A 491,319-nucleotide genomic window follows, 5' to 3' on the forward strand; every position below is an offset into this window, starting at 1 on the left:
ACTGTAAGGCCTACTCTCTTTCAATCTATCTAAAAATCCTATTCTTTTCCTTCCCCTCCCTCGTTTCCCCAACATTCTACCCTCCAACACCAATTTCAACATCCCCTCACCGCTAAGCACTAACTCCATCCAAACCTTCTGTCTTCTGCGTATCTCATCTAAAAGCTTTCTCTCCTCGCCAACCATATCCAGCACTTCGTCGTTCCTTTTCCTCTCCGTCCATTTCACCCTCTCCATTCTTCTCCATACCCACATCTCGAACGCCTCCAATCTTCTCTCGTCTTCTTTCCTCAGAGTCCACGTTTCCGCACCGTAGAGAGCTACACTCCAAACCAAACTCTTCACTAACCTTTTCTTTAAACTCTTACACAACGATCCTCTCAGAAGCTCCTTCCTGCTCATGAACGCCTCCTTCGCTAATGCTATTCTCTTCCTGATGTCCTTACTACTGTATCCGTTTTCCTCTAACGTATTGCCTAAATAGTTGAATTGCTCAACCTGCTCAAGTTTTTCACCACCCACCTTTATCTTGAGTCTCACATTCCTCGCTCGTGATGCTTTACAAAACCGCATTACCTTAGTTTTCTTGTGATTAATCCTCATCCCAAACTCCTCGCAACGTTCGTATAACGCATCCACTAGGGCCTGAAGCCCCCTTGCTGACTGACTGATCAACGCCTGGTCATCCGCGAATCTCACTGATTTGAACATCATTCCTCCCACTTTTATCCCAGCTTTTAACTCATCCCACGTTTCCCTTACCATCTCTTCAGCATACACGTTAAAGAGCAGTGGCGATAGAGGACAGCCTTGCCTCACACCTCGGCCAATGCTTGCCCACCCAGATTCTCCGTCCGCTATCCTCACTTGCGCAGTCTGGGCCATATACAGATTACAAATCAGTCGTCTATCCCTCCAGTCTACACCTATTCTCTTGAGAATATCCATTAACTTTACCCAGTTCACCCTATCAAACGCTTTTTCAAAATCCACGAAACACACATATACGTCCTGCTCATATTCTAGGTTCCTCTCCACGAGGGCCCTCATTATTGCTATTGCATCACGAGTTGACTTCCCTTTTCTGAAACCAAACTGATCTTCGCCCAAATACTCGTATGCCCTCGCCTCCATTCGTCTGTTCAATATCCTCAGCACTACTTTAGCCGCATGGGATATTAGGCTGATAGTCCTATAATCTCCGCATTCCACAGCTTTCTTCTTTTTCGGAAGCGGAATTAAAACCGTCTTCACGAAATCCTTCGGCCAACATCCCTCCTCATAGATCTTGCGCACTAGTTCGAAAGCTAACCTACTAGCTAACCACTACCCCACCTGACCCTCCCAGGACAAATATATATTAGCAAATAAAAGTTTCTAAAAAAAAAATAATTCAGATTTGAGTTTGTTGTCATACAGATTGCAATTAAAGCTATATCAACAGTTTTCCCAAGCATTTCATCAGGTTTACATGTTCATTTCATGAAAAGAGTTCGGCAGGTAGAAAGGGAAGATAAAGTACGGCGAAAATAATCTTCCCCGTTCAGCAAATTATCTAAAAAGAGTTTAATTAAAAACCGTGGAAGTTCGGCGCCGCCCACCAATCATAAGTTGGTGGCGTCATCAATTTTCCGATAAGTAGATTCGTTCAGTGTGAACCTATCGTCGAGGGAAGGATTCTTACGCAAGAGTGAGAGCGACGACGAACCACGAGAGACCGAGGAGTGGAATAGAAGGGGATGACCCGCACGATAGGAGTTTGTGACGTAATCAACGTGTCTGCGAAAGGGTAAAGGTCAGGTCGAAAAATTGGAAAATGATCTCTTTATTTCTCAAACTATATCGCAGTCGATAATAAGTAAACGATCGTGCTGCGCCCGCTCCCAGCGGGCTTCCTCCGCTCTTTTCAATGCAGGTCCACAGAGGGATAGGCGCGTTTCTAGTTTTAAAATGTAGAAAAAAAGGCAGGGTCTTATGTAGAAATTTAATTGGAATGTTCATGTACAAATTGAGGTCAGAGGACCTCTTTAAACACAACATTGGAAGTAATTACACTATCCTCTGTTAAACGCACATGAAGACTCATACTTACGTATCAACAGGAGACTTGAATGTGGAATCAGCCGCATTTTGATAAAAGTTATTTAAAGATTGCGAGATAATGTTGCAAATGAAAAAATGTATCAGTTTGTGCGCCGTTAACGTCAGGAATATTTACCGTTTTTTTTAGTTTTTTTTAATTATTTAAAAACCACTTTTAGGAAACAATAGCAATATTTAGGAAGTAAGATATGCCGTCGCATGTTCTCTGATAAATTCTGTGCATTTTGGTTCCTCATTTGTAGAGTTTGGTAGCGTATAAGTTGAGAAAAAAGTATCTATACAGTAGAAATAATATAGAAGATTGGCGGAGACTATTTAATGAAGATATTTGTGATATGTTCGTAAGTTGCACGGGTAATGTAACACATGCACAAACATCGCCATTGTAGATACGCGATAAGATCACAAGATTTCATCTGACAGCATCGCTTTCTTCACGTTTTCTGTTTCGAGCGACCCAACCTAGCTGTCGCGTCCATCGCCATGACAGCCACGGAGGAAAAAAAAGCACGTCCCGTGGCCATCAACGGCCTTTTGATTATATTTTTTCATTCCCGTGGGACAGTGGAAATATGAGTCCAAACGTCTGTGGGAGGAATTCAGGACGGAGATTAGAGGAGATAATGGGTCCGTCGCCTCGACCAATGAGTGGTCCCGTCTCTAATGTCATTCGCCGAGATGAATTGTCGCATCGGCGTCCAATTTGAGCAAGCGACGCAATGCGTTCCGAAATTCCGTCACCACAGTTTGAAGACCAATAATAATAATAAGACCATCAAATTAAAGCGCACAAATTGTTAATTTTACGGATGGCATGCAAAAAATTGAATGTGAATGTTCATTTCGTTCTGGCGTAAATAATATAATTTCGACGTATTTTCTAAGATATCTCGTATTTTAAGCATTGGCGCAACGTAACTGATTGGAATATCAAAATTTTCTTTTCCTATTCTAGACCTAAAGGCTTTATAAGCGTTGAGACTAAGTTTAATCATATTGCGAACAAAATAATTACAGTAATTGATGAAAATGTTAAACTGTCAAATTTTCCCATTCGTGCAACAAATAAAATCGCCGCTTGCCCTTCTTTTGTCAGCGTGTTGACTTGTCGCCACACATTTTCCTCAGATCGCAATTGGATACGCTTCAAAAATTTGCAATCGATTTTATCGAGGTGGTGTTTCCTAAATTTATTATTATCTTAAGCCATATATTTTCCCTCGTTATTTTCAAAAATTTGAAACTAATAACAGTGAATATCTTATCCGGAGTGAGTTTATATTCTAGGAGAAGATGGATCAAGCATTGCTATGGAGATACTATTACCAATAACTCAATTTTCTACTGTATAGGTTTGTTGACTTATTTTGAAGCGTAATAATTAATGTTTCTGAATTTTCTTGGAATTTCTATCAATAAGTTTCTAGCTAGCTTCATAGGTAGTTGACAAGTTTTGCTTTTGCATGAATGTGGAAGCATAAGTTGTTAATGTGAGTAATATTATTATGACCGAGTGGTGTGCATGTGGGAATTCTGTTCCATGCTGCATGCTGGTGATTTACTACCCCCTGCCAAACACCCCAGCGGTGGATCTCAGGGTATTATGCAGATGTATACATGTTTTAAAAGTGCTGGGCATGGTGGGTGAGGAGAGGCAGCTTTTAGATGAGATACGGAGGAGACAGAAGGTATGGATGGGAGGAGTACTTAGCGGGGAGGGGATGATGAAAATGGTGTCAGATGGTAGAATTTTAGGTAAACAAGGGAGAGGTATAGATTTTTAGAATATTTATTTAAGTACAATTATAATCAAAATTAATTATACATAAAAATTAATTATAATCAATAATTTTTAGAGGAATAGGATTTTTATATAGATTGAAAGGGAGTAGGCCTTATTGCGAATTGAAGAAGGCAGCGCTGAAAGGAAGGGGAGGCCCCCAGATTACCTCTTTGGTACTCCATTGAAACCTACCTTAATTGGTAAAATACTATAATAATAAATATACGAGCGTGATGCGCCCGCTCCCAGCGGGCTTCCCCCGCTCTTTTCAATGCAGGTCCACAGAGGGATAGGCGCGTTTCTAATTTTATAATGTGGAAAAAAAAAGGCCGGGTTTCATGTACAAATTTAATTGGAATGTTCATGTACAAATTGAGATCAAAGGACCTCTTTAAACACAACATTGGAAGTAATTACACTATCCCCTGTTAAACGCACATGTTGACTCATACTTACGTATCAACAGGAGACTTGAATGTGGAATCAGCCGCATTTTGATAAAAGTTATTTAAAGAATGCGAGATATTGTTGCAAATGGACAAATGTATCAGTTTGTGCGCCGTTAACGTCAGAAATATTTAAGGTTTTTTTTTGTTTTTTTTTATTATTTAAAAACCAATTTTAGGAAACGATAGCAATATTTAGGAAGTAAGATATGCCGTCGCATGTTCTCTGATAAATTCTGTGCGTTTTGGTACCTCATTTTTAGAGTTTGGTTGCGTATAAGTTGAGAAAAGGTATCCATACAGTATAAATAATGTAGAAGATATTAAAAAGTGTATTCTTTCGCAATTTGTAAGTTTTGATCGATATGTTCAACAAATTCGTTTATTTTCGCAACAACGGAAACGAAGGATCCAATTTTCCAGTGTATCGTCGTGGATTGGCCACAATAGACGGATGGCGGTGAGGAGAGTGTGACCGTGGCCCTCGGATGCTCTCGCTCAGTCGGTGTTGCGTCTCCGCGCAGACACGCACGAACTCAGAGGGGTGTGCTGCCAGGCGATGGTGGTCGCGATAAAAAGATTGGCTGAGGGACCCCCCAAACCCCCCCCCCCCCTCCTTTTCATCCAGTGGGAGAGAGAAGGCGAAAGGCGAGAAAGGAAGTGACAGAGGAGACAGACAGAGAGAGAGAGTCGCTCCTCTTCCTCACCCTTCAGTTAGTTGTCAGACGACTCGTTTCTCAGAAAGGGAGATGGGGGAGGTTATGGGACAGACGGAAGGCATGGAGTAGATGGGACCACAGAGCCAGGATGGGAGGGAGGGTTTTTTTTCATCTTTAACGCTTTTAAGCATCACGATGAAATATGTAATAGGGTTGTTTCCTTCATAGGGTTTTCCTTCAAAGAAAACGAAAGGCATTGATTGCGATTCGTTACCCACCATTAGTGTATTCATAATGTACAAATTATTTGGTTTTAGAAATCCCAGTTTAGACCAATGGCAATGGTCAATTTTATCCTCATTTGAAAAAGGCCAGATAGGCACCCATGCGATGCCACTCCACGTGACGTCACAGGGACCTAGTTTGTATACGAGTAGATAGGAGTTTTACATCGTCTGAGATTACCAATACATGCATGAGGCACAGACTTCAGGGATCTCTTAATAATCACCTATTAAAACTGGCCATGGTCGGAAAGTTTCCTTCGTTTGATAGGGTATTAATAATCCTTATTTAAGCCAAGCGCTATCTGCTAGCAGGGTACTCTGCTACCTGTTAGCAGCCTGCGTCCTATCAGCCCTCAAGCCTCGCCCCAAGGTCACCTCACAAGGCCGGAGGGGGAACCAGAAATGCGTTTCACGGACTTTTTCCCATCATTCCTACTTAGCTGTCCTGTTTTCGCGCGCTTGGAAATTTTCACTTTTCATTTAATCGCGAAAAATAGATATCGTCATATAAAAATCTAAAAGCGTGAAATACATACTCCAGGAGTAATAATCTTTCCATTAAGGCAATAGAAAAATAACAGGAAACCACCCCATTCCCACATGTACCAAAATGAAAAAAAATCAAGTAATTTTTGTATAAAAGTGCGTCTTATTATTCCGCCTTATTATTATTTCACGTTTTTCTCGCCACTTTTACTTCCGGAGCCGCAGCGCCATATTATCGTAGAGTGGCAACGTTCTGAACTAGCGTAAGATGGGGTCTTCTTCCTTCGGCCCATCAAAATAACTTCGGTCCACAATCTAAAGAAAGAATTGAGATTTTCAAACAGTATTTTTCAGTCAACATATTGTCAAATTCAGTGCTTTTACGATTAGGTGTCAGAACTAACTAAAGATTACCACAGTTTTCATGGCTGCAAAACATGGAAAGAGTGTGGAAGTGTAATGTGATGGGAAACCTACCATCTTGTAGTAACATTGACCCATCAGTAAAACCGAGCATCATAACCATGAAATGTCATACGTGGGACAAAGCAACTCCAGATTGGGGCATCACTGGCCCAACTTAAAAAAAAAACAATCGCAAGGGAAATTGCTGCATCTGAAATTCATGCAACACATATTCAGAACCCCAAAAAATAATTTGGAAAATATTCAACATCTCACAGCTTCAAATTTGCTGATTTGTACATGATTTTTGTACGTAAACGTGGGTCAAAGTAACCCCTATTCTCAAAGTAACTAGAGATGGGCGAAATTCCGCCGTAATCGATTAATAGTATCAAATGATCATCGGTTCCCATGCATCGATTCAGTGTAAAAATCGGGATGGCGTAATCGATTATTTTGAAAATCGGTAGAATCATACGATTTTTTAGTGAGCCTCGAATCATATGATTCTACCGATTATGTGCAGGCAACAAATCGTACGATTATACCGATTCTATGTTTGATAATCGCGAGGGTATCATGCGATTTTTCGATACGAATTTTCCCTATCACTAGCAATTCAAATATACTGCGATATAATTGCTACATGAAAATATAGCCACCGGTATTTGATTATCACGCGATTATAGATATATTAAAACAACAACTAGAGCCGCCGAGTTTTTCAAGTGAAGATCGAGCTTAAATAATCGATTCAACGATTAAATCGACACCTCATAAATGATTACATCGTCGAAACAATCGGAACACAATAATCGATTATTTTCACCCATTACTAAAAGTAACTCATTCTCACGGTACTTCATATAGACATAATGCCCACTGCAATGTGCGCCTACGATCGTGCGGATGCCGGTGATCGTCCCTTGGAGACACGTGGTCCCGTGGCGTTGTCTTGACAGAGACAGTGTCTCTTTTTCTCTCGGGTGAGAGGTGTCAGCCCGAGGTGGGAGAGGCGAGGGGAGGAATTTATTTCTCCCACCGCCAGTTGGCGCGCGAGTCGACGACCCTCGGGGTGGAAGGAATGGCGGTCGTTATTCGCCTCATTGTGCGCTGAAATTGAGATCCCTTTCATGCACTCCTTCCGTCACTGTCACTCGGGCGCACAATTATAAGCGTGCATTTCACGCCCTCCGCAGAATGAAAGGAAGGCAACCTGTCTCCACGCTTCGTTCGCCGCACTCTTGACACGCCAACCGTTGAGCGCACGCGGACACGGGATCTGAAGACGCTCTGTCCTCATACTTCTAGTAGGTGGTTGTTATGAGATTCTGGAGAAGGAATTCCTCCGCATTCCCCCGACGAATTTCCAAACATCTTCCTGAAGCAGCATTACCAACCTTTTTTCGACGCCGAGGAAAGAATTCTCCTACATTTTCCTGACAAAGATTATAATTTTTCCGAAGCAGTGAATATTTTTCTAAACGTTTGTTAACAAAATGTGGATTAGAACCCCAGGAAATTTCCTATTATTTTTTTATGACAATACCAGGAAGTAGTATATACTTTCCTACAGGGGCGCAGCTAGATATAAAGGCTTAGTGGGGTTTCAGGCGCAACTAGTACTGGAGGGCCTGTGGCATACCTTCCAGGGTAATCGGGAGGTGCGGAGGCCCTCCACCATAAAAAATAAAGATAATGGTCCAAAATGGTGAGTTTTACGGCATCCTGAGAGATTTTACTTGCACTATTCTATAAGAAGTATTAATCCAATTAAGTATAATACATTAAACTTAGAAATTTCTCTGAGCTCTGGGGGGGAGGGGGGCTATCCCTCAAACCCCTCCCCCTCGCTGCACCACTGCTTTGCTATGCTTTTGTTGTTTCTGGAAAAATTGTAATTCCCTCACATTTTCAATACGAAAATGTTTTTCTTTTTACTCTTACTCGGCAATTTTTGACAACAAAGATAGTAATATCCTCTTCTTCAGTCAGCAGCGATGCAGCTTTTTTGTAGCAACTCACCATTCTTCCGTGTTCTCCACCATCCTCTTTAGCTGATAATATGATGCTGTGATCATATCTCCCACGATCTCATTGACGATGCGATGTAAGCTGTGGTCTTCCTCTTGTGTTCCTTCGTTTTATAATCCCTCCAATGGCTCATGCTAAAAGACTATTATGCACGAAAGTATGCCCAATCGTATTTGCTTCTCTTTTTCTCTTGCTCTTCATAAAACATCTACTTCCTCCACCTCTTCTGAACACTTCCACATTTATTACATGGTCTACCCAACTGATCTTAAATATTCTCCTCCAGCACCAAGCTTCAAAAGTCATCAGATTTTCCAGTGGAGTAACTAGGAACATGCTTTGGGGGGGATGGGAGGGTCTGGGGGTGAGGCCCCGAGCAATACGGGGTCCGGGAAAAGTTTTGAAAAATTACATGCTTGGAAATACATTTTACATCATTTTGGCACTTAAAATTACACTTTCAGTAAATGCAGTTATTACATGTCAAAACTAGACAATAGTTCAAAATATTTTTTTATTTCTCTGAGGCTTTGGGGGGGATCTATCCTCCCTTTAGTTACGCTCCAAGCATGGGTCTTCTATAGTATTTACCTTACGTTGAAGTCCATATTTCCAACAAGATAATTATGGTGAAATTCGCTCTCAAGCAATTCGAAAGAAAACTTTATCATCCCTCCGACCCCTACAAAGAGAATTTCAAAGTCTTCTCTTTGCAGGGATCGAAATATTTTGCTTTACCACCAATCCTCTAAGCGATTACTTCACTCACCACGTGACAAATGTGGGCGATGAGGTTCTTTGTACGCACCATATCAAAGTAACAAATGAATATTCTAAAGTATTTTAAACACATAAATTTAGAATCCATACAGTCCATTGTATTTATTAATTTCAATCAAAATTTGGAAATCCTTTAATAATACCTAAATATCGCGGTTCCTTCAATTCCAGAAGCGAAAATCTCAAATAAATCATTAGAAAAGCACCAATATATCGTTAATCACACCAAATATTCTAATAATTTTTCAAGGTGGTATTATATGGGAATAAAAATTTTAAAAACATTATTAAAGGTACCTAAATAATCCTTGCAGTATGAGTGTCGAAAATTCCGATTGCCAGGCATCGCAACTCACCCATATTGAAACTAAAAAAAATAAACAGATATTTTCGCATGATTATTGGAAAAGTAAGGCAAGGAAGGGAGGAAAATATTTTTTTCGTGGTTAGATGAATATCATATCATTGACTGTGTGATTCTTTTATTGATTGTGATAGTACGGAAAATTTTATCCGCCAACATTTTTTTTATTGTTAACACAAACACCTCTGGACGTTCTAGTGGCTCAGGAGGACTTAACTTGTATTTTTTTGTAGATTTCATTTAATCAATTTATGTAATCATTGGATGAATAGACTTTCATATCGCGTAACTCATTTATTTGTATTACTCTGTGTAATTTTTGAGTAAAAACAATTAGTATTCTGAACTTCTCCTCTCAAGTAAGTAGGTACAGAATGTATTTTGACATAGATAAGAGTATGCTATCGTGAGTTAAATCAGAGACATAAAAATAGAGCAAGACACGGACATTGATGCAAACGCCAGAAAAGCAATATTCTGTTAAATGTTCTCTATTCACTAGTAAATGCACCATAACACTAATGACGTCAGTAGCTCATGAAAAATGGGTGGCAACTTCCGTGTTTTCGTATTTGAAATTTACGCGAGAATGTAGGTTTTATTGGAGAAAGTCTCTTCAATCCATCGGATTCTTTTAATGAATTGCTACTTCGATTCGGAGTGAGCGACGCCGTTCGGAAAGGCACTCTCTAGAGAGACGGGACACCACAAAGTCGAGTATATTTATCCACTTCCGACACTGGTTGCTATGGACGCTATCAACAGACGGACGTGCGATTCCGCGACGGGTGAGCCAATGCCATAATCCGTCCGATCGCCATGATGGAGACAAACAACTGAAAGAGAGTAAGCGTGCGGTTATCCCGCAATGATCCGCCCGACCTCCTGTTTGCTCTCATCCAAGGAATGATTTCTGGGCGTTTGAAATTTGTCCAGAGGGCGGAGAAGCCTTGTTAAGTACCTCTCAATGATACTTATCTCACCAGCGATCAGTTTTGATCGAGGAAAGGAATTATGTAACCTTCAAAGTGTGAATAAATCCCCGTTCACAGCAACTTAACACAGCGTAAAGCCTGGATCACACGATCTTTCCCTCACAGTGATAGTATCAGCGATAGGTTTTAAGGGACAAAATAGAGTGATCACTAGACTTTCTGAATCACGCGATCATTCCCACCGTCCTTTTATTCCATCAATTCCCGTATTTACTTTAACTATCTTCCTTGCTTCTGGTATGTTTTGAGAAAGATATGGGCTTTCCTTAACCAATGGCTACCCTAAGGCAGCTTTCGCCACTTTAATTTTTTATGATATGAAATACGCTCTTTTTGAGATTTCCACTCCATTGTTGCGCCAACTGAATTTGTTGAAAAAAGGTTTCAATTAATGATGAAGAAAAAAACGACATACGGATCGACCTAAGAATTTCAATCACTAGTTATTTATGATTATTTTTTGCTTACTTGTTGATAAACGATTGGTTACCTCACATAATTTCTTCCTTGCGCTGGCATATGGAACCACGCATTTCATTTTGGCTTTCCACGCTATCCGCATTCCTAGATTCCCGTGGAATTGGTAAATTCTTCCACGGTAATCAATGTGAATTTCAAAATATAGTCCTTTTATCTTATAATTTCCATTATGAAAAGTTAGGATTTCCAAGCAATATTTTACAAAAAAAAAGCTCAAAATATATATACTTTGAGTTCTGCTACCCTTTCAAGAGAGTACATGAAGCAAGTAGCAGATCCATCGATTCCTCATAATGTACGCCCATAATTCATATTCATTGCCATCAGAAAAAACACTATACCGGGAATCGAACCACGGATCTTCGGCTGTCCGGGCCACTGCAACCACAAAACGCCATCCAGGTTCAACAATTTTTGTGGTAATTTTACGGAGACACAGCGGCACTAGGTATTTGGCACTTGCGGTCCAACAATGCCAGGGAATGAGGGTTTCGAAGGAGCCACTATCCAAGGGTGGACCACCGCTTAGGCGGTGAATGTAATTTATTACAAACCTGAAACTTGAACGGGGGACAATTACCCTGAGAAAACCCTGTTTTAAAATGAGAAATGTGCATTTCACGGGCGTTCAAGCAGCAGGCTTGAAATCTCAACCTGAAGTCCGAATTTCGCCGGGGTAAGTTCGGGGGTTGTTTTAAAGAAATTGTGAGCGTTCAGCCAAATACTCTCCGTAAAGTCTTTTCGTCCGGATTTCAACCTTTCAAAACCATTAAATACCTATCTTATGGTAAATTACACCCCATTAGATAATATGCAAGGCTAGCGGTGTTATTTAATATCCGTCTTTTCATGAAAAAGATGGACCTAATAAAATAGTTTGTAGAAAAGGAGTTCACAACAGGATCATTTACATCTGATTAATTTCCGCGTCTTGCCCGAGTTAAATCTCTTTTAACTCCACGATCACGCACTTAATCGTTGTGCTCAAAATTGTGAATAAAGACTAGATTAAATTCATCTGCAACCTCAGTAGCTAATTCTCCTTTTTTCCTACCAAAAGAATAACTCACTACTAGAGTGAGATTTTATTTTGGTAGAAATATGAATGATTGAGGAATCGTAATGATAGAATATAGAGAAAACATTAAGTTTTATACCGCTTTCTCATGAGCCCGTATCATACAAGAAACTTCGTACGCAGTCACGCAATAGGGGTGAAATAATATTTATACCACGGGTGAAAATCGCGGTGAAAAAAATCATTTGGCCCAGCCGGGATTCGAGACCGGATTTCTCCAAATGCAAATGATCGTTTCATAGCGAATTCCAAATTTAATTTAAATAAGTGTTTTTTCGTGATTTAACTTCGCAATAATGCAAGAGATATTGAAAATAATCGGGCATTTTATATTTCAAAGTGACCGGCTTTTTTTTTCCTTCGAATGACCTGCTCGAGAACATTTACATCCGGTTACCCCAATTTTTTCAGAGGTATTTTTTTGTACTTTTTTTTAACAGGTATTTTTTTTAGATTTTCTCCGAGAGGAGGCGGGGAGATACGTTGCCTGTTTCCAGAGAAACCGTAGAGTAGTTGGGTATGCGGTACAAAGAGATGACATTCCACACACTCATTTAGTAGTGGTATTGATCGTTCGGGTGCGTCGACGGCTAGGTCATTCTGCACCACTACACATTCATTAGATTTAAGTCGTAAATTCGAAGGATTGTCACTGCATAATTTATTTATATAGGTTAGAAACAATCAGACATTATTTATAAAATTTTAAATTTGATTAAACAGACCTGTTTCCCTGAGAAACAAAATTATATCATTCAGATTTGTCGGGTTGTCTCCGAGGAGGGATTTAAGGTCCCCCCCCCCCTATATTGAGCCGAATCCGCGCGTCACGGTATTGGTCGCACTCTGTCAGGGTATGACGGATACTTAAGTAGTAGTAGAGATGCGTTTTTAGGGGTGCGTCGACAGCAGGGTCATTGCATTCCACACAGATAGGTGTGAAGGGAAGATCTTGTGCACACACGAGAGACGGCTCGTCTCTCTCGGGCCTAAATTCAATGCTAAAAAGGCCCCGATCTCGGGTTACTCCGAGACGGGCCCTGAAAAGGACACGAAGAGGACCCTGGCATCTGCCAACTTGCAACACCGCGCGCCCAGGGTCGCCAAGGGGGGCGTCGCCGACTCGAACCCTGGAATGAACTCCCCTTCTCAGTGACTGGATATTCTCTCTCTTCTTTCTTTGAATATATCGGTTACACCTTCCCCCCCCCGGTTGGGTGCAATATTACGTGCCAAGGAACGATACCATTTCCAGCCCTATCAGCCGACATGTATGAATATAGTATACAGTCATACCATTCCTTCCAGGCAGCCCCTGCTCTTTTCAGACGTCACTCATAGAGGCTGCTCTAAAAACGACAGTCCCCCCCCCCCTTAGAAATAGGGGTAGGACACCGCGGCAGGGGTAGTTGGGAAGTCCCCCGGACGAGGGGTGGGTGTGTGTGTGTTGAATTGGACCGTGTTGAATGGGGCGTGTGAATGACCCGCGGCGTGACTGACGCACTCATTTTCCGCCAAACCGATCGAGAGGAGAGAGAGAGAAAAAAAAGAAGGCTGAAAGAGCGCAAGATTGAAGGGAAAGGTGGGATGCGTGTATGCGACCTTGGGGGAGGGAGGTTGGTTGGTTGGAGTGATTTGCATAATGTTTCCGGGGCTGAAAGGGGTTAGGGGATGTTCGGGGGTGGTTTGTGTTTTGACGGATCGTCGGGGCCATCTGCAATGCGAGTGGAGACAATACAAACAAGACGACGTAGGATATTCTGTGTGCGGGCGAGATGTTTACCGAAAAACGCTCGCCATGGTTACCACTAGCAACCGCAAAGTAAATACAAACAAGAGCGCTAGAGGTGGCTGCGCAGAATACTGGCGCGGAAATATTTAATCCGTGAACTAAATAAAATGCAAAGTTAAGCTTGTCGGTTCGTCAAAAACTGTTTCGGGCGTAAAGAAAGCGCTCAAACACAGATTTAAAACGAATTAGGCTGGGAGCCGCCAGAGGCTCGGAAGCTAAGAACTAGGATTGGATTGCTTGAGCAATTAGAAAAGGTTCCTTTCGGAGTGACTCGGCGAACATCATCTTGAAGCATCTTCTTAAATTCTTAAAAAAGAAGTGTTTCTAAAATATTTTTTTCATTTTCGTTTATCGTTTCTGTTGGGCCTATAACTAAAGTTGAGTCTCGAAAACAGTAAAAAAAGTAAACTTTTCATCATTCAATGTCAGAGAATAAGGCGTGGGTGGTGATTAGATTTTATTAAAAATGGGCGTGGAAAATCTCGAGATGTGCGTTAGGATTAGAACGAAATGTTAATATCAAAATCTGCTGCGAATGGTGAAAATCAAAGCGCATGATCTTAATCCGAAAATATAGTATAATGTGTGGCACGATGTGATGGAAATTGTTGATATTATAGTTAAACAAGACATTTAAACAAGACATAAACAAGACAACAATATTTCTTCTGAATATATTTTCGAATCTCGCGTTTCGTTGTTCAAACAACATTTTCCAGTGCCTTGAAAAATTCACTTGAAAATTGCACTTACCCGCACTTAATAAATTCAATTGGAATATTTAAATTTCTTTTTTAACTGATAACCAAACACGAAACAAGCTATGAAGCAATGTCTAAAGGAAAATAAAATATTTTCAACAAATTAGAAGTCACATATTTCTTGGATTGTTTATATTTGTAAGTCTTCATCTTATGCTAGATCATTTGCGGGTTGTCATGGCTAATTTAGCGGCCTTTGGAGTTCGCGCGTAGGTTACCACGACAACCACAATTTAGATACGCCTATTGTCGCCTTACGGCCGTCGATTGAGCGGTAGTGGTCCTTAGGCACCACTACCGCTCAGTCAGTCGACTTACTCTTTCTTCGGGATGTAGTATTCACAAGTTAACACTATAATCTGAACTTTTCATATTATACTGTAACTGTCAAACTGTATTTTTGAGATAGTGGAATTTTTAAATTGAATTCATCTGAATTCAATAATTTTTCAACTGATCCAGGCGTGATGTAGTGAAGGGTTGGAGCGGAGGCTTTCTCAGCGAGATTCATTGACGTCGACGGCTTTCGGGTGCAGCTGCGTATTGCGCGTCCTCATGCAAGCTTCTGGTGCCATTGCAGGTCGCATCATCGGGATCATCACTTCGTGCTTCGCCTGATGATGCCACCTGCAATGGACGCGAAAGCTTGCATGAGAACGTGCAATACGCAGTTGCACCCGAATGTCGTCGACGTGATGCGATGGAAGTACGTCATATAGAAATGTAAGGTAGGTGCTCTTTTCCAGAGTAATTTAATTCGCGTTTAAGACGCGTTTCGTCTTACTGAGTCTTACTCACTTAGTCTTACTCACCATCTCGCACAAGACACAGCAGTGCATAAGGACATCACATTTATAGCTCTCAGTGAGGGATGGGGGAGGATTTGACAAGATCGAGGAAGGTATGGAAAACAGGCGCACGGTAGGGACACAGGTAGATAACACATGGGCGTACCCAGCGAGGGGAGGGAGAGGGCAGCTGCCCCCCTTAGAAGCAAAAATCGAAAAAGTCTTTAAGCAAAATCAGTTGAAACGAAAACTAAATTGAAACGAAATTATTCAACAAATTTTCTTTAAACCCACGAAAAACTATATATACTTATATTAGTATAAGATATGTAACTGAAATAAAACTATTTTTTCAAGGAAATAATCTCATAAATACCATAGGTTGCCCCCCCCCCCTAGTTATGATCGTGGGATACGCCGAGATAACATACAACAAAGGGAAAACCCGAGGATACTCATAAGGCGTCACTCGCTAAGATGACTCATTTCATGTCTAATTCCATAGTTCTTAGGTACCTTGCATGTATTTGCTCTGGGAATTACTAATCATTAGCAATATTTTTTAATGAATAAGCATGTATATTTTGCTAGTGTGCGTAATACTTCTATGACCGAGTGGTGTCCATGTGGTGGTCTTCTTGCATGCTGCATGTTGGTGATTGGTCACCCCCTGCCAAACACCCTAGAGGTGGCTCGCAGGGTATCATGTAGATGTATTCATGGGTGTAGAAGAAGCTGCCTGTGAGCTTGGCCTATGTCCGTCAAGCGAGCGTGCGTCTGATGAAGGATAGGATTAGAGTTGGCGTGGAATCACCCCATGCCACACATCCTGGTGGTGTCTTGCACGCTACATCGTGGATGCTGATACATATCTCGATACTCTTAAGACTGGAGCGTCTTCTGTAAACAATAAATACTTCATGAGGGAGAAGATGTGGCGAGATGCGTCTTCTTAATAAGGGAATAAGAGACTCCTCCATGGGGAAGAGGGCGCCCGCGGTGGCTTCTGGGAACGTGGACTCGAAATGGAGGGAGGATGATTGGAGGGGGATGAAGAGCACCCCCCGCCACTGCTCCTCTCTGGGGAAATCTTCGCCGCAGGAAGAAGACAATACCCCAATGGATGCCACGGGACGAGCAGAATGAGAAAAGTTTTCCAAGGAGGGGAGACGTAGTGTATAAAAAAAAAGAAAAGGCCCCTAAAAGGGTGGAACATGAGATACGAAAAGGCTTAACTCCTCCCTCGTCATTATTGTCTTCCGTTCGGTGGCGACGCGTAGCGGTGGACAGAGGAAAGCTTCTTCATTCCGCGAGGTCACGAGTGGAAGAAGGATAGTTATGGGTGGAGGGGTGGGGGGAAATCTGTGTCTCCAGCACCGATCGGTAGAGGGTGCAAGAGTTGCCAGGACGCCATACATAGCTACATGCTACCCCGCAAGCTGCCTAATTAGGTGTGTGGTTTGCGGTTTATGAAGCAGCCGATGAAGGATGTAAAATAGAAGAATTAAACGCAGCAGTTAAAAATATAGCTAACAAAAGAATTGAATGGATAACTGCATATTACCAACCTTTGTCTTTTCGACTGTTGATGATGACGCATCCCACAATAATACTGTAGCGGAGGAATCATCCTTGACAACGCGGTTTATTTATTTTAACGACGGCGAGATCAACATACGGAAGAGGATTGAAGATATTGTGTTTGGGAACGAAATAAGAGTTACTGTATACCACTTTTTACGGAAATAAATGTGTTTTAAGTGTTCCGGAAATAGGAATAGTTATTTTTGAACCCTCGCACGTGACAATACTATCGATTGAGTGCTAAACTCACCTATCTGTCAAAAATGGAGATTGCCCACCCCAAGTGAAGCCAAGAAATTTCGCGTCTGTCCAACTTGAGGAGGACCTGCAGAGTTGCGCTGCTTTTATACTTATAATTACTATATAGTAAATCGCACAACTTTGAATTTTTGTTTCTCAGCTCATACGTTTTGTATGAAATTGCGACTTGGATGATTGGACTCGCATCCCATACAATATTTTTTCACCTCAATAGCACCACTATTTTAACCATTTTTTTCATCATCCCATCCTGTAAAATGTACGTGGGAGTCAGCAATTATTGTAGGACTCGGACGGGTTCAGCCTGGGTTCAACTGCTCCCATAGTGCATGACGACCACCATTCCATTGTTTAAATTCATTGATTGAACTGGTGACTCGTTGCCAGGCGACCGTTATTTCAACAAGCAGTCGCGTAGCCGTTGAAGTTTTTGAATGTGCAGTGACACTTGCAAACGACATTATTCGTCGTCTATCTTTGGCGTATGTATACGTACATGCGTTCACCCTCCCCCCACGCATACATACATCCCCCCGTAATTCCTTCTCCCCTCTTCTACAAGGCCTCTTAATCCTCCCTTTCAATCGCCTCCCCATCGCGAACAAAAGACAGACGACATCAGAGGCACGAACACGAGGCCACGCAGGGCGCGTGGCACTCTTTCCCACAATGCACCACGACGATAGGCATTCGCCAGACAGGCCACAGCCGGCGCGCGCGAACACTAACCAATATGCTGCTGTCCAAGTCCCAATAACGTAGGTACACACGTAGTACGGACTGTCTGACATCCGAAAGTAAAAGATGCTCTCGTGTTTCCAGTGGCGAAGCAAAACGAATCTATGGTTATGTCACATGACGTATTCATCACTCAATGCATTGACGGAAGCATCGTAAAGCCGCTATCTATCTATTGTCTATCAGGGCCACAACAGATTTGACCATCACCATTGAAAATACCGAAAAATTTATTTTAAATTATACTGGAGAGTCTTTTTCAGAAAAAGGTTTTTAGTTCATAAAAAATACTCCATGACAGTGACAGTGCATTAGTATTGAAAACATTATTGCTACGGAAACACTCCACTGAATTTTTAGTATTGGGATAATGGACTAGAACTTCCCTAAATCCTGCATAATTGTTGAAGGCGTATAGGTTAGCGTCATGGCAGTCTGTGAGGAAGGTCACGTTACGGAACATTTTTTCTATTCCAGCCAGGTTTTGTTTTATTTTCAATCAAAAATATTATAAATGCGCGAAGACAATAGCGTGAGATTAGCGCGTGATAAAAGTTATAAAGAATAGAGAGATTTTCCATTGCCCGTGCGTCATTGGCCGAGTTCATAGGAAACATTAGTGCGGAATCTATTAGAATTGGTATCGGAGGGGATTGGTCGATTTTGAATTTAGAACGCACAGATTTATTCATTTTGAGATCCACTCTGCAGCCGTGTTTTGTCAGTTTAAACCGTGAATCGAGGAAGAAGACAGTTTGGAATGAAAAATAAGGTGAATATATCGTGGAATTCAGAAGTAACATTGGAAAAGATATCGATGTTGCTTAGAAACAGCTCAAATCAATATCAAAACTTTTGATGTTATAGTTCTGCTGAAGAGCTACAGATGGCTTCCAGTCCACGCTATTTTTTTCTATTAACAAAATTAGAATCCTTTGTCAGAGAATCTGTTATTTCTTTTGAGGTATTTGGATCAAAACTTCATCGCTGGCTTGTTTGTTATTATCAGATTCTTTTGCAACCTGTTCTGGTTTTGGTGTATAAAATTCACTATCAAGAATGGAATACCTTACAAATTGAAGGATTCTAATACTTATTAGCTTATAGATTCACAGATTCTTGCTATTGTAGCTGTCAAGCTCATTTCTCCGTTAATCAAAAATTATATTTATAGCTATTTTTCGGCATGCTGGCGTTTACACTCACTGAAATCCTCTGGCTTTGAGCGCTGATACGACGCAGGATGCTAGCAGGTAGCAGAGTACCCTACTAGCTGGTAGCGTTTGGCTTAAATAAGGATTATTAATACCTTATCAAACGAAGAAAACTTTCCGACCTTAGCCAGTTTTAATAGGTGTTTTAATAGGTGTTTTAAGGTGTAATTAAGAGATGTTTCCCTGAGCTCTGTGCCTCATGCATGCATTGCTAATATCAGACAGGGACGCCGACTTACAAAAAATATTGGGGGGACCCAAAACGGGGATCTTTCCCCGGGAAATTTTATAAGCAGTGAGTTTTAAGTTTTTTAAGCATTTTAGAAGAGTTATATGATCAACATTAGAACACTGAGAACTCTAATCTCGATATCTGGACACTCCGGGGAAAATTGACAAGCCTCATACTTTTTTCCTCACACCCATAACGAATTTTTGAGGGGGCTCGGGCCCCCTCAAGCCCCATGGAGTCGGCGCCACTGATATCAGACGATGTAAAACTCCTATCTACTCGTATAGAAACTAGGTCCCTGTGACGTCACGTGGAGTGGCATCACATGGACGCCAATCTGGCCTCTTTCAAATGAGGTTAAAATTGACCATTAAGAGTCGTCTAAACTGGAATTTCTAAAACTAAATAATTAGTATACAAGTTATGAATACACTAATGGTGGGTAACGAATCGCAATCAATGCCTTTCGTTTTCTTTGATGAAGGAAACTACCCTATTGCTTCCTGACTTCCACGCTAATATTATTAGCTGTAAGAAAACCCTTATTTTTGAGGAATTGCCTCTTCTCTTGGGCTATTTTACTCACTAGTCCCTTCTTGCTTCGTGCACAGTTGGTCCCTCAGTTACCCAACGAGCAAATCTCCTTCATCTCCTCAAATTTGTGGTTTCCTAATACATATCAGGTTTGTTTTCGCCTCATCTCTTCTACTGCAGACCAATGATTTTGTCTTCTTCTAATTTATTTCTTTATTTCTATTGCCCCATAAACAGCACATTTACGGCCTTTACAATGGGGATTTAACATAACAATGAAGGACATTCACACACGCCCATGCCCTGGATAAGGGTAACTTACCCAGGCGGGACTCGAACCCACGACCTTCGGTTTGGCAGGTGAGGACTTTACCCCGCCGCCACCGAGGCCGGCAATTCATTAACAAACTATATCCAGTGATTAAGTTTTCCTTAGTATTAGATTATCCATATCTCTCCGTCTCTGTTATACCCACTAGTTCATCGGCAAATCGCAGCATTCTATGTTTTTTCACCGTAAATTTTCACAACTGCCACTTTCTCTTTTATTCCATTGATACCTTCCTCAACGAACAGGTTGAAAATTACTGAGGAATGAGCAACACCCTTGTCGCTCTTTTTCTTTATTCTTGCGTCTTTGCAACTGGATTCAGATTTAATGACAGCTATTTGGTTTGTATATAAATTTTGCCTCTGGTCGTTTTAAACCTTTCTAACCCACAGTTGCTTCTACGAGAAATCAAATTTCAAGATTTTTGATTTTAAAAACTAGAAAATTTTACACTCAACGATGATTATCCTGGCAATTAAATATATCCTCATTAAAATGCACACTAAAAAATAATAGGTAGTCTAGATATCTCCTAATTAGAGCTGAAAGTTTAAGCATTTTTTGTGTTGCTTAGAAGCACATTGGGTTACGAATGAAGAAATACTGGATAGACTGGGAGTCAAAGCAGACCTGTGGAATATTTTAACTGCAAGGAGAAATAAATGGGTTGGTCATTTACTGAGACATGCTGGATTGGTGGAGACAGTTTTAGAGGGCACCGTGGAGGGGAAGAGCGGCAGAGGAAGGCCGAGGTTGAGTTACATTACCCAAGTAATGAAGGACAAAGGCTGCAATAACTACCTGGAGCTGAAGAGGCTGGCGGAAGACAGACGGAGATGGAATGACTACTGCAAACCAACCCAAGGGTTGACTACTTAGAAGAAGAAGTTCATTGGGTTATAAAGGGGTAAACACTCCTATTTATTTCCGAATTTCGAGCATTGAATTTTCAATCTATGTTATCAAAAGCCTTTTCTAAATTCACAAGTGCGATGAATTAAGGGTAGTTCTTCTCCATTCTCTCCTCTACGAGCAGCCGAATGGCCAATGTGACTTCCCTTGTACCCCTGTTTTTCCTTAATCCGAGTTCATCAACATCCAGGAACCCCTCTGATTTCCCTTCTATTCTCCCGCAGAGGATTATTGTTAATATCTTCGACGCATGAGTCGTTAGGATAATGGTCCTAGAAGCTTCACATTTCTCCCCGCCCTCCTTTTTGGGAATCGGAACGATTACGTTCATTTTGAATGCCCCAGAGATATATCCTGTTGTGTACATTTGAAAGGCTGAATTATGGTCTTTTTTCCCAGCATTGTAATAAATGGAATTTCGTCGATTCCAGATACTTTATTTATCCGTATGTCCCTCATTGCGGCGTCAAAGTTAGATCTTAAAATTGAAGCTCCCATATCATTCTTTCCGACTTCACTATCCTCTTCATTTATTTGCCGTGCATGCATGGTTATTTCCGTTGTACGACCCTTTCATGTATTTCTTCCATTTGTCTTAATTTTCAATCTGATGATCTCCGTTCTTGATGACACTGCATCGGGCGCTCTGTTTCTTTAAGTGGTCCACTCGCTCTCCTAGATTCAGCTTCCACTTTTTCCATGTGAGAGGTTGCTTAGCAAATATTCTGCATTCGCATTTCTCTATCTTACCTCACTCTACGACTTTCGTTCTTTATTTTCTAATATTTAAGCTGCCTTTCTTGCATCCTTCTTCGGTTATAGCACCCTTGTACTTTCGTCTATGAGTTCTAAGACTTCATCCGTGTATTTTTCTTGGCAGCTTCTCTTCTCCAAATAACTTCTTTTCTTGGCTCATATTGTCCATTTTTAACATTATTCCAGCGTGACTTTGACTTGAAACTATGAACTTTCATTTTACTCTATTCTGCTCGGGTTCAAATCCCGGCGGTGGCAGAGAATTTTCAGAGACTGCCCGATCCCTGCTTGAATTAAGTGTGGAAAACATTTCAAGCGCAACACTCCGTCCGTCGGATGGGACGTTAAGCCGTGGTCCCCTTGGCGCCTTTCGTTAAGAGCAGGCTAATGCCGACGCCGGGTTTCTCTCCACCCTTCCTTCCGTACCCTTCCCTCATGGCGCAAATGACCTCAGCTATCGGTCGCCTACTCCAAATACGATCTATTCTGCTTCTTGAAATGCTAGCTGATGTTGAGCATCCTTCACTACTTCTACTTCCAATATGTTCTAGACAGTTCTTTTCAGTTTTATGAATTTTTGATTGGAATTTAATCGGCACTAAATTATTGCCGTTGTCGAAAACTGCCCTAGGGTATCCATAGTACTCGTTCACGTGGTTTCTAAATCTCTGCTTCACCAAGATGTAGTCTATCTGAGATATTCTCACGTCTCCTAGCTTCTCTGAAGTATTTTCACATTTGCCCCATTCGCAACGCTAGGATTCCCATTATTATCATTTCGGACGAAGCTACGGGAGGGGGAAGGAGAGGAGGACGGAGTCAACATCCCAGAATCATGGACGCTTTCATACAGAGGACATCGTTGGCGCCATACGAGCCATCTACATGCAGCCTCGACAACTATCGTTCTGAGCAAGGCACAGCGATTCAGGTACCCGCAAAGCTATGAGAGACATCTAACGGTGACTATGAGAAACAATACGTAGAAATCCTTTCGAGCGGGAAGTGCGTAGCTTACTCAAACTAAAGGAACACCGTAATTGTTATCTGTTGCATCATCTACGCGGAAACTTACAAATATAACGAATTGAAATGCCTTCATCACTGGCGGCACGGTAAATTCTTCGCCAACTTATTAAGTGTTCGCACCTTCGAACCCTAATGAGGTTTTCACCATCCACAGCAAAAGCGATATAAAAAAGAGCACTCGTAACACTTAATTCGCTTGAATTTTGGGTGGCGTTAATGGTTTTCCTCAGAAATAGCAATAAGAGTTATATATAAGAGTCTAGTCACAATAAAAATACCATTTCCACAAACAGGCAGATTTAAAAAATACATTTTAGTCCATTATAATATATGAAGCACCATTACTTCTCTCTGAAATCATGGAAGACAATCTAAGAGAGTTATGTATATAATTACGTGGGTCTAATCGTATTAAATTACTGCTCATTTCCATTATCCCAGCAGGCACAGCCCACACCGTCTCCATAAGTAAAGTAGGTGCCAAGTGGAGGCAATGTAGTACAAATTGTGCTAAGGCAAAATATCCTTTCGCCACTGCTACCAGGCACATGCTTATGCCAATTTAAAATATCGCTCTCCTCTTTGCAGTTTATTTTCTTTTCCCAGCCTGCGCACTTATCACATGTTCACATACTTTGTATACAACAAAATTTCAGGTGTGCATACACAGGTGACATCTCACGACTCAAAAATGAACTGAAGTTGTAGTTACGAGCATAGCCTGAAGTTCTAATGACTTATTTCATTACATCTGAAGGAAATTTTGATGTGAATCACCGATGGGCGAGAATAGCAAGTAATAAATTCCATTATCCACCCACTGCCTCATAATCATTGAATATTGTCACACACAAGAAGTACACAAATACACACAAGAAGTGAATTGGGTCTTGCCCGAAGTGAACATGGCGTAGGCGAACAAAACTGATCAATAACACTGTTCTGCAAATAAAAAGTTCAAAAAACGCCCGGCTACAATTCAGGGTGTTTCTGGCTAATTTTGGGGTCACTGAATCCGAAAATGACCTCCGCCCTTTTCTATAACCCTCCCTCCATTTTTATGAGCAACCCCTAAATTAGGGAAAACAGCCCCGTATCTAAACTTGTCCCTTTTCAAGGGACTTTTACTAATGTTATATGCTTCTGATGGAAAAAAACTGACGTTTTAAGGCTATCAGGGTCATGAGAGAGACCAACTTGACTGGGGTTGAAAAGATGACTCTGAGGGGGTGAAAATAGAAAAAAAAAACTTTAAAAAACATTGAAATAACAATTTCTCCTCACTTTTTATTGCATATGATACGGTAACTAATGAAAAAAATTTTAAGGGATGAATACACTGTTTACCCCCATTTTGTAAAGGATTAATATAACATAAAATATAAGAGGGGAAGGGGGGTATAGTCCTCAACATCTTTTGATAATGCAAACACACTTCTTGTATCTTGTGTACCATCAGTCCAGAGCTTTTATTTTTCAGGAGAGAAGTATATTTACCACTCCATTAGAATGAAAACCTCAATAAGTTAGCATTCCAAATAAATTTCATCGCACTTCAACATAAATTTAATGATTAGCATCATCATGGGACCATTTTGCAAATCATCCCAACCTCCCATCCCCAAATCTCCCTTCATTTCACAATGAGACCTATTCCCTATCTATCAATCTATCTGTGAGGCCAATTCATTCCCTTCCTCCCCCTTCTCAAACCTTCCGAACCCCTAGCCCTGTTTTCAACATCCTCTCCCCGGTCAATACTTGCTCCTTCCGAACCTCCCCCGCATCTCATCCGTAAAGTTTCCTATTCTTGCCCAACACTTCCCCTCCCTCTCCATCCATTTCACTTTCTTCTCTTCATCTTGCATATACACACTTTGGCTGTCATGATGGCCCTACGTTTAACTCTATGACCTTTGACCCCCATTGTGACCCTCGGAGGTCAATAAACCAACAATACGGATCTATGAACTGCCTAACCGACTTTGGCACCCTTCAAAACCTATGGTTTGACACTTTGGTTGTCATGATGGCCCCACGTTTAACTCTATGATCTTTGACCCCCATTGTGACCCTCGGAGGTCAATTAGTGAATAATACGGGTATTTGGACAATACCAATGACTTGGGCACCCTATAAAACCCATGGATCGACACCTCTGTTGGTATGCCATTCTTTTTGTAACCCTTATGACCTTGACGGTGACCTTACTGGGTCAATGGTTGAATTTTCGTAAATAAAAGTGTTATTTTCGGGTTTCTCGTGTCCAAAACCCTAAGAATTGACATCTTGGTCAATGAAATTCAGACATTTTTCTATCTCGATTTTTTTAACATTGAAACCCCATAAGGCAAATTCCAATTTTTTGTTTGGACCCAAATTGTGAGGTCAAAAGGTCAAAATTGTGAAATTTTGCTTGCTCTCAACAAAACCTAGGACCTTTCCCCATAAGTATACCAATTTTCATGAATATTGCTCAATGCAAAGTTACTAAAATTATGTGTCAAAAATGACACACGACCCTTGGGACAGTCTGTACAGTTGAGGACCTCAAGTCTGAAATCCAGAAACCCGGAATACCAGAAATCAGAAACGTTTGAAAATTCGTCTGCGTAGTGTATCAACTTGCCACCTCGTGGCACCACTCTACGAGCCTTGTTCTGGGACGAGTAGGAAGGTAGCACACGCTATTAACACATGCTAAAAACATAGGCAGGGACACGTAGGGATCTCAAATATTGAGCACAAGAGTCTGAATGCTTTTATAAATCAATTAATTAACACACCATGAAGACCAGAAATGCAGAAACTCTTTGGTCCCAAGCTTTCCGGATTTGAGGTTCTCAACTGTATTTATCAGGAATCATACCTTCATACATATATTCTCCAACTCCATTCAATTTTGTCCGATGACCTAAGATGTATAAAATCTGGTCCTGTATTTTGTAAATGATGACAGAAAAACGTTTTTATGGTCCACAGATTTTAAGATACTGACCCAAGTTTTCATAAACAGTCATTTTCATGCTACCATAGCAACTACTGACAAAAAACTTGGGTCGGTAAATATAAGTCTGCAGACGGTAGTAACGTTTTCCTGTCATTATCTCACCTATTACAAGGTTCCAAAAGTTATTGCCATCTACTCTTTAAGTTGCCTACATTTTGTGAGGAGCAGCTGTTAAAGAACGAAAATGAAAAGGAGACTTTGTTGACTTCCACTGATTTATTTCGTCGGTACGACATGCTCCTATGGTACAAGGTACTTGATAATGACCTCTATGGTTTGAAACATGTCGTGCGGACGAAATAAATCTGTGGAGGTCAACGAAGTTTCCTTTTCATTTTCGAATATTAACTTCCACACAGCTGAGACTAATGCCATTGAACGAAGGAAGCATCTGTCAACTCTGATAAAACACGATATAGAAGGTTGCCTACACACTTGCCAGAATAACAACAAGAAATTTTTCCATCATGGGGAAGAGATAAGAGAAAATTGGACTTCCACATTAAACTTACATTATCACAAAACCATAGTTCCATTCCAAAACACCCGAAGATACTGGGTCATAGGGAAACCATCATCCAGTGTAATGAAAACATTTATGTGCAGTTGCAGAGTTCTCTTCCCTTCATCATTGAAAACAGCCAACCAGCGAGAGAGTCCCATGAGTGACCCTTTCCAAATTGCCTCTTCACTTTTCCCTCCACCGTAATTTCCATTCAAGATCAATACTTAAGAGTTTCTATAGTAATAAAGTACCACTAGGAATACATCCTGGAACGCAGACACATTGTACCATTCGTCTAAAATCCCAGCTTTTTCAAGGAGCACACATTAATATCATCTTCCCCCTTCACTTCATTGTCAAATTCAGAAGGACATCCAAGGTTAATGGAAATTATAAGGTGAGCCTTCCTAATTGATCCATTAATAATATTCATTATGGTAATCAAAAGCAGAGGCTTAATAATAGAAACATTAAGGTCAAGAGTGATTCAAACAAATTCTAAATGCTTCCCACCTTTACAGAGGAAAAATGCAAAACGTGTTTGCCCCGAAAAGCTGCATCTTCATACAATGACCATCAATTACTCATGAGGCAAAGCTCTCTTCACCCAAACTGGTAAATATCTTTAGACTACATCTGAATAGGGAAAATTCTATAATGACAATCCTATCACTTCCCAGGAAAGTTATAAACAAAAAACTTCTATTGCAGGGGAATCACACAATAAGCGATTGTAAGCAAAATTACACCTCCGGATAATTAGTAAATTCTTTATATGAAGTCTTGAAACAAAAACAAATGTAAGAATTAACAAATTATTTAATAAACATTATTCAACAACATTAGATTCATATAATATATGATCAATAAAAATATAAAAAATGCACCATAACTGAGAATGGTATAAAATGTCTCTCCATTTGGTAAAACTTGTTGGAATGAGAGTCAACGGCCTCCTTTAGTGTCGAGTCAACACAATTGGAAAATTTTCAGTCACAAGATGGTCATCTTGAAAGAGGATGACAACATTTACCTCAAATTCTGAAAAGGAAGCAGCAACTAATTATTTAGTCCAGAATTCATAATTTCCAACCAATTAATGATGGATTTTGGCACATATTATATTTTTTTAAATTTTTGGGATCAAAATTAAATGAATTCATGCAGGAAAAAATGGGAAGAAACATTAGTTCAGTCAGCCTATTTTTACTCAATGTCGACACTAAAAGGAACATTGTCACCTAATTAATGCATTAACCCATTATTTTGCTAGAATGTATTGAAAATTTTAAGAGCATTATGGTTAAGGTTAAGTAATGAAATGGAAAATTGGGATAGTCTACAACAACACTATTCACTAAGGTAGTGAACCCCCAAGATAATATTTCTAATTCAAATCATATCATGTGCAAACATTTTGAAATTTTGGAAGTATAAACATTCAACACCTACAGTAGATTAAATAACTACCAAAACCATTACTCACCAACTTTAAAATTACTGGTTGTTAATGTTGGGCAGGTAAAAAGACGAGGAAATACCATGTATATTGGAATGGCTACTCCACAAGCTACATCACCTTCCCCTATTTGAATATTCTGGATCTCAGTGGCTGGAAATAAAGGAGTCATGTGAATGTCATACAAACACAGTCATTGAGGCAATAATTATTGCAATGAGTGCATTAAATACCAGAGAAAATGCTTAAGAGGAATTAAAGCTGGCAGAAGAGATAATAAGCACAGTTATTTTAAGAAATTCTGAGTAGGTCTGGTCTACAACGAGACATCTATTATCGCCGCTAAAAAGATCGCGGACTGGCGAAGAAAGCTGTCAATGAGTCTGGGAATTACTCTAAAATAACAGAATAAAGCTTAAATAAAAATATATTATAAAATATATTGGCACCCTGTCATGTTCTTCTCCTGTGGATTTATATGCTCTTTAGAGGACATGGTGGCTTATGCTGCCCAACATACGACGCTACACAACACCATAGTCTGGAGATTAACGCAAAAATTTGGAATGCTAGGGTGTTCCCTACAGGCCTTTTTCAAGGATAAGTTCCACCGATTCAGGCATGATGTAGGATGACATATTGAAATGAAAGGTAAATATACTTTTCCACAATTATTTAAAGCGTACAACACGTTTCGGCTCACAGAGCCATCATTTAGTACAAGACATTGTAGTACATGAGAATATCAAATTTATACCTTTTAGGAAAGGATTATTCAAGGTAATAATCACAGAGTACCCCGTACATACTTCTACCTGCAAGGGCACATTACGTGGGACTGTGGTACTATGCGCATAAACATGCTGCCTAGTGACAATGCATGCCTTGCAGCATAAGCCATCACGTCCTCTAAAGCCAACAAAACTCCAAGATTATGCCGTGCTAGAACTTGGCGCTGATTCAGGGAAACTTGCTTCAACACTCACAAGGAGACATCGCCAAAGTGATGTTCAGGATCTGGATGCGGATGTTATTTTCTAAAACTATATAGGTAAGATAGAAAAAGTCTCTCGGCTTTCTTCCACATAGGCCCAGGTTCAAGAGATATTCGCATGTAAAGATTTCGCGCAGCATGACGTCCCTTGAGTAAGCGCTCCCTCTCAACTACGGCCGTGGCGGTGCTGTATAAGGCATTAGTCCCCTAAACTGTAGTTGGTATCCCGGGTTTGAGTCCCAGTGTCGGCAATATTTTTTCTCTCTTCTAATATTTGAAATCACTGTTACATTTTATCCCCATTCGTTTTATTTAGTTACTTCGCGATTTTTTAAATTTAACATCAATTTATGGATTTTAAACAAAACTCCGAATTGTACCTTACCACGCAAATTGGGTCTCAAACCCTGGATCCCAACAACAAGTTAGGGGACTACTCCCTCTCAACACGGCCGTAGTTGGGAGCGAGCGCTTACTCAAGGGATGTCATGCTGCGTGAAATCTTTACATGCGAATATCTCTCAAACCCAGGCCTATGTGGAAGAAAGCCGTGACACTTTTTCTACCTTACCTATATAGTTTTAGAAAATAACATCCGAATCAAGATACCGAACATCACTTTGGTGATGTCTCCCTGTCAGTCAAGGCAAATGATTTTTCCTCCATGAAATGTTTGCAGTCATGGGATATGAAATGATCAGTCCAGGGATACTTCCTCGAAATGAGGAATAAAAAGAGAGCCTTACCATCCCTCGCATATCCTTCAGCACACCCACACGTCTCCACTCGAACCAGCTGCAGCTCCACTGACTTTATGGGCACTTCACATTGCTCAACCACAAGCTGAAACAAGAAAGTCAACACATTCAGGCCACTGGCCAATGAAAATAGAATCATAGGATTGAAGCTAAAATCATCTTCTTATAGTAATCCGGAAATCAGTTGAAAGAATTCAATTCCCATACGCAGTACTCTACCTGGGCAAAAAAGGGGTGTTTGGAAAGTTAGACAAGATGTCTGTGGGAATAAATACAACAACTTAAACTAAAATAACAATAAATCAAACTCTCATGCAAGCCCAGTCACTCATCTAGCAGATTTGCCAAGGGAACTGAATTCCACATAGGTATCAACCACGCCAACAGGAAAAAAATACAACTAATACGCACACTCACTCTCACGCTCCTCGCAAATTTGCTCTGAAGAAAAAAAAATTCCGCATGACACTCATGCACTCGCACACACACACACACAGTGAGTGAGCTTGCATGGTATTTTGTTGTATAGATCTTTTAGTTTTACAGATTTAATATCAGTTTTAATTGTTGTATTTAATTCAACTGGCATCTTGTCTACCTTCCCAAACCCCCTGTTTTTCCCAGCAAGAGTACAGCTTCGGGGAACTTACCTGTTTCAACTGTTTTACCGTCGTAGAGCATTTATTTTTTTGCATCCAAAAATCAGATAAGATTTTTCCTCCACCTTGAAATGTGAGGCTCACCAGCATTTGGAAAATGTGTTAACTCTGGCAAGATCAGTATTTTTCACCAGTCTGACAGTCCACATGTTTCTACATACCTCAACACATTTACTGAAATATTAGGATATGCAAACAACACTCCACAAAAAAAACATTTTTTTCAAAATTTTGTAGACTTTTTTTTTTCAAATTCTCAAAAATCTCTCTTTCCCAATCTGAAGAATTTATACTTCAGACTAAGTTAATATTCAATTTAAAATTATTACGAGTTAAATTCATTTAGTCAGTGAGTAAGCATCACGCAAAGTCAAGCGGTCAATGAATTATTTACAAGCAATCATTTTCAACTTTCATAGATAATGTTTCAGGAAGTGACAGCCAATAAAAAGATTCAAAAATGCCCACTGCAATGAGCTCAGAGAAAATAGTCAAATTATAAAATGTGTACAAATCTATAATTAGGACAATAAGAAAGCTACAAAGAATTTCTTTCTTTTGAAATGCATCTCCACCATGCCATTATAAAGGGAAGTGGAACCAGGATGTTTTCGTCCAAGAAGAAGGGGAAAGGAAGGGGAAGAGGAAGGTTAGGAGTTCTTGAAAGTGAAAAGGTGCAAATCCCGAGGCATAGTTTGTCACAGCTGGCTATTCTGAGACGTCACACAACAACATATTTATGCATATTTTGGAAATGGAAATCTTCCATTTCTGGATCACTACAATACCGAATTCGGTCACGGAAGTATTTACACCCACTCTTAACGCGTGAGGGAGGTGGAGGGGGAGGATGACTTGAGGCAAGGAAAGCGAAAGCGGAATACGGCAACAGAGATACACTTAGAGAATGCGGGAGAAGAGACAACTCAACAACATGGAGTTATTGTAACAAACACTCTACTTCCTTGGTTACTCCTATAGGTCAACTTGGGGGGGGGGGGGGGTAGGACCCAGGAGGCCAAGATTTTGGGTATAAAAACTCTCAAAATCTGAAGGAAGTCAGTTGGTGTTTGGGGAGTGACAACCGGGGCGTGTACCGCGAACGGTGGACAAACAGTAATCTCCCGTATTCTCCGATCTGTATTCCGAGACTCTGTCGGCCGAGGTATCTATTGCCTAGGGCGCAACCAGAATAGGAGAAGGCAAAAGAATTTACTACTCAGTCTGAGAGTTGCTGCCCTGCCGAAAATTCAGCCGTCACTCCGCCTAATCGAGCATCGCACGAGCTTCTCGAGGAGACCCGAAGGTAAAGTGTCTTTTCACTTTATTCACAAAGTGGAGTTTGAACCAATTCATTGCTTCCTGCACCCAAAGGCAAGAACCCACATGGCAAAGTCGGGTTCGACCCTCGCCTCTCACGAGAGAGGCCGGGGCGGACGCTACACAACTGTGATGTCATATTTTTATTTATTTAAAAACCAAAAATGGCACACAGGCTTTTAAATTGTTTGTTTTCATAAATAAATAATACCTAAAAGATAGCACAACAAACAAAAAAAAGAAAACAAAATTTTTTAACAGAAGGAGCATCATAGATTAGACAGTGGTGAATTGCTCAGGTGGCATTTTAAGGAGGATTTGTGAATAATGGCAGAGGAAAAGACGTCCGAGGAAGGGATTTTTGAAGCCATGGAGGTAAACAAGGAAGGTATTCAGTAGAAATGAGTGTGTTGAGAGATGGAAAGATGGAATTGCGGAATGTGAAGCAAAGAGTTATTACGTAAGGGGCATGGAGGAACATGAAAATGGAAAAGAGGGAGAATTTCATTAGTCTGGAGAGAACCGCTAAAGATTCTATGCAGAAATGTGAGATCAGATAAGGCACGGCAGCTAGTTATGTTATAAATGCTGAGGGAGGAAATGATAGAGTCTCGGTCATAATATCTGACTGTTGGGATTCGATGGTGGGCTACAGCAAGAAAGAAGTTGACAGGACGGTTGAGCAAGTTTAGAGTAGTGGGGCAGGCGGTAGACCAAGCTGGTGAGCAGTATTCCAGTATGGGGAGAAAACATACAAAAAATACTGTTCTTAAAGCGGTAGGGATGTGAAGGTCAGTTAGTCGATAGGGTATACCAGCAATGGCCATTTCTCTGCTCAGAATCATCGAAATGTTATCCTGAAATTTTAATTTATTATCAAAGATCACTCCTAGGTCACATTAGGAGGTTACAGGAGGGATAGGCTTGTTTACCAGGTTGTATGAATGCTTCAGGGGATTGTTTTTTTTATGTAAATGTCATCATCACCGATTTTGAGGGGTTGACTCGCAGCAGCCAAGTAGAGCATCACTCAGAGATAAAATTTAGAGCAGATTGAAGGGAATGTGAGTCCGAGGGGAAATCCACCTTTCTGAAAATTTTTCAATCATCCACATGCAGCAGAACAGAGCCAAGAGGGCTAATGCCATCAATGATGCCATCAATGAAGAGTACAAAGAGGAGGGGCCCAAGGACGCTTCCTAGCGGTACACCAGATTTAACTGGTAAGAGGATGAGATGCCATCAATCAATACGCATTGGTATGATGAACTGAGGAAGCTGTGGATCAAAGATAGAAACTTCGAATGTATATTGTAACAGTGTTTAAGTTCATGCATGAGTAATGTGTGGTGAAAACTGTCAAAGGCTTTCGAGAAGTCTACATAGTAAACATCGAGCTGTGAGCTAGACTTGAAAGAATTGGTAATATGGTGGTGCAGTACTGCAAGGTTAGAGACACACAACCCACCAGGAAGGAAACCATGCTGATGGGGGAATATGTAGGGGAGGGAGAAGTGAAGAAGACAACTATGCATGATTCCCCCAAAAATAATGGACAGTACAGGTAGAATGAAAAATGGGCGATGATTTTCAACGATTCCTTTGGGACCAGATTTTAAAATTCGTGTGATATTTGCACTCTTCCAGTGTGCAGGGAATGCTCGAATGGAGAAGAACCTATTGAAGAGGATGTAGATGGGGACGCAAAGGGTGTTGGTGGTGCGAGAGAGAAAGAGGGAGCCGATATTGTCTGATCCTGTGGCCTTCGAGAAGGGCAGTGCCATTAAAAAGGACAGAACTTCTTTAGGATCGGTGGAGATGGATGAAAGGGACTGGTGGCATGTGGGTTGAAGCTTATGGAGTGGGAGTGTTGGAGTGGCAGTGTTGAAGTTGGCACAAAAATACTCAATGAATGCACCCCCGGACGCTCATCACCATGAGAACTCAGTCAATAGCAGGAAACAGAAGTAGGGATTCTGTGTAACTTTCTTCTAGTATTAATAAGGGTCCAGAATCGTTTCGGATTGTCATAAATTCCATCCAAAATTTCTCGGGTATGGTTCTTGCAGTCCCAGCAGATGAGGAAGCACAAATGGCAACGTAGTGTAACGAACAAGGCACAGGACAGGGGGCTAGGATGTTGTTTCCAATGCTTCAAGGCCTTGAGTTTATTTCTCAGAGCAAGTGTTGTCTCTGTGGAATGCCAGATGGGTCTTTTTTTAAACAGATGGAAAACTGGGATGAAATCATCAATGGCAGCATGGAGAAGGTCATAAAAGACTTCCTTAAAAATCTTCTGGAGATCCTTCCTCCAGCAGAGCCCAGGGAGGAAGTGAAAGTGCATGGTTAAGCTCGGGCCAAGCAGCTTTGTTCAGTGCTTTGAGGACCTTGGGGGGATGGGGAGAACAAGGGAGCACTCAAGCGACTCGTGGTCAGATGTGAAAATGTTTCTCCCACCAGTAATTGAGGGAAGTTGGACGGACGATAGCACTAAATCCAGAGTTGCCAGATTTCTGGTGGGAGAGGAGTTGCACTGCTCAAGCCGTAGCCCATGGATAAAATGATGGATGAAATAATCATTAGGGGGGGTGGTGGTGCAGCCATCGGTACGGGATGTCCAGTGAATAGATAGATTGAAGTCCCCAAATAACAGAACATCACCAAGAGAGTGGACACAGAGAACCAAGGCAAAACACTCTTTGAGGACGGATAGGGCACTATTGGGTGGGCAATAAAAGCAACCAATGAATAATTTCCGACCGCAGTTTCTGCCATGATTAACTTGAATTTCTGTCCATACTATTTCACAGTTCAGTTCCAGAAGCATCACCCAAATTACAGGAAAATTTGCATCAATACCCAAAAGTACACCCCCAACACGAGAGGGTCGATCCCGTCGAAAAATTTTGTGGGAGGAAGCAAAATTCAACTCATAGTCAAAAACTTTTTCACTAAGCCATGTTTCAATAAGCGCAATCACTTGGAAAGAGGAGAGTTCACTGATGTGGGCGGCAAGGTCCGAGAATTTGTTCAGAATGCTCCTCGTGTTCTTGTAGTACATATTGCACATTGGACCTGGATTAACCCTTTGAGTACCACCAATTTTTTGAATCCCACTCCCAGACGCGCCATGGGTATTTTGCTAATTTTGTTGGCCTTCATTCAAAACTTAATAATTTGCTTATTTATGGCTGTTTTTGCGTAATTCTTTTTGCACTAGGTAGTGAATTCTTTCTGATGAATCGACATTAAAAAATAATGGCCATTTTTTTCGTAAAATGCAATTGTTCTAGTTTATTTTTAATTTTACGAGATTGAATAATTTAATATTTCACTTTTGACCCAAAAATTGAGAAATTAAATCCTCTTTACATGAACAAAACAATAATAAATATGAAATACAATTTTTTTACAGAGAAGTGCATAGTAAAGGAAACTTAATTCCTTTGAGGTCATGTATGGACTCATTCTTTTTTATACTTGGTGCACATTACTAATCTTCAAATCTTGCAGAGGTATACACTGACTGTGGAATATTATAAAACATGTCACCGAAGAACACAGCAGGAAGGTAGATCGCGTGAAAAGAGTTCTACTGGCGAGAATAGGAGGGGCGAGAGACTTTGAAAGAAACCACTTTCCATTGTTCTCAGGTAACTTGAAACTTTTGCTCGATGACAATCAACCTTTCTCAGGATAAAGAGCTATGAGCTCTTCTAGCTCCCCATTCCTCTTCCATTACTAATTTTTCACAAGGAAATTACTTCCATGATAAACATGCTTAAATTATGTCCGAAATACATCGTGTTTGGTTTAAATGCATTTTACGAATATTCCAATCCAATTAACACGTTCAACGCTGACTGACGACGATCGTCGTCCGCCGGGTGCTATCCAGTGACGCCGGACGACGATCGTCGTCCAAGTCCGCTCTCCCTTTCCAAGGCCATATACGAGAGACGCCGACCCATAGCGCTTCCATTTCGCTTGTCAGTCGTTCATTAGCCCTCAGAGCGAGTGCATCGCCAGTAGCCGGAGCGACTCATCTCCAGGAAGGTTCCTACAGCTGTTTCTTTTCGATGGTAAGTTACACTTTTTTTTTTGTTAATTATCACTCTCCTTTTGTGGTTTTAATGTGTACCGACCCCTTTTTAACGTAAAACAACTTTCGTATGTGGTAAAAATCATTAGTTGAAAGTTTTGCATTTTTTTATTTGAGATTTCCTCCCCCCCCCTTTCACCCCCGCATTCTCCTCGTACCCATATTACGATTTCATCGGTGTTTTTTTATTTTTTTATAATTTTTTTTGTAGATATATCGCTTGTGATAAAATTTTGAAATTGCGTTTACAAAATAACTTCGTGAATGTAAAGTTGTTTTTTAATTGTATTTTAAAGCAGAGAAGTAAAGTCGTTGTTCAGTGAAATTGTTACATTATGTGAAAATAATTTTCGTTTTGGACAGATACTCATTATTCTAGTTTAGATTGAGGCTAAGCATTACAATGCATTCCGGACCATGTGATTACATTGCTGCATTTAATTTTACCAGGAATATGCTATTAGCAAATATTTTACGTTTTTTTACTAGTTTGTCTTCAATAGGTGATAATTTGCAGTATTTTACTCCAGTCACTTGTAACTTGAATATTTGCTTTATGACATTCGATAAATATTTATCATCATTTGCGCTTGTTGTTATTGTAATTTTAATAAAAGTACTATTATTGATTTGCTTCAATTTTGTCTGCTGATATTGTTTCTTTTTCTCCTGTATATAGCAAACAAGTGGAAGCGAAATTTTACAAATATTTCCTGATAACTTCCGATCCAAGTTCTTTGGCAGTAAGGTACGTGATATCATAAACATTACTCAATTATTTCATTGCTATGCGATGTTTTTTCTTGTTATACATTCATATAAACACGTACTTGTAAACATTCTTGTTTTCAGAAAGGAAACGCGGAGGTAACACGGAGGAATGGACCGCAAAGGGACTACCGGGGAAAGGGGTCCCGAAGAAAGGGAAGCGGGGTGTCAAAAGCCAGTCTATTGAGAAAACCACCCAACTCCCCTCAAAACCTCCCCTTCCAACCTCCAGCAGTAACCCCAGCCCTTCGAGTTCTGGTGAAAGCCGCCAGCCCCCTGACACCCCTTCTCGTCCCCCAAGTCCGCAGCCATCGGCCTCGCGGTCATTTCCACCCCCAAAAAGGAAGAGGAGGGAGGAAGAAAGAAGATTCGGGAGGGTGCTTTCTGCAGAGGAGATGGCGGAACTTCTTTCTATGGACGAAGAAAGCGACGATTCCTCCTTCGGGGAAACAGAGTGGGGATCCTCGGAGGATGAAGAAGAAGGTAGGGTGGGTGATCCCTCAAGATATGCTTCTCCTTCCTCTCCTGGCCCTCTAGGCTCTCAGTCCCCTCCCCTTACGACGAGAACTGCGACAAAGACTTACACTTGGACGGACAAAAGACCAACCCACCCACAATTCCCCTTCACTGACACCCCTGGCCTCAATATGCAAGACTCAGGAGACGATCCCCGTAAGTATTTTGACCTCCTCATGACAGATGACATGGTGGACTTGATAGTGACGGAGACAAATAGACAAGCAGACGTTTTAATTTCTGCTAATGTATTTCCCAGAGCAAGAATAACGAAGTGGAAGCCGCTCACATCGGTGGAATTTTTAACGTTTTTGGGGGTTCTCTACCACATGGGCACATGCCCATTGAGTATAATATCCGACTATTGGAGTGTAGACCCCCTTTTCAATTATCCTTGCTTTAGGAAATGCATTAGCAGGGACAGGTTCACCACGATCATGCAAGCTCTGCATTTTGCGAGTAATCCTGGTCGTGATGAGCCGCAACCGTCTGATCGACTCTACAAAATCAGTCCGTCATACTCCGAACCTATTCCTCGTTCCTCTCCCAGCCTAACCTCCAGGGTCCTTGGATTGTCTAAGCACTTTCCGGAAACACATGACATCGACCAAAAACGAAAACGTGTCCCTCAACGACGCTGCACGTTCTGTAAGTCTAGAGGGTTCAGGAAGGAGACGGCATATTTTTGCCCCGCCTGTGAGGGATGCCCACCCCTGTTATTGAAGCCATGCTTTGAAGCATTTCATAGAAATGTTCAATGTTAGCCCTCTCCATGATTGAATGTATTAAATATTATGTATTCCATTATTAAATGTTATGTAAAATTTAAGTATTAAATGATAATAATTTCAAAATATTTTTTATTTTGCCTGGTTTTCGGTCCCCCCACCATGTACCTGGTGAAAACCGTTGTTTCCTTTAGGGAGTGCAGAGGAAGAGCGAAAGATGTAAAATTCTATTGTTTCCTAACTTTGGTATTCCCTCCTGGAACGGGTAAGAAGCATTAGCGCAAGTTCCTGGAAGATAGGGATCAGCACCCGGGTCGGGTTCGGGTGATTAGCACTTCGGAAGTTGTCGTCTAAACCCAATTTTTGTATCCACTTGGAATGTCATCTCCTTCTCTGTATTATTCCTCCTTTGTTTGTTTCAACGCAAAAATATATTTCCCGGAAATTGCGCCGAAAAAATAAAAACGAGTCTGAAAAATTATGCTTCGAAATATTTTATACATTTTAGTTTCAATGAATGAAAAATCATTTTTTATATATAGATAAATGGTTAGAGCAGGTCCTTTTTTTCATTTAAAACAATGTAATTTTGAAATTTGAGCGAATTTACTTTGAGACTCATGAAAACTGAACATAATATAACTCATTATTTTCAGAAATAATAATAACGTATTGTTTTCAACAGTAATACTATTGTTAATGCTAAGATAAGTTTTTAAAGAATGGATTTGAACAATATTACAATAACACCGTCAATGGGTAGAAAAACGGCATTGAATTCGATAAAAGGAATTTGTGATCAAATGAACACTAGCCGTCCTTATAGGTTGGGCGAAACTCCCGTCCTCTTAGTGTTAATTTAAATATATAAAATTTACATCTTTATTTGTTTTAAATTCCCACCTCGTCTTTGATTTGAAAGATATATTCCTCGTCGGATCCTTCAAATAGAAATTCAAAAAGTTGAAATAGAAAAGGTTATGCCACATAATTCTCTATCAACGACTAAGAAATTCGAATATTACACAGCCATCAAAGTTCTTGCTAATTAATATTTACGGCACGGATCAATTTATATTCAATTGACATGTCAGATTAGAGACAGAACATGGCATACGGTAAAAAGAAAAAGTCATCGGAAAAATGGGCTCAATTATGCAACCACGCATTACACGACTGCTATGCTATCCGGTGACGTCGGACGACGATCGTCGTCAAATTTGAAATTGCGATTTTTCATAAAAAAAAATTTTTTTCGTAACTTCCAATGAACAATCTATTCAAAATGAGACCAAAACCATCTAAAACCAAAGAATTAAAATTCAGTCACCGGCAAAACTTAAAAAAATTACCGCCGCGTTGAAAGTGTTAAGATACCGCACCATTTGCCAAAAGCCATTGTAAAGGCCTGGTTACATGGTGCATTAAACCATACGGGTTAATTTTTAGTTTTTTAGTTTTAGTTTTTAGTTATTTTTAGTTTTTGTTGCCACCAGGTGGCTCTGTTATGAGTTCAACTTGTGCGAATGCATGAACGAAATTAGAACAGATTCTATTTTCCGTTCATGCATTTGTACATTTTGGGGTGGTTACACGGTGAATTTTTCCGTTCATTTCTCGCATTTTCTCGCACTCATACATTTAGACATTAACCCGTACGGGTTAATGCACCGTGTAACCAGGCCTTAAAACATAATTGGGCCCAATAGGTGACTCATACCGCAATTACCCTCCAGAAACGGGGAGCATTGAAGCAGTTTAGCTGCTAAAGGTCAGTTGGTGAGAAAGGGGGAGGGGTGAAACTAGTTTCTTTTGTTCTCATGTGACTTGATATTATATTTCAAAGCATACGATATATAACCTTCAAAATGCGAACCTTATTGGAGCCATGACCTGGGGTGTCTGGGGCCTGTTGGGTGGTCATGCAAAAGAGGGAAACGTTAGAGGGGTGGACTAAGTCTTGAGTAGATGGATGGGATAGTGGATTTTGAGAAATGTGCGACGTAGTTACATTCCTACAGCAGTGAGCTTCTCCCAATTGTAATTTCATCTCTTGAGAAATATTTACAATAAGTGTCTTTCGCATTTAGCCTTGATTAGCTGATTGGAGAGACTATTGGGGAGCTGCGTATCGAACCAATCTAAGGAGTGATGACTGTTGGAGTTGATGATGACAATAAACAACATCAAAATTCACTTAACATAAATCTTTAAATAATTTACCCACCATTCCTGTGAATGGCTTGGTCACACAGCAGACAGTCGAATCCACTTTCCCAGTGATGCAAAATCTAGGAACACGTGCCTTCTCCCGATCACGAACATTTTGCAAAGATTCTGGACTCATGGTGAAGGACACTGGGTGTGGGATTGCCTTTTCCCCAGAGTTCTCCTGAAAGCAAAATATAATACTGAAAACAAACCATTTTCATCATTCTACCTATCACAGAAATGAGTTACTACTCTTAATTTTCTGAGGTCTTTGGTATGAAAACTAATTGTGTAAACCTATATTAGCAACTTGTATGCATATTATACATATTATAGAAATGGACTCAATGGTACAGCCTTATTTTCATCATGCTAAACTGATACCATCAGTATGGCAATCAACATGGTAACAGACCATGGTATGGCAAAGCAGTTTTTCCATTCACGGTTGATGAGTAAACATGGCAGCAGGTTATCAGAAAAATCAAACAGGACAATTTGAAATGAATTCTACCCGAGAATTTGTATATTTTAGATGCTAATAATGCTTTTAGGCCACTAAAAATGTATTTGAACATCGGCAATGAGCAATGCCGAAAATTTTCAAGATGTTTCATGGAGACACTCACTAACAATTTACTCACCTTATACTCGACAATAAACTCAGCAACTTTACACAGATCTTTAGCAAGGAAACTTCTTTTCATCTCACACCTCAAAAGGTACTGGATATTGACGAACACGCCGTGGTAAGTCTCATAAAGCGTTCTTTGACCTCTCGGTTTCAGGGGAAACTCAAATGGTATTTCTGTTTTACCAGATGGAATTTTTCCTGGGGCTGCAACTTCAATGGAGCAATGGACGAGCTGAATGGGCTGGAACAAAAATTGACGTCATAGTACCAGAATCCGCCTGAGTTTATAACGCCGTAGCGAAGGCATTATTGATATATAATCATGCATTACTATTTATCCCCACGAACCATCAGGTTTTTCAAATTTTAACTCATTATCTTACTCAGAAAATACGAGCATATATATTCCATAAAACAACAACATGAAATAAAAAGGTTTTGCAAAGATCTTACTTTGGCCGAGTTGTAAAAAGCATCGAATATTCCGACATTTTTCCCACTTAGTTGCAAGTTTACGGTTCCTTCCATCGTCAAAGAGATTCCATCATGTTTAATATCACTTGGAGAGCTAATTACGACGACACCACCGATATTCTCCTATAAATTGAGACATTATCAATACCGCGGCACATAGCATTACATTCAAAGCTCCTCATGAAATATGGTTAACAGAAAAATAACATATCACTCTTACCCCTTCATGATACACTTTGTTCGCTTTTTTCAATTTTATATCAAGATTAATCGACATCTCAGTGATGTAATGTTATATAACTAATAAATTTGACACAAAAACAAAATTTCTCCCATTCGTACTTTGTATTTCGGGCTTGCGATTTCAAATGTTTAAAAAAAATAGGCGAGACAGGCGCATTTAGCGCCAATTCGACCGAACTTTGATTGACGGTCGTTGACTTCGGTTCCTACAAAATAGCAAAGGCCAGGTAAATTAAACCATTTCAATTTGGTCAATTCTTCCTTTTATTTTAAATTATAAATTCTCAAAGGAATTTCATATGATAAATGAAGAGTGATCTATTTATTCAAGTTCATTACCCCTTATTACTATCTTTTTTAGCCCACTTCCTTACCTCTGTAGAACTACATAATCCAGGTCTCTTGCAATGATTCGCAACCTTCAGACGCGTATTCAATTTTTTCCGGTAATACTATAACTGCGATAAGCAATATAAACTTTCTACTAAAGATCACCATATTTTACTATTTTTCGCTTGCATTTACTGTCTATAGCTCTTCACCCTCCTCTCATTAAATCTTTATAACCATTGTAAATAAAAAAGGCTAAAATTAAGGTTCATCTTCGCTGACTCCCTGGAATTTTTTTACTAGATACAAATCAAAGAATTGACTCAGAGTGTCTTAGGGTGCTCATTCCTCCAAAATCCCTGGACCACTCTTTTTTAATTATCTGAATATTTTGATCGCCGAGGTTCATATTTTATATATCTATTTTATATTGGTACAGATATATATTTAAAGGTACAGATTGTTTTTTTCCTGGAGTGGGGCTATGCATTCAATATACTTATTGACCTCAGTGACTTGCGCTGGTGAGATGCACCCCCTGCAATATCTGACATCTGGATCTACCCCTGGCTCTGAAGAAATTATAAGCTATACATGAGAGTTTCTTTCTGCTCAGCTTTCATCTTTTTATTAATATCGATTGGAACTATTTTCACGAAAACCTTCAACCTAAAGTTAAATCTTTTTACTTGTAAATGCTTTTCTTTACTTATTTATACTATAAATACTTTACTTCTTTTCATCACAACCCACACAGCAGAAATACGTCTCGGATACGTCTCTGAGACGTCTCGAATATCGCATGTTACGTCTCAGAGACATTCTGAGAGCTTCAGAGACATCTATGAGACTTCTCTGAGATGTCACTATGTCCAAAAAAATGGTCTATGAGATGTCTCATGAGACGTCTCAGATAAGTCTCTGAGATGTCTCATAAGAGTTTGTACTCTGGTATGCTTAAAAATGTAGGCAAAAAATAATCAAATGCAAATTATACAGTTATGACCTACTTATCTCGATCATTTTTAGCGACGAATTTTGTGATGGATGACCTTTTGAAAATAAGAAACCCATATTAAATGTCGTGATTTTTATAATCAAAACTGCGCAATTACACCGAAAAATAATATGGAAGGCATTGATGGCGTTTAAATAAGTTTTTTTTTTTAATTTCCTGAACGGCTCACGATTACATCTCTGAGACATCTCTGAGACATTTGCGATATTCGAGACATTCGAGATCATAGTGAGACGTCTCTGAGAGGTTCGTTGCTATGTGGGAAAAGACAAGTTAGAATTTAAAATAATGATAAGATTGCTGCAGTATTGGTCAAATGCTCTCTGCATTTTTGAGAGCTATGTCTTCATATTACTTGAGCCTGGTCAAGCCGTATTATATAATTTTCTGGATAACACAGTCAATCCGTCATCCCTTTTACAATCGCTTTCCAAATTTACAACTTTCAGTCTGCGAAAAGCCAAGCATGGTGTTTCAATTTCTCTTACAATTACTGCCCGTGCTATCTGATTAGCTGTAGGGGATGAAAAATGGATGCGCTGAGTAACAGCGAAAGGGAAGGGACTTTTCCATTCCAGGAGGAAAATTGATCTTGTGAAATGATCATTTGGCTATCATCATTGGAGCGATCGAAGGAACAAAAAAATGATCATGTGATACAGACTTAACCGAACCACACCATCATGCAATTTTTCCATGTTTTTTTCTCATTCACTCTTTTCCCATTTTACATTTCCATATTTTCTTTATTTCACATGGAGTGGATTGCAGGCTCTGGGAGCTGTTAGTTTCCAAGATGGGCTGGAGAATGTGAGAATCAGGAGTGCCCAATAGTGTGGGTGAAAGAAGAGCGGAGGGGGAGGGTGACGATGCTTCTCCATGGAGCACCTCTCATATTATCACTCTGTCCCCTTTGAATAGCATTTGTAGTCATTGCAACCTGCACACCCACTTCTTATCTTTCTTATCTACTCCTACTACCTATCATGCCATTTTGTTGAAACACCCATGCCATCACGGCAGTATCAAAGCATGAAGGTAATCTCAGGGATTGAGAATAACCATTTCAGTGAAGCAATTATAATTTATGTTAGCTTGATTACCAACTTCGTGCTCCTAAGAAAATAGAACAAAAAAAATTTTCCTGAGTTTCCAGATGCATGGTATGGACACGTACCATGCATTTGGAAACTCAGGAATCTTTAAAGTGTTTAGAGGCTTAGAAGTCTGTTTGTGGACAGACTCCCAAATGACTGGAATTTCTGGAAAAACTGAAAATATGGCAATCTTTAAGGTGGCTCTCTGATGAAAGTTATTATATTCCTAGCTTTTCAACGTTTTAAAATACTTGATGAATATCTAGAAGCAAGGGTGGATCCAGGATTTTTTTCTGGGGGGACACTAGGGTCTGACAGGCAGACGTTCTTCTTATATTTATTTGGGATTAAAAACTACATGCAACTATTACTCTACAAAAAATACTCTTAATTTTAATATAAAAGTAATTAATATGTAAATAAAGATTTAGTGCTTTCCTGGCAAATGGACTTAGTGAAGATTTCTCGGGATCGCCACCGGGTCAGGAGCTCCATATCTGCTGACATTTCGATGTCCGACTCGGTCATCGTCCTCAGGGCTGTGAATGATATCCATTCTTTCACAGCCCTGAGGACGATGACCGAGTCGGACATCGAAACGTCGGCAGATATGGAAGAATGGATATCATTCACAGCCCTGAGGACGATGACCAAGTCGGACATCGAAACGTCGGCAGATATGGAATTCCTGACCCAGTGGTGATCCCGATAAATCTTCACTAAATATGTAAATATTTATAACTTTTATATTAAAATACAAAATTTATTAATACATATATGTATTAAAATTATTGCCTATTTTTTTAATGTCATGCCCCCGTCCCCCCCTAAATCCGCCTATGTCTACAAGTCACTTGTCTTTGTATATTCAGACCTTGGTTCATAGCTGAAATGTATTGCATATCACCAAGGTGCAACAGAGATTAATAAACCGACCCCCATCCCTCAAGACAACGACCTTAATCCACCCCTACTTCATGCACACAACACAAATGCCTCCATCGCATCCTTATTCTTCATTCAGCATCCATGCTTTGATCATACAAAGAACTGTGCTGCAGATCAGCTTGTGCATTCTCTCTACTCTCCTCCTCTGCCTCCCTAATGTTCATCTTCTCAGTCTCTGAAATAAGGACAGCTGTGTGCCATAGGGGGAGCAACGAGGACCACTGATTTGAGGGCACTGGGCTCAAATCTTCATCTACATCTACATACAATCCCGCAAGCCACCTAAAAGGCATGTGGCAGGGGGTGTTAGGACACCAGCCGTCTACGGATAAAAAATGAAGTGCTCTACGAAGTTGGGACTAGCATTTGTTAAAGTCCTTTATAGTTCGGGGGAAAAACGAATTCCCATATATGTCCGTTCGGCAAAACATCTCTCTTAATTTATTGCTTCCATCGGACCTAGAAATATAGAGTGGCTCTAATATTATGTTCTCTGTGTCACTCTTAAAGATATCCATTCTCAATTGTTCAAGCAATCAAAGCCTAGCGCGCAGCCTCCGAGTCTCAAGCGGCTCCCAGCCCAATTCGCTTAACATCTGCGTAACGCTGTCTGTATGCCCGTAGCAGTTTTTGATGAAATGCACAACCGCACCTTTCTTTTACTTTCTCATCCGAAAATCTTCCCACAATACACTTGACGAATCCTAATTTCATCAGGGCCATGCCACAGATATTCCTTATGCGAAGTGTTCCCCACAAGAGGTTCGATGTTATCGTAACCCCCAGGTACTTCATCTCCCAGGTCCGCATCTTGGGTGAAGCTTTAAGGAAATCTGTGAATGAAACTCTCAAAGTATGAGTTGGCTCAGAAAAAAGTTCCAGCACCCATACTGTGAGTGTGTGAATTTCTTGCACCTCTAGACTCATCTACAGTTAGCTCTCTGTTCACCAGAGCATCCAAAGCAACCTAACAGTTGAATCACTGAGTGAGAGAATCACTTAGAATGTGGGAGCCTCTGGGATAGATTGTGTACTCTGGCAGAAACTTTAGTCAAAATCATTACATTAATAACCAATTAATTAGCTGTGGGAGAATTAATATTCAACAAAATATTCAAATCTTGTAAATTATGGCTGAAAAGGTAAAATCTATAGCTGGCATGATAAAAATTCTGTATTTACAAATTTAATCAATTCTAGCACAGGTGGCAAATAATTCATTATGTAATGAAAAATTTTGATGCAGAGATGTGTGCCGTCTTCTCCTGGGAAGAATGCAACTACGATCCTCAAGCGAGTATACATCCATACAGTTATGATAGGATGATAACCCTGGCAAGAGTATTCTTTTGCCGAATAAAACAAGAATTCTCACAAATTCAACTGGAATTTTTGCAAACTGAAATACATAATGAGGTGTATTTTTCCATAAAATATTATTTACTTTGACCTGGGTTTATATAGCTGGTGAGTGATTTACAAATAAGCCAAAAAAACCTTCAGCAGGCAAGTGGTTCTCAAGAGTAGCGGATCCAGAATAGGGACAAAGGGGGGGGGGGGGGGGGGGCTAAGTATGGGGTAAACTCCCAGAAGTATTGAGGGTCCGAACAAAAATTGACATTCTATCTAGTCCAAGGGGGAGGTGGATCTAAGGGGGCAATAGCCCCCTTAGATCCGCCACTGGTTCTCAATACATTCAATATCTAATTGCATCGTTCTTAGGGAGTCCTGTTAGAATTCTCATTTGTCTTTGTCTCTTTATCTTTTGCAATGGCTCTATGGCAATTAATTATTTTATAAACATATGTTTTACATTTGAAAGAATGAAAAATTTCATTGGAGAACCACCTAAAATGTTGTTTTTTTTCCTCAAGTCCTGTTAGAATTACTTAAGTAATGGGGAAAGAGAGGTGATAGGGAAGGGTTGGAAAGCAAAGAAATAATCCAGGTTTTTACCAGGGTTAAACTCTCAGCTGAGGCAGCAAGATCACAAGTTGTCAACCATGCGTGGAAATCACTTAAAGGAGGGCAGACCAACATCAAGAGGCAAAGTAGGGAGAAGACCCCTGTTATACCCTCTCAACCTCTTGTTCAAAATTGAGGGCCTGGCCATTATGTGGTGAATTAGTGAGACTTTTAATCACCAAGTAAACTGTTCTAGCTGGAAAAAAATTATGAAGCAACTATTAAATGAAGCTCATAAATATTTCCTGTTTCATTCATAACCAAGCACCGAGAAAATATGTAAATACATATTTCCCCACTTGAAGTTATACACATGTCACTCTCAAGAGCTGATCTGAGTGCCAAGCAGCAAGCCTGAAGGAAGGGAAGGCAGATTAACCTTTTCCCTACTACACATGTACATATACGTGTGGATGTTTCCTGACCCGGGAGATGATGGCCGTATATTTACGTGTGAGATTTTCCTGGCCAGGAGAACGAAAGCCGTATATAGGTATATATACGTTTTCTAGCTCTCCCCCTTTTAGGACGGTCACGGACTTACGTCGTCTTTGTATCGGGACCCAACGCTGCTGGGTTTAGAATTTACCCTCGGAATCCGGGAGCAGGTACCCGGACTCCTCGTCTTTTATAATCCCTCTTAGCGGTAAGGGACAGCGGATATACAATTGTTTATCCAGTCAGTTTTCCTAATAAATATTTGTTCATTTCTCAAGAAAAATAAACTAAGAATTGAATTCTTTGTCTTTTGAACAGCATTTACAATTTTTAAACGAAATTCTATGATAAATATTAACTTTGATCTCAAGTTATGTATAAACATCAACATGGAAATTGTTGCTGCAATAAATGCAAAAATATTGACCTTAGAACTTCGCTTAAAATTTGACAATGCTTAGAAAAAAATGAGGAATTCAATTCAAAGTTTGCAATTTACGTGCAAGCAACAATTATCCATATGCTAAATACATATAGGCAATACATAAGTTGACCGCGAACCAATGCCGCAGGTATAGTCATAAACTCGGAAAGGAGGGAGCACAACTACTCTCAGAGTCAGATATAATGCGGAGTCCCAGCGGGGAGGGGTCGAAAAAGGTTCCAGTAGACCTTTCTTAACGAATGTCCTCCAAAAATGCTCCGTACCACGAGAAAGAAGAGTCTCTTGGGGCTCAGTACAGCAGTCATGCTAAGACGAAAACTCCGCCGTCTCAAAAGGGTTAACATGCGAATAAAAGGGGTTGGGGTAGTTATTTCAGAGGAAGAAGCCTTAACTAGCCAAGCCATTTTATTCACCTATGTTAGCCCACCTTCCAACCCCAGCAACATAGATATGTATACGTGCATATCAGTATATGTATATGTGAGGCTTGCTCCTCATCATTCAAGATAGCTTTTGAAGATGATGTGTGAAGTACATTGAAACCAGTCCAAGAAAACAGTAAAATATGCAGAAAATGACTACCTTTGTCTCTTTATCTTTTGCATTGGCTCTATGGTAATTAAATACATATTCATCTATTATTTGTTAACATTTGTTTTATAAGTGACAGAAGTGACAGAAAAATTTCATTGGAGAACCAGCTTAAATATTGCCTTTTTTCAATTTTATCAGGAATTACGGGAGGCTGCTGCCTTTATCTTGTGTTAACCCTTCTCTTAATCCAACACTGATGAGAATGCATTTTACAAACTCCTACAAAAAATTCATTTAAGAGATAAAAGAAAATGTGTACGGTATAACTGTGGTGACCTTTCTCTTCCTTCCTCTTAAGAGGAAAAGCAAATTTGCTCACGATACTCAAGGGCCAGAATAAGTGGAGACACAGATAGAGAAATTTCATTATTTCAAGTTGATTACGTGAGTTAATACTTTTACAACACAGTTAAATAATATGCAAATGTGTGATATATGTACATGCATTTAAAATGTCTCTGATGAACAATTATTTTAACAGGAAATTTCTATTTCTTTCTCAGGAAGATTTCTCAGATTTTCCTCTTGAGTACAGAACATGATTCATACTGAAGAGAATGGCAGACTACACCTTTGAAATTTCATTACCAATTTACCCCTGAACCTGGTAGGAAACCCAATTGGCTTCTTGCAAGAACTTCCTTTCAGTCTATTTGCCGAGAAAACGTGTATGTAGTTCACTTCATCTGTATATTCATTGGAGAGGAGGCTATAAAGTGGGCGAAAATAGGTGCCAAACCTCAGCCCTGGGTTCTACTTTCCTGGGTGGCTAGAGGCCTGCTAAACACCTCCAAAACTCGCCACCTTTCTCTTGGCTCATGGTGGAATCAAATCTATACACTCAAGCCCGGAGTTAACCAAGTGTGGCTGTGCTCAATCAATCACTCATCTCGAGTCACAATCAATTGCTGCGCATGAATGGATTCGGGCAACGTGGCAGCTGCAAGGGCATTCCCTTACCAATTATCTTTGCTCAAATCTGTTACAAGTATGGGAATTCTGAGGAGCTGCTAAAAGTGAGGTGCTCGTTTTTGGGTGGCCAGGTGAGTATGACTGTACTTGATGATTTGTCGTCCAATGTGGCTATACTCAGATGCTTGTTTCAGAATACTACACTGTAGTTTGGGCTCTTCACCCATTTCTCCATCAAAAATGTGGATTGGGAAATGACTCACAAGTAGCCAACCAATTATAGCTACGTATTGAAGTCGTTTTGCAAGGCCCTATGAGTGGCCATCATAGATTTGTAAGTTTGGGAATTTAAACTATGGGAAGTGATTCCAGTTGGCCACATTCACATGTATGTATTCAGGCAAGATCTCCACCTAACTTCAAGTTATTATACATGTGGTCAATATACGTGATCTACCAATTTATTCTAGAAAATTCATGCTGCCCAATCTCCCTCAACAACTTCCTTACCTCACTCTCAGGGTTGGTCTGGCCAGGTCGGCAATTGCCAAGCTTACGGGTCCCCCAAAATGCTCGCATATATTAAACATGTAATAAAATAAGATATTACTCGAACCAAAGTTTTTTTTACAATTATAAAATTCCACGTTTTCATCAGTTGCTTTACACAGTATGCATACTCTGTGTAAAAAGATTACATATATGTACAAATAATTAAAAGAAATGTGTCAGGAGATAAAAGAGAACCAAACGCTTTTTTGAAAAGGTTATTTCAGAGGTTATTTCTGGGGAAGGACCCCCGAATCTTCCGGTAAGGGGTGCCCCATAATGAGTCCGAGGGCAAGGGCCACCAATCAACCCAGACCACCCCTGTCCACTGCAATCACATTTGCTTATACTATTTTTTTACTAAATAGGAGCTGCTAATCAGGTCAATATAATTCCAAAATTAGTTTAGTCAACCTTATTATATCATGATATTCTTTAACCCTTTCCACTCGGGTGTTGAGCAATAATCGGCACTGAATATCTCACCACCAACTTGTGTGTTTAGTGTCACTTGGCACTAAATTAATTTATTGCCACCTTACTTGGATGAAATAATTGTTTCATCCAAGGGTATTTTAAAAATAAATACTGAGTGAGCTAGAGGTACAGATGGTGAAAAAAATCTTAGAGTTATGGGTTAACTTTCGAGGGTCAAAGCAGGGAAATTTCGCAATTTTTTTGAGAAAGTATTGCAAAAAATGTTAATAGCGAAACAAGAAAATAAACACCAAGATATTTCTGGTCCACTACACAGTCTCTCACAAAATGGTAGCCATTGATGGTTTCAGGCCAGAATGTTGATGGTTTAGAGTTGAAAGGAAGATATCATAAACCCTAGAAGACTTGGTAACAAGTAATTCAACAAGAAAATTAAAACATTTTCTATTGAAAGAACACCCAGGCACCTCAAATTCCACTCCACATGAAGTTCCAATAAGGTGTTCCCATAGTCCATGATCTTCTTCTTGACTGATTTAGATGTCTCTCCAGGTGCCTCCCATGGAACCAACCAGTGGCCTCCCCCTTGGGTATCCAATTTACACTAGATACATTGGTAATTTTGTTTGGACCCCCACAACTAATGTGAGGTTAGCCCCCCCTTGTCCCTATCCTGGATCCGCCACTGAAATTAAAGGATTTAGTACTCCTGGGTATGGAAAACCAGAAACCTAAGTTTCATAAAAAAAATTACCTGTTGACTACTACCAATATTTTACAAAGAATTCCCACATTTCTCTGTTGTGTTGTTAATCACTGCGTACTTAAATGTGTTTACAAAGCCGCCACTCATATCCCTGACGGGGGGAGCGATTCCAATTTTACTGAGAAATATGCTATAGTTAGGGCTATTTACCTAAATCTATACTCGTGAAGGTGTAATCCGCCAAATTCATTACTTTTCAATGTTGTCCTTTGAGACTTTCAATACGACACTGAAAATGTTGGGAATAAATTGAACGCTTTGTACTCATCTCCGCGCTATGGAGAGTTTTGGAAAATGATAAAAATGCGCCCAAATCCAAACAAAAATCAAGCTCTAACTGGAGCCCTTATGTGTAGTCTCTTTGAAATATGGTTTCAAAATAAATCCAGTCGCATTGCCACATTCATTTGTTTACTTCGGCCGGCAACACTGGCAACCGTGTTTTCGATTTGGCAGCAGTGGAAAGCGCACTGAGCGCACTGTCGTAATCATTTCGGCAAAACAGGATGCGGTGAGTTGATGGGAAGTAATTTAGTGTTGTTTTCGGTGTGGCTGCTGGCATTCAAGGTGTGGATGGTGCTGAAGTTTTCTTTCATTAGTTCTTGTTTGACTGTGATGCCAATTAAGTGGATCAGTTAAATGTTGCGGCTCGGTTTTTTAAAGTTAGGCCCTAAATCACTCGTGTAGGAAGGAGAATCCATCATGGCGGCGAACAACAGGAGTAGAACTGCTCAACATAAGAACATTACATCAATATTTTCGAAACTGCATGGCGCATTTGCGGAAGCTATAGCTCCACCAAAGCTAGCAACAGATAAGAGGACACTTGAGAAAACATGGAAGTTAATGGACAAAGTGGTGAAGCTGTGTCAACACCAGAAAATGAACTTGAAGAACTCGCCCCCATTTATCCTGGATATTCTTCCCGATACATACCAACGTTTAAAGCTAATTTATTCCAAGTATGAAGACAAAATGCATGTTTTACATAGTAATGAACATTTCAATATATTCATAGTGAACCTGATGAGAAAGTGCAAACAAGCAATCAAACTGTTTAAAGAAGGGAAGGACAAGATGTTCGATGAAAATTCACACTATCGTCGGAATCTGACTAAACTGAGTTTAGTTTTCAGTCACATGCTTAGCGAATTAAAGGCCATATTTCCAGTGGGAACCTTCGCCGGGGATCAATTCAGAATCACCAAAAGTGACGCTGCGGATTTTTGGAAAAACAACTTCGGAAACAGGTAAGCAGTGTTATAAACCTTTATGACTGCACCTGTTTTTTTCGCGTAGCATTTGCTACGTTTCTCTTGAGTTGGTTCAACAAATATGCCTGTTATGCTCTTTACTCCATGTGTATTTTTGTCAGGAGTTATACATTTACCGTATTTTTCAAGCATAGTCATTCATTTGTGTCTCAACTCAAAGGGAAAGTGTTATGCTGACAGGGTTAATGTAAACATATTACTTTAACATCATTCCATGCACAGCGATTGCGTAGGGTGGACCGTGAAGTATTCCGAATATGGCTGTATAGTGAACCAATGACTATATAATTTTTTTAAATACCCTTGGCTTTTTAAGGACTACCTTTGAATATTTTCGCTACTCTTTAGTCGAGGAAACATTCGGGTTAATATATCGTGTTGCATGCAAGTTTGGACGTGGTTGCTGGTAGATTTAACATGTCGGAATCATGTGGATGTTGTTGAGGTAAAAACTTATTTACAGTAAATTAAACGAAATCCCCCGCCACTTGCATTTTCTACCAGCACAACCATATCGAAATCATTATTCATCATATTCTGATATTTGTAATTACACTCTCTTTAGATACCTATGGGTATTAGGATTTATTGTGTCATTGACGCTGGATTCTACCATCAAAACATTTCTCAACCATAGTATTATGCCATATTTATCTATACCATAACCATTTAACCATAGTATCATTATTTCCGTTCTCGGTTTCCTATAAATTGTGGTGGACGTGATGAAATTGAGTGCGGTTTCCCGAAACTTATGTAGTTGTAATGAATGACTTCTGAATGAATGAAGTGCTTCGTCTACTCAATAACGATTCCATTTTAAATCATGGCGCTCATTATATCTCTGACTGATAATACTTTATTATGTGACGTGATGAATGAATAATGAATTTGAAATGTTAATAATTTAGCTTTTTTCGCTCTTGTCCTTATTTTCTGTTAGAAATGATATGAATGTTAGAAGGCGCCAAATTAGTGAATCTGGCGCTCTGATAAATTGTGACAATTATAACTTTTGAAGCGTAGGGTGTCGTTGTTCTGAATTGAAGTTAATGTACTCTTTGTTTACTTGCATGTGCGATTCTTTGCATTTATTAGTATCTCGTGAGAGTATATTATCTTTAATTCTCCAAAATGATACCTAGTAGTATCCTCCAAAATATATTAGCTTCCTAGTAGAGGCGTGCAAATTGGCAAAAATTATGTGGTTGACCCTGCCAGTGATTGGTGGTTGGTTTAGATTCAAGATGCTCTACTCCATCCGTGATGTGTTTTATCTGTTTTTCTCATCATTGATAAGTAGGATGCATTCATATTATTGAGATTCCTTGAAAAGTCCCTGGTCAGGAAGAAGGTGGGTAGATGATACAGTATGGCATTATAAAGTATAGGAGGTAGTTGTATGGACAGTGAAAAGTAGAATGTTAAGAGATATTATTTTTATCAATTTGCTTTTCTTAATTAGTGATAGTATTTGTTAAATTAGGTGAGGTAGAATTTTGACAGTTGTCATATCCCAACCTATCTATTATGAATGCCATTCATCATCACACGCATGTATAACTCTGCGATCAAGTGTATAACTTGTAAAATGAAGAAAGGTCTACGAAAGTTAAAGCTGTTAAGTAAAGCTATCTGAGAAAAAGGTACAAATATATCACTGTTCAGCCCATGTGATGGGCTAGTCAATTTAGGAGAGGAGGATAATGGGAGCATCATTGCCAGTAAAACCATATGCTTTTTCACACATGAAATTGTAAGGTGAGGATGAGAGCTGTATCAAATATGTTGGTTTGCTTATGTCGCATTGCTGTGGTTAGCAAGAGTGAGGGTACCAGTGTTTATGTTCAATTAGTTTTGCGCGGGCCAAATAGATTGTTGTTGATCAAATGACACCCTTTGTAATGAATTTTTCATTCAATGACATTTTATAACTATCATGTGTTTAAAATTTTATTTTAGAGGAGCGAGAGACTCAATTGGTCTAATTTCTAGGTTTATTCAAGTTTTCATAGGTCTGATTTTTAAAGCTGTGCTCCATAATTCACAAAATTTTCTTCCAGCAAATGTACGGCTATCCATGCTGAATTAATGTTATTTTTGATAAGCATATTTTATTACTAATCTTTATAAAATGTGTGCGTATTATGGAATTTTTCCTTTGCTATGGAGAATATTGTTTCAAAGTATTGATAATGTCATTTAAATGATATGACTGACTTTATTGCTCCTTACGAAAAACATAATTGAAACAATTTATAGAGTAAGACTATGATGAATCAGTTCCTTGAAGTCACGACAGGGCTTATGGTTACTACCCAGAATACCGTTAAGGCTATGAAGGTGTTAAATTTTGTACCTAATTTCACCAATCTGGGATTCCAGTAATCCTTATTTTTATTCTGAGGTTGTTACTTGAGATCGGACACTAGCTAAAGAACTAGCTGGAAAACGCACCTTGTTTTTATGTTTACCTTGCCAAGTATACCGTTCCGTATGTGGACTGTACCAAGTAACCTGATATCGAATATACCTACTGTATTCCTGAGATAAAAATAATGCGTTGCAATCATACCTTTCAGGCTGAGTTAAACTTCCTATATTTTTAAAGTCTTTCAAATAAACAGAGTTTCAGGAAGATATAACACTGTTAAAGTCCAATGATATGAATTTCTAATGAATACTTGAGACAGTGTGTGCTTCAACCCTCAAAATTGTTTTTGCAGAGTAACATTCCATTTTCAGGGTTAAAGTATTCTATTATCTTTCAACTAAAGTTTACCTTACAACCATTGGTGGCAGCTTGTGAATCACAGAAACAAATAGTTTTTGGGCAACCAATTCACTGCGAAGAAAACTTGAAAAATGCTCGTTTAAGTCTTTTATGGGCTTTGAATGCCCATTGATGTAAGCTGAAAAAATATCGTTTCATAATACACATGGTGTCCTCACTATTTTTTATTTTTAATTGCATTACTTAGGTGAATTATAGTTTTTACTATAGTCGAGAGAAGATAAGTAGATAGATAGAAGATAGAAAGAAGATACATAGTAAAGTTCCCATTCAGACAGCATTCAGCATTTTCAAAGTCCACAATTTCCTCATCTGTTAAATTTGTAAATGGTCATTCAAAATATAAGTACCTTTCACATTTTTTGTCGAGTCAGTTGTTCCAGATGTGCCCATCTTGGGTTTGGAAACTTGGGATTTTTCCCACTTTTCTTAACAAGTAGCTTGCATAGTGTTGTGACTGGTGTCGACGCTGACTGGTGGTGATCCATTGTGGTGTCTTCCTTCAAAATCCCTAACGTCTCCATATGCTTTCTGTCATGAAGTTCTTCCATAAGATCAACTTTTTGTACTCTCTATCCCTATGTTTTTTCCTCCCTTCATTTTCCTCCTTGTACCACAGGCACTAGTTTTCTTCCCCACTTCACAAAATGTTTGCTTTCTATTTCCCAGCATTCACTACTCTTCTGTCTCCATAAAATCTTCAACTCCCTGGCCTCGCAACCACCCCACCTTGACCTTCTCTCTTTACGCTGTTTTTTTTATTCTCTCTCTCTTAAATTTCGGGAGCTTGGTAGACAGGTGGGTAAAGCACTTGTCTGATGATCAAGGGGCACCGGTTTCAAATCTTGGGTGAATCCGTTGGATACCCCAAACAAAATCCTCAAAGTGTGAGGTGGCCTAGGGAAAGCAACTTGCCCCCACTACTCTGAATGTGTTACATTCATATGCCTGTGGCTTATGTTAAGTTGAGCTCTACTCTCACCTATCCAAGCCAACTTGCGGGTTGTATCACTGAGTGATTGAATGACCTAGGATTCTCACCAATCGAGTGCACTGATATACCTCTTGCAGGGCCCTTAGATTTGAGTCCCGAATCTCGCCCCCCCTCTCATCGGAATCATACAGAAGGCCACAGCATCAATTTGTTCTCTATGATGAATGAGAGATATTCATCGTCGTAAGTCAACAATCCTAAGATTGGTTTGGCGCAGCTCTCCATTTCTCTCTCCTATCCGCTAGCCTTTTCATAGCTACATATTTATTCTCTTTTACATCCTTTATAACCTTTCCTTTGTAACTCATTTCGGGACACCCCTTGCCCTTCTTCTCTTCCGCCTGTCCATGTATGACTTTTTATAGTTATGTTATAAGTTTTTAAATATTAAACTTATTTTCTTATTTCAATTCCTTATTTCAATCAGTTAACATTGTCATGTATTATGTAAGGAAAGGGTCCTGGTAACCTCCTTATAAATGAGGATCTATATATGGCTATGATTAAAGTTGTTGGTATGGTCAAGGGTAACTCCACAGCAGTGATGTGCCCTGACTGGCTATTATGCTTGGGATGTCATTGCTGTAGCATTGCTGGGTAGGACAGTAAATCTAGAGTCAGTGTTGTAGTGAGGTATAAAATAAAAATCAATAATGGCATATTTTGGATGCAAGTGAATTTATGTTTCATAGAGTAATTAAGTAGCTATAGTTCTGGAAATATATTGGCCATAAGTGGTCTTCTCTTGGCTGTAAATCTGAAAAATAACTCTGTGCCATCAATCGTGAATACTTACCTATTCTCGTTTACAAATTTTTTCTATGCTAGACCATATCTAACTTTCGAATGCTACGATCCATGTGAGAAGATAGGTCCCAAAGGGGAAATTAAAGCATTAGTTCATAGTGGTTTTTCATTCATAGTTTCATTTTATGGCTTGAAGAGTGTTTAATTTTAAAATTCTTCATCAAGTATTCCAATTTACAAAATACATAGAGGTTGATTTTTAGAGAGCCAGAAATAAAGCTAAATTCCTATAAAATGTCCCGTTCATAAAATTAACAAGCACCAGCATTATAGTGAATGAAATACATGGGTGCTAGTGTGATTCACAAGAATGACAGTTGAAGGCATGCACAACGCTCACCTGTAAATCCTATAATTGACTTTGGTATAATCTTGATAATAATATTTGCAGAATGAGAGTTATTGGCCATTATTTAAAGCTGGTTCCAAACTATCAGGAAGCATTATATGGTGTCCCCTGAACCTGAATAAATTTGAAATCTTTTAATTTTTGCTTGAATTATAGAATTATGAAATTTCTATAAATTATACTTTTGGACCATTTTTTTACTGTGGATTGTCATAGCATTTTAATAAGAGGCCTGTATTTTACTCTTTTCGATACGTCACCTATTTTTAATGAAAAACTAATGTCCTTATCGTTACCTAGATAGGCTGTTGACATAACAAGTTAATGCCTTAATCTCTTCATAGGCCGTTTTCATGGACCTCGTATATCATTTGCACTAATATCCCTCTAGCAGGGTCTTGTAGATGGGGTCCTGAATATCATCAGAATCATGCAGAAAGCCATGGCCACAGCCTCTATTGATACTCTATGATGCATAAGTAATGTTCATCATCATTAGTCAACAACCATAAGATTGGTTTGATTCAGCTCTCCATTCCTCTCTCCTATCGGCTAGCATTTTCACAGCAACATATTTTCCATGGTTCATTGTTGTTTACGCTCATGTGAATGATTCCTTCCCTATAGGAAATATTCTTCCTGAGCAAGTAAATCTACTAGAAAGTAATGATGTCATCAACTCATGAAAATATGTGGCTACTATTGTGTATTTTCGTTTTCAACATACATACAAGGGAATTTCTGAATGAGGAAGATTTTTTTCATTGGTATAACTCTTTCCCTTCCATCCATTGTGATTTTTTTGTTTGAGTGAACAACCCCATTTCTAGATGAAGTTGGGAATTTTTAAAATTGGTTATCTGAGGCCGGATTGTGGTTGTATCATTGGGCAAAGCATTGGGCTGTAGAGCAAACGGTCATAGGTACAGATTTTGTACAAAGACCTTTTGGGCCTCCAACTTATATTTTTGGCTACTAGTGGTTTTGTCTACATGATAAGACTACCGCACTGGATGTTAGATATTTTATTCCTTTTTTTGATTACTTAATTCCTTTCTAAGTTGTATATAATTATTGATGTACATATTTATTTTTTTAATAATATTTTTGCATCATATAAGAAAAATCACTACCTTTGTAAAACACAACATTTATCCATATTAATACCGCCACAATTTCATTTGATTTTTTAAGGATAACCTTGGAAATTTGGAATTTGCTTCAATATAATACATTTTTAATATTCAGGGTGCCCTATATGTATTTGTCTTTGTGCAGAATTCATGAGAAATTATGCTTATGGCCCAATTATTCTTTCATTTTTACCAAGCTCGATTTATACTCTTCAATGAGACATTGTTTAGCACATACCTGTATGTTATTCTTTCATTCAGAAACTTTCAGCAATCTGAAGATTGGTTCCATAACACTCTCTACTCCATTCTCTCATTATTTGTTCTTAGACACTTACATATAATTAATATTTTTTACATCTGTCATCTCGTGTTCCATATATTCTATGTGAGGCCTTCCTCTGCTCTTCTTCCCTTTGTCTATTTGTACTTCAGATATTGTTATCATCACACTGCATTGTCTGAAATGTGGCTGGTCAAGTTATTTTGTCTTCAAGAAAGGTGAAGTGTTTAAGGCCCAAAGTCAGGGTGAGGTCGGAATTGTTGACCAACTTTTCTCATTAGGGCATTCTTGAACTATAGTGGCTGTGTAGTGCTTGTATTTTCATGGGTATAACCTATGTTCAGATACTTATTTTTTGTTTGATCAGCTTGATGATATCTTAATCTCCCACTGGAATTCATCATGTGTTCACTCAGTAATTTGTATTGTAATCTTAATTTTGAGTTCCTGATTGCAGTTCACTATGTCGTAAAACTTGAAATTGAAATGCTTGCTAGTAGTGGCCCCCAAGCAAGTAATTCATGCGTAATCTGGGTTTCTGCTTCATGCGACATATTCCACTGAAAATATTGACGAATTTTAGGTTGTCCAAGTTAGTAAAATCTATTCTGGCTACTTATTCTGGCCAGTTTTTAATTTTATGTAGGAACAATTCTTTGATTTAATTTGATTAACAATAAATAATTGTTGCCTTGATTGTTGAATTGATTTTGTTGCCTTATGATGCTTTCGAAACATTTCCCTAGACATTTCGCTGGCATTATTCAACATGATCTTCAAGGAATAGTTATAATAATTATTAGTCATTAATCACATTCATGTTTTAAGTGTCTTCTTGTAAAGGGCATTGTTAATTTTTGCTCTATATTTTAACTGTGGCGTGAGGATATCATATCCTTATTACCTCTCTGTCATATAAAATCAACGTCTTGAACAAGATCAACCCATGAGTAAAAGAAACATATCCATGTGCTCTCTCGAGGTATTGCTAATAATGCAATGCATTTGACACTTTTTCTACCTGTAAAGTATTTTGATCTTGAAAAAGGAAAGTGATACTTTTTTCTTTATGCCTTGGTGGGAGATCTTACAATTAGATGGTGTTCATGATAAATCAATGTTCGCATAGACTGTGCACCAATATTTTTTCCACCTCCATTCTAATTTAATTGCTTTTTTGTCCATTTTACCTGGCAAATAATGGGAATAGATGTGCTGACTAGGCACCCATTTTATCCTTATCCGCAATTAATTGTCTTCATTCATCAACAATAATAAGATTGATTTGACGCTATTCTCCTCTAGGTTGTCTTGTGAGGTGGTGTTTTGAAACATTTATTTTTTCTTTCACATCCTTCATTAGCCATTTCACTCATATTTTATGTGCGGACTTCATTGCCATTATTTCCATCTGGGTGTCTCTTGACGATTATCTTAATCAGGTCATTCTGAGCGGTATGACCGATCTAGTTGTCACGTCTTATTCTTAAAGTTTTCATTAGGTTTTATTCACTTATTCTCTGCTTTGATCACCGTCACAGCTCACACAATTGGTCCATTCGATCTTCATAGTTCATCTGTAGCGCCAAATTTCTAATGGCTCCATCCTGGACATGTCTGCTGCTGTCATCGTTCATGACACACTGACATAGAGAAGCATTATCCAGTTATAAATTCCGATTAATTGTTACCTTTCATCTATGCTTACATAACCTTCTCCATTATGTCTATACTCCAATTAGGTTCTACGATCGACTTTTTCTTTTTTGGCAGTGTTCTGTCACATCTTCAAGTGTTTTTTTTTCGCGTTTCACGTCAGTATTGACCTCTTCCATTGATAGCTATTTCCTTTAATTAGGCTCCCTTAAACTTGGACCGTTTTGAAATTTTACTTGGAAAATTTTACTATGCAAATATTTAAAAAAATTAAGACAGCTACGAAGCTTTATTTGGCATGTGCCCATCAATTCATCGTCACAATTTTTGACGTCCTCCTAAACTCGTTTTCCTGTCCTGTTGCCCTAATGTTTATTGCACAGCCTCTTAAGTGCATCTCCCATCATTTTCGACTCAGTTTTCCTTTACTTCTTGTCAAACCGTTTTCAAATCATCCTAGTGTGTCGGCTCCCCGTTGTAATTGTTTTTCATTCTTCCAGCTGCCCCCTAACCTGGAACAGTCCGTGAATGTTTTCACCGCCTGAAACCGGTGAATTTCTTCTTTAAAAAATGTGGGAATTTGGCTGCAGTCCTCGAAAAATCGACTTTCGTTGCGTGTAGCGTCTGGCGAAAGTTAGACCAATGGGTTGCATCATCTCGACGCAAATAAAATATGATAACGCCACCAAATAAAATATATACCCTTTTAGTGAAATAAGTCTTTTAATTGGAGTTTTAAGAGATTGGGAATTGGTCGTCCGATAGAAAACCATGCTCTATTTTCTCCCTTCTCCACCATCTGCAGCACTTCGTCGTTCCTCCTCTCCGTCCACTTCACATCCTCCATTCTCCTCTGCACCCGCATCTCAAAGACCTTCTTCTCTCGCTGTCCTTCCTGTGCTTCCACGGCTCCAAATTGTCATGCGATCAGATCAGTCTCTCTCTCCACTGTCCATTTCTTTATGCTCTCTGTCCTCTCTTTGTTTTTTAGTGAGGGGGGGGGGGAGGGAAATGGATATTGAGCAGAACTATCTTCTGATATCGGTAATGAATGATGTAACTGATGATGTTATATCAATAGAAGGACCTTCGATGGAATTATAGGTAAGAGGTAGCCGGTAGGTAAGGGATCTCTGGGTCACAGATAAACTATGTTGAGGTAGATGGAAAGGAGACGAGTTCCGTGTTTTACGATAAGCACATTTGGGGGGGGGAGAAACATCGGGAGAATGCCGTCTGATCTGAAGTGGCCATTCATGATTCGGTGGAAGGTCACTGTACGCCCTCGATGTAAAGGAACAACCTCTAGTTGGGAGAGGTTGAGAGGGAGTATTAGCTGAAAACAAATATGAGCTGCCATGGAACTTCCCGAATCACTCCTAAGCAGTTTTTGCTGCGTGAAAGTATATTTCTAAGGCATTTTCAAGTGGAAGTTCGTAGATAGATATCAACCACCATTCTGTTGGAATTTAAGGGATCATTTTTTTTACCCTCATACCGCCAGCTGTTTTGCAGCTTTGTTGGCTGGGAACACGTTGCGTGGTATTACCCCTTGGTCACCCCTATTTGGCATATTTATCTTGGGAAATAATAGAACACAATTCGTCGACTCATTTAAATGTTTCTGAGAGCTATAGAATGGAACGGACTTTAATTTTTTAGAGTCGATGTTGCGATAATACTCATCACATCAAAATTTTACTCGTCGCACATCAATGTTTCCGGAGGCGATTTTTCTATATGCATCCACCACAAACTGTAATTTTTTGTTAACGTTTTAACCACGAATATTACAGTAGAGAGGAGTTGCATAATTAGAAATACACTTTGGAGAGGGATGGGGGACCCCCCCCCCCCAGGCAACGGGGGGCCCGGAAAACTTTTGAAAAATGACATGCGTGGTAATACATTTTACATCAATTTGATAAAAATAATTGATCTTTCACTTAAAGCAGATCTAGTTTTAAATGTCAAAAATACACAATAGTTTAAATATATTTTTTCTCTCTCAAAGTCTTTGGGGGGGATCTATCTCCCTTACCCCCCGCCCCCCCATAGTTACGCCACTGGTGTAGAGGATTCTCCAAGTTGTCTCTAGAATTGCTCTCTCCGCTATCGTGCATTTAAATATGTTTACAGTAGTCGTCGGTTGTGCTGCTCACGGAAGAGCCTCCAAATATTACGGGGAAATAAGCTATCATTACGGCTGTCAATCGAAATTTATATTCGGGTTGATAACACGTAAAAATTTAATAACTTTTAAATGCTATGTTCATCGCGAGTAAAAATACTTCATTGTAATTATTGAGAATTGATTATTAATGGCACTGCACACGTATCGCCGTCGATTCTGCGGACAGCTTTGAAAAGCGATTAAACTGGAGTCAACTTTTCCCGTAGATGATGGATGCAAGCCAATCGAAGTAGAGTTTGTGAAATTAAATGGAAAGTACGATACCTTTGTGTATCATTGCGATTCAAAGGTAGCGACAAGTCAATGGTAACAAATAAAGCTCTCACTCAGCGGACTGAGGCCCCTCCTGTAGGTATGTAATCCTTTTGGATTTAAGGAGGCGTTTTTAACATTTTTTTTGTCGTGAAGTAATGTTATCCGAGTTCCTTTATGCATTTAATTTTTTTGACGATGCCTAGCGTGCTATGATTGACTCGAGTGGAGGTAGTTGCTGCACTCTTGAGGCGTTAGTAGAGCACGTGCGTGTGTTTCTCCCGTGTGTCTATGTGCGAGGGGGTGGGGTGGGCGGAGTATTTACAAGTGACTTCAGCGTGCGACGTCATCCCTTTGGCGGACGCTCCCTTCGCGTGACCCAATTTTTCCGAGCGCTGACCTTGGGTGCGCGGTCCCTTTTGAGTTTTAATCACTCACTCGAGCCGCTGCTGCTGCTGCTCGGACGGAGGAGGACGGAGGAGAAAAAAAAACAACATCGCTCGCGCGAAACAAACATTTCGTCGGCGCATGTGGGCAGGTGATATTCGTTGCGGCGTCTCTCACTGTTCCTTTCCGCAGGGCGAGTGATGATTCGCCCACGTCTTGGGTTCAAAGGGATTACGCCAGGGTGCATACCAGCCAGAAAAACGTCAGGGCATTAAATATCGGGACTGGAAGTAATGGAAATGTAAGGAAAATAGATTAATCTGTGGGGAAGACTCCAAAGGCGTCATGTCGAAAATATTAGTTGGAAATTGCTGCGATTATTGCGTTCGACGGCGACTTTGATGTTTCTTTTTTCGTAATCGATATCAGATAGAGCTAGAGAAAAATGCTTAGAACTTTAGCAGACCTAAAGGCCTAAGGGGATGTGTGCATTCCTTCAGGCTCATTGTACTTGCTTATAACTTAAGCTATCATATTGAATATGCATAGCAGAACTTATTAAACATTTCTCTGTATCTCTAATACTAACCGCAGCCTTCGCAAATCGTATTTGCGAAGGCTACGGTTATAAGTGAACGACATATAGACGTATTGCTGCAATAAAATCAAGCTTCGGTAAGAAAAGTGTAGTTTTTGTGATGATTATTGTTATTTTTAATAATCTCAGATTTTGACTTCTTCATTTTGTTAATAATAGTAATGATTTGCTTTTACCGGCTGAAAATTCACGTTTAAATACTCGGATATACAACGACACAAAATCAAACAGATGTTGTGGTAAATATTTGTTAAGTTCTAAGTAACTTTTAGGTTAGGCTTTTCACCTGAAACACAACTGCAAGCATTAATAATTTTTTTAATGTAAAATAATTTTTTTGGAGATATGTTTACGCCTGGTTGGCATGGTTAATTTCTGTTGTTGAAAAAGAAGAAAAATAAATAGTTATTTATCCTAAAATGCAACGCAATCTGAAGGAAACATATTGTATGAGAAAATTTAGTAAAAGAAAATAAATACTGCCGTTGCTTTTCCGTGTAATGATATAAATTTCCAGCGGCATCTTAAGTGGAAGTAATTTCAATGAGCTAAAGAACAAAGTCTTCGTCTATCTCACTGCTTTTCTTCTTGTCCAACTGGTGTCAAAACTACCCAAAAAATTATTTTTGGCCCCAAAGATTTTCTCCGACCGGTTTAAGGGGAGTGATGGGTCCACTCGAAGAGTTTATTGGCCGCTCTCTGCGATTTTTGTGAAATTGAGATTTTTTCATGCGCCCGTGATGAGTTTCGGCGCGGCGAAGCGACCGGAAGCGCGTTTTTTGCTCGAAATATCTTTCTGGACGACGGTGAAGGGAGGAAATGTGGCTTCTCGGAAGGCTATTTCTTCGTTACTGGCGCCGTACGTGGATCCACCTCTTTAGGGCAGGCGCGCACTGGCGCGACCACGATAGATCTCCGTCGCACACCTTCCGACCGGAGCACGACCACACCCACGATAGCAAAACACATTCACCGTCCACTTGCTCAGTTCGTATGGTCGGGTCGGAGTGAGGTCGGAGTCAGTGCCCGGCGGGCCGTAAGAATGTGTGTAATTTCTGGCCGCAACGACCGCAGAGTCGGGGACGATCAAATTCAAAAATTTTGGTCGGACGACTCGGGTCCAACGAGTCGCACCTGGCCTAGTGCGCGTCGCTCTATTAGTTGCAATGCTAAAACTGGTCGTGGTCGCGCTAGTGCGCGCCTGCCCTTACACGCGGGCCACCGTTTTGCGCCTGACATTGTGTAGGTGCCTAGAATCAAGTGCACTTCTTGCTCATTGTGAAATTTTCGCGCATTTTTGCGTTTCTTTTTTAATTGTGGGACGATTTGAAAATCGCTGTTTTTATGTAAGTGAAAAACATTTACATTTACGCATTGCTCAAGCTTTTAGTAGTGTGCTTCACCCTCGCTCAACCGGCCGTTTTTTTGTCTTTTTTCACGACTTCTTTTTTTTTTAAACCTTAACCTACCATCAATAAATTTTCAGAGTAAATGGTGGTTAGATCCTTGCCAAAAATTTGGCTTCATCTCATATCTGAAGAATTTCCTCAGCTTGCCTTCATATTTGTCTTGAATTTGGATAGATTTTTATATTAAATTCAAGATTAGATGAGCGTGATGCGCCCGCTCCCAGCGGGCTTCCCCCGCTCTTTTCAATGCAGGTCCACAGAGGGGTAGGCACGTTTCTAATTTTAAAATGTAGAAAAAAAGGCAGGGTCTTATGTACAAATTTAATAGGAATGTTCACTTACAAATTGAGGTCAGAGGACCTCTTTAAACAACATTGGAAGTAATTACACTATCCTCTGTTAAACGCACATGATGACTCATACTTACGTATCAACAGGAGACTATGTGGAATCAGCCGCATTTTGATAAAAGTTGTTTTAAAGAATGCGAGATATTGTTGCAAACGAACAAATGTATCAGTTTGTGCGCCGTTAACGTCAGGAATATTTACCGGTTTTTGTTTTGTTTTTTTCGTTTTTGTTTTTTGTTTTGTTTTTTTTTCGTTTTTGTTTTTTGTTTTTCTTTAATAATTTAAAAACCAATTTTAGGAAACAATAGCAATATTTAGGAAGTAAGATATGCCGTCGCATGTTCTCTGATAAATTCTGTGCATTTTGGTACCTCATTTGTAGAGTTTGGTTGCGTATAAGTTGAGAAAAAGGTATCTATACTGTAGAAATAATATATAAGATATGCGTAGAGATGCTTGTAACATGTCGCGAGTATTTCTGACCATCACGGAAAGTTCTCTGTCCGTGTCAACGGACGAATTAAGGTTGTGAATGCTGTCACCCCTCCCTCTGTTTCCCCTCCGTCCGCCTGGAACATCTTGCTCTCTTGTCTGGCCATCGATTTTTCAAAGGCCAAAGTTGGTCTCTCCAATATTTGCACGTGCTCCTAGTTGGCACACTTCTCGGATAACTGGTGATTCTGGGTGAATCGGAGTGGTTTGCATCCTGATCCTGTGATTCTAAGTCCTCTACATGAGCACCACCATTACTTACGAAACGGACTTATCTACTTCAGATAGCACGAACCTCATGCTTGAATTTTGGTTTTTGACATTACAAAGTGGTAATTAATTGGCCATGTGGTGTTTGTGGCGTGAACACCTCCCCCTCCACCCTTCTCTCACGGTCACCTTTTACTCGCTTATAACTTCTAACTATAAGCTATCGTATTGAATATGCATTGTAGAACCTATTAAAGATTTTCCTGTGTATGTAATACAAACAAATTAAATCTGAGAAAATAATTAAGTGGTGAAAATTTCAAATTTTAGGTACAGGAATGTGTTGCCAACGGTCTGTTTTATTTGACCTGAAAATTTGGAGATGTTGGCTTAAGTTTAAAGCGCGTACTCCATCGTTATATAAGACAAGTCGACATGACCGCATGCGTAGCCCCTTTGGTTTAATGATAGTGAAGGGTTCTTACCGGTGATGGAATTAAAAAATCTCAGGGCTGAAATTCATGAAAACGTCTGGGAAATTACATTTAGGTCTGGGAAAAACTCAAGAGGCGTAGCAAAAGTATGATAATGGTGTTCTAACCTGCGAAGCGTTTGTGCGGCGACGTGAGAGTTTTGTTGTGGCAATAGGGTGGTTTCATATTATTTTTTTATTGCATAAATCGAAAGATTATTACTCCTGGAGTACGAATTTCATACTTTAAGATTTTTAAATGACGATATCTATTTTTCGCGATTAAACGAAAAGTGAAAAATTTCAAGCGGGCGAAAACGCGACGGGTAAGTAGGAATGATGGGAAAAAGTCCGTGTGACGTATTTCTGGTTCCCCCTGCCGCCTTGTGAGGTGACCTGGGGCGAGGCTTGAGCGCCGCTACAATGCTGGCTGCTATCAGGTAGCAGAGTACCCAGCTAGCAGGTAGCGCTTGGCTTATATAAGGATTATTAATACCCAATCAAACGAAGGAAACCTTTCCGACCTTAGGCATTTTAATAGGTGATTATTAAGAGACGTTTCCCTGAGCTCTGTGCCTCATGCATGCATTGGTAATCTCAGACGACGTAAAAATCCTATCTACTCGTGTAGAAACTAGGTCCCTGTGACGTCAAGTGGAGCGGAATCGCATTGGCGCCAATCTGGCCTTTTTCAAATGAGGTTAAAATTGACAGTTGCCATTCGTCTAAACCGGTATTTCTAAAACCAAATAATATGTATATTATGAATACACTAATGGTGGGCAAGGAATCGCAATCATTTCATTTCGTTTTCTTTGATGAAGGAAACTACCCTATTAGTGGCGCCGATTCAGCATTAGTTAACTTTAGTTGTGCAGCTACTTCTTGACTTTACGTCACAATATCTCTTGCTCCCCTTTTCCATAAGATCTTAGTTGCGTGACTGCTTTGTCTTCGATATAAAGTTAAGGACTTTTAAAACTAATTCGGACTGCAAATCTGGGAAGAATGAGGTAGATTGAAGATGCAAAGTTGGTCTCCACCCTACATGAGTAGATCATAAAAGAAACATTCCGATCAATGTGAACTCAACAGTGCCCTAAAAAACTTACGTGTCCCTTTTGGCACGAATGACCTTGAAGGTCCCGGGAATTTCTTTCAAACGTCAATGCTGCAATCAATACCCTTTGTGTGAATTAGTCCATTCCCTCGTTTTCGGTTTGATTAAACATCTTCATCATAACTGGTCAACAATCCCAGGCGATTTTAACACAGCTCTCCTCTCAATTGTCCTCTCTGCCTATATTTTCTAGGCTGCATATTTTTTCTATTTCGCATTCCTCTTAACCTGTTTCAAACGTTTTAGCGAGATCTTTCTTTTTCGTTCTTGCCATCCTCTTGCCCATCGACTGTTCACTTGTATTCACTTGGCCATCGTGCCTCAATATATGGCTGGTAAGGCTGTTCCGACTTCATATTAAGCTTTTCGTGATGTTCGTCGTATCTCCTGCTCTTCTAAGGACTTCCAGATTTGTTAAAGCGGTCGAACCATTTTACTTTCGTAGTTCTTCTCCATGCAAAAAAGATCGCTTAAATTTTTGTCATTTCTTGAGCTTCAAAGAAAAACCTCGATTAAATATTAATTTTCAGAGTGAATGAGTTGCCAACACTTGGCTATGTCTCGTATCTGAAAATTTCCTCAGTGTGTCTTCAGATTTTTCTGGGATTTGTATAGATTTTTAGACCTTAGGATACTGGCTAATGTTGACATAAGTGTAATACTCAAAATTCCCTGAAAGTTCCAAGTTGATGGATCGTGGTTTAAACGAGTTATGCATCTCGAAGACAAACAATGTAAAACTCGTTTGTATTTGAGTTGCTTGCCGTAAGTGAAACCTTCCGTTATACATTAGCCGGCATTTAGCTGTTTCTTAAATGTTACAATTGATTAATTATCGAGGTTGGATATAATTACGAGATATTGGAAAGTTTTGAAAGTTCTCTAATTTAAGGGCGTATCACATTGGCTGACATTTGAGTTATAGTGCTTACTGTAGGCTCCTCGCACGAACGCTGTTTAGGCCCGATAAACTGATTTCAAGGTGTTCTCTACTTTGTCTGAATCAAAAGAAAAAGATATTCCGCTCAACATTTCCTTAAGGTTTCAAGTTGACTGTCCATGTTTTAATGCAGTGATGGATCTCGAAGGAAGGCATATAACATCACGTTTCGAGCTCCTCCATCCTTGATTTATCTGCGGCTGCTGTTGTCATCCCCGTGGTGGTTATTCGAGCCTCGCGCTCTCTCAGGTTGCCGTCTGTCTCTTCTGACCCGCTCTCACAGCACCTGAGATCATTCCTCCCGGAAGAGGGGCGTAATTATGCCATTCTCCCTGCGCGCCCTGTCCCACGGTCCATTGTGTCGGGGAAATGGCCCTCACAATTATGCCTCGCGTCCTGAGATAAGTCTCCGAAAGAAAGGCACCCCAACAGAGACGTCAGATCCTTAGTTTAACGGTTTTCTGCTCAATTAATGAACTGCGACTCCCGAACGAGCTTCCGGAAGGAATTGTTCTGGCTGGACGGTAGCACCCATGCCTCATCTCATTATATAATCTCATGTGTACTCCCACCAATGTTTCTCGATGTCGTGATTTTCTGTTCTCGTTATTTGCACCCAGTGCATCTGTGTGGTATATTGCTGGCCACCTCTAGGGTGCGTGGCACAAAATAGGTACAGTAAATTCCGTTTAATGGGTCCACCGGTTACTTGGGGCTGCCGCTTAATTTGGGCAGATCTTGAAGAACAGAACCCAATAGAGGAATATCCCAGAGTATTCTCCGCTTATTTGGTACAGCATGCCGCTTTATTGGGCCATGAGTCGGCAAGAGCGTTTTCAGAATACTATTTTTTTATTTTCGTCCTTTGATTTACTTTTGTTTTTCCCAAATGTTCCGATTCTTGCCCTATTTTGAAAGCTCTTGTTGTTATAATATCCGCAAGAGGATAGGACTTTTCTTTAATAGGACTTACTTAGTAACAGACATTCATTCAGCGTCGCCCGAGGCTATGAAAAATATTTTTAACTGAATTGTCATAATTCTTAAAAATCATAATAAATTAACTAAACTCGCTGATAATGCAACATGAGTTCATTAAACTATTAATCAAATTAATAGTTTAATGAACTTATGTTGCATTTTAAACATTCTTTAGTCTTCTTTCTATCATTTTAACACTTGTTTATGCCCATATAAGGATAGTTCGCCTAATTGGGGCTGCCGCTTAATTGGGGCAAAGTACACAAGTCCCGATATGTCCCAATTAACCGGAATCTACTGTATTACTCCCAAACTTGCACTCGGCCACTATTCACAATAAAGGCGTCGGTGATACCACAACGGGTTGGTCCTTCCAGACCCGAAATAACTATTTAATATTCGGTAGATGGATGGGAGAGATAAGTTATGACTGAGCAAAGCCTTCGTCATCCAGCCATTTTTTCATTAATTTAAAATGAAAATAATGCAAAAGCTGCTGCCCATTTTTGACGAGTTGGTGACGTCATTAAATGATCGGTTCATTTAGTTGTTTAAAGATACCCGATTTCTGGACGGGACGGATGCGATGTATCCCGAGGTCGATAAGTAGCGGAATGCGGTAAGCCGCTGGCCAAGAGTCAGTGACGTTACAAACTTTCAAGCGAAAGGGTGAGCCCGTTGATATACATGCGTCGGATCGAGAATCCAAAAGGGTGGAATGAAGAAAAACAAAACGATTCAACTTGCGTTCAAGTGAAAGTGAATCTGCCATTATTGCCTCCACATGCTCGCCGCGTCGTCGTATTCCCCGCCACCGGCCAAAACCGGAGTCGACCGCTAGTGTGATAAAGATGTTACATTCGAGGTTGCAATTATGAGCAGGAACTCGGCGGCGTAAAGTTAGGAGCATAGAAAGGCTTGGTATGAGTCACATGGCGGAACTCGGCGGAAGTATCTACTTTTTCTCTACTTTTATGTAAAAAAAACACTGAGTGATAACAGGCTCCGCCATTTTTTAAAGATATCTATGGTTAATAATAAAATTAAATCTTTGAAAACCCTCCAATTGGAAGACAAATGATTGTTCATTAATATGGTATTACAGTTTTGTCAATAAAACAATTCATGAAACCACTGCAAGAGGATTAAGTTGGACATTTTCCGGAAGCATCGAGGGTGGTCGTTTTTTTGCTTTATTTGTTCAACTTTGACCTCAAATATATTGTTCATTGAAGGAAAGAAATCGGACTAATTAGAAAATGTATGCGATGTTTCAACTTCCTAACTCGACAAAATCGTTTTTGAGGTTTGAACAGTTTTTTTTTTTTTTTCGATTTCAGCTCATGGTGCGATGCTGGCACCAATCCACCTTTTTCTGACGGGGGACAATGAGCTACAGTTTTCCGACTTTTTAAACCAATCAGTAAACCTGACGATAATCAATAATAGCTTTTGGTACTTAAGAAAAGCTCAAATAACAGTTGATGAATTATCAGAATCGTTTGTATGGACCGAACCGAAATCGGAATCTGCTCATTTTTCGGTTTTCGTTATCTTTAGTCTATATTCCTAAGATTGGTTTCATTTGATTCTTCTATGTCGCTTTTCTATCAGCTAACCATTTCATAATTTCATTGATTATTTACAATTGTATTCTACCGAGTAAGGTAGGTTTCCATGGAGTGTTATGTAGTATTAGAAATAAAGGAATAAAACTTTGTAAGGGTCACTATCATATTAATATGGGCACGACCCGGGTTTCGTAACGTAGTTGCATCTTCAGGTGTAACCTTAAGATGTAATTATTTTCACGAGAATAGTTTTTTTTGTAGATTTTTGGTATCTTAAGTGGACAATGCTTTCAAATGTATCAACTCAATTCGCTTTCATATGTACAAATGCATATTGTGCCTAATTTTCTCCCCCTCTCCATGAAACTGCAGCCTTTTATGCAAGTAATTACTCGGTGGAGCCTTTTCACCGCATATTAGTTTTGTTTGTTATAAGTTTTACTCCTTTATTTTCAATATGGAGAGGTGTCACAAAGTAAAGCCTGAAGTTATCAGTTATATTATGTAGTATTATGGAAGTCTTTCATCATTCGTGGACTTCTCTGTTCAATTCACAACGATGACTAATCCTTTTCATTCTACCTGAAAATCCTATTCTTTTCCCTCCTCTCCCACGTTTACCCTACATTCTACCCTCTAACACATTTTACAACATCCCCTCCCCGTTCAGTACTCGCTCTATCCATACCTTCTGTCTCCTCCGTATCTCATCTAGAAGTTGCCTCTCTGCTGTTCCTGCTGAAGTTGACTATCCTATTTTAATTACTGGAAGTACAACAGTCAAATTGTTATGCAATAAAGTACCAATGAGAGCTTTCAATGTTCACAATAAAAATTTATGGTAATTTTTCTCACAATTTATTTAAGACGACCGGTTTCGTCGCAGAGGCGACATCTTCAGGTACAGAAATCGATATTTTTATAGTTATTTTTTCAAAAAAATCGTTAATCGTAAAATCGTTAATCGTAATTTTTTTTAAATAACGATTTCTGTACCTGAAGATGTCGCCTCTGCGACGAAACCGGTCGTCTTAAATAAATTGTGAGAAAAATTACCATAAATTTTTATTGTTTACAATGGATTTTCAAAAAGTTAAGCCTGAAACAATCGAGTTTGCCCTCAATGTTAATGATGAGAGATGATAGTTGTGGTGAATACGGTCATTAGTGCGAATGAAATGATTCTGGAGGTGCAAATAGTTCTATAGGACCAAACATCAAGGATGTGTAAGAGGAGAATTGTGTCTCTAGGAAAAGTTTACCTGGTAGCAATGCTGATTCAACCCAGTCTATCTCTAGTTGACTTATAAATATGAATTCAATGTCATTTCTACCGTTTCACTTTCCACGGTGTGGTTTATTTTGGTCATGGGACCAAGTGTGTTCACTCGAAATAAGTAGGATCGCCTCATTAATTCTGATATTTATCTTTACCAGGTCATGTTATCATTTCGGAACGGAAGTTTTCAGCATTTTTCCGTTTTTGGTGAGGTAATGGGGAAAACCTCCTTTAAATGGCTTATCTATCGTTTAAATTCCAGGAAATGTGTATATCTGACGTCGGTCACGTATCTCTCATCAAGTTTCCTTTGTTTATTTTCACGAGAATAGATTTTTTGTAGATTTTTGGAATCTTAAGTGGATAATGCTTTCAAATGTATCAACTCAATTCGCTTCCATATGTACGATCGCTTCTTGTGCCTATATTTCACCTCCTCTCCATGAAATCGCAGCCTTTTATGCAAGTAATTACTCGGTGAAGCCTTTTCACCGCATATTAGTGAGTTTTCCGAAAAATGCACTTGTTCGTTGGATGATTGTGTGGTCATCTTTCATTTTTGTGTATTTTTACGGGTCCTCTGCTTGAATCATTGAAACTCTCCGATCCGGTTTGTCTTCTCTGGAGTTTTTTTTCTGTTTTCCTGAATAGTGATGGCCACATTGGGGGAGCTGTTGGACCTTCAAATGAATCGTTCAATGAGTTATTCATTGCTCGAGACATCATCAACAGTGACACATTGGAAATGATCCCCACCCCGCGGAAGTGACCCGTTTTGTTATTGGGCGTGTTCAACTTCAAGACTATCCCCGCGTTCGGGTGTTTATGAAGTTATCTGAATTAGTGCCAGAATTCGGTAATGAAGTATGTGCCCCCTAATATCGTAATTTTTTTTCCAATCATTTTGTTGAAACGGGGAATCCAACTCTGTTGAATTGACCTTTGCGATGTAGTAACCGCATGGAGCGTCTCTTCATATACTTAACGGGCTAATAATTCAGCGAAAATAGAGTGGTACACCTCTAGAATTGCTTTAATATTTTATTTTGAATGCATGCTGTCAAAGTTAGGAAATTCTCTGAGTCAACATTGAAATTCTTGTTCACTTACCCAATGCTCATCTCTATACTATCCGACAAGCCACCTCAATAGGTGTTTGGCGGAGGATGTTAGAACACAAGCCGTTTACGTATAAATAGGAAAATGCTGTAACGAAGTTCCGCCAAGCATTTATTGTAAAGCCCTTAATTGTTCGGAGGGAAAAAGATTTCCTATTCATATCCGTTCGACAAAATATCTCCCTTAATTTATAGTTTCTGTCGGACCTAGAAATGTAGTGGAGTGTAATATGATATTCTCCGTGTCGCTCTGAAAGATATCTATTCTGAATTGTTCAAGCTATCTAAGCCTACCACGCAGACGTCCGAGTCTCTAGCGGCTTCCAGCCTAATTTTTTTAAAATCTGTGTATCGCTTTCTGAATCCCCGTGGGAGTTTTTAACGAATCGCGCGGCTTTCATATGTATTTTATTCCGTTCGCGGATTAAGTCTTTCTGTACCGGATCCCATATGGTCGTTGCATGTTCAAGGTGCGGTCGGACGAGTGCGGAGTAACGCTTCATTTTCACTTCCGAGTATCGTTCACTCCCTTTCCTAATGTGTTTATATAGTTGACCTCTAAGCAGCCGGTGATGGAAGGTCAACTCCCTGTGCGAATCGAGTCCGAGAGCGTATGCCGATGTGAAAATGTCGGGAGGTAGTTGTCGAAAAAAGTTACCAGCACCCGATCCGAATATCGACTCGAAAATGTTACGCGGGAACCTCGCTCAAGGATAGTATGATTTATGCACGTAATCAGTGGCGTAACTATGGGGGGGGGGTGAGGGGATAGATCCCCCCCAAAGCCTCAGAGAAATAAAAAAAATATTTTAAACCATTGTCTAGTTTTGACACATACCAACTGCATCTGATTAAAGTTAAATTTTAAGTACCAAAATTATGTTAAATGTATTTCCAGGCATGTCATTTTTAAAAAATTACCCGAACCCGCCCCCGTTGCCAGGGTGGGGGGTCACCACCTCAGGCCATCTCATCCCCCCCCCCCAAAGCATATTCCTAGTTACGCCACTGCACGTAATGAATTTACCCCTCCACTCTGGGTAGTTAGTACATCGCTAAAGCCTGAATCACACGGTCATTGTTTCCATCCCTTATAGTGATCCATCTCCAGCGATAGTTTTTCAGGGATCAAAAGAGTCATCGCTCATTGACCCATCATTTATTTTATGAATCACACGGTCATTCCCACTTTTTCCAACGCATGTTCCGTTTCTGCTTTTCAATTAAAAGCCAAGCGTGGCGTCACAATTACTGTTAGCGGCCATGCGTTCGGATTGGCTGAGGGACAGTGCCAGCGATGGTTTCAGGGACGGAAAAAGGGACGTGGCGAATGATAGGAAAAAGGGATAGGAATACCATCCCTGAAGGCCATCGCGGAAAATGATTGCGTGAAGTGGTCATTTTTCGTAATCATTGGAGCGATTCGTCCTTAATTATTAGATAAGCATGATGCAGTTCCTTAGCCTGTTTTCTTGTGAGGATATAATTTTACTGCACTGACGTAATTCTCTTTCACCTCTTCTTCACGTATTCTGTGTACATGTCTTTCGATACCTTTCTTTATCGTTCTTCCTTCCACTTGTCTCCTCGTAAGTTCGAGAGAGATTTACGGCTTTTTCTCATGAATTCCAGATTGAAATAGATAAAACGCTGATTACGCGATGTATGTGATGGGTCTGATCAACTGACGGCGATGGTTGAACATGTTTATTTTCCGGATTAAACATTTTATTTCTGTTATGTTAACTCTTAAAAAGAAGTAAAAGTGTCAGGGTTACGAAATTACTTTATCGCTTGGATACTTTTAAGATAAACATGTATGGCGTAGGCCCTTTTCACATCCAAGCTCAAGGTGCAAGCGAAAAGCGAAAAATTTAAGCTTATAAAGAGTCAAAAAGAAAGACCCGTGAGTGGGGATTGATGTGCAGTTTATTGTAAAATCATCATCATCATCAGTCAACAATCCTAAGATTGGTTTGACGCAGCTTTTCTTTTTTTTTAATCGTTCAATGAGTTATTATCTCTACTATTGTAAAATATTTTCTTTAATTCCAATAATAGCTTACTCCCTTTTATAACCAATATGTAGGCTTCGTGAATGGGTGCCGAAAATATTAATATTATTTAGAAAGTAATTGGAATTGTATGAATATTTATGTACGTTTTTAACTTGAAACGAACAACTCGTAGGCCCATTAAATATGACCAAAGAAACCAATCTCTGAATTACTGACTGATGGTATTGATAGCATGGGCCAAGGGCGGATCCAGGATTTTTTTCTGGGTGGTGGGGGGCACTAGGATCTGTCAGGCTAACTCATCTACTCATATTTGACATTAAAAACAAGATACAACGATTACCGTACTAAATAATGTTTTATTTTGATATGAAATTTATTATTATGAAATTTAATGATTGAGGCTCCGTAACAACAAAATAAAACGAGCGTAGTGATAACCGTACTTTAAAAAATTATTAAGAAAAATTCTCTAATACCCTTTTATTTCAGTACGTTTTTGCCACAGCTACGCTGATTTTTCACGGTTTACCTTTTGTCTCCAGTTTCCAGCTGTTTTAGCTGTCTAATGAGTTTCATGGCATTCAATGGTTTCAGGCGATCAATTCTCTTTTAGGTCATGGCGTATCTGCGGCTTGCTTAAGTTGGGGAGGGGATAAGGGCAGTTTTGGGGACTTTGTACTTTTCATTTCCAGAAGGGGTATAGTCCCAGAGCAAGGGCGTAGCCAGGGGGGGATCAAGGGGGATTCATTCCCCCCCCCTCCCCCCCCGAAATGAAAAAAATTAAATGGATACTTTATGCTCGCTTGGTGCTCACACGACGACACTATATAGCGGTGCAGGGACATCTAGTAGTCCAATGCGACTCAAGTCAATAATTATCTCAGCGAATTTGTAGGTGCAGTGTGCGTAGTTGTAGTGCAGTGTGTGAAATAATAGTGCTGTGAATTAGTAGATAGGTGAGTGACTTGTGAGCCTCCTGAGGGACCGCACAATTGACATCGACACAGAGGAGTTAATTCATGTGGTCGCTGCAACAAAAAAGCTAGAAGGCTAAATTCATTTTTATAATAATATTTTTATACTTTCCTTTAAGGGTTTATAATAAATATGCATATTTAACCGTATAAGCTATTTTATTTATCATATAAAAATAATTTTATGTTTGTCTACTATTCCATAAACCCCCTCCGAAAATATTTTCTGGCTACGGCCTTATCCCAGCGGGTTTGCAAAAGTTCATTTTGTGTTTCTGCGAATGATTTTTCGAATCGGGGAAGGTATGATTTGAGGATGGTAAGAAGAGGAGTTATCTTCAGGTCTTCTCTGATGTTTTTGTTGGAAACAAACTAGGGTGCTCCAACAATTCTTCTTATGATGACATTTTCAGTAGATTGGATTCGTTTGATTTTGCCACAGCACCGCGGTTCCCTTCGTCCCTGACTAGAATCTTCCTTTGAGCGTTGAGCTTCTAAGGCGAGATGTGGGGAACTAGTTGGTCTCTTGGTGTGGACCCGTAGAGGATGCTGGGATACACACAGACGGAGTGTGCGTGCTGCATTAACTCTCGCTTCCTGCCCCTCACATAATAAGAGTGGGCGTCTTCCCCCTCCCCTCCCTCCCTCAGGGCTAGCTGGGGAGTGGGTGGGGGAGGAAGCATCCCCTCCCCTACTTCCCCCTCCTCCTCCTCCCATTCATCCTGTGCTCGCGCGCGACCCTGGCGGACTCTGAGAGAGGTGTTCTCGGTCCACTCGGAGTCTATATTCGTGCACTCCTTTTAGTTTTTACCGACGAGTCAATTTCAGCGGCCTCATATTTTATCTAATTTCGAAGATGCGGTAAATTTGCCTTTCGGAAATAAATGAACCCCTTTTTAAAGCCATTTTAACTTAATTAATAATAGCGGGCGTAACTTGGTGGAAATCCATAATCGTAGGATTAGAAGAAATAATAACTTTGCTATTTCCACATGGTAATTTATTGAGACCGACCATGGTTTCGTCACTGCGTATCATTGTCAAGGTGATAATGTTACGCTGTGATGTAATCCAACTAATCTAATTCAACATTTTAATTTATTTTGCTTTAGAAAATGTAGATTCTGGCATCATCGCTTTCCGTAACATTGTTTCTACTTATTATTCTATTAACAGTGTTTAATGTTTATGTCGCCATCTTACATCTAGAAATTCTAGGGGAAAATCCTCTCCTCCTTGATCAGGGGCCGTATTCTGTATTTCGTCGGTACCGCACCGGTCGGTTTCCCTTCCCAGCCCACCGACAGCACATCATTACGTACCGACAACGGTTTCCGTACCGACGACGGCACTTTCAGCGATTCTGTAAGGTCGTCGGTTTCAATCCAGTCGGTACGGTTCCCTCTCCTGCCCAAACGGGGAAAATCCGAATATATCCGAAGTTAAACGTGTCTCCACCAATGAAAGAAGGGTAAAAACAAGTGAAGACTCATTGGCACAGTTTGTTGTCGTCATTCTCAATCTTTTTATTTGCGGAAATTACGACTTATTGCTAGATTAAGATAATCGATATTGGATAAGTTGTTAACAATGCTTATTTAATGTGTGGTAGTAATGCTGTACCTACAGAATCGAAGGAAACAATATTACAACATCACAATATACCTAGTTTGTATGTGATGGAGATTGTTGTTGCTGGAATGAATTATTGAAACTATCCTTGAGATCGTAGTTTCTTTTTTAAGATATTGGTTCCGTATATTGCTATTTATTCATGATTTGGTAATATAGTTGTCATTAAGTAAGTTCCGTCTAAATGTTATCAACGGAAGGTTATGCCATTGGCACCGTAGCAGACGAAAATAACATACCATGGAACGTGAACGTAGGATTCAAAAGCAAATGTAAATGTCATATTAGAGGAACAAGTTAGGAAATTGTTATAAAAATATGGAACTGGGTGTAATTAAAAGAAGTGTAATGACGAGGAAGTAAAGAAATTGTGATTGGGTGAAATACATATGTTTAAGTTGCGCATTCCAAGTGAGAGAAAATGATAATATTGCGGTAAACCTCATACTTATTAACAAATATCTTCTTTCATCGTCAAGGGAATCAATGGCTGACGATAAAATGAAATATAGTTGCCTGTTACAGATGAAAGAAACTGATACCGTTGTGGCAAACTTCATACTTAAATAAAAAGATCTTATTTCTATGCCGAGAGAAACGCCAAATGATGATTGAGTGAAATAATAGTTGCCTATTCAGAGTGAGATAAAGTGATAACATTGCGGCAAAACTCATATTTAATCAAAAATATCTTTTTTATGTCAAAGGAGCAAATAAATGATGATAGAGTGAAAGAAATCCTATTACAAGCGAGTGAAAGTGGTAACATAAATGAGAGAAAGTCATTATATAGTGGCAAACCTAATGTTTATTAACCAATATCTTATATTTATGTCAAGGTAATCAATATAGATGTTGACACAGTGAATTATAGAGGCCTTTCGAAGGGGCAGAAAAAGATAACATTGCAGCAAACCTCATTATTTACTCGGTGATGAGATAAAAACAAAATAAAACGTACAATGCGCACCGGGGAGTTGATGAAACCCACTAGTCGGTGGCCGTACCGACACCTTTTTGCTGTCGGTACGGCTACCGACGATCTCTCGCCCTCACGTCGCACAGTGGTCCCAAATCGAAAAAAGCTGGCCAAAAGTCGTTTTTTCGAAAATTTTCAAGGAATTTTTGAACCTTATTTTCGGATTCTACAGCATATGGTCTACAAAATACACTACTAAGTTAGTATTTTTGTTCATCAGAGCGGCTGCAGTGATCCGTCAAACATGGAGCATTCACCGTAAAAATCACAGTTGCGTGAAATCGGTCGATTTTGAGGAAGTTCAGCGTCATGCAGGACAACCTTTACGCGATATATTTGGCCAAAAACATTTTAAACCACAAATATAAACATTATTACATAGTGAGACATAAATTTTATTCGGATTTTACTATGTTTACTATTTTATATATATTTTGTAACTTTTAGTGTTTTTTACCCGAATTTTCAAATAAAATGTACAATATCGTTTAGAGAGGCACGTGAATGCACGGTGTCTTTTGCACCAATACAAAGGGAAAAGTATATGCAACGCAGTAGTGAAGAACATTTTTGCTACTAGTTGCTACTCCGACCTCAGCATTGATTTAACTATAATGATGCAATGCGCTGACGCGGGCGGCGGCCTGGCTGGCGCGTGGTAGGGCTCGAGGAAATCCAGTATTTATGGGCGTTATTCAACAATGTTGGATATTTTATTTCTACAAAAAATATTTACCCTATGAATAAACATCTCTTGTCATACGTAGAACGTTTTATCATTAATAGTTTCTACTTGACCTTACCTTTTATTTACGCGTGCCCATGCTCTCATAAAAATAGCTTAAGGACTCGAGCGGAAGGATGTATTTATGGAACGAAAGTTCGCAGCTGTGCTTATAGTAATCCTCAAAAACATGAATGCATTCAAAACAAAAAAGAATCCCTCAAATGCTACTCCACCCTTTCCTTTCGTTTGACGGGTTAGTTTTCGCCCTCACGCGGCACATTGTCCCTCTGTCGCCTCCTTAGCGGCCTCCTCAACCACATGCAGGGCAAACGACGGCCGAAAAGGCCTAGGCTATTGATTGCGCCCATCGGGAAAACACAACCACCGCTCTCTATACACTTGTTATGAATTGCACTTTGGCCACCGGGGATGAACGGAGTAAGCCTTTTCACCTTTCAAATGTGATATTTCCTAGAAAATGGAGATAATAGCATCGCGAACCTCACACTGTGGAACCCCCAAATTACTTCTAGACATCGCTTGCCCGAAATTTTCTCGCCAAAACTCAGTTTTACTCAGATTTTGCCAAACGAAAGACGTGAAAGTTAGTTTCCTCAAGCGTGAAGATCGAGTCTTGAAAAAGTCGAGTATCCTCGAACTTTTTAAAGAAGACTTGTGGGGTTGAAGAAGAGTGCCCATAGTGTTTTAGTTCGATAACTCTGAAAATTTTCACGCGTCTTGAGATGCATGAAAAATTTCTTGAAAGTGGAAAAGGGTCTGTATCGTTTAAAAACCAATACTTATTGGATTGCTGGAGCAACAAGTTAGAGTTAGATGAGGACGTTAATTCAAAAGTTATCCTAAAAAAATTGCGGAGAAGTGTTTTTTCTCTCAAATTATCTTCGCCGGTGGAAGGAAAGAAAAAGAAATGACAGGTTTTTTAGAAGAAAGTTCGCTGACTGCCTAAATGAGAAGTTGAAATTTCCTCCGCCTTTATTTAAACAATTTGAGAAGTCCAGTGAAAGGGCCTAGAGATGGAAAACGGAGGATCTTAGAGCTAGCACATCGACAGTAGAGCATCCATGAGTTATCGAAGCAAAGGTGATGAGTTCGTGGCGAAAATAATAAATGAGGTGACAACAACCACTCTCTCAAGAGCGCGGCGAGTGTTATCAAAATGGAGAGCCAAGGATGTGAGGCAAAGTAAAATCTCCCACGAAGAAGCCCTTTCCATGATCGTTTCTGGTAATTTCACGAAACATCAGTACTTGCTCCTCCGACGGACATCTAAAGAAGCTGCCCTTCCTATTGTCCACTTGTCCGAGGAGGCAATGGAGGCGAGGAATAAGGACATAAGAAGATTCAGGGAGCACCATGCAAGGAAATTTTCCTGGATAGCAACGAATGAAGACCTGTTTAAAAGATTACTCCTAACTTCAGATGCAATGATATCAAGTATTTCTAAGGCTCAAAGAAGGAAATTACTTAAATTACCAGTCGAGGTAAAGAGTTTATTAATCCTGGAAGAATTGAGTGGATGACGACTGTGATGAGGATTTGTCGGATAGTGATCATGAATGTATTTAATTTTTTTTCGTAACAATGACTGAGAAAGATAAGGAGAAATGTTAACTTATTTTTTGATAATTAAAAAAGCCCAAATTAATGGAAAATCTCATTTAATTTTTCGTACCAAATCATGTGCTCGTTAAATTGATGCCTCACTTCGTAAAGAGCTTATTGCGAGCGTATCAATAAATTTGGCGTTTAACTTGAGTTATAGGAGTTATGAAATATTGTTTATAACATTTCAATGATTGTAATAATTTGAAATTTGTGAAATACGGAACCCCGTTTAAAATTGCTTCCAAATCCATTGGCACGTTACAAGGAACTATAAAATTGTCTACTTAATTAGAATTAGATATTATAATTTTTAAACAATTAATGCAGTACAATAATATTAATAATATACTTATAATATAAATTTCCAATTAATATTAACTTATTTTTCGTATCAAATACGATCAAACATATGAGAAAGTAGAAAATGTTCTCTTGGTTCATTCAAACTAAGTTGTTCAAAATTTGTCCAAAAATAAACAATGCAGTCATTTTATATGCATTTATGTATGTTTTAAATAACTAATTCAGTTTTATGATATGCATAATTTTAATTTACTATCACCAGTATAATCTCAAATTCCAATGTTAAAAAAATTAATTGTTTAAACAAAATGTGAAATAGCAATAAAATTATTGCAAATACATAAAAAATAGTTATAAATTCAGAATAAGCGGGTCAAAAACAATAAGAATAGACCTTTAGGTCAAATATATACACAATAACAACGGCGTAATTAATTTTGGCCAGCTTTTTTCGATTTGGGACCACTGTGCGTCGGTGCCGCACCGATCGGGTTCGTACAGAATCGCACGACTTCTTACCGGGAGTCGGTGTGACGTCGCACCCGACGAATCGGTGCCGCACCGATCGGTTTGGAGTTACAGAATACGGCCCCAGATTCGACATGTTTTTCTCATAGAATATTAGGTGCATTGCGAATCATTCTGAATAAATCATTAGTGATACGACTTGTATTTCTCGGGCATACTTAAATTACAGATGAAATTGCCTTGATTAACCGTGCGAATATGTTGTGGTGTGAATGTAAGTAAAATGCGATATAGTCAGTGAAAGTTTCGATTTGTGCCAGAGAATAGTCAGAGAATTTCAGTTTGGTAGTCATGTCACAAACCCAAAGAGGATCTTTTGGTTATCCCACTCAATCCTACGAGTGAATGTACCTACGAGTCAGTTTCAGCGGCGTGATATTTTATCGCATTTTGAAGCTATCGTGAAGATAACTTGAGTTTTAAATGTTCCTAAATTTTGAAATGAGACTTTTTTGTCGCGTTATCGTGCATACATCGCAATATGTTCAGCGGAAGGCTTTCCGTAAATAACATTCGTGCGCATTTCTTACGTCAATCTGTCGCTTATAAGGAATCGTATCAGAAGATACTTTATCGCATTTCGAAACCGTATGAAGATAACGTGGCTAATTAAAGATTATAAATTTGGCAATTTGGGGCAACTTTGTTTTAGTCACACGCAAACGTCTGCGATGAGCATCGCAATTATTTCAACGGAAACATTTCCGTAAATAATTTACGTGCGTATTTCTCTCGTCTATCTGCCATTTCCTCATGTAGGCAGGTGGTTGTTTGTGAAGGTGCGATATTTCGGGCCTTACTTTGCCTAAGAGCATAGATATTTTCCACTAGTAATAGGTTCGTGAGGCCATATAGATAGCCGGGACTGACGACAATAGGGTGGTTTCCGATTATTCTTTTATTGCCTAAATCGAAAGGTTATTACTCATGGAGTACGTAATTTACGCTTTTAGATTTTTATATGACGATATCTATTTTTCGCGATTAAATGAAAAGTGAAAAATTTCATGCGCGCGAAAACGCGACGGGTAAGTTTGAATGCCGGGAAAAACTCCGCGTGACGTCGTTCTGCTTCCCGCTGCCGCAAGTGAGGTGACCTTGGGACGAGGCTAGCGCTGATACGACGCAGGATGCTAGCAGGTAGCTGAGTACCATGCTAGCTTGTAGCGTTTGGCTTAATTAAGGATTAGTAATACCTTATCAAACGAAGAAAACTTTCCGACCTTAGCCAGTTTTAATAGGTGATTATTAAGACATGTTTCCCTGAGCTCTGTGCCACATGCATGCATTGGTAACCTCAAACGATGTAAAACTCATATCTACTTGTATAGAAACTAGGTCCCTGTGATGTCACGTGGAGTGGCATCGCATGGGCACCAATCTGTCCTTTTTCAAAACGAGGATAAAATTGACCATTGCCATTCGTCTAAACCGGTATTTCTAAAACCAAAGAATTTGTATATTATGAATACACTAATGGTGGGTAACTAATCGCAATCAATGCCTTTCGTTTTCTTTGATGAAGGAAACTACCCTATTTCAGTACACTGAAAGAGTGCTGTAGTAGTAAAGAGTAATGTAGGTCCATCAGTCTGCATTTTTGTTGCATATTCTCATCAACGTTTAAGTTTCTGCGGATTCATGAATTGTCGCATTTTGAAGTTAACGTGATGTTAACCTGGGCGAAAAAGTGCTTGAAAGAAACAGTGAGCAAGGTAATTACGGGCGAGTTAATAGAAGTTGATATGGGCAAAGTAAGGAGATATGATACAAATATAGGAAAGGTCAGGGGATCTCTTCCGCGGCATCCAGGAAGATTTGTATAGTAATCAGCGATTGAAAACGACCGCTGCTCTGCGACACGTAAGGGCGCATGTGATGATTTCCTATGAACGCCAAATTGGTGAAATAAATGCGCATGTGAATTCTTTATGGAACGCCATGCGCAGAAATAATTGCGATGTATGGTTGACGATTGCGGGGAACAAAAAAGTCATTTCAAAATTAGAAAAACTCATCGTGTTACTAACAAGTTATTTATTGTAGTTTCGCATCGCATCCTATTTTATTCAAGAAAAAACAAATCGAGTCTTCGGTCGGACCATCGGATTATTCCTCTAGAAAGTGAAATAGATATTGGGCTTCGTTTAGGCGCTGTACCGGTAAACCAATGTTCACCACGACCAGCCAGTTTGTATTACAATGATAAGTATGGGCATTTTCCTGTGTTGTGTGTTAAGTGCGTAGTTTGCCTTTGTGGAAGTTGTTGATCTTCATATTAAAACACTGCTGTAAACTCAACACGTATTTTAATTTTAACCGGTCTATGTTTCGGTTACTCGGCGCCCTTTCCACACAATGCCGAATGTTTGTTATGCCTACGTGTGTGAAAGAATATTTTGTCGAACGAATTCGGGTATTACGGTAGAGTTAGTGTCATACGTTTTAAGTTTCTCATGTTCATTTTTTCGCCTCAATTTCTTCATTAGAACAGTCAAGCTACTCCCCCATCACTTTTAAATAGCCTCAACAGTTTTGTGTGACTTTTTTTTTTACATGGATTAGTATTTATTTCGAAGAATGTGATGGATTTAGTAAATTTTAATTTTTCTATCTATCACTAAGGTCGCTAACAGCCGCTCGCGTCGCTAACGGATAGAGCGATCCGAATTTCGAGGAGGTATATGTTATGGCCAGTGCTACCAACATATTCTAATGACGTAATGTATGTAATTCAGTACTTTTCAATGGTAATCCTCACGATTTTAAACATTCTATATAGTTATTATTGGAAAGAAATGAATCGCTCTAATTTCATCGCCGCGCTTTATCGGACATTCCTGAAAACAGATTGAAATGTGATTGAAAAGTGGCGACGAAAATGGAGCTTCAACGGAACGGACTGGTGCCCTCTTTGTGATCACCACGATTACTACAAAAGAGGATCCTCAAAAGAAGTGTTCTCACCCAGCCCGCATTTTAATGCGTTCACTAAAGCCTGAATCACTTGAGCATTTGTTTCATCCCTCTTAGCTCACTGGAGCGATCGCTTTTCGTGACCGGAAAATTGACCGCTCCACTGATCATTTTTCTGAGTCACACTGTCCCTCCCGCCGTCGCCTTTCGCATCATTTCCAGTATCACAACTCGTTGTCATGGGACCCGCATAAAGAAAATATATATCGTGTTTATGTTTACCTATGTCGTTCCCACGATTGTTAAACGTTGCGCTGCAATCGCTCCGTACGGGCATGCGTTCTTATTGGTTGATATGGAGTTTTAGTGACGGTTACAGCGACGGAAAAAGCGACCGGACGAGTGATGAATAATAGCGATGGGAATCCTCATCGCGATCGTGATCGCGAAAAACAATTTCCGGCGACGATCATTTGCGAGTGATCACTCTAGTGATTGCGATAGTGATCACTAGGAAATGACCATCGCGTGATTCAGGCTTAAGTCGTTACCCTCGTCGCTGACGGACAAATTGATCCAAGTTTCACGGTAGAATATGGTACAATGAAGAGTGTTAATCACAATTTATGTACACGATAATGTGATCTATCAAATTCAAAACTATTAAATGATATTCTTTACAATTACAAACATTATGCTTCAAAATTTTGGGGAAGAATGGATCGCATTGCACCACGCCGTGAAGATTTTTGAAAACCGATTAAAATACGACCGAAGCGGTTGCAGAAATCGGCCATCAATGGGATGGAATTATGCAGTCCGCTTGGTGATTCCCTTGCTTCCGGAAGTGACGAGACTGCGTCCTGGAAAACCTTTCAGCTGCAATTTTTTATCGTCCAGTCGTTTGGAATTCCTTCGTTGGGGAGGGGGGGGGGGGGACGCGCGCCCGCCGGCTGCATCCCTGGCGCCATCGGTGAGAATTCGGGTGTTTCAGGCGATGTGACTTCGTCTCCAATTGCTCCCACTCCCGTTAGATGGCGCAACAGACACACGCTCTTTCAACTAATTGTTGCGTATCGATGGCTAAGTTCTAACCACACGTATCTCAAATTCGGCCGGTTTGAGACAGATATCTATAACAAAGTATAATAACATTTTAAAAAATGAAATACAAGCAAAAAAACAACTCTAAGTTTGCACAAAGGTTAAGAAAAAGACTTCGCTGTTTCACAAAATAAAATATATTTGCCAGATGATGATACGCTGTATCGAAACCAGTCGCAAATATATTTTATTTTGTGAAACAGCGAAGTCTTTTTCTTAACCTTTGTGCATCATGAAGGAGTTTCACCATGTTACGCCAACCACCATCGCATTTAACTCTTTGTTTGTGAATGAATACTTCTTTATCAGCTTTATGCACCTTCGGCTCTTAATTTCAGTGTACAATCAAAAATATTAATCGTTTTTTTTTGCTCAACCAAACACTTTTTTTTTTTTTTGAGATACGTGTTGTTAGAACTTAGCCATCGATATTCACTTTCAACTTTAAAATGATGTGTCGCTGTATTCAAAACATTATATATCTTGATCTGTTAGCAATATACCATCATTAATGAGTACATCGCTTTAAGCGAAACTTTGTTTTCGTTTCTAATGTATTTTTATAAGAATGAATTGATTGGTGGATTTCATTTAACCTAGTCTACAAGTATCGAAGTTAACGTAATGCGGTCTCGGAGGCGACAGGGTTAAGTCATCGGGCTTTTGTGAGTACGTCCTCTTTCGTGGATTGTTGATTCCCCGTTGTTAAGGGCCGTAATTGGGGAGATGAAGAATAAATAAACGACCCAATGATGAGTCAACTTTCGCATAATTTACATCAGCGGCATGGAATCCACCAATAATACTCCCTTTTGGTTCTAAAACACCGTTTCCTTGACATTCTTGTCTGACAGAGTTTATTTGACCTTTTCCGATTTTGACGGTGACGTCGAGTGGCACAATTGTTTAGACTGTTGCATTGTCTCGGGGGTGTAGAGGTACACCCAAGTTTCATCACCCGTTACCATAGAGTCTGAAAAATCATCTCCTCCCTCTTTTTTGAACGGCGCACAACTTCTTCCACGCGCTGCCTCTCGTGGTCTATCGGTGAGCTGTTTGGGCGCACACACCTGGAAGTGAAGTGACGTTCGCGCGGCTGGAAAGGAACTCGTGGCATCACTCACGAGCGTTTTTAACATCTATACTATTTTCGCCTTAACCTTAAACCAATTGGCGATGCATGTCGATAGGTGCCGCCTTTTTCGTGGTCAAAATTCGTATAAAAGACTTAATTTCATAGCTGAACGGAAACTTGAGGGGAAGCTCCAAGGAGACGGCTGCTATGCCAACAATGAGCGGTCGACAATGCGTCGCGGCGGTCGAGAATAATAGGGTGGTTTCCTATTATTTTTTTATTGCCTAAATCGAAAGATTATTACTCCTTGAGTACGCATTTACCGCTCTTAGATTTTCGAATGACGATATCTATTTTTCGCGATAAAACGAAAAGTGAAAATTTTCAAGCGCGCGAAAACGCGACGGCTAAGTGGGAATGATGGGAAAAAGTCCGTGTGACGTATTTCTGGTTCCCGCTGCCGCCCTGTGAGGTGACCTTGAGGCGAGGCTTGAACGCTGATACGACGCAGGCTGCTAGCAGGTAGCAGAGTACCCTGCTAGCAGGTAGCGCTTTGCTTAAATAAGGATTATTATTCCCCTATCAAACAAAATTTTAATAAGTGATTATTAAGACATGTTTCCCTGAGCCTTGTGCCTCATGCATGCATTAGTAATCTCAGACAATGTAAAACACCAATCTACTCGTATAGAAACTAGGTCCCTGTGACGTCATGTGGAGTGGAATCGCATGGGCGCCAATCTGGCCTTTTTCAAATGAGGTTAAAATTGATCATTGCCATTCGTTTAAACTGGGATCACAAAAACCAAATAATTAGTATATTATGAAAACCCTAATGGTGGGTAACGAATAGCAATCAATGCATTTCGTTTTCTTTGATGAAGGAAACTACCCTATAGTGGAGGAACTAAGGAGGTTAGAAGGAAGTGGAGGAGTCATACCCATAAGGTCTCAGGGGAAAAGTTGAAGCTGGAATGGGGGTGCATGGGAAGTTTTAGGCCACGCCCACTCGACGCAAAACATTGGCTGTGCTCATAAGTTTATGCATAGATTTTGTTGAAAGTATAGCATTTATTGACCGGTATTTATGATGTAAAGCCATCGCAGAAACTCCGAGAATACTAATTATACCTATTACTCTTACAGTTACCAGTTTTTATAACTTTCTTGTAGTCATAATGAGTGTCTTGTGAATTAATCTAGCTTTAAAAAGTCGACTTCAATGCTAAACTTGCCCAGAAGATAAATAAGCGGCAGTGTCTAAATCGGAAACTATTGAGTCTTTAGGAGGTAAAAATATTAAATTGTTGATGAGGACATAATTTTTTTGTTTTCATCATCATTTGTGCAGTCACCAGCGCAGTGTAAGCCAGATAACAACCAAAACAACGCCCCGACCAAGATGGCGGATTTTGCTTCAAAAATCATGGTATGTGTCGACCACAACTTTTCTTTTAACCTCCTTGGGAGGAACCAAGGAATACGGTGGTGTTGGTGGATCGCGCCTAGCGCTTCTTGTGGCGATGAAAAGGCTTTCTTTAACCTCTACTCTCTTTAGAGACCTTACTTTTAAGTCCACCCTCGTATTTGGTACTCAGGAAGTTTAGCGACCGTCAGCATTATGTGGAATTCTATTGATAAAGCCTGAATCACACGATCATTTTTTTTCGTCGCGAAAGTGATCACTATCGCGATCACTAGAGTGATCACTCGCAAAATGATCGTCGCCGGCAATTTTTTTCGCGATGAGGATTCCCATCGCTATTTTTCATCACTCGTCCGGTCGCTTTTTCCGTCGCTAAAACCGTCCCTAAAACCCCATATCAGCCAATCGGAACGCATGACCGTATGGTGTGATTGCAGCGCAGCGTTTGGCAATTGTGAGAACGACATAGATAAACAAACACGCTGTATATTTTCGTGATGCGGGTCCTATGACAGCGAGCTGTGATATTGGAAATGATGCGAAAAGCGACGGCGGGAGTGACCGTGTGATTCAGAAAAATGATCACTAGAGCGATCGCTTTTCGCGACGGGAAAAGTGATCACGATAGTGATCACTTTCGTGACGAAAAAAAATGATCGTGTGATTCAGGCTTAAGTGTTTGGTACGTTTAATGTTTTCGTTTCCCACAGTGACGCGGAAGTTGGAATTCAATTGTTCGCCTCGTTTCACTGTGGTTTACTGCGCAGCCACCGCGCGCTCGCGCCCTTGTTTACATTTCCTCTCCCTCCGCTTGGGACGCCCATTGTTCGAATGTGCTCGCGTGTCGCGCTCCCCATGAATGGGCTACTCCTCTCTTCGCTCCGACTGCTTTCTCTATCTCTCTTTCTTTCACACTAGCCGTTGGCGGAGGGGGGGGGAAGTGGGGGCTTTGCTCATTCGCACCCTTTCCCCCACATCCGCCCACCCCCCCTCTGATATTTCGATCTCGTTCTATAATAGCGTAGCGCGCGCCCTCTCCCGTCTGGCACCTCGCCACCGCTCTGGCGAGGAGCGGGCTGCTATCGCTCTAGGGGTCAAGTTTAGGCCTTCCACTCAACTCCCATCCCAGATATGCACCAGCATGACCATGAACTGGAATCCGTCCACTGGAATCTTGATTTAACTTGCCTCTTCACTTGCTTTTAAATCAGTTCTTAAATAAGTTAATGATTCTGAGGTGAAGGACATTGAAATGAAGAAGGCGTAATTGTTAACTTCCTCTGAAGGTTAAGGATTCGTTATCTACAGCATGTTGAGGAAACCCGCCACAGTTCATCCCTCAGAACCTTGATGTATGCTGCCTCTTCACTCGTGTTTTAATCAGTTTTCAAAAATGTCCGTTTGACGGCGATGTGCTCGGAGGGATCCATTTATTTAGATCCAAGAGTGGGGAATGGGTGCCATTCTGAGAAAATGCACGGCGGTACATTTTTTTCGTTGCTGCTCCAGCAATCTGCAAATGGTGTCAGCACAAAGGCTTCAGGTGAAGTGAAGTATCTGGTTATTAAGAACCTAATTCGGGGAATCCCAAGTTATAATTATTTTTCAGAATACCGATAAATGCGACAAGCGTGTTATGAAAAGATGTTCGGATGAAAAAGGCAGAAGATAGGTGCTATTTCACACTCGTCCAGCCACACCTTGAATATGCAGAGAGCACATGGTATCCGGCGCCTGAAGACTTAATCTGCGAACTCAATCAAATTCAAAGATTAGCTGAGCGATTTGGCGGAAACTGCTTTGGGGGTACTGAAGGAGTTATATAGATGTCAAATGAATTAGGCTGGGAGCCGCTAGAGACGTGGAGGTTATGCGCTAGGCTTAGATTGCTAGAGCAATTAGAATAGATATATTTCTAAGCGACACGGCGAACATCATCTTAGAACCCCGCAGTATTTCCAGATCCGACAGATGCGATAAAATAAAGAGAGATATTTGCCGAACGGATAGGTATAGGAATTCGTTTTTCCCTCGAGCAGAAATGGATTTTAATAAATGCTTGGCTTAACTTCGTTGGAATGTTTACCTTATTTTGTTTACGGCTGGTATCCCAACACCCCCTGCCGCCCGCCTTTTGAGGCCATTTAACAAAATTAAAATTGTAAATTTAACTTCAACCGTTGACGTAATGCCATCGAAATAAGATTTTTCAAAAATTTCTAATTTTACATCCTTGCTAACTCGTGAACTATAACTCCTACTGAAAAAATGGTGGGCACTTTTTTGTAGAAAATTTTGTTGAGTGTAGTGCCGTATTCTTTTATTATGTTACTTGAGGTCACGGTTTGCTACTTATTCCCGAAATAGGAAACGAGACAAATTTTGGACTTGCATTGAAGCTTTTTACCTCGACGACCTTTAAAACCTTTTACCTCTTAGTTCTTGTACCTATATGTTTTTATACAAATAATTTTATTTTTAAATATTTTTTCTTCGTTTTATTGATCTGATTTTTTTTACAGTGAAAGCGGATATTAACGTTTTGAGGTTTGTTTCGTGCTTTTTTGTTAACTTTTTTAAATTTTAAGGGAGCGTAGTTCGTTTTTCCCCAATGTATCCTGTGCCAATTGAAATCTCGGAAATTGGAATGTCGAGCCCAACGAAGTGGCAAACCCAATCTTGCTTTTTACTTGGGACGATGGTTTTCCTATTTGAATTATCCATGACCGATGTATGATGGTGGGATTTGTTCATACTTCGCACCGGGCGAAAATGTCCTGATTTTAATGCCTGTGTTGATTTATTACTCATCAGTTTTTTTGCTGGAGGTTGATTAAATCATCACTTGTGGTTTCAATCAGCTTGTGATTATTTTGGGACACTGATCATCAATTTCTCCTTGTCATTCTTACGCAAAATCTCTTCTCAGGAAGTGGTGTCGGGCTATCGATGTTGAATATAATGTGGGCATTGATCGACAGTAGCAAAGGCTGCGGTTTTAGCGTGAGATATCTTAAGTTTCATATCTCTTGTACGTTGCTATGACGCGGTTCATGGTTGGCACTTACGTCGTTTTCCGGTATTTTATCATTGTTTTTTTATGACTTATCTCTAGTTTTTCATATGGAACTAATTTACTCTTATCACGCCTTCTCAGCATTTTCCTTGATGATAATGAGTGGTATCATTGACTTATTTAAAGTTTTCCCTGATGTTAATACGTTAAGTTGTAAGCTAACGGTGGATTAATTTTACCTCCTCACGAACGGCTGCTGTCGTATATTTTTTTCCATATAAGTTACATGTATTAGGTCACACGCTTAAATGGTGTCTTTTGTGCCTATCCAAACCACTCCTTGATCTCTAATTCACGTGTAAATGGCTAAATATGGTTGACATTTTCGTCTTAAATTATCTTTCCCTTCTACAGTCCGGCCGCCGAGAGTTGTCCGTTGACAGCTAGAAAGGGTAGGGGGCAAGGTTGCCAGGTAAGAAAGGGAAACGCCCTCCTCACATGTAAAGAAAAGGGTTCCATGAAGAAAGGAGCCAGAAGGGACGAAGAATGCTAAGGATACGTAGGAAGAATCCTTTGTTTTTGCGATTCGAAGAAAGGGCTTGTTTTGGTGATTCAGGCTTGTTTCGGTGCTCCATATGCACGTGACAACGTTGTATGACTAGGCGAGGGTGTGGGGTGATGTTTAGTGCTTTTCCGGGTATTCTTCCGCGTTTATCCATTTTGTAGGACAATATTTCGCCAACGTTCCAGTTGGCTTCCTCAGGTCCACTTCAGTGGACCTAGTTCCACTTCAGTTTTTAGGACAATATTTCGCCAAATGGAACGTTGGCGAAATATAGTCCTACAAAATGGATAAACGCGGAAGAAAACCCGGAAAAATCACTAAACATCATCATAATCTCCGCGGAAGCGTACTAGGAAATTTTAGGGTGTGGGGTGAATTTGGGGGACAGCGATAGGCTGCCAACCGTGCAGGCGCAGGGTTCTCCGCCCCTCCTTTTAAAGTGCCTTCGGACAACTCTCGCCGGATGGACTGTATCTATCGAATTCTTTCAATAAATTGAAACTTCGGATGAGTCTGAGGTGAGCTCTACCCGCAGATATCCAAACCAGCCTTTGACTTGAATCACTGACACATGATTGACCTACTGAATGAGGCTTTTGTGATCGGAGAGTGGATTGCGGACACTTCCGAAATCGTCCGGTCCTATTGATTGCTGTCGCACGTGCGTGGAGAACTCCTTGGCGACTCCTATTAGCGATGATTGCAGGGCGGACGTAAGCGAGCGATAATGAAGTAACCCCTGTGAAAACATGCGATAATTTTTTTAATTATACCCCATGAATAGAGATGCGTGGAAATCGCATATGCGATATAGATGCGATGTGGGCAAATAAATGCGACATAGATGCGATGACTGGAATTTTATGGTATATTTACGCAAATTTGCCTCTTCGATGGCAAAATTCGTACATTTTGTGCCGAGCGCAGTTTAAATGCTCCGCCGACACTCACCGCTTAAAGCATGTGAGCGACTATGAATGTACTTTTTCGAATAAGTAGTGCTTTAATCGTTAATAAACACGGCACTTCTGTTCTGTGACAAAAGTTTGCGATGCACGTGGTAGCTCGTCCCTGCCCTGAATGCGTGGTATTATCCGCACGCGGCTTAATGTGGGGTGACCTCTACCCTCACCCATTCGAACCAGCCTTTGCGTTGAATCGCTGAGGGTTTATTGATGTGTTTTGAGGGGCGACCTTCCCGTCCGTGTGCTCACGTGTCTGACTTTCCCCCGGTGAGTCCTCGTCCGCCATTGGCCGCCGATGAAAACAACGGGTCGGGGTGTGACTCTTGTATATGTCAAGTCGTGACATTTGCATCCCTCTCTCTCTATCTCTCTCGGACCGCATCCTGAGAATGGGCTGTCAAAGGTCTTTCCCACAGCATCCGAGAGCCCATCCATCCTTTCCCTCGGGCGCGCAACTCTCTCCGTGTTGCGGTAGGACTTCTTGCGAGATTGCCGAAGCCGATCACCGTGTGGTCTTCGTTTTAACGGATACTGAAGTCTTCTGACTTCTTTTCGTCCCTGTCTTATTTGTTTAACGCCCTTGCGTTCGTCATTTGTTTTTACTTGTTGTTAAATGTTTAAGATTTGATCTGGTCTTCGATATTTATCCCGCAAGGTGTCTCTGTATGATAATATTTCTTGTATAGCTTCGTTGTCTTTTTCTTCCAGTTCGTCAAAATACTTTTTAGCTGTTTTTCGCACCACCTCTTTGGCTGCAGTTACTTGAATAATCGTGTACACTGCTCCATTACCCAAACATTGTCTAATCTTAAAAATAGAGCACAGGTGTCGTCTCTCCATCCTATCGATTTTATCGATTTTTTCTTCGGTTAGTAAACCCCACCACGCCGGTGCTGCGTATAGTAATGTTGATTGTACGAATGACTTGCATAGTATTGTTTTTGTAGCTACCGGCGTGGCGTTGCTTTTTAAAATGGGGTTGAGAGACACACCCGAAGCCAATCGCCGCTTTGCTATTCAATGAATCTTTCACTCGCTGTGACATATTTACTCGCAATAAACCAATCCGTTGAAAGCTACAACTATTCCAAAACAAATCTCTCCCTATGCCACTGAACCTCTCAACGTTAACCCTAATTTTTCACACGTCATTTCCATGAACCCCCCCTCAGTTCATTATGCCTCATTCACATTACGATAGTTCCAGCCATTGCCGGAACTATCGTGCATTCACACATGCCGGGTCTACACTAGTAACTTAAGTGACTACTTAAGTTGGCTCTGTATTTAAGTTGGTAGTGTAGGTGTCACCAGCTTCATTTAAGTACACCTCCACTTAAGTCATCTTAGAACCCAACTTAAATTGCGTAGGCAACTGTTTCCGCACGGTTGAAGCTCTTCATGTGTTGTAAATGGCACATAATACCCATCTCATGCCCCGTTTACACCACGATCGTACCGACGTTGATCGCGACTACTGCACGTTTACACGTCTAAAAGTTACCATCGTAACTCAGTGCTGCCCTCGTTGCGGAATTGTGTCAGATAACAACTGACAACGACACTGCGTGAGAAAATTGAAATCCTGGAAATTAAGAAGCAAAAGAATATTAATGTTTTCATGTGCTAAAACTGAAGCTAGACCGAACTGTCGGTAAAACGTTAAAGAATGTAGGTTTCTTTATGGGAATCTGTCCAAAGTTTAGCAATATTCATGCGGTAAAGACAGTAGATATGTCTCCTTGCTACGTTCCAAATTGGAATATTTTGCTAACTGGTCACTTTATTATAATATCGACTCAATCCGGATTGAACGTGTCCAAAATAAGTTTTTCAAATTAAATAATTACGATTTATTAATCTCTTTGTCTGATTACAACACTTCATATATTCTTTCCCTAGTTAATTTGAAAACTCTTGCACGACCAAGGATCCTCCAACAAAGGCATATTCCTCTACAAAATTATCAATTAATATTTAGATTGTTCCTATCTCCTTTATTAGTAACTTTTAATGGATCCCGTCATAGCTATATAAATCCTCACCTGCTTGTTTTTAATTACCATAGAGCAAATTACGTCTTCAACTCCCAGCTTTGATGAGATAAAACTAAAACTAGTCACAACAGTCCGTGAAGTCTTTAAGAAACTAGATTCTTCGAGAGAATATGTCAAAACATTCAAGAATATTCACGCATTAAAGACAGTACATATTGCTGTTATAATTTAACTAGAAAAGGCTTAGATTTCGGCTTGATTCGGCACAAGTATTGATATCTCCATGTCCTCATCTAAATGTTATGGTTATTTCTGGCGAATTTTATTGTTAAATCCTGAATACTATGATTTAATTGGTTAACATTTTGTGCATGTTTGTTATTTTCCATCATCTGTGAAGTATAATGTAAGGATACATGGGTATGGGTTAACCAGTAAATAAAGAAATGCATAAAACTGGTATAGTACAGAATATCCGATATCATTTGGTAAATAGAACATCAGAAAAAACTTTCCCCTAACGTCCTTCCATTACCTGCTGAATAATGTCTTCAATCGTTGCCATTTATCTTTGTTATATTAGAGTTATTTATGAAATATCAGTATCAGTATCAAGATTGCAACGGCGCGAAAGAATCGTATATGCATCGATCTTCATTTCCTAACTCTTTATTCTTGGCACACTAGCGCTAACCATCGTAAGTTCGGCAGTGTTAGGTACTAAGGCCTACGATGGTAACTCTGCGCGTTTACACGACGTTTTGAGGTTACGATCGTAAGGATCAACGTCGCGACGATCGTTGTGTAAACGGGGCATCACATCATCCCGTTGATTATGTTCTAAGTTGTGCTGTATTGTCTGATGTGGTTATTGAGCGTTCTATTTCGTTAGTTATTTTCTAGTGTTGGGGATATTAATTCGACGAATTTATTTTGTAGTGTTTCTCATCTTATTGTTGGTTTTATTTCCGGGAAAACTAATTGCTATGCCTGTTGCTCACGGTGAAACTCGATTTATAAAACTTAGAAACGTTTTAAGGAATTTTAAGACTGACAATGAGACGACGGCAGAGGATCCGGTAAAACAGTTTATTTTCCATGGTGTCATAATCGAAAATAACGTAAACGAATGCACTCAGTAACTTCCCACACACTGTTATTGAAACTATTGCATAGGGCTTTAATGTTAGTCCTAGGGATGCCGAGGGAGATAAGATGTGGCGATTTCATTGGACGTGGGAGGAATTAATGGTTGAATTGAACATCAATGGTTTTAATAAAGCAGTGGAATTTGACTAGCAATAAGTGTTTTTGTTTACGTTATGAATATGTCATTCCACGAAGTCACGCTTAGTAATTCTAAATTCCTCTGGCTCCATCACCTCTCGCCATATAGCGTTCCCTCAGGAACTGAAATCGGTCTTTCTTTTTAACCTTCTGAATCCAAAATGGTTAATTCACGGAGTTTGGAAGTTTATTTCAAATAACAGTCGCTTTGGATCAAAGAATCACTAATTGCTCTCCTAGACCTTCATCTGTCAACATAACTGTTTCCCGATATAGACAATCACGGTGCTGAAGTCGACTTAAAGCTCAAGTGTAGCTACAGCACCACATTTAAGATTATATTTAAGTGAAGTCACTTAAGTTAAGTGTGTAGTGTAGACAAGGCAACAACGATGGTTAAAACCTGTGCTGCCCTCTAGCGCTGACATCTAAAGTGAACGGGAAATTGACGGTTACCAAAGCTGTTGAGGTATGCATGGACAAGATATTACTGTGTTCAACGTGTATTTATCGAATAACATTTCTTCCGCCCATATTCTTTCTTCCTGGGACAAATCCATGAAAAAAATACAGCTTCACGAGCTTTTCCTCTTTCTCTTGTCGCTTCCTTTTCCGGTCTCCCAGCGCCTAACCATCGTGAAGTGGCAACTTTCGGAACTACGTCAACTATTGTCAGGACATGCATTCACATGGATAGTTCGGCCAACTATCGTTGGAACGATCGCTCGGACAATCGTAATGTGAACGAGGCATTACTATCGGTTCGGAAAAGGCAGAACGCTGCACTTAAAGCATTTGTTTGAAATTCTGCGGAAGCCCAATTGGTTCGTGTAATTTATATTTTTACTCATTGCTTATTCGACTACAACAATGAATCATTAAACATTGTTTAAAGGTAAACGTTTAACTTCTACGGTCGAAGGAGTGAGGAAGATCACGCGAAAAACTGTGAAAACGGCGAAACGATCGCTTTTTCATCTTGTCACGGGCAAAATATTTGATTGGTGTACTTCATCGTTTTTTAAAAAGAGAGCGACATCTTTGCATTACAAATAACCCTATGGCATATAATTTTAGCCATTCTTTGATTTTTTAAATGGTCGAGAGGTAGATTACAATTTTTGAATAGTAGAAGAGTACATGAAAGTTGAAGTTACGTATGCTGTATGGAAATGATATTGAAGAACTTTTCATCTTAGGGAATGCTGCTATTTTTAATCTTACTTAAAATAAACCACAAATATAAAAATCGCCCCGCGGCATTGCATTCCACCGAAATGGCGATTTTCGTCTTTGCTTTTTTTTGTCTTTTAACCCCTTCCGCTGTAATGAAGAGTTTAGCTCGTCATGAACTTTCGACGCCAAACCGCGCAATGACGAGTGTATCTCGTCATCGGATTTTCATAATTTTAGCATTATTTTGAGGAGCAATATAATTATTTTGAAAGCTTAAAAATGTTAAAACATATATATTATACATAATTAATTCATATTTCATGAAACATTATGCATTGGAAGGATTAAAATGATTTTATTCGAGTAGCGGTGGCTGAATTCTCCATTTTAAATAATCACATTTTATTTCACCGTTCAACGTTGATTACAAATTACAAAATATCGTTTCATTACATACCATTTAAAAGAGAACCACAGAAAAAATAAATAGAGGAGAGAAGCACGATATTCGGAAAACTAATCAGGAAGGGGTTAAGTAAGAGGAACAATAGCAACATTTCGTAACATGAAAAGTTAAGAATAGGGTGGTTTCCTATTATTTTTTTATTGCCTAAATCGAAAGATTATTACTCCTGGAGTACGTATTTAATGCTTTTAGATTTTTATATGACGATATCTATTTTTCGCTATTAAATGAAAAGTGAAAATTTTCAAGCGCGCGAAAACGCGACGGCTAAGTATGAATGCCGGGAAAAACTCCGCGTGACGTCGTTCTGCTTCCCGCTGCCGCAAGTGAGGTGACCTTGGGGCGAGGCTCTGAGCGCTGATACGAGGCAGGATGCTAGAAGGTAGCTGAGTACCATGCTAGCTGGTAGCGCTTGGCTTAAATAAGGATTATTAATACCTTACCAAACGAAGGAAACTTTCCGACCTTAGGCAGTTTTAATAGGTGATTATTAAGGCATGTTTCCCTGAGCTCTGTGCCTCATGCATGCATTGGTAATCTCAGACGATGTAAAACTCCTATCTACTCGTATAGAAACAAGGTCCCTGTGACGTCACGTGGAGTGGCATCGCATGGGCGCCAATCTGGCCTTTTACAAATGAGGATAAAATTGACCCTTGCCATTCGTCTAAACCGGTATTTCTAAAACCAAATAATCCTATCTATATACAGCCCTTGAGGTAACTGACTCACTGATGGATACAAATTCCCGACCACTTCCAGATGTGCTGGAGAGCTGTAATTTGGCACGCGTGCGGGGAACCCGAAATGATCCGGAGGAAAAATCCGAAAACCGGAAGTTTCCCCCACGTGTCGTCGCTAGGACGACAAAATGGCCGAAATCGGGCTTTTTCCGGGTACCGTCTTTTGGTTTTTATTTTACTGCGCGCTAATTATGCGTGACACACGGGTCGTTAATGCTTTTTCTGAAAGCTGATGAACGTATGCACGTAATAAAGTAAATTAATTAGTTTCCGTTTGCGAAAATTGCAGCCAAAATGGCGTCCAAAAATTGATTTTTCGAATAAAATTTCATAACTTCCGCTCCATTCGAGTTAATTTAAGGTGTAGGGTAACGAAAATGATTATTATATATTCTTATAACATTGTCTACGAAATATAGGCAACAATTTTCTTTCGTCGTCCTTGGTTACTCAGAAAAAAAATAAAATATTTCGAAAATCACCGAAAATTACGATTTCCAAAAGATTAACACAAGATTTTGTCAACTTTAACCTTACCGATTTCTTTCAAACTTTGTAGTTACATACAACTTTGCATTGTCTTTCAGAAAACATGAATTTTTAATAAATGATTCAACGCATTTAACCGCGAAAAAATAAAAATGGCGGGCGCTACTCACTTTTTTCGGGGACTGGTTTGCTTTTTATTGTATTACTCTCGAAATATGGATGTCATAGGGCTCACTTCTGTTAGATATGAAAGTAAATGAATGTGACCATATAGTATCGTCATCTTTAAACCCCCCGAAACCGCCTAAAAAATTAAAATTTGCACATAAGTAGCCTTTTCGGGTACTTTACGTCACGATTCCGCCGCTTTCCCAAGAATTACCACTCATCGCTACGGAATTAATGTCGACGATTGATGACCCCTGGCAGTACAAAGCTATAACTCCCCGGTAAACCCACATACACCCCCGAAAAATAAAAAATTTCATAAAAGTCTCCTATTTGGGAACTTCTAGTAAACAATACGCCGCACTACCCGTACACTCTGAGCTCTAGATCCGGAATATCTGATGAGGGCGGGCCACCGCAAACCATACGGGAAAATATACCAGAAACTTCCGGAGGAAAAATCCGAAAACTAGAAGTTTCCGCCACGTGTCGTGGCTAGGACGACAAAATGGCCGAAATCGCGCCTTTTCCGGGGACGGTATTTCCGTTTTTATTTTACTGCGCGTGAACGGTGTGTGCCACGCGGATAGTTTATGTACGTTTTGAAAGCTGATGAATGTAGTCACGTAATTATGCAATGGATTTAGATAATTTTAAAGTAAATTGCTGCACAAATGGCGTCCGAAAATGCTTTTTCGAAACAAATTTCATAACTCCCTCTCCCATCGTCGTAATTGCAGGTGTAGGATACTGAAAATGATTATTATATATGCTCATAAAATCGTTTACGATATATAGGTAAGAATTTTCTTTCGGCGTCCATGGTTTTCCAGAAAAAATAAAAACGTTCCCAAAATCACCGAAAATTACGATTTTCAAAAGATTGACACAAGATTTCTTCAATGTTTTCCCGACCGATGTCTTTCAAACTCCACAATTACATACATCTATGCATATGGTTTCCGAAAATATAAGAACTTAATATGTGTTGCAGTCGATATAACTGCGGAAAAATAAAAATGGCGGACAATACTAATTTTTTCCGGGAAGAGGTTTACTTTTTATTGTACTACTATCGAAATATGGATGTCATACGGGCAACTTCTCTTATACATGATAGTAAATGCATGTGACCATATGATAAGGCCATATTTAAGCCCCCTGAAAACCCTAAAAAATTAAAATTTGAATGTAAGTAGCCTTTTTGGGTACTTTTCATCACAATTCCACCGCTTTTCTAGCCTTACCACTCATCGCTACGGAATTGATGTGGACAATAAATGACCCCTGGTAGTAAAAACCTATAAACCCCCGGTAAACCCACCTACAACCCCCAAAAAATAAAATTTTGTATATAAGTCTACTTTTTCGGTATTTTTCGTGACTTTACACCGCTGGTTCTTACCCCAGCGACTCATCCCTACGGAATTCAAGTGAACGGATGGTGACCGCCAGGAGTACACACATATAAACCCCCGGTATCCCCCTGAAATCCCCCCAAATGTAAAATGTGCCATTAAGTCTCCTATTTGGGAACTTCTCGCAAACATTACGCCGCACTACCCGTCCCCTCTGAGCTTTAGATCCGGAATATTTGATGAGGGCGGGCCACCGTAAATAAAACGGGAAAATATATCAGAAAACCACCGATCACCTCCTAGGAAGCTCGCCGAAAAAAAATTAAAAAAATGTTAAATGCGCTTTTCCGAGTAGTTTTCGTCACAATTTACTCTACTACTGTCTGGTGCCTCTACTGCTTATTAAAACCCCCGATAACCCCGTGAAACCTCCCAGAAAATTTTTCTAATAAATCGCCTATCCGGGTAAAACAATCGTCAGAATACTGCCACTGTTCCAGACCCCTAGGACTTATCCGCACGGAATTTATGAGAACGATTTGTGACCACTGGTTTTCACACGTATAAAACCCCCGGTATTCCGTTGGAACCCCCGCAAAAAAATGAAAACTTGCCATTAAGTCTTCTTTTATGGGTACTTGTCGCCACTATTACGCCGCATTGCACTACCCTTTAAAATCATCGCCACATGATCACTGTGGACGATTGATGACCGCATGTATAACACATGAAAACCCCCGAATCCCCCTGGGCATCCTCTCGGTGGAGAGGACCATTTATGAGGACTACGTGCAGCAGCCGCGGGGGGTTCTTCATCCGCAAGGCGGCGAAGCCGCCCCACAACGAGGAACGGTGAAGTCGTTCCGAGGAGTAACTGGCGTAGGCGAGGGGGAGCTTCAGTAACCCTTGGGCGGCGAAGCCGCCCTGACGTTAAAGCGGCGCAGCCGCTGTGGGCTCCCTCCGCCTCTGGGCGGCGAAGCCGCCCCTTAAACGAATGACGGTGAAACAGTTCCAAAATGCCCTTGCCCTCTGGGCGGCTTTGCCGACCCCTGACAAGGAACGGCGAAGCCGTTCCGAGTATAAAGCGGGGTAGCCCCGGGGGGGCACACTCAACCCCTGGGCAGCGAAGCCGCCTCTCAACGAGGAACGGCGTAGCCGTTCCGAGGCATGAGTGGAGCGCTTCCCTACCCCCTGGCCGGCGAAGCCGGCCACTAGCTGAGGTGAGATTATGCGAACTAAAATTCTTCGAAGAATCACAAATCTAGACGGCGAAGCCGGACCCGGGGTTTTTAAGGGGCGGAGCCCCTTAACGAGCGCGCGCAGCGCAGCGAGTTTGTATATTATGAATACACTGATGGTGGGTAACGAATCGCAATCAATGCCTTTCGTTTTCTTTTATGAAAGAAACTACCCTATTAATAAAATTCGCTCCGGGAATCAGGGAAGTAGAAAATCGAAGTTGTTATAAATTCTGTTTTGGCCGTTGTTTTGCTAGCATAAGCGCTGTTCTGTTCAAATTCAACTCTGATTATTCTAAGTCCATGGTTCAAATGCACTTAGTTGACCGCTCAGTTCTAAACTTTTTCGTGTCTTTCCTCGGATGACATGCACTCTCTGCCCCAGTTCGCTTCTCGCAGTCACCTTTGCCGGCTGAGAGAGTACGCACGCTGTGACCTTTGACGTTGAAGACGCGTGCTCCAGTGATTCCTTCCGCCTCGACCTTTGACCTCACCGCGCACACCCGCTTTGTGGACCCTCTCGCCTCAGTGCTGTCTTTTTCCGCTCCACCAATTTTTGATGCTTCCGCTCGGTTGATGTCATTATATATGGCGGTGGGAGCAGCTGTCGCGTGAACCGAATTGAGTGTCTATCTTATATATTATTTCTTCTGTATAGATACCTTTTCCTCAACTTATACGCAACGAAACTCTACAAATGAGGTACCAAGATGCACAGAATTTATCAGAGAACATGCGACGGCATATCTTGCTTCCTAAATATTGCTATTGTTTCCTAAAATTGGTATTGGTAAATAAAATAAAAACAAAAAAAAACAAAAACCGGTAAATATTCCTGACGTTAACGGCGCACAAACTGATACATTTGTTCATTTGCAACAATATCTCGCATTATTTAAATAACATTTATCAAAATGCGGCTGATTCCACATTCACGTCTCCTGTTCATACGTAAGTATGAGTCATCGTGTGCGTTTAACAAAGGATAGTGTAATTACTTCCAATATTGTGTTTAAAAGAGGTCCTCTGACCTCAATATGTATATGAACATTCCAATTAAATTTGTACATAAGACCCTGCCTTTTTTTCTACATTTTAAAATTAGAAACGCGCCTATCCCTCTGTGGACGTGCATTGAAAAGAGCGGGGGAAGGCCGGTGGGAGCGGGCGCAGCACGCTCGTTTTAATATTTATTCATATAGCCTTTGGATAATAATGGATTTAATTTGTGATGGTGGTCGCATTTATTTTTAACGATATCGTTGAAATAGGTTTTGCGCTGATATGTGTGATTTATTTGTGAAAAGAGTCATCTTCATTTCGTGACCTTTCAGTGTATTTGTTGTGAGTATACTATTTCTTAGAATATGTCTCTTATTCAATTTAATTTTATGTTAAAAAATGTTGCGAGGCCAAAGTTTCGAAACTTGACTGTTGCATTAACATGGTTCTCATGAAAAGAGTTGTTTATGGATGCGAATCATAACTGTTATCATGAAGGCCTTAAGTCTAGAATATCCGAACTTGGTCTACCTCCTTCAACGGCCGAAGGGATCAATGCAATCCCCTTCAAGTTAGCTGCATGTATCTAAAACCTTCTCTATTCTGCCGTTCTCTCGTAAGTTGAAATTAACAAAACACGATAGAAGCTGTCGCCCTTTTTTCTAGACTTGGTGACGCCATTATGGTTCTGGCTCCCGTAATCTTTTAGGCAGAACCTGTGGTTGAGGGAAGCAAACACTCACAGGAGTGCAAACAGCAACAATTAAGCACGCGAGGCGCATGTATTAAACTGCGGAGAAGCGGTGACTCGCTAGGCATGATCTTGTGAAGTCACCAAATTATCTGCGAAAGGGTGTAGCTTGTCGCTTTTTAGCCTCGGATTGCTCGCGCCGTTGGAATTTCGACAACTTTGAGAATTTTTATCTCGGGAACGTCTGGTTTTTTGCGTTGTGCATCGTCCTCCATCTCCTCTATTTTTTCCAAAAAAATGTGCAAGATCTCCATTCACAACTTTCGATATTTTGTTATCTTTCATGAAGCAAAATAATGGTGTTTTTATATTTCGGGGGAATCTGGACCTCCCCCCTCGCTGCGCCATTGATGTAGGCATTTAGAGTTCATAATCATTCATTTCAAAATGAGCAGGCCCCCGTTAAATAGGTAACGGCAGATTCTAATTTTGGTGTAACACTTTTGTTGGCATTTTCCGCGGTTGAATTATGTAAAGTTACATTTTGATACTTTCAACTATATTTTTAGCGATATTGTTCATTATGACTTAGAGTAGATCGTGAATAGATTCCATTGGGAAATGGTCGAATCCCAAGGGAAGTTCCTTTGATAAACCGTTCACATCCCAATTGGTCGGCCCCTTATGACTTGAAATCCGAAGTGCTCTGCTAGGCGATGAGTCAGGTAGGTTCAGAGACGGTTTCTAGGCGATTTTGATTCAGGAGTCGGAACTACTTATACAATTTTGGGACTTAGTTTCCATGAATTAGCTAGCATAATGTGTACCTTGAAAATTATATAATTTTTCGAAACCTGGCTCATCTAATAATGAAATCTGTGGGAAATAAAAACGTTTTCCTGTCATTTTATTACCTGTTCATCGGTGTTCCCGTCTGATCTTACAAACCCTGTCTACGGTTTTTTTCCTCTCGATATCCATGGAAATCGTTTACAATTTAGGCTCGATGTAAGAAAGGATTACATGTATTTCATGGTGTCCATCATAGCGTAGGGGTGACTGGTTGAAATCAATCCTTTAGCTATCCACCCCGTCTGCTTCCACTATCTCACAGCGTGTGTTGACCCCGATGGACTTACCAAAAGGCGCCGAACTTCGGCGTAGCGATGTTATTTTTAGGGAATTCCCCCCCCCCCCCCCGCCCACTTCCGTCGTCTCCAGATCTTCTTCTCTCTCTCTCTCCTTTTCCGTCTCCTCATACAACCCCTCACCCTCTTCTCCCTATCTCAGGCTATTCCGCACATTTTTTCCGGTGGGCACAATCAAGGCGCCGTGGAAAAAAATGGTACCTACCTATTAAAAATAGCAGGGTTACCACTCAGCTGTGAAAACTTAAAAACCGTAAATGAGCCGTGAATTTTGTCTACCGTGAAAAAAAAACCTGGAAAAGCCGCGAATTTCGTCATAACACCTTTTTAAAAAACCTCTCAAAATTGATTGTAAAACTACGATTGACCGATCAAAAGAAAAATCGATATATATCGATTATGTTTCAAGATCAATCACTCGCAGACACTGTCTACGTATTTATCTGCACTCGTATATTCGAAGCGCATTCATTGGTCCGTGTGCCGTGACGAAACATTGATCTTGAACCTGTGATTGGAAAAACGGCAACCAAAGTGCTCATTAACTCTGGCGAAAAATCAGACACTATTTCTTCACTTCGGTGCCACCCTGCTCCCTCCATTTTCTCACTCACAATCCTCAGCTGGTCCTGAATTTTGCGAACGATATGTGACGTCATGAGAGAGAGCACTTTCATTGCTGCGTTTGCATTCACGTCTGTCGCGGTTGGTAAATTTTTAGTTGACGTGGGGCCGGTGATTGTTCCGTGATCAATATTTCTGACTAATGTGGATCATCAACGTACCGTGAATTTGACGCCATTAATACCGTGAAAACCTGGAAAAAACAGTGAATTTTATAATTTAGTGAGAGTGGGAACCCCTTATTGTTAACTACAACCTAAATTTGCTGATAAGCTCTGATCCTTTGTGGATACTTATGCCTGCCAATCTGGTGGCTGGGCAGTGGCAAACCCATGGAGGTGGTGAGGCAAATACTCCCAATATCAATTAATAACTGTTTTCTGTTGAGGAGTTTAATGTAACCTTTAGAAACCATTTGCGGCAAGCCTGACGTATTTTAAGCAAATGGCCTTAAACGCATAAATAATTGAAATTATTGAAATGCGCAAACTATTGGCCCTTGGGCTGCCTCCTGAGAAGAGAATGGAGAAGAAAGACCTACATGTATGGCATTTGTGGACTTAGAAAAGGTTTTTTATAACAAGGGGCAATGCAATGTTCGCAACCCTGTGAGGAATTGTATTGTTTTTTAACTAACGGATAATTATTCACAATTTATATAAAAACCAAGTAGTTTATATTGAATCTGGATCTAGATGCGAAGAAGCAAGGACTAAGGAAGAATTAAGATAAGGGTGTCCCAAGTAATTTTCAATGGTGACATTGGGAAAGCCATCAACGAAGTAGAAGAGTTGATAGCTGAGAAAGGCCAGTAGCTAAACTCCACGGTGTTATAATTAGCATGCTGCGATTTGCCGATGATATAGCAGTCATAGCAGAGACAGACACAAACATACGACATTACATGTATGACTCTTCATTAGCTTTTCCTGAGACTCATACGAAACGAACCTCTCTCATCTATGTAATAATATTAAACGCAGAAGTCTTAGGTATACTTCGAATCCCTTATCACCGGAAAACCATACTGCCCAACTCGTCCTAAGTTAAAGTAAACAAATTTTGGAGCTCTCTCCCACAATGTTATCGTGAAGCAACTAATCTATTAGTTAATTTAAATCGCTTCATTATATAGTTGGCTCAAGATGCTAAAATAGGTAATATTGATAAGGGTAATATCTAATCTTATAAGCGCGCTAATTTTTCTGAGCTGCTTTGCTGCAAAAGTTGAAATCCTTGTTATTCATTAGAATTAGTAATTATTATTATTAGAAGCGCAAGCTTTACGCCGTAAACGATGCAATTCAGCGCAGTATCCACTTTAATTGTTTAGTGTTCTTCTTTAGCCCAAAATTCAATCTGTTGTAATTGTGACATTGATTTAATGTTTTCTTTTATTTACTGCCATTTCAACCAAGGGGATACAAGATCCAAATTTCTTATTATTATTGATGTCCTAAGGTCTGCGAAACGTTTTCAAAAGATAACTTAAATAAAGATAAAAGAGGTAATTGCGTTCCTAAACGTCTAAAAGGATTTAATATTTACGAATGGTTAGGCGTATTTATTTGTTTTGACTGGCGTATTCACTGTAGCCGGAAGCCCATTATTCGGCGCGTGTAGCAGCGCTGGCAACAGGAAATACCTTCAAGGGAGTTCAGGGTGGGAATTATTATTCAATCGACACTTCTCAGTCCAGCGTTTCTTGTCGTCATGCTGACTCCTTCGTTCCTTCGGAAACCAAGTTTCAGTTATATGCGGTCCTTTTTCATCTACCTTTTAAAATTCCTTTGCGAGGTATATTTTATTGAATGTAATTACGGCGAGGAATTTAGCCTCTGAATTCAAATGCCATTATAATATTCTGAATGTGCAATATTGAGTATGATGTGGACATGCTAGAGAAATCGTTGAATGGAACATGTTCTAATATGTTATAAATGGGTTGAATAAATATCCAATGTATCCAATCCGATGATTAAAAAATCCTTTACTGGTGGATGCCGTGGGGATATCTTGTTTTTTTTTAATTTCGGGAATGCTGCGATGAAAAGATCAGCAATGATTGGCCAAGACACGGACAGTAAGAGACCACGGAAATGTAGGAGAACGGTAAAAACATCCACCGCTGACCGAACACGGCATCTAACCTCACCCCTGAGGATGTTGAACTATATTCCAGGGAAATATCTCTTCCTCTACCACTCCGCTCTCCCGCAATTCAACGATTCCTTTCATACAAGCGCATAATTCTCCCGGTGGTGCCGTATCGTGCGAAATCTACGCCATCAATGGAACTGTAAGCAAAAAGTTTAAATAATTCCATTATGAATCCGTCCGTTTCCTCTTCAGTCTCGAAAAGTTAATAGTAATAAATGTTGAACAAAGGCTTGCAAACTACGAAACATAAATTATTTCATATACCATTTGGTTGCTAATTTCAATGCCAGGCTGAAATACCCCAATAGCACACTTATTACAGACATTTGGGATTACGATCCATGTTTCATATGCATCTGATCTCAACTGCATGTACACTGACTCAACAAATTACTCTTCTATGAGTCTAATTTTAATCTAATTCTAAATAATTAATCGTTGAAAAACGAGGAAAATAAACTTTTTAAATATCTAGAATTTCGCTTCATTGAGTTCAATCAAAAACGAAAGTAGAAAAATTGAGAGAATTTATCACTAGGCAAAATTAGCATAATGGTTCTCAAGGGTGCCTATCGAAAAATGAACGTAAACTGAACCATTTTTATCATTCTTCTGCAGAACTAAAACAGTAAGAGCGTGATGCGCCCGCTCCCAGCGGGCTTCCCCCGCTCTTTTCAATGCAGGTCCACAGAGAGATAGGCACGTTTCTAATTTTAAAATGTAGAAAAAAAGGCAGGGTCTTAGGAACAAATTTAATTGGAATTTTCATGTACTAATTGAGGTCAGAGGACCTCTTTAAACACAACATTGGAAGTAATTAACACTATCCTCTGTTAATACTTGTTTAGCGTTTTCCTTAATATTTACAAAAATATTTTGAAAAGATCTTACCCTAGAGAATGCTACATTAAGTTGGCCATAAGAGAATACAGGGTCAGGCAGGAATAAGCCAGCCCTTTGCAAAGTCCGACCCTGAGCCTTGTTAATAGTCATCGAATAGGAAACCTTAATGGGAAATTGTCTGCTAGTCAAATTAAAAGGCAAGGTGTGATCCGACGGCGTTAAGTGTATTCCTGGGATGAGGACAATCTTGCCGGAATCGATTATTATTTTTTAATCGATAATTTCTTTTTTAATTTTTTAAAACCAATTTTAGGAAACAATAGCAATATTTAGGAAGTAAGATATGCCGTCGCATGTTCTCGGATAAATTCTGTGCATTTTGGTACCTCATTTGTAGAGTTTGGTTGCGTATTAGTTGAGAAAAAGGTATCTATTGGGTAGAAATAATGTAGAGGATTGAAATTGAGTTTGGTCGATCCTTAGGCGCATCGATGCCTTTTCCGGAGTTTACCTTTCGAATCAGTATTATGTCCTTGCTATTTTTTCATGATTCACGGTGACACCTTGCAATACACGGGTGAAAATCACGTGAGAAAAAATGACTGAGACTCTAGGCGTTCCGTCTGTTTCACGCTGATTTTCGCGTAAATTCGAAATCCATCCAACCCCATTCTTATTCCCCTCTAATTTCACCTGTTTCTACGCTAATAGGGTGGTTTCCTATTATTTTTTATTGCCTAAATCGAAAGATTATTACTCCTGGAGTACGTATTTCACGCTTTTAGATTTTTATATGACGATATCTATTTTTCGCTATTAAATGAAGAGTGAAAAATTTCAAGCGCGCGAAAACGCGACGGCTAAGTATGAATGCCGGGAAATCTCCGTGTGACGTCGTTCTGGTTCACGCTGCCGCAAGTGAGGTGACCTTGGGGCGAGGCTTTGAGCGCTGATACGACGCAGGATGCTAGCTGGTAGCTGAGTACCATGCTAGCTGATAGCAATTGGCTTAAATGATTATTAATACCCTACCAAACGAAGGAAACTTTCCGACCTTAGGTAGTTTTAATAGGTGATTATTAAGACATGTTTCCCTGAGTTCTGTGCCTCATGCATGCATTGGTAACCTCAGACGATGTAAAACTCCTATCTACTCGTATAGAAACTAGGTCCCTGTGACGTCACGTAGAATGGCATCGCATGGGCGCTAATCGGCCCCGTTTCAAATGCGGTTAAAATTGACCATTGCCATTCGTCTAAACCGGTATTTCTAAAACGAAATAATTTGTATATTATGAAAACCCTAATGGTGAGTAACGAATCGCAATCAATGCCTTTCGTTTTCTTTGATGAAGGAAACTACCCTATTGTTTCTGTGAACACCGCCATTTACGTCTGGGTACTTGAATCTCGCGCCAGATCTTCCCTGCGGATAATTTATTGCTAATTTTCCGTTGTGAAAAAAGAGGGGCCATATTATTATTGTAATAGGCCCAAATAGAGACGCAGTTCATTGGCCGCGGCGGCAACTTCCGGCTGAGATGCCGAGGTGGCCCCTTCCCTCTCCCGTTCTTTAAGTGGAAGGTGGGTGGGTGGGTGGGAGACGAAATGACAGCCCCCCCCCCTTCCCCTCGAGCCACACTCGTTGGTCGTCTCTTGTTTTTTATTTATTTCCTACCACTCACTTGGCTGCTCGCTACAGACTCCCTCTCTTCACAAATTAGTCCTCGAATCCTCATTCCCTTCCAGTATTAAAAAAATGCTCCCTCCCGTCTGCCCCTCCGGCTTTCTTAAGAAGGAATATCTCCAGATTCTGGCGTTCTTTGTTTTTTATCTGCATCCAAGCATTGTAATTTTTGGTGCTTGTGGAGGAACGTCGTCCGCATCTTATGAGAGGGATTTCCCTCTGTTTTCCTCGAAGCGATGTATTTCCATGGCGAATTTAGTTGCCTGGACGAAAATGAGCTCCCATTGAAATGAGGCTCTATTTTTTTTCTTCGGTCCGTTGAGTATCGCCATCCATATCGTTAATCGATATTCCTCAAAAGATAATTTTTATCATTGTTGCGTTTTTAGATATTACAGTGGAGTCCCGCTTATCCGAATAGCTCCGAGACGAATTGTTTTTCAATGAAGATTACCCACTTGATGTTTACGGTGCAGTTCTTTTCTTTAATGTTTAGGCCATAAACAAAAAACAATAATCCCTTTATTTGCTAAGTTTAAAATATGTTATACGATTAACTATAAACTACGTACAATATTCAATACTTTACTTGAGGTAAATTACATTTATGGGGAGTTATTACTTGCGAACGTGCTAGGCCTCAGACTAGGAATAGTTAGTGTGTGTGTGGTTCGTCGAAGAAAGGGTAGGGCGAGTACAGTCTTGTCCAGTTACACGGTCCCTTGCAGTGCGTACGCTTGTAATTCGTTCTTTTGTTTCAAACTTTTGTTTTATATTACTTCGCTTAATCCGAACAGAGGTCGTCCCAATTAGTTAGGAATGGCGGAACTCAATTTGAATACCTTATTTGAACTTGAGATTATCTATTTGAAGGGAGGAATGAACAAAGGAAGGTTCTTCTTGTTTTCCGCTAAGATGTCGTGTCATTGTTTTCTGAGACGTAAATCTATTTGTTGTTTAAAATATTTCAGCATTTCAAGTAATTGACTGAAGTGTTAAAATTACGCGGAGGATAAGTGAATGTTCCTTTATCATGCACTTGACTCCGTGATGGTATGTCGGTAGCTATTCCGCGGTTATTTCCTTGCATCAGATTTGAATGATTCCAAAATTTCTCTTGCCGTTGCGCTGATAATTTACATCGATTAGTGTTCTTGTATTCGCGTTTTTACTGTGTTGTCCCATCCATTCTTCAAGGATTTCTTAAACGATCGCGAGTTGAGAGTTGTTTTGGTTGGAGTTAGCTCGGACACGTTATCTCAGGTGTGCATCAAGGAAGTGTTATAGGTCCTCTTTTATTTCTTCTTTACGTTAATGATATTATCACTGCGGTCGCGAGAAAAATGCGCCTCTTCGAAGATGATGTAGGTGTGTACAAAGAGATTTACGGTGATAGTCTGATTGGCATTGGAAAAGGACCTCTAAGAATGTATTTATATGTAATGTAATGTAATGATATCATCGTTGAAATTTTCGAATATACTTGCGCAATTTAATACATATTACACGCACGCACGTGCTCATTCAGCATTATTATTATTATCATGGTGCGCTTTAACCGGGGCCCGGAGCATTGTGGACGGCGAGTGTGGGTGGGGCCGTGTAACACGCGCCGTTCCTCACGCAATGTTATTTTTTTCCCTCCCCGCCCACGCGCGTGTTCATTGAGAAGGAAATGGACAGTTGGGTGGGGGTAAGCGGTTTGCGTAACACTTTCCTGGTCCGTCCGCCGATGGCGCGCGCGACGCCCTCTCCCCGATGCAACTCTCCACGTGGGAATGCCTGACATGCGTCCATTTGGGAAGTGCGAATTTGGATTCATTTTTAGAATTTCTTTCCTCGGATACTGCTTAAAGAGGACGTATCCTTCCCGCCCAACCTGTATTTTTTTGGCTAATCGCTAATAGTGTAAAACTCGCTTACTCGAATTAAATATTTCAGGGTCCATAAATGATGATTATGACAGAAATTGTCTTGAAATCTTTTGTGTTTATTGACATATTGTGTTAAATTTACAACCACCGGTATTGTTAAATTGGTAAAAATAGGTTGTTGGTTGTTTTATTTAATACTTCAACGAGATCCATAAATAAGGAGCCCGAAAACACTACGAATGAAAGTTTACCTTTACTTCATGATTGAAAACTTAACCTGGCTACTTTCTGAGATGAATATTTTCTGCTTTTAAGATACGCACTACTGATGACAAAAGGTGTACTGCTTTTACCCAGAAAATTCCGAGACGATGACGTAAGTGTTAAGAGAGTAATATGTTTTTCAAAGAGACAGAATGCGTCCTTTAAGATGACGAGGTATTTTTTTCATTTTACGTGAGGAAGTGAGGGGTGTCTAGTGTAGTATTTACATGTCCATGTCATCTGTTAATTGATGATTTTTTTCCTCTTTTGCAGGTAAGGAGTTGCTAGCTGTGTGAATTTATTGGAGGGGCGATGGAGTCGGCTGCATGTGGGTATTTATTGGCATTTCATTAATTGAGCCAAGGCGATGCCTTACAACAAATCATATTTTTAGCTCACTGTTTTGCCCAACCTCACTCCCTTTTCCACACGAGACTTGAGACTCGATTTCGAGACTCTTAGTCTCCATTGGACACGTGGGTTAAGATTGGTTCAACGCAGCTCTCCGCTCAATTCTGCCGTCAGCTAATCTTTTCACACCCACGCACGTCTTATCTTTCACATCCTTCTTTATTTGGTCCATATACATAGGACATATGGACAATAGCAATGACTTGGGCACCCTATAAAACCCATGGATCGACACCTTTGTTGGTATGCTATTCCTTTTGCCACCCTTATGACCTTGACGGTGACCTTACTGGGTCAACGGTTGAATTTTCGTAAATAAAAGTGTTATTTTCGGTTTTCTCGTGTCCGAAAACCTAAGAATTGACATCTTGGTCAATGAAATTCAGACTATTTTCTATCTCGATTTTTTTAAATATTGATACGCCCATAGACATAGATACCCCCATATTTAACATTGAAACCCCATAAGGCAAATTCAAATTTTTGGTTTGGACCCACATTGTGAGGTCAAAAGGTCAAAATTGTAAAATTTTGTCTAAACTCAACAAATCTTAGGACCTTTCCCCGTAAGTGTGTCAATTTTCATGAATATTGCTCGATATAAAGTTACTGAAATTGCTGGTCAAAAATGACACACGACCCTTGGGACAGTCTGTATATTGTATTCGCGGTCTCCCTTTTCCATTCTTGTCATCCACGATTGTCTCCATCACGCCGAAACCATTACATACGGTAGTTTTCATTGTGAACGATCGTATTTGCTTGGAACAGTGGAATCTGATTTCGCCACTTTCGAAAAGTTGCAATGTATGTGCGTGTGTTTGGGATTGCAATGGGTGCGATTTCTAGTCGTGGAGAGACGAAGTCAGTTTGTGTGTGGGGAATCGGAGATTGGGTGTCACTCCATCATGAATGCTAATGACTGGGGGCCCCCACTGCTGCTGCGGTGGGAGAAGTGGGGCAGTGGGGGAGCGGGGGCGGAGGTTATTGATCTCGCCCCCCCCCCCTCTGCCTCCTCCCACCGAGGATACATTTTCGGGACTCCCGTCAAGGTGACCGACGGCTCCCTGTCAATCACTCGTCGAAAGCGATTAAGCCCGCACCGCGCGATTCTACAGGAATTCTTCAAATATTGTGGATGAACGTTATGCCATCACAAACGACGTCATTCGAGATTTGAAAGGAAAATATACAGTTCTGAAAATATAGACAATCCAGTCATTGCTAAGATCGCATTTGCTGAAACAATGAACCTTGGGTGAATAGGTCGCACATTTTATGATCGTCTAAAAGGGTCGAAAGAAAGTTCACTAATCCTTGCGTCTGTGTCCCGCAAATGACGAGAAGGTATTTGTTCCGAACGGGTGTGGGGGCTGTGCGTGGTGTAATCCTTCTAGGTGAAAAATATATACTAATTTTAAGTATGCGACATAGTGGGAAGTTGTGATTTTGTATTGTTGCTGTTCTGCCGATGATGAAAACTTGACTGAAACTTGAAAGTAAAATTTAATTTTGGTTTTTGGCTTGGGCAGTTAAATGTCTAATATGTATTTGCCTTGAAGAGATACCTTTTTTCACAAAATATCTGGATGTTTACTGCCTATGGATACTATACATTTAAGATACCTACTTAATAACCTAGAGACGATCTTTTGCCGTAGGCGTGACAGTAATATGCGAAGTTTGGACGCACGCGGTCAGGAAAGTTGGGTTTGTGGTAACGTGCGGAATTACGGACAGTTGCGGTCTTGGCAGCTTTGGGTACTGACGTAAACGGACGTTCTTATCTACCGAGGCAGTTAAAATGTGCGGAGTATGGATGAGCCGGGCGAAAATGTCATTTAAATGGCCTCCTTTCACAATTTGTTTTGTAAATGTGTGTTATTATATCTTGTTGTTGAACTCGGGCTGTCCACCGGGTTGAGGTCTCCATTGATGCGAACGTTTCTAAAACCGAGTCGGTTTTCGTCTTTAGAGCGAGTCACACTTTGTATTATTATACAGGGTGTTTATAAATGAATAACGGGGTTTTAAAGCTTTATCATATTTATTACATTACAGTTACAATTATAAATTATATGTCAAATGAAAGAGCAACTCAAACAGGTTTGTTTTTTTTTTAGCAACAATGCACATGTGCGTGAAATGTTTCCACACAGTTGAATATGGTGGCCTATTCAAAAGATGAGAAGGATTGCGGCTAACCTCATATTTACTCGTTGATGAGGGAAAAACAAAATAAAACATACAATGCGCACGGGGGAATTCATGAAACACACTAGTCGGTGACCGCACCGACACCTTGTTGGTGTCGGTACGGCTACCGACGATCTCCCGTTTTCTTGTCGGTGCCGCACCGATCGGGTGCATACAGAATCGCACGACGAGTCGGTGTGACGTCCCACCCGATGAATCGGTGCCGCACCGATCGGTTTGGAGATACAGAATACGGTCCCAGATCAGATCCATCACTAGCATGCCAACGCAGCCGTGAAACACGGGCGAAGGCGAGAAAGAGCGGCTGGACCACAGCTTCCCTCCTCGCCTGTTCTGGCGTTTGTGAGCGCGCGAGGGGGACCCCTATAATGATGGGAACGATGATAATAAAAGAGTGGTCCTTCTCTGCTGAGGGCGTCCTTGAGGTATGAGGGTGGCGCGAGAGAGTGGTAGGTATCCCACACTTGAGTGGACGGATGAAGAATCGCGAGGCATTCCATCAATTGGGAGGGCACTAGTGCCACTTTGGGGTTGTTCCAATGCGCGAAAAGGACAGTCGCTTGGATACGAGGAGGAAGGCACGGGTGGGGAGGAGGGACCGTGTAGGGGGCAGAGCAATCGCGACCCATTCCGAAACTCATGCCCCGTTCAGATGACGATCGTCCGAGCGATCGTCCTAAAGGCCTTTTTACACGGTACACGGAATTGCGTAATCTGACGTACGTACGAAGGCGCAATCAAAATTGCGACGTGTAAAGCGGATGAATTGCTAGAACACATGCGAGAATGCGTGGACGTGAGATGGCAAATAAGCCCGTTCTAATTTCGTTCATGCATTCGCGCAATTCCACGCAAATTTTTAGAAATAAATGCAGCTCTAACTAGCGGAAGAAAAATTATTCGTGGAATTCACGTTGAACACAGTAATATCTTGACCCTGCATACCTCAACGGCTTTGCTAACCGTCAATATCTCGTTCACTTTAGATTTCAGCAGTAGAGGGCAGCACAGGTTTTAACCATCGTTGTGTGAATGCACGATAGTTCCAACGATTGCTGGTACAATCGTAATCTGAACGAGGCATCACGACTGCCAACGAACGTGATGCGGAGCTCACGCGTGTGGAGTTTTAAAGAGTGTAAATGTGCACCCCCGTCGCAGTGTGCGCTAGAATCGAAAAAAAGCTGGCCAAAACCCTCAAAAACGATCTTTTTTGAGCTAGGAAGTGAACCTTCGCGTAATTATTTTCTCAAATAAAATGTGCATAACTCGCCAGATAATATTTTCCTGTTCCTTCGCGTTCAAAATATATTTGAGGTCAAAGTTGAGCAAATTTAGCGAAAAACGACCACCCTCGATTTTTTTCTGAAAATAGCCAACTTTATCCTCGTGCAGTGGTTTCATGAATAGTTTTATGGACAAAACTGTTATACCATCTTAATTAACTCTTCTTTTTCTTACATTAGGAGGGTTTTCAATGATTTTGTTTCATCACTAACCATAGATATGTAAAAAAAAGATGGAGCCTGTTTTCAGCCAATTTTTTACATAAACGCAGAGAAAAAGTAGATACTTCCGCCAGTGACTTATAAGTTATAAGATTTATTTTATGGAAATTATACTACAAAATTCTTAATAAATTATATTCTTGTAATTACGACGCTTGTTATGCCGTAGAAATCTATGTACTACATTCATTTTTTACATAAACGCAGAGAAAAAGTAGATACTTCCGCCAGTGACTTATAAGTTATAAGATTTATTTTATGGAAATTATACTACAAAATTCTTAATAAATTATATTCTTGTAATTACGACGCTTGTTATGCCGTAGAAATCTATGTACTACATTCATTTTTTACATAAACGCAGAGAAAAAGTAGATACTTCCGCCAGTGACTTATAAGTTATAAGATTTATTTTATGGAAATTATACTACAAAATTCTTAATAAATTATATTCTTGTAATTACGACGCTTGTTATGCCGTAGAAATCTATGTACTACATTCAGTGTGTGTGGATTGCGTTTTGGCGAAATTCTGATGCAAGCAGCAGCGTTGTTGCGAGGGAATGTTTAAGGCGTGTCGTTGTGTTGTTCATTTCCTTGTCTTGCCGTGTCGTGGTCGCTTCCCCTCCCCACCAATCACCCCCTGCCAACCACCCCATTTGGCAGGAAGTCAGCCTCGCTCGTAATTTTCGTCTTCACGGAATGGTCGTCCGCTTCGTTCCCTCTTTTTTACTCCCTCCTCTAATTCGCGCACAAAAAACGCGTCCAGATGCATCGTGGGGATGGAGCGCGTGGCATTGCGAAGGCATACCTTTTAATTAGGACTTGGATGAACCCGAGGCAGATGTTGTCCTGCAAGAGTTTCTTGTTCTACTCTGGTATGTATGCGAATACGCTAATTGGAGGAGGAATAGTTACTCATATTGACGCCCATTACGCTGCACGATTGTTATATAAATGGTATATTATTTAAAAATTAAAATCGCTTTTTATTATTACAATAATCAATGGTTGTCGAGGAAATTGGAAATGGTCCATTCAGCGGAAAGTGAGCTACTTTTCTGCTGAAATTCGGGTAATTTATTTATTTTCCATTAACCCATAAACAGCACTTTTACGGCCTGTACAATAGGGAATTAACAATTAACAATGAAGGACATTCACACACGCCCATGCCCTGAATAAGGATAACTTACCCAGGCAGGACTCGAACCCGCGACCTTCGGTTTAGCAGACGAGGACTTTTACCCCACCGCCACCGAGGCCGGCAAATGTGAGGAATAGAGGGAAATTTTTTTAAAGATCGTAAAAATTCTTTTATTTAGCCTTTAAAAAACTACGTTCGCTATCTTAATTGAAAGTAATTTTAAAAGCGAAAAATAAAAAACGCTGCACCTACCGTAATTCCTCGCCTATGAATCACCAGGGATGACCAGCTGGAATTACTTAGATTGTTTATAAGCTTCGGCTGGCAATGATACATTTGTTTGCCAATTTTCATGGCGATCAGGACAATATAGTATTGCATGTAGGACAAAGAAATGTGCATGCATTCGTTTTTTATTCTCTCAATATCTTATTTAGGCTTTCGCGGGGTCAACGTTGGAGATTTCCTCTTTTCTCGAAACTACTAGGGTCCTTCGAATTTGCTTTGAATCTATGATGTACATCATCACTAGGCATGGGAACTAGTTGGTCGTTTAGACAAGTTTAACCTTAGTACATATAATGTTAGCTTCATAAGCTTCCTTTGCCGGATCTTAGAAAGCTCCATCTACTTCTTTTATTGTAGGTCGGTATTGTTGAAACTATTAGTGTCCGTTGAATTTGCTTTGAATCTAGGAGATACGTACGCTAATTAAAGATTACGCATTGAAAGAATTTAGTAAGGTTTGAGAGTGTCATCAATAGGTCGCCTTCTTAAATATCCCCACTCGTTGTCAGTAGAAATTCATTCGCTGGTCGCTTCCTCGTCAGTCCTTCCTCGAATGAAAAACCAGTCTGCGCCAGGTGAGTGAGTGTCACGCTTCCTTTCGTCCAAACCTGACTCTTGTCTGTTTGTCTCACGCATGCTCGCAGCCATTAGCTTGTCGTCTTAGACCATCGCTTCGAATGATTCCCAACAGTTAAGCTGGTATTCGCATTAGGATGCGATGTATTTTTTTTTTTAATCTGAAAAGTGAAAAGCCAACCCCCTTCCGGCACACTTGGAACAATTTAATTTTCTTTTGAGTTTCGTAATGCTTTCACCAATGTGTCTGAAAGCATGAAAGATATAACGTTTCAGGAGGAAATATTGGTCCTTTACTGTTGAAGTTATTGATTTAATCAATCGCTAATTTGAATTAAAATAAATAAACAAAAGTGTTGTCAAGGGTTAAAAATCTGTTGATTAGTTACAGGATAAGATCATTCAGTCACAGAGACAACAACGATGTGTGTAATTTGAGATTAATAAGATCATTATTTACGTTAATACTGTGTCTAACAGTTATTTATGGAGCAAAGGAAGAACTAGTTCCAATATTGATCTCAACATTAAAACAGGCTGTAGTGTCGGTTATACGAACCCGTGCAGAGATTTATATGCTGATGTGTCCACGGCATTAGTGAAAAACTCGTATGTGTTCTTTTGTGACGTAATTTAGGCTAATATTAATGTATGCAATATTTCGTGCTGTCTTGTTTTTCAAAGATAGAAGACCATTGCCTTGATTCTGGGATCAAGGCAGTTGAGGGTTCAAAAGGGCGATAGGTATGCATAGCTCAAAATGAATTCCATATTTAAATTTGGCTTACATTCCTTGTAGGAGTAAATTGAAATGCCCCTCATGAATTAAAATGCATTACGAACAATGTGCCTTTTAAACAATTTTTAGCGTACCGGTTTGAGAAAGCGTGCAGTCAATATCTAAAATATACTCGAGAAGCATAACAGCGTGTTTCTCTTTTATGCGAGCCAATACAATTTTAATTGCTGACAGCTACAAATCATATCGATAGAAGCGTATCTGTCGGATTGAAGTAAGTTTATTGAACTTATTTACTCCAAATTTGCCTAATTTATTAATTAATCGCTCAATTCTTTAAATGAAACGTTTACAGTACAAAAGACTTTTCTCATTTTATGTGCGGCAATTGTTACAGTAAGGAAAAAATAGTTAAGCTGGACAAAGAGGGATAAATGTTTGAATAGCACACCGTTAATAGCATATTTTTAGTATGAAAAACTTATCAAGTAGCTTACCCTTGATTCCATTGTTATATTTTTGCACTAAAATGAATGATATCAAAGATTAAAATGCATTAATTACAAAATCACAGTATTTTCCACAAATTCTGAGCTCGGCTATCGTTGTCGTTTCTTTAGATATATGCATGAACATTATATCTAATACCAATCCAAGTACAGGATCCGATTCGATTTCATTTTATGGCTCAATTTTTTTTGTCTTTTAATGTGACAGTTTCACAGAAGAATACTTCATATTCATCGCTTTTATTCTGCAATAGGCAAAATCCCGCCATTCCACAGGTATAACAACGAAAATTCCGTACAACATGTATTCTGGAATGCAGGTATCCCTTTGGAGAGACTAGTGTTAGGGTAATCGACTCGTTCCCATGCGTAAAAAACCTTCATGTGTGTCGCTACGCAACCAGATGAAAATGCACGAACGCAGGCAGAGCCACAGAATAAACTTACACTGTCCATATTATATTTATATTGGCGACTATAACCTACATCATATACTTAAATATTCATTAACTATTATTATTTATTAACCGTCTGAATATTTAATTAAAACAACCAACTTAACCTTCGTAAGTAATAAAATAAGATAGAAAAGTAAAACGGGAAATCTCGATTAACACTAGTGCTTCGAGCTACACCACTTGATACTCTCGCAAAGCACAGGTGCCCTATATCATCGATTGAAAAAAACCATCCCTTCACGCCCCTATAGTATTAACATTCATTTTTTTACACTCGTTATCACACTAATTTATGTTATTTTTATTACTTCGTATGTACAATTTATTATTTTGTATTCAACCCTAGTGTCATTTGGGCCTATATGAAGATACTGTAATCTGCCATTTTCTTTGCGATCCCACTGATTTTGACCGCCGTTGTGGCTGTTACTCCCTGCTTTTACCCTGCTACGAGGGTTGTTCACTCCCTCGCCTCTCGTTGGCGCGTCATTCATTTGGATGCGACACGCGTTCACTCGATGGAGGGATGACTTCTCGGAAATGAGGCTTTTAGTGCCCGCAATGGTCGCTAACGCCATAAAACTCGCGTTGATCAAGGTGAAAAGTGTTGTTTTTTTTGCGTCTGGCTCCGTTTTTTTCAAATCCCCATAGCTCACTCTTCCTCCCATTGTTGCCCTGTTCCCAATCCGTATTCAGTGCGCGACGTCTCTTTAGTTCTTGAACACGTTGCTCAAGGAATGCTTTAAGTGGTCATCAGCACTAGAACTCCCTCCCTCCAGCGATGCGAATAAATTAACTCGATGTTTTGTGCGTAGTTTTCATGTTACTATGAAAATGATTGGTACTTATATTTAAAGAAATACTTTTTCCTTTCAAAATACACATTAGGTAATTGGTATTGGATTGTAAGCTTTTTATAACAAGAAGGTATTACACTACCGATTTTTATGATTGATTTATAAAGTAATGGGTGTAAAAAAGGCTTTCAACAAATTTTACCATTGAGCGCTGAATAATTTCGCCCCCAGAAGCAGTTCAAAGTTTCAACTTGAATTCCGCGCCAAAAACATTTTTATCGGGCGACGCCATGTTGATGACGTGTGAACCTCATGATATCTGTATTGCTTGCATAAGGAGTGCATTGTCGTAAAGGTTATTTCGGGCATAAATAAATAGTAGAAAAACGGAAAATTTTAAATGAGTGGGAGGAAACCTTACGTATATTTTTGTATGCCCAGATGTGAATCTACATCTCGTTAAGCACCAGAAAAGTATTTTTTGTGGTCCAAACGACTTAACCGAGGAAAGCGGTGGTACGACGCTGCACGGAGACAGCATATTCCTTCAGAGATAGGATGTTATAGAATTTGTAAGGGCCATTTTAATATAAGTCTCTTCTGCTTCTCAAAGGGATTTAGTTTCCATTACTCCTTTTGTTGTGTTTTCCACACATCGCAAAACTTTCGTATAAATATATACGCACTCAACGGAAAATTTTTCTTCTTAATTGTAGATACACCATTCTGCTTCAATTCATGTTAGATTTAATGATTATTTCGTGTGAATTTACTGCATATTTTCCCCGTTTTTCACTCTTTGTTTCTATCTTGCGCATTAAAAGACAACGACTGCAACGGAAAGGGTCTTCGACGCTAACCTGGTGATGTGTCAAACAGTATAGAGTAATACATGATAATCTTAAATTTATAACCCAGGAAATACTACGATATCGTATTACTCACAATAATCAGAAATAAGCACATTTGACTCCCGGTGCCGCCAGATTTATTAGAAGCACAAATAGTTAATAATAAACACAGATAACTTTGCAAGTCTCACAGCAAAACAGAGAAACTGGAGGCAAATTCATACTGAATAAACACTAGCAAATAGTTCGAACTATCATTAATCGAAACAGAATAAGTGTCAAATAATACCTATAATGTAATGTGGGACTCTTTTCGCCAGACTTCTAACTGTACGTTAACGTCATTACTCTGTCATTTTGATGACAGTTGTTTACCATTTTTTATAATACGCAACTGACTTGAAGAATTATCAGGAATATCAAGGCCTCTGCTTTAAAAAAATGCTGTTCCAACTAAATTTGAATGCTAATCCTAAAAGAAACTGAAAGAACCCCGAATTCCTCCCTTCAGAGGCCAAGAAAACAGCTATAGCTTTAGCACTACTGTGGGGGAAAGATATTGATTGTGGTGATTTGTTCATTTATTTCATAATTTACACCCGGAAACTAAAAACCAGTACCTAATAATTAAAGGATTTTACGATGGTATGTCCACAAATTAAAGCGTCCACGATAATTGGCGTGATCACTGACTCTCTCATGTAAACATTTCATCATAAGAAGTTTCATTTCAATGAAATGATTCGTTTTTAGTCAAAAAAATTGTTCAGTCTCTGTTGATAATGCCAGTACATTTCCGGAGTCAGCCACAACTAAATTAACGCTTTGTTTCGCCATGATGATAAACTTTTTGCCACTATTTCCACAAACCCAATGCGTTTACGGCTTCTTCAAGCATTACTCACGCGACATTCATAAGGTTCACACGTCACGCGGCGTCAGCCAATAGAAATACGTTTCGCGTGGTGGGCGTGGCCGAGGCTCCTCGCGGACTTTTAAAGCTACTTATCTCGCTTAAAAATCGAATTTGAGCTCTGAAATTTGGCGTGTTTGTTATTTATTCATATCTTTTTGGTTTTAAATAACGAAAGCTAATTTTTAATTTTGAGTGTTCCCTCCTAATGCGTAACTGTGCCTTTACGTGAATGTGGCGATGAGTCGGTTGAGACAAGAAAGCTTCGAAAAAGGCATAGGTTTCTTGAGAAATTTGGAAAAAAAATCTTTCAGAACTGCGCTGCTTCTTTAGAACCCCACTTTATTTCCAGGTCCGACAGAAACGATAAATGGAGAGACATAATTTGCCAATCGAACTGGTTTTGGAGTTCTTTTTTCCTCAGATAACAATAAATAATTTTGATAAATGCTAGGTCAAACTGATCTCAGGGATTCAAATCATTCGAAATGTTATCCAAATTATTTTTATTCATCTCTGCCTTGTCTTCCTGGTAAACGGCTGGTGGCCTAACACCTACCACCAATTGACGCGGCTTACGGCGTAGTCGGTATAGAGATTAGCTATACAAGAAATGGTTCATTTGACATGTGCGTAATTGAAGTGCTTATTTTCATGAGTAGTACGATTTACACTTTTTTGCACCAATGCCATTGTCATTTGGGGACGGATGTGAGGAGGAAAGGGTCAATGAAGTAGGTCATAGTCTAAGTATTGACTGGGTAGATGACAGAACTGGTTGATAAATACCTTTTATAGACGATTATTTTTTGTTTTGTTAAATGTGCATAAAATATTCTAATTGGCTTATGTCTCAAAGCACTGCAGGAACAAGTGGCTTTGTACGCAGTCACGCGCACGGGTGCTAAGTTATATACACCAAAGGATGAAGTTCGCCATGAAAAAATATTTGACTTGTTCACTTGTTCCATCAGTGCTTTGAAATTCGTCGTCGCAGACCAGCGACAAAATAAGGGGTTTTCACCCCGACAGTGGCTTATTAACCACGGCCCTCGCCACATGTGCTACAGTGTGGACTTGTGACGTCAATATCGTGTTCGGTAAAAAGCAACCCGAAGTTCGCACTGAGAAAATGAGTTGGTGGTAGAACTGGTTAACACGCCTGACCGGCTGGTTAACTGGTTAAGTTAACACGCCTGACCGGCAATTGGGAGATGCGGGTTCAAATCCCGGCTAAGTCAAATATTTTTTCATGGCGAACTTCATCCTTTGGTTTATTTGGATTATGTCTCGTTCTTTGCTATTGTTTTTTCTCCACGTATTAGATAAATTATCTTAAGGACTCTTTAGATATAGTTAAGTGTCTGACGGTTAGCTATTTTAGTTAAAAAGTTATAGTACTTTGATGTACCTTCGATGATTCTATTATTTCACAAGACTGTTCTTATTATTTTTATTAGAACATTATTAATAATGTATTATTTTTGTAGTTTCCGAATATATTCTGATAAATTCGCGCCAATCATTACATGGTAATAATGGGAGCGATGTATCTTCTCGCTCTGATTCTTCTCGGTCGCCTCTCTTGCCCCTCCCACCCTTTGGGGGCGACCGCAGAGTCCTCTGTCGGTCGCATGGCGAGGGGTGTTTCCATTCAGTCGAGCGAGCCATCGCCCTCCCCTCCGCTCCCCTCGTGCCCAGGGAGAGAGAGAGAGTGTCATAGGTCAAGGCCCTCCCTCCCTCTCTTCAACACGGACGGAGGCACAGATTCATCATCGTTTCGCCCCTCTCATTGTTCCATCTCTCCCTTCACTCTCTCCCTTTCACATTTACCGTAATTTAATGAATGTAACGTGCCCCCAGCATGAGAATTTTTTTACGTTCGTCGTGTTAAGAATCTTCCTATTGGTATGAATACTTCGCATCTCGTTTACAGAGGGAACAATTTGCCGACGTATTTAGGGTGTGTTACGTGGGGCACGTATTTGCACAATCTGACGGGAGAACGAAGGCGCAGTCGAAATTGCGTCGTGTAAAGCGATGAATAGGGTTTCCTATTATTTTTTATTGCCTAAATCGAAAGATTATTGCTCCTGGAGTACATATTTCACGCTTTTAGATTTTTAAATGACAATATCTATTTTTCGCGATTAAATGAAAAGTGAAAATTTTCAAGCGCGCGAAAACGCGACGGCTAAGTATGAATGCCGGGAAAATTCCGTGTGACGCCGTTCTGGTTCCCGCTGCCGCAAATGAGGTGACCTTGGGGTGATGCTCTGAGCGCTGATACGACGCAGGATGCTAGCTGGTAGCGCTTGGCTTAAATATAAACTCAATGCCTGCGTGATTGCGTGCCTCGTTTAAAACGGCCTTTAGGCATCCGGTATCTTGCGCTGTGAAAACATGGCTATAGTGAAAAATGAAATGGCATTAGTGCCTCCTCAACTAACGTTCGCGCCTCCGTGTAGTTCGATTTTATTAATTTTTATATTTCCATTTACCACTGAGAGCAGCATATGATGGGCTTCAAGCCGAACATCAGATTGGAATAACCAAATATGTACGATGTTAACACTCATGCCGTGGATAGAGGTAATCTTCCTAGGTAGGACTCGAACCTGCGACCTTTGGTTAGGCCGGCAAGGATTTAACCCCGACGCCACCGAAGCCGGCATTTCATAGATGATGGTGACTTTGACCTCCAAGGTCATATTGGTAGGAAATTTAAGTTTTGATCGAATAACATGTGGGTATCCATTCATAAAATTCATCCGGATAATTAATCGATAATTTCGGTGAAAATATTTCTTGACCATGTTTATTCGGTACCCAAGTTTAAGACGAATTTTCACGGAAAAAAATGCGTTATCTACGTGCTTAATATCAGAATGCGCTTTAAAATTTTCACGCAAAAGCGCGGATGGTGAGATATTACCCCCTACCACGGCTACAGAGCCAATTTAGAAGGTAGGACTGTTTCAATTGTAGTGGTAAGGTTGTTTACATGCTTGTTTAATCGATTGATAATTTTATTTCATCAATTCGGCTCACACAAAAAAATGAAATGCATGAGGAATTCAATAAAATGAATTTTATGCAATAACATATTTTCCATTTTTCATAATTGCGATTAATTTTCTCCTCGGGTTTATTTATCATACGCTGCCATCTTGAGCTCTCTCATTAAATCCACGCTTAAGTTTTGACCCCTCTGAAGATTAAATTCATCGCGAGGTTGGGGAGTCCGATTGTGAAAAAAAAATGTAATGTTGGTATAAATGCCCCTGAAGTATGAGAACGTTTTCAGCTGTGTTGGAAAGAAGGATTCCGCGGAGTGGTGTCGATGATTGGCTGCGAAAGGAGCAAACTGCAACGATTGCAAAACATGTCGTTGCCTGAGATGAACAGACGCGGTAGAGAACCTGAAAGCAGCCAATCATTTTCAGCTGCATTCATCGTTTATTTAGCGTGTTGCAGTCGCTAAGGTTATACGTGTTTTTATGAGCTTGGCGATTTTCGACTCACGCTTCATTGCCTGTTTGTGAATTTTTCGCCAGAAAAAATGCTGTAGTGATGCCCCAGCCTCCTTGCTCGCCATCTAGACGTTTCTCCGTGTGACATTTTGCTATTTAAAAGATTAAATAGAACTCGATTGTTTCTGGCTTTACCTTGTGAAAATCCATTCTGAACAATAAAAAGTTATGGTACCATTTCACGCGATTTATTCAATACGACCGGTTTCGTCGCAGAGGCGACATCTTCAGGTACAGAAATCGTTTTATTAACAGTTATTTTGTTGTTGTTGAGCAACCAGATAAACAACAACAAAATAACTGTTAATATAACGATTTCTGTACCTGATGATGTCGCCCCTGCGACGAAACCGGTCGTATTGAATAAATCGTTTGAAAAGGTACCATAACTTTTTATTGTTATTAAATATTTATTTATTTATCACATCCCCCGTAAACAGCACATGACGGCCTTTTTACTACGTGGGTTTCCAATATTAACAAAGTACAACACAAACATCCATGCCCTGGATAGGGATCACCTACCCAGGCGGGATTCGAACCCACGAAACCCACGAAATAGAACCTTGAAGGGCCTTCGTTTTACAAACTTAAATGACATCTGACCGTGGTCAAGGCTATCCCAAATATCGAGTTTGAGAAGTGTTTGGAGGACTGGAAGAAGCGCTGGCACAAGTTATACATAATGCTAATTTAGTTAGGTTATTAGGTTAATTTAACGTAATTATAGGTTTTCGCAGGTTTTTCACGCCCCCTTCTTGTGTGGGTGTTTTCTTGCAGTGGGTTTTTTTGCTGAAGGATATTACACCCTTATCCTCATGTTTTTTCCCACAAACAGAAATCTTTTTTGCACAAAATTTTCACGCGTACTTGTTTATCTTTTTTGACGTATCACTAATAGTCTATAATGTATATATTTTGTATTGTAAAGGTTTATATACCATTTTTCAAAAATATGTTTGCATTGACGCTATCGAGAGCTTAGGCGGAAGAGGGGACTTCTTAGTCTCAACCTCGCCCGAGTAAAGGAATTTTATTATTATTATTATGTCTAATGGAGACTTTTGAAGTCGAAAATATCAATGTGGACGAATAAATAAATATTAACGAAAACTAAAATTCCCTTTATTTTCCGAGCACAGCTACTGTATATGGCTCTGCGCGTTTAAAATAAATATCTATGTATACCGTTAGATGAAACATAGATTCCTGAGACTACTTTTGATTCCACGCGAGCCCAGTAGACTTTAATATCGCGTCGTGTTGTACATTTCTTTTTTTCTTTTCCTTGAGAATCCCTCTCCGTTGACAGCCTTTGTTGTGCTTCAAGGGCGTTTAGGGTTCGTCAAATATCGGGTAGCAGAGTGGGGTTGGAGGGATCGTCCTCGAACTCTGTCATTTTCTCATCCCCTCCCACCCACCCCCTCCCCCTTCGCACCCCCGAAGATGCGAAGGGTCGTGAGAGAGAGAGATATAGAGAGAGGGCGTGTGTCGCTCGATCCCGAAGATCGATGGAGGTGGTGGATGCATCGCCAATCTCACTCACCCCTCCACTCATTCCCACTCGCCAATCTCGAATTCTCGCAATTCCTCCAGAGGCCCCACTCTCCCTCCGGCACATTTTTGGCGACAGACTACTCACGCGAAACTTGCCCTCGATACCGTTATGATTTTTACCCTTGTTTATTTTTTTTTATTTAAGTAAATTTCACATAAAGCCGTAACGCCAATTTACAGTGAAATTTTTAACAATGACATGAATTAGACGCAATACAATAACAACGTAAAAACAAACAAGGAATTAACCAGTAGGGAAGTATAACATTCAGTTAGAAGAGCTTGAGTGGTTTATTTGAACAATATTCGTAACCATAGTTGTATTAAAACGTGCAAACTCTACCTACAGAGTATCATTAGCATTAAAATATACTTTATATACCGCAACCCAGAAATCGTTTAAATGTAGGTACTCAGAGCTTTCGCTGTTTGCGACCGTTCGGTGATTCTAATTATAATATAAGTCTTAAGATGTATCATATCGTTGTGAAAATTATTTCTTTTTAATATTATATCTTTTAGGCTATGCTATAATGTGTTATTGACATGATCTATATTCTTTTTTACAGGTAAGGAAGCTGTGACCATTGCTCCTCAGTCTGTTGGTGAATAACCCGAGTGTGGAATGAGCCATTGCCCTCGACTTTTGTATTAATACTGGGGTGAGTCTTACGATGTGTCTTGTAGGAGACTCAGTAGCTCTTAGCCGAGTCAACTGCAGTTGCGAAGCTTTAGGAATTTCAGCAGGCGTGCCTGCCGATTGGCTTCTTAAATTAAGAAAAGCGCACACATTTTTCAAATTTTCCTTACTTAAATCAAAATTACACCGTCCTGCGTTTCAGCGGATTGCCGTCATTTTCAAGGTGTCGTATTTTGTGTCACTGTGAGAATGACAGGTATCCGTTAAGACCTTGGTCGGTGTAAGTTTGATTCGAGTGTGGAAATTTTCAAAAATATGTGTTCGTTCTTTCAACACCATGATTAAAAAAATTCCACCAAATTTAAGCTGTGCATTGTGTTCATATTTTGAGGAGCGTTTCGTGGATTATAACAACTTAAATCGCTTTAACTCAATGTGGCACATTCTAAATGAATGAGAATATCTAAAATATTATGTAAAAGTAACGAGAAACTAGGAACATTATTTTGTCAATCGATTGTCGTATTGACTCTTGTAATAAAAAAATCGATTTCATTACTGATGCTCGATCGCTATACATGTCGGTAAATAATGCTTGTAGTAGGTAATAATGTATGTAGATGTGGGTGTGGAGAAGAATGGAAAAGGTGAAGGGGACGGAGAGGAGAAGGAAAGACGTAGTGCTTGATATGGTGGGCGATGAGAGGCAACTTTTGGATGAGATACGGAGGAGACAGAAGGTATGGATCGAGTACTTAGCGGGGAGGGGATGTTGAAAACGGTGTTTGAGGGTAGAATGTTAGGTAAATGAGGGAGAGTAAATAAGACAATAGGATATTTAGACGAGCGTGCTGCGCCCGCTCCCAGCGGGCTTCCCCGGCTCTTTTCTATGCAGGTCCACAGAGAGATAGGCGCGTTTCTGAAAGTGGAATCAGCCGCATTTTGATAAAAGTTATTTAAAGAATGCGAGATATTGTTGCAAATGAACAAATGTATCAGTTTGTGCGCCGTTAACGTCAGGAATATTTACCGGCTTTTGTTTTTTTTGTTTGTTTTTGTTTTTTTTTAATTATTTAAAAACCAATTTTAGGAAACTATAGCAATATTTAGGAAGTAAGATATGCCGTCGCATGTTCTCTGATAAATTCTGTGCATTTTGGTACCTCATTTGTAGTTTGGTTGCGTATAAGTTGAGAAAAATGTATCTATACAGTAGAAATAATATAGAAGATAGAATGAAAAGAAGGCCTTACTGTGAATTCAAGGGGGAATTCCGTGAAGGGAGGGGAGGCTGCCAGAATACTTCGTAAATACTTCATGCAAACCTACGTTGTTCGGTTTAATACTTCCGGAATATAATAATATGTATCAGTAATTGTTGCTTTTATATGCTTCTATTATTTTTGGTCCTGCCATCACTTATAGGGCTGTAGTTTGCATAGTAATTAAAGCGTGCCTGGATCGATTGCGAACTTCATCTTCAGGCGGTTGCCTGATGCCGGTGGTGATTTTGCGTGCTGTCTCGTCCAAGTTGAGTTGTCTACGTCCGTTAGCTCCTCCTTTGCGAACGCGTGGGTTAAAATTAGCTTTTGACTTAACGCGTGCTTGCTCATTCCGCCGTCGAAGCGGTCATCTGGGCGGAAGGAACTCGCAATTTAAATGAAGAGGGCCTGGCTGTAAGAGAGAGTGCTTTCACGTGGGAGCGAAATATTGGTCCTCCTCTTCATCATCTCTCGGGCTTTAATGAGCGACGTGAGTTCAGTTCCTCCTTTCGCCGCTCTCTCCTTCGTGGCGCCACTCTCGGATGTTCTTTTCATCGGAACAGTTCCGTGATCGCGACATCCTAGTGCCTCCTAATCCTCTCCTCATTAGGACATTCAAAATGATCGTGTTCACTGCATCCGTGTTTAAGGGGTACGCATGCCGAATTTAAAAAAATCATCCATTCTTAATCGAGTACTTGCCTGTATAATTGCGTGGGTTAAGTAGGAATAAAAATAATACGAGAGAATTATAATAATATGACCTTTATTACCGTAGTTTCAATCAATAAACAATTCATATTCGTTGGAATAAGTAAATGTCAAAAATCTTGTCTCTTCTTTTTACTTAATTTACAGCTGGATTATTTTTCTTTCTTACTTTATATTTGTAAAATAAAACATTTTAATAACCTTTCGTAACTTTATTTATCAAATTAATGTAATCATATGCATTCATGGCCCTCTAAAAATGAACCGAAACATGCATGCATTTGTAAATATATACTTTTTAACCTTCTCCAGTTTCATTATCAAATATAAGCAGTGGGTTTCAATGTTGAGCTTTTCAGCTCTGCGCAGCCACTTGAAGAGTTCTTTTGTTTGTATTTGCTGCGAGCCTCTCCTCCCCTCCCCTGCCCCTCCTCCGCGCCCACCCCTCCCTCGTCCGAGTGGCATTGCGCCCGTCTCCATGTTCCACTCCGTGCTGCCCTCTCTGTTTCCTTGATTTTGAGGCAATTTTTAAAAAATCCTTTGCGCCTCGTCGTCGTCATCCGAAAACATTTGAGTATCTCTGCGCGGAGTGCCGTTCTCCAGCCTTTGCGGGAATGGGAATGAAGAAAAAAAACATCTCGATGAAATAATCAACACCCTCGCTTTTTAAATTTTTATTCCAGAGAGACACGGAGTCTCAATTTCTTTCATTGCGTCGTAGCGTTTGCGCTCGGCGACCTTTTTGCATCCTGCGTCGCCGGTGAATATCACCAGGCTATTTTTTGCAGGGGCATTAAGATGAAAGGCGTGATTACTATTTACTTTCTTGCGAATAAAAATGTATAGCTTTGAATTTTTTACTTGACAATTTCATTTTCACGCGTATAGTTACGTGAGAAGTTCTGAATTGCGTCTACAGGCTTCAATCTATTTTGTTTATTATTTTTGCCTCTGCTGAAATCTTTCGAATTCTAATCTTTGGAATCTTGACATCTTGAATCTCCCTGCCTCGTCAATCAGGTTTCGCCATTTTGTTTCGTATCTGCAAGCAATAAGATCATGATTTTCAGTGATTATCAATAAAGAAGAACCCTTTAATTGCACTGTGCATTGTTTTTGTCATTGCAATGCCACATACAGTTTAGCTTGATTATGGTGAATCTCGGAAATAATTCGGTATCGGCGTATGGAGGTGGTTAATTGGAGAAGGCGACCGACAGAAAAGGTCATTTGCGTCGTGAGGGAAGGGTGGAGAGAAACCCGGCGTCGGCATTAGCCTGCTCTAAACGAAAGGCGCCAAGGGGACCACGGCTTAACGTCCCATCCGACGGACGGAGTTCTGCACTCCGCAAAGCACTCAAGCAGGGATGGAGCAGTCTTTGAGTTATGTTCGCTACCGCTGGAATTGGAACCCGGACCTACAGGATGGGGAACCAACACTGCATACGCTACACCCACCTGATCCGCGTGAAAGATGCGACTGCAAGAGTTCGACCTATTATTTATTTAAGCCCTTTACTTTTTTGGAAAAACGAATTTCTATACCCATCCGCTCGACAAATAACCTCTCTTTAATCGTTTTTTTCGGACCTGTTATTAAAATGTGGCTCCGTGATGATGACATTTGTCACATTAAAAGTTTTTTTTTTAAGTTAAGAAAGAGAGAAAGACAGTTTTTAAAGCTGAAGAAAATTAAGCGTAGCGCGTAACCTCCGAGTCTTTAGCGTTACCTACCCTAATTATTGTGTAGGGATGTGTAAAGCGTGGGTACCACAAAAACAACATCCCTCTACTTTGACGATTTTTGCGAAATTTGTTCAACTTTGGGGCCATGTACTTTGTACAAAGAAAATAACCAATAAAAAATATTACGCGTCATCATATCACAATAACTTGGTAACTGTGCCCGTCCCTAGTACAGTAGATTCCGGTTAATTGCAACATATCGGGACTTGTGCACTTTGCCCCAGTTAAGCGGTGCCCCGATTAGGTGCCCCTCTTGTATATGGGCATAAAAAACTTTGAAATGGTAGAAAGAAGACTAAAGAATGTTTATAATGCAACATAAGTTTATTAAACTATTAATTTGATTAATAAATCAGCGAGTTTAGTGAATTTATTATCATTTTTAAGAATTATAACATTTTCGTTAAAAATATTTTTCACAGCCACGGGCGACGCTGAATGAATGTCTTTTACTAAGTCTTGTTAAAGAAAAGTCCTATCCTCTTGCGGATACTATAACAACAAGAGCTGTCAAAATAGGGCAAGAATAGGAACATTTGTGAAAAATAAGAGTAAATCAAAGGGGAAAAATATAAGAAAATAGTATTCTGAAAACGCTCTCGCCGACTCATGGCCCAATAAAGCGGCATGCGGTACCAAATAAGCGGAGAATACTCTGGGATATTCCTCTATTGGGTTCTGTTCTTCAAGATCTGCCCCAATTAAGCGGCTGCCCCAAGTAACCGGTGGACCCATTAAACGGAATCTACTGTATTTGTGTTCTCAATTTGCATGTAATGCGAACCTCATGACCTTCTAACGCGAGCGTAGTTTATTTCTCCATTCGACTAAAGCTAGCGGGATGTCCGAATCGCTTGCGGCGTGGATACAAATGACATGACCCGGCCAGCGAATCCCTACCTGCGTGTTTCTCTTCTTTTTTTGGCCATCCTGCCGTTTGCAGCAGCCTCTTCCGCCCCACGACGCGCTAGCGTTTCCCGACAGCCAGCGTTGGCGAGCGTGCGAATATGTACGCCAATGACGGTGTTGTGGCTTCCATTCGAATCTGATGTAACAAGCAGATTGCCTCTAATATGCGTGCACGAGCGCAACAGAGCTGATTTTTTTTCTTTTCTTTTTCTCCCTTTTTCATTTCTGCGGTCCCTGAAAAATTTTATTTCCTCCCAGTTAACTTAGACTTTTGATTTTTTAAATGATATTCGAATTTGTAAACAGGATTGGTTGTTGGGTATGCATTTATATTAACGCTTTTTTCATTGATCTAAAGGAGAACAGCCGCCACTTAAATCGTGGTCCTCCGGTGTCGGTTGCATTGATTCTCAGATTTCAATGCGTTGTGGCGTTGGAAACATGAGCGTTAAGAAAGAGGATGAGATAAGACTGGAGGCGTTCGAGATGTGGGTGTGGGGAAGAGTGGAGATGGTGAAGTGGACGGAGAGGAGGAGGTACAAAGAAGTGCTGGACATGGTGGGTGAGGAGAGGAAACTTTTCGAAGATAGTATGTCGAGTAAACGAGGGAGAGGAAGGAAAAGATGAAGTTTTATACGTAGCATGAATGGGAGTTACCCTTACTGGGGAAGTCAATGAAGGAAGGAAAGACTGGCAGGATACTTTGTAAATACTCCATGCAAATCCATCTTAAATGGTAGAGTACTTTAATAAATAAATAATAATTTGATGGATGAGATGTTGAAAACCATGTTAGAAGGCGGAATGCATGGTAAGCGGGGTAAGATAATAGGATTTTTTGGTAGATTGAAAGGCAGTAGGCCTTTTTGTGAATTGAAGAGGGATTTTATGATGTTAGGGGAGACTGCTTTTTCTTTCTGTCTTGAGGTGTTTGTACTCATAGTCTTTGGGAGCATCTCATTGGCAGTGATTGAGTGGGGATGCCGTTGCCGTTGAGTCGTCACGCGGTTGGAGGGAGCACGCGGAGGAAAGGAGGCTCATCCTCATCTCGCGGCTGCAGATCGATTTTTCTCTCGCGACTCGAAACAACACACTGTCGCCCCCCGCACCCTCCTTCCTCAGCTGCTGCTTGGGGTCAAGGCTGCTTGCTGCTGCCGCGCCGTGTTTAAAAATAGTCGCGTGCCTCACTTGTGCACTCCCTCGTTCCACTAATTACGCCCTCCCACCAGCGGTGTGCACAGCATCTCATCTCCATTTCCATCCCTCCCCTCCCCATCCCACCGAGGTCAAGTCCCTCGGGACACGCGTGACTTACTTGCGATGCACCACGGCCGTGACGTCGATGCTAATGTAATGGATGTGCTCGGGATTGTGTTCACCTGCATGCTACTCCACAATTCGCTTAGCGTACCCCCGCGATTAGATCCAGTGTATGGGCCTTGCACGTTATCAACGCATGTAATATAAATGGCTCGTATACATATGGAAAATACAGGGTTCCCACTCAACCGTGAAAACCTTAAAACCGTGAATAAGCCGTGAATTTCGTCTACCGTGAAAAAAAACCTGGAAAAAGCCGTGAATTTCGCCATGAAACCTTAAAAATAGCTTATAAATGGACCATGAATTTGACGACATTGAGACCGTGAAAACCGGAAAAAACCGTGAAAACTTGAGAGAAAAAACGTGAAAACCTGGAAAAAAACGTGAATTTCATTATTTAGGTAGAGTGGGAACCCTGAAATAGTGTGGAATATATGAAGATATTATCGAAATATTTTCTGGGCTATGGTATTTATATGTGCATATGCATGGACCGTGTATGTTGTCGAGTGTGGACAATGTGTGACCCTTTGAAGAGGACTTCATCATTTTTGGAGAATGTTACGTGAAACAAGTAAAGCCAGGCGCACGTGTGCAAATATAGACCCTTAGGACACTGCCTAAATACATAATCGCTGTTATAAAAAATTTTTCTCACACCTATGTTTGCTGCAATTAAAATTAGTGAAATACTTGTCGCCGCACGATCAAAATGAAGACCACAAAATATACTGCCGTGAAGAAGTCTCGAAACCTGGGCCCCCGGATGATAGCCGGATACGCTCGCCACTAGACCAATTGACATGCAAGCCCCCACCCCATACTTAGCCCCCACCTTGTCCCTATCCTGGATCCGCTACTGTACACTCCTAACATATACCATTTGTACATAGATCACTTTGTAGTTCTAAATGTACTGATATCAGATAATAATCAGTTTAGGGAAATTTTTCTTTATCTCCGTGATATTCCGTCAATAATTCGGTAGTTAATACAAATCCGTTAAAGCTGCCATAAACCATCTGTTGCTGTGAAAAATGCTGAATTCCTTCTTTGCAATATTCTATGTATAGCGATAACTCTGCAGAATAATATGATAAGCAATCTGATATTCCGAGTTGCTCCCAATTTCTGTCGCTGTTAATTAAATTTTGAGCTGGCTCCATCATTGAAAACAGAGATAAGGGTACTACTAACAAAGAAGTTTTTATGCTTTCTTTTCATTATCTCTCTCTTTCGTTAAACCGAATGAGTTTTTCTTCTTGTCGTCCTAATATATTTGTAGACTGCGGTTACTGATGCCATCTACATATCTCAGTCTACTAGCCTGTAAATGTTGTCGTATTCTTATTTCATAAGTTCTCCAATCATTTTTTCAAGTGTGATTCATCCGTCGAAGAAATTTTTAATCCGCGAACTAAATTCAATTCAAAGAGAAGCGATTGCTCAGAAATTTCTTCGAGCGATCTGAAAGGGTTGCGTAGCATTCATGCGGATGAGGCCTGAAACCGCTTGAGACTTAAGAGCGATCCTAAATGAGCCTGAATCTAGGCCGCTATCTCCTCCCCTTATTCAACTGAGGGTAGCTAGGAGTTGGTTAAAAATTTGTTGTGAAATCAGTAGGCACCATGGTGTTAAAGATGATTTCTTGTATTAACCTCTCTTATTGCTATTATCTAGAGTGAGTTCATATAATCTTGACATCTTACGAAATTTGTAAACTATAATTTCCTGCAGTAGAATCCTCTTATATTTTATGAAAAATAAAAGATTAAGCCCTTCGTCTCGGAACTAAATTGTTTCATTTTCGAGGCTTTAATCAAAAATGTTTACACTCTTGTTATATATAAAGGTTTAAAGGGTTGTAATCATGTCTCACAATAGTTTAGAGTATAAAGAAAACTAAAAAAGTAAAATTCAAGTTAAACAAAACACCAAAAAGCGATATAACGTTAATTCTACGGTAATAAATTTGAATTTTGACCCACACCTCTCAAGCAAGGTGTTGTTTATGATTACCAAGCTACATAATAACGTATAAATGTTCATCAATTAAATTAAAGTGAATTTCGATTAAATTATCTAAATCACACCTCTTGTTACAACCATTTCTGTTTTTGTAACTATAAAGCAGTAAGTAAATATTCTTCCTAGTAAAATATGCATAATTTTAAATACGCCTAACGATGGATAGTATGTAGATAAACAAGTTGACACTTCCTCCGCGCCGCAGGTTTTCTCGCTGCGCGTAGCACAACCACTCTGACGACTCCATATTGATAGGCAGCTTGAATTAAAATTAGCCTGAATTATCAGTCGGCCTCGATGGCGGTGGGGTAAAGTCCTCGCCTGCCAATCCGTATTTCGCTGGTTCGAATCCCGCCTGGGTAGGTGGTCCTTATCCAGGGCATGGATGTCTGTGTCGCACGTTGTTAATTCCTCCGTTTTAAAGGCCTCTATTAGCTATTTCCGATGAAGTTTAAAATAAATAAAATAAATCTGTACAAAAACGTTGAAAATATTCGAAAAACCAGGAGATTATTTTGAAATTCATGTATGAAATCACTTGGCACCTTGGTATTAACTCTTTAAGTTTTTTTATTCGACCTTTGTCTTTCGCTTGTTTTGTTTTGTCGATATGAAGCTTGCGAAATATCTGCCGATTCCGTGGAAGTGAATTTGAGGAGCGTGGAGGATGTGTGTGATCGTTTGGTGTCGTTTGAACCGTTCAAAGGACAGCCTCTCCCCTCCCTGTCACTTGCATCGACAGATCTCGAACAATGAGCCGAATCCGACGGCAGGCGTCCCCACTCCCATTTTATTTTCTTTTTAAAGCGACGCGTCGCTCCTGCGAATACTCGGCGACGCCCTCTCTTAAGATCACTCACGCTCGACCGGCCTTTTTATGGTCACGCAGCACGCGCGCAAAACTTATGCTATCATATTGATATGTCTGCGGTTTAGGGGGTTAACCCCGTTCAACAGTTTGCAATAAGTCAAATACTGCAAAATTGCTTGTGATAAAATAATATGAAATTACTCAAATTTGAAACACAAGCAGATGTTTGGAACTGTTTAATTTTTCAATCAAACTAGTGATTCAACCCGATGGTTGGTTTGGGTAGGTTTGGCTAGAACTCGCCTTAATCCTAAGACCGGTTTGTGTAATAAAATTGGCAATAAATCATCCAAATGGAGTTGTTTGTTGTTAGCGTGTGGTTTGGTCGATTTTGCATGAACGGGAAAATAAGCGTAAGACTTTGGAACGTGGAGTGTTGTGCAAAAATGGCAGACAATTGTTGAGGAATGTATAAGTACCTACTCCATATGCGCTGATAATAAATAAGATAGCATTAACCACGATCGTTAGGAAAAATAGCATTAAATGATACTTGCAGAGCACTTAGCTGGGGATTCCATAACCCTTACGTTCATAAAAAAGTAGTGCGGAACTAGGGGAAATCAGCGATACGCTTATCATACATGGAGATTTTTCGCCGGTGTGTTCCCGACCGCATTATGACAGAACTAAAAACATGCGATAGTGAATCCTATACTCTTTACTTTTGTATATTTATTGTTGCCGATAATTTTATTTCTAAAATAGATTACCAACAGCTGCTATTACTTTTTTAGTTTTATACTCTCCATCGTGTGTCCCCTTAATTACTCCCCCTCCCCTTCTCGCGTTCCGATTTACATTTCGACGACGGCGAATGCAGCGTCGCCTGGAGGGAAATCTGTGAGTCAAGGCAGGGAGTGGTGTGGTTTCGGCGAAAAGAATTCATCCCGCCACCTGGCGCGCGCGCTCTCTCCCCCCCCCTTCTTTTGTTCCTCTCGCGACAGACTCGTGTCCGCTTGCGCCTTCCTCTCTTCTTTTGTTTTTTTTTTCGTTTTTTTTTTCTCTTTTCCTGTCCCTCTCTCTCGCGTGTGGATGGGGGCGAGTTCTTCTGTCCTGCTTTCTGGACCATCGATCTTCGTCCGTGTGCTGCGATAGTCGTCATACGGATTTGATTTCGATATGGCAGTGCCAATGCATTTGCGCGATAATTTATGTTCGCTCGCTCAGGCGTCAAATAAAAAAAAAGCAGTTAAGATGAGGCGTGTGTGTAGTTGTCCGTTGTCGGCGTCGTTCGAACCTGTGTAATGTGACGTGTCTGCGAATCATCGGAGAATCTCGAAATGAGGACGAATCCCTATCAAATGAAAGAGGCCTCTCGTCAGGCGGGCAGACGTTGACGTGACGGACTTCTATATTTATTTCGTTTTAACTTATTTTTCCCGCCACATGGGGCGTAAAAAAAACCTTAAAAAAATGAAAGGAAAAATAATTATTGACCGCCCTCTTTCTAACGGCAAAAAATCGAACTTAGTGAAGTGTGCTCCTCAGTGTTTTACAAGTTTAGCGCTGTTTGCTAACGTAGTTTTTATCCAAAGCCTCGAATGAGGTTTGTTGACACGCTTTGTCGGCAGCGAAATAAATTCATTTCGATTCACGTTGACCAAAACGCATGAGAAAGACGTATTTATTGTATCAGGTACATATTTACAAAGACGGGAGGGACATATTTGGACTCAAAATGAAAAAGTTATTGATAATAGATCATAAAGAAAATTTTCTTGTGGTTCTGTATGGGGATTGTTGGGTTAGATACTATTATCTTGATACTATGAAGAGTACCGTAGTTATCGTCGTTTAGGGGTATGCAATAATAGCTGACTTTGAGAATTGCCATTCCACGGAAAAACACATTTGAAGAATTCATCGTAGAATGTCCAATTGAGAGTGAATACTGATATATAATGTAATGCATATTTTTTTCGAGACATTAAAAAATATGCGCACTTATTGTAGACGGAATGCGTTAGTTAGCTATAAATACACTGCGGTCTGATTTACATAAGTCAAGTTTTCCTTTTTCTGATTTTGGTCGATGCGTGTTGTTTTTAAGTGACTTATAGAGATGTGCTGTGTCTTTTATAATAAGACAGTACACAAGGGCGGATCGGAAAAATCGATTTTTTTTTCAAATCCATCTGGCCCAAGGAAAAAAAGCTGTGGGACTGATCAAAAATAAGGCCTGAAATTTTTGACATATCTGGGTGAACTCCTGACCCTCGCTAAAATGCCATTTATCAAATGGTGGTCAAAAATCGAAAAATTTAATATTTTATGGTCATTCTCTTTAGATTTTGCGGAGTTACTGTGCTACTAGGGCAAAATTTTCGTGCATTTTGACGTATCTGCAACCGTTTAGCTACAAAATGCCCAATTTGTGTGCGCGTCCGCGAAGAAAATATTCCAACGCCCACTCAGCGTCGCGGATACAAGAGCGGCAGGCCGCACCCGTCCCCTCCCCGCTCGCTTCTCCTCCTCCCACGCCCCGAATACAGCAAAATTCATCCCGCGTGTGCTGCTAGGAAGGCGCTCATCTACGATAATATAAATCGGCAGATCGTAGAAGGTAAAAAAGAATGCATAATGAGGAGACTTTTTTGGCGTCTCGTCGTCATTAAACAAATCGACGTTACCAACTTTTATGGAAGTGAGGAAATCTTTTTGCATTGAAGGCATATGATTTATTCTCTTTGACTTTTCGCCCGATTTGTGCATTGCGGGTGACTCTGTAAAGTTATCACCGCTGCTAGTCCCGGTATACTTATATTTCTCATAATTCGTTTTGGCGTGAAAATATGATCATTTTTGAGGAAATTTTATAGAATGTTCTTTGAAGTATTGTAAAAAAATTTCGGCAAACGATACTATGGCGTTGAAAATGAGTGAATTCTTTGGATACATTTCTGAGTAATGAATTCCGAATTGACTCCATTGTTGGGCTAAATAAAATTATCATTAAAGCATAAAACCTTAACTTTTCATAGAATTAATTGCGATGATTCTGATATTTATATGGATACGGATGATATCGAACAGGCACGGAGCGATTGCGTGCCGAGTGAGGCTCTTATAACAGGCATACACTTGCGTTTACTAAAAATAGTGAGCTTTCGTTTACAACTTGAGTCAAGCAGTCGCGAGTCAATAACCTACTTAAGATTGCCGTTTCAACGGAGTCCGACGCGATGTGACTTAGCCCTTCCTCTTCACTTGACACCGCGCAAAAGTGATCCCAAGTCGAACAAATCGGCAAATGTAGGTAATTAGTATCGCTCCTATTACTCCTCATTTGCATGGGTCGGAGGACAGAAGGTATGTATGGAGCGAGCACTAATGGGACGTTGAAAAGTGTTGGGTAAACGAGGGAGAGGAAGGAAAAGAATTTTAAGATAGAATCAAAGGGAGTTTTCAACTATGTAAAGAAAAGAATGAAAGGTAGTTTTCAACATCCCCTCCCAACTCAGTACTCGCTCCATCCACACCTTCTATCTCCTTCATATCTCATCCAGAAGTTGCCTCCCTTCACCCACCATGCCTAACACTTTGTCGTTCATCTCCGTCCATTTCACCTTCTCCATTCTCGTCCACACCCATATCTCGAACGCCTCCTGTCTTTTCGGTCGTCATCCTTCCTATATGTCTGATGGTTGGGATAGTGTGCGACGCAGGCCTCCAGCCCCCCTCCTCCCCCATTTGCGTTCAAGTGCGGTGAATGGAAAGTGGGAAGGGGTGGTGTCTGTGACCACCACCGGGAGGAGAGGGGGTGGGGTTTCTATCTGGGTGTTGCGGTGGTGTGCTCTGTGGTCGATTCACTCCCATCCATCCTCCCCATCCGTGATCTTCCGCTATCGAATCGAAATGTGCTGGCGACGGAAATGTGGGACGCGCCTCAGAAAAATTCTCCCCCGCCCCCCACTTGATTAAAACTAAGTGTATTTCGTTTGATGTGGATGGAATTGTATCCCACGGAGAGGCCTTGTGTTGTTGATCATGAGAGCTCAATGTAGACACTCAGTTAAGCGTTGAGGTGACATGCAAACCGCAGCATACATATTAAAAAAATGTTTTCACTCTTGGACATGATTCCAAACAGTTTTCGGTACGGTGACGTGACTTTAAAAAAAAAAATATCTCCGTTCTGCTGGATACGGAGATGAAGCATCTCGCGTGCTAAATAAGTTTTTTTTTAATAGGACACATCCTCCCACTATGCAACCCAATTTTTTTGTAATTTACTCCTCATCAGTGGCGCAGTTTTTTAATTTACTCCGCATCAGTGGTTTTGGGGGATTAAACTCCCCCCCCCCCAGAGCTCAGAGAAATTTTTAAGTTTAATGAATAAAATTTGAACTTTGTTTTTCCACATTCCTGATGATGACGCAGTTCGTTGAAACCGCGGTAGTGTTTAATTAAATATATATGTGGAAAAACAAAGTTCAAATTTTATTCATCATGAGTAAATTCCATAAAGTGACGCCTGAAACCATCAACTTTTTTAAGTTTTATCCATTTTAAAGTACTGCAGGAACAAGTGACTTTGTACGCAGTCACGCGCACGGGTGCAAAATTAAATACACCAAAGGATTAAGTTCGCCATGAAAAAATATTTGACTTTGCCGGGATTCGATCGGGAGATCCGGGTGTTAGGATTAGGTGTTAGGATTAGTGTTAGGATTAATCAAATATCTCTCATAAAGCGGTAAAACTAGTCATTTTGAGCCATTAATCTTAAAATTTTCTGGAGGAGGGGCCCCGCAACTCCCACTTACCCTGGTGAGTATGCAATACCCCCACACACCTTAGTATTAGTTGCGCCTAAAACCCCCTTAGCCTTAATTCTTAGCTGCGCCCCTGCTCCTCATATCGGGTATCAAATGCATTAACTTATGCGAATAACGTTTGAAAAAGTTTGAATAATCTACGGATTAACTGCCATTTCATGTTTGCCTGTTGTGATACTTGCATTTATTTTTCAGAAAGTAGGCGTACATATTGAATTTTCATTTTGCATCCGTCTTTTACCTTAATTGGGGTAATTTCGACTGGCTAATTACCTAAAACAATAGCATTTACTTCTATGACTGGCGTAATCATAGAAGTAAATGCTATTGTCTTGGGTAATTAATTGTAAAGTTCATTTTTCTTGGCAAGTTTCGGAATTGTTTTCAATCCTGACTGCTCCAAACATCGATAAATCAGCTCTATGGCTATTTTGTTTTCGATCGTACTGCGTTTTTGTTTTTAATTGGTATCTTCTGCTTGTCTCAGACGTCGTGATGATTGCTTAAATACTTTTTATCCCTCGCTCGACGTTGCATGAAGTCAGCCTTACTTCTAATCTCTTCGCTTCCATATCTGGAAATGTGTTAATTCACATTCTTATCTCTTCCGAGTATGCTTGATTGTACTTGTTAAGCTAAAGTCATCTTTAATTTCACACGCTTGCATCTTCTCCTAGACAGTCTGCTGTCTCTCAACCGTACCCGCTGACCCTTTTTTCCTGCTTGACACATTTCTTCTTGCCGCTGAAAACTTAGCGCTTTCATTCCGTTCCACCGGTGAATTCGGCGAAGTCGAGTGACGCTGAAATTAGTAACGGCACGGTCCTGTGTAAACTGCCTTCAATAATGCACTGGGTTAGATTGGCCTGCTGAAGAGATACCCCCGAATCTCTCCCTCCGTCGATAAATAATTCTGCGAGCAGAATTCCGCCAAAGGGTCTGCCTCTCATTCCTCCGCCCCCGCCTGCCCCTCTCCCATTGGCTGCTAGTGCTGCTGCTCTTCTCATGTTCCAAGTAGCTCGCTCTGATTTTTCCCTCTTTCTCGGATAGTTCTTCTTCGACGAATGTCTTGAGAATACTTCAGCTATACCTTTCCCTTGGGGGAGGACTTCTATTGAATTTCCAGTAGGGCGGATCGGAAAAATCGGCCTGCCGCTCTTGTATCCGCGACGCTGCGTGGGCGTTGGAATATTTTCTTCGCGGAGGGGGACCCAAATTAGGCATTTTGTGGCTAAACGGTGGCAGATACGTCAAAATGCACGAAATTTTTTATCTATTCGGGAAAGTAACTCGGCAAAATCTATAGAGAATGACCATAAAATAGTATATTTTTCGAATTTTAACCCTCCACCCCCCTGAATTGCATTTGAGCGAGGGTCAGGGGTTCACCTAGAGGTCTCAAATTTTTCAGGCCTAATTTTTGATCGGTCCCACAACTTTTTTCATTGGGCCAGATGAATTTGAAAAAAATCGATTTTTCCGATCCGTCCTAATGCCCAGCCGCTTAGGGAGTTATGGGAAATATTTAGTACCTTAGCAATAATTTCATTGCTGGTTCATAAGCTATTCAGGGATATTATACTGCTCAAGTAACTCGGAAAAAAAACTCGAAATGAAAGCGCCTTTAAGTTGACGTTGACGGGACTGTAGTAGACTTATTTTACTCTAATTTGTTATTATTAGAAATGATGTATCTTGCATTCCTACGTGTCTATTTGTCATATTTTGATTGCGAAACGTGAGGGAGTCTTGATTTAGGACACGCTATGCGTGCTATGTAGGTTTTTACTTGCACTGTCCTTCCGTGCGATATCACTCATGTTTACGGGTGGCATTAAGATATTTTGGTCGTGAAACCTCAGGGAACGGTTTTTTAGTGTTCATCATGCGTGCTACCTGTGTTTTTGTTGCTGTATCACTCTGACGGTAACCTTAATGCTAGGTATCCTTTATGTAACGCATTTGTAGAAAAAAGGAAATAAAGGAATGATTCGTCATGGAAACTCCTATTTTTATGTTCACGTGTTAATTTTTTGATCTCGAATGCTTAAATATGTATGATAGCGGAATGCTGGAGGCGTCATAACATCTTGCGCGAATTCCCTGAAATCTTAACCGTAGCGTTTTTAAATTTAACGCCACGCCTTCAGAGGGCGCGTACCTCCTGCTCGATCGGTCATTTTTTGGGTACTTAATACTTTTTAAAACGTAAGCTGTAATCATGAAAGTTTCATGGGCTCTTGTTTTTTTCCAGTATGTATGAGATTTCATGATTGTGCCTTTTTTTCTCAGGTGAATTTTATTGTTGTTGCAAGTGTTAGTTTTGAGTTACGAGAAAATGATGAAAATGATCTATAGTGCATTCATTCTGAGAATTTCAAAATGATTATGTAAGTTTCAAATGAATAACGCTTCGAAAAAAACTAATTGTGGCAAAAATGTATCGGGAGTGCTGCCTTCTGTCACATGGCGTATAAAGAATAAAAGTAATTTAAAATTTGCAGTAATTTAATTAAAAGAAATGATTTACTCTCCACAAGACTCTTCTTAAGCCTCAGGTGGAATTCTAAATAAATCATAAGTAACTGGCTCTTTTCCACCTATAATTTTCAATCTCACTACTGGTTTCAATACATATAGTTTTATTTTCGAGATTGAACTATAAGTGGAAAATGCCAGTAACTGTTTATTTATTTCTCCATGCCTTCCCAATGTTTATCAGATACTTTTTTTGAAACTGTCATATATTTGAAATAAATTAATTTTTCCAGGTATGTTTGATGCTCTACTATTTTGCGACTTAGGTTTCGAACGAGACCGTCATCTTCAGGTATTTTGGACGTAAAAGAAATTGAATTGTTACTCTCTAATTTCTTGTGTGTGCCTGATAATGAAGACCTTCTTCGAAGCCTAGGTCGCAGATTAGTGCATTAAACATTTTCGGGACAATGAAGTAATTATTGTTACGTTGTCATAGTGATTAGAAAACTCCTCGCCTGAAATCTTCTTATCAATGACCGAAGGTGCATTCAGGCTTTGCACCGGTAAACCAATGTTCTCCACAACCAGCCAGTTTACCATACAAGACGAATGGGGTGAATTTGACTCTGGTGTGTGCTAAGTCTAGTTTGCGTTAACAGAAATTTAAACATAGAAAGAATGCATTTCACAATTAAATTAATTTTTTTATTAATTTCATTGAATTATTCTTTGTATCTGTAATTATTTCTTTCATTTTTTGTTTCTAGTAACGCATATCAATATTTTCTTTTCCTTTTAATTACGAATACTATGAACGTATTCAGCTGATGCAGTGGTTAAAACTGAGTTTTTTTTTCTTTCGGTGGACCTCAATTTTAACGTTGATTATAGTCCTTGAGTATAGGTATTTGAGAATTAAATGCAAAGCTTTTGTCCAACGTTTCGATTCATTTTTATACCTTCATTACCTGGGCTTTTTTTTGCAATGATTATGATTTATTGTTATATAACGTAATACGCGGCACTTTATCATGTGAACTTCCGATGGCTGACAGCAGTGGACCTTATCATATTCAACGCTATTCCATAGAAAGGTAGAGATCCCGATCCTCTTTAATCTCGGTGCGAAATATATTTAATTTTGTCGTCGCATAGATCTGCGTTTCCGGGAAGGGGCGCGCGAGATATTTGTCGTTTGGTCCCCCCCCCCTCCCTTCCTCTCATGGTTGCGTTTCCACGGACACGGAGAAGGTGATGGTGGCTCACCCCTCCCGAAGGCGTGTCGAGTGCTTTGGAATCATCCTTGTCTTTCTCTCTCTCTCTCCCGCTCCGTGTGACTCCCACGCCTTGACCCTCGTGACCTATGACACCGTGGGCGGGCGGCGAGAATCGATGCGATGTGAGGTCAACCTGAAAATGGGAGGCGCATCGATTTGAAGGGCGTATCGATTTGAAGGGCGCATCGATTTGAAAAGTATGCGCGGAAAGGCCTCTGTGCGAGCAGGACCGATGTACAGGGTGTCACAATTAATAAATTTAATAGGGTGCACATATTTAAATATAATAGATTTAAGTATGTGCACCCTAAGTTGCTCGTCAAGAGAAAAACCCGGCGTCGACATTAGCCAAGTGCTAACTATAGGCGCCAAAGGGACCAAGGATTAACGTCCCATCCGACGGACCGAGTGCTGAACCTTTATTTATATATTCCTGTACCACCAAAAACAGATCCATAGGCCTTTTACACACTGGCTACCACACAAACCCGAATCCCCTCCGAATTTACATTTTATGAAAAATATGGAGCAAAAATTTTGATTGTTTCAAACGTTATTTTGCCCTTTGGTGGATTTTGTGAATATCTTCGAGCTTTTAAGATTCCCATTGACAGCGTTTTTATGACAGCGCGTCCACGCGAGAGCAATTCATGAATAGGTGCAGAATACAGGGTGTCCCATTTATCTTGACCGTCCGAAATAACTTTTTGTCCAGATGCAAATTCATAAATGTTCCAAGAAAATGCTCACAAGTCGTCAGGGGGACATTAATCAGCATGATTGCCTTCCTTATAGCTTTGTTATTTACAAAGATATGAACAGCGGTATGTCTTTTTTAATGGCACCCTACATTTTTAATTCGGCATTTAATTTCCTGTCCTAAAGACTTGTTCTAAAATGTACCACGGTGGACCATTAACATAAACAGAACGTTATGAAAGCAAAAGAAACTCGTCTACGTACTGCATTTAATAGTAAACAAATGACAAGTGAGTCAAAACATAACACAAAAGTCACTTTGAGCCCGGGACCACAACCGCGTCCACGTCTATGATAACCCTGATTTTTCTTCAAGAAGTAACTATGATACAAACCCGGAACCATTAAACATTAATGTTTGGAGAACCTTACTTATTATTATTATCCTTAAAGTTTACTCGCTGCATTTTTACATATGTACATTGATAAAAAATAAATTATATAAAGATATATATTTATAATTTACCCATTTTGTAAAGATAATATTGTGGTTTCTTGAGGGCTAATTTTGCTTTTATGCTTCCCACTAAAACTACATTGTCGTGAAGATTTCTCCTCATTTCACTGCTGCAAACCATGAGTTTTGATCAACCATGAATTTTCGATTATAGGGTAGTTTCCTTCATAATAGAAAACGAAAGGCATTGATTGCGATTCGTTACCTACCCTAAATGTATTCATAATATACAAATTCTTTGGTTTTAGAAATACCGGTTTAGACGAATGGCAATGGTCAATTTTATCCTCATTTGAAAAAGGCCAGATTGGCGCCCATGCGATGCCACTCCACGTGAGGTCACAGGAACCTAGTTTCTATACGAGTAGATAGGAGTTTTACATCGTCTGAGATTACCAATGCACGCATGAGGCACAGAGCTCAGGGAAACGTCTCTTAATAATAACCCAATAAAACTGCCTATGGTCGGAAAGTTTCCTTCGTTTGATAGGGTATTAATAATCCTTATTTAAGTCAAGCGCTACCTGCTTGCAGGTACTCCGCTACCTGCTAGCATCCTGCGTCGTATCAGCGCTCAAAGCCTCGCCCCAAGGTCACCTCACTTGCGGCACCGGGAACCAGAACTACGTCACACGGAGTTTTCCCGGCATTCATACTTACCCGTCGCGTTTGAAATTTTTCACTTTTCCTTTAATCGCGAAAAGTAGATATCGCCATTTAAAAATATAAAAGCGTTAAATGCGTACTCTAGGAGTAATAATCTTTTGATTTAGGAAATGAAAGAATAATAGGAAACCACTCCATTGCATGAACGTCAACAAGATGAAAAAACAATCCGCGACGGGGAAGATCCCCATTGAGTTGCGCATGGGCGTTAATTGCCGCTCCACCTGATGATCGGGGATTCCCGGTCCGCGCTTCTTTCCCGAGCAGGAAAGTAGATTCGCGCCACCGAGGTGTATTTCCCCTCTTCGTCACAAAGAAAGCATTAATCACGAAAGCGCAGAAACAAATCACCATTTAAGAGAGAACTACTCACACACCAGTTCTTCGAACGCCTACATGGTTGATCATTAGGGTGATTTCGTATTATTTTTTTACTGCCTAAATCGAAAGATTATTACTCCTCGAGTACGCATTTCACGCTTGTAGATTTTTAAATGACGATATCTATTTTTCGCGATTAAATGAAAAGTGAAAATTTTCAAACGCGCGAAAATGCGACGTCTAAGTATGGCTGCTGGGAAAAGCCCGTGTGACGTTATTCTGGTTTCTGCTGTCACCGTGTGAGGTGATCTTGGAGTTCAGTGGAACTGAGGGAGTCGCTAGACGGAGAAAAAGATCGGGAAGAAATTGGAGAAGGTAGAAGTGGTGGTGGATAAGGAAACCGTGACTATGCAAACGAGGAAGTGTTGAGCGTGGTGGGGGAAGGAAGTTCCAGCCGGCCAAATCAGTCTGCCTGTTGTTGACGGGGTACGGCTAACGAGGAGGGACAGCCGGAAATGGGGGACAAGGACCAATCAGAGAAGACTCGATGAGGTGCAGTGGGTGATCGCACGCTGATACTAATGGGTGCACGCGGTTTGGTGAAATTAGTGAATGCCATTGTATAACGCATCATTCGTTCAAACTGACGCAATCCAATCCTGGTTTGAATTACTCCAGTTCACCATTTCTCTGCATCCCAATCTATTTCATTTTGCTCCCTTAAGTCCCTTTTCCTTTTTCATTCTTTGTCTTCCTATGACGTTTATTTATTTTAGTCTAAAGGCCGGTCTATCTAAGTACCTAATTAGTAGAGATGCGTGAAAATCGCAAATGCGATACAGATGCGATGTGCGCAAATATATGCGACATATATGCGATGACTGGACTTTATGATATTTTTACGCAAATTTGCCTTTTCGACGGTAAAAATTCGTACATTTTGTGCCGAGCGCAGTTTTTAAATGTTCCGCCGACACTCACCGCTTAAAGCATGTGAGCGACTGGCCAGCTGCTAGTTGGCTGGGACTCTACGTGGCCGCGAACTACAAATGGGTGCGGGCAAGCTACACCTCCGCCACTGTCTGTCTTATTCCTTAATTTATTATTGTTCTACAACATATATATATTTAAAATATTCTGTATTTTGTGATTTAACTGTGTTTCACTACATTTTACCGTCATCTACCTCATTATGAAAATAAAAAAATAGACGCTACAGAATGCGTCAAACTGTTATTGAAAGTGCGATTTTCACGTATCTCGAGTAATTAGCAATGAAATATTCGTCGGAAGCAGTTGGCGTGAGATACTATCACCCATACGTTAATTCGGTTAATACGGCATTCGAAGAAAACAATTAGCTTAGAACCAGGCTAAATTATCGTGAAAATTTTGAACGTGCTGTGTCGTAGTCAGTTCTCTGAATCCCCAAAGCCGTGGAGCTAATTTTGGCGTTAATCCTAATTTGCCGGCCTCGGTGGCGGCGGGCTAGAGGCATCGCCTGCCAGGCTGAAGGTCGCGGGTTCAGGTCCCGCCTGGGTAGATTACCCCTATTCAGGGCATGGATGTCAGTTATCGTCCGTCGTCGTTATGTTCTATCCCAGCGATATAAAGGCCAGTTAGTGCTGTTTTCGAAGTTAAGAAAATTAATAAGTAAGTTACAATTATTACCAATGTTTTCTGGAAACTGACGTTTAGCGTAAGGCGTGTCCCACCTAACAGGGTTAACGGGGCCTTGAGCATCATCGCACTTCAAGGGGTTGTTAGTTTGGGGGTTCAAAGTTTCTCGAACGTCGTTTCTTATGGACAGTTAAAAGTTTTCGCATTTGAAAAGATGTTTCAAGAAGAAGAATCATTGTGTCCATGTTAGACTGCTCTGTCCACTACCTGCTTAGCTATACTCGCGTTTGAATATTTATTCAGCCGAGATAAAATTTGCCGGCGTCGGTGGCGGTGGGGTAAAGTCCTCGCCTGCCAAACCGTAGGTTGCGGGTTCGCATCTCGCCTGGGTAAGTTACCCTTATCCAGGGCATGGATGTTCATGTCGTGCTTTGTTAATTCCTCCGTTGTAAAAGGCCTGTATGTGCTGTTTACGGGGAAATTGAAAGTAAATAATTTTTTTTAAATCATAATGCTTAAAATTCAGTCTACATTGTCATAGTCAGGAAGTCAGTATATTGAAGCTGACTCCTCGAAGTAAGCCATAGCAGATTATGCGTACAGCCTCCCGAGGTGAACAGGCTGATGACCTCCGCCTTGTCTGATTCATTTGTTTTCCATAATGATTCGTGTTCGTTGACTTAATATTTGGCCGCGTGCGATAGGGTAGTTTCCTTCATCAAAGAAAACGAAAGGCATTGATTACGATTCGTTACCCACCATTAGTGTATTCATAATATGCAAATTATTTTGTTTTAGAAATACCGGTTTAGACGAATGGCAAGGGTCAATTTTATCCTCATTCGAAAAAGGCCAGATTGGCGCCCATGCGATGCCACTCCACGTGACGTCACTGGGAACTAGTTTCTATACGAGTAGATAGGAGTTTTACATCGTCTGAGTTTACCAATGCATGCATGAAGTACAGATCTTAGGGAAACATGTATTAATAATCACCTATTAAAACTGGCTTAGGTCAGAAAGTTTTCTTCGTTTGATTAGGTATTAATAGTACATGTACTGTAGGCCGGCCCTTATTTTTCAGAATTGCGAAAAGTTATGTTTTCCTGGTCTCAAAATGATCCAAATGAGGTCTATATTCACGTGTTAAAATTTGGTTACTTTAAAATAACGGCAACCCGTGCCCCAAGGGCCCTAAGTACTAAGGACCCTCAATTGAGATTTTTGGGGTCGAAAAAGTGCTATTCCTATGTAAAACGGAAAAGTAAAGGACTTTAGGGCCAATTTTCTGTTTGTTTTGACCTATCTCTAAGCGTTTAGGAGATATCGTCCGTCGTAATGCAATCCCCCCCAGGGCGCCACCCCGCACCGCGGCACCGCTGAGGTACGGCCCGTACCACTTACTACAGACTTCCCCTCAACCCCCTCCCCTCCCTCGGCAAAGACTTTGCTCATGATGACAATATTTACATGCTAGTGGTGCAGTATTGAATAGGTTGTTCCTCTTGAGTCATGAATAATGTTGTTAAAGCCTAAAATGTCAATTTTAACCCTTCAACGCCGTCCTATGTACTGGGTACCGACCCCTTAAACATTGATTTTTTGAACCATTCCAGCATGCTTTGTTCCAAAGTGCTCTTTATGTACAAAATATTATAAGCATGTGATACAATTGTGTCCATGAATTATAAAGGAATGAAGGGAATGAGCAGGGCTTCCAGGGCTCCAACAGTAGATAGAAAATTCAAGGAAGACGAAACGAGGTAGTCAGTTCACGGATGCAGATCACTGTAGAGAGATAGTTCTTGTATATAGTGTGTAAGGGATAGAAGTTGCTAAGTATTTTAGGATGTAAGGAGAAAAGTGGTGATATAAATACTTTATCATGAACGTGATGTTCATTTTAAGAATAGACCAACAAGGAAAGGCGTGTAATCAAGACTAAATCCAGGCATTGAACTGGTTGGAAAAGAAAGTGAAGAAATACTCGGCTCAAATTTACCTACAGTGAGAGAAGTACTGTGTGTTTTCTCTATCACCTAATGGGTTCGAAATTTGTAAGACTTAGTGCAAAAAAAACCGTGAGAAATGCGTCTCATCCATGGTACAAAACTAGAATTCCTGTTATTATGGTAAATAAGGTGATTGAAAAGTTAGAAAAATGACGCAAAGAATGGATGAACGTGCAACGACATAAAGAGAGCGCGAACTACAGTAGAGATGAAGAGAAGAGAATCTTTCGTAAGAAAACTTGATGATTTGTTTGAAATTGCAAGGAGCGGTACCATTGAATTTTTGACGCACGAGGAGGAAAGTGCTGTTAATCTCTCGGATAAATGTGCTTGGGCTGAAGAAATAAAGTTCTTACGCAAATAAAGAGGAGAACGAAATGCAGTTATTGGTGGAATAGATTTCAATATATTCAAGAAGAAAGGAAAAGGTGTGGTTCTCCGCTCCTAACAGTGTCAGAAGAATTAGAAATACAATGAAAATGTATTTTATTTTGGTTAATGTACCGAAATTCATGGACAGAGTGAAAATAAATTGATCTCTTGGATTGGAAGTATTGTTATGGCAATTAAATTCTTTCTAAGGTAAGCACGTTTCTTCAGAGGCTAGATCTTGCCAGTGTGAGCAAAGTCTTTGCCGAGGGAGGGGGAGGGGGTTGAGGGGAAGTCTGTAGTAAGTGGTGCGGGCCGTACCTCAGCGGTGCCGCGGTGCGGGGTGGCGCCCTGGGGGGGGGGGATTGCATTACGACGGACGATATCTCCTAAACGCTTAGAGATAGGTCAAAACAAACAGAAAATTGGCCCGAAAGGGCTTTACTTTTACGTTTTACATAGGAATAGCACTTTTTCGACCCCAAAAATCTCAATTGAGGGTCCTTAGTACTTAGGGCCCTTGGCACGGGTTGCCGTTATTTTAAAGTAACCAAATTTTAACACGTGAATATGAACACCATTTGGATCATTTTGAGACCAAGAAAACATAACTTTTCGCAATTCTGAAAAATAAGGGCCGTCCTAATGTACAGTACATGAAGTACAGAGCTCAGGGAAACATGTCTTAATAATCACCTATTAAAACTGGCTAAGGTCGGAAAGTTTTCTTCGTTTGATAAGGTATTAATAATCCTTATTTAAGCCAAGCGCTACCAGCCAGCATGGTACTCTGCTACCTGATAGCATCCTGCGTCGTATCAGCGCTCAGAGCCTCGCCCCAAGGTCACCTCACTTGCGGCAGCGGGAAGCAGAACGACGTCACGCGGAGTTTTTCCCGGAATTCATACTTAGCCGTCGTGTTTTCGTACGCTTGAAAATTTTCACTTTTCATTTAATCGCGAAAAATAGATGTCGCCATTTAAAAATGTAAAAGCGTGAAATACCTTCTCCAGGCGTAATAATCTTTCGATTTAGGCAATAAAAAAATTATAGGAAACACCCTATTTGAAAGGAGAAGTAAAATTGTTGTTTGCATCGTTTCTTCTTAATCCTATGTTATTCTTTGGGCCTGCGCTCTCACGGTATTTACACGTTTTCTTTTGTTTCCCTTACAGGTAAGGAGAACTGTGAGCTTCCACCCTTTGAGAAATTGGCAAATTTACCGAATAGTGGCTCTGTTGTTCATTTTATCATGCTAACCTTGTGGTAAGTTTTACGCAATCAATCATTCACATTTGGGAAGGGAAAATGAGATCAACGAAAAGAATTCGCTCTTCGTTGCTTGATTGCTACTCTTGTGTTTCTTTATTATCAGTGGTATAATCGATGATCATTTTATCATCACAGTTCGTTGTGTTCTCTACAAAAGAATAAAATTATAAGGTTGTATTGTTGTTGTTAGACGTTGGTGTGTTGATTCGTTCTACAGTTAATTCTTTTCCGTATGGGTTAACTGTGATAGCGTTCATAAATACATTAGGTACTTCATGAGCGTCGGTATAGTTTCTATAACTTTAGTATCATCATCAGAAGGTCATTAATGTTAATTTCAAAGGCTTAAAATCTATCGTTATAACGATGCTGCCGTAAAATAAATCGACAATTCCCCATGTAGTTTAAAGGCCCCAATTGGCGATTGACATTTATGATGCCCATAATTGGCCCAGATGTTGCTGGTTAGCTTTGGTATTAAACTAAGCTAATCAGTATTCTCTGGGCCAATTAATGATTTTCTTTTTCTATAGAGGTGACCTTGGTGCAATTTTAGGGGTAATTTTGGCGTGCTTGCATTAAACTAAGGGCCTTCCAGGAATTACGTTATGTCTGTATAATGGAAAATATTTTCAAGCAAAGCATTCAATCGCGGCAGACGATGACAGGCGATCCGCTAGGATCACATCGGGAGAATAATTTCTATGCTGGAAAGACAATAGGAGAAACACAACTTGTCAAAATGTTTGACTTAATAAGTTTCCCTACGGGTGGGGGCGCTGAGAAATATTATGACAGCGGAACGTTACTGCCACAATTGTTAAAAATTATTAGTTTGGCAATGAATCGGGTTAGCGAATTGTTTATTATAAATGCCGTCTCAAAAACAATTAAAAAATCATGTAATTTTTCGTCTGCAATTGCATGGATTTCCATATCTACCGCTTCCATCAACGAACTCATGTTCTAAATGTGTTGGCAGTAAGTTGGAATAGTAGTATCTCGCCATGTTTTGGGTATTTGTAATAGGGTGGTTTCCCATTATTTTTTTATTGCCTAAATCGAAAGATTATTACTCCTGGAGTACGCATTTCACGCTTTCAGATTTTTAAATGACGATATCTAGTTTTCGCGATTAATTGAAAAGTGAAAAATTTCAAGCGCGCGAACACGCGACGGCTAAGTATGAATGCTGGGGAAACCCCGTGTGACGCCGTTCTGGTTCCCGCTGCCGCAAGTGAGGTGACCTTGGGGCGAGGCTTTCAGCGCTGATGGGACGCAGGATGCTAGCAGGTAGCAGAGTACCCTGCTAGCAGGTAGCGCTTGATTTAATTAAGGATCATTAATACCTTATCAAATGAAGGAAACTTTCCGACCATAGGCAGTTTTATTGGGTTATTATTAAGAGACGTTTCCCTGAGCTCTGTGCCTCATGCGTGCATTGGTAATCTCAGACGATGTAAAACTCCTATCTACTGGTATAGAAACTAGGTCCCTGTGACGTCACGTGGAGTGGCATCGCATGGGCGCCAATCTGGCCTTTTCCAAATGCGGTTAAAATTGACCATTGCCATTCGTCTAAACTGGGATTTCTAAAACAAAATAATTTGTATATCATGAATACACCAATGGTGGGTAAGGATTCGCAATCAATGCCTTTCGTTTTCTGTGATGAGGGAAACTACCCTATTGACCCAGCCAGTTTGAAGATATTTCTTAGTTTTACGGCGAAAACTACGTATTGACTACTTCTGACAACTTCAATTGCTTATAGGTTAAAGGGACGTGACTATAATTTCACAATCGGCAACCATAAATGTCCCTCATGCTATAACGCAGGAAATTCTGTTCTTTTCGATACATCTCTCTTTGAATGATGATTGTGGCAATAATGTTCAGCTGTCATCATATTTCTCAGTGCCCCGGCCGTGTGACACTTAACTAAAAAAGTTTCAGGATTTGTGCTTCTTCTATTGCCCTTCCAATTTAGAAATAATCCTTCCTGCATGACTCCAGCGAATCGTTTCTCATCGTTTGCCGAAATTGAATGCTTCGCTTGAAAATATTTTCCATTGCACAGACCTACCGTAATTTCTGAAAGTCCCTCAGTTTAGGAAGTCCCATGAATCTATGCCAACTTCTAAACTTGTGAATTTGAAACACTGAATCTTGTAGGAAGTTTTCTCAGCGTCTCCCCCTGGTCCATGCGTTGTCTGGCGCTGACTTTTCTAAGGCGTTGTCTGCCATCGTATTCGGTTTGATGTAGCTGCTTGAAAATTCGCCGACTCGTCCGTCAAACGTCGCATAGGCTAATGTGAAAACCGCGTAAGTCGAGCCTGGAAATTGGTTTAAATACACCTTTGAAAACCTGTACTTATGTTTAAATACACCAAAGATGACATTCGCCGTGAAAAAAATCATTTGGCTAATCCCGGCTAAGTCAAATGATTTTTTCCATGGTGAAAGCCATCCTCCGAACTTTGCACCCGTGCGCGTGACAGCGTAAAAAGTCACTTGTTCTATGCAGTGTTTCGGCCTATAAGTAATTATGCTTGAATTTAATATACCTCTTTTGTGGCTGACGTCCTGTTCACTCTGTTGTCCAGTGTGGTCCATCCTTTTCGAGGGAGGTTTTTGGAGCGAGGGAGGAATGTTATTAGCGATCGGCATTTCAGCTCCGCCCTCTTTTAATATCCTTCCACTCTCATCGACCCAGTGCGCCCACGCGCCATATTTCTCCACCCTGCCCCTCTCCTCCGTCAAAGACTCTTTCGCCGCACTTTCCCTCTCGACCACCCTGCAGGCCGGGGATCGCTTCCCGCCCCGTGCAATGGACGTCAAGCACAATGACGAAGTGGGTCCCTGACGTCGGTGACGTGGTCAAGGGGCCCCAAAATAAGTCTGCGAAGGTTGAAAACTAAAAAAAATAGGGTAGAATTCCATCAGTTTTGACGGCATGCGGTGGGCTGAATGTTTATCAATCGCTTTGACGGTTTTTACTTAACTTTTTCTTTGAATGTAATGAAACCGTGCATGACCAGGATTTCAATATCAATGAACGATTGACTGTCGTGTTTTTTTTTAATCTTTAAGGACATTCGCACTTGTTTATTATTATTGTTTGTGTTATTTTCAGTAACAGCTTCAAACGGACACTCGTCTCCACTGAAAAATGTGAACCAAAACACTTACGTGGGCTTTTCTTTTCATTATTAAAACTAAACACTACAACCTAAAGGATCAAAGGTTTTCCCGGCGAATAGACTGGAGGAAGAGTTCTAGGGTTTCCAGCCGGGTCCAAGGGTTTTTCAGCTCCGACGTTTCGAGGGCGAAGTCCGCCATCGTCTTCAGGGTGAATGGATGGCATTCACCCTGAATACGACGGCGGACTTCGCCCTCGAAACGTCGGTGCTAAAAAAACCCTTGGACCCGGCTTGAAACCCGAAAGCTCTTCCTCCACACTACTACCTAAAGTAAGAATGTTTTCAGTTTTTTCTGATGTCTGGAATTAAACACGCCCTCGCTTGTGTTCTTGTCTACCTTAAAAGCTGTGAGTGTCTCAAAACGTGAAGTTTCTTGAGTCAAATTGCCACGCAACCCGGAAGTAGAATTCAAAGGTCACTCGCTCGCAAGATACTCCGATGCAAGGGGACTGAGTGGTACTGGTAATTGCCCTGGGCCCTCGCATGCCCTGGCAGGGATTCCCTCCCCATCGCCAGTCCGCTCCTGGTCGCAGGGATAACGAACAGTTTTCGCGTATTTCATTGTAAATAAAACATGTTCTCATGATAGGCGACATCTTTAGGGGTAAATAGTAACGATTTCATTGGCATACCAACGATTTCTTCTCATTGATTAATGTGCCTTTTTGAACTTTGTGAAACTCAATTTTACAGGGTAATCACAAAAAATTAATCCAAAGATTCAGGCTAGATGGAGTGGAAGTTTTCAATGTTGATTCATGATTGAAACACAAATGGTAATGTCCACACTATTTTAATATAACACTTTTGTGTCATTTTCAAGGAAAAAAAATTGAAAGTGACACAAAGTGTCGAAACCGTGGTCGGTTAAGTGCTAAATTAAATACAGGCATCCCCCGAGTTACGTAAGGGATGCGTTCCGGCAGACTCTGCGTAAGTCGAAGTTTACGTAAGTCGAACATTTGCCTTAGTGCTCCAGAGATTTCGATCGGTGCGGTGAAATTCTCAGCGGAGAAGTTTGCGGTACATTCTTGGTGGAGTTTCATTCAATTCACTGCGATATTCATTAACTCTTCCGCGTATTCTTACGTTATTAGATAAAAAATCAATAACATTAATATAGTCTGAGAGTTCCTCTCGAGCATTGCCAATCAAAATGCGTAATATTATTCCACGAGTTGACCGATCGCGTGGATTCGGGAAAGTACGGTATCTCAACGCTACATTACTAAACTGAATACTTAAATTGATTCATTATGTTATACTGCGAACTAAGGGCCCATATTTTGTATTCTCTACTTACTTATAATCATTATATCCTCTGCCTTTTATATATTACGTAGATTGATGAATCTGGCGGTTTCATTGCCACAGTAATCTTTCACGCACGCAAGCATACTTTCATATTCTCACATCACAATAAAATGACGTGAAAATATCATCATTTGAATATTTACTTCGCTGGAAACATAGAAGAGTATTTCCAATGCATAAAGCTAATTAAAAGTGAGCTTTTATTCAGCTAACTCCGTCATTAACGTGCTTTCAATGATGCAGTATTCATTTATATTGGCACACAATATGAGAGAACGAGAAAATGCAGCTTAATAAAATCTTTGCAAAATACAATACGGCAACCCAATCGCCAGAAATATGTAAACAAGTACGCAATTAATATCGTCTGTCAACTTTTTCTTCACTTTTTCGTAGCGTTCTTTGCCGAAAATTTCAATGCCTTTACGCGGGTACTAACCAATTCCTTTCCGCAAAAAGATTTCGGCTCGAACTTTGTTTTCTTTTATTTCCACAGATGGAAATGTCCAAGCTTAAGTATACAATTTTTAAATATTTGAAAGTCGGAGTTTGGGTGTGTACGCTGCGTGACAAGCTGTATCGTACAGAAGTGGGCGCTACCACTTCCATCACTAGAACTGCTAATTTTCATGTTATTTATTGACTTGGGGTTTATAAGCGATTTTCTACAGAAATTAATGAAAATTCCTTCGAGGAATGATATAAATGGGTTACTTTGTATTGGTTAGCACGTAAAAAACTCGATAACTATTCGAAATTTTCTCTGCCATTGAGTGTACGAGCGAATATCTACTTCAACGCGCTCGCATTCGAAAATTAACGTAATCACTTGAAGTACGGTTATCACTTACGTAAGTACGGATTTACGTAAGTCGAGGCATACGTAACTCGGGGGATGCCTGTAGTGTGGATATTACCATTTGTGTTTTAACCATGGATATAGAATTATTTCACAAAATTAAGCCTGAAACGATTTTATACGTTTCCATTTTGAAATTGACTCTTGCAATTTTTCACTCTTGTAAAATTTATGACGACCTAAATTTCAATATTACTACATCATCTTCAAGGTACAATCGGTGTGTGTTGTGGATTGAACTAATACAATTTTGGACTGTAGTGCGAAAAGTTAGGTGGAAAGAGGAGGGGGACGAGATGGGAAATACCGAAGAAGAAAGTGAGTGGAGAGTAAAATTCGTCTTTATTTCAATTTTAATACTTATTTTTTCTTTATTTAAATAATCATGAAAAACTTTTCCCTCGTCTGTGGTGATTTTATAGTATTTATTGACGACTGATTTCGTCTCTCTGTAGCATTTTCAAGTGATATACTCCCCTTTATTTTCAACTCTTGCATGCAACTCTTGATAGTGCTGCAGAGTAGTGGAAGTAGTTGAGAATAAATAGCATGTAATAGCCACAGAGCAATGCACAGTCATTAATAACTACCGTATCAACGATTTTTATGACCCCCAATTCTTGATTCACATTCTCCATTCCTCTGTCCTTCGACGCGCTTTTCAAATTCGGCCGCATGAATTCGCCAAAACCCTCTCTACCACGATATTTATTAGTCAAACGTCACTAAAAATACATCTTTAAAAGTCTATGTCGATAAATCTATTTTTAGCCATATTTATCCATTTATGATATTGGCTTCATCAAATATCAGCATCATATATCAGCTTCACATTCAGCTGACCTCGTGTCCTTTGACTATGAAGCATGGCGTTTGAATACATTTAAAATAAAAGTTAATTAAGATTAAATTGACCATTAAAGCCGACTAGAAGCTCTGGTCGCTGCTGTGGCAGTTTATTGATGTCTTGCGGTAATCACGGGAGTAGGAGGAATTCCGGGAACCGGTCGGAGACGAGACGAAGCAAGGATCTCGTGAGCTCAGGAATTTCCGAAATTCATCTCGACGGACGAAAACGGCCGGCCGGAATCCGTAAAGAGAATTTCGAAGCGCCGGACTAGCATATGTGGCGTTTGGATTTGTTGTATCAGTCGTCTTATTATGATATACCATAGAAGCACTTCGAAGTTTTGTTTTGATCGTTACGATTCGGTGCTAAACAGTTTTCCTTCTTGGTTATCTAACAATCGGCAATAACTCTTGATAGTTCATGACTGAATAAGGCCGTTTCCGGAAGCATCAGAGGTCATCAGAGGTCATTGGATGTTTGTGATTGTCCATCAAGTTAATTGGAAGAGAGGACAACAATGTCCTAAATTCGCTTGAGAAAATCAGACGAAATAATAATAATTATCTGTGTATATTAAGTTTGTAGCGTGTCAGTCTGTCTGCATTTTGCGCAGTCACACTTTGGGGTCTATCTCAGTCGAACCAAGTGCTACAAGGATGGGTTCGGTGCGTTATACGCAGAATCTCTACACTCACATTTTAGACTGGATCCCAGCGCTTTAGCTCGGGCAAAATACGGACCAGAAACAGCCTACCCACAAAACGTGGGACCAACAGTGGCAAGGCACAATCAATAGGGTAGTTTCCTTCATCAAAGAAAACGAAAGGCATTGATTGCGATTCGTTACCCACCATTAGTGTATCCATTGTGTACAAATTATTTGGTTTTAGAAATCCAAGTTTAGACGAATGTTAATGATCAATTTTAACCGTATTTGAAAAAGGCCAGATTGGCGCCCATGCGATGCCACTCCACGTGACGTCACAGGGACCCAGATGCTATACGATTAGATACGAGTTTTACATCGTCTGAGATAACCAATGCACGGATGAGGCACACAGCTCAGGGAAACATTTCTTAATAATCACCTATTAAAATTGCCTAAGGTCGGAAAGTGTCCTTCGTTTGATAGGGTATTAATAATCTTTATTTAAGCCAAGCGCTACCTGCTAGCAGGGCACACTCTTACCTCCTATGGGCGTTTCGATTTAGGCAATTAAAAAAAAAAACAGGAAACCACCCTATTAGGAGGTAAAAGATAGGATTCGCTGAGGTAGATTTAGCTCGCTCCTGTAAGCGTGTCATTTTCTTTGACCGCTGGAAAATTATCGGAATCGTTTCCAAAATTCGTCCGGCGCGGGTCTGTTTCCATTTATGGATTCCACCGAAACTCCCCGTCGCCTTTCGCGAGTTAGAATTTCGGCAGTCTTCTGTTTCCTCAACCGGTTCTCACAATGCCATATTCGCGCAAAAAAATTACTAATGCTCGTTACGCGTTTTGAATTCGTTTTCGTCAAATTACGGGCCATTTCCTTTTTCCGGCCGAATAAGGAGTAATTGAGGCGTTTTTTTCATTCTGTCTCGACCAATTTTTCGAAACCCTTCCTTTCCATATTTCTTGGCATTAATCACGTAAATGACAAGCTGCTCGGCCTTCTCCTTGCTGGATTCGAAGATTGTTAGGAATTTATTCGGTTCAAAATTGACAGTTAGGTCAAGGCGAAAAAGTTGATTTTGAATGCTCAGTGAACAAAATTTACCGTAATAAGTGACGGACATTATTCTTGGTATTCGATATCGTTTTCAAACAGTTAATTTATTGCTGAGAAGGTATTTTAATGAAAAACATAACTTAAAAAAAATGGAAATTTTTCTGCTCGCCAGTTACTTATTTTCTTCAATGTGATCTAATTTCTCTAATCATGGTCATAGCTTCGTGCGTTGTGTCTATTATAAAGCAACGGAAATACATCACTGCAGAAAACAATGGAACAATTTTAGAAATATTAGAATGTCCTTCATTGGTCAAGAATAAATATTTTTCCTATGAATCGGTCACTTGGAGATCTGTGTCCTGGCATAGTCCATTAGTAATAATTGAGGGAATATCACGATTGGGTATCGTTAACTTCCCAGTGACTATGAGAACTTAATTTTTCAGTGTTGATATTCAAGCTTCCACCAGTGCTAAATCAGGTCTCATTGAGTTTCAAAGTTCCACATTCACTTTGAATTTCAAAATTATTTATTATTTTTTTAGGCAGTTAAGTACTGCTTTAGTGACATGCAATGATGATAAATGTACGTTAGTCCTCTATACTTTCATCCACAACAATTACTTAATAAAATAGGCATGTAAGAACTCAGTCAACGAGTTAATGAGATTTGTTCACGGATTCGTTTGTTATCAAGTCCATCGAGCATTGTTCTCACTCGCATATGTCAGCTCTGAATTTCCCGCTTATTTTAGTGTATCATTAACTTCCTTTTAGCGATTGTCTAAGACTTAAGGATCTGTTCTCGTCACTCATTCCATTCTTAATTTCTTAGATGTAGACTTCAGTTGCTCCCTCAGGCCGCTATTTATTCTTCCCAGCTTACAAACTAATTACTGCTTCGTAGGAATCCTATTTGCTCCCTCAACACGAACAGGGCTGCAACGGTCCAAAGCAATTGCTATTTTGATTCCAGATGTCTAGTCTCATTTTCGCACTTGTCTATCATTCCTTAGTTTTGTCTCGCTCCCTGATTGTTTCCAAGAACTCTTTTTAATAGGGAAATGAAGTGATAAGATCCTCATGAAGATGTTGTTGCTCGGTGAATGTGAAAGGTTGTCCAGATGCTGTGAAAATACAGTCCTAACTGTTACTTGCGGCAACATGTTCTGTGAGTTCCGGATGTATTCCGAGTCAATTATTAATTATATCGAAGGATATCCGTACAAAATGACCGTCGCCCTATTTGAAACTATAGCATAACTTCGTGTTCATAGGATTATAAAAAAATTGATTCGTCAATATTTTGGCTTGTGTTTATATTTTCTTCATTCCGAATTTTATTTATCAATTAATCGTAATTAAAGCCTGAAGGCGGGAGGAGTGGTGTCTTGTAGCGTCGAAGAAGTGGAATCTTTTCCTTGCTGCTTCTAGGGATTTTAAAGCTACCTTCATTACCTACTATACTTGCGGTAATTGCTGCACGGTAATATTAATGATTGGATTGCGTGCATCGTGAATCTCGACGAAGGTGACCGCTGGGGAAAACTTATAGGAACATCTTTTCGAGATAAACTTGGATTGATTGAAGCATTGAAGTCAGTTTGTTTATCGAAACTTCCTCGATAAAATTCAGACATTTGATTCGGCAATTTGGAGTGAAGCTTCGTTTGCAATGCCTTTGTACTTTGGCAACTTTTCTTGGTGTTTCGAATAGCTTGCAGGTAAAAGAGGGACAAGACGTAGCACACTGGTGGTGATATATTCTATATATACATTGTCAACTAGCGATTTATCCATCGAAATGGCCAGTGACTCGCCCGCTGCGCTTTCTGAAGACCGTTTTATGCGGTACATTTATCTATAAAAAATATTTTAATTTTTCTTCTGGATATACCGAATTTCTGTCATACCGGAAACAAAAAGTTATCGGATACTTAACTCATTGTTTGTCCCCAAGGTGTTAGCGAAAGAGTAAAAGTATTCGCCATGAAATCAAGTGGATTTTCATGGTAATTTCAAGTCTAGTGTTCCGTGAAGTGCTATTTGTGACTTGAATGCACTTGAATTACGATTTGGTTTCGTAGTAGATCATTCACAAAGTAATAGGATTTCCGTAGCGGCAATGAGATTAATTCATTTAAAGGAAGATAGCCAAAGTATTTCTTACTGAGGATCTGGTTGGTGTGGTGGCTAGAGTGAATGACTTCTTACCCCATGGGCTCGGGTTCAAATCCCGGCGGTGGCAGATAACTTTCTGCGGTGGCACGAACCCTGTCTGAATGATGTGTGGTGGATATTTCAATGGCAACACTACGTCCGTCTGAAGGGATCCGCTTAGGGCCTTTCGTTAAGAGCAGGCCAACGCCGACGCCGGGTTTCCCTCCACCCATCATTCCCTCCCTACCCTTCCATCATGGCGCAAATGACCTCGGCTTTCGGTTGCCTCCTCCGAATGCCATATCATTTTTTTTTGCTTGTATCCACCCGATCGTTAAAAAGAAAAATAATTAATATCGGACTCCTCATTTCAGCCTGTTCTTCCGGTATTATAATCTCAAATTAACGATGTCCCACACGCACTGGAGTCTACTTACTTTGTTGTTGCACCTCTGCCCGCAATGATGATCTCACCGTGGGGATTCGTGGGGACTCCCCGCCGCTATCGGCGTCGATTCCGGCCGTTGGAAAACATCGGGGTGGGAACTCACATTCAGCCACTGTTCATTATAACCATGAGAAATCTTCCTTCCGGCTTCCGGGGATGAATAATGGTGAATTGCAGCGGCGAAGGCGGATGTCCTGGCTCCCACCGAGGCAGTGTTGTGGAGAATCCTTGTACCACTCATACTCTCTTGGTGGTAATGAGCGATTCTCTCTGAATAATAATCGATAGAGATGCGTGAAAATCGCAAATGCGATATAAATACGATGTGCGCAAATAAATGCGACACAGATGCAATAACTTGACTTAAGTTTTAATAGCAAAGCTACCAGCCTTCCGAGACGTTGGGCCTGACTGCTACATAGATGGCTACATATGTTTTCATCGGCAGCTAATAGAAAGGTTGAGAGAGAATGCTGGTAGTTTATGCGATGTTAATCGAATATTTCTTGCCATCTGCCAGGAATAACTTGTTTTTGGGAATGCTGCACTCCACACAATCTGGGCGCCAGTGTGCAGCGTGGATGCCGAGAGGTATTTCAGCCACTACAATTTAGTCGTGACTAACAGACGCAACCGGCTGAAAGAAGAAAGTGTCGAAACTTGTTCCATGTTGATGTTCAACTAGTATAAGTGATATTCAGACTTCTAGTATCATATTTAATTATTTACTATGTCTTATTCCTTAATTTATTATTGTTCTACAACATAATTATTTAAAATATTCTGTATTTTGTCATATCGTCATCAACCTCGTTATGAAAATAAAAATAGACGATACAAAATGTGATGAACTGGTATTGAAAGTGCGATTTTCACCTATCTCTAATAATAGATTGTTCTTTAAATTGGATACGTCAGTATAATATTTAGTAATATTGAATGAGATAGTATGGCTCCGTAGCTATTATTTACGTTTAAAAGTTCCTGTGAAATTATGGTTACACCTTCATAATCACTTTGTGTATGGCTAGCCAATCTTTTGAATGAGAATCGTCGAGACATTATTGGTAGAATTTTCTTTGTTGCGGATTTTAAAATGTCAAATGCCTGGTCGATTTTTCCTTATGTTCCCATACTCCAATCTAAACAAGCCTTTTGCAACATCACATGCACACATTTCAAGTCTCCCAACTCAATCGAATAAGACTTCTACTAATCTCATTAAATGCGGAATAACCAAATAACTTTCTAAATACTGAGGATGCGGCCACCGTATCGGTCTGCTGCTTTGTTTTGTTACCTTTTGATTTGCCATATTATTAGCTTTTTTGTCTATTTTTTATTTTATAAGTGCAGTTTTGACTGATGTTCTTGCTGTATGTGTACTATTTTCTTTAAAATAAAATCATCGTAAAGCAATCCTAAGATTGGTTTGACGCAGCTATCCAATCCGCTCTCCTATCCACCAGCCTTATCACAGTGACGTATTTCTTATCTTTTACATCCTATATAACTTGTCCTATGTAACTCATTCGGGGCCGTCCCTTGCCCTTCTTCCCTTCCACCTGTCCTTCTACGATTGTTTTCATCAGGTCGTCATGTCTGATGATGAGATCAACTAAGTTGTCCCGTCTACTTTTGTAAGGTTTTTAGAAGACTTCTCCTTTCTCCCACTCTACGTAGCACTTCCTCATTGCTTACTCGGTCGATCCATTTTATCTTTCACATTCTACGGTAGCACCACATTTCGAGTGCTTCCACTCTAAGACGTATCAGCTGCTATCAACGACCAAACCTCGCTCCCATACAGAAACAGACTCCATATGTATCATATGATCAATTTTTTTCTTACTTCTTTGCTCGTTTGTGGATGTGAAATAAATTTACTTACGAGCGCTCTGAAATACTTGCCGGAAAGGCCGTTTTACACGGCACACGGAATTGCGCAATCTGACGTACGTGCGAAGGCGCAATCAAAATTGCGTCGTGTAAAGCGGTGAATTGCTAGAACACATGCGAGAATGCGTGGATGCGAGACGGCGAAATAGCCCCTGTTCTAATTTCGTTCATGCATTCGCGCAATTCCACGCCATTTTAGAAATTAATGCATCTCTAACCTGCGCAATTCCGTGCCCCGTGTAAAACGGCCTGAAGGAGCGAGAATGGTAAACCTACCCCCGCGCGAACGATTCGTTTCCCGCCGCATTTGCAAATGCGAGTGTTGGCAGCGGTGCGGAATGGATTGTTTATGAGAGGGGGATGCGCTAATCCGCATTTCAATGCGATTCCCACGCCCCCCCAACCCTCGTCGCCTCCGCCCACTCGTCCTCGGGGGAAATGGATTTGAGCCCGAGTCGCCCGGAACTGATTCCGCCGCCCCTCCCTGCTTCATGAACACTTGTGGAAATTGGGACGAATGGCCGGGTAATTAGGACGGCCCCGTCGTGCGATGATGGAAAGGCGCGTAAGAAAGATGAAGAGGAGGCGACTTCCTTCTCTGACTGCTGTGGGAGCACTGAATATCCGAATACCTATACTTCTTTTCTTCTTGACCTCTTGTAAGTAGAGATATGAATATGAGCTCTTTAGGCCGTATATAGAAAAACATATTTGCTGAAGTTTCGGAATTTTTTTTTCTATTTTCCCAAAGGCTTTTATAAAAGTTGCGGATACACTTGAATCTTCATTTATCCTCTTAACTTCCATTTTTACATCCTTTATCAGATGTTTTCTCTTTGATCATGATATTCTGTTGATTATTTTTTGCTTCTTTGCTGTACCGGTTGATGAGGATGCTTTGGTGAAAAGTTATTTCCCTCATAAAAGAAGGAAGAAAAAAAAACATCGAAGTATATCACGCCCATCTGATGAAACATATAAAAATAGAAGTTAAGAAGCTGAATTAAGATTCGAGTGAATCCGCAAAATGTATGTAAGGCTTGAAAATGGAAAATAAGTGACCGAAACCTCAATATTTCGTATTTAAATGCACATATATTACGATTGAGCATTCTCCAATCGGCCACTGCGAATGCTGTCACTCACCGCGAATTTCAATGGGTTTCCTAAAGTCGTCACTCGCTACGCTGACGGCAGAGCCATACGAATTTGCATTACAGAAATGCATTTTCTTCAAAATGAAACAACAACCACTGCTTTACGGGCCATGGCTCCTTAGTAATCAGCATTTATGTGATTTTTCATTTTTTACTCTTGAGGCCTGACTCCGCAATGTGATCAAAGGATGGTAACTTTGTGACGGTTCAGTTCTGAGCTGAGATAAAGTGATCATTATTCATCATAGGGATACTCCTTTCGTATATATAACTTCAGAGGAATTGGTGATGGTCACCTGACACCCCTCTGCCTGATTTGAGATTAAACCCCCTCTAGAGTTTTTTCACTCTTGCGAGCGATTCTTTCGGACAGTGAACGGTCCTCTCTGTCTGAGTTAGTGTACTCATAAGTCGTGTTTTCCCATCCGTCTACCTCTTTCTCAGTTTGTTGTCGCTGGTTTTTCGTGCGTAGGTGTTTTCCTGCCGTGGGTTTCCTTTCCGAAATGGATATTTCAATCTAAGTCCTTAGATTTTTCCCTTCTATGCACATTTCTTTCACAGATTTTACCTCCAATTTGTGCTATAACGGTAATTGTCAAATTTAGTAATTCTTTGCATCATTATGTTCTTTAAATACCAGTTACTATTTTTATCTGTGATTGCTTTTAAAGCTTGTAAGGTATAATTTTAAATTTACTATGCAAATAATAATTCTTTAGCATTAGTTTTTAATGATGAGGGGTAAGATGGACGAAGGGACTTCATGTTCTCAATCTCGCCCCAATAAAGCCGTTTAGTGATCTACCGAATTCTTCTTACGAGTTGCGATTCCAGACCTGGGTGAACGACCGCCATGGAGTATATCACCCTGGGTTGTCTCCCCTTGCTCCATGGAACAGGGTAGTTTCCTTCATCAAAGAAAACGAAAGGCATTGATTGCGATTCGTTACCCACCATTAGTGTATTCATAATATACAAATTATTTAGTTTTAGAAATACCGGTTTAGACGAATGGCAAGGGTCAATTTTATCCTCATTTGAAAAAGGCCAGATTAGCGCCCATGTGACGTCACAAGGACCTAGTTTCTATACGAGTAGATAGGAGTTTTACATCGTCTGAGGTTACCAATACATGCATGAGGCACAGAGCTCAGAGAAACATGTCTTAATAATCACCTATTAAAACTGGCTAAGGTCGGAAAGTTTTCTTCGTTTGATAAGGTATTAATAATCCTTATGTAAGCCAAGGGCTACCAGCTAGCATGGTACTCTGCTACCTGCTAGCATCCTGCATCGTATCAGCGCTCAGAGCCTCGTCCCTAGGTCACCTCACTTGCGGGGGCGGGAACCAGAACGACGTCACACGGGAGTTTTCTCGGCATTCATACTTACCCGTCGCGTTTTCGCGGGCTTGAAAATTTTCACTTTTCATTTAATCGCGAAAAGGAGATATCGTCGATTAAAAATCTAAAAGTGTGAAATCCGTACTCCAGGAGTAATAATCTTTCGATTTAGGCAATAAAAAAATAATAGGAAACCACCCTACTGTGTACTTGGACTATCGTTGGGGTATCGCCCAGCGTTGCTCCTGAAATGCGTGCACCTCCAATGATTACCTACAGCCCTTTTCCCCTTGCTGAAGAGGTCTATGCTCTCCCGAGTTCCATCGCCGCTCGTCTTTTAATTGCTCCGCTCCGCTCCCCTGGCGGTCGAGCGGGAATCGATTCGCGGAATCGTGCGTCTTTTGTTCGATTCTCTGGGCACGCACCGCTGCCCAGGCGAACGTTGTCGCGGTGTGCGCCGTTGCCCTTGACGTCCGTCGCTCGACTCGTTTTTCTCATGGACGTGGTGCATGATTGAGATCAGCCGTTCCCGAACATTACCTGCAATGCTCTGGTATTTTTCGCCTGCTGTGTACGCTCTCTTTATACTCTGCCTTTTTCAGGTCGCGAATGAATGAATCAACGTCAGATAAGAAGATCCTCTGAAATATAAGTTTTAGATGTCATCGTCAAGATTATCAATCTCTTCCCTCTCAATTCAAGAAAGCCTTTTTCCAGTGCAGGTATTGAGAGCGAGGTATGCGTAGCGATGAGATCTTATGAGGATAAGTCTTCGAGGTTAGTGTTTTGAATGGAATTTTGAAAGATACTTTAAAGGCATAAATTACCCCGTACACGCTTCTGCTTGCGCGCTCACTGCGTCATTGCCTCATAGTTCTTGGAAATTAAGAGGACGAGTCGCTCTCTATTGACCGATCGTTTATCGTGGCGTATTTCACGTAACGTTTGGACTCGTAATCAAGCGCGACCCACCGCGACAACGGTCGCCCATGCAGCGGGGCGTGCGAGGATGATCTGACAAAAGACGCACGATTTTGCGAATCGATTGCCAGGGGAATGGTGCGGTAACAATTTTAGGAAAGAATCTTAAACAGATATATCTATTAAGTTAAAATGTGCTTACAATTTTGTTTTATTCACATTGAGTCCTGAACTTTTACCGTGTCGATATAGTTTCGTATAAAAAGTGTATGTTTTGTAATGGTAACTCAAAGCAAGCCTCTGGCCACGAATATTACAAAAGAGGATCCTCAAGTCCTAAATGTGTTGTTACCCTCCACACATTTAAATGAGTTTAGAAAAGTCGCCTTTTCGTGTTGCTGAAGTACAAAGTGATCCGATTTTCACGGGGATATATGGTATAATTAGAGGTGTAAACAGGAATTTATATACATGTTGTTATGATCTATCAGTCATGTGATCAATCATAACGTAACTTTTCAATTCTATTCCTCGCAATTATGAACATTCTCGGTGGTCAGGTCACATTTATTACTCATATCCCCCTCATCACATGGTCCAGACAGTTTCCTTTCCGTTTCCTTATTTCCTTTATAAGCAGCGTGAATTAAAATGTTTGTGGAAAATTGCCTGTAAGTTTTAAGTTACAGCATGTTTGAATCCCACCAAATTAAGCCTGAATCGACTCTATATCTTGCAAGACCGTTCTCATCTGACACGAGACTCATACTGAAGGACACACAGAAAAGTGAATTTTCTCAACTGTCAACAAATATGTATAATATCTTCTCGAGAATCCGCGCGGGTAAGATTTTGTAAGAGCGCCGACGTTTCGGGTACCGACTCGCTACCTATTCTCACGGCCACTTAAAGTATATATGAAGTTTATTTATTCGTTTAACTAAAGAGGCTATTGAAATAAGACTTTGAGAATAAAAATGTCAGACAGAGACACCGGGTATTCATTCGATCAGCAGCTCTTGGAATAGAACTCTTAAAATAATTATTCTTGCCAGAGCTAAGTCTACGCTGGTCCACGGTCCTCGGCGACAACAATCGGTACTCGACCAATCCGGCCCCTCCTAATGCTGAGCTTCAACGGTCACTTCAAATTTTCTTTCAGTAGCCGTGAGAATGGGTAACGAGTCTGTACCCGAAACGTAGGCGCTGTTACAAAATCTTACCCGCGCGGATCCCGAGAAGAGTTTATACATATTGTTCGCCGGGAAGTTGTAAAATCTGTCATGAAATACTTCTCAGAATATTTTCGGTGCCCTTAAGGTAAGAAGGTCCTCTAAAATCTAGAATCACGCGTAAATATCAGAGTGAAGAATGTTTTCATTTTGATATGAGATTGAAATTTTCAGCGCAGATCTTGACGCGAATATTCACGTGGCGATGGAAAGGAATCGATGTCAGAATACTGTTGAGAATGAGGCGAGAGAAACGGCAGGGTTTTTGCTCTTCGAACTTAAGTGTCAGTTAAGTCCAGTAAATCGCCTCAGTTATATTTTATCGTCTCATTTTTCAGCGAAGCGATTTGATAAAATAACAAAACTTATGCCGAATCTAACTTCCAGATTTTGGCGGTTGGTGTCCTCAAACCCCCTGCCACACGCCTATTGTGGGTTACTTTAGTGGTAGTCGGTAAATGTCAACTCTTGAATGATTGTGAGTGATGATATACTTGAATAAAGAGCCCCCCCGCTTGATTACGAGTGTGTCCGTATTAAATGTAGCGTTTTCTTAATTTTGAGCGGATGCCATTAGATTGTTACTTTGAAATATATTATCATAATTAGAATACCCTTTTTGAGATGCGCGTGTAACATAATTGCCAGGAATATTTTCTTTAAACTCTGCAATTTTCAGGCCTGCGAATTATTAAATGTCAGATAAGGAGATCGTCTAATATGTAGAATTAAGCTTTGTATGCCATCATTAGTGATACGTGAAAAACGCATATGCGATAAATGCGATGTTGATGCGATACACTTGAATTAATACGACATAGGCAGGATGATAGGACTTTTATGATATTTAAACCGCAAATTTTCCTTTTCGATCGCAAAATTCGAAAATTTAGTGCCGAGCCTGCCCGTCGCTGCGCCACTGGACGTTGGGCCTTAATTGCTTCATTGATAGTTATAAGTATTTTCATCGGCAGCTACTAGAGATGTTGAGAGAGAACCGTGGTAGCTTCTGTGATGTTAAGAAATTATATCTTGCCATCTGCCTAGAAAAAACTGAGTTTGGTAATGCTGAACTCCACGCAACCTGACAGAGGTTTGCAGAGAGGTTTTTCAGCAAGCACCGTCAGTAGTTGTGACTGACAGACGCAACTGGTTGAAGGAAGAAAGTTTTGAAACTTGTTCAATGTTGATCTTCAACTAGTGTATATGATATTCAGGTCACTAATATCAACTTTAATTATTTACTTCATGTCTTATTCCTTAATTTATTATTTTTGTACCCCATACTTACTTTAACTGTTCCGTATTTTTTCAAATAACTGTGTCTCATCACATTTTGGCGTCAATTACTAGTGCTACGTAATGAAAAAAAGAGGAAAATAGTTGCTACAAAATGCTATAAACTGTAATTGAAAGTGCTATAAAGTTTAAATGAAAATACTATTTTCACGTATCTCTAGTAATCATTAACCTGGATCAGCCCAATGTAACAAAAATGTCACACCCTGTGTCGCTCCACTGTAATGGCTCTTGCATCGCTCGGGCACGGTATATTGTTGTTATTCATACTTTATTAGAAAGAGGAAGCTAAGTGCTTCAATTCAGGGTAAGAATTGTCAAGTGAGAGTGAAGACCTATCCTTTAAGCACTCCTGATACTTAAGTGTCTTCCCTCGACACTAAAAATGGATGTTCTCTTTGTATAAGTATTTAATTTTTTCATTAACTGTATGTGCTACAGCGACAATTCTTGGTATATATCAGCACAATGATACAAAATTATTAATAATACATTAATATGTTTGGTATTGCTTTCCATTTCTGTAATATTATCTGATAAATGGTACTGTGACATAAATGTCACATTGGGATTATCATTTTTCCCTCTCAATTCTAGATGACTTTTTTCAGTGCAGGCGTTGACAGTGTCGTGTGCGTTGCGACCTCCTGGCGCTCCCCCGCGGAATGTATCGCTCCCGTCTGCGATGCTTCTTTTCGCGATGTTGAGCGTATCGAAGGAGCTCGTATCTGGGGGATGGGTGGTCTCGCTGCGTGGGCGTAGAAGGTATCTGGGGTGAGGGGGTTTGAGGGGGAGGAGGAGGCGTTGGTAGGGGAAAATGAGGGCTCTTTGGCCCCCGCGTGGGTGGATATATTGGAAGGGTGGAAGAGGGGCGGGGGAGGGGGAAGTGAGCTATCTGGATTTAAAGGGAAGGGACCGAGGGAAAATATGCACCTCTCTCTATCTCTCTCTCTCTCTCGCACTTCCTTCCCCGCGAATAAATGCACCCTCTGCCTGTAAACCAGGGAACTGAGGCCGTGCGAACAGCGGAGCTACATCGCATGTGGAAAGCGAGATCTCATGATTATTCAGCAAGAAATAGTTTCAGGTTCTCAAGATTAATAAAGGCATAAAGTCATGAGTGTAAATACAAGTATAATTTTTATTTATTTAAGTATTTATATCACACCAAAAACAGCACTAAGCTCAGCACTAAAAACAGCACCTTTACATTGGGTTTATAAACAAAATAAATTATGTAAATATAATTGAGAACATGGATAAAAATAATCTCATAAATAACAACCATTTTCAACATAAACAATATATACAAAAGGTCAGTGTCAAAAAGATAGTCTTTTCAATTGGTTGTTAAAATTGGTGGCAACGATTTCAAGGGAGAAAGAAGTGTTTGAGATTGAATTGAAAATGGAAGGTAAGCGGTAAAAGAGTGATCTATGAGATATTGCCAGACGGAAATTGGGCTGGTGTAGAGAGAGCTTCAGTATTGCGGGTTTTGCGAGCTGGAATGCTTAGTGAAAAGAATGTGAGGAGATCACTGCATCTGAAGGACCCATTCATGATGCAGTAAAGAAATTTGATGTCTGATGTAAAATATCATGATCATCATCACTGGTCAACAATTTTAAGGTTGAAGGAATAGTTCTCGTTTGTCGGGTGGGTATAGTTTTGAGTAATTGGTCCCAAGGTTTCTACGGCTGAGTCTGCCATCATCTTCAGGGGTAGAATGTGGAGCCGAATTCTTTTCAATTAAAATTGGCTGACAACGAATACTGAGTTTCGCACCTTATTTATTCCGAATGGCAATTTTTCCCAAATTAAATTTGGGCATTTCCATGAACAAGTCAACTTTTTCTCTCAAGTTAATATTTAGGCTGGAAAAATATTTTATCTTGGTGAATCAACAGTTAAATGATCGAATTTTATGAAAGCAGTATTTGAAACATTATTCAGTGCTTTATAAAAAGTTTTCAAATTGTACTTCGATTCGCAGAGTTTTGAAGATGTTTGAAATATTACACTTAGGAAGTTGACCCCGCAGTAACTCCGTCACATGTTAATTTTGGGCATATTTAGAAGGTATTTCTATAATTAATTTTGTTTCTGTATGTGGACATTACCTTCGTAAATGTTTTTTTGATCATGCACAGTTAGAAGTTTTGTATTTTTTTGTATTTTACAATTTTATCAAAATATCCTTTTGCATAGTTTTCTCGAAAGGTATTTCCGTAACAAATGCAGTTGCCCATTCAAGATTCACATGGAAGGAAAAGTATAATTATTTAACTAAGCTCTAGTTCCAAGTTTTACTCCACATTCCTACAACCAGGCTATCTGTAACTAAGCGCTCACTTTCCCATAGACATTCCTTTTTATTAAATTCTCTCCCCGTTGATATTGATCCGTTTGGTCTGACACTTAAAAATTTTACTCATCGGGCATTAACATATTTATCGCAATATGACAAGATAGCCGGATAAATGTTTGTTGTTTTCTTTTTTATTCGATTTAAATTTGTAATAAATAATTATTATTTTATTATTTAATGTTTGTTTTTATAAGTGCACTTTAAATTGGTAGTCTTGCTGTATGTGTGCTGTGCTCTTTATTAAAATTAAAAAAATTAAAAGGTAATTCAGCTCACAAACGTATTCAATTTCCCGAAAAGATATATACTTATACAAGAATTGCCATGAGAAAAAATTCCCCTGGACCGGGATTCGAACCACGGACCTTAGGCTTTCCGGGACATTGCGCAGACCACTACGCTATCCATGATCTTTAATTCTCATGGCAATTATACCGAGGCTCATCGTACTGGGTGTTAGGAAATATACTTAAGTTTGGGATTTCAGGGTTTGCGTCTTCTGGTTTTGGTTGCTCCTCAGCCACCTTCCGAGCCAAATTCTGTTAAATTGAATTTAAAAAGAAATTGGCTCCACACTCTAACACTGAAGACGATGGCAGACACAGCCGTTGAAACGTTGGGAGTAATTACACAAAATCACACCCTGGTGGAAAACCCGATAAACATTCCTTTAAAACATACGCTGGGGAAAACTTAAACTCCTAAGATTGGTTTACACAGCTCTGCACTATTCTCCTCCTGTCAGATAATCTTTTCGCGAATATAAATAGTTCTTCTCTTAAACCCTTTATGTCCCGGCTGCTCCTATCGCCAAAAGCTCGGAAAAAGTATGTAATAGTACCAATTATTTATTCAAATATTTGAGACATTCTTGTGGGCCACTAAATGCGTTGTCATCCACCACACATTCGCCACTCACGTCACTGACAGGCCAACCGATCCCAATTTAACAATGCATAAGCGATAAATGAACCAATATTTATATTCGTGATGGTGTGTTCTACCCAATCAATATATGTATATGCAATAATTATATTGCAATCTATTTAATAAAAATTGATGTAATAATAAATATATATTTATAATATTATCGCATAGCAACTAACAAACTAAACAACTACATAAAAGGTATATGGCACGATGTACCCCTGTATGTCATGTAGTGTTTTAATTTTTTTAATCTATTCCTTAAAATGTTTTATTGAATTTTTTTGCTCTGTCAAATTGTTTTTAATACTTGGCCTTTTAATAATTGATTTGAATATATGTTGTTTGCCCGTAATTTCATTTTTGAATTAAGTCTTTCTCCGCCAATGCATGCGAGTCGGCCGTGTTGGGGGGACCCTACGAACTTAGAGGTGCTAGGCGACCACCATTCCATTGTTGAGAGCCCTGTGGATCGAAGCTAAATAGTCGAGTCATTAGATTCGATTCGATCGAATTCGTCATGCCAATTACGGGGCTGGCGCCTTCGGCTTTCTTCCGAGTGAAAATTGTCCCTTAGCGCTCCCCATGTGGAATTCGCCCCCCCCCCCAACGCTTCTGCCTCCTCCCCTTCCGTCGACTTTTTCTTCCATCCCTCGAGATGGCGGCACCCTTTTTGCTCTCTTCATCTCGGAGCGCCTCCGTGGCAATTGCAGTTAATTAAAACGGCCGATTGCAGAGGAGGCTGTTCTGGCAAATAGCTCCATCGCACAGCGTCGCTGGAAATCAACGGCAGTAAGTCGTCGGAAAGGCGAATATTGGCCCCCAGGACGAATGAAGATGACGGAAGCCTTACGAAGGGCGGGGTTGGCTATCTTTTTGCCCTCGGATTCTCGATATCTTTCTCGATTCTCGAAGGTGGCGCACCATCGAGACGGAGAGCGTTTAGGGCTGCGCAGGAGACACATTTTCGGGTTACGCGAAAAAAATTTAATAGATGCCCGCTTTAGAAAAAAATCCCTACTGCCAGTAACAGTGGTTTTAAGCAGAAAAAATGGCTCGATCTATTTTACTCTTCAGTTGGACGGTATTTTTGAATGTGCAGTTTTTTTTGCGTACAACTTCATTGCTTTCAAAACAAGATAAAATAATTTTACAAAAAGAAAATTAATGAGAGGCAGCAAAAACAGGGTTTTTTTCGCTCTTAACGCGTGTCTAAATTATGCACGTAATTAGCGAACATTTTTAGCAAGCGAATGGTTTAGTCGTTAAGATAGGCTTAAAATTTGACGTTCTGCTTCCCATGTTAATGCCTGCTAAGCTGTTTTTTTTTCTATCTTTCAGGTAAGGATTTCATTGCCGTCTTTGGAGATTTAGCCTTTATTGGGATAAGTAAGACGTGAGTTATAACTTATTCTATTAAATAATAAAATTATATTTGAAATGAATGTCCCAAAAAATATTGTTTTTGGTAGCTCCATCTCCATAATTTTCATCAGACGGCTATGCAAACATTTGCATTTTGAGTCCGTTTCTATTTTTGGCTTTCAATGCATAGCGACCCATTCCGCACCGGAGGCGGACTGGAAAATCCTCCGTTGTAATCACGGGGTCTGGATAATTTAGCCCACTCAGCCCCTCAAAAGCTTAATGCTTGCACTACCTCAAAGCGCTCTTCTTAATCTGTTGTGGATGACCGAACCGCGGCGATAAGCGATGAGCCATCCATTTGCTCTCAATAATTACCGTGTGCTACTTAAAATTGTTAGAAATGTCATTTAAAAGTTGTGAATTTCATAGGCTTTATCATTGTGCATATAAATATTTGTTAATAACCCTAGCTCTTAACTTGTTTCTCCGCGAAATTCTGTTCGCTTCGCCCGTCAGCCGCGCGAATGTCTTTTAACCCCTTCCGCTGTAAGGACAAGTCTAGCTCCTCATGAACTTCCGGCGCCAAACCGCGCAATGACGAGTGTATCTCGTCATCGGATTTTCATAAGTTTAGCACTATTTAGAGGAACGATATAATTATTTTGAAAGCTTAGCAATGTTAAAACATTCATAGTATACATAAATAATTCGTATTTCATGAAACGTGATGCATTGGAAGGATTAAAATGATTTTATTCGAGTAGCGATAGCTGTGTTCTCCATTTTAAAAATTCACATTCTATTTCACTGTTCTACGTTTATTACAAATTACAAAATATCATTTTATTACCTACCATTTAAAAGAGAGCCACAGAAAAAAAGTAAATAGAACGAGCGTGCTGCGCCCGCTCCCAGCGGGCTTCCCCCGCTTTTTTCAATGCAGGTCCACAGAGGGATAGGCGCGTTTCTAATTTTAAAATGTAGAAAAAAAGGCAGGGTCTTTCGTACAAATTTAATTGGAATGTCCATGTACAAATAGAGGTCAGAGGACCTCTTTGAACACAACATTGGAAGTAATTACACTATCCTCTGTTAAACGCACATGATGACTCATACTTACGTATCAACGGGAGACTTGAATATGGAATCAGCCGCATTTTGATAAAAGTTATTTAAAGAATGCGAGATATTGTTGCAAATGAACAAATTTATCAGCTTGTGCGCCGTTTAACGTCAGGATTATTTTCCGGTTATTGTTTTTTTTTTAATTATTTAAAAACCAATTTTAGGAAACAATAGCAATATTTAGGAAGTAAGATATGCCGTCGCATGTTCTCTGATAAATACAGTGCATTTTGGTACCTCATTTGTAGAGTTTAGTTGCGTATAAGTTGAGAAAAAGGTATCTATACGGTAGAAATAATATAGAAGAAGGGAGCATGATATTCGGAAAATTAATCGAATTGGAAGGTGTTAAAACCTGTTATTTGTAAACCCATGCAGTGGCCGAGTGGAGGATTCTGTCTTGTATTCTAGGAGGCTGCGTAAAGGAGGCCCCATTTCATCACATTGAAGGTTGATTTCTGTTGGTCGCTTCAGTAACTTTAAAATTTGTTTTCAAAGGTGACTGCGGAGCGATCCATCTTTATAGTATTGAATTTGAAGGAACAGCATGGGGGAGTCATGAATTTGATAGTTCATGTTATCCGGATTATAAATTGTGGTTAATAGCCCTATTTATCATAAGTTCAACAGATTCAGGCTTCAGTTGGTGGAAGTAAGACATATTTAAATAAATAAAAGATCGTAGTACTTTTCCACAGTTAAATTTTTTTTTCTGCGTACAACGCGTTTCAGCTCACTGAGTCATTATCTGGTACAGGACTTGTACTCAGTGAGCCGAAACGCGTTGTACGCAGTAAAAAAATATTTTGTGAAAAAGTGCCCTATTTATCGCTTATTTCTCCGTAAAATTCGGATCGCGTTTCCCGTTAGCGACGCGATTGTCGATTTTAGTAAAACCAATTAAAATGCGCGGTGGTTGACAACTCATACAAGGCCGACATGAGGATCGGCTTTTGTAATATTCGTGCGACGGCCCGCGGGCGTCACTTGTTTCGGCGGAAAGGTGTGTGTGTGTGTTGGAGTGGTGGTGGACAGGTCGACCATAGCTCTCCTGCGCGTGTGACGACGAGGGCTTTGAGGACGAACGGAAAATGGCGATAACAATCGCGGTCTGCGGGGACGCGGTTTCGCCTTCATTTTATTCTGGCCGATACGTCAAAAATTAATCCGTCGTCACAAATAGTTAGGGCGCGGGGCAACCGAAGGACGCATGTCACACTGTGGGGGAAAAGAAGCGTCCGCAGTGAAATTCTGCGATTTGCGTCCCATGACCCTCAGATAGTCTAAAAAAAAATACGGACTTTCGGCCTCACTGCATTCGAATAAGATTGAAATGGAAGAATAAAGTGTCTAGTAATTGTTGAAGGCGTCCGACAATAGGGTAGTTTCCTTCATCAAAGAAAACGAAAGGCAATGATTGCGACTCGTTATCCACCATTAGTGTATTCATAATATACAAATTATTTGGTTTTAAAAATACCGGTTTAGACGAATGGCAATGGTCAATTTTATCCTCATTTGAAAAAAGGCCAGATTAGCGCCCATGCGATGCCACTCCACGTGACGTCACAGGTACCTAGTTTCTATACGAGTAGATAGGAGTTTTACATCGTCTGAGATTACCAATGCATGCATGAGGCACAGAGCTCAGGGAAACATCTCTTAATAATCACCTATTAAAACTGCCTATTGTGGGAAAGTTTCTTTCGTTTGATAAGGTATTAATAATCCTTATTTAAGCCAAGCGCTACCTGATAGCAGGGTACTCTACTACCTGCTAGCATCCTGCGTCGTATTAGCGATCAAAGCCTCCTGCCAGGTTATTCATTATTTCGCAATTCATAAACTTGTGCCCATTTTCCCTAACAATGGTGTTTCAGTTTTAACTTCAGCTTGTGTTAACTGGGTAGACTCTTTGATCCCTTTTTTATGTTTACTTTTTGTTCGTACCCATTGAAAGCAGTGCTCTATTTTTGTTTTTTTTTTTGGTGGTTTCTAAGGTGTTTTTTCCATGACCCCACGAGTCATAAAAAAGACGTATTTTCAACTTTTCGCACACAGCATTTTTTTCAACATTTCTTAAAGCACACTTTTATCACCGTTGCAGTGAAAACGGAAGAACTTTTTCGCTTATCTAACAATAACATCTGAACGAAATATAACGTACATGACGAATACGGAAGACCAAGTTTGTTGAAAAATATCAATCGTTATCGGAGGCGTGGTAGCCTGGTGGGTAGAGAGCTAGGATGCTCGAACGATACCCGGTTCAAATCCCGTTCAAACCCCGGATGAAGCCATCGTAAACCCCCAAACGAAACTCCAGGGAAGGGAACTGGCCACTCATCTCGTATTGCGTGAAATTTCACGCCGTCTGTGGCTTAGTCCGGTGTGAGCTCTACCTACGCCTTTCCAAAATACCATTTGGCATTAATGACTGAGGTAGTAAAAGCTATCATGTTTAGAGAACTCAAATTAATGCTCAAAATTGTAGTATTGTTTCTTGCAGGTTCTGTTTCACCTTGCAGATAGATCTCCATTTTTAGTTTTTAGTATTTTGAACTTGGGATGATAGTGTACTGCTGTACAAAAAAACTTGTAGTGACACCTGTAGATCCAGTGGAAAAATACGTTTATGTATTGGAATATTTATTTCTATGACGCAGTTTTAGTATTATTCTATAGCACTTCCGGAAGCTTCCACGATGAGCAGTAGATGCTGAATGCTTTCTTGGTTACCACCGCCTTGTTTGATGTCTGACGACGAAAGTTAATCTGGCAATCCCACCAGCATCTTCAGCTCAGTAGCGGGATTGCCCGTGACAATGTCGCTATCGGTGATCAAGAAACGCCTTGGAAACCATGACAGCATACGACTAGGCTACTAGATTTCTAGTCTTTTTTATATCAATTTCTTCTCCACGATTCACTTCTATATAGTGTAAAATTCTGGGTGTAAGTTCTCAGGAATTTCTACCATTTTATAGAATAATTTGAACTACAAGAGAAAACGAATACATAGTTAACTTTAAACCTATTCGTGTCATGACTCAGGCGCGAAGCAACGTGATCGTTGGTGGACGGACTGATTTCCGTCGTGTACTTCGCCAGATGGAAAGGTTGGAAGAATTGTAATCAGGGTTTCCGCTAAGCTGTAAAACCGGGAAAATCTGGAATATTATGTGAATTTCAATCTCCTGGAAGGACTCAGGGAAAGCAAATCCTATAGATCTCGGATCTAGATTTTTTTTTATTTAAGCTGTGGAGACGCTGATTAATGTATGAACAACCTTTTCTCTCTCCAGGAAGTCGCATTTGTGTTACCCATGTAGCCTGGAGAGCTCGCATTCCTGCATCGGCAATGGACTCTAAGAAATAGAAAAAAAAACTCGGGAAATGTTGCCCGCATTGAAAAGCATGACTTTGAACTTCTTTTTGTTTCTTTCCACTTAAATTGGTGCGCAAGGCGTTTTTATCTCGGGGTCGCTGTCTTCTCCGTGGTTTATCTCCTTCCTGATTGAGCGGTTTTGGCTCTAAGAAAAGCAAGAAATCTTGCTTAGTGGATTTGTCAGCCCGATATCATTTTTTTCATTGTCAGGTACTGATTATTCCGCTTAACTGCGGAGCATGGCGCATTTTGGCTGATCGTGACGCACCGCGCTTGAAGGCATGGCCGATGAGTAATTACTGATGAGGGAAATGATCCTCGATAGCCCATCTGTTTTCTTCGCCTGTAGCCTAGATATAGATATTACCTTAGTTTCTCTCTCCTCGCCGGACGTTATGCTTAACGTTTGTTTTGTGACGTTGTGGCCTGGGTTGTTATGTGGAGTTTGAAAATAATTTACATAATTTAAAAGGTCAGATAAAGTTTCACTTTGCGTAGTTTTATTATTAAAGTATTCCACCGATTAAGATAAGTTTCCATGGCGTTTCGTACTGATCCCTATGTTTCACTATTTTTTTTACGGCCAATGAAGTGCGACTTATTGTGAATTTAAGCGAGAAGTCCTGGGAGGGAGGGGAATACTTCTTAACTACTTCATGAAAAACCATCGTAATCGGTAGTGTACTTTTCTGATCACTTCGCTTTAAGTCTAATTTTATCATCCCCTTTAAATCATGTACATTATTTTCAAACGCCTCGTGTCAACCCAGCCGTAAACCCTTTCAGTGCCTGCCTATTTTGCCCGGTATGCTGTAGAATGCCAGGGCTTTTTTGGCGAATTTTTAGGTTTGCGCTTAAACATTTACATAAAGCCTAGTATGCATTTTCTGATGCTAAATTTTTTAATTTGCTCCCATGTCTTAAGGGTATGTTAAAGCATTGCAGATACTAAAAATAGTTACCAAAGTTACATGAAACACAAAAAATAAAAGGTTTGTGTAAAAAAACCCGGCTGATAGATCAGCCCTTGGCAGTCCTCGCGCATACCTATTGCTGCTATTTCGCACTCGTCCGTCCGCACCTTGAATATGCAGCGAGCGTATGGGATCTGGTGCAGAAAGACTTAATCCGCGAACTGAATAAAATACAGAGGAAGTCTGCGCGTTTCGTCAAAAACTGCTACGGGCATACAGACAGCGTTACGCAGATGTTCAGCGAATTGGGCTGGGAGCCGCTTGAGACTCGGAGGCTGTGCGCTAGGCTTTGATTGCTTGAACAATTGGGAATGGATATCTTTAAGATCGACACGGAGAACATAATATTAGAGCCACACTATATTTCCAGGTCCGATAGAAGCGATAAATCAAGAGAGATGTTTTGCCGAACGGATATATATAGGAATTCGTTTTTCCCCTGAACTATAAAGGACTTTAATAAACGCTAGTCCCAACTTCGTAGAGCACTTCATTTTTTATGCGTGGACGGCTGGTGTCCTAACACCCCCTGCCACACGCCTTTTAGGCGGCTTGCGGGGTATTATGTAGATGTAGATACCCCCCGAGGCGATGGATCAGCCCGCTGGCACTATAAGGTTAACGTCACAAAGCAACGATAACGCATTCCTCCTAGTACCTTTGCGCGCTGTCTCTGTCTCTCTCCTTTTTCCCTCTCGATGTATCGTCGCCGCTGCTATCACGCGTCTTCCGCCCTGCACGCCCGCGTGCTGGCGTCAGGTGTGGTCATCGACCGTGTGTTTGGTCACGGATCCACGGGCGCGCGGAATTTCAAACGCTCCTCCCCTCCCCACTTCCGATTCCCCCATCCCACCCCCAGCGAAAGAACCACTCTTTCTCAGACCAGTCTGGCTCGCCTCGGAATGGGAATGAAACGCGAATTTAAAACACGTCGCAGAGAAAAAGCACTTCATGTGATGTTCGAAGTGACGATGAGCTAACCCAAGGGCGTACCCAGGATCATAACTAGGGGGGGGCAAGCAATGGTCTATAGGGGGGCAAGCCATGGTCTAGGGGGGGCAAGCCATGGTCTAGGGGGGGGGGGGCAAGCCAAGTTATGACATTTTAGCATGGAAAAGGTGAATGAAACCAACATTTTAAGAAAATTATAACAGCGCTTTATTATAGTTTATGAGATTATTTCTTCGAAAAAATAGTTATATTTTAGTTACATATCTTATGCCAATACATATCATTTGTCGTGGTTTGAAAGAAATTTTTTTGAACACTTTCGTTTCAATTCAGTAATGATTTTGCTTAAAGACTTTTGCGATTCTTGCTTCTAAAGGGGGGGGGGGGGGGCAGCTGTGCCCCTCGCTGGGTACGCCCATGAGCTGACCATTGAACCCATTCACTCAATTATTCTACTCGAATTTTGGTTTAGATGAGAAGTTCGGCAGCAATTTATTGGTAGATCTCGGTACGCTTCCGTTGGAGAGGCAAAACAAAAAAAAACTCCACAATCATTTATATGCGCACAGAAATAGATTTACTTATAAAAAAAGTCCATCACGTTTACATTAAATCATGGGGATAGTCTGTAATGATTGATACTAAAAAATCAAACAGTATGACCTGATATTGGTAATTAAATTGCCGCTATAGGCCTTATAAAAAGTGAGAAATTACTCACTGGATCTACTTATGAAAAAAGGAATTGATTTTAAGTTCTTTCAACGTTTCATAAAGGTTACAGCAAAGGAGCTGCTGCATTTATTGATGAGGTGTAAATTAAAATACAACGTGGAAGAATTGCTTCTGTTTAAACCCCGCGGAAACTGTGAACAATCTAGTATAATAGTAGTCTGGCTCCATGAATGAAAACGGCTGATTTTCGAGACACACTTTGCTAATTTATTTTTTTCCTACGGGTAACCACTTGATTGACCTCTGTACAGAGAAATATTTTCGTGACGACTCAGGTCTAAAAATGAACCGTTGTCTTAGTGTTTTGTTCACATTTCAAAGTAATATTTAAGGGGGTGGCCCCAGTTATGTGTAATTAAAGCATTCAGGGTTGGTAGGCTATGTCATTTCCCTGGGCCAACACTCGCACTGAAACATTTTTATTTGAGGATGTGCCAAGACTCCGCATGGGATTTGAACCAGGGACCAGTTGATAAGTAGCCCAACTTTCTATCCAAAGGTCAACCATTCTCACCATTTTCGTATGCATTCCGAGGGAAATGGACATTTTTAAGGTTTTGAGCGTGTGGATTATTTTAGTCCTTTATGGTGTATTTTCCCATGCATTAAGGTGTGTTTACAGTGTGTAACATGTTATATAAACATGTTATATGTAACAAGTTACTTGTAACATTTGTTGTATACAACATTTGTTTTATAACAAGAGTCCAGCGGAGCCAAAAATGTACTAATAACATGTTACAAATTCAGTCCTTGCCCACCCGTCAACTGACTATCCCCACCTCCATGCGCCTCACATCTTTTCTGTAACATGTTCAAACCTGTTTACACGGTACATTAACACGTACGTTTTATGTATAAATGTATGAACGCGAGAATGAACGCCAAAATGCACCGCGTAACCACCCAACTTGTGCGAATGCATGCACAGAAAATAGAACCTGTTCTAAATTGGTTTATGCATTCGTAAATGTTCCGTTCCAGCCCACCAAAATCATTCATGCAAACAGACATTAACTCGTACGTGTTAATTAATGTATCGTGTAAACAGGCCTTAACATATTTTCCAACTTCGTGCGGGAAACCAAAAACTTGTTATGTAACACGAATTTTGGTTTTGTAACACAATGTTATATGTAACATGTTACACGGATTTGTCACTTTTTCGTAAAATATGTTATATGTAACTTGTTTATATAACATGTTACTCACAAGTGTCAGTGTAAACGCAACTTAAGTTTAGTAAAATCGCGCATAAATGCAGAAATTGTAAAATAAAAAAAACAAAGCGTTCCGGTAGTCTTTTGTGTTTGGTAGGCATAGACGGATCCAGGATTTTTTTCGGATCCGGATTCGGATCGGATCCTTGATTTTCGGATATTTCGGATCGGATATTTTCGGATCCAAATACATTTTCAAATTCCTGTCGCTGGGATTCCCCCGATGATTGTTCAATCTCTCGGAAAGAGTCACACTATGTGCCAGTCGTATTTTGCCTTTTTTATTTTCCACGGCTGAAATTCTGCTACGTAACCTCTGCGAGAGCTTTCAAACAAAACGATTCATGAGTAGGACCAGAATCGCATGCGTCGACGGCGCATTTGAAGAGAGAATCGGAACTCTTTCCACCCTTATGGGGCGTTGCATTATTTAACCCTTAACCAGTGACGTGCAGTTCTTGTTACACTGCCAGTCTGGGAGACCGCAATAAAACAAAATTCATAAAACGTTGCACAGTCATTTCTATTGCTTGGTTTAATGTTTCTTGGACTTCTCAACTATTATAAAACTTATATTTAATATTATGCATTGCAAATACGAACCTACTTTTTCAGTAAAAAATGCTATTTGAAACGGGATCAAAAAACTGATATCAATAACACTTGAGTTGTTATTATTATCTTACTTTTTTTAAAGTACTTAATTATCCACGTTATGCAACTAAAAATGCTTCCTTACAAATTAATAATAATAATAATCATTATTATTATTCTTGAAAAATCACTCGGAATTGTTTTTAACAACTTTTTAAATTATTTCTACCATAATTGCGTGTATTGGTTTTTACAATTTAGTGACGTGAGGTCTCAAAGACCGCTACTCAAATTCAGTTGCAAATTTTCAGAAATAAATAATAAGAACGTTAAATTATAAGAGGGCTATGTCCTTATTATACAATATTTTGACGCTCACGGGGATTATAGATATTTTGAAATAGCAATTTTGAAAATATTCATGATTTTAGAAACGCAGCGGACTCTCAGACCGCACGTCACCGGTTAAGGCCCAGCGCACACGGAGCGACTATTTTGTGACCACAGTTGCGAATCAGTTGCGTCTGCAACCAGTTTGCAACTGAAACAAAACTTCTGTCCGCACACGGGTGTAATGACAAAGGGCTGGTTGTAAATCAGTTTCGTCCATCGTGCAATCAGTGAAGTGCTTATTTAGTGCGGTACGTGTTGTTTTTTAGCCCTTGCCTTGGCCGTCAGCGCTTACTATCACTGAGTCAGGCGAAGAAGACGCTGTGAACTATTATCAACACCAAAGACGTTAGATAGTTTGTATTTGTTCATGACGTCATGCTTCCCTACTGCTCCAACGAAGTTCATGTCGACTTGTTGATCATTCATTTTGAGATCGACGCTATGCGGCCGTCAAAATACCACCAAAACACCACGTGGTCTCATGCAACTGAAGTCTGCAACGCAACTGCAACCGCGGGCCCACGGTTGTATGTGACTGGTTTCAGACTGGTTTGAGATCGTCAAAAACCAGTCGCGTCGTGTGCGCCTCCCCACTCAATTACATTGTCGAGGTCACAAAACAGTTGCGCGCGCAACTGGTTTGCAACGGTAGTTGTAAAACAGTCACACCGTGTGCGCTGGGCCTAAGGGTTAAAATTTCGGATCCAGATCCGATGTCTTCCGCGACTTTGGATCCGATGTATCCAATAGAGGGCAATATCGGCGGAAATTTGGATCCGAGGTATCCGATCCGACCATCCCTAGTGTTTGGGGAAGTTTCTCTGCGCTCGTCCCGTGACTATGTCATCATTATTGATGACTGGAAAATGGATCTGTGATGACATGTGCCTCGCGGCTGATAAGGAGAGGGGTCGGAGGTCACTGGGCGTGGCATCAACTGCTCTCATTCTTTACGTTTATAATATCTCTCCATTTCCGTGGCGGCTCTTGTGATCATCGTGGCCCATTTGTGTGGAAGTGTTTCTGTCCACTTGCGGCATTGCGTCTTCATCGTCATTCATGGCGTGTCCATAAAATTAAGGAAGAACAACCCTTTACAGTGTAGTCTTCCTTACGTTCGAAATAACGCTGCTTTAAGACCTAAAAGCAATTGTGATGAGAAAAATTCTTTTCCTGTCTATGCTTGCTGCAGTCAAAATTTAGCGTTAACGTGGCGCCAAATTAGCAAAATGAAGACAATATACCTGTACCGCTATGAAGGAGCCGCAAACCCTTGTTCCTGCGGTGGGAGTACACGACGCTAACCACTACACCATATGTCCCACATCAGATATTTTAGAATAATATACGGAATTTTAAATGGGACGCATGAAAAATGATTAATTACAGACGAACCAAGACCCATTCAGTGGGACCGCCTCCAGTTCCGATTTGGGTTAGGCATTCCGAATGCCGTAAACATATGGCATCGAAAAAGGCGTAGGTACGCGGTCTCCCTTAGTCAGTGTTTTCTGAAATGATAAGTTTTTTCATGTGGAATGCAGGAAAATTTTAGTTAGGGTTTAGTCTTTATTCGCTAAAAATTTCAAAGCGCAAGTATAATTTTTAAACGAGCAATACGTCGCGAAGCAAGTTAAGGTACGATTTTTCGAGGGGCGGTGATGTGTTCATTTTAAGTCTGGTTTAAGAAAACAATAGCTGTAATGTCGAATTAAGCACTTGACGAAAATATAGCTTCTCACCTTTGGGTCGTGTGTGGAACATATTAGCGCTGGCGAGACGCCATCTGTCATTTTTCTGCTGAACTAACTGCAAACATTCGCGCACCCTGTATTGAAATTGAGTTCAGTGTATCTTATCTATCATATTGTTTTTTTTCCGGAGTTGACTTATCCTGTCCATCTTATATCCATGTCATCCAAGATGTCTTCATCTACGATTCACGGTAGTTTGAATCAACATAACACGGGTGAAAGCGCTTGAAGCGCTTAAGCCATGATTTAAACACTGCGTACTCCTAAAATATCAACACTTATCAATTCACCGTTGTTATTAGAACAGGATGTACTACTGCAGAAGAGAAAGCTTTTGAAAACCTTGGTTAGAAGACGGGACATATATGCATCATGAGTAGAGATACGTGAAAATCGCTCTTTCATTTTTATTTTTTCGAACTTTCAATGACAGTTTATCGCATTTTGTAGCGTCTATTTTTTATTTTCATAATGAGGTAGATGACGATAAAATGTGGTGAAACACAGCTACATGACAAAATACAGAATACAGAATTTTAAATAAGTATGTTGTTGAACAATAATAAATTAAGGAATAAGACTCATGGTGGGGGAGGTGTAGCTTGCGCGCGCCCACTTGTAGTTCGCGGCCACGTAGAGTCCCAGCCAACTAGCAGCTGGCTAGTAGACCACATGCTCTAAGCGGTGAGTGTCGGCGGAGCTTTTAAACTGCGCTCGGCACAAAATGTGCGAATTTTTACCGTCGAAAAGGCAAATTTGCGTAAAAATATCTTAAAAGTCCAGTCATCGCATCTATGTCGCATTTATTTGCGCACATCGCATTTATATCGTATTCATCGCATTTGCGATTTTCACGCATCTCTAATCATGAGACCCGTTGGTGTAATGAAAAATATCACTGAAGGACAGGTGGAAGGGAAGTAATCTTAGAGTTAGGCCACGTATGAGATGCATGGAGCAAGTGATGAACTATGCAAAGCAGAAAAATTATGTACGAAGGTTAGTCTATTGGAGAATTGAGTTGACTGCCAAGTTCTGCGCTCTTGTTTTTCTATGAACGACTCCATTGGCATATGGATACCGTTATCTTGCGCCAAGTGCTGCGGATAATTTTTTGCTATTTTTTTATATGATCCGGTTTTTCTGTGCTCCTAGCCTATGCCCTACGAAAGACGTAAATACACGTGTGGACGTTTCTTGACCCGAGAGACGAAAGCCGTATATTTCCGTCTGAGATTTTCCTGACCAAGGGAACGAAAGCCGTATATATATACGTTTTCTAGCTCTCCCCCTTTTATGGCGATCGCGGGTGTACGACGTATTTGTTTCGGGACTCAACACTGCGGGGTTTAGGCTTTACCCTCGGAATCCGGGAGCAGGTACTCGTCTTTTATTACCCCTCTTAGCGGTAAGGGACCGCGGTCATGCAATTGTTTATCCAATCAGTTTTCGAAATAAATATTTGTTCTTTTCTTAAAAAATATAAACTAAGAATTGAATTCTAAGTCTTTTGAGCTGCGTTTACATTTTTAAACGAAATTCTACCATAAATATAAACTTATATCTCGAGTTCTGTATATACATCAACATGGAAATTGTTGCTGCATTAAATGCGTTAATATATGACCTTAGAACTTCGTTTGACAATGATCAGAAAAAATGAGGAATTCAATTCAAAGTCTGCAATTTACGTGCAAGCAGCAATTATCCATGTGCTAAATACGTATAAGCAATACATAAGTTGACCGCGAACCAATGCCGCAGGTATAGTCGTAAACCCGGAAAGGAGGGAGCACCTCCGTACCGCGAGAAAGAAGAGTCTCTTGGGGCTTAGTACTGCAGTCATGCTAAGACGAAAACTCCGCCGTCTCGAAAGGGCTAGTGTTATTGGGCGCTGTTAGTCCCAGCTCTTTTTCCCTTCCTCCGCGTTGGTCTCGCTGGGATTCTAGCGTTGCGTGCAGCAGCCGTCGAATGCACCGTTAGTCTAATTGGAGCGATGGGAGGGTGGCGCGCGTGATATCCGGAATGGGGGCGAGGTTCACGAAATTCCCACGCCGGCAGGAAGAGTCAAAGGCCGACACTGAGCCCTCACATCAGACCTTGAAAGCAAGAAGACGGCACTCTCCATTGCCAGGGCCGAAGTTGTTGCCCGAGGACCCCAGCGGAAAATTTGACAAGTAGCACATTATCCCTTAAAAAAAGCGAAAGAAAACAATTTGCACTAAACTCTATGATTTTAACACTGCATAAATTATCAACACTATCGTAATACCACCGTTGTAATAAGTACAGGGTGTAATACTAGAGAAGAGAAGGCTTTTTAAAACCTTGAGTAGAAGACGGGACGATGTATGCATCATGAGACACGTTGGAATAATGAAAAGTATCTCTGAAGGACAGGTGGAAGGGAAGTAATCTTATAGGTGGGCTACGAAAATAAAAATAAAATAAATAATAAATAGAAAAAAAAAGAGAAAGATATTTTTGCATGAGATTTTTTATTTACTATTCAAGCCTAGGAGCTTTGTTTATTATTTTCTGGTGAAAGTGCTTTCAGTTCTTATGATGTGTATGATTTAAGACTTTTCCAGCTGAATAAACTTTTCTCGGGTTCCCCTGCGGGTTAGAAAATCGAAGGCAGCCAATGTTTCTGGTTCCGCCTTGTTCCCCATTCTCAAGGCTACTGATTTAAAAAATTTTAAGTGACCGTTGAAGATCTGCATCAGGCGAAGCGGAATTGGTCGAGTCCCGATTGTTGTGGCTGACGACCCTGGAGCAGCGAAGACTTAGGTCTGGCAATCATAAATGCCGAAACGTCGGTTGCCTTAAATTTCTTACCCGCGCGCAAACCTGAAGGAAGTGTTTTCTGTTCCTATGATGTTAGAATAAACATGTCCTCAATTTTTAACTTTTCTTCCTCGAAAGCTTTCAACGCATGGCAGTAGACGTGATATCCGATTTTTTTTCAATTTGGGTTTTTTGTTGTGTATTTGTTGCTCTTTATTATAGTAAATATAAAAAAAGTAAAACGAGCAAAACTTTTTGAGACAAAGTGCTATGCGATCCGGAAATGATCTGATAATAATATTTTTTGAAAATATCATCAGACACACTCCGTCCGTCGGATGGGACGTTAATCCGTGGTCCCCTTGACGCCTGTCGTTAGGAGTAGGCTAATGTCGCCTTCGGGTTTCTCTCTTCTAGAGCGAGTAAGGGTGCACATAATTATGTTTATTATTTATATGCAAATGTTTAAGACTACAAATTAAAAAGTATAAAACAAACTTTAAGTGATTCTGTTTACGTTTGAACCATGTTCAAAACCTCACCATTCTCTTTTGATAACCCTATTTTGAAATCACATAGAAGTAGGGGAAACAATTCATAAGATGCTAAGTATGGAGCTTCTTCCTGTATTGTGTTCCGCGGAACGTTTTTGCATGGACCCTGAGGCTTTTTGATCTCACGTTCCATGGGCTCCATGGGCTTTTATGTATCGCTTTTGTTTTCCTCAGAGCGCCCTTCCGTAGGTGCGGACAAACCTGACCGGAAATCGCTCCATCCGGGTTCGAAAAATTGTCAACGTAAAAAAAAAAATCTCTTGACCGGTATCATGTGTGTGGCTGGCACCGTATTTGTTCGGTCGTAGAGCTGAATATTGCGCGGGACTATTGCCCTGGAATCCTCCGTAAACACATTCGTGAGTAAGATATTGCGATCGAGATAAGGATGCGATATTATGTTTTCGCATCTCTGTGTGTCGGAGCGATTAAAAATATCCGCTCGTAAATCACGTGTCGCCTCAATGGCAGTGGATATGTGCTTGGGAGGGTAAACAAGAGAGTGTTGCATTCGAAGGAGAGCGGAAAATGTCAGCGGGTCATTTGGTGGTCGGGCGAGGAAGTTCGATAAGAGGGGGTGGCGTTATCTTCTCGGGTTTCTTCTGATAAAAACGAATGAAGCTCGCCACTGTTATCTTGAAACGAGCTTATTGCTTCCCTCTCCTTCATTTCACTGCAAATGAATGGTGGCGAGGAATCCGCATAATGTGAGTCATGTGATAAGAAGGAAGAAGGAGCGATTATCGAATGGAGAACGAGATGATAAGCTCAGGACCCCGTGAAGCTGTTCTTTCAACCAAATGCGGAAATTGGACTCCACTTATGTAGGAAAGAACCTTCGTTAATGTACTTGTTTAATATTCAAAAAGGTGAAAAGTGGACTGTATTAAATTGTATTGTCGCCGAATGGTACTTACGAAAATTCGGAGGCGTTATTTCAATAGCGAGCTGGGACGTGGTCTCTGAGGCAGGTTCTCCTGGATGTCCGAAGCACACGCGTCCCGTATTACTTGCCAACAATTGACTTCAATTCAGCAATTGAGAACCTTTTGCCCTCTTACCGCAAACACACAACAATAAACAAAAAAGAAACAAAATGCACCACTTGGCGGCTAATACGAAAAGGAAGTTTACCGAACAGTACTCATATTCCAACTTCTTGTGGGGAGCACTAAGACAACATATTTGTTGGAAATCCCTGAAGAAGGTATTGTCGGGTTCCGCGTAAACGGCCATTCCGTAACCGATATCTCGTAAACTGACAGTTCGTTACCACAAATCTCGTAACCGCGACAATTGTTGACCAGACAATTCGTAACTATTTGGTAAACGCGAAAGTTGGTGTAAAGACGTTCCGTAACTGGAAGTCAAGCATATCGAAATCATTCAGAAACTCGCGTTTTTATTCATTCAAATTTTGTAATATATAAACAATTACTTTCAAAGTATAGAAAAAATATCGAATTTGGTTATTCTGGATCGAAGTCATGCGGAAAGACATGTTGATATGTATTTAAATTTATACATTTTATAATTTAAATAATTAAATTGTATACAACCATATATCAAGGATTAAGTAAAAAATGATTGTATATTCGGCTTCATGGACGGATAAAAAACGTCATAAACACTCGTAGAAATAGAGGTTTCTTATTTTTAGATTTTATAACATTCAAATTTTTAAATAATATGGTAGTAAAAAAGTGAATGTCATTGATTAAGCAAAAATAACACTTATTTCGGCTTCATCGGATGGGAGTATACATGTACATATGATTTTATTTATTTTTATGTCGGAAACCTCAGTTGTTTATATTTTTTGCATTGTGTAAACAATAACAGTCATGTAGAGTAATTTTTAAATAGGTACATTTTATTGTTTCAATTATTTGCATAATTCAATTAATGATAGTCAAAGGTATTGTAAAATAATATTTAGTCATATAATATAAAGTCATTCAGAAAAGCTGTTTTGATACATTTTAACTTTTTAAACGTTTCCCGCCTTCTTTTCGCGAGTTGATGACGTAATTAGAGTTATGATTTAATCTCTCGTTCCGGAAGAACCTTTCATTGAGGATTGGAATCGCTCACTAGACTCCCGCAATGATCAACGCGAGGCCGATGCGTCAGACCGGGCATTATCGGAGAAGCGGTGACCCAGTTGACATGGGCTCATGGCGTCATCAACTTGTCTGCGAAAGGGTTTATACCATCAAATGTTTGTCGCAATATTTTTAGAAGCCGGAACGATTAGCAGAATAAATACAGGTCTCATTATTTTTTTAATGCTATCTCAATCGGAAATTTAAAAAATAACGAAGGTTCCCTTACGTTTCTCTTTCGTGTTATGTATATTTCCTGGGCTTGCTATCGGATGCTAAATCTATCCTGCTATCTCTTTTCGTGAAGAGTTCGATGCGATCGATATGTATTCATCGAGTAATCGCGTTTCTGGGTGAACGATTCATCGGGTTCGTCTTCGAATTATATTTATTTCTTTGGTTTGGTATCGGGGATCGGGTTGGTGTGGTGGCTAGAGTGTTGGCTTCCCACCCGGCGGGCTCGGGTTCAAATCCCGGCAGTGGCAGAGAATTTTCAGAGACTGCCCGATCCCTGCTTGAGTGCAGGGTTCCCACTCAACCGTGAAAACCTTAAAACCGTGAATTAGCCGTGAATTTCCTCTACCGTGAAAAAACCGGGAAATAGCCGTGAATTTCGTCTTAAAACCTTAAAAATCTCTCAATCTTGATAATAATACCTTACCAGAAATTTTCATCTTCGTTCGTAGCTAGCGCACTTCTATTCATTGTGGCGAGCATCGTCGCATGGGTCAGAAAAGCGTGGGAACGAATGTTGCCTGAAGAAAAAAACATCTTTCCCCAGCGCAGGCCTTTTCTCTCCCCCCTCCTGAAATATGACACCACTTCTCATCAGCTTGTTTACTTTCCTCAAATGGCTTGGTTTCCCCTCCCTCGGTCACTGCTTAGTCCCCCTTCAACCCAATTAGCCTTCCCACTGGCTGCAGCGACCTCTTTCGAAACTAAATCTAGATGGCCATTGTGTCGAAAAATTTGAACGTTTATTCAACACCCTCAATCCTATGACTGGAAGACCGCTAGCCTTGACAACCTGCCATGCGCTGTGGACACTACGCTCCCTGCGTTTGAACCGGGTGACAGCGAGCTTTCGGCGTGACGTTACTAATTCTCGCGCATTGCGGCCCTGAAAACGAGAGAAGATTTCCGCTTATGGCAACACAGCATTACACGATTGTCGCATGCGTCGACCTGGAACTTGCCAGTTTTACGTCGCAACCGGAAAGTTTGTGTGGAGTTATTTACTGTCGGTGGTGATCCAGTTCCTCCGCTTTCTGCTATCTAAGGTAATGCTGTTTGTTTGTGTCGTTAAAGCCTCAATGCCGTCGCGATATAAACTGCTACATAGTCTCACGAATACAAGGATCAAGAACTTTGCTATTTCCTTGATCCTTGTATTCGTGATATTATGGATTTCCACCAAGTTACGCCCTCTACGATTAATTGTGCTACATAGTCGTTCCATTTTTCCCAGAGCAACGGTAAGAAGGGAACATGATTTGCCTCTGATTAGAGAGATCGATTCAGTTTTAGTTTCAGAGTATTACAATAGCAGAGAAAAGAAGTCATTACACTGCCGCTTTCAAAAGAAAGTTATACGGTGGAACCTCGATCTATCGTTCCCGCATTGATCGTTCGCCGTTTCTGGTCCCAAATAAAGTTCCTTATAGACAATTTAATTTTTTCCCGCATCTATCGTTCCCCGAAGTATCGTTTCTCGCATTGATCGTTTGAAGATCGCGGTTCCGACGCAGAATTTTCCCGCATCCATCGTTTGACGAAAATGAGACGAAATAAATACAATGTGTCATTTATGGCTAATAACGACAAGCACGTAGTTGGAATCCTCTCCAAGAGATGGAACTACCATTGGGAGAAGCTCAGTGCCGTGGGAAAGTAACATTAGCGCATTTCCCAAGAACCTTTATCCCCCTCCATTCACCATTCGCCTCCCCCCTTCTGACGCTTTCCTCTTCTTCAAAATAAAAACAGGTCCCAGCTCGCGCAGGGATCTTATTACGAAGACCTTAGCTTCGAAAAAAATATCGAGTTACACGAGAACAATAGAAACGTGTTTCGCGCTCCCCCCGCTTCTCACCAACTGACCTTTTTCAGCCTAACTGCTTCGAAGTTCCCAGTTTATGGAGGTCAACTGCTGCATGAATCACGTATTAGCCCAAAAGGTATCTAACAATGATATTCAGTAATTGCTATTATGCTTTTATTAGATTGAAATGTTAGTAATTTGCACGTTAAAAAAAACGAGACCACACATGACGTATTTTAAGCAAGGAAATAGATGGAAAAATACGATGGTGATTTTTGGCGAAACGCGATATCCTCGTAGCTGAGCTTACGGCAGTTAATTCGGCATTTTGTTCCGAAAACATGATACCAGGTTGTTATCAGCTATCAATTTACGAGCTATACTACTACTAGTAGTCTCACTTGTCAGAGTTACTGACGAAGGGATATCTTCTCAGGATTTTTGTTTCTCCCTACTAACAATCCGAATTCATCTGATCATCTGGCGCTACGCTAATTAGAAAAGAATGGGCATCTTTAGGGTAAAAAATTTCATGGCGCCGTCCTATGGTCACGCTTCGCCCTCTGCAGTGTGCTCTGCGTACCCCCGTACGCGATAGCATCAGTTCCGCACTTCACCTCGTACGAGTGGTTCCCTACTTTCCGGGGTGGCTGGACTTCGAACCACCGAGTGTTTTCCATGTGAGTTTAATAGAGTCATTTTCACTAGTTTAATTTTAGTCGTCTTCCGACCATGGCCCCTCCGAAGAAACTATTGAGAACTTTAAGAGATGGACTGAAAATAATTGAACATGAAGAAAAGAATCCGGGCTAGATGCGCGTGAATATTGCAGAGCGCCTTGGGTTGTCCGCTAGCACATGACGGTAGGGGTGGGGGTAGAGTGAGCTACCTGGAGAAAACAAGTAGAGATATGAAGGCGAAGATCCAGGTGGGCGTGCCGCTGACGATTAACGCAACATTGTTCACGCTTTACACACTACCTCAATTGTATTAAAAATATATTCATTAGACAGGAACAATTCAAGTAATTGACTATTTTTGGCCTTCGTGATCCATCTCACAACCAGTCACTGCACCGGCGAATGCGGTTGTTTTAGGCACAACATGCACATTGCTCTCGTGAATACTTGTACTGGAAATGGTGTTTGATGGATAAGAATTTTTACATCTGACTGAAATCCATAATAGCAGTGTAAATGCCGAGTGGAGAGCAAACATTCAGAATTTTGAAAGAGATATGGGTCGAATCAACAATATGACGTATGTGTCTTGATAAAGTACTACTATTCCTGTTATTATCTAAAATATTGTTTTGAAACCTTTAATGAATTTCTTAATTACTCGCCAAAATCCTGCGTTTCCTGGGACATAGGCAATCTAGCAAAAAAATTAAGCATTGATCGTTTTTCCGCATTCACTTTATAATCGTATCGTTATTAATAAAGAAAAATTGTCCCCTAGTGGAGTTCCAAAAAAGGAGGGTAGTCTTAGAATCGTGTTCGTCTTAGATTCGTGCTAATGCGGTGTATGAAATTGTTTTTCGATTTATTATGTTCTATTAACAATTTTCATAAAATATTTTCCGCTGAATAAGAAAGAATCAATTTATTATATTCTATAAACAATTTAAATAAAATATTTTCCGTTAAATAAGAAATATTGGGGTGGGGGAAATTCGGTTACTGTGCAGTAATAACAACGTGCGCAAAAAACAATCTCTCAGCGAGGAATTAAAAAAGTACCTCGAGTGTCCGGACGGAAGAAGGTCCGAAGGGTATTCGGCGTCCGGGCAAGAGCGCGGTTGGGCTGCTCCTTTAGTCGGCCCTGAATTTTGCAAACGATAGATCACGTCATAACAGATATCACTTTTCATTGCGGCGTTAACATTCACGGTGTTTTTCGCGTACGTTAATTTTCTGTTGATATACGGCCAGTGATTTTCTTATTGTTGGCTTATTAACGGACCGTGAATTCAGCAAAATTAAGACCGTGAAAACCTTAAAAAAACCGTGAAAACGTGAAAAATAACCGTGAAAACCTGGAAAAAGCCGTGAATTTCATTGTTCAGGTAGAGTGGGAACCCTGTGAGTGTTGTGTGGAGGACATTTCTAGCACAATACTCCGTCCGTCGGATGGGACGTTAAGCCGTGGTCCCCTTGGCGCCTTTCGCTAAGAGCAGGCTAATGCCGACGCCGGGTTTCTCTCCACCCTTCCTTCCATACCCTTCCCTCATAGCGCAAATGACCTCAGCTGTCGGTCACCTCCTCCAAATACCATACCATTTGGTTTGGTATCGAAAATTAAAACGATTTCCGTTAATAGTGCGATTCGATCGATATGTATCCATCGAGTAATCGCGTTCGCCGGTGATCGAATCGTCTCCTCGTCTGAGGATATCTCAACTGGGGTCTCCGCTGAAGGATTTCCGCCCACTGTGTTCGCCGATGTCATCTTTCCCCGCATCCCTCCTCTCCACCCCTCGCCGTCCTTCCTGTTCTGTGTGTGTGTGGCTTTTTATAAAGTCGTCGGATGTTCAGAAATAGATTTCTCACGATCGACTCATCGGAGGCCGCGCAATAGCGGAATGCCCTGGAAGGATATGTCGGGGGGGAGGGGGGGAGGAAGAGATGTGAGATTAACGGCGGGGGGGCTCGTACACCCCTCCGCTTGCCTTCATTTCTACCCACTCTCATTACCACACCTTAAGCACGCGGCGAGTGTATGTGATCCGGCGCAGAAAGTCTTACAAGGGGAGACCACGAAACTTGCTCCGCCTTTTTCAATGCCGTATTTTTTATGATCTTCGGAATGGTGAACACGTCCCTGAAATAGTAGTGGTTCCGTTAAATCAGGCGTTTATAGTTTAGTAATTTAGGGGTTTAGGTTTAGTAAATTAGGGGTAACAATAGTTTAAATAATTATGGGGCATAACAATAATAAATTCAAGAATAAGATATAAATTAAATAATTAAAAATGATATCAGTAGCCTGAATATCATATACACTAATTGAAGATCAACATTGAACAAGTTTCCACACTTTCTTTCTTCAACCGGTTGCGTCTGTCAGTCACAACTAGATTGTACTGGCAGAGAAACCTCTCTGCAACCACGCCGAACGGATAGATATGGGAATTCGTTTTTCCCCCAAACCATAAAGGACTTTAATAAACGCTAGTCCCAACCTCGTTAGAGTACTTCATTTTTTTTACATGTAAACGGCTGGTGTCCTAACACCCCCTGCCACACGCCTTTTAGGCGGCTTGCGGGGTATTGTATAGATGTTGATGTAGATGCTAACTGGTGTCCAGATTGTGTGGAGTTCAGTATTACCAAACTCAGTTTTCTCTAGGCAGATGAAAAGAAATATTCGCTTAACATCGCAGAAGCTACCAGTGTTCTCTCTCAACCTCTCTAGTAGCTGCCGATGAAAATGCACGTAACCATGTATGAATAAGAAAGGCGCAGCGTCCAGTGAAGAAGCGAGGGGCGATCTCCGCTTTAAATTTACGAATTTTGCGATCGAAAAGGCAAATTTGCGGTTTAAATATCATCATAGTCCAGTCATCGCGCCTATGTCGCATTTATTCACGTGTATCGCATCAATATCGCATTTATCGCATATGCGATTTTTGCGTTTCACTATCCATTATTCATGGAAGAAACCGCTGAAAAACCAGCGACATCCCTTTACGGAGTCACCGGCATGTGTACTGGAAATATCGAAGATGTCACGGAGGAGAAATCATTTTCGTGCTGCTGCACCGTGGCGTTGTATGCCTGGCAGTATAAACAATGTTGTCCGCTGAACCCAAACGTAAACCCGCAGAGGAAGATGTTTCGGGACTCCAGGTGGTAGATAGAACACCTGCCGGCATTAGTTGAGCCGCGCTCCCCAAGGCTCCCGCCGACGCAATTAGATGGCGGGAATTGAAGAGGAAGACCTAGAAATGAATAGAGTAGTTTCCTTCATCAAAGTAAACGAAAGGCATTGATTGCGATTCATAATCCACCATTAGTGTATTCATAATATAGAAGTTATTTGGTTTTAGAAATCCCAGTTTAGACGAATGGCAATGATCAATTTTAACTGCATTTGAAAAAGGCCAGAATGGCGCCCATGCGATGCCACTCCGCGTGACGTCACAGGGACCTAGTTTCTATACGAGTAAATAGGAGTTTTTACATCGTCTGAGATTGCCAATGCATGCATGAGGCAAAGAGCTCAGGGAAACATCTCTTAATAATCACCTGTTAAAACTGGCTAAGGTCGGAAAGTTTCCTTCGTTTGATAAGGTATGAATGATCCTTATTTAAGCCAAGCGCTGCCTGCTAGCAGGGTACTCTGCTACCTACCTGCCGCCTGTATCGTAGCGGCCCTCTTAGCCTCGCACCAAGGTGGCCTCACGCAGCGGCAGCGGGAACCAGAAAGACGTCACACGGGGTTTTCCCAGCATTCATACTTAGCCGTCGCGTTTTCGCGCGCTTGAAAGTTTTCACTTTTCAATCGTGAAAAATAGATATCGTCATTTAAATATCTGAAATTGTGAAATGCGTACTCCAGGAGCAATAATCTTTCGATTTAGGCAATAAAAAAATAACCTTCGGAAATCACCCTATTGTTAGAGAAGGATGTGAAAGAGAAGGAATTCGTAAACGTGGAAAGATTAGGTGACAGGGGAATTGAGTGTAGAATCTCTGGAGTGTTGGCTTCCTACCCCGTGGGCTCGGATTCAAATCCTGACGGCGGCAGAGATTTTCGGAGGGCACCCAATCTCTAAGACTAACATTAAAATAGGGAAGCAAAAACTGTAAGAGGCGGATGAATTCGGTTATTTGGGAAGTAAGATAACTAGTGACTGGAGGAGTAAGAAAGAAATTATCAGCAGAAAAGCCCAGGCGAAGAGAGCATTCCACCAAAAGAGAGACCTGCTTACAGCGGGAAACTTAAATATGGAGGTAAAGAAACGATTTATAAGAACCTATATTTGTAGTATGCTCCTATACGGAAGTGAGGCATGGACAATGACCGCAGTGGAGAAAGCAAGGATAGAGGCATTCGAAATGTGGTGCTACAGAAGGATGATGAAAATCAAATGGATCGACCGAGTTAGTAACGAGGAAGTCCTAAGAAGGGTAGGAGAGAAGAGAAGCCTCATGAAAACCTTAATAAGAAGACGGAACAACCTTATAGGCCACATCTTGAGACATGATGGCCTGATGAAGACAATCGTCGAGGGACAAGTGGAAGGCAAGAACGGAAAAGGAAGACCTCGAACAAAATATATGGAACAAGTAAAGAAGGATGTGAATGAGAATAAATACGTAGGTGTGAAAAGATTAGCTGATAGGAGAACTGAGAGGAGAGATGCGTCAAACCAATCCTAGGATTGTTGACCAGTGATGGTGATCGAATGAAATGGACGAAATTGATGATGACCCGATCTCTGCTCGAGCGATATCTGGAGGGCTCTTCGGGGACAGCACTCCGTCCGTCGGATCGGATGCTAAGCTGTGGTTCCCTTGGCGCCTTTCGTTAAGAGCAGGCCAACGCCGACGCCGGGTTTTTCCCCACCCTACTCCTCCCTATGGCGCAGATGGCCTGGACCGTCGGTTGCCTCTTCCAAATACCTACATCTATCGCTCTAAATAACAGCTGCCATTTGATGCATCGTTATGTTCCTTGTTCATATATTCATTGATTTTAAGTTCATTTTTATTTTCAGTTCCCGAGCCTACAACCTGTTACCTTCGCGTTCAATATGTGTTTTGAGCTGCAACTCACCCTCATTGGCTATTTCTGTCTGTAAGAGGTAAAGCTGATGTGTATTTATGACGCAATCTGGTCTTCTCCGTATCTCCCTCATAAATTCACGTTTGAGGCACCTTGTTCGGTTTCCTTGCTCGAAGTTGCGAGTGAATTATCAACGCCATAATTTCCCGTTTGAGTTGACCTTTTCCATACCCGCTATTTTTTTTTCGAAGTCTGTCAGAGAATACGTATTGGATCGTGCTCAAAATACAGTCTCCATCCTATTTACCTGAAAAAAAGTCGCTGTGGAATACGTCATAGTTTCGTTGCGAGTGAAGTATTTTGGAGGCTTGATCTTTCAAAATCATTTTGGTATACGTACTCACTATATTTCGGTTTAGAAATTTAGACTAGATTTTCTGTGAATTTCTGACGGTCTTGCATGCCGTGAATTAATTGATCAACTGTGTACAGGAAGTTTTTTGATGTGTAATGGATATATAAAGCAGTAAAAATTTGATCGTCTTTTTTTTACTGAGTAACACTGTTTTTTCCGTACTCTTGTTTATTTCTGCTTTTCACACAATACGTTCACAGCCTTCTATTTTGGAATTTATATTGTGTGTGGCTATCAATGCCGCATTACCTCGGTGATTGTTTTTTTCTAGCATTTGTAGCTTGAGATTACTAATTATTATTACCGTATTTTAATACCGTTGAAGTAATTTTACTTCGCAATGGAGTGGTAAAGTTTTATGTTTAGTTGTGACGTTGAATTGACGCTATAGTCATGTTTACTCGTGGGCTATTCCTTCTCCATTCAACGTATGAAACTTCTCTGATTTGATTGTGATTTATATCCTTTTGGGTTATTTCGCCGCGTCAATGTTTTAACGTGCTCCCAACGTTTCCCAACCTGACTAAAATCCGTCGGGAAACATTGAGGACGCCCACACGGCGAAATAGCCCAAAAAGTTTTTAATCACCATGACGACCACCGGCAAAAGTTTAAACGAAGAGTAAGGTCTCTGAATTTATTTAAAATTCATGTATTCATACATTGTCACCTCATTTAACCACTTCTTGGTCGTTTTGTCTAAAAAAAACATTGGTAAATCATAAGCATCAGTAAAACTCAATGCATTATTTCAAAAATGTCATATTTCTAATTTTTAGCTGATTTCGGTGGAATCAGTGAACAAAATCAGTAAACCTCTCTAAACTTTTAGCTCACATTACCACGGTATAGTGCTACAAGTACTTTCAAAGGCTTGTTTTATTCAAGAGCCTTTCACATTTATCGTTCGGAGCGAACGTACTGCATGGGAGAAAATTATAAATGCTTAAGAATTTTTCATGCGCATTAATGAGTTGTTAAGAGATTTATTTGCTTTATTCTTATTCTAAGGCGGTTCTGTGTTATTTGTGAAAATAAAGTGTCTGCCGATTCTAATTTTGAGTACTTAAAAATAAGTTAGTTAATTATTTATTTAAACGTCGAGCTATAACAATAATAAAAAATTGCTTAACGCCGATTTACCCTGGAAGTATTGCCTTAAACAAAGAGTTAGCTTTCAAATGAGCCATGAATTATTCTTTACGACTACTGAGAGCAAAAACATAAGAAAAAGTATGATTCAAAGCACGTTCTCTAAATAAAAATGCGCATAAGTCGCCAAAGCATTTGTTTTAATAAGAGACGATCTTTGAATAGTTAAAGATGGTTAAGATCTACAGGCAAAGATTTTATCAAAATTGGAAATCATATGAGTGAGTCATTTTTTTCATGTGAAGTGTGACTGCTCAGTAAAATATTGAATATTTCTTCACTTTCAGGTAAGAACTTCTTTTGAATACGATGAACATCAACGCCTCGACGATCGGCGGTGGTCTTCGATGAAGCAGCAAAGATGTAACGTATGGATATAGTTTCATTGTTGGAAGGGTCATTTTGACTATAGTAATGTATAGTAGTACGAGTTGGAAATAGTCTAGGTAAAATGAAGAGACATACTTATCACCAGAAGATACGATTAGTGGACTGAGTTACCTTCAACTCATACCGTATTTGCAGAACATTTCTTGGAGTGTAGTTCTCTTTGTTTATGAACTAAAAAATGTATATAAGGCCAATGTTTCGAAATTTTATTTTTCCTACTATCAAGACTTGAAAGAAAATATAATAAAAAATTACTAATGTAAAAAAATTTGAAAGGTTTTAATGATTTATGATTTCACTTTGCGTCGTGATTCCAAACATTATTCTGTTAAATTAATAGTAAATTTCCGTTTGTATAATTATTGTTTGCACAGTAAATTATTATGACACATGATTATAACCGATACAGGAATATGAGCTCTACGGCCTTGAACTCGGAAAAGAATATGAAAATGCTCTTGAAGTCGTAACATAAAATACGTTACGACTTTTGTAGCATTTTGGATTATTTCATAGCGAGGTAGATTTTTTCCTTACATTAAATTGTTATTAATGAATAGAAACAGTAATATGTAATTTATGCGGATAATTGACTGAAAGCGCATGCCCCTCCTTAATAGAACGTTCTACTGGTCTTCTTTAGGTGGCAGATCACTCGCTTACGACTTATTACTATCAGAAATACTATTAATAGAAAATTTCAGGGTATTTAAAGTAGACCGATTTTAAATTAAGATACTAAGAAAATAATAAAAAGATGAAAATCATAAAATTTGAGGTTCAAAGAGGTTTTGCATTGAGAATTTGAAGATGATAGGATGATATATATGGGGGTAAAATGGTCGGATCAAGCGAGAGGCATGCGTCCTCTTGAAGGACGGCAGTCCCGAGTCGCGTCCTTGCGGTACTCGCGCCCATTGAGTGAAGCAAGCAGGGGCGCCGTCACTCGAGGGAATGCGAGGTGTTTGAGGAAATGTCGAGAACGTGTGATCGTGGAAGAGTGTGTAGGGAAGCCATCGATCGATTGGTTATGCAAACGAGCATCATGAGATGACGAACACTTTTCCTTCTTATTTTTCTCGAGGCCACGGGGATTGCAAGTAAAGAAACAATCGCCGTGCCCTCTTCGCCATCGATCCTTTGCCATCGATTCTTTCCGCAAGGATTGGTGTTTGAAGGACCTTTCCACAGCCGAGGAAGGTGTTCACCGGCGTGTTTTCCGTCCCTACGCTCGTTGTCTTTTCTTTATGGGTCGACTGATCGCACGGTTAACCTGCTCATGCGTCGATAAAATTTAATGTTAAATGAATTGTAATATTAATTGTTAAATTGACTCAATCATTGATAAACTGTTCTGGTAAATAAAAATTTAGCTTCAAGTGGGAGCGGAAGGCCGAATTGGTATAATTATTTTAATGGCGCATCACAAGAATGTTGGGTGAGTGAAGTTGTGAAATTTTGTTTTCGATAAAATTATTCGCCCACATTTATTGTTTAGGAAAATTCTCATATACACATTTATAGTTCATTGGTCCAATTATGTTGCTTTCAGTGTGTATGCATATTTATTGACCAAAGTTGTAGATGGTGGATTTTATGAAGTGAGCGATGCGAGGCGGCCTGAAGATAGTGCAAAATGTATTGAAACCGGTCGTGAAGTGAAATTGAGTATTTTCGGAAAATTGAAAGTTGCTTTATAATTTATTAATACGAAGAGAATTCCACCAGATGAAGCAAAAAAAATCCCTGTATTAGTAGATTTGTGTGGTGGAATAATTTTCATGGCAGTGATTTGTATTTTCAAATGCTCAAGAGTGGGTATTTTTAATCCTAAGGGAAAGTGTATTAAATTGTAGGTTAAGAATAAATTTGAGTAAAAACGCAGACTAAAATGGATAAAATACATAACACAATATGATTATTATGTGCAAATTGAGTAAAAACTAATTTTAATGTGGTACATGCCTTTTTTAATATATTTGTCTAGCCTTTTGATACCTCCGGGCACCTCTAAATAAGGCCCTAGAGTGCAAGTCCGTCCCCCGTACCCTGAATTGATTCTCTCAAGCCTTTGAACAAGTCTTGTTAGAGTACTACCCTCACCTATCCAAACCAACCATCGGGTTGAATCTCTGAGTGCGTGAACCCCTTTAAGCTTTTTTGATTGAGCCCAATCTAATTCTGAAAGTGTAGTTTAAAAAATTGGAGTTTTTCAATGTCATGCATTATCAGGAATAGAATTTATTTTTAACTTTTTTTTCTTTAATTTCACAACCGCTCTCCCCTCCCCCGTAGGTTTGTTATTTTAATGGGATCGGATTGCCAGCCAACTTTTTTTAATTTTCTTAAGTTTATTTAATTTTACTCTCGCTCTCTCTCTACGTTTTGTAAATTTCTTTTTATTTGACCGTCCCTCCTACAAATATGCTCTCTTTCTCCCTGTATTCAGCTCGTCCCACCTTGCCTTATACGTATGTCAGTCGTGTGTCGCGCAGTTCACCTCTGTTGACCTTTGGTGACGATCTATGGATGCATGGGCGGATAAAGGGGTAAAGCTGCGAAATGGCTTGTGTACGCTCTGGCAGGTGATATGTGTTTGCTTCTCTACGGTGCGGACGGAGGGAGGGTGGGCACTCTTGCGTTATTGTAGATGAGTGCACAGCATTGGACTACACACAGTATACGTACTGGAACAGACGAGAAGAGATTGGATGACGAATGAATGTCTCCCTTTAAAATGAAAGTTCCTGAGAGGATTCACCCATGCTATTGCAATCCTAGGTTTAATTGTGAATAGCAATTTAGGGTAAATTTATCAAAAATGATTTATTTTCTTTACACAATACATTTCAATTTCAATACATTCTGAATTATCGTCACTCACCACCGCACATTTGTACACTACACACAATGTGCTGTGGATGTAGTACACCAAACCTGGTTTGATTGCTTCAGGCTTAATCTGGTGGAATTTTAATGAATTTTAAATTAAACTTTGCGGGAAATTTACCACGAATGCATTCATTTTCGTCACACGACCGCTTCCAGTACGTTTTGTATAACGTTACCAACGTCACGTACCAGTATCGCCGCCTGGCGATAGTGAAGAAAAATGTATTGAAACCGGTCGCGTAATGGCAATGATAGTATTTGCGGTGAATTACCACCAAGTTTTATTTTACAATGTATTATAAATTTCCAGATAAATCGTGTATATTATTTTCTGCCTGTCCTGAAAATTTCAAGATGAAAGCATAAGTTGTTCGCAAGCATTCTGTCGCGAAAAAATATCTATCAAGAAAGAGTGATGCGTGGTCTAAGGAAACTGAACTCTGCTCCCCTCAGGAGGTGTTTAAGGTGGGTCGTCTGTCACGCACCGCTGGTGACGAATTCCAGTCCCTTTCAATCTGCGCTCGCGAACTCATTCCGGCTGCAAGGATCGACCGGGGGACTTCAGAGGCAATTGCCGTCGCCTCTCTTTATGATGCCCCCGTATCCTAATGGCGGGGGTGGGAGGACGGCGCCTGTTGGCATGGCAACAGGCGGACAGGGAGCGAGCCATCGAATGCAATCGGGCGCGCAATCGGCCACCGTCCGAACTCTGCCTCCCCCTCAACCCACCCCCTCTGCATCGCCTCGCCGCCATTGGTGGGGTCGAGAATACATGGTGACTATCGATAGGGAATTCCTCGATAACCGGGAAACCCATAGGACTGGGTAATTATCTCCAATGTAATGTTGCAAGAGGAAATTTTAACACTCACAGGGTCAATAACGCTCAGGGAAATTTCAGGGCAATAAATATCGGGACTGTTAAGTCATGTAAATGTCAGGGAAATAAGCTAATTCTCCGCGGGAAAACTCTAGAGGCCCGATCCCAGAGTGGAGATAGTGTTTGAAAGCGCAATGTTTTGTTGGATCAAACTCCAAAAAACGTACATTTTCTATAGGAAATTTTAAAAAAATATTTTTTTTAATTTAGAACCAAAATCGTGTAATTAGAGTTTGTTAATCATACACTCTAATGACGTAAGTGGCAGATATCGTTAGCAATATTGACAATTTTTTTTTATTTTTACTTTTGTACTGTCTCCGGACATGATATATATGTCCACGGTCATAGCAGGAGAGGAATATTGTGTTTACTCACGAGAAATTTTTTTTTTATCTGTCATTGGACATCCTGTGACTAGTCATAGTGTAGGTATCATCATTCTCCTTACCATCTGTCATAACCATGGACTGCAGTTTTCACGAACATAATATCCACGGACATGAGGTCCAAGAACATGACAATTTCCTCTAAATTAAGTTATAGCTGAGACTTACAATAAGTTAGGGCACTGTCCTTACTACACTGAACTTGCATTTTATAGCTGCAAAAGATATCTCAATCGTAAATAGTGAAAGATTTTACTATTACTAATTTTTACCTCTCCACGGACTTGACTGATGATCTTTGCTCTTCAAAAAACTGAACCAAAACTTTTCTTCCAGAGTTAAAACATTCACTAAAGCAAGTATAAACGCAAACAACCCAATATATCTGACAATATCTTTCTCTACACACTGGTTGTTCAGGGCTGCCACCATATCCTATGAATAATTCTCCCTTTTTCCTGTGTGTCCACAGACATTGCTTTTTTCGGTAGGACAAATGTTTTTTTTTATTCTATAATAAATATTATGAAATAAAAGCAACCAAAAAAGACTATTTTGGAGTGTTCATATTTTTGTAACTCGTTTAATCATAGATTTTATAATAAATTATTTAGTAGAGGTTGTTAATACAATAAACACCTCTTCGAAAACCTATGTGGGACTGTCCACGGACATGAAAAATCATAGTCTATGGGCATTAAATTTTGGGAATATAATTTTTTTCTTTGCTAATTTGCCACTAAAATTAGTAAAATGGTACATAAACTGATATGACTCTTCATTTTTGATTTACCAGTTTTGTTTTTTTTTATAGCAGTCCATGGACATAATTTTGTACGATTGTGGAAGACTGTTGCGTTCGAGTGGCCGGTTGTGCATTTTGTTACTGTCGTGGCAGGGGGTCACGGGTGGGCGCCAACTTGACTTCATTTCTGGTGCTACTGCTGGATAGGAACACTTCAGAACTTTCCTCTTTTTTATATTTAAAACATTTAAGTAGTTTCAGCCCACTGAGCTATCTTCGGGTGAAGCGGGCTAGGCGGAAGATGGTTCTGTGAGCTGAATCTAGTGGTGTGTTTTAAAAATAAAAAAGAGGAAAGTTCTGAAGTGTTTCTGTTATGAATACCTCCCACTCTATCACGCTCGAATCCGTCGATACTACGGCTTGACTTTATTTCTACTACTCGACGTAATACCTTGCTGCATTTTTCCTTATTTTTACCTTTATACGGCTGCTTTGAAATCGAATATATTCGGGGAAATATAAGAAATTCGGACTTGAAATCGGGGAAGAGTTTGATGAATTGAAAATTAAGAGTTGTTGTGGACCCTTGCAGGTTAAGCACAGGCCAAGTCAGCTTTTCTTCGAATACAACCCATGACTTTTTACATGTCAATCACGTCTGTCTATTCCACCGTAGAGTCACCGCCTTAGGCTCCGTATTATGGCTAATCAGCGTTCGGTCTATGTATGATCTTGGCTTTCCTCTTCTAATTCTTCGTGAAAACTTTCGCGGGTACTCGTCATGTCGAATAAAAAAAAGGCATGCCCAAAAGTTTTTATTCAACATTTCCTCTTTTATTTCCTTATCTAACAACCCTTCTCTTTATCTCAGCATCATATCGCTTCTTCCTACGTACACCTTTCAGCTAAACCTTCCCTTCATTACCTTCCTTAGATACGAAGCTATGTATTCCAAAACAGACATAGTAAATTCTGAAAAATTGATAAGACCAACCAAATTTTTATGTAGATATTCTAGTCAACCTACGCCATTACTTTGACTTTTATCCATGTTACCCTATGCCATATCCGTTCATGTAAAATAATTTAATCAAACGCTTTCGTGACCCTCAAAAAAATAATAATAATGAAGTCAATATTGTCAGGTGAAACTTGATGGGACTCCTTCATGATAGTGCGGAAAAGAAATGTAATGGCAGGTTCGACTATTAATTGTTGATACGACCTGTTTCCATGCTAAGTGTCATCCTCAGGCACTCATTATAGCTACCATTTCCTTATCTATGTGCACTAAGATTCGGAAGGTGTGTTGTTATGGAGTGGAAAGGGATGGAGGGGTGGTTATGGAGGATTGGTCAGTGCCTTCAAGTCAGGGACCCAATGCGTCGTCCATTCAATTTTAATGTTTCATCCGTATTCCCTGCGAAGTGAACTCGTGCTGTTTTAGAAGTCACGGCTTCAATTTCCTCTCCTCACCCCACACGTCCGCCACTTTCTCATTCCTTTTCCTCTCCGTTCATCTAGCCTTCTCCGCTCACTTCCACGCCCATTGATACTGATAAATCACCAATACCAGAGCTGTAAATATTTAATAACGGTTGAGGGGAGAAATGGAAGGAAATTCTTCTCTCCGGCTTTTTTTAGTGCGGACATCGCCTCTGATTTCGGTTTGTGGGTCTTGCCTATTCCGGCACTCCGACCGAAGCCATCACTGATAAATAGTTAATCTCGTCACTGGGGATTGGTTCTAATTCATTTTACGCTGCTCGAAAAAATCCTCCGGCAAGAGCTGGAAAGAAGTGAAATCCCCCTCGGAGTAAAAACGAGCAATCTCTCCTTAGAAAGTGTCGTCTGACTTTTATGACTAATTTTGATGAGTACGGCAGCTGGAAATTGTCTCAGTTAAAGATGAAATTTTGTTTTTAGTCCTTAAAATTGCATTTAAATATGAGTTCGGAGAGTTTTGGTCCAGAAAATGTTCATACATGTATGAAATATAACTAGCGTCAACTACAATGTGGGCTCGGTTGAAATGTGCGTGGGAGTAATACTATATTTAGTTGTGTTGGCGATAATTTGCATGTTAATGCGATTTAAAGCGAGATTTAAGGCGGAATGAATTATGCGTAAATGGCAAAAATGTGTGATAGATGCATGTTTTGTGTTAGGTCACAGTCATGAGTGAAAACCAACTAGCTCAGACCTCTTCTATGAATCGGATACTTTTTTTTGTGAAAATCGGGCTCATAATTTTACCTGTTCTGAAATCATTCGAGCTTTCCCATTCACGTTAATATTTTCTGGCCTTAAAATATATTAATAAGTAGCATTGTTTAGCTACAGTGCGTTCTTTCGAAATATGACCTTCAGGGTGACTGGGAACGTGTATTCTTACACTGTGTGTGTGTGTATACTTGCGTGTTAAAAATAGTCCGCCGCTTTGGCGAGTCGGGGGGAGGGGGGTATATCCGGTTGAGGAAATAGTAAACATGGGCCGGATATATTACGTTTATTTTCCCTCTCGCAGTAACTACGCGTGAGCTGCTCAAATTTATCTTCAATATCTCACGTCGCTTCACTTCGATGAGAGATACTCGCCGCTCTTCGATCGTCCGCTGTTTTTTTTGAATGAACGGACGAGTCGCACGCATGCAGCTTCTCTCGCTCTAAACAGTTTTAGTGGTGCGTGGTGTGTTTTTGCATTGAGTTAAAATCAGGGCTGGGCGCAGTCAAGTCAAAACTAAACTTCGTTGATTTTATGGGAGCTGCTCGGAATATTTACTTCTTGTTTCGTTAAATTGGTGAATGATGAAGATCAAATGGATAATAGAGTAGTTTCCTGAGTAGTTTCCTCCTTTGCCGGCCTCGGTGGCGGTGGGGTAAAGTCCTCGCCTGCCAAACCGTAGGTCGTGGGTTCGAATCCCGCCTGGGTAGGTGATCCTTATCCAGGGCATGGATGTTTGTGTTGTAATTTGTTAATATTGGAAAACCTCGTTGTAAAAGGCCGTCATGTGCTGCTTACGGGGGATGTGATAAATAAATAAATAAAATAAATAAATAAAGCAAAAGAAAGGCATTGATTGCGATTCGTTACCCACCATCAGTGTATTCATAATATTCATATTATTTGGTTTTAGAAATCCCAGTTTTGACGAATGTTAATGATCAATTTTAGCCGCATTTGAAAAAGGCCAGGTTGACGTCCATGCGATGCCACTCTACGTGACGTCACAGGGACCTAGTTTCTATACGAGTAGATAGGAGTTTTACATCGTCTGAGGTTACCAATGCATGCATGAGGCACAGAGCTCAGGGAAACATTTCTTAATAATCACCTATTAAAATTGCCTATGGTCGGAAAGTTTCCTTTGTTTGATAAGGTATTAATAATCCTTATTTAATCCAAGCGCTACCTGCTAGCAGGGTACTTAACGCTACCGCCATGCTCGGCAGCAAGCAGACTGCATACTAGCAGCGTTCATAGTCTCGCACCCGGGTGGCATAACAAAGCAGAAGCCCAGACGTCACACGGGCTTTTCTCAGCAATCATACTTAGCCGTCGCGTTTTCGCGCGCTTGAAAATTTTCACTTTTCATTTAATCGCGAAAAATAGATATCCTATTTAAAAAATCTAAAATCGTGAAATACGTACTCCAGGAGTAATAATCTTTCGATTCAGGCAATTAAAAAATAATGAGGCAGTTCTAAGAAAACTGGGAGAGAAGAGAAATATTTTCAAGTAAAACACGAGACATTTTAATCGGCCTCATCATTAGATTCGCCCTTCGGATGAAAACCATAGTTGAAGGATGGGTGTAAGGGAAAAATTGCAGAAGTAGGCCTCTGAGGAGATACGAAGAGCCAGTGATAAAGTATGTAAAATAGAAGAAAGATGTGAAAATATTAGCCGATAAGATAAGTGAGTGGAGAGCTGGGTCAGAACAATCTCAGTATTCATTTCTGCTGATGATCATGAATCGTTAAAGCGTTAACTTGATAAAAATATAACGTAAGGAAAGTTATTCGTTGAAGTTGAAAATATGGAGGAGGATTAACGCTTTTCTACCTTTTTAATACGCGGAGAAGTACATAGAACCACTGAGGAGAACGATAGAACGTATGGATAAGTGTAGTTACGCAGAATCTTGTCTAGCAATGGACCACGCGGCTCACATGATAACTTGGAAGTGATGTAATGGATGGATTTTGCTGATACTTTGTGTTTGTATTAATTGTTATTTCTTTATAGGGTAATGATGAAAACGTAGCTCTCCTTTGTGTTTGCCTTACTCTAAATATGCATAACGTGGCGAAATCTTTTTGAATAAATGCTCTATGATAACCATAGTGGAATGCAAAGTTTTCAATCATGACCCTATAATTTCTCAGATGTATGTGCCCAAAATTTGCAAACGATGATCAGTAACCCTGAAATTAATAACAAATTTTTATTTCGATATTATTATCATATCTTTGAGTACCTCTGCGATCTACATATGTTTCATTACAGCTATGAGTACGACTGTTGTTTAAATTGGCTCTACTTAAATTGCTCTTCGCGAATATTCTTTGCCTCTTGTTATAAGGGAAGACGAGCGTGATGCGCCCGCTCCCAGCAGGCTTCCTCCGCTCTTTTCAATGCAGGTCCACAGAGGGATAGGCGCGTCTCTAATTTTAAAATGTAGAAAAAAAGGCAGGGTCTTATGTACAAATTTAATTGGATTGTTCATGTACAATTTGAGGCCAGAGGACCTCTTTAAACACAACATTGGAAGTAATTACACTATCCTCTGTTAAACTCACATGATGACTCATACGTACTTATCAACAGGAGACTTGAATGTGGAATCAGCCGCATTTTGATAAAAGTTATTTAAAGAATGCGAGATATTGTTGCAAATGAACAAATGTATCAGTTTGTGCTCCGTTAACTTCAGGAATATTTACCGGTATTTGTTTTTTTTTTTTTTTATTATTATTTAAAAACCAATTTTAGGAAACAATGGCAATATTTAGGAAGTAAGATATGCCGTCGCATGTTCTCTGATAAATTCTGTGCATTTTGGTACCTCATTTGTAGAGATTGGTTGCGTATAAGTTGAGAAAAAGGTATCTATACAGTAGAAATAATATAGAGAATAATTGGGATAGGTCCAGTCGTTTTAAAAAAAAATATTTCCTGTCGTACACTTGTCATGAATTAAAATTGCAAGGCAAACGCGGCATAGCCGAAATGCGATCTTTTTTCATATTCTTATTTTTCAGTTGAATTGGACGCTCGCGTAGCTAATGCTCGACTCTTAAAAGCCAAAACCTCCAATCCCTATTTAAATAAATCATTATTAATTATTTCTATTTTGCTACTCTTTTTTTATAAATACCATTTCATTACTTTGTTTACCGTATATTTACCCCATACTCAAATCTTGCGAGGTACTTTCCTCAGATTTCGACGTCACAAAATCATGTAACCTTCTGCGGTGATTTAAGCCCAGCATTTTCAGGGTATCTTTTGGTAAAAAATGAGGTATTTTCCATTTGACTTCAGTCGATATATTTTCTCGTAGTTTTACTCGTACATCGTGTCATAATATTTTCTAGTTTTCGTTGCATAACGTACAGGGTAAAATTTTATTTCAGTAGGAAGTTTGATATCGCCTGTACGATTTCTCAAGTGTATCGATGTGAACCATATTGCCGAGAGTATATCGATTACGCACGGGTGACCTGTAAGTTTTACTCGGAAAATCCTATGAACGTCAATAGTTCTTTAGATGATATCGATAAATTATCGAAGGCTTAAATTGTTGTTTAAAAACGATGTTTAAACAGTTCTATGCCTTCATTTTATTGCGAGTGTGTGTCAGCGGAAGTAGTGGTGGCAAGGGAGTGGATGCAGTTGCGGTCGCATCGTTTTCCTCCGTAGCGCCGCATAGCTCGTCACTTGTTTCCAAACCTCAATGAAACTCGGCGAAAAGTTCGATCATTTCCGTCGCAGCCCCTCCCCCCCTCCCCTTCCTCCTCCCAACCCCCTTCCCTGGCTTTCATTCGGCCGCCCGCCGCCCTCGCTTTGTTGCTAAGCTACGACTCCGGGGATATCCACGGGAGGGATTTTGGCGCCACTACCGCGTCGCTATCGTCATCTGCCTATCCTTCGTATATGTATGCAGGCACATGATGTCTGCCTATAGGATAGTCCACGAAATCAGGGAATTACATCCGACCGGTGAAAAATCGGTGAATGTCTGGGAATCGATTATTTAGTTAAGAAATATTTCGTGCTTTCCCGGCCTTTATTTTGCGCTAGCTGTCCCCTGCCTTGAAGGCGATGGCTGAGTCGTACATCGAAACGTCGTTAGTAATGCAATTCTTCACGCGGTGGCGATCCCGAGAACTCTTCACGCAATTATTTAGTTGTAATGAATCTTTTGGATCCCAAAGACTTTCATCCTTATGGATCATCTATTACATAATGGGGAAGGTGGCAATGAGGAATGATGTGTGTTATAGCAACCATAATGTACATGTAGGTTATGCTTACAAATACTTGGCATAGCACCATTGTTAACTTGTATTGTAAATCACTTCTTGTAACGGATTTTCATTTAACAAATTTAATTCGAATGTTCATGTACAAATTGAGGACAGAGGACCTCTTTAAACACAACATTGGAAGTAATTACACTATCCTCTGTTAAACTCACATGATGACTCATACATACTTATCAACAGGAGACTTGAATGTGGAATCAGCCGCATTTTGATAAAAGTTATTTAAAGAATGCGAGATATTGTTGCAAATGAACAAATGTATCAGTTTGTGCTCCGTTAACTTCAGGAATATTTACCGGTATTTGTTTTTTTTTGTTTTTTATTATTATTTAAAAACCAATTTTAGGAAACAATGGCAATATTTAGGAAGTAAGATATGCCGTCGCATGTTCTCTGATAAATTCTGTGCATTTTGGTACCTCATTTGTAGAGATTGGCTGCGTATAAGTTGAGAAAAAGGTAGAAACAATAAAGACAAAAAATACAGTAGAAATAATAAAGAAGATCGGCTGCTGTCGTCACACCCCCTGCCAAATACCTTTCCCTGCCACATGGCAATTATTTTGGTTTGCGGAGTAGTACGCATCCATTCTTACTCCTCCATTTTTTCTCTTCCCTGTCCTCTTTCGGCGCGTTCGTGTTCCCCTTAGCGTTATTCTGCCTCGTATATACTCTTCTATGATCGATAACAATCGGCTCCAAATCGTGTTTGTGCCTGCGCACGTGTTGTTTCTCTTGTTTCCGACTAAAAGCCTTCGCCCATCCATCTCCGTCTTTCAGTGCGGAGTTCCGGATTTCTCTCTCTCTCTTCAGAACTGCGCGCCATACACGTGCGATAAGTGACGGCCCAATACCTTTTTCCTTCTTTCGATATTGTGTTTATCTGACCTTGAAACACTTACTTCAGTATGTCTTACGTAATACGTCCCGCAATCTTGCCATGAAGTATGGAATTGAGTCCTTGGAGTTTTGCTTCAGCCATAATAGTGGGTTTTAAGGGGGCGTCTATAAGCAGGTGATTTTGGCCATTTTTGGACCCCCCTTTATGAGCTGTCGTGAGATTTGGCTCGAACCCCTCCCTCTAATCTCACGTGAGATTGTTCAAAATGCGTTAATCTTTTGTCTTCATTGCGTTGGATTTATTAAAAATTGAAACAATTTGTTTAATTATTTTTATTTAGGATTAGTTAAGATTAGTATTTAAGATGACTAAGATCGTAGTCTATAATAACATTTTGCAAATGTTTCTTGCGGAAAAAAATTACGTTATACTTGCTAAGACCCCCCTATTCACCCACGTGAGATTGGCTTGATCCCCTCCACCCCCTAAACGTAATTAATGGATGCCCCCATTAAAATTAAAAGTTATTACATGAAGTCTATTCTGAATTCTAGTCTGAAGAACTATTTGGGAATAACGGGCAGTTATAAAGCCCGAATCAGGCGATTATTTCGCGCATCGACTTCAGGGATGAGGGGTGTGTGTGAGCAATTGCGTGAGAGGACAAAGTCAAGGAGGCTGGGCCAATCGTTAAGCAGGAAGGCTCACTTATAGGGTAGTGATGGAGAGGTGGGACTTAGCTCTGGTCAGGGTACACCTTACACCGAGTACGCGGGAAGAAATTAGGATTTGAGGCGGAAAGATTCCTTTTTTTGGCCGCACATTCGTGAACCTACGTCTTTTTGTACGATGGCACTACACGATTACTAGAAATTACTGCTAATGGCGAAATAAAGCGGCATAAGCTATGATTTATTGAATACATTAATCGAATTGAATAATTTCGTATCGAAAATACGCGCACTTAACTCAAATTGATCTTAAGTTTGAGATATGAACCACCGAGGTTGAGTGAGGACTCAAGATTGAGTCAGCTTCTGTAATATATGGCCCTTAGTCTCGTCTTCTAGTATGCTAGATGTAGTAGAGGTGATTGCTTTAAGTGTTGAAACCCTGGTCGGTGCGTAATGTAAATTATTGTGGGCCAAAATAAAGTTATTTCCATTATGAATGCTGCAAACTTCCGCAAATTTGAACATGAAGTAATCACTAATATTAGAGTGCTCTTGTTTTCAAAGTATTTACTGAGAGCTACGAGGGAAGGAAAAATTATCAGTCGGTGCCAATGTTTAGTCTTTTAGATCGACGTTGCCTCTCCCATCTAGGGCTCCATCTCGGCGTCCTTTTCGAACCCGCGACCTCCCGTTTCGGGCGAGTGAGTGAGGGTAACAGTCCGGCCGCCGAGAATTGTCCGTTGACATTTAGAAGGGGTAGGGGGGCAAGGTTGCCAGGTAAGAAAGGGAAACGCCCACATCACATATAAACAAAAGGGTTCCGTGAAGAAAGCAGCCAGAAGGGACGACGAGCGTGAAGGATCCAAAGGAGGAATCCTTTGTTTTGGCGATTCGCAGAAAGGTCTTGTTTTGGTGGCTCGGGCTTCTTTCAGTGCTTCATATCAATGTGGCAACGTTAAATGACTAGGCAAGGGTGTGAGGTGCATTTGGGGGACAGCGATTGGCTGCATACCGTGCTGGCACAGGGTTCTCCGCCCCTCATTTTAAAGTGTCATCGGACTCTCGCCGGCTGGACTGTGCTTTGTGTTGCGAGGAGTTCAGTTTCAAGAAAACGCGTTTTTTTTTCAATGGTTGCCAAATGATCTCAGGGAGGCAAAATAAACTTCCCAGAAATAAACATTGCGTCTCAAATTTTGTTCCTTGTTGATAATTTGTAAGATATATTAATAAATTGTTTTTAAACTGAATATGATCATTTTTAAAAACAACTTGCTGATATGTTTATTTTTAACATAAGCTCATTCGCCAATTTTATTGTATAATCAATGAATTGTGACAGTTTAAAAAATAATGGGAGACTGGTTATCCTTTTTCGATTTTTCATCAGCTTCTCAAGCTATGAAGAATTGATGACCTTTTTCCATCTGCAAACCGTGCAGTCCTTTTAAAGTGCCATCGGACAACTCTCAACTGTAGGTTGTGTATCGGGGCAACTGACCCTTGCCTTCCGTCAACTAGTATCGATTGCGGTCGAAATGCAATCGCAGCTGCGGCGTTGGCTCTCTCTTGAGAGGACTTTAGTATTAGCGCCAGGGAGAGAGCACCACATTCAACGCCCGGAATGTGTTTGCGTGTGGTTATCGTGTGGAAGGGAAAGTGGATGATGACAAACAGCCGCTCTCAGGCATCGATTCCTGCCTATTTTCCTCTCTTGGATAAGTTAACAGAACTCGTGTGAATCAGGGGTGCAGCTATGACTGCTAATTTTCGGGTTCTCCAGCCGCGTCTGTGGTTTATGTGCTGACAAGTGCAGTTGTTTTTTATTAGTGGCTTTTTATTATTGGTAAAAAAACAACTGCACTTGTCAGCCATTGCAGAGCATGTTTAGAGTGAGGCGGGCCATAAAATTGATTTCGAAAAAGCGAACATAGTGGCAAAAGAGAGTCGCTACTACCCAAGGCAAATCAGGGAAGCAATTGAAATTCACAAAACACAAAGTATTAACAGGGACAACGGCTACCCAATCAGCAACGTGTGGAAGAGAGTGCTGCAGCATTAGCAGCAGTGCGCTGATTGGTCATGACCAATCAGCGCACAGGAGGAGATCGGACAGTGCTATACAAGACGGCAAAAAATGGATGGCTTTCGAAACTGTTGTCAACCATAAACGACAGACGCGGCTGGAGAACCCGAACATTAGCAGCCATCGTGAACAACGCCGGGGAAACCTACGCACGAATTTCAGGGGTGCAGCTAGAAATTAAGGCTAGGGTGGGTTTCAGGCGCAAATAATACTGGGGTGTCTTGAGGTGTGGTATACCCTCCAAGGTAATCGGGAGTTGCGGGGGCCCTCCGCCAGAAAAAAAATTAAGATAAATGGTTCAAAATGTTGAGTTTTATGGCCTTCGGAGGGATATTTTGTTAATTCTCACACTATTCTTTAAGAAATATTAATCCAAATAAGTAAAATATATTTAACTTAAAAATTTCTCTGAGCTCTGGGAGGGTTTTATCCCCCAAAAAAACCCTCCTCGCTGCGCTACTGGTGTGAATGGCAAAATAAAGCAGCCTTTTGTTTTTTGACTAGCCTCATAATCGAGGTGGCCGTAGAGGGATGATGTTCATTCTGCAAAAGGTTCGCTTGACATTTAAAATTATTTTTTGTCCATATGGGACATAGATTGTTCAATTTATTAGTACATGTGCAAAAAATCCATAGAGGAAAAATCATTCGCCTTGATCGATATTCGAACCCGGATCCCTCGATTTCAGGCCGAGTTCTTTAGCCAGTTAAGCTGGCGAGGCGTCGTTCTCCCCTGCGGAAATTTCACTGACGCCAAAAATTGACGCCTCGGTAGCTTAACTGGCTAAAGCATTCGGCCGGAAATCGAGGGATCCGGGTTCGAATCCCGGTCAAGGCGAATGATTTTTCCTCTGTGGATTTTTCGCACAACTTGTGCATTGCGGGTGACTCCGTAAAAGTTATCACCGTGGCATATTATTAGTACCTATTTTAAAAGGTCATCAAAACAAATCATAATGTTTTATAAGTTAAACAATGGCCATTTCCTTCCGACCTAAGCAAGAAATGTAAACCCGGAGCGTTACATTTCTTTCTTAGCTCAGGCAAATATCCCCATGTTTTAGAAATTTCGGGCATTTTTTTCCCCAATGACGGACACCGTAATGCAGATATAAGTGTAAGCAGATATATGCCTCTTGAGAAGGCTATAGTTATAGTTGCGTAGTGACGGACCCAGCCCGCATCTTTCAATATCAGTGGTTGGGTGGCCTGCCAGTGAACCGTCGCTTGCTTCCTTTGGCGCGCTCTTTAATGCGCATAATTGGGCGCCCACGCTGGCGTCCTCGGCGGCGCCTACGCTCATGATCGGACGAATGTTGTTTGCGCCTTACGGAAATGGCTGTATTTGATAGTGGTGCAGCGATCGTATATTCTCCTCGGCGGAGACGTGTCGCACCTTGACGGAGTTGTAATTGGCTGCTCACTGAAGGCCAATGGTGACTGCATCCCACGCCCTCTGCAATGGAAGGCGTTCTGCAATGCGAACGGAATACAAATACAAACTAAAGCTTAAATCAGGACACACACAACGAACGGCCGGCACGGCAACGGAAAAGCGATTGTATCGTTGGAGTGCTACTTGCACATACGCCGCATTTTAACACTACATCTACAAAATACCCTGCGAGCCACCTCCAGGGTGTTTGGCAGGGGGTGATCAATCACCAGCATGCAATTGGACTCCCACATGCACACCACACCGTCCAAAAAACGTCACGCATACTAGCAAATTGTACTACCACAGACTGTTCTAAATAAAAAGAAAATTGAGAAACATGCCATATAGTATACATAAGTTAGTAGGCTACACTACAAAGTCATGTAATCTATTTATGTGTTCTAACCCTGCCGTTATAATCTCTTATTGATCGTGGAAAAAAAGACACTCTGAATCTGTCTGTTCTACAGTCTAACTCTCTTATTTTATTTACATGATCTGATCTTCCGTAGTATGTTGGCGTTCGTAAGATATGGCTAACTTCGTTAGAAAAGTCACTGCTCTTGAATTTATCTAAAAGGTTTAGTCTATTTTTCAGTTTCGGTCTGACAGAGGTTCCCATCCGAGTTTATCTTAGAGGTCAGTAACTATGAAAAGGCTATCGTAACGACCTTTCACGTACCTGGCAGCTCTTCTTTGCACGCGTTCTAACTCTTTTATTAAGTCTTTTTCGTGAGGGTCCCAAACCGGTCAAACGATCACTGAGATCGGTACCTGATCGTGGTCGGTCAGTGTGCAAGCTCCAATGCCTCCAATGCCCTCCAATGGTTTACAATTTGAATGAGGACGGCCGATTTTTTACCGAACGTCCAAAATCGGCGTGTGGGCAAGGAGCCATTGGATTGCATAGTGTAGTTTCGTGCGGTGTCGGCCGTTCGTAATAACTTTCGTGCTTGATATTCCCGCTTTGTGATATCCGCGTCATTGCCTTTGATGACTGCTCAGCCAGAATCACACGATAAGTCCATCGACGTTAGAGAACAAACGGTTTCGAGGACCAACTTTGAAATTATTGATAAAAAGTTGAATGGAATGGCGATTGTTTGCGCATGGTGTGGTGAGGTCCGTTGTTATGTCGCCTTGGGTTGCCTTTTTTGTGAAACGGGACCTCAATATTTTCCGCGAGAACAGATACGCCCTTTACAGTACTCCCCCTATATAATCTAACACTATACTTCTCCGGTCCAGCCAGTAATCCGGCGTTTTTTTCATGAAGCTACCAAGCGGGTATCTCGGTAATTTCGAGTAGTCTACTTCGCAGGTGAGCCTGGTCCCACTCAGAAAATAAGGGAAGTAATGCTTACTGATTGGGGAGACAGGCACGAACAGTTGAGTGGAATATTGGTACGAAACAATCCAGAACCGTAATAAAAGTTTAATTAATCTGTATTGTAGTTTTACTTTACGTTAAAACTTCAATTTCGTGTGAATACTAGTTCAGTGAATAATGCAGTATATTATATAAATGTATGTATTCAATAAATCAGAGCTTATGCCTCTTTATTTCGCCATTAGCAGTGATTTCTCGTGATCTGATGTTTTCGGTAATCCGGCAGTGCTCTGGTCGGATGTCTTACGGATTACCGAGAGACCACTGTGTATGAACTTTGAGCACATGCGTCCTGAGGAGGGTGCTAGCTTCTACTAATGCTTACTCTAAGGAGATACCTAGTATGGAAATCGCTTGTGGCGATTTCGATCATTCCAACAGACAAGAACTTAGACCTAGTATCTAAGTGTAATTCTAACTTACGTATTAAGGGGAACCTAGTATGGAAATAGCCTCGCGTAATGGCCACCTGGCGATTTGTATCGTCTAGCAGAAGCGCACATGTAGGTCTAGTATCTAGGTGTGATTTACGCTTACGTTTTCAGGTACCACCTAGTACGGAAATAGCCTCACGCACTAGCTAGTGGAGTTTTGGATCGTCTAGCGGACGCGCTCGTACGTAAGAGTGATTAACGCTTCCGTATCGTGCGTTCGATTCCATGTAGTGGACAAGGGTGACCTTAAATTCGTGCGAGTGGGTGTGTTTGGGAAAGTGGATAGCTGGAAGGAAGGAAGGAAGCAAGGAAGGGTGTGTGCGATTCGGAGGAGTTTGCATTTATGTGTGGGCGAGCGGCCCTTGTGCTGCTTGCAAATCCTTCCCAGGTGGGACGCCCACGCGTCGCAGGGCCGGCCGTGGGCGCTGCCCTCAAGGGGTGGCCCTCCCCTTATCCCAGGGATCAGATGGTTGCCCCTGGCTGAGGCCGCGGAAAAGAAGGCTAAAACAGACACGGTCAGGGAACGTTTTCGTAATTTTGCCACTGCTCCCGGAAAAATTCTAGAACCCTCTTTATTGTAAGCTCTTAGCATGGAGGCATCGCAAGAGTGGTTTGAGGATCTATATGCCGATGTTATTTTCTGAAACGAGTTATATCGTAAACATAGAAAAAGTGTGACGACTTTTTTCCTCATGGGCCCAGGTTCGAGAAATAAATCCAAGTAAAGATTTGGCGCGGTAATTAGTTATTTAAATTTTAAATATTTTGCAAGGATTTCGTATTTTAGAGACTTATACTCTTAAAAAATGTATTTCTCGAGAGACGAGCTTGATATAATCAAGAGAAATGAAGAAATTAATCTGGGAAATGTCGGGAATAAGGCAGGGAATTTGAATTCGGTAATCTCGTAATAACCCTTATGTCTATGCAATATCAGGGTACATTGTGTCGGTGACACGGTGAGTGAGGAGAAGCAGCTTCTAAATGAGATACGGAGGAGGCAGAAGGCATGGATGGAGAGAGTACTGAGCGGGGAGGGGATGTTGAAAACAGTGTTGGAGGGTGGAAGAATGGATGGGGATATTGGGAATTGAAGACGTAAGTCCGCAAAGGGAGGGGAGTCTACCAGAATACTTCGTAAATTCTCCATACCTCCCCGCTAGCCTACCTCAATCGGTAAAATACTTCAGAAAATGGTGTCTGCCTTTGTCAAAATATGCTTTTATCTCAAATTTGAAAATTTCATCGATCATTTTCTCACTAGAAAAATATTTTCTTTAATTGAGAGAGTTAGGTAAAAACCTCTAAAGCTAAATTTTACAACATCATGCTTGATCACTACGATAATATAGTTGCCTTAGCTTCTTTTTTTTTGAGTTATGACCATTGAAATTGAAAGCTCAAGTCTTCGTCAGCGTTTCGATATTTTTTATCATTTTCAGTGATATTATATTACCACAATGAGTTTAAGTAATACTATCATGCTTGCATACTACCAGTGACGCAAAATGGAAGATGACCTATTCAAAGTGACTATTCTAAAAGTTAGATTGGTAATACATTTAATTTATTTAATTACATTACATGTTACATTATTGAAATTTATGTTAAATTGCTAGTATTATTCATTTATGTCCCGGATATGTAATTAGATTATCAGCAGTGATGACAAATGATACAGGTTGTTAGTAGTAATACATTCGGCTTATAGCTATAATTTTTCGCTTATTTATATGTAACGACATTTTTAATTTATCAGCGATGATAATATAAATTAGAATTTTTTATAAACATTGAAAATGAAAACCTTCCATGATGAATATAGAATGTATGAACTGCATAGGAAGAGGTAAACAAATATTGACCTCATTTAATGGGTTATTATTCAGCAAATTTAAAATAAAATATTTAACCAACACAATCAATTTTGGAACAAAGTATTTTTTTTCTATTCTCTCCAATTGAGAGTAGTGGGTTATCCCACTGAAACATTTGGGAAAAGTATTGCGTAATGCCTCCTACTTTGTTTCAATGCTGCAAAATCTACTTGAATATTTAAGTGTCGCTATAAAAGTTTACTTCAAGACTGTATGTGAAAAATATGTACAATTAAGTGTGAATAGAATTTTACCACTGCCTAATTTTATATTTGGGGGCTTTGGGAACGTGGTGAGACCGTTGTTTGAATGTGGGGCGCGTTGCAAGCGGTCTCTCTCAATGTATCGTCTTGTGCTACTCTGCGCGTCGGAAGCTGCGTCCTCTTCTTTCCAATGATATCTCCCTCTTGTCCTTCATCCCCCTCCGTTCTTCCCCTCCACCCTTCTGCCGGTTGCATTGGAGAGGGCGCTCCTCGCATTCGCACATCGAGAGAGGGGCGTCCTTGACTGCGTTTGCCCGCATGGCTTGGCAATTATTCAAAAGTCAGCTGACTCACTCATTACTCGCCCATTCACACTCGCGGCCTCCCTCACTCGCACGCCGCACCTCTTGGCTTCCTCTGCACCTCCGGCACTCACATCGCCCCGCGCTCCTTTCTCAGGACGATCACGCGGAGGGCCAAGTGTCTTTCACACCATTCCAACTCAAAACACAAAGTACAAGGGGACCCTTAGTGAAAAAAACTATTGAAATTTTCAACAGCTAATTGGGACCACTGTTGAATCCAACAGTAACTGTAGAAACTCAACAGTAACTGTAGAAAATCCAATAGTGACAGATGAAACCCGCAGTAACTGCTGAAGTCCAAAAGTAATTGTTAAAATCCAAGAGTAACTGTAGAAAATCCAACAGTACCTAACTGTTAAAATCCAACAGTTTTTTTGTTAAGGGGACCTACCCAAAGTGACCCTTTTAAAAATAAGATTGATGATACAATTCATTTATTCAGTTACATCCACGTCACATATGGAACGCGCAGTTTCTCTGTGCCTCGAAAAAAAATATATTTCCGAAATTCGGCGTAGCCGAGTCGGTTGAGGAACGCAGTCGGTCACTTTTGCCCCGGGCGCCCAGGGTTCAAATTACTTAAACATATCGATACCTCCAGTGCATAAACGCTCAACAATCGCCCGGCGAATCAAATCCGCTCATCTAGATAGCCCTAGCTCATAATACTAGATGAGCGGATTTGATTCAGTGGGCGATCGTTGAGCGTTTATGCAGTGGAGGTATCGATATAGCTACATAGTTTACGCGTAGCGATTGCTACGCTGAATAACACACTTGAAAATCACTTGTGAGGTTTCTGCAGTCGGGCGTTTATTGCCACTTCAAAGTACAGACTGACTAATTGTTGGTCGAGATGGCTTGTTTATATAGTGACGGCGAACTCTCGAACGCTGCGCCGGAACTTCGCGGAACATTCTGGATTTTCTCTGAAAAGACCAGCGCCGGGAATCGAACGCGCCGGGAAACGTACGATTGGTAGTCGAACACCCATCCACCGGTCCAACTGCGTGTTGTGGCGGATAATGCGCCACGCACGTGTTAAGGCCGTTTTACACGGGGCACGGAATTGCGCTGGTAAGAGCTGCATTAATTTCTAAAATGACGTGACATTGCGCGAATGCATGAACGAAATTAGAACAGTGGCCCTTTTGCCGTCTCGCATCCAAGCATGTGTTCTAGCAATTCACCGCTTTACACGACGCAATTTTGATTGCGCCTTCGCGCGCACGTCAGATTGCGCAATTCCGTGTAGCGTGTAAAACGGCCTTTACAGGTGCCGACCATAGCGGGGGAGACTCGAAGGCTACGTACTAGGCTTAGATTACTTCAGCAATCAAGAATGGATACATTTTAGGATGATTCGAAGAACGTTATTGTGGAACCTTCCCATATCCCCGGGGAAAAGACAAGAGAAAGATTTATCCGAACAGATAGGCATATTGATTCGCTTCCCCCCGTGTAATCAAGGACTTCATTAAATCCTCGGACGGACCCGTGCAGTTATCTATTACGTTAGACTGACGTAAATCCTCTATTATTTCTACTGTATAGAAACCTTTTTCTCAACAACGCAACCAAACTCTACGAATGAGGTACCAAAAAGCACAGAATTTATCAGAGTACATGCGACGGCATATCTTACTTCCTAAATATTGCTATTGTTTCCTAAAATTGGTTTTTAAATAATTTTAAAAAACGGTAAATACTCCTGACGTTAACGGCGCACAAACTGATACATTTGTTAATTTGCAACAATATCTCGCATTCTTTAAATAACTTTTATCAAAATGCGGCTGATTCCACATTCAAGTCTCCTGTTGATAAGTATGTATGAGTCATCATGTGCGTTTACCAGAGGATAGTGTAATTACTTCCAATGTTGTGTTTAAAGAGGTCCTCTGACCTCAATTTGTACATGAACATTCCAATTAAATTCGTACATGAAACCCTGCCTTTTTTTCTACATTTTAAAATGAGAAACGCGCCTATTCCTCTGTGGACCTGCATTGAAAAGAGCGGGGGAAGCTCGCTGGAAGCGGGCGCAGCACGCTCGTAGGTCTGTATTCCCGTCCCTGTCCCTGGCATCACGCCTATTTAGGTGGTCTACGGGGTAGAATGTAGATACACGTGCGCATTAAATGCACAGTTATTTAATTTGTCTTTATTTATTACATTAAACACGCTTTTACTACTACAAGTGAGACAGCCGGGATAATATCCAGATGCCGGCGATGTTCTGCATCGGTGGATGCAGGGCGATGGGGGAGAGTGTCTAGTGGTCCATTAGGAAGATGGGGGATGGTGATCAATCATTAGTATAACCTGTGTCGTTTCAAGTGAAAATGATTGTTTGATATCTGTTCATATTTTAATATTTTTCGCTGTATAAAACAACTGTATCATCTAGCTCGGAGATGAAGGGGTTAAATCCTATTGATTTTTCCAGCGTGTCTTCCCGCAGGCTTCGGCTGTTAGCATTGCTCGTAAATTGAAGACAGTTGAAGGTCTTCGCTGCGTTCGGCTTGCGGCGCTGGAGCTTGGTCGGCGTGTGACACACTCGCCTGGGTCGTTATCCTCCGCGGACGTCTTGGCCGCTGCAGGTGCGGTGATTCACACGACGGAATTCTCAGACAAAACTCCTTACACCGAAAACACTCATAAAGGTGTGATTCGCTTAGGTATGGGCGCGAAGGCTCATTCCGAGGGCTTCTTTAAGGCGGCTCCGACATGCCGAAGACGACAAGTCATGCACGAGAACGCTGAATTGAAGCCACAAGTAAATTCCACGGGAACCATCATCTTAGGTTAATCATTAACTCCCAAACAATTAAAGTGGAGTCCTGCTTACACGAATTAATTGAGATCAAACCGTGTTCGGATGAATGCCTGTTCGTATTAGCCGAAATAATAGTATAAAAAACGGTTTGAAGTGAAAGAGTGTGTCACAAGCGTACGCAGTGCATATGACTGCGTAACTGGACAAAACTCTACTCGCCCTAGCCCTTCATCGACGTACCTCACTCACGCTGTCAACTCATCGTTTGGCAATCGTTTTGTTTGTCATCTGTTGTTACGGAGCGCATATCCTTTCAATTTTTCGCCGCTCGGATTTGGCGAATTTATTTATATCACACCAAAAACAGCACTAAGGCTTTTATATTGGATTTATAAACAAAATAAATTATGTAATTTTAATTAAAAACATGAATAAAAATAATCTCATAAATAGCAACCATTTTCAACATTTACAATACATACAAAAGGTCCGTGGTAGTCTTAAAGATAGTCTTTTCAATTGATTGTTAAAATCGGCGCGGGAAGCAAAGATGCCAAGAGAGGATGAAGTATTTGAGATTGAATTGAAAATAGAAGATAAGCGGTAAAAGAATATCTACGAGATGTTGCCAGACGGAAATTGGGCTGGTGTAGAACACTGTTCTTATTAAAAGTTTTCGGGTTAGCGGGACTCAAGTATAACAACAATTAATTCCAACGTCACAGCGTCAGCGTATTGATCTAATGTGTGTGTGAAAAAAATAGATACACATTGCCATCAAATTTAAACTTGTTGACGTGTTCCAATTCTCATGCAAAAAAAACCATTAGAGACTAATACCTAGAACGTGATTTGGTAATAGAGTGGTTTACTATTATTTTTTTATTGCCTAAATCGAAATATTATTACTCCTGGACTGCGCATTTCACGCTCTTAGATTTTTAAATGACGATATCTATTTTTCGCGATTAAATGAAAAGTGAAAATTGTCAAGCGCCCGAAAACGCGACGAGTAAGTAGGAATGATGGGAAAAGTCCGTGTGACGTATTTCTGGTTCCCCCTGCACCGAGTGAGGTGACCTTGGGGCGAGGCTTGAGCGCTGATACGACGCAGGCTGCTAGCAGGTAGCTGAGTACCCTGCTAGCAGGTAGCGCTTGGCTTATATAAGGATTATTATTACCTTATCAAACGAAGGAAACTTTCCGACCTTAGGCAGTTTTAATTGGTGATTATTAAGAGATGTTTCCCTGAGCTCTGTGCCTAATACATGCATTGGTAATGTCAGACGATGTAAAACTCCTATCTACTCGTATAGAAACTATGGCCCTGTGACGTCACGTGGAGTGGCATCGCATGGGCGCCAATCTGGCCCTTTTCAAATGAGGATAAAAATGACCATAAACATTCGTCTTAACTGGGATTTCCAAAACGAATAATTTGTATATTATGAATACACTAATGGTGGGTAAGGAATCGCAATCAATGCCTTTCGTTTTCTTTGATGAAGGAAACTACCCTATTATGTTGTTGGAATCCGCTTCGCTGCATGTCTTGAAATGTGTTGGATAATTCGTTGAGGCAGTCTTCGAGCGCTGCTCGGTTCGCGATGACTAATTCAGGTTGGCATAACCTATTCCGGGGATCGGAAAGCAAGGACGTGGGTAAGAATCCTCGACCAGTATGACCAGAATGAAGTCAGCCCACTCCTCCCCTCATGCATGGCATTCCATATATAGACTGGTGAAAAAATACCTACCTTAAGTCAAAAAAGTAACTAAAGTCACAAAAAACAAACTTCGGAGGTTTTAATGCTTTGTAAATTTTATTGAAATAATTATTATTTCAGTTAATATCATAATGGGATAAGGATAATCTGAGGAAATAATATGTAATGGGATGAAGATTAATCACAAGAAAACTAAGGTTATGCGGTTTCGTAAAGCAACACGAGCGAGGAATGTGAGACTTAAGATAAAGGTGGGTGGTGAAAAACTTGAGCAGGTTGAGCAGTTCAACTATTTAGGCAGTACGTTAGAGTAAAACGGATACAGTAGGAAGGACATTAGGAAGAGAATTGCATTAGCAAAGGAGGCGTTCATGAACGGGAAGGAGCTTCTGAAAGGATCGTTATGTAAGAATTTAAAGAAAAGGTTGGTGAAGAGTTTGATCTGGAGTGTTGCGCTCTACGGTGCGGAAACATGGATATTGAGGAAAGAAGACAAGAGAAGATTGGAGGCATTCGAGATGTGGGTATGGAGAAGAATGGAGAAGGTGAAATGGACGGAGAGGAAAAGGAACGACGAAGTGCTGGATATGGTTGGCGAGGAGAGGCAGCTTTTAGATGAGGTACGGAGGAGACAATGTATGGATGGAGCGAATCCTTAGCGGGGAGGGGATGTTGAAAATGGTGTTAGAGGGTAGAATGTTTGGGAAGCGAGGGAGGGGAAGGAAAAGAATAGGATTTTTAGATAGATTGAAAGGGAGTTGGCCTTACAGTGAATGAAGAAGGTAGCGCTGGAAGGAAAGGGAGGCTCCCAGATCACTTCTTTAGTACTCCATGGAAACCTGCCTTAATCGGTAGAATACTGTAATAAATAAATTATTATTTGTATTAAGCGACTTTTTTCTCTCTGAATTGGGTTTATAACGAATTTTTTAGGGTTAAACTTTCACCAATGCTTGTAATATGTATAAACGCTATTTTACGTGGCGCAAGGAAGCTCACGGGAATTGGTGCGAATCTTTAGGCACAGCTAATATTAAATTATTTTAAATCTATTAATTCAGTGTTTTACAACCTGAATGGGATTCCAGTATAAAAAATTACCGTTAAAATTGACCTCAGACCTTAAAGTAAGTGTGCCTCATGAAGCAGTAGATGTGTTGAAGCAACGAAAATTAGTCACGCTTAAGTTTTCTTGACCACTATTAAATAAATTTGCAGACAATTTCGTGAGTTGTAGGTCTGAAAATACCTCAGTATTCCCACGTTTCGAACATGTAATCTTCTTTCTCAGGGCTTAAATGAATTATCATGAAACCGACGAAAATATTGTGAAGATACCGACAGGCAGTATGAGCGATATTAAAATAAAATGCAATACATACCGTAATTGAAATATCGTATAGATCTATTTGTTTTCTTATGACTACGGTACATTGTTACAATTAATTGTGGTGTATCAGATAATAATACATTTGTTATATTGTAGCTTTTTTTTAAATATCTGCTATCTATTTCTTTAAACAACCTTTACTTAAGCTCTTTTCTTTATCTAGAAATTTTGAGTTTTCAAAATCGAAGCTAAGTTTGTTGTTAATAGCGTGATTTGTTATTGCTAAGATCTGATCAATTAGGTATTTTATTCTGGGAAATTCTATTGTTTTAAATATTGAGATGTCTGTCCTGTGTAACTGTTATCACAGTCGTGGCATAAAATTAAATACACCAAGAAAGAAAATAAAATTCACTAACTCATGATTAACTTTGTGGTTTTCCATTATAAGTTTTATTGGATCTTTCACTATTACTTACACCACTACTTTTTTGCATAACGCGACCCGGGTTCCGAGGAGTTATCATCATCTTCAGGCGTAAATTATGATCTATTTATCTTATTATTGTTACCTAGTTACCTAACGGAGGAAGAGATGAATTTTTAAACGGACGCCAGAATAAGGTTAAAGGATGGGTAATGATATTCGTTTATCAGAGTGCTGTCTTGACTTTCAATAATTTTTAAAAATTTCCCACTGTTCTCTAGAGTCCAATTCACGGCGGTCGTGACACTTTGAAAGATTTAACTTTCTAAGTACGATCGAATGGCTGACGTAAACAGTTCTCGCGTTACCATCCGGGTTAGATCTCCAAAGTCGTCTCCACCTCCTCCTGTCCTCCGAGAATTCCTCTAACCTTCTTTTTATCCTCCCTCTGTCTGTCATTTTCATCTTCTTCCTCCTCTTCCCCTTGCGCTGTTCCCTCGACTGCTGTCTTTTAAATACTCTTCCCCTCATAAGATATACCCTATCCATTTCTCCGTTCTCGATAAAGTGCATTCCTCCCTACCTCTTTCATCGAGTTGGTGTGATGGCTAGAGTGTTTGCTTCCCACCCGGTGGGCCCGGGTTCTTATCCCGGCGGTGGGATAGAATTTTCAGAAACTGCCCGATCCCTGCTTGAATGTTGTGTGGAGGACATTTCAAGAGCAATACTTCGTCCGTCGAATGGGACGCTAAGCCGTGGTCCCCTTGGCGCCTTTCGTTAGGAGCAGGTTAATGCCGACGCTGGGTTTCTCTCCACCCTTCCTTACCTACCATTCCCTCATGGCGCAAATGACCTCAGCTGTCGGTCGCCTCATCCAAATACCATACCATACCTACCTCTTTCCAGCACCCCCTCATTTCTCACTTAATCCACCCATTTCACTCTCTTTAAGTATTTTAAAGTCTTTGCCGCCCCTTATCATGGCTGACCCATTTCCTAGTTCGCCGTCGTGGTGTGCCACAGTGTCTCTATTCCGAATGAGGAGTTGTCGAATGTGCCCAAAAGTGGCACTTTCGTTGCCTCACCTCTTGCTGGAGGTCTTGTGACCTCGTTACCCACTCTCCGCTCGTCAAGTGCCCGGCTCCATTCTCCCTCCTGCCCAACCCAATCGCAGCTCCTCCTCTCTTCGAACCCACCTGGAAAGAATTCTCCTCTCGCGAGTCGTCCTTTATGCCTCGTTCACAGCGATTGTCGGAACTATCGCGCATTCACACGACGATGGTTAAAACCTGTGCTGCCCCCTAGTGCTGACATTTAAAGTGAGCGGGAAATCGACGGTTGGCAAAGCTGTTGAGGTATGCAGGGACAAGATATTACTGTGTTCAGCGTTTATTTTCCGAATAATTTTTCTTCCTCCCATATTCTTCCTTCGTAGGACAAATCCATGAAAAAATAGAGTTTTACGAGCTTTTCATCTTTCTCTTGTCGCTTCCTTTTCCGGTCTCCCAGCGCCTAAACATCGTAAAGTGACAACGTTCGGAACTACGTCAACTATTGTCAGGACATGCATTCACACGGCTTGTTCGGTCAACTATCGTGAGGACGATCGCTCGGACAATCGTAATGTGAACGAGGCATTACCCTCCGCGCCCCTGGGCGTCCCTTGTTCAGTGCCAGGGGGGGAGGCGGAGGACGGCGATGCTCAACTGAAGCAAGTGTCTTCTTCCGCTGGCGTCATCGGCTGCGAGCGGTCCTCGCGTGTCTTTTGTTTCCGTCCGGCGACACGTGCCTCGCGCGTCGACTACTCCGGCACCAATTGTGGACTCAAAATCCATTGAGATTGAAAGCATGTGGGCTGAGAGTCGGAAAAATTGGCGTTGCTAACATAATTACCATCTCGCCAATTCCCTTCTTTCGCTCCAAATAACACGTTAGTCTCTCGCGTGGGTCGAATTGGAGATTTTTCCAGGTCTTGAGCCATGAAGGGGGGCCTCTTCTTATATGAATACTGCCTAGCTCTCTTTATTGAACACATTTTTGCCTCTGGTCACATAGAGGTTATGTTTAGCGCGATATATTTGGACTTCTATGAGGCATTCTTTAAAGCTCCACATTCATCGCTGTCAGGAAATAAAAAGTTGACCATCAAATAATAACTGGAATCAATATGCAGCAGAAGAGAGGAAATCATGACTGACATTCAAATAGAGAATCAAAAACTGAAAGTGGTGAATAAAGTCTGTTGTTTGGGAACAGAATGACTAGCGATGGGAGAAGCGAGAAAGAGAGCGTTCGTGGTATAGCTCAGGCGATAAGAGCATTCCTGAATGAAAAGGATCCTCTTATTGCAGGAAACTTAAGCTTAAAAGTAAGGAATCGTTTCATAATAACCTACATCTGGAGTGTTTTAATATGTGGCGGTGAGGCATGGATGATGCCGATGAGCTGAGAAATCAGGGGCATTCGAAATGTGGTGCTGCAAAATATTGTTGAAAATCGACTTTATTGACCCGGTGGGCTGTGAGGAAATTTCTAGCCTACGATGGAACAATTATGTACGATCTCTCGTGGTTTGTATTCAGAAAAGTATCGCAGTGGCGTGTGGAATTTTATTTATTCCTTCCAGGCTCTGACTGAGTGAGTGCCTTTGAATTGCTTTCAGAATGCGTTTCCAATTCCTCTTTAACAGAAGAATATCCTACGAAAATAATGAGCGTCGTACCTTTACTAAGTGGAATATAAAAAGTCAACCGAGCCCTGCGAAATATAATGTGGAATATTTTGCATTCGTCTTAATTGCAGCGCCGCTCTCGCGAAAAATTAGTCCTCGTGCCTACCCATATCATTTTTCCCGACCCTCATTAGTTTTCCCTTGACGTCATTAGAATTTTTCTTGACGTCATCATCTATATTTATCTTTGGCGACGTGATGAATTTCTCTGAAATGGACGCCATTTGGTATCCTAATTTAATCGTTCTGCTCACGTGGTCGTTGGTTTTATTCACGGTTACCCGGTCGTGGGTACGTAGAGCAATTGCACAAGACATGAGTCATGAAGTGGCGTAAAGGAAATATTTTCATTTCCTCCGATTTTTTATAAAATTGTTTATATTTCGACGAGGGAGTAATCCCTCGTCATCCTTTATGAAAATCGACGTATCCTGACCGATTCGCTCGCTATTGAATGCAGAGTCGTGGCATTTTCGTGATGTATACCCTGCGTCATGTTGAGGAGCACTAAGAAAGGATTTAAAGAGAAATAATTTTTAAAATCTTTTTAACCCCATTAATTGTGACTTTTCGACTCCCATCAGAATGACACTGAATTCAGTGCATATCGTTTTTCTTTTGCTCTTTTAAAATGATTCCTTTTGAGAACTCAGGAAATGTTTACCATTGATAAGAAAAGGAAATGCTTGATGTAATTTATTTTGTTCAATTTTTTCTCCTTGTCAACGGTAGATATCAACCGTGCGGCAGCCAGGCGTAAACGTACATTGAAAACATAAAAAAAGTTAATCTGCCTTTACCTGAAACTATTGTTAGCAGTGAATCACTTCTTTAATAATTTGTGAAGCAATATATAGGACCTAATTAAAATTTGAAATCCAAAGGTACCATAAGGTAATGAAATTAATGATCAGCCAGCTGTAGGCCTATTCTTTTCCGCGTTAATGATTCCGGTACTTTAGGGTATCTTGGACATTCGATGCTCTTACTTAACGTTTTCAACATGGAACACAGTATTCCTAGTATTCAGTATTATAAATTAGAGAATCTTTCAAAAATAGGTACTTTCGTTGCCTATTTAAACTGGAAGGTTAAAAATTGATTTTTTTTCAAATGGAGTGCATTTTTAGCATAAAAATTGCTTTTTATAAATATGTGTCCCCCTTTCGGTTACTTTTTCATTATTTACTAATTTGAGCCGTTGTTTTAATGTATTAATTTCTGTGTTCTCTGTGGACGCTGTGAGTACAAGAACAGTACGTTATTTTTATTTCTCATTTCTTTAAACTCGGCGAAGACCGTTAGATATCTTTGCGAGTTGACATAGGTGATCGTTGTCAACTCGATTAATGGCGCTTAGGATTCTGGACGCGCCTTATATCGTTCTAACTCCCGTAATCGCGACAAAATCCCTCTAAGTTGAGCCACCAACTATTGAATCATCACAAAAGAAATGTTAAATGTGGTAATCAATTAATGAAATTTACCCCTGCTTTCATGTTCTATTTGCTCTTGATTTTCATCAAATAGCATGCGATTACAGTGTAAATATCCGTGTATATACCGTTTGCGTTTTTGCAATCGAAAGTAAAGCAATAAATAGATCGCAGAGAGCGCTTAGCAGTGCCCTCGGGTCGATGGCGGTGTTCATGGAAATAATTATTCATCGAACTGTACACAATGACATGTAGATTATGTGTGTTACCTCTAAATAATGACCTGAGAAGATCGAACCCGGTAGATTTTTAAAATAAATATTGTGTGGAACATAAAGATTTTTTAATGTTCCGTCCTATCACCATTCCACGAAGTGAAATCGAAAGCCATTGATTTGATACTGCTAACGTTTTCCATACATTACGATCTAGGTTTTCCTCCGAAAATCAATCGCCGCAAAGGCTCCGAATGTGTATGTACCTATTATTTATTAAGCATGAGTAGTGATGCGTGAAAATCGCATATGCGATGAATGCGATATTGATGCGATACACGTTAATAAATGCGACATAGGCGCGATGACTGGACTTTTATTGATATTAAACCGCAAATTTGCCTTTTCGATCGCAAAATTCGTAAATTGAGTGCCGAGCCTGCCCCTCGCTGCGCCACTGGACATTGGGCCTTTCTGCTTCATAGACGGTTACATGTATTTTCATCGGCAGACACGAGAGAGGTTGAGAGAGAACACTTGGTAGTTTCTGCGATGTTAAGCGAATACTTCCTGCCATCTGCGAAGAAAAAACTGAGATTGTTAATGCTGCACTCCACACAATCTGGACACCAGTCAGCATCGAGGAGGCAGATAGGCTTTTCGGCCAGTACAATCTAGTTGTGACGTTTTTTATTATTTACTTTGTCTTATTCCTTAATTTATTTTTGTTATACCTCATAATTGTTTAAACTATTCCGTATTTTTTTTAATACCTGTGTGTCATCTCACTTTGTCGTTAACTACTTGTGATACGTAATGAAAATAAAGAAAAAAATATATGCTACAAAATGTATATGAACTGTAATTGAAAGTGCTATAAAATTGAAATGAAAGTGCTATTTTCACGTATCTCTGCGTATGAGTGCAGATTCCTTCCCGCGCACTGTCCCTTTCTCTATTATGGGGGTGTTTGGGGTCGCGTCCTGTCCACCTGTCCTTCCCGTTATCCCACGGCTGGTTGAAACCCAGCCGATGCAACGGTACATATGCGCACGTAACCATCCCCTTCCTCCCCTCCACACCCCCTCCCCCGTAAAAGGAGAAGGGAAAGAAAGACCCCTACCTGAGCTGCATGCAACATCCCACCCGCCCGCCCTCCCCCTGTCGCCGCGTCCGCCGTGATTCGAAGCCGATGGCGCCAATACACTCGAGCTTTGCATTGCGGATTCAATATTACTCAGCACGGACTAAATGGAAAACTTATGACAATAAATATTATCTACTCCATGGAATTAAGATGGTATTTTAGAGGGAATGATTCGTATTTCTAAATATAAAGTAGCGTGTAACTATAGTACAGGCATTAAAAATGTGGGTAAAATATACCACAATTTTACATCACAAGCATGAAGTTTGCTCGGGATTCACTACTTCCAATTGGGTTTATTAATAAGCCTGGCGTTTAGTCCGAAAAAACTTCATAAATACAAACCTATAGGAAAGTATAAAATCATTTATCGCATTTATAATTTTTTTAAACGTTATCACGTTTCTTCATTTTTAATTAAAAAACAAATAGTTCGAATATTTTACGTGTATTCGTGTGATGCGTACGTAAAATTTGTGTCCTAATTAGAAAGAGAAGAAATACGTAGGTGTGAAAAGATTAGCTGATTAAGAGAATTGAGTGTAGAGCCGCGTCAAACCAATCCTAGGATTGTTGACCAGTGATGATGATGAATGTCTGCTGTCCTAAAACCCCCTGCCACACGCCAATTAAGGTGGTGGTAGTATGTAGATGTAGATTATTTTGATCTTTTTGTTATTCCATCAAATAATCTCATGTTATATTTATGTTATTATCCTCTGATGACGGTGATTTTAAGTCGTGGTTGTAGTTGATATGTGTCTAAATTAATTTTTTTCTATTGCAGGTAAGAAATTCCGTGGTCAACCACAAAATGAGGGAGCTACTCCTCAAGACATCTAGTTGTCGTAACGTATGCATTAGACTATATTTATTATATATAAGGAAGGATTCTTTGCAACTAGCGGAGGATTCGGGCTGTTACAAGTGAAGGGAAAATATTTTGTGGCAGAATACGAGATATTGCCATTAATATTTTATTTATCATGGAAGTAGTTTGTTTGTTTGTAGAATGGGATATTAAGCGAAGAAAAAGACATAGAGGCAGGTGTCCCGCAGGGATCTGTCTTGGGCCCCACGCTTTTTAACATGTACATGGCAGACTTCCCAGTAGATGGGAACTGGATGACAAATCGGGCACTTTACGCCGACGATGTATGCCTTTTAGCCAGGAGCAAGAGCTGGAAGCTGGCAAAAGAATATGCACAGGATTCAATCGACGAGGCCACGAAATGGTACAAAAAATGGAGGCTTGAACTAAATCAGGCAAAGACTCAAGTAGTCGCCTTCCACAGGCAAACAAAAATCGATCTAGGCAGGGGATTGAGAATCGGGCAACAACCCATTGAATGGCAAACTAGCGCCAAATATCTTGGAGTAAAAATTGACGGGAGGCTAAACATGACTGAACATATTAACCATGTCACTATGAAAACCTTCGTAACGAGAGCAAACCTCGCCGGAATAATAACAAGTCAAGAGACGCCTAAAGAAATAAAAGCACAAATGTACACGACATACATAAGACCGATAGTACTGTATGCGGCGGCAGCATGGTTTGGCCGTCTAAAAAAGGAAGCAATCAAAAAACTGGAAGTTAACGAAAGGAAATGCCTTCGAACTATCTTCCAAATAAGAAACTACGTTAAAAATGAAGACGTCTATAGAATAAGTGGACTACAACCAATAATCGACGTAATAAAAAATCAGATTGACAATTACAACAAAGCATTACTAAAGAGCGAGTTCGAAGAGATTCGTTCCCTCGCGCTCTGAAGTAAATATGGAAACAGCGAAGCCGATTTATTAAAAATTAAGAAAACCTAGCAGGAAGCTAGCGAGTAGACATGGGGGACAAGTGTACGAGGGTATACCAACCCCGAAATAACTCTGTGGCAACACAGAGAAAGAGACACGGTGATGATGATGTAGTTTGTTTTCACCTAAAAAAATCGTATAGGTGATTGGCCGAAGTCTACATAACTCATCATCAAGTCAAAAATCCTGAGATAAATTTGTCTCCTACACTCATTTCCCAAATAGGCTAATCTTATCACGCGTACGTAGTGTTTCTCTTTCACATCCTCCATTTCTATCCTGCCACAAAATACTGAGGTAAAATGTTCATAATCAAGGTAATTGAATAGTACTGAGTGGGACAGTGTTGCTGTTATATAACTCTTAAAATAAATGTACATTTTATGAATTGTAAAGATGTCTGCGTGAGTATGGCACAACGCTATCGTATGAGTTTGCGGGAGGAGTTTTTTCGAATGGAAATTGTTACGGTGACCTTGAGCGTACCCCATGGAAGGGTGAGAAAACCTCTTGTCTTTATTCTTTAGCTGAAATTCATCAGTACCATAATGTAAATGTTGGACAAGTCGCACGCCTCAGCTTTAGCGTAAGTGACGCCTCCCGTCGAGGTGTTCAAGAAACTTCTATTTCCCCGCACCCTTGCGAGCACTTCCTTAGCACTCAATCAGTCGATCCATTTAGTGAGAGGCGTATTTTTTCGCGTTTTCTTTTTTTTTTGGCATTTCCTTTTTTTCCCGTGCGGGACATCCTTTGCGATGGGGGAGCTCTTGTCAGTGACTGTCACACTTTCCCTCTTCGTCAGCTCCGTTCGCTGGAAGTCGCGTGTCCGTTAAGGCGGGGGAGGAGCAAAGGGGGGTGTAACTACCCCCCTTTTACCCCTACCCTCCCGTCCCCTTAAAAACCGACGCGACACGACGGACTTCAGAAAGCAGGGAGTTGCTCTTACTGTTGTCTGTCTCCATTTCAAATCAACTGTTTCATCCTCTATTCCCCTAAAAAAAATTACCGAGGTCTAATATATGTATTTAAGATTGAGGAACATATCGACAAGAGTTATCTGTAAAAAAAAGTATAAAAATGTGAAGGCGATAGCGTTAATTTTTAGCGAGCTAACCCTTTCTAACCCAGAGCTACGTTTGGGAAAATTCAAATTTCAAGATTGTTTCTCATGAAAAATTTGCAATCAATCATAATTATCGTGGAAACTGAATATTTCGTCATTACAATGAACACCAATATATAATGCGTAGTTTAGATATTTCATAAACCGAGCATATATTACATACATTTTTGATGTTGCTTAGAAGCAGCATTGGATTATAATGGGTTAAAACGCCTCGAAAAAAAGACGTGCTTAGAGGAAGTCCTCCGAATGTGTTCATCAGACATATCTTATCTCACTCTCCTCTTAAGTATTTCCTCAGCTTTCACTCCATTGCTCCGTATAGAGTCGCATTTTTGACGTTTTCTTTTGATTGACATATCCATTGTTCCTTTGCGAAACATCTATTCGTGAGGGAAAGTTCTTCTCAGTGACTATCGCGACCTCGATTACTGCAACAGAGGATTCCCAAGTCACCCTCTTAATGTGCCGTCACCCACATTGCATGAGTTTAAATGGATTTATGAAAGTCGCGCCTCAAATAATAATTATTATTAAGCTATAATTAGGTCTTTGTACCGAAATTTATATTTGTTACGATTTGATGTATCAAATTCGTATCTTTTCAACGATATTCGTCATGATTGTTATTATTTTATTGGAAATAATGAGAATAATTGGACTGCTCTGGAGTCATGGCTACGGATGGCACAAAACTTATATAAATCATTTTATCAATCGTTAAAGTGCTCCAAATTATTCGATTAATTGTTGGACAATTAATCGATTATTTTGTTATAGGTTGTAGATTATATAATTCAGCTAGCACGATTTTTAATTTAAAAACGACAAAAAACTGATATTTTTACGAACAATAGCAAATTAAGTTTCATGAAGTTATTTATAATATTGCTAGGATTGAAAAATACATACATTTTTTATTCTTCGTCGTTTGAAATCTCCACATTAAAAACTCCTCCCCCAACCCAAGGGCTCAGAAACAATATTTTTGACTCCATTTTTGTGGTCAGTCTTTTTCTTTTTCACAGGCCGTCGCTCTAGCCTATGAGAACAATCGTTCAGCTGGTACGGAAGTACCTATAAGGCGGCAGTAAGTTCATAAAACCTGGGATAATTGAACTTCATTTCTTCCCATGCTTCACATTTATTTTGCTCCCGTCCTATAACTGAGGAATTGCTGTCCAACTACGTACTTCTTTTTGTGAACGAGACCCTTGTGTGTTCATTTATCTCGATTTTTTATTATTTCGATCAATTGTATCAATCTCGATTAATCATTCAATTAATTGGTTACCATATCATTAATATCATAGAATTAATCGATTAATTGAAAGAGGAAAATCGATTATTTCCACCAAACGATTAATCGTTGCCATCCCTAGTCTCGGCTGCACTGCGAATAGTTTGGGAACCCGATAAAAATGCGCCCGAAGTGATAACATGAATCAGTCTTCAACAGGACGAACTGATGCCTCCTCTATCTAAGTATGTACTCCCCTTCATCTCGACTTTCGCTGCTCGTCCCTGCTTGTTCGCTGGATATTGTGAGCCCCGAAATTGGGGTGTGACCAACCCCTTTTTAACCCCCTCCATCCCTCCCTTTCAAATCAGTCGCGACGGTCTTTAAAGGGAAGGAAAGACGCGAGCATTTATTTTTTTCCGTGACTCACGCTCCGCGTGTCTTGGGACGATCACGGAATAGGCTAACGTAACGGAATATCTTCCTGGCGCATTTTTTACTTCCTTTGTTTTTCCTCTCCTTCGTGTTCCGTGCTGTTCTCCCTCCCGAGGCCTTAAAAGCGAAGAAGGCCGAGCAGCAGCGGCGGCGGTTGTTATCTGGTGAGCTCTCATTGGCGGCGTGCCTCGGGTTGGCCTCACTTGTTGGTTGTGTCGTCGATGAGGGAACGCCACCAACATTCCACCAATGCATATCCTAAATTGGCGACACAGCCGGCGAATAGGTTTTCTCTCAATCCAGCCACTGCAACGACCAGACCGTCCGCTTAAAAATTGATTTGTTGCCACTACGGGCGAATTTTAGTCGGGTTCCAAAAATTTCCATAACGCGGTCATGAGTGATTCATATATTATCAATTTTTTCAATGCTGTATTTTTAGTCGCGGTGACTGGGATTGATAAGTTATGAATTTGATAGTCACATCATTAGGAATAAAAAGGGCATAGCCGATTATTATTATTACTATAGTATTCTACCGATTATGGTAGGTTTCCATGGAGTGTTCAAGAAGTGATCTGGAAGCTCCCTGGAATACGGATCGTTTTACCTGTCAGCGACGCGAGGGACGACTCAATGAAACTATCATATGCGCGCAGAATGACAGCACGTTTAGAAGCCGAGTGGAGAACCCTTTTTTGTACCGTTCGTGGACACAGCAAAGTTATGCGCAGGCGATTGAAACACCGCCAATACAGTACTAAAAGCGTGCGTCATGGGTATACTTTTCGTGGTTCGGTTACAGGTACAGGGAAATATTTTCCCCATGGCCGTTTATATTAAGTTCCAAGCCGTTCTCGCGGCAAGTTTGAAACATCTTTTACTTAGCTCGTGACCGCTGATCGTTATTTCCGACGTTGCTAGATGGTCTGTCCCTGTTAAAGCGATGAGAAAAATGTCTTCAAAGCAATTGCCTATCAGCGAAGTCGAATTCGTGAGGCTCTTCACTCAACGTACTATTGCAGATTCTCACTCTGCCTATCTACTGCAGAGTTTAGAATTAAAATGAGTTGTATGATCTTAGGTTTTCCCGGTATCAGGTACAGAAATGTTTCTCGGGTTTGGAAATGGTTGATGCTTTCCATGTCTCCCAGCATGGGAACATGGAAGAGAGACATGGAAAACATAACCGGTGGAAAACCCGAGAAACTTTTCTTAAAATGAGTTGTCTAGGAAATCTCCACTTCATGACTCTTTGAACGATTGTGTAGAGATTAATTTAAGTTTATAAGTTAATAATAATAATATTAATAATAATTTATTACTCCTACATTTTTTTACATCTGAATACAACAAAAACAAGAGAAGGAGCTTTAGGAGGTCTCCAAGATCATAGGACACAATTGAGCCGCCATCAAATAACAAATGTATGCCAATAAAAACAAAATAATGCAGTAAATGATACATGAGTGTTTTAGATAAATAACATCAAAATAAATTTTCAGCTATTTCTTGCGAGAAAAGCCAGTCTTTAGCAAGTCTTGGCATTACATTTAAGGTTTTGTTTTTTTTTTATTCTAGCGGGCAGTAAATGAAATAACTTTAGCCCCATGTAAAGAAAACATCGTTTATATAAAGTTAACTTAGGTCTGTTTGCTACTATAAATGACTCAGTCCTTAAATTATATGTATTTATATTTGTCACATCCACCCGGCATATTTCCACTCCTGGTGAAAAACAATTTAAGCACTTTGAATAAATACAAATGCCTTAGTGGCAACAAATTTAGGGCCTCAAACAACGGAAAGTGGCTCAAATGATAACATCCGAAGACTAGAAATTCTAAGCTGACTTCTGTAGCAGTCGACTGTTAGGGTCGACTGCGAAGAGAGCATGAATCGATTGATATCTTGCTTCGATCTGTCAACTAAGTTGAAGCAGTTCAACCATGAGCGCAGCAGGAGTCGATGGCTAAGGGAAAGATGCAAACGGGAAATACATCTAAATAATACCCTGCGAGCCACCTCTAGGGTGTTTGGCAGGGGGTGATCAATCACCAGCATGCATTTGGACTCCCACATGCACACCACACCGTCCAAAAACGTCGCGTATACTAACAAAGTATACTACCCTATGCTGTTAGAAATAAAAATAAAATTAAGAAACATGCAATAAGTTTTACATTGGTAAGTAGGCTACACTACAAGACATGCGCTCTATCTATGACTTCTATCGCTGCCGTTATAATCTCTTATTGATCGTGGAAAAAAAGACATTCTGAATCTGTCTGTTCTACAGTCTATCTCTCTTATTTTATTTATATGATCTGATCTTCCGTAGTATGTTGGCGTCCGTAAGATATGGCTAACTTCGTTGGAAAAGACACTGCTCTTGAATTTATCTAAAAGGTTTAGTCTATTGTTCAATCTACGGTTCGACAGAGATTCCCATCCGAAAATAATATAATTGCAGATTGATTTCAATTTATTGCTCATTAGGGATCAAGGTTATGCTAAGATGTGATTTAATTGCTTCACGAGGAAGAAGAGAAGAAATCATTTCTCCTTCGCAAGTGCCACTTTTTTGTTTTGGTACGTACGCACTCTCGAAGCGCACTGGAACTTAGGTGCGTATTATAGTCGCGAGATGTTGCTATTGAGCCACCGCGAAAACCAAGCCACTATACTCGGAAGTGCAAACCTGTCCTTAAGTTGCAATCGTCACATGGAAAGTAATCAAACCCTGCGGTCGATTGATTGAGCGTATCTATTGTGAGCTGTCGGTCACTCGCGAGTTGAAATCCATGCCGTCATCGAGGACATTCGTGACTGCCGGCGATTTCCTCGATTCGAAACGTGATCGCCTCCCTCCTCTTGCCCTCACGGAAACCTCTCCAGTGCCCTGAATGCATCCTCGGGGTGTGTTGAAGCCGCCGCCGAGGTTTCCCTATCTTCAGCACCGCCAATATCAGGTGTTAACACAGTATTTTAACGTCCTAAGCCAGTTACGTGTGCATTTTTTGATATTCGCTCCGCTCAGTCTTATGTACGACATTTTGGAAAATAATTTCCTAAGACGCTCAATTTTTACCCCGCTTGCGTCTTTAACATCAGCGATGTTCTTTTGGTTGAGACTTATTTCTCTTTCAGTTGAAATACACTGAAAAAACACTTTGGATATGAGAATCGTAGGTTTGGGTGTCACACCCAAAGCTGAGGTGAAGGAAAGGACTTGTCCATACATTTGGTTGTGTCACCCAAAGGGAATGGGTGATGAGGAGTTGGATGTTCCAACTACTCCTTTGGTTGCTACATCCAAAGAAGATGGACGAGTACTTTGGGTGTGAGAACCAAAGCGTTGGGTAGCTCATCAGAACAGCGTTTGGATGTCGAATGAAAACTTTAGATCACCTGCCCAAAAGATGGCGCCCCTACCCCTTCCTCCCTCCTGTTCAATTCCACTACACCTTAGTCTTGTTCTTTTTCAACACATTTTGAAATAGGCCACTAAGACAGTGCAACTAAAAAATTAGAAAACCTAGCTCATTATATCTATTATCACATAATTCAACATATTGTAACATGCGCGGGTGGGAAAATAAATATCCATATTTGTAGAACACTAGAAAGAACATTTAATTCCAATATATAAACACACAGTTACATAAAATTCACTCCAAACACAATTTTTCTCAATCTCTTCTTGTTCATTCTCCTTTCCTCGTCAATAAACTCCGTGCCAACGCTCTCGATGATTACTCCGCAAGGCTCTCGATGAATCCACCGTTATAATATCATAAAAAGTGCACAAAACACAGTGAATTAATATCATTACCAAATTTTATGCCAATAACATAAAATATTATTAAAATACAATCACAACATATTATAAATATCATCGGGAAATACAAGAAACGTGAGACAATTTAACCTCAATAAATAAAGGTCAATGTTAATAAGCACAGCAGCACTTCCGACAAAATATGATCTGAGAGTTTGAACTTTGTTTTAATAAGCACATAGAGATAACAATGGGAATATGAAGAACTCATAAGCAAAGGGTGGTAGTGCGGGCATGAGAATTAATGCAACATGGCGGTGAGAATAAACACAAAATGGCCGTGAGAATAAACAACAACTCGCAACTTACCAGCAAACACATGGATATAGGCTCCAAGTCCAGCCTTCGATAAGAAATTCGCCGTCCCCTCGTCCATAATCTCGATCAGCAAGAGCAACGAAGCACAATCGGCAGCAGAGTTCACCCGTTTTGCCCACAACAAGTCCACACGTGTCTACGGCATCCACGGCTGAACACAGAACTGCGGGTGCTAGAGAGCTTCATGGGATTGCCACCAGAGCGCGTAACAATAGATTTAGATTTCGTACCTAAACCGGTTGAGTGCACTAACCATAACTTTGGTTCTCCCATCCAAAGGACGATGACTGGACGTGTTTGGTGTGACATTCTTTGCCTTTGGTTCTCACATCCAAAGAGTTAGTTCTGACGTCGCATGATTCTTGATGGCGCATCCAAATCTCCCCGCCCAAAAGGGTTTAAGGTGTAGCATCCAAACCTGTTCTCTCAGTGTATGATAACACTGCTCAAGGTTTCCGGCTTTACTTTGTGGAATTTTGATTTAGGGTAATAAAATTCACATTGTGTGTTCCACACCGTATATTTATTAACTCTGACTGTTTTAGATACTGTTAGATTATTCAAAATGATGTAGCTGCGTGGAAACCATGATCGTTGTCAGAAAATGTTTAGCTTGGAACGTAATAAGGGAATTTTAATTCTCCCAATTTCTATGCCACTTGCTTTTTTCCACCGTGCGCTGATAATGTCTCTTGGCGCTTTTATGCATGAAAATTATTCATTTACAAGACGGTTAATGAGGCATTAGTTACATGTTGTAGATAGCAGTAGCCTGAAAATAGATCTCTCCCCTATCTATCAAAATCTTGTGACTAGAAATGAGAAAATAATGTACCTACTTTTGTTCGCAAAAGAAAATTCAACTATGGCCCATGTAAGGTCACAGTAGTAGTCACCACAGATGTCAAAGGTGTGGCAATAGAGAAGCTTAGCCACCAAGGTGTCGAGTCTTAGCTTGAGATGTGATATTTGTGTATATGATTAATTTGCCATGGGTAAGAAGTGAGAGAAATTGTAAAAATTTGAACTGGAAATCGGAAAAAAATCAATGATATTGATTATGGAAAGTATGTATGAACCCTGTCCAAGTAATCCCCTGTTAAGAATTCTACCTCCATATCCGTTCCAGATCAGAAAAGTCAGTACCGTAAACAATTTAAGATGCGAATAAATGCCTTTACGAATGCTCCAATAATCAAGTTAACTTTATTTCCACTTCACTTGATGACGAAGGACAATGACCTCCTATGACAATTTGCGAAGTACCTCCAACACTGGAGACATCTGTCGGTCATGGTGGAGATAAAACAAAGGGAGCATCGAATCGCCTGTTATACCAATTAGTGATGGGTTTATGGTAATTCACCGACAATCGCAATCGAGACCTTTTTTTATGATAGATCCATGAACGAGATCAATCCGTCGAAAGATATAATCTTTTGGGCAGTTCATGACTGAAGTCGTTTGTCGGTCACTCGCGACCGAAGTCAGACGTGATATTGATATCGGTCTTTATCGATCATTCAGATATGTCGGTTTGCGGCAGACATCAGTGGCGAATGACATCAGTCGCGATTGAAATTGGACATGATTGACATTGGTAGTGACCGACATAGATAGTTACCGGCGTACGTAGTTACCGACATCGGTCGTGATTGACGTTGCAAGTTGTGATCGACGATCGACCTGTCGCGATTAACTCACCGAAGTGAATGATAAACGGTGATCGACATCACTGAAATTACCGACTTGTCACATTATTGGTTTTAATAATACGGAAGTCATTAACGCGGACGATGACAGCTAGATGTCTCCTCCGTTGCAGGTAGTTCTTAATTTTCATATGAGATCGTTGTCCTAAGTCATCGTGTGAACTCGATGCCAAGTCTTATTCCGTTTTTAGACTATACTCTGTTCATTTTATCTCTGCGGGTGAGCTGGTGTGACCAAAGCAAGTGGAGATGAGGGGAGGGAAAGTTTCTCGACATGTGACTTTGCCTTTGCCAATCAGAAAACAGTAGGCGTGGCCTCAAATAGTCGCTCTCAGACCTCCGCCGAGTGAACATCGTGAATATGCTCGTGGAGCAGTGTTGCCAAACCTCACGCGTTCTCCCTGTATGTGACTAAGTATGCGTTCCACCAACGGTGCCTCGGTTTCAGCGCGGTAGCTGACAATGTCATGGGCTTTTGTGAAAGGATTATCCCCATTGCCTTCCAAATGAGTAGGTATACTGTCTCGGTGCGGGGGTCAAAATACCTGTGGCCACCTATGACTCACTCGTTTTCAGTGACAAAGTAGGGCGGCTGTGTACATTTGGCAACGTTATGCTCGCTCCTCCTCTCTCTCTCTCGGTACTACCCCTCCCCTATCAGCGAAGCCATCCGAGAGTGTCCGGACTCTCACGAAAGCTCAACCGCAGACATAAAGTGAATAGAATATAGGCGGCCTCTGCGCGGGCGTCGGCTCTGTGCATGGACGAGTCCATTTTGATGAAGTACCGTCACGCGGGGGTGAAGATTAAAATTTCCATTCTGGCTTTGACAGAGCTCCCACTCAACCGTGAATAAACCGTGAATTTCGTCTGCCGTGAAAAAAAACCTGGGGAAAAAAGCCGTGAATTTCGTCATATAACCTTAAAAATCTCTCAAACGTAATTTTAAAACTACGATTGACTGATGAAAAAAAAATTGATATGTCGATCATGTTTCAAGTTCAGTCACTCGCAGACACTGTCCTCGCATATATCTGCACGCGTATATTCGAAGCGCAATTGAGTTGAGTTGAGTTAGTTAGTTAGTTGAGTTAGTTAGTTGAGTTCTCGCCTGTGCTGGCAACGAGTAAACAGCGATCTTCTGCGCGCTCCGCGGCAATTGATGTTCTTCCGAAAATTGGATGAAAAATGAATGAAATGAATTAAAAAAGAAGAAACAGCATTACCATCTCCTATCAACCCATAGAGAACCCTTTTTTTTTTCCTTTTTTTTCCAACCTTCACCTTCACCCGAAGCCTTCACCTTCACCCGAAGACTCCTTCACTCTTCACCTGAAGACCTTATCCTGCCTGCAATCCAGCTGATCATCAAATCATCCTAACTACCGTCCCGGTAGCTTTCTTTATTTTTTATTATTTTTATACAATAATCTTACGTAAATAACATTACTTGCACTCCCAAACAATTACACGTCCCTCAGCGGCGACGTGACAGAGCCCCGGGGGGAGGCGAGCAATACTGGACGCTCGTTCCCTCCCTTCGGGTGGTGTCTGTTTGCGTCTTTCCCTGGGAAGTCTCGCCCAATACCTCAGGCACGGGTAGCGCAAGCACGCCCATTGCACGTCTGGGGGACTTGGGTGGGTCCCCTCGCTAGGTCCCCATGCCCTCCCGATCCCCCGCACCACACCCGAACACGCACACTCGGAAGCAGAGACAACCCGTCAAGAATTCCTCCCCAACAGTGAAAATGACCTCTCCAGCGACGCCACTTGAAGTTCCTTCAGCCCTCTTCAGGGCCGTTCCATCGCCGACCTCCGCTCGAAGTTCTCCACCTGCTCCAGCTCCCTCTACTAGCTCCCAGAGTCCAGTTCCGGCCCCCTTAAGGACCTCTCCATCATCCAACGCTACCCCTGCAGCTCCTGTCGCCGCCAATCCACATCAAGAGAACGCCATTCCTTCCCTGATGTCTGTCAACACCGCTCCTGCTCCATCAGCCGTCAATAAGCCTGCTCAGCCCGTTCCTGCGGCCCAAAGCTCTGCTTCCGTGTGCACACACGCCGCCACTACCGCCACCTACGTTGCGCCCATGCAAAATAACGAATTTGAGGTAGTTCAGAATAAACGTCGTCGCCATATGGCCACCGGTAACCTTTTCTCCCCGCCGCCAATTAAGATCAGTAATCGTTATACTTTAATTTCCACTCCAGCTTCTGCCCCCGTAGCCAATCAGCCTTCTCAAACTCCCGAGGACATGGAAACTTCCGCGCCCTCCCGCCGAGTTCGTCTTCCGCCCTTCAGGCTCGCCAGCACCGAAAACTGGCCAACTTTGTATAGCCGCATAAAAAATGCTTGCACCTTCCCCCCGGCCGCCCATTCAACAGGACCTAATTCAGCCATTATTAAGTGTTCCACCCCTGACGACTTCCGTGCAACTGACCGAATCCTGAAGGAATTAAACATTCCTTACGTAATCTACGCAATATCAGACGAAAAACAAAAGGAGTATGCCGTCACCGGCATACTCCAATCAGTCACGACAGAAGACGTAAAGACTGAACTGGAAAATTTAGGCTTCCCTGTCGTTCACGTCGAACGAATATTTTCTACTCGACCCAGTAACTACGAGCGACAGCTCGGACATAATGCCGTACCAAAATACCCGACCAGAACCTGCCGGGTCTCATTGGCCCCTCATGCCGACCTTCAAAAATTCACTTCCCTTCACCTAATTGCCGGACTAAGCGTCCGTATTTTTCCCTTCCGTAAACCCCTTCAACCTGTTCAATGCCATAGGTGCCAACGCCTTGGGCACACAAAAAACCACTGCCAGCTCCCTCCAAACTGTGTCAGATGCGGTGCTGACCACATAACCGGACAGTGTACAAAGCCCCAAGGAGCCGATCCCACTTGTTACCTCTGCCAAGGCGGCCACACCGCTAGCTACCGTGGCTGCCCCATTCATAAAGACGCCAGGAAAGCACTAATTGCTGCAAAATTCCCCTCTAGGCCCGATTTTCCTACCCAACGTTCAAACTCAATTCATAATTCCCGCAGCTTTGCCTCCGCAGTCGCTAATTCACCTCAGCCAATCACAAGCCCCGAAGACCCAAGTCACTCCGAAATGGTACGATACCCCGAATACCCTCAAAATTCTCATTTTCCGCCGCTTATGTATCAAAAACCCAACCAACTGCCGATGCCCGACAATGCCACCGCCCCGTCAGCCGACCCCGACACCGCGGAACTGCTCCGTTGGTGCCGGGGAATATTCTCACAGCTCCGCCACTGCAATTCCGTGCAGGAAAAGAAGATTTTCATTCTTGAGCAGCTACTTACCCTCACCGCTACACCATGAACAATACGACACACTGCATACCTACACTCAAGTTACTCTCGTGGAACTGTCAAGGCATCACGAACAAGAAAAACGAACTCCTGCAATATGCATTTGATAACAAGATACACGTAATTTTATTGCAGGAAACACACTTGAAACCACATAATACACTATCTAACGCCCATTATAACATACATCGCCTTGACAGGGACACGCGGGGAGGGGGGGTAGCTGTCTTAGTTCATAAATCGCTTAATTATTCCATTCTCAACGTCCCCGTCCTAAATTCCCTTGAGGCCCTTGGAATCGCACTTGACACCCAACACGGTAAACTTAACATCTTTTCAATATATCAACCTGCCACCAAAAAGCTCAGCAGCGACGACCTTGAGGAACTTTTTTCCATGTATTCGAGCGGCCTTTTCATAGGCGACTGGAATTCCAAAACTCCTTCATTTAATTCGTACGCTACGAACAAAAACGGCAAAACCCTACTTAAATTTATTACCGGCAAACCATTCTCCGTTCTTGCTCCGACTTCCCCCACTCATTATTGCTCTTCCCATAGATATGCTGCCGACATTCTTGACTTTGCCGTTTGCAATAACCTTCCCATTACTTCAACTCCTAATGTTATTCATTCGTTTACTTCCGACCACTTTCCAATACTGTTTCACATTCCCATTCAGCCACGTAAAATAATTCCTCCTGCCAAAATTTTCACTAACTGGTCTCGTTTCGCTAATTCCCTCACCATTAATCTAGATTCAATTCCTTTCCTTGATTCCCCCTCCACGCACGACCTTGACCAGAGAGCTTCACTCATCAGTTCCACTTTAACCCGGGTTAAAGATTCCGTCACTCGATCCATTCCAGTCTCCGCGAGCGCGCCCAGTCACTTCGACCAATCAATCGTAGAGCTGATTAAGCGTCGTAATGCCGCACGTAGGCGATGGCAACGTTCCAGAGATCCGTATGACAAGCTGCGCTACCAACATCTTTGCGCAGGCGTTCGTAAGGAAATCTCAAAACACTCTTCCGAGCGTTGGAACACACACGTATCAACACTTACATTCGAAGACAACACCCTTTGGAAAACATCAAAGTCCCTCAGACGCACAGTTAAAGTAATTTCTCCCCCAATCAAACACGATAACAAATACATTTACGATCCGCAACACAAAACCGAAATCCAGGCGGACCATTTGCAGCAAACCATGGCACTAGATCCTTCTCATTCTCCCCTCGAACGACAAATTGCCTTGGTTCTAAGTACTTTTTCCCTCCCAAAACCTAATTTTGATATTACCTCTTCTTCCGAAATTGAATCCATTATTAATAAATTCCCCAAACACAAAGCCCCCGGTTTAGATGGCATCACCAATCTTTTATTGAAAAACAGTTGTAAAGTTCCCCGCTTCAGTCTTCTCCTTGCTGATCTATTTAATAATTGCTTCAAATCCTCCCATTTTCCGGCCGCCTGGAAAGTAGGCAAAGTAATTCTTATTCCAAAACCCGGAAAAAATCCCACCATCCCAGGAAATTCACGACCAATCACATTACTTTCCAACATTTCCAAAATTTTTGAAAGCATCATACTATCGAAATTAGAATTACACATTCAACAAAATAACACATTACGCCCTGAGCAATTTGGTTTCAGGAAACGCCACTCTTTCACTCACCAAATCCTTCGCCTCGTTGAACAAGTTACACGCGGATTTAACCTTCGACGCCCTACAGATGCGGTTTTTCTGGACGTTGCCAGAGCCTTTGATCGCGTTTGGCATGACGCGCTCATCTACAAAATGTATCTTAATCAGTTCCCGATGTCTCTGATCGCGCTCGTCAGAAGTTACCTCCGAGGCCGCTCGTTTAAAATCTCCGACTTCAATATCTTGTCGTCGGAAAGACCAGCGCGAGCTGGTGTTCCTCAGGGCTCGCTGTTGAGTCCGTTATTATTCAACATTTTCGTAAACGACATTCCCACAGACGATGACACTACACTCCACATGTATGCAGACGACACAGCCATTTCAGCACAATCCAAATACACCGACACTAACATCAGAAAACTCAACAGACATCTTAGCAAAATTCATAAATGGACCGAAAAATGGAAAATTCAGATAAACGCCTCCAAAAGCAGTCATTTACACTTCGAGAGAACCCGAAAACACGAACCTAGAAATTCAATACTCATCCAAAACACACGCGTTCCAAGGGTCGATAACCACCGCTTTCTTGGCGTCATCCTCGATCAACGTCTCTCCTACAAATCCCATTCCACTGCAGCAATAGCCAAAGCCCGGCAGGCACAATACGCTTTGAACGGACTACTATGCAGAAAATCGCCACTGACTAACGACAATAAAATGCGGCTATACAAAGGAATTATTCGTCCCATCCTGCTTTTCGGCGCAGAGATTTTTGCTAATTCCCTCCCACTTCAAAAGAAATTAAATACTTTTCAAAACAAGGCCCTCCGTTTCATCCTGCATTTTCCGCAGAGAACCAAAATTTCCCATGTCCTCCGAGCTCACCACTTATCCACCGTTCAGGAATTTATCAGGAAACAAGCAAATCGCATGGGCGCTCGTCTAACAGCTACACAAAATCCGCTTTTAATTAATATCTGGAATTACAACGAAAATCTGCCTACTACACATACACTGCCTAAGCATATCACTCGTCTATGAGTCTTTCGTATGTCTTTTCTCCTTACGTTGCGTTCTTTTTTAATAAAATTCACATAAAATCGTTATTAAAAAAAAATTATAAGATACGTTAAAAAACTTAATAGAAAATCTAAATAATACTTCGAAAAATCCATTAAAAAAAAATATAAAATATTCAAAAATGAAAAGGACTCTAATCTAAAACCAAAAAAATAATAAAAAAAATATACCGTTTAGGTATTGAAAATACAAAAATATTGTTGCGAAAGCTATGTTCATTTTTTTTTCTTTCTTTTCTCATCAACTTTGTTTTTAATTATTTTTAGCTTTAGTTCTCCTGTTCTATCAACAGTTACTTTAGGTTATAAGTTTCCTCTTCTCACAAACATTACACTACACAAGTCACGCAAACCTCCGTCATTTTTATTTTTATTATTTTTGACAACATTGGTAGTGGTGGCTAATAGCTACCGGGACAATTTTTCTTGCGCCTTCGGCGCGTCAGAGAGTCTGCTCGAAGCGCAATTATTGGTCCGTGTGCCATGACGACACACAGACCTTAAGGCTGAACCAAAGCCGGAAGACTGTTTACCAAACCATGAAAATTCAGACACTTCTCAATTTCCCTGGCACCCTGGTCCCTTCATTTTCCCCGCTCACAACCTTTAGCTGGCCCTGATTGTTGCAAACGATATGCGACGTCATGAGAGGTGACGTCACTTTCATTGTTGCGTTTGCATTCATGGCGGCTGTCGCGTTTATTAAGTATTTAGTTAACGTGCGGCCGATGATCGTTACGCGATCAATATTTATGCCTAAAATGGCTTATCTAAAAACGGTGAATTTGAAGACGATTAGACCGTGAAAACCTGGAAAAAACCGCGAATTTCATATTTTAGTTTGTGTGGCAACCATGTTTGATTTTCACTCCTCCTCCCCTCCGAAGTTCCCCCACCACAGTCACTTTCCCCTCCGCTCGCTGCAGTTTGGCGCATTCAGGGGCCACCTACTTAGTTTTTCATCGGACTGTTCGTAAAAAGATAGACACCTTTACACTGTTCACCATTGACGTACTCGATGCCAACATTAACCCACACCTCACACCAAAATTGAATCAAAAGGCCATTTCAGCCGTGGGAAATCTTTACAGAGTCAATGGTGTCACTGACCCAATTGCCATGAAATCTATATTCACTGTCTGTGTTCTCCCAATCCTCGAATGCTACTTCATTATCTACTCCTCTGCCTGCGCCTCGCACTTGGAAATTCTTCAACTCCCTATTGATACTTTTTTCATGTCAGTAGTCCGAGACTGCGTTCCTAACCAACGTAATTTTTCTCGCTCTAAAATAATATGTTGTTTCTTCGGCCCCACTAAAAATATTTACGATCTCCCTTTCATTGACACTGCTTTATATGCGTACCGATGTAATATAATTAAAAATTTAAATATTAATGTTTACCGATATCATTTCACCCGTAGTTTTCTTGCCCGTGTAATTTTCGCCGCTTGTCGCTGTGTGTATTATCAGATAGATGTAGGGGATGTGGTCTGAATCAGGGCTTAAATCGTCAGATTACTACGCGCTGGCGTCGCATTACCACCCTTCCCACTCCCTTACTATATTATAAAAGGAGGGGGAGGGAAGGGGTGTCTGACGGAAACAAAGCTCCCATTGTCTCATTCATTCGCATCGGGAGAAATAAAAAGACCCCCATCTTCACTCTTCGATGCTTGCGTGACATCTGCCTCCCTCCGGAACCATCCCCCCTCTTCCCCCCCCCCCCCCCCCCGATTTCCCCTTTCCCTCCTGTTTTGCGAGTGAGCTCTCGTCATCATTTCATTGCGATTGATGTCCTAGAAGGGGAGGGCACAAAAAAAAGCCGAGTGTCTGGAGAGAGAGAGAGAGAGAAAGAAATGGGAAATAGTGCGCTCCGCCGTCCTCATTTGTTCTCACCCGCGCGCCCGTCATACCACCAAGGGGACACATGGAGAAGACACCATTATTCCCTCTAAAGCTGAATTCTCGTTGAATAAGGGTTTCTCGGGCGTTCATTCGGGTGAAAGTGTCTCCAACGTTTCGAGGTCCGATCCCTTCCTCGTCATCAGAGAGAATTATGATGAGGAGCGTGTCCTTGATTTTCTTTCCCTGATCGAGAGGGTTCTCTCTGACGTAGAAACGTTGGAGAAAACAGACATTCTCACCCGGATGGAAACCCGAGAAAACCTTATTCAGTCTATTCGCCCTGAAAGCACCAGATCTTTCCTCATTTTCGTCACCACCTCGAGCCTATTATAATCAGTTTTCGAAACTGGCCGCACCGCGGCGGTGAATCTTGAGCGATCCATTTTTTTTTTACTCATTATTTACTTGATGATGTTGGAAATAAGGACGAATAACATAGGAAAGTGTACCGTCTTGTTTTTTTATGTTTTGATGTTTTCTTTAATTTGCGGTTCTTAAATTTTCTTATTTTTTGTTGGATTGTTGATTGCTTGGGATTTTTTTTTTAGAGAGTTGAGGGGGGATTTATTTAGATATTATGGGAGACGAGGGAGGTAGACAAAGAGTAGAGAGGAAATTTCTACGAGAAAAGTATACGGTTTGGTGGAAATGAAGTGAATCGAAAGAAAATCATGAGTCTGGCGTTACAGAAATTTATAAATTTGATAGATCAAATCATCACTAACATAAATTTCGCCAAAAATTCCTGATTACAGCATGTTTCTACGTGAAATTCAGATCGCATCGCCCGTTAGCGGCGCGAGTGGCGATTTTGGTAAATAAAATTAATTGCGCATGATTGACCACTCATCTACTATGCCGATATGTGGATCCTCTTTCTTAGTATTCGTGGCTTTTTAATCTTAAGCCATTCTTTTTTTAATGGCGAAAATAGTGTTATATCTTTAATTGACTTGATTGTTACGAAATGCGCCAAAACTTGTTGTAATTAAAAACTTTCGCGACATATAATAAGAAAAGAGAATTTGAAAAAATCAGCAAAAAACTTAAGATTTTTTCAAGGGAAAGTCAGCTAATTTGAAATAGGCAAAATAAGTCGTATTGTACTGAAAATTTCGATGAACAAACCTTCGTCAAAACTTTCTTCTATCTCAAATAAGAATTTTTTACCGAAGTATTTTCTCATAAGATTAATTTCTTTATCTTTAAGACATGGATAAACATGAAATAGTTATAATAATAATAAATTTTTAGACCAATTTTAAATACTTGCCGGATTGTCAGAAAAATTTTCAACACAGAGTAAAAAGACGAGAGTACTTGGTAATACCCGTACCTCGCCCAAAACCAGCAAAAATGCTGTGAAAATATATTAAAATAATGATGTCACAGGGACTTTTCCCAGTATTCATACTTAGCCGTCGCGTTTTCGCGCGCTTGAAAATTTTCACTTTTCATTTAATCGCGATAAATGGATATCGTCATTTAAAAATCAAAAATTGTGAAATACGTTCTGTAATAATCTTTCGATTTAGGCAATAAAAATTATAGGAAACCACCCTATTGTCCCGTATTCTACACAAGGTCTAAAAAACTTCTCTTTTCTGCTACTCATCTTAGAACTTCCGTATTACTCACGCGATCTATTCATTTTTCTTCCTCGTTCTTCTGTTACACCACATTTCGAAATCTTCCGACCTTGATTTCCCCGCTGCTGTCATCGTCCACTCCTCACCATCATATAGAAGCATGCCCCAAATGTAAGTCCTCCTAAATTGCTTCCAGTCTTCCATACTTAGATTTTCAACTGTAAGGTGGGTAGTGATTCGAATTCAGAATCGCGCTGCAAGGATGCCTCTCTTCGAGTTGCTGTTTGGGTTATCGTCCTGTTTGTGTGGTGCGAATCGGCGTCTATAGTTATCTGCTGTGCCTGCGATCGAAGCCGGGGGAGAAGGAAAAAGCGGAGTGGTTCGTGGAGGGAAAAAATGTGCTTGCCTGCCCTCATTTGTCATGATCCGCGTGCTGTGCCATCTCGTGTATCTTGGCGGCGGCGACCCTATGCCTTGCGATGAATGGCGAACTGTGTGTGTGGCAGTGTCAGAGATAACCCATTGACCGGGTTACTCCTCCATAACCATCTGCGCTCATGAAAACCCATGAGTTTTAAGTTTTCCAGCATGACCTCTCTTCTGGAAAACCGGGAAAGTCAGCGAACGACACAAGCATTAATTTTTGTCCGAAAAAGCATGTATTGTCAGGAAAATTACAAATTGTACCGGTAAACCATGTTCACCACAACCAAACAGTGAACAATGCAATGTTTTTGTGAGCATCTATGAGTTGTATGTTGTTTGTGATGGGTGAAACTTATTGCACTTAATGATTACATTGATTATAAAAACTGCTGTAATCTGAAAAAAGTAAATTTTTGCAATTTTTCTAGTATTTTGTCCTCTTTTCATTTCAAGTAATTTTATATTTTTTCCCTATTGCAAGAAGTAATTTTTATGCCATTTTTTTCGTTTTCTTGTTTAGTGTTTTCTCTTTTCTTTCTTATGTTTTGTCTTCTTTGGACGTATTTCAACAAAAACTAATGCAAGTTTTGCTAATTTTTTTTAATTACAAGAAAAAAGATTTTAGGGAAATAGGGAACTCATTTTAGGAAAAAGGGACTCATTTAGGGAAAAGGGACTCATACAAACGTGACTTGTTGGTCGTCTCCTCTGTGCACAATGTCATCAAGTCATCCTTATTTGGAGCCCTGAATGAGTAATAAATTTAAGATAATAGTAAATGATTTCTGTGTGATGCCGGATGGTGGTTATTAGGCTTTAATGGAGGTGAACGGAAATTCCTTTCATTCTAGAGATTACCTAAAACGCGAACATTTCCCACGGTTAGGAATAAAATATATCTTGCGAATATGGTAGATATATATTTAAGAAATTGAAAAGAAATAGCGGAAAGAGCTCATCGCCGTGATTGAAGACGCGGCGCTTCGTCTGCCTCTCTCGTCCGGACATCGAAGCCCCTTTCGTTGCAGCCATCGGGCGTGTCTATTTCGTGTCTCGTGACCTCCAAGACGTTTTCGCCGTCCAAAGGAAACCGCACGTACGTCGCCTCTGTGGAGCCGTATCACTGTCGCCACTAACGCGGTTCGAATCTCAGAGAGGGAGGATTAGAAATAGGAGCACTAATAATTCTTGTGCGCCTGCAGAAAAGAGGACAACGTGACTATATCCCTCCATATTTCCGTGACAGGGAAGACCGCTGATTGGCTGAAACCGTTGATAGCACTGTTTTTGCTAGCGGTACACCTCTGAAGAGGACACTTTTGATCGACCGGTGGTTGGCCGGCCTATTTTTTTTTCATCGTGCATTACGCGTTTAACGCATAAGCTTTTTAGGGCTGAGTGAATAGGGTAGTTTCCTTCATGAAAAAAAACGAAAGGCATTGATTGCGATTCGTTACCCACCATTAGTATATTGATAATATATAAATTATTTGGTTTTAGAAATACCGGTTTTGACGAATGGCGAGGGTCAAATTTTATCCACATTTGAAAAAGGCCAGATTGGCGCCCATGCGATGCCACTACACGTGACGTCACAGGGACCTAGTTTCTATACGAGTGGATAGGAGTTTTACATCGTCTGAAATTACCAATGCATGCATGAGGCACAGAGCTCAGGGAAACATCTCTTAATAATCACACATTAAAAGTACCTAAGTTCGTAAAGTTACCTTCGTTTGATAGGGGAATAATAATCCTTATATAAGCCAAGCGCTACCAGCCAGCAGGGTACTCAGCTACCTGCTAGCAGGCTGCGTCGTATCAGCGCTCAAGCCTCGCCCCAAGGTCACCTCACAAGGCGGCAGGGGGAACCAGAAATACGTCACACGGACTTTTTCCCATCATTCCTACTTAGCCGTCGCGTTTTCGCTCTCTTGAAAATTTTCACTTTTCGTTTAATCGCGAAAAATAGATATCGTCATTTAAAAATCTAAAAGTGTGAAATGCGTACTCCAGGAGTAATAATTTTCGATTTAGGCAGTAAAAAAAATAATAAACCACCCTATTGCACTGATTTTTCTCGCGGTAAATCTCTGATGAGGACACTTTTTATCGATCCGTGGCCAGCCGACCTATTTTTTTTCGTCATGCATTACACGTTATACGCATAAGCTTTTTGGGGTTGAATGAATTGTCCTTGTCAGCATTTACTACAATCCCAATTATGGAAATTTATCGTTCGTAAAAATTTTGAGTCAAATTTTTCATATAAAAGAAAAGGAAAATACTGAAAAGGGGTCTTCACTGGAAAAGGAGACTTGGTTGATATCCTTGTCGGGAAACATGTACGGACGAAATAAATCAGTGGAAATCAACCAAGTCTCCTTTTCATTTTCGAGTATTTACTTCCACATAGTTGAGCCTAATACAATTGAACAGGTCTACACTGCTTCATCATCGCTGGTCGACAATTAATGTTAGTTTGACGCTGCTCTCCACTCATTTCTCTGGGAATACGTTTTCCCCCCGCATAATTCATCACTGTATTAAATGCCAGGCGTAATTTCGTTCGAGCACTTCCTTTTTATATGCAATTCGCATTTTGCCGGTCTCCGGGGCGGCGGGGTTAAGTTCTCGCCTGCCAAGCAAGAGGTCGCGGGTTCGATTCCTGCCTGGTTCGGTTAACATAACTCTGCATTCCACTCCCCAATAGACTTATCTTTTCGTATGAAATTAAATGTTGTCGTCTATGACCGATGTATCCTTTCGTGTTGTCCCCGCTCGGAGTTCCGAAAGGGGGACTAGTTTCCTCCCGAATATTTCTCCTGAGAATTCCGCTATGTCTTATGTGAAATAATAATTAGAATAGCTACGACTCTTTGGGATAATTAATGTAGTGGTTTCCCCTTGCCTACCACATTGGTGTACTTCACCATCACTAATATGAAGAAGAGCTGCTGTCTTCTCCCCCGAATGATGGGAAGCATAATTTTTTACGACCTCAACTTTTGCCAATTCAAGGGCACTTCACTTGTTTAACTATCTTTTAAATGGCCTGTAAATCCCTGGGATGGACCCATACCACTTCGTAATGCCATTGCATATGTCTACGACTACTTATTCGACAAGTAAACTCGCTTTTGTCGCACCTAACCTCTACATATAGACCCATCTTCCGCAACCTGGTGGACGCACTCGTTGGCGCTAAGCTTAGCTGCGGGAAACTTTTCGTACGATGGTATATTTGGTTATATATTTTATTTCTAAGGTGTTAACGACGAGAGATGTGGTGTGGAGATGGAGAGAGTGGGTTGATGCTGTGGAAATGGGGGATGGTGGAATTAAAGAATGAAGATGACCCTCCCCATTGTAATTATCCTTGGGTCTCTCTTGGATAGCTTTCCCTTTACGGTTAAGATGATTTTACGTCTTATACATTTGTATACGTTGCGTTTTTTAACAGGAAATAGGTGATGTAAGAAGAGCTGAAAATGATTGTCATTGTTAGAGGGACTGGTTAATGGAGGCTTACATGGAGCATTTTGCAGATAACCTCGGCATTTCTCCCTTCGCAACTTAGACTTCCCTCTTCAATTTGCAATTTGGCCCACTCCCTTTCAATCTATCTAGAAATCCTGTTCTCACCCTCCCTCTCCCTCGTTCACTCAACATTCTACCTTGCAACTCTGTTTGCAACATCCCCTCTCCGCACACTACTCGCACCATCCATACCTTCTGTCTCCTCCGTGTATCTTCTAGAAGTTTTCTCTCCTCGCCCACCATGTCCAACACTTCGTCGTTCCTCTTCTTCTCCACACTATAATCACGAACGCCTCTAGCACCCTTACCCAAGAGTCCACGTTTCCGCTCTGTTAAGCGCCATTCTCCAGTTAGTATGCCGATAAGAATTGTAAATGTATGGTTACTGTAAAGTGCATCAAGGTTCTGTACTATCTCGATAGTTAATTATTGTTCGAAATTATGGTTGGAACGGATAGTGTGTATAACAGGGAACATAATGACAGAATAAGGTTTGTATGGGCCTCAGATTTTTTTACCGGCCCAGTTTTCAACGCACATTTTCAATTAAAATACGTAGACCATACGAACGTTTTTGTATCATTGTTGCCTGTTACACGGCTCCTTAGAATATCGCCATGTACTCTTTTTAAGTTCGTTTGTGTGTCGCATGTATGAAATGAATTCTTTTTCCCACGCGTGAATACCGTGTTTCTCGAGTTACTTGAAGGAAGCTGCTGCGATAAATTCAGTTTAATTTGTTCTGATAACGTTTGGAAATATAAAGAAAATCAGCGAAATCTACACCGTTCATCTGTTTCTCTCATTCATTTTGGTTGGGGAAATGATTAATATTAAAGCGTGACCTTTAATGGAGGTCTTTCAGGAGTGAAACGGATAACGGAAGCCCTTGAAGACTGGCTAACCGCCCGCGGGGAGGTTCATTAAAAGCGAACGCAGGCAATGGGAAGGGGTTATACGGTTGATATTTCTCTCTATGTAAATGTCACACAGAAAGCGCTTCGCTGCGGTTGAGTTCGCTTTCAAAATGTGTGTCGCTATCGTAAAGTGAAAATGCATGCGTAATGGCTTGGAGGGGTTTGAATTGGTAGGAGATGGTCGAGAATTATTTAGCTATCTACCAAATACACGATGAAATGATGGTCTTTGTACTGTTCGGAAGTTCAAAATTCACATCGTACTCCTATCCTTGTGACGATACCTGTCAAAGCGCAGGAACATTTCTAAGGAATAGCCGCATAATTTGCCATCGGCGCAGATTTACAGTGTCAACCTCAAGGTCACATGCAGTGAGAAAATAGTACGGGGAGTAACGATCATTTAACGATCATAACGATCACCGGGACGTGATTTTCCCTCTGAGTACTATTGCACATAGGAATAAGTCAAACATTTTTTATCTCCACGTACTCAGAAAACAGCTCGCAATGGTCTTTACATCGAGGATCTGAAAAATTAACAACTGCGCGAGCACGAACGCCCATTCCCTGGGCAGAAGTCAATTGCCCAGGCGAGACTTGCACCTACGATCTTCAGGAGTTGCCGGACAGAATTAAAGTATTGACAGAAAAAGCATTTTGGCAAGTTATAAAGGATGAATATAGATTTATCCGTATTCTCTTTCCCCAATTTCTATCGTTGATGGTTGTTGTGTATGATATCAAAGCGCGAAAGGAATATGTTTTTAATCGCTTTGTTTCAGACCTATATCCGAAATGGTCTTCTCAAATAAGGAAATATATTAATTAAAAATCGAGGAAATCACACATGCTTGCTCAGGGATGCGTAGTAAATCGGGATTCTTACTTTTAAACAGAGGTCTTCGTGACCATTTCCTCGTGTCGCTTCATTTTCGCGCCATTGTCGGTTGGCCCCTCTGCGTGTCTGCCGTCCGTGACTGTCACCCCCCGCCGCTCACCCCTCGCACGACTCGCGCGAGTACATATAAAGAAGGGAAAACTCCCTCCCCTCCTCCCCATAATGCACCGCCATTCAGTGGCGATGTCGTCCCTCCGCGCGTGTTGTAAGCGCGCGCGGAATGAATATGAGCTAAAGAAACGCCCCCCTCCCTGCCCCCTCCCCCCCGACATTTCCGCCCCCGCTTGCATTTCCTTAATCACGCCCAGTCCTCTCCCCATCATCTTCGTCTCCCCACCCTCCCAATGGACCACTGGAGCCTCTCCCGTCTGCCAGCGATGCAGACATCGTGGTGATCTGGACGCGATCCCGGCTCTCTCACTCGCGATATCCGGGACGTGCTATAGTACAGGCCGTTTTACACGGTACACGGAATTGCGCAATCTGACGTACGTGCGAAGGCGCAATCAAAATTGCGTCGTGTAAAGCGAGAATGCGTGGATGCGAGACGGCAAAATAGCCCGTTCTAATTTCGTTCATACATTCGCGCAATTCCACGCCATTTTAGAAATAAATGCTGCTCTAACCTGCGCAATTCCGTGCCCCGCGTAAAACTGCCTTAAAAGTGTGTTTAGTATATTGATTAAAGATAATGTTCAGATAATTTAAATGTACATCGACATACAACCCCAATGCAATCCATCTCAACGGGCGTGTGGCAGAGGGTGTGAGGACATAATCCATTATTTAAAAAAATGAAATTAAATAAAAGAGAAAGTGAAGAGTTGTGCTTTCGAGAGTCCCTACAGGAATTTATGAAAGTTATAAACTGATCGGATCCATATACCTATCCGTTCGCTTGAATTATTCTGTTATGTTATCGTTTCTGTTGGACCCAGAAACATAGTGAGGTCCTAAGGCGATGTTCTCAGTGAATCACTGTGAATGTTATCTAATAATTATCTATAATGTTATCTAAATATCTGTTCATAATAGCTCGAGTAATCTTAGTCCAGCGCGTACCTTCAGAGTCTCTAGCGGTTCCCAGCTTATAATGTGTATAAGGTGTGTAACGTTCTCTGAATACCTGCTGATTCTAATAATAAAATACAAGTTTTATTACTTCCCAAAAAAGAAAAACAGTTTTATAAATAATTTAATAATTTTACCTCAGATCACCTCCAACGTAATGTTTAGATACTTAAGGTTTTCGCTACTAGCTGGGAAAAATGTGCTGACATGATATCTGGAATAATGTTCTACCTCAATTACCTCCAATAGAAGAACTTACTGGAAAAAATGGAGCTAAGCCCACACAAAACCACTTAATCCAGTTAAGTGTTCACCCGTCCTAGCTCACCTGCGCTTTGTAAATGGCAAAGACTGGTTTTATCATCTATTCCCCTGCAGGACGCGAATTTAAATTTGTCTCTCATCATTGTTTCTCTCGTCATTTGTGACTCGTAACTACGTAAACGCTATTATCTTTGGAATGTATAGCCATCTACTTTTTTAAAATGTCTAAAAATATCTGGGTGTCTGCTTATTACTAGATACTTGGTTTTCCTTAAGTCCAAATTTTTCTGCCTATTTTATAAGTATTCTTGCCTGGTTTTTCAAACCCTCATAATCTTCGGATATTAAAGCCATATTCGAGATGAATAAGCAGGGAGCCAATAAGAAGTGCTGAAATAACGCCGTTTAATTTCCCACCTCACCTACCACCTGGGATTCACGTAGCCCTTTCAGACCTACACTGAGAGAACAGGTTTGGATGATACACCCATGGCTCTTTCCAGTGTTCTACAAATAGGGATATTTATTTTTCCACCCACGCACATCACAATATGTTGAAGTATGTGATAATAGATATTATGACAACCATACAGCTAAGTTTTCTCATTTTTTAGTTGCACTGTCCTATTGGCCCATTTCAAAATGGGTTGAAAAATAACAATATTAAGGTGTAGTGGGGTTGAAAAGGAGGGAGGAAGGGGTAGGCGCGCAATCCTTTGGGCAGGTGATCTAAACTTTTCATTCGGCATCCAAACGTTGTTCTGATGAGCTACCCAACACTTTGGTTCTCACACCCAAAGTACTCGTCCGTATTCTTTGGATGTAGCAACCAAAGGAGTAGTTGGAACATCCAACTCCTCATCGCCCATTCCCTTCGGGTGACACAATCAAATGTATGGACAAGTCCTTTCCTTCACCTCATGTTTGGGTGTGACACCCAAACCTACGATTCTCATATCCTAAGTGTTTTTTTAGTGTACAAATATGATTTGTCACCATCGATACCTGCCCTTACTTGATGCCTAAAGTTCGGACGCACATGTTATACCGGAAGTTTTTGGTATCTCGCCACCTTTAGCGAAGTGGCCTCGTCAACGCGAGGGAAGGTGACCCCCGTGGCATCAGACGGGCCAAAGGTCACCGCGATGACCTTCTCAACGCAGGAGTTTGCTGCTGCCTCGTGCGAGGTGAAATCGAGAGAGAGAGAGAAAAAAAACATTGCTTGCATTTTTTTCCTTCTGATTTTCGCAGCTATTTGATTCACTAGTTTAGACGTATTTTCGGGTTCGCCACTGCGCGAAATGGCCTTCAAATTTCGCCGTTGTCGTGCCAAAGCGATTTCCTTTGGTTTGCCGCTGTACGCTTTTTCTCAATTCTCAGCTATCAATTTTTATTCACGGAACTGGTGCAGTTAATACTACAGTTTTTTTTGTTACCCTCTACACTTTCTTTTTCTCGCCAATCGATCATCATTCACATTCCTCCGACAGTTTAAAATACACTTTTATTTTTGCATCCCTCTCTCATCTCCAGTTTAACAATCAATCTTCATTTCTTTCATCACTACGACAATAGAAGCTCAAAAAGAATGATATTAAAACAAACAAAATAAAAGTTTTTATGAGAAAAACAAAATACAAATCGATATAATATAAATGAGTTAATGAATAAATACATGAAAACGATTTTGGTTGTGAATTAAATAAATATTAATATCCTTGACAAGTGTCTTGATGTTTCGTTCCTCATGCGACAGATGACGCGGCGTTCCCTGGGGGTAGGTCGTGGGCATTTGGAGTTGATTCCGGGCAGCACAACTCCCGAAAATGCTCCACGCTAGCGCAAAATATAGGGTAGTTTCCTTCATCAAAGAAAACGAAAGGCATTGATTGCGATTCGTTACCTACCATTAGTTGTATTCATTATATACAAATTATTTGGTTTTAGAAATACCGGTTTAGACGAATGGCAATGGTCAATTTTATTCTCATTTCAAAAAGGCAAGATTGGCGCCCATGCGATGCCACTCCACGAGACGTCACAGGGACCTAGTTTCTATACGAGTAGATAGGAGTTTTACATCGTCTGAGATTACCAATGCATGCATGAGGCACAGAGCTCAGGGAAATATGTCTTAATAATCACCTATTAAAACTGGCTAAGGTCGGAAAGTTTCCTTCGTTTGATAAGGTATTAATAATCCTTATTTAAGCCAAGCGCTACCAGCTAGCACGGTACTCGGCTCCCTGCTAGCATCCTGCGTCGTATCAGCGCTCAAAGCCTCACCCCAAGGTCACTGCACTTACGGCAGCGGGAACCAGAACGACGTCACGCGGAGTTTTCCCGGAATTCGTACTTAGCCGTCGCGTTTTCGCGCGCTTGAAAATTTTCACTTTCCATTCAATCGCGAAATCGTCATTTAAAAATCTAAAAGCGTAAAATACGTACTCCAGGAGTAATAATCTTTCGATTAAGGCAATAAAAAAATAATAGGAAACCATCCTAATGCGAGGACTTGAGTACACTTCTACTCTAAAATAATTGAGGACTTTCCTTGCGGGAATTTCGACCTTGCCCACTCTTTCTTGCTCGGCTGTGAACATGAAAATCAGCTTGACCTTGGTGTGGGCGAGAGGCGTCGCACCCCTTATGACTCTTGCCGCGCATGCGCAAACCCAATTAACTTTATGAGAACCGTGTCATGAACGGGCTCCTCAGGGGGTTTGTTCCAAAGTTCGGGGTCTCTAGAAAAGGGAATATTCTAACTTCACAGGCAGATCACCTTCATAAGTAGGATATAGTAGGTGTCATGTGTAGCGGTAATGACGCGTAGGGCATGCTAGTGGAAGTAAATTAAATGCTGGTGAAGTATCACCCCCTGACAAACACCTCTGTTGGTGGCTTGCAGGATAACATGTAGAAGTATATTCCTTAAGAAGGAGGACGAGAGAAGACTGGAGGTGTTTGAGATTAGGCGAAGAATGGAGGAAGTGAAGTGGACGGAGAGGAGGAGGAACGACGAAGTGCTGGACATGGTGGGTGAGGAGAGGCAGCTTTTAGATGAGATACGGAGGAGACATAAGGTATGGATGGAGCGAGTACTTGGCGGGAAGGGGATGTTGAAAACTAACGTTAGAGGTGAGAATATTGGGTAAATAAAGGAGAGGAAGGAGAGAGAATAGGATTTTTAGATAGAAAAAAGGGATTAGGCTTTTTGAATTGAAGAGGGAAGTCCTTGATGGGAGGGGAGACGTCCAAAATACTTCATAAATACTCCATGGAAATATACTTTAATGATAAGCAAGTCTTCAATACAAACGCTCATGGCCGTTTGCCCTCGATGGCTTCTCTGCCTATGAAAGTGCTGCCACCATCGGCCATTTGATTCGCGAATCACGCCTCTGGTCTATTTTATGCGGTTGTCGTAGCGTGCCGCTTCGGCTGCTGCCGATATGGGAATACGAGGGTCTTGCGCGCGACCGATGGGCCATTGTTTTGGAGGCTTGTTCACGCGTGCCGCGGAGGGGGGGACAGACCAGGCAGCCTCTCTCATCTGGTCCATGGCTCTGCGCCCATCTCCCCGCCCCTCGAGTGCGAATATCGTGGGTAAAGGGCTGTCGGACGGAAACAGCGACCCCCGATGACAAAACCAGACCAACCTGCCCCACGTGTGGGGTTGATCGGCTACATGAGGTATGGCCCACTTAATTTCAGGGTTGGTAAAGTTGCTCGTAAAAAAATAGCTGAATAAAGCTAAAGTGAATCTCGGTAAATAGTATATAGTTAGAGTTAGTAGTTTCTTTTCTGAATAAGTAATTAGTTAAAGTTAAAAAATTAACTCAAAAATTAAGTCTTTTTTGCAGTTACTTTACAAAGTAATCTGAAAGGAAACTTAGAAATCTATTTTTTCGCATTTACGAGGAAATAAACGAACGAGAAGGCGACCACTTGGAAAATAAGTAACATGTATAACCTCAATATCATATAATTCAATTTTAACTTAATTATATTTTTATAAATTATAAAAATACTCTTCCTTTTTGGACACCCCACGTATATTTGAGTGCTTCTCCGTGATACATACAGTAAGCACTGTCCAAGGACACCAGTGATAGCAATGAGAGGAAATGAAACAATTTCATTTTTAACTTTTGAACCAGTTATTTTAAGATAAAATTCTTGGTTATATTGAGAATTTAAGATACCCTATATAAGTACATTCGCTTTTTTGCAACAGTTCCTGAGAAGTTCCTGAGTCATGGAGTTTTACGCTGAGAGAATGGTGTCATTTATTTTTACGTGCCCTTCATCAAGTGTCCTGTTAATCGGATGGGTTCAATTTATGATTTACGTGGAAAGTACTAGTCCTTCGTTCTCCCCGCGTGTGAAGAATTTATGTAGCTCTTATCGTTTTGTTTATTTTTTGAAGCATCTATTATAAAGTATGAGTTTTATAAACTTTTCTACTTATGGCCGGGAAAGAAGGGGATAAAAAATGAATCATGTGACTATTGAACCGTTTACTACAGCGATGTCAAGACTACCACTTTTGGTCTGATAAAAAATGGGTAAAAAATACGATCTTTTACTTCGGTGTGAAGAGGGTAGAATTATCCTTGCATGTATATTCCTTACAATCGCGTTGCGAAAATCCTTTCATTTGAACTTCGTTTTGGCTGACGTCACCAATCCTCCAGCGCTGTTTTGTCTCTCTCCATTACTCTCTTTGCTTGCGCGCGACGGTCTATTGTTTTGAGGACTCGTTGACACCGCGGGTGGCGGGATCGAGAACCTGAGGACGGAGGCGTCGCTAAGGACCTCCATCTTCACAGCATCCCTGGTCCATGGCCGCGTGCTCCCCTCACTAATGGGTTGATGGGTTGAATGGTCCCTATTATCACTCCAATGGCCCATTAATGCCATCAACGGTCTAATGTTGGAGCCAATCAGTTGACGCCATGTCGGTGTTGCGTAGGTATCGAAATATTGTTCATCGAATCGATATCGTAAAGAGGAGTCATTTCGTGATATTTTACTTTTAACATTTAAAATTGATAGCCTCTTTCATGGATTCTTATAATTTTATTTCGTTGTCTAAGGTTAAGCGCATTCTATTTTTGAAGAGTTTCGAAAGTTTTCATTTGTACTTATGTCGCCTTTGTATTTGCTTCGAAATAAAATTAACGTCAGTAATATTTTAAAACTTGTTTCGCAGATATTGTTAAATAATTGAAACAGCGCGAGTACTGTTAAAGAATTTAACATTCTCCAATTAATTCCCATTTCTCTTATCCCTAATGCCCACCCGCACCTACTCGAGTTATTGCGATCAGCTGCAGACAGCGGTCGTGTAAAATTATGCTAAATTGGTCCATTATGCTTAGCCAAGAATGCTGCGTCGCAATATCTCGCTTATTGCCTTTTCATAAAAATATCAGCCATTTCGATGGAACAAATAGTCTTTGAGCTATAAGATGAGGAACTCGGACACAGGCAGAAGAAATGCAAACCATTCAGCATTTATTATAATTTATTGTGTATGGATACATGCAATGAAAAATTTGGTGAATTGCGTAAAGTCATCCAGGGTCGTATTCGTTTCTACGAAAGCTCAAAAATGTAACTTGTAAGTATAACAGCGCTCTAATAGTGAAATCGAAACCTTTAACCCAGAGGTTTTCCGGAAGTAAGCTATTCCCCTACGCTCTTGGCTTCGTATTGGTGATAAAAGTATTATTGGAAAAAATGAAATGTTTCAGTGCGAAAACCTCGAACAACTGGAAAAAACCGAAGTCGAAAAAATCTAGAAAAGCCTAGAATGTAATTTTCTAAAATCGGTCGACTCGGTCAGGAGTGATAGACACAGTCAGATGTCAGTGAGTGATTTCATCCAATACCTTTCTTCATTATACATCAGCCTAACTGGCTGATTCATTCGTCGTGGTAATCGCTTTTGAATCATAAGAATTTTCTCGACAGTGTCTCTATCCCGCTTCGGAATCTTTGGTCTACATCTGCATGTTACCCTGCGAGCCGCCCTAATAGGTGTGTGGCGGGGAGTGTTAAGACGGCGGCCGTTGGCAAAAAATTTAAAGGAGATGAATGAAGTTTTGCCGAGCACTTATGTTGCGTATTACAAAGAATAAAGGCACGTTAGCTCCTTTAAGAAAAGACTTAATCTCTCAAACAGTATTAGTGAAGCGGACGACATGTCGCAGGGAGTACAAAAAAAAAACGAGAGAGAGAGAGGTGTCCTTGCTGCTCTACAGTTCAAGAGAGAGAGAGAGAGAAAGAACGAACAGGCGCTCACTGCATTTACTGGAGGTGCGCGGACAAGTTGCGCCGTATGTTTCCCTAGCGGCGAGACCTCGGACTACAAAGTACGTAAGGGCGCACATTTGAACACCAAAAAATCCGCAACAACTAATGAAAGTCCTTTATTGTTCGGCGGAAACACGAACACCTATACCTATCCGTTCGGCAAAATATCTCTCATAATTTATCGTTGGACTTCGAAATATCGTGAGGTCCTGTAATGATGCTCTATCTGTCGCTCTGATAGATATCTGTTCTTATTCTGGCAATTAAGGGTGGAGAGAAACCCGGTGTCGGCTCGCGATTGAAAGGCACCAAGGGGACCACGTCTCAACGTCCCATCCAACGGGCGGAGTGCTTTACCTGAATTGCCCCCCCACAGTGCACTATAGCCGTGATCGGGCAATCTCTGATAAACTCTGGCGCCGTCAGGATTTGAACCTTGTTCCACATGGTGGGAAGCCACCGCACCAACCGCTGTGTACCTCTCTCTGGTCGCTCGTAGCAGTTTTGGACGAATTTCGCAAATTTCCTCTGTATTTTATTAAGTTCACCAACTAAGTATTTCTGCGCCATGTGCTGGCTGCATATTCATGGTGTGGCCAGGCGAGTTCGAAGTAGCGCCTCTCTTCTGCTTTTCCATCCGAAAATCTGACCACAATACGCTAGACGAATCCTACCATCAGTCTCTTTACATCCATCCCTCTCTCCCTCTCTATTCGTCTCTCTCTAATCCCCGTCTGCCCTTTCATCCTGTCTTTCTCCTCTTCTCTCCTTTCACTTTTTCGCTTTCCACCGTCACTTTTTCCCTTTTTCGTCCCCTTCACTCCTTTTTTTCAATTCGCCCTCCAGTCATCAACTCCCTCTGCCTCTTCTTCTTCTTCTTCTTCGCTTTGGATCTCGAGTGCGCTCCCTTCCATTGTTTTTGTGGAAACAGTGTGATTCCTTTCACAATTTTCACCTGTCCGCACTACATCAGAATTTCGTTCTTTCGTGATATCAAAATTTTGAGAATTATACTAAATATTTCTGCTCACTTCTTTTTCGGTCATCAGATGCTTGTGAGTCGTTTAAAAGTGGAATTCCGGGAATTATCATGTTGTCGTCATTTAAAGAAATGATATTTGTGCTGTGAAGCAGAAAAATGAATATATTGTGGACATGATAGGGGATTGATTTCAAAAATTATTATTTTTTATGTTGATCACACCGTTTATTGTGATATTTTACTGTCTTGGCGGCTAGCCCCCCAGTGTCTGCTGGCAATCAATTAAAAAATTAAAGCAAAATAAGTGAACATCGTGAAAAGAATTAAAAATTTTAAAAGCATTGAAAATATGAAAAATATATTGAAGATAACGAAGTTGAACAAAAAAATCGTGTGGGACTCAAATTAATTATAAAAACTACAAAAATTAAGCAAAAAAGAATATTTCTTGCATTGACTATTTTTCCGCTCGGACTCTTCCCGACGCCATTTATCGGTTAGGACTAGTTCTTCAGTAGACTATTTAGTGTGCATCGCTCGCTCATGTCTTCCATCTTCTCGTTGACTTACACAGGAATGGTAGCTCTGGTCCCTTTACACTTGTTTGTACCATTTGTTCACCTGAGTGCATTCTGTTGCACGATCATTTCCGCCGAGGACGTGGGGAATTATCACCGGCATGCAGCTGGACCAAATCTCATGTATAGGGTGGAGAAAAATTGCGTCACGAAATTTGAGCCCTGGACAGCTGATGCCAAATGGAAGGAAACCCTAGGGCGGGCTCGCGAGGATCCACTCCCGGGGCAGGGTCTATGAGCGCGAGCTTTTTGCCTCTGCACCGCAGAAGGGGGAGGACAGGAAGGAGAAGGAAAGGAGGCGCCGCCGCGATAGGAGTCCGACGACGCCTCGTGGGACGGGATAGGGGAGGAAGGGAAGGGACGAGGAATCCCGCACCGTCACAAAGGCGGGCGGGTCCTACCATCAGCGAAACCAGGCAATAGCCATTGCTGTTCTAACAATTTTGGAGGATTATCCGATGAGGAAGAATAATCCAACGATCAAATCGTTAGATGTACAGTGGAAACGAGACTCCTAGGGCGGGCTCGCGGGTTACACTCCTGGGGCAGGGACTGTAAGCGCTAGATTTTCTCCTCTGCACCCAGGAGGGGAAGGACGGGAAGGAGCAAGGAAGGAGGCGCCGCCGTGATGAGAGCCCGACGACGCCTCCAGGGGAAGGATAGGAAAGGAAGGGAGGGGAAGAGGAATCCCGCACCGTCACAGAGGCGGGCGGGTCCTACTATTAGCGAAACCAAGCATACGCAATTAATATACTAACGACCTTGGAGGATTATTCTATGAGGAAGAATAATCCAACGATCAAATCGTTAGATGGACATCTGGTGCCAGTAGGAACAAAAATTATCAATGATATTTCGGTCGAAAACGCACCATTTTTGAAGTACAGAACCTTTGAGCCAAGCGCTGCGATTAGCCGGAGTTTGCCCTGTTTCCGGATGCCTTGAATAAATGCTGATCTCCGGCAGGCGAAGATCCAAGAGTTGCCCTGAGCATCCGGCGACGGGGCAAACTCACAGCCATTCGGAGCGTTTAGCACAAAGTTACTGCAGTTTAAAAACTGTGCTTTTTCAACGTGAACATCGTTCGTAATGTTGGTGGAATTTGGAATTGGAATCACCAATTAATCCAACGATTTGATCGATGGGTTGTTCTTATTTAAAGGAAAATCCACCAAAATCAATGGCACATTAATGGCTAATGCCAGGTTTCGCTATATAGTGGGCCCTCTTTGCTTCTATAGCGGTGAGATATTTACCCCGTCCCATACCTTCCTTCCCTATCCCTATCCCAGAGGCGTCGTCGGGCTCCTATCGCGGCGGCGTCTCTTTCCTTTTTCCTTCCTTTCCAAACCCCTCCCCGGGATCGCGGGCGTGTCAGTTAAGTAACTGGGCCCCTGCCCTTGAGTCCTGATCTCTGGCGTTGAAGAACTGCTCTCATTGGAGAACAAAACCAACCCTTTGGTCATTTCGTGGTGTCATGAAAATGTTAAGTAATGTTTCACCAACAGCCATCAATCCAAAGATAGTTTTCTCGGATCTATGCACTCAACTATCCCTATCCTATCGTCCTATCCTGCGACGCCGACATATTTCTTCTGCTTTACATCCTTGGTCATCTGCACCATGTATTTCATCCGAGGGCATGAAATCCTTTCAGGCCTGACTTGTGTGAAATTCGGCATATCCATGATAAAATATAAACATCAAATGGTAGTTTGCACCCTTTAATTTCCTTTAAAGTGATGTCAAGTGCACGGAAAAATTCAGTAACAATTACCAAACCAGTTTGATAAATTCTATCGTACTGGTTTGGTAATAATTACCGAACTGGCCACAGCTGTTCGATAATAACTACCAAAATCCAAAGAATAATAAAACCGACGTAGTGTGCACATATGAAAGATTTTCCACCCAGAAAAAATTGTTCTGATTAAAAATCATGAAATTAAATAGTATAACGTAATGTAAGATTTTAAACTTTCCCGGCGAACAACATGTAAAAACTCTTCTCGGGATACCGCGCGGGTAAGATTACATTGGCGCTCTCATATAATCTTACCCGCGCGGTATCCCGAGTATTACGTAAGTTTCTGCAAAAGGCATACAAAATTGTTGGGGAAAAAATACGACTACACGATGAATTGAACGTGGGCCCCCCGCGTGGCAGAAATGAACTCTAACAACTAGGCTAAATCGATCGCCTTAATAATTTCTCACACAAACGTCTTAATATACAATTATTGTAAATAATCAACCTTTGTTTTGAATTGCGAATAAGGTGTGATTACAGTTTCCCTTTTTAAGCTTAAGAGGAATACCTGATGCACACATTTGCATTAAAATAAATCAAGTGCTTAATAATTTACATCAAAGTTTAAGTATGTTTAACAAAAATACTCCCTATCTCACCAGTTTGATAGTTTTAATCAAATCTTTTTGTTTCGTGTGTGGTAACCATGTTCGTCTGCGGTGGAGTTTCATCGTGGATATCTCATCGGAGGCCTGACTCTGCTCTTCTTCCCATTCGCCGATATATAATGTTCATTGGACCTTCGCATCTCGTGATGTGATCGATCAAATTGTTCCGTTTCCTGCCCAAAGTATTCAAAAGATTTCTCCCCCACTCTTCTTTGAACTTCCACATCACTCGCACGATCTACCTGTTTGATCTTTGTCATTATTCTGTAGCATCGCAATTTTTATAGTTTCCAACTCTGATTTCTCCGCTGCTGTCATCGTCCATGCATCATTGCCATTAAGGGGCGCGCTCCAAATGAAAAATCCCTAATAAATTGCTATCTCACTTCAAAGCTTTCAATATCACCAGCTGTTAAGAGACCCCTCGTTTTGAGGAATAACTTCTTCGGTTGGGGTATTCTGCTTTTTATGATGAGCCAACATGCTTATCAATTTTACTTGCAAGCCCAAGGTCTGAAATTGTAAACCGTCGGAGAGAAGGACGTTTCTCTTTGGAACAGAAACTGTATTGCGACAGTCATAAATTTCAAGAGAAAAGTTGGTGATGAGGAGGTTTTTTTTATTCATGTGTAGGTATAAAGGAAGGTAGGAAATGCTTGCGCAAGGAACCCCTAGAGCGACGGCACATAGCCTCGTGGGCTCTATCCGTCGAACTCTCAAGGGGGGGAGGAAAGGATTTGGAGCGGGAAGGTAGAACGTTTACCCCATGGCCTAAAGTAAAACCAAGGAGGGCGCGGAGGAAACTATAGCGAAACCGGGCAACAGCCATTAATGTGCCAACGATTTTGGAGGATTTTCCTATATAAGAGAGAAATCCATCGATCAAATCGTTGGTTAGAAAGGAAGGTAATTGGTCTTTGTGCAAATAGGAGGGTGATATTCAATTTTGATGTGGAGACACGCGGTAGTTACTAGTGAAATTTTCTGTGCAAGCCTACTTTAATCGGTCGAAGGAATTAAATAATTTGCCAATATGATCAAATCAATGCAATAACGTGTCAGAGCAAGCTACTCCATAGTTTTATTAGTTTCTTGCATGTATGATATCTTCGTCGGAGATTGGTTTTGTGAGGTGGCTAGAGAACTGGCTTCACACCAATTGGATCCGGGCTCAAATCCCGGCGGTGGAAGAGATTTTTCAGAGACTATCCGATCCTTTAGATTCCTTGAACAATTAAGAATGGATATCTTTAAGAGCGACTCGGAGAAAATAATATTAGAGCTCCACTATATTTCCAAGTCCGATAGAAGCGATAAATTAAGAGAGATGTTTTGTCGAACGGATAGATATGGGAATTCGTTTTTACCCCGAACCATGAAGGACCTTAATATATGCTGGTTGTAATTTCCTTAGAGCACTTCCTCTTAATGTGTAGACGGATGGTGTCCTAAAAACCCCTGCCACACGCCTTTTAGGTGGCTTGCGGGGTAGTATGCAGTGTTTTGTCGAGTGCATTTCAAGTACTCCGTCCGTCGGATAGGACGTTATTCTGTGGCCTCATTTCGCTTTCTTTGAGTGTCTTTCTTTATGTGGGTTTCTCTCCACGTTTCTCTTCCCATCCTTAATCCAATGAATTAAATTACTCTTCCATATTCCAGGAAATAATTTTATATTTCTCACCTTTCCTGCTTTCCATTCCATGAAACATTCTGCAATATTCACGCGGTAATTGTGTGAGTATGTTGGCCAAAACTGCACACTTAGGAACGTTATTTTTTCGTTGCCATGGGATAATTGTTTGGTTTATGTCATCATTTTTGTGATTTCCGGATGTGTGGGTGGTGACCGTGGTTTCCTCGTCGCATTTTTCAACAGTTTCCGGAGCGCCTGCGTTGATCAAATTCCGGTTTGATTTGTACGATCCACGAATATTACAATCGTAGCATCCGATTGGTTGAGGCCAGAACACACTCTCTCTCTCTCTCCCACACTTTTATTTAGACGGCCTACGCAATGCGCGGGAAATGCACTTACAGTGGGAATCGTATGGTAGCGTTAAATATAGTTTAACTTTATTATCTATTTCGATTCAGTGTCAGCCTTGTGAAAGTTCGTTTGAACGCAAGTGAAAAGAAAATCTTTGTTATGTTCCACCAATTTAGTTTCAGGTAGAACTAGTTTCGACGCAGCGGCGTCGCTTTCAGATACACGATGACGCCGCTGCGTCGAAACAAGTAATACCTGAAAATGAATTGGTAGAATATAACAAAGATTTTCTTTTCATTTACGATAAAGTTTAACTTTTTCATCATGTCGCACGCCTCATTGTATGTCTCAATTCAATTTCATTTGAAATGTTTATGCACTGAGGAAGGAATTAGTGTAATATTTAACCCGTAATTAAGGCAATTGATACCGGAGAACAATAAAAATTATGGAGATGGTGAGAAAAGCGTGAGACGAGTTAGAAACTGGAGTGAAACTGGGAGGAATGATGTTTAAGTCGGTAAGGTTCGCGGATGATCAGGCGCTGATTAGCCAGTCAGCGAGGGAACTGCAGGCTCTAGTGGATGCGTTATACGAGCGGTGCGAGGAGTATGGGATGAGGATTAATCACAAGAAGACCAAGGTAATGCGGTTTTGTAAAGTATTGCGAGCGAGGAATGTGAGACTCAAGATGAAAGTGGGTGGCGAGAAGCTTGAGCAGGAAGAGCAATTCAACTATTTGGGCAGCACATTAGAGGAAAATGTATAGAGTATTAAGGACATCAGGAAGCGAATTACACTAGCAAAGGAGGCGCTCATGAACAGGAAGGAGCTTCTGAGAGGATCGTTATGTAAGAGTTTAAAGAAAAGGTTAGTGAAGAGTTTGATATGGAGTGTAGCTCTCTACGGTGCGGAAACGTGGACACTGAGGAAAGAAGACGAGAGAATATTGGAGGCATTCGAGATGTGGGTATGGAGAAGGTGAAATGGACGGAGAGGAAAAGGAACGACGAAGTGCTGGATATGGTTGGCGAGGAGAGGCAGCTTTTAGATGAGGTACGGAGGAGACAGAATGTATGGATGGAGCGAATCCTTAGCGGGGAGGGGATATTGAAAATGGTGTTATAGGGTAGAATGTTAGGTAAACGAGGAAGGGGAAGGAAAAGAATAGGATTTTTGGATAGATTGAAAGGGAGTAGGCCTTACAGTGAATTGAAGAAGGTAGCGCTGGAAGGAAAGGGATGCTCCCAGATTAATTCTTTAGTACTCCATGGAAACATACCTTAATCGGTAGAATACTGTAATAATAACACTCTGAAGAAGCCTCCATCAGGGTGAAATTTTAAAAGGAAATTAAGTTTTTTTTAGCCGTCCGAGGAAGGCTCAGCTGGAGAAGGCCGAACGATTCTCGGATCTCCTACCTTAATCGGTAGAATCCTATAATGAAATAAAAATTGTTGTGGCTTCGTGTAGTACTCTTACTGCAGAGTTCGAGAAAAATGGAACTATCGAATACATTCGCACGGCTTAGTGTACGGGCCACTTCTCTTTCATTTAAAACACCATCGTCTTATTTTATTATAGGGAAGAAAGTAACTGCACGAATCGCAAATAAAAATCATTCCGACCGACGCGTACCGTAGAAGATATAAATGTAATTCAAATTAAATGCTTCATGAACCATCTTTAGATATTACTTTGATAACTTCGACAGTTATCATGGCTATAAATAAAATGGAACACGGGCTGAACTCCAGCATTACTGTATTGACGGAACGCCCCCAAGTCCGCTGATTTTCTGTTGGTGGGAAGTGGCCTCAAATATTTGAAAAGTATGAATTTGAGGTTGTCAAAAAATTTACCTTTGTAGGATTCAGACTTAATAATGAAAATAAGAAATCCTCTTAGATCAACGCACGGGTAATGGAAGTTAACAAGGCATATTTTGTAAATTTAACACTCCTCAAATCGACTGTAGTAGTATCAAGAAATACATTGCTACGTTTATTCTGTGTGCAAGTATGGGGATTTCCTGGTGCAGCGAACCAGTGGAATGTCTACGCGTTTGCTTCAAGGTCTCCTCATTCAAATCGCTCCCTCGTATTTTCCACAGGTGCTTTCTAATTCTCGTCTTCTCTTCGTCTCGGCTATGAAGTCATCATGTCCAGCATATTTCCTGCTCGGTGGCATTTGCCCTTTACCGTCCACTTCGAAATTCCAATTCTGCCTCGTAGGAACGGAGTTATTGTAAGATTCCTTGCCCATCAGCCAGAGGACAGCTTAGCGGACTTCTTTTCCGTGTCCTTCTCACAAATATAACATCTTAGGATTGTCAAGTGGCCTATAGAAGTCTTGTCACCCACCGCGCACATTGATGGGTTTACTGAAATCACCGCTCGCGTCGCTGATGGCTGAGCGATCCGAATTACGCAGTTGTGCTTTAATTAAAACTGTCAACCGAAATTTATAGTTTCTATGATATAATTATTAAATAGAGTATTTTACCGATTAAGATAGGTTTCCATAAAAAAATTAAGAAGTATTACAACAGTCTCTTTTCCCTTCATGGACTTCCCTCATCAATTCTCAAAAAAAAAAACTACTCCCTGTCATTCTATCTAAAAATCCTATTCTCTTCCTTCCTTTCCCTCGTTTACCCGGCATTTTACCCTCTATTACACTGTTTTCAACATCCCCTGCCCGCACTGAGTGCATGCCATCGTTGTAAAGGAACAATCTCAAGTCGGGAGAGGACTTCCTCAGTGGTGAGATTACGGAGGGAGGAGTTACGGTTTTTCGAAAATGTTATGGAAGACTTTAAGGCGCCTATCAAGAACTTTGAGATTCGAGGGACAAGCTGAGGTCCGTATGGGCGAACAATAATCAATAAGTGTAAGAACACATCCGGACACAAAGACAGATTTTAGGGCCGGAGGACTTGGTATTTCTTTTTAGGACGGCTTATTTTTTTTACTTTTTGAGGCGATTCAAAAAAGAAAATGAAACTAATGTGAGCCCAAGTGGCCCGCAATTTGTTCCTGGACTCGCCCTTGTATCATCGAACGCGTTCGCTCTCTCTCTCTATAATTTTTTCTCGAAGGTCGAATGGATAATTCCGTGACATTAAGTGGAAGAGGTCATTAAGAGGAGTTGATGATGGTATAGCCCTTTCTGGAATCTCCCCACTCCGCCTAAGTGCCTCCGCGGCCGGTGTTTGTGGCACCCGGGGGCAAGCACTGATTTCGTCCCCTTCTCAATTGATGGGCGGGAGTCCAGAGAGGTTAAACCGGCTGCAGACATGACCCAGGGGGCACCGCCTCAAAGGAGAAACTACGGGAAAGAGCAGGCCACGTCGACATATCGGAAAATATTCAAGATATTCAAGTGTATCTGGAATCCGATACTGAGTTTTGAAAAGTGGTGATATTACTGAACTGCAAACAATGGAATGCTGGTCGCTGGCCATTCTTCAGAGGCCCCTTGTACACAAACCGATTTTGGACGTCCGATCGGCCGATATTTTACCACTGGAGCTTGATGTGGAGCTGCTTGTGCACACGCCGAATTTTTACCGGTCATAGGATCAATTTCTCTGTTGTTGCGCGGTCGCCGGTGATCCGCAGTGGCAATGGCCGGCTGCCAGCCGGCATTTTACCGGTGCCGGTGCGTGGTCGGTGAGAGTGCAAGCTCTCATGACCACCCTTTGTTCACTATTGGAAAATGGACGGCCGATATTTTACCTGCCGTCCTAAATCGGCGTTTGTGCAAGGAGCCAAACTAATGCCATCGTTTCCAAAAGTATGTAGACACCCACGAGCCACACTTAACTGATGTGGTAGGGTCGGTAAAAACTTGGAAGGTTGGCGCATGAGGTAGACTGAATCTCCCTCCAGTTCGCCAGCAAGAGCCGACGAGGACGGACGCGGGGGCGATCGGGATAGCGAGACAGGAGTCAAACTACAGGCTAAAATGCCCGCGGATAGAATCCACTGAGGAAACTCACGTTCACGCACTGGTTGGGCCGTCGGAGTGTTTTCTTAATGCTGGCTCCGTGGCGAGGATTTCCTCTCCTTGATGCATGTGTCTTTATGACCAATATCACTTTTGTATATGTTTAGTGTATTTTCTGTTTTTAAGTTCATTTGTTGTTTGTTTTTTTTATTCGTGAGCATGTTTGTTTTTATTTTGATTTCTTTTATTTCTTTGTTTGAGACGATGCTATGGTGATAAAAGATAAATAATGAATTTTTAAGTAGGGAGCCATCTTGAACTGGAGGTAAAATAGGATTGAGAATAAAACAGAGCGTCAAGTGATATTTACATTGAATTTAATCGCTGTGATGCGTTATCCTTAGATTCATATTTGGACTCACCGTGAACACGGATTATATATGTGGCTCCATACCTGAGTAGGATTACTTCACGCGCATTTGTTGCACTGAAGTTATAAGTGATCATACTAAAACATTCATTGGGTGAGGTGTGTGGCAAGGCTCTCCTCTACCTCCCTCGCATTTTAATATGCACGTTGAGGAGATGGCAAGGAAAGTGAGCGATTAGTTAGAGTGAGGAGTGTAAGTGTGGGAATTATGTTTTAAGGAGTGAGGTTCTCGGACGATCATTAGTAAGGCAGTCGGCGAAATGGTTTCAGGCACTGTTTGACGCGTTAGTCAAACGGTGCGTGAGTATCCATCACAAGAAGAAAAAAGTTATGCGATTTTGTAAAGCACACCGAGCTAGGAATCTTAGGCTCAAGGTCAAAGTTGGTGGTCACAAACATGGGCTGATGGAGCAGTCAAACTATTTTGGCAGCAGTGTGGAGGAAAACGAATGCAGAAGTAAGGACATCAGGATGAAAATTGCCTTTGCGAAGGGGGCAATTACAAATAGGAAGGAACTGATGAGATGATCGTTATGTAAGAGTTTGAAGAAAAGGTTAGTGAAGAGTCTGACTTGGAGTGTAGCGCTAGTGGTGGTAACTTAGGAATGGCAGGGTTCCCACTCAACCTTGAAAACCTTGAAACCGCGAATAAGCCGTGAATTTCGTATACCGTGAAAAAACCTGGAAAAAGCCGTGAATTTCGTCTTAAAACCTTAAATATTTGTCAATCTTGATTTTGAACGATCGCAGAACTACGATTGACAGATTAAAAGAAAAATGGATATTTCGATCATATTTAAAGGTAAGTCACGCGCAGACATGGCCACAAATTTATCTGGGCACGTGTATTTGAAGCGCAATCATTGCTCTGTGTGTCATGATGACACATTGACCTTAAGCCAGTACCAAAGCCGGAAGACTGGTAACCAAAGCGTTCATTAACACTCGCGAAAATGCAGACACATCTCAACTTCCCGTGGCACCCTGGTCCCTCTATCTTCCCACTCACAACCTTTAGGCAGAGCTGAATTTTGCAAACGATATGTGACGTCAGGAGAGACAGCACTTTGATTTGCATTCACGGCGTCTGTCGCGGTTGGTAAATTTTTAGGTAACGTGAGCCAATGATTGTTACGTGATCAATATTTCTGCCTAAAATGCCTTATCTATAGACCTTGAATTTGACGACATTTAGACCGTGAAAACCTGGAATAAACCGTGAATTTTATAATTTAGATTGAGTGGGAACCCTGATTGAGGAAGAGAGAAGACTGGGGTGGAGAAGATTGGAGAGGGTGTAGTGGACGGATAGGAAGAGGAACGACGAAGTGGTAGGCGTGGTGGGGAAGGAGAGGAAATTTCTAGAAGAGGTACTGAGGAGACAGAAGGTTTGGAATAGGAGTACTGAGCTGAGATGTTTAAATCCGTGTTAGAGGGTAGAATGTTGGGTAACCGAGGGAGGAGAAACAAATGGATAAGTTTCATAAACCGTTGGGTTTTCATGTTGGAAAGCTTTAATAGAAATGATATTAAGATAGGTTAAATATTCTCAGGTTTTCTACCGGGATAGTTCCTTCTTGGCCGATGTTTCGATGGCTGCGTCTCCCATCGTCCTCAGAAAAACCCGATTGTCGTCCATCGATCGAACATTGTCCGGTGAAAAACCCGAGAAGATATCTCCAGCATCATCCGCTGGGAAAGAACAAATAAATATTAAAATTATTATTATGGAAATTGGAGCATGCACCAGTGGCGAGTGCGTGTGTGCGATGCATGGCGCATGGTTGCGGGTCCTCTGCTCTTCTGTTTCTTTTTTATTCTTGCCATTCATATCTCCTGGAGCCGCGTAATGTATCGCAATGCGGTGAGCATACGCCCACCCGACCGCCTCCCACCCACGTGACCCCTCCTGCGTGTCTCCGTGTATTGGTCTGTCTCTCGTATTGGAGAAGAAACATCAGGGGGGGAGGGGGCCCCTTTAAGATCTCGTTCCTCTAAGGGGACTCGGGTCGATGTGTTGCTCGGCGCGGAAATTAGGGTACACCTGGGGCTATCTCGAAAATATTTTTCACCTCTCTTACGAAACAATTTTTTTGAGTCCTATCGCCGACATTTATTTTAAATTTCGATCGTAAAAGAATTCGGAAAATGCAGAGACCTTTTTCCTGCATGTCGCCCAATTCTCTACCTATTCGCGACGAAATATCCACGGCTTTTCGATGATAAGTCAAATGGAATGTCTATATTTAGATCAAATAAACAAGTACGCCCACTGCAATGTATCTAGATCAAAGAGAATGCGAGTTCTACCGGGTATGTTTTGTCGTTGGGAGTGATGAGTGATTGAAGGCTGGCCGAATTTTACAGAAGTATCGGCGTTAGTACCTGCAGGGCAATCGTCTGGAAAAGCGATAATAGGTACGTAAATCATTATTCTAGTAACTTGCGTAACTTTAAAATGAGGAATTTGTATGCAGAAAAAGAAGGAATACTTTGGCAAATATTAATCTAGAATAACAAAAGCTTAAGATAGGAAAATAAAAACTAGAAAAAAAGAGGTCGAACAACTAGGAAAACAAAAACTGGAGAATTAAAAGATGTAGAACAATTTTGTTACTTAGGAATGCGAAATACCAATAGCCAGCGATGGATACAAAGGGAAATAGTCTGTAGAATAGCACAGGCTGGGAGAGCTCTAAAAAAAGTAGAATGTACTTTCAGCTGAGAATGCAAACGTAGAAGTAAGGAAGCAATTCATCAGATGCTACACATACTACATATTTGTATAGAAGGTACGCTTAGATGTTGACAGCTGCAGATAAGTCAAGGGTGGAAGCATTCGAAATGTGGTGCTACCGAAGAATGATGAAGAGAAAATGGTTCGATCGTGTCAGTAATGAGGAAGTGCTATGAAGAATGGGAGAAAAGAGAAGTCAATCAAAACCCGTAAGAAGAAGACGGGGGAAACTTATTTGGCCGCTTGATGAGCTATGATGGCCTGATGATGACATTCGTATAAGGACTGGTGGGAGGGAAGAAGGGCTAGAGATGGCCCTTACATAGTTACATAGTAGGTACATGTTATTAAGGACGCAAAAGAGAAGAATCACGTTTCTAGGAAAAGGCCTGCATATGGAATAGCGGAATGGAAAGCTACGCCAAATCAATCTTAGGATGTAACTTTCTTCTTATTTGTAATAAGCAATAATAATAATAATAAATACTTTTGTTTCTTCATTACATGACAATAGCAAATTACGTGACAATAGCAAAATTTTGTAATTTTAGGTAGCCGCGAAGGATAACCTGTTTGAGGCTACCATCCAAAATAATAATACATTATGCTTTACATTTAGTGTAGCTCATTTTGTGTTACCTTGATAATCTATACTAACAAAGCTTAAGTGCGTACATGAAAAAACAACTAAAGTAGTATTTATAATTCGTTTATATCAATATTTTATAACAATATTTGTTCTACACTTTCTTTAGTGAGAAGCCAAGAATGTGCATTTTGCAAAAACTTTTTCAAAGACTTTGAAGTACAGCATGACTGGGATAACAAATTAAAAACCTTTGGTCCTACGTACAAAAAATATCTTTTAAACAAAGTCAAATTTGGTTGTGTTAAGGGCACACTTGATTTTCATTGGGTAAAGGGAGAAGGCAGGGACTGAAATATTTTAGAGTTGCCACTTCTAGCATAAAAACATCGTAGGACCTTATAAATATATAGATGCCTCAACGGAAGCAAACGCAAATGAAGAAAAAGTGGGAAGGATCTTTCAAAACTATCCTTTTTCAAAATAATACGTACAATTCTTTTTTTGTAGAAAAACGGCAGGTTTCAAGGAGTTTAAATATGCGCCACCCCAACAAAAAATGCCATAGCTCAGTCTGGTATTTACTAAGACGGTATAATGTTTAGAAAGCTTTCTGGGCATTTATTTTTTATGAAATAAAAATTTGCCAGTGTGTGACGCATTACATATGTGAGAAGCCAAGTTTTGACGATCTTCCTCTAGAGCATATATATTCCTTATTTTCTTGAGAACTCAATGATATACTAGTAATAAAATGGTAAAATTGCAAGATCTACTGTGACTTATATCTAAATAATTAATTTATTAATATAAGAACGACCCGCGGGGCCATTTCGTTTAAAAAGTTATGGGGAGGTGATGATTAAACCGCGCATGCCGGAAAGCTGAAGATCCCTAGTTGGATTCGAGGTCTCGAGGATTTTTTTCCAATGCTATTAATGTGAGCATCGATGCCTAACTAGCTAACGATTTCATCGGAGTGACCTATGGTGTGGTTCGGTTTGCATCGGAGATATCTTCGTCAGATTATCCTACTCGTCTACTTTATACGTGGGCAATCTCGCGGAAAGGGGATTCCTATTCCTCTGCTAATGCAATAGTGCCAGTTGGATGTAAATATTTGCTCTTCGACACACGCGGGTGATTCTTTTTGGAATGTGTGCGCTGGGGGTAAACATGGGCTTTGTCCGTTGCGTGAGAGTGGAGGTATGTTGAGTTTGGGGAAAGAACAAAGAGGAAACTACAAAACGTGTCGTAGCTACGTGTGCAGTGGATCGTGGCCGAAGATTAAAACAGCCTGGGTATTTGTTTTAGAAGATCCCGTCTGGGAGACAGAATTGGGTGCTGGGGTCCCTGTCGAGGGATTGAAGGGAGAAAAGATACGGAGCTGGAATGGAAAAGAAATATTATTGCTTCAGTATTCATGGATGGCGCGGAGCAATTGTCTTTATCGGTAAATGGGTGAAATGCTATTGATTCCTTGTACGTACATAGTATGTATCTACGCAGAGCCCGTCACCATCATAATCGTTTTTAGTCAACAATCCTAGGATCGGTTTCTACATCTACACAATACCCCTCAAGCCGCCCAAAAGGCGTGTGGCAGGGGGTGTTAGGGCACCAGCCGCTTACTGTTAAAAGAAATGAAGTACTCTAACGAGGTTGGGACTAGCGTTTATTAAAGTCCTTTATGGTTCGTGGGAAAAACAAATTCCCATATCTATCCGTTCGGCAAAACATCTCTCTTAATTTATCGCTTCTATCGGATCTGGAAATATAGTGTGGCTCTAATATTATGTTCTCTGTGTCACTCTTAAAATATCCATTCTCAATTGTGCAAGCAATCTAAGCGTAGCGCGCAGCCTCCCAGTCTCCAACGGTTCCCAGCCTAATTCGCTTAACATCTGGGTAACACTGTCTGTACGCCCGTAGCAGTTTTTGACGAAACGCGCGCGGTTTGACGCAGCTCTCTATTCGACTCTCCTATCCGCTAACCTTTTCATATTTCTTCTTTTCTACATCCTTTATAACCTGTTCTATATAACTCATTCGGGTCCCTCCCTTGCCCTTTTCCCCTTCCACTTGTCCTTCAACGATAGTGTTCATCAGACCGTCGTGCCTCAAAATGTAACCAACTAAGTTGTCCCGTCTTCTGCTTAAGGTTTTGAGGAGACTGTTTCTTTTCTCCCACTCTGCCTTGCACTTCCTCGTTACGTACACGGTCAATCCATTTATGTATTTTAAATGGGGTCGTTCGATCATACCCGAAATGTCATTTCAGGTGATAGGTCGTCCATCTTGTTTACAACTGGTCTCCAATCAACGCCTCCTTCTCGCGATGCGACACCCTAGACAAATCTCCACATATGGAGTCGAACTACATCGCTATGAGGTCCCGAAGCGTACTGGTTCATACTTCTTCTTCAAAATTGTTAGCTTTAATGGGAATTAAACTTGCTATAAGTGAATATTACGTTATCAAATGGAATTGTTGGAATTAGCCAATAAGATCCATTAGACCCGTCACGTGATCCCAGATTTAGCCAATTCTATATCGGTTGCACGTGCGCAAGCCAGTAAACACTATTGCGCATATTTTCTCTGAGGAGGTGGAAAGTTACCATTGTTGTTGATCGTTGACATGGAGTGACTCTTATATCTATGGTTTTCATTAAATAAATATTCTTCAGATCCCTATATCTTTGTCATGGCTGCTGCTTTTTCTGGCTGCGGCATTTCCAATGAAAAGATTTTTATTAAATAAACATTCTTCAGATCCAGAAAGAATGTATAACACTATTTGGTGATGCAGGTGCCAATGATTTGTTTTGGAGGTTGTGTTGGAGGAGGGGGAGGTCCCTATATGCATACGGGCTTAACAGCCGACTTTGGTATTAAGTCCACTTGGACGTGTGAAACCAGGTTTAGGAAGAGACGTGTTTATCGGTTCGAGAGGTGGTACTACTACTTCTTCTTCTTCCTCTTGTGGTGATGGGGGCGGGGGGAGGGGTTGGAGGGGAAGCGGTTTAAAAATGAACGCCCGTGGATGAAAATAGACGCCTCCCAATGTGCGTGGTGTGTGTGTGTCTCGTGACGGCGATGATGTTTCGCCTCCCTGCCCTCTTGCTATGAGCATCGGACGCGACTCCACTCAAAGTTGCGAGTGTAAGGATGGGGAGAGTGGTCCGAGAGGTTGGGGGGGGGGATTTTGAATGAGGGGTAGGCACCCCTTCCCCCTCTGATATGGACTCGCAGAAGGGGACGAGACAGACAGCGACGCGCCGACCGCACTTTCTCCCTTCTTCCGTCCGCGTCGCCACTCTCGCTCGCGAGGCGCAGCAAGATCCCATCCTGCCCGCCCTCACCTTCGACTCAGTCCAAGTGAGTCTAGCAGGGTGTGTGCTGACAGGAAAACACGAACGAAACCCATCGAGGTAATTTAATGCCCAGTTGGCAGAGAGGTAAAGCCCTCGTCCGCTATATTATGGTAATGTTGCTCAGTTCAGTATTCATATTTATTGCCATTTTAATATCGGTCGCACGTTCACAAATCGTTAAACACTCTCCGGAGGTGGAAAGTTACCATTGTTGTTGATTGTTGGCATGGAGTGACCTCTGTTATTTCTACGATTTTCATTACATAAATATTATTCAGATCCCTATACATAGAAATTTGAATAAGGATAAAAAATAATAATTATGAAACATTTTTGTGTACATTCACTATATAAAAATGAATTGAAACAGTTATCGAGTACCACCTGAATGACATCTTGGGAATAAAACGCGCAGATGTACGGAGATATGCCTATGCGTAACAGAATGAGGAAATAGTTCAGTTTTTTATTAAAAAATCTTTTAGTCCCCATGATTTGAAATCTCCGTGAGCGTTACCTGTTTCATGGGCCACCTGTCTTCGTACGACACCAGACGCTTTGACAGTATTGTGAATAAAGACATTTCCCTGACTAAAAATGCAATTTTCTCCCATTGTCCATTGTACGTAAAAACATTTACCTTTTCAGAAATAATGATCAACGAGGATATCGTATTGCCCACAATTTTATTAACGGAGTACTACACCTGTTTCAATTGTTATACAATCATCATCAGGTACTAACAGGAACTAACATGGCGATGATTGTATAAAAGTTGAAACACGTGTAGTACTCTGTTAATAAAGTTATGGGCAATACGATATTTTCGTTGCTCATTGGTTAAGTTGTTCCACGACATCTCTCCTGAGAAAGTTGACTTTATACGTTTTAATAGCCCAGGGTCGCGGGTTCGAGTCCCGATTGAGTGGTTTTTCACTACTCAGGAGATGGTTGCGCGTAAAATTCTGCAATTCTTCTCTACTGGTCCGGTCCCGAAGAAAGCCAAAACACAGGCTACGCCTTCTGGGATTCCACGGGCAAAACGGACCAGGAACGGAATCGTTTGATAACAGAAATAAATTTAGTGTCAGAAGCTATCAGAAGAAATCGTGGTGTTGTCAGGGAGAACTCAATTAGTTTCCAAGGTTGAATGATTTTTATGTAAACGGCGTCAGTGGAGTCGCCAGGATTTGGAAAAGAGGAGAAGGTTGACCGGAGATTTTGGGGGCCCCACTCGGGTGTATGGAAAACACCCTTGGGCAAATGGGGTCCTCCCCTGGAAAATTGTGGGATTTTTGATGTAGAAAACGTGATTTTTCAGGACTCAAAAATCAGTAATTTTGCACGATTATTTGTTAAGTTATTTATTGAGGCCATCTTACTCTTATTTGGCGCCTCTTTTAAACGGGGTTTTATCGCGGAAAACCCTCCCCGTGGCCACGCCACTTATAGGCGTTCCCCTTATACGCAGAAAAATTATTTCCGCTCATTTAAAATTGGTTAGATGGATATTAATAAATTTGATAGATAAAATTAACATTAGTGCGCGGAAAAAATCTTTTGCTCTCCGGTCATATAATTTTGGTTTTCCAACCGCTTATCCGTCCCATTTCTCTCATCTTTGTGATTGCTGATCCGGCCGATGTGACGGCCTGAATGCCGTGACACCAGACTCGTCCATTGTGTGTATCTTCCTTCTGGTTGTCCTCCGCGATGCGCTTCGCTACCGTCAGTCATTCTGAATTTTCAGCTTTCATCAATGCCAGAGATTATCATATGCTTGCTGTAATTATTAACGGGGTTTTCTGTAACTGAAAAACTACGCGTGTGACGTTTTGAGGCCATTTTATGATGAATCAGAAAAAAATTCTAAAGAAGAGGTGTATTATTTTTATATTGCAGAAAAGTATTTTTTTTTTCAATCAGGGTGCTCTTGAGTTTAAGTTGCGTATTAAGCGAATTAAGCTAAAAAATGATGTTATTAGTCTTTCTGTAATTGTTTTCGTTGTGTAGTTATTCGTACCTTCACCCTAGTTTTCATGATTGATCGAATTATGAGCTCTATTGAAGTGAAGTCTTTATTTCCGTTCACTCGAGATTGGCGATTTCTCTCCTTGACTTGATTGCTTCGCATTTTGATTAATCGAGAAAATTGTACTCTGTTGGATATTGCTATTTATCATGTCTTTTATTATGTCTGCCTGCTTAGTGCTAATAAATCGCCCATTCTTTCATTCCAGGTAAGAACGTTTTTGGAACCCGGTCGACCAAGCATGCCCGCTGACTTCTTTGCAGCATCTTCCATGGATTCCACGGAGCCCTTCTGCCGGGCGTGACGTATGAATTCAAACCTCCACCTTTTTTACATTAAATATCGTCGTACATTAAGTATTTACGAGCGTGCTGCGACCGCTCTCAGCGGGCTTCCCCCACTCTTTTCAATGCAGGTCCACAGGGGTTAGGTGCGTTCGTAATTTTAAAATGTAGAAAAAAAGGCAGGGTCTTATGTACAAATTTAATTGGAATATTCATGTACAAATTGAGGTCAGAGGACCTCTTTAAACACAGCATTGGAAGTAATTACACTATCCTCTGTTAAACGCACATGATGACTCATACTTACGTATCAACAGTAGGCTTGAATGTGGAATCAGTCACATTTTGATAAAAGTTATTTAAAGAATGCGAGATATTGTTGCGAATGAACAAATGTATCAGTTTGTGCGCCGTTAACGTCAGGAATATTTACCGGTTTTTGTTTTTTTTATTATTTAACAACCAATTTTAGGAAACAATAGCAATATTTAGGAAGTAAGATATTCCGTCGCATGTTCTCTGATAAATTCTGTGCATTTTGGTACCTCATTTGTGGAGTGTGGTTGTGTATTAGTTGAGAAAAAGGTATCTATACAGTAGAAATAATATAGAGGATGTGGATCGTGTTGAATAAAAAACTTTTGGGCTATGTCGCCGCGTCAATTTTTGAGTGGCCCCAACATTTCCCGACCGATGCTAGTCTCTTTCTCAAGGGAATCTGTTTCAAAGAATTCCCTTGAGAAAGCGACCAGCATCGGTCGGGAAACGCTGGGGCCCACGCAAAAATTGACGCGGCGACATAGCCCAAAAGTTTTTATTTAGCATTATTTTATGCGTATGAAGTGCGATTGTGCTTCCCTGTCTCCTGTCGTGAGGACATACTTTTCTTGCATCAGCTATTAACTTCCTCCCGCGAATATAATTTGATCTCTCAGTTTGTATCTTCTTTCTCTCTTCGTTAGATTCTTCACTCAATTAGTATCGCTGCATATTTCCGTTGTTCTGACATCCGTTACTTCTTTTCTACTCACATTCTAGCCCGAATATCTCAGACCTTAAAAAACTTAACGCCAACCTAAATTATTTCAGTCAATTTCCCAAAACGATCGTTATTTCACATTTCTCCTTAATTCCTCTAAACCTTTTTGGTCACTGCCGCTGCAATAGGGTGGTTTCCTATTATTTTTTTATTGCCTAAATGGAAAGATTATTACTCCTGGAGTTCGCATTTCACGCTTTTATATTTTTAAATGACGATATCTATTTTTCACGATTAAATGAAAAATGAAAATTTTCAAGCGCGCGAAAACGCCACGGTTAGTATGAATGCTGGGAAAAGGCCGTGTGACGTCATTCTGGTTACCGCTGCCGCCGCGTGAGGTGACCTTGGGGCGAGGCTTTGAGCGCTGATACGACGCAGGATGCTAGCAGGTAGCTGAGTACCGTGCTAGCTGGTAGCGCTTGGCTTAAATAAGGATTATTAATACCTTATCAAACGAAGAACTTTCCGACCTTAGCCAGTTTTAATAGGTGATTATTAAGACATGTTTCCCTGAGCTCTTTGCCTCATGCGTGCATTGGTAATCTCAGACGATGTAAAACTCCTATCTAATCGTATAGAAACTAGGTCCCTGTGACGTCACGTGGAGTGGCATCGCATGGGCGCCAATCAGGCCTTTTTCAAATGAGGTTTAAAATTGACCCTTGCCATTCGTCTAAACCGGTATTTCTAAAATCGAATAATTTGTATGTAATGAATACAGTAATGGTGGGTAACGAATTGCAATCAATGCCTTTCGTTTTCTTTGATGAAGGAAACTACCCTATTTCCCAAAAATATCGTTATTTCGCATTTCTCCTTACTTCCTCTAAATCCTTTTGGTCTCTGCCGCTGCACTTGACATATCTAACTCACGAAATACTTTCAACTTTTGAGTTACATCATCCTTTCCCGCAGATTTTTCCCATTTGTCTCATTATTTATTGATTCCGTAACTGTTCGTAGTTAAATTTGAATTTTTAATTATTTTAATTAACCGTAGTGCTCTTTTGGCCTTCAAAAAAATAAATAAAATATAAGACAAGTGTCCGTAAGCAGGAGCCACATTTAAAAAAATTCTACACTATAGTTATCGGAATACACCCAATAAAATATGTATTCCTTAATCATGTATTAAAATCTTGATACTTCTTCGAAAATGTTAACTAAATGGGAATTAAACTTACTATTGAAGTGAGCAGCACGTAACCAAATGGTGTGGTCGGAGTTAGCCAACCAGATCTATTGGATCCGTCTCAAGATATCTGAGTTTGCCATTTCAATATCATTCGCACGAGCCGAAACCGGTAAACACTATTGCATATATTTTCTCTGAGGAGGTGGAACATTACCATTATCGTCGATTGTTGTCATGCATTGTTACCTTTGTTGTTTCTATGATTTTTCAACAAATAAGTATTCATCTGATCCTCCTTTGTTATGACTGCCGCTTTGTCTTGGGCAATTCCAACGGAGTGATTGAATGAAATTTGTGGGAAGGGGGCCTTCGCGGGGGCGACTGCGACGCGGCGCGGTTGGAACGGAAGGAAGGGGAGGGGAGGGGAGTGGAGGGGAGGGAGTCGGTCACGTGACGCGTGTCCCTTTCCCTCCCCCACTGTACATTTCGATCTCGTCTTCGCCGCGGGGATGAATGGGGCTGGCGCGCGAGTGAATGGGGACGGTGGAGGGGGGGGGGGGGGGTGAGAGGGAGGGGAGCGGAGGGGGGGGGGGAAGAGCCTGTAATGCGGCCACCGCCCACGTTCATCTGGCGGCGCGGCGGAAGTCCCCCGGCAATAGTAGCCGCGGAGTAGGAATACCCACATTAATTTATTATATATGCGTGCGTCATGACATGACCTAGAAGGATTTCGAATTATCTTCTGGTGCTGATACGATATCTATCGACACCGTTAGTGTGTTAAAAATTTTGTTAATCATTACTCCTTAGTTATTTACCGCTAAATTTAAAATAAAGACTGAAAAATGTTTGCGTGGTCCACAATTTTTTCAACCAACCTAATCTTCGACTACTTATGAATACATTACATAATTTTCAAAGCATAAGTTGTCGAAAGGAATGACATATTATCGAAACCTAGAGCGGTCCATGGTAAATTTATGTGAGCCATACAGACGTTTTTCAGTATTTACGTTATCTTTCACTCGATTGCACAAAATATTGTCGACTATTCTAAAGACCACTAAGTGTAACTACATGGTATTGGAAGATGGTAATACGATTATAGGGAAGCTGCGGTCGCCCGAGGGGAAATGTGTGTAAAATTTCACTTTGTTCAAAATGTTGAACGGAATCAAATGGAATCGCTTACATGTAGTATATTTTACCTATTGGAGACCTTAATGGAACACTGATTAAGGTTACATATTGATATTATAAAAAATATTACAAAATCAGCTTTGACCGGTATTACCCCTATCTTGGGGTAATGGCAGTCGGTATGGTCGTGGCTTCTCAACGCCGCGCTAAGAAATCTTCATTGCCGGAGAAGAAATAAGCGACCATGTATAAATCTACCTTCAGAGTGTTCCCAGAATGCGCCTTTACGAAGTCGGAGTCAGCTATCGCGCAACACGTACACTGTAAAATCTTTAGAAGCATTCAAAACTGTTTTTGACTCACCCTTAATGTTATGAATCATATCGTCGTAGCTGTTGGTTATGGTCGTTACTGTTTGTTATTGCCATGGAGCGAATCTGTTTACTCGCATTCTGACGTCACAGGGCTTTTTTGTAACGCGAAAGAATTAAGTAGGTAGTTTTCGCGAACTTTGAAGCTCCTTGGTAACAAGAATATTGAGAATTATGAAGTGATATTTTGCATACGTTAATAACTTTAACTTACTCATCAATACATGTAAAAAAATAACGATTTTAATATTATGAGAGCACCCCATTGAGAATAGATATGTTACAGAGCGACACGGAGAACATTATTTAAGAACCCCACAACAATTCCAGGTTCGACAGAACCGATAAATTGAGAGAGATATTTTGCCGCACGGATAGGTATGGAAATTCGTGTTGCCCCAAAACAATGAAGTACTTAAATAAATACTTGTTCGTGTTAGTCAATCCAGGCGGATTTTCTCTAGAGCATTTCCTTTTGAACTGTAAACGGCTGCTGTCCTAACACCGCCCGCCACACACCTATTGAGTCTGCTTGCGGGGTAGTAATAATAATATGTCTTTATTCGGGCGAGGTTGAGACTAAGAAGTCCCCTCTTCCACGTAACCCCTCGATAGCGTCAATGCAGACATATTAAAAAAATGGTATTTAAACCTTAACAAGACAAAAGATAAACAAGTATGTGTGAAAATTTTGTGTAAAAAAGATTTCTGTTTGTGGGAAAAAAACATGAGGATAAGGGTGTAATATCCTTCAGCGAAAAAAAACCCACTGCAGGAAAACGCCCACACACAAGAAGGGGTAGTAGCAGATGTACACGGCTACTCTCGTGTCGTTCTGTCTCGACCGGTGGAAGTGCGCGCGATGCGTGCTTCTTCGTGTCGACTTGAGGTTTCGTGCTTCGTGTCGCGTGCGGTTTGCGGTCTCCTCCTCTCGTTTCGGTCGCGTGCCGCTAAATATCCCAAAGCTTGCGATAGCTGTTTTGCTGCGCCCAAAGAACGTGACGGAATCAATAATGCAGCCGTTAATGGATGACATGTGGGTGGAGTAGTAACATGATTTTACGGGAAACTCCAGCCGTTTTGTGTCGAATATTCAAGGATCGATTGTAATAAAAGTGCAGTGAAACCTCTCATATACGGGTCCTCGATAATGCGTTCGTAAGTGAGAGGTGTCCGTAAGACGGAAAGAAAACCTCATTCGCACGCGTAATATTACCCCGCAAGTAATGTTGTGTAGGAATTTATGCTGAAATCTGAATGAAATCCTCGTAAATAACTCTCAATTTTTGAGAAATTCCCGCCGCACCCGATCTACCTCTTTACTCCACATTCCTACACCCAGGCTATCTGTAATTAAGCGCTCACTTTTCCATAGATTTTCCTTTTTAATAAATTCTCTGCCCGGTGATATTGATCCGTTTGGTCTGACACTTAAAGATTTTACTCACCTGGCATCAGCATATTTATCGCATAAATGACTAGATAGCCGGATAAATGTTTGTTGTTTTCTTTTTTATTATATTTAAATTTGTAATAAATAATTATTATTTAATTATTTAATATTTTTTGTCATAAGTGCACTTTAAATTGGCAGTCTTGCTGTGTGTGTACCTCTTTATTAAAATAAAAATAAAATAAATAAATCGGTCACCCATGGCAATGGTGTCCGTAAAAGAGTATAATTGTGCCTTAAAAGTTTCCGTGTCTGTAAGTGGGAGAGTACTTCTACTGGAGGTAGTACCCTTACGCAAATGCATATCCTTCTGCCGGGGAATTTAATGCTGTCCTTAAGTAGGAGGTGTCCGTGAACAGAAGTTTCGCTGCAATAGGCTAGTTGTTTGATTGCGGTAATGAAAGATAGTGGACTGTATCACTATAATTTTACTTCGCTGCAATTCACATCGCAGGATTCCACGAACAAAGAATACATTTGAAACTGAGTCACTAATGAGGGAGCATGGAATCTGCCCAACCTCTCCCTGCCATCGTTCAGGCGTGACTGCCTCCCAGCACTATCTCGCGCTACATCAGCGCCACAAACGTCCACAGTCGGAACATACCGCCCGCCAAAAAATGGATATAGGGCCCATTTTTTAATAACACAAAATACAATGTAATTAGAATTAAATATCAGTTTCATTTAAAGGCAAAACACAAATCTTATTAATGGGCCTCTTATATGTTCCGTGTTTGCTTCGTACTGTTACCACACGCACAAGTCCGTCGACACCAGGATGAACTATTTCAATAACACTTAGGTTCCAGGACATAGGAGGTGTGTTGTCTTCCTTTACAACTACTAATGCACCCGGATTAAGGTTTTTTATGACTACGGACCACTTGTTCCTTTGCTGCAGCGTAGCCAAATAGTCATTTGACCACTTCTTCCAGAACTGCTGCAACTGCCGCTGCATCTGCTGCCATCTAGAAAGCAAGCCAATTCTCACGTCAATTAGATCTGGTTCTGGGATAGAAGTAATGGGTTGACCAATGAGAAAATGGCCGGGAGTTAATGCAGAGGGATCATTTGGGTCGTTGGAAAGAGCAACTAAAGGCCTTGAATTGATACATCCTTCAATTTGGGTAACAAGAGTGGTGAATTCTTCAAAGCTCAAGCACGCCATTCCCATGACTCTTCTCAGATGATACTTGAAGGACTTAACACCAGCCTCCCATATTCCGCTGAAGTGAGGAGCTCGGGGTGGAATGAAGTGCCAGCGTATCCCTTCTCTTTTTGAAAACTCAGTCAGAGAATCATGTTTTTGAACTGTACTGACGGTCTCACGTAAGCTTCGCAACTCCTTGTCGGCCCCCACGAAAGTAGTCCCATTGTCGCTGTAGATATTTTGGCACCTCCCTCGACGAGAAATGAATCTCTTAAAAGCTGCAAGAAATGCTTGGGCTGTCATGTCACTGACTACCTCCAAATGTATAGCACGCGTGGCAAGACATATGAACACTGCTGTATAGCATTTAACTCTTATTCTGGATCGTGGTGAACCTGATCTTATGAAAAAAGGTCCTGCATAGTCAATCCCTGTGTTTCTAAAAGGTGTTGAGGGATTAACTCGGTAGCTCGGAAGCTGTCCCATTAACTGTGTCGTTGCTTGAGCCCTTAACTTGCTACAAGGCAAACAGCGATGGACTATCATTCTAATCAGATTCCTTCCATTGGGAATCCAAAATCTCTCTCTCAGTGAATTCAGTAAAAATTGACCTCTCGCATGAAGAAGTCGCTTGTGTTCCTCTTGGATTATGAGTTTGGTCAAATGATGTCGTTGTGGTAAAATAGCAGGATGCTTCTGTTGAAAAGGAAGGTCGGAATGCTGCAATCGGCCTCCTACCCGTAGAAGTCCATCCTCATAACAGATTGGATTCAGGGATTTTAAATTGCTCTTACAACTAACTGCCCCATTGTCTTTCAGGTCGTGTATCTCCTGACAGAATTCACTGTACTGCGCCATCTTGATCAAAAGCTGAAGTGATTTCTCTATTTCTTCCTGAGTTAATTCACCGATTTGTCTTCTTACACGGGTAGTTCTGGAATTCTCTTTGAAGCGTAGACAATACGCCATCACTCGTTGCAATTTCCTCAGACTAGAAAACCTTTCTATGATACTAGACGTTTGAACCTTCAAGCTTACGAAGGTTTTTCTTTCCTTTTTCTGTTCTGGAATTTCTTCTGATATTACTTGTTTACCTGAGTTCGGCCATGTAGATGGCATTCTGCGAATCCAGGAAGGTCCGTTCCACCATGTTCTATTATGGGTAAGGTTATCTGCATTTAATCCCCTGGTAATCAAATCTGCAGGATTATCTTCTGATGAAACGTGACACCATTGCGCGTCTGACGTTTTTTCTTGTATCTCTGCCACTCTATTTGCTACAAATGTTTTCCATTTACTTGGTGACGCTGCTATCCATGCTAATGTCACCGTAGAATCAGTCCACAAAAATGTCTTGAATTTAATGTGGCTAACTGCAGTAGTCACCTTTTCGAATAGACGTGCTAACACTAAAGCTGCGCACAATTCAAGCCGTGGAAGCGAGACCCGTTTCACTGGAGCCACTCTTGACTTAGCACAAAGTAGTTTAACTCTTGTCTGGCCCCTTTCATTGGTTGATCGAATATAGATGCAAGCACCATATGCCTTCTCGGAAGCATCTGAAAAACCGTGAATTTGAAGATCCCTAAGGCTTCCCTTTACAACTGCTGGCCTATCAATAAAGATTTCGTCAATTTTATGAAGTTGAGTGAACCAATGTTGCCATTTCTGTAGCATTTCGTCCGGTAGTTCTTCGTCCCAGTCTATTCCCTTTAACCAAAGTTGCTGCAAGAGAACCTTGCCAGTTATCACTATTGGGCTTATAAGACCCAAGGGATCAAAAATGGAAGAAATGACTCCTATCACCGTTCTCTTAGTGGTATGGTTCCTAAATCTTGATTGTTGATATTTGTGAAGACCGTTGATGATCTGAAATTGGTCAGCTGCTGCATGCCAAAGAAGACCCAAAGTAGTCACCTTGTCTTGACTGTCCAGACGAAGTGGAAGGTGCACTTCTCTAAGTTCTATGGGAATAGATTCCAGTAATGCTGGATGATTTGAACACCATTTGCGTAAGTTAAATCCACCCCTTTTCAATAGTTTAATGAGCTGGTCTTGGCATTCAAGAGCTTCGTCGAGATTCGATGCTCCGGATATGCAATCATCTACGTAGAAGTCATGAGAAAGGATTTCTGCTCCCTTTGGATAATCGCCTTCTTCGTCTTGGGCTAATTGTTGCAGACATCTAGTTGCCAGGAATGGTGCTGACGATGTGCCGTAGGTGACTGTCTGTAACTCAAAGGTTGTTATAGGTTCTGTCGTAGAGTTTCTCCATAAGATTCTCTGAAACCTGCAATCCTGTTCATCTACTCGTACCTGTCGATACATTTTCTCTACGTCTGCAGTAAACCCGATTTGGTGAATCCGAAATCGAAGTATGATCGACTGCAGATCTTGTTGAACCGTTGGACCCACCATTAGGATATCATTCAAAGACTTTCCAGTAGTTGTCTTAGCAGATGCGTCGAAAACTACCCTTGTCTTTGTAGTTGTGCTAGAAGCCTTCACAACAGAATGATGTGGCAGGTAGCAAGAAATTGTTTTAGCACAATCCGCATCTTGAATGACCTTCATGTGTCCAAGTGATTCATATTCGGCTAAAAATCCTCCATAGTCTGCACGTAGATTAGGATTTCTGTCAATACGTCCTTCCAGATGATAAAGTCTCACTGTCGCCATTTTCAGTGAGTCTCCCAAGCATTCAGGATTTTCCTTGAAGGGTAGCCGAACCACATATCGTCCAGTGTCATCTCTGGTCGTGTTGTTGACAAAATGCTTCTCGCATTCTACATCTTCCTTTGATCGTGGAGGCTGTGTAAAGTTGTCCATCTCCCACAATCGTTTTAACTGATCATCAAGACTAAGCGCATTTGCAAGAAAGAATGTCTTTTTAGGAAGAAAAGGTGACACTGCCTCCTCCTGAGGATGAAAACGTCCAGCTAGAATCCATCCCAACTCCGTATTTTGCACGACAGGATAAGGTCCTGGTCTTATCTGCCGCTCAGGTTTGAGAATGTGAAAGAAGATATCTGCTCCTATCAGCAAATCTATTTTTCCCGGTTCATTGAACGCAGGGTCTGAAAGAGGAAGTTCCCTTGGAAGATTCCAATTTGCTGTATTCAAGTACGTTGAAGGTATGTCTCCTGATATTTTTGGTAGAACCAAACACTCAACTGTGATGTTGTAAGAACTAATTCTAGACTGGATCTGTAGAGTAACACAGTGTTTCACTTGAGATTTTTGCGTGTTGATACCTTCAATTGGTGTGTTTTTTCTCGTTTTCCTCAAATTTAAACGCTGCACCAGTGATTCTGTCACAAAGTGAGACTGAGAGCACGAATCTAGCAGTGCTCTACAGGTATGGAATTTTCCGCTGCTGTCGCGTACCTTGACCATAGCAGTGGATAAAAGTACTTGAGTTTCTGACGTTCTCTTCAAAGAACAATAAGAATTGCTCGTTTGTACTCCATTGGTGTCCTCTTTCAAATCATTTTGTGAATGATGAGGTGATCCATTGGTGGAAAAAGGTTTCTGTCTTGACACGACCTTGGTGCCTTCTATCTCGTGCAGAAGAGTGTGGTGCCTTCCGCCGCAATACCTACAATTACCTGACTTGCACTTATTCATTCTATGTCCAGGTTGGAGGCAATTATAACAAAGCGAATGTTGCTTCACAAATTCATTTCGCTGTTGAACACCTCGCTTGGTAAATTCTGTGCATTTATGAAGTGAATGCAATTGATTGCAGAATATACACTGATCATTGGCAGCTAAATACGTTTGTCTTGCATTTGTCCGCCATTGCTTATCGTGTTCCTGATGCTTGGAACTTGTTACTGCATGTTTCACGTTCTGATTGGCCTTAATCACTTCCAACGACTGACATTTATTTTCTAGAAATCCTAACAATTCATTTAAGCTTGCGAATTGATGAGAATTCATTTTTATTTCCCATTCCTTTCGAGTAGGTTCGTCGAGTTTTTCAAGAACAAGTTGTGAAAGAAGGATTTCATGCAGAGGAATTTCCAATTGTAGCGCCTGCAATGCATTGTAATTACTAACCAACTGATTGATCAATGCTCTCATGTCAACAACTGAGTCCTTACTCACTGCTGTCAGTGAAAAGAGACGCTTGATATGCGCTGTGGCGATAAGTTTGGGATTATCATACCTTTTACAAACGATATCCCAAGCTACCTTGAAGTTGTCGGAAATGATGGGCAAGTTCTCTAATAGTTTATGTGCCTCACCACTAAGAGAGGACAGTAAATAATAGTAACGTTGAATATCATCCAAGTCATCATTGTTTAACACTAAACTGGTGAAGATATCGTGGAAATGCCGAAATTCTGTTGCATTTCCGTTAAAATTAGGCAACTTAATGTTTGGTAGCTTCAGTTGTCTTGAACGTGAACTACCTCCACCGTGATCCGAAGGTTGGACCGAACGATTTGAGCCTGCTTGCTCTTCTTCCAAAATAGAGGTCATTTTTGCGAGTACTTCCATGTACATTTCCTCAAAAGTTTCTCTATCCTGTAAATGATCGTCATCATCGTCACCCAATTCCAATTGGCGTTGAACCTCGTTGTATTCTTGAAGGATATCAGGCATCCTCTCAATACGAAGCCTTAAGTTGACGATATCTGACCCCTCGTCAAACTTATCTACGTAATTCTTCATTCGGGTCAAACTCGCCTTTACCAAACCTCGAGTCTTTATTAGCATATGCTTGCCTTTAGAATCCATCCTTAAATTTAAGAGAATAGGGAGTAAGGTGTTTGTCTAGTAAAGGAAAGGAAAAGGACAAGGAAAGAACCAGACTAAACGTATGACTTAGCTTACACGATCGCCGCCCGCCGCTGATACACCACAGCCGATGAACCGCGATGAGTTCCAACAGCAGATGCTCGCCCTCCTAGTATGGAGCGTAGAGGCGCCGACAAGGAGATAATGATAGAGATAACGCCGACTGGGAGATAGCGTGGAGATTAGCGCCGCCGAGAACGCGCGTTGTCCGCCAAGGTCCGTCGGAGCTGCGTAGAAATGGCCTAGCTCGCTCGTAGCAACACGCCCTTAGAGTAAATCTTCGTTTGTAGAATCCGGCCCGAAGGACCAAAAAATGTTTGATTGCGGTAATGAAAGATAGTGGACTGTATCACTATAATTTTACTTCGCTGCAATTCACATCGCAGGATTCCACGAACAAAGAATACATTTGAAACTGAGTCACTAATGAGGGAGCATGGAATCTGCCCAACCTCTCCCTGCCATCGTTCAGGCGTGACTGCCTCCCAGCACTATCTCGCGCTACATCAGCGCCACAAACGTCCACAGTCGGAACACTAGTTCTCCATTTTTTTCGTTTTCGTTGTGATAGAGTTTGAAAAGTGAAGAGTACTGTATTAACCGCCGTAATTTTGCCGACCTCGGTGGCGGTGGGGTAAAGTCCTCGCCTGCCAAACCGTAGGTCGTGGGTTCGAATCCCGCCTGGGTAGGTGATCCTTGTCCAGGGCATGGATGTTTGTGTTGTACTTTGTTAAGGTTGGAAACCCTTGTTATAAAACCGTTATGTGCTGTTAACGGGGGAGTTGATTATAAATAAATTAATAAATTACCCGATTTTCTTCGATTCGTCTCCTACCTCTTGAGCTATTTGCGACAAAAATCTGCTGTCACGACCTTAAGAGAAAGGATTAGTTTGGGACGGATAGTCATTGTCCATCTTCATTAAACACGCGTACGCATGCTATGTATCACGTGACGTCGAAAATTTCACCGGAAGATGGGATAAAATGTATGGAAAACTTTAAGTTTATTGAAATTTGAAAGTATTAGTGTAACATTTCCGGTAACTTTTAATTTTCTAACATTCCTCCAAATTATGCCTTAAACATCTCTATACCATAGGATTTGAAGAAATAAAAACTTTTATATTTACACACGGTGATTTGTAATGACCGACCATAATTTCGTCACAGCGCACGGTGGGCTAAAATCGAAAAAAGCTGGCCAAAACCTCAAAAACGATTTTCTTGAGCTAGGAAGTTGAAACTTCGCTTACATATTCTCAAATAAAGAGTGCGTAACTACCCAGATTATTTCTTTCCTGCGTTTTCAAGTTAACAATATATGTGAGGTCAAAGTTGAACAAATTTAGCGAAAAACGACCACCCTCGATTTTTTCTGAAAATTGCCAACTTTATCCTCGTGCAGTGGTTTCATGAATAGTTTTATCGATAAAACTGTTATACAATCTTAATTAACACTTCTTTTTCTTCCATTTGAAGGGTTTTTGAAGATTTTGTTTCATCAATAACCGTAGATATTTAACAAAATTGCGTAGCCTGTTTTCAGCCCATTATTTTACATAAACGTAGAGAAAAAGTAGATATTGCCACGGACTTCCCCCAAGTGACTGATACCACGTCGTTCTATGAAGCTTCTACATTGTGGATCTAAAGGAAAACCTTGCACCAACTTGCAACCCCGAATTTAAAATCGTTTTTTTCGAGCGTGCGGTCGACTCCGGTTCTGGCCGGCGGCGGCGGAGAGTACGGCGACGCGGCTACTGTGTGGATGCAATATGGTCTCATTCACTTTTATATATGGATAATACATATAATAGTGATAGAAAATAATCACCAGAAAGTAAAATTAATAAATATTGCTACGAATGAATCTTATTATGCAATCGCTCGGCACTGAAATAGGTGCAATAATAGGTTTCTTTCTTTGAGTGCATTCCATATGCTACTACCGGGAATGGATTTAAAGCGTGTCCTTCAAATAGGGAAACGGACTATATTGTGAACGTGAAAACACGGGAAAGAAATAATCTGGAAATTTATGCACAATTTATTTGAGAATATGTATGCGAAGTTTTAACTTCCTAGCTCAAAAATATCGTTTTTGAGGTTTTGGCCAGCTTTTTTCGATTCTAGCCCACTGTGCAGCGTAACATTATGAAGGTGGATCATCATCAACCAGAAACAATGATCGGTCATAGTAAATTACCGTGTAGAAATAGTCAAGTTTTTATTTCATCAACTCCTACGATAGAGGATTTACACAAAGTTACGCCCCCTGCTATTAAATGTATTAATTCTATACCACTTTAAAATCTACCTTCGATCGGGAACGATAAATAGCGTAAGTAATTTATTTTGTTTTACTTCTAGCCATTATTAACTTTGGAAACTTTTTTCAAAGGATCCTTTTTATCGAGGGTGATATCTTTTCATTAAGTATACGAAGCAAAGGCTTTGTAATTACCTTAACGAAGGGAAAAACATTTTTCGTTACTTTTTTGGTATAATAGCCCAATTATTTCGGTGATGCGTCTTTTGAATTTGTTAGGTTTACTTTAAACTTAAACGCCTATTTGCGTGATTTTTATTTCACTTCGATCAGTACCAAATAAATATCATCATCTACTTTAACAGTTTGAGTGCCGGCTGCTAATATTAAAGCCCTACCGAGAAATCCAGCCATTTTTACTAAATTCGTAAATTTTTTAAAAACATTAGCATAAAAAATATACTTATGTGTATTTCAATAAAAATGGACTTTGCTCTTCTTTATGAATGAGTTGAATAACATTTATTGCTAATTTTTAAATATATATTTTAATAATGAAAACCTACTGTTTTTGAAAAATAAAAAAGTTGCAACAAATGATGGACCGCCATAAAATGCATAATATTCTTTTATTACACTCAATTTGAACTATTTGAACCATGGAAATCACACAAAAGCAATGTTCCAAGCACATCATTCAAAATCCTGGATGACAAAAAGGGTCACATTGATTGCTAAACGAACGGTTCTTTCCTCCAAAGAATTTTCACATAAAGTAGGCTGAGATAAGTATAAACAGTATTAATTAGATCCAGAGCTACGTACATTCTGCAGTAAAGGGCATGAGAAAGCACTACTGACATATCAACTTTTGAGTACTATTGGGTAAATTATTTGAAGATAATTTAGCACAAATAACAAGTAGATATTCCTTTTTATTGAAAAGTAGATATTGCTAATTTTTAAATATATAATTTAACAATGGAAACCTACTGTTTTTTAAAAATAAAAAAGTTGCATCATATGATGTACCGCCATAACATGCATAATAATTTTTTATACGCTCAATTTGAACTATTTAAAACATGGAAATCATAAAAAAGCATTGTTCCAAGCAAAGCATTATAAATCCTGGATGACAAAAAGGGTCACTGCACCAACGGTTCTTTCCGCAAAAGAATTTTCACACAAAATGGCCTAAGATAAGGATGCCGTTAGCTACAGAGGACTTATCGTCCTCAAGACATAAAGTGAACTCTTTTTCCATCCAGCAGTTGATTTTTGAAAAAAAAACAGAACCGCTAAGCAGTAAACTGGAAAAGTACCAAGGGCAAAATATTACAGCTTCATTCACACAAAGCCAATTTAATAGAAAGACGTAATATTACGTCCATGGCACGCAAGTGTTCAAGTTTAATATGCGTGACATCCTGTCTATACATTATCCTGGAAGGTATGCACCCCAGCGATATCATTGTGTTACGGGAAGTAGTCTACCCTCAAGGAGATTTAGCGAAAGTTTCTTCGTATAATTCCACCCCGGTTGCCTCCACCCTTTATATAATCCCGCTAAAATTGAGGGTCGTCGTCGTCGTCACCCTTTTCCTGTAGGCTTGCGTACTTGTTGTCCGACGACGAAATTTGAGACTAACGAGCGGGCTTCCCCCGCTCTTTTCAATGCATGTCCACAGAGGGATAGGCGCGTTTCTAATTTTAAAATTTAGAAAAAAAGGCAGGGTTTTATGTACAAATTTAATTGGAATGTTCATGTACAAATCGAGGTCAGAGGACCTCTTTAAACACAACAATGGAAGTAATTACACTATCCTCTGTTAAACGCACATGATGACTCATACTTACGTATCAACAGGAGACTTCAATGTGGAATCAGCCGCACTTTGATAAAAGTTATTCAAAGAATGCGAGATATTGTTGCAAATGAACAAATGTATCAGTTTGTGCGCCGTTAACGTCAGGAATATTTACCAGTTTTTTTATTATTATTTAAAAACCAATGTTAGGAAACAATAGCAATATTTAGGAAGTAAGATATGCCGTCGCATGATCTCTGATAAATTCTGTACCTCATTTGTAGAGTTTGGTCGCGTATAAGTTGAGAAAAAGGTATCTATACAGTAGAAATAATTTAGAAGATGAATACCAATTGACTTTAGTTTGGCGGAGATAGCCCAGTATGTGGTAATCGCGATGAGATGCTTTCGGTGTGGAAAGCGTTGATAGATATCGAAGCAGTAGTATGCCATCGTTTTCAGGATGAGTGTTCCGCCCTTCACTCGATTGAAATCCGGAGAGAGAATTCTTTAACACTTTGCGCGCCATGGGCGTAATATTACGTCCTGTAAATCTTCCTGAAGATTGCCATGGACGTAATGATTCGTCTTCCTATTTTATTGACTTCGTTTGCGTGAAGCTGCAATATTTCGCCCAAATTACTTTTCCAGTTTACTGGTTAGTGGTTCTGTTATTTCAAAAATCAACTGCTCGACGGAAAAAGAGTTCTTTTAATATCTTGAGGACGAAAAGTCCTCTGTAGCTACCGGCACCCTTATCTCAGCCTACTTTGTGTGAAAATTCTTTGGAAAAAAGAACCGTTCGTTGAGGGTGCAGTGGCCCTTTTTGTCATCCAGGATTTTGAATGATTTGCTTGCAACAATGCTTTTGTATGATTTCCATGGTTTAAATAGTCCGAATTGAGCGTAATAACAAAATATTATGCAATTTATGGCGGTACATCATTTTTTGAAACTTTTTTATTTTTCAAAATCAGTAGGTTTTCATTATTAAAATATGTATTTAAAAATTAGCAATAAATGTTATTCAACTCATTCATAAAGAAGAGCAAAGTCCATTTTCATTTAAATACTCATCGATATAAATACATTTTTGATGCTAATTTTTTGAAAAAAATTGCGAATTTAGTAAAAACGAAGTATAGAAATTAGCGGCCGGAACTCAAAAGTGTTAACAGCATTCATTAGGAAAATGAACGCTCATCCTCATGGTCATCAACATTCCTGAAATTAGTTTGACTTAGCTCTCCATTCCTCTCTCCTATCCGCTAGCCTTTTCATACCAACGCATTTCTTCTCTTTTACATCCTGAACAACCTGTCGTATGTAACTCATTCGGGGCCGTCCCTTGCCCTTCTTCCCTTCCACTTGTCCTTCTACGATAGTGTTCATCAGGCCGTCGTGCCTCAAAATAAGGCCAACTTAGTTGTCCCGTCTTCTGCTTAAGGTTTTCAGGAGACTTCTCTTTTCTCCCACTCTTCTTAGCGCTTACTTATTAATTATTCGGTCAATCCATTTTATCTTCATCATTCTTCGGTAGCACCACATTTCGAATGCTTCCACTCTTGACTTCTCTGCTGCTGTCAACGTCCAAGCCTCACTTCCATAGAGAAACATACTCCACATGTAGCATCTGCTCCCTTCCACTTATCATCCTACGATTGTTTCCATCAGGTCATCATGTCTCATAATGTGGCCAACTAAGTTGTCCCGTCTTCTGCTTAAGGTTTATATGAGACTTGTCTATATTCTCCTACTCTTCTGAACACTTCCTAATCACTTATTTGGTCGATCCATTCCATCATCATCATTCTTCAGCAGCACCACACTTCCACTTTTTTAACTTCTCTGCTGCTGTCAACGTCCAAGCCTCGTTCCCATGAAGAAGCATGTACCATATATTGCATATGAAGAATTGTTTCGTCACTTCTATGCTTTTATTTTAAGCTGTAAGTAGATTATTCGTTTTTCAGAAATCCCTATCGCCTGTGCTATTCTTCCGACCATTTCTTTCTTGCTTCGTCCATCATTGGTAATTCGGTTTCCTAGGTTACAATACTCTTTCACCTTATCAAGCTTTTGTTTCCGTCTTTGTAGTAGCCTTCTCTCTTTTGCTGCATAGATACTATTATCTTTGTCTTTTTTGTTGACTAGCAGCTGACATCTGGCCTTTGTCCTTTGCATTTTTTTCAAATTCTTCTTCAAATCATTCTCTGTCTGGGCTGTCTTCGAAGGTTTCATAATGAGGAATTTTTTAAAATCTTACCTCCTTACATATCTGTGGAACGCCTTAGTATAGTGCCACTTCAGTTGGCTTTACGAAGGTTTCTTCCAAGGCAGTCATTGCACTTGAGAATTACTTTGAGCGTCTATCATTTCAGCAAATCGCGCTCCATAATTATTTTGGAGTTTTGAACTTTGAAATCAATAAACTACTTACAAGGGGAGACCACGAAACTTGCTCCGCCTTTTTCAATGCCGTATTTTTTATGGCCTTCGGAATGGTGAACACATCCCTGAATATCGACATCATGGAATTATACGCGGCTTGTGAAAAGTACCGCATGAAAATTAATTAATTACAGTCAAACTAAGGCCCATTTAACGGAACCACTACTAGTTCAGGGATGTGTTCACCATTCCGAAGGCCATAAAAAATACGGCATTGAAAAACGCGGAGCAAGTTTCGTGGTCTCACCCTGTTAGATAAGTCAGCGAAATAGTGTTAATTTTTTTCATCACTGGCTGAGTGTCGTTGAGGCAAATTTCTGCGTCTAACTACAGAACATCTCCTGATAAAACGGTAAATATTAGTTGATATTCGCTATGTTTTCTGTCAATGACATGCATCAGTTACACCTCGTCGCGCTTAAACCATTATCCATGAGACACGGTCGGTGGGTTCCACTTCATTTTTTAATTCCAATATTTTCCGCAGTGTTTACGTGTTTGCTTGTAAAATTTTCGACGTCCAAAGACGGATTAAAATGAGGAATCGATGAAAATTAGGTCTTGTTGAGTGACGTAATTTTTCATTCAAAAATGAAATACACCTAGTATGTTCTTCACTAACATTTCTCTCGTATTCCACTCATGCCAGTGTGGAAATTACTTGATGAATTCTATTTTATTATATCGTGGGTTTACAAACTTAAAGGTGAAAGGTCAAGCAGTAATTTTTCGTATTTAATGGACAGAATTAATTTTTGCTTAGTGCTAACTTCGATGAACCCGGCTACCGCTTAATTAAGTTGTACCTTATATGGGAGTCTTGCTAGGTATGTCGGTTATTTGTTCAACCTGAATATTCTTTCATAATAATTTTGCTCGACGTAGCTTGGGGTGACTTGGAATTTGAAAACTGGATAAAAGAGTGAACTTGGTCTTTGCAATTTAAAGTGGTACGCTAAGCATTATCTTTATTCGACAAAAACCTTGATTCCTCTTCATCTTAGCTAATGCCAAAGATAATCTTAAGGTCCGTTTATAGTCCTTAAGTCTACTGAAAGTCTTATGAAATCAGCGTCACGATTGGTGTGCAGTCTGAGCCAGGATTGGCCATTGTCATATGTTGTCGAGTCGAAGTAATTGGTTAGGCCAGCCTATGTATAGCGAAATTAAGTCGAGTTACATGTTGTGAATGAGACTGATTGACGCGTGTTCGCCACTGCGCGATTCAGAAATAATTATTTTGTCATTTTGTTGAAAAAGTATGTCCATACACATGAATTGTCATTAGAAAATATTCACCTGCACCGGGAATCGAACCACGCACCTTTAGCTTTCCGGGCCACTGCGCAGAACACTACGCTCTCCTTGTAATTTTTTGTTCATCGTCCATTCTACTGTTGTACCTAGGGTCTCGCAAAATGTTCTACCGTCAGAGAGTTGAATCAGGCTTGATATAGAGGATTCTGACGTGTATTAGTAAATGAAGGGCTGCTGGAAATTTCCCACAAATAATATTATTTTAATTCACGACCATTTCTTAGTGGATTTTGAAACTGCACCTGATGATAATACCCAATCTATAGAAACAGCTCGTGAAGTAAAATTCCAGTATTTGTGGGGTATTACCAGGAACTTTTAATTTCCCGATTCTTGGCTTCGTCTGCGAAGACGAAGACACTCAAAGAGCCAATTTGTTATTCCCTTTTCCTCCGTAAATCCAAAGCATTAATTGGTGCCAAACACGAGTGGATTTTACGGAGAAAGTTACTCTATTGTTTAATGTGTATCTCTTGTTCATCTTCATCATCAGTGGTCAACAACAATCCTAGGATTGGTTTGACGCAGCTCTCCTCTCAGTTCTCGTATCAGCTAATCTTTTCGCAAAATGTCGTTTCTTCTCTGTCACATCCTTCTTTTCCTGTGCCTTATATTTTATTCGAGTTCCTTCCCATCTACTACATGTCCCTCTGCGATTATCCTCATGTTGTGTATCCGTTAATCCCCCTGTCCGTCCGCCCCCCTCCCTCCCTCTATTTTCGGTCTTCGAATCCATTTTGCAACCTCCCCCTCCCCTCCGCTGCTTTTTATGAGCTGCTTCCTGTCCCGCACTCATTTCAATGTCACTCTCTTTCTCTCTATCCCTCCCACCCCCTCCTTCTCCCTCCCCCCTCCCCCAATCCACGCTCTCCGACTCGACTCCACTACTACGCATAGCGCTCGCCTTCCTTCTTCTTTTCCAATGCTTCCCGGATTCCGAGAGCAAGGCCCCTCCGCACTTCTCTGAGTTCCCGCCTGGGGCGCAACCTGTCGGGGGGCACCTCGACAGGCGGCGACCTCGTCTTCGGCGATACTCTTTTAAGGGGGGGCTCATCACCTCCGCGAAGTACGCGAATCTTGGAAATTGACAGCAGTGATTGGCTCCTAATTTTTGAATGAAAACATAGCGTACCACAGCGATTAAATTCAATGTAAACATCACTTGAAACTCTGTTTTATTCTCAATCCTATTTTACATCCACTTCAAGATGGCTCTCTCCTTAACAACACATTATTTATCTTTTATCACCATAGCATCGTTCCAAACAAAGAAATAAAAGAAATCAAAATAAAAACAAACATGCTCGCAAATAAACAAAACGAACAACAAATGAACTTAAAAACCGAAAATAAACTAAACATATACAAAAGTGATATTGGTCATAAAGACACATGCATCAACTATTCCAACCTTTCGTTTGCAATATAATTGCACGAGAAATCCACAGAGAGAAAAATCATTCGCCTTGACCGGTATTCGAACCCGGATCCCTCTCGATTTCAGTGCTTTAGCCAGTTAAGCTACCGAGGCGTCATTCTCCCCCGTGGAAATGTGTGGACTATAATGACGCCTCGGTAACTTAACTGGCTTAAGCACTGAAATCGAGAGGGATCCGGGTTCGAATCCCGCTCAAGGCGAATGATTTTTTTCTCTGGGAATTTTAGCACAATTTTTGCACTGCTGGTGACTCCGTAAAGTTATCACCGTGGCTAGTCCCGGTGTACTGAAATATAATCGCACGCTACCCGACGTTCTGAAGCGTAGTAAGTATGTGTTTTGTCAGTAACGACGGGCTAATGCTAGCAAAATATTTCGAAATATTAAGCATTTTAAAGAAGGTAATCTTGTATTCTAATAGGAGGTTATGCATTCTCTTTCAATTCGACGATACAGGACCAATATTTTCAACTATTATGTGGTGTCTTTATTTAGGGGGTCGAAAATCCATGAATATATGTTGTAAAACTGGGAAGATACGTTGACTTGAGTTTAGTCAACATAGGTTTAAATTAGGGATGTACGGATCCAGGATTTTTTTCGGATCCGGATTCGGATCGGATCCTTGATTTTCGGAGCCGGATCTTTCGGATCGGATATTTTCGGATCCAAATGCATTTTCATATTTCTGCTATTAAACGAAGTAATTATTCAAATATTTTCTTTCATAAAAGGAAAGAAAATATTGAAAAATCATAAATTTATTATAGATTTCTTTGAAAAATGAAGTTTTTTCGATTATGAAGAGTGTTAAAATCCCCCCCCCCCCCTGGTTTTGGACCCCCCTAACGAAGACAATGATTTATGGTCCGTGTGATTTCGGAAAAAAACAACAAAGGCACGGGCTGATGGACGGCCGAGGGTGGTTTTCTGGAAACTGCGACGTAGTTACTTTTGACGTAGTTATTTTTCTACGACGCTGAGATTCCCCTAATGATTGTTCAATCTCTTGGGAATAGTCACACTATGTGCCAGTCGTATTTTGCCTTTTTTTTTATTTTCCACGGCTGAAATTCTGCTGCGTAACTTCGGATCCAGATCCGATGTCTTCCGCGACTTTGTATCCGATGTATCCGATGAAGGGCAATATCCGCGGATATTTGCATCCGAAGTATCCGATCCGACCATCCGTAGTTTTAACACGTTGAGTACGAATGGCGAGAATTCTCGTCATTTTTTCCCCGAGAGTTCTGGGTGGATGACGAAGATTCTCGTCATTTTTGTGCGTTGACTTAAACAGCTTTATCATACTATAGGCATTTGGTAGTAAATTTTCAGCGGCTGTCCGTTGCTTATTATGAATGGACGTAACTTGAGGGTGATTAGGTCAAGTTATACACTTTAAATGTTAGCTTTTTAACGATGTTTAAACCGAAGGCAGTTCGCCAAAACCGTCGCATTAAAACATTTTAATTTTCAAATTAGTTACGGCATTATTTCTGATGGAAGCTTCGCTCAGGGGCGGAAGTTGAAGAAAAAAAACGCCGGAGCAAATGGTGGTTAAAAGGGCTTTAAATACCCCGTTATGCGACTTGTAAATGAAGCTAAACGATTATTTTCATCCGATAATGCTGTCGCATGATGTGGCCGTTTTAAATTGTGTTGTCTTCTACCCAAGGTTCTCAAAAGACTTCTCTTCTACTCTCCTCAAAATGTCCGCATTAACTCGCACGATTTATTCTTTTAATCTTCACCATTCTTCTTATAATACCACGCTTCCATAGCTTACGACCTTCATTTCCCCGCTGCTGTCATCGTCCATCCCAAATGAGAATCATGCCCCAAATGTAGATCCCAGTGAATTGCTTCCAACGCTTATGGAAGAGCATAGTTTTTTTTTAATTCCGTGAAAATGACATTTCGTTAGTTTCGCGGTGAAACCGTCTGATGGGTGTTGAAGTGGGCTTGTCTTCAGTAAGTTCAACAGATTCAGGCTTCAATTGGTGGAAGTTGGGCCTGTCTTGTACCAGATGATGGCTCAGTGAGCCAAAACGCGTCGTACGCATTAAAAAATCTTGTGGAAAAGTGCTTCGATCTTTTATTTGTTTAAATTTGTCTCCATGGTAAGGGGCGACCGCTCCACGTGTGTTCGTTCGATCGCGGGAGTGCCCATTTTGTCTCGATGCATCTGGGGAGATGAATTACACGAGCCTCGGCATATGCGTTTGAAATTAAAAAAAATGACAGTTTGCGTAGCAAGGTTTTCGGGTTGACCTCCGCGTCGTCTCATCTCCATGACGACAGTTTCGCCGTTGTTGCAGCTGGCTTCTTCAGGTACGAAGTGTTTGATGCAGGTTTTTGCCCGTCTTATATAGCCCTTGGTTTGGGCTAGGTGCGTTCTGATTGGTCCGTTTGGGTAAGAGTCTCTTCCAGGTGTTTGAGAGCGAATAGCTGTCCTCCCTGTTGAAAGTGGATGCTTTCGCTATTTCGATAGCCTCTCGTATGAGTCGGGGAAAGTAATGTTTTTCTCTAGCGATGATTTTTGCCCTTTCAACGACGCGAGTCAACCCGAAAACCTTGCTACGCACGCTGCACCACCCCGCGAAAGTCTCCATCAACAAATGACAGAGTTATTTTTTTCCGTTCGGTTGCGAAATTGAAACAAGTGGCATTGATATTTACATCGTCTTACGTCCTATTAGTTGGATTCCCACTGCTGTGAAAGGCCTTAAATGTGCTGTTTTCGGGGTGATGAAGATAAGTAAATAAATATGGGCGAAGTTGTACTCTCTAAACCCAGAAAATTTCCAAATTATAACCCAAGTCTTTTGTCAGTGATTCGTCGCAAAAAAAAAGACAACATACAATCGATACGTCTGGAGAAAGTGGCGTGTTCTATTGTAAAAGTATCAACATGCGAGCCCGTTAGATTATGTCAATTATAAATACGAGGGCTATTATGTTTAAGGTTCGAGCAATAGAAAACATCACAATCAGTGCCGATTTAATTGCTGCAAAGTGGACACCCTGTTAAGACTAATTTGAGGAAACTAATTAACACAACTCTTTGTCTATAGGACTTCAATTCTAGATATCCGAAGTTTCTATCGGGGCCACTTCACTTCGTCATGTTGGTAGTAGTTAAAGTTTAAACCTTTAGGAGGAGCTATTAATGAATTTCCGCATTTATATTGTTTGTAGAGATGAGGATGTTGTGGTAATCCTGCGCTGTTTTCTATTTTCTTAAATTTTCTATCATCTATAGTATTTCAATTATAATGATGCTATAATATTTTTATCATCTCAATATGTGCATACAGCGGTATAATGACTTAAGATGATTATAATATAGTCTGTTATTTTTTCCTCGTGAGCAATGTTTACGCATAAATACTTATTTTTATTATTTTAGATAGTTTATGACTGGATAGTAATAATAACAATGCAATATCCCTGGAAAGCGTGGAAATATTAGGAAATTTTTATATTGCCATGTAGTGGTCAGCCTGTTAGTCGAACTCATTGAGGTACTTTTCTTCATCAACCGAGCCACTTATTATGAATGATTAGAGATGTGCGCAAATAAATGCGACATAGATGCGATGACTGGACTTTTATGATATTTTTACGCAAATTTGCCTTTTCGACGGCAAAATTCGTACATTTTGTGCCGAGCGCAGTTTAAATGCTCCGCCGACACTCACCGCTTAAAGCATGTGAGCGACTGGCCAGCTACTAGTTGGCTCGGACTCGACGTGGCCGCGAACTACAAGTGGGCGCGGGAAAGCTAAACCTCCGCCACTATATGTCTTATTCCATAATTTATTATTGTTCTACAACATAATTATTTAAAATATTCTGTATTTTGTCATATAACTGTGTTTCACTACATTTTATCGTCATCTACCTCATTATGAAAATTAAAAATAGACGCTATAAAATGCGATAAATTGTTATTGAAAGTGCGATAAAATAAAAATGAAAGTGCGATTTTCACGTAGCTCTATGAATGATGAAATCAAGATAAATGAATGGTTCAAGAAGGGATGTTCCCTTTTGGTTTGATATTGCGTGACCGCCTTCTCCTGTGTGGCCATGTCTGTGTCCCTCCGTTGACTCTGTTCGTTCTTCTCTGAGTCGTTTCGTTCGTTCGTTGTGTCGAGTGCCCTACAGCCGTCAACTCATTGATCCCGCGTGGATGGAGAGGGGAGTTAGTTAGTTCATTGAGCCTTTCCGTAGCGCTGGCAACGAGCCCCGACAAACAGAAAGTGGCTAGTCGAGTGGCGGGGGGCGGGCGCCACTACGCTTCCCGATCGCGAAGAGTGCTCTGGTTGGGAGAAGAACCTCCCTCCCCCCTCCGCCCCCTCTTCCTGGAGATTGATTGGAGAAAGATACTGCATATCATGCTCTCTCTCTCTCTTGCATTGTAGGTGAATCTAGTTTATAATTTTGAGGGTATAAATCACAAAAAAACGAGGAATGAAGTCGGAAAATACGCAATAGAATCCGAGAACAAGACTTGAAAGTTTTTCAAAATGCTTTTCTCTTAGAAAGGGTTGAAGAAGGGATTTTAAAAGGGTTTTTCTTTCAGAAAATGCCGTTGTAAATGAACTTTTTACGTATTCGAATGCAATAAGGAATGTAGTAAGGTCGGCCGAAATCGCAATTCGTATGAAGAATGTGGAGATGAAAATTCTTCCTCTTTTAACCTTTCTGTCATTAAGTTAAAATTGAAACGCCAAAGTTTCCGCCCGCTTTTCATGAGTTGGTGACATCATTTGAGTTCATGGACTAGTTCAGGAGAGCACCGTTAATTGAGGGAAGGAATCTTACTAAAGAGTGTGAACTATACAATGACTCAAATGAGGTGGATGGGCGAGGCTGAGGAGTTGCTAAGAAGCGGTGAATCGCTCGGCATGAGTCCGTGACGTCATCAACTTATCCACGAAAAGATTAAGTCCTTCTGAGTTACGTCTGGTTCTATATAATTTATGCATTTTTCTGATTTTAGGTGAATCTAGCTCAGAATTTTGGCTGTACAAATTTCAAAAACGTGGTGTTAGTCGGGAAAACACGTATTGTAATAGGATGATAACTCTTTAAGCCTTTAAGAAAATCTTATCGCATGAATTATTTAATTATCATCTGTAAATTGTTGTTAATAAATGGACTTTTTACGTCTTTCATTGCAATGGGTTCGTACAATCCGGCCCAAAATCACAATGGATTTTAAGAATCCGGCAAATGAAAAAACTTCGTGTTTCTCTCATTAATTTAAATTTTAAAAATGCCAAGTCGATTTTTTTCTGAGATCGCATTTACTCGTGACGAGTAAGCTAATGTGAAATGTGGTCTAGTGTTCAGATATCTTATCGCCCTCCAATTTGACGATTTCCATGTCGCTTTATGACCTCACAGAAATAAAATGTATAATAGGGTAATTTCCTTCATCAGAGAAAACGAAAGGCATTGATTGCGATTCGTTACCCACCATTATTGTATTCATAATATACAAATTATTTGGTTTGAGAAATCTCAGTTTAGACGAATGACAATGGTCAATTTTAACCTCATTTGAAAAAGGCCAGATTGGCGCCCATGCGATGCCACTCCACGTGACGTCACAGGGACCTAGTTTCTATGCGAGTAGATAGGAGTTTTACATCGTCTGAAATTACCAATGCATGCATGAGGCACAGAGCTCAGGGAAACATGTCTTAGTAATCACCTATTAAAATGTCCTTTGGCCGGAAAGTTTCCTTCGTTTGATGGGGTTTTAATAATCCTTATTTACGCCAAGTGCAACCTTCAAGCAGGGTACTCTGCTTCCTGCTACCAGCCAGCATCGCAGCGGCACACACATCCTCTCCCCAAGGTCACCTCACACTGCGACAGCGGGAACCAGAATGACGTCACACGGGCTTTTCCCAGCATTCATACTTGGCCGTCGCGTTTTCGCACGCTTGAAAATGTTCACTTTTCATTTGATCGCGAAAAATAGATATCGTCATTTAAAAATGTTAAAGCTTCAAATACGTAGTCTACGAGTAATAATCTTTCGATTTAGGCAATAAAAAATAATAGGGAAATACCTATTGAAAAAATTGTGTGTGTTCTTCTATCATAGTGTTTGTGGTAAGAGTACAATGGCGATTAGCCTGGCAATTTGAATGGCCCCACGCGCGCGTTGGGAGGGCACTTCCCGCAGTTGTGTTTGACGCGCGAGGGCCCCCGTGCCCAATGAGGGGCAGACGGAAGAAGACCTTTCCGTCACCACGACTCTCGATGCGGTTTGGGCACGCAACGGCGTGGGAGTCTCCCACGTCACTTCCGGGTTCTCTCTCTCTCTTCACAGGGGGGGTGGGGGTGAGTTCTTCCTCCCCCTCTCTACCTCTCCACCTCCTCCCCCCTCAATCCAATCCGAAAATGAGCAACACGGAACGCGCTTCCATTCTGTCATTCCGAGATCCGCGACATATTTACGAGGGAAGTCTCCAGTTTCCTCCCCGAGACGAGTGTATTTACTTCGTGGAAACATTCAAAGGCAAACAACTACGAAGTGCAGGGTAAATAATTGTTCAGAAACTGAATTCGGAATGTGATTACGTTGGTTTCCGCGATGTCGAGGTCGGGCATCTTCGACTTGGCAGCAGAGCCAGCGAAACTGTTGTCATTAATCAACAACCGACGCGGTAGCTCCGGAAGAATGGAGGCACTGGAACTAAATTCGGAAGTTCAAAACCATTTAAATCCCAGCAGTTCATGTACAGATTCATGCTGTTTTCTAGCGTATTTCAGAGCCTTCATTTAGTCTTTTTGGACCTTTCGTCCTCAATATTTGCTCTATAGTATTTGTCTCCTCGAGGGATCGCGTTTGATAACGACTTTGATGGAGTGTGTCGTCACTGATATGAATTTTGGCTGCCACCCTTAATTTTAGCTCATTTCGTGTAGTTAAATTCGGAACGCCCTGCCCGTCAGAGGCAACTTCTAGCAATCCCATTTAAATATGCGCTGTGTGACTACACATGTAAGGGGGCTCACTGGAGAATCCTTTATATTTTGTATTATTAGGTAACCTGTGTGAAAATTTTGCACTTTCACTTAGATTTGCCGGCCTCAATGGCGGCGGGGTGAAGTCCTCGCCTGCCAAACCGAAGGTTGTGGGTTCGAGTCCCGGCTGGGTAAGTTACCCTTATCCAGGGCATGGCTATAGGTCCTTAATAGGGTAGTTTCCTTAATCAAAGAAAACGAAAGGCATTGATTGCGATTCCTTACCTACCATCAGTGTATTCATAATATACAAATTATTTGGTTTTAGAAAAACCGGTTTAGACAAATGGCAAGGGTCAATTTTAACCTCATTTGAAAAAGGCCACATTGGCGCCCATGCGATTCCACTCCACGTGACGTCACAGGGACCTAGTTTCTATGCGAGTTGATTGGAGTTTTACATCGTCTGAGATTACCAATGCATGCATGAGGCACAGAGCTCTGGGAAACATCTCTTAATAATCACCTTTTAAAACTGGCTAAGGTCGGAAAGTTTTCTTCGTATGATAAGGTATTAATAATCCTTATTTAAGCCAAGCGATACCAGCTAGCATGGTACTCGGCTACCTGCTAGCATCCTGCGTCGTATCAGCGCTCTTAGCCTCGCCCCAAGGTCACCTCCCTTGCGGCAGTGGGAACTAGAACGACGTCACACGGGAGTTTTCCCGGCATTCATACTTATCCGTTGCGTATCTACCGATTTGATCGATAGATTTTTCTTCCTCATAGGAAAATCTACTAGAATTGGTAGAATATTAATAGCGTATGCTTGGTTTCGCTGATGGTAGGACCTGCCCGCCTTGTGACGGTGCAGGATTCCTCGTCCCCTCCCTTCCTTCCTCGTCCTTCCCCTGGAGGCGTCGTCGGGCTCTCATCGCGGCGGCGCCTCCTTTCCTTGTTCCTTCCCGTCCTTCCCCTTCTGGTGGCAGAGGAAAAAAGCTGATCGCTTATAATCCCTGCTCCAGGAGTGTATCCCGCGAGCCCGTCCTAAGGATTTCGTTCCCACTTACCCGTTGCGTTTTCGTGCTCTTGAAAATTTTCACTTTTCATTTAATCTCGAAAAATAGATATCGTCATTTAATAATCTAAAAGCGTGAAATACGTACTCCCGGAGTAATAGTCTTTCGATTTAGGCAATAAAAAAATAATAGGAAACCACCCTATTGTTAATAATTAATTCCCCATTGTAAAGGCAGCAAATGTGCTGTTTATGGGGTAATGGAAATAAATAAATAGATAAAAATAAAATTTATTATTGTCTGCTTTTGTCACGTTTATTGTGTTTGGTTATTTTTGGGCTTTGGATTATAATTGGTTGGATTTAACGTTTTTTTAATAATTTTTAGAAGTTTCAAATAAAAAAAATGTGTGGAGTGGACATATCTCGAGCGAGTAATGGACTTGGAAAAATAGAAACATTTAAATCAAACTAATGGGCAAATGGTGAAATTTGAGGCTGAGATTGAATTTTTCGTCGAGCTTTAAAATGATGCTTCATTCATTACTGTGGGTGCTATATTAACGGAGCCTATACGGAATGATAGAAAAAGACCTTTCTGTAATAATTATTTCCTGTGTACCTGTATCCTGTATTTAGTCTCGCTTGCATGTGTGAAAGCCGAAACTTGAGTTTGTGTTTGCTTGCTCAGAGTGGGAAGGGGGACAGAGCTGGAAAGAGAGCTTTTAACACTCTGAGTGCCGGCCGCTAATTTTAAAGCCCTACCGAGAAATCCAGCCATTTTTTACTATATTCGTACATTTTTTAAAACATTAACATCAAAAATATATTTATATCGATGTGTATTTCAATAAAAATGGACTTTGCTCTTCTTTATGAATGAGTTGAATAACATTTATTGCTAATTTTTAAATATATATTTTAATAATGAAAACCTACTGTTTTTGAAAAATAAAAAAGTTGCAACAAATGATGTACCGCCATAAAATGCATAATATTCTTTTATTACACTCAATTTGAACTATTTAAACCATGGAAATCACGCAAAAGCAATGTTCCAAGCACATCATTCGAAATCCTGGATGACAAAAAGGGTCACATTGATTGCTAAACGAATGGTTCTTTCCTCCAAAGAATTTTCACACAAAGTAGGCTGAGATAAGTATAAACAGTATTAATTAGACCCAGAGCTACGTGCATTCTGCAGTAAAGGACATGAGAAAGCACTACTGACATAACAACTTTTGAGTACGACTGGGTAAATTATTTGAACATAATTTTGCACAAATAACAAGTAGATATTCCTCTTGGCAAATGACCATACCGCATTAAGTAGGTTGATATGAGAAACGAAGTATAATTCATTGATACGAGAATTTCAAATTTTGCAATTTTTGTTGTGACTCATCAAATGAAAGCCACAAAAAAGTTTGTAATCATGTTCTGGAAATTGCATTAAAAATTTGCCCCTAAGCGAGAGATTCGTATGGCAATAAGTCTATGTTGGAATATTTTTGTTTAGACCAAAAAGTAAGGTAATGGAAGTTTTTCCAACTTTTTTTTATTCTTTGGATATCTCCCTAATTGATGTTTTATTACGACATATTGTTTAATTTGTAATTATTGTATGAGAATCGATTTGCATTGTAATTATTTGAAAATAGTTTTTATATTCTAAAGGAGAGCTACACTTATAGCAATATATGATATGGTTTAAATTGAATTTCATTCGATCTAGAGATCTTGATGAATAGTTTGCTTACATGCTGCTCATTTTCTGTATTATTTCAATTTCATTTATGTTTTTTTCAAATCCTGGAAGTGAGTTAATCAATTTTATCATTTTCCCCACAGCACGTTGGTCCCATGGAAAGTGTTTCGGCAAACGCTGAACGAAGTGCATCCAATCAGCACGGGACTCGAAGCCATGGCCCTCAAATCCACCATTGACCTCACCTGCAACGACTACATCTCCAATTTCGAATTCGACGTTTTCACGAGGTGAGCACTGTTGGACTAGCTTTAAATAATCATAATTGTCATGAAAAAAATACAATGCTTCTGGTCAATTCTACTCTTGTTCGATATTTGACCCAGGTTACTACCATTTACCTTTTCATCAAGGTACACGATTTTATAATGATATCATCGGCCTTGATAATCGCAAACAGATTTGTTGTTGATCAGAAAATCAACAAGAGTGGAATTGACTGAAAGCTGAATTATCTTTTCAGGAGAATGAAGGCATCAAAATCCCACAAAGTGACCTTGATCAGTCCATTCTGATAATTATAATTGCGTAAATTATTGGATAAAGGTGATACCTAATGGAAATTCCGAACATTTAACATTGCAATTAAAACCAAATTTGTACTCTTCACTCAGATTTATTATTACTACGATTGATTTCAAAGTCTTAAGCATATTTTTCAGGGGTTAACATCTGATGAAATATTTTGAACAAGGCTTTCATACATATACATTTCCATGAGGAGTTGGGATAAGGTTCAAGGGGAGAGATGGGTTGAATTAAGGGTAGGAACATGGGTGGATGGTGTGGTTAGAGGTGAGGTAGGGAGGGAGTTGGGAAACTCCTCGTGGCGATATAAACGAGGGCTGTTTTTTTTTATCAACATCTGATCGCTCAGCAAAATCACCATACAAGCAACGGGTGGGTACTGGGCGGAGAGGGCAACTGCTTGTCCGACGTACCTCTTGATCCATCATTTGCATGCGCAAGTAGGGTAGTTTCCTTCATCAAAGAAAACAAAAGGCATTGAATGTGATTCGTTACCCACCATTAGTGTATTCATAATATACAAATTATTTGGTTTTAGAAATACCTGTTTAGACGAATGGCAATGGTCAACTTTATCGTCATTTGAAAAATTCCAGATTGGCGCCCATGCGGAGCCACTCCACGAGACGTCACAGGGACCTAGTTTCTGTACGAGTAGATAGAAGTTTTACATCGTCTGAGATTACCAATGCATGCATGAGGCACAGAGTTCAGGGAAACATGTCTTAATAATCACACATTAAAACTGGCTAAGGTCGGAAAGTTTTCCTCGTTTGATAAGGTATATTAATAATCCTTATTTAAGCCAAGTGCTACCAGCTAGTATGGTACTCTGCTACCTGCTAGCATCCTGCGTCGTGTCAGCGCTCAGAGCCTCGCCCCAAGGTCACCTCACTTGCGGCAGCGGGAGCCAGAACGACATCACACGGAGTTTTCACAGCATTCATACTTAGCCGTCGTGTTTACGCGCACTTGAAAATTTTCACTTTTCATTTAATCCCAAAAAACAGATATCGTCATTTAAAAATCTAGTAGCGTGAAATACGTACTCCAGGAGTAATAATCCCTCGTTTTAGGGAATAAAAATATAATAGGAAACCACCCTGTTGTCGGTCAATCAATTCTCCCACCCAGTGTGATCTGCTGAGCAACAACCACAAAACTTGCCAAATGGCTTCAGCATTGATATGTCTTGGCCTATATGCCAATAAAAGAGAGAGAAATTTAAATCAACCGTGGTTATAATATTATAACATAGGTGAACTCTTGTTTGTTTACTCTCTCATTGATTTGATGGGAAGCCTAGTTTTGGATTTGTGATGGTGGAGATAAAGGGGGGACCTGCCTTTCCCTGGGCTACTTTGGAGATTTAATCTGGAATTCTCCAAAGGCTTCACCTGAGCTTGTAACCCAGGACACTTAGATCAGCAGCCAGCCATTTTAACCACCAAGGTCACTCTATCCTTACTACAGGGTTCCCACTCAACCGTGAAAACTTTAATGTATCACAGCGATTAAATTCAATGTGAATATCACTTGACACTGTTTCATTCTCAATCCTATTTTACCTCCACTTCAAGATGGCTCTCCCCTTAACAATCCATTATTTATCTTTTATCACCATAGCATCGTCTCAAACAAAGAAATAAAAGAAAAATAAAAACAAACATGCTCACAAATGAACAAAACAAACAATAAATGAACTTAAAAACAGAAAATAAACTAAACATATACAAAAGTGATATTGGTCATAAAGACACATGCATCAACCTTAAAACCGTGAATTAGCCGTGAATTTCGTCTACCGTGAACAAACCTGGATATAGCCATTAATTTCATCATAAAACCTTAAAAATCTCTCAAACTTATAGAAAAAGAACAACAATTGACAGATCAAAAGAAAAAAAAAGCTATTTCCATCATGTTTCAAGTCCGATCCACATACAGACACAGTCCACGAATTTATCTCCACACGTATATTCGAAGTGCAATTATTGGTCCTTGTGCCATGACGACACATTGATCTTGAGGCTGTGATTGGAAGACCGGCTCACAAAGTGTTCATTAACCCTGGCGAAAAATCAGACACTTCCTTACTTCCCTATCTCACTGCTCCCTCCATTTGGCCACTCACAACCTTGAGCTTCACCTAAATTTTGATATCGACAGGTGACGTAATGAGAAATAGCATTTTCATTGCTACGTTTGAATTCACGGCACCTGTCGCTGTTGATAAATTTTTAGTTTACGTGCGGGCGGTGATTGTTACATCATCAATATTTGTGCCTAAAATGGCTTATCAGCAGACCGTGAATTTGACGCAAGTTAGACTGTGAAAACCTGGAAAAAAACGTGAATTTTATAATTTAGTTTGAGTGGGGGCCCTGTACTATGATTCTAATTTTTATTTCCAGGCTTTTTCAACCTTGGACCACTCTGTTGAGGAATTGGCAGATTTTGGCTGTTACTCACCCTGGCTACGTAGCGTTTTTAACATACGATGAAGTGAAAGCCAGATTGCAGAAGTACATAAATAAGCCCGGCAGGTATGTACTAACTAATTGTACTAAGTGTATGATAAGCTAATAGAATCCCTTCAAAAAATTATTATTAAGTCCCTCTAATTCCTTTTACTACAAAATTTACATTTAGATAACAGTTAATATTTGGTATGAATATTGTAAATGCTTTTAGTTAAAACTTATACCTTTCTTTAAATCTGGTACATTTATAATAAATGATAAAGGTATTGAATGTGGTAGATTACCTTCTACTTTCCTCGTGATTTTCACGTCGTAATAAGGCTTAGAGTAATAATTTGAAAATCTTATAGATAAGATCTTCTAGTTAAGGTCCTTTATGAAAATATATTTGCCAATGTTTTGGAAATTTATTTTCCATTTTCAAGGCTTATGATATGAAAAGGTTAGAGGTACAATTAATGCAAAAGCTGCTATAGTATTAAAAATTAATTTTAGAGTGCAAAAAATATCAGAAAAAATTTATCTGACTTACCTTTTTTGTAGTTTTTTTAGTTACTGTTACAATATTTTTTTAAATATTTAAATCAATTCTGGCTAATTGTATTACAATATATTTTGCTTAAACATCCTTTATCGCTTCTTGTATTACAATTTCTACCATTGCAATTACAGAAATTGTTAAAGATAAAATTGATATTGATACCTCCTTTTAATACAAAATCTGTTTTTATTGATTATAAAATGTTTGAAAGTTACTCAGCTATAAGAACACGTGTAGGGTATAATTTTACAAAAGTCAGTTTCTATTTTTTTAACTGATATTATGGGTCTTGATTATTGCTTGATTGAATGCGTAGTTGTGACATTTTTGCATAGAACTTTTGTATGATATTACGGTGTCTTTTAAGTTTTAATCAAGGTAACCTTGACTACCCTATTTTCAAACACCCACCTGAGGAAAGCTAGTTATGAAACTTTGAATTTTCACCTGTATCCGTTTTAGAGTGCAGAAATAAGTTTTTGTCTGTGGCATTGTTACTGACTGTTGACAGTTGTACCTTCCATGCCTTTGTGGTGTAGTTTACGAATTATTCTTTATCAAAGCAACTGTTTCGTTATCTACCTTTTAACTTCGGAATCTTTTCTAAATAATAATCCTCTTCTGTTTCAGCTATGTGTTCCGCTTAAGTTGTACGAGACTGGGGCAGTGGGCGATTGGGTACGTGACAGCCGATGGTGACATCCTTCAAACAATCCCACAGAACAAGTCATTGTGTCAAGCCCTCCTGGATGGCTATCGGGAAGGATTGTAAGTTATGGCCCATTGGAGCAATAGTATGTATGTTCATTGTGCACAGTAGACTAGTCAGTATCTTTTTGTTGGGGATTGGGTTGGTGTGGTGGCTAGAGTGTTGGCTTCCCACCCAGTGGGCCCAGGTTCAAATCCCGGCGGTGGCAGAGAATTTTCAGAGACTGCCCGATCCCTGCTTGAGTGTTGTGTGGAGGACATTTCAAGCGCAACACTCCGTCCGTTGGATGGGACGTTAAGCCGTGGTCCCCTTGGCGCCTTTCGTTAAGAGCAGGTTAACGCTGATGCCGGGTTTCTCTCCACCCTTCCTTCCATACCCTTCCTTCATGGCGCAAATGACCCCAGCTGTTGGTCGCCTCCTCCAAATACCACACCAATATCTTTTTGTTTATTAGATTATCCATCTATAACTTCCTCAGTCGGTTATTTCCGGATTCCCATGTTCTATTCTCCCTTTTTTTTACCCTCAAATTCCTAACCTTTCCATCCTCAGAGTAACTAGGTTTTCAATGGAATGAGCCACGAGTATGTTTAAGAGACAGACCTCCTCTATCCCCTCAAAAGGAGGAAAGTGGAGAAGAAATTATGTATGACAGTCTGAATTAGAATCAGGCACAAGGACATGGCCGTAGCCTGCAGTGACTCCTCAATGTTCAGTCAACTATCAAATGCTCAACCCCAATTATCCAGTTTACGAATTTTTGGGCTATTTTCTCCCCCTGCTCATACAATGTCAATGGATATTATGAAGGCAACAATAATGGAACTTGAAGAGATAGATGTATCTTAACACGTTGCGTACCGGGGTAAGCTAATGTTTAGAATATAACTTCACCCTATCAAACGTTATGATGCATCAATTCATTATGAATAACGAACAACAACTGAAAACGTACTAACAAATACGTATTGTTCGCTTTAAAATTGTTTAGGTTGACGCACCTAAATGACAAGAATCTTCGTCATCCGTCCAGAACGTTCGGGAAAAAAATGATGAGGATTCTTGCCATCTGTACGCAACGTGTTAAAAAATTGCATCTGTGAATGCATAGGCGGATCTGGTGGGGGGGGGGCACGTGGCACACCCCCCTCCCCCCCTAGGCCCTTAAAAAATATGCAAGATTTTTAATACGGTCCCATTACCATTGCGTTCACTTTGTATCACAAAATATCCTTGAGCCCCCCTTCCCCCAGTAATAAATCCTGGATACGCCCCTGTGTGAATGTGTGTTTTAATCAATGTGTCAAGAACCATTGTCATCTGGTTGGCACGGTGCCCGCCTAACGTCTGAGATGGTGCAGCGTTAAGCAGCCCAGGGCATAACATGAGACTTTCCATGTACCCTATCAGGAACGTAGTCAATTCCTGCTGCTGGGGTTAACGGTTAGAAGGCAGTGCTGCCTTGATCCAAGACTGGCTCAAGACTGATTGGCCATAGATGTGCCGACCAGGTGGCAAGGGTTTGCAACAGACTCTCTCTTTACTTGCGCTAAACATTAATGGCCATTATAGTTCAATTGATTATAGTTCAATTTTGTTCAACCCCATCGGTTATAGTTAATAGAACCCATCGCATTAAATTCCTTCATTTTTTTAGTTTAATCTGCTCTTTTCCATCACCCAGTTAATCTATTCAAAATTAACTGTGCAATTAATAATCAATAACCACAAAAACATTAAATCTAAGAAACAGAATTCATTTTATGAGTATTGATCTTACTTATGTTTATAAAATTAAGAATGGCTCTTTTCCAGTACATTCCGTCACTTCATTCTAAACTGGCCATTATTAAACTCGATGGTCCTTATTTAATTTACTGATTAACAGTCATTTGTTTTGCTGAGGGCTATATCCAGTTTAAGGCATGAAAAAGCATATTATTACCTGGAGGACATGTTTAATTTTATCTATCACTTCACTTAAGTAATTGTTTGGTTGCTGTTGTGCATACAATATTTTACAGTGCAAAGTAAAATATAGATATGATACCAGATATCTCAATTATCCATATCTTTCAGTTATAAGGCCTCACCTGGCACGCATTGGCATGGATAATCAAGAATTTACTGTTTATCATTATTATTTGCATACATATACAGTAGAATCCTGATTTAAGGTTTTTCAGGGGGGACAAACTTTAAAACACTAAATGCGGAAAAACACTAAATGAGGACCTGCCTTTTTTTTTAAGGTTTTAGGGTCTGTAATGATTGGAATGGCTTTTTATGAATAAAAAATATTATTTTACGTAACTAAAAGGTGTTGCATGCAGCAAAAAATTCTTTAATGAAATGTTCTCTGCCCTATGATGGTTGGATAATACTTTTCAGGAATCAGCTAAAAAAATGGGTAGTAAAAATAAGAAATGAGAGGATGACAGTTGTTTTAAAGAAATATTTTATGAAAATTTTAATATGCATCAACTGAAAAGCATTCCCACACGGAATATTGTTATGGAAATTAGTGATTCCATTTTTACGTACATTTCAGTGGTCTCGATGAAATTTTAAATTTTTTCTGGAAAAGCGACATGTAGGTGACTATAGCATTTCTAATATAATAAGAAAAGGTGTATGTAAGTCCTCGAAAAATCGTCATTGCATCTATAAAGATGAGTGAAATAAAGGGACAGCAGAAGATCGCTAATCCCGAAATCTAAACTACCGAATATCTAGTAAAAGGGAGGTTTTCTGGAATTATACCAACTTAAAGTATTCTGTTGCCTCGGCGAAACGAGGGATTTATGAGCCTTTAAAATGCCTCCCGTGCGCACATTTTGGATTACGAGGTCATCCAAAAAAGGAGAATCTTATTTCTAGTATGCGTACAAGTCGATGGTGATTCAACTCGATGATGGCAGGGGGATTTCATCTCAAATCAGGCAGAGGGGTGTCAGGTGACCATCACCGATTTCTCTGAAATTTGTATATGTGAAAGCAGTATTCTTATGATGAATAATGATTACTTTATTTAAGCTCAGAAGTGAAACTTTATACAGTTACCGTCCTTTGAACATCGCAGTGTCAGGCCTCAGAGTAAAAAATGAAAAATCACATAAATGCTGATTACTAAGGAACCATGGCCTGTAATGCAGTAGTTATTGTTTCATTTTGATGAGCATTCATTGATGCACATTATGGCATAACTTGCAAGTCGTTTGAAGCAATAATAAACAAATGGTACTTGTTTAAACAATAAAAATTAGTCATTATTTAACAATTTATTACTAAAAAAGGCCACCTTTTATTTTCTTTAAAATTTCTCAGGGGGTAGTTTAAATATTCTGCTTTCAATAAAAAAAATAAAAAAAGGTAGTATTTTTATACTTTTTGTTTTAAGGCATGTCAAAGTTAGGCATGTTTTCGACTCTTTTACACCAAGATTGCATACCTTCAAGGGGATAAAAATGGAGTTTCATTCTACTTAGCATTCATAACAGTGAAAAATTCCTATCTGAATGATTGGTTACATCTATTGAGTGAAAGCAAGTTCAATCTTGTTTACTTCCATGGCATCCAATGTGTGCAAACACCCACTGCTACTGGCTGGAAACGGTGAATGAGTCGCAATTTGCACAGACTATTTTTCAATGGCACTTTACATAAGCCTCTACTTTGGGCCATGTGGAACAATTCGATGGACCTTGTGGATGTATAAGCAAGACACTAATGCCATTCTCTTCTAAACACACTGCAGTGATTTTAGAAATTCACCAGGTTTTTCGGAAGCACACGATGAAGTCATTAATGGTGAGATTTTGAGTACTGTATGTCTTTGATGTCATGTACAGGTGCTCCTTTCACCTAATTATTTTTTGTCTAAATTGAGCTAATTAGTATGTGTAAAATGCAAGTTTCATAGTAGGCAAGAATTTACTTACTTAAAGAAAGTGAAAAATATCAAACATGTACTTCATGGGAAAATAATGTCTCAGCAGCTTTTGAAGAAATGTCTATGAGTGACCATGTTCAAATTTTATCATTCTTTACACAAGTTAATCTAAACAACATAATATGGCTGATTTTCCAGTTTCAACCAAACATACAATTGACATATCATGCAGAGCTAAAATACAACTAGGACTCGGGGCCAATGCTGATGTATGCTGTTGGCATCCTCTTCCTCATAGTGTTCAATCAACATTGTGCTCTCATTTTACTTGCATGATGATAAAGATTGTTCTTGTGTAACCCCTAACAAGCAAGATGTGTTCACTGCCATTGAGAATCATTCAGACGAAAGATTCGTTCAGACAAATTCATGGCTGAAGTTTAGGATTGAACCAAGAAAGGTGTGTATCACCGCTATATCCGTAAAATAGAAAGGGAAGCTATTCAAAAAGAGAAGTTGGTAACACTAATTGTTGTGGCATTGATGCTTCATTTTGACTTTTCCGAGAATTAGAGTGTGATTCTGCCAGATTAAGTACAACCCTATCGTTGGCAAAAAGTACAGATATCAATATTTACCTGTATGGAATATAATAACTAAGGTATGCAGGCACTTCAGATGATTTCTCACATGGCACTGCACATGCTTTTCTTAAGATGAATCATATAGAAGAACAATAGTGTAAAAAGATATCATATGGAGAAATAAATTATGTATATTTTATAAAAGCCAGCTGCTAATAAAAAAAACAGATTTCAGATATTTGACTTGGGGAAAGGTCTTAAACGGGAAAAAGTCATAGATGGTTGTTCAGTGCAACTGGTCATGGGTAGGGGCCATCTGATGGAGTTGTATAAATTGGTCAAAAATTATGCCACAAACTAAAACCTGAGATATTTCAATTGTGGCAAGTAAATTCAAAAAAGTCCTTTGTTGAACATGTGAGTATTTCCTTGCCTAATATTAAACTTTTGCATTTAACACATATTAAACTAAATGCGATGGTGGTTGGCGTAACATGGTGAAACTCCTTCATGATGCACAAAGGTTTAGAAAATACTTAGCTGTTTCACAAAATAAAATATATTGCGACTGGTTTCGATACAGCGTGATGATGATGATACGCTGTATCGAAACCGGTCGCAATATATTTTATTTTGTGAAACAGCTAAGTATTTTCTAAACCTTTGTGCAACATGTTAAACTAGCCTAATAGGGTAATTTCCTGCATCAAAGAAAATGAAAGCCATTGATTGCGATTTGTTACCCACCTTTAGTGCATTCACAATATGATTGCAATTTATTTGATTTTTAGAAATCCCTGTTTAGACGAATGTCATTGGTCAATTTTAACCTCATTTGAAAAAGGTCAGATTGGCGGCGATGCGATACCACTCCACATGACGTCATAGGGACTTAGATGCTATACGAGTATATAGGAGTTTTATATCGTGTGAGATTACCAATGTATACATGAGGCACAGAGCTGCGGGAAACATCCCTTATTAATCACCTATTAAAAATGTCTTTGGTCAGAGAGTTTCCTTTGTTTGATAGGGTATTAATAATCCTTATTTAAACCAAGCTCTATCTGCTAGAAGGGAACTCTACGCTGCCGCCATGCTCGGCAGCAAGCAGCCAGAGTTAACACGGGCTTTTTGCAGCATTCATACTCAGGCGTCGCATTTTCGTACGCTTGAAAATTTTCACTTTTCATTTAATTGCAAAAACAGATATCATCATTTAAAAATCCAAAAGCGTGAAATATGCACTCCAGGAGTAATAATCGTTCGATTTAGGCAATAAACAATCATAGGAAACCACCCTATGTAGACAAAAAAATGATTGGGTGAAAGGAGCACCTGTACATGACATCAATAGTTTCATGTCTTGGTGGTTAACAGACACGGGACAACTATAGCTCTCTCTGTAATCCACACAATCAAACATGCTGTGACACTAACAAAATCAGATATAAAGACATACAGTACTCAAAATCTCACCATTAATGACTTCATCGTGTGCTTCCGAAAAACCTGGTGAATTTCTAAAATCACTGCAGTGTGTTTAGAAGAGAATGGCATTAGTGTCTTGCTTATACATCCACAAGGTCCATCGAATTGTTCCACATGGCCCAAAGTAGAGGCTTATGTAAAGTGCCATTGAAAAATAGTCTGTGCAAATTGCGACTCATTCACCGTTTCCAGCCAGTAGCAGTGGGTGTTTGCACACATTGGATGCCATGGAAGTAAACAAGATTGAACTTGCTTTCACTCAATAGATGTAACCAATCATTCAGATAGGAATTTTTCACTGTTATGAATGCTAAGTAGAATGAAACTCCATTTTTATCCCCTTGAAGGTATGCAATCTTGGTGTAAAAGAGTCGAAAACATGCCTAACTTTGACATGCCTTAAAACAAAAAGTATAAAAATACTACCTTTTTTTATTTTTTTTATTGAAAGCAGAATATTTAAACTACCCCCTGAGAAATTTTAAAGAAAATAAAAGGTGGCCTTTTTTAGTAATAAATTGTTAAATAATGACTAATTTTTATTGTTTAAACAAGTACCATTTGTTTATTATTGCTTCAAACGACTTGCAAGTTATGCCATAATGTGCATCAATGAATGCTCATCAAAATGAAACAATAACTACTGCATTACAGGCCATGGTTCCTTAGTAATCAGCATTTATGTGATTTTTCATTTTTTACTCTGAGGCCTGACACTGCGATGTTCAAAGGACGGTAACTGTATAAAGTTTCACTTCTGAGCTTAAATAAAGTAATCATTATTCATCATAAGGATACTGCTTTCACATATACAAATTTCAGAGAAATCGGTGATGGTCACCTGACATGTTTTTGCAACATCTGCCTGATTTGAGATGAAATGGCCCGGCACCAGATTCGTTGTCATATATCCGCGGCCTCATGCAGGTCGAATGGAACCGGGAGAAGTTGTTCACGCGGCGCGCTGATCACCTTGACTCCAACTCACCTTGTTTCTCGGCAGCTTTTAATGAAATTTGGTTGGACCTTGATTAACGATTAGCTAAACTTAAAGTTAAGTGAAAAGGTATAATCTTCAACAAAACTGGATTTCATCAGAAAAATTGTCAGTGCCTCTGGAGTTTGGCAATTTCGTCAGGGTTATGATGTCGAAGTCAACCACCAATGGATACCTGCCGGATTTTCGTATTTTTCCGCGCTCATCTATTCTACCGTGAGTATGCGGTGATATTTTTTCCAGTATGAGCGATTTATTTTGAGTCATGGACCGTGATAGTTCGTCAAAACTCCGATTGTCATTCTCTTTTGACATTAATTAGCACCAGATAGATATTTTTGAATCGACATCGATATCAACCAGCCGCATGTCGGCAAATTGGCTCCGGGATATCTAAATTACGATGTAAAATAATGCTGTTCCCCAGAGAAAGAATGCTCTCACTCACGGTCATGACAGGGGACTCTGTTCTTTCGCTGTTCCTCCGTGGAAACTGACCTTGGAATGGATTACAGAAAGAATCTTCTAGTGAACTGCGCAATTGATATTGGGCCTCCTCTTTTGAAAAGAGAAAGTAGCCGACTGGAAAAATATATGGCTAATAATGGACTGCCCGTAGGGAGTAGAGTTGAAAGGGGCATAAGCCATCAATCGAAAACATTACGAGAAAGCAGTATTGTAGCTGCCCTCGGAGGATAACTCGTGTCATCAGTCGTCACGTATCATCGAAGTCAAGTTCAAGAAGTGAAGGATAAGGTAGTTCGAGGTTATTAAGGGATGACTTTGCTCCATTAGATCGGATCTGATACAAAAAGTGCCTGGTGTTTGGATCAGAAGGGGAGCGAAACATTACGAGAAGACAAATCACCCAGCTTGCGAGTTGAAGGTCGAAGCGCTGCGCTCGCGGAAGAAAGCAGTTGAAGAAGCGTTCCCCGGTAGATTCTATCGACTCTAGGTAAACTTTCATGACACTGTTCTTGTTGATGAGCATAAATTCGAAGATTTGGATGAACCGTCATGAAAAAACGTTAAATCGAGCAAAAAAATCTTGAGCGGGACAAATTTTTACGACCATAAATGCGGAAAAACGCAAAATGCGGAAACACTAAATACGGATAATTTTTACATTGTCCTAATAGGGAATGAATCGGGACCCAAAAAAATAAACGCTAAATGCGAAGACGTTAAATCCGGATCCGACTGTATTTACATATTTAACATTATGGGTTATTCTTATTCAAAATGAGTAACCTTGTTTTGATCTTGCCCCCCCTACTCTTCCCCATGTAGTTATTGATTAAATATCTTAAGTTATTTATGTACACCGGGACTAGCCACGGTGATAACTTTTACGGAATCACCCGCAATGCACAAATTGTGCGAAAAATCCACAGAGGAAAAATCATTTACCTTGACTAGGATTCGAACCCGGATCCCTCGATTTCCGGTCAACTGCTTTAGCCAGTTAAGCTACCAAGGCATCATTCTCCCCTGTCAAAATTTGTGGACTATACCGGCTGTGGTGCCATGGCTGTGCTCTCCAGCTGTGGTGCCATGCGCATTACGTGGACTGCTACTCGCATAATATGCTCAGCAGTCCATACCAGCTTGTCCGGTGTAGTTTTCATTTCCACAGGGGAGAATGACGCCTCTGTAGCTTCCTTGGCTAAAGCACTCGGCTGGAAATCGAGGGATCTGGGTTCGAATCCCTGTCAAGGCGAATGATTTTTCCTCTGTGGATTTTTGCACAAAATATCTTAAGTTATTACTAAGTATTATTGGTAGAGATACGTGAAAATCGCAAATGCGATAAATGCGATACAGATGTGATTTGCGCAAATAAATGCGACATAGATGCGATGACCGGACTTTTATGATATTTTTTCGCAAATTTGCCTTTTCGACGGCTAAATTTGTACATTTTGTGCCGAGCGCAGTTTTTAAATGTTCCGCCGACACTCACCGCTTAAAGCATGTGAGCGACTGGCCAGCTGCTAGTTGGCTGGGACTCTACTTGGCCATGAACTACAAGTGGGCGCGGGAAAGCTAAACCTCCACCACTATATGTCTTATTCCTTAATTTATTATTGTTCTAAACATAGTTATTTAAAATATTCTGTATTTTGTCATATAACTGTGTTTAACTACATTTTATCGTCATCTACCTTATTATGAAAATATAAAAATTGACGCTACAAAATCCCATAAACTGTATTTGAAAGTGCGATTTTTACGTATCTCTAATTATTAGCCAGGGTATTTGCAGGGCGCATGTGAAAGAGGGTAGGGTGGTGGGCTGAAATAGTCTGACTGAATTTTACAAGTAATCCTGAAATGCCTCAACTGGTGCGATCCTCTCCCATGCAAACGTTTACTGCAACAATGTTTCGGTGCTCTTTCAGCTACCTCTTCCCAGATGGACGTAATATAAATCCCGACTTGTCGTCGGCCGTGCAGGCCACACCGGAAGACCACATCAGAGTGACGCAGGAGCAGTATGAGCTCTACTGCGAGATGGGATCAACGTTCCAGCTGTGCAAGATATGTGCGGAGAACGACAAGGACGTGAGGATAGAGCCATGTGGTCACCTCCTCTGCACACCATGTCTAACCTCCTGGCAGGTCTGTCTCTCCATCCTCGTCATCCTCACTCACCAAACCCATCGTCCAAACTGTAGTCATTTATAATCTTCAATGGTTTGAAAGTCTATAACCTTAGATTACCAGTGACCTCTAGAATTCAATTTTCATTGTGCAGTTAACTCCTGAGGATCCATCACCCCTGTTGCAGATTATCTGTGCATTAGTTTCACCATCCTCTGATGTTTTCTGCAAACTTTATTTTTAAAAATAGAATCTGGTGCAAAAACACCCAGATTATTGTATTACAATGCGTGGGCATACAAAGATTAGTATTTCCATTAGTATTCCCTCTGTAAAACATAATTATTTTCTTTACTTGCTGACTACTAATGGGTCAAGTTGAATTGGATATCTGCTCCAGTGTTGCCGAGGACGACGAGTGGAAAAAAATTCTTGTTCAATTTAGAGGATTTCTTCAATGGGTGACTAATCATAAAATAGGAAAATGTTACCTATGTTTATTAATTGTATTTTTTATATCATGAAGGCACAATTATTGTCAAGGCCTTGCATGCAGTTGAGTGCAGCCTAAGGGAACGGAAGATTTTTATCACACTCAGGCATTAGTAGTGGCAGTGACCAGTTAAGGTCGATTGGGGAGGGAGGGGGTAGTGGAAGTGAAGGCAATGCGGGAAGCGGAGACAAAGGAAGATGCGATTGCACGAGTCACAGCCAGGCACTCACCTGCATGCTCAGTTTGTTGATTTATATGGAGCTGTGAGATTACGTGTAAAATTTAAAAAGATCCATTGTTGGGTGAAGGAAATTTTCATTGATTCCGTGAAGCATTACAGATCAATCATCCACCGAGCATCTCAGTAACAATGAGTCATCAAAGAGAGTTTGACGAGTCAGGGTGAAGAAAACAATTTTCACTAGTTTATTGCTGTTAATCATGCAAACTGGTACAGTATAAATACATTGAATGGATAATTGTTTGCTTTGGATGTGAAAGCATTGTAAATAAGAGGCAATATCATCGAGAGGCGACATAAATCAGATGCAAAGGTAAACAGGACGCAGGCATGAACAAGACTGATTGGCAACATACTTTCTGTGTCAAGTAATAAAACATATATGGAAATATTGCAATGTCTCATGTAACTAACGTTACTGTAACACATTGATAATATAAGAGTTGTATATTATATTTTCTATAAGTGGATTATATGCACGTTGATAAAAGGAATAATGCAATTTATATCTGCTGTAAAATTTATGCAGCTCCCAGTCACGGAATATTATCGTCCATCAATCATCCACAAGAGAGTTAAAATAGGTTTACTTGTACAGATCGCCAAAAATCCAGGTCTCACAGAAACAAGAACTTAAATATGTAATTGGTTGGCAGAACTTCATATGACCATTTTCTTTTTATTTGTCGAAGGCTGGTGTCCTACCACCCCTTCCACCACTTGTCTATTGAGGTGGCTTGCAGGGTAGCATGTAGATACATAAATTTGTTTGACTTGTGCTTTTTTACCATATTTCACTATGGTTGATATCATTGTTGTTTGAATGAATTTGCAGGACTCGGAAGGCCAGGGTTGTCCATTCTGTCGAGCAGAGATCAAGGGCACGGAGCAGATAGTGGTTGACCCGTTTGACCCCAAGAGGCAGCACCTGAGGACGGGAGGCAGCGGCGGTCCGTCGTCGTCGTCGTCGTCTGGCGGTGGAGGCTGTGGTGGGGGCGTGCTCGGAGCCGACGACCTGCTGCTGCTGGAGGACGATGAGGAGGTAGCGCCACCACCGCCGACGGCCCTATTGGCCCACGCCAACGGCTCCTCCCCCCACCACCATCACCACCACCACCACCAACACCACTCGGCCCCCGCCCCCCTCCTCCCCCCCTCCCTGCCCCCCCTCCCCCCCCTCCCCCTCCCCCCTGCGACTGACTGACCCCGTGTAACAGAGAGATAGGAAGAGATAGCGGAACAATGTGCAATACGTGTTACACTGGGATAAATGCAATGCAAAAGTATGATAAACATAGAGTGTAGCCATCGTATACTAGCAGAAGAGTTTGGACAGTGCATATTTATTCATAGTGCAAGAAATGAGGGTTTGCACGAAGATGTTATCCCCTTAAATAATGGAAGCGATACGTTGTGGAATTTCCGTGCGATTAACGAGTTGAATGAAACTATTTTCTTCTCTCCACACACCTTCTTAACTGCCCTGATTGATTTCAGTGACAACGTGTCATTTTCAAGGGGGAGGGCCGACTAATTTAATTAGTCTAAAGTAGTTAAAAAGCTGTGTGGAAATTACAAAGTAGTTTCTTTTAACCTGTTTGACTTGTTATCCCCCTTTTGTCTCTCAATTTTTTATGTTTGTTTTTCAAAATTTCCTTCAAATCCATGTACAGGTTTCACGCTGGTCAGGGAAGTCAGGGAAAAGTCAAAGAAATTAAAAAAAAAACAGTAGGGAAAAGCTCGCGAGAGAGAGGTGCAGAGGTGGGGATTTTGTTGCTGTCCTGACCGGGCAGGTGCACAGACACGCATATAGTCAGGGAAATTTGTTCTGTAAATCAGGGAAACGAGAGAAAAATAAAAAATGGGAGGTTGGTGTGGACCTTGATGTGGTTAGGATGTGTTTGTAGCATGTGAGATTGATTTCAGCATGAGATGAACTGGAACACTTAGTATTGTGAGTGAGTCCATGGTTGTGGGTAGGAATTAATCTCGAGCAATTCAAGTGCATCTCCCTGGTCTCGATTTCAGCTTTCTTTCCAATTCTCTCTTGGACGGACCAGTGGCCAGGGAGAGAGGGAACGGTGTGCAATATGCATCACACATTGAGCCAATGTTGACTCTTGAAATATAAATGATAAGGAAAGGTAAATACAGTCAACTTTTGATTATCCGCACTAATGATTGGGAGGCGTAACCCGAATAATCTAAAAATACAGATACCTTATTGAGAATATAATTAATGTGGCCTGCACATTGGTAATTTTACTCCGTAATCTGGGTTCGTAAATTTTAATGCATTGTCATCAGGATACATTGTACTTTTGTATAGTGTCATTATTGTTGCCTTGAGAGTTATCTTTGAAATTTTATGTGGAGGGAGGAGAACAGAGCCTGGATAGTCCATGAATCAGATAATTGGGAGGTGAATAATAATCAATAGTTGACTGTAATGGAGCATAGAAATCGAAAACTAGCGGAGGAGAATGCATATTTGCTGAATGCATTATGTGTGGATGAACTTTGAAAGTTTAATTCCCTATAATATTGCATAGTTGGTATTTTTTTCTCAAAAAACTAACATACATCTTCTCTCGGAAGTGGCTGTTGCCACAGAGAAAGGGGATTAGAACAATGTGCTCTACGTGTTATGCAGAGGGTCGATGTTGCATTTCGATACATGTTATGCAGAGGGTTGATGGATGTGATGGAAATATATGCATATTACTGAGTGTAGAAATGAAAATTACCGTACTCACTGGCTGGAAGTCTGCATTATAGAAACACTAAAATCTCTCTATCATGACCATGGAAGATTCTGGGAAAAATGGCCATTTGGAGGGATGGCGGCTTATTAGAGACTTCTATAATATATTTAAACAAGTTTGTCTGAAATAATGTGTTCTTCAACGAGTAGGCAAGCGCTCTACCCTCTAGGACCTCACATTCTCCCTCTATCAACTACATCGTTGAATCAAAATTTTAACTTGAAAAAATTGTATAAAATGCTTTGTTTTACGTGGCTGCACCATCTTTTATTCAGAATTATTCTGTACAATTTTGAGCCTATGGAAGAGCTCTGCTGAGTTTTCTTGAATTTCCTTGTTTAACGTTTGGAAAGTGATCAATGCTCTGGATGCATGTCAAGATGAGATAGATTTTTTTGTTTAAATGGTTATGTATCAGACCATCAGATATGAGATCCGGGTACGAATCTCTGCTTAGCCAAATGATTTTAGCAAATTTCTATCTTGATGCCAATAATGAATTGGCATGGTCCTAGGGTCTCTTGCTTTTAATGTATTTGCCTAGCTAATTACAGCAGACTTTGGATTATCCGGCTGCGGTATATCCGTGTTGTGGATTATCCGTGCATGATTTTCACTCTCGCTCAATATTTTCCACGATCTTTACAAAATAATAAAATGGGACACAAAATCATGGGAATTACTGCATTTGAATGTTAGGATACACCGGGCTTATTACTTCCATTAGAGTCTCCTTCGTAAAACGGAAGTGATCGCGCGCTAGCTGCATTCACGGGAGCACCGTGTTTCTGTTTTCCAAGCATCACAGTGCACGACCACGCTCCGTGATCACGGATGCACGTCCCGCGGCAGTTGCAACCTGGGCAACTTGTGCGAGTAAATTTTCATGTGAAGGAGTTATTGCCATTGTCACGTAAAATATTGGCTCAATTCCCTGCTGATTCCCTAGCTCTGATTACATTTATTTGATATTCTGATCCTGTGGAGTATTTTATTTTAATTGAATTCAAAGCGTGGCTATTTTGTGGAATAAATTTTATCTCCAGATTAAATAGGTTCCATCCGATTTATTAGGAAGTACATGGGCATTGTACATATAGTCTTTTGCCAAAGAATAGTAATGAACCTAAGCGTTATCTACCTCTTTGTTTGCTCGAGGGAGTGGCCATGTGTCTCAATTTGCATCGCTTGAATGCTTTCTGACGTTTTCTTTTGATATTTTGTTCACAGTTTAATCATTTCCTCGTCTTGCTTTCATTGTGCACGATCAGTTTAAGTGACACAAACCCTGTTCCACTTTTTATTTCTGTCATCCTCTCTTTAATTAATAATATCAATTACCTTTGCCTCGACTCTTTTGTTGCTTTCGTTGACCATTTCCTGTCATCTGGCCTGGATCGATGCTCACAAGTCTTTTGACCCATCAAACCGATCCACGCCGTACAATGGTAGGCCAATGTTTCCTTAGCCAGCATCTCTGTGAATTGCGGCTCATTGTACTGTTTCACAAAAATGACAATGTGGGATGCTGAACTGAGGAAGATTTCTTATTTTGGAGTGGAGAAATTTAAGCTCTGTATTTATATTGCCCGAGGTATTGGCACGCTAGAACGAATGCATTTGCAAGTGTGGCATTATTGATGGTTGATTATTTTTTTCCGTGTGCAGCCCAATGAGTGTTTCCTTTGATATTTCATCCGCATGTTAATAATTTCCTCGTCTTGCTCTCATTGTGCGCAATCAGCAGAAGTGACACTAACCCTCCCTTGCGATGCGTGATGGATGTTGTTCTGATTGCTGATAACATTTCATGTACCCAAATTACGTATGAATTCAGGATCCCTCAACTTTTCCCATCGTTATACGTGAAGCTCTTTTCAATTTCTTGATTTTTTCTCACACATAATTATTGATTTTCTGATCTTAAACGGGAATGTCAAGAAAATTGGAATCATTCTGTGAGAACTTTGTGTGCAGTTGAAAATAAAGGTGACTCTTGTTATAATTATGTACTCGGTGGATCAGAGTGTTTGCTGTGTGAATTTGTGTGCGTGTCTTGTGTGTTCTCAAGTTGTGTGGACTTGTGTTTAAAGGAAACCCATAAACTCTCAACTTAATGGCATCTTGTGTGATGATGTTGTGTCTAGATTGTGCTATCACCATTATATTTTCATTTGATGCACGGCTTGTGTCTGTAATTAATTGTTTTTTATTTGTAAATATCTTTTGACGTATTTTTTAATCAGTGTGATTGTGGCTGTTTAATCCAGCATGGGCTTGATGTGTTTTTTTTTTCCTTGAACTCGGTCAAAATTAATTAGACAAATTCAGTGTGGTTAGCACTCTTGTTTATTTTACCGGAGGCCAATGCGAAGGAGTTCCCTTGAAATTTCTTCAAATCCATTGCTGAGTTATGGCATCTTGGTATTTCCTGTAGGATTTGCTCTTGGATGAGGATCTGAAGCATAATTTTGTAAAATAATTTGATGAAAAATTTGTAATTTATTTTCATGCAATACAAGCAGCTACTCTTCCATTTCATGCCTGTGTGGATAATTATTTTAATTTTCCTTGCTTGTTGTGAAAGTCTTTTAATATGCAAAGCACAATGGTGTGTGTAGATCTGACGTACGCCTTTGTGTTCTGAGGCAGAATTTGCATTTCTTTCTTTTTTTTCAGATTTATTTTATAACATTGTACATATATGTACTTGATTCTCACTAAATGATATTCAAAGCCAAAGCCTTGAGATAATCATGTGTTTTCATATTCTATTGCCATTCTCATCTTTTGGAGTGTTTTCTTAGAAATTCATTCTTCATTTGCTTATGACTCACAAAATCCAGAGTGCCTTCAACAGCGTGCATGAACATCGTCAGTTGAATATGTTCTCTGCATGAACGCATTGCTGTTTGTAGTTAATTATTTTCTGTGTACAACGTCTCTCCAACAGCGCTTACAAGTTAATTCAAAATTTTCACTTTTGCATATTTTTTATTGTCTACACAAAATCTTTTTCTCTTTTACCAAATTTTTCTCACCATTATTAGTCAGCATTATGACAGCATATAAATCTGGAAAGGTGTAATGACAATTGAATTATTTTTTCTGTACACTTAAAATGTTTTTTTAGCGTGGATAAACTCTTAAGAAACAAATTTTGTTGCAGCTTGAAATTTGTTGAGCTGTTTCAGGTGAACACATGAACTTCTGACCATATCATTCATAGATAATGAGTTCTTCTATTTTGAAGTTGTTATTTGTGGCGAACTTCATTTGATCATTCATTTAACTAGTATTCTCAAACCTTTTTAGATTTTGATCGTGAAATGCATGCATAAACTATTTATGCAATATATAAATCACTTATCCTCGATAGATGTTGATATCATCGGAGGATCTCTTAATCCACTGTCAGTCCATTCATTAAACTTAGTTCTCATTTCCGTGAATGATTTCACTTCGTTTTTTCTTCTATTACACACCTATTTTCTGTCCACTTCTTTTATCTGCCAGATGATTGAAAAAATTCGTGAGATTTGAAAAAATTGTCTCATGCAAAGTAGTAGATATTTCTTCATTCTGACGGTTAATATTGGTTTTAGTAATTGAAGATGAAAGCAATGAGATATGTATGATTTCCTGGTATCATATTCTCTACTTGTTCTATGTACCTTCAGGTTAATCTTAACCTTTTTCCAATGCCTTCTAAAAATATTTGCACCCAGATTTCAATAGGTTTATTGCTTACTTGCAGTTCCCTCATTCTGGGTTTGATCAAAGAACTAGTTTGCCTGTAATATTTCCAAATTTCTTTTATGCTCAAATTTTAATGGATCTGCTGGGAAATTTCTATCAAATCTTCATATTCCTGCCTTAAAATAGGGTCTTGTGATGGAGTCATTCACATATTTTCAGAAAAGGCTTTATTTCCTTTTAGTCAAATTTCAATTGTATTGGAAAATATTTATATGTACATACGTCTACATACTTTCTTGTGTTCCCCTTTTTGACGAAAAATTGAGATTTGATGGTAGTGCTCGTACATGTGGCCTATCTTGCAACTTTTGCTTAATTAAATGCAGACTGTTACTTGTTGCTCATTGTCATTGGTTCTCTACAAATGTGTTCTAAGGTTAGCCTTTAAACTTTATATCCTGAAGACTTTTACTTCTTCAATCTTATTGAGTATCATAATTTATTTGGGTAGAATGGTCATGTGCATTGTCAATTTGTGAATTCTTTTTATGTCATAATTATTTTGGGAAATATGATCCCAATGCGAGTGTATTTATTTGAATGAAAAGCCTCTAAATATTCTTCTTGTTTTATTTTGTGAACACCAAGCCTCTTTGTAGCACATAATTGCATGGTAATCTGCTTTTAATGCCTTGAAAAATTGCTGTTATTTGTTTGATTTGCCTTGTAAGTATTGTAAATATAAGAGCAATGCTGCAAATTTTATTGCATATTTCATGGAAAAAAACTTGTTAAAATATGGCATACTTATTAATGGAACGTTAAATTAATTTAAACAGCTGTGTAGTCGGAGAACACTATGAGCTTTAGTTCCTGATCATAAAATGACATACGTCAGGATGAATTAAATACCGAGTGCCCCACCAAGCTAGTCAGTTTCCACTATTAATGAATAATATGCACTTTCATTTATTTTCCAAAAGTACTGGAACATTACATTCATGTTACTAGAAGCAGTAGGAGGAGGGCAAGAGACTTAAAGTGGCCTCAAGATGGCTTAAGGTCGCCAAGCATGGAATATCAACTTTGTCTTATGCAGTGGAACTGGCACTCAATGAAGACTTTGTCTTTGGAAATAAGCTCTTTCTATTAATTATTTTCCCTCAGTTATGTTGCCCTAATAATTAGTGAAAAGTGAATGCATAACATATTCATGGTGAAACAAAACCCAGTACATACTGTTCCACAAACTTTTTAAATGTAGGTGTCAACTACTTAGTTTTGACGTTTATACCGTCATTCATGTCCCCCTTTTACGATGGTATACACCTCATATAAGCAACCCAATATATACACCCAACGGTATAAACGTTGAAACTAGTTGACACCTATAATAAAAAAGTTTGTGGAATAGTACTGGGTTTAGTTTCACCATGAATATTTCATCGTTCCCCCAAGTAACGTCCAAATCAGTTGATTTTATTTGCTTAACATATTTTCTTGACCTTGATATCCTCACTTTCATTATACCTGTAAATATCTTATGCAGTGGAACTTCAACTATATCATGCTCCAGATCCAAAGAAAAACATAACTCTGTACCAGTGAGAAGTCTTTTATTACGAAGCCTATCTATCATAGCCGAGTGAGTAAATGTAAAATGCAAAATAAAATTACAGTAAAACCTCTTTACATAGTAATGGAGGGGACCAAAATTTGGGCAATTTGATGAATGGAGGTTCACTATAGAGAGGTTTTAGTGATATGCACCATCTTTTCATATCCTTTGGAAATAAAAGGTACTACTGTCTTTTTAACCATCATATTTATGCATTTAAACAAACATGCATGCATTAGTGAACACGTATTTATTATTTCATAATGACAGAAAGCGATCGCTATCACGTGATTTTTACCATGATTTAAGAGAAAACGATGTAATCTCTTTTAATTCAACAGTTGCTTAAAATGATTAGGATAGTTGGATACCTTTTTTCTTATTTACTGTTAGGTATACTCTCATATGGAACAAAATGGCCACAACTAATGATTAACGTGAAAATTACAGCATATTAAAGGTGTATAAAAAAAATAAGGGTGAAACATTTATCACTGAAATTGTCACTCCATGTAGGTAATCACGGCTGCATTAATGGTCTCTTGTTGTCTCGGTACGATTTGCGGAGGTAGTTAGGCTGTCTTGGGGGTATCTCCTTGGTATGATAAGTGGAGGTTTTACGAGATAAAGAGGTTCTCTACAAAGAGGTTTTACTGTATTTGATTTAATCAAAAAATAAGGGTGCTTAAATTATCTTTGATTGAAGACTGTTGGCTTGAAATGAAACTCAAGGCAGTTCACCGCGGGCCAACTCAATGAGGCACACTAACATTTCTGTTATTAGATTAGCAGTTTAATACAACTGAAATTGATTTACATGCAAATGGGTCAGCATGGTTAGGCTTTTTGCAATGCACAACTGGGAAATAGTTGAACATCTGAATGAGAGAGAAATACCATGGAAATGGGTGTGCCTGCGTCAAGTCAAGTCGCTTAAGTTGTTCAAGCGAGAGGGTCGTACAACTGAAGTTCCACTGTATTGACAGGGTGTTAAGGAGTCATTACTGAAATCATAAATCAATGCACTCACTCTATCATTTAGCCACTGTCACCAGAAATTGGATGAGATCATACCAGAATGGCATCTCAGAGATATGAGTTGGAAAGAATTTGACGTGAGGAACCGTACCCTAGGGCTTTATTTTAGGGAATAAAAGCTTTGAAAAGAATTAATACTTTTCTTTTGGCATATGCTTGAGTTTGATATGTCGGGAATAGAGATAACCATCGTTGAGACTCTATCGTGCAACCCACCTCAGTTGGCATGTGGCAGGTGATGCTAGGACAAAAGCTGTTAACAAAAGCAGAGAATGGAGATATTTGACTCCTGAGTCCCACCCAGCATCAATTTTAAAGGAGCTCAGACTAAGAGTGAAATTGATGTTGAGTTGATCAATGCTTTAGGCTTTCCAGACCCCTGCAATACCCACTTTGGTAACCGTCAATGTTTTAAATACCATTGGGGTTAAATTTCTGAGTTCTGAATACGATAGGAATTCTTTCAGTGCTCTTGTGAAAAGTAATATTCATGCTTTCTTGTTGAGTTCTGTTCTTTAGATCTTAGTGAGAAAATATAAGTGAGAAAAAATTGCCTTATGCTTGCATTAAATATCAGGTCATGGTGATCGAGGAGTCAATTTCCAAGCTTGAGTAATTTCAGTGGTAAACGCAGTGACTGCTTGCTGTTGTAATAATTTGATGTGAGTCATTGATTGATGTTGTGTCATGTGCATGAGTTGGCTGGCTGCAATCCTGCCTCTGTCCTCTGTTAACTGTGCATGTTTCACCTGCCGGGAGAGAGCGCCACCTGTGGACCAATCAGGTGAGTGTGAACACGCTTGGCACGTTTTATGCTATCAGTTTGTGGACACAGTGCCGCTCACTCAATGATTCTGCCTGAAGGTTGGTTTGGATAGGTGAGGGTAGAACTCATCCCAAACTGAGCCAGAGGCATGTGAATTTCACACATTCAGGGTGTGGGGGGGTTCCTTTCCCCTGTTACTCCTCACATTTAGGGGATTTTATTTTTGGGGGTTTTATAAGGGTTCTGCTGGGATTTAAACCCAGGACTCTTCAATCGACAACCAAGCACACTACCCACCTAGTACTGGGCTATCAAGTCCCCCCCTCTATGCGAATGGGGTGAGTGAGAATGCTTTGCACGTTTGGTCTTTGTTACTCCTGTATTCCATGAGTATGTGGACACTGTGTAAGTTGAATGTGAGCTGCAAGTGAGTGGAATTTGCATTCTGCCAGCTGGTTGAAAGCCCTTCTTCCCACCATTTGATGAACCCCTCTCACTCCCCACCACATATTATCCTTTTGATTTATTTTTTATTTTATTTTATTCTCCAACCACCGAATACAGCTCATATTGGCCATTTTTCATTGGGGTATTCAGCAAATGTAACATGTAAACGTACACGAACAACCATGTTCTCGACAGGGGAAATCTATCCAGGCGGGACTCGAACCTGCGACCTCTTGTTTGGCAGGCGAAGACGTTACCCCACCGCCACCGAGGCCGGCAAAGCGAGGATCGGGTTGGTGTGGTGGCTAGAGTGTTGGCTTCCCACCTGGTGGGCCCGGGTTCAAATCCCGGCAGTGGCAGAGAATTTTCAGTGACCGCCCGATCCCTGCTTTAATGTTGTGTGGAGGATATTTCAAGCGCAACACTCCGTCCGTCGGATGGGACGTTAAGCCGTGGTCCCCTTGGCGCATTTCGTTAAGAGCAGCCTAATTGCCAACGCTGGGTTTCTCTCCACCCTTCCTTCCATACCTTTCCTTAATGGCGCAAATGACCTCAGCTGTCGGTCGCCTCCTCCAAATACCATACCATACTGCCATGTAATGCTGAGAGTGCCGATCTGGCCATGAGAGAAAAGCTCCACTCGGTGCCAGTGCAGGCATGAGAAATTTCAAGAATTGGAATTAAAAGCCGTTGGTGAAGGGTAACCATAGAGCATTGAAATATCATGGCAAGAGATAAATTTATATTGCCAGTCAAGCCGTATGGTAATTTCTTTTAAAAATAGTCCACTTAACCTATGCCTATGGCAAGACCCACAAAAGCTTTCCCAGCGTATGAGACAGAAATGGGTTAATTTTTTATCATCTCAGATCATTAATACAGGACAGAAAAGTGACTGACAAGGATGGCTGATAATGGTGTACGGTATCTATCCCAATGACGAAGTTATGCTTCCAGGAACAGAAAATTGTATTTAATGCAAAATCAGTTAGGCGATGCAGAAAAAGTTTTGATTTTTTGAAAGAGGAGAATTAAATTGCTTATTCACCATTTTCGTATTGAGAAGACTTTGTTCTAGTTTACTCATAAATGATTACAATGAGGAGAAGTATCTGACTAAGTTCAGCACTTAATTATACTGTATATCTGTCTTTGAAGAAGAGTGGAGGGATTCTTGGAAGATTCCTGTGATCCCTGATTCCCCAGGCTCCCAATTTCCCACGCTTCCCTTGACTTGTGTCTTCATATAGATATCTTTAACCCTTCAGGTGCAGGAAACAAACATTTACACATTTCAGGGCAATTGCAAATTTTAATAGGTTCTTGTGCCATTGATCCTTTCCTCACAGTTGCCTCCTATTTCTATGGCTAAAACTTTCTTTCTGGAATTGGCTAGCCATAACCGGATGCAACCTCTTTGGTTGTGTTTTTTTGACTTTTCCAAGTTGAGCCTTTTGGTGGTGCCACAAAACTTTTGGTTTTAGTTTTATGTTTGATTGTACTCAGCGGATGGGAGTGAATTTGTGTGTGAGTGAGTCTTCCTCTGAACGTGGTGCAGAAGGCTTCAAATTACTAGAAATAGATAAGACAGAATCATCAATTAGGCTGCCTGTGGCATGGGCTCACATTCTGTGAGTGGCATATGCCTGCTAAGGTCAACTTTGTGTGGTGGAAGAATGCATTTTTGGTAATAGCTAATAACTAATTCTATAGTTCAAAATCATTAAATTCCTCTTCAAACATACAAAATTCACATTCGGAAGTTATCATAATGAAAGCATTGTGGCACTGCCAGGAGGTGGCATGGCTTAATTTTGTTAACTTGTAAAACACAGCAATTCCTCTCAACCAATCATATTGTGTCTTTTTTGATGATGTACAGATCATATAAAATTTGGACTCTTCTTTATATTTTCAAGTAGAATTTTGCCATGTTTCTTTATTATAAAAATATTGCATATGAGAAAACACAGGAAATTTTTCAATTTGAGACAGAGTTAAACGTTGACCAGTGTCTACTTCATATACGCCGAGAAAATGTCAATATGACAGTACATGCTTTATGCAAGTTATGCGTCACCAAATAAAACTGGTCAATTGGGAAGGATGGGTCCTCCGAAAGATATTGAGACTTTCCTGGTTTATGTCACATAATTGTGTTTGCGTTTGCCTCTGGGTCCTATTCTTCATCTCTGCTGATGTTTCAATGGCTGGGCTATCTTTTGTTGTAAGGGTATGAATGGATGGCCCATGATGAATGAATGGATGATCAATGACGACGAATTGGTCATCAAAATGTCGTCAAAGAGAAGACAGTAAATCAGTGGCAAATGCTAGCAGCATTAATTCACAATTGCAGCCGTCCCTAGCAACCCTAACTAGCTCTTCACTCAGTCTCCATCGCCATTAATAATAGTGAGATGAACTGTTGATCATCTTTGTTCATGGACGCAGGTCAGACGATAATTATTTAATTTTTCCAGAAGATCATGTGTTTCAGAGAAACATCAGTATAGATAGAGAGAAAAATATTTATTGTTCAGGAAAAAATCCATAACAACAAAAATAATAAAATACAATTTGCAAGCACATTTAATACAAGATGGATGATTAAATAGGATAATAATATAGGATACATCATTGCTGCTAGGCAATGAAAATATATGCATACAAAATTCCAAACATTGTACAATTAATTAACAAAGATCAAAATGCAAGATGATAAACATTTCTCCACTAGATACCTTTTTAAGTCCACTTAAATCATTTTGCCGAGGTGATGTACCTTAGTTTGTGCAGAAGTGAGATGTCAATATTTGTTAGTGGAGGGTGATACGTACATACAAATATGACCTTGTTTGGTGATCATCGACGTACTAATTAGTCTTTAGTCTAAATAAGTTGATATTAATTAATACCAATAATTTTTAAGTATACTGACAGTTGGAACTATGAGGAGCTCCAACTCAGCATTGGCCAACTATAATCTCTTCCTGATTTGCCCATTATGGTTCTAAGTGCCCAGTATGGTTTCTCCTTAAGAAACGCTTTGTTTATTAGCATCTATTTATTAACATTTCCTATTATTATCTCCTCCACTCTGTGGCACTCTCTCTTGAACTGGGTTATTTTCATTGGAATTTCTTTGGTGTACGGTATCAAATGAAACAGAAAATTTTTACAATATCATGTTTGTTTCATAAATATATTCCTGCTAGAAAATTTGATTCACTGATTTGAGGTCCCTGTAATCTGTGAATAAATGGCCCTGCTCCTCCACACACAGCGTCAGCAAAACGGTCAGGAGAGGATCGCTTGAGTCTGCTCTGCCCCTGCAAGTATTTTTCCCTTTGGGTTGCGACAGCTGGTCTGGTTTGCTGTTTGCTTACCACTTTGTGGACCCAGGTTCAACTTCCAGGGGTGGTTTGATTTTTCAAAGACTGTCCGATCCCTGCTCGAGTGATTTGTGCAGAGCACTTAGAGTACAACACACTGTCTGTTTGATGCCGTGGTCCCCATGGTGCTCTTCGTTAAGAGCACACTTGTGCTGTTGCCAGGTTTCCCTCCAACCATCCTTACAGCAAAAATGACCTCCACAGTCTATTGTTTCCTCTGACAATCTACCTACAATGTATCTCCCACACTCAGTGTAAGACTAAGGACAAGAACCTAGCCATGTTGACACGCTAGTTCCCAAAAGACCACCAAAAGTAAGCATTGTAGGCCTCGTACTGTATGTGTGACTGATCATCTATACCTTATCATTGGTGCTCTTTGTAATATTTCTAACCCTGCCGTGTGAACGGCGGTGAAATGTAAAAGAATTGCCATGAGAAAAAATTCCCCTGGGCCGGGAATCGAACCACGGACCTTTGGCTTTCCGGGCCAATACGCAGACCACTACGCCATCCAGGTTCTTTAATTCCCATGGCAATTATACCGAGGCTCATGGCACTAGGTGTTAGGTCCTTGCGGTCCATCAAGGATGGCAACGCGAGGGAGAACGGACTTCCAAGAAGTCACAATTGGTTGAGAGCCTCAAACCTGCGCTAAAGCCGCACAAAGCGGTATTTGTAATATTTCTAGCCCTGCCGCGTGAATGGCGGTGAAATATACAAGAATTGCCATGAGAAAAAAACCCTAGCACCTAGTGCCATGAGCCTTGGTATAATTGCCATGGGAATTAAAGAACCTGGATAGCATAGTGGTCTGCGCATTGGCCCAGAAAGCCAAAGGTCCGTGGTTCGATTCCCGGTTCAGGGGAATTTTTTCTCATGGCAATTCTTGTATATTGGTGCTCTTGTCTACAAGTAGCACACAGGGTTGGCATGATGGATCAAGAAGGGTCTAAGTCAGTGAAGGCTCACCCTACCGTGCAAAGGAAAAGGGGGCGACCATTATTCCTGACAGAATAGAATATATGTATGATAATCATCAAGGTGGCTCTCCAATGCTAGTTTTTATTTAACCAATCCACAAATATTTAAAGGTAATTGGAGAATATCTAAAAGTCACTTGGCCAAGCTGAGGTATTTACATATTGACTATCTTTAGAGATTGGATATAAATAAAAATATCTTCATGCTGCATGATTCAGCAGCTGAATAACTTTCTGCCGATAAATCTTTGGTCAATCATTTTGAAATGACTTTTATCTTTACTCTATCCAGGAACTTACAATATGGAACAGCAATAGCAGTTGCCTGCAGGCCTTGGCTCTTTCTCCACGGACTGAAACTGCCGAAGGAAGGGTTAGTGTCTGTCTGCTTTACACTCGCACTGTGTTCACTTAACTTAGTCCTGTAGGATTTTGTCCAAGAAACAATTTAGAGAATAATTCTCCACATTTACATTGCAATCATCTGTTCTGGATATATTTTAGTTCTTTCGAAAAGTTGTCTTTAACGGGTGAGGGATTTCCTATCACGCAGAACGTGGCATTGGGAATACAATTCAATTTTAAATGAATCAATAATTAATTATTATTAACGATTAATTTCTTAATGCATGTTGAAGTTTGTTGAGGATATTTTGAATCTCTTGGAATTCTGTGTTTGACTAGTGGAGCATTGTTGTGGATTGTTCCACTTCTTACATCATAATCAGTATTATATGGTAGAAATAATGTTAAGTTGGCACATTCTAGTATGTATTGATAATTTTTTCTTCATAGCAACCAGGTAAGGCAGAGTTGCTGTTTTCAAAATCACCAATAATCAAGTTAACTTGATACAGAGTTCACTTAATGATGAAGGGCAACGTTCTTACATGATTAATTGTGACCACCTCCAATGGAAGAGAAACCTAGCACTCATTGCCGAGTGAAAAAAAGACCTTTGAATCTCCAATAGTACACAAAGGACTGGAGTTGTTAACGCAGCGATGAATGCTAGTTTACTCCTCTGTTAGTGGTATATACATTGTTTGTAAATTGTCATGCGAGATTGTTGGCCTGCATGATGAAATGGAAATCAAAATCAATTGGGAATCTGGTTGGTGTGGGTGCTGGAGAGTTGTCTTCTCACCTCGTGAGCCTGGGTTCAAATCCCAGCGGTGGTGGACTATTTCAGGGCTCACTCCACGAGTGATTTTTACCAGTACAGCACTCCATCCATTGAGTGGACTTTAAACTGTGGTCCCGTTGTCGCCTTTCATTAACAGCGGGTTAATGCCATCCCTGGGTTTTTCTCCACCCTTACTTACCATCCCTCATGGTGCAAATGACCTCAGCCATTGCTCGCCTCCTCCCAATGACATGCCATATCTCAAAATCAAGATGAATTGATTAACAGCGCTTTTGAACATGGGCATAGTTTTTTACTTATTTATTCTTGTCATTATTGATAAAAAGTGCAATAATTTCAAATCATTGTCCTTAATTATTTTTCCAAACCTAGATTCAAATATTGTCTGTTATTTTAAAAATTGACTTGATTGACATTTTTATGGCTTTGTGTCTCTTGATTGGCTTTGCAGTGTAACCGGAGTCCTATGATGTCTCCGCGGTGTTCACCACAAATGAGTCGACGTGCAGTGATGGGAGGTGTGTCTCCATCAGCACCACCACCACCTTTGCCACCTCGGAGAGCCTCACCCACCCTCACCAGCCCGGGGACGTCCCCTAGGTGATGGTCCTTTATTATTACGTACATATTTTGACATACATGCATGCCTCCAAGGCAGATAATGTTTGCCACGTTATTTTTATTCTTTTCCGGCCGTGGAAGGGAGAGAGTTTCTCAATCTTTGTTTTACTTGCTGATGATGAATTTAATTTAAACTTTTTTTCTTTTAAACACCTTACTTAACATATGTGGGAATCTGTTTAGAAAGTACTTACTTTATATGTCTGAATATAGTCCCCCCCTTTTTTTTTCAAAAATGCCCGTGATAAAAGTTAAGCGGGGGACTATATTCAAACCCATTTTTTTTTATTTTTTCCCGAAACTCAAGCCTCAAAATTAGGGGAGGGGGGACTATATTCAGAGGGGGACTATATTCGGAGGAATACGGTAATTACATTTTTGTGGCTTGCATTAGTATTTTGGTTTTAGTCCTGATGTATCAATATTTTTGCATTGCATTATGATGGGTTGATTATTTTAGCAACACTTGTGGGCAACTCATGCGTGATTGTATGGTGTTGACGAGCAGTGATCATGTTCTACCTTGGCCGACTGTCATTTAGGGGAATTACCAAAAGACATTCTCGATGAAGAGATGTCGGTACAAGAGAGGACTTTCGCAAAAATCCTCTTATCTCTATGCACTTGCAGAAAATCAATGCTCGGATGAATTGTAAGGTGGAGAAATGATGCGTAATCTGTTATCCTTGATTCCTTAGGAAAAATGAAAATGGTAAACATTAAGCTGGTTTTAATAAGCAGATTTTTACTCCACCACTTTTAACACTTTTCTGTAAGTTAAGGGAAACTAAAACCTGTAAGTTAAGGGAAATGCCCAAATTATTTTTGATGGAATGATAATACATCTTCGTTGTGAAAGTAATGCATAAAGTGATGATTTTTCCACATGCTTGTATGCATGGTGATTTATAATTTCAGTATTCAATTACCCTATTCCCAATCTGTCATGAATGGTGGTGCATCTTAACTTAAAAAATTCATATTTAATTTTATTTAGATTTACCTTTTTGCATTTAATCAGAGTTTTATAACCTTTAAATATGTATATTTTGTGAAATACACATTTTAATGTCTGGAAAATTGTAGAATTGACTGTAAATCAATGAAAATATCGGAATCGAACTGATACTGGATTAGTGAATGAATAGCTAAGACTTTGTAATTCCATAATTCATTTAACTGACCATGGCTTCAATCATTGTCAGGTACAAACACATAGTAATGCACAGACATGGTGTGGAACATCTCCGATTGATATGTGCATAGTTGTTTGGTTGGGGGTAAGATGACCATTACAGCAAATGACTCATTGAGGGGGGTAACTATGTTTTAAGAATTTTTATGTAATTTAACTAGCACTGCCTTGCTGGTCCAAAAGAGTTAAGTTTTAGCTTTTCATTCGCTATGATTAGCTAACTCCACCAAGTCACGCCCTATACTATTTTGACTCTAGAATATTTTCATGGACCTGTGAGAGATGCTTTAGGTGTACTCTTGTGTGAGGGTTTTTTAACTGTGTAAGTAAACGAAAAGTTTGTGGCAATTTTCCACAAATACTTTAACTTTACGTGGTGACCAGTTTCAATACATTTTGTGTGATGGATAATAAATAGTCAGTAAAAAAATATTGAATATGAAAAAATTATGGTTGATAAATTGTTAATATAAAAATAATATTGCACATAATATAAAATGTATTGAAATGTTGTGAAGTGAAATTTAACCATTTGGTGTACTGGTGATCTTCCACGAACACTTAAATTTCAAGAATTTGAATTGTAATTGACTGGAATTCAACCAGAGTAAGGCCGAAAGAGGTCTCTGTACATTTGATTGTGTCCATTCATCTGTTGATTGTCTTGAGTGCATGTTTGTGGGCGTAACATTATAAATGCAATTTCAGTCTTCTCGCTCCTTGACTCTACAGCAATGGCTGCGGCGTGACGACGACGCAGCTGACGGTTCCCAAGGAAGACGCCCCCCTGCCCCCCATCCAAGTGCCTTTGCCATCCATCATCCACACGCCATCGTCGTCAACGCCATCGTCACTCTCGTCTGCCCCCTCCGCGCCCCCCTCGACCTCCTCGTCCCACTACCAGCCACCCTCGTCAATCCCCTCCGCTCCCCCACACCCCTGCTCCCTCACCGTCACCATCTCTACGGAGAGAGACCGGGCGGACGCATCCAACGCAACCAACCACACCACCACCGACAGCGGTACGCATGCACTCTCTACTTTTACTGAAAACATGATGAATTAAATAAAAAATGTTTGGCCCTGTAAGTCTGCATGAAGACGTAAGGCGAGTCAAGTTTGTGAATATAAGGCAGGTTAAAATATAGGTACGTACTGAAAGTATGTTATGCATTGTATATAACAGTGAATACATTGAGATGGTATTACATTTTTCCCCTTTGTTTCCCATTTTTCCCCATACATGTATGCAATATCAATGACGTTACATTTACATGAATGAAATTAAAGAATTGAGTTACAATTGTGAGGAAATAAGTACATATTCTGATACTGGAGAGTATGGATTATTTGTGAGGTATGTTTTTACTTCATTTATGAAAATACTTTCTTTTTCTATTCCTTTGTCATAATCTGTATTAGACTGTAGTTTGGGATAACACTTGATGTCCATATTATAGTAAAGCATTGGTAAAATTTCCTCATTAAATATATGTAGTGGAAACGCAATGAAATGATCTTCAGTTGTTATTGCGGAGGCTACCGCGGTGATTAAATTGATGATTGCTTTCCGTGTTAATGAGGAGTCACTATCACTTGTACCACTTTCCCATTAGTATGGTGCAAAAAGCCTAAACATGCTAATCTATTCACACATAAATCTATCTTTGGCTTGCAATGCTGCTAATCTGTTGGCAGAAATGTTGTACGTCCCATAGGCCCACTCTGAACTGTTTCAAGTTCCGTTTCATCCCAGACAATGAATCTCAAAAGTGCACTTGTAATGAGTGCTATTTAATCTTAATTTCAGTTGATAAAAATTTATTCCAATCAACATTTATTTATGAAAACACATTATTTGGAAGCAATGTTATAAAATATGGATAATATCACTTGCAATCTTCACAGATTCCATCAGAGAATCATGAAATTACCTGTGCTCAAACTGATTTTTTAATGCGATCACCTTTCCAAAGTTTCGATTTGTGGCCGCCAGATGTCAAACACTTTGTTTAGATTTGCGAATATTAGCAAAGACTTCTCCCTCTATTTTATTCCATCCCAATTTTTGACATCCCCAGCATGTTTGCAATGATGTCCAACGATGTTCGAAAGTTAAATACAAGCATTGAAACAGTCAAAAAATGTTAAGAAACCACTCAGCCTGCTCGTCAGTTCCTTTCATTTCAAATTTTAACTTATTTTTTTCTGAAAGAACTGGAACTTCTTAAGTTTTTTATGCTTGCCTGCTCCAAAGTTATTTTTGACTTTCCCTAAGCTTCTGCTATGCTGTCCTTTTTTTAAAATTTACTTACTATTCCCCAGTAGCTATGAATAACCAAACTTGAGCAACCTATTCTGACTGCTTTTCAACCATTCTAATTTCAAATTTTAGCTTATGTTTTCTGAAACAGATACAGCAGTATTGAGATTAGGAAGAGAATTTCAGTGCAGAAGAAAGTGTTCATGAAGAGAAAAGTTATGATGAGAGGAATATATAAAAGAGTAAGAGTTTAAAGCAGGGGTCTACAATTTACTAGGCCACGAGGGCCACCTTCCAAGTTCCGAATTGCCCTGCGGGCTGGATAGCAAATTTGCCGATGACTGAAGTATACAATATTCAATACTTGAAACGAGTGCGCGGGCCAGATGAAAGCCCTCCGTGGGCCGTATTTTGTAGACCCCTGATTTTAAGGAAAGATTAGTGAAGAGTCTGATATGGAGTACTGAACATAGTGGGTGAGGAGAGGCAGGTTTTGGATAAGAGACGGAGGAGACAGAAGGTATGGATGGAGCGAGTACTTAGCAGGGAGGGGATGTTGAAAATGGTGTTTGTGTGTAGAATGTTCGGTAAATGAGGGAGAGGAAGAGAGAGATGAGGATTTTTATATAGAATGAAAGGGAGTACCGGTAAAACGGGGTGAATAGAAACAATTTTCAACTTTAGTTTGACATTTTGCATGTTTGTTGTTGTTCCATATAAACAATTTTTTGCCCAAACACAGGTCTCTGTTAGACCTATTTTTTTATAGTATTTAATTTTTTAAATTTTATTTGATTTTAAAGAAAAAAATTAAAACATGGTGTTTCTATTCACCCCGCAAATGGGGGTGAATAGAAACAGTACTTCAATTTCATGTTTTTTTCTATTGAAACGAATCGGGGGTGAATGGAAACAGTTAAATATGGTATTTTTAATTTGTAATGGATAAATACAAATTTATTTCTCAACATAATAATTTAATTCAGTATATAAACAAAGGAAGTTACATAACTGTAAGTAAACAAATTGAATAGGTAGACAATTACCGTATTTACTAGGTTTAATTATGATAAATAAATTGTGAGATCAGACTGGTCATCTTTGAAAAAATTTTCTTGCGGGGTGAATAAAACACTAAAAATGATTTGTTCCTATTCACCCCATAAATTCTGAAAACCTAACCTAAAAAATATGTATAATTTTTGGAAATAATATTGTTAAAGTTAAAGCTTAAAATAAGCCTGAATCTTTTATATGAATAATTAAACTGTTTTTTACAGCTATTTACTTTTAAGAACACTGCGTATTCTGACTTACCTGGAAAGTTCAAAGTGGATAAAAAAAACAAGAATCACGTGGTAAAATTCAACATGACAAACAAACAGGAACCAGCGCTGCCAACCAAACAAACCATTATTTCACTTTCAGCCAAAAGTGTACCAACCTAAAAAAAATAATAGTTGCCGCTATTTACCCATAGTTATGTAGGAAATAGATTATACATTAAAAAAAAAAATTTCATTTCTATTCATCCCAATGTTTCTTTTCACCCCGTTTTACGGTAGACTTTATTGTGAACTAAAGTGAGGGATCCAATTTTGCTGTTCAGTTAACGTGCAAAACTCTCCATGCAAACCTATCTTATCAGGTGGAATAACTAAATAATAAGTAGGTGAAAGGGGGTGAAGGTTAGAGTGGACAGCGTGAAAGTGAAACGTAAGAAGTTGGAAGAGTGAGAGCGTAGATTTAGACAATAGATGAGAGAGAGAGAGAAAGCAAAGAGAGGGAGTTAAGAAGAAGAAATCAGAGGAATGAAGGTAAAGAGTGCAAAGCAAGAAAGAGACACACTCAAGATAAATCTAATGAATAACATACAATTACCACATGATGAATGAAACAGCCAGGCAGGCTACCGTGAAATGTAGCCATTTTATTGTATCCCAGTAAAACTTCTCTAATATTCTCACTGCTGGTTCAAGGAAAAGGTGAGGCGTGAAGTATTCCGTCTGAATAATATTTCTCTGTTTACAGCTGCTGTGGACCCAAGCTACGACACCCTCCACGCGAGGGACAGTGCTGCCGTCAGCAGCAGCGGCAGCGCCCCCTCCCAACAGAAGCAGGCGTCCCCGCTCCCTCCCCACCCCCTCCACTCCCCCCTCCACCTGCACCACTCCCACCCCCTGCACCGAGGGTGCCACCCAGAGAGGAGCACCAGCCACTGCCGACCCCACCTCTCCCCCGCCCCCCCGCACCACCAGTCCTGCCCCTCGCTGCACCACCCAGGCCCCCAGTCCATCCACGTCCCCACCATCTACTCCCCGGCGCCAGCCACCTCCATGGCGGCACACCCCTCGGCGAGGCAGGCGGCCACAGCCAAGCAGCAGCTGCTCTCGTCATCTGCCACCTCCCAGGCGAATCCGGGGTCGTCGGCCTCTGTCGCTTGCCTGCAGAGGCAGCACAGTGGTGGGGCAGCAGACACGCTCGGGGGAATTGCGGAGGAGGGACCCAGTTACGAAAACACCAAGATATGCTTAGGTGCGTCTACGGCTCACTGCTTGCGTTCTATAGAAATAGAATAGGGTGGTTTCCTATTATTTTTTTATTGCCTGAATGGAAAGATTATTACTCCTGGAGTACGAATTACACACTTTTAGATTTTTAAATTACGATATCTACTTTTTGCGATTAAATGAAAAGTGAAAATTTTCAAGGAGGCGAAAACGCAATGGCCCAGTATGACTGCTGGGAAAAGCCCCTGTGACGTCAGTCTGGTGCCAGCTGCTGCCATGAGAGGCCACCTTGGTGTGAGGCCATGAGCACCAATACAATGCATGCTGGTAGCAGGTAGCATAGTACCCTGCTAGCAGGTAGCACTTGGCTTAAATACGGATTATTAATACCTTATCAAATGAAGGAAACTTTCCGACCATAGCCAGTTTTAATAGGTGATTATTAAGACATGTTTCCCTGATCTCTGTGCCTCATGCATGCATTGGTAATCTCAGACGATGTAAAAATTCTATCTACTTGTATAGAAACTAGGTCCCTGTGACATCACGTGGAGTGGCATTACATGGGCGCCAATCTGGCCTTTTTCAAATGAGGTTAAAATTGACCATTTGCCATTCGTCTAAACTGGGATTTCTAAAACCAAATAATTTGTATATTATGAATGCACTAATGGTGGGTAACGAATCGCAATCAATGCCTTTTGTTTTCTTTGATGAAGGAAACTACCCTATTATCAATGCTCTTTTAGTGCAGGAATATTGGGTCAAATTTCACTAAGCAACACTGGATTAGAATAAATTATTTGCAAAATTATCAGCATTATTCATCGTCTTTCTTCAAGAAGCCTGACCTCTTGAGGGTTGAATTTTAAATATCAGGTTTAACTATAAATTGGAAGTTAATTTCGACTTCCCTGACTCAACTCTTTCATGTACTATTTCTATTAATTGTGTTTCTCCAGGTTCTGGCCTTTCTCCTGTGAATCATTCAGTGAGCATGGCTAGTCTAACGGTAGATGTAGACTCGCAGCCATATTCCGTTGGTTCTCAACCGTCTCTCAGGGTCCCATCAAACGTGCACCCATCATTTGGGGCACCAAACACCAGGTAAGTCCATCTCTGCTGTACATACTCCAACCTAACTCATAAAAATGTATGAATAATGGCTCTAATGGAACCTCATCCAATGGCCTCTAGGTTCTAAAATATTGATAGATTGATTGATTGAAAATAGTGAACAGTTTCACAAATGACATCTTCAGCGAGTGATACACAAGTTACACACAACAGAAAACAAAAAGTAGAGAAACAGTTGTGCAAGTAAGACATTCAGATATTATGATGATTGAATATATATATGTACATGCAGTACCTAAAAATAATATACATAGATAACATTTTGATCAAAAATCAATTCCCTATGATATTCATTCAGATGGTGATGAGTTGGCCGGGGCAATGAATGTGCACATTCTTCTCCTCACCTACCACTACCATACCAACCCCATCTTGGGGGTTGCATAAAAAATATCATGAATATCCCAATTATAATATTTATCACTTATTTTGGAACAGATTTCTCCAAAGAAGGGTAAAATCACTTCCAATTGTGGACTTAATTCAATACTTTGTTGTTGAATGTACTTACGGAACCGTTTGGGATTGCAGTATGTACTCCGTTCCAGCACACTGCATAGCAAAGGAGTTGATGTACCCCAAAGATCTGTTGTGATAAACATGGATCATTGCAATGATTTAATTTTTTTGCTAGCGATTTCTGCATGGTAAATGCACAGTTTATGCACTAAAAGCATACAGTGTAATAATGATTTTTTAAAGTATAGATCAATGTATGTATTTGTAAATACAGCACTCCATGTGTAGGGTGCGATGTTAAACTTGTGGTCCTAGGATAGTATCTTTAGTTAATAGCAGGCTAATGCCAATGCCAGTTAAGTTTAGAGACTTTTGGATATCTTAAACTCTCATTTGCATCGGCTAAATTGTACGTCTTACACTGTGTGGGAAGATTTTCCAAGGACGCCAGAGTCTTTTTCTGCCAGGAGGTGCGGAGCAGGTTTAAAAGACCCTTGCAATGCACTCCTGATTCTTTTCTCTCGGTATGACCCCAACCACATGGGTGATGGACTAATGGAATTTTGAATAATTGACTGAAATAATTCATCAGCCAAAATCTACTCTACAAATACAATATGACATTTATCCATAATTTTCTGTTCTTTTTGATACAAAAGATAAAAGAAATCACTTGATATTGACCCATATTGATTAAAACTCTTCCATACATCTTAACTTCTGCATCCAGTCACCGGAGCTCATAGAGAGGGTAATGGCGGGACAATCTGATACCTGAAGGGCATGGATTACAAGCACTAACAAGCCAGAGAGGGACTAGATATGTTGGGAATGGAGGGTTCTCTGTCATCCCATTCATAAAAGACAGAGTTTAGGCCATAAAGATGATAAGTGCCTGAGAGAGCTGGGAATGAGACATGGTTCGAACCATCTTCTTCGTTACTGCCTCTGGTACACCCGTGTGTGAATGTATCCCAGAGCTTAAAGGTTAAACCACTAATGCAAGAAATACGGGATCAAGTCCCCATGAAATGTCCCTGCATTTACGATTACTTCCCTCCCTTCATGGACCTCCCTCTTCAATTTTCTAAAAGGCCCTTCTAACTTTCATTCTATCCATAAATCTTATTCTATTCCTTTCCCTGCCAATTCAAAACTTGCTCCATCCAAACCTTCTGTCTCCTCCATATCTCATCTAGAAGCTGCCTCTCCTCACCCACCATGTCCAACACTTCCTCATTCCTCTTACTCTCCCTCTACTTCAACGTCTCCAATCTTCTCCATGCCCACTTGTCGAACGCTTCCAGCCTTTCCTCTTCCTTCTTCCTAAATGTCCATGTTCCAGTTCTGTGAAGTACTACAATTTAGATCAGACTCCTCACTAGTCTTTTCTTTAAACTCTTACATAATCGTCCTCTTATCGTCGCTTTCCTGTTCATGAATGCCTCCTTGGCTAACAAAAATCTTTTCCTGAAATCCTTACTTCTGAATTTGTTTTCTTTTAAAGCATTTCCCAAATAGTTGATCTGTTCCTCCTGCTCAAGTTTATGACTGCCTACTTTTATCTTGAGCATTGCATTCCTAGCTCACTTTATGAAATTATGTAACTTTGGTCTTCATGTGATTATTCAATAATATTGATTGTGATACGCTTCCCCATTCTATGCTCCCCTGCAGTAGTAACTCGCGGCTGGGCAGCCAACAGCAGCAGCCGCCTCTGCAGCAGTCAACAAGACACCAAAGCGCGACCCCAAAGCACGTCACCATGCTGGTGGTCGATCTGAGCCAGCGCACGGACCCTGGAGGGGGAGGTGGGGGTGGGGGGAGCTCTCGAGCAGCGCCCCTGGACAATCGGATAGCACAGCAGCAGCAGCAGCGGAAGGGGGGCGCGGAGGGTCGTGGCGTGGAGGAGGGGTCGTTGATAATGGACGGAGGAGGGAGGGAGGGGGGAGGCCATCGTGTGGAGGGGGGAGAGTCGCCCGTGCTGAGGCCGAATTGCGCGGGAGAGGGGGAGGCGGAGGACGATGAAGACGGCCAGTCGTCCTCGTCCATCCCTCCCTACGAGAACCTCAACATGGAGTACATTGCGAGGCTCACGTCAGAGGGCTATGCGCAGGAGGAGGTGATCAGGGCCCTTGGCATCACCCGAAACAACGTGGGCATGGCGTGGGACATCCTGCATGAGTTTGCAACAAAGCGGACTGCATGAGGCTTGGTTTAGGGAAAAGTGTTCATGATTTTGTTGGGATGTGTTTGATGTAAATCTGTGGCCGGAACAAGAATTGTTATTACCGCATTATTACAAATTTTTGTTCATTCCAAGTGAGAACATTGTGTTTCACTAATGTTCTTGGTGCTCTCTCTTCGATTGTTCTTCGTCTCGTCTTTGGACTGACTGACACCGAGTGTTCAGAGGAAGATCGTCAGAAGTTGTTCTAGTATCAAGAATTGACTTTGCTCTTGTTTTTGTGGATGTTTCACGTCAAAGCTTTCTTGAAAATGAAACACGTAAGTAGAGAAACAATGCAACACACTTTAGAATTCACCAAAGACGGGATATCATGTGTGGAGTTGTGGCTGAATAGTTGTGATAAGGAAGTTATTATGTTGTAATACCGTAACAATGCATCTCAAGAGTATGCACTATTGCGTAAAGTTGATTCAGGGGGTCCGATCACTGTGTCGAAAACTGAGAAGTTAAATTGCTTAAAAGTGATTGGCATTCCTAACTGAATGGCTTACTTAATTTTTTTTAAATATTTGTATCCACTAACCACCCTGCCTGCCTTTGAAAAAAAATTAATTTTCCAAAGTCCTAATCTAATGAGGGTAAATCCATCGTAAAATTAATGAGTGATTGTCCATTTCTTGTTCATCGTCACATGATTTTTTTTTGCCTTGTTGCATTTGTGTGAGAAAGAAACCAACACGCATTCAGTATTAGAGGCGGTAACTTATGAGATTCCATTGCAGAGTTGTTAAATGCATTTTTTGCAAAATGTGTGTTGGTCAATCGTTGACACAGATTTCAGTTTTGCCCTTCCCAAAAAGAGTAAGTCATGTACATAAAAACTATTTTTACTGTAACCTATAAGTACTAGTCTAGCAAATCTCTTTGCAAAAATACTTATTTTGTGGAAATACTTGATATATAAATTTTATTTTTCCCCTTGAGTTAAAAAGGCTACTGATGAACATAGCTGTTGGCACAACATAGATTTAAAAGTTGCAATCACTTTCTGCGATGTTGTACTTGCGTGTGACATCTTCATTTGCTCATTTTGGGTGCAGTATTACTACATACTCTGTGAACTAGATCAGTGTCGAGTCTGTATTCATGTAGCGAGTTTCAACATACTGCATCTGTCATGTGATTGAGAAGTTGGCATTTTGTGGGTCATTAATGTCTAAAAACATTGCTGTGAGTGAGTGGACTTAAGAAATCAAAGTGCGTATTAGCGTTTTATAAGATATAGGTGAAAACAATATTTATTCCATGATTCTAATAATTCACAAATTAAATAATACACCCAAAGATTCTCTTCATAGCCTGAATCAGCTATGGTTGATGAAGAATTCTTTAATATGACATATCCAATTACCTGTTAAAGTTGTCTTTAGCAATGGACTTCGTTAGTGGGAGACATTTTTGTATGGAAATGAACTCTAGCATACAAAGGTATTTTATCCCCCTACAGTTTTGCTTCTGGATCAAAGGTACACATGTGCTTTAATATCTTATAGGCTTCAAAATGTCATCGTATAATTTTTTTTTCAAATATTGACTGACAATCAGCCTTAGTTTGAATAGTGGTTTTTATCTTCATCCGATGTATGATTTACATCTGGAAATTAAAACTAGGTTATAAAATCTCATTGTGATTTAAACTTTTACATCGATGGGATAATGGATTTCATATATCACGTTGTGCAATGATCCATGGAGCATTTGCCTGTGCCCCTTATATTTATTTGTGCAAGTAATCGGTCCAGCAATCTAAGTCAATCGTTTCATCTGCACAAGCGTAAATAATGAGAGAAATTGATTTCTGGCTTTATTTTTCTGATTTTATTACTTATAGTCCTAGCCTCATTATGGATATTTAAGAATTTTTATATGTGCTAGAGGAAGAAAGTCACTCTTTTAACTCTTCACAAACAATATTTTTTCACTCATCACCCAGTTTTGTACCATCTCTTTTTTCGTACAGGGTTAACAGCAAGTTTAAACAAACCTCACTTGGTTCAGGCATTGCTGTGTCATTCAGGCATTACCTAATGTCTCTTTCTGTGGTGTCTCTTCTTGAATAAGAGCCAGTTAGGTGGACATTTTCAATAGTGTACCTCTTTCTCTGTGAAACTCCCAGTTTAAGATAGAATTCCTCAGCCCTAGGAATCATTTTGTGAAAGTTGATACATGGAGTACTTGTCTTTTACGCAAAGCCTGCGTGAAGTGAGCACAAATTCCGGTGAAATTCAGTGCGTCATTGCGGACTGCACTGTACAATTTTGATTGAGTGTACCTGTGTATACGAGTGTTTTTTTTTCAATGTCGAAAGTAAGTTGTTTTCTTTTGTCATCCACAAGTGTGTCGACGTGGTGTAAATATTATATTATGTATGAAAGCATCAGGATGAATGTGGAAAACTAATTCCTAAAAAGAGCTATATTTTGAAACCAAGTGCTTTAAGTCCTCATTATGGGTTCAACATATGTTGGTAGCTTTCTCGTGTGGAACACACTGTTTTTTTTCCACACGACCCAAAATGCTTTGATTGGAAGAGAAACTGTCTAGGATTATGTTGCTCAATCGTCCTTGTCAAATTTTTATTTTACAGGATCCCAGTTTTACAAACTACAGCACCATTCATGAATTAATATTCTACCATCAGTCATTTGCATTTTTCTTCTTCCCGACTTTATGTGTACATTTTGGCTTTCATAAAGCCATCAATGTTTCTCACTTAGCAATATGAATGCCAAATTTCAATAACGTGGCATGGAGTATCGAGTGAAAATCATCGTAAAACGCATTGTTGGCACATGATTTTGACTGAATATTATTTGAAAGCATATTTTTAAGTGCCATGAAGTTTTGTATCAGTTGTTGATGCCTTTTTAAATATGACAGGAAATTACTGTTACTGATGAGCGCAATGGTTTTCTCATCGGTAGCGAGTGTGTATGTTTGTGGGATGGACTACTATTTACTATATGAAAGAAGTGTGCTTCCTTGTCCCATTCTAAATGAACTTTTCACATCAAGTTTCAGTGCAAAAAAATGAGAATGTGATAATTGCAGAAATGCTGTGCTTCTTGTGAGTCAGTATTATAACCAAAGAAGATGATGTTCACTGTAGGAAATCAATGTAATCCCTGATTTGTTGGAGTTTTGAAGGGATTCTCCTTATATCCTTGCTATTTTACCGACATTCAGTCCAACCGTGGAACATTCTGGATGTTTACACAAAGTGTGGATTCGTGTTGTGGCAATGAGAATGGCTGGTAAAAAGGTTTAACACAATGCATTGTAAAATGAAATAAAAGAAGTAATTATGAATGCAATCTCAGCACCCATGGGCCTTTCATTATTTTCATCTCGAATATTTCAGCTTTATACGAAAGGAATCCAATGTGCAATAAAATGTTATTTAAGGAAAAAGTGGCGTAAAAAATTTGTGTTGACAGTTACTTGGTGCTTCTGAAGTGCTTTGTGTATCGTTATAATTTCATGAATTATATTTCCACCCATGTCCTTAATGGCAAGTAAAATGGCCATAGGTGGAGGTATTCTCACCTTTTTTGAATGCGGTAAGGTGATTGTTTGTGAGCAACTAATGTTAATAACTTCAGTTATCACAGTATCACATTGCCCCATTGGGTCCAAACATTTTGGTTTTTGTGGTGATCTACAATGTTGAAGGAAGGCCTCTTAGCCAGGGTGCAAAAGTTATCAACTCTGTTTAACACTTGCAGCTTTACTCTGTTAAACCGCAGAACAGGAAATACTAATTTCTTGTTATAAAGCTCTCTTAGGCGTCATTGCCAACCATAGTTTTGGCGATACATGACATGATTTCCACCACATTATATCTCTAGGTTTCAACAATCTGTGTGAAACATAGAGGCAAATGATTTTTCAATGGAAAATTCCATCCTTGGTGAATATTTGTAACCGTGTGCATAACTGCACACAAAGACACTTGTTGTATGCCGTGCTTTGAAAAGCGTCCAAACATTTTGAACCTTGGCAAGGTAAGGTTTTTCTCTCCAATGGTAGCTTAGTGAGCACGATCTCTGTCTCGTGTAGCACAACATGGACTAGATGTCAACACCTTGTTTGATACAACCTGCAGTCTGATATGAGATTCACTGCGGAGGAAGATGTGTTGGTGATGTGTATAACAGCATACTTGACTGCCATGCAGAAGATTTGGGTTCGAATCCGGGCTAAACTAAATGATTTCATTTATTAAATTTTTTTCACAGCCATTACACCTTAGTTGTAATCATAAGATTTGTTTGACGCAGTTTTCTTATCATTTCTTCCATCCACTTAAATCTTTTCACACCTATGCATATCTTCTCTTTCACATCCTTCATTACTAGTTCCTAGTATTTCATACAATATCTTTTTCTTTTACGTTCTCAGCATCCACTTGTCCCTTCAATGCTGTCTTCATCATGTCATCATTCCTCAAGGCATGGCCTACATAATAAGTTATTTCTATCCCCGAATGTTTTCATGTGGCTCCAGAACTCTCCTACTCATCTCATTACTTCCTCATTTCTCTCTTAGTCCATTTGATATCCTCGTCATTCTTCTGTATCAGTGTCATAGAGAAGGATACTCCAGATGTAAGTTCTGAGGAATGGCCTCCTTTCTTCTATGCTCATTGGCTGGGTATCATTTATTATTTTAGCTTTTAAAAATTTGCAATGGCGAAATCAATCGATTCAGCTTTTACTTTTTGAAAATCCATGTTGAAATGAAAATACGCAACCCTGGTAACTTTTCAATGGAAAGTTATCAGGGTTGTGTATTTTCGTAAGCAATGGCTGTGATCTTGGCCTGACAACTGTATAAATAAATGAAAAAATCTTCGTGGTAGAATTCTTGAGCTCAGTGATGTGGAGAAAGCAATTGTGTAACGCAATGACTTGGCTTAGGGAGGAGGGGGAAATGGTTGAGATTGCATAGTACTCTTCACTAGGTAACGGCACACAGCATTTTGCTTTTGATGAAATTAGTTAATTTTACAACCTGGTGCTGTTCAAAGGATAATAAGGTCATTGTTATGAGGGGGAAATATCTGTGGAGCCTTGGTGGTTTACAATGCATTTGGGGTATAATGTGAGTAGAAATTTGACTTTTAAACATTAATTTTTTTTTTAAACATTTTTTGTCAATCTTGTGAAATAAAAACTGATTCAAGGCCCATTTTCAATTTTTCCAGGAATTACTGTAGTGGGGGAGAGTTGGCCGTCACCTCAACTCCCCTTACCTATTTTTTATTAACAGTCTTTGTTTTGGCCATTTTCTGCTAGAGGGCCCCCACAACTCCCACTTACCCTGGTGGGTATGCAATACCCCCGCACCCCTAAGTATTAGTTGCGCCTAAAACTCCCCCTAGCCTTAATTCTTAGCTGCGCCCCTGATGGGGTTCGGCCACCCCCTAAAATTATAAATATTCTTAATTAAGTTAGTGAAATAGAATCTTTCATTGCCGAGCCAACTAAGGATTCAACAACCTTTTTGGAAAATTTTTCATGATAGGGTGGTTTCCTATAATTATTTTTATTGCTTAAATCGAAAGATTATTACTCCTGGAGTACGTATTTCAAGCTTTTAGATTTTTAAATGACGATATCTATTTTTTGCAATTAAACGAAAAGTGAAAATTTCAAGTGCGCAAAAACGCGACGCTTAAGTATGACTGCTGGGAAAACCCGTGTGACGTCATTCTGGTTCCAGCTGCCGCCGTGAGAGGCCACGTGGGTGCGAGACTATGTGCGCCAATACAATGCAGGCTGGTAACAGGTAGCAGAGTACCCTGCTTGCAGGTAGCGCTTGGCTTAAATAAGGATTATTAATCCCCTATCAAATGAAGGAAACTTTCCGAACTTAGGTATTTTTAATGTGTGATTATTAAGAGATGTTTCCCTGAGCTCTGTGCCTCATGCACGCATTGGTAATCTCAGACGATGTAAAACTCCTTTCTACTTGCATAGAAACTAGGTCCCTGTGATGTCACGTGGAGTGGCATCGCATGGACACCAATCTGGCCTTTTACAAATGAGGATAAAATTGACCATTGCCATTCGTCTAAACCGGTATTTCTAAAACCAAATAATTTTTATATTATGAATACACCAATGGTGGGTAATGAATCGCAATCAATGCCTTTCGTTTCCTTTGATGAAGGAAACTACCCTATTATCGGGGTACCAGGAAATTCGTGGGGGGGGGGGGGGAGTGCGAGACGTAGGGGGAATATTTTTGAAAAGCAGGGTACTGAGTAGATGGTCTTGAACTGTTTTTACCGCGTTTCATAATCGAAAAAATTTCATTTTTCTGATGTCTTTTGTAAATTTGTGATTTTTTCAATATTTTGTTTTCTTTTGTTAAGCAAAGTAATTGTGTTTTTATATTTCGGGAGGGGGGGGATAGGACCCCCCCCCCCTCACTATGCCACTGGCTCCACCCAGGGGCGCAGCTGTGAATTAAGGCTGGAGGGGGGGGATTTAAGTGCAGCTAATACGTGGGGGTGTGCAGTGGCGCAGCGAGGGGGGGGGTTGTAGGGGTTAAAACCCCCCCCCCCCAGAGCTCGCAGAAATTTTTTAAAAGTTTAATCCATTTTATTTAATTGGATTGATATTGCTAATAGAATAGTGTAAGGATTAATAAAATATCCCTCAGAAAGCCGTAAAAACTCACCATTTTGAAGCATTTATCTTAAAATTCCGCAAGTTATTAATCTCTCACCTACCGCTTATCCTGGTGGGTATTCCACACACTCCACACCCCCAGGGGCGGATCCAGGATTTTGTTCTGGGTGGGGCACAAGGATACCTCGTAATACAAAACGAATGCAATGATAATGGGACCGTATTAAAAATCCTGCATATTTTTGAGGGTCTGGGGGGGGGCACGTGCCCCCGTGCCCCCCCCCTAGATCCGCCTATGCACACCCCGGTATTAGTTGCACCCAACCCCCCCCCCCCCCCAGACTGAATTCCTAGCTGCGCCCCTGGAGTGTGGAATTAATTGAAGAAATAAATTGAGGAATTTTAAGATAAATGGTGAGTTTTACGGCTTTCTGAGGGATATTTTTTATTAATTCTTACACTATTCTATTAGTAGATAATATCAATCCAATTAAGTAAAATGGATAAAATTTAAAAATTTCTCTGAGGTCTTGGGGGGGGGGGGGTTATCCCCAAACCCCCCCCAAGCTCCATCCCATAATCCGCTTCGGAGAAAAAACGTGTGCAACGGGATGCGAAAATTCTCTCCTCCGTGAAGTGCGGTTAGGAATGGCCTCGAGTGCCTGCTGCCACCTGTCGGAAGAGAGGGGCACTATCCCTCCCCCCTCTACGTTATATACCTCCCGCTGCTCGCGTAAGCGGCGCGCATTTCGTGGCTGTGCTGGTCGAGCATCACACGCTCCCGTCTCCCGTACAGAAGAAAACTCCGTCGCTACAACCATGGACCGCTGGAACGGAAGGGTTGCCTTGGTGACAGGCGCCAGCATGGGCATTGGCGCCGGCTTCTGTCGCGAGTTGGTCAAGCACGGCATGAAAGTCGTCGCTTGCGCCAGGACGGAGTCCAAGCTGAAGGTCCGTGCTGTGTTCATATTATCATCTTGTATTTAAACTGGGGGCGCAGCTAGGAATTAAGGCTGTGGGGGTTTAGGTGCAACTAATACCAGGGTGTGTGGGGGTATGGAATATCCACCAGGATAAGCAGTAGGTGAGAGATTAATAAATTGCGGAATTTTAAAGATAAATGGTTTAAAACGGTGAGTTTTACGACTTTCTGAGGGATATTTTATTAATCCTTACACTATTGTAATGGTAACATCAATCCAATTAAGTGAAATGGATTAAACTTTTTAAAAATTCTGAGCTCTGGGGGGGTTTTATCCCCCAAAACCCCCCCCTCGCTGCGCCACTGTAAACGAGTTAGAGAACATTGTGAGTGTGTAGAGAAAAGAGATTTCTCCAACAGTTTCGCAAGCATGAACTTAATCAAAAGTGACTTTTAGCAGTCTATTTTGCTCTTAGAAAATTCATTGGATTACCTTAATGAAATGTTCGAAATTTTCTATTCCTCAGTCAAAGAATTCTCGATAAATGGCCACCAAATTCACTCTTGCTGTGCGTGCTGTGTGGATAAATCTCATTCGACCTGATGATTTTCCCAGCGGGTGGGACAAAACGTTGAACAATAAAATTTCATTCCATGCAGCGGTAAACCCGAAAATAGTCTACTCTAGTGCATTCAATTGCAGCGGAAATCTTAAAACAAAAATTTGTCATTTTTGCTCGGGTTCTTCATCGCTTCATCGGCTTAAGGCCAATTAATCCAGTCTCCGCCGGCTTGAGTTGCATTTAAATTGTTGTTTTTATCCACAACCTCCATTGGAATCCCATTTCCGCTTTGTTTTTGATTCATTCAGGGCGGACGGCATAATTGTATGAGGAACATCCGAGTTTGAGTTAAAAGCGTCGTTGTGGTAAGGAAGAGAATCCTGACTTCAGCATGAAGCCCGCTTTCAACTAAGGGTGCTGTAGGCATCGCGGCTATATAAGTCCAAGGCTTCCTCTGAAAAATATCCATCGCAGCTAGGTTTCGAATTCGGGTCCTCCGGCGTTTGCATAATTATTAACGTCGTCCACGCTCAAAAATCCTTTGGTTGATTCGACGCAGCTCTCCACTCAATGCTCTTATTAGCAAACATTTTTATTCTAATGCATTTCTGTCACGTTGCATCCTTCGTCACTTCGTGCATGGCTTCCGTTTCCTAGTTTTCCCTTCCAAATATCCTTTCACGATTGCCTTCGTCAGACAATTCATGTTTCGTGATGTGGTCCATCAAATTACTTTGTTGTCTTCTCACGAGAATATTCCCTTCCGCACGACAGATCGTATTTTCTTTTGAAACAAAAAAGGAAAGACAATGGCAGGTTCCACAATTTAATAAATACTTCGACCGGTTTCGAATACATAGTATCATCGATGATGATACTATGTATTTCCTTTTGTTTTTTTTTGTATCGTATTTTTTTGCGTACAGCTTCAGCCATCCCTCAACTGTTGAGGGTATATTGGCTATCCCTCGTCAAAATTCACCTCTATCTCGCGCATAAAAATTCTGGAACCGGCGAGTAATGGTAACGAAAGACTCGAGGATATTATATTTTTAGGGGTTTATTTGCGGGTTGCAATCAGCGAAACTAATATATGGCAAGAAAATTATAAACGGCTTGGAAATTAAAAGAAGACTTCGGCTAGTACACGCTTTAAGTGACACAGAATACATTCCGGGGTTTCCGGTAAAGTCTGAAATTTTACCGCCATCTCTATTTACGCTTTCCGGGTGACGACCCGAAAACATCGACGAGTTGGGGGTTGAGATGTATATTATCAGTCTTAATAGATTTTTGTTCATTCTATTGAGTTTCAGGTTTAAAATTCGTTATATGTCGTTTGAATTTACCGCTTTTCTTTTATTTATTCCATCAATATATTATGAAGATTATGAAACAGCATGTTTACAATGGCGTAACTAGGCGAGTGCGGGGTTGCGTGGTGACCCGCGTAACTATAGCGTTCAAAATATTTCTCAAGCCTGTTCTATTCTATGACGCGCGACGAAAATTTTCACATGCATCGTTTCCACCCTGCGACAGGTATTAACTGTTCTAATATAAAATTTTCTCTTCTCTATTCGTAACAAACGCAAGAATGTGCGATGCATGTACTTTTAGAAATGCTTTAATACCTGAAGGTGTTGGTGGGAGACACTATTGTGACGACTCAGTTTCACTATTGTTTAACTATGGGTACCTGCGAATTTATTATGCGATAAGAGTCCATAAGAATCGGTAACATTATCTTATGTCAAACCTCCTGAGACATTGAATTGCAGTGTAATCTCAAGCTTGCATCTACAGCTCTTCATGAAGCTTGTGGAAATCTTTCGCAGATGAATCACTTCGTTCGATTAGAAGTGATAACCATCTCCCGCCCTCTTCTTTACACATTCTGTGTTTAGTGCTTGGTCATCGGGTTTTGTTTTCCTTCGGCGGTGACTGATTCAGATGGCTGCCCCGAATAATGAACTCTCGAAGCCCACTGCCTCTACGGAGAGCCGAGGCTGACCTTGCTCCTCCGAGAATAACGGTGAATGGGGAACTTGCATGAATTTTTTTTATTTCACAGGCGGATAGAAAATTATTTTCTGAATACAACAAAGAAAACCGCATGTTTATCTGAGTTTTCCTTCGCGAGATATTTAATGATAAATATTACGAATTTTAAAGCGCGGGAAAAACTACCTCACCCCCCAAGCCACTGCCGACGAAGCCTCGATGACGTCAAAGGTGCCTAAACATCACGCGAAGCTATTGTTGTGATTGTTTATAATAGTTGCCAGCAGTTGTGAGAGCTTCGTTTGTTAGACGTGTTGATTATTTTATATTTAAAGATAAATATCCGACGATAGAGACTTGGAAGCCCTCATATTTTGCATTATTTATAATATTAATATCTGAGTACGGGCATAAAATATAAAACTGGAGCAGTTAAACCAAAAATTATATAATACCTAAATAACATCGTGGTAGGAGTCTGAGCCGCGGCCTTTGGAAGGGGGATACGTTAATTGTAAGTTGATGTTATCGACGGCATATCATTCATTTAAGTATGTAATAAGAAGGATTTTGGAATTTACTGATGTCCGCTTAGCTTTTATATACAATAACTTCATCCGTTTATTCGTAGGTACCGGAGAATTCGTCGTTTAGGACTATCTGTGCTTGTATTATGGGGTGAATTCCAGTCAATGCAACTTTTGCTCGCTGATTGGAGACATCTAGGAACATTTTTGTGCCAAAATAGTGTTATTTTCAACGTGAAGTCTCCCGTTAAGCTACTGCTAATAATCACAGTGCCAGTGGTTGTAATGCACAAAGTTTGACAAGGTTGAAAAATATCGGCCAAGAGTTATCAGTGTTCCATCGTGATTGAATTGTAAAAAGTGCTATTACGCTATCGATAAATGTCTAACAGTAGTGTAAAAATTGCCAGTGGCGTGCTAATCTCCGTTGTTCACCGTAGATACGACATTTCACGATCACGCTATTGAAATAAAAACTGTGCGTGAAGTTTGTTATTCCATTATTTCAACGAATAGTAGTGAGAAATGTCACCTGTGTCGGCTAATTTAAGGGTTTAAATCAGTGAATAAATAGTTGTATTCATCATAACGAGTTCTGTTATTGTAAGTTGTACGTGATGAATATAAGAATGTGACAGTGACATCCAGTTTTTGATAAGAGTATTTGCCTATTTCCCGCTATATTTTTATGGTATATGCTAGTATATTGTTTATGGATTTACCTATATTATTGAAATAGGTTGTAGCCTGTGTGTGGGTTGGCAGCGGAACCGATCGCGATCTCACATGTGGATTGTGTGCAGACTGTTTTGCTGTGAATTCGTACCGTAGGACGGATAGGACTACCTTCTCCGCTAATCCGGCGTTGCCAAATTCAACAGCACATCTTACTCTAATGTCAACAGCACAGCTTACGATCGTTATCCTCCAGTATTACAAGTTTCTTTTACAACTCCATTTGCCGCCAACGTATAGCAATAATTTGTCTTAACAAATTCCATGAGGGTCGTGGCATCAATTTTTGGTGTCCTAAAAAAAAGGCTGGTGTCCTAACATCCTATGCCACACGCCTTATAGGCGGCTTGCGGGGTATTATGTAGACGTAGATGAATTTCAGGTGTACTATTCGATCGAGTGGCAACGTTATCATCCATTTTTCTGATAACTAAAACACACGAAGTGAAACGCTTGTACTTCATCATCCCGATGCCGCATTATTAATATCCCAAGTAATAATCTAGGCACAATAGCAATAGGAAAACTTGCCCAAGAATAACAGAACAAAATAAAGTGACGATTAGCGGCTAAATACTCCCTCAAAACAAATTTTACTCCAAGCGCTCAGCGTATTTCCCTACTCCCCACGGTTGTTTAGGCACCTATGACGTCACGCCTGGCCTCGGCAACGCTCGGGTGTCTTCGCGCAGTGGTCGGCTCGGAGAAATTTTTCTCGATTTTAAATGCAATTTTTTTATTTCTTTTGATGTTGAATGGAGAAACTGAAGGTATTTTTGCGAGCTTATGTATCCATTTGACTTATTCAAAATAGTTTTTAGAGCAATCTACGACCCATGCAAGTTCCTCATTGGAAGGGACGACGCACAACTTCCACTGCAGCAATCGGGAATTCCTCCGTATAATGCATACTCACTTCACATTGACGATGGTATAGACCGCTGCGACCTCTCATTACCGTGGAAGATCGCCGATGCGCTAGATTCGGTTGTTAAGGTGTTGTTTATTCCGATTGAAACTTTCATTTACATTTAATTCAACACTGAATGAGTAAACTAGTAGCAAGGCCGTTGCCTTAGTAACAGTTTTGGGCGAATCATTCGAAGCTGTGGTGCATTCTTAGGGGTACTTCTTTAGAGCCGAACCTTTCTAAAATTTACTGGGGGCTTTGAACCTCTTAACCTACGGCCATAAGACGGAGGGATGGCCATATCTTTAACCCTTTCTAACCCAGGGTTGGTTGTTGAAGAAATCCAACTTCAAGATTTTTCATTTTGGAAAATTGAAAATTTTGCCCCCAACCATAATTATTTTGGCAGCTAAATATTTCTTTATTACAATTTATACCACAAAATAATGCGTAATTTAGATATTTCCTAAATAGAGCAGAAAGTTTTATAAACTTTTTATGTTGCTTATAAGCAACATTGGGTTTTAATGGACTAATAAAATCTATTGATAAGGATTTCGTTCGCTAAATTTTTCCATTACTATTAGTGATTATTTTTACTGATAAAGTGTGATTCATAGTTGGCCTCAGCTGTAGGTTAATGCGAGGAAAGTTGAAAATTCTTATTTATGTTTACTCTGAGGATGTTGCGATCCGAAATTAATAGGAAGTTTGGCAGATGTTTTCACTTAGTCAGGATATTCGCTAATGATGGAATGAAGCATTGAAACAGTCTTTAATTCACCCATAAATAATCTAAAATCGTGGGAAAACGAATATGGATAGCAAATACTCGATATAAAAATTTGGCATTCTCTCAAAGCATTACGTACTGCGTGATATTCCACGACATCCTCAGCATTTCATCGCTCAATATTTTATTCGCATTTAAATTGGGCGAGGGAATTCCGTGGTAATGAGAGTCAATTGCTACTGATCAGCAATAGTTCAGTTTGATTACTTAAGCATTCTGAATAAATACGTACACTTACAAGTCACTACGTAAAATCATTTTTTTTTCTTCGACAGTGCAAGTTTGAATGGAATCAAAATCTATTTTTGTATCTTAAAGATTGACTTTCTAATAATATCCTCTAATGTGGTCATATTTATGACTACAACCGAATAATGAAATAAGTACCCTTTTCGTTCTAATATTTTAGCCCAGAAAAATTATGGAACTTATAATCCGTAAATTGGCAGACACCAATGTATCGCGATACCCAGTCTTATGAAAGAAACAGAGTATCTAATTTAGTTTTGTAAGTTAGAATAGAGCAAGCATCAGTGGCGTCGGAAAAAATATTCCTCGTTCAGCCGCTGTCTCATAATTTTAAATTTTAAAAAAATCGCGGAAGTGGGCCGCCCATTTCTCATGAGTCGGTGACGACACACGCTTCATTCACTCGTTCAGGAAGAGCCGCTAATTGAGGAAAATCATTTATAATGGAGTGTGCACCACGACGAATCAGACGAGGGCGAGGAGAGGCTGAAGTCATGCGCTCGGAATGAGTTCGTGACGACACCAACTGATCTGCGAAAAGGGTTAAGGACGTCGATTTTTTGCAACGAATATCTCGAGAAGTGGGAGACGGATCGGAATTGGATGAAATGCGACTCTCTTTTAAAGCTTCCAATAGGGTAGCTTCCTTCATCAAAGAAAACGAAAGGCAGTGATTGCGATTCGTTACCCACCATTGGTGTATTCATAATATAAAAATTATTTGGTTTCAGAAATACCGGTTTAGACGAATGGCAATGGTCCATTTTTATCCTCATTTGAAAAAGGCCAGATTGGCACCCATGCGATGCCACTCCACGTGACGTCACAGAAACCTAGTTTCTATACGAGTAGATAGGAGTTATACATCGTCTGAGGTTACAAATGCATGCATGAGGCACAGAGCTCAGGGAAACATCTCTTAATAAATACCCATTAAAACTGCCTAAGGTCGGAAAGTTTTCTTCGTTTGATAAGGTATTAATAATCCTTATTTAGGCCAAGCTCTACCTGCTATCAGGGTACTCTGCCACCTGCTAGCAGCCAGCATCGCAGCGGCGCACAATATCCTCGCCCCAAGGTCACCTCATTCGGCGGAAGTGGGATCCAGAATGACGTCAGACGGGCTTTTCCCAGCATTCATACTTAGCCGTCGCTTTTTCGCGCGCTTGAAAATTTTCACTTTTCGTTTAATCGCGAAAAATAGATATCATTTAAAAATCTTAAAGCGTGAAATACGTACTCCAGGAGTTATAGTCTTTCGATTAAGGCAACAAAAAAATAATAGGAAACCACCCTATTATTATCACATTTGAAAATAGTTTCTAAAAATGTTGAACGAGACAATTCTTAATTCCTTCACGTGAAGGAAGTCAAGACGAGGCGGAAATTGCATCGCCTCCGTATCCACCGAGAAAACTCTCAATGCGTGCTTGTGAGGCGTGTTGTTGTGTAATCCGCAAGAGGTCCCAATCGCTCCGCTGTCTCCTCTCTTTTTCATTTGTTTTCTTCCTGCTCTGTCCACTGGAGGAAATTTCTGATGGGAGTCGTGCAGCCGTACTTCGCATTTCGTGAATTTCTCGAACTTGTCCCGCCCGCGGCGACGCCGCCTTCGTGATGTCTAGTATCTACGGTCCCCTAAATTCGTTATTCTATTCAGTTATACTTCTAACTTCATTGTAGTCAATCGAGTTTATAATTTTATATGTAGAAATTTTTACGTTGTTACTGCGCAAAGGATTTTGTTTGCAAAAAATAAACATTCATGCATGCTTTGAGTACAATACAGTGGAAATCGATGTCAGATTTGTATTTCAAGTAGAGTCAGGGACGCCGACTTACAAAAAATATTGGGGGGGCCCAAACCGGGGATCTTTCCCCGGGAAATTTTATAAGTAGTGAGTTTTAAGTTTTTTAATCATTTTAGAAGAGTCATATGATCAACATTAGAACCCTGATAACTCGAATCTCGATATCTGGACACTCCGGGGAAAATCGACAAGCCTGACACTTTTTTCCTCACACCCATAACGAATTAATGAGGGGGCTCGGGCCCCCTCAGGCCCCACGGAGTCGGCGCCATTGATTGTGAGTAGAGTTTTGCCATTATGCATACGCTCTTTACAAATGTGTACCCAAGAATAAAACTAAGGGGGGGGGGAACCATTGTTTTTCAAGTTATAGGTAAGATTTAAGCATGGAGAAGGTGAATGAAACCAACATTTTAAGGAAACTGTAGCAGCTCTTTATTAGTTTTTAAAATTATTTGCTTGAAAAAATGTAACAAGACACGGTCTCCGGCGTACTTTATGACTCTGCTTCATTATAAAATAAAAATGCTCTGTTCTATTCCACACTTTATATTAAGTAGTACGACCCGGGTTTCTGCATATATGTGAAGCTGATGATAGCATGAGATGCTGAAAACCCGGGTCGTACTATTTAAAATAAAGTGTGGAATAAAACGAAGTATTTTTATTTTATTTTATGAAAAAATATTATTTTCCTTAAAGACATTTGAGATTTTTTACTTCTAGGGGGGCAGCTGCCCCTCCTGCCCCTCGCTGGGTACGCCCATGTCTCTTTCTTTTCAGAATCTGTGATAATGATTTTAAATCGTCCGCAATTGCGAAAAAAAAGTAGATTCGTGTCACATGTGGAAAGGGAGGGGCATCCGTGAATATTGAGGGAGCGATAAAACCAAATTAACACTACTTTCTTTTTTTTTCTGTGTTTCGGCAGTCGCGGAAGAATAGTGGTAAACTGAATTCCTTGGAATTTCATCATTGAACACTACCATTTATTGGGTATTTTTGGGGTTGAACCTCTCGACCTCACAATTCGAGCAATTTTCTGTTCATGTAGTGTAGTGAATGAGGTGGGTAGCCATCAGAAATCTTGTGAGCATTGATGCGTGTTTCAGTTTTTTTACGACTAAATAAAATGATTAGATAATGAAGAATGCAACACCAATCATATTCTGGAATTGGAAGAATAGCATAGCCTCCTTGGTGATGCCTTAGCCTGGTGACTTTGTGAAGACATTGTTGCTTCCCAGAGAAAACGCCTTTCTGCAGGGGTCTCCAAAATACGGCCCGCGAAGGGCTTTCATCCGGCCCGCGCACTCGTTTCAAGTAGCGCGCGATTCTCGCTCGTTTAACTCAGTGAGTCGCCGCTAGGAGCGTTGCAGCGCTGTACTACTCGTCAAAGTCGCCTTCAACTGTTTTTAAATAAGAAATACGCCACCGGATACTTCAGTTGAAGTTGTTACTGAATACTTCAGTTTTCGGCAAATTTGCTATCCGGCCCGCGAGGCGATTCGGAACTTGGAATGCGGCCCTCGTGACCTAGTAAATTGGAGACCCCTGCCTTAGAGGATACATTTCTCGTGGCTGTCCTCCTCAGCAGTGGCGTAGCCAGGGTGGAATTCGGGTGGTCCGGACCCCTCCCTCCCCCGAAAAATAAAATCACAATTATTCATCTCCATAAAAGATATCAAAATATTGAAAAATCATGAATTTGCGAAATATTTTTTAAAAATGAAGTTTTTTTTATTATGAAAAGCGTTAAAATTATTTTAAAGCCCTCTACTGAGTACCCTGTTTTTAAAAAATCCCCCCCCCTGATTTTAGACCCCCTCCGAACGATATTCTTGGCTATTACAGCGATTAAATTCAATGTGAATATCACTTGACGCTCTGTTTTATTCTCAATCCTATTTTACATCCACTTCAAGATGGCTCTCTCCTGAACAATCCATTATTTATCTTTTATCACCATAGCATCGTCTCAAACAAAGAAATAAAAGAAATCAAAATAAAAACAAACATGCTCACAAATGAACAAAACAAACAATAAATGAACTTAAAAACAGAAAATAAACTAAACATATACAAAAGTGATATTGGTCATAAAGACACATGCATCACGCCACTGCTCCTCAACGGTTCATGTCTCCCCATGACAGCACCAGGAATCTCGTTTTAATCGAAGGAAGTCTGTTACGCAACGCTGACCACACTCCCCTCCACTGGAAGTGACCGCAGAGAGCGCCTCCCTCCTCACTCTATTCACGAATCGATCACTTGCGCCCTTCATTTCTTTTGTCTCGCATTCGAAATTTACGTATATTTTAAATGCCTTAGGCCAGAGGTATTCAACCTTTTTTTAATACAAGGGCCAAAAATTGATTTCACATCGTCCGGAAATGCTCCGCGTCATTATACCACCACGTCAATAAAATAAAAACGATTTCAAAGTGCAATAATTTTGATTGGTTAATAATTTCAATCGATCAATGCGATTTTTGACATTGTTTACTTTTGACGAGAGTGGCGATTTTATATTGTGTGGAGCGATAGAATATTTTCTTTAGCCTCTCGGGGCCGCAAGAAATTATGCGGTTTGAAGACCCTTGCCTTGGGCAGCAAAAGAGTCTCTTGGTGGGGTTCGCTCACGACCGAATCTTCAGAAAATTTGAGGGGGGGGGAGGAGGAAGTTTGAAGTCCACCCTTCCCTGCTCGATAGGGCCCTGTCCGCAGCCAATTAGAAAACCAACAAAGCCGAATTACGAGAGGGCTTAGAGGTCAAGTAGCTAGAATAGGGAAAGGAGTGAGGCAAGGGTGTGTTCTTTCCCCCGTAAATTTAAATGCTTACTCCGAAGAGGCCATGAATGAAATCATAAGAAATGGCCTCAGGAGTGAATATTCATGGGGAAAAATCATTACGATACGATTTGCCGATGACACGGCTGACACAGTAGGGTGAAATATAGAAAATACAATCGGCATCTTAAAATATATACACAGAAATCTAGCACATAATTTTAAAAAGGAGAAGAAGTCAAAGATAACTTTAAAATAGGAAACTATAAGCTAGTGAAGGTGATAGAGTTCTATTTTCTGGGAAACAGAATAACCACTGATGGACGAGGCAAGAAATAAATAGTCAGTGGGATAGCCCAGGCAAATGGGGCATTTAGCAAAAAGAAAGACATGCTTCCAGCTGATAATGCTTACAGAGACGTAATGACATGGTTCATCAAAAGTTACCTTCGGAGCTCTGCTAACTGTGATAGCGATGTATCGCCCATGGCAACAGTGGATAAATAAATGGTGGAGGCATTCGAAATGAGTTGCTACAGAAGAATTATAAAAAAATAAATGAATAATAATAATAATTTTGTAGTGATCACAGGTTCCCCCAATTACGACCATTTTAATATAATTGGACAACACATGTAAATCGTTCGACTTAATAATGAGAATGTCCGAAGAAGAGTGTTACGAAAACTTTGAGAAGAAGACGGAGCAACTGATTTGGCCACATCATGACGGCCTGATGAAGACAATCGTTAAGGGGCAAGTGGAACAAAGAAGAAAAGCAAAGAAAGGCCTCCAATAAATTATTTAAGCCACGAGTGATGTTGGATGTGAAAGAGAAGAAATTCAAAAGTATGGAAATGTTAGCTCATACAAGAAATGAGAGAGAATAGCTTCGTCAAGCATATCCTATGAAAATACTGCGTATCAAGTCAGACGGAAATCTGTGAATTTGGATTCTGGTTGGTGTGGTTGCTTGAGTTTTGGCTTCCCACCCTGCCGGTCCCGGTTCGAATTAGTTGCAGAAACTTTTCAGAGTGTGTCCGATCCCAGCTTGGGTGGAGTATTATCCTCCGTCCGTCGGATGGGACGTCAAGCAATTGTCCCTTAGGTGCCTTTCGTTGAGAGACGGTTAATGCCGACGCCGGGTTTCTCTCCACCCTTCCTTCCCCATCCTAAACCTATATCGCAAATGAATTCATGGAAGCTTTCAGTTGCCTCTTTCAAATACCATTCCAATTAATGGCTCATGTTTGGACTGCCTTTTCCTAGTATTAAAAATGGCCTTCAATTTGGTTTTCATTTCCTCGCAATACCTCGAGCCTTTCATTTCGCTCCTTCGCGTTGGTCACACAGTCAATTCTTCAATGCTTCGCTGCCTCTCAATGAGTTTTATTCCACTCCTACGGCTTTTCTGACCTCAATTTCTCGTCGCTTTACCTCTTAATAGACTTCCAGTATTCTTAAACCATGGTCGTTCTGCTGGACTGGACTCGGATCACGATGTTTTTAATGCGCGCGATCTTTATTTCGCGTCGTTTACATTCCTTTCGCGATTTCTGAATTATTTGCTATATATTAAGGGGCAAATATGGGAAGGGACCTCAGCCTGAAATTATAGTACTCAGAGATATCATAGTTGGTAATAAAATTTAATACGCTGACGATGTGACGATCATGATGAAATCTAATTGATTGATTGGTGTTGAAAGCAGGAAATTACTTTGGGTTCCAATAACTCATTGAGTCATTAGATCCTTTGACTTTGAGTCATTAGATTCCTGATGAATGTTGCATGGTGGCGGTTGTTAGTTACTGTAGCATCCGCATTGCGAAGTATCTACCGTCGGAATTGAGGATCCCTTTGAGGGACTCATAGAATTATGGAAGTCACTAGCTGATTCTAACCGGGAAAAGTTGGAATAACAATTCGTGATTAAGAGTACTTCCGCTCAACCATTTGTTATGACGATATTCTTAATTTTTTCTTGTTGTTGAGTGTGATAGGGTTTGAAAACTTAAGAAAACCTTTTATTTTCCTTTATCGATCCATCAGCTGCTTCTAGAGCTAGAGAGAAAAATCGACGGCGTTAACCCTTTCGCGGATGTGTCGATGACGTCACGAACTAATGGCGATCGGGTCCTAGGATACTCCTCGGCCTAGTGCGTGGGCCTCGCGTGGTTCTTCGTTCTTTTGCGCTATACGAAAGCGATCACTTCCCTCAGTACGAAGTCCTCCCTGAACGAGTTAATAAAACCGAACTCTTATGACGTCACCAACTCATGAAAAGCGGGCGGAAACATTAAATATATTTTTACATGCTTTTTCTTAACTTGCTTGTCCAGTTTATCTATTTCTTCCATCGATGTAATCTTAAAATTGGTTTTCAACCCACCTTCCAGCGCTAGGCCGTCTTGAAAATTTGCTCATTTGCTTGCTTCTGGTGACAATACAAGAGTCAATAATCAGATTTTTGAAATTTGGTTCCATTGTTCTCTAATTCATTAGCTAAATTTCCTGATGAAAATTATTTTTAAATTTTATCGATAGATTTCGCCAGTTATATTTTTTTTGGTTGAAATTACTTAAATCGATTTCTTGATTCACGACTAAAAAGTAAGAAATAAAATTTTTTTAAATTTAAGAACATGCTTTCCCAAAAACAGCATAAAATAACTAAAGAGTTAAAAAATAGCTTTAAATGAATCGAATAATAAATCGTGGGTGCTGATTAGGTTGAGATATTAATATAGTGTGATATTAATATCGCGTACCTATCCTTACTCATCTATCAGATTATTCTACACCCATATCTAATAAACATAATCATCACCTCAGAGGGATTTATTATAAATTAGAAATCCTCGCAAGCAATGAGGAAGACCGATAGCACTTACTCGGTTTCCAAAATTGTAAAAGGGTGTCAGGAATACAATGTGGAAGAAAACCAGGATACTTGTATTCGGAATAGAGAAAAATTGTGGTCGAAATTCGCCTCATATGGGAGGGATTGGATCAGGTGGAGTGATTCACGAACCTTGGAAGCACCGTTTCCTGGGACGGTGGAAGCAAGAAATAGCGCAAGTACAGAACATCTCAATCTAAGGCGGCTTTCATGGCAAATACGCCACTAATGTGCTCGAAGATCGTTAAAACTGGAGACCGCGATACATTACGTGGGGGTTTATAGAATAATAGGTGAAGGGAGGACACTAAGGATCACTGTACGCCTAACAAGAACACGGTGGATTGGGATACTAATGAGACAGAGCATTTAGCACGTTGGAAACGTAATGGGAGAAAAAATTGGCGGATAAGTCCCGACGGGAAGACCGAGGAACAAGTATTTTAGATAGATGAAGAAGGATGCGGGCAAGAAGAGTGTCAGGGAACTAGCTTGAAACAGATACGAAAAAGGGAAGACTGCAGTATGGATGCCTACCAATCTTGGGATTGGAATACTATGGATGAATTAGAATTACTGTGCGTGTATGTTTCTCATATGCAAGCCGCCTAAAAGGCGTGTGGCAGGGGGTGTTAGGACGCCAGCCGTTTACACATAAAAATGAAGTGCTCTAAGGAAATTACGACTAGCATTTATTAAAGTCCTTTATGGTTCGGGGGAAAAACGAATTTCCATATCTATCGTTCGGCAAAACATCTCTCTTAATTTATCGCTTCTATCGGACTTGGGAATATAGTGGTGCTCTAATATTATGTCCTCCTTGTCGCTCTTGAAGATATCCATTCTCAATTGTTCAAACAATCTAAGCCTAGCGCGCAGCCTCCGAGTCTCCAGCGGCTCCCAGCCCAATTCGCTTAAAATATGGGTAACGCTGTATGTACGCCCGTAGCTGTTTTTGACGAGCCGCACAGCCTTCCTTTGTATTTTATTCAGTTCGCGGATTAAGTCTTTCTGCGCCGGATCCCATACGCTCGCTACATATTCAAGGTGAGGTCCGACGATTGCGAAATAGCACCTTTCTTTTACTTTCTCAAACGAAATTCTTCCCACAATACGCTTGACGAATCCGTATTTCTTCAGGGCTATGCCGCAAATATTCCTTATATGTGTTTCCCACGAGAGGTTCGAGGTTAACGTAACTCCCAGGTACTTACTTCACTTCCTCTGTCGCCTTTATCTTAATACCATCCAAAGCATAAACATGGTTATAGTTGGACAAACTCGGGAAAAAATGTACCGACATGCATTTGCTCAGTCCCCACTCTTGGCTCCAAAAATGAACTTTGTTTAAAACCGATGATAGAATTTTATAGCCAGAGTGATCACTAATTTCGCGATAGATGTCAGCGTCGTCAGCAACTAAACGTATTTTACTGCTAATTCTGGATCAGAGATCATTAATGTATATGATGAACAAAAAGAGGGCCGATCACGCTTCCTTGTGGAACACCTGGTGTCACTTCAACTGCATCAGAGCTAATTCCGTCAAGAACTACTTTTTGTTTACTATCATTCAGAAAGTCGCCTATCCAGTTTACAACTTTCTTTTCATCCGCATGAGTGTAATTTGTATTAATGTTTGTTGTGAGGTACCATGTCGAAAGCTTTCTTTCTTCATCTTTCTTTTAGTTTGTATTGGCTAATGTCGATTGCTGAGATCAAGGGGAGCACGTAGAGAATACTTTCCATTCCATCCAATCTTGATTTATGTAGCCACTTTAAGCGAATTTCAATCCGTTTCCAGATATCAGCGCTGTATAATATTTAATTTCACAAAGAAGAGCCTAGAAAGCACTAGAATATAAAAGTTGAAAATATATGAATTTAATAGATGTTACCATTGATATTATGAACTTCGGTCGACAGCTCAAATTATAGCTACTTTCTCCGTGAAGTACAGATTTCACTCGGCCCGTCAACGCCACGAGTAGCGGAGTTCTCTCTACCGAGTTACGGACTTGGGTCGGGAGACAATTTTGGGCGACAACTCGGCATTGGAACCTGCCTTGGTGAACCATTCGGTCATTAAGTGTGTGCCAAGCTGCGACAACGTACTAGTATTTTTTTTAAATAGTGCATCTTAACGCGTCAACGACAGAGTTGCTGAATCCGTCAACGGCGCCACAAGGCGCCATGGACAACGATTCGCCGGAGTCGCCGGACTCCGTCTGGGAATTCGAGCTTCCACAAGAGGATACAGCCAAGTTGCCACCAGAATCCGCGCCATCATCGCCAGGAGAGAGCCAACAGCCGGACAACCCAGTTCCTGTCTCGGTGAGTCATGGCATTAACCCCGCTCCCTCCCATGTGGTCCCAGAGTGTAACAGTGATTCAGTGCAAATTTCGATCCATCCTGACAAGCTCTTAGATGCAAAAGTGCGCGTCATTCTCGGCCTTCCGCCAATTAGTCAACCACCCTGTTCATCTGATGATCAATTCGTTCGGCCAAAAAAGCGCTGCCGCGTCGGAACTCCACCGCTGCCAGAACCAGTGACTACCGTCAACCAGTTCGCCGCCCTCGACGACAACGCTGATCAATTAGGCCCTCTTCTGGACCGTTACTCAGAAAATCACGCGGCATCAACTTCTACCGCCGCCTCTCGGCCCAGATCACTTACCTTACGTACAACAAGTCAAAACGACCCTCTTCAGGACCGTCAAAGTGGAAATTCATCGCAATTTCAGGCTAAGCGATCTAAAATTCCACCTATTTTTCTAAAAGATTCCACGCAATGGTCAATCAAACACCGCGCGATCATCTCTGTATGCAATTCTCCTCCGATTAGTCACTCAACGGGCAGCCAGATCAGGGTTCAACCTCAATCAGTGGACGATTACCGTGCCCTAGTCAAGCTTTTTGATGCAAAGAAATGGGAATATTATTCCTACCAGTTGCCTGAGGATAAGAAAATATTTCTCACTGTTCGCGGCTTACTGCATGACACAACTTGCGAAGAAATCCATGAATCCCTTCAACAAGAAGGACTCACCGCTGATGACGTCGTGCAACTACGCACAACCCGGCCGACAAAAGCTGAAAGAGAACGCAGAGAACGTCTCCGCCGTGACAATCCTGATGCAGAACTGCCACCATTACCCACCAGATTGCTTCCTCTGTTTCAAATTAAGCTCTCCAAACCGGAAGACAAGCCGAAATTTATGGAACTTACATATTTATGCGGTTTACATGTAACAATTGAAATCTTCAAACCATCCACCGGCCCGCCGCAATGTACGCGCTGCCAGCGTCACGGTCACACCTACAAAAGCTGTGGAATGCAGACACGTTGCGTCCGTTGCGGAGACTTCCACTCACATAAAGACTGCACGCTCTTCAAGCCAGAACCGCCAAAATGTGCCAACTGCGCCGGAAATCATCCAGCGAATTACAAAGGCTGTCCTTCATACAACATCTTCGCAGAAAAACTTCGCGGCAACAGAACTTCTCCTGCAAATACAGCTACCGTGCCACCGCTTGATAGCTTTCCTCCTTTTCCAAATCAACAAAACCCTGTTCCCTCTACTTCCCAGCAAAATCCAACATCCTCCGACTTCAACCTGCAATCGATCATTTCGTCCTTTCTCACTCCTTCCGTTAAACAAAAACTTACCTCTTTCCTCTCCAACTTGGTTAAAAAACTCCTTGCTCCCTCTACCACTCCTAAATCAGAAATCATAATAAACGAAGTGATTCAAGCGGCGGTTACTCTCCTAAGCGATGGCTAGTCACCGAGCGACGCAAGTCAGAATACTGCAATGGAACATTTGCGGAATAGCACAAAAACAGGAAGAACTCCGACACTTACTTTCTACTCACTCAATCGACGCAGCTTTCATCCAGGAAACGTTTCTTAAGCCAGACAAAAACTTATATGTGCCAGGTTTCACGAAATATCGACGCGACCGTGAAGACCCCAGAGGAGGAGGCGTTCTTCTGTTGATCAAGAGTTCCATAACATCAACACAAATATCAACCAGTCATGAATCGTCAGTAGAAGCAGTTGGAGCCAAGATCCGAACCAGCATTGGAGACATCAATCTTTGGTCTGTCTACCGGCCTCCGAAATGTCCAAAGAAGGAAGATATTTTACACATCAACTCTCTTCTCACCGGACGAGCCATCGCCGGCGGGGACTTCAATGCAAAATGTTTCGATTGGGGCAGCAATTCGTCGAACAGAGCCGGATTAATGCTGCAGCAACTTCAAAAAAACCAGAAACCTCAACGTCCTCGCTCCCAGTACCCCAACCCATTTCACTCCGCAAGCAACCTCTGATATCCTAGATATATCTCTCACCTTAAACCTTCCCCAAACCAGCCATCCAATTACCCTAGACACTTCCTCCTCCGACCATCTGCCTGTCCTTTTCACAATAAACTGCTCACCGGCTCATAAATCAACGACATCAAAGAAGCGTGTAAATTACAGCAAATTTGCACACTTTCTCGGAGACAATTGCCACCACTTGCAAGATATTCCTTTAGAATGCAGAAGTGACGCTGATAATTTAATTCATCAAATTACCTCCCTGATTAAACATGCAGAAAAAGAAGCCACTTATTCACCACCACCGGAAACTCTTCCTGATGCTGTTCCGGAGGACATCCTGAAAACCATCGCGCGGAGGAACACAGCAAGAAAAATCTGGCAGCGCACTCGACTAAGAGAAGATCGCCAACTGTTCAACGCGCTACGCAACAAAGTACAACGAATGTTAAAGGAACATCGTCAGAAATGCTGGGACCGAAAAGTGGAATTACTTCGCAGCGAAGACGGCACCATTTGGCCGGTTTCCAAAGCCCTGCGTAAACCGAGACGCCAGATTCCTGCACTACAATCTTCAAACGGCCACGCCATCACGGATAATGAAAAAGCATAACTTTTTGCGAAGCAGCTGGAACTCCGATTTACAAATGATTTACAATCAGAAAAAGAAAGTGAGTGCACAGAAGCCTGGCTGAGTCTACAGTTCTGCCCGCTGTCTGAGCCACATCTTATCACGTCTGCTGAGGTGAAAACTACCATCAAAAATCTCAAGCGGAAATCGGCTCCTGGCCCAGACGGGATCCTAAACAGGCTTCTAAAAAATCTGCCAAACCCCATCATTGACCTTCTGACTAAACTATTCAACTTTTTGGTCCAAATTTCATACTTCTCTACATCTTGGAAGCTTGCGAAGATAATTATGTTACCAAAACCCAATAAACCAAATTCTAATCCATCATCCTACCGGCCGATTAGTCTTTTAAACACCATCGGGAAGCTATTCGAAGCAGTACTTCATTACCGTCTGAAGAATATCCTCATTGAACAAGACTTAATCAAGCCAGAACAAACAGGTTTTCGCTCCAAGACATCCACAACCCATCAAATTGTCCGACTCACTGAATCAATCATTGCCGGATTCAATGGAAAACTGATTACTCATGCCGTCTTCCTGGACCTCGAAGCAGCATTCGACCGGGTCTGGACTCTGGGCCTAATATATAAGCTTTCCTTACTCCCCATTCCAACCTACCTCTTGAAAATCCTACAGTCCTTTGTTTCCGATCGAACCTTCTATGTCCAAATTAATTCCGCTTCCTCTTCCTTCTACTCCATCACCTCTGGCGTCCCACAAGGAGCCATACTCTCCCCCACCCTTTTCAACTTATTTGTCAACGATACTCCTTCCCCGAAACCAAACTATTTCTCTACGCTGACGACATCACCATATTGGCCCAGGGTTCCGACCCAGAACGGACAGCGGACCAGCTTCAAGACCATATTGATTCCTATGAAGAATGGGCAGACATTTGGAAGTTATCCATCAACGCAACCAAATGCTCACATCTAGTCTTCAGCAAAAGAAGAAAAGTCGGCGAAGGACATCGCATCTACTTCCGAAATAAAACAATTCCAAAATGCCAAACAATTAAATACCTCGGAGTTCTACTAGATAATAAACTAATCTGGTCCACTCATGTCCAATCTGCTGTTCAGAAGGCCTCAGGAATCAGCTCATCTCTCCAGCCCTTATTAAGGAAGAGTTCGCCGCTTTCCATCAAAACTAAACTTCTGCTTTATCATTCTACAATCAAACCAATACTCACATACGCAGCACCGGCTTGGCTTCATGCAGCACCATCTCATCTCAAGAAAATTCAGGTCGCCGAAAACAAGATCATTCGTAAAATAATAAATGCGCCATGGTTTATGAGCAACAAAAACATCAGGAAAGACCTCAAACTATGTCCAGTTCTAACTTATCTAAAATCGCACTTGTCTAAATTCGAAAAATCTTTCGCTGCTACTAAAAATCCATTATTAGAAAATCTCTGGGACTACGAAATACCTGTTAAACCAAAATACCTTTATCCCAAATCTGCCCTAAACCCTACCCACATTCCCAATCCCTAACTCCCCCAATTAACTATGCCATGACTCATGTAAAAATTTAAAAAAGTGATTGTCTTTAGCTGCAAGAAACAACAAGAAAAGGGAAACACCCAGGAGACAGCCGGATTGGCTGGGAACTGCGGACTAAACAATGAGAGAGATACTTGCGAGACTTGCGAGGCTACGAGTAGCGACTTTTGCAGAATCCACTTAGATGCTCAGTGGGCGACCAAACGTATTAGAGGCCGAGTGGAGAATCACACTTTTATATTCGTGGTTATGATTATTTTCATTTCCGCCAGGTGCAGTCGCTTTCCTCATTTGCGCTGGCGAGACAGTCCGTCGTGGGTGCTGGCGATTGATTGCATCGAATGATGACGTATCGAATCGCTCGCATGATTGAACCCGCACTCAAGGTCGCAATTTTTTCCGCTTCAGCGGGCATGCGATTGCGGAGAGATGGCGGAGAGTATACCAACTGGAAAACAAGAGAAGTGCGAGTAGCGGCTGAGACAGACGGCGGCTTGGGCCGCGGTCCGACCCATTGCCGTCTGGCCTTGTCGCCTCGTACTCTATTTCGATTTTTTTGCCGTTATGAGTGTGTCGGAATGACTGAGTCATTCGAAAGTTCGCCATCTTGATATCGGCGATGACCACGGGACGAATATACTTTAGTATTTCCGTGGAAGGGCCACGAAATACATTCTTCAGGGACAATAGCGTCTCTGCTTTGAGTAACTTCCGAAGTTTTTGAATGGTATCGATTGAAATTTTGAGTTTCAATTTTCCCTCTCCTAATTGCGTGTCTTGAGTTTGGTAGGTCATATATTAGCGGCAGTGGCGGGGCTAAGGGCTTGCCCCTTGGGTATCTAATTTACACTAGATAGAATGGTTATTTTTTTCCGACCCCCACCACTGCTGGAATTTCAACCCTCACATATCCCCCCTTGTCCCTATCTTGGATCCGCCACTAATTATCCGTGAAATAAATTAAGAACCTTAGACTTCAAAAATACAAAAAACATTACTCGTGTAAATCATGGGCCATTATCTTCAAATTTTTATTTTTTTATTGAGTAAATTCTGATAAATAGGTATTTTTTTATCTCTCGGGCCTTAAAAATGTTACCTCAAAGGCAATACCTATTGCTATTAAATAAATTTTGGTATTTGAGATGTAGGAAAAAAGACGAAAGGAAATAAAAAATAACGATTTCATATATATTCACAGTATGGATTCGGGCTGAAGCTGATGTAAATCTAAAATTTCAGTAAGACAGGCCAAATCAGGTTAATTTCCACAAACAAAGATTCGGCTGCTACTGATACCGTTCGTATTATCGTTGGACTTCGATATCAGGACGAGAATGCGTGCTATATCACTCCTACTAATAGGAAAAACTTTTTTTGTCGCCAGTGTGTTAATTAAAACCTTTTGGGCAATGTCGCTGCGTCAGTTTTTTTGGGTGACCCCCACGTTTCCCGACCGATGTTGGTCGCTCCATCATCTTCGTGATCATCAGGTTCCCTTGAGAAAGCGACCAGCATCGGTCGAGAAACGTTGGAGCCACCCAAAAAAAATTGACGCGGCGACATAACCCAAAAGTTTTTATTCGACATGACGAGTGCCCGCGAAATTTTTAACGAAGAATTGTCAGTTTGGTTTATAATTGAGATCTGATATTTGCGATACAGATGAATGCTGGCAGTGTGTACTCCGTACACCGTAAAAAATTTGAAGATGGTAGCGTAACGTTTTCAAGGTCAGGGAAAAAGATCCGATAATGTGGAGGTGATGCGACATCTTAACAGTTCCGATGCCTATAGCGACGCATCACAGAACACGGGACATCGCGCAATTTTCGTCGTTTTTCAGTTGACCCGGCTTCTCAAGCCAGCGGGTGACGGGGGGCATTTCAATGACAGTTGGCGGACACAAGACGTCCTCCAAGCGATGGAACCCTCTCGTCCCCTCAGAACTGCGGTTTCTTCGCGACGGGAAACTTGCGGTGGTCGCCATGACATGGGTGCGGTGTGGTGGAGGGCTGGGAGGGTGCGGTAAGATGTGCCGCGCCCCACCCAGGCAGCTTGCATACAATTCATGTTAGGTCATTACCATCTGCCTTTCTGGGCTTTGAGGCACTCGATACAGTAACTTACAACAATTATTAGAAATGAATATGAATAAAATCCCTATCAGCAATTACGATTGAAGTAAGTTATGAGGTAAAACAAGAAAAAAATATACGAAAATCATTGGTAAAAACAAGCATTTTGAACGGATAAATAAAAAATATCGTTCGGAAGATCCCCTGAGGATGATCAGCAAGTCGCGGATCGAAACGTCGGGAGACATGGACGACATCAACCGGTGGAAAACCCGAGAAACTTTTCTGCAACTGATACGCCGGGAAAACCTGAGATCATACATAAAAAATATCGTGTAATAGCGAGTAAAAAAAAGAGTAAAAATTCGGTTTTACAATTTGGAAATGCAATTATGATAATTAGCTGATAAAATGCATGAGGTAATAATTATACCAATTACAAAGTTAGATGTATATATTACTTAGTTACATGTTATATGAATGTGCATAGAAGTGGTGATGAAATTCACTCTTAGATCATATTCTATCGGCTGCCCTTGGCATGTAAACTATTACTATGCGCTCGGGAATACAAGTTCTGGCTCGAATGCAGTCAGGCGCCACATCGCAGTGGACCTTTCATTTTCCCTGGCCGTTGGGTTTCTTGCACAAACGGCGGACAAATTTACCAGAGCCGAGCGAAATGCAATTTAAAAGTGCACCCTTGAATTATTAGTGTTATTTAAGTAATCTACCGATTAAGGTATGTTTGCACATGCTATTTACGAAGTATTCTGCCCGCCTCTTTTCCCTTCATGGACTCCAATTCACTGTAATCCCTTTCATTCTATCTAAAAAATCCTATTCTTTTCCCTCCCCTCCCTCGTTTGCTTAACATTCTACCCTCTAACACTGTTTTCAACCCCCTCACTAAGTACTCGCTCCAACCACACCTTCCGTATCTCATCTAGAAGATGCCTTTCCTCGCCCACCATGTCTAGCACTTCGTCGTTCCTTTTCCTCTCCGTCCATTTCACCCTCTCCATTCTTCTCCATACCCACATCTCGAATGCCTCCAATCTTCTCTCGTCTTCTTTCCTCAGTGTCCGTTTCCGCACCGTAGGTAGCTACACTCCAGATCAAACTCTTCACTTACCTTTTCTCTAAACTCTTACATAACGATCCTCTCATAATCTCCTTTCTGTTCATGAGAGCCTCCTGTGATAACGCAATGCTCTTCCTGATGTCTTTACCGCTGAAATTCAAAAGTATTTTCGCCTCAGATGGAAAGTGGAGTTTACGCATTTTCCATGGAATAATCTCGGAAGGGGGAAATTCAAATAGCATTTGCGTTTCCCATAATATTGCAGCTGCTGCGACATCCAATGGGATCACCGAAGGACGAGCACAAAGTTTGTGCTTTCAGTGATTGTGAAGTTCATGCTTGAGATGAAATACAATACCATGACTTAAATCTTCTCACATTCGTAAATTAATCGATTCGGCTATTTTATGTCGTATAGTGATTCACTGGACGCATTTAATTTTTAAACCGCTAAAATGCTCCAATTTGTCTCTTTTCCTGATGTATTTATAATTTGAAGCTTAACAATATCGCCCTGTAGGATATATGGAGTAGAACTAAATCAAAATTATCGTATTATGCGAATATCTCATATGCCAAAACCTTATCTGGTGAAAAATACTGAATTAAAATTTTCATGTTGGAGGGACAGGAAATTTTGACAAGTTTCGTGGCTGTAGATAAAAAATCAAGGCGGAAAACTCGAGCAGTTTGGGCTGTGCGTTGATATGAGAGTGTGAATCAGTCAGTCGATCAGGAAAGTTGCTTAATAGAAGAGAAAAGATTATTTTAGGCGAGACCTAGCCCGCTTTCCTAGCGCGTGCTGCTATCCTTTTACATCGCTTCGAATGGTTTGAACGCCGATTTTTTTTGGCAGTCATGACGACGGCCGCAAACAAAAATCAACGGTCACGGAAACTTTATAAATCCATAAAAATAAATTGGAACGCTGGCGAGTTGTGGTGATAATAATAATGGTTTCAGAGTCACTAATTCCTATTTTGATTGCTTTACGAGGTATACACTTCTAAATTTCATTTCAGCCAATAAGTAGCTCCACCATATTTTATTTTAAAGTGAATGTGTGGAAAGTCAAAAGCAAAGAAGGCCTTAATAAGATTAGTTTCTACGGATTTGCATCTGTAACTATTGCCATAACGATAATGAATTGATGGATGAATGACTAATCGATTCAAGTATTTCCTTGATTGCCTTACCATTAGTTGAATTTATAGACATTTTGATTTTGGATAAATGATCTATTATTTTATGATCTAAATATGTGCTTAAATTCACAGCTTTCCACTTTTTCATTTCGTACTCAAAATGAACTACAGTCTAAAATGAAAAAAACCCTAAGGGTAACATGCGAGGTATGGGTGATATTCAGTAACATTTGCGTTTAAAATATCTTTAATTGCTGATTCTACAATTGGTTCTTGCATTTACTTGATTTGCACGGCTTCTAAACCTCTCAAATACATAATTTCTAGTGCAAAGGATTGTAAAGGCGGTAAATCCAATTTTTACATTGGCGTTGGTTATCGTATTTCTCAAGATGGAGCGTATTCATGGAATCCAAGTATAGTGCACGTATATTTTACCGCTATAATGCTAGCTGGATTCAACAAAGACAAATGTCAACAAAATTCTGCTATCTGTATTAACGGACTTCTTAATTTTATGAGAAGATAGCGTAAGTTATACGCGAATGATTCGCAACAAAAATGACGAAATACCCCAGATTGAATGGGACCGGAAAGCCCCTTCGTTCCAAGCTGTTGTTTCAAGCGTTCCAAGTTGTTGCTGTCAGTTGCTGCGCAACCACATTCAGGGCTCTTGTTTACATTTACTTCCAGGACAACTGTTGCTTACGTAGAAGTTACCTATGGTTTAGTATCAATGTGAACCATCTGTGTCACAAAACTAGATTATTTTGGAAATAAAGAAATAAAAACTTTGTACGGTTCACTGTCGTTTAATTATGGGCACGACCCGGGACAGACAGACAGAAACCGTACAAAGTTTTCATTTTTTTATTTCCAATATGGAGAGGTTTCACAAAGTAATGCCTGAAGTTTTCAGTTATAGATTATTTTGTGCCGGGAAAGCGATTCACTTCGTATTGGCTGTTATAATTGCATTTAATTCGTGGTTGACGTGACGGTGTGATAACAGACGCCTTGGCAAGATGCCTCCTTCTCCTGAAAGCCGCTGTGAGCAATGCATCGCTGCGTTCAAACTAACCTTGGTGAGGTTGCTCTGCATATTGGAAGGGACGAAATGCAAGCCCACTATTTCTCGAAATTGCACCTTTGCCAGAGCGTCTCTCAAGGTTAAGTGGGTCTTCAAATGAACATGTCGATAAGTGCTGCAATGATTCCCGCCTTATTATGCATCATGCGAGCGAAAGTCCTTAGAATGGCATTTTCTGAGAGCAGATAACCGGTTGTATGTATACTAACAAGATGTGGAAGTGAATGTAAATTTTTTTTCGTTGGAAAAACAACGTGGCGCACCTATGTATTCCTGTTCGGTGTGATTTGGAATTTGTGATCAGGAAAAGTTAGTGGAATAGCCAAAAAGTTATCGTAGGAGAGTGAAAGTTTTGTCGTTACAAAGTTTAAACTTGTACAACGTTAGAGATATAAACAAAGCGAACCGAAAAGCGAGAGAAAAAATTCTCGTGGTACTTCTAGCTTACAATGACCGTTGTAATTATTTAAATATTAAGTCAGTAATTGTTTTTAATGCCAATCACCGGACGTTTCCTGAATGGAACCTGAAATTAAGTAGATAACTAAACAAGAGCGCTCAAAATCTGAGGCTAAACCTTGAAACGCACAACCTAGTATTACAATGGAAAACTGATAAAAAAATAAATCAAATACTTACGGATGGATTTGATCAAAATCCTCTTACTTATTCTTCCTGGTTAGTACTTTAGTGATTCGAATTAAAACATTCAATATTAATAAATTCACTTATGCTATTACGCACAGTTTATAAAAAAAGGCAAGTTGGTAGCTGTAATAAAATCTGGATCGAACTTTGAAGAAGCAGGAATAGGGAAAAGAGTGAGACAAGGCTGTGCACTGTCCCCCGTAATTTACTATGTTTACATCGAGAATCCCATCAATTAAATCAAAGAAAAGGCTTTAGGTGTCAGTATTCACCGAGAAAGAATTAGTATGCTGCGATTTGTTGACAGCCCACAGCCGATAGAGAAAATGATTTGAAGAAGACTTTGAAAAATATGGTAAGGACAATGGCCAGATATTAGCTGAAAATAAGCAAGGAGAAGGCAAAGATATTATTATGTAGAAAAAAAAGAGGAGGCGAGGACCAAAAACATCGAACTAGGGAAACAAAATATTGAAGTGATGAAAGAGTTTCGTTACCTACGAGGCCGAATGTAACAATGATGGACGAAGCAAGAAAAAAAGGCCAGTATGGAGCGTGTTTCTCTATGGAAGCGAGGCTTGGACGTTGACAGCAGCAGAGAAGTCAAGAGTGGAAGCATTCGAAATGTGGTGCTACCGAAGAATGATGAAGAGAAAATGGTTCGATCGTTTAAGTAATGAGGAAGTGCTATGAAGAATGGGAGAAAAGAGAAGTCAATTAAAACCCTTAAGAAGACGTGACAACTTTTTTGACACATGATGGCCAGATGAAATCAATTTTAGAGGGACAAGTGGAAGGGAAGAAGGGCAAGGGACGGCCCCGAATGAGTTACATAGTACAGGTTTTAAAGGACGTAAAAGAAAAGAAATACGTCGCTATGAAAAGGCTAGCGGATAGGAGAGAGAAATGGAGAGCTGCGTCAAACCAATCTTAGGATTGTTGACTAATTATGATGATGGTAATTCAATTTTGACAAAGCAATCGTTGGAATTAGCTAATTACCGATCTTACTCTACACAAGGAGAGATTAGAATGAGAGGAGATCACGTGATTTGGTTATTTCCGATTTCAACATTTTCCGCATGCGTAGAAGCCAAGAATCACCGTAGCTATTTTATTTTCTCTTGGAGGTTACATACTATTTCGAAGAAATTTTCGTCATTTTGTCACTTTTTTAGTTCAAAAGCGTCGCTTGCTCACTTAAAAAAAACAGAATTCGAGGCCTGAGCTAAAGGCGAAGGAAATGGTGATAGGCAATCGACCCCATTATCATTGTGGAGAGAGTTTCATAATTTAGATTGGGAAGTGAGAAGTGTGTGAATGCATGGAGTGAAGTGAGAGTCTTCATCTGACCGCAAGATGTCTCTCTTTCACGACCCCACCCCCCAAAAGGTGACGTCACCCTTCCCACAATCCCCTTCTCGGATATCACCGTGGGTCAATTCATATACGAGCACCTTGTCACCACAAAGGTGGTTGGGGGGGATCCTAAGGCCATCTTAACAACCCCCACCTCATGGGAAGGCTACTCAGCAAAAGTTTCTCAATGGGTAGGTACGTGTCTGTAGGTAGCTATTAGTATTTATCTGTAAATGTGACCCGTTGCTGTAAGCCCCCAGTAAAATCAACTCACCGGCTTCCACAAGGTCAGCGAAGTGAAGTAAAGCCTGAATCACACGGTCATTTTTGTTCGTCGCTCTAGTAATCACTATCGCGATCACTTTTCCCGTCGCGAAAAGCGATCGCTCTAGTGATCATTTTTCTGAATCACACGGTCACTCCCGCCGTTGCTTTTCGCATCATTTCTGATATCACAGCTCGTTGTCATAGGACCCGTATCACGAAAATATATAGCGTGTTTGTTTATCTATGTCGTTCCCACAATTGCCAAACACTACGCTGCAATCACACCGTACGGTCATGCGTTCTGATTGGCTGATATGGGGTTTTAGGGACGGTTTTAGCGACGGAAAATGCGACCGGACGAGTAGTGAAAAATAGCGATGGGAATCCTCATCGCGATCGCGAAAAACAATTGCCGGCGACGATCATTTGCGAGTGATCAGTCTAGTGATCATTTTCGCGACGAAAAAAAATTGATCGTGTGATTCAGGCTCAATGTAGAAACTGGACTAAGGTAGTATGGGCGACCATATATGTATGTTACCGTGGTGACAAAAAAGTATTTAGACTTCAAAATTCCACTGGACATGTAAATAGCTTATTCCAGTTATCATTTTTCAGTGCACTGCAGAATCATTAGGACTGAATACATGGTTACCGTCGTTAGGGGGATTTGTTTTGGATTATCCGTGAAAGTTCCAGAAAGTAGCGTTCGTTGAAATCGCTTTTAACCCAGAGTTCTCTGGGTGGCCATTCTCAAAATTACTCCCGCACGAAGTCAGTAGTCACTCTGTAGAAATCTAGAGGGCTCTTAAAAACCGTGGTGCTCTCATCTCCTGTCTCTAATTTAATTATACCGGGACTAGCCACGGTGATAGCTTTACGGAGTCCGCAATGCACAAACTGAAAATTAAAATTTTATAAAACGAGTGTGCTGCGCCCGCTCCCTGCGGGCTTCCCCCGCTCATTTCAATGCAGGTCCACAGAGGGATCGGCGCGTTTCTAATTTTAAAATGTAGAAAAAAAGGCAGGGTCTGATGTACACATTTAATTGGAATGTTCATGTACAAATTGAGGTCAGAGGACCTCTTTAAACACAACATTGGAAATAATTACACTATCATCTGTTAAACGCACATGATGACTCACACTTACGTATCAACAGACTTGAATGTGGAATCAGCCGCATTTTGATAAAAGTTATTTTAAGAATGCGAGATATTGTTCAAATGAACAAATGTATCAGTTTGTGCGCCGTTAAAGTCAGGAATATTTACCGGTTTTTGTTTTTTTTAATAGCCAATTTTAGGAAACAATAGCAATATTTAGGAAGTAAGATATGCCTTCGCATGTTCTCTGATAAATTCTGTGCATTTTGGTACCTCATTTGTAGAGTTTGGTTGCGTATAAGTTGAGAAAAAGGTATCTATATAGTAGAAATAATATAGGAGATAATAGCATTTTTTTATGCAATTCCAAAGAGATTTTACAGATTTTCATCTACAATGAACGCATATGACCCAGAGATGTATGTAGTTTATTTACTTCATATCGATCAAATATAGGTTAAATGATCACTGCCTTCGTTTTGAAATATGAATAACTGCCCCCAACAAAATTGAATATGTATATGTTAATTTTTTTATCTCAAAAAAGTGTGCCGATGCTTTATGGAACTTTAAGGGCACTTCCCTCCTTCTTTTAGGGATTTACTTCCCGGAATGACGCCTTCATAGCTTAACTGGCTAGAGCACTCGACGGGAGATTCGGGTTCGAATCGCGGTCGAGGCGAATGATTTTTTTCTCTGTGGATTTTTCTCACATTCTGACTTCAAGTTGGAGGTAGTGTAATCATTGTGTTATAAAAATGGACCAATAAAGGAAAAATAAATGTAAAATAAATTTCTCCAAACGATAATTAAGAAATCTCCGATGCGATCAGTTGATGCATTCCTGAACTTGTCGAATAAGGATTGAAGATGAAACACAAGTCTGATGACGAGTCTATTCATAAAAGTTTAAGTTCTACTTACCTATCTATTTCAATTCTATCATTATATCAGCCCCCAGCTGAAAAAGTCTGTAGAAATTGCTTTTAAAAATTCGCCAAAATACCTCAGAATTTTTTACAGAGTGCCCTAAAAATTCCATAAAGCTTCGGCACACTTTTTTTACATAAAAAATAAACATGATTCAATTTTGTTGGGGGCAATTATTCATATTTCAAAACGAAGGCAGTGATTTTTTAACCCTTTATAACCCAATGTTGCTTCTGAGCAACATTAAAAATTTTTGCACTTTCAGTTCTATTCAGGAGATATTTAAACTACGTGTTCTTTTCTGCCGTGAAGTTTGATGGCGAAATCTGTAACTGCCACAATAATTATGATTGAGTAAAACATTTTCACAGTTTTCAAGTGAAAAGTATTGAATTTCAATCTTTCCCATATTCAGCTCTGGGTTATAAAGGGTTAAACTATATTTCATTGATATGAACAAACAAAACTGTACAGTATCTCTTTGGGTCGAATGGGTTTATTGTACCTAGATCAAAATCTGTAAAATCTCATCGGAATTGCATAAAAAATGCAATCACATTAGAAAAATTTACGGAAATTTCAATTTAAAACGTATAACAAGTATAGCAAGTATTCGATAAGTTCACACTGGCACTATCAGATGGAAGTTATAAAAAATCGTTTCAGATTACCTACTATTCCATTGTCGTTTCCCTGCCATTGCTAATTTTTATTCCAATTTTATGTTTCTTATATTATTTTTTTGTATAAAAGAGTTCCTAGCACCAAATTAAAAAAACTAGAATCCCTGCATAATTATATGACAAACAAGTAAAATCAGAGCATGAGCAAGCGAGAGAGATTTTCGTTATCTGCGAATGCCTTCAAGATTAAAAGGGTGAAAACCCAAATAATTATAACACCTATAGTAACAAAAGTTTACTTCTTACAATAAAAATTATATTTGAAATAAACACAATGCTGTAGCTGGGAAGAATTTTGGCGATACTCACCATAATTTGCCAACAGTTGAACATGTATTATACATACATTCGGCCACGATTGAAATGTCAAACTCCAACCCTTATATTAGTTCCAAGGGGCCTATTACGAACGAGCGGGCGGTACGCTACCGCCGGGCGGAGTTTTCGTTCGGTATACGGTATCATACCGTCCCTTGCGATTACGAATGGGACGGTCGGTAAGTCACCGCCGGGCGGAGAGTACGTGTCAGGGGGTCGGTAAGGGGCGATGCGGCGGAAGTGACGTTTGTATGAAAAATTCTGAGCTCCTTCAGCCCGAAAATGGTGTAGCCAATGGCAAGGGCGTGCGGTGTTCCAATTCCGCGGCAACTGTTCCTAGCAGACGAATATTTCGGCAAGAGTTGTTGGCAGTCGATAAAGACAATTAGTGGTATATTAGTGTAATAAGGATGAGTCCTTCGTTAATTCGCCTTAAAAGTTTGAAAAATGAACGAATTTTGCTCCTCAATTCTTACTTATAGGATAAAAAGTTGAATAAAACAATAATTAGCAGTGACTTGCGGAAGATATCATCAAAAAATCACGTATGAGCAGACGCAGGTAGTGACAAATTGCATGGCAGACCATCGAAAAATTACGATAGAAGTACTTTTAGGGCCAACGGGCAAGGTGAACCACTAATTCCATTTGAGCTTTGACCGAAATGCCCATTCTTAAAAAATATATGAAAATCCACCACGAATATACTTTGCTGGAGACCCTTAATCACAGACAATATGACACTCAACATCTGTGAAATGACAAAATATCTGTTGCTCTGCATTCCTTTCGTGTAAGTAACGGGGTTTGGAAACCTAATGCCAATTCAGAGAACAAGAAAGGCACTTTTAAAAATAATGAAAAATAACTTTTTGGCTGTTATCTATGAAAAGCAACGGAGAATTAAAAAACACAAGATATGCACTACTGATTACAAGAAAATTTTATTTCAATATAATGTCACAGAGTTTCACCATTTCTTTGGTTTATTCACGGGTACACAACCACAGCAAAACAGTCTGCCCACAATAAACATGTGAGATCGCGAATCGGTTCTGCGGCAATCACACACACAGGCTACAACTTATTTCAATATTTCAGGTAAAATCCACAATCGATACAAGCTCACACCATTATAAATAATGGTAAATAGGCAAATACGATCATCAAAAACTGGAAGTCACTACCATTCTTATATTCATTACGTAAACCTTACAATCAAGAGCTCGCTATGATGAAAACAATTATTTAATCACTGATTTTAAGCCTCACATTATCCTACGCAACTGGCACAGGTGACATTTCTCACTAAAACTCCTTGGTACGATTGATATACTAGTATAAACAAATTTCACACATGGCTTTGAACTTGATAGCTTGGTCGTGAACTGTAATCTCTGCGGTGAATGACGAAGGTAAAAACGCCACTGACAATTTTGAATTTTTACATTACTATCAGACACTTCTCGATAGCGTAAACCACTGTTTACAAACCAACCACAATGGAACAGTGATAATTGCAGCTCTTGGCAGATATTTGTCAACCTCGTCAAACTTTGTGCATTACAACCACTGGTACTGTGATTAACGGTAGTTGTCACATTGAAAATAACACTATCTTGAAACAAAAGATGTTCGTAGAAATCTCCAAGCAGCGAGCAAAAGTTGCATTCATCTCGCAATTCAAGCAGTTATAACGTTGAAAATAACACTACTTTGGCACAAAAGATGTTCGTAGAAATCTCCAAGCAGCGAGCAAAAGTAGTATTCACCTTGCAATACAATGAAGTTGTCACGTTGAAAAAATAATATTTTGCCACAAAAGATGTTCGTAGAAATCTCCAAGCGGCGAGCAACAGCTGTATTCACCATACAATACAAGCACAGGCAGTCCTTAACGACGAATTTTCCGGTACCTATGAAGAAATGGAAGAAGTTTTTGCATATAAAAACATAGCGGACATTAAAAAACATCCAAATTGTTCTAATTAAATAAATGAATGAGGGTCAACTTACAATCAACGTATCCATCTCCTACGGCCGTGGCTCTCTCTCATCTCAGACGGCTACAACGTTGTTATATGGGTATTATACTTTTTTTGTTCAACTGCTCCAGTCGGCTCCAGTTTTATATTTTATACGCTTACTCAGAAATTAATATTATAAATAACACAAAATATGATAGCTTCCGAGTTTCTATCGTCGGATATTTTGTTTTAAAAACGCCAGCTCGACCCGAAAAATGTAAACAGACGTCCGCCATTAGGGGGTCGGTATCTCACCACCGGGGTAGCTGGCCGTGGTATCATACCGACCCCTAAGCCGTGGTATGATACCGACCGGTGGCCACTCGTAATCGCTCGGGGGCGGTAAACGCGCTTCGGGGCGGTATGATACCGCAGGCGGTATCTCACCGCATGCGGTGAGCCGTTCGTAATAGGCCTCCAAGTTGTGTCACGAGATAACTCTGAACAAGTAAATAATCATTTCCGAATTTGTCTTTCTGAAATCCATTGGACAATTTACAGAAGGGCTATTTTTTCACAGATTTAAAAAGGTAGTTCAACCGGTACGCTTATAACGAGTTTGGATTTTAGGGGGTACGCCGTACCGGGCCAACTACAGCACTGAGTAAACATTTTTGCTGGCTCACTCATTTACCACATATGAATGTTAAATTGGCATATTTGTTTTTACTTACACTTGACTGCGTAGTGAAAAAAGGAAATTGGACTAAATTGACGCATAAGATACTCATCGATAATACAGCGTCCAAAGAATGAAATTATGCAAAGGAAGGGAAAGAGTTTATCTATTCATACATCTATGCATGACTCTTCGAATGGATCATCAGTTGACTTGTGTTGTTGTTTGTTTAAACAGGAGTTGGGGGAGGAGTTGAGCGGCGAGAAGGGTGAATTCCATCCTTTCGCGATGGACGTGTCCAAGGACGATCAGGTGGCCGCTGCCTTCGACTGGGCCACCAAGCAACTCGGTGGCGTCGACCTCTGCATCGCCAACGCGGCCATGGCCGTCGGAGGGAGCCTCCTCGGTGAGCGAGTCAGCACCCTATCTCCCTTATTCCAGTGGCGGATACATATGCAGTCACTCTTTCATCGCTTCAATATTCTGTGTCCCTAGTTTGGTGTTTTTGCCCTCGCCTCCTCTTTTTTTTCTACACACTAATATCTTTGCCTTCTCCTTGTTTATTTTCAGCTGATATCTGGCCATTGTACTTTCCATATTTTTCAATTCTTTAAATCTTTTTCTATGTTTTCTTTAAAAAGTCCTCTTCAAAAAATTTTCTGTGAGGGCATTATCGTCAACAAATCGCAGCATACTAATTCTTTCTCGGTGAATACTGAGACCCCAAGTCTTTTCTTTGATTTAATTGACGGGTTTCTCGCTGTAAACATTGTAAATTACGGGGGACAGTGCACTGCCTTGTTTCACTCTTTTCCCTTTTCTTGCTTCTTCACAGTTCGGTCCAGATTTTATCACAGCTGCCTACTTCTCTATTTTTTATAAACTGTATACATTAGCAGAGGTGAATATTTTTCCATCGAATTTTTTAATTAGGGATGGTCGGATCGGATACCTCGGATCCTAATATCCGCGGATATTGCCCTTCATCGGATACATCGGATTCAAAGTCGCCGAAGACATCGGATCTGGATCCGAAATTTTAAATAATAGCTTCAGTGAATGCAACATCCCATAAGGGTGGAAAGAGTTCCGATTCTCTCTTCGAATGCGCCGTCGCTTGCGATTCTTGTCCTATTCATGAACCTTTTTGTTTTATAGCTCTCGCAGAGGTTACGTAGGAGAATTTCAGCCGTGGAAAATAAAATAGGCAAAATACGACTGGCACATAGTGTGACTCTTCCCAAGAGATTGAACAATCATCGGGGGAATCTCAGCGTGAGGAATTTGAAAATGCATTTGGATCCGAAAATATCCGATCCGAAAGATTCGGCTCCGAAAATCAAGTATGCGATCCGAATCCGGATCCGAAAAAAATCCTGGGTCCGTCCCTCCCTACTTTTTTACATCATAATATGACATTGTCTTGAATATGCGTATTTATCAGTATAAGTAAAACTTTCTTTAACTTTGCATGCGACTTATTTATTCGTCATTACGACAAAAGTAAAGTTAGCTCGAGATATCTTTTACGTCCCCCCCTTTAGTTTTTTCTGCATCTGCTCCTGCCTTATTTTTCCCCTTCTTCTTCTTCTGTATCGCACTCCTTTCTCAGTTTCAGAGTCGACATGCAGGAGGTATCAATCCGTATTGTAGAACCTCGTTTCATGCTGCGCTAATTTTAATCTGTTTTCATAAATGTCCGCAATGTGGCGACGTGTGCATGGCGATCCATTCACTCTCAATATTTGCAACAAAATGGATGCTTTCCATTCATCGACACACGTCAACTCGCGTCACGGTTTTCGTGTTCCATTCTGTATGTGTCGCCGACTGTTGTGACACAAGTCAACATCGAATTACGCGCAGGAATTGGAGAGTTATAAACAATTACCGCGAGTCGACAATAGTCGACGTGTGAGTCGCATGAATGGAAAGCGCCCGATATTTTCATACGCGAGGGATAGCATGGAAAAATTATGTATCCGATCGATTATATTCGAGGTAATTAATTTCTGTTTACGGTCATGATTTACGATTATTTCCCCGTGAAATTCAGATCGCTCTCCGGTCAGCGACGCGAGTGGCGACTTATGTAAACCCATTTAAATGCGTAGTGGGTAAAAACACATCTAGAGACCATTTGGAGAATCTTCCATTATTGTAATATTCGCGGAAAGTGTTTTTTTCTCCTCTTTTTGTTGAGGAAAGATCATCTAGAGAAAATGTGACGCTCACTTTCTTATTTGTAAGAAATGTGTTCCTTTTCCCTCGAAACAGTAACACGTTGTGCGTCAATTGCATTTATAATCGCCGTAAGCGTCAAGGGACCATTGGGGGCCCATTGAATTCTGGATATATCGCTTGAGAAAATTGTTAATTAAACTACCCAGGCAAGGAATATAATTATATATTGCTTTCTTTTTCAATTTATTACTGATTAGGGATAAAGGGAAAGTCAACCATTGATTAAAATTTCTCCAAAGGAAGAGGATATGACATTATTTCTCCTTCACAGCTCCAACTTATTTTGTTTTTTTCCTTCCTTTGCACTCACGAAGCATGTTGGTACTGTTTGGACACTTCTGCGTAGATAATAGTAGCGAAATGTTCTTGAGCCAATGCTCAACGTCGATGTTTAAACCTGGCTTAACTTCAAGAAGTCGAAAGAATTTCGATTCTAATTGACGTATCGAAGGGGTTGATGTATCGTGTGTGTGAGTGATCGTGGCGCTTTGCGGTATAAAGTGGAAGCTAAGAAAGAAGGACGAATAAGAATTAATAATAAAGATATCGAAGAAAATAGTTGATGCGTGAGCCTGAAACAAAGAAATTCGATGCTCAGTTTCTTTACTTATTTATATATATATATATATTTATAATATTTTTATTTCAACGTTGGAGAGAGAACAGGCCTGAATGATGGATAGAATGTGCCATGCCAACTCACCTGAAAATGTTGAAAACCTATAATAATGGTAAATAATTGCCAGAAGGGCCGGGTTGTGCTTTGATGAATCATTCATGACCTTTACCCTTGCATCACCTGCACTCACGTCTTTGTGGGATTCCTACGAAAGAATCGCAAGTTGATTTATTTAACCTCGTTGAGAGAGAACCCCTTTCGAATCCAGGGCTGAGTTAATCGCTTCAAATTCGCCGTCCACATTGACGTCCTGTCGCCTCGCGCGGATCTCATTTCTAAGGTTTCGTTTTCATAGCGCACTCACGCGAATTCAATTCGCCATTCCCTCTATCTGGGGACTGCGAAGAAGCCATTGCGAATAAAGAGCGACGCTTTTGGCTGCACAAACAAACAAACGCGAACCGAGATTCAAATTAGATACTAGCAGATGGATATGACGTAAACCTACTAAGCTCTGACACGCTCAATGATTAGAAATTGTTTTTAGTCTCGTACTTCGATCGAGTAAACAATGTATGCGTTTCTAGGGAAAAATATTGGTTTAACATCGCAATTTTCGTCACGAGGAGATTGATATGGATCACCATGGTTACATCCCCCAATAGTAGCATCCGCTACGCCTAACAACAGAGAAAAAATCCACGAACGTTACGATAGAGGAATCTCCAGTCGTTCTTCAGTTGTGTTGTCGCTCACCACGTATTTAAAAATGGACTTACAAAATTCGCCACTCGATTCGCATAAGGGCAAAGCAATCCGAATTTTACGGGGGAATAAGCCATAGTTAGGGCTAAATTACTGACACTTTCGCGGTCTATGTTCGTCAATATTAATAGAATTTGGGGTAACCCCCGTCAAGATTAACAAATGGACAACGTTCCCTCTCCTATGTCGGTTTCGACTTCAGAGCTGATGACTGTGTTGCCTTTAATGAGCATCAATTTTTAGGTGGGTTCTGGAAGAGAGTTTTTAGGACTTATTTCTTTATGCAGGGGGGAGCATAACTTCTTTTTTTAACTTAATAAAACACATTGTATGAATCAGAAAAATTTTATTTGGTTTTTAAAATATAGGTGCATACCTAAGGTTTTGTTTTAAATAGTCTTGAATATCAAATCATGTAGATGACGTCCTCCACTCTTGGTACATTGGGTATACCGATTTTTGGTGTTTGTCATGGCATTTTCAAGCATAGCAGGCGTTCTGTTGGCAATTTCTTCCTGGATGTTGTTCTTTAAATCTTGTAGGGTCCTTGGACGGCTCACATAAACATGGGATTTCAGAAAACCCCATAGAAAAAAATCACAAGGGGACAAAGCGGGAGATGAGACTGGCCACTGGAAATCGTCCCTGATTGAGATTATAAGTGTTGTGGGAACTGTTCCCTCAAAACAGCCATCGATGCTCTTGTGGTGTGTGCTGTTGCACCGTCTTGTTGAAACCAAATGTCCCCCAAGTCCAACCCATTTAGCCGTGGGAAAATGAATTCCTGTAACAACCCTGCTGGGTAGCGATCACAGAACATCCGCTCGAAAAGTAGGCCTAAACGGCAAACGCACGCTCCTCACTATTCCAACGCATGATGGCGAATGAACTGTGCTTCGATCAAAACTTTATATCACTGCATGTCGAAGAAGATTACAAGCGCTCTGCTACGACACCAACCGACCAATTGCCGCGCATTGCAAAAAAGGAAATCTATGTTCTAATCTATGAAAAAGTGTTCTATGTCCGGGCCTACTCTCCGGCTGTGGCGCTGTGCGCACGATTCGACTGCTTGTGACATCATATGCTCAGCAGTCCAGCAACACCTTGTCCGGTAGTGCCCACAAATATCCACATGGAAGAATGACGCCTCGGTAACTTAACTGGCTAAAGCACTCGACCAGATCGGGGGATCCGGGTTTGAATCCCGGTCAAGGCGGATGATTTTTTTCTCTGTGGATCTTTCGCACAAAAAAGGAACTTATGGAGCACCATCCTGTATAAATGACTGGAAGCCATGCTTCACTATTCTTCGGTATATTGATCTTGATAGAGAAAACGGACAGAAGATTATTGAAACATGACTTATAGCCATTTCTAGAAAGAAAGACGTAGGGATAACCTTCCACCACCTCCCACCACCTGTAAATTGATGTTCAATAAAGGCGACACGGTCATCAACCCCAGGGGTGCAGCGAAGAATTAAGCCTAGGGGGGGTTTTAGGAGCAACTAATACTTACGGGTGTTGGGGGTATTGCATACCCGCCAGGGTAAGCAGGAGTTGCGGGGGCCCTCCTCGAGAAAAACATTTAAGAATAATGGTTCAAAATGGCGAGTTTTACGGCTTTCTGAAGAATATTTGATTAATCCTGACACTGTGCTATAAGTAATACTGATCCAATTAAGTAAAATGGATTAAACTTAAAAATTTCTCTGAGCCCTGGGGGGCGGGGGGGTTTATCCCCCGTAACCACCCCCTCGCTGCGCCACTGATCAACCCTGGTGATGTCTCGGGCATACGTAGGCCATTTTTAAGTCTTAATGCGGGTTACCACAAAAGCAATCAATAAAAATAGGCCTGGGAACCAAAATTTATATTCGTACGGATGACATCTATTCAATTCATAACTTTTCAATTTTGTTCCTGGCGATCATAAACGTTAAGTTAATTAATGAGAATAATGGATCGTTATGCATTCATCGTCACGCAGCGAACATATTTTAGAAAACCGATTAAAATGGCGGCATAAATCACGCTTCAACAAGACAGACGATGAAAAACACACCCTGAATGGACTCACTCACAATCAGTTGCTAATGTAAACAGCGTGACGTCAGTGGTCCGGATAATACTGCGACCAACTTCCTCAATGGCAAAGTGTATGAAAGGGCATATCCGTTTGAGTGTACGAACGAACAGTGGCGCAGCGAGGGGGGGTTTTGGGGGTTAAACCCCCCCCCCCAGAGCTCAGAGAAATTTTAACTTTAATCCATTTTACTTAATTTGATTGATATTACTAAAATAATAGTGTAAGGATTAATAAAATATCCCTCATAAAGCCGTAAAAATCACCACTTTGAACCATTTATCTTAAAATTCCGCAATTTATTAATCTCGCACCTACCGCTTATCCTGGTGGGTATTCCATACCCCCGCCACCCCGGTGTTAGTTGCACCTAAACCCCCCCCCCCCCCCAGCCTTAATTCCTATCTGCGTCCCTGCGATCGAAAGTATATCAGTGTTGTTCATGCGCCATTTTTAGCCTACGAAAACTAATATCAGTTGTAACAGCTGACAACTGACAATGAGTAAAATCAGAAAGGCCTCTCTACAGAAAAATCAGGAAATTTGATTTGAAATTTGTGTCCAGCAAGAATGGAATTTCAAGGAAAATGTCGAAAAAATATTTTTTTAATCGTGTTTGTTTTATGATTTAAATGAAAAATTTCGTCCTATTATGCATTCAAGTTTCCATTCCCAATCAGTATTTATGATGGTTCTGTATAATTATTAAATTTATTTCATTTTATTTATATCTTAAAATTATCAATATTTGTTTTTAGTCTAGTATTTAACATTATATAATCACGTTTTTACCTTCTTTAGAGAATAATATTCCCTGAAATGCGTCACATACTTCTCGAGGCGAAAAATAGATGGTCTCAACCCTCCAGCACACAAGTTGATGTCGTCACTAACTCCTGCCGCACGCGTCATCGCTTCTCAGCTACTTCTCGTATTCGCACTTTTTGTTGTTTACACTGTCATGCGCCATTCCTTCCGTTAATTCATGATTCTTTTCTGAACGAGTTTATGAGTCGGATCTATACAACGTCGCCAAGTGAGCGGAAACTTTCGCGGCTTCTTATTTGAAACATACCACAAAATGGGTGAGAGAGGAAGCCTTTTTGTTGTTTTATCGTAACTTATCTTTCTCGCCCACGTCTACCAAATTATTTTATTAATTGCAATTTTGGGTCTGACCAGGGAGTGCCACTGACCAGATGGCGTTCAAACTTTGCAGTGAGTTTGAAAATGAAACATTTCAAGAGTTGTGTTTCTGCTAAACCTTCAAATGGGCCTTAGTTTTCGAGATATTATCGATAGGATGTGGGTATTAGTAAACATCCTAGATTTATGCCAAGCAACGGGGTAAAAGAGTTGCCGCAAATATAATTGGGGCAATATTGTCATTGTATCACGAGATTATTTCCTCGCGGGTTGAATACACTTAGGCGTTTACCTCATAAATTTCTATCGAAAATATCTCAAGGTCCACTGGTCACATTCCCTTGCGAGTGAATGACCTGTGTTCTGTTATTGGAGATATGCCACATATAAGCGGCTGCCCCTTGTGTCCAGTTTCCCGATTAACAGTCTGGATAAACCTGAATGGCGCATTGTAGTGATGACGTGTGTTTTGTTGTTTGTGGTTGTCAGGTGGCAAGACGGACGATTGGCGTCAGATGTTGGACGTGAATGTGACTGGCACGCTGAATGTCGCCAAGACGGCCATCAACGGAATGCTGCAGCGGGGAGTTGAAGACGGGCACATAGTCCTCGTCGGAAGGTAACAGTTCCAAAACAACCCACTCATTAAATTTAGTCTCCGAAATCGAAGAACTCGTTGAAAGTTGAATTTCATCGGAATTTGACTGATAAAGGTTAAATATTGTTTAACTTGACGCTTATATTTACTCATTAAGTTGCTTCAACTACAGCTTTCTTTGAATCGGATATTCCTAGTTATTGCTATTACTCTGCCACTCTAGTTACCTAATAATTATATGTTTCACTTTTCCAACAATGTTTTCCATATTGTTGTGGAAGATGAGTTATCTGTAAATACTTTAGAATTCCTCTTCTTTTCCAAATTTATGAAATTCCCCAATTATTTGTCGTCATGTTACTAAATTCGGACAGGTCGACATTCACAAAAAAATTAACGAACATTAATAATTGAAGTTGGATATGAATAATTATAACCTTTGAAAGTCACAAGTTAACGATACTAAACAGTAATTAAATTATAGCGATTTTCAACAATTACTTTCCGTCGCTAATTATAAGTGTGGATGCGACAGATTGATATGATTGATGCCTTAAGAACACACTCCAAGCCATGCACTATTTTATAGCGCTGCAAATTGTATGAACTGTTTTGTGAGTATTATCTATGACTGCGCTGCTTCATACAACTCTCACTACCAAGCACTTATTGAATGCGGCGCGACCGTAGTTGGACCCCGATAAACGCACGGTAAACTTTTTGAAAAATATGTAAAATTACCGCAAAAATACAATTTAAATGCATAATTTTATTTGTACTTACACCAAAAAGATATAATTAATAAGAAATGTATAATTTTACAGAAAAAAAACAATTAATTTGACTTCGATTTTGGACGATGAAACCCTCTTTCATACACCAATCTAACACACTTTTTGACCGTATACAGGCAACAATGCGAAATATCCGCTAGAATATTTCACCTTTTTCAAGAAAAATTCATCCAAATTCTTCTTATAATCCACACATTTCATCTAAATCATGTTCCAACGTTTTATAAATGGGTCACTTCGATAATAAATCCGGGATTTGTTGAAAAAAATGAAGTAACCATAGCGCGCGGTGCCAATTGGCAAATAAGGGGTTCCAAATCCGGTTCACCCTGGAATGCGCCCCAACTTATTCAATTTAAATGCATTAAGTTATTTGAAGTTATTAATTCTTTAGGCGCGTTGGGTGGCGATATTAAAATTATAGAATACATGGGTTGCAAACGGTCTGATCCGTCACATCGTCACGATCCATATAAAGTGTATTCAAGACCGGAGAGAGAAGAAGCGAGGAGAGGAGGATACGTGGGTCTTATTTGTACTGTTTGTGTACGTAGTGCAAGAATTTGAATATATGAATAATCGATAAAATCAACTAAAAAAGAAGTGACTTTAAAATGGACGCTAAGATTTGCAACCCATTTATTCTCCTCTCTCCGTTTCTTTGGCTGCCTTTAATCATAATATATATTGCTGCATTTATAAATCATGTTGTGTGCTGCTGTGTGCGTCATCTTTCATTACAAAATAATGATTTATAACCTCGTTATGTGTAGATTTTCGGTTTAAAAATTCGCAAATCTGATTGTAATCTATTGTTGTGGAGAAATCACTTTTTTTTGGGTCTTTTATCTTTAGTAAAAATGAGAAAATTCGAGCGTCATCTTTCATTGCAAATTAAGTGTTTGCACGCTCATACTATAGAGATTTTAGGTTTAAAATTAGCATATCCGCTTCTTGACTCTTTAGCTTTCATCTTTGGTAAAAACTAAAATTGTTAAAATTGTCAGAAGGAGTTTTCAAAATCCTAGGCCTTAAATAGCTATAGTTATTTGTATTTCATTAAGACGTACATTTTTTCTGATGTTGAAGTTTATGACATTTTATAAATGGAAAATTATCAACATATTTTTTAACGGCTCTCATCACAGTTCTCTCCATTTATTTCGGATTATCTGCGTCGATGTTACATTCCAATTCATCACATTTTTTTCCAATTACATCTCATTGCAATTCATAAATTTGGGAAATATTCGCGAAATAAGTCTTCCACTATTTGCATCAAAGAAGTATTATTAGCTTCCATTGGTCAGTCCCTAAGGGTTGCCATATTTTCATATCGGTCTTCTACATTCAAATCGACAAGTATTCACAACAATGTGGGGTTAAAAGTATGCATGGAGTTATAAAGGGTCTAGCAGGTTAAGATGGTGAAAAGTGCCCCCCGATATTTTGAAAAATAAAAAATATACACTTGAAGTGCATCCACAATAATGTTTCTCCAAAGTTTCAGGCCTCAAAAAAGGAAAATAACCCCAGAAAAAATTGAAACAAATGCAAATGGCGCAAAGCAGTTATTCGTGTTTTTGACCGTGTTTCACCAATTTTAAAAATCTGAAAAAAATTTAGATTATATTTCAGGGTAGGGGTAACAACATATATTTTTTTCGACGTGTTTATTGTTTCCTAAATTTTTTAATTTAATTTTGAAAATTTAAAACTTTTGTAAAAGTTGAGTTTTCGGTCAAAAACTTTTGAAAAAAATCAGGATGGTAGAACGTAATTGTATTTACATTTTAAAATCAAGATAACGATTTTAAAAGCTAAAAATCGTGTTTCAATTTTTTCTGGGGTTATTTTCCATTTTTGAGGCCTGAAACTTTGGGGAAACATATTATTTTGGATGCACTTCAAGTGTATATTTTTTATTTCCAAAATCTCGGGAGGCACTTTTCACCATCTTAACCTGCTGGACCATTTGCACGTGGCCACTTGACTGGCCTTATTTGACTCCTTTATGTTCATTTTTCAAACGAATTTTTTATTTTATATGCTGTAATTGTGTGTCTAGTTTTAAGTCTGAAGGTATCTCGATCATTAATCACCAATACATATTGCTGATCGAGCATTCGATTCCCTCGACGTCAACTCCTGAATAACTTTGCCCCGACTCACACACTTTGTATGCGGATTGCATATTTTCCAGGATGTTGTCACGCCATCAGGGACATGTTAATAACTTCCTAAATTTAATAGGTAGATTAACTTCAAAAGCTGAATAAGTAGGAGAGAAAAATGAGTGATTAGTATGAGGGTTAAAGCCTATGGTCTGTGGTCCAATTTCCGCGGGAGGGGATTTTTTTCTACGCTTACTAAGGGGTGAGTAGCATATTTAAAGATGGCCTTCAGAACCATCATTTTACGTAGTTATGACTTAAAAAGAGTGAGATTTGATGAAATTGATGAAAAGGAAAGAAATGAAAGAATTGAAATGAAAGTAAAAGCCCCTTTCAAAGGAAAATACAAAAATATACATCTCTTTTCCTCCAGACATTATAAATGCCCTATTATCGTTGAAGTCGATGATGAAAATTTTCCCAGTAAATAAATGCAATTATAGTACAACTGAGCTTCTTGAGAAATATTTTCTCAGAAAAGTGTTTGATTTTTTATGCATATTTATTGTATATTTGACTTGTCCTCTACATTATGAAGTCCTGGGATCAGTAAAAACTATCATTATATTATTTGCTTATTGATACCAAAGACTAAAGGGAAATATTTTTACTTATTATGTGCAGTACGTTAGCAGAGTCCACATTGACAAATTATTTTCAAAAATTAAATGAAATTGTAAAATAATTCATAATTCATCCAAATTGTAATCCAATGTGAAAAAAAAATCTTTAAAAATGTCTAAGTAGTGTGCTTGTCCCATATACTTATCCATTAAAATCCATAATTATCCAATATTCATCCATAATTATCCATTTAAGTCCAGATGTATGCATGGAGGTTCTTCCCTGTATGGCCAGATGCACAATATCTATGCATCACTTGGGAATGGGGTTTCATCAGTCAATTGTAATGAATTCAGTGCCCTTGCCTGTGTTTTGTGAGGTTGTGTGTAGGTTTTGTTCATTGTCAAGTGAAGTCAAGTTCATTTTTCATGCTCTATAAAATTCTAAAAATCATCTTCATGTAGCAAAGTGCCTTTCCATTGATTTGTTACTTCTCTTTGTAAACAGTGCCCTGGGCTACCAGGTTGCTCGTCAACCGCAGCTTCATTTTTACTCCGTCACCAAGCATGCTTTGCGTGTTACCGCATCATACTTGAGGCGTGAGCTGCTGGCCAAGAAATCACGAATCCGAGTCTCGGTAAGTTAGCCTATCTCTCTTCTGTGCAATTGAATTTTTAATAAAAGACTGTATATTCATGTAGGGTTTGATTCTGCCAATGAAGGCTTGAAATATGTATCATTGATTGCTCTTACATGGGTCTACTAAGGTGTGTAAAATGGTGTTTAAATGATTTGTGACTATTTATCTAAAAGAACTCGTCAATTATGGTCATTACTACTGTCGATTAACAATTTCAAGCAAGAAGTAAAAGGAAAGAAAGGAGTACCTTATTCTTCAAGGACATATCATTATTTCAAATAATCAAGTTGACGGTATTCATTGACTTATATCAAATTAAGACGAGGATGTCTGTCTCTCTTTTATTGAAATTAATAATTTACAGAAATGCTATGCTAGTGAGTTAAATTATTAATGGTACATATATTCTTCACAGAGGTTTCTTCATTGAGCGTTTTGGCATAAGATATAATTTTTTTTATTTCATTCATTTGTTGTCAGGAGTAAACTTGAGTCATATGATTGTCCCTATGGCTGGTTCTTTCTATGCTTTTAAAAACTCGAGCATGTTTTCAACTGTGTGGGTATCATATTCATAAAGTTGTTGTTAATTATTCACAGTTTGAAAGCTCATAGAGAAACGTATGATTGAGACAAAATTTGGGAACCTACCATGCCATTATATTATCATTGCTGCCATTCTGGGATTTAACTGTCACCTTGCTAATAATGTCTCCTTCCAAAGAACGTGAGCCCTGGCTATGTGGATACTGGATTTGCGAGTCGCGCGATGGGCGTTCCGAATCAGGTGATGCAAGGCAAGCTGAAGGAGTTGGGCATGGAGCCTCTTCAGGTGCAAGACGTCGTGGATGCTCTCGTCCATATCCTCTCTACTCCTCTGAGGACTGAGGTGAGATTGTGGAGGCAACATGATAAATACAGGCGGTCCCCGACTTTCGCACACAATGCGTTCCCGAAAACTTGTACGAAAGTCGAATGTACGAAAGTCGAATGTACGAAAGTCGAATGTACGAAAGTCGAACCATTGACTTCCATACTAATTAGGGGTTACGTTCCATAAGGGCGGAATAATATACGTACTAAAACCTTTTTTTCACGGATTTTATTTCAATTCACTAAATTTTAATAATATGTTAATAAAATTCCTCAAATAATCTAACTTCTTTCGAAAATACGCAGAAACTGTAAATAAAAGTTTAAAAAACAAGAACTTTGTTGGCTATATCGAGTGAAACTTCCTCTTGGCGTTTAAGTTGACATTCCACTTATTACATCCACTATAAATAAAAAGACATATCAAGAAGTATAACAAAATGTAATTGTTGAACCCGCACACTGGCAACCTTTTAATTTTCACACCAAAATTCGACATTCGGCAGGTGACATTCGTGATCGCGTATATTTCGCATGTTATTCCAAAAAGACAAACGGAATTCGGGTGATATTTCGTGCTATATCGCAATATCGTTGCTGAAGGTGTACATGAATTAAACAGCACTCAAACGAAAAAACACAAAGGCTTTCTTCTTCTCTTATAGCAGGCAGTCTCTCTTCCAAATAAATCACCTAGATTAGAGTCAACTACCAACAATTCCCCTCATTGTATACGTTCGTATTGTTCACATATACTGCCATTTGAAACAATTGAATGTTGGGATGCGCAGTAAACATCGCGGGAGTTTTGAAAAAATTACAGACCAACATCCGAAAGTCCGAATTTAGCGTACGGAAGTCAAGTAAAAGGTGTCAATTTTGAACGTACGAAAGTGCGAATTGTACGAAAGGCGAGGACCGCCTCTAAACCAATTACATTGACAGACAAACTTAAAAGAGTAGACAGTGATATTTTGAGGAACCATTGACCAATTAACACAATGGAAGAAAAAAGTTAGTATGGCCCACAGATTTTGACCATAAACTGACCAAGATTTTGACAAACTATGTCATTTTCAAGGTTATTTAACTAGTTAATTTCAAAATCGTATTAGTTAGTGCGCATCATAAGTAGTTCTACCTTGAAAATGATAGTCATAGTTTGTCGAAAAAAATATTTAAAAAATGTAACATAGTAACCTGGGTCGGCTAATAATAAAAAATCTGTGGACCAGTCTAATATTTTTCTGTCATTATGTTACCAAATTAACAGATATTCTATTTAACCAAATTCATGCTTTTTAAATTATTTGATAAATTTTAAATATTCTACGATTTTTTCATATTTTTAAAGTCCGACTAGCATCCTAATGTGGGTCACAATATTCCCTCACTGCCGAGTGTGATAAATCCTTGTACAAAATATTTTGTCAGTTGGCTCCCCATTGGAAATGATGTTTATTTGTCAAAATCCATCCCGGTATATTTAAAGCTGTACGGAAAGTACAAATTTTGTTTCATTTGCCGTGTTTAAATGAACCAGACGGCTTTGCTGTAGAGATATCAACCCAAATATGTAGTGATTTCTTCCTGGGATACAAGATAAAAATGCTGAGGGCAATTTAATAAAATGTGACACCATAGAACAAAAATATCATGATGCTATTAGGTTTTATATTCATTAGCAGGTGTTTTACTCCACTTAAGTTGAATCAGTTAACACTAGAAACCCCAAAAAAGTCTTTATGACTGGTTTTGAAGTCATCTTGCAGAAACACCATTCGATTTGCAAGCTTAAATTTTTTCATCTGAAATTTAAAGTCTAATTTTGAAATGAGGTTTGTTGGTGCAATTAAAATTAACCATGAAATCAACTTCGCAAACTCACTCCAAAACTGGTCCTCTCATATTTGGCAAAAGGTCCTCTCATATTTAGGATTAAGAACAACATCAGGCCGGATCCAGAATATTTTCCAGGGGGGTTGGCACAAGGGTCTGATAGGCAAACGGACTTCGCATATTTGAGATTAAAAACAGCATGCAACAATTACATACTGCACAAAATATTCTCTTTAATTTAATATGAACTTAAATGCTGGAGGCTCTTTAATACACAACACAAAACAAACGTTATGATGACCATATCAAAAGTCTTGTCTATATTTGAATAATCTGGGGGGGGGGGGTGACTTGCCCCCCCCCTAATTCCACCTATGTATTTGCCTGTCTAACTAAGATGGTTTAGCTCTTCATGAACCAATTCGTCTCCTTAAAACTGAAGTTTGGTATTCAAAAGTCACATTCACCAGTGGCAGTCAAATTGGGTCTATGTTCTGTTCATCCCACATAAATCTCGGGATACATTTTTCTCACAAAATGATCCTGGAATGTTTATTTTGATATGAATATCAATCCAAATGACAATATTAGTCAATCATTCATTGAATTGAGGTGAAATTACCCACATGTGTTCTTTCTCAGCAGCAGACTTTTGGTTTTGAGTACCTATGTCAAATGTCTACCTCTCATCAGTGGTGGATCTATGGGGGGAGAGGGGGCTAAGGGGGGTATAGCCCCCCCCCCCCTTGGGTATCCAATTTACAATAGATTGAATAGTAATTTTTTCCGACCCCCACTACCGCTGGAATTTTTAACCCTACTTAGCTCCCCCCTTGTCCCTATCCTGGATCCTCCACTGCCTCTCATAACTGACTAACTGCGTGATTTCGTAAGTCTGCTGTTCATGGCATAATATAATTGATGAGAAGGTCATTTGATCTTGAGATTAGGTGTTCTATTTCTTTTCTAAGAATGAGAAGTAGCCAATGAAGTTTTGATGAAAGTGAGCTGAATTTTTTTGTTGAGTAATTGGCCTATCATAGAACAAAATGGAAAGCAAATGTTTGAGAAAACTGAAAGCAAGAGAGTCCTAATTATCTTTGTCACATCATGTTCATCAATTAGCTGTCATAGATTCTGCAGATTGGAATTGGAAATGAGGCTGATTTTTTTTATGCCTAAGAAGCATACTCCACTACGCATTTTTTTGCAGTTTATCCATAGACTATTGCTGGCATCCATTACTAATTGTTTTGTATTTTATTTTCAGGTCCATGACCTTGTGTTCATCCCAACTGATGAAGATTACTGATTGAAAGTCTCAATTTTGAGTCAAAAATAGTCCTCTTCATTTCTCTTGCAGAAGGAGTTCCTGCTTATTGCATCTTAAATTTTTGTATCCAAAAATTTTGTTTTATTAATAAATTGTTCCTAGTTAAACATATAAAAGGTGGTTATTGATTGAGTAATACTGATATTCCTACCTATTTCATTGATTCATTTTATTTTTCATGTTGTCACATCATTATACATTACTTTGCTGCCTAAAATTGCATAAATCTTGGTTAAAGTTACGTGATGACATAACTGTAAAATGTGTGAGCAACATTACTACATCATGCATTTTCAATGGTGTAAAATTTTGCATGTATTATACATTTCGGCAATGCTGAGGCAACCAAGTCTGCAACGGGATGGGCTGGATGTTTCAAATAACAAAGAATATGAAGCATTATCAATTCTGCTAAACCCACTTGTATCGTTGAATGAATGTGCTTTATGGCAGGAGCTTGTCCTTTGACTGGGCAGAGAATGAAAGGTATGAAAAAATGTTGTCTTTCACTCAGAAACAAAATCACAACCGATGAAAACAATTTGGTGCAGGAAAGGGGTAGATAAGTGTGGAGCAGTGGCATAACTGTGGGGGGGGGGGAAGCTTTTTAAGACTGGAATCTGAGGAAGCCAGACTATTAATTGTTTCAATTTAGTAGCGATAATATGCACGAATTTCTAACACAATCTACCATCTTGTGACTTGTGCAAAAACCCCGAAGCCACTTCCTATTCAGCAGTAAGAATCGGTCAATCGCACTTCTATCAATATAATAAACACAACGTCTTCAGGTGCTAATAAGTTACTTTTGTAATTAAGGCCTTCCTAAAGTAACATTAAAATGTGAATATTTTCCAAACAGAGTCTTAAATACATTTTGGAAGCTTTTCTCACGATATATCTGAAACCTACTTTAAAGGCGAGCTCATCGTCATTGCGATCGGTTGTCACTTAAAAATTCCGTATCGGAAATCCTAGAGGGATGACCCTCGACGATGACCGTGATCACCTGCACTCTCACTATCACTGGAACCCGTGGTGAAAATATCATCCCAATCCAAATTCTAATTGGTTTTAAATGGGGAAAGAGCAACATATGAGAGAACTGCACATTCTTTGGGCAATTTTGGGTTTGACTTTCCCTCAAACACCCCATTTCCCCTAAGGTGCACATCAGTCCTACTTTATACGACGGCCTGACAACTTTTAAATGGATCCTTGGTTTATCCTGACAACCAACTAAATGGAAATTGCTGATCCACACATGTCTTCTTCTTATCTCCACAGTTTCCAAATCAAGGGCCACGGAACAGTCCTCTTGTGACTCAAATTTTTTTGAAAAGCAAGCAACGGCATAGAATAAAATCAAAGAATGCTGCGATTCATTTTTTGTGACCACCTCTGGATTCCATTCTTTTTCCATCTACAACTTCCTTTATCTTTCGGGGTAAACTATGGGACAAGATAATGTTTAAATATTTTCATTAATTTATAACAAAATATAAGTTCTACAAATACCCAAAAGCCATTTTATTAATCCGCACTGACGAGTGTAAATTAATGTGGAAGATGAATGCTGTAGACGTAGTAGTTTTCCCTAGGTTGAGTGGCAAAGTTCATGAAGTTGACAAAACGGCTAATTTTTCGGTGCGCGGAGTCATTTATTGCACTGGCCGTGTCTACATTTTTCAATTTTTTTGTAATAAAATAAATCAGAATTTATGATAAAATTTCCTTTAAAATGACGTATAGTTCATTATTATAGCATGCAGTGAAGCCAGGATATAAATTTGCAAAGTACAACGGCACATCATTTTGACGCCGACAGTAGAAGAAAACGCTGTCTTCTTGGCTGGCACTCCAATGCATGAGGATCAACGTTGCTCTATATTTTCATATTTCCTCCCTTGATTTTAAACATCATGGAATTTTCTATGTCCTTCCGTAACTGAAATTGAACAAGAGCCATAAATAATTTGAGTCCATCGTAACCATCGAGAAACACCTATCTCGAATTTTGTTGAGAAGTTGAGTTTTTATTTTTACGGCGGCCGAATTATCGTAAAATCTCAGTTTCAAGTTATTCAGTCAATGAAATATGGAAATATTATTTATATTAAAGTTATCTTCGCTCACATAGCTCACGGGTTTATCATTCCGTTTATTATACTCTTATTTTTCCGTAACGCTCATCCCGACAGACGGCATGCATCGAGGCTTTTCTTCTAATTTCCTCCGTGGGAATGCAGGCGAAATTTTTTCTGGGGTGTTATTGCACAGAGGAACAATGCACCACTTGCAATTTTTCCTTATTTCACCCATGTTCTCCTTTAAACGCAACGTGGCTCTTCCAAACCTGCAGTTACTGGGCTTGGATCTTGGACTCCTACTGAATTATGACGTCACGGCGCGCCGTAAGATTAGTGGGGGCGGTATTTATTAGCCCGCGAAACTCGGGAGACTTTTGGGAGTCATTTTCTAGTGTATAAACTGAATTTTAAGCGGAAAGAAAGTATATTGCGGTACGAAGTGTTTACTGTAGTATATCAGCATACTGTTTATAAAATGTAAGCAAATTCCCTATTGGAGGCATCATTAGAGATGTTGGTTCACTTACTTGATCAGGGAGAGCCTTCCATTTAGGGAAGGAATCACTCACTAGAGTGTAACAACCAAAAAACAATGTGAGGCCCATGCACAAGGACAACGAGTTTTTGAGATGCCGCTCCCCTCTTGACATGGGTTCATAAAATTTCTTTAACTCATTTGCAGATGGAAAAAGGCCATCAATAGGGTAGTTTCCTTCATCAAAGAAAACGAAAGGCTTTGACTGCGATTCGCTACCCACCATTATAGTGTATTCATAATACATATACAAATTATTTGGTTTTAGAAATACCGGTTTAGGCGAATGGCAATGGTCAATTTTATCCTCATTTGAAAAAGGCCCAATTGGCGCCCATGCGATGCCACTCCACGTGACGTCACAGGGACCTAGTTTCTACAAGAGTTAATAGGAGTTTTACATCGTCTGAGATTACCAATGCATTAATGAGGCACAGAGCTCAGGGAAACATGTCTTAATAATCACTTATTAAAACTGGCTAAGGTCGGAAAGTTTTCTTCGTTTGATAAGGTATTAATAATCCTTATTTAAGCCAAGCGCTACCAGCTAGCATGGTACTTTGCTACCTGCTAGCATCCTGCGTCGTATCAGCGCTCAGAGCCTCGCCCCAAGGTCACCTCACTTGCGGCAGCGGGAAGCAGAACGACGTCACGCGGAGTTTTTCCCGGCATTCATACTTACCCGTCGCGTTTTCGCGCGCTTGAAAATTTTCACTTTTCATTTAATTGCCAAAAATAGATATCGTCATATAAAAATCTAAAAGTGTGAAATACGTACTTCAGGAGTAATAATCTTTCGATTTAGGCAATAAAAAAATAATAGGAAACCACCCTATTCTTCATAGCTTTGAGAAGCTGATGAAAAATCGAAAAAGGATAACCAGTCTCCCATTATTTTTTAAACTGTCACAATTAATTGATTATACAATAAAATTGGCGAATGAGCTCATGTTAAAAATAAACATAAAAACAAGACGTTTTAAAAATGATCATATTCAGATTAAAAACAATTTATTAATATATCTTACAAATTATCAACAAGGAACAAAATTTGAGACGCAATGTTTATTTCTGGGAAGTTTATTTTGCCTCCCTGTGATCATTTGGTAACCATTGAAAAAAAAGGCGTTTTCTTGAAACTGAACTCCTCGCAACACAAAGCGCAGTCCAACCGGCGAGAGTTGTCCGATGGCACTTTAAAAGGAGGGGTGGAGAACCCTGTGCCAGCACGGTATGCAGCCAATCGCTGTCCCCCAAATGCACCTCACACCCTTGACTAGTCATACAACGTTGCCACATTGATATGAAGCACTGAAACAAGCCTGAATCACAAAAACAAGCCCTTTCCTCGAGTCACCAAAACAAGTGATCTTCCTCTGGGTCCTTCCATAGATCTTTTATATATCTGTATAAAAGATCTATGGGTCCTTCACGCTCGTCGTCCCTCCCGGCTGCTTTCTTCACCGAACCCTTTTGTTTACATCTAACATGGGCGTTTCGCTTTCTTACCTGGCAACCTTGCCCCTATTCCGAGCTAAACCCTTCTAAATGTCATCGGACAACTCTCGTCAGCCAGGCTACGTAGTAGAGGCACACCAAGGCGAGTTGCACGAAAAGGAAGTTGCACACAGGAGGGGAGTTGCAGTTTCTTAAATGTGACACAAAAGTTCTGCTGAATGGAGAGGAGGAGGAAAGTGCAGTGGAAGAGTAATTAAGGTATACGAAGAGTAGCAGTTAGCATAGAATCTCCTCGTTCCCCACTTGCTTTAGCCAGCTGTTACCATAAAAATATGTCATGCTGTTGGATAGCTTATAAATTCGTCAATAAATATTCCCAGCAGCTGGATTGAGAATTGAATCACCAACACTCAGCGCTGGATCCAGGATAAGGACAAAGGGGAGGTTATAGGGGGGTAACCTCCACGGCCGCCCACAGACTTCTTGTGGCCCGGGGTAGCGTTTGGGTGTTAGTAGCGGGTTGGCGCATGGGAAGATCGTCGAGTACCTATCAAAATGTATAATAAATAATCAAGCAATTGTTGAGATCGTTGACTTGTGGTCAGGATTCGTGAATTTTGCGTCATAAGTGATCAATATGTAACACTAATATAAGTAACTTGCATTCATCACGTTCCAGAAGCATGTCAGTGCCTGTCTGTTAGAAAAGGAATACGGGCTTCTATGATCATTACGAGTAAAACATGGTAAGTATTCTCCTGTAATACCAGTTTTACACGCACGTAATTTCACACCCTATGAAGCAAGCACGATGGGGCATTTCTAATTGCATCGCGTAAAACCGTGATCGCATGCGCAAAATGTAATGTGGGTAAATAGCCCCGTCCCCAGCCCGATTAATAACAATATACAACTGGTACGTGTGCAATTTCGTGCCCTATGAAAATAGGCTTAAGCGTACATATATGTCAAGTAAGATAAGCCTTTCTTGTCTCGGCGCCTTCAGCTGTTATTCACATTTTGTAGCCGACGCGCGGGCGGTTGATGTTTTCCCGTGGTGGAGGAAAGGGGTTGCGAAGCTAAATTGAGAATGGCATGCGGATTTCCCGTTTTCCTCTAAGCTGGAATATGTTAGCAAATATCTAGTTTGTGAAGCGGTCTATTCATAGTGTAATGCTCTTCCTTGATGGGCTCTTTCCGATAATCCTTTCAGTAGGTAGGTAGCTTTCACTTTGGTGGCCTTGGGGCCTGGGGCCATCGGAAAGAAAGGGGGACAACGGTGGGTTTAATGTTGGTGTATTTGCTTCAGAAACGTGGAATATGTGGTGGAAATCGCATCGTGAGTATGACGGAGGAGGCAGCTGGCACAGGCCCTGTGATTACCGGCGACATGATCGTTCGCGATATCGGACGTATGAAACTGTTAAAATTGAATCTCTTTTTTCTCATGATGTACGCTTAGATTGTACTCCACCACCGCAGGTGAGACAGGAAATGGACAAGAGATCTAGTTCTGAGGTGAGTGTGACTTTTGTTGATCTTTTTAGGCCCTTCGGGAAAATATAGTGTCAAATGAGTGTTCTTAAAATAGTTTTTTTATTGTCGTTTAAGGCCCTATTGTGCTTTCAATGTTGTATATTAATACTATACATAGCTGTCAAATGCCATAAAACGAGTATAATTATAAAAAAATATTCAAAACGTATTACATGTTAGTATAAGTACAGCATCATGAATCTTATTGGTTGAATTTGCTATTTTTCTAGTGTTTAAATTTATGACTACGTTCAAATTATATTTTCTTGACTTTCAGTGCCTTATAGCAATACATGTTCTTGCGATCCTCAATTTACTACCCTTGTATTTGTATTGTTGACAGCAAGATCATGAAAAATTACTTACTGAACAAAGTACTTTAATGTTTCCATATATTATAGACTTTATATTTACTATGATTTTTTTTTATTAAGCCTGATTTTTAAATCAGAATTAAATTTTGTGCACTTATTTATAGGTATCAGATAAATCAGATCGTGGTCGCAACAAGAAGAGAAAATCGAAATCAAAGAGGAGAACGGATGATTATTCCATTGTAGTGCCAGAGAAGGAAATTTCCGTGTCCCCCATTTCGGAGCCGTCGCTTTCACCTAGCCCTCCCACCGACTGCAACCTGTATCCTGATGAGCAGTCAATGTCAATATGCAGTGAAGACACAGTGAAGAATGACCAACTATTGATGTGCAGTGAAGACACCGAGCAGAACGTCCAGCTGTTGAAGGAGCAGAACGACCGACTGCTAAAGGAACGGAACGATCAACTGTTGAAGGAGCGGAACGATCAACTGCTGAAGGACAACGTCGAGCTAAGTGCCGGTGTAATGGATGTGTTAGATGGTGAGAATGCTGTTTCCTAAATGACTAATATATATTTACGCATGCATTAAATGTAGGGCTGAAATCATTGTAAATATCAGGAGAGTAACGTGATAGTATCTCTCGTGACACTCATTTGAGAGTCCATCTCATTGTTGTTGAATGGCCGTGACAGCGGTTTCACCAGCATTGCAGCTGGCGTCTTCAGGTCAAATTACAGTCGTTCATTTCCGTGTCTGCTTACACTGGTCAGATGGGGTGTGTCGGGATGGTGGTCATTTATGATCAGGCGAGTTCAAGGGGAATGCACGATCAGAGCTCTTGCTCAGCATGGGTTCGGACTGCCACATGGAATATTCTCAACTTTCCTGAATCGGAGGAGTCGTTTGAGCTCTATGTTCTAACGACAAACCATTGGCTACCTTAAATTAAAATTTGAGCTCCCGCCAATCAGACTCTAGTGCTCAGGCAATCAGTGGCTGAAAAGGCTTCTCCGAGCAATGTCTGAGCGCTCGCTCCAAGTTGCTATGTTGTGTCAACATTCTGGGGAAATTTCCACAGCTGTTGTGTTATTGCTCCATATGCTTTCTCCCCCTGGTATGTGTCAGGTCAGAATATTCTTCTCCAAGCAGTTGTGGAGTTTGTATTTAAATCGTGCCCGTTGAAGTTGGCATGATTTTCCACTATCTCAATGGACTCTTGCATTACTCTGGGGTAATAGCATGGTACCTGTATTAAGTGACCATTGGTGGTTCATAAATGGCCATCATAAGGGACATCCCTTCTGGTTGTTTTACAGGGATGGAGAGGTCTATAGGTTTTATAGTTTGCATCTTTTAATAGATTTAATCAAAAATAACTTGATTTTAAAAAATAGGAAAACGTACAGGAATTACACGGAGTTAAAGGCAGTAAGTTAGTTTGATTGTTTTATGGATTTGGTGGAAGTTTTCTGATGAATGATGATGAAGTTTTCATTAAACGTAGGTTTTCGCAGCGAGGGGCATCATTGCTAATGGCTTTTGGGAGCAGCTGCGTGTTGCGCTTTGTCGTGAAAGCTTTTGCGTCCATTTCAGGGTGCATCATCAGGCGATGAATGAAAATTCGGAAAAGGTTGTCAATTAATATACTCGTCCACCCTCCCCCATCCACGGGAGTAGTGGGGGAGGAGGGCAACGCTGACGTTAGCAGAACTCTCAGCCCTCTCCTTGAGTGGCGAGCGGACTCTTCCACAAGGCTGGTGAATAACCTTGCTTGCAACGTAGTCCAATCCTTTTCCAAATTTTCATTCATCGCCTGATGATGCGCCCTATAATGGACGTGAAAGCTTGTACGACAAAGCGCAACACACAGCTGCTCCCGAAAGCCGTTAGCATCAAAGTTTCCTTTAATTTCATCATTTCAATGCATTCATTTTCTGAAAGAATTGAAATTCTCTTGGATGTGGCGGTCTTGGGTCAGAGCGATGGGTGGTCTTTGAATAGGGGTCTTCAATACCATGAGCTTGCGGCCACCACAATCTGTTGCATAAAATAGTGGACTGTGAAATGGTTTGTCTCTATATGGGAGGGGTTGTTAAGAGAGATATCTCTGTAGCATGGTTGACTTGACTATGATCTAGAACCATTGAAATCTGTACATTGCCCTGGTTCAGTCCGGACAAGTTTAGCTACCATCAACTGGTGGAACTGTTTTTTCTTTACTCCATACTTGAGGGTTTACTTGACACTAATCAGAATTATTCTGTGATTGTTTTGAAATAGAACCAGAGCTTTCCTGGCCAACTAGTTGTAGGAATCCATCTCGGGTTCTCCGCTGATCTCAAACAAAAACCTTAACCCAGTTGAGAAACTGAGAAGAATTCGTGCATCTGATCACTTTTCATCCTGATAGTGTAGTCCCATTGGTTGCAATGCAGTCATAATCTAATGTTTCATATTATTCACTCCAACAACTCAACTTGAGGCAAAATTTTATGGTTGGAGTGAAAATTTTCAAACACAACCAATTCTGATTGCATTACTAGCCAATTGGAAGTATTGTTAGGAATGAAAATGGATCAGAATAATTCCAATCAGTGTCTACCACACACCCCCCTGTAGTTCATTTAGGTGGCAGTTTGTAGATCTTCTCAGTTCAACTGTTTAAGGCGAGATGTGGTGGAACAACATGTTGGATGAATTAAATAAAAATCTTTGATCTGTTCACTTTTTAACCCTTTCGTGCCGGACATCGGGTGGAGCTGACGGGAATATTCATCCATAGAAGACCTAATGTTGGGCATAGCTGTCACATATTTTTCAATGCAAACAATCGGACGTCGGCTATGGCCGATACGAGGGAAGGGAAGTGACCCCTGAGGTAGCAATTGTCTGATGCATTCAGGCCCGGCCTGAGACCCAGCTCAGGGAGTCCTTAGGGCCACTCCTCTGCAATTAAGCCAGACCCTCCCACTCATTTATGACCATCCTCAACGCAGGAATCCATTGCGAAGTGGTTATATTGTCAATAGTTTTTTCAATGATGTATTTTGTTGCATGCTATAATTTTTTAATACATTGAAATGAATTCTTCGCTTTGTTCTGTGCGTAAGCAATTTATAAACGAAATTTTAATGTTAAAAATAGCGGGCTCCGGACTTATAGCCTTATTACCTTGTACTTACTAACTTTGTTGTTATTAGTGCTAGAAACCCGTGTAAAATTCTGCAATGCCTAAAAAATGCTGGTAATTCTTTAAGAAGAGTAAAGTTTTGAAAATCAAATACAATGTTTGGTTGATTTGATATAAACAGCGGTAATGCAATAAGTTGACTGTGGATTCGTAGTAAGATAGGGTTTGAGGGTTTCGTTCAGTGGCCAGGAAAAATCGATTTTTTTCAAATCCATCTGGCCCAGTGAAAAAAAGTTGTGGGACCGATCAAAAATAAGGCCTGAAAAATTTGAGACCTCTAGGTGAACCCCTGACCCTCGCTCAAATGCGATTGAGGGGGGAGGGTCAAAATTCTAAAAATGTAATTCCCTCCCTCCCTAAATTGCATTTGAGCGAGGGTCAGGGGTTCACCTAGAGGTCTCAAATTTTTCAGGCCTTATTTTTGATCGGTCCCACAACTTTTTTTCATTGGGCCAGATGGATTTGAAAAAAATCGATTTTTCCGATCCCCCCTAATGTTCACCCCTGAGTTGAGCTGGGTCCCAAATCTGAGGGACGAAAATACATACCAGGGTAACTCTCCCCCCCAAAAAAGAGCTCCGTACAGAGAGGTTTGAAATATTCTCATGCTACTCTTAGCACAGAAAACATTTTCCAATTGTAGGCGATGGCAGGAAAGGGTTCATTGCAAAATGTTTTAGTCAAAATCCATTTTGTTGCATTACATCAGGTCAATGAAATGGTAAATTATTGCATAGTGATAATATTATTATTTGATGGACCAGGATGAATTTCTTGGAGCATTTTCTGAATGAACTCAAGCCTATTCTGTCTCCCAAATTGAATTTCAATTCATATTAAATCGTATTTCCTGTCATTCTATTAATGCGACAAATAAAAAAAAATTAATATTTGACCGAGGTGACGATGATGGAATGATGCAACAAAAGGCATTGTCAGTTACAAATTTTGCAGTTAAAAATTGGACTGTATGATTTTTATCTAATTAATAATAGTCTTCTAGTCTGACACGCATTTATGCAATTCTGCAGTTGCTTTGTAACTACGTATTATTCTCCTTCCCATGAGGTGGGTGGGATATGGATCTTGAGAGTCTGTAGAATATCTCCAATGGTCTTGATGCAGATGGTATCTCCCTGCAGGGTTGTCGCAGATGTGGGAAACGAGGGTATTCAGGGGATCTGAAATAGGAAAATTTATGCCATGATGCACAGTAGGCTGAAATTGAAAAATCAGTGAGGTCTTAAGTATTGCATAATTAATAAAAAATTTGCGAATTGTGCATTTTAAAGATGCAATGAAACTTGTTTAGGATGGTGCTGCCCACAATATTATTTAGGAGGGCAATAGCAATTAAAAACAGGGTAAAGCAATGCGGGAAGCATAGTTGCTAGGGGCAGGTCGACCTTCTCATGCAGGAATATCAAAGGAAAGATAGAATTTATTCTTTTGTTAACAGCGTTCATGCCATCATATAGCTGTGCATAATGTAAATGATGCTTACAAATTGCTACTGGGTCTTTAAACTTTAAAGTTTGGTCATTGAAGTGCAATAATAGAGAAAAATGCCATTAACAAATATTTTTATTGCAAATGGCTTTACAGCAAAGGCATGCCTCTTGAACTCATATTCTGAGTCATAGAATGAAGACTCCTCATATTCCAAAATATTGTCGTTATTGACCGCAAGATTTTTCATCTCCTCGGGTAATTTTTTATTTAACAGTGAACCCTGGCAGAACAATAACTAAAAGCATCTGATGTTAGCAGAAGCCTATGGAAAAGGTTTGTGGCAATCCAGGGCACTTTTCTAGTATTTTTTTCACCATATCTTCTTATATCCTTGTGCCGGGCTGCCAACACCTCTTCCGAAAGATGTCAAATAGGCAGTATGACATGTTTCACAATTCCTGCTCCAAGTATTAAAACTTTGTGTATAGTTGTTAGCATGTGATACCATGGCTATATACCGTATATCTCCGAATATAGTCCCCCCCCGAATATAGTCCCCCCCCCCCCAATTTTGAGACCTCAGTTTTGGGAAAAATTTTAAAATGTAAAGGAAGGCAATTTTTCTGTGGTTAGCAAGTTAAGATTCTAGATTCGATAAAAACTATTATTTTCTGTGAAGATTAAGAACAAATCTGTTCACATATTTTCCATCACAACAAAATAACTATACCTAAAACATGTTGTGATCCATTGCATGTGTCAGTAATTTATAGTTCCTTAACCAGATGTAATGAAGAAATGACAAAATTTTTTTAAGTATCCAAGGCTATTGTATTTTTTAAACCTTCACAAATTATTAATATTTTTGATTTCCAAATTACTACAGACAATGTCAATATACAAGCTTTAACTTAAAGCCCATAAACAGTATTGCATTTGGCCCTGAAACTTCCTTAGATCCAGTGTAACACACCCATCAAGTCATCACAAATCCAAGTGACCTGAAGAATTTAGGAAATCTAAATAAAATTGTGTTAAATAAATTATAAATATTATAAAAATATTGCTATCAAATGCCTGCTAAGCAAAACAATTAAACTACAGGACTTACAAATATCAAAGTAATAAAATTAAGAAATAAACTTTTTCCAACAAACATTAAAACTGAAAAAAAATTATATCAATTTTCAATGCCTCGTCGCGAATCATTGCATAAGTTACACAAAGAGCTTCTGCTCTGCATTTGCGCACAAATTCGACGATATTTTCCTCTAATTCTTTGAATCTGCCGCATCGAGACCCCCCCCTAGTAGCACAATTTGTGTTCAGAGTATGCTCAGGGCATTTTCAACACATATGTAAGATGTGTTCAACATAATTTGAGCACATGCTGAGCATATGTAAATGTCCGGCAAGGCATATGCTCAACATATGTTCAACACAAGTTTTCAACATATGCTCAGCATGTTTTCCACACATGCTCAACATATGTTTTTAACATATGCTCAGCATATTACCCACTTATGCTCAACATATGTTTTTAACATATGCTCAGCATGGTTTCCAATTATGCCCAACATATGTTTTTAACATATGCCCATCATTCTCCCAAAATATGCTCAGCATACCCTAGTGAAAATATCTACAGGATTTTTTTCCCAATAGTAATTTGACAATGGGAAACATTTGTTTCTATAGGAAATTTTTATGTTCCTACAGGAAAATTTTATTTTCCCATAGGAACCTAAAATTTTCCTATAGGAACAATCATTTCCCATTGTCAAATTACTAAAGGAAAAAGAAATCCTATGGAGATTTTCACTAGGGTGAGGTTGCATCCATTTATCCCCCTTATGAAAAGTATTCCCTTACAACCTTGCAATACCTATAGATGCACAAATTCTCTCCTTTTTACCGCTCCTGCCTTTCACTGTGGACTTAGGGCATGATGTCAGACCTACACATTGCATTCACTCAAGTTATCAGATTAGCACTTTAAATTGAAAATGTTTAATCATTAATACAACTAAATTTGGTCAAGGATTTGAAATCGCCAATGTTAATTTAAAATTTATAAATGATAAGCATTCGACAGAATAAAGCATTGATGGTACTAATTATCATGTTGTCTAACCCTTCAACATCCTCTTTAGCCCTGTCATCGTACAGCTCTCACCAGCTCCACTGCACATGTGCATCTGAAAGCATTACACTCCACACTGCTAGATTACAACGTACGAAAGATTGAACGAACAAGGAAAAGGGCTAAGGCATGTTTTAGTAACATTAATAAGAATATTGATACATAGGTGGTATCATGAGCCACTATAATGCTTTAGCCCAAATTATTTGTAATTATTAAAGTCTACTGCCACTTTATCCTTTGATGGAGCTCCTACGGAATATGTAATCAATTGGTAGATAATGGATTACATAGGATATAATAGGAGAATCAAGTATGAAATAGTTCTGCAATTTGATAATGAAGTAGATTTATTCTAATAAAAAAACATAAGCATTTAACATTATCAACAAATATTTCAATCCTATTCTTTTCCTTGATTTCTCTCAGTCTTCTTCAGGCAGCACGACCATCGTAGCCACTCCCCAGTTAACTCAAGAAAGGCACATTTATCAGCACTGCTAAACATAAGACAAGAGTGGAGAGCATCTGTAGATTAAAATAAACAGAAATCAATATTTATCCACTAAACAAGCACTAAACAGCAAAAAATTATTACTTCTTTAACCTGAAAATGGTGAATATTGACATCTTTCATGAATGGTAAATTAACATTAAGTTGCAAAATTTAAAATTTGCATGAGACAGACTAAGGAGAGGAAGTAGCAGTAAGGGAAGTATTGCATCATAAGTTCACACAATATTTAATGTAAAAGTTATTCATGTCAGCTAGTGTATATACATTGGTCTTAAATATCAATAATCCTACAATACATTTCCATGTAAGTCCATCAACATAATACAATTATTGAGAGCTAGATGAAGATAATACTAATAGATTAGTGAGGTCATGAACATTTTAAGACACCGATTCATTTCCATGCAAGAGGGTGAAGTTCTTCAAAAAATAAAAATGTCATTTTTTTGCATGACTAAACAGACATTTCTCATTAACAGATTTTGCATTGCTTAAAATATGTAATGAAATATGGAAAGCAAGAAAATTATGATGAACCTGAGAGTATCATGTTTAACAGAACAAACGGTTCAATTGACAACATTAAATTTAATTCCACTATAATGTGGAGCCTTATATTCCATAAAAAATCGCTTAAGATACACATTATGTGACTTTGGTCTCTAATTGTCCATGAAATTATAAATACCAATGCGCATATGGTGTATGTCTTGAAATCCGTGAAACCCAAGCAATATATATGCCAGATTTGGCTAGTATTTGAGGCACGAACCACAGGAATACTGTAGATACTGCAAATAAACTCGATTATTTTTGTCCCCTTACTTCTGAGTGAATCGCCTAAGTGCTAAAGTAAATTTTTAGTAATCTGATGGAAAAACTAACGATAGTACGTATCATGCACTCCTTTTGAGCCATCCCCATGGGTTACCCATGCCAATTCTTTGTTTCGTTCCCTCACATCAGAGTGCAACTGTGTTAACATGATTCCTAGTCGAGACTACTCATATTTACTGTTAGCACTTCGCTGCGACAGTTATTCACAAAATAAGTTCGTTAATGATACTTGGTTACAAATTAGTTAATTATGCCTCAAAATGATACCATGAAAGAGAGGGCTAATTCATCATCCAGCGATTAGTTTAGCATTCATGAAATGGTGCTGTTATCATAATTTTATGGCCTTGTTACAATATTAGCATGCACAAAAAAAGAGTATGAATAGATTCACAAACGAAATTAGAACAGGCTCTAAGCCTTGACCAAGAATTTATTACTTCCTTCACATTTTATTGTGGCTATGATTGATTTTGATCGAACATTTTCGCACTCACTCGGTTACATGCATCATATTCGATCCAAGTATTTACATTGGGCAGGAATAACTTAATACGGCATTTACGATCACAATTCAGTTCATAAATAGCCATTGAGAACTTTTACCATACCACACAAGAACAGTCAGAACTAAAATAGTAATATCATACATTCATCCGTTCATAAACAGCGATTGAGAACTTTTACGATATCACACAAGAACAGTTAGTACTAATTGTAAAATAGTAATTTCATATATTTATCTACCAATGTACTTACATTTCATGCTTCTAGATGATTCCGAGGTAACTGGGCTCTCTCCTCTTGTATAAAGTAACGTAAACAACGTGCGATTTGAGCAATGAAATCATAGCAACATGAACACACACAACAACGTCGACGCATGCGTCTCGCTCTTCAATTATTTTTAAAGTGTTAAAATCAGGGCCTTGGTTAAAATTATGAATTGATATACTTGAATTAGAATAAACTAGAACTAGATATATTCCTTTACATTAATTATAAAACTAGCATGCAGTATTCGAAACCTGATCGCTGATTTGTCGACGAAATATTTCTCAGAACGCATAGATATTTTCTTGAAAATATGATCAACATATTTCGTTGAACACATGTGGAGCATATGTCTACGTATATATGCTCAACATATTTCGTTGAACACATGTGGAGCATATGTCTACGTATATATGCTCAACATATTTTGTTGAACACATGTGTAGCATATTTCTATGAAAATATGCTCAACACATCGTCTGAACATATGCTGGAAATATTTCGAGCATATGTTGAAAACATGTGGTTTTAAACATCTGCTGAACATATTTTCAGCATATGCTAATGTTGTGTGCAAAACATATTTCCCTGACATAATATGAGCATATGCTCAACATTTCTTGTGCTACTAGGGCGAAATGACTTCCGCGATGTTTTAGCGCTTTGCTAGCGCTGTAAATACTATGATTTACGGCGTATTCTGCAACGGCTATTTTTAAATCGGCATCGAAACTCCGTCTTTGAAGGCCTCTAATCTGCGGCAGGATTGATCCTCATCTTTCTACTTGATCCATCACCTCACTGTTGAACGTAAAATTATTTTTAATAAAGAAAATATCGCGGAAATAATTGCGAAACGTTATGCGACGTAATTTATCGATCCTATTTACCCTGACGAATTGAAGATATTCCTCAATAAATTGATTACACTTTCGATGCTGAGTCGCTGTATTTCGATCAAATGCAGTAATGCCGGCGCTTCTGGTTTAAAGTCGTCGATTATTGCGCCTTTTCAGAAACAAATGCATCAGCTATTGCGCATTCTTGTTCTGTGAAGGCGGTAAAGGCAATGGTTGTAAACACGAACCGCACGGACGTATAGTAGCTACGGACGCAATGAAATGCTAAATCGTCACGAAAGGTTCACTTTATCTGTTTATTTTTCGCAATTATTTAAATCGTGTAGTTATTAAATGAGCCACTGGTATATATCCCAGCCAGCACACTCGCCGACGTTTATGTAAACGTCCAAGACAACGAAGCGGCAACAGTTTATCCTTTGACGTTGCGCCGTGGATGATATCAACATGACGGCAACGCGTTGCCGTGAAGTTGCTCAGCTTGGACGGCTGCTTCATATCCTATTTTATGTGAATGCATTCGCTCTAATTAACGATCTGCTAGTAATAAAAGGTTTCACGACTTACGCAATTAACTTTGCATAATGTGTTTTATGGGATAAGTGGTATTTATTCGACTATTTTGTGGATTTATAAATTAATATGTCTCCAGGTCACTCGGTGGCGATGGAAAAAGATTGAGATAATATAATAAGCGTCTCTCAAGGTTGACGGTTCTCTGGATATTTATTATCGGCGAAGTGAAATTACTAAAATACCATTGATAATTAAAGGCTGTACCATTACGATTTCCTCCTTCGCATGAAATTTTACGCTCGATCATATCGTCTGCTCACGACAGCGAGGCCATGCGAAACCATCGTGCGCGCAATGCGAAATGCACTTTGGGGACTTTGGGAAGAACCCGTTATCCGCCGTTGCCGGTAGCCATAGTAAGTTTGGTACATAGCTTTGTTGATATGTGAATTCATGCTTTGTGTTCGTCGTGATGCTTTTCTCCTTTTTGAATGGTCGAGGGACGGTTTTCGTTCACCAAACCTTTAGTAAATAGATTTTTTCAAGAACTTTAATTTTACTTAAATTGTTCATTTACTTCATCCGTCAAACTTAACGTGGTTTCAGCTTCTCCATTTTCACTTTCCATTTCATTTCACCTTCATATCCGATTATCATGTCCACCCGTCGTACTCTGACCTTATTGTATTCCTAATTTTCACTGACGTGAATTTTCGTTTGTAATTTTCACTAACTTAACACATTCAGTGCGGATGACATATATATATGTCATGAGGGCTTTTCCACTCAGGCGGATGACATAAATGTATGTCTTCGGGAGCTCGTTTTTCCGCTGGTCACTAGGGTGCTCCGAGCGCGCCTAGCGTTACTTTTTCACCCTCCCGCAGTTCGGGAGTGACCTTACACCATTGCGGAAGTGTCCGTTTCTAGTTCTACGTGTTCCTTCATTTTTAGTGTTTTTTTGTTTACTTTAGTGCTATTTTTGGAACAATTTGGCAGGTTGAGATTTTTCTTTTCATTTCCTTCGTCTTTTTTCATCATTCTTATCGTAAATATCATAATCATGTCTTACATATGGATTATTTTTTTTTGTTTGTTTTTTTACCTTCATTTTTAATTTATTCATATTTTATGTGCTATCACAAAAATTATGATTAGACTAACTTTTTTATTAAAGATATTTATCCCCGCTTCATACTCAATACATAATAAAAAAATGATCTTAGTGCGGTGCTTCAGTTAATGATGTTATATTTGTTTTTCTTTTTCAAGGAACATTTTTTATTAATGCAAATTACGTTTATCCTGGGTGATTTTGTTTGGGTCTTTTTCCTACTTTTACGTCATATTTTTTTATTCGTTTCCCTAGGTCAATAACCAATCCTCTATTCATTTCGATTTTATTTCATTTTCTGAGTTATTCATACGTGTTGGGTTAGTTGCAGATTTTCTTCCTTTTCATAAAAAAATAACATATTAATGGCTTATGCAACACTGCATTACATTATCTACAGTATTGGTCTGTATTTTTTTACTCGTTTATTTGTTTCCTTAGCTTTGTATACGAAATTGCGGAAAAGAATAGACTCAGAGGTATTTTAAGCATTACGGCATTTAAACATTATTTATTCCCTTGAAATAGTATTTTTATCTTATTTTTTAATTTATTCATATCTTATGTGCAACCACAAAAATTATTATCAGACTTAGTTTTTGTTAATAACGTGTATTCCCGTCTAAAAACTTACTATTTTATTCCAAAATGTTTTCATGCGGTCCATAAGGTCGTATTTTATACTTTATTTATAATTTTAAAATAATTATTGCAAATATCGTTTTTTTACATAATTTGGGTTTTTTTCCTAATTTTACGGCATATTTTCTCAGTCATTGCTCCACATCAATTACTTGTCCTCTGATCATTATGGTGTTTTCATTTTGTAGGTCATTTATACATTCTAGTGTTAGGTACACATACAGTCTTAATTTTCCTAAAAACTAAGGTATTAATCACATATGCAACACTCCATTACACAAATTGTACTATTTTGCTGGATAATTATTAAGGCTCAAGGTTGGAGTCCCTCCCTACCAGCGGCACTCGCAGAGATTATTTCAACTTGCAAATGATAGTTTCTTTGAAATAATCCTCTCATAGACGGAGAAAAATGCAGAAAGCATTTTCCTCCAAAATCCTTCACCAAGGGTCTTCACTAAGGGCATAATGGATTGGAAGCCGTTGGACAGGGAGAACTGGAAACTTCCACACATGGGCGCAATTAGGGTTAACACGATTTCTAACGATTGGAGGTCAGAATTAGTGCGAGTAGCGATATTCGGGAGAAAATGTGCCGTGATAGGTTTTTAGGAATGATGCAGGCTCTTCATTTCTCCGCTAACCGTGATGGCATCCGTAGGACAGTGACTACGATTTGCCCAGAATGTGAAGGTCAACCAGGGCTCTGTCTAAGGCCTTGCTTTCAAATATATCATAAACATCTGTGAGAATTTTTATTGAAATGTTTCAATTTTGCAATAACTCTGAGGTAACATAGATTTAAAAAAATGTTTATCCCATAAATGTATATTTTTCTTGCCGTTCATTGTGTGTTCTACTTTTGTGACTTGAAAAAATTAAATCTACGGCCGTTGAAACAAAAAAATACACGTAAAGACTAATTCCAAGATATTTTCGTCATTAACCTAAGGAATCAACGGTAGAAGAAGTATTATAAACGGAAATAAGAAAAGTTCACTTCTTCATACAAGGAAAATTGCATGTGTGTAATGCGGGTTGCGTGAATTGTCAATTACTGGTGACGGGTGGCATACATGTATGTCATTAGGGTTTTTTACAAATTGCTTGAAATAGAAACAAAAAAAATTGCAAATTCTGTTGTATTACTTCCAAGACCACCGTTATGAAGGAAAATCACCCATCCGTCACTGGAGGTTTCGGTGAAAATATCATCCGCATTGAATGTGTTAAGTTTTCGCGAGTGATTTTAACTCTTGTTAAATCGTGTTCTTAGTGAGAAAAAGTGTTCAGTGGTTACAAGTTTTTTTGGCTTTGGCTAGGGCAGTGCAAGTTAGAAGCCTCTTCGAGGGTTCAACCACCGTATTCCGCCAGGATTCGTGAAAGGTAAGTCTAGACTCTGTTTACCGTCGTTCATTATGAAATTCATTAACAGTACACTTAAGTTTTCATTACCATTGAGTTAGTTCTGTTGTGTTTCTATAGTATGGATCGATGTATGTCTGGTGGGTGCTCATACTGCGAGTTTGTGGGTGCACGATGGAACGCTTAAGTTTTTCATTCAATGGAGTGCAACGTTCAGTACTGCACGTTGGTGAGAACTCACCCCCTACCAAACACTCTTGAAATATTGAGTTGAGCAGTAAAATTTAGCATAATCGCAGAGATATTTCCTCAATTACTGGAGTGTGCAATCATTTAATGCATCACTATTAACTAGTCTTCATATACAATAATTAACTTTACTTTCAATGGAATTTTATGATCTCATGTTTTTAAGTAACTGAAGAGTGAACGCCTCATAGTCATGATTTTTTTTCCTCTTTTTTTCAGGATGCCTTGGCAAGTGTTAATATTTCTTCCACATAAAAAAATTTACTGGCCTCACAGTGCAGGCTTTTGCATAGTCATGGGTAAAATTGGATGGAGATAAGATTATTGAATATTACCCTAGGCTATAACTGGTCTTCAGTGTCACAGGTCATAAAATGGCTCTCGACTCAGTGAGGAATGGGGTATCTTGGGCGTGAAGTTCTGCATGCCTCCATTTGGTGAGTTTGCAACAATATTTGTGAGCATTTGTTTTGATTAAAGGGAGGGTTAACATCTTTGACTTGCAAGGGCAGGGTGCCTTTTAAATGTATTCAAAGGGGTTGTTTCATGGTGTGTGTGTGTGAGAGCACTGACTTGGTTGTACATGTTAAACTAGTTCTCTAAGCCAAGTATTAAATATTTTTATTTTAGTTAATTTTGACATTGACTTCATGCTTTGAAATGTGTGGCTAATGGTGGCATTTTATAATAATCATCTTCCAGAGACTGTAGTGGCAGCTGTCGCTATTGAACAGAGATGGCTACTTGTGAAGACGGAGAACAGACATGGAGGCATTTTAGTCACTGAAATCAAAAAATACTGGGAAAGGAAAAGGACAAAAAAGAATTGAAAGTATCCTGATGTAAGTAATTCTTCATCTATGGAGACTGATGATGACAGAATACTGAAACCACCATCACCTGGTAAATGTTTGCATATAAGAATTTGCTTTTTTGAGTGCTTTATCATGTGCAAATGTAAGTGTAAAGCTTATCTATTCTGTTTTCAGTTGCATGAGTGCCTCCTAAGAAGGAAAGGTTGCACTTAAAGATTCCTCAAACAATGTTGGAGTGAAGGAGCCTTAAACTTTTCTATAGAATTGGAGTGTTATTTCTGAAGAATCAGTGAAGTCCAATTGTTAGCACTTGGTGCACCCAATGAGGTCAGAGGTATCGGGGAAGATTTCTCAGGATTTGCACCAGGTAAGGTCCTCCATTTCTCCTTCCAATGTTTCCGCAAGCAACTCACCAATCGTCTCCAGGGATTCTGGAATCCAAGGTTGGATTCCTAAATCGTTTGGTTCTTGAATCCCTGAAGACGATGGGTAAGTTGCTTGTCGAAACGTTTGAATGAGATCTGGAGGACCTTATCCAGTGCAAATCATGAGAAATCTTCACTGCTATTGTTTGCTGGGAAAGAACCTGAAAGAGGAGTATTTGGTTGGTATTTCATTTACATTGTCAACTGTTTGACTTCATAGCCTCCTAAGTGTTAATATGCTCATGGTACTTTGTATAAATTATCACTTTGAGTCTTAAACTTAAGTTATGGTACCATCATCACCTCCTTGATGATATTTAATTTTATGATAACTCTGGGATGTACTTAGAAATTAAAAATGCTGTGCCACTATGTTCAATGGTTCTCAGCAATTACCATAGATAATTAATTATCTGGTCATCTCATTTTTCAGATTTTATTTCATGAAGGAAAGATCTTCGAACATCATGTTTAAGAGCAGTCAGAACAATCAAATGAGGACTGGGCTTAACAAAAGTCAAAAACAAGTGTTCTACCCTAACATAGAATGAGTTAGCTGTGTCTTTCTGTTTGAAGGGACACTCAGAAAACAAGAAGTGCATTTTAGCTCCATTATAAATGTCTCATTTGGTAAGTATTTTTTAATCATTGGTGCTTTCGATTTACTCTTCCCTTATCTTGGAATACAGTTGAATGAAAAGAGCTTTTCAGCATATGTTCATATTTCATATTCAGCATAATATCTAATCCAATTATGATTACCTTGCAGGGAGTGTAAAAGCCAAAATAAGCCTGATTTGATACTATCAGTGTGAAAAGAAGCATCAGGGAATGATCCCAGGCCTCAAAATACAGAGCAGAGAAAGGGAATAAGAAACGAGAAAGTGTTCTGAAAGGCAACTCAAAGGGGATCTCGAAGAAACATGATTCTTTCAATTTGCCTATCTCAGAACCTGTCAGTGTGGAAAGGCAGTTTTGTTTGTAGTCTCATAACATGATTGTGGGATAAGGTGAGGTCAGCGACTGATCACTGTTACGACAGACACAGCTATGTCATTAATGCTCCTTGATTTTTGCCTGACAAGGGAGAAGGAATGTTTCTTCACCTTCTTAAATGCCCTATTTTTTATGATTTTTCAAAATGCCAAATGCTGCTAGGAATAGGTCCAAGTTTGGTTGAATAGCCTTTCGTATAGCTGAAATAAATTAATTTTACTTCATTTCTTTCCTGTGAACCTAGCTCAAATGCTATAGAATGCCCTACCCTTAAACAGCTCCATGGAGTGGTGAAGCTTACGTCTTATTCCATATATGGAGGCATAAAATGCTGCAGGAACGCTAGGGTGTGTTAGCTTGTGGTGATCAGCGTCCTTATTGTCATAGAACACAGCAATTTAATAATAGGGCATTCATAATAGGGCATCGTGCTTGCTATGGCAGTGAACAACTGAATGTGTACATTGTATGAAGAAAACTTCTTTAAAAATAACATTTCCTAATTACCACATGCTAATGTTCCCTGTCACCACAACCTTGAATGTGTATGTCCTTGTATGAAATGGCTGTGTTCCATGGTAATTAAGTAGTTGACCACTAAAATGAGAGGCCACATTAAATAGTGCACACTGGTGTTGCTATTGCATTTCATGCCTCCGTGTTCGGAATAAGACTTCAATATGTTATGTCAAATATAACTTTACAAAACATTCCCCTGCCTGTTAGGATCTGCTGCAACAGAAAATTTGAAAGTAAATTAAATCTAGACTCCAAAAAATTGAATGCAAGTTTCTGTTAAGACCTCAACCCTTACTATGTAATTAATGATGTAAAACTATAATTTGTTTATTCTCCTATTTTGATATTGGAGTCATGTGTGAGATTGATATTTTTCGTACTGTTCCTCGTGGGGGATCTATTGTGCTTGAGGCTTTAACATAAATATTGCTGTAATTCTATAATTTCCACTTGAAAATGATCATGCTATCTTTTGGTTAGCATTATATTTTGTTTTGTATTGATGGAGACCTATTTCTTTCCATTTTCGGTTATGAACTACCCTGTAGCTCATTGTTTTTTCCAACTGTAATTTCCCCAGGTGGGGCTGCTCTGATTACAAAATCAGTTGCTCTGTGGTGTGTTAGGTGCTTTTGATATCATTGCTGTTGTGACCTCTTAATACCGTTTGCTTGAATATCTAATGGATTTTAATGTTTGCAGCGAAAATAAAAGTTTATTTTCAAAATTCTGTCAATGATTGATTTCTCCATTAAACCCAGACCTATCAATTATTATTTGAATTTATTGGAATACCCCGCCATGGTAGCAGTATCAACGTGGTATCAAAAAATCCCGCTAGATGGCGGCACAGTCGCGATGCTGCCCAGTTAGTTCTCGAAAGTGCCGGTAGGTGTCCCTTGTGTCTGTGACGTCACCGAAAAGAAACTGTTGCTTTATCGTTGGCGACATTTAACGGCATTTTTGCCCCTTCGTTGCTGCCTCGTTGCCGTCATGTTTATAGCAACGTATTCAGCCGTTTCTTTATCGTTGATGGAAAGTTGCCGTAATTTAAGGGGCAACGTCCTGTTCTGTGCTGGCTGGGATACTATTGATTCAATTCTAGTGTTCGATTAATGTAATGATAGTGTGTGTTTAGTTTTCATTTTAATTATTTACTGTTTTGCGTCATTAAGTGATCAGTGTCGATTGAATTATTCTAACAATTCTTTTCCAAGAAAAATTAGCGGCTACCCGATGGATTCCGTGAAAACGCATATTCGATATGCTATTTGAATCGGAATAATCGTATCTCTACAACATTTGTGGTAAAAATTGTCTTAATTTCCGGTAAAACGTGGCAGTATTTACTAATATCTCCGATTATAATCCTCATAAATATACTCAAATAGAAAGACTACGAGAACATTAGCCATTATGCCGTTATTTATTACTTTATGGTCACCTTTAGTATGCTAAATTGGATTACACTCGATTATAGTCCCCCCCCCTTACTTTTCCGCGGCCATTTTTGGAAAAAAAGGGGGGACTATATTCGGAGATATACGGTAGTTTTATGTACAGTGTAGCTGTTTTAGGACAGTAGGCTGAGAAAACTGTTTCATTTACTAAAGCCCAGTCAATGCAGCTCCCAAAATTACTGATAAACGGGTGATTCGACCCTCCAAAATTTCTGTAAAAGGAATTTACACTCATGGCAATGGCATTTTATTAGGATTGTCAATTGCTAATTGTTTACCAACTCACGCAATAGTTCCATCCAAACTAATGAAGAAGAAAGCCCACCGAGTTAACAAAGTGAATTCCTTGATATGAAAATACTATTATGATTTTATAATGATTTATTCTAGGATCTACCATGACGATAATATCATATTTAAGATTAAAAGCAACACACAACAATTACTTTTCAAAATATTCTCTTTATTATGTTATATGTGTGTGTCAAAATATTCTCCTTATTAATACATATATTCAATATTAAAGGTATGAAGATGAAATTAAATTATTAAGGTTTCTTACTCTGCAGTACCTAAAATGGATTTTTCCTACATCTGACATCTTTTTATGCTATGTGAACAATTGAGATGAAAACTTAAATAACCAAGTTATAATGCGAAAGGTATAGCAGCATTATCAAATTCGTAATTCCTATCTTGCAATGATGGTCTAATTTTTCAATGGAATGAGTGTCGTTTTTTGGAAACTCAAAAATAGATTATATATTTTAGGACTAAGTTTGTGTCTCTTATTTTTAAAAATTTAAACAGCGTATCATTCTCACAATGTGTCAATGATTCAAGGCTCCATAATTTAAAAAAGGCTCCCACCATGCACCCCACCCCCCCACCTCCCAGCCACCAGCCGTACCTTGCATATCTAGATTCGCGCGACACTCCTCAGTCCCATGGATCTTCCCTCCCTCCCCTTACAAGCTGGCGGAGTGGATCTAGATTGAATAATAATCACAAGCACGGAACGATATGATTCATTTGTCAATACCATTTGATAAACAGTACACTTTAAGCGAAAAGTAAGAGGAAAACTAGGAATTTCACTTGGTAAATACGTTAAAACAACTGTATGAGATCTCGTTTCTTTTCATTTCTAACAATCAAAGGTAACCCTTTGTCATCAGGAAAGCTTTTGTGGTAGTTCTGTACTGTCAATAATAAATGTTGGCTTGACTTCTTTTTTCGTCACTCTTCTATTTTAATCAGTCGAAATTTTTGCAGCTCGCTTGGCATTACCATTAACCACTCTCAAATTTTGCAATTTCTTTTTGTCTCTGATGAAGTCTTCCCTTATCTTCCAAAACTGTACTGCACCATTGAAAAAGGAAGTATTGATATCGAGGATGGGGAAGAAAGGTCCTCTGTTATAATTGGCCTAGCTGAGTGGCTGAGATTTTCATTGTTTATGCAGTAGATAATTTAGTTCATGCCGTCTGTCTTTATATCTCAAATAATTTATCTAAACCATCTCCAAATACTTGCATTGAAGGGGTTTTTATCATTCCCTTTGGCATGCTTTTAAAAAGTCGTTGGTACTGATAAAAAATACTTTGTGTCATTTCAATAGCCCTGTATGAGAGGCACCTTCATTTTTTTGAATGCCCGGCTGGGTCAATTTGACCCAAAAGAGGAACCTCGATCTGTCGTTTTTCAGGGGGATGGATGAAAAAAACGATGAATGCGGGAAAACGATCGATGCGGGAATGTTTGACCAGGTTGCCCATGTCCCAGGAAATTCCGGATTTTTGAGAATTATGATATTCATTAATGGATTCAAACAAGATTTTAGCTGATTACAGGCATATTATTACTTTATCAAAACACGTAGGTCATATTGTTGATTCGACTTATATCTCTTTCAAATATCCTAAAGGAACACGCCACCTCGCTAAAAAATTTTGCACTGCACTCGGCATTTTCACTGCTATTATGGACTTTTGTCTGATAAAAAAATTCTTATCCATCAAGTGCCATTTCAAGTACACGTATTCATAGGCGGATCCAGGGGGGGGGCACGGGGGCACGTGCCCCCCTCAGACCCTTAAAAATATGCTAGATTTTTAATACGGTCCCATTATCATTTCGTTTGTTTTGTATGACGAGGTATCCTTGTGCCCCCCCCTGACCAAAATCCTGGATACGGCCTTGCTTGTGCCCCTCCCAGAAAGAAATCCTGGATCCGCCCCTGCACGTATTTACGAGAGCAATATGCATGTTATGCCTAAAACAACCACTTTCGCCGAGGCAGTGATTGGTTGCGAGATGGATCAAAAAGGCCAAAAATAGTTTATTATTTGAAATGTTCCTTTCTAACAATTAAGTTTTTAATATGATTGAGGCGATATGTAAAGCGTTAACAATGTTACGTTAATCGTCAGCGGCACGCCCACCTGATCCTCGGCTTCATCCCACTTCTTGTTTTCACCAGGGATCTCGCTCGGATTCTTTTCTTCATCTTTAATTATTTTCAGTCCATCTTTTAAAGTTCTCACTTGTTTCTTCGGAAGGGCCATGGTCCGAAGGTGAATAAAAATAAAACTATTAAAAATGAAACCGGACTTTATTGAACTCACACGGAAAACACTCGCTGGTTTTAAGTCAACTCATCCTGTAAAGTACGGAACCACTCGTACGTGGTGAAGTTCGGCACTAATGGTATCGCGTACGGCGTAAGCAGAGCTTCCTGCAAAGGGTGAAGCATGACCATATGACTGCGCAATGAAATTTTTTGTCCTGTAGAGAATGCAACTTACCCACTCATTTCTAACAATAAGTAGCTTAGCTCTAGATGAGCAGATGAATTCAGATTGCTAGTAGAGAGAAACAAAATATCATAGAAGACATTGCTTCGTTATTAACTCTGACAAGTGAGACTGGTAGCATAATTCATAAATTGTAACCTGAAGCCCTGTTTTCGAAAAAAAATGCTGTATCAACTGACAAGAAGCTCACAATCAGATTGGGGTATAAAGATTCGCCAGAAATCACCATCGTTTTATTCCAACTATTTCCTTGCTTAAAATGCTTAAATTAAGTTATAAATACGTCGTGTTTGGTATCATTATTTTTGGAATTACGTGCACATTACTAATATTTCAATCCAATATAAGTATAATACCTATCGCCGAAATTCATTGTTAGACACCTTTTGGGCTAACAGATGATTCATAGGCTGAAAAAATTCAGCGGGCGAGAATCGGAGAGCGTGAAACACGATTCTATTGTTCTCGTGCAACTTGATATTTTTTTCGAAGCTAAGGTCTTCGTAATACGATCCCTGCGCGAGCTGGGACCTTTTTTGTTCGGGAGAAGAGGAAAGCTTCAGAGGGGGGGGAGGCTAGTGCTGAATGGAGGGGGATAGCGGATCTTGGGAAATGCGCTAATGTAACTATCCCACGGTACTCAGCTTCTCCCTATAGTATTTCAATCTCCTGGGGGTGTCTGTCGTTATCAGCCACAAATAACACATTGTTAACACTTCGTCTCATTTTCGTCAAACGATGGATGCGGGAAAATTATACGACGGGACCACGATCTTCAAACGATGGATGCGGAAATAAATTACATTGTCTTTATGGAACTTTATTTGGGACCAGGAACGGCGAAGGATGAATGCGGGAACGATAGATCGGGGTTCCACTGTACCTATTAATGTTGTTTATTTTGAAACGAAGAAAAATTTAAGCTCATATTTCATGACTTTTAATTATTCACTTTGGTTTACCACTGAGCAAAAGTTAGACCTGAAATTAATATTTTGTTCTATTTTTTCTCTTCACTTATACCTGCCATGCCTGGATGGATCATTTTTACCCAGACTATCGAATTTATTTTAAGCCTTTCTACTGGACATTTGTATTCAATGTAACTGTGTATTTATACTGATTTTTTGTCAAACTGTTACTGTAATTTTTTTAACCTAATTAATTCCATTGAAATTGATTTTACCTCCCAAACCCATGAGAGGAAAAGTGATAGGTGTTCACGAATTTGTGGAAGCTAGTTTCCCATAACACCATAGAAATTGTTGAACAACTACAATTTTAATATTTTTTGTCCAATTAAATTTTCCACTACCTTCCCAAAAACCTTATCAAACAGTATTTATAAATAAACTGGGAAGGAATTGAGTATTTTGAGTAAAATATGCAAACATGGTCATATTGGGTGACATTGACTCTATCGGGTGTAATAGGGTTTTTAGGATTGGTTGGGCATGCTATAGTCCAACACCTAACGCCATCCGGAACGCTGTTATAGATTCATACCTTTAATCATGTGTCCTCCACATGTGCCACAAAATCTCTTTGAGGGTGCCTCTGATCGTAGTTAGTTTCAGGGAATGTGGCGGGACTTCTGACGCACCCTCTATCCATTCGATTTCACAGTTTTTCCATAACTTTGACAATATTTTACAAATTTGAAAGCTCACTTCACATTCAACTAAGAACTATTGCAACTACATGCCAGTGACCAAAGACACTGAGAGCATGCGAACGGACATGTGGAGACGGGTAGAGTGAAAGATGGAGGGGAGGACCACAGTAGAAGCTTTCCCGATGAGAAAAAGTCAACTTTGATTGTTAGGAATGAAAAGCAACAAGATCTTATACAGTTGTTTCAACGCATTTATCTAGAGAAAATCCTAATTTTCCTCCTTCTTTTTGCTCAAAGTGTACTTTTTATGAAATAGCAGCGTTTTGGCATGAAGGAATCAAGATATGACAAAACAGTCGAAATTTTTGCCCAAAGAGCTCTAAAATGTCTTTTATAACCTAGGACATGTTTTATGCAGGTCAAAAAAAACCGAACATTCAAAATACATACCTACATTTGGGAACTATAAATGCCTTTAGATGCTTCAGGCATGGCTATCCGACGTCGTACGGATCTGAAAATTTTTTCATAAAATTTTTCTCACCAATTGGCACATTTTGAGACAACGAATTCTTACATTGTATCATTTTTGGAAAAATAAGTGCCGGCCTAACCACAAATCCACTGATGCATAGTTTTTGGAACCAGCCCTTAATTTTGGCCAAGCCTCTGATTGGGCTTGCCAAAAAATATTCCCTCTGATGCCCTTAACCCTTTCACAATGCTGTCGTACTTCAAGTTAACATTTCCTACGCATAGAATTGTCAAAAAATGTTTCTTTCATCTGTGAAGAGCTCTCTCCAAGTTAGTTTTTCATCAGGTTAACCTTTTTTTACCTCCTTGGAAGCTGAGTGTGTGGGATGCCCAACCCTTTCCTTGGCCACTGAGTAAGCATTATCAACTTGTGAGTCCCAATAACTGCTTGTACCAGCAATCAAGAATTTTAAACTAATAGTTTTTTTAATATTACTTTATCACTCTTCCAGAGAAATAACTTGCAGAAATAGTTTTCTTTTGGTTCAACAATTGTAAAATCGTTTGAAAAATATTTCAGGGTCAAAATTAAGGTAATATATAGAGAAATATAAATTCAAAGCGCAGGCAATACTTTTTATGGTTTTGTACAAATTTCTATGCATTTTTAAAATAAAAACAGTTTCAAAAGTATATTTTCCCATAACATTGCCACTTTGAGGTGCAGTTGATTTAAATGAAAGCTATTTTTGCATACTTGCAGATAGAATAGGACATCCATCCCTTACATTATCCATTGCATTCCCTATTTTCAAATAAAATTCTATAATAGTTATCAACAGGGCTATCCACTAACAATGCAATCTGGAGATGCTTACTTTCCTCGCTGTATCTAATTATATTTGGATTTGTCATGAATAAAAGGTTGGCAAAAATATCATTACTATGGAATTCTATTTTTCGAGATTCCGAAAAAAAATTTGAAAAAGTCGCTATTATGTTGAATATTACCAAAATACTCATATGCTAACCAGTTTTAATCACCAAAGTATTGGAGATAGATATTTATACCAAATGCCCTCAAAAATGTGGAAAAACCTTACATAAGGCAGTCTTGCATATGTGCCTGCCGTGATGTTATGATTATTGCAAGATCCTGAGTTCTTCAGGCGCATTTGAGGACAAACCCGTTATCGTCTAGTGCTCATTACGCGTGAAAATATTCCAAGGCATGAAATAAAAGAAGCGTTGCCATGGTCCTACAAAGATTGCATTGCACATGATCTCAAATAATAATAGATTCCAATTTGTGTTAGCTAAGAATTTCATCAGCCAGGTAGAACTGGAACAAAATCTACTTTGTGATAGACATTTTTTTGATATTCCACTAGATAAACAGATGACCCCAGGCAAGTGTCATGGATTACTTAGGAACCACAATAAAAGGTCAAGATAAACGCCAGCTGAATGCGTAGGAAGCGCCGGCCTAAAGACACAGATCAGTGTCTGTAATGACCCTGGAGACCTTTTTATCTGCCTGATCCCTGTGAGGTCTTTAACCATTGTTTGTTCATTTATCTACGGAATATCGTAGGGTTTCTCTTCCTCATAGGTAAATCTTTCCTTTCTGTAGAAATAGCAAATCATGGTATTGCCATTAAGTAATGGGCCCTGCCACCCCAATGACGGCATCGGGATTCCCTCTCCCCTAACTTCTTTCCCTATCCTCTCCCTGCAGGTGTCGTCGGTCTTTTATTGTGGCTGTACCTCCTATACTTATTTGCTTCCTTGTCCTTCCCCTTCCGAGTTGTGTGGGTGAAAAGCGAAGGCTTAAAGTCCCTGCCCTTGGGAGAGTAATCTCGTGAGCCTGCTCAGGGTCCTCATTCCTCCTGTCTGTTCATTTGGCATAAAAAATTCATGCGATTTTTACACTCCGTTTGTTGAACGGGGTGAAAATTTTTCATCAACTATGTGTGGCTTTCATAGTGAAAGGTTTAAAGGTGGCTCAGTGTGTAGAGCATTGACCTTCTGATCGGAGAATCCTGGGTTCAATCCATGGATGAAGACTTGAGGTGGCACTCTCAAACATAAATCCTTGAAGTGCAAGGTGGCCCAGTGAAAGGAGCTGGCCCCCTCATACCCTCAATTTGTGTACTTCACATGCCTGTGGCTTAATCTGGTGCCAAAGGCACGACAGCTTAATGCCCCATCAGACGAACGGAGGACTGCACTTGAAATGCCTTCCACGATACACTCAAGCCGGGATCAGCCAGTCTCTGAAAAATCTCTGCCACCATCAGGATTTGAACCCAAATCCACTGGGTGGGAAGTCAATGCTCTAGCTACCACACCATGATCCTCTCTTTTAGGGTCCTCAATATGTACCAGTATTGAATGTTAAGGTTCTCTTTACTTTCCTGAAACCAAACTAATAAGCAAAGCACTGCATATAACAGTGAATTCGTATGCAGTCACACACGCAGGTGGAAATCAACGCCTGAGGAAATTCAACATGAAAAAATTATTTGGCTCAGCAGAGATTAGAATTGCTGGTCAGGTATGCTACAGTCAGTTACTACTGTGGCTTGTTGTGTAACTGGTAGTCTGGAGATCCAGGTTTGAATCCTGGCCAATCCAAAGAATAATTGAAGATAATTTCATCTTTGGTTTGGACTGATTGTCGTCCAAATCATCGATTGCCCTCACCTCCATTTGTGTTTTTGTTATCCTCAGCATTACTTTCTCAAACGGGATAATAGGTTGATAATCCTATAGTCTTTGCATTCTACAGCTGTCTTCTTTTCGTATTGCATCATTAGAAATCTTTTAACAGATCCTGTGTCTGATTTCCCTTTGCATATGCAGTAGTAGTTTGAGAAACCATCTCCATAACTTCCTCAAGTTCTCCAGAATCACAGTTGGGAGAGTGGAGATTTCAGTTTGGATGCTAGTGGGTGGGAGGACAGGGGGAGTTTAAGGGAGCCTTATTGCTTTTCACCTTTTAGGGCAACCCAGAAAAGGCGGAGGAAAACTCCTGTTGGTTGGCAGGCTCATTATTCTTGAAATGCTGGATTATCTCAAGCACTTTCAAGGCGTCCAGTGTCCACCTATAGCCCTCTAAGCGCAGGATGTCTGTTTTGAAATCAGTGTAATACTTTGATAATTAGTGTGATTGTTCCCCAACAGCACACATTTGGATATACATAATGTATTTATATTGTATTTTCATGGGTCACATACATATGTATTTTTGTTATGTATAACATGTGTAATACATATGTATTAATGGATGTATTTCCTTCGTATTCATACATATGTAAAAGTGGTACGTGTTACACGATAAATACATTTGTATTTTTGAAATTTGAATACTTATGTAAATGTGGTCAAAAATACAAATGTAAATATCGTGTAACACTTGTTACTTTTACATATGTATGAATACAGAGGAAATACATATGTAAATGTGGTCAAAAATACACAAAATATACATTATGTATATTTCCTGTAATTTTTGAGAGGTGGATTTTCGTGGCGTCTAGTGAAATGTTCAGAAACATTTTTGCAGAAATAATATGTTCACTGCAAACGCCAGATTTCCTCATTTCAATGATCATTCATCCATTCGAATTTATACCCAGGAAGCTTAAAAATAAATCATATACTGATCGATGTGAGCAAGGGTAGTATGGCGACCATATTTATGTTAATTTGTAAATGCACGCGAAATACAGACGTATTACATATGTAAAATTCAGTTTCCATCCGCGAAATATACACATGGAAAATTGTTCACAATACATGAAAAATACAAAAAATAGTTCTTGCACAGCGCAAAAGTAAAAGCGAAGTTTAATTTTTTAAACGATATTTAAAATTAACTGTTTAAACAAAAAATTAAATTCTCAATTCTGTCGCAACAAGCTAGGGAAGTGAGTGGGAGTGATAATCTCGTTAACAGTTAAGCTCGGCATTTCGTTCGAGACTACGAGAACGTCAAGAACGTGATGTAGGAGGAACTCCGGCTACTGATGTATAGTTAATTTTATATTTGTTTGTATTATTATACGTATTGGAAGAATTGACATAGTGTTTTAATCCTCGATAACCGGTGCGTGTGGATGGTGTGCTCAAACCAAAGCTATGTTTTGCTGGAAGTGTGCTTCAATCCCGCACGTTATTGCGATTCGTGCAAGCCAGCTCCAACAGTTTCCTGTCACTGGATAATTAAGGTAAGGTATGATTTATCATTTATTATATTGTACGCATACATAGACTACATTAATTATGTTATTTGAGTATATTTGGATACAACTATTGGCGCAATGTGTTGACCACATTGCGCCAATAGAGGTAATTATTTTGTTTATGTTTGGCTATTGTTTTCCTTTTTTGTTGAGTTATGTATCGAGGAGACTGGTGTCCATTGAAGTTATATGGTAAAACATAGTAATGTCAATCTTGTACGTATAAATTAATAGATTATGCGTCGTATAGTAATTCCGTGCTTCGCGGCTGAAGTTACATTTTTTCTTCTCTTAATTAAGAGCAGAAAAAATTGTTTAAAGGAATGTTTTCGTTCACGTGTAAGTTGTTTTATCGCTGTTTATTACCACAACCTACTGTATTGTAGTTCTTGCATTCCTAGTTATCCTATGCTTTAGTCATAACGTCTTTGACCTTTGACTTATCAGCGTAGCCTTGTCACTAATAGATTCCTCGAGGTTCCGAGCGGTTTTGCCCTCTACTTCTTATTATTTAACGAACAAGAAGTATTGGTCGTGTAATATCGGTTCCCTTAAAGCAAAGTGTAATATTTCTTTCATCTTGAAATGCAGTCAATCAAGGTGCATTTCGTCATTATTATAAGCACAAGATAATTACGTAAGTTTCATGCGAAAGTTTGTCATTATATATAAGAAAAAGGTGCGTACGGGCCAAATTAATTAGGTAATTGTAATTTTCTTTTCATGCTCTTTCGCGCATACCCAGCAGGCGACGATGTAAATAGCTTGGCCTGGACAAGAGGAGAATGGATTACGGAAAAGACGACGAAGCAAAGCCAGAAGACCAGGTGGAATTGTTAATACCGAGGTAAGGTATGAGGGAAAATTTTTTTTTTTAACCATAATCGAGAGGTTTCTTAAAGTTAAGCCTGAAATTATCTATTATGTATGAAATTTATTTGTTTGAAAATTTGATATCACAAGTTTATATTTTTTCTGTGTGAGTCATCCGCTACTTAATCATGGTACTAATATATTAGTATCATGTACTAAATAAGCATACCAATGGATTCACGTTTTCCTAGTTAATTTATATTTAAAAGTAGTCATATGATCTTTTCTCATATTTCTCATTCTTCTCAAGAGAAAGGCTATTAATTTTGTAAAATGAAAGCATTTCCCCAAAATATATGATTTCTCAAAGGACAAGGTCTAATCTGCTCTAGCTGGGACCTCGACATAATTGGTAAATGAAAAAATTTAAAACTTATGTCTGGAATCTAGCAGAGAAGCCAAACTTTCATTTGCATTCAGAATACAGAATTAGTACTAAAATTACAGACTTCACAGAATACTGACTGCCTATATGAATTGAAAAAAAAAAAATTGAAAGGCCTTGAGCTCCTATTCAGATCTTACAAAAAGATATATTTTTGCATGACTTTTAAACTTGACTTCTTCTTTTCTCCTTTCAGAAAGTGGTTAATTGTGCAGAGTTGGTTTCCTGAATTCAGGTTTCTTCTTGTGCAATGGGTTACAACGCTTGTTCCGTGCTAACATTTTTTTCTATTTTCCAATTCAAACCATTGTTTGTACTTGATTTATCTTTGTGCCATTTTTTTAAACTAAGTTTCACCTACTGTTTGCTGGCCCTTAATGCTTGTTAGCAATATTCATGGCCACACTTGTTATTTGTGTGTATTATTTTATTTTTCTCTTTGAATAAATGTTTTATTATCTGTATGTTCTGGTTTCCTTATATTTATTCATCCGTTTGATCCATATTGATATTAAGTGGATGTGGGTCAGAAAATCAATATGTATAATTCGTGTACGAGGGCCTGCAGATACATATGTATATTACATGTAAGGATATTCAGATTTCCAATTTGTAATACGCATGTATACATACATCCTGGGGGACTTTTGAGCCACTTTTACGTAAAATATACAGACGTTATACGATTGTATTCCTTTGTATACATATGTATAATTCATGTATGGGTATTCAGATTTCCAATTTGTAATACGCACGAATACATACATCCATAGGGACTTTTGAACCACTTCTACGTGAAATATACCGATGTAATACGATCGTATTCCATCTTATACATATGTATTTGGGCACGTATTTTTTGTGTATTATTGATGTAATACAAATGCCGTGTTATCTGGGTTAGTGATTAATCAGAATAGTAATGAAGAGTGATACTTCAATTTTGCATAATGGTGAAAGTTTTTATGTAGTGGTTCATTATGTGTTGGGAAAGCCTTAACCAAAGCAACTGTGTGATGGCAAGTAATGGGATGCTACAAGTGGTGGAATTGTTTATTAACACTATGGTTAAAGTGACCTAAATATTAGTAGTGCAATATTGTCATGTTCTAGTCATGCCAATGTGTGATCTATGTAGGCTACAAAGACTTATTTCTATCCTTTGATGTGAATGACAATGCAGAAGGCAAATCTATCAAAGTCTCCCCATCTCATGCCTATGGCTTAGTCTGGGATGAATTCCACCCTCACCTATCCAAACCAATCCTCAGGCATATTCACATGGTGAATCATCCAATTTATGTTTCTTTGAAATCATGGAAAAATTATACATATTCTACCAATTCTACATCCAAGCAGTTTATTTTGATGAAGTGTTTCACGGGGTTGCCGGGAGATTCCCCTCTGAGCAAATAGGGAATGCACCATCTGTCACCACCCACTTACATCTGACTCATTGTGTTTCTCTGGATCAGAAAGACACGCCTTGCGAATGTATCTGAGTCTTGGGTATGGCCTGGAAATAGCCAGACGGGATGGAGAGAAAAATAGAGGTCCTTATAAGACTTATGAAAAAAAAAGATGGTGAAGTGATTCAATTTGCATATCATAATCATGGCATTGTGTATGTACTATTGTGTAATGGAGCTGAGCAGCTCTGCCATTCAGCAAAGTGCTCTCCAGCAGTGGTGTATTAATGGAAAGGTTGGGGGTTCAGCCACCTTGCACCTCTCTAATTTCTGGAAAAAAACTGAAAAAACTTAATATCTTTTATCTGGCTCTCCTGTGAAAGTTTTTATTTCACCACCTGAAAAAAAACAATGAGCATTGAGCAATTAAAGCACTTTAAAAGAAATTTGAATATGTAATGGAAAATTGTATATGTTTATCAGACTTAAGAGACATCTTTGTGGAGAGGTATTGCATACTACTAAGGTGCCGTGGGAAGTTATGAACCACCACCCCAAAAAAACGATCTTAATCTACCCCTGTGCCCCAGACAGGGGTTTTGGGAACTGCATCAAGAGAGCTGGATAGTTAGTGACTTGGAGACAAATGAAAAGGGAGTTCAAGAGTGACTGCAGAGGTGGAGAGACCTGGAGGGGAGTCCTCTGCATTCCATGTTCAATATTTTGAGTGTTTACTGGAGGGATTGTATTGTTTCAATCACATCTCCAGCAGTTGTAATTACAATATTATATTTTGTCATGTGCATTATTTTTAGCAGCTAATGGGCTATAACACTCAAATGCCTTTAACTTCACTTCTGGCGACATCAGGAATAGTACAGAGATATTAAACTTAGCTGCAGGAACTCCAGTGAATCATCAGTTACCATGCTTTTGCTGAAAAGCATGATAAAATCAGCTCTTGAACTTAGGAGGGAGTCACAAGCTTAGTTTACTTAAAATGAATACAACCCTTTATTAATGTGCATCTTTGCAATTTCCATATCCTCTGTGACCAAATGCATTGTATTGTTCCAGGCCACGACAAAGTCAACAATGCCATTGTTGACATGATTATCCGCGATGATGTACCATGGAAGGTGATGGAAAGTGGTGGATTCAACTTTATCTTGAAGACCTTTGTGCCATCCTACATTGTATGTGTTCATGCGATATTATTTTAACTTTTTGTAAGTTCTTGTATATGTGTGGAGATTGTGTTTGAAGAGATTTCTCTACTGTTTGCTTCAGGTGCCTTCGAGAGCCAGTGTAAGTGAAATGATTGGACACAAGTATCTCGTTCTCTCCTCACTCATGAAGGAGAGGCTGAATTCTGTGGACAGTGTTGCCATATCCACTGAATTCTGGGAGGGCAAAGTGAGCGGGAGCAACAATCTCATCGTTTCAGCTCACTATGCTTCCGAGGGCAAGTGTGAGTCGCTGGTCGTCGGAATGATCAAAGCAGATGGGAACTGCACTGCGGACGGCGTGAAGGACTCCCTACTGGCTCTTTGCAACGAGTGGAACATTTCCGTGGACAAGATCTCCGCATTGGTCACCAGCTCTCACTCTGTACTCCACAATGCCGCGTTGCAGTTGGTGGGGAAGGCGAGAGTGCTCATATGCTTCGCTGAACAGCTCAACAGAGTTGCTCAAAGAGTTTTTGAAGATGATGAGGTGAAGCAGCTTTGTGTTAGTGTTCGAAACATAGTGACTTTCTTCAAAGAAAATCCTGCCGCTTACGACGACTTGAGAGAAAATCACTGCGTCAATTTGATTGGCCTTCTTCATGGTAAAAACACTTGGTTTTCAAATTTTATGGTATTGGATAAGTATGTCAAGAATGCAGATGCTTTTGAGGCAGTCCTGAAAAAACATTCCAATTCTCCTCAAGTACTCGATGCGGATGGTTTGAGTTCTCTCAGAGATCTTGTGAATATCACAAATTCCCTCTACCTAAGCTCTTGTGAACTTCAGAAAGAGGACTGCATGCCATGCAGCAAAGTGATACCCCTTGTCTGTTGCCTGAGGTCGGCAGGATTAATGCTCACACCAAACACACTCCTGGGAAAGCTGTTGGCTCAAAAGTTGTTGATCGAAATAACAGGCAAGTTTCGTCGTGTGGAGTTGGTGCATATACTGGCCCATGCGACTCTCCTCGATCCAAAGTATAAAGAGAAGTATTTCCAGGATAAAGTGGCTTGCTTGGAGGCGAAGATAAAAATCAACCAGATGCTTGGCGATGAGGCTGGGAGTGCGTTTGGTTTGGGTGGCGCGGTGGGCGTGAGTGGGGAGGGCAAGATTTGGGACTTCCACGATGCCCTCGGAAACAGAGACCTGTGCCAGCCCGAAGTGGGGGGCAAGTGGAGCGAACTCCAGGCCTACCTCTCCTCTCCTGTCTCACCAGAAGGCACCGACGCCATTGAATACTGGTCCCAGTATTCCAAAATGTACCCTAAATTGAGCAAAATAGCTCTCAAGTATTTATCTGTGGCGGGTGTGGCCGTCACGAGCAAAAAGTTGTTGACGACCGGTGGCATGGAAGCCAAAGATTGCGAGGAACTCTCAAAAATACTCTTCCTGAAATCAGTCTCTTTCCCAATGTGGTAAATCATGAGTTTACCCAGCACATTTGTAAAGAAAATATAAAAAAAATATTGGTGTCATTCACTGCAAGAATTTTAATATGCATGACGGCGGGTTTCATTACATAGCAGGGTCTCTGCTCACTTGGGGAATCGGAAAATCTGGAGTAATCCAGAAATTTTGGTGCACTGGAAAAACTCGCGATGTCCAGCAAGTGTCCTGGAAAAGTCTGCTTTTGTTGCTTACAAATGTGGCGAAAACTAGTCCAATGCATAAGTCCTACACCAAGTCCATAGCAGGCTCCCAGGGGAAAGCAAAAAATAAGCTCCTCTTCCAATAACTTTCCATTACAAGAATTTTCTATTAGTGAAGATGCTTACTTGATATTCTTCACTTATTCTTATGCTTACCATTTGTATTTGGGATGAGAGAACAGTTTATCTGATTGTGCCCGAGCTGTTTTTCCCCTCTGGCGTAAATATGTGACAAGAATTTTTTGTGAATGCATATTTGGACAGTTCATTGAGCCTCATGAGTTAATTAGGTGACTTGCATCAGTTGATAATTTACTGCCATCTCAAGATGATACTCACAGCTTTAAAATGACTCAACAACTATGCATTCCTATGCTCGATAATTCTACCTCATGAGTAATATTTACCCCAAAAATGTTTGAATACAGCACCCTGGTAAACTTCTTATCATTGCAGCTTACCAAAGCAGTTCTCAGATATTGATGACAAAATGATTTCTTCTTTTAGGCATACCAGTGGTACCTAAATTTTAATCTAAAATACATAGATACTTATTTTACATCAAAATGATATTACTGATAAATAATTTATGTGATAGAAAATGTTGCCATTTTGATTTATAATGAATGAATGTGTTTTACTAAGTCCTATTAAAGAAAAGTCCTATCCTCTTGCGGATAGTATAACTACAAGAGCTTTCAAAATAGGGCAAGAATAGGAACATTTGTGAAAAATAAGAGTAAGTCAAAGGACGAAAATATAAAAAAATAGTATGTATTCTGAAAACGCTCTCGCCGACTCATGGCCCAATAAAGCAGCATGCTGTCCCAATTAAGCGGAGAATACTCTGGGATATTCCTCTATTGGGTTCTGGACTTTATTCGACAAGGATGGGACTAGGAAGTCCCAAATTCCATCAAACCGCTAAAAGATGGGAGGGAGGGGGATGGTGTGAGAGGGATATCAGCCAACCTCGTTACCAAAAATTCACCCCAGGGGTGCTTGTGTGGTGTGCGGTTTGTTTATTATTTGTTTCAATTTCCACGCATCAGAATATCATGAATTTTGTTAATTAAGCCCCAAGAATAATGCCATTTTTTTCATCTGCATAGTGCTGGAATATATGATCATTTTTGATTTTTAATGAAATGGTCATAGTCATTATGGGTTGGTCTCCGATAAAGTTTGTTTCCAAAATCCGCCTGATTTTTGAAAAAAATATTAAGCTGCAAGGCTCTGTTGGCAGTGATTAATATAATCCGATGTTGTTAAAATTTCGGATCTAGGACCCTGATCTCAGTTCAAAACGTTAAATAGTTGAAAGTCTCAAGGATAAGTTATCTCCTATAAGGATGAATGGCAGCCAATTGCTACACGGGATAATTTTGAGGGGGGAAAGGAGAGTCCCCAAAGCTCACCTCCTGGCTATGTGTATGCCTGACGAGGGACGCATCCCTCTAATCAACCTAATGTCACCTCTCCATTCTCATCCCACCCCTTATAATTAAATCCCACAAGGATAGGCGCCACTGTTCAAAGGGTTCCGGCCAGCAGAGCATATCTCGTGTTTATATACATATCTATTCCCTTCTGTCCACACCTGATTTTGTTATGAATTAGGATGCGTATGATGTCACCTGATGATTCTGCAGATGACTGTAAGTCGATTTCTTGTCCATGAACTAAATTACATAATAATTAATACCGTCTCGGAGTATAGCTCTGGGGCTGACTTAAGTGCTAGACTCAGTGGCGTATGCAGGGGGAGTGGGTCCAGGGGGTCCGGACCCCCCCGAAATATAAGAACACAATTACTTTCCTTCATATAAGAAAACAAAATATTGAAAAATCATGAATTTACAAAAGATTTCTTTGACAAATGAAGTTTTTTTTTTCGATTATAAAAAGTACGTGTTAAAATTAGTTTCAAACCCTCTACTTAGAACCTTGTTTTTCAAAAATTTTCACCCCTGGTTCTAAACCCCCCCTGAACGAAATTCCTATTTTATTACCAAATAAATGTTATAAAATTACTTCTTGACTTGTCTTTCAGCTCCAAACATTGTCATAATTACTAATATTGATGAAAATCATCTCATGAAGAAGTCTTATCTCATATTTTTGAAAGGTGGTTCTCCGCTGAGTTTCGAACACGAATAGTTCAGTACATTATCCGTAGGGCATAAATGGGAGCGAATTCGTCTTCAACTGAGGTCATGTGTGGAATCTGATCATGTACAAGGAATAATATGCTAGTATCCTAATGATTCGGTAACCCGCAATTCAATATGGACTTCTTTTACAATGTGTGGCCTTGTAATGTTACCAAGGAAATTCTTGTTGTCTGAATCGCCTGAGGTTTTTGCTGGTGATTGGTCAGCGAGACTTTATGGTTGTACGAAAGTCTTAGAACCATGATGTGAACTTAAAGAGGAGGAATTCACTCGAAAAAGTCCTAGTGCAGGTTAAATTGATTGAAGAATTCGAGACTCGGGTTCCTTATTCCTCGTGATACTCGATCTAAGAGGCAGAATTGAGTAACACAAAGCTGATATTTATTTGTGGAGGGCTTTGGTGCGGTTGGGTTTAAATGGAAATCCCAGGGAAGAAAATTCATCCGATGAATAACCTAAAATAATGTGGCTATATTGAAATTAATTATACGGAGATGTTATCTATTTCTTTTTTACAGCTTAGAGTTTATTTTTCCAGTGTGAGTGTTTCTTTTTTTGTGTCTCTGTGTTAATTGATATTGACTTGAACTATTTATATTACGTGCCACGTGCATTTCATATTTTCCAAAACATTATACATATACAAATAAATTCACAGGTAAGGAAAGAAAGGGATAGGAACATGTAATAGAAAAAGGACGAGGACAACGATGCTGTGGTAGATGGAAAAAGCCAGAAATCAGAGGGTATAAATGCGGCCTGAGTGGGACTCGAACCCAGAACCTCCTGGATGCCGGCCAGGTGCTCTACCAGTTGCGCTACCAGGACGCTTATATTTACCATGATTTCGGCGGGGGTTTATACACAGTAAACAAGACGCTTTATTTAAAGAATTAGCAGTAAATTTCAATCCCTTACTTAACGGAAAATTAACTTTAGAACTTCAGGGTATTTATAGAAAAAAATTAACGCGTCCTCGACGCCACCAATTATTCTTCTTCAGAACTGCCGCTCACACTGTGTTGAGATTGAAACTAGTCTTTTCTCTGCTGCTTCGGTGTCTATTCCAGAGATAACTCCTCACATCCATATTATATAAAGTTATTTTTCATCCCTAAATGTCTATATCCATTATTTAGGGCTATAATTGAATAGAAAACGCACGAAGAAAAATTATTATGACACCGTGCGTTCCAAAGATACCACGTTAATTTTCCCGTTAATTCAAAATTGATTAAAATCGATTAATTCTTGCGATATTTTTTTTTACGAACGCCGCCATCGGCGTATGAATGTTGGAATCTAACGCTAATGACGGATAATTTATGTCTAATGTTTTATACAAATCGACCTTAATGATGCAAAAATAATTTGGTTGATATTATACACGTATTTGGCACATGATATTCATCATTTTAAGGTACTATATTCGCCATTTAGTCCTTGAAGAAACCTCTTAACAAACTCAACTAACCCCGATTAAAAAGGCCAATGTAGTGGTTTTTCCGGTTGTGTGGTAAATAAAAAACACGGCCATAAAGGGAAAAAATTTACTCGCTTTGTAAGTGAAAACTACATCAGCCTCTACCGGATAGGATAGGTAACTCGCTTTGCTACCTTGACACTCATGACAAAGTATCGAAAGAAAAAAATGATGCGGACATTTATCACATTTTGGTTTATATTCAGTCCTCTAAACAACCTCTGCGAACGAATTCGTCCACTACATCGGTCACCAACACTTGTATGTCTTCGTCTTTGAGGAACACCCGGTGGTTCCACGCCATCTTACTCATCGCGTCACCGTCTGTCACTTGAACTATTTCCTCCGTGAGCTTCCCGAACATCATGGGCGCCAGGAACACGCTGAGATTCAAACCGTACAACGCGTACTTCTTCATGTGCTCCTCTAGCGTTTCCATCGACAGGACGTCCTCGCGGACTCCCAGACGCCGTAGAGTGGACGTCAGAGTGTCGTGGTACTCCAGGAGGAGGTCCGCGTATATCTGGTCCCTTGTCTCCTTCCTGAGGGACGTGTACATCGTGTAGAGGAGGTCTATGGCCGGGGAGTGCGTCTGTATCATCTGGTAGTCCAGCACGGATATCTCCTCGGGCGGACACCCCCTGAACAGGACGTTATTCACCCAGACGTCCCCGTGGTTGATGACGCTCAGCGGTTCATCCGCTTCGTTCACGGCCGTGATGCCATCCACGAATCCTTCCGCGACCCATCGCTCGAGGCGAGACGCCGACGAAGGCGATCGGGCCCTCACTACCTCCAGCACTCCCTCCGCCACCGACTGGAAGCACCCGCGGTACATCTCCTTCTTCTCCGGAACGAAGAAAACGTGCCTCAGCCCGCCGGAGAGCTCGCGGAAGGCCTTCGTGTCAATGGAAATTAAAAGTAAAGCACTCATTTTTAAATCTGTGGTATTCCATTTTAAGGATTATTTCAGAATTATTATTTAATTTTTTAAATTGTGTAACGACCGCCGCGAATTAGATTCTAGAGAATAGTTAGAAATTTAAAAAATGTAATAAAAGAACATTGCTCTCATAAACAAATGCATATACCCATATTTTGGTGTCAGTTTCAAAATTAATTTCTTATTCCGTCACGTTAGTAAGATTACCATAATAATAACATACTCGTAGATATATTATAATTTAAGCCTGATGATGGTGATTATTCATCGAAACCCGGTTCGCTTTATTAAAAAAAAGTGGTACACGTAATAGTTATCCATCCAAGAAACAATAAGACAGAAATCAATTCATTTCCTCGCATACAGCTATTTACTTTGATTTTATAGCTTTCAAAATGTGATGATATAGAAGAATGATGAAGGTCAAATGGATTGATCGTGTGAGTAATTCTGAAGCTCTAAGAAAAGTAGGGGAGAAGTCTTTTGAAAACCATGGGTTGAAGGCGGGACAATATGATCGGCCACTTGTTGGTCTTGTGAAAATTATCGTTGAAGGACTGATGGAAGGGAAGAGCGGTTGAGTTACTTAGAGCAGGAGATGAAGAACGTAAAACAGGTGTTTAAAAATTAGTCAATAATAGTGGAAACCTACGTTAAACCAGTCTTAAGATTGATAACTGTTGATTGTGAAGATTTACTTTGATATTATAAAATACTTCATACATTTTTTTGACGAGAAATACTTTTTGACATTGCATTTTGAATGCAAAATGGAAATTGAAATACTATACAAATACGTATTTCATTTACCCCTTCCACTTCGATTAATTTTCCGAATATTGTGCTCCTATTCTCTATTGATTTTTTCAGTGGTTCTTTTTCAAATGGTATGTCGAGAAATGATATTTTGTAATTTGTAATTAACGCAGAACCGTGAAATAAAATGTGATTATTAAACATGGAGAACACAGCTACCGCTACTCGAATAAAATCATTTTAATTCTTCCAAGGCATCATGTTTCATGAAATATGAATTAATTACGTATAATATATATGTTTTAACATTGCTAAGCTTTCAAAATAATTATATTGTTTCTCTAAATAGAGCTAAAATTAAGAAAATCCGATGACGAGATACACTCGTCATTGCGCGGTTTGGCGTCGAAAGTTCATGACGAGCTAAACTCTTCATCACGGCGCAAGGGGTTAAGTGCATGCGGTTTTCAATGTGGCCCAGCGCTGAATGAAATGTTAAAAGGCCAGAGAATTTGGATCCGTCGAAAAACGATGCCTCCGCGTTCACATGTATTAACATTAAAGAAGGACGTCCCTCGCGAAATTAGTATGATTGAATTGTTCAGCTTTGAGGAATATTATCGTAGACATGCCGGGAGTCAGAATGGCCACTCGTAATATTGCTCGTAAATTTATTTCATGAAGACCATTTGGTTTCAACGCCCTCGCGTCATCTTCTGGATTTCACAGAAAACTCCCGAAGCCCCTTTATTAAAATACACCAATGGATGAAGTTCGCCATAAAAAATGTTTGATTTAGGCGTGATTCGAACCCGGATCTCCCGATTGCCGGTCAGGTGTATTAACCAGTTCCACCACCTGGCCATTTTCTCAGAGCGAACTTCGGGATGGGTTTTACCGAACAATATGTTGACGTCACAAGTCCACACTGGCACATGTGGCGAGGGTCGTGCTTGCTAAGCCACTGTCGGGGTGAAAAACCCTTATTATCCCGGCTAACCGTTATTATCCCGAACTTTGCACCCGTGCGCGTGACTGCGTACAAAGTCACTTGTTTCCTGCAGTGCTTTGAAATTCGTCATCGCAGACCAGCGACAAAATTATCCCTTAATTTGTCGTCCAAAACCCTTATTTTGTCGCTGGTCAGCGATAACGAATTTCAAAGCACTGCAGGAAACAAGTGACTTTTGTACGTGTGCCTCAGTGTGGACTTGTGACGTCAACATCTTGTTCGGTAAAACCATAGAGTAAGTATATACTTATCGTTGATAATGGCTTCCGGGTGCAGCTGCGTGTTGCGCTTTGTCGTGCAAGCTTTCGCGACCGTTGCAGGACGCATCATCAGGCGATGAATGAAATTACGGAATTGGTGGTCAATTAATATACTCGTCCACCTCCCCCATCCACCGGAGTAGTGGGGGAGGGGGGCGGAGTTGACGTCAGCAGAACTCTCACCCCTGTCCTTGAGCGACGAGCGGACTCTTCTTGTCTAGCGAATAACCAACAAGGTTATTCGCTAGACAAGAAGAGTCCGCTAGACAATTCCGTAATTTCATTCATCGCCTGATGATGCGTCCTGCAACGGTCGCGAAAGCTTGCACGACAAAGCGCAACACGCAGCTGCACCCGGAAGCCATTATCAACGATGCCCCTCGCTGCGAAAACCTACGTTCAAAGTATATACTTACTCTATGGTAAAACCCATCCCGAAGTTTGCTCTGAGAAAATGGCTTGGTGGTGGACCTCGTTAACACGCGTGACCGGCAATCGGGAGATCCGGGTTCGAATCACGCCTAAATCAAACATTTTTTCAAGGCGAACTTCATTCTTTAGTCTAGTAAAGATTTAGTTTAGTTTAGCAAAGATTCAACTTCGCACCCGTGCGCGTGACTACGTACAAAGTCACTTGTTTCCTGAAGTGCTTTTTCTCCTTTATTTGTTTTGGTCCGAGTGACGCGATATACGTCATTTTCACGAAAAGTTAAATTTATGCTCTTGTAATCGTGTTTCATCGACTGAAGGGCCACAAAAAATAGGCTTGACGTGTTAATCCATAATCGCATGATCATTTTCCCCTTCCTTCCGAGCGAAAGCTGCAGCGATCGCTTCAATTATGATGGAAAAATTATGGTTACACGCAATCATTTTCCACGATTGCTTCAGGGATTGAAATCCAATCCCTTTTTCCATCAATCTGCACATCCTTTTTTTCAGTCACTCAAAGCATCGCTGGTACCAATTTCCAGCCAATCAGAACGAAACAACAACGATTGTACTGCTTTGTAATTGTTACGATTGTTACTCTTTGCTTATGAATGAAAAACAGTTGTAAATGCGGAATGCGACGGAATAAGCGTAAATGGAAAAAGGGACGCCCGAGTGATTCAGAAAGCAATGGGTCGAGCGATCACTCTTTTTCCAGCCTTTATATCAACTCACCAACCTGTCTGTTTGTTTGTCTGTTTGTCTGGTACAAATCTTGTAACTCAAATTTGACTCACTTCCTGTGAAGCAAAAACGCTGAAATTTTGCACACTTCTTCATTTCCGATGACAATACATGAAAATATAACTTTTTCTCTCCAACCCCCCTTTAACCACCCCCCAGTCAACCTATAGCCCCCCAAAACATGTTTTTGATCTAAGAAGTTCCAAATGGTCGATTTTCGTGTTTTGCGACCACAGTAAAAGTTATCCACTTTAGGCATATCCACATAGTAGGCATTTAAAAGCATAGGGGTGGCATTTTGAAACATAGGGGGCTTACCATTCACTGAAAATTTAATAAATATAGTGACTTTTTTAATACGTCACTTTTGGTTTTTCGGGGTCACTGAGTTTTTTTGCTTTGTGTCATATATAAACGTTGCTCATCCCCTGTAATCTAAATATAAAGACTGGTTTAAAAAAAAATTTTTTTATAAGAGCTTATTTTCTCTGAAGCCATATCGCCCGGAGCTATTACTATGTGAACGGACAATATGATCAAAAGATTCAGGCTTTAAATTATCTTAAATTGGGATTATACATTTGGAAAAAAACACATTTTTTTCTGAAGCGAGAAATGGAATGAACTCTATTTATACGTACGTTTTTCGATAAAGCCAAATGCTCCGTCTTCCTGCCTTATAAAAGTTGAATCAGGGCTGGGCCATATTGAAAAGTGCACGTGCTTGAAATACATATTTGCTACAATTTCCATTTTCTATCCAAAATTCAATGTAAGAAAGCATTTCGTATGCAAAATAAAGTTATGAAGTTTTTTATTACATCAAAATGCATCACCATCAACAGCTATCAATCGTAAGATTAGTTTAACGCAGTTCTCCGCTAATATGTGATATATATTCAGGATTGCAATACGGAATAGCCTGCTGGGGTGGAGCATATTTTATCAACATTAATCCATTGATAGTGGCGCAAAAAAGGGTTATCGGGGTTATAACGCTATCGTATAGGAAAAGCCACTCACTTCCTCTTTAAAAAAAATTAGATATCCTCCCACTAAGGCATCTATTCATTTATAAAGTCCTAAGAGTTTTCTATAACCGTAGTGGTGAAAAGGCCAGACCACAAACTTATGACATCAGATCTTGGAAAAACTTTGATATACCTAGGCCGACGACTGAAATATATAGACAGTCATATCAGTACTTGGGGCCAAAATTAGATAGTATGTTGCCAAAAAATGTGGCAAAGAAGGAGAAGAGATGGGGTTTTATATCCGCAGTTAAAAAATGGCTTATGCAATATGAGGAAGTAGAGTTTCTGCTAAGAAAGGTGTTATAAACGTTTTCAAATAAAGGTATATTGTATTTCATTCTTATGCGTTATGAGAGAAAGTGTGTTATGAAAGTGTGTGTTAAGAAAAGTTATCCATGTGTAAATTACTGTAAATTCACAATATAATGCAATTGTCAAGAAAACATATCACTCAATTAATCGAAATAAATGTATTTTTTATGTTTGCTAGCACCAGTCCTGTTCTCAATAGTGTATGATGGTAGCCCCAAAACCTTTCCACAAAGAGGTACCTATATATTCCACAATTATTACAGGTTTTTTTTTCTCGATGTAATGTATTGAATATGAGTGGAATAAATTATATTATTATTATTATATTTGGCGTGCGACCTATTACATATGTAGGTGTACCTGTGGGTCGAGTTCCTTCATGGCGAATGAGAAAGCGTGGAGGCGAGCGATGGCTTTGAAGGAGAGGAAGGCCATCTCTCGGCTCATTCCCTGCGTGCGGTCGCCCATCTCGAACCCTAGGGCTTTCATGTCCCTCATCAGGATGTAGTCGCCCTCGCCCCCCACCCCTACCTCCGCCGCAAAGCACTCTGGGATGAAGGGCAGAAGGTCCGGCTGATCCTCGCCACACCGGCGCCTCTGTAGATCACGGAAAGCAGGCAAGATGCGGCTGTAGAACCTGATCCAGAAGCGTAAGCATAAAGAATATATTTCAGTCAATGGATGTAAGGTTATAGCTGGAGGGAGGCAATACTTCAAATTAATAAACTTTAAAACAACTGAATCGACCATCTGCTGAGGCATGGCAACCTGATGAAGACAATAATAATAATAATTTTGCTTATTTTCGTGGGCACTGAGTTCCATGAGAAAATAAATGTACAGCTTTCTATATTTTCAGCATTGGTAGATTAATAGAAGAAAGGAAGTAAATAAATAGAATTACAGACAAATGCATCCCAGTGCAGATCGCCAAGAGCATGAAAAAATTTCAGCAAAACAATATTTTCAACAAAAGAAAAAATAAATAATCGCACTCAGATATAACATACTAATGACAAGAATTTAAGGTGATGTTACGTAATGACAATATTGTCAAACAATTTTTTTAAAGAAACCAAAAACATTAGGATAACACTGTTACTTATAGCACAATTAAAAATTTAGTTAACAATTTATTCGCATGTGTATCAATAAAAATAAAAATAAAATAATAATAATGATTAGGCTAAACATGAATATAAACAAAAGAAATTCAACTTGAGGTGAAGGAGGCATTTTTCAGAAACCCATGTGAGCTATGTTTAAATTTATTGATGTTTGTACTGCTTCTTATTTGGGCTGGGAGAGAGTTCCATATTCGTGAGGCACAATCGTCGAGGGAAAAGAGGATGGCAGTAAAGGAAAAGCAAGAACTCGAACGAAATGTATGGAACAGGTAAAGAAGGATATTAAAGATAAGAAATGCGAAGGTGTGAAAAGATTTGCTGTTTGGAGAATTGAGTTTAGAGCTGCGTCAGACCAATCTTTGGGATGCTGCCAATGATGATGGATAAGTGAAAAGTAAATTGGAAATTCCAATAATATTTTATTTTTACTATATCACCGGTCCTTTCCCTTGGGCTACAACCTTGTCGCGGTGGAAAGGCTTGCGCGTTCCTATGACCCCTAGAGCTGCACTGGCGGGATTAATTCTAAATTATTCCCGGTAGGGCCACCCATGCCAGATAGGTCGAAGGGTAGGAGCCAGACGAAAGGTAGTCCACGTGATGGTGTCACGTAAAAAACACTGTTGGAATGGAAGTGGGAAACCCTACCAACTATCTCTTCCCTGAACACATGGAGTACAACCAAATGAGCCTCGGAATCTCATCGCCCGGGACCCGTCCGCAAAGGGCGGGTGTCGGGCACGGCAGCGGGGTCGGCAAGGTCCTCGGGGTCGCCAACATGCGAAATCCTTGCAGAGACTTATCATCATCACCATCAGCAGCAGCAATGAAGAAAGAAGAAAAGAAGACCAAGAAGATGGAGAAAAAGAAGTCGGCTGTAAATGTAGGGACGTGGAATGTGAGGACTATGATGAGGGCGGGGAAATATCAAAAGGGAAATGGATAAAGGGAGGATAGACATCTTAGGATTATGCGAGGTGAGGTGGAGGGATGGGGGGGGGGACTATTGGAGTGATGGGTATAGGGTTATATATAGTGGAGGGGAAGAAAGCCACGGAGGGGTAGCTTTAGTATTAAACGGGAAGATGGGTAAGCGTGTGGTAGGTATAGACCAGGTAAGCGATAGGATTCTGGTGGTAGAAATTGAGGCGCGGCCCACCAACCTTGTGGTGGTCCAAGTTTACATGCCCACTAGCAATCATAGAGAGGAAGAAGTAGATGAGGTGTATGAACAGCTCGAGGAAATAATTAGAGACACACCGGGTAAGAAAAATCTGGTAGTGATGGGGGACTGGAACGCCTCAGTCGGGGAAGGCAGGGATGGAAACGAAATAGGAGATTTTGGTCTAGGAAAACGGAACGACAGGGGAGAGAAAGCAGCAGAATTTTGTAGGAGAAACAAATTATTCATCACAAACACGTGGTTCAATCATCATAAAGGGCGAAGGTACACGTGGAAAAGTCCTGGGGATGCGGGAAGATATCAAATAGACTACATTATGGTAAGACAGAGGTTTAGGAACAGTGTGAAAAACTCGCACAGCTTCCCTGCAGCGGATGCGAATTCGGACCACAATCTAGTGCTCATGAAATGCAACGTAAGATTCAAAAGACTTATAAGAGTAAGGAAGACGAGGAAATGGAACGTAGAAGCCCTGAAAGGGAGTATGAGGAGAGAATATCAGGAACTAGTGGACATTAGTATGCGGGACATTGACAGCACCAAGACTGTTGAGGAAAGATGGGATAATATTAAAACGGGAATAGTCAAAGCGGCGGAGAAGTCAATTGGCTACGTGGGCAGTAGAAGGATAAAGAAGCCGTGGATAACGGAGGCAATGGTAAAAGAAATGGAGGAGAGAAGGAAGTGGAAGAACGTGGACACAGAACAGGGCAAAAGAATGTATAGGGAGAATAATCGATTACGACGTGAAACTAAGAGGGCAAGGGAGGCTTGGTGGAAAACACAATGTGAGGAAATGGAAAAGTTCCAGAAGGATGGAGAAGTAGGCGCGTTGTACGCCAAAGTTAAGTCGCTATCGGGCGGCAAAAGAGGACAAGCCATGCCTAAAATTAAGGATGGGAGGATGCTAACCGAGCGAGCAGAGGTAAAGGGTAGGTGGAAGGAATACGTGGAGGACCTGTATGACGGAACGAACAGACCAGAGAGATTGACTCTAGGGTGGAAAGCAGTAGGCGTGGACAATATCCCGTGTGAGCTTCTGAAGAATCTAGGAAAGGAAGGTAAGAAAAGGTTTTTCGAACTAGTGCGCAAGATCTACGAGGAGGGATGTTGGCCGGAAGATTTTGTGAAGACGGTTTTAATTCCGCTTCCGAAAAAGAAGAAAGCTGTGGAATGCGGAGATTATAGGACTATCAGCGTAATATCGCATGCGGCGAAAGTGGTGCTGAGGATATTGAACAGACGAACGGAGGCGAGGGCAAACGAATATTTGGGCGAAGATCAGTTTGGTTTCAGAAAAGGGAAGTCAACTCGTGATGCAATAGCAATAATGAGGTCCCTCGTGGAGAGGAGGCTAGAATCTGACCAGGACGTATATGCGTGTTTCGTGGATTTTGAAAAAGCGTTTGATAGGGTGAACTGGGTGAAGTTAATGGATATTCTCAAGAGAATGGGTGTAGATTGGAGGGATAGACGACTGATTCGTAATTTGTATTAGGCCCAGACTGCGCAAGTGAGGATAGCGGACGGAGAATCTGGGTGGGCAAGCATTGGCCGAGGTGTGAGGCAAGGCTGTCCTCTATCGCCGCTGCTCTTTAACGTGTACGCTGAAGAGATGGTAAGGGAAACGTGGGATGAGTTAGAAGCTGGGATAAAAGTGGGAGGAATGATGTTCAAATCAGTGAGATTCGCGGATGACCAAGCGTTGATCAGCCAGTCAGCGAGGGGGCTTCAGGTTCTAGTGGATGCGTTATACGAACGTTGCGAGGAGTATGGGATGAGGATTAATCACAAGAAAACTAAGGTTATGCGGTTTTGTAAAGCATCACGAGCGAGGAATGTGAGACTCAAAATAAAGGTGGGTGGTGAAAAACTTGAGCAGGTTGAGCAATTCAACTATTTAGGCAGTACGTTAGAGGAAAACGGATACAGTAGCAAGGACATCAGGAAGAGAATAGCATTAGCGAAGGAGGCGTTCATGAACAGGAAGGAGCTTCTGAGAGGATCGTTGTGTAAGAGTTTAAAGAAAAGGCTGGTGAAGAGTTTGATCTGGAGTGTAGCTCTCTACGGTGCGGAAACGTGGACACTGAGGAAAGAAGACGAGAGAAGATTGGAGGCATTCGAGATGTGGGTATGGAGAAGAATGGAGAGGGTGAAATGGACGGAGAGGAAAAGGAACGACGAAATGCTGGATATGGCTGGCGAGGAGAGGCAGCTTTTAGATGAGATACGCAGGAGATAGAAGGTATGGATGGAGTTAGTGCTTAGTGGTGAGGGGATGCTGAAAATGGTGTTGGAGGGTAGAATGTTAGGGAAACGAGGGAGGGGAAGGAAAAGAATAGGATTTTTAGATAGATTGAAAGAGAGTAGGCCTTACAGTGAATTAAAGAAGGCAGTGCTGGAAGGAAAGGGAGGCTCCCAGATCGCTTCTCGAATACTCCATGGAAACCAACCTTAATCGGTAGAATACTATAATAAATAAATATCACCGGTGTCAATACGTGTTATTTTATCTACAGGTTGCATGTTGACCTAACGGTGAAACAAAAATATTGGTGAAATGAAACTGGTTGTGTAAAATTGCCACTAGCTGTTAATTCTTTAATAAGTTAGAATTATACGAGATTTAGCTTGAAAAAACTCACCATATTAAAAAAAGAGTGTATAGCGCTTTTTCATTTCTTCGAAATCAGGCCATTTCCGTATGCTTAACTATATCCGTTTTTATACACCCATTTCTTAACAATTTCTCAACAAGCATTCACTATTTCTCAGAGTTGTAAAGTGTACACTAGGGCGGATCGGAAAAATCGATTTTTTTCAAATCCATCTGGCCCAATGACAAATAGTTGTGGGACCGATCAAAAATAAGGCCTGAAAAATTTGAGACCTCTAGGTGAACCCCTGACCCTCGCTCAAATGCAATTTAGGGGGGGAAGGTCGAAATTCGAAAAATAGAGTATTTTATGGTCATTTCCTATAGATTTTGCCGAGTTACTGAACGTTAGGAAAAAATTTCATCCATTTTTACGTATCTGCCACCGTTTAGCCACAAAATGCCTAATTTGAGCCCGCGTCCGCGAAGAAAATATTCCAACGCCCACGCAGCGTCGCGGATACAAGAGCCGCAGGCCGATCCCCTCCCCTCCCCGCTCGCTTCTCCCCTCCCACGCCTCCAATACAGCAAAATTCATCCCACGTATGCTGATAGGAGGTCGTTTATCTTTGATAATATAAATCGGAAGATGGTAGAAGGTAATAAAGGTAGCTTAGTGAGACGACTTGTCCCATATTAGGCGCTTCGTCGGGGTTAAACAAATCGATGTTACCAACTTTTAGAGAAGTGATGAAATAGTTTTAGATCCGAGAACGCAGGAAAGGAGCCCACGGTCCATGAAAAGGCCTCTGGAGTGGCTATAAAGGTGTTCTAACTTCGGATATGCGCTCCAATTTCGGCTTTGTCCGACAGATGTGATTAAATGGATTTTGGGCGAAAGCCGCTCGCGTCCCCTCCCCGCGCGCGGGAGAAATATCACATTAATTTTTCTTGCTTTCGTTGGGGCTCTGTTGTCCCCCCATGTATATGATCCCTTAACTTGATCTCTTTGTAGAAAACCTTGAATATTCTAGGGGTCCCTAAAGGCCCGCAAAATTATTTTTTGGTATTTTCGCCATAATTTCAAGTTCCGTTGATAACTTTTTCAGCCAAATATTCGTTGATTACCGGTGCAAAAACGGTAGAACGCTGAAGTTTAAGCATTTATATAAAATCCTGCCGAATTTTCTTAGAGTCGTGCCATATCTTCTATATTATTTCTGCTGTATAGTGTTCTATTTCTGATGTATTCTGTTCTCAACTTATACGCAAACAAACTCTACAAATGAGGTACCAAAATTAACAGAATTTATCAGAGAACATGCGACGGCATATCTTACTTCCTAAATATAGCTATTGTTTCCTAAAATTGGTTTTTAAATAATAAAAAAAAAACAAAAACCGGTAAATATTCCTGACGTTAACGGCGCACAGACTGATACATTTGTTCATTTGCAACAATATCTCGCATTCTTTAAATAACTTTTATCAAAATGCGGCTGATTCCACATTCTAGTCTCCTGTTGATACGTAAGTATGAGTCATGATGTGCGTTTAACAGAGGATAGTGTAATTACTTCCAATGTTGTGTTTAAAGAGGTCCTCTGACCTCCATTTGTACATGAACATTCCCATTCAATTTTCACATTAGACCCTGCCTTTTTTTCTACATTTTAAAATTCGAAACACGCCGATCCCTCTGTGGACCTGCATCGCAAAGAGCGGGGGAAGCCAGTTGGGAGCGGGCGCACCACGCTCGTATTGTTTTACTCATTGTTTATTCGACTTGTTCTTTATTTGACTTATTATATTTATCAAAAAAGCGAAGAAAAAATACGAGAATGGCAAAACGATCGTCTTCTTAATCTCGTCACGAGAAAAACATTTCATTGTATTTTTTATTGAGAGAACGACATCTCCGAATTACAAATTGCTTTTTAAAATTAAATTTTACCCATTCTTTGATTTTTAAAATTACCGAAGTGTAGAATTCAATTTCGGACGTTTAGAAAAGAAAATGAACAGCGCAGTTACGTATGCCGTATGTAAAAAAAATTAAACTTTTCATGTAAGGAAATGTACATATTGTTCCTCTTACTTAAAATGTACTAAAAAGACGAAAATTGTCGTTTTGGTAGACTTCATTGCCGCGGGGCCAATTTCGTTTTTGTGGCTACGTTTCAGCGTTCTCATTGTTTTTCGCGTTTTCTTCTTCTCTCTTTCGACCGTAGAAGTTGCGTTTAAACAATTTTTAATGATTCATTGTTGTAGTCCAATAAACATTGAGTAAAACTACATGTCGATGGCTAAGTTCAAACCACACGTATCTCGAATTCGGTCGGTTTGAGAAGGGTATCTTAAGCAAAGTGCAGTAACATTAAAAAAATAAAATACAAGCAAAGAACAACTCTTTATTTGCAAACGAATGCTTCTTTGTCAGTTTTATGAAATTTTGGTTTTTAATTTCAGCGTGCAAGTAAAAGAAATTAATCGTTTTTTTTGCTCTCCTTAAAAGTTGCTATTTTTGATATACATGTTGTTACAACTTCGCCATCGATATTAAACGACCATATGGAGATTATAGTTGCGGGGATAGTAGATAGTTTCGGAGTTGTTTCGGCTATATTCCGAGAGATTTTGCTTAAATGAGGGTACTTACAACGTAAGGGTTTGGATGAATTTAGGATATGGAAAGGATAGGGGTTTAATCTTTTCGAGTCGAGCGTCTTCCATGGCAACCGCTCATCTTCTTACGGAAAAGAACGAGAATCCCCTTTGCCACGAGATTAAGGCCCTCAAATACATACGCTAAGTTAATAGTTAGTCAAATTTCAACCTATTTCAACTCATGAAACCTTAAAGCTCCTCCTCTTCCGAGTATACTCGCTCATGAAGTTTCCGCAATTCGGAAATCAAATCACCACGAGCCGAACCTCGTGAAATTAGCGAGAAAGGGGTTTGGTCGATTTCGCATAACAGGAAAATTAGCGTCAAACTTTGGTAAGCGCAGTTTCGTGCGATCGTTTTTTATTAGCCCTAACTGTGTGTTGTGGAAAAAAGGCACTTCGGAATGATAAAATAATGTGGATATAATATTGAACTGGGAACTGAGTCGCAAACTCGGGAAAAGACACCGATGCGGCTAAGAAACAACTCATTTCAATTTCAATACTCTATGTACGTAAGTTTGGGATTACTTCTCCATAATAATCGCTTATCATCCACGCTTATTTTTTTTGCATAAATTCCCCAAAGCTATGAAACTATTTTTTTAGTTTGGTGTCAATTTATACCATTTATTGCTAATTTTTTCCTACGAATCGGACTTTACACGCTTAATTTTTTTCCCCGTTAGGCACATGGCTCTCAATAGCTATCAACAGGCCGCTGACCTGATCTCCTTGTCGAACACTTCGGCGCTCTGCAGGTGTCCCCTTGCAGTGGGGTCGGCGTGCGACGTCTTGAGGACGAATCGGGTGTCGCGACGCTCGCCGTCTGCGGTGCGTCCCGACGCCTTCAAGCTGTGAACGACGCCCAGGAAGTTATCGCCGTCGTTTGAGGCCGATTTGGTCTCGATTTCGATGTCTCCTTGCAGTCCGAGGTGGCTTCTGGCGATGGCTTCTATGCGCGCCGCCATTCGGGGACTCAGGGCGATCTCCATGGCAGCAAACAAGCAAACAAAACCCTCCCGGATGGACGGTCCCGTATCAGCCGAGTACACGACTAAGAATCTTCTAAGTCCCAGCGCGGAAGAACGTGCAGATCACCTTCGGAGGGGTGGATTGGGGGAAAAGAGGGGTATTTGCCCCTCTTCCCAAAGAGTGATTGCGCGGGTATTACTACTGAGGATTCTCCATTCGGCCTCTTGAATGTTTTGTCGGCCACCGCGCCTTTAAATGGGTTCACAAAAGTCGACCCTCTCACCGCTGCCCGGCAAATATCCGAATTTATCGGATAAATAAGCATTGATTAGGGCCGTTAACCGAAATTTATATTCGTGAAGGTGCGATTAATCAAATCCATAACTTTTAAATACTATTCCTCAGGATTTCAGATATCATATAATAATATACGGATCGCTTTGCACTAACCGCCACGATGAGGACATTTTTGAAAACAGATGACAACGCGCCCTTCTTAGTGATAGCATAAATAAAGCTTCAGAGGACTGCTGCCACCTCTATCTAGTCCCTTCGAGTGATTGCGTCGCTTTGACCGTGTTTTGTTTGGGGAAGTGCCGTTCGCGCCGTTTCCAAGGACACGCGTTATCTCAGACGCTAACTCTGATACCGGTTCCCATCGCTATCAGGTAATTAGCCGCGGCGCTAATAATTCATATCTCATGCGGATGAGGTCTTTGTGCAGTTGGAAATGGGATCATCAAATTGATAGGGAGTGCTGGAGCTGTGGGTATATCAAACGATTCAGACGTAACCCACTGAACTCAATAATACGATGGAATCACGCAACCTCAAGCCATGTACCCACGAGTGCGGAATTTGATGAACTGGCTGCCATCTTGCCAATTAATGGCAAAAAAATCTCCAAATTAGTCAAAATTTTGCCTTTATCGAAATATTTCCTATTCTCTATTAAGTAGAGCCATATGATAACTATGGAAGGGCTTTGGGGTCCCCTCCTCACCCCCAATTTTTTTCCATTTTGGCGACTGCTCGCGATGCATCTCCATAGGAGAAAACTAGACAATACAAGGGTACTTTTTCTTTGTTTTTCTCTACTGATATGTTTTTATTTCAAATATTAAAAGTTGTGGACTCAGATCAACGTCTCATATCCGAAATTTTCTCAACATCGGATGATATTAACCACTGCCAACAGAGCCCTAAAGTTTAAAATTCTTTGGAAAGTGGATTTCGGAAACAAACGCTTACTTAGACCAATCTATAATTACTAGGTGCGTTTTGGTAAAAGCCAACGATTGATACAAATTTTAGGTTTATGCCAATGGAATACAAATCCTTCGTATTTCTAGTTTTATTATAGTTTATTCGTATTTATACAAATGTATCGTTTACCGATGCGTGGACATTGACAGAATACCACTATATGCTGCCCGAATACCTCTGAAGCTAATTTCAATCATGAATATTATTCCGAGCATTTGATTGCAGTTTTAATTTAGAATATGATTTGTTTTCTTGTTTCCGAAGCTTATTTACCGTATCCACATTCCTAAAAACATTCCATATTTATAAGAAATGTATTATGTTGTGGCAAAGATATTTTTTGAAATTCTATATATTTTTATCTGGTATTCCTTTTAAATATGTTCCCGTGGAATCCTCATAATAGAAGTTCTACACAACAAAAATTTCATAATCGGAAACCTCTTTCCTTAGATGAAGTGGGCTCTTTCCTCGGCCTCTTTCTATAGAGATGAAGTGTGCCCTTGCAGACCCCATTGAAATGGGTGCCGAGAATTTTTGTTAATGCAAGAGGTAACCATGTGACAAAGAAAAGTAACAATATTGAAACCGAAATATTTTTTTAAAATTGGTTTACGCTTGGTAAAACTAAGTAATGAAATCAATGTTGTAAATAATAGAAAAATAAAAGAAAATTTAAATTTAAAAATAATTAAAACGTAAATCCATAGATTTTACTTACACATCACACATAGGCATATGACTTTGTATATCCGTATCGGATAAACGTAGGTATCCGTTTTTTATTTTGGAATTTATTAACATGATTACCCATAAAAGAGAATTTTTTTAAATATTAGATTATGGTATTTTTTCTATTTTCTAATATCCGTTCTTTTATTACAAAATTTTGACAAAGTACACCTCATCAAGTGGAATTATGTGATTTTTTAATTTTATTTTTCAATATTTAAACGCTACTGAAAGATTAAGGAATAACTTTTAAGTCCTAACCTCAATAGCTCATCATCATCAGTGATAATTATGATGCTCAATAACCCAAGAATCCCGTACATCTATTATTGATAAGATACAAGACACAGCATTGGCAAACATAAGTTACTTACCAAATATGCTACAACAGTTCAATCTAAATTTTCATCAATAAATGTTAACGGGATCAGTTTGGTATTGTCCAAAAGAATTATGCATAGGTATTGGTCGTCAAATGTCTATTTAATTTGATTTTCATATATTAGTGCCATCTAAATTTTCAATAGATGCTCCCAGTCGTCATGTGTGCCCATTTTACACATTGCAATCTCATTTTAGCCTCCTCGGTTCTCAAAAAATAATAATTAATATCATTCATCTTGAGAGATGATTTTGAAAAGCAATGTTTACATTAACGTTTTCCAAATTATTTTTCGCATGCATGACAGTGAAGAATTCGAGGTATTTTAATTATTTTTCAACTCTATATAAATTGACTCGCAATACATTATATCATTATAGGTTATTAGGATATATTTTAGATCATAGAATGCTAGTGAGAATTTTGTTCAAAGAATGCCATGTTCGCTAAAACAAAATGAAGCTCTAGTTTAGTTGATTCATCTAGAATATCTCATCGAGTGGGATTGTGTGATTTTCTCTTATCTTTCTCTAAGTTTGGGCTCTCCTGGACTTCTGAACTCTTTTCAGTGATTTAATGATCGATTGGGGGGCGGTGAACTTCGATTTCGATACGATCGCTGATCTCTTGAAGGATACACAATCGTGAATTGAAATCTAATCGTCGGAGCCAGAACGGTGATGCTGTTTTTTTTTTTTTTTTTTTTTTTTTTTTTTAATCGGTCGGATGGTCCTTACCGGTCACGGTGCCAATTCCATTGTTACTATCAGTAAATAAAAATAAACTATCGTCGTCAATCGAGAGCGTTTTACTCTCAATTTTTGTTTTTCGTTTACGTGGCCGGCAGCGATATGTAATTCGTCAAGACTTGATGGTCAGCGAGCGAGAAAAAGTGACTTCAAAAAATAAGAAATGAGTTTTGTAGAAATATTTACATAAAAATTAAATGTTCTAATTAATTTCATGAAAGTACAATCTAGCAATACTACCGATTTCGAGGAGATATGATGCTAATAAAGTTTAAGAAGGCCTCAAACGGCATTATCGCGCGAATAGTGACGCAAAACTTTTATTCTTCTCGCTTGAAAATAATGGCTTTTAAAAACGAAACAATATTTTCATTTCCGTCAATCGACAAAGAATTTCTATTTCCATGTAAATGACGTCGATATCGAATCAACCGTTTCTTCTCTAAATTACTTCAAACTCGGGCGTCCATTCTTTACAGTAAATTCTATAAGTGATTGAACGAACTACGGCCGTAAAACAGTTCAAAGAAAATTAATTCGCCAGGGCCGTACTCTTTGGTGGGCAGATGGGGGTGGGAAGTTACAATGCTAACAAGGGGAGTAATGAACGAAGACAAGATAAAGCACTAACAGATTATACAAACGCGAAACCACTCACGCACATCGCGGATTAGCTCCAACGAACAAATGTCCGCGTAGGACACACGCACTCACTCAGGTTTGTGGAGCTCTCGCTTACGACAGTGACCGTCAAACACACGGGAGTTGGGAAAGGTGGAAGGGTAGTAAGTGCCCAAGAAGTATCTCCTACATCTCCAAGAAGTATCGTTCATTACTCCCCTTGTTAGCATTATAACTTCTCACCCCCATCTGCCCACCAAAGAGTACGGCCCTGGGGAATTAATTTTCTTCCAACAGTAAATTCTAACTATCATGTAAGTAATGGTTGGGCGGTGGGCGTTTTAACGATGGATCCAGTGTTCAAATCTCGGAAGAATCCTTCGGGTATCCTCTGAATCAAAATCCTCGAAGTGTGATGTGGCCCAGGGAAAAGAATTATCCCCCCCCTCCGTCCCTGAATCTACGGAATTCTCACGCCGGCGAATTAGTCTGGGTTGTACTCTACCCTCACCGATCAAAGACAACCTTCTGATTGAACCAATGATTGTAAGTGAATTTAATGAACAAATCTATTTCGTACGAATGCAAACGGGAAGGAGGATTTCAAATTTTTAAGAAAATGGCGTAAACTTCGTTTCTCGAACCAACCTACTTAGGTAATTGTTAAACACCCAGATGCATAGGATACATAGAGTGCGCAGCGGTTTATGCGCATGGGGTCGAAAATGAAATGGCAACAAGCTAGATCACGTGATCGATTTGATGGGTTTGATTGACCCTCGCAGAAAAGCAGAAATCAACTCGGTCGACAATGGGAGCTATCGCCATGGTGACAAATGGAAGAAATGATCTATACACATACTATAAAACCCACTTCAGACCACTCACTGACTGATTCATGCAAATGTTTGGAGTGAACGAGACGAGATACGACCAAAAGTCCCCCTAAAATCGTTTAAAGCCCTAGGATAAAGTGTCAAAACACTAAATTTTCCATTTTTATCTACCTGTTTGTTTAAAAGTGAATATGAGGATTGGTTTAAAAAATGTCAACAAAATTCTATGGCAGCGCTGAGATCATTGAAAGGAACATGTCAATATAACAGCAAATTTGATTTTGCAAACAAAAGAAGCAGAAGTGAAATAGGATGGGTAAAAGAGACGAAAAGATGAGAAATATTAGATAGGAAATTTATTTACGTTGTGATTTTTGAAAAGTTAAAATTCTTCTTGTTTATAGATGAAAAATTCCACACAGAAAAATTGTTATTGTCATCGCTTTTAGCTCGATATTCTCAAAACCACGTTTTCTTATGGAAATGAAAAGAATAAAATAAATTTTCAATGAGCATGATAGTCACTTAATTATTTATTACAGTTACTATGCATTGTTTGTTATGTAAATACAATCAATTTATGCATAGCACCAACTAAAATGTAATTAATTGTACTTCATTTCGTTGTTTCATTGTGTTGTGATGTTAAGTATAAATTGAGAGTTACAATGTTCAGTGTCGTAGTGAAACATTCGCCCAACGTTTTTCGTCGTATAGGGGGCAAATAATTTTGGAGACTCTGTCAGGCTAATAGGAAATTATTTTTTTCTTTTGCGGTTCATTAGAAAAACGTTATTCATAAACATTAATTTTATATTTTTCTCCATGTACTACACGCTCCTTTTACCAGTGAAAGTGGAACCACTGCTTATTTCTAATCCAGCCATTTGAAAAATAAACTCCTTATCAGAAATCCTTAAAGGAACAAACGGCATGCAAAAAATCGTGATAACTGCTAGTGTGACCAAAAAATCCGCAGGACATTTTCGGGAAGGCCTGGTGAGGGCAGAGGACTCCCCCCCCCCCCACCCCAAAGAGCGAAAGATAAACACGAATGACTTTGCAAGACTTACAGTACATTAGAGAAAACCGAGGCTGGGGCTTAGTAAATTAATACTAGCAAGTAATTTAAACTAAAATTAATCGTAACAGCGTAGTAAGGTTTCTAAAAATAAAATGAAACGTGTGACTCCAAATGCCAGTCTTTAAACTGTACGTTAACACCACAGCCGGATTTTTGTTACCCTCTTTTGCAAATCCCTAACCTTTATACTATAGCCATCCATAAAAAGAATGTGTAAACCCTTTGGCCAACTTATTTTAGACCCATAGCCATTTAAAAAAGTATATAAAGCAATTGCAGCGGATTTACGATGGTTAGAAAGGATTAAATAAACCAAAAACGATTGAACCAGGCGAAAAGAAAATTTAGTAGTCAAGTATCCAGCGAGAGGGACTGATACAACGGCTCACAAAAGCACATATTCTCCCCTGGGCGAAGCTATTTTCATTGCTAATCGTACAAATCGTAAAGTTCACACCAACGGAGAAAACCGGGGGCAATAGGCAGATAATGCACGCGAAATAATCATGAAATCCAACATAAAGCTGAACAAAATGAGAAATTTTCAATACTAAGGTAACTTCTCACAACATAGTATATATTCATGAGTGCATAATATGCATTCATTTATTAATTAAGGATATAGCGCAGTGCGTAACCAAGCACAACAAAAGAAGTAAGGGAATTTCCTTGAGAAGCAGAAGTGGCGCCACAAAATTTGTCCTATAAAAAGCAGTCCATGTGACTGCTTTTGCGTGCATCCATTGCAAGTAATTTGGAACAAGGAGTTCAATATTACGTAGCTGTTATCTTCTTTGAAGAAAACCTTTCGTAACGTGCTTGAACTAAAATTTATTAACCAAATCTTCTAAACTGGATGGGCTTTCCAGGTGGCATATGTCAGTAATCCCCAATTTTAATTTCCGATTTTTAGTGTTCGTGAAAATTTTGATATCGTCCAAGTTCGGTAGTCAAATTTGTAATTAGCGACCTCAAATAACGTACAGATAACCTGCTTAACCTACTTTGTTTCCAAAGGCTACCGACGCGCTCTTTTCAACATTCTGGACTAGTGTACAACGCACGCTGGAAGGATGAAGGCGTCTGTGTGTTGGGGACGGGGAAGGTTCAACGGTATAAGGGTGGACATCATAGGGAAAGGCGGAAATCTTTCGCAATCTGAGGAGACATTTCTTAAATTCCGATAATCACGTCGCTCTATCATGTCCAATGGTCAGTGTCCTCTCTAGATTATTATCCTTGACTCACTCCGATAATTTGAGTGGAACCGTGTCCTCTTCCTCATTTGCTAATCCAACAATATCATTCCCTTCGTTTCGCTTCGATCTTTGACCAGGTCTGGGACTAGAAATGTCGGTGTTGCCTTAGCCGTTTTTAAATTTCACACGATTTGATTTATTACGAGGCCACAATACGGCCCCATCTTCCTCTGCACCAGGCCTTTTTTCGTGGTGTAGTGATTTAATAAGCATGGCACTGATGGCGGTAAGTCCATTATTGTTGATGCCAACATATAAAGTCTCGTTAGGAGGCTGCCGGTGTGGAGAGACTCGCTTCGTCCACCGATTTAACTTCCGAACCCTCCTTTGAGTTGGCTTCACGGACATTCATCCTCTATATTATTTCTACGGTAAAGATACCTTTTTCACAACTTATACGCAACCAAACTCTACAAATGAGGTACCAAATTGCTCAGAATTTATCAGAGAACATGCGACGGCATATCTTACTTCCTAAATATTGCTATTTTTCCTAAAATTGGTTTTTAAAATAAAAAAAATCGATTAAAAAATAATCGATTCTGGCAAGATTGTCCTTATCCCAAGAATAAAGTTAACGCCGTCGGATCCCACCATGCCTTTTAATTTTACTCGCAGACAATTTCCCATTAAGGTTTCCTATGCGATGATTATTAACAAGGCTCAAGGTCAGACTTTGCAAAGAGCTGGCTTATTCCTGCCTGAACCTGTATTCTCTCATGGCCAACTTTATGTAGCATTCTCTAAGGTAAGATCTTTTCAAAATATTTTTGTAAATATTAAGGAAAACGCTAAACAAGTATTAACAGAGGATAGTGTAATTACTACCAATGTTGTGTATAAAGAGGTCCTCTACATTCCAATTAAATTTGTACATAAGACCCTGCCTTTTTTTCTACATTTTAAAATTAGAAACGTGCCTATCCCTCTGTGGACCTGCATTGAAAAGAACAGGGGAAGCCCGCTGGGAGCGGGCGCATCACGCTCGTTTCATTAAATAAGCATAAATTATTTCGTTCGCATAGTAATGAATTTTATATAAATGGCTGCTTTTTTACCAATACAGCCGTGACTTGGTGTCTGTAGGCTTTATTTCCCGCAATCCACTTTATTTTTCGAAAATATTTTGAAATTTAAGGCACTGGCCTTGGTAGTTCATGCACTCCGATTTTGGAAAAAAATTAGGATCTTAGACCCTGAACTCTTACTACTAGTGCACCAACTAGAACAGTTTTATCCTCTTTATCCCTCCCTAGTCTCTCCCTTCTCCGACTTAAATCAGACACCAAATCCACTTACAATGCTCTTAACTCCAACTTCGACAGTCCTGATATTGTTTCCTTCCTCAACATCAGAGTACCTTTCCGCTGCACCCGTTCTACCTCTTTACTCCACATTCCTACACCAAGGCTATCTCTAATTAAGCTCTCTCTATTCCATAGACTTTCTTTTCTAATAAATTCTCTCCCGGGTTATATTGATCCGTTTTCTTTGACTATTAAAAATTTAACTCACCCACGCATCAACATATTTATTGCATGAATGACTAGATAGCTGGATGAATTTTTGTAGTTTTCGTTTTTTGTTTTATTCACATTTTTAATAAATAGTTATATATTTAATTATTTAATAATTGTTGTTATAAGGGCACTATAAATTGGTAGTCTTGCTGTATGTTTACCACTTTATTAAAATGAAAATAAATAAATAAAAGAATTATTCCAAATGAGTTCCAAAGATAGAAAATTTGTTCCATAGCAGTTTCCAATGGAAATCCAAAGCAGTTCAAAATGAGTTACATATAAGTTAGAAAGGTATATAAATGAGTTGATGACATGGTAGCACGCTATGATGTCATGATCTGCTGTGTACCGTTTTTCAATTCCAAAGCAGTTCGAAAGCACTAACAAATCAGCGATTACAAAGCAGATAGGTGACAGTTCCAAATGGCGTACATAGCAGTAATTTTTCCCTGAGTATACATTGACTAACATACCAACTATGAAAAAATAAATACAAAAGGTGAGTCACGTAGAAGTCACGTGGAAGTGACGTTACAAAGTCATGTAGAATATTGACGTTATTGAAGTTATAAAATGTATTGCATTCAACTTTTATCCCTTCACTCGTGTAACAAACAAGTTTTTCTTCCCGCCAACAGGTGTGTGGGTTAACTCCGTTACCCCAACTATAATAATTGAAGTTTTCAAAAGCAATTTAAATGTAAAAAAATCATTCGTCGCCTAAATAACGACAAAGTGGCTGAGCTCGAATACTAAAAATATCAAAGGGACAAAATAAAAAATAAAACAACTGTTCAACATTAACATAATTTGGGGTGACTGAGTTTCCCCGCACATTCACGGAAGGGTTAACGACATCTCACAACATGAACAAGTTGTTTTTTTTTTGGCCCACCGATAAACTAGAAGAATCCGTACTGAGAGATTAATTGGACCTTCGCAAGTGTTTGCAACAATTGACTTGGTAACCAGAAATATATGACACACGAATTGTAAATAAAAACAAATTCGATAAGTATTTGAAGGTTATGAAGGCTAAAAACACGGCTATAACATTACATAATCACTTAGATGACGAAATTAAAAATTATATTGATCATCGCAAAATACTTACGTGGAATCGTCATGAGTCCAAATTAGGAATCGCTAGAAATAAGTACTTGACTCTCAAATTAGACAAGGAAGGAAATTTTCATTTACTATTAGAATATGCGATCAGTCGAAAGGAAATCAATAATAATGACGCTAAAGGGAAAAATATTTTCTCAATGAAATTAAACAAAAGAAAAGTTTTAGTGAAATCCCTTGGGCATAATAGAGAGACGCGAATATATACCGGAACGCCAATAACTCAGCAGCCTCCTCCTTTGAGCTTCATTTAATTAGCAATTAGAGGCTATCTCTAACTTATATTATTCTTAGATCGCCGTAGCGCACACAAAAAACTTAGAATAATTGCAACGTTACTCGCGAATTAGAAGCAAAACTCATATAATATCATTCGTTCCACGATTGTATACCTTTGTATGCTCATTCGAGAGATACAAATGCCAGCCTGATGCGACGGCAACCGTTCATGCAGTAGACGAAGTAAATCTTCGTTCCAGTATAATGTTTGGCACGACCATTTCACAATACAGAAAATGTCATCAACCTCACAAAATGCAATTAGAAATCCAGCGAAGTAGTGCACAGTAACCTCACATATCTACTTGAGAAACTCCGCAATCAGGGACGCCGACTTACAAAAATATTGGGGGGGCCCAAACCGGGGACCTTTCCCCGGGAAATTTTATAAGTTGTGGGTTTTAAGTTTTTTTAAGCATTTTAGAAGAGTCAAATGATCAACATTAGAACACTGAGAACTCTAATCTCGATATCTGGACACTCCGGGGAAAATCGACAAGCCTGACACGGGCCCCCTGAAGCCCCATGGAGTCGGCGCCACTGTTCCCAATGCACTATTACACGCACGGAAGTAATCATAAACTCAAATTTACAAATAGCACCCATACACATGAGGTTAAATTGAAACAATATCGTAATTATTAATCACGGATAGTTCCTTGCTGTGCAAGGCTTAAAATACGCAAAATACAAACCGACAGGAATTCTGTGAGCTAGAAAGTCATTAGAGCTCACGAACAAATCATTGTCAACTAAGCAAATCAAATAATCAGTAAAAGAAAGATATATATGCAATAACACGGCATATTCTACGCTTTTATCTCCGAGAACAACATATATTTACAAACGAAATATTTGTGGCGCGTAACCACAGGACAATAAAAGCAGTAAGTGAAGCTCAATTTTTCTGAGGGCTAAATTTGTCAAGAAACTTTTGAAAACCACTGTACGTGAAATTAGCACAATGCACAAAATGCTTTTTAAGGTATACTTTTGCAATTATATACAAATGCCAACACCCCCTACTGCTTAGGGCGTGATTTAAGGTAGATAAACAAATTGACTCTAACGAGAACATTCCTTTTCCCGATTCAGTGGGTCACGTGACCAAAACCTCATGCAAACCGACGGACACATAAATACATAATAAATAAAACAATTACTTACAATGCATTGAAAAATCTTTTATTATATTTGACGAAATCATATTATCTGAAGGGAAGTCGCCAGCCCTGCACGCCGGATTAGTGGACGTGTCGGCTTACCGCAAGGATGAGAGAGATTGCACAGTGTAGCAGCATATTGCCGCAGCCAAGGCAGTGAAATTTTGTCGATTTTGTGAGAACAAGGGACGGTACATATATCTGAAATGCCGTTCACTAGGAAGAGCCAGCGAGCTGTCATTAGTCTAGAACGAAACCTATTTCCAAACCGTTATTCCCAATGTCTAATAAAAGCCATTCCCGTTTCCCCACCCAACTCCACGATAAGAATGTAGAAGAACAGAAGTAGAAATATGGTGTCATTCCATATTTCTACTTCTGATTCTAATCTTAGTGGGGTGGACGCCTATCGGAAGCCTCCATCTTCCAGCTTAGGCGCAGGTGGAATACAATGGAATTCCGCAGAAGATCGAGGGTCTCTTGTGGCTTTGGGAGTTGGTCGTTATTGTTGATTGTTATTGGAATTCGTTCCTTAATCGTTCATTGCTTTTGGTAGTTGTTGTAAGAAGTTGAAGGGGATTCGTTCACCGACGACAAGCTGAGAGGTGACACCCGGTAAGCCGTAAACCATAAGAACTCTATCGGACCGTAGATTGAAAACTAGACTAAACCTTTTAGGTAAGTTCAAAAGCAGTGTCTTTTCTGGCGAAGTTAACCATATCTTACAGACGCCAGCATACTACGGAAGATCAGATCATATAAATAAAATAAGAGAGATAGATTGTAGAACAGACAGATTCAGAATGTCATTTTTTCCACGATCGATAAGAGATTATAACGGCAGCGATAGAATATATAAAATAAATTGCATAAATAGATTGCATGACTTGTGGTGTAGCCAACTAACCTATGTAAAACTTAATACATGTTTCTTAATTTTATTATCATTAGTTTAATTTAGCATATAGTAGTATAATTTGTTAGTATGCGTAACGTTTTTTGTACTGTGTGGTGTGCATGTTGAAGTCCAATTGCATGCTGCATGCTGGTGATTGATCACCCCCTGCCAAACACCATAGAGGTAACTCGCAGGGTATTATGTAGATGTAGAAGCCGTAATCGAGAACACTGGACTCTCTCTGTCTGCTTCGAGAGTATATTCACTCCCCGCCTAATTCCACTAGTTGTGTGTTTAAGCTGTGCTTTGTCTCATGAAACTTATTTTAAACTTCAGTAAGGTGTCCTTAAACTGTGGTCAGCTGACAACCTGGCAAGTGCCCTAAAATGTGCTGCGCCATGGACAGATCTATCGATCCAAGTCGCGTGCGCAAAACTAATTGCTTCTAAGGCGCACGGATGACTTTTCCGGAGTTTTCAATTCCACTTTTGCATTCATGTTTCTTTTTGCATCTCCAGTTTCCATGATTGACGGTTAGAGAAATTCACGGAAGCATACTCCAAATTTCCCACTCTTCAGTATATCTTTCTTTTGGTGGTATGCTCTCTTCGCCTGGGCTATTCAATTGGTAATTTCTTTCTTGCTTCTCCCATCGCTTTTTATTCTGCTTCTCGAATAACGGAATTAATTCACCTCTATAATTTGGGAAGCTGATCAGAACTGTTTGTAAGTGAAACACAACATTATAATTAAGGAAAATGAATACCATAAATGAGAAAAATCAATGAAATACACAAACAAACACCTTGATAACATTGGAAACTAATACACAGTCGAAAAAGTTCTTCTCCTCCTATAAAATTGAACCTCTTCATGAAGCTGTCACTGAGACTTTGCTCTCGTGGTGGTATGGTATTTGGAGGAGGCGACCGACAGCTGCGGTCATTTGCGCCATGAGGGAAGAGTGGGCAAGGAAGGGTGGAGAGAAACCCGGCGTTGGCATCAGCATGCCCTTTGGAAAGGCGCCAAGGGTACCACGGCTTAACGTCCCATCCAACAGATGGAGTGCTATACTTTAAGTGTCCTCCTGTGCATAGACATTAGTGGGCCCGTTCCGCTTTCGGTGCTTGCGGTTAGGTGTTTACCCCGTCCCTCCCTTCCAGCCCTATCCCTACCCCAGAGGCGTCGCGACGACGCGTCGTCGGGCTCCTATCGCGACGGCGCACAGTGGTTCCAAATCGAAAAAATCTGGCCAAAAGTCATTTTCTCGACTTTTTACGAGAAAGTTTTGAATTATGTATTCGAATTCTAAAGGATATGGCATACAATATTTCGCACCTGATAGGTCTGTGTGATTATTATGTTGACCTGTGCAACCCGTCAACCATGGGCATGTTCAGCCTAAAACGCCCGACGCGTAGAAATAGTCGATTTTAGGGTAATTCGACTTAATAAATGACTATTTTAATTTCATGGGATTCTTCTTTCAATTTTTATACAGTAAGTTTGCACATTTGGGAATCCTTGGGAAGAGTATATACAACAAGATGGAGAAAAAAATCTTGCCTATACTTGGCTATCCGACATCTAGAGGGTTTAAAGTTGAGTGGTGCACCGCTCCGCTGAGGGCGGCTGGCCGGCGGAAGACCGAATGGCATTATCGCTCAAATATTTCTGTAACGGTGGTCGAACTTGCATGGTGTATACTTAACATAATTCTACATCCTGTGAGATTGCATACATCAAGTGTTTTACGCCTATCGCATCCACTCTTTTCGTTTGTGCACTCACATTCAAATATTCATGAAACCAATGAAGGCCGGTTGTCATGCTCTTAATGAGAAAAATTATGAGTGATCAAAAGCGACTACTTAAGTCACTATGCGAGAAACTTACAGTAACCACTAGATGCTTTATTCTGCAAAACTTTCCTCATATTTTTATGGAGAAAAGATCCCTTACATGCTGTACAGCGTTGTCAGCACGTTATTCCGCAATAAGGTCTTGGCGCTAATAGAAATAAATGCGCCCTTGCATCCCGCATTGCCGCCAAGAATTATTCACAGGATCATTTCAACAGCCCGTAAACGTAGATAGGATGGAATGCGGAGGGAAAAATTCGTCTAAACCCACCAAGGGAGCGTGTATCTTGCAAGTGCATTTTTCGATAATAACGGAATGAGGATGACGGCCTCCCTAACCATGACCATTGCATGGATGTGGTGAATATATCCCACTCAGTGTTACTTAATGATTTTATTTGTGAACAAGTGCTGTGCTACGAACTATGTTAACATTACTAACTCGAGAAACTTCTCCTGTCCAGATAATTAAAGCTCTTGGATTGCCTATGTTTGGCATTCAAAATTCAGGATACGCCAGAAATCAAAGCTCGAGGACAGATGAGCATTTCAAAGAGACGTTCAAAAACTGGTTGCGGAAGGAATTTAAATTCCCTCCAAAAGTATATCAATATTCCTCTCACATCTACTGACTGCACATGATTACCGTGCAAGCATGTACAGTCGGCGAATATATGCAGTATGTAAAAATGATCATTCATTAATCTCGATCATCATGCATTTAACGGTGGAGTTTTAATTCAGGATTTCATTCCAGACAAGATGAAATTACGTGTAAGTTTAAAATTAAAATAAACTAGTAAGAAATATTGGACCTGAGCAGATGCTTTTGATTCGTGAAATGCAATTATTAATATGATTTGCAAGTTTCATTACAGGTATCGATGAAAGACTTATCCTTCGACTTTCTGTGATATTTAAATCCCTTTCCTGCGGCTACGAGATGAATAATGAAGCCTTCCGCCAATATAGTATGGAAATAGCTGAGCTGTACATCGAGCTTCATGTCATCCTCCGCCATGTCATCCGCCATGGCCTCCGCCATCATATTATATGCTGCGCATGGTACATAAAGTGCTGCTGCATGACACTAAATAAATTATATCTTATGCACAATTCACTTGCCAAAAGATTCACTTTCCAACGTCCGTCGAATTGAGCAGTTGGTGGCTTTTTTAGAAAAAAAGCAAAAACATTTATACTCTTTTCTTCCTTTATTTTTCAGTGACAGACACTAATAATGAAACCATTTATTTTATTGACTGTTGAAAAGTTGATGCGAAAAATTTCAATCGAGTGTGCAGATTGGCTCCCATCTGTATTTAATCAACTGATGGTGCATTAAACATTTTTCCAGCGTGGCAGATATTGATGAATATGTATATTTTTTTCATTTCTACAATTGGGTACAAAATTAAGAATGCTTCAATTGCTTGCACATCATCCGTAAAGTTTACTCCAAGGCAGGCTACAACACTGCCACTGTTTTTAAATTAAGATCGTCCTCTTGGGTGATAAGCGTTATTTAGTCTAAAATGAAGAATATGTTCTCGACACTTAGGTATTGCATACTTTTGACCGTGTCTGCGACCCTCATTAACTTGAGTTGACGTCTGCGTCGACCAAATTTCGTCCCCGTTCGGAGCGTCGGAATTTTGAAGGTTTTTGAATTCCATTTCATTACAGTTTCCAGGGGACATTTATGCGAAATGCCGTGTTTCAAAAATTAACCGGGCAGGGCTTAAGATTGGCTACAGGCATACCAAATTTCAAGTTTGCTTTCTATTAGAGAGAGGTGGGAGGGGTTTCATTTCATTTTTGTTGAGTAAGAGCGTGGCGAGTTACTTAGGAGACCATTATTCACCCGTTGATTTGGGTCGAAACTTCGACTTTGACTGAATATTACAGAACTTCCGTTGGATATGGAGAAATGGAAGGCACATTGCAGGAATGGAACATTTACAATCCATTTGAATGATAAATGAGATTCGAGGTCAGATCAACAGCTTTGGAGCCAGGGAAATTCTAGTGACGGAAGGTATAAACCAAATATGCATTTCCGCCATTTTTATATTCGTTTGGGCTACGGGGAGGAGAAGGAAAGCCGCGGTTTTTCAAATCCTCTTCTGATGAATTTTCAGTCCCCCTGCCTCCGCGAAAATGTTTAGATTCGCAGCGGAAGTGACCGGAAGTCACCCAAGGGTCCTTGCTATACTTAGTGCATAGAATACTTACTCGATCAGAGTCCCAACCCGATGCTTTGTTTGCAAAGGTGAGGGTAGGGTTCACCCAGCATTGAAAGATACATTGGAGCGTGCGGTAAACGAAGAGGGTCAATATTGAAAGATACTTGAAAGAAATCAGACGGTAGTTAAATCTGAGAATGAGACCTCCGAACATTAAGAGGAATATAAACGGAGAAGTGGTGGAAGGGGGAAAAAGAGAAAACTGTGACGTGGAAAGAATATACATTTACCCTTACACTCTACCCCGCTGGTCGGCTCAATAGGTGTGTGTAGGGGGCTGTTAGGACATTAATTAAAGCCATTAAAGAAAAGGTAATGGGCGCGCCAAGTCCCACACGGGATGTAGCGGCACCGCTAGTTCAAAATGTAAATTCTTGGTTGACCCGCGCATGATGCGCACACCTTATTGCAACTCGAGAAAAAAGAAACTTAGGCCTGAATGGATTACTAATGAGCAAATGCGGTACTTTTATGAAATGAATAAATTGTTGCTATCCCTTATAGTGCGAGTAAAGAATGACAACTAACGTGGCTAATGCTTCCCTGCATCGAGAATCGAACCGAGGGCTAACGGATCCTCGTTCGGATGGTTGGTGGCTTCGACTGCATCTCATAAAACAAAAGAAACTCGGTCGCAGAAGTGCTTGCTCCATGGTACCTGACTATCGAATGGTGTTTTGATCTCCTTGGTTACTGCCAGGGACTCTGCCAGAAATTTTTTCGGGGAACTTTGGGTTGGGGGTATACGGGTACAGGACGCAGCTAGGAATTAAAGCTGGAGGGGGTTTAGGTGCAACTAATACCGGAGTGTGTAGGGGTATGGTATACCCACCAGGATAAGCGGTAGGTGCGAGATTAATAAATTGCGGAATTTTAAGATAAATGGTTGAAAATGGGGAGTATTACGGCTTTCTGAGGAATAATTTATTAAACCTTACACTATTCTATTAGTAATAACAATACAATTAAGTAAAATGGATTAAACTGAAAAATTTCTCGTAGCTGTGGGGGGGGGGGGGAGTTTATCTCCCAAAACCCCCCTCGCTGCGCCACTGTACGAGTAGCCTGCTGAATAGGGTGGTTTCCTATTATTTTTTTATTGCCTAAATGGAAAGATTATTACTCCTGGAGTACGTATTTCACGCTTTTAGATTTTTAAATGGCGATACCTATTTTTCGCGATTAAATGAAAAGTGAAGATTTTCAAGCGCGCGAAAACGCGACGGCTAAGTATGAATTGTGGGAAAACCCCGTGCGACGTCGTTCTGGTTCCCGCTGCCGCAAGTGAGGTGACGTTGGGGCGAGGCTTTGAGCGCTGATACGACGCAGAATGCTAGCAGGTAGCAGAGTACCCTGCTAGCAGGTAGCTCTTGGCTTAAATATGGATTATTAATACCTTATCAAACGAAGGAAACTTTCCGACCATAGGCAGTTATAATAGGTGATTATTAAGACATGTTTCCCTGAGCTCTGTGCCTCATGCATGTATTGGTAATCTCAAACGATGTAAAACTCCTATCTACTCGTATAGAAACTAGGTCCCTGTGACGTCACGTGGAGTGGCATCGCATGGGCGCCAATCTGGCCTTTTTAAAATGAGGTTAAAATTGACCATTTCCATTCGTCTAAACTGGGATTTCTAAAACCAAATAATTTGTACATAATGAATACTTAAATGGTGGATAACGAATCTTAATCAATGCCTTCCGTTTTTTTTATGAAGGAAACTACCTTATTGTTGTCAATTTTCACGCATAGTATATTCAAAAATTTTGTTAAATTAACTCTGAATCACACGATCATTTTTCCGTCTTTCGAGCGATAGCCCAGTGGTCGCTCCACTTATGGCAGTAAACGAACGACCACTTCACGCGATTATTTTCCGCGATAACTTCAGGAATGGAAATACCATCCATACATCCTTTTTTCTGTCGCTGCAACCATCGCCGAAACCAGAACGCATGGCCGCTAACAGCGATTGCGAAGCTACATTATGCCATTAATGAAATGATTGTTGTTAATACGGAAAATGGCGGAATGAGCGATGGAAAAAGGGAATTTTAGTGTGACAGTGTGATTCAAGAAATAATGTAGAATATGTATAGAATCTGGTTCCCTGTGACGTCACGTGGAGTGGCATCGCATGGGCGCAAATCTGGCCTTTTTCAAATTCGATTAAAATTGCCCATTAACATTCGTCTAAACTGGGATTTCGAAAACCAAATAATTTGTACATTATGAATGCAATAATGTTGGGTAACGAATCACAATCAATGCCTTTCGTTTTCTTAGATGAAGGAAACTACCCTATTCGGCAACATCCATAGGGAATGGCCATAAAATATTAATATTTCCGATAATTTACCCTCCCCCCATAAATGGCATTTGTGCGAGGGTCAGGGGTCAACCTAGTGGTCTCAAAATTTGCAGGCCTTATTATTCATCAGTTCCACTACTTTTTTTCATTGGTCTAGATGGATTTGAAAAAAAAAATCGATTTTTCCGATCCGCCCTAATAGACAGCTCTTCAGGCAGGAAGCTTCTCCTTGGCGCTATACAATGCGAAAATTTCCGGCCCTCGCGGGGGCTATGTGTCGATATATCCAAAGCTGTTGCCTCAAGTTGTCGCAGATCAGGAAGAATGAAGCGTGTCGATGGAGTTCGTGTCTTGAAGGCAGTGAGTTCGTAATCTATTGATCGTATGAATTACTTCCTCAAAAATGTTTTAAAAACCACTCATGTCTAGGGGCGCAGCTAGGAATTAAGGCTAGGGGGGTTTTAGGTGCAACTAGACCTGGAGTGCGTGGTATACCCGCCAGGATAAGAGGTAGGTGGGGGGGAAATTTTTTAACATAAATGGTTCAAAATGGTGAGTTTTATGTCTTTCTGAGGGATATTTTATTAATCCTTACACTCTTAAGGCCGTATTACACGGTGCACGGAATTGCGCAATCTGACGTACGTGCGAAGGCGCAATCAAAATTGCGTCGTGTAAAGGCCGTTTTACACGGGGCACGGAATTGCGCAAGTTAGAGCTGAATTAATTTCTGAAATGGCGTGGAATTGCGCGAATGCATGAACGAAATTAGAACCGGGGCTATTTTGCCGTCTCGCATCCACGCACTCTCGCATGTGTTCTAGCGATTCACCGCTTTACACGACCCAATTTTGATTGCGCCTTCGCATGTACGTCAGATTGCGCAATTCCGTGTGCCGTGTAAAACGGCCTTAAAGCGGTGAATTACTAGAACACATGCGAGAATGCGTGGATGCGAGACGGCAAAATAGCCCCTGTTCTAATTTCGTTCATGCATTTGCGCAATTCCACGCCATTTTAGAAATTAATGCAGCTCTATCCTGCGCAATCCCGTGCCCCGTGTAAAACGGCCTTTATAAAAGTTTATAAATCAAACGAAGTGAAATGGATTAATCTTAAAACTTTCTCTAGGCTCTAGGGGGGGTTTT

The 491,319-nt window shown here is 40.1% G+C and overlaps 6 protein-coding genes, 1 long non-coding RNA gene and 1 other non-coding gene across 16 annotated transcripts; 6 read left to right on the forward strand and 2 right to left on the reverse strand.

Annotated features, from left to right (window-relative positions):
- Positions 1 to 27,148: 27,148 nt before the first annotated feature.
- LOC124166972 (vacuolar protein sorting-associated protein 26C) lies at positions 27,149 to 41,343 on the reverse strand. 2 transcript variants are annotated; one of them, XM_046544721.1, is made up of 7 exons: positions 41,191 to 41,343; positions 40,950 to 41,093; positions 40,507 to 40,737; positions 39,879 to 40,040; positions 29,547 to 29,643; positions 27,834 to 27,959; positions 27,149 to 27,388 (listed from the first exon to the last, which is right to left on the reverse strand). In XM_046544721.1, the coding sequence occupies exons 1-7, from the start codon at positions 41,245 to 41,247 to the stop codon at positions 27,306 to 27,308; spliced, it is 900 nt and encodes a 299-aa protein (XP_046400677.1). In that variant the 5' UTR covers positions 41,248 to 41,343; the 3' UTR covers positions 27,149 to 27,305. The 2 variants fall into 2 exon arrangements, with proteins under 2 accessions (XP_046400677.1, XP_046400676.1); XM_046544720.1 differs by having other exon boundaries at positions 39,879 to 40,043; positions 41,191 to 41,342.
- LOC124166973 lies at positions 35,362 to 36,992 on the forward strand. The gene is made up of 3 exons (XM_046544722.1): positions 35,362 to 35,619; positions 36,319 to 36,387; positions 36,492 to 36,992. Exons 1-3 carry the CDS (start codon positions 35,617 to 35,619, stop codon positions 36,942 to 36,944), a joined length of 525 nt encoding a protein of 174 aa, XP_046400678.1. The 5' UTR covers positions 35,362 to 35,616; the 3' UTR covers positions 36,945 to 36,992.
- Positions 41,344 to 51,200: 9,857 nt separating the features above from the next.
- On the forward strand, positions 51,201 to 362,588 carry LOC124166494 (E3 ubiquitin-protein ligase CBL-B-B). Its single transcript, XM_046544022.1, has 12 exons — positions 51,201 to 51,963; positions 318,501 to 318,647; positions 321,360 to 321,491; positions 322,600 to 322,737; positions 332,045 to 332,264; positions 333,816 to 334,022; positions 347,984 to 348,064; positions 349,290 to 349,438; positions 351,387 to 351,676; positions 354,949 to 355,452; positions 356,390 to 356,534; positions 358,701 to 362,588. The coding sequence occupies exons 1-12, from the start codon at positions 51,416 to 51,418 to the stop codon at positions 359,230 to 359,232; spliced, it is 3,093 nt and encodes a 1,030-aa protein (XP_046399978.1). The 5' UTR covers positions 51,201 to 51,415; the 3' UTR covers positions 359,233 to 362,588.
- Positions 347,504 to 347,576, forward strand: Trnas-aga. Its single transcript has one exon. It is a non-coding gene; the product is annotated as a tRNA-Ser (tRNA).
- Positions 362,589 to 366,646: 4,058 nt separating the features above from the next.
- Positions 366,647 to 415,724, forward strand: LOC124166842 (dehydrogenase/reductase SDR family member 11-like). Its single transcript, XM_046544541.1, has 6 exons — positions 366,647 to 366,863; positions 400,180 to 400,348; positions 407,294 to 407,423; positions 411,442 to 411,571; positions 412,299 to 412,463; positions 415,557 to 415,724. The coding sequence occupies exons 1-6, from the start codon at positions 366,732 to 366,734 to the stop codon at positions 415,596 to 415,598; spliced, it is 768 nt and encodes a 255-aa protein (XP_046400497.1). The 5' UTR covers positions 366,647 to 366,731; the 3' UTR covers positions 415,599 to 415,724.
- A 3,925-nt stretch (positions 415,725 to 419,649) lies between these two features.
- LOC124166688 (zinc finger BED domain-containing protein 4-like) lies at positions 419,650 to 454,181 on the forward strand. Of its 3 annotated transcripts, none has more exons than XM_046544335.1 (5): positions 419,650 to 420,448; positions 421,012 to 421,220; positions 421,717 to 422,095; positions 452,328 to 452,446; positions 452,541 to 454,181. In XM_046544335.1, the coding sequence occupies exons 2-5, from the start codon at positions 421,023 to 421,025 to the stop codon at positions 453,897 to 453,899; spliced, it is 2,055 nt and encodes a 684-aa protein (XP_046400291.1). In that variant the 5' UTR covers positions 419,650 to 420,448; positions 421,012 to 421,022; the 3' UTR covers positions 453,900 to 454,181. The 3 variants fall into 3 exon arrangements, with proteins under 3 accessions (XP_046400291.1, XP_046400290.1, XP_046400292.1); XM_046544336.1 differs by lacking the exon at positions 419,650 to 420,448 and having other exon boundaries at positions 420,467 to 421,041; positions 421,165 to 421,220; XM_046544334.1 differs by lacking the exon at positions 419,650 to 420,448 and having other exon boundaries at positions 420,466 to 421,220.
- On the forward strand, positions 432,274 to 438,701 carry LOC124166690. Of its 6 annotated transcripts, none has more exons than XR_006866482.1 (8): positions 432,274 to 432,373; positions 434,925 to 434,988; positions 435,069 to 435,196; positions 435,436 to 435,653; positions 435,919 to 436,119; positions 436,206 to 436,635; positions 436,890 to 437,086; positions 437,226 to 438,701. It is a non-coding gene; the product is annotated as an uncharacterized LOC124166690 (long non-coding RNA). The 6 variants fall into 6 exon arrangements; XR_006866481.1 differs by having other exon boundaries at positions 435,088 to 435,196; XR_006866479.1 differs by lacking the exon at positions 435,069 to 435,196.
- A 3,658-nt stretch (positions 454,182 to 457,839) lies between the features above and the next one.
- Positions 457,840 to 472,326, reverse strand: LOC124167259. Its single transcript, XM_046545144.1, has 3 exons — positions 471,578 to 472,326; positions 463,640 to 463,916; positions 457,840 to 458,684 (listed from the first exon to the last, which is right to left on the reverse strand). Exons 1-3 carry the CDS (start codon positions 471,844 to 471,846, stop codon positions 457,989 to 457,991), a joined length of 1,242 nt encoding a protein of 413 aa, XP_046401100.1. The 5' UTR covers positions 471,847 to 472,326; the 3' UTR covers positions 457,840 to 457,988.
- Positions 472,327 to 491,319: the final 18,993 nt, after the last annotated feature.

Source organism: Ischnura elegans, chromosome 10 (assembly GCF_921293095.1).
Source record: "Ischnura elegans chromosome 10, ioIscEleg1.1, whole genome shotgun sequence".
NCBI classification, from domain to species: Eukaryota; Metazoa; Arthropoda; class Insecta; order Odonata; family Coenagrionidae; genus Ischnura; species Ischnura elegans.

What these genes read in the sequence shown, in the direction of transcription:
- LOC124166973 (XM_046544722.1), top strand. An exon ending in CCAAGTTCTTTGGCAGTAAG is followed by an intron (nt 36,388 to 36,491) that starts GTACGTGATATC and finishes TCTTGTTTTCAG; the next exon opens with AAAGGAAACGCGGAGGTAAC.
- LOC124166972 (XM_046544720.1), bottom strand. Translation starts at nt 41,247, where the DNA reads ATGTCGATTAATCTTGATATAAAATTGAAAAAAGCGAACAAAGTGTAT. An exon ending in CTTTTTACAACTCGGCCAAA is followed by an intron (nt 40,738 to 40,949) that starts GTAAGATCTTTG and finishes TTTTTGTTCCAG; the next exon opens with CCCATTCAGCTCGTCCATTG. An exon ending in AGTTTATTGTCGAGTATAAG is followed by an intron (nt 40,044 to 40,506) that starts GTGAGTAAATTG and finishes TTTTGCTTTCAG; the next exon opens with GAGAACTCTGGGGAAAAGGC.
- LOC124166494 (XM_046544022.1), top strand. Translation starts at nt 51,416, where the DNA reads ATGGCGGCGAACAACAGGAGTAGAACTGCTCAACATAAGAACATTACA. An exon ending in AGCCCGGGGACGTCCCCTAG is followed by an intron (nt 349,439 to 351,386) that starts GTGATGGTCCTT and finishes TTGACTCTACAG; the next exon opens with CAATGGCTGCGGCGTGACGA. An exon ending in CCACACCACCACCGACAGCG is followed by an intron (nt 351,677 to 354,948) that starts GTACGCATGCAC and finishes CTCTGTTTACAG; the next exon opens with CTGCTGTGGACCCAAGCTAC.
- LOC124166842 (XM_046544541.1), top strand. Translation starts at nt 366,732, where the DNA reads ATGGACCGCTGGAACGGAAGGGTTGCCTTGGTGACAGGCGCCAGCATG. An exon ending in CACATAGTCCTCGTCGGAAG is followed by an intron (nt 407,424 to 411,441) that starts GTAACAGTTCCA and finishes CTTTGTAAACAG; the next exon opens with TGCCCTGGGCTACCAGGTTG. An exon ending in AATCACGAATCCGAGTCTCG is followed by an intron (nt 411,572 to 412,298) that starts GTAAGTTAGCCT and finishes CTCCTTCCAAAG; the next exon opens with AACGTGAGCCCTGGCTATGT.
- LOC124166688 (XM_046544335.1), top strand. Translation starts at nt 421,023, where the DNA reads ATGTGGTGGAAATCGCATCGTGAGTATGACGGAGGAGGCAGCTGGCAC. An exon ending in ACAAGAGATCTAGTTCTGAG is followed by an intron (nt 421,221 to 421,716) that starts GTGAGTGTGACT and finishes ACTTATTTATAG; the next exon opens with GTATCAGATAAATCAGATCG. An exon ending in TGTAATGGATGTGTTAGATG is followed by an intron (nt 422,096 to 452,327) that starts GTGAGAATGCTG and finishes GTATTGTTCCAG; the next exon opens with GCCACGACAAAGTCAACAAT.
- LOC124167259 (XM_046545144.1), bottom strand. Translation starts at nt 471,846, where the DNA reads ATGGAGATCGCCCTGAGTCCCCGAATGGCGGCGCGCATAGAAGCCATC. An exon ending in GTGTTCGACAAGGAGATCAG is followed by an intron (nt 463,917 to 471,577) that starts GTCAGCGGCCTG and finishes CTTCTGGATCAG; the next exon opens with GTTCTACAGCCGCATCTTGC. An exon ending in TGAAGGAACTCGACCCACAG is followed by an intron (nt 458,685 to 463,639) that starts GTACACCTACAT and finishes ATTGACACGAAG; the next exon opens with GCCTTCCGCGAGCTCTCCGG.